The sequence below is a fragment of the Microcaecilia unicolor genome, chromosome 4, assembly GCF_901765095.1.
Source record: "Microcaecilia unicolor chromosome 4, aMicUni1.1, whole genome shotgun sequence".
In the NCBI taxonomy this organism is placed as follows: domain Eukaryota; kingdom Metazoa; phylum Chordata; class Amphibia; order Gymnophiona; family Siphonopidae; genus Microcaecilia; species Microcaecilia unicolor.
Window position 1 is genome coordinate 254,404,112 of NC_044034.1, and position 527,020 is coordinate 254,931,131.

Below are 527,020 nucleotides of genomic sequence, written 5' to 3' on the forward strand. Positions count from 1 at the left end.
TTTCAAAAGAGGACGCCCATCTTTCGACACAAATCGGAAGATGAGCGTCCTTCTCACAGGGTCGCCCACATCGGTATAATCGAAAGCTGATTTTGGGCGTCCCCAACTGCTTTCTGTTGCGGGGACAACCAAAGTTCCCAGGGGTGTGTCGGAGACGTAGCGAAGGCGGGACTTGGGCGTGCCTAACACATGGACATCCTTGACCCATAATGGAAAAAAAGGGCGTCCCTGACAAGCACTTGGACGACTTTACCTGATCCTGTTTTTCTTACAACCAAGGCACAAAAAGGTCCCTGAAATGACCAGATAACCACCGGAGAGAATCAGGGATGACCTCCCCTTACTCCCCCAGTGGTCACTAACTGCCTCCCATCCTCAAAAAAAATCTTTAAAAATATTTTTTGCCAGCCTCAAATGTCATACTTAGGTCCATCACAGCAGTATGCAGGTCCCTGGAGCAGTTTTAGTGGGTGCAGTGCACTTCAGGCAGGCAGACCCAAGCCCATCCCCCCTACCTGTTACACTTGTGGTGGTAAATGTGAGCCCTCTAAAACCCACCACAAACCCATTGTACCCACATCTAGGTGCCCCCCTTCACCCGTAAGGGCTATGGTAGTGGTATACAGTTGTGGGTAGTGGGTTTTTGAGGGGGAATTTGGGGGGCTCAGCACATAAGGTAAGGGAGCTATGTACGGGAGCAATTTATGAATTGCTCATTTACCATATTTTGATTCAGACTTTTCCAAGCAACTATATTTGCTTTGTAGTATGTGTTTTTACACACGTGTGTGAGTGCTGAGGTTTTCGCCATTGAAGCATATGGAGTCAGCCGAATAAGCTTCAGACTTTATGCAAATGAAGTGGTGTAAAAAAAAATAAGTGTTTTTATCATCTTGTCGTTATATCACACTGATGTATTCAGTAATGCTCACAGTGTTATCCATGCATCTTTCTATAGGGGGCCTTGAACACTAGAAAGATTTTACAGGTTTCAAAAAGTGATAGGCAGACTCAGGCATTGGGTGATGACGTAGTTAATGTATTCTGCAGCTCAGAGCACAGTGAACTCAAATTACTTCATCAGATGCCTATTTTTACCTTTTCACTGTAGTTTAGTCTTACAGGCAGCCTTTTATTCAATGGCTTCCCAAATAGCTATTCACCTCAGCCTTCTTAAAATGAGTGAATCACCACCTGTCTCCAGTACACGCAAAGAATCACGCCTCTTGACTGTGCCTGTTGGTATAATTTTGTTATAAGTAGGGCATCTATTTTTAGCTGTTTATAAATTGTTACTTAGGTGACAATTTTGCAGCTTTCCAGGTTTTTTTTTTTCAAGGCATGAAAAATTAGTGGGCTAATATTCAAAGCTAGTTAGCTGGGTAGCCACACTTTGGGGCTGATGCTCAAAAGTCCAGCACTAAAGCCAACAGCGCAGGCCCCATAGCGCAAGATCAGCGTAGAAACTTATATCTGTCATGCTCAAAGCAAATGGTATTCAAATTATATGTTTGCTAAGAGACCGAAAGCAAGAGGGAGGATGGTGGCTAGCACATGCACGCAAGAGTCTTACGGTCAGCACTGCTCTTGTGCACATGCCCAGGGGGTAAGACCAGAACTGCAAGTACACATCTGTGATGTTCTACTGCACCTTTAAATATAAGCATTTCAAAAATTGTTTTAATTTGAAAGGTTTATATTTAAGTGCTGAAGAATGGTTGCCAATGTGTGCTTTCAGTTTGTGTATTGCTCAGACTCGCACACATTTATTTCTCCCTATCAGTGTTTATAGGCTGCATGGGTTTCCTACCGCTTCTCAAAAAAAAAATCCCTCTTGAAAACTTTCAACACCACCCCCAATCTGGTGGTAAGTTTCCCGCATTATGGGTGGCATTTGTCTCTGCGTTGTTCTCTGAGCATTGGGAGGGAATAGCAAATGACCTCATTAACATCTGTTTGAGTACATTTGAATACAATTGCGGTCATCTTTGGGGCGCACGTTGTTTCCCGCCCTAGAGCCCTCTGAACATTCTGCACATATGAACGTGCACACAAGTCCAGCGCTAATTGTCTCTAATGCCGGCATTAGGTGTTGAGCATCAACCCCTTAGTACTCAGAAAAACTATCACTCGCCAAGCCCAGCCTGTGATTTTCAGCACCATTATTCAGATAATTCTGTTGAAAATCATGTCTAACTGCCTCAGTACTAGTTGGAAAGTGCTGGTGCTGTCCAGGGGCAGAGTTAATGTGGAGCTAGAAGTTATCTGGGTATGCAGCGCCGATACCTGGATAGCTATCCAAGCAAGTTACAAGAGCAAAATAGCTGTCCTTAGTTATCCTTGAACTAGTGCTGAACATAGGTGGTTCCTGGATAACTTCCACCAGCCACCTTATACTAAGGCTGCCAATTGGATCCAATTTCTCAGGACAGGGTTGATCCAGTCCTGGATTTACCCCGTTGTATGCAGGGATTTATAGTTCTGATTTCCCCATTACATTCCCTAAGAAAAGCAAGACTACAAGTCCCAGCATGCAGTGGGGTAAACCCAGGACTGGTTCAACTCTGTCCGGTGAATTTGGATCCAGTTTGCAGCCTTACCCTACATTCAGATATTCAGCACTGGTATCTGGATATAGGTTGGCACTGAATATCCGGATATAAATTTAAATGCCATGATTACTGCTTGAACTCTGTTGTGTTGAAATAGTAGAGGGAGTGTTTAACAATGTTCTCCATTGCAGGTACTACTGCTGATTACCTTTTTCAGTTGAATCAAATACACATACCAGCCAATACTGAAAGCAATTTAAGCAGACAGGAGAGACTTAATCGGGCAGTGATGCTGTGTATCGGTGCTAACCAGCCATATTGGAGCCGAGCCACTAAGGAGCATTTTAGAGGTGGAATCAGGAAGGAGCATGGAGTTATGCAGATGGCTGCAATATTTATTGCCAGTACCTACATAGCTAACTATGCAGGTAGGTTAGCATCAAAAGCAGTCCTAAATTTGCCCGGTTAGCTATGCAGGTGCCAACACTGAATGTCGGAGAAAATGCCCAAATGCCACTTTATGCCATTTTTGAGATGTTTTTTAAAGAATGACATGGGGACAAAGTTTGTCCCCATCCCCGTGGGTTCTGTCTCTGTCCCCACCCCATCCCCGCAGCTTCTGTCTCTATCCCCACCCCGTCCCTGTAGGCCCTGTCTCCGTCCCTACCCCATCACCGCAGGTTCTGTCCCTGCCCCATCCTCATGGGCTATGTTCTTATCTGCAGAAGCCTCAAACACTTATAATTTTATTCTTTAAAGTCTTTTATTAAAGTATAAAAAGGAACAATATGCTCTGCAACTTTTGTGTATAAATTACAAATAGAAAACAATAATAACAACGAGCAGCTATAATAACCCTCTTTCCCACCACCACCCTCTACCCTTCCAACCCCAACAATAGCGGAGTTCTACTACACCAAGGAATCCTAACTCACACTGTTAAAATGTACAGGGGTATAAAATACAACCTGTTCTGTATGCCCTAGAGGGGACAAACATGCCCTATGAACCACTGTTATGGTTTTTTAATCTGTGGATAATAAGAAGTCATCAGCAATCTTAGGATTCAATCTATCTCTCCTGTCTTCCACTGTCCTTCCTACAATAGAAGATGTCTTCTTAGAAGATGTGCTGCTAGCAGGATGTACAGGATCCCCCATGCAAATTTTGCTACTTGTGGCCAGCATATTTGCTTGTTTTTCCAAAATATCACAATAGCGTTATAGGCATCACTCAAACATAAATAACAGTCCAATTCATTAACAGGCTTCAAAGTAGAAAATGAACATCAGGGGTGTTCTATCAGCATTTATTAGTTAAATCCAGGGCTTCATTTCAGGTGGGACTGCTTGGAATGTAGTTCCACTACTTCTTTTCCTACTGGAATCTTCTGATTCAACCCCTCCTTTCCAAATATAACCCCCCTTGTTTAAAAGGTCTAGGCAGCTGCTCAGACTATGCTCGGGATAGGTGATAACAGGGGTGCACACTATTATTTATTTTATTGGGACCAGGGCAAGTCTAGGATATACCTAGGAGGCCATGCAAGCTCTGTACCAGACTTCACTCAGTGATGGTGACCTCACCATCATTTGCTGAAGCCAGAACGTTTGCTGTCCTTCAGCTGATGAGAGTACAGCTTCTAACATTTCAACACATATGGCCAACTATTTATAATAGCTTTCTCGTCTCCTCTACTCAAGCACAGAAATTACCAACAGCTTCTCTTTATTACTCAAACCCATTCACCAGTTTGGTGAGGGCTTGGCTTAGCTTGCACAGTTCACTTGCTGTTACACTTACACAGTTGTTAACTGTTATCATAAGTCAGTGTAAGCCCCTTGGTTGCCTAGGCAAATGCCTAAACACAGCCCAAATGGTGGGAGAAGGGGCACATAAGTTATTTATTTGGTGGGACCAGGGCCTGGGCCAACGTTAATGTTGGAGGCATCAGACTGTCCATCCACACAAGAATCCATACCACACCATGAAGTAACTTAAAACTGGAACTCTACTATACTCTCAATTGATGAAGCACTGGAACAGTGAAAAATCATATCAAACACCAACTTATTGTCACAAACTCTGGGCCGTAGCAAGGAACTGGCTAGCTGCAGGCAAGTCACTCAGGCTAGGCACAGCACTAGGCAAAGTACTAGACAAGGCAGGCTCAGCCTAGAGACAGGCAGAGCAGGCAAGGCTTGGCAAGCAGGACTTGGCAGATAGGATTAGACAGGAGAAGGAAGACAAGGCAAGAACTGGATCCAGACAAGGCAAGATGGGCAAGGCAAATTCCATCCAAGCCAAGCAGGACAAGGCAGGACTAAAACTGAAGACAAGGAGCAGAAGAAATGGCAGGGCTGGAGCAGGCAAGGCTGGAACTAGAAGACAAAGCAGGAACTCAGAGACAAGGCAGGCAGGCTGGATGAGGCAAATAAACCAAGGAACTGGAGACACACAAGGCAAGGTTTGACAAGGCACAGCGCCTGAAGACCTGTTGCAAAGGCATAGAGGGAATGCCTGGGCCTTCCAAAAATAGGTTTCAACCTAGAAGTGCAAGCGTCCCTTGCAGGTCCAGAGCTTCCTACTATCAGTCCTAAACACCAGTCCCTTTTGCACACTCACATGTGCGTAAACCTGGAAACTGGCATCGACCAACAGTGGAGGAGCTGCAGGGACGTGGACCGCTGCTCCAGGATAAAGGTGCATTGGGGCAGGAGGCACAGCACAGCCGTGACACTTGGATATCTAGTCCTCCCGCTCACACTTCTTACAAAACAAGGCTGTACAGGGTAAGTTGATGGTATTCAGTCAGTTGGTAATTACAGTTCCGTGAGATGTTACACTTACACAAGTTGATGGTCAACTATTCAGTTGTTAAAACATATGCAGACTGTGAAAAATTGCAGGAAGACTTTAGGAAATTGAAAGACTGGGCATCCAAATGGAAGATGAAATTTAATGTGGACAAATGCAGGTGTGATGTACTTTGTGAAGAATAATCCAAATCATAGTTACTTGATGCTAGGGTCCACCTTGGGAGTCAGCACCCAAGAAAAACATCTAAGTGTCACTGTAGACAATATCTTGAAATTTTCTGCCCAATGTGCGTTGGCGGCCAAAAAAACAAACAGGATGCTAGAAATTATTAGGAAACGGATGATAACTAAAACCAACAATATTATAATGCTTCTGTATTGCTCCATGCTGCAACCTCACCTTGAGTATTACATTCAATTCTAGTCGCCGTATCTCAAAAAAGATATAGCATAATTAGAAATCGTTCAAAGAAGCGAGACCAAAATGATAAAGGGGATGGAACTACTCTCATATGAGGAAAGGCTAAATATGTTAGGGTGCTTCAACTTGGAAAAGAAACAACTGAGGGGAGATATGATTGAGGTCTACAAAATCCTGGGTGGAGTAGAATGGGTAAAAGTGAATTGATTTTTCATTATTTCAAAAAGTACAAAGACTAGTACAAAGTTGCATGGAAATAGAAGGAAATATTTTATCACAACGAATATTTAAGCTCTGGAATTCATTGCCAGAGGATGTGGTAACAGCAGTTAGCGTATCTGGGTTTTTAAGAGTTTGGACAAGTACCTGGAGGAAAAGTCCATAGTCTGCTATTGAGATAGACATGGAGGAAGCCACTGCTTGCCCTGGGATTGGTAGCATGGAATGTTGCTACTGTTTGGGTTTCTGCCAGGTGTTTGTAACTTGGATTGGCCACTGTTGGAAACAGGATACTGACCCAGTATGGCTGTTCTTATGTTTTTATATACAGTTTAAATAAAATACCTTAGCTGCTGTAGCCTGGTACAGTTGAGGAGGTTTTTTCATTTCTTTAATTATTTTCCTTCACTCTGCCATGGATGTAGTGTCCCACAGAAGTGGTGTATGGGCTACCTGGGTGGTAGGGCTAAGCGTCTTGAGATTCTCCTTGCTCCTTCCACTTGAGACTAAAATGGGGTGAGGCGTGGAGGAGTGGCCTAATGGTTAGAGTGGTGGACTTTGGTCCTGGGGAACTGGGTTCAATTCCCACTGCGGGCACAGGCAGCTCCTTGTGACTCTGGGCAAGTCACTTAACCCTCCATTGCCCCAGGTACAAATAAGTACCTAAGCTGCATTGAGCCTGCCATGAGTGGAAAAGCACGGGGTACAAATTAAAAAAAAAAGTGACCCCCACACCTCCTCACTATAGAAATCCAGCAACCTCTTCGGATCTGTCACTTGCCTTAGTCTCTGAATCCTTGCTCTTTGCAAGTGCCACAAGTGTCTAACCAGTTCTCTCTCTCTCTCTCTACCAGCAACAAAACCACCAACAACTCACTCTTATTGGCCGACAGAAAAGAAGGCTCCCAGTGACCAGCATACCCGCCGAGAGGGGGGGGCAGGGGGCAAAATTCCCCAGGCCCAGGCCTCCAGGGGAGGCCCGGCGCAGGGGTCTCTCTCTTCTGCTCCTGATGGGACCTAGGTGATTGCGTCCCGACAGAAGCAGGAGAGAGAAAACGCCGGCCCCCTTTCCATTGCCTACCTAGCAGCTGCTAGGTCCTCAGGCCACTCATGCTCAGTTTTGAGACTGAGCATGTGCGACCAAGAAAAGTAGCCACAGGGACAGGCAATGCTGGTCAGAGGAAGGAGCCGCGCTACCTACAGCTGGCGGGGCCAGCCAAGGTACTTCGGGTGGGCAGGCAGGAGGGAGGGGTTGGCAGCGGTGGCGATAATGATTTTGGGGGGACGGCGGAGATGACAATTCTGCCTCGGGCCCGGCAGTGGCAGCCCTGCCCCACGCCCAGCTCAGTCTCTTGGTGACCCTGGTCACCAGCTAGTCACAGGCACTGATGTACTAATAGGAACTGCAAGGGGAAAACTACATACTGATATAAACTGTATATTTTCCCCTACTGTTACACCAATTAGTTATCAATAGAAATCATCCAATGTGGTATATATCATTCAGTGTAAAAAATGTAACGAAGGATGCTATATTGGAGAAACAGGCCAGATGCTTAAGACAAGATTCAATTTACATAGACATCATATGAACAATACTGGTGCCAGCAGGGTTCCCACGCCTGTTGGTCAACATTTTACAGGACCAGGACACTGTACCAGTGACTTCACAGTGAGAATCCTGAAAGGTAACTTTAAAACCATACAAGAACGTAAGACCTTTGAAGTCAGAATGATTGAATATTTTAACACCCAACAGAAAGGACTTAACAAGGATCTGGGGTTCCTAGCCCATTATAAACCATAAAGCTGTATGTCTCTGTTGATCACCCTCCCCTGACCTATCCACACCCATCCTGTTAGAATATCAATGATATGCTTTGATGTCCCCATGCATACTTCCTACCCACCCCCCTCCTCCCACCCTGTCAGACTGTCATAGTAATGCTTGAATGTTTTCACTTATATACACTGTCAGCTAGCACATTTGCTTATTTCCGATCTGAGGAAGAAGGGCAACCTTCAAAAGCTAATCAAGAAATGTATTAAGTTATGTCCAATAAAAAAGGTATCATCTTATTTTCTTTTCCATGTTTTATTTTGTTTGATTTCTATTGATAACCTTAAGAGTGGACTAACACGGCTACCACACTCCTCTACCAATTAGTTAGAAATCACTTATAGGCTCTTTGGTATCTAGGTGACAGACACTGTGGTTCTGCAGCAAGGATGTTTCTTCTCCTGACTGTTTTGGTTAGAAGTTCAGGATATCACAGCAGGTACCCTGAATGAATCTCTTCTTCTCCTTGTTTGGACTGCATAGGGGTGGGAAGGATCCCCATACCTCCCCAGTAAAACAAGCCTGCAACCGGGTTTTGGGTCTGTTACTTGTCCCTTGGTCCTTGAATCCTTGCTACTTTAGCAAACACCTATTAGTGCCAACTGGTGGGATTATGACAGGCTGATTCTGCATTCATGATTTCTGCGTCAAGCTGGACAGGAAGGATCTCCATTTTGGCATGGGTCAAAGGTGGGAGATGGAACCCAAGACAAATTTGGTGGGCAAGAAGGGAACTTATACATAGGGGGAAGGTAACTGCTGCCACCAGACCCTTCCCCAAATTATGATAGTAACATAGTAAGTGACGGTAGATAAAGATCTGAATGGTCCAACCAGTCTGCCCAACAGTCACATTCATTATCAATTCAAGATTAAATTTTTTTTTCTTCTTACATTTGTACCTCACGCTTTCCCACTCATAGCAGGTTCAATGGGGCTTACATATTATATATAGGTACTTATTTGTACCTGGGGCAATGGAGGGTTAAGTGACTTGCCCAGAGTCACAAGGAGCTGCCTGTGCCTGCAGTGGGAATCGACCCCAGTTGCCCAGGACCAAAGTCCACCACTCTAACCACTAGGCCACTCCTCCACTCAACAATGAATGTGATATTATATACTTGATCATGATCTTTCTTTCTTGTTTCTGGGACACAGACCATAGAAGTCCACCTGGCTCTGTCCTTATGTTCCAAGTACTGGAGTCAAAGCCCACTCCAGCCTATCTGAATCTGTCTTGTCATTCGCAGGACACAGTCTGCTCAGCACTGTCCTCACGTTCAAAATTACTGGAATTTCAGTCGAAGCTCTTTCCAGCCCATCCTAAACCGGATTACTATATGGGACTCAGACCGTACAAGCCAGCCCAGCACCGGTCTTAGTTGATATAGCCAGAGTTGTCATCTAAGCACCACTTGACATGCAAGCACATATGCAACCCTTTAAGTATTGTTTTTTATACCATTAATTTTCTAATTAGAGATCATCCCATGCCTTTTTGATTTCCATCACAGTTTTTTTTTCTCCACCACCTCCCTCGGGAGGGCTTTCCAGTCATCAACCACTCTCTCCATGAAAAATATTACTCCTAAGACTTCCACCCTGCAACCTGAATTCATGTCCTCTAGTTTTACCATTTTTCTTTCTCTGGAAAATATTTGTTGCTGTATTAATATCTTTCAAGTATTTAAGCATCTGTATCATATCTCCCCTGTCCCTCCTTTCCTCTAGGGTATACATATTCAGGTCTTCCAGAGGGTCTTTTACTAAGGTGCGCTCACGTTTTTAGCGCGCGCTAAAACTGGGTATGCGCTAAACGTTAGAGACACCCATAGGACTGCATTGGCATCTCTAATGTTTAGCGCGTGCCCGATTTTAGTGCATTATAAAAACGTGAGTGCGCCTTAGTAAAAGGGGGGTCCCAGTCTCTTCTCATATGTTTTTTGGCACAAGCCCCATATCATTTTTGTTGCATTCCTCGGGACCGCTTCAACTCTTTAGCAAGATACAACCTCCAAAACTGAACACAATACTCCAGGTGGAGCCTCACCAACGACTTATCCATGGGCATCAACACCTCCTTTCTTCTGTTGGTTACACCTCTTTCTATACAGCCTAGCATCTGTCTGGGTACGGCCACCGCATAATGAATCAATGTTTCTGAACCAAAATGATTCTTCTGCTGGTGTCTGAGCAGTGGCGTTCCGAGGGGCGCTGACACCTGGGGCGGATCGCCGATGCACCCCGCCCCCCCGGGTGCAGCGCCCCCCCCTCCATGCAGCGCGATTTCCCCCCCCCCCAGCGAAGGGACACCGGCAAAAGAACCCCCCCCCCCAGGGTGCACACCGCTGGGGGAGGGGGGTGCCGCGCGCCGGTCAGCGTCGTTGGTTTCCATGCTCCCTCTGCCCCGGAACAGGAAGTAACCTGGGATATAAGTACCAATAAATAAATAAATGGAGTAAAAAAATGGGCAAGTTGAGGGCAATTCTATAAAGAGGTGCCAATATTTAGTTGCCTGGAGGGAACTTAACTGGATTCTATTGTATAAAGGGAAGTAGGCACCTGCTTTCCTTTATACCAGTGATTCTCAAACCTGTCCTGGGGGATCATCAACCAGTAGGGATTTTAGGATATGCCTGTCACATCCATTATATAAAAATCTCCATGCATATTCATTAGGGATATTCTGAAAATCTAACTGGCTGGTGGTCCCTGAGGACAGGATTGAGAAGCACTGCTTTATAGGAAATTAGTGTAACTGGGTATATACACATGTAGGATTTTAGTCTCAAGCACTTACGCCAGCCATAGAGATGCTGTAAATGCTCATGCCTAGATTTTTGATAAGTGTGTAACTTATAGTATTCTAAAATGTACATGCATATGTGTGTACTCCACCCAGACACCACCCATTTGAATTCCCACCTGCAAACTGTGTACTAACAAAGATATGTGGGCAGTTACAGAACAGCATGTAGCCGGATTTCTGGCATTTGCACGTGTATGTGAATACACGCAAATGAAGATACAGAAGAAACAGTCCTCGCACACCAGCTCAAACAGCAAGCAAAACACAGCAAAGATGGCAACAAATCCGCTCGGTCAGTAAAGCGAATGCTACATACCTGTAGAAGGTATTCTCCGAGGACAGCAGGCTGATTGTTCTCACTGATGGGTGACGTCCACGGCAGCCCCTCCAATCGGAAACTTCTCTAGCAAAGTCCTTTGCTAGTCCTCGCGCGCCCGCGCGCACCGCGCATGCGCGGCCGTCTTCCCGCCCGAAACCGGCTCGAGCCGGCCAGTCCAGTATGTAGCAAGACAATACACTTCAAGGGAAGACACAACTCCAACGGGGAGGCGGGCGGGTTTGTGAGAACAATCAGCCTGCTGTCCTCGGAGAATACCTTCTACAGGTATTTAGCATTCGCTTTCTCCGAGGACAAGCAGGCTGCTTGTTCTCACTGATGGGGTATCCCTAGCCCCCAGGCTCACTCAAAACAACAACCATGGTCAATTGGGCCTCGCAACGGCGAGGACATAACTGAGATTGACCTAAAAAATTTACCAACTAACTGAGAGTGCAGCCTGGAACAGAACAAACAGGGCCCTCGGGGGTGGAGTTGGATCCTAAAGCCCAAACAGGTTCTGAAGAACTGACTGCCCGAACCGACTGTCGCGTCGGGTATCCTGCTGCAGGCAGTAATGAGATGTGAATGTGTGGACAGATGACCACGTCGCAGCTTTGCAAATTTCTTCAATGGAGACTGACTTCAAGTGGGCTACCGACGCAGCCATGGCTCTAACATTATGAGCCGTGACATGACCCTCAAGAGCCAGCCCCGCCTGGGCGTAAGTGAAGGAAATGCAATCTGCTAGCCAATTGGATATGGTGCGTTTCCCTACAGCCACTCCCCTCCTATTGGGATCAAAAGAAACAAACAATTGGGCGGACTGTCTGTGGGGCTGTGTCCGCTCCAGGTAGAAGGCCAATGCTCTCTTGCAGTCCAATGTGTGCAGCTGACGTTCAGCAGGGCAGGAATGAGGACGGGGAAAGAATGTTGGCAAGACAATTGACTGGTTCAGATGGAACTCCGACACGACCTTTGGCAAGAACTTAGGGTGAGTGCGGAGGACTACTCTGTTATGATGAAATTTGGTGTAAGGGGCCTGGGCTACCAGGGCCTGAAGCTCACTGACTCTACGAGCTGAAGTAACTGCCACCAAGAAAATGACCTTCCAGGTCAAGTACTTCAGATGGCAGGAATTCAGTGGCTCAAAAGGAGGTTTCATCAGCTGGGTGAGAACGACATTGAGATCCCATGACACTGTAGGAGGCTTGACAGGGGGCTTTGACAAAAGCAAACCTCTCATGAAGCGAACAACTAAAGGCTGTCCTGAGATCGGCTTACCTTCCACATGGTAATGGTATGCACTGATTGCGCTAAGGTGAACTCTTACAGAGTTGGTCTTGAGACCAGACTCAGACAAGTGCAGAAGGTATTCAAGCAGGGTCTGTGTAGGACAAGAGCGAGGAGCTAGGGCCTTGCTGTCACACCAGACGGCAAACCTCCTCCACAGAAAGAAGTAACTCCTCTTAGTGGAATCTTTCCTGGAAGCAAGCAAGACGCGGGAGACACCCTCTGACAGACCCAAAGAGGCAAAGTCTACGCTCTCAACATCCAGGCCGTGAGAGCCAGGGACCGGAGGCTGGGATGCAGAAGAGCCCCTTCGTCCTGTGTGATGAGGGTCGGAAAACACTCCAATCTCCACGGTTCTTCGGAGGATAACTCCAGAAGAAGAGGGAACCAGATCTGACGCGGCCAAAAAGGAGCAATCAGAATCATGGTGCCTCGGTCTTGTTTGAGTTTCAACAAAGTCTTCCCCACCAGAGGAATGGGAGGATAAGCATACAGCAGGCCCTCCCCCCAATCCAGGAGGAAGGCATCCGATGCCAGTCTGCCGGGGGCCTGAAGCCTGGAACAGAACTGAGGGACTTTGTGGTTCACTCGAGATGCGAAGAGATCCACCAAGGGGGTGCCCCACGCTTGGAAGATCTGGCGCACCACTCTGGAGTTGAGCGACCACTCGTGAGGTTGCATAATCCGGCTCAGTCTGTCGGCCAGACTGTTGTTTACCGCCTGCCAGATATGTGGCTTGGAGCACCATGCCGAGACGGCGAGCCCAGAGCCACATGCTGACGGCTTCCTGACACAGGGGGCGAGATCCGGTGCCCCCCTGCTTGTTGACATAGTACATGGCAACCTGGTTGTCTGTCTGAATTTGGATAATTTGGTGGGACAGCCGATCTCTGAAAGCCTTCAGAGCATTCCAGATCGCTCGCAACTCCAGGAGATTGATCTGTAGATCGCGTTCCTGGAGGGACCAGCTTCCTTGGGTGTGAAGCCCATCGACATGAGCTCCCCATCCCAGGAGAGACACATCCGTGGTCAGCACTTTTTGTGGCTGAGGAATTTGGAAAGGACGTCCCAGAGTCAAATTGGGCCAAATCGTCCACCAATACAGGGATTCGAGAAAACTCGTGGACAGGTGGATTACGTCCTCTAGATCCCCAGCAGCCTGGAACCACTGGGAAGCTAGGGTCCATTGAGCAGATCTCATGTGAAGGCGGGCCATGGGAGTCACATGAACTGTGGAGGCCATGTGGCCCAGCAATCTCAACATCTGCCGAGCTGTGATCTGCTGGGACGCTCGCACCCGCGAGACGAGGAACAGCAAGTTGTTGGCTCTCGTCTCTGGGAGATAGGCGCGAGCCGTCCAAGAATCCAGCAGAGCTCCTATGAATTCGAGTCTCTGCACTGGGAGAAGATGGGACTTTGGGTAATTTATGACAAACCCCAGTAGCTCCAGGAGGCGAATAGTCATCTGCATGGACTGCAGGGCTCCTGCCTCGGATGTGTTCTTCACCAGCCAATCGTCGAGATATGGGAACACGTGCACCCCCAGCCTGCGAAGTGCCGCTGCTACTACAGCCAGGCACTTTGTGAACACCCTGGGCGCAGAGGCGAGCCCAAAGGGCAGCACACAGTACTGGAAGTGACGTGTGCCCAGTTGAAATCGCAGATACTGTCTGTGAGCTGGCAGTATCGGGATGTGTGTGTAGGCATCCTTCAAGTCCAAAGAGCATAGCCAATCGTTTTGCTGAATCATGGGGAGAAGGGTGCCCAGGGAAAGCATCCTGAACTTTTCTTTTACGAGATATTTGTTCAGGGCCCTTAGGTCTAGGATGGGACGCATCCCCCCTGTTTTCTTTTCCACAAGGAAGTACCTGGAATAGAATCCCAGCCCTTCCTGCCCGGATGGCACGGGCTCGACCGCATTGGCGCTGAGAAGGGCGGAGAGTTCCTCTGCAAGTACCTGCTTGTGCTGGAAGCTGTAAGGCTGAGCTCCCGGTGGACAATTTGGAGGTTTTGAGGCCAAATTGAGGGTGTATCCTTGCCGGACTATTTGCAGAACCCACTGATCGGAGGTTATGAGAGGCCACCTTTGGTGAAAAGCTTTCAACCTCCCCCCGACCGGCAGGTCGCCCGGCACTGACACTTGGATGTCGGCTATGCTCTGCTGGAGCCAGTCAAAAGCTCGCCCCTTGCTTTTGCTGGGGAGCCGAGGGGCCTTGCTGAGGCGCACGCTGCTGACGAGAGCGAGCGCGCTGGGGCTTAGCCTGGGCCGCAGGCTGTCGAGAAGGAGGATTGTACCTACGCTTACCAGAAGAGTAGGGAACAGTCCTCCTTCCCCCAAAAAATCTTCTACCTGTAGAGGTAGAGGCTGAAGGCTGCCGGCGGGAGAACTTGTCGAATGCGGTGTCCCGCTGGTGGAGATGCTCTACCACCTGCTCGACCTTCTCTCCAAAAATATTGTCCGCACGGCAAGGCGAGTCCGCAATCCGCTGCTGGAGTCTATTCTCCAGGTCGGAGGCACGCAGCCATGAGAGCCTGCGCATCACCACACCTTGAGCAGCGGCCCTGGACGCAACATCAAAGGTGTCATACACCCCTCTGGCCAGGAATTTTCTGCACGCCTTCAGCTGCCTGACCACCTCCTGAAAGGCTTGGCTTGCTCAGGGGGAAGAGCATCAACCAAGCCCGCCAACTGCCGCACATTGTTCCGCATGTGTATGCTCGTGAGCTGGTAAGACTGGATTTTGGCCACGAGCATAGAAGAATGGTAGGCCTTCCTCCCAAAGGAGTCTAAGGTTCTAGAGTCTTTGCCCGGGGGCGCCGAAGCATGCTCCCTAGAACTCTTAGCCTTCTTTAGGGCCAAATCCACAACTCCAGAGTCATGAGGCAACTGGGTGCGCATCAGCTCTGGGTCCCCATGGATCCGGTACTGGGACTCGATCTTCTTGGGAATGTGGGGATTACTTAGTGGCTTGGTCCAGTTCGCAAGCAATGTCTTTTTTAGGACATGGTGCAAGGGAACAGTGGACGCTTCCTTAGGTGGAGAAGGATAGTCCAGGAGCTCAAACATTTCAGCCCTGGGCTCGTCCTCCACAACCACCGGGAAGGGGATGGCCGTAGACATCTCCCGGACAAAGGAAGCGAAAGACAGACTCTCAGGAGGAGAAAGCTGTCTTTCAGGAGAGGGAGTGGGATCAGAAGGAAGACCCTCAGACTCCTCGTCAGAGAAATATCTGGGGTCTTCCTCTTCCTCCCACGAGGCCTCACCCTCGGTGTCAGACACAAGTTCACGAACCTGTGTCTGCAACCTCGCCCGGCTCGACTTGGTGGAGCCACGTCCACGATGGGGGCGTCGAGAGGTAGACTCCCTCGCCCGCATCGGCGAAGCTCCCTCCGCCGACGTAGTCGGGGAGCCCTCCTGGGACGTGGCCGCAGTCGGCACCGCACGCGGTACCGACGTCGGGGACCTCACCCCGGGCGATGGGCCAGCCGGCGCCATGCTCGACGGTACCGGAGGCGCAAGCACCGCCGGTACCGGAGGGGTAGGGCGCAACAGCTCTCCCAGAATCTCTGGGAGAACGGCCCGGAGGCTCTCGTTCAGAGCGGCTGCAGAGAAAGGCAAAGAGGTCGATGCAGGCGTCGACGTCAGAACCTGTTCCGGGCGAGGAGGCTGTTCCGGGCTGTCCAGAGTGGAGCGCATCGACACCTCCTGAACAGAGGGTGAGCGGTCCTCTCGGTGCCGATGCCTGCTGGGTGCCGACTCCCTCGGCGACCCAGAGCTCTCGGTGCCGACGCGGGGAGGCGACCGGTGTCGATGCTTCTTCGACTTCTTCTGAAGTATGTCACCGGAGCTCCCCGGCACCGACGAGGAGGACGTAGAATCCAGCCGTCGCTTCCTCGGGGCCGAGGCCGAAGGAGGTCGGTCTCGGGGGGGGCTGTACCGCAGGAGCCCTCAGGGTAGGAGGAGACCCACCCGAAGGCTCACCGCCACCAGCAGGGGAATGGACAGCCCTCACCTGCACTCCTGACGATGCACCACCGTCCGACGACATCAGCAGACGAGGTCCCGGTACCACCGACGTCGATGCAGTCGCCCGATACCTTGGCGCCGATGCAGAGGCCCGATGCCTCGATGCACTCGATGCAGGGGCGGCCGAGGAAGATGGTCTGGACGCTGACGACGTCGATGCACTCGAAGATCCCGGTGCCGATGCCGACGAAGAGCCCGAGAACAACACGTTCCACTGGGCTAATCTCGCTACCTGAGTCCGCCTTTGAAGCAGGGAACACAGACTACAGTTCTGAGGGCGGTGCTCGGCCCCCAGACACTGAAGACACGACGAGTGTCGATCAGTGAGCGAGATAACCCGGGCGCACTGGGTGCACTTCTTGAAGCCGCTGGAAGGCTTCGATGTCATGGGCGGAAAAATCACGCCGGCGAAATCAAAATCCGAAATGACGGAAAAAGAGCACCAAAAACTTTTAAGGGAGAAAATCTCGACCGAGGCCGAAAAGAGGCCTACCCCGACGACGAAAGAAAACTTATCGGGGCAAAAAGCTGGAAGTACGGGAAGGGATTAACACGAAACCCGGGGGGGGGGGGGGGGGTTTCCGGAGCGCTTCCCGACACTTTTAAAGACTTTTCCGAAGAAAAACACGTCAAAAACAAATTTGGACGCGCGAGGTCGACTTTCCGGGGCTCGACACGGCAAAAACACGACCGTACCGAGTGCGGACAAAAGAAGACTGGCCGGCTCGAGCCGGTTTCGGGCAGGAAGACGGCCGCGCATGCGCGGTGCGCGCGGGCGCGCGAGGACTAGCAAAGGACTTTGCTAGAGAAGTTTCCGATTGGAGGGGCTGCCGTGGACGTCACCCATCAGTGAGAACAAGCAGCCTGCTTGTCCTCGGAGAAATGGTGCTATAAAGCTTTCATCAAAGTCATACACGAATCGACACGGGCCTGAGTTTCAGCCACCTGGCCTGCATCGGGAGTCTAATGTTACTGATGGTATCAAAATAAATATTCTGTGCACCATAGACACTGAACTTAAAGAAAGTTGGTGATCCTATTAAGGGGTCGCTTGTCTCGATTGTCACTTGTCAGGCTTCTGAGTGTATGGTGCATTGAATATTTATTTTGATACCATCAGTAACATTAAACTCCTGTTGCAGGCCAGGTGGCTGAAACACAGGCCCATATCGAGTCAAGTATGACTTTGATTAAAGTTGTATAGCACCATTTACCGACTAAGTGGATTTGTTGTCATCTTTGTTGTGTTTTGTCTGCTGTTTGTGCATACATGCACACATATATATAATTTTTCTGGTCATTTATGCATGTATCTGCTGCATAACTGTTAGCGCCTTCTTTATCAACCCCCTGTTATAGGCATAGATGGGTGTAGACTGAGTCTCATACCACATGCTGTCACCTCTGCAGATAGCAGGGATGCACCTACCAGTTCCTCAACAGAAAGTGGTAAATGCATCTATGCAATCTGTCACTGCATTTACCATGCAGTAAAAGATTTTCCCTACAGCAACTATATGGGAAGATGGCGAGAACACCCATAACAGTTACTTCAGAGGTTCTGCAGTTACCATACCATAATTTGGGCAAGCCTTTATCACACTTTAGTAAAAGGGCCCCCCAATTAGAGAGCACCCACCATGGGTCCTGTGCATTGATTTTGTGTGCTGCGTTCATATACAATTTTAATTTTAGTGAGCATAAATTTGCCTCGTTCTCCTAAAATCATTCAAGGTGAAGAGCACTTCTTAAAGAGAAATCTAACTTAAAAAGACTGAAAAAACTAGCCATTCCAAAAGCATGAGTGTTTCTGTTAATGTTTTGCTAAAAAATCATATTGAGAAGTGAAATGTATATGCGTGTACTCATAATAAAGAAGTAAAAATGTATTGTATTGTTTGAGCACTTATGATCCTTCTGCACTGCTTCCCCTCATTCTCTTTTGTATCTAAATTCATTTTTGGTGAAGTGCCTCACAAAAAGCACGCTATGTTTTCATGGGTAGCTTCTCGTTTTTGAACCATAGACAATAGTATTATTGCGGGCTGGTATAAGTATTTTCTTCTACCATTGTGTTTTCAGCAAGAGTAGTTCAGAGATTACATTAGAGACAACAAATTTTCAAAAGATGTTTGTCCCTTCTTGGCCAAAAGTGGTAAATAAATCCTTTTCATGTCTAAAATCCAAGTAATATTAATGGCACATTAGATAATGCATACTGACCAACACCCAAAGTAATATTCATCAGAATCACCAATACTGTGATGATATTTTACATATAATTCCTCAAGAAGAAAGAAAACAGGAATAAAATTCAGGGAGAATGTAAAAAAATGAATATCATTTCACTGAAGACAAAAGCAAATTCAATGAACAAAATATGTATAAAAGCCAAATAAACACTTTAACAAATTCAAAGATACGCTACCTGAAGTGACCTTATGTGCTCTTCATCATGGGAAACACCCCTTTGAAAAGTATGCTGTTGATTTCAGAAGGTTGGGCCCATGTTCCCGATGGAATTTATGGTGCCTAATTAGGTAGTTTAAGATGGAGACATTAGAGCTGTTGTTTGCTCTTCTTTCCACCTTTGTTAATATATGGAATACATCTGATCTGGGCTTCCACAATGGTATTTTTAAACAACGTCTAAGCCTGATTTAAAGTCCTAACCTTTGCGGTTGATCCTTTTAGCTTCTTTTAACCAATTTTTAACCATTTCCTTATTTTGTCGTAGTCACTGTTTCAGAAATTAAATGCTGCTACAGTAGATATTCCTGAGTGACTTCACTCCAGATATCATCTCAAATTTGATCATGTTATGATTACTGTTTCCGAGCGATCCACCACCTTTCGTACCATTCCCTGCCTTTCCTCTAAGGACTAGAGCTAAAATAGCTCCCCCTCTTGTTGCTGCTTGGATCAGTTGCTCCAAGAAGCAGTCATTTATTACATCTAGGAATTTTATGTCCCAAGCACTCCCTGATGTAACATTTATCCAGTCAATATTGGGGTAATTGAAATCATCCATTATTATAATGTTGCCCAATTTACCAGCTTTCCTAATTTCTGTAAAGATTTCTTCATCTGTCCGTTCTGCCATGGCGGATGGTAGTATAGTCTTATCAGCATACTCCTTCCCTTCACATATGGAATTTCTATCCACAAGGATTCCACACTGCTATCTATTTCATGTAGAATGTTTATTTTGCTTGACTCAATTCTCACTTTAACATATAGCGCAACCCCCTCCTCTCCAATTTGATCCACTCTATCATTGCGATATAATTTGTACCCTGACAACACAGTGTCCCATTGATTGTCTGCCTTCCACCAGGTCTCTGAGATGCCTATTATATCTACCTCTTCATTTATTGCTTTATACTCTGGCTTCTAGCATTTGTATATAGACACTTCAAATTGTGTTTTTTTCCTTGAATCTACAAGCTGCTTAGAAGTTGACGGGGATAATGTGCATCCTTTACTGTTTTCTCCCATTAAACATTCCTGGCTTTTTTATTTTTTTTATTGCAATTACATACTTTACATTCAAAGAATAAACAATGACAGTGGAAATTGTAGTATTACAAACAAATCAAGAAATGTTTTAACATTCTGCTAAGAATGAAAAAAAAAATTACGCCCATAACTTAGACCTCAATACTATTAGGCCAAGATATTAGGAAACAAAAATACAGGAAAAATAATCAATAATATGAAATCAAACGTAGAGGATAATACTCACAGCCAGTCATCAGCATTCCAATCAAGTAGGACAATCCAAGGGTTGAGTTCTAGCCCCTTCCTTAGCGGAAACAAATTCTAGGAATTTTGGGGGGGTCAAAGAAAATATAATTAACAGCTTCTAGTGACATCATACATCTATAAGAAAATTTTAGAACAAATGAAGCCCCCAGAGCCAAAACTCTGGGTCTCAAACCCAGAAATTCCCATCTCTAGATCAGCGGTTACCAAACCTGGTCCTGGAGGCACCCCAGCTACTACTACTACTATAAATCACTTCTATAGCGCTACCAGTCGTAGTCAGGTTTTCAGGATATCCACAATTAATATTCATGAGAGAGATGTGCGTGTGGTGGGGGCAGTGCATGCAAATGTCTCTCATGAATATTTATTGTGGATATCCTGAAAAGCTGACTGCCTGGGGTGCCTCCAGGACCAGGCTGGGAATCACTGCTCTAGATATATCAGGAAACACTTGCACAATAGAACCCAAAAACTTTACTTTCATATGACAGAAGTATAAATGGAAAATATTCCTGGTTTTCTTTCAACATTATTGAAACTTCTCTATCAGGATTCCCTAAAGATCCTGTTTCAATAGTATCCTTCAAGGATACATCACACCGAACCATGCATTTCTGGGCGACTGTCAGCTCCCTCCCCCATTTTAGTTTAAAAACTGCTCTATCGCCTTTTTAAATATTAGCGCCAGCAGCCTGGTTCCATCCCGGTTAATGTGGAGTCCATCCTTTCAGAACAGGCTCCCTCTTTCCCAGAATGTTTCCCAGTTCCTAACAAATCTAAATTTCTCATCTCTGCACCATCTTCTCAACCACACATTCACATTGAGACTTCAGAGCTCTGACTGTACGTAGAATGGGGAGCATTTCTGAAATGCTACCCTGGAGGATCTGGATTTCAGGTTTCTACCTAATGTGACCAGGGGCATAGCCAGACACCCACTTTTGGGTGAGCCTAGGCCCAAATGGGTGAGCAGAAGAACTCTGCCTTGTCCCACAAGTGATTTGGTCTCTCCCTCTCTCACCTGCATGCCATATGGTCTCTCAAACATCCCCCCTCCCCCGCATACCTTTTAAATAGCAGATTTTCACAGGCAGCGAGCAGCAACTAATACATACTGCTCATGTTGGCCCCACAGCCTTCCCTCCGATGCAACTTCCTGTTTCTACATAGGCAGGAATACATCAGAAGGAAGGTTGTGGTGCCAGTGCGAGCAGTATGTATCAGTCACTGCTTTCTGCAGGCAAAGATCTGCTATTTACAAGGTATGCAGGAGGGACAATTTTGGGGAGTTTTCGGCTGGTGGGACTTGGGGGATCCCTGCCAGCCACATCATAGGTGTGCTGCTTCTGGGTAGGCCTGAGCCCAAAGTGGGTGAATTGACCAGTGGCAAGGTACATGGGGTGTAAATATGGAAAGAGGTAGGAAGGAGAGCTGGTTGGGAAGGCTCTTTGAGGGAATAATGCAGTGCTGGGCTAGAAAGAGCACCAGGCTGCAGAGCTTGTGCTCCAGTTCACAGAATGCTGCTTAGCTGGGATAAGATTCTAAATGGCTCAGGCTGGCAGTTGGGAGGGTTTCAATCTTCAGAGAAGAAAGCTGTGAGAGCTGAGTATTCCTCTGATGAACCTAAATATACTAAGATAGCAGAAGAACGAGAGGACATGAAATGAGATTGAAGGGGGGCAGACTCAAGAAAAATGTCAGGAAGTATTTTTTCACAGAGAGAGTAGTGGATGCTTGGAATGCCCTCCCGCGGGAGGTGGTGGAAATGAAATGGTAATGGAATTCAAACATGCGTTGGATAAACATAAAGGAATCCTGTTCAGAAGGAATGGATCCTAAGGAGCTTAGCCGAGATTGGGTGGCAGAGCCGGTGGCAGGAGGCAGGGATGGTGCTGGGCAGACTTATACGGTCTGTGCCAGAGCCAGTGGTGGGAGGCGGGACTGGTGGTTGGGAGGCGGGGATAGTGCTGGGCAGACTTATACGGTCTGTGCCAGAACCGGTGGTGGGAGGGGGGGCTGGTGGTTGGGAGGCGGGGATAGTGCTGGGCAGACTTATACGGTCTATGCCCTGAAAAGGACAGGTACAAATCAAGGTAAGGTATACACAAAAAGTAGCACATATGAGTTTATCTTGTTGGGCAGACGTGGATGGACCGTGCAGGTCCTTTTCTGCCACCATCTACTATGTTACTATGTAAGATAGCAGAAGTGATGCTCAGAGAAGTCAGGAAACACTCAGATGTGTTGTGTGGTGAATGAGAGAGGCAAAGCTGTAGAGCTGCTGCCTGGTAAGTGTCAGGAAGAAGTGACCAGCGCTGCGGATGACTATGGAGAGTCCCGCGAGAAATAGCAAACTCTTGAGTGTTTGAGTGAAAGAAAATAATAAAATAAAAGCTTATTGTTGAGGTTCAGGAAGAAACTGATAGCTCAGAAGCATTGTATTTCTGGCCTGTGGGACTGAACTACAGAACCTGTGCCAGTCTGCGGGTTCTAAATTTACAAAAACCCTTAAGCAGGGAAAGTGTACAGTAATTCATTTTGCTTGTGAGACAGAGCACCAGTACTGCTAACATAATTCCTAAAGTGAGAAAACTGGTACCTAGTGTGTCCAGAAGTGTTTAAGAGCTTCAGTGGTTAGGGAACAGCTACAGAAGCACCATAATCCTGCCTTCAGTGACTCAGTTGCCTGCACAAAATACTGGCTAAGACCTCACTGGCCAAAAGATAACCCTGCTAGTCTTGACTCAGTTCTGGGTGTGCCTGAATTGACTGAAAACTGTGGAAAAACAGTGGGGAGGGAAACCAGGCAGGGACTCCAATTATTTTTTCTTTTCAAAAAGAAAGAGTGGGAATACATTCAGGGGTCTTTTTACAAAGGTGAGCTAGCATTTTTAGCATGTGCTAAAAATATGCACGTGCTAAATTTTAGAGAAGCCCTCATATTTCTATGGATTTCTCTAGCATTTAGCGTATGCTAATCATTAGCATGCACTAAAACTGCTAACGAGCCTTTGTAAAAGACCCCCTCAGTGACAGCAGAAGGGAAAAACACAGGGAAGGCACATTGTAGTAGATAGGGTTGTTTTTTTTTTTTAATTATTGATTTGGCTTGTTAGGAATAGTAGGTACAACAAAGAAGATCACAGAGGAACAGAGGCCAGTTCTCACCTGAAAGGGATCCAGTCCAACTTCCGCTCCTGTGACGAGCTAGCCACCGCAAGAGAGACTTCTGAAAACAACAGGAGAGCTAAATGACTGTTGCAAAAGAAATAGGGAAAGTACTAAAAGTGTGCACACATTCAAATAGTGGTATTTAGCTCCAGATCAGGAAAAAGAAGTGCAGAGAACCCACTTACCCTAAAAGACATTGTAATGCATTCTTCTAAGATCTGAGCCTGTAAAATAAGCAGAAGAAAGAGAAAACCTCTAAAAATATCTATCCTAACACAACTTAGAAATGAGCCAAAGAACTTTGTGTTGTGCATGAAGTAATATACTTATGTGACAAGTTTTTAGTAGCTATATTAGGTGATACATTTTTACTTTCTGAGAAAACTTTGCATCCTCTGAAAATCAGACCTTGAATAACTTCTGTAGAAAAACGTTAGGAACGTTGTTTTGTAAGTTCTGTAGAGAAAAATAATTTGTAGAACCTATTGAGTTTCAGGAATAAACCTTTTAAACCCTATGCTTTATGTGAAGTGTGCTCTTATGTAATAGTACGGCTAAAGTCTTATATGTGATCAAATCAATTTGCTGAAAGATTGTTTCTACTTCTTGCTTGAGCTCATCACCCTTGAGGTAAGAGTTGCACATGGCTAACCGTGACCAAAGGTAAGGTAGAGAGCTCCGGCACAGACCTGTTACAGTTTTTGGCATCACTAAGAATGGATTTGAGAATTCTGAAGTAGAATTTTAAAATTATAAGTTGCATTGTAAAACAGAATTTTATCCCGAGGTTCTGAATTTTGGTGACACCCAGAACTTGTGGTCCAAAAAGCATAGAGGACGAGAGCATGTAGGAAGGACGGAGAAGCAAGAGAGAAGGTTTGAAGAGCAGAGTAGGCTGCTGGAGATGAGCAGCGAAGCGCAAAAGGAGATGATGGCAACCAATCAGATACTGCTGGAGAAAATGCTTAAGAGTATAAAGACTGCGTCTATCTATATACCTCAGAACAAGCAAATCCCAGAATTCTTGGGAAAGGAATCAAGTTCCAGGAGAACTAATAGTGGAGGAGTGGGTGCAACAAGCAAGAGTAGCCTTACAGGTGCTGCGACTACTGGAGGAAAGGTGGAGGAGTGGCCTAGTGGTTAGAGTGGTGGACTTTGGTCCTGAGGAACTGAGTTCAATTCCCACCTCAGGCACAGGCAGCTCCTTGTGACTCTGGGCAAGTCACTTAACCCTCCATTGCCCCATGTAAACCACATTGAGCCTGCCATGAGTGGGAAAGCATGGGGTACAAATGTAATAAAAATAATTATGGACTACTTGAATGGACCCACTTGGATGATGGCTAAGTATATGCCAGATAGGGAGACAAAAACAGTAGAAGATTTGTTTCAAATGTTGATAGAAGAAATTGGGGACAAGGACTCTACAGGATTTTTACAACCAGAAAAAGGAGAAAGCATGCACTCTTTCGCATCGAACAGTTGTACTGCCAGCATATATGAACGTTCATGATGTGCGTGTAAAAAAAAAAGACTACACATCATTGCTTTTTTTATGTCCTTTATTTCTTTTGTCATGCTATGCCACTTAACAGCCCTTCTTGTTTTACAGGTTGAAGAGCTGAAGAAACGTGCAAGGGCGTTGAGGAAAGATCACCAGGAATGGCTCCAGGAGGTTATGGCAAACCTTGACAACAGCCTAGGTACTTGTTGGTTTGCCGTGGGTTTATAACTGCAACATGAGATGTGATAATGCCCTGGGGTACTGATATTTCCCTTGTCTCTATGCAGAAATGTCTTCTTCAGAGGGGGAGGAGGAAGAAGATGATGATGAGGGGTCCCTGGCAGGTGTTGCTTCTCCCAGCCCTTCTGGTCCTACCCCTGGTCCGCATCCCTGTCCTTATGCCCTTATCCGTCCCGGCCCGTCTTCTGGCCACCCCCCCCAAGAGATCCCGTAAAACCCCACTGATGCACTTGCCCACCCCAAGACACGGCCCTTTGCACCTTGCCTCTTCTCCTCCCCACCCAGAGTTGAGCCCCACTGCCTCCTCCCCCCCCCCTAGCTGCACAGTCCCACCAGCCCTCCTCTCCCCTGTCTGTCGAACCCCATCTTCGCCATCCTGCAAGCCCCCTACCACCCCTCCCTCTACAACCCTGCTACTCCCTCCCACGCTCCCCCTCGGACTTCCCTCCCCCTTTCCTGCCTGTGGAAAGCCATGCCGGGCCTCCCCAAGGAAATCACCCCCCCTCCTGGAGCGATACGAGATGGAGGAATTTATTGCCTACGCCAGTGTGTGCATGTTAAAGGTGTCCATGAGGAAGCTTTCTAACAGTCCTTCTTTTGTCTTTACTTGCAGGTGCCGTGGTGGACCTCACAGGGGAGGACATCCCCTCTCACCCACCCTCTCCCCCCCCCCCCCAATACCCTTGACCGCAGTGTCTCCCCCATTCCCCCTGCTCCCACCCTCACCTGATCCACCTCCCCTATCCCTCCCACTCCTACCCTTGACCGTAGTACCTCCCCCATTCCCCCTGCTCCTACCCTCACCAGATCCACCTCGCCTATCCCTCCCACTCCTACCCTTGTGGACCGCGCCTCATCTCCCATCCCTCTCGACCATACCAAGCTCTCCGCAGAGGACCTCCAGGAGATGGCAGAGGTATTGCACATGGGAGGGCACACACTGGAGGACCTTTTCCAGCTGCTCCAGTATCTGTCCTCCCATGTACAGCGTCCTTGACCTCATCTCCTCCTCCTCTCCCCCCTATCCAACCCCACATTTCCCCCCTCTATAATATATCCTCCCCCCTTGTACATATTATATATATTATATATATATCCCCTCCCCACATTCTCCCCCTCTATAATATATCCTCTCCCCCTTGTACATATTGTATATATATCCCCTCCCCACATTTCCCCTCTATAATATATCCTCCCCCTTGTACATATTATATATATATCCCCTCCCCACATTCTCCCCTCTATAATATATCATCCCCCCTTGTACATATTGTATATATATCCCCTTCCCACATTCCCCCCCTATAATATATCCTCCCCCCTTGTATATATTATATATATATATCCCCTCCCTCATTGCATTTTTTATATATTACACCCTGTCACGCTTCTACCGGACTTCTAGGTAAGTGAGCCCTTGGGCCACTGCCGAGAGCGGCAGGAGGAATCACCCAAACAAATGCAAGGCAAACGGAACTGGAACACAGTTGACTGGAGCAAGGCTTCACCTGCACTTAGCCGCCCTTCACCTAGAGTTGAGCTCCAGGCTGCAAGCGGCCGGCAGGACTTACCGGACAGGACAAGAAGGAGGAACTGCAGGACACAGCAGCCGGATGACAAACAGCAGGTCACACTAGCAACACGCTGGGGTCCCAAGTAGACAGCAGGCAGACGAATAGTCCAGAAACAAGCCGGGTTGGGTCAGGGCAGGCAGCAGGCAGGAGAGTAATCCAACAACAAGCCGGGTCTGGGCAGGCAGCAGGCAGAATAGTCTAGAAACAAGCCGGGTCTGGGCAGGCAGCAGGCAGGAGAATAATCCAGGAGACAAGCAGGGTCAAAAGCACAAAAGGGAAAAAACAGCACAGACGCACTGCAACAACTCTCACCAAAGGAAACACCTCTGTTGCAAGGCAAACGAGACCTACCCAGGTGGTTAATAAAGGCAACCTACAAGGGAGTTCACTAAGTATGGGTACTGCTTGGTTCCAAACAACTCCCAAAACACTCTGGAAGGCTGGAAGATCCGGACCGGACCAGCATATCTTCTGGAACATAGGAAACGGTAATCCATCAGTTCCCAGCACCCGCCAGGTTTAACCACCGGGGGCCGAGGTGTCTGTAAACCAGGAACCTGGGCACAACCGTGACACGCCCTCCCTTTGAAAATTTATAAAGTTTGTTTTTGTTAAGACAATTCTGTGTGTCTTGTGATGTTTTTTTTCCAAGAAGTTGTGTGGGGGTGGGTATTAGACAGCCAGGGGACAGAAAGAATAGAACTGTAGTACATAAAAAACTAACAACGTTGATACAAACGGGGGGGGGGGGGGGGGGGGGGGGGGGTCGAAGTCAGCATGTGATCAGAAATATTGCATGAAGCAACATGAATTTCCTGACTTGTGGTGGGCGGGAGGAAAAACACAGACAAACCAATTGGCTTCTACTTTACAGGTCATCATGTCTCCACGCATTGGCTGTACGTGCGCATATATGACGTAGAAGTAGCGCTGGGGATATTGTGCATCATTAACAAGCGACGCGCAAATCTGCGTGCTATCATCACGTTTGTCTTCCACGTGTCTTGCCACAACTTGGAAATGGATGGTGGATTTTTCTTGGCACAGTTGGACTTTTTTGCTGGGAGGCAAAAAACTGACAGGCAACAAGCTGGCAGGCCAGGACAGGAGCCAAGGCGACCCGTTCATGAAGACCCTGCCCATGTTCGCCCTCGCCTCCACCCCCGTCCACATGTGTTCCGTCCATGGGTGGTGTTGTAAGACATGTCAGACAGGAAAATAGTAGATGACTACCACTTGTCCAGACCGGCTATATATGAGCTGTACGAGGAAATACGAGCTGATATTGGCCCACCCACTGCAAGATCTCATGCAGTACCTGGGCTGGTGAAGCTGCTGATTGTTCTGTAGTTCCTTGCCACAAGGACAGTCCAGCATGTATTAGGGGGTAACAGTGGCGTGGACCAGTCTACTGTTTCAAGACATCTAACACAGGTACTACTCTGATTTTCGCATTATCCCCTCCCCGTCTTGCGTTCATGGTGTCTGCTCTGCCCTCCTCCCCCTTTGTTACACCCCCTTCTCATATCTTTCTTACAGCGCTATCCACTTGTATTCATTTTCAGGACTGCTCACATTCCCAAGCCATGATGAGTTTAAAAAGTGCAATACCAAATACACCATATGAGCCCCCCCCCCCCCCCCCCCGTTGCTGCACGCCCTGAAAAGATGTGTTCGCAAGCACATTACATACTCTACGGGGGAAGAGGAGCGGAGGAGGATCAAGCAGGACTTTTACAAGATTGCTGGCATGCCCAATGTCCTAGGGGCTATTGACTGCACACATGGATCAAGAAATACAATACCGTAACCGCAAGATGGGATACTCGCTGAATGTCCAAGTGGTGTGCGATGCAAACCTTAGGATCCTCAATGTTGTGTCACGTTATCCAGGGAGCTGCCATGACTCTTACATCTTGTCAAACAGTGCGCTGGGGAAGAAATTTGCCGAGGGGGAATTCGGACAAGGGTGGCTTCTTTGTGAGTGTTTTTGTGTTTTAATAAATGTGGCAGTGGTGCAGGAGGGGATGCATATACCTGTTTTAAAAGTGGCACTACACAGCTGTGAGAGGCCTCTGTTTGGCATACTGTTAGGCGCTGATAGCAATGTGTGGGAAAATGTGGGATATAAATGCACAATAAATAAATAAATAAATGTATTGTTATGTTCCTGCAGGTGATGCCGGATATGGATCTAAAACATGGCTACTGACCCCACTCACAGTGCCCCGCTCAGAGGCAGAGAAGCGCTACAACGAGTCACACATCTCGACTAGGTGTACTATTGAGCGGACTTTTGAGGTACTAAAGAGCCAGTTTTGCTGCTTGCACCTCTCCGAGGGATCACTGCAATATTTCCCTGATAAGGTGGCGGACATAGTCACTGTGTGCTGCATAACATCGTACTGAAGCATCGCCTAGAGATCGACATAGTAGTGCCTCCAGAAGTGGACATAACCCCCTTGGACAATATAACTAGGGGAAATGCTGTGCGACAGCAGCTGATCCGGGAGTACTTTGCCAGAGTTCCACAGCCTGTGTAGTCAGCTACCACTTGTGCATTACTGTATCATATATATGAGTTACCAAGGTAGAAGCAAGAAGACATATATGCATAGCGTTCTTTAAACCACAGCTAATATTTAATTCATTAAACAGACCATCTGTATGAATACTTGAAATGTTCATTATTAATATCATACAAATAAAAACTTGTGGCAAAACCCTTGTGATGAGTACAGATACGTTTTTTTTACACACCTCGATTCTATCACACGATACGTTTAAAAAATGCATTAAGAAACAGACAGACTTTGCTGTTCAAGGTATTTCACTTGCACCGTCACACAGGATTGACGGATTTCACTGTGCCTTGAAAACAGAAACAAAAAAGTTGTTGTGAATTCTGAAGGCATGTATCAGTGTATCTTGTTAGAGGGGTGGAGGCAGAAACAGAGAATGTGCCTTCTTCAGAGATTAAGGACATCCTCTCTATGTGGAGTAAAGTACAGGTGTTTGTGGAGAAAAATCACCCAGACAAAGCTGTTGCAAGCCGTGTCTGCAACTTGTTCAATGATAATGTGTTGCCCCATTTTAGGCAAATCTTAAAGAGGCGACAGAAACAAACCTCTTTGGACACGTTTCTTGTGCGGCATGGGTCCACAGACTCTGAAGCTGGTCCTAGTGGCAAAAGCACAAGAAGGGAAGTGACCCCCCCCAGAAGCTGGTCCTAGTGGCAAAAGAACAAGAAGGGAAGTGACCCCCCCAGAAGCTGGTCCTAGTGCCAAAAGAACAAGAAGGGAAGTGACCCCCCCCCCAGAAGCTAGTCCTAGTGCCAAAAGAACAAGAAGGGAAGTGACCCCCCCCCAGATAGTGTCCTTATGGAGGGGGATCCCCCTTCCAAACAATAATCTCTGCTCCTCTCTCTCCATCTTCCATACACCAAGAAGAGTCTTCAGAAAAGTAAATGCCATGTTAAATGTTCATTTATTCTATACACTAGTCTTTTTTAGTCATTTAAAAGAAAAAATTGCTTGTTGCCTCGGTTTTCGTCAATAGTTTTCGGACGAATTATCGATGAAAACCGAGGTTTCACTTTATTCATAACTTACCGTATCTGAGGATTCAAGGGCTCGAAGTATCGGTAGGACAACGCGACATAGCCAAGCTGGTAACTGGGGCTGCGAGGAAACAAAAGAAAAACAACTTTTACAAGTGTACTTTATGGGTGTGTCTGGTGGCTGGGAGGGAGGGATAGTGAGGAGGCTCAAAAGTGAGCATGAAAAAATCAACTATCGCGATAGGGGCTGGGACACAAGGGAGGGATAGTGAGAAGGCCGCAAGCCCTGCATCTGAATCAAAAGGGTTTAAAAGTACATTTGCCAACAATACTTACTATTGAGAGAGGGGCTGCCACACAGGGGAGGGACAGGAGGGTGTCCTGTGGTCCTGCCTGTGAATACAAAACAAAAAAAGGTGCATTTGCCAAAAGTGAGCATGAAAAAAATCAAATATCGAGAGAGGGGCTGGGACACAAGCACGTGAGATACTTACTTGGAAGAGCAGGGCTGGGAGACCAGGAAGGGACAGGGGGGTTGGCTTGTCGTTCAGGCTGTAAGAAAAAAACAAGGTTAAATGTGCACAAATATGTGTGTGTGTTTGGTGGCTAGGAAACTATACGGTAGCCATGGGAGAAGTGCTGGGACACGAGAGTAGGGGGAAAAAAAGAACACACGCATTAGACGAACACATAATGACAAAGGGGATAGAGAATATGTGACTGTGGGAGAGATGTATATAGGCAATAGATAAGGAAAATATACCATTTGCACTGCGGGAACTGATGGCAGGGTCATCTCGCGATATCTCACGCCTCAGCTCCCTGATCTCCTGCCGGAGATCCAGAAAGCACATCCTCATCTGCTGTTGCTCTGCGAAATGCCTTTCTGCTTGCTGCTGTAGTTTGTGGAAATTCCTTTTCAGTATCTCACACAGGTCGCTCAAATGGGTGTTGCTGTTCTCCAACCCACGCATCAATGCATTGCCCACCAAATTCAGCTGCTTACACTGTGCATCAGACACAAGGCGCACCTGCTCACATATGGCATCTGTCGAATGCTGAACATGCCCAGCCACTTCTTTAAGCAGTGTATTGATACCCTCATTCCACTTGGCCTGCATCTCCCATTCCTCTGTAGGAGGGGGTGCAGGAGGACGATCATTGCGTGACTCAACAGCAGTAGATACGGGGGTGACATCGATGAGCTGAAGTGTCATGGTTTCTTCCAACCCCCCTTCCTCTCCTCCCTGTGTAGGCGTTAGTAACCATAGCCCTTAAAATAGAAAGGGTACAAATTACACAAACATACACACACACACACGCACCGCCAGTGTCCTATTGTAACTTCATGCAACACACAATGCCACCTCAGTACTCACATGCTTCTTGTTCATCCTGGCTGCAACATGGTGCTGCAGGCTCTGACACCCCTGTGGAAGTGCCCACAACTGGATGGCCACCTACCAAAAAACAAACAAAAAAGGCCAGCCAATTAACAACCGGCTGCTGCGCCACTACTACTGGTCCCTTCCAGCACCCCACATAAGTACATAAGTAATGCCACACTGGGAAAAGACCAAGGGTCCACTGAGCCCAGCATCCTGTCCATGACAGTGGCCAATCCAGGCCAAGGACACCTGGCAAGCTTCCCAAACGTACAAATATTCTATACATGTTATTCCTGGAATTGTGGATTTTCCCAAGTCCATTAATAGTGGTTTATGGACTTGTCCTTTAGGAAACCGTCTAACCCCTTTTTAAACTCTGCCAAGCTAACCGCCTTCACAATGTTCTCCGGCAACGAATTCCAGGTTTAATTACGCGTTGGGTGAAGAAAACATTTCTCAAATTTGTTTTAATTTTACTACACTGTAGTTTCATCGCATGCCCCCTAGTCCTAGTATTTTTGGAAAGCGTGAACAGACGCGTCACATCCACCTGTTCCACTCCACTCATTATTTTATATACCTCTATCATGTCTCCCCTCAGCCGTCTCTTCTCCAAGCTGAAAAGCCCTAGCCTCCTTAATCTTTCTTCATAGGGAAGTTGTCCCATCCCCGCTATCATTTTAGTCGCCCTTTGCTGCACCTTTTCCAATTCCACAGCACATTACATTACTCACCACTTTCTCTGTCTTCAGTTGTGGGACCTGGGGTCGCACCTGGCTATCTGGTGTCATCTTCCAGTTGTTCACCTACAAAGACAAACACAAACATGCATGAAACGTCTCACCTATGAAAATGTGAAAGCACAAAGGAGTCAAGCAACACACCACACGCCAGTAGCGCCTATAAAAAAAAACCCGAAGATGTTAACATCAGGAAAATGCAAGAAGAAGCACACTTACCACCCAGCCATAAGCTCATCTCTCTGCATGAAACGTCTCACTCACCTATTTTATTTATTTATTTTATTTTGCTGCATTTGTATCCCACATTTTCCCACCTCTTTGCAGGCTCAATGTGGCTTACATTATGCCGCAATGACAATTGTCATTAACGGAATGAGAGGAACAGAGTTACAATTAAAGGTACATAAAATGTCAAGAAAATTAGAGGTAGAGAAATAGCTAATACATATCAGGTATGCAAAATGTAGGATAAAGTATAGCGTTAAATAATACCCAAATAAAGTAACCAAATTAAGGAGTTCAATGTTGATTGGTTCTAATACAGATATGGTACTGAGTCTTTTATGAAGGATTCTTATTATAAGTCTCGTTGAATACGTTGGTTTTCAGTGACCTCCGGAAGGCTGTCAGATCATGTGTTGTTTTTAAGGCATTCGGCAGTGCATTCCAATGTTGCGTGCAGATGTAGGAGAAGTTGGATGCATATAATGATTTGTATTTATGTCCCTTACAGTTAGGGTAATGGAGGTTTAGAAAAGTACGTGAGGAACTTTTTGTGTTTCTTGCTGGTAGATCTATAAGGTCTGACATATAAATCGGGGCCTCTCCATGGAAGATTTTATGAGCCAGGGTGCAGATTTTGAATGTAATTCGGTCTGTTAGTGGGAGCCAGTGTAATTTTTTTCTAAGGGGACTGATGCTTTCATATTTCACTTTTCCAAATATGAGTCTGGCTGCAGTGTTTTGTGCTGTCTGGAGTCTCTTAATAATTTGGGTTTTACATCCGGCATAGATGGAGTTGCAGTAGTCCAAATGACTCAATACAAGTGATTGCACCAATTTACGGAATACCTCCCTTGGGAAGAAAGGTTTCACCCTTTTTAGCTTCCACATTGCATGGAACATCTTTGTTACATTTTTCACATGACTATCTAAAGTAAGGTTGCGGTCAATTGTGACTCCCAGGAGTTTCAGGGTGTTCACAACAGGAAGAATGTGATTTGGTATGTTTATGTTGGTATAATTGGTTCTATTGTATTGCGATGAAAGGATAAGGCATTGAGTCTTTTCTGCATTAAGTTTCAATTGGAATGCATCCGCCCATGAATTCATTATTTGGAAGCTATGGTTGATTTTACTTGTGATTTCTAATAAGTCATTTTTGAACGGGATATACATATATCGTAACATCATCAGCATAGATGTATGGATTTAAGCCTTGGTCGGATAGTGATTTGGCCAATGGTAACATCATCAAATTAAAGAGGATTGGTGAAAGCAACAATCCTTGAGGCACTCCACATTCAGGCTTTCCATGGTGATGATATAATCGACTTTGATATTACTTGGTAAGTTCTTGCAGTTAGGAAGCTATGGAATCAATTAAAAACATTTTCTCCAATTCCAAAATATTCTAGAATGTTCAGTAGAATATCATGGCTAACCATATCGAACACGCTGGACATGTCGAATTGTAGGAGGAGAACATTGCTGCCAGCTGCAATTATTTGTTTGAATTTAGTTAGAAGTGTTATAAGTACTGTTTCAGTACTGTTGTTAGCACGGAATCCAGATTGAGATGCATGTAAAACTGAGAAATTGTTCAAATAATCAGTAAGTTGTTTAGTAACTAGACTTTCCATTAGCTTGACTACAAGAGGGATGGAAACAACTGGGCGGTAATTAGTTATATCATTCAATTTTTTCTTCAGGTCTTTGGGGATAGGTGTGAGTAGTATATTGCCTTTGTCCATAGGAAAAAATGAAAATGTGAAAGCACAAAGGAGTCAAGCAACGTGGCACACACCACATGCCAGTAGCCGTTGCAAGTGATTAAAAAATCACTCATGCACCTATAAATAAAATAACGGAGGAGATGTTAACATCAGGAAAATGCAAGAAGAAGCATACTTACCAACCAGCCATAAGCTCATCTCTCTGCATGAAACGTCTCACTTACCTATGAACATGTGCAAGCACCTAACAAAAAGGAAATCGGAGTCAAGCAACGAGGCAGACACCACACGCCAGTAGCCGTTGTGATCAAAAAGTCACTCACGCGCCTATAAGCCCCGCTTCCGAGTGACGTGTACCTTACATGCCCCAGACGCACGTCTATGATGCGTTTTTGTAGACATGCGTACAACAGCCACAGTGATACTGTGTGCTTAGCAAATGACTATTGTGCACATGTGTTTCCTACACTGCTAGCAGGGATTTCATCAGATTAGCGATACTTTCATGCATCTACCTTTGTAGTACTGCACCGATCATTTGCATGCGTTTTTTTTAGAGCATCTATCGTTTTTTCTAAATTCGTATGTTTACAATGTGACCTTTATGTTTTCGGTTCTACGTTTCTTTGCTGCATTGAGCCCTCAGTTATCTAAACATTTATCTACTACTTAAATAGTACCTGGGGAGGTCAGGAACAGATATAGCTGCTCACAGGTTATGAAGTCTAACTGTTCACAGCGTCTCAGGAAAAGAAACCTTGTCTTTCACTTCCTTATCTGCAAGTTAAAAAAAATACCTCACAGCTTAAGCTAAGAGCTTTTGGTGGGAAGAAGAAACTGTCACTCTCACTTCTGGTACAGCTTTAACAAAAAAAGACAATCGCCATCTGCTGGCCAATTAGGAGAAATACGTGTCATCAGTAAAATAATTAGGGGCATCTTTTACTAAGGTGCGCTCACGTTTTAAGCGTGCGCTAAAACTGGGCACGCTAAACATTACAGACGCCCATAGGAATGCATTGGCATCTCTAACATTTAGCACGCCCACAATTTTAGCGTGCACCAAAAATGTGAGCGCACCTTAGTAAAGATCCTCTAGGAGAAATACATGTCTTCAGTAAAATAATACAGTTCAAAGGCTTAGAAATGCACTGTTTTGTCACATGGATCAACCCTGTCGGGTGAATTTGGATCTAGTTTGCAACCCTAGATTGAGCTGAGGACAGAGGTTAGGAGTGGAGAGCAGAAGAGATGTTTGGAGGAGACAGGAGACGCTACAATGGGATAACATTTGTTAATCACAATTAATTTTTTATCACAATTAATGATTAAAAGCATTAATCACAAATTGTGATTAAAATGCAGTCCTAGTTTTAATATGGTCACCACACTGGTTGAAAAGATGTACTAAATGTTGTATTCTTGTTTTTTTAAATATTTTTGTTCATCATAATCATGAATTTTTAATTGTTTTTTTTTTCTAAATATCAGTAACATTAGGGTCAGGATAGCTTTCAGATGTGTTAGTGTACCCTCCCCTGTGCAGTGATATGCCCACCTTGAATAATATTTGTACCTGAGTCCCTCATGTCGATCTGGAAGAAATAGTTGTAAGAATGCAGATATTGAAATTTTATTCATAGCTGTCCATGACCTTTTCCATGGCAGAAAGCTAATTTTGAAAGCTCTGTGGCAGGATAGCAATTAGGGCTCATCAATGTGTATGCCCACATGACAAGAATGAGCATCTGAAGTGGTTCCAGTGCCTCAGGCTGCAGTTTGTGACCTCTTTAACAACAGCGAAGGAAAGTCATTTCAGCTATGACATCAAGGAGAAAGATGTCATTTTTGGGCTGCTCAGGGAAATGATCGGGAGATCTCCTTCCAGGACACAATGCCTCAGTGTACTCTTGGACTGACTTCCTGTATAGAGCCCAGCAGCTACAAGTCAGATGGCATGATTCACTATCAATGAGAATTGAATGAATGTTTTCTGGTAGATCTCAGCTCTTTGAAGCTGGGACATGAAGAATTAAAGGAAGAGCAGAGGAAGCAAACCAGCCATAGATGGAGTGAAATTACTATTTAAGGTTCACCACTGAATAATGGGAATGGGTGAAGGTATAGTTCTGTATCTTCTTTCAGAAGATGAGCAGGTGCCATGCCAAAACTAAGACAGTCAGGGTCTGAAATGACAGCACTAGAACCTGCTGAAACTCCAGTTCTACAAATGAAAGAGGGGTGAGGACCAGGAGGAAACTAGGAAGGAGTAACACAGAAATATTATCCAAAGTGGGGTATTTGTGACCCTCTCTGGGAAAACACTAGAAAATTATATATTAATTACTTCTATTAGAGCAAACAATTTGTAATACTACAGTACAAACCTTATCATTTTATTTTTAAAATTTAAAAAGTTACAGAAGTTCAAACATGTGGCTGTTTTTGGACCAATGATGTGAAAATCGGCTATTCTCAACATTTTAGATCCCTCGATTATAGTCATGCTTTCCCAGACAGGGTAAAAGGAACCAGATGACAAATGAACACAAAAGTCCCATGAGAGAAATAGGCAACTACCAAAAAGTGGGAAAAGAAGAAAGGCTGGACAAACCTCAGGATCAACAGAAAAGTTTATTACTGCAATGTGGAAAAGGTAATGCACAATAACACAAAATAAATACTCAAGACTCGACACGGCACCGTGTTTCGGCACAGATGTGCCTGCCTCAGGAGACTGATAAAATGGGAATAAAAATGAGATTGTGCAGTTGAGTGGAAATGATGGAGTGATCTTTAAAAAGACCATGCATACATGAATGATGCACTATTCAAAACACTAGTATAATAAAGTGCCCATACTCTGGTAGTTTGAATAGTCCAGCCTTCCTTTATTTCCCACATCTTGGTGGTTTCCCAGAGAGGGTCACATTTGTCTAGAGTGGGTCTTGGCAATTCTGGTGCTCAAGGACCATAAAACCACCAGGTTTTCAAAATATCTCTAGTGCCATTTTGAGGCAGACTAGTTCTTGCTCCTCTTGTACCCCCTGATGAAGCTTTCATAACAAACCTGGATCCAAGTTGGGGCTGTTTAAAGGAATTAAAGGCACTGTATTGATCTGATCGCAGAATAAGAAGAAATTAATGTGAACTGACTCCTCAATGCTTAAGATAAGTGTTCCTTTTCTTGGATTGTTTGGCAGAAGTGTCTTGGAACAAGATTCTTTGAACTGAATTTGAGGAACTGTGAACTGTGGACACTTACGCACTGCTATTAAATAATGAGTAAGCGCAATGATAAAGAATGGTGACCTTGATGTGAGAATTTATTCTTTTATTGGTCACATGGTTTTTCTGGGCACATTCACAATTTTTATGTAATTCTTGGGAAATTGATATGAATGAGAGAAATTTTCATACATTGGAGGCAGTACATTACCATCCTACCTTATGCATACTCATTAGGGTTATCCTGAAAACGTAACTGGTTTATGGCCCTTGAAGACTGGACTTGCCCACTGCTGGTCTAGAGGAAAACTCTTAATCAGGCAGTACACAATAGACCATCAATAACCGGGTCAAATTTTAAAGCCGGCAGTGATTGCATTTTGTAAATGCTGTCTGTGGCTTTTTAAATGATGTGTTATTCAATGCCATTATATTGGATAGGTATCAGTGCTGAATATGCCCTTCGTTGCAAGCAATTATGACAAGCTATGCCAGTCAAGGTCAGTGGGTGACACGAAAAGGAAGGCTGAATAGACGGGAAAAAATTATGACCTTGTTATCTTCAGCGGAAAGTTGGTATATTAAATACAATAAACCATAAACCATGAGGAACTGGGCTGTGCTGTTGAATTATCAGCGCTAAATAGCCATGTCACATCAGGGCAGTAGAAGGGTGGTCCGGGGTCAGAGGCAGGAAGAAGCCAAGAATTATACTGGTACTATCGATATTTAGTACCAGTGCCTGCATAGTTAAGTGCCCTGATGAACACCGCACAAAGGTCTCTCCTATCTTTGGGTGCTTAGCTGTAAAGATGCTGGTAATGAACATTGGAGTGGAGTAGTAGTGTAATGTTTAGTGCAGTGAGCTAAGAACCAGTGGAACCAAGATTGATTCCCACTGCAGTTCCTTGTGACTCGGCAAGTTGTTTAACCCTCCACTGCACCAAATACAAAAGAAAAAAACAGATTGTACTTATATATAATATGCAAACCACTTTGGATGTACCACAGAAAGGTAGTATATCAAATTCATGCCTCATACCCATGAGTAATACATATGGAACTGAAGAAGTTGATGTATTTTGCAACTCAGAGCTGGGAAGGCCGAAAGGGTTCTCAACAATTTTAGGGTCCTACATTCAGTGGAGATGCTATCTCCTTTTATCAGTAACAAAGCCAGGGTTTTTTTCTTTTGAGGAGGTACTTTGGGGTACTGAGTACTGGCACCTTTTCCATTGTCTGCTAAAATTGACCCATGGTCCCCAGGTATTAAGGAAAGAGCTCAGGCTCTACATACCAATTCTGCCTTGTCATAGATTCTGTGACTGGTTGCAGGGGGCCTGGCTATTATGAGGTGGCAGTGGCATTCCTAGCCTGCATGGCACCTGGGGCGGATCGCCGATGCCCCCCCCTGGGTGCAGCGTGCCCCCCCTGGCGAAATGACACCTCCCCCCTCAGCGAAATGACACCCCCCCGGGTACACCCTACTGGGGGGGGGGGGGTGCCGCGGCACGCTCCTGTCGGCTCCGAAAAGTTCACTAACTTTGCTCGTTCACTGCAGCTCCCTCTGCCCCGGAACAGGAAGTAATGCAGAAACACAGCTGCTGTGTTTCTGCGTCAAAACACATTTAGCTGACAGAAGTTTTATGCATTCTCACAGAGTTTGGATCTCCTTTATTCATTTAAAGTTGTATGTGATCTCAGAAAAGTTGCCTATCTCTGAACAACGAACATCACGAGACTCCTGAAGCAGGCATTTTTACACCTAAACACAGCAGCTGTGTCGAGTCTTTTGAGTTGTTCCAATAAAGATCACCTTTTTGAACTATCATCTCCCTCGGTTTATTGGAAGAGTCAATCTACCCTACTCCTTGGTTTCTCTCTTGCTGGCGTACGTAAGGATTGATCGTTCCTCCACTTTGTGTAATAGGTAGAGAGTTCCATATTTTAACTCCAAGTACAGGGAATATAGACCTGAAAATCTTCTGATTTCAAATTGTCTTTTGAAATGGTGATACTAGCATCAGTTGTTCTTTCAGTCTGTTAAGCTAGACCAAATGTAGCGAAGTAGTCTTAGCAGTTCAGAAGTGAAACCCTATAAGATTTGAAAAGCTAAACAAGCAGCTTTGAACCTGAGTCTTTCTGCTATGGGAAGCCTGTACAGTTATTATTATTTATTTTTTATTTATTACATTTGTACCCCACATTATCCCACCTATTTGCAGGCTCAATGTGGCTATAGAGTGTAGTTATGACATAGTCATGACAGGATCTTGTATACAATCAGTATAAGCAGAAGATGTATGAGGAATTAGAGAAGGAGGTGTTAGATAGGGTGGTGTAAGAGTGCATTTTGATATTTGGGCGAGTTGGGTGGTGATTTGTGTCGTTAAGGGTTCATTTGTAGGCTTGTTGAAGAGATATGTCTTCAAGGATTTGCGAAAGTTAATTAGATTGTCTATGGTTTTCAGGGCTGTGGGTAGTGCGTTCCATAGCTGTGTACTTCTGTATGAGAAGGTAGTTTGTTAAGATGAGTTCAAACACTAGTATATCCAATCTGTTAACAGACTGAAAATCACCACTAACCAGGTACCTCCCGGGTCTACTCGGACTCTACTCTCAGACTGCTCCACCACTACCTGGAGAGCACCGAGGCAATTTCCCTGGATATTCAGGGGCCCTATCTGGTTAAGTACCCCTTGAATATCAAGGATTGCCTAGTTTGACATGATTTAACTGGACATGAACCTCTCCTGCTCAATTACATTGTGTTAAATATCAGGCCCAAAGTCTTTGTGGAGAATTAAACTAAAAAAATGAAGAAAAAAATGTAATTCCTAATTCTATATTAAGGTCGATAGAAGAATATTTCAACTTATGGAAATAAGGAAAATATTGTTTCTTTAGTAATGTTTATTGCAATTTCAATATTATCTCTTGGAAGTGTATAATATAAATAATTAATAAAGATATAAATAAAAAAATGAAGAAAATAATACTTCTCAAATGTAATGAATGATGGCAACTTATGTTGAACACCTTTGCTCATGTTTTCTCAAATCTCGATCGCTGTCTTCATTGTGAATCTTTTATCTTCTCTTTTGCCATGGAATTCTGGACTACCTCCTGTCAAGCCTAAGCACACCTATTTAGGCAGACGAGTCTCTATTTTTTCTTCTTCTTCTGTATTCTCACCTCTGAATGCTCCAACTTCTGGACCTTTCAAGACATTAAGAACAAGCACAATCTCAATGTATTTACTTCTTCTACATCCTATAGGTTCTATGAACCCACTGGGGAGTTTGGTGACAAACTCCCCCAAATCTCCTGTCTTCTCTTCAGGCTTACTGAGCCACTAGGAGCAGTGGGACAACACCCCAAAAGTCTCAAACATCTCTAAAATTCTAAAACTTCAGGCCCTTAGCCAACTTGACTCTCCGGACCTTCTCATGTCAGTCTAGTCAATTTGGCCTCACATACTGACTCTAATCGGGAAAGTTTTCAGAGCAAAAACACAACTCTTACAAACTCATAGGACTTCTTCAAATCTTATGCCTCCTGACCATAGGACCTCATTCCACTGAATCAGAAACAACAGTGGTGAGCTGCAACTCTAATCTGGATGGAGAAAAGGGAAACAAATTCCTTTTTTTCTTTTGTTTCTTAACCAGGCTGGTTTTGGGAGATCCAGTTCTAAAGTCCAGGCACACTTCTGCTTTGAACCCTGAGCCTCCTGCAAGAATAGCAGAAAAACTTGCAAAAAGACAAAAATCCCTCCCACCCACAGGGTTTTTAAAAATTCTTTTATCATATTTTACTGTACACTCCCACATTATACATCCATTGTACCAGGGATAAGTGGTACCCTTATACCACATCAATACCATGCATCAGATACTAGTTATGCATAAAGGATATGCATAAAGGAATCCTGTGCAGAAGGAATGGATCCTCAGAAGCTTAGCTGAAATTGGGTGGCGGAGCAGGTGGGGGGAAGAGGAGTTGGTGGTTCGGAGGCGAGAATAGGGGAGGGCTGACTTATATGGTCTGTGCCAGAGCCGGTGATGGGAAAATAAACAGTGTGGGAATCAGTGCTACATGTCCTTTATAGAATGATGCTTAGTGCCCATTTTTTAGCGCCATTTACTGAATTTGGTCCTAAGCTCTTTGGGGGAGGGGGCAAGGACATTGTATCTGAATACCTATCATGATTACCCAGTGCTACATACTGTTTGTATCATTATACAAATAAGTATTTTTTGTTTCATGAAAACAGGGAGGATTGCCATTTATCTCATTCAAAACCAAATTAGGCTTCTCTTTGCCCCCCCCCCCCCCCCCGCAACTCTGTTCCTCAGATTTTCAAAAGAGTGGATTTTCCCTAAAATGGATGTGCTTCTTCTGAATCCAGAGATTCCAAGCTTTACAAAAAATGAAGTCCATATAAATTTATGGAGCTGATAATTATTTTTGTTTTCTTATTGAATGTTCACATGATAGACTTGCAGAACCCTCTGTCACACAAAGGAAAAGCTCACCCGCGCTGCTGTTCCTATAGCTTTAACCCAGATCTGAATGCATCTATGGTTTCTAATAGTCATAGCAGCCCCTTCTGAGCTACGCCACTTTGTGAATGTTGGTACGCACTGCTTGGAATGTCAGAAGCGCTCACATGACCAGGTTATCTGATGCAACTGGCCTTTAGAGAACGCTTTATTTCCTTTACATTACCACAGCCCTCTGCTATGTCAAACATATTCTTTAAAACAAAAAAATCTTGTATTTTCAGTAGCTGCAGTGTTTCAGAGATGACCACATTGCTGCATCAGAACAAATTATCATGCATAAGTGAGGATGAGGGCTATAAGAGTCAAGGTCCTTGGTGCTCCGATTTGTACAACATGCCTCTGTGTCTCATGCTCTTGCCTTTGGTTCTGTTTATTATTTGGAAAATTTAAATAAAAAGATTCAAACATAACCACTAATAAACTTTTGGATTGTACAGAGCAATAGACATGCAAGCAGTAAGACTCTGCCTACAGTCCCAACAAGGTTTCTCGTAACCTTTGTTTACATTTTTATTTATGCATTTAACCATATTTAACAAGAAAATGAACTTGTACTGAAAAACTTTACAATAAAAAAAGCAATATTATTATTTATTAGGATTTATTTACTGCCTTCTTGAAGGAATTCACTCAAGGCTAAACAAAATAAGGGAAAAAGTAAAAACAAAACATATCTAATATTTTGTCACGGCTTGGGGTAGTGAGCCCTTTGGCCGCAGTCGGATTTACACTGCCTACCCAACCTGAAGGCTAGGCGGCCCCGGCAGCCGATTCACACTCTGACAAAGACCAGACCAGAGAGTGGTTCTTAAAAGAGCCTTTAAGGCACCCTGACAAGTCAGGGTGGAGACTGGCCAGATGGAGTCGAAGCCAGGGAGTAGCTGGAACAAGGCACAGACTGAAATCGGACTGGAACAAGGTTGGAAGAAGGCTGAAGGCACAAACTGGAACATGGCTGGAACAGGATTGAAGACACAGGCTGGAACAAGGCTGGAACAGAACTGAAGACACAGGCTAGAACAAAGCACCAACTCACACTAGATCAGGCTAGGTGATCCATTGCAAAGGCACTGGTTGGGGGTCAGGAACTTCCTTAAATAATGCTAGACAGGAAGTGATGACATCAGTCAGCACCTTCTTGCAGGGCTATAAAGGAAAGGCAGGGTTTTCAGGAAGTAAAACAGATTCTTCTTTTCAAGGAATGCTGTGGGTGACCAAGGAAAACAAGTGAGGGGTGTGACATATTGTCAAAGCTCAAGCCCACAATTTAGGGGGATGGTCCTAAGGAAAATGGGGAGAATAAGGAAAAAAACAAATCTTGGATCGTATACTCAAAACTAAAACAGTATGATGTCACATCATATATCTAAGTACCTATTAAGTGTCCCTTGAGGAGCTTGAGATTGGACCCTTCTGAGCCACCAAAAAAGATGATAAATGAGAAGGATTAAAAAAAAAAAACATACTTCAATGATTGATACACTTAAAGGAAAATTTAAAAAAAAATAAGAAGCTCCCAGTTGTAACATGCTAGACCATAGCAGGAAAAACTGCTTCCGGCATCATTGCTTATCACGTGGTACATCAGGGTAAGCTGTAATTTTCCCCTAGAAAAACAATCTCTATTACAAAAATGCAACTGTAGGATCTTATATCTATCAGTAAAATAAGCAAAGAAACTAGCAATGTCTCTCATTTAATCCCTTCACCATTCATTTTCTTCAACATGTACTTGTTCCAATGAATCCACAGTCATTCCAGCTTCCACTCTGCCAGCTACTATTTTCTTATCTGGCAGATAATAAATGTAATAACTGGCAGATCATCCATAGAAATCTGCAGTACATCCATCATATATCGAACAAAAAGTTTCTTAGCAGAAATATTCTTAAATTAAAGGAAATTCAAAACTTCTAAGATTATTTTCAAAGCTCTCCATTTTAAATCATATTGCAGAGAGATCAGTTAGCATAGCAGACTGAACAGATTGCAATTGCTCAAATGAATGCTTTGAAGAGTTGTAATCTGATTTAAAAGATGCCAGTTCAGTTTCCTGTTTCTTTATTTTGTCTTCAGACTGGTTTACTTGCATTTTTAGAGAATTGATAGTTGGAATCAGTGTCTTACCCAAATCCAATATACCCATCCATATTGAGTCTACAGACACTAATGTAGGTTTCTTTAGAAACAGCAATATCAATACCACAATTTCCAGACTCCAAACGATACTCTTCAATTTCATGGGGGTTTCATATCTCAACACTTTTCTTCTTCAGGGTGTCTGTTCCCATGTGCGTTACAAGATGTATGAGTAGAAACTTGCTGACCTGAACATGTATATCCTGGAGAAACAGGAGTGATATGATACAGACGTTCAAATATTTGAAAGGTATTAATCCACAAACAAACCTTTTCCGGAGACGGGAAGGCGGTAGAACTTGAGGACATGAAATGAGGTTGAAGGGGGGCAGACTCAAGAAAAATGTCAGGAAGTATTTTTTCACGGAGAGAGTGGTGGATACTTGGAATGCCCTCCCGTGGGAGGTGGTGGAGATGAAAATGGTAACGGAGTTCAAAAATGCATGAGATAAACATAAAGGAATCCTGTTCAGAAGGAATGGATCCTCAGAAGCTTAGCACAGATTGGGTGGCAGCACCAGTGGTTGGGAGGTGGAGCTAGTGGTTGGGAGGCGGGGCTAGTGCTGGGCAGACTTCTACAGTCTATGCCCTGAAAATGGCAGATACAAATCAAGGTCAGGTATACATATAAAGTAGCACATATGAGTATATCTTGTTGGGCAGACTGGATGGACCATACAGGTCTTTCTCTGCCGTCATCTACTATGTTACTGTGCTTCAATAAGATCTTCACCGCCAGCCCCAACAGGGGCCGTGGATACCTCTGCTCCTTTCCTGCTCACCACTCCCAGATCCTGATCTCGAGTTTGGTGTTCCTTTTCTGGGTTATGGGAGCTTAAGGCCAATGGCTGCAGTCGAGGGGTTCTATGGTCCGGACTTAGAGATATCATGTCCATAGGATTCTTCCAGTCTTCCCCTCTTGGATGTCGCTTCAAGTAGGCTCAGGATGTTTTCTGGATCAATTCCTGGATGCTGTGCCACATGGGTCAAATTGGGCCAGATTCAGTAAATGATGTCCAGATTTGGGTACCAGGAAAAACCTGTGCTATACTATAAAGGGCATGCCACACAGCACCAATTCCCATGACTAAATTTGTACACCGGGACTTATGCCTGCTGAAACCAGGTGTAAATCTTGGCAAGCAAGTGAGGCATGCATCCCCCAAATGCCCCTGACCCGCCCATTCTCCTCCCATGGCCGTGCCCCCTTTTAGGTGTGGTTCTTTATAGAAGCGTGCATAGGCAGTTGTGCGTGCAACTCCAAATTAGTGCCATTTAGCGCCAATAATTGTTAGCAGCCAATTGTCGAGTGTTAATGCCTCATTAACTAATTTGGTTGCACATGCAACTCAGGATTATGCCTAAATTTGGGTGACTTTTATAGTATCTGGGGGATAACGTGTAATTGGAGGGCAAACAGAGGTAGTACGAAGGACATGTTCCTTCCTTCCCTGCAGGGGCATAGCCAGACACCCAACTTTGAGTGGGCCTGGACCCAAGATGGGTGGGCAGAAGAACCCCTCCCTGTCCCACAGGTGATTTGGTCTCTCCTTGTCTCACCTGCATGCCATCTGCTATTTACAAGGTATGCAGGAGGGACAGTTGTTGGGAGTTTTCAGCTGGTGGGGCTTGGGCATAAGCGCCCGGTATAAGAGGCTTGAAGCCGAACGATCGGAGGCGGAGCCTGATGACGTCACTAGTTTCACGCGGCATCTCCCCCCCCCGCGACGACACCGACACATGCGATCCAGTTCCGCCCACCCGGGGCTCGGACAGACTCACCGACGACGCGATCAGCTGATCGCAGTAGTTCCGCCCGCTCGGGCTCTCACTGGCGCTCCGCAGTCCTGTGCCTCGCCCCCTCGCCCTCAGGCAGCCAGTCAGTCAGCCTCCTCGCTGCTCGCTTACATGCTGCATAGGTGGGAACACGCGGGAGGCGGGGCGCCTCACGTAGGGAAAGCACTGCAGGCTCAAGGCTGGCTGGTAAGAAGAAGAACAATTAGGACAGGGAGCCAGGAACAGAGACTCCGCTGCCTATAGTGAACACCTCATTTCCCAGCAGATGGTGATGACTTCCTGACCTGCACTGAGCACAGATAGCAACAGAATCGGATACTGGACCAGCATAATCAGAAAAAGTCACCAGACTACAAAGGTAGAAAAGATCATTTTATTTTCATTATACTGTTTGGAATATGTCCACTTTGAGAATCAGGTGCTCAACATTAAAAGTTTATATTTATTTACTTATTTATGGCATTTTATCCCACATTAAACATGAATTAGGGTGTTTTGTGGCTCTACATGAGAATTGTGATATTATGACCCCTTGTTTCATATTGTTGATGGTCTGCATTTTCCGTATGGGTGGTATATTGGTGTATTAGGTTCTGCCCAGTGTAATATTTATGGTACAGTAAGGTTCTGAATGTATTTTTGCACAAAGTTGTGCATAGTGTTTTGTAGTTGAGCGACTGTGCTTAGAATATACTTTGAGCAACCACTTTATTCTTTGACATATGATACATATCTAATATCTAAATTTAATAAAAGGTGTTGTGACTTTTATTTTTATTTATTTATTTTTTCTGTGTGTTATCAGATAATTATGGATTTAAGCTCCACCCCTAACCCCGCCCCCTTTAGCCTCCCCAAACAGTTGGGCCACCGACCGCCTATGGGCTTGGGAATCCCTGCCAGCCACACCATAAGTGTGCTGCTACTGGGTGGGCCTGAGCCCAAAGTGAGGCTCACCCTTGGCTACACCACTGCTTCCCTGACTACCCTTACATTTGCCAATCTCAACAGTAATTAAGGGGGGGAAAGGAAGATATGCAGCAAGACCTCCAGCAGCATTTTAGTCCAGAGCCACCATCTTAAAGGACCCCCCCCCCCCCCCCAGTTTCTAGTAACCTAACTAACAATTAGAAATGAATGCATGATAAATTCTACTTGCATTGAGAAACTAGACTAATTGTCTGTATTCTTAAATAATTTTATCCAAAGCTATATATATATACTCCCTTATTTTTCCTTTAACATATCCCTCTTTTTATCCATCTCCACACAATCTATTATATCCTTCTTCCTAACTTTCCCCTACAATTTTCCCATAATAACTACATGTTAACTCTCATTACTTATCCGCCTCCCATTCCCATACCACTTTCATCCTCCTTTCCTTACCTATCTTACATATCCACACATAAACGACAACCTCTCTACTTATAATATTACCACACATAAATGACTGCCTTATTACTTATAATTCACAGTTGCATCAATTCTATATCAATTTATTATCCTGTTTTACTATGTAAGCCGCAGTGAACCATTCTATATCACTTTGTTAACCTGTTTTACGATGTAAGCCGCATTGAGCCCGCTATTGAGTGGGAAAGTGCGGGGTACAAATGTTTTTAATATATTATACACACACATATATATATAAGGAGGTCAATACTTGGGATGATAAATGAATGCGTATAATCTGTATAATTTGTTCCCCTTCCTGCCCCCCTCCAGGCACGCCCCCAATGTGTGGCTCCCCCTCAACAATAATCCCCCCAGGTGGCATCCCCACCCCCACCCCGGGTCAGGATAGGACCTCATCTCAAGGCCTACCTGACCTCCCTGGCAGTGGCGTAGCCAGACAGCCAATTTTGGATGGGCCTGAGCCCAAAGTGGGTGGGCACAATATTTTCTCTGCCCTGCCCTACCGCAAAATATAAATACATTAGCTAATAAGGATCCTCAAACTCTGTCAGCTGAAGACTTTCTCTGAAGGTGGCCAGAACTCCCTTTTACCAAACTTGTCAGGCAGTAGCAACATCCGTAAGCCACTGATGCTAGCACCCTATGCGTGCTTAGCTGTCGGTGACTCAAGCATGCTGTCACTGACTGCAGAGCTTGGTAGAAGGAAGTTATGGCCGTCTTTGGAGGAAGTCCTCAGCTGGGGAAGCTTGGGATCCCTACCAGCTATACAGCAAGGGTCAGAACTGGTGTTAGACATGCTAGGGCCCTCTCCCTGATCCCCTCTCCTCCCTGCCTTCCCTCCAATTTCCCAACCTGCCATTACTGTCACACCAACAGACCCTCACCAAATACAGAACATGGGATCGCGTATCAGAAATAAAAATATTTAGACAAAAATTGAACTCGGAACCCCAAAAAAGTTAAACTTAGCATGTACTTCAACACTGGAGAAATAAAATCAGAAATGCATTTCCTTTCTCCTGACCATGATACAAACACATTTGCTATGTAGCTTTCCCAAAGCCAACATATTCCATTTAAAACATTCAAAATACATTGTTTTCTACCTTTGTGGTCTGGACATTGTATTTTTCCATCATGTTGGTTGTAGCTTCTTTTCTGCTTTCCTGTCTGTCGTCTTCTAATTCTCTTTTAAGTGGCTGCTGTCCATTTGTCTTCTTTTACCTTCACTACACCTGCTTCTAACATATTGACTTCTTATTTTAGCTCTTTCCTCTCTTTTTTTCTTCTTTCTGCCTTGCTGTCAACTCAAATTTCACCCTCTCACTGTTCTCCTCCTTTTTAGTTTACAGCTACCTATCAGATTTTCATCTTTTTCTCTCACCTACTAGCTTTTCCATTTCCCCATCTCACTCCTTCCTCAGCCCTCCATTCCTTTCATTACCATATTTCTATCCTCTGTAATCACTATCTTTTTATTTATTTCCTTGCCACCCTCTTCCTCTCCTTCATGGCCTCTCCCACATGGTTCCACCATCTTCCTTCCCTCCACCCTTGTAGCCCAGCACCTGCTCCCTCTTTCTCCCCACCCCACTCTTGTAGCCTTACATTTCTCTTCCCCCTGCCCTCTCCCCCATGTTCCAACATTTCTCCCTCTCTCTTCCCTCACTCCCACTGTCCGGCATCTCTCCATCACCCTTCTGCTCCTGAATCCAACATCTCCTCCTTTCTTCCCTCTCCACCTCCTGTGTTTTTCTCTCCCTCTCATTCACCCCCAGGTCCAATATATCTCCCTCTCTCCCACGTTCTACCATTTCTCCCTCTCTTGTGCCATGGGGTCCAACACTTCTCTTCCCCCTCCCCCCATGCAGCATTTTCTCTCTTCCTCCCTTCCACTGCTGTGCCATGTTCAACATTTCTGCCTCTGCCCCTCCCTTGTGCCCCATCCAACATCTCTCGCTTCCCCCTACAAATCTCTTCCTGCCCTCCACCATCATGTCCAATTTTTCACCATCTATCTTCTCCTCCTCACCACCCCCTGTCCAACATTTACCATCTCTCTTTCCCCACTACCCCCCTATGTCCCAACATTTCTCCTTCTCTTGTCCCTCTCCTCTCCCCATGCAAGATTTTTAACTTTCTTACCCCTCTCTACCCTATGTCCCACAATTCTCTCTCTTGCCCCTCTCCCCCTCATGCCCCCCCCCCCATGCAGCATCTATCTTATGGAGACCTCCCCACAACTCTCCCACTCTTCAATGGGGCACCACCCTTAAAAGGCTGAGCTCCGATCCTGCATCTTCCTCCCTCTGTCCCACTGCAGCGCTTCCCAGACGCTGCCTACCTACCACCACCACGATCCAGCATGTACCTCCCCGTTTCAGCAGCAGCGGTAGCGATTCATGCTGCTGCTGCTTCGTGCTAACCCGGAAGCGTCTCCTCTGCCAAGCGCCCGCGTCCTGCCCCAGCAGAAACAGGAAGTTGTAATAATGGGGACGGGATGCTGCAGAGGAGACACTTCCAGGTTAGAACGAAGCAGCAGCAGCATGAATCGCTACCGCTGGTCCACGCTGCTGCTGAAACGGGAGGATCGTGGCGGTGGTAGGTAGGTAGCGTCTGGGAAGCGCTGCAGTGGGACAGAGGGAGGCAGATGCAGGATCGGGGGAGCTCAGCCTGCTCCCTCTGCTGCCGTTCCAACGAAGGTGCTCTGCTGGGTGGGCCTGAACCCAAACTGGGTGGGCCTAGGCCCACCCAGGCCCAACCGTAGCTACGCCCCTGCTCCTTGGTGGTCCAGTGGGGCATTGTGGACAGGAGTGAACCCCTCTTGCTCCTGCCCCTAGTGGCAGCTTCTTCAAATAGCTACTGCAACTCTCATAGTACTTGCAGTACTGTGAGGCTGCCATGAGAGGTCGTGGCAGCGATTTGAAGAAGCAGTTGCTAGAGGCAGGAGGTGAGGGGGTTCACTTCTGCTGCCCATGCCCCGCTGGATCACCAGGGAGGAGAGGTAGGTGCCAGAGGGAGGTCCTATCCTGACCGGGGGAGGGGGTGCTGCTTTTGGGGAGGCCACACATCGAGGAGTGGTGCCGTCGGGGGCAGGAAGGGGGAAAAGAGGCTTTTTTAATGCAGGTCCCGGACCGATATTCAGCCAGGCCTGCATAAGCTCTGACAACCTGCCCGCCCAAAATTATCCCCTGATATTCAGTACCACTGTACAACAGAAAAAGTGTGAGGGTGACCAATGATACCAAAGACTGGAAGATGTATGTTGGTGAAAAAAGTTTATTGAAGTACGAAGACTCGACACAACGTTGTGTTTCGGCCGTTAGGCCTGCATCAGGAGTCTATAAAATGTGTATTTACAATAACAGTTAAAAACAAGTCAAATACAGAACAATATACATGTAGAATATACATAAATATATAAGTACTAGTAAAAGAGGCCCGTTTCTGAGCAAATGAAACGGGCGCTAGCATGGTTTTGTTGGCAACACCCCCCACCGCCAACCCCTTTGTTGTTGTGGCATTGCTCCGCCCTCAACATCATGACATTTGACGCGAGGGCGGGGCCCGTAGCGATTTCCCACCCCCCCGCCTCCCTGCCCTCCCTCCCTGCCAACCCCTTGGTTGTTGTGCCATTGCTCCGCCCTCGAAGGCGGGGCCCGGAGCAATTTTGGTGGCTTCACCACCACGAACCTTCGAACCTTTTTTGAAGGAAGTCAGGGCTTGGCTTCACTGACGTCACTGTCTTCAGAACGTTGAGGGTGAGTTTTATATATATAGATATAAAAATATGCAAAACTAAATACAAAATAAAACAACTGTATTTTCTCATTATAAATGCAATAAAAATGACAGATAAATATTATGTTATTACTCAAAATGTGTGTAAAGGATAAAGATTACATTCCGGTCGTTAGGTGTTAAATCAAAAAGACTATGAACATATAATAAATGTTAAAAACATATCAACTATAAAATAATATGTAAATAAATTGCACAAATATATACAATATATACAAATTTAAAAAAACATAATAAATGTATATGTATATGAATATGTATATTGTTAAGACATACAAAATATTTAATATAATAAAATAACACATAATGAATAAAAAGATGATAAAATATGACTCAAAATACATTCTAATTGTATATTTTTACAGATTAAAAGATGTGCACAAACTTGCACAAATTAAAAATCTATTATCCAAAACTTGGTGCAAAACATCCAAAAAGACATAAAAAGATGTGACTAGAATATAGATACATATACAGAATGTGTAGACACATCAGTAAATTGATAGAAAATTAAGACGGGTCAATAAATGGCAAATCCCAGACACAACTTATTCACCTTATTGCCCCTCTTCCCAGCTCCCTTCCTTCTCCCCCTCCTGTTTCTCTTGCTATAACAAAACCATTGTCACCTCTGCTGCACCTCAACTCCGAGAAGAACTGAACCACTAGACAGATCCACTCTATAACTCCCACATTAGCCTCCCATTCCTGCCATTCATACTGACCTTCCCCCAGCCCTACAATCCTTATTGATGCATCATTTTCACACACTTCCAAGCCAATTACTCCTCTAATCCATTCAAAGCCTAATCTTTATCCTTTTCTCACCACACCTATTTTAGCATTGCTTTTACTTTAAATCCCTACTTAAACTTGCTCTTGTTTCTAACCACATTGTCTCTGTCTCAAGATTGCCCATCCTGTTTAGCTAGGTAGCTGATCTTTGTAAATGTCCATCTCCTTAGAGTAGCCTCTTTGACATTGGTCACAGCCATTGCCCTCCCAGGAGGTGTGTCACAAGCCAGCCAGCACAAACAAAACAGCAGCACCTGGGAGGGGAGAGTGCAATGGACAATGCATGGAAGGAAGAGATGCACACGAGGGGGAGGGGAGAAAGAGGGAAATGTTCAATCCAGGGGTAAAAGGGATTGAAGTAGACATGCTGGATAATGTGAGAAAGGGAAAAGAGGTAGAAATGCTGGACCATGGGAGAAGGTGAGCAGGAGAAAAGAGAAAAGGGACAGGAAGATGCTGGGGGTGGAGTGGAAAATATCAGGCTATAAGGGTAAGGAGGGGAGAAAGAGGGAGCAGATGCTGAGCTAGAAGGGTGGAGGGAGGAAGATGCTGGGAATGGTGGAACCATGTGGGAGAGGTGGGGGGGATGAATGAGAGGAGGATAGTGATTATAGGGGGGTAGAAATATGTTAATGGGGAGTAGATTAAAGATGAAAGAAAATGGAAGGCTGGGGAAGATGGGGAATGGAAGAGCTAATGGGTAGCTGTGAAAAGTATAAAGAAGGAGAAGGATGGGATAGGATGAAATTCAAGTGAACAGAGAGGCAGTAAAGAAAAAAAGAGAGGAAAGAGCTAAAAAGGAAAGACCAATACGTCAGAGGCAGGTCTAGTTAGCGAATGGAACAAGACAGGAGAGGAAAGACAAAGGAACAGAACCCACTTGACGGAGAATTAGCAGAGGACAGATAGGAAAACAGAAAAGAGAAACTGGAACCAACACGATGGAAAAATAAAATGTCCAGACAACAAAGGTAGACATAAGCATTTTATTTTTAATATATTGACTGAAATACGTTAACTTTGGGAAATGTACATAGCAGGTCTTTGTGTTGTGTTTACTAGAAAAGGAACTACATTTCCCTTTTTATTTCTCCAGTGTTAAAGTACATGCTGTTTAACTTCTTTGGGTTACCAGTTCAATTTTTGTCTATGTATTTTTATTTCTAATTTGTTATCCCTCGTTCTGTATTTGGTGAGGGTATGTCGATGGGATAGTACTGTGGGGAGATCAGAGGGGTGGCAGAGAGGAGAGAGGATCCGAGGGGCCCCCCTCCTTTATTTTCTGGCCTGGGCCCTAGCATGTAACAAAGGCCCTGACCCTTGCTATAGCTGGTGGGGATCCCCAAGCTTCGCCAGCTAAGGACCTCCTACAAAGACAGCCAGAACTCTTTTCTACCAAGCTGTGCAGTTGACAGCAGTATCCATGAGCTACTATCAACTAAGCATGTGTGAGGTGATAGCATCGGTGGCTCATGGATGTTTCTGCTGTCTACACAGGCACAAAAACAAAACCCAAAGGGAAAGGTAAAAACTCCTATGTATAATCCACGAGAGGTGCTGAATGAAAGCTTTTACATCTTACTTCTGGCTGCCAAGATTTCTTGGTCCATCCCTACTTTTTGGATTCTGTCCTGTTTATGCTGTCTGACAAGCTTGGTAAAAATAAGTTCTGGCTGCCTTCAGAGGAAGTCTTCAGCTAACAGACCTTGGGGACCCTCATTAGCTTAAGTATTTATATTTTGAGTTGGGAAGTGCCGGTGAAGAGGTGGAGAGTGAGGGGAAGATGGAGGCCGACAGAAACTTTGGTGCCCACCCAATCTGAACTCAGGCCCACCCAAAATTGGCTATCTGGCTACACCACTGCACTGTTGTATCAGTAAGGCTTCTGTGAATGCAGATTATGTTTAAACTTAGTACCTTGATGATGGTCAGTGGTCATTATTTTGCAGGGTACATAATTTAATTGCAACAATTTTAGCACTTTTATATGTTCTGCTGCTGGTAACAGGGATATGTGGCTTATGTGGGGGTGGAGCCATGGATGGTCACACTGAGGGGCATTTTCGAAAGGGACGTCCGAGTTTCGATTTGGACGTCTTTGCAAAACGTCCCAATCCAGTGGCGGGGAAACCCTTATTTCGAAACAAGATGGATGTCCATCTTTCGTTTTGAGAATACCATCAGGAACGTCCAAATCCTTAAATTTCGCCGTCCCTAGATTTGGACGTCCCTAGACATGGACATTTCTGATTTTCGGTGATTTTTGAAACCAAGGACGTCCATCTCAGAAACAACCAAATGCAAGACATTTGGTCATGGGAGGCGCCAGCATTTGTAGTGCACTGGTCCCCCTGACATGCCAAGACACTAATCGGGCACCCTAGGGAGCACTGCAGTGGACTTCATAAAATGCTTCCAGGAACATAGCTCCCTTACCTTGTGTGCTGAGCCCCCCAAAACCCACTCCCCCAACTGTACACCGCTACCATAGCCCTTACGGGTTAAGGGGAGCACCTACATAAGTACATAAGCATCGCCATGGTGGGACAGACCAAGGGTCCATCGAGCCCAGCACCCTGTCACCGACAGTGGCCAAAAGAACAAGCAATTTGTCCCGCCCATCCTACAAATACTGTATTATTCCCTTATCCATTCAATAACAGTCTATGGCGTTTTCCTCCAGGATGCCGTCCAACCCTTTTTTGAAGTCCGTTAAGTTAACCGCCTTAACCACCTTTTCCGGCAGCGAATTCCAGAGTTTAATTACGCATTGAGTGAAGAAAAATGTCCTCCGATTTGTTTTAAATTTACCACACTGCAGCTTCATCACATGCCCCCTTGTCCTAGTATTTTTGGAAAGCGTAAACAGACGCTCCACATTGACCCATTCCATTCCACTCATTATCTTATAGACCTCTATCATATCTCCCCTCAGCTGCCTTTTCTCCAAGCTGAAGAGCCCCAGCCTCTTCAGCCTATCCTGATAGGGAAGTCGTCCCATCCCCTGTATCATCTTTGTTGCCCTTCTCTGCACCTTTTCCAAGTCCACTATCCTGATTATAATTGAAAGAGAAAAACGTCTATATTGCAACCCAAATCGGGAGATAGACGTTTATCTCCCAAAAATGAATAAATCGGTATAATCGAAAGCCGATTTTGGACGTTTTCAACTGCACTCCGTCGCGGATGTGGACAAAGTTGATGGGGGCATGTCAGAGGTGTGGCGAAGGCGGAACTGGGGCGTGGTTATCGGCCGAACAGAGATGGGCGCATTTCACCGATAATGGAAAAAAAGTATGCGTTTTTAGCTAGAATTTAGGACACCTTTCCTGGACCCTGTTTTTTCAAGAATAAGGCCCCAAAAAGTGCCCTAAATGACCAGATGACCACCGGAGGGAATTGGGGATGACCTCACCTGACTCCCCCAGTGGTCACTAACCCCCTCCCACCACAAAAAATGAAGTTTCACAACTTTTTATTTTCACCCTCAAATGTCATACCCAGCTCCCTGACAGCAGTATGCAGGTCACTGGAGCAGTTGTTAGGGGGTGCAGTGGCCTTCAGGCAGGTGGACCCAGGCCCATCCCCCCTACCTGTTACACTTGTGCTGCTTAATGCTGAGTCCTCCACCCCCCCAAAACCCACTGTACCCACATGTAGGTGACCCCCTTCACCCCTTAGGGCTATGGTAATAGTGTAGACTTGTGGGCAGTGGGTTTTGGGGGGATTTGGGGGGCACACAAGGGAAGGATGCTATGCACCTGGGAGCTCTTTTAGTTTTTTTTTTTGTTTTTGTAAAAGTGCCCCCTAGGGTGCCCGGTTGGTGTCCTGGCATGTGAGGGGGACTAGTGCACTACGAATCCTGGCCCCTCCCACGAACAAATGCCTTGGATTTGGTCATTTTTGAGCTGGGCCGCTTCGGTTTCGATTATCGCTAAAAAACGAAAACGCCCAGCTGAAAAACGACCAAATCCAATGCATTTGCCTGGCACAAACCGTATTTTCGCAAAAAAAAGATAGACGTCCATTTTTTTCGAAAATACGGTTCGGTCCGCCCCTTCACGGACCTGTTTTCGGAGATTGACGTTCTTACACATAGGCGTTCGCGTTTGATTATGCCCCTCCACGTCTTTTTTGAGGTGCGACGACCAGAATTGAACACAATACTCGAGGTGCAGTCGCACCATGGAGCGATACAACGGCAGAATAATATCCTTATTTTTGTTTTCAATCCTTTTCCTAATGATACCCAACATTCTATTTGCTTTCCTAGCTGCAGCAGCACATTGAGCAGAAGTTTTCAACGTATCATCAACGATGACACCTAGATCCCTTTCTTGGTCCGTGACTCCCAGCGCTGAACCTTGCATGACGTCGTTATAGTTTGGGTTCCTCTTTCCCACATGCATCACTTTGCACTTGTTCACATTAAACGTCATCTGCCATTTATACGCCCAGTCTCCCAGTCACGTCAGGTCCTCTTGTAGTTTTTCACAATCTTCCCGCGATTGCCACCCCAGAAATTTCTGTCTAGAGACGCCACTGTCATTGCCAGAGGTTGTGGTAACAGCTATTAGCGTATTTATTTATTTATTTATTGTTACATTTGTACCCCGCGCTTTCCCACTCATGGCAGGCTCAATGCGGCGGGCAATGGAGGGTTAAGTGACTTGCCCAGAGTCACAAGGAGCTGCCTGTGCTGTGCTGGGAATCGAACTCACTTCCTCATTTCCCCAGGACCAAAGTCCACCACCCTAACCACTAGGCCACTACTCCACTCCACTCCAAAAAGGGTTTGGACATGTTCCTGGAGGAAATGTCCGTAGTCTGTTATTGAGATAGGGGAAGCCACTGCTTGCCATGGGATTGGTAGCATGGAATTTTGCTACTGTTTAGGTTTCTACCAGGTACTTGTGACCTGGCTTGGCCACTATTGGAAGCAGGATACTGGGCTAGATGGACCATTGGTCTGACCCAGTATGGCTATTCTTATGTTCTTGTTTTCCCTCCCTTCCCTCCAACCCATGGCCCGACATCTCTCCTTCCTCCATCCATCCCCTCCACCATTGTCTGACATGTCTCCATTGTCCCTCCCATTTTCCATCCTCTCTCGCTCTTTCACACCACTCCACCTCTGGATCCAGGTCCAATATCTCTTCCTCTCTCTTCCCTCCCTCCCTTCTGCCCTGGGGGTCCAACATCCCTTCAACTGTTTTTCCTCCTTCCCATTGTCCAGCATCTTCCAATCCCTCCCTCTCTCTCTTCCATCTCTAGGTCCAATATCTCTCCCTCCCCTCTGCCCCCTAGTCCAACATCTCTCCCTCTATCTTCTTTCTTCCCTCCCCTCATTGTCTAGTATTTTTCTCTCCCTCTCCTTCATTCCCAGGTTGGGTATCTCCCCTTCTTTCTCTTAAATCCAGGGGTGTAGCCAGAGCTAACTTTTTTAGGGGGGAGGGGTCCCAGAATTAGCATGGGGGACACTAGGCATATAGGTGTGAAAAGTGCTTGGTATTCCTAAATAATGCTTTAGAGTGCACTTGACGGTCTGCCCAACAGCCATCCTGCATCAATATAAACCATATAGACCAGAGCTTCCTAAACTGTGGATCAGCACCTGAAATGTGGTCACAAAAACCCACATTTGTGGTCATGACTTTGGTGGGTTTTCAATAGATACGTCATTATTGTACACCACAAGGGTGGTCATACAATTTTATTTGGCCACTGTCATGGGGAAGCATAACCATGGGCAATAGGGGTAGCAATCACAAAGCAGCAGTTTCCACCATGTCAGTGCTTCCATTTCTCCCACCCACCTGAGATTCTGGTAACACCTCAAAGATAGAGAGAGTGCACTGCGTGGAATTGTCGGTTGCAGGGAACCAGGTGAGGCTTTTGGTGCCCTTCAAGCTTTGCACCCTGCGCCAGTGCTCACCTGGTCCATGCCTTGAGCCGGCCCTGACTCTACTAACTGCATTCACCCCCAAAAACTAACCTCCAACTACACAACCACCCTGCAAATTGCCCCTGCCCCAGAAGTAGCCTTCGCAACTGCCCCAATACACTGCAAATTGCCCCTACCCCATAAACTGCCCCTCCACAAACACAAGTCATGCTATGCATACATAGAACACACAACAGAGAGAAACACACACACACACACACATAAAGGAGTTGGAAATACATGAGCCATGCTCTGCATGCTTTTCCCACTTGTTAAAATATACTTCTGCAGGAAATTCAGAACCCAAGCCTAGTTACCAAAGGTTATATTTACATAGGTTATCAAAATGGAAGTAAAACCTCTCTCATGTTTGACTTTTAGAAGAGATTACAGAGAGTCAATAAATGCTATCTGCTAAATAAATCATTGACAGGCAGATGCTCAGAACTCCCCCGGTAAAGCCAATAGTGCAGAACCCATAGCGCCCGAACAGCACAGAAAAGAAGCTCCCCAATGCTCAAAGGAAATGGCATTCAAATTATATGTGCGCTATAAAAGCGAAAGCAAGGTGGAATGTGCTTGGCACATGTGCAAGAGAGTTTTGCGGTAAGTTCAGCTCTTGTGTGCATACGTCAGGCAAACTTGAAAGCGAAGCACACAGTAGCGCCTGTTTTCAGTACCTTTAAATATAAGCTTTACAATATATTTTTTTTTATTTGGAAGGCTTATACTTAAGCGCAGGAAACGGGTGTCAATGTGCTGCTTTTACTTTTGGATTTGCTCGGACTCGTGCACATTTATTTCTTAGTACTGGCGCTTACAGGATTGCTCGGGCTTTCTTCCACTTCCAAAAGAAATCAAAACCAGCAGATTTTAAAGAAAGAATCATGAGAAATCCTCTCTTCAACACCCTAATACCTGCTCCAAGCTGGCATTAGGTTTTCAGCGGTAAGAGCGGCTTTGTTTTGTGCACTGTTCTCTGAGCATTGGGAGAGAATAGGAAATGACCTCATAAACATCCATATGACTACATTTGAATGCTATTTGCGCTAATCTTTGGTGTGTATATTGTCTCCCATGCTACAGCCCTCTGAGCATTCTGCGCTCACTAATGCCAGCGCTAGTCTGGTGATAATCACCTCTAGCACTAGCATTACGTTTTGAGCATTGGCCCATGTGTCCCTGAGGAAGATGGGGTGGGGAGATGGCACATCTCACAAAATTGAAATTGAAAATGTATTACAATCCTTCCTTGAATTTGCATGTAAAAAATAGGCTGCCTGAGTTAGGCTGATAGGATAGAGACTTGCCATTGCCCTATCAATTACATCGGTTACCAATTGTGCAGTGGATCAGGTTTAAGTTGTTAAGAATTCATAAGGCTCTTTAGGATTTGGGGCCAAGTCACCTAATTAAGGGGCCCTTTTACAAAACTGCTTTAAGTGCTAATGCACTCTTAACAAAAAAAATGCTTACTGCAAAACATGCTAAAGTGATTTGCGGTAAATTACCTGTCAGTGCGCTCTAATCGTGCATTGTTTATTTATTTTCAACTTTTGTCAGGAGAGGGTATGCTATGGGCATGTAAGGATTTGAATAACATGCTGAGGGGGTCTGTTACTATGGCGCGCTCACGGTTTTGGCACGCACTAAAATTGGGTGCACGCTGAACGTTAGAGACACCAATGCATTCCTATGGGCGTCTCTAACATTTAGCACACACCCAATTTTAGTGTGTGCCAAAAACGTGAGCGTGCCTTAGTAAAAGACCCCCTTAATAATGCGGACTTATTTTTTTGCAAATCCTGTGTACTAAGGAAAAACTTAGTACGAGACCTGCAAAAAAGAAAATACCTTAATTTACTGCAGTGTAAAATACAGGTTTAGCATGCGGGAAAGTCCTGCATTCAAATGTGCTAAGCCTATATTTTAGCTCATTATAGTAAAAGGGACTGTAAGTGGATTATTGCATATGCAAAACTACACTGCATTCAGAAAACAATCTACTACCAAAAAAAGTGGGATTGAAGGAATGTAAAACATAATGTCCACTAGAAAGTGGAGATTGAGGGATCTGGGACCAACAATGTGGAAAAAAACCCCGGATTCTTTATTTATTGCCCAAATTTGGGCGCAGATTGCAGATCCATATATAATCTAATTACTAAATTAGGCACTATCAAATCTGCCTTACACCCTATTCTACAACATGTATGCCTAAATTTCGTAGCATGCAACTCAAAAGGGAATGTGGCTGTGGGAGGGTCATGGGCTGGTCAAACCAACGAAAAGAAGGTTCAAGTCTCCTGTAAAAACCACAAGAAACAACAAAAAGAACGGAAGCTAACCAAGATAGACCAGATACAAATTAATAAAAAGATTTTTGGTGCTCTTACTCTTTGCAATTTGTATCTGGTCTATCTTGGTTATCTTCCGTTCTTTTTGTAGGGTCATGGGCTGGTCAGAAGCATTCGCAGAAATTAGGTGTGAAGTTATAGAATACCTGCATTTGCGCACCTAACTACCCTCAGTTTATGCCAGCTTTTGACAGGTGTATGAGCTTGCACTCAAAGTTAAGCGTTAGAAACACACCAAGCCGGTATTCTGAAAAGGGCACTGCGGATCATAATGGTGCCTATCTATGGGCGGGATGAAGCACCAAGATGAACCAAGGTGGTGAAAAATGATTCCTTTATTGATTGCTGTATGTTCAGTCTTGTCGAGCTACAGAAACTCAGTCCCAGACAGCCGCACTCAACATAGGCCATGTTTTGATTATCAACCTTCTTCGGGAGTTTACTTATAAACAAATAAATAATAATAACATACGGCCTGTGTTGAGTATAAGCCGGAACACAGCCTGTGTTGAATGTAAGCCAAGCATTGTTTTTCTCTTTGCCTTTTGGCTTAACTTTGGGTGCCATTTATTGAATCTGACTCAAAATGCCTAAAATTCTGAGTCCAGCAGAATATCATGGCATTTTTAGAAGAAATTTTAAAACGTAGGGGTCAGTATTCAGAGGCACTTATCCAGATAGTTATCAGGGTGCTGGCCCTGAATATTGGCGGTGCTTGGATAAGTTCTGGTGGCTGTCTTGTACCTGGATATTTATAACCAGTTTCTGGGTATGGCCCGGCCCTGAATATCTGGGTATAAATTTAAATGCTATGGTCAACATTTTGTCAAAATATCTTTTATTGAGTTTTGAATACCATTGCAAGAGATAGAGTAAGTGGCTGTAGAAAACATAACAAACCATATGCACAAAAACAATTATAATGCAAGTCAGCTACAAACTCCAACTACTATACATTCCCTCCTGACTGACGCTACCCTCCCCCCAATTGATCCCCCCCCTTTTGTTAACAAGGCAGCACAAACAATCCTAAATACCCAAGTCATTGAGTATGATGGAAAGTCATTGAGTATGATGGAATGCATATGTGGGGAAAATATGTCCAAATACAGTGTCCAAAGGCGGAGGAATCTACATTTCATCTTTGTGCTCTTGCCTCCACCGAGAGTCTCTCCATGCGCAAGAGTTCATACATATGGCACTTCCACTGCGTCAACTGAGGTGGATCTGGAGATATCCATTGAAGAAGCAGACAATGCTTAACAATTAGAAATGCTTTTCTCAGGAATAATCCTGTAAGTCTGGTACTTTCTTTAATCATTGTCACATTATCCAGCAAAGCTGCTTGTGGGGTGGGAGGCCATGCACAGCCATACATATGGTCCACAGTGTGCCACACAATTTGCCAGAAATGCTGGATTGGTGCACAGTCACAGATACAGTGTTTATAGGAGGTATCTGGGATGCCATACTTCACACAGGTAACATCAGATGGTAATCCCATTTTCCTAGCCCAAGAGGGATGGATATACATACGCATGCTGCCTGCAGCTGACTTGGAAGCCTTCTCCCTGTTGTGTCCCGCCCCTCTCTGACTCAACTTCCTAAACACGGCAGAACAGGGAAGGCTTCGGGTCAGCTTCAGGCAGCATGTATGAATTGCTGCCTGCTGCTGCCTTTTTGAGGTGAGAAACTCATTAAGATAGACCCGGGGGAGGGGATATCCAGACTGAGGATGCTAGGGAAGAGAGGGAGAATTGACCACAGGGAGAGAGAGATGCTGCAAGGGGGGCGAGAGATACATGGGGGGGGAGGGGTAAGAGAGGGAAAGATGCTCCATGGGGGGAGAGAAGGGCAAGAGAGGGAAAGATGCTGCATGGAGGAGAAAGGGGCAAGAGAGGGAAAGATGCATGGGGGAGAGAGGAGCAAGAGCGGGAAAGATGCTGCATGGGGAAGAGAGAGGGGCAAGAGAGGGAAAAATGCTGCATGGGGCAGAGAGGGGCAAGAGAGTGAGAAATATTGGACATGACAGTGGAGGGGACAGAGGGAGAGATGCTGCATGGGAGGAGAGGGGCAAGAGAGGGAGAAATGTTGGACATGGAAGTGAAGGCTACAAAGGGAGAGATGCTGCATGAGGGGAAAGAGAGATGTTGGACTTTGGGTGCAAGGGAGAGGAGGAGGAGGGAGAGAGAGAGAGAGAGAGAGAGAGAGAGAGAGAGATGTAGGACAATGTCCAGCATCTTCCCATCCCTCCCATCACTAGGTCCAATATCTCTCCCTCTCTCTCTTCCCTCTTCCCTCCTCCCTCCCCTCATTGTCTAGCATGTCTCTCTCTCTCTCCCCTTCATGCCCAGGTTGGCTATCTCCCCTTTCTCTCTCTTAATCCAGGGGTGTAGCCAGAACTAACTTTTATTGGAGGGGTTTCCCAGAGTTAGCATGGGGAACACTAGGCATATAGGTGTGAGAAGTGCTTGTATATTCCTTAATAATGCTTTAGAGTGCACTTGACAGTCTGCCCAACAGCTATCCTACATCAGTATAAACAAGGGATGGATATACAAATGCATCAAGAATTTGTAATGAAATTCTTGCAATTTTTAATGAAGTTCTTGCAAAGTTCTTGCTCTCAACGATCAAAGGCGCAGAATGCAAACTAGCCAGGAATTTTTCAATGTCCTGGTTTCCAAAATCTGTAATCCAACACAGTATCACTCAATACAATGGATGGAGTCCAAGGGGTTGTTTCAAGATTTCATAAGTGACCCACCAAGCCTTTTGTGACCACCGCTAAGGGCCAGGCATCTTCAAAGGATGATCCCTCAACATGGTCGAGACATAATGATGAACTTGCAGGTAGGCATACCAGTCTTCAGGTTGGAAAGCATAGACAGTATGCACCACATCATAAGTCAGTAACACAGGTTCATCCTCAACTAGTTGGTGAATGTGGGTAAATCCCCTCATCCACCACAACCGGAAACATGGGTTCTGCTGGCCTGGAGGGAAATCCACATTACCAACCATAGGAAGATTATGGGCAACAGTTTAAATCAACACTCTCTGTGGAGTTTAAATATCAGGATGTTAGTTATTTTGCACATTGATGTATTGAGCAAGGATTTTAATTGGTAGGATTATGTTCTTTTTTAAATGCAGAGTTTGCTTCTTCATGACTTTTTAGTAGCCAATGTAAGATGAGTAAAATTCTTGAAAGAATGTTTGGAAGTAGCTGTTGGGTATCAGGATGTGTTAGGAAACATATTACTAGAAATTTTCTATAAGTTATAAGTGGATTTATTTGTTGTATTATGTTTTATTGTTTTTAATTTTTAAATGTAAGCCATCGTGAAGCTATGATATATTTAAAAGTAGGATTATAAATGTAATTTAAATTAAATTAATCAAATAATACCTTGCAAATTTGATTTGGTAATACCAGCATAAACGATATTACAGTAATCATACCTAGAGTGTACATGGGCATACAGAAGAGTATATAGAGCGACTCAAAGTCAAGCAGAGACCGAATTGACCTTAGTTCGTGGAGAACTATCACTTATGAGATCTGAGAAGAAAAAGACAACATGAACTTGATAACTATACCTAGATATCTGAAAGATGAAACTGGCATAATTTGCCTATTAAACAGGGTGAGATTAACTGAGGTTGGGGATGCAGGACCTGTGATCCAGCATGCCACTGTTTTGTCTGGATTTACAACGAGACGATGTTCTCTCAACCATTGTGGTATACCACAAGGATTGGCCCTTGGTTGGGTTCTTTTCAACATTTAGGGCCCTGTTTACTAAGCTGTGCTTAGGCACAATAACGTTTTAGTGCACACTAAAAATTAGCGCATCTATAGCGCGGCTTAGTAAACAGGGCCCTAAGTAAGTGACACTGGAGCTCATTTTCAAAACAGAAAAGCATCCAAAAAATGGCATAAATCTGCATTTGGATGATTTTCTCACAAAACGTACAAAAAGTTATCTTCAAAACCAATTTTTAGATGTTTTTCTATGAAGTCCATCAGAAATATGTTCAGATCATAAGGGGGCATGTCAGGGGCGTGTTAAGGGTGGGATCTGGGTATTCCTAACACTTGGACGTTTTTCAGCCATAATGGAACAAAACAAAACCGTCCAGGACTAAAAGTAAGACATTTTGAGCTAGACCTGTTTTTATAACGAATAAGGCATGAAAAGGTACCCTGAAGGACCAGATGATCAGTGGAGGGAATCGAGGCTGACCTCCACTTACCCCCCAGTGGACACTAACTCCCTCCCACCCTCCAAAAATGTGATTTAAAACATTACTTGCCAGCCTCAGATGTAATACTCAGGTCCATTAGAGCAGCATGCTGGTCCCTGGAGTAGTGTAGTGGTGGGTTCAGTGCACTGCAAACAGGTGGACCCAGGCCCATACCTCCCCCTACCTGTTACACTTGTGGAGGAAACTGAGCTCTCCAAAACTCACTAGAAACCCACTGTACCCACATATAGGTGCCCCCTTCACCTGTAAGGGCTATGGTAGTACAGTTGGGGGCAGTGAGTTTTGGGTGGGTTTGGGAGGGGTGCTTAGCAGACAAGATAAGGGAGCAATGGTGAGATCTGTACCTGGCAACATTTTATGAAGTCCACTGCAGTGCCCCCTAGGGTGCCCTATTGCTTTCCTGGGATGTCTGGGGGCTCAGTCTACTAAAAATAATGGCTCCTCCTATATCCCAATGGCTTGATTTTGTGCGTTTTGCACTTGGACTTTTTTTTTTTTAATGAACCAAAAATGTCCAAATCACAAAACCTTGGTCTAAACAGTATTGATGGTCCTCATCATAAAACATATGGCGGTCTAAACATTTATCCCTGGATTCTAGAAAGGGCACCCAAATATCTGCTCCAAAATATGGGCACTATTTTGAGATGCATGTGCAACCTAAATTATTATTGAGCCAATTAATACTGGATGCAATCAATTATTTACATTAATTAGCACCAATTAGGGGTTGCTTTGCATCTGGCTGCATGTTCTAAAATCCTGGATGCCCAAATCCCATAGCATACAATCCAAAAGGGGGTGTGGCCATGAGAGGGGCATGGGTGTCTCAGAACATGCGTGCAGTGTAACAGAATTCCGGGAATCTGCACCCAACTTGCATGTCAGGATTTATACCAGGTTTCAGTTGGCATAAATCTTTGTGTCCTAAGTTGAGCATGGGAATCCCCGCTAGGCACTATAAAGGGAACTCGTCCCAGAACACCCTTTATAGAATAGCACTAAGCATTGATTTTTTTCCCAGCACCTATTTTTCAGTGCCATTTACTGAATCCAGCCCTTATAATGAGGCAGAGAAACAGGAAAGATAATACAGTGAGTGTTAAATATAACAGATTGCTATGTGAAGGCCAAACAGGCACCTATTTCAAGCCTATTTTTATAGACACATAGAGTAAAGGGTCATGGACTTGATATACTGCCTTTCTGTGGGTACACCAAAGTATTTTATATATATTATATGCAGGACTTTTTTGAGGGGGTACTTGGGGGTACTGAGTACTGGCACCTTTTCCATTGCCTGCTAAAATTGACCCATGGTCCCCAAGTTTAATGAAAGAGCTCAGGCTCTACACACCAATTCTGCTCTTGTCATAGATTCTGTGACTGGTTGCAGGGGGCCTGGCTATTGTGGGGTGGGGTCCCTCAGTGATCACCCCACCCCTGAAGGGTGATCTGGCGTTTGAGTACCGGCACCTTTTTGCTAGAAAAAAATGCACTGATTATATGCAGGTACTATATTTGTCCTTACTGGACTCACAATCTAAGTTTTGTACTGGGGGCAATGAAAGATTAAGTGACTTGCCCAGGGTCAGTCACAAGGAGCTGCAGTGGGAATTGATCTCAGTTCCCCATAAACATGGAGTAGAGGAGTAGCCTAATGCAGTGGCTCCCAAACCTGGTCCTGGAGGCACCCCAGACAGTCAGGATTTCAGGATATGCATAATGAATATTCATGAGGGAGATTTGCATGCACTGCCTCCACTGCATGCAAATCTCTATCATTAATATTCATTGCAGATATCTGAAAACATGACTGGCTGGAGTGCCTCCAGGACCAGGTTTGGGAACCACTGCATTAGGCTACTCCATGTTTATATGTATTACTAAGGCACTTAATAAACTGCCTTTCAATACAAAAATCAAAGCGGTGTCTATTGCTAACAAGGAAACAGAAAGGAACTAAATTATCAATATAGGACAGGGAAAAGTGAAAAAGGAAAAGAGAAGTGAAGTGAGAAAAGAACAAGGTGAGGTAGCCAATAGCCTGCTGGGTCTGAGATCCAGGCACCCCCACCAGGTAAATAATTGACTAGATGAACTAATTAAAAGCTGAGGAGAATAAATGGGCTTCTAAGAGACATTTACAAGCTCAGGATTGCAGGAGAGTTCCACAGAAAAGGTGCGACGCAAAAGAAAGCTGAGTGTTGGGTAGAGTTTAATCTCACGCAATAAACAGAAGGAACAGTGAGATGGGAGTCGAAAGCTGAGCGAAGAACCCGCGAGAGGCTATATAGAGAAATCAGATTGGCAAAATAGGAGGGGGAGACCACCTAAGTGAATCACTTTGTAAGTGTAATCAGAAATTTGTGATTGATCTGGAATTTAATAGGAAGCCAGTGATGTTGTTTCAAAAGAGGAGAAACATGATTGAATCGTCTGGCGTGAGAAAGAATGCGTACAGCATTATTCTGAACTGTCTGAAATTTCTTGAGGGAGATTGTTGAAAGAACTGCATAAATAATATTGCAGTAGTTCAATCTGGATGCAACCAAAGCATAAAGGAGGGTTGCACAGCTCTGATTGCTGAGGTAAGGACAAAGGGAACATATGAGTCAGAGAGAGAAAAAACAGCATTTTACAGTAGACGAAATGTGAGTAGAGAAAGTCAGAGCACTATCGTATATTGTGATAAAGTCACATCCAGGATAGTTGGGTTAAGGCAGTTTCAGTCTGAAATACAAGTCCCAGAAGGCATTGCAGGCAAGGAGCCAGAGGGTGAGATGAAGAACCCGGACTGGACTCCTAGCTGCAATCGGGGAAGATGGGTGTAAGCTGGCAGGTTGTGTAGAGTGGCTGCCACTAGACGGGAAGAGAGTTAAGAAACCCTGTGCAGGAGCTCAAAATTGGTCTCATTAGTCTAATGCTTAACTCAGCTGGTATGGGTGTGGGGGAAGCTAATGGAAGGAGAATGATTGGTTGTGGTAACTGAAGCCAGGGATTGATTAGGCAGGTGGGAAGGAGCCTCAGAGGTTCAATTCAGGAGAGTGAAGCAGAAGGAGAGAAGCAGTTGCAGGCTGAAAACCCTTGGGCAGGGAGGTCTGTAAAGTATTTGCAGGCTGAAAACCCTTGGGCAGGGAGGTCCCTAAAGTACTGAAGCAGGCTAAAATTCCTTGGGTAGAGGGAGTCCCTAAAGTATTGAACTCTCCTGAAGGTAAAGAGGATAGAAGGTAGAAACTGCTGCTTGGTGACTGAACTGTGATGGTGAACTGAAAGAACTGTTTGTCTTGGGAATGGAACTACTGTTTATGTGCACTGGATAAAGATCCCAGTCTGGAGCTGACTGTAAGGGGATAATGCTGGGCAGACTTATACGGTCTGTGCCAGAGCCGGTGGTTGGGAGGCAGGGCTGGTGGTTGGGAGGCGGGGATAGTGCTGGGCAGACTTATACAGTCTGTGCCCTGAAGAGCATAGGTACAAATCAACGTAGGGTATACACAAAAAGTAGCACACATGAGTTGTCTTGTTGGGTAGACTGGATGGACCGTGCAGGTCTTTTTCTGCCGTCATCTACTATGTTACTATGTAAGCCTGTATTGAATCCTGGTATGTGCTGATAGCCTGCTGCTTAAAGGGGACTGTTGGCCACACACTTTCAGGTGGCTTATATGTGCTTAAGATTGAAGTTGAATGCTGCTGTTGGAACTGTGTATTAGAAACCTGCATGGAATAAAAGACCGTAAGATTGACGTTACTGGTGGACATCTATTTCTTCATTGTACCGGGAGCCTGTGGCTGGAGGAGATTGTTCTATCCTTTGCTGCACAAGAAAGGTACCTGGTTACAATATGCATATGCTCAGTTCAGGCACTTGAAAATGGAAAATAAGATGATACCTTTTTATTGGACTAGCCTCATACTCTCAATTAGCTTTCAGAGGCTAAAACCTCCTGCTTCAGGTCAGGTCAGTATGCTGCTGTTATGGTATCCTCTGCTGACCTGAGGAAGGAAGTGTTGGGCTCTGAAGGCTAGTGAAAAATATATTAAAATTAGTCCACTATAAAGGTATCACCGTATTTTCTATTCTGTTATTTGTATTTATTAATGTTTATTAACACAGTGACCACATTATCCTAAATTAAAAATAAAATTATTTTCTCTACCTTTGTTGTCTGACCATTTATTTTTTCTAATGAAGTTGTTCCCAGTCTGTTGATTCTGTTTTCCTTCATCTTCTCTTAACTCTTGCCAAAGTTTCCTGTCCATTTGTCATTTTTCTCTCTCCTTTTTCTTTGTTTTCTTCAATTTATTTTTCTGCCTTTGTCCAGATTTAATGAATTCTTACTATCCAGTCTAATTTCCCTCTTCATACTTCATCTACCTATGGTTTTTCATCTTTCCTTCATCCCCGTTCTCCCCTATGCCCCTTCTTCTTATTCTCCAGTCTTTCACTAACTCTATCCTCTCCCCATATCCCCTCTTTCTCTCATCATCCTTCCAGTATCTCCCCCTCTTTCTGCATCCTTCCATCCAGCATCTCCTCTCTTCCTTTCACTATCTTTCCATCCAGTGTCTTCCCTCTTTCTCTTCCTACCCTTCCATCCAGCACCTTCCATCTTTCTCTCACCATCCTTCCACCCAACATCTACCCTCTCCCTATCCTTCCATCCATTGTCTCCCTTTCTCCCCTTCCTTCCTTCCGGTGTCTGTCTCTACTCTTTTCCATTCAGTGTATCCTCTCTGCCCATCCTTTCAGTGTGTCCCTTCGTTCTCTCTGCATTCTTCCATCCAACACTGTCCCTTTCTTTCCCTACCCTTCCATCCAGTGTCTTCTCTCTTTCTATCCCCATCCTTCCATCTTGCATCTCCTCTTTCTCTCTCTACCCTTCTATCTCTCCCCTCTTTCTCTCTCTCTACCCTGCCATCCAGCATATTCCCTCTTTCTCTCACCATACTTAGTGTCTTTCCTTTTTCTCTCCCTCCTTTCATCTAGCATCTCTCCATCTGTCCAGCCAGGGTCGCCTCCTTTCTTCCCACCTTTCTACCCAGCATCTTCTCTCTCTCCATCCCTTTTTCCATGTCCCATCTTTTTCTCCCCATCTTTCCACTCATCATCTCTCTCTCTATATACCCCTCTTCCATCCAGCGTTGCCAGTCTTCTAATTTCCTCCCCTCTGCTTTCTCCATTCAGCATCTCCTGCCTCTTTCTCCATACTCCCCCTTCCCCTTCCACCCGGTATCTTCTGTTTCCTGGACACTGCTGCTTCTCCCAATGAGCAACAGCGGACATCGCAAAACAAATAGCAAGTGCGGGGCTGCAGCCTTAAATTTCCTGTTCTGGGTAGAGGACCGGCAGAGCCGACAGCACATGTCTGAAAGGCTATGGCCCTATGCTTGCTTTTTTGTTGATTTGCCACCACTGCTGCTCATCGGGAGACGTGGCAGTGCGGTAGTGGCAGTGTGGGAAAAATGTGAAAGAGATCCCCTGACCTGGCAGTGTGTCTCAGTGGAAGAGCGGGAGATGACCTGCTGAATGCAGGAGACTTGGCAGGTCTATGACTAGCCACACAATTTCTCATTGGTAAAGCATTAGGCCGCTGCAAACATGCAAAGAAATCAACCTAGTACTCAAGCCAAGTGGCACATTTTATTAATCACCATGTAGACCCACCATGTGATCCAGCAGAACCATCATTATTTTCCACATTGGGTGTTATGGGGGGGGGGGGGGGGTGGTGACACCCACCATGAAGCAAAGTGGCACCCCGCCCTGCACTCGAGCAGATTCAAGCATGAGCCGTTCATTGCTCCAGAGGTACACCAGCCCTGCAATCAATCTCAGTCTCAAGTCCACTCTGTTCCCTTGTGGCTCAGGTACTCCCACCACTGCGACAGCTGCTGTTCTCAGGTTGTGTTGTTCTGGGGTGGGTGGGTGGGTCAGGACGCTGAGCGCATGCTAGAAAAGGTTGTTCTGCACCTCGTGGGGGTTGCTTATAAGAGCTGCAGCCCTTTCCCAGCACCCCCCTTGCTGCTGACGCAAAGTGGTAAGGTCCTGCAGGATCTTCGTGGCTCCCACATTATCTGGGAGCCACATATGTGCGGGGGGGGGGGGGGGGGCAGGGCAAGGTGGCATGGTGCAATGTTATCCCGCCGACTCCACATTAGTATAGGACTTATTTACATTGTGAAGCTTAGATTAGTTGCTTCCTAAATTACCACTGACATATCTTTGCACATATAAACCTTAAAGATTTAATTGAACTAATTTACCACCAGCATTTATCATATGATGTTGATTTCACACCAGTTCATTTCTTACAGGGAACACTTAATGTCTAGAATACATCCATTGTATTTTATTAACCTTTGTGGGAATTGCCAACTCGCTTGATTAAAAACACAGGCAGCAAAGTTCCAACAATTGCAGCAGGACAATACAATGTTTATATTCAAGGCTATGACTGTTCTGTTGCAGACACACAAAGCAATGGACAGAAAAAGCACAGCTTATCAAAATATAATGTGTTTCCCCATGCACGTTAACACTTGTGTTTATATGTGCACATGAAAAAGTTGTAACAAAAAATAAAAAACGAACAAAGAGCCAGCCTGCAAAACATACAAATCTCCGAAAACAAAGAAAATGCGTTTTAAAAGACACACAGATAGGCACTGTTGCAAATATGTATTTCGGAGCTGGTTTGGGGGGAGGAGGGTGCTGTGTGAGCTGGTGCCTGGGTAAGGAGTCAGGAGTTGAGTTATCTATTGTTCTCTGCCACACCCCTGATGAATATCGATCCATCTGCTGCTTAAATCAGAGAGAGCCCCAGACTCACACAGATTGTGTAGAGCGAGCAGAGGAGGAGGAGGGTTTGTTAAATTTACCCAGAAGTGCTCTGACTTGAATCTGTTTCCGCTGATTTTTTTTGTCTGCTGGGGAAGGAAAGGGGGAGCTGTTCTTTTTTCCTCCTCTCTTTCCTTTTAATATTTTCTTCTCCTCCAGTCCTCAGCTGTCTTTGTCTCTATCACTCACTACTTCAACTCTCCCCAGCAACTGGAGTTTTTTTTTCTTTATTATTGCTATTGCCAGTATACATCCTCCATGCAAGAGCAGGAATAAAGCCAGAGAGCAGCAGCAAGGGGGAGAAAAAAAAAAAAAAGGACAGACGGTGAGCCTGGATGTGCAAGGAGCGTGCGCTGCTGCTGGCTCCCGAAGCTGAGACCTCAGCAGCAGCAGTATTTTCATTATTCTTATTATTGTTTTTGTGTGTTTCGCTCTGGTTCTTGCATGTCTTTGGTGCCGGGAGTGGAGGAAAGCGAGCCTAGGAGGAGAGACGCTCTGGAAGAGCCCGGGCGCTGCCTTCGCCACCTCGACATGCTCTAAATCTACCAGGAAGAGCCAGAGGGGAAGCCGAAAAGGCATCGAGGGAGAACAAAATCTCTTTTTGGGAAGCGGTGGCTGAAGGAGCCAGCGCCCACCGTCTCCCCTTACCCACCAATGAAGAGTTTCAGCCTCGTGGGAAGAGCGTGAAGGAAGAGCAGCGCCCGCCGGCGGAGGGGGGGCTTCTTTTTCGGGATTAAAAAAAATATTATTTATTATATAAAAGGGAAAGATGGCGAACGACTCCCCTGCTAAAAGTCTGGTGGACATAGACCTCTCGTCTCTGCGGGTGAGTAAGGGCTGGCTTTGCTTTGTTTGCTGTGTGGGGCTCGGGCTGGGCGTTGGGCTGCTGTTGCCACCGCGGGGCCCGGGAACGGAGCGCGAGCGCCGCTGCTGCCGCCTTCACTTCTTTGTCTGCACGCGCCCCCTTCCTCCCTTCCCCACCCCCCTCATCCACAGCGCTCCCCACGCTCCACTCCCCGAGGCTCGCGCCGGCACTCACCTGTGTGCTCTTTCGCCTTTCCCCACAGGACCCCGCTGGCATCTTCGAACTGGTGGAAGTGGTTGGCAATGGCACGTATGGTCAAGTCTACAAGGTTTGTGTCGAGACTTTTATTATTAAAATGGTTATTCAAAATAATAATAATATCTTGTATGCTCTGAACACTGAAGCGGAAGGAAAACCAAGTACTTCCCCTGTTTTGTTTATTTTTATTTGGAGTGCGGTGGAGCAGCAGACCTCAACGGTCAGTCTGGGTCCCCGGTGTTCCTGAATGGAAAATGTATTAGAGCGCCTGTCTGAGCTCACCGGTAGGAGCTAATTGGATGCGCCTTATGCACGGAGTCCCACAGGTTCATCACAAGATAATTAAAAACTAGGTGATCGGTGGCAGCCTTTTTTAAGGTTTGGGTTCGGTAGGGTTTCAGGATGGGGCTAACCTGTTGAACAAGTTTAATGTTTTGTACGAGGGCTTGCCCTAAAAAACCGGATAGTGTGGCAACAAAAAGTGCTTGACTTATTTCTTCTCACAGATGGGTGTCAAAGGATTTGGTTCTCAGTGGGCAGTAAAAAGGAACAAATAAATCTCGAGACTGCATGACTGTGCAGTGAGTAGCAGTTGCCATTGTGACTAATGAACAGTGGGCATACTGCAAAAAGCTTGCTCTAAGGACACGAGTTGCCGAGGTCAGCATGGAGTTGGAACACTTTGGGGGGGGGGGGGGGCAGACAGATGAACAAACGCATAGTATATTAAAGGAAAAGAAAAATGTTTAACCAGTTTAGTATTATATTAATACAGCTGATAAGGCTTGCCTATGCAAACTGGAGTAGAGAAGTAGCCTAATTGTTAGTGCAGTAGGTTGAGAACCAGGAGAACTGGGTTCAATTCCTGCAGCAGCTCCTTGTGACTCTGGGCAAGTCACTTAACCCTCAATTGCCCCAGGTACAAAATAAGTGTCTGTATATAATATGTAAACTTGATTGTAACCACAGGCAGAATATCAAATCCCATCCCCCTTTTGTAAATGTAGCAACACAAGAATTTTCCAGAGATGATATTGTGCACGAATATTTGAAATTATATGGGCAGGGTATCCAGTTTATTGGGGAAACTGGCTCCCTTAGCTGCTGACCCTTTGCTTGCTATCACAGTAGTTGCTGTCCTTCTGGATGCCTGTGGCTCCAGCTTTCTGCTTTCCCTTTGGTTGCCTGCTTCCATTGTTCCATGAAGCTGCTATGAATTGTACAGGTCCTGACATTTCCATGTTCTTGCAGTAAACTGCAACTTAGAGCTGCTAAATAGAACAGCATGGTGTTGTCATAAGCAGGGGGGGAGGGGTGGTGAGAAGAGAAGGAGGCTCTGTATAGAGGAAGAAAGGGGAAGGGGTTTGGCAGGCATCATAGGAGGAGACAAATGTGCATGGAGAAGAACAGATCAGTTTTTTTTTTGTTACATTTGTACCCCGCGCTTTCCCACTCATGGCAGTTAGATGACAGGGAAAAAGAACTAGCAGAGGGATGGAGGGAGCAGTGTAGGTTTGGATTAATGCCCAGGCCTAGTAGGCCTGTACCTAATGTAGAACAAACTTTGCCACCCAAGGAATTTAATCTGCCCATCTCAGCCATCTACCAAGACCTCTCATTCAGTTTTCTCCTCTCCTAATGTCTGGCCTCTCCCCTTCCACCTCCCCAATCCCTGCATTGTTCCTGAGAAAGTTAGGACTGTGATCATATTATGAACAGAAGGCATTGAGCATGGGACCTAGTTCAACCATCTTGTATTCTTGGGTAGCGCTGTGATCCTCCCCCCCCCCCCCCCCCCAAGGTTTCTGTGTGGGATAGGTAGACTGGCCTTTATTCAGTCACACCGTGGTCAGAATTCTGATATATGCAGCAGGGAGGAATCATAGTAACATAGTAGATGACGGCAGAAAAAGACCTGCACGGTCCATCCAGTCTGCCCAACAAGATAAACTCGTATGTGCAACTTTTTGTGTATACCTTACCTTGATTTGTATCTGTCATTTTCAGGGCACAGACTGTAGAAGTCTGCCCAGCACTAGCCCCGCCTCCCAACCACCAGCCCCGCTGGACTTTAAAGTTCTGCTGGGGAGGGAGAAACTGGTATCGGAGGTATGGTGATGGATTCAGACGTTTGTCTAGGAAGGAAATGAGGGGTTAGATCAGATGTGTGGGGTGGGAAGGATATGAATATCTCAAATGAGAGAAACTGAGTAGAAGGCATGACAGGAGAAAAAAAAAATAATTTTTTGGGAGTTGCTGTTTTGGTGGATGGTGGTGGTATAAGGAAAATGAAGGACATGTGACGGAGAAAATAGAATAAGAGGGGTAAAAGCCCCAAGGTTTTCTGCATCATATTTGCATAAACATTCTTTAGATTTATGCAGATATAGGTGAACTGTTGGAGTAAAGCATAGTAGAAGGTTCTGCGATTGTTGCTTATTTGAAACTTCTATAAGGCATTACATACAGTTCCATGTAAACAATTTATTTGTTACATTTGTATTCCATATTTTCCCACCTTTTTGCAGGCTCATTGTGGCTTACATAGTACCGTAGCAGCGTTCGCCGGTTCCGGTTTGAACAAATACAAAGTGTGCACAAGTACAAGGTGTGATTGTGGTAGAATATGGATCATATATGTTAGATACATTGGGGAAACATTAGGTGGGAAGAGGGAGAGTTGGGGTGAGTCCATTACGTTCTTGGTGTTGTGTTACAGGTTCTCTGGTTCTTATGTTGGGTTGGTGGGGTATGCCTTTTGGAACAGGTTCGGTTCTTCTTAGGTTTTTCTGGAACTTTAGGTGGTCGTACGTTTTTACTGTTTTTGGCAGTGCGTTCCATAGTTGTGTGCTTAAATAGGAGAAGCTGGATGCGTATGCTATTTTGTATTTGAGTCCTTTGTTGTTTGGGTAGTGGAGATTAAGATATGTTCGAGCTGATCTGGTTGGTAGGTCTGTGAGGTCTTTCATATATCCTGGGGCTTCGCCATAGATAATTTTATGGACCAGGGAGCAGATTTTGAATGCAATACGCTCTTTGATTGGGAGCCAGTGTAGTTTTTCTCGGAGGGGTTTGGCGCTTTCAAAACGTGATTTTCCAAATAGGCTAGCGATAAAGGAAATAGAGCTGAAGGTTCTTATCGAGGTGAAGAACTGGTTAAGAAACTGATGAATGGTAGAAATCACTTTGAAGGTGAGATGGCTAGTAGGGTGCCTCAGGACTTGATGCTGGAAATGGTACTTTATAATATCTATACTTGGTGATATTATTGAGTAAGTGTACACGACCAAACGGTTAAAAAAAAATGTTAGTAACCCAAAATCTGTGTTCCATCAAAAATCAGGAAAATCTGCTCTTATCTCTGTTTTCCTTTGTTAGGGAGATATGGCAGGTAGCTGATTGTTATATGGGGTCTTCTTTGCTTTCCTCCTTTTTGAAGGAGGCTCATTGGTTTGAACTTCATATTTTTGCTACTACAAGATCACTGCTAAATTTAGATTAAGTCCATATTTGATGTCAGCGCTTGCAATTTGGCTTCTGCTTAGATGCTTTAATAGCCTCTAAATTTTTATTTTAATGATTGTAAGAGAACTCAAATGCTATAGAGAGGAGAGTTGTCACAAGAATGATCTGAAATAGTTTTCACCTAAGCAAGCTTATTAGATTTTTGAGTGGCATGTACAGACATGTCTATAAGCATGTTGTTCTGGTCTTGAAACAAGAACTAATGCATATGAGGAAGGCAGAAGGTGAGAAGCTTCTGTTTTCTTGTTTGGGGTCAGACGACTAATTCCACCCCCTCCTGATGGACGCTAGTAGATGCTTTTTGATTAGAGCAGCAGTTCCCAAACTCAGTTGCAGCATATTTTCCCCCACCTCCCTCCCGCCGCCACCCAAGCTGCTGCTGCTTCTGTACACGAGCAGCAGTGGCAAAACAAGCTACAGCCACCACGGAGCCGGACTCTTGTATGCGCAGCTGATGGTCCTTCCCCTTGGACATATCACTTCCTGTTCCGGGGCACCGCCGGTAGCTTTGCGAATTAAGTCTTGCTTCTTGGTGGCTGTAGCCTGCTTTGCCGCCGCTTCTGATTTAGAGAAGCGGCAGGAGTGTGTATGAGTGGAGGGGGGGGGGGGGGATAGAGGAGACAGACATAGATTGCAGGGGAAACAGGGGGCTTAGCCTAGAGGGAAGAGAAGGTGGGCAGAGGCTGGGTGGGAGGGGGTGCAAAAGAGGGCATGTGTGCTGCTGAGGCTAGGAAAGCGAATAGAATGTTGGGTATTTATTAGGAAAGGTATGGAAAACAAGTGTGAGGATGTTATAATGCCTTTGTATCACTCCATGGTGCGACCACACCTTGAGTATTGTGTTCAATTCTGGTCGCCGCATCTCAAGAAAGATATATGGTAGAACTGGAAAAGGTGCAGTGAAGGGTGCAAAAAATGATAGCGGGGATGGGACGACTTCCCTATGAAGAAAGACTAAGGAGGCTAGGGCTTTTTTCGGCTGAGGGGAGACATGATAGAGCTATATAAAATAATGAGTGGAGTGGAACAGGTGGATGTGAAGCGTCTGTTCACGCTTTCCAAAAATACTAGGACTAGGGGGCATGTAATGAAACTACAGTGTAGTAAATTTAAAACAAATCGGAGAAAATTTTTCTTCACCCAATGCATAATTAAACTCTGGAATTCGTTGCCGGAGAACGTGGTGAAGGCGGTTAGCTTAGCAGAGTTTAAAAAGGGGTTAGACAGTTTCCTAAAGGACAAGTCCATAAACCACTACTAAATGGACTTGGGAAAATCCACAATTCCAGGAATAAGATGTATAGAATGTTTGTACATTTGGGAAGCTCGCCAGGTGCCCTTGGCCTGGATTGGCTGCTGTCATGGACAGGATGCTGGGCTCGATGGACCCTTGGTCTTTTCCTAGTGTGGCATTACTTATGTACCTGTGTACTTGTATGTGTGGGAGTGCCAGCATCAGTGGCTGAAGCATGTCGCCGATTTTGCTCTGGAGCTCGGGCAATGGAGCTCTTCAGCTGGCAGGGCTTGGGCATCCCCACCAGAAAAGGTAGGACTAATACCATTGGTGGCAGTGGGGGGGAGAGGAAATGTGTAGCCTAGGAGAACCGTGGCCCAAGAAAGTTTGGGAATCACTTGATTAGAGGATATCGTAGGTACAATGAATTCACAATGAATTCTGGTTAGTGTGGTGGGTTGAGAAGCTAGGTAGCTAGATTCAATTCCCACTGCAGCCTCATGGTAAATGCAGTGGGTTGAGATCTTGGAGAACTGAATGTGATACTGGGCAAGTCACTTAACATTGCCCCAGGTACATATATTATTTAGATCTTGAGCCCACTTGGGACAAAGTACCTATACAAATGTGTGTGAACCGCTTAGGTATAGAAGGTATAATACGTTGTGAAAAAAAATGTGTTGGAAAACAAGACTAGGGCTTGTGGGACAAGAGATTGGGTTTCATGTTTATCTGCTCTATAACCTTCAGGATTTGTATTTGTGTGGAAACAATACTTATGTACATATACTTCACACCCCAAAAAATGAATACATGGGACATGAGCTCCACGTTGCGCTGGAGATACAATATGCCTGATAGTTCTTGTGGTGGCCTTGTCCTTCTCTTCAGGGTATTGGTGCTGGATATTAAATACTGTTATGGCTATTCAGAGTTTTTTTTCCTGATTCAGTGATTATTGCAGCAGAGTAGCTAGGAACAGAACTTCTAGAATTAATTCTAAACTGATTGTCCCGTCCAGTGCCTGTTGTAGCAGCCAGGTTTTGGAAGAGAGAGTGCTCTCCCATGCAGGAAGAATGGTTGATGAAGCTGTGGAGAAATGTAACTTGTGGGAGACAGAGGTATATAAAAAGGGATGTGTGGGGAATGATGGGAAGGTTTCAGGATTAAGGGGGTCTTATGGGTTGGTTCTGTCATGGTATTGCATTACTTGGATTTGAGTTTTGCTTCTGTAACATTGACTGGTTCTGGGTATGCTTGCTGTTTTGGCATTTGTGGTGGGTCTGGACTTGCATGATCTTATGGTAAGGCTTCTTACAAGGAAAATATGACAACAAAACTAAGAAAAAAAATCCTCTTTGTTTTCTATGGTCAAGGAGACAACCTCCAATACCTGTCTGGACCACTTCTTCTTGAATTAGTCCTTTTTCACTGTGAGTCCTGGGTGGTTAACCTGACTTCAGGTTCTTAAACACTTCCTACATAAGTCTTTTATGGTTCTGAAATTTATGCAACACAAACAGAAGCAAAATCCTCTGCAAAAACACCACAAGTGACCAAAAGATAGAAGAGACAGTCCAGGTAACCAAAAGAGAGCAGAGAAAGTCCAGAGAAGGGAAACTTTCAAGTTCTTCCACGAATTGTTTATTGGATAATGCCCCGACTTGCCCAGGTTTCAACATTCATGCCTTCATCAGGGGTTTACAAAACAATAAAACATGCAAAACTCGAGGGGCGTTTCAAGATGGCGGATGTTGCCTGTTAGCATGCATCGAGGCTCTCTGGATTTTTTTTCCTTTTCTATCTTAAACATAATAGTTTTCTCTGAAAGATGCCTCATACAAAAAGGAAAGGGATGGTAAAAAGCTTACCATCCGTGGCAGGAACCACCCAGTTAGTCCAGTCGACCTTTGATAGTTTTGCTACAAGCACGCCACGGGAGAAGGAGGCGAGGAGCCCTGCTGTGGGAGCGTCTGGAGGAGCGACACTCCCCTGGGGCTAGTAACAACTCTTTCCTCACCAGATCTTAACCATCCTCTGTGTCCTGCAAGCACAAGAGGTGAGGCAGAGTTTTCAGAAGCCTCCGAAGGGGGTGCTGAGGAGTCCTGGACGGACGGAGACTTCCCCCCCCCCCCCCCCCCCCCCCAGAAGCCTGCAGATGATTTACAGCAGGAGCTATTAGCTCCCACAGAGGTAACCCTAGGAAGCATTTGAATAAGACAATTACAAAAGCTGTTTCGGACACTGCCTCTTTGGTGATTAAAGTTGATCTTTTGTCTGACTCTGTAGAAAAAATCAAGCAAGATACTGATAGCCAGAAAATACTTTTCCAACAAGAACTAAGTTCATTAAAAACTACAACTGAGTGCCTGATTAAGGATAAAGTTATTATCCATAACAAAATCGATCAGTTTGAAAACTTTAACAGGCAGCTCAATTTGCGAATATTGAATTTTCCTAAAATGGTAGAAATTTGTCTGATATTCTCAATTACTCCTCTGACCATATTCCCCCAATAAACAAAATCTACTATCTTCCAATACCGCAAAAAAGGAGAGAGGAGGAAAAGAGAAAACCAGAGAATCAAATGCAACAAGCTTCCGGATTACAAAATTTGACTGCATTCCTAGAGCAATCCTTAACCGAAATCCACACTCGCTCTGTGTTGTTGGTTTCTTTAGTCTTTGAGCAAGACTTGCTCAATAATGAAGTTATATTTTAAAAATACTTTAAAAGAATTCTTGGGCGCACGAATCTGGATTTACCCGGATGTTACAAGAGTAACTCAGGAAAAATGGAGAAAGTTTCTTGCATTAAGAGAAGATACTAAAGCACTGGGGGCCAGTTTTTTTACTGGCATACCCGTGCAAATGTATGATAGGATATGTGGGTAACAAATATGTTTTCTATGAACCGGATCAGCTGAAAAGCTTTATTGCTTTAAAGAAAATTACCAAATTACTTTCGGGATTAGTGTTGAGTAAAGTAATTGTAAAATAGCCCGTGGTTTGGGTCCAGGCCTTATTGCCTATTATGAACTAATATGATATATGTTCTCCTCAACTTTACTGACCTCCCCCTCTAAATTAGTGATCTAAGAAAAGAGGAATATTTACTTTAGAATATGTTTTTGTTATTTCAGATATCTCTGTGTTTCTTGTAAAAGATATATCTTGTGAATAAGGTTTGAAATATTATAAATTAAAAAAAAACATGCAAAACTCAAATGTAAAAAAAAAAAAATGAAACACCTGTCTGTTATGGACTTGCTACTCTTAATAATTCAATTTTATATGCAAAGGTAAATACCACTGGGGAGAGGCACCATGGGAAATTACTTTATATCTCAAGAGAGAAGTTTTTAAGCAAAACTGTTCAATTACCTTCATACTGTGTGCTTGGGGATACATTGTGGTGATTCCCTCACAATGCAGTTTGAACTTAAAGTGTTGGGAGATGCAGCCTCTTCGTCCTACTAGCAAACCCCTCAAGGAGTAATCTTAATTACTTTTTGCAATGTGACTGTAGCTGGTTTTAAAGGTGGTTTCTTTTGCTCTCTCCTTTTTTGATTACAGCTGGAACTTGATTGCTACAGACCTTTTTATTTTATTTTGCTTGATATATCGCAGTGGACCTAAGACATCTATGTGGTTTACAACATAAAATAAAAAGAAGAAACAAGAAAGAACAGAGGAGTTAAGGGTGGAGAAGGTAAATGGAGTGTCTGGCTATAAGAAGCAGCTCCCTGCTGCTGCTGCTGCTTAGCAGCCTGGAATCCCTTATGGCTCCTTCAGCTTGACTCCACAGTAGCCAGCTGCTCCCAGACCTCCACCCCCCTAAGTACAAGTCGTCTTAAAGTTCCCTCCTCAGGTAACATAGTAAATGACGGCAGATAAAGACCTGTACGGTCCATCCAGTCTGCCCAACAAGATAAACTCATTTTACATGGTATGTGATACTTTATATGTATACTCGAGTTTGATTTGTCCTTGCCTTTCTCAGGGCACAGACCGTAGAAGTCTGCCCAGTACTGTTCTTGTACTAAGTTCTGAAGCTAACATCGAAGCCCCTTAAATTTACACTCCAGCCCATCCCTTATCTATAGTGAACCATGATGCCACTCAAAAGGATGCGAAACAGCCAAGACTGTTTTTAAGCTGTTTTTCATTGCTCAGGCCACAAAGGAGAGAGAAATTTGTCCTCCCCGTCTCAACCTGATTGATTTGATTAAAAAAAAATATGGTAGCCAGTGATGGTCTTCTAGGCCCCTCCTCTATAACATTACCCTAAGCATGCAAGGAGTGTGTTCCTCCCCCCCTCCCCCAAAGAAAAGAGGCAAATTGGTGTTCTGCTGCACAAAGACACAAGCCCACAAAATTGTAATAATGCATAAAAATACATAGAAACATGATGGCAGATAAAGGCCAAATGGCCCATCCAGTCTGCCCATCCTGTGTAACTCTTCCTAAGCGATCCCATGTGGTTATCCCATGCCTTTTAAAATTCTTGCACAGTCCTCGACTCCAGAACCTCCACTGGGAGGCCATTCCACGCTTCCACTACCCTTTTTGTGAAATAATAGATTCCTCCTAAGCCTATTCCCTCAACTTCATTCTATGCCCCCTCGTTCCAGAGTTTTCCTTCAGTTGAAAAAGGCTCACTTCCTGTCCATTAATGCCCATGAGATATTTAAATGTCTCATATCTCTTCTCTCCCTCCTCTCGTCCAGCGTATATATATATATTGAGGTCCATAAGCCTGTCCTTATATTTTTTGTGTTCGACCGCTTACTAATTTTGTAGCCACCCTCTGGACCAACTCCATCATATCTTTCTGTAGGTGCATCTCCAGAACTGCACACAGTACTCTAAATGGGGCCTCACCAGAGATTTATACAAGGGCACTATTGCCTCCTTTTTCCTGCTGGTCATCCCTCTCTTTATGCACCCAAGCATCCTTCTGGTTTTGACCGTCGCTTTTTCTACCTGTTTGGAAGCTTTAAGGTCATCAGACACAATCACTCCCAAATCCTGCTTAATCCTGCTCTTCCTTTGTACACTGAAGCACTTCGCTCCCCCCCCCCCCCCCCAATTCGGTAACCGTTCCCTCGGATTCTTGCGACCCAAATGCATGACCCAGCATTTTTTTAGCATTAAATCTTAGTTGCCAAATATCTGTCCATTCCTCCAGCTTCGCTAGGTCTTTCCTCACGTCATTCACACCCTCCAGGGTGTGCACCCTGTTGCAGAGTTTGGTTATCATCCGCAAAAAGAAAAACCTTACCAGACAGCCCTTCTGCAATATCGCTCACAAAGATGTTAAAAAGAGCCGGCCCAAGGACCGATCCTTGTGGTACTCCACTGACAACATCCCTTTCTTCAGAACAAGTTTCATTTACCACTACCCTCTGTCTCCTTCCATTCAACCAATTTTTAACCCAATCAGTTACTCTGGGCCCCATACCAAGGGTACTCAATTTATCAATTGCCTGTGTGGAACTGTGTCAAAGGCTTTGCTGAAATCCTAAGTATGCCATATCTAGTGCCCCTCCCACGTCCAAATGTTTGGTCACCTAGTCGGAGAAGTTGGTCAGATTCGTCTGACATGACCTGCCACTAGTGAAGCCATGCTGCCTTTCATAGGCGTAGACTGTGGGTGCTCGAGCACCACCAATATTTTAACCCACCGGAAGTTCCCGACCTGCCTGCCCTCTTCTCCCTTAACAGTCCTCTGTCCTCGCCTTCCTGCCGCCCAGAATTTAAAACTCATCTTACCTTGGGTCCAGGCAGCAGTGAAAAGCGAGCAGGCTCGGCGCTTCAGCCTTCCCTTCTCTCTCAGCTCTGGTCCCACCCTTGCAGAAACAGGAAATGAGGGCGGGACCAGAGCTGAGAGGGAAGGCTGAAGTGCTAAGCCTGCTCGCCTTTCACTGCTGCCAGGACCCGAGGTAAGATGAGTTTTAAATTCTGGGCGGCAGGAAGGCAAGGAGGAGGACTGTTGTGGGAGAAGAGGTCGTGCTGGGGTTGGGCCTGGCACTCGGAGGAGAGGAGGGGGGGGGGGCCTGGAACTCAGAGAAGAGGGGGGGCTGGAACTCGGGAGGGGGGGGGGGGGGAAATGCACCACCTGTAAAAAAAAAAAAAAAACAACATTTTTTTTCAGCACCCCCAATCATTTTGAAAAGTTAGTTCCTATGCTGCCTCGGGTCCTGCGATTTGTTCAGTTCGAGAAATCTCATAATTCTCTGTTTTAGTAGTGTTTCCATTAGCGTACTCACCATTCTTTAGTTTGCTTCTAGTCATTGTTGAAAGAAAAGTGACTTGAAAATAATGGAAGAAGGGGTTTGGAAGCCAATGAACAAAAATCAAACATCTGATCTGCAAAAATGTGTTCTCTCTCTCTTCTACCTTACCCATTCAGTTAAGTGAACAAGTGCTAGATGCTACTATGAAAAAAGAGCAAAAGGGTACTACTGTTCTAAAACAGTTGAGTGAATCCAAATGATTCTTAAATGCATTAAACAATATTTCGTGGACTCTGGAACACCCACTGATATGAATAGATGTGGGACCTGGAAATGAAGCAAACTTCCTCCCCCCCACCCCACCAAAAAAGAAATGTTCTAAACTATTTTGGAACCTATGTTTTCAAAAATGTTTTCCATGTTGGTGGTGATTAAGGACTTGATCTACTCAGCTTCCCAGGCATTTCTGTGATCTGCTTTCATCTTGTCCATGACGGGTGTGTAGCCAGAAGGTGAACTGAGTAGCTGTCTAATGGTTAGTCCAGTGACCTGAGAACCAGAACAAACCAGTTCAATTCCCACTGCAGCTCCTTGCTACTCTAGGCGAGTCACTTAATCCTTCATTGCCCCTCATACAAAATAAGTACCTGCATATAATATGTAAACCGCTTTGATTGTAACCACAGAAAGGAGGTATATTAAATCTCTTCCCCCCCCCCCCCCCCACACTGCATAAAACTATACCTTCGCTGGTGGGTATGCCCAGGCCCCACCAGCTGAAGAGGTCTCTTGCACATGCTGCCAGAACAGTGCTTAAGTTGACATGCTTCAGCGTCTGGCACCTGAAATGAGTCCGTCGACTTAAGAGCTTTACAGCATGTGTGAGAACTTGCCCATGAGACCACTTGGACATACCTGCCAGTCATTAAAACGGGGGGGGGGGGGGGGGGGGATCGGGGGCCCAGGCCCTTGATGCACCCCTGGAGATATGTCCCTGGTCCACAGCCTCCAGAACTGAGCACAAGCACTTGAGGTGGGATCTCACAGTGACCCAAATAAGAAAGTTGTGGGTTTGTTTTGTTAGTGTGTGTAACATTTTTGTATCCTTTCTAGGTGTGTTCTGCATCACTTGAATCTTAATTACAAGAGAATTGGGTTTCCTAGGTGGCTCCACACTCTTGTGAACTACTGTTTGTCTTTCACAAGTATTAATTAGTGTTCTCATTTATAACTTATCAGGTGGTGTTACATCCTGAACATGTTTGTTAGAATACATAGTTTTGATGCAATCTGATGTTAATGGGAAATCCTACTATAGTTGAAAGTAATGCAATTTAGATTTACCTGAGGTTCATAATGTTTATTTTGAATAAAAAGAATTGTACTTTGTCTAGAATAATGGCCTTTTGTCATCCCAGATCTTTAGTTTAACTTGTGGACAAATACTGCTGGTTCCAAGCCAATATTTCTCATATTCTGATGGAAAACAGATAAAGACAATAATTTGATAGTTTTTGTTTCAAAACTTTTTTGTTTTTCTGAAAACAAAAAGGTTTTGGAGAGTATCGAGTAGGAACAATAAAACTTTTAACACCCTTTGAGAGACTACTAACAATTCACAATACATCATCTCTTCTGTATCATCTTGTTGAGATGTTTTAATGGCATGACAGGGGATGTAATTTTTTTTTAGCTTTTGATGGATGCATTAGACCAGTGGTTCCCAAACCTGGTCCTGCTGCATGCAAATCTCTTTCATTATAGATACCTGAAAACCTGACTGGCTGGGGTGCCTCCAGGACCAGGTTTGGGAATCATTGCACTAAACTCTTATTGGTTTCAGAGGTTTTCAACCCAATCCTTGGGGCACACCAGCCAGTTGGTGTTTTCAGGGTATCCCCACAGCAGCTCCCGAACTTCATAAGAATGAGAATGAAGGATGTGATGAGAGTGACAAAGCGCAATGAGTTAAGATTTTGAATTTGTGCCTGGAGAGAGAGTGAATGTAAACAAAATACTGAATTATAAATACCTTGAAACACCAGTGTCTTAGATATCAAATATATGGTCCAAAACTTCTCTGGGCAATCTTCAGCGATTTCCAGGAAAACCTAAGAAATCGGATGTTTCGGAAACAAAGGGCTGTAGCTTTGACACAACAATCCAACCTTATTCCTTCAATTTGCCCACCCCCCATTGGTGCGTACTTGAGATGTGTTGGCCACACCTCTCAATCCTGGTACAACAGATCTTCCATTGTATAAACTTAACTCCCTTGTCTTGCAGCATTGGATTCCAAAACGGACCCCACCATGACTGGCAAGGGCTTAGTGGGTGTATTTTACTATATCATAATCAATTGTCTATGAGGCGATTATTATACTAAAGCAGGACATGTTTATCCACTCCTACCCTAGCTAAGATGATGATCGAGCACCTTTCTGACCTAATTTGCCACTTTGAAAAAATTAGTATCTTATTTTCTTACTCCTTCTATTCTTATCTATCTATGCTACCTCTTTGCTTAATGTGTTGTCTTTTAAATGAGTTATTGAGTATTGTGTTGACGTAATTTATTTATTAGGTCTTATTTGTCACCTTTTTGAAGGAATTCGGTGTACAGTAAGAATAAATCAAACTTTTGAGCAATAGATTACAGCAGTAAAAATATTCAAATAATACAAAGTATGGCATAGTATACTGCTTACAATGTCAAAACAATATGTAATAGAACATTTTAATTGACAGTGTAGGGTATAAGCTAAGATGGAACATATAGATAGGTGAGAGGAGTTAGAAAATAAGGTGACTAATTTAAATAAAGTTGCACACGAGGTCAGAGAGATGGTTAACATATAGATAGATAGGTAAGAGAATAAGAGGAGTTAGAGAATAAGGTGACAAACTTAAAGAAAGGTGCACATGAGGTCATAGAGATGGTTAAATATTAGCTAGGGTAGGGGTGGATAAGCATGTCCTGCTGCAGTATGTACAGCCCATGTCACTCCTTGTGTGCGTGAATGAAACTAACAAGTTACTTCCAGAGCCAAGTTTTCACCTGGTTCCTGAAGCAGAGATAGTCTTGTGTTAAGCAGATCCTTTCAGGGAGTGCATTCCAGAGTGTGGGGGCTACTCCAGAGAAGGATTGCTTACGGGTATCGCATTGTGTAATGTCTTTTGGAGAGGGTGTGGTTAGTAATAGTCGTCGAGAGGATCTTAGTGTCATTGGAGGTGTGTAGAGGACCATCCTATTCTTCAGGTACTCTGTGCCATTTCCTTTAAGGTTCTTGAAGATCAGAGTTTTAAATTTAGCCCTGTATTGTACTGGTAGCTAGTGAAGTTTTTGCTAAAATAGTGTCACATTGTTTGCAACCTTTTGAGTCTTGCTGCAGCATTCTGAATCTGAGCTGGTGCAGGCTCTTTGTAGTCAGACTGTTGTAGAGTGCATTACAGTAATCTAGTCTATCATGGCATGCACAACTGGGATAAGATTTACCTTCTCAATGTATGGAGAGAGACAGCATAGCTGTGCAGATAGTTGAAGCAGCTCTTGAAGGTTGCTTGTATTTGGGGAATCAGAGTAAGTGTTGAATTGTTAAGGTTCCTGACTTGTGGGGGGGAGTTTGTGCTTCCCAAAAGAGATTTTGATGTCTGATATGTATTCATTTGTGTTAGGGATCCAGAGAAGCTCGGTTTTGCTTGGGTTCAGGCAAAGGTTGTTGTGTTTAGCCCATTCTTGAATTGATGTTAGGTAATCTGTTTATTCAGGGCTGTTGGTAAGTCAGGTTCAATGGGTATGAGTAGCTGTACATCATTCATGTAGAACATAGTGTCCATTGACCAATTGACTGAATCAGCTCAGCTAGTGGCTTGAGGTAGATATTGAATAGATCCTTGCAGTACCCCATGGTGGTGATGAGTTGCTGCCAAACATTATGGATTGTTGCCTATCTGATAGGATCTAAACCAAGCAAGTACTGTTCCATTGATGTGTTACATGTTTCTGTTAGTTGTGCTAGCATGGTATCATGATCCACAGTGTTGAAAGCTGCTGAGAAATCTAGCAGTACTAACATCAAGGCAAATCCCCTGTCTCGGTTTCTCTGAAGACCATCTAGTAGGGATATGAGGACCGTTTCTGTTCCATAACCGGGTCTGAATCCAGATTGACATGGGTCTAGCCAGTTTCTCTCTTCAGTCCAATCACTGAGTTAAACACAGACTGTTTTGTTCTATAAGCTTTCCTAGAAATGAGATGTTGGATACTGGCTGGTAACTTTCAAGGTTATTTTTCTTTAGCAAAGGGTGAACCACTGCCCTTTTTAGTGCTGCTGGTAGTTGCCCATTAGAAAGAGAGTAGTTATTTTTGTGGCACCTTCTATGAGGCCCATACTTGGCTGCAGAACTGTCTTTGATGGGCAGAGGGGTCAAAGGAGCAGGTAGGTAGTTGGTCAAAGGTCTCTTAGGATTTTGTGAAGGCTGTCCTATGTCACTGGGTTAAGTGTCCCATCTTGTCTGTCAGGAGGGGGTGAGTTTGTGCATTCCTGGATTTAGCATACTATGCTTTACTTTGTATTGTTTGAATTTTGTACTGGTGTAATTGTCTTGCTTATGTTTTCACTTATTCTTGCTGTACACCACATTGAGTGAATTACTTGAAAAAGGCGGTAAATAAATCCTAATAAAATTAAACAAGAAGAGTGTATCACCGCTTTGCTAAGGGCTACTCCTAAAACAGGAACTAATAATAATCTGAAACAGTCAGGTTTGTCATATAATAAGACAAAAAAAGAGCAAGAGCATGGGAGGGGAGCACATGCTAAGGAGGAAAGAGACCCTGCAGTTTTATTTCTCAGGGGCAGATGATCGAAGGCAAACATGGGCGCTAAAGGCCATTGGTGTCCGTTTGCTTGTGCCTTGTGGTCAGAGCCAGTGAGCGCGTGTAACGAGCTTACATGCTCTGAGTACAAGTAGCATGCAGATGCATGCTAAAAAGGGCATTAAGTATTCTTCCCCAGTGCTCAGCAGGCAGAGCTCTAAATGTTGACACTGCTTCCGCAGCAAACCCTACACCGAGTTAGGGTTTGCAGTGCATTTGGGAGGAATGGAGAGCCCTGTCCAGCCTGCATTTGCATACTTACAGGCCCTTCCCCAGGAATTAAGGGGCTGGAGGGCCACTGGCCCTCCAGCCCCACCACACCAAAAAGGTTTCACTGATGGCCTAGTGGCCGCCCTCCCAAACCCCCCTCTACCTTGAAGCAGGAGGAGGGCGTCTCACTCCCTCTTCCTGTGTGCACTGCATACAAAATGGTGGCGCCCTATCCAGTGCATCCTGGGATGCACTGGTTGTGGCTTCAGTAACATATAAAGGAATTTTTCCCTTATATGGTAATGTATATCCCAGGATGTACCAGACAGGGCGCCGCCATTTTGAATGTGACTTGCAGGAGGAGGGAGTGTAATTCCCTCCTCCTGCTTCAACATTTGGGGGGGGGGGTGACCACTGTGCCACCAGGGAAACCCTTCTGTGTGGGGGGAGAATGGAGGTTCAGCGGACATCCAACCCCCTTGTGTTGGGGTAGGGGCAGTTGGAGGTCCACTGGACCTCCTGTCCCATGTGTGCAGGGGTGGGTATGGGGGGGGGGGGGGCTTTAGGTCCACCAGACCTCCAGCCCCTTGCGTTGGTCTGTTTGACAGGTCCGGGCTTTTTGTAACAGCTTCACAACTTCTGCGGGAGGATTGGGTGCATTTAGGTCACCAGACCGGTGGTCTGTTTGACAGGTCCGGGCTTTTTGTAACAGCTTCACAACTTCTGCGGGAGGATTGGGTGCATGACCAGGTACAGTCCTCCCGCAGAAGTGTCCCGATGATCAAAGCTAATAGCACACATAAATTTGCATGTTAAGCTTTGGTCACTGGGGCTTTATTTCTCCATTCTGTTCCAGTGCTAATTTTAAAACGCTGATTGTAACAGTGCAGAGAAATTGATTATCGTCCCATCAGTGCATACGTAAACTCAAAACTCACTCTTTTATGGCCAGCCAGTTCATAGCCCATTACGAGCCTGCTGCAGGATTCAAGAGCAGTCAAATGAGAGCGCAGTCCCATGTGTACCAAGATATCCTACTCTTTCAGGATGTCAGGGTACACACCAACATGCACCCTGACATCCTGAAAGAGTAGGATATCTTGGTACACATGGGACTGCGCTCTCATTTGACTGCTCTTGAATCTTGCAGCAGGCTCGTAATGGGCTATGAATTGGCTGGCCATAAAAGAGTGACCGCTGCTTTTAAACATATTTATAAATGATCCAGAGATGGGAGTAACTAGTGAGGTAATCAAATTTGCTAATTCATGTCTCCTTTTCCTTGGGGGCTGTGAAATTTACCTGTTTTTTGTATGATCCTGATAGCGTGTAGAGCTGAAGGTTTCTCTTCATGGGTAGGGCTGAACATGCAGCTAGGTTAACTGAAGAGGGTTATTTTTTTGTATAGCCTATACCAAATTGTACAGCGCTGTACTGACACACACAATGGATTCTCTTTACTGCTTGGCATAATCTAGTCAATACAAACAAAGATACAAAACAAAAAAAATATATACATGAGGCTTTTAAAGTGTGTATGCTGCTGGCAACTTTATCTGCTTCAGGAAGATCTAGGAAACAGAAAAGCTGATTGTTGGAAAACTAGAGCTAGTACTAGCATATCTAATGGCTTTCATTTAACAAAAAGAAAACTATGCAAATTGGTGCAGTCCTTCATGTGTGCTTGCCTTTTGTAAGGTAAAGACTTTTTTTTAAACTAAGGAGGAAAAGCTGAAATTTGCAATGCAAAGCTGGTGGTAGGGTGTGTAACTTTTGACTGGGAAGATGAGTTTTGTCATTTATGGTTAGGGAAATTTATACCAAATCCAGGTTGATTTACAAACATTTGTCTTTGAGGTGTATAATGAACAGAGATTTGATACTAAGGTGTGTGCGTGTGGTTTTTTTTTTTAAACGTTTTAAAGTGGCTTTTGGCTTCCTCCCCTTCATCTAATTTCATTTGTATTAGGTAAGATTAAAAAAAGACAAACTCCCAGAAAAGCTACTGCAAGTCGAAGTTCGCAGTCGCCGTGGGATGTCAATGCACATTACTAGCCGTTCAATGCATTAAGAGGTTGAGCACAGAAAGTAACTCGCACAGTACACGTGGGAATATAGTCATGCTTGCAAGTACACGTGTCATGTTTAGTTTTATTCTCTGAAAAACCCATCCACATGTTTTGTTCACCCCTTCAAAGAAATGTAATAGATTGGTGAGGCAAGATTTCCCTTCACTAGATCCATGTTGGCTTTGTCTCATTAATCCATGCTTTTGAATATGCTCTGTAATTTTGTTCTTTATAATAGTCTCTACCATTTTGCCTGGCACCGACGTCGGGCTCACTGCTCTATAATTTCCTGGATCTCCTCTGGAACCTTTTTTTAAATATCGGCATTACATGGGTTACCCTCCAATCTGCCGGTACCACACTCGATTTTAAAGATAAATTACATATTACTAACAATAGTTCCGCCAGTTCATTTTTCAATTCTATCAGTGCTCTGGGATAAATACCATCCAGTCCAGGTGATTTGCTACTCTTCAGTTTGTCAAATTGCTCCATTACATCCTCCAGGTTTATAGAGATTTATTTCATTGTTTGTTTCTCCAACTCGTCAATTTTGAATACCATTTCTGGCTAACATGTGGATAAAGGCGAGCTGGTTGATACTGAGGGGCATAATTGAACGAAAACGTCTATCTCCATGGGCGTTTATCTCCGAGAACGGGTCCGTGAAGGGGCGGACCGAACCGTATTTTGGGAAAAAATAGACGCCCATGTTTTATTCAACAATGTGTGAGCTGGGCGTTTTTGTTTTTCAGCGATAATAGAAAATGAAAGCGCCCAGCTCAAAAACGAATAAATCCAAGGCATTTGTTCGTGGGAGGGGCCAGGATTCGTAGTGCACTGGTCCCCCTCACATGCCAGGACATCAACCGGGCACCCTAGGGGGCACTTTTACAAAACCAAACAAAAAGGTAAAAGAGCTCCCAGGTGCATAGCACCCTTCCCTTGTGTGTTGAGCCCCCCAAATCCCCCTCAAAACCCACTGCCCACAAGTCTACACCATTACTATAGCCCTAAGGGGTGAAGGGGGGCACCTACATGTGGGTACAGTGGGTTTGGGGGGGGGGGGGGGTTGGTCGACTAATAAGCATTAAGCAGCACAATTGTAACAGGTAGGGGGGATGGGCCTGGATCCACCTGCCTGAAGTCCACTGCACCCCCTAACAACTCCTCCAGTGACCTGCATACTGCTGTCAGGGAGCTGGGTATGACATTTGAGGGTGAAAATAAAAAGTTGAGAAACTTCATTTTTTGTGCTGGGAGGGGGTTAGTGACCACTGGGGGAGTCAGGGGAGGTCATCCCCGATTCCCTCCGGTGGTCATCTGGTCATTTAGGGCACTTTTTTGGGCCTTATGCGTGAAAAAACAGGGTCCAGGAAAAGTGTCCTAAATTCTAGCTAAAAACGCATATTTTTTCCCATTATCGGTGAAATGCGCCCATCTCTGTTCGGCAGATAACCACGCCCCAGTTCCGCCTTCGCCACACCTCTGACATGCCCCCATCAACTTTGTCCGCATCCGCGACGGATTGCAGTTGAAAACGTCCAAAAATCGGCTTTCGATTATACCGCTTTATTCGTTTTTGTGAGATAAACGTCCATCTCCCGATTTAGGTCGGAACTTGGGCGTTTTTCTCATTCGATTATAAGCAGGACTGTGTATCTAGATTTTCAAAAGGCGTTTGACAAAGTACCTCATGAAAGACTCCAGAAGAAATTGGAGAGTCATGGGATAGGAGGTAGTGTCCTATTGTGGATTAAAAACTGTTTAATGGCTATAAAACAGAGAGTAGGGTTAAATGGTCAGTATTCTCAATGGAGAAGGGTAGTTAGTGGGGTTCCGTAGGGTTCTGTGCTGGACTGCTTTTTAACATATTTATAAATGATCTAGAGATGGGAGTAACTAGTGAGGTAATTAAATTTGCTGACGACACAAAGTTATTTAAAGTTGTTAAATCGTCAGAGGATTGTGAAAACTTACAAGAGGACCTTATAAGACTGGGCGTCTAAATGGCAGATGTAAGCAAGTGCAAAGTGATGTATGTGGGAAAGAGGAACCTGAACTATAGCTATGTAATGCAAGGTTCCATATTAGGAGTCACCGACCAAGAAAGGGATCTCGTCGTCGTCGTTGATGATACATTAAAACCCTCTGCTCAGTGTGCTGCGGCGGCTGAGAAAGCACATAGAATGTTAGGTATTATTAGGAATGGAAAACAAAAATGAGGATCTTATAATGCCTTTGTATCGGTCCATGGTGCGACCACATCTCGAATATTGTGTTCAATTCTGGTCACCGCATCTCAAAAAAGATATAGTAGAATTAGAAAAGGTACAGAGAAGGGCAACAAAAATGATAGAGGGTGGGACGACATCCGTATGAGGAAAGGCTGAAGTGGCTAGGGCTCTTCAGCTTGGAGAAAAGACAGCTGAGGGGAGATATGATAGAGGTCTATAAAATGAGTGGAGTGGAAAGGGTAGATGTGAAATGTCTGTTTATTTTTTCCAAAAATACTAGGACTAGGGGGCACATGATGAAGCTACAAAGTATTAAATTTAATATGAATCGGAGAAAAATTTTCTTCATTCAAGGTGTAATTAAACTCTGGAATTCCTTGCCAGAGAATGTGGTAAAGGCGGTTAGCATAGCGGGGTATATAAAAAAAAAAAAAAAGGTCTGGACGGCTTCCTAAAGAAAAAGTCCATAGACATTATTAAATTGACTTGGGGGAAATCCACTGCTGTTTATGGGATAAGCAGCATAAAATGTTTTGTACTTTTTTGGGATCTTGCCTGGTATTTGTGCCCTGGATTGGCCACTGTTGGAAACATGATGCTGGGCTTGATGGACCTTTTGGTCTGCCCCAGTGTGGCAATACTTACCATATTTTTCGGACTATAAGACGCACCGGACCATAAGACGTACCTATGTTTTAGAGGAGGGAAATAGGAAAATTTTTTTTTCCTTTTTCCCTCCTCTAAAACCTAGGTGCTCCGGTGCGTCTTGTCCGAGTTCGGGATCGCCCTCCCCTACTCACGTCAGCGATGTTCCCTGGTGGTCTAGTGACGTCGGGGCAGGAAAGACTCTTGGCGGCCATTTTGAATCTCGCCGAGACCGTCAGGCAGCATACAGGAGGACGGAGAGCAGTGCGCTGGGCAGGAAAGAGGGGGCTCTTTCCTGCCCCGACGTCACTAGACCACCAGGGAACATCGCTGACGTGAGTAGGGGAGGGCGATCCCGAACTCGGGGGGAGGGCGATCCGGAATCGCTACCTTCGGACTATAAGACGCACCCCCCATTTTCCTCTCAAATTTTGGGGGAAAAAAGTGCGTCTTATAGTCCGAAAAATACGGTATGTACTTATTCCTAATATGGGAAGCAAGATTAACTCCTGGTGCCTTGTACTGACTGAACCTCAGAATTTGTTTACTTTTCACGGTGTTTGTTCATTGTAATGTCTGCTGAGAGGAACTTTGTGCCTGGAAAGCATTTATGTATACATTGTAGTGCTACATAAATGTTTAATAGTAGGAGTGGATAGGCTAGTCCTCATGTGGATTTCTGGCCATAAAGAGTGGTGCGGTTTCATCTTCATTGAACAGAATTTATACACCTACTAAGAATGGAAATGTCCTGTGCCAGTATACCTGCAGTAATGGCCAGATTTTGTTTTGCTATCAGAGTCCAGGCCCTTGGGGACCTATGTGCCAGGATCTCAGGGTAGGGGAGTTGGAGGGGGGGATATAGGGGTACAGTGGATAAAACTTTCATGTCCATTTTGCACTGTTGGGCACTTCTCATTGACCTCACAATCTATGCATGTAAAAGCACTAGGTGACAGGTTGGGAGGGGGGATTGCTGTTTAGATAAAAAGATTTGATGGTTTTGATTGTCTGACTTATATCTTGTCTATTTTATTAGTTTTACATTGGACATCTAAACTGTTTTGTGTGTTCTATTTGAATGTCATCAATAAAAATTGTTGAAACATAAAATAAGATTAAAAATCTTACTTAAAAAATGTTCTTAGAGAATGAGACTGTCCTGTAATGTGAATTTTGTTTTAATTATTTGTATTCCCAAATCACTGTCTTGGAACCTCTTATTGTAAACCGCTTTGAACCTTTGGTGTGAATGGTATATAAGCACAAATAAATGTAAATGGAAAAATTAAATATCACCGTTTCTATGCCAAAAAAACGATGATGATGATCCCCCCTTCATGGTCTTCAATCTACCTGGGAGTAGCAAGGTTGTTAAGGGGGATCATCATGGAGCAGCGGATTCAAGATGGCGCCCAAGCAGGACGTGTAGCAAAGACGCTCCCAAAAAGAAAATTTTTCTTCGACGATTTTCCTAGTTAAACATGCCGAAAAGGAAAGGGAAGCTAAGGGGACCACCCCTCCCGAAGCAAATCCCTACCTTGCCTGGGCAGCAGTCATTGACTACATTTCTGGTATCGACTCCGACTTCGGACGTATCCGCTAGCGGAGCAGGGAAGAGCTCCGCTCAGGAGAGCGAATTTTTGCTTAGTCCATTAGGACCTGTGACCCCGACGCTTTCGCACGCACCTGGAGGAACGGTACCGAATCCCGAGACTAGTGGGGCTTTGAAGGAGTGGCCTTCCCCAGAAGCGATAGCGGAGCCCAGAGAGATCTTGGGGCTAGCTGAGGGAGCCCAGCGAACGCCAGAAATGCCAACAGGGGAGGCTACTGGGGTATTCCCTGAAACAACTACGCCAGAAGAAGTTTCTGTTTGCGTATTGGCGATACAACCCTTAGTCAAGCCCCAAGAGGTGTCGCTGGAATCGATTTGGACAGCATTGGAATCGCTTCACAAGGTCTGTACCTCTTTCATAACGTTATCCTTGAACAATTCTTCTCAGATAAAATCTCTTAAAAGACAAATGGAGGGAGTAATAATAAAGCAAACTGACCTAGAGACGCAAATTGGGAAAATATCTCAACAACAAGTTCATATTGTAGGAGATTGTGCCTCTATACAAAGAAAAATAGAGAATATGGAAAATTTATCAAGAAATCTAAACCTACGATTCCTAAACTTTCCTAAATCTCAATTTGTGGCCCCGAAGGATATGTTTGCTAAGTTTCTTAAAGAAATATATAATTATTCAGATCAGACACTCCCTCCTCTTCAAAAGATCTACTATTTAGAAAAGAAGCCTCCTTTACCTCAAGTTACTTCTAAACAGGACATTCCTCCTGAAACGCTGGATTTGACAAACTTTTTGGAGCAGTCTGTGGATAATACAGAAACCAGAGCGACATTGATTGTATCTTTTGTCTTCTTACAAGATAAAGAATCTTTATTGAGACTTTATTTTAAAAAAATTTATCCTGAGTATAAAGGAAGCAAAGTCTCTGTGTTCCCAGACATTGCTCGTTGGACTCAGCAAAGGCGGAAAAAGTTCCTAGATATGAGGCAAGAGTCTTTAAATGTTGGAGCAGTTTTCCAATTACGATTTCCTTGCAAGTGTATTTTGATATTCAAGGATAAAAAATATATATTCTTTGAACCTGAACAATTAAGGTCATTCCTTGATATGAAGAAAAACCAATGCTAATTCCATCTCTGGTTTATGGTTCTGTAAATTAAGGAGTACCACTGCTTGTTTTTCCTTAAACTTTAAGTTAATAGCACCAAACTTCCTTTGGTTTAATCAATCTTGAATCCCACTCCTTCTCTTTTTGTGGACTGTTGTAACCAGATTGTAGAGATGTTTTCTATATATATTATATTCTTTAGTGTATTTGTGTTTATATCTGGTGTATCTTTTCAAAGATGTATTCTTTGTATCACTAAAACAATAAATAAATTAATAAGGGGGATCATCATAAGACTTAAATTTTTTTTTCTTTTTATATGCCAGAAAATAAGGCCATACAGTGAGATTTAGGGGCCCTTTTATCAATTGACGGTAGGGCTACCACTGAGATAATAGCACACAGCAAATTGGCCCTACCACCTGACTAGCCCAGGAGCCTGGTGGTAGATCTGTTTCTGGTGCTAAAAAAAATTGTTTTTATTTTCTAGCCTCAGTGGGCGGGGAGTGGGTATGGCTGGCGGTAATCGGGTAGCACTTCACACTGTCCGGTTACCGCTGGAGCCTCCCACTGCCTCCTAAATATGGAGGCGTTAAGGGCTCGAGCATTAAATGGCTGTGTGCCACTTTAAGTAGCGCACAGCCATTACATCCTCTATTCTGGAAATGCCTTTTTACTTGCTGTGAGTAAAGGCGGCACCGATGCCACTGCAGGCCACCTTTTTTACCACTTGGTTAAAGGGCCCCTTATGTTTGGGAATCAGTGATTTGAACAGTGTACTGCCACTTGTGACCACTCTTAGCTGCCATTTTTTCTGAGATTTCCAAATTTAGGTATAAAAATGTTTTAGCATTGGTAATGCACTTGTAGTAACATACTTTTGTTTGTTTTAAAATAATGTGACTATGTACTGACTTGTCAGTGTTTTTTTTTGTTTTGTTTTTGAACATTGCTATCCAACCATTTCACTGCTCATAAGCAAACGTGAATGAATTGATGTTTTCAACTTGTAGTTTTTATTTTTCTTTTCAAGGGAGAAAAGTAGGGGTACCTGGCATCTCCCAAAGATTTGAGTGTTTTCTATTAATTTGTGCAAAGATTAGCCATGTATCTTGAGTGCAGGACACTTAGCCAGCATATGAACCTCTGGTATGTATATTGTGTGGAGCTTTGACTGATCTGTAGTTTTGCTAATTCAAATAAAAGTGACTTTTTATCTAATGGATCTCAAGTGGCCTGGTTTGTGTGTACCTTGTACACCTCCCCTTTTCAGCAAGCAAAATGTGTAGCATAAAATAAGAAGTGGCCTGTGTCCTAGCCATTATTTTAAAAGGGAGATAGCTCTGGTCTCTAAATAACTTTTGTCACAAGCCTGGAGATATTTTCCATAGTCCACACTTGGCTGTGCTGATTCTAACCATAAGTTCATGCAATTGTCTCACAGCCTGTTAACAATTCTCACAGCCTGTTAACTTTAGGTTTATCTTGGTAGGGTGATTTTTTTTTCCCTTCAGAAATTTACCCCCCCCCCCCCTGTTTACTAAGCTGCGTGTTAATGTCAACACACATCATTCATTTTGAATGGGTCGTTGTCTTCATTGCTGCGGGGCAGCCGCTAGCACGGCTTAGTAAACAGGGTGGGGGGAGGGGTAAATTTGAGCCTTCATTTCTGTTTTGGTAATCAAAACTGCACTCTGATTAGAAGCCCTGTGCTGTTCCGAACAGCGAGGGGCTATAACATCCCTATCATCAAAGTAAGGGTACTTTTAAGGGAGGATTGTGCCTGGGCATGCACCCAAGGCACAGTCTTCCCGCAGAAGTTGTTTGACAGGTCTGGTATTGTCTCACGGACCTATTAAACCTAAGCCAGCCTCCCAAACACAAGGCCTGGAGGTCCTCCAGCCTTCCCACACCCCAAACACTAAAGAACCCTGGTAGTCCAGTGGGACTGCTAGCTGCCCCCCCCCCCACATTGAAAAAAATGGCCTGGTGGTCCTGTGGGACCACTAGCCCTCCCTCCCTTCCTTCCTCTCTCTGTCCTTCCTGGTACTCCCTCCTTCCTCTTCGGGTGCCTCCTCAAAATGGCAGTGCTTTGCCTGGTGCATCTTGAGATGTGCTGGACGAGGCTTAACCCAAGCCCTACCCAGCGCACCCCAGGATCCACCATGCAGTGGTAGCGGTCCCACTGGACCACCAGAGTTCTTTAGCGTTTGGGAGTTGGATCCACTGGACCTCTAGGCCTTGTGTGCAGGCTTCTAGCACCTGCGTTTGCTTCTGATCATCCGCCTAACAGTGCTTTGCATTTAATGGTATACTTCTGTGTCCTTTTTAATATGAAGGTAGACCTTGGTGTGACTTGTGCTTACTGAATCTGCTTGCACAGAAGCTGTGTCTGATAGTTGAGCTTTAGGTCTCTGATACTTGGGACTATCAGATCGAAAGTAGGTATCAGTAGCACAAACAAAGAAATATATAACATTTATTTTTATGGACAAGTCTAACGATGTATCTGTTCTGGAGGCAAGTGGATATTTTGCAAGTTGAGTTAGTCACGTTTGATTGTCTAAAACTGTTAAGTCATTTAACGTACTCTTGAAAATGTACCCAATTTTCTCTAAAATTAAATTTGTCCATTGAAAGGTTCCTGTTGTACTAATTGTCAAGGGCAGATAAAGACTTTTCTACTTGCCGGCATGCCAGTTAAAGTTGCAGTGTTTCATAGGTTTTTGCAATGGTAGAGAGATACTGAAGAGTGTAAGTAAATGTTTGTTTTAGTAAAGCTCCTGGTTTAATCATAGGGCAGGTACAGTATGTGACACACCTTGTTTGTCCTCCCACCGTCTTACAACCCTTCATTACAAAATGTCTGCCCTGACCTGGAAATGGAAAGGTTTTATTTAATTTATATCAACATTTGATGTACTGCCATACTCGAAAAAGCTTCATGGTGCTGTACAGACCAGATCACTACAATAGTACATTTGACACACTGTACCAAAATGACCAACAAACAGAGAAAGGAAGGAGATGGATAGCAGAACAAAGATTACGTAACTTGGACACAAGAGAGAGAGCACGTAAAAAAATCAGGAAAACGCCTTGTGACGAGCCAGATCTTCAGAGCCACTTTAGAATATATATATATATATTTTTTTTTTAACCTATTTCGAACAATCAGCTAGTATTTGGTCCTATAACAGTGGAGTAAGTCAGCAAAAAGCTGTAGAACGGTTACGTATCCGGATGAATTGTAGCAGCAGAGGGGACAATGAGAAAGTTAGCCTTAGATTAACAAAGAGAGTGGCTGAGGCTCTATGGTCATACATTGATGACAAAGTTAAGAGGTAAGGCAGTATGAATTCCATTGTGAGCCAGCAGGAGGATTTTATATTGCATAGAAGTGTAGCATGATCAGACTTTCATTGCAGTATTTTTATTTGTAAAAAGGTTGGACCCTGCAAGGGGGGATAAACAGGGCAACCAGCTGGAAGAGAGTTATAGTAGTCAAAGCAGTGAAGTACAAAGGCATAGAGCAGAGTTATTAATGCTCTTTCATCCAAGATTGCCTTCACGGATTTGATTCTTTTAAGATTACCAAATGATTTTTGGATCACTTGGGAGATGTGAGGATTAAAAGATAGAGAACTAAGAGAACTTTTAGTAATAAAATGGAATCCTTGAGAGGAATGGGAGTGGAAGTTAGTAGAGGTTCAAATGATGGAGGTGAGAGATGGCTAGAAAATCAGAGAACCTCTGTTCCTTGTCATCAAGCAGATGAAGCCATTATGTATGGGTTGTGTCCATCAACCAGCAGGGGGAGATAGAGCACTCAAATTTCACAGTGCCACATGGTCAGCTAGCTCCACTGCCTCTTCAGTATTCTCTATCTCCCCAAGCAGGGTGGTTGCAGCTTGATCAAGCTCCTTAAAAAAATCTGCCTGGGGGTGGCTCCTGGCTTGCCAGTTGTTAGCCGGGGTGTTAGAGGCTATAGCAGCTTCACTTTAAAGGCAAATAGGTTAGCCCTTTCCCTGCCTTACCCATCCCCCCAGTGGTTGTGAGCACATTAGTTTCACTTTTCCTGCTCTTTCCCACTCTATACTTGGTGGATGCAGGCACATTGGTTCGCCTTTCCCTGCCTTTCCCACTGTTCTGTACCTCCGGAGTTGATTTGATTGCCTCTTTTGCTGTTTTCTCTACTTTCCTCACAGCGTTTAAAAAAAAAAAAAAAAAAAAAAGCAAGAGGTTTTCTTCAGTTTCTACAGTGTGACCGGAGCTTGTATACTCGGTCCAGTGAGGTAAGAGTGTTTTCTGACTCCTCCGGGGAGGGCCTGCGATTGGGACGTTTTTGGCGCGAAGCCGCCATTTTGAATTTTCCGCCGTTTTTCAGCAATGGTTGCAGAGAGTGTTAAGCACTGTTCCAAGTGTGGCAAGCGCAGGTCAGCAGTGGGGCTCTGTAAAACGTGCTGTTCAGGCGTAAGAGCCGGCCCGAGCATGGCGGGCGCCATTTTGAAAGCACCACATGGTGCGACCCCCGCTGAGACGGAGGGTCTGGAGACCGGAGGGGGCCCTTGAATTGAGGCTCGTCAAAGAGCTACTAGCCCCGGACTGGATCCGGGTGCCCAGGGCGAGTTTTTCTCCCCTGACTTTGTATTATTGCTTCATAATGCATATATGCTTAAAAGAGCTCAGCCACAGGGGTTTTCTACGGCCCCCCTTACTGCCCCTCCGGTGGATGCAGGCCTGGGATTGCCCTCTGAGGCATTTTTCCCTGATAGCTGGCCGCAAGAGAAGCGCAGAAGGGTAAATTCCCCTTCAGAGAGTTGCGCACCCCCCCCCTTCCCCCCCGTGGTCGGGATGTGGTGACTCTGAGGGGTCTGGCAGACCCTCGTGGCCAGAGGAAACAGAGGAAGGTGCAGAAGGGCCACTGGATCCAGATGATCCGTCCGCGGTGAAGATTTTCCACCGTGAGTAGCTGCCAGCGCTTATTTCAGATTGCCTTACAGGTCCTCTCTATTGAAGATCCTGGGAGTGGCGTGGCCTCCTCTGGAAATTCGAGGATGGCAAAAACCAAAAAGCCTGCTCGAGCCTTTCCTTTGCATGACTCCATCCAAGAGCTTATTTCAGCTCAATGGGCTGACCCCGAAGGACCTTTGAAAGTTTCCAGGGCTATGGGGCAATTATTCCCTCTTGAGTGAGGAGCATTTGGCTTGCTTTGCAATGCCTAAGGTGGATGCCCTAGTCACAGCTGTGACAAAGAGAACTACCCTCCCGGTTGAAGGAGGTGTTGCCCTGAAGGACATGCAAGACTGTAGACTGGAATCAGCACTTAAACGGTTCTTTGAATTTGCTGGTCTTACTATTTGGGCATCTACATGCAGTTGTTATGCTGCTGGAGCCTGCCTGGCATGGTTGCAACAGGCAGTGGAACAGCCCGGTGATGGAGCGGAGCCCTTGTCTGAAGTGCCTCCGCGAATGGAGTTGGCCTTGTCCTTTTTGGCTGACGCCCTTTATGATATTGTCAGAGCTTCGGCTAAACAGATGGCTGTAGCAGTGGCGGCTCGCCGTCTTCTTTGGCAACGGCATTGGGCGGCAGACATGGCCTCTAAGCAAAGGTTGGTGAAGTTTCCCTTTCAAGGCCTTCTGTTGGGTGAGGAGTTGGAGAAAATTGTGAAAGGCCTGGGAGATGCTAAACCCCAGCGCTTACCCGAGGATAGGCCACGGCCTCCCTCCAAGGGTCAGGCGGTTCACTCCTCTTATAGACCTCGCTTCTGTGAAGCTAGAAGGTACCGCCCGGGGCATTCTGCTGGGTCCACTTCTCGTGGCCGGTTTTCAGCAGAGGAACTCCTTTCGCTCGGACAAACGTTCCGCAGCAGCAGGCTCAAGACCTGGAGTTCAAGGACGATTCTCTCAATGAGGGTGCGCCGGCCCCCTCCTCGATTCCTGTTATAGGAGGACGTCTTTCCCTCTTTCTCGAGGAGTGGGCCAAGATTACCTCAAATCAGTGGGTCTTGGACCTGATCAGAGAAGGATACCGACTAGAATTCGATGCCCCGATGCGGTTCTGCCGCCAAACGGGTGGCGGTAGAGGAGACCTTACAAGGCTTGATTCACATTGGGGCGGTTTCCCCCGGTGCTTCCCGCCGATTTCGGCTGCGGCCGCTACTCCCTTTACTTTGTGGTGCCGTGAAAAGGTGGGTTTCTTCGACCTATTCTGGACTTAAAAGAATTAAACAAATTCCTAAGAGTGTGGCATTTTCACATGGAAACCCTGCGCTCCGTCAGTGCGGCGGTACAGCCAAAGAGTTTCTCATGTCTGTGGACCTGAAAGAAGCTTACTTGCACATTCCAATTTGGCCCCCGCACCAGAAGTTTCTGAGGTTTGCGGTGATGGGAAAACATTTCCAGTTTCGGGCCTTGCCTTTTGGCCTCGCCACAGCTCCCCGAACCTTTTCCAAGGTAATGGTGGTAGTAGCTGCTTTTCTCAGGCGAGAAGGTATCTGGGTTCTCCTGTACCTAGACGACTGGCTCATCAGAGCGGACTCCGCAACAGAGAGCCATCAAGCTACAGCCAGAGTGGTCTCAGTACTGCAATCTCTGGGCTGGGTCGTCAATGTAGCCAAAAGTCACCTTACCCCCTCGCAATCTCTAGAATATTTGGGGGCACGGTTTGACACAGACTCGGGATATGTATTCCTACCCGAGCTAAGGCGGTGCAAGCTTCAGAATCGGGTCCGTCTGCTCCTGAGGATGCTCCGCCCGCGAGCTTGGGACATTGTCCAGCTGTTGGGATTGATGACGGCCACCTTGGATTTGGTGCCCTGGGTGAGAGCACACCTGAGACCTCTGCAGTATTCCCTGCTTCAACGATGGTCTCCAGTATCTCAGGATTATCAATGCAGACTCTCTTGGCTCCCTGCGGCCCGACTCAACATGGAGTGGTGGCTCTCAGACAGCATGCTGCGGCGAGGAATGCCGCTGGCGCTCCCCGATTGGTGCCTAGTGGTGACAGATGCCAGCATGAAGAGCTGGGGCGCACATTGCAAGGGGAAGCATGCCCAGGGTCTTTGGACACCCGACGAGTCGCAGTGGTCCATCAATCACCTAGAGTTGAAAGCGGTGTTTCAGGCGCTTCTGGCCTTTCAAGTGACCCTGGAAGGATTGGCTGTCAGAGTGATGTCTGACGACACGACAACAGTGGCCTACATAAACCGACAAGGCGGCACTCAGTACAGAGCGCTGGCCACGCAGGCCGAACAGATTTGCCACTGGGCCGAGCTGCATCTACAGTTTCTGTCGGCAGCTCACATTGCAGGTCAGAGCAACGTGCAAGCCGATTATCTACGCAGGCATCAAATCGATCCAGCGGAATGGGAACTGGCAGACGAAGTATTCCTGCAGATATGTGCCAAATGGGACAAGCCCGTAATGGATCTTATGGCGACAAGCTCAACTGCCAAAGTCCCGTGCTTTTCAGCAGACTGAGAGATCCTCGCTCAGCTGGGTTGGATGCCTTGGCTCAACCCTGGCCTCTGGGCCTCTGGTATGTGTTCCTTCCGTGGCTCCTGGTAGGGCGTGTGCTCCTGCGGATTCGGCTTCACCCAGGAGAAGTGGTTCTCATCGCCCTGGATTGGCCCAGGGGGCCTTGGTATGCGGACCTCCGACAGATGCTAGTGGAGGCTCCCCTTCCTTTACCTCTGGTATCGAACCTGTTGTCGTAGGGACCGGTGGCCATGGAGGACGCCTGCCATTTTGGTCTTACAGCATGGCTATTGAGAGGGCGCAATTGAGAGGCAAACTCTATTCCAATATTGTTATTTCCACTCTCCTACAGGCCCGCAAGTGGTCCACTTCCGTGGCTTATGCCAGGATCTGGCGCCAGTTTGAGGCTTGGTGTGTTTCAAAAGTGATCACACCCATGCGGGCTCCTGTCTTGCCAATTCTGGACTTTTTGCAGGATGGTGTACAAAAAGGCTTGGCCTATAATTCCCTGCGGGTGCAAGTGGCAGCATTGGCCTCCCTTCATGGTAAGGTTGCAGGCGTGTCTTTAGCTGCTCATCCATATGTGGCACGGTTTCTTAGAGGGGTGCTTCGGTTCCGTCCTCCCGTGCGGGCACCTTGTCCAGCTTGGAACCTGGGGCTAGTTTTGAAGGCTCTGCAGGGTTCTCCTTTTGAGCCGCTACGGCGAGCTTCAGAGAAAGATTTGACACTAAAGGCCGTTTTTCTGGTGGCCATTACTTCGGCGAGACGGGTGTCAGAACTCCAGGCGCTGTCCTGTCGAGACCCATTTCTGCAATTTTCAGAGTCTGGGGTCACGGTTCGGACCGTGCCTTCCTTCATGCCTAAGGTGGTTTCAGCGTTTCACCTAAACCAGCCTATTTTTCTACCCTCTTTTGTTAAGGAGGAGTTTCCAGGTTCATTTGGGCAGTTGCACCTGTTGGATGTGCGCAGGACTCTGTTGCAGTATCTGCGAATTACAAATACTTTCAGGATCTCTGATCATCTTTTTGTGCTGTTTGCAGGTCCTCGCAGAGGGTCTTCAGCGTCTAAAGCCACTATTGCCCGCTGGCTCAAAGAAGCTATCTTTTCAGCTTATCTGCTTGCCGGCCGGCCTCCACCTGTAGCCTTTAAGGCACATTCTACAAGAGCGATTTCTTCCTCTTGGGCTGAAACTGGAGCACTCTCTCTTCATGAGATTTGCAGCGCAGCAACACGGGCTTCGAAGCTCTCATTTGCCCAACATTACAGGCTGGATGTGGCTGCTAGGAGGGATGCGCGTTTTGGAGCACAAGTGCTAGTGCGTGGTGTGACTTGTTCCCACCCTATATAGGGATTGCTTTGATACATCCCATACGTAATGGCTTCATCTGCTTGATGACAAGGAAGGGAAAATTAGGTTCTTACCGTGGTAATTTTCATTCCTTTAGTCATAGCAGATGAAGCCATGAGCCCTCCCTTTATGATTGTCTGTATGATGTGAATCTGTTTCAGGTTCTGTTCTTGTTTCCTGAAGTTCTAATCCTTCCTTGGGAGAAAGTTGGAAAACAGTCTTCAGGATTCTTGTTCACTTATAGGAGGATGAGTTCATTCCCTCCAGTTCTTGTGTAGGAGGTTGAGTTCATTCCCTCCAGGAGGATGTGTGTATTCCCTCCATAAATACAAAGAGGAGGACGAGTTTATTTCCTCTAGGAGGATGTGTTCATTCCCTCCTTTTGAGTTCATGCCCTTGTTATGGGGCCATCGTTCGCTGTGAGGAAAGTTCATGTTATTCCCATTGCAGTTTGTTATACTGCTTTGGAAGCTTCAAATACTAAAGAGGCAGTGGAGCTAGCTGACCATGTGGCACCGTGAAATTTGAGTGCTCTCTATCTCCCCCTGCTGGTTGATGGACACAACCCATACGTAATGGCTTCATCTGCTATGACTAAAGGAAAGAAAATTACCAAGGTAAGAACCTAATTTTCCTGTCCTGTGGGTTTTTGTTTGAGTGCTTGGATGGGTGAGTGGGAGGGGGGGGGGTTTAGGGGTTAGTCCTGTTCTTGTATCACATAGGACCCTGTTTACTAAGGCGCATTATTGTTTTTAATGCACCTATGATTAGCGCGCATGCTAACTGTTTAGGTGCCTGTTGGGATATTGTAGGCATGCACATGGTTAACGCTTGTTAAAATTGTTAACGCACCTGTAATGCGACTTAGTAAATGGGGCCCATAGTTCCTTGTAAGCACTATTTTGTGTGTGTGTGTTTTTTAATATTTCATAAAATTTAAAAAAAATCTGAGGTTTGTACCTTATTTATATAGCTTATATGCAAAATAGAGAAGCTGTTTTATAAGTCCATTCACATTTTTTGGTGTAAATTCTCAAAGTACATTAACTGGCTGGAGACTTCCCTGGGGATGTCCTGGCAAAGAAGAACTTGTTTTACAGTGCTGCTCTCTCTCAGGCACATGCTGCGTTCCACAAGCCCAGTTCAGATGCTGGTTTATTTTGAGCTGCATTTTTAGAGTTCTTAAGCTTAATGTGCATACACTGAACTGTCAGCCAGGCTCCATCAGTAAGGGAGGGCAGTGGATTGAAAGGACCCTGATCGATTCTTAAGGTGAGTTAATAGCTGTGGAACCTATCCTTAAGTCTGACATTTTACTTTTTCATTAGTGGTGGTGTAGCAAAGCTAGCGAGTCTTGCATGGGTTAATAGGTAAATAAATGCCTTTTTCCAAGTGTCTGCTAGTGTGGTGTGTGTTTTTTTTTTTTTTTTTAACAATTGAGAGTTAATGAAACAGATTTCTTCTGATGATTAACATTCGCAGAAATATATTTTTCAAGAAAATATAATTTTCTAGTGGGGGGGTGTAGGGATTCTTTATATCTGAAAAACATTGCTTGGTAGTACTTATTACTGCGTAGGCTAAGAACAGCTGTTTGCTGCTTTTGAATGTTTTGATAACTGGAAATATACCTCCTTTAGGGAAAGGCTTGCCAGTAATGTAGAGAAATACACTTTATAACCTTTTTTTTTTCCCCCCCCAAAGGTTTTGCAAAACCTTCATGCTTATCAAATTATTTACTGCAGTCTGCACAGGCAGAAACAGGAAGTTGCAGAGGGAGAGCAATGAGGAGGCCAAAAGCAGCATGTCTGAATCGCTGCCGCACTGGCAACCCTCTGCAAAGAAAAATGCATTTACTGAGAAGGTGAGGAAAACGCCGGATGGGGTGGAGAGAAGGGAAACACATTCTGGCCTATGGGGGCCCCCTGGAGCTGTGGGTCCCAGGGCAGCTGCCCTACTTGCCCGACCTAACTAAAACCAGCGCTGCCTTTTACTGGCAGTGGCAAATGTGGGCCTCAGTGCGTAGCAAACCTGCATGTCGATGCTACCCCAGGGCCCCTTTTACCACCATTTCAAATATGGGTATTTGTGTAGTCAAGAGAGAGAACCAGGAGAAGACACCTTGACAGACTTGTTAGGCCATTTGTTTATTATTATTTACTGTCCTGATTTTGAACTCTTTGTCCTTACCACCATCTCACTCCAACTGTTGCCCTTTTTCAGTAGCGAAGGGAAGAGATTTGGGATTTAGTTCATCAGTAGTAGCTCAGTGTGACCTGCATAAACTTCCATAAAGGAACAGCGAGTATTTTTTTGATAGTGCTGGTAGGCTAAGTTAATTGCTGAAGATGACAAGAAGAGGCTTCCCTGGGTCTCAGCCCACTGCTCTAACCATTAGGCTACTCCTCCACTCCAGTAGATGGTTGGTGACCTCTACTGAAAGTTTATAATGCTGATGCTCTTAATTCAGGTGCAGTAAGGTTATAGTGAATCTTTTTTTCCAGTGCTTGTCCCCTCAGGATGAACACAAAATATTCTTGTTTAAAAAAAAAAAAAAAAGATTTATAACAAACTAGCAAGTATTCTAAAGAGTTTTGAGGGGCAGATGGATGGCAAGTAGTAGTTGGGGTTGGGTGTTTTTTTGAATAATGGAAAATGCTGTAACATTTGGCAAGACTTCATTACTTAGCTAACTGTTTTTATAATAATTTTTTGAGGCATCTGCTATGTTATCTTTCACTTCATTGAAAGTGAGCAGGGTAGGGCAGCCTCGGGCAAGTTTTTAGAGTCCATTCTGTCTTGTCTAATTCAGGTTAATTGCTTAACAGGAAGTGAGTGTACCGTGCTGCCTGAAATACTTCATCACTGTGCAATCTTCCCACAGGTTGTTGCCCAACTGCATGACGTTAAAACCTTTAAAATCGCTTATTCTGGCTATTTTCAATTGCCCATAGCGAGAATTCTGAATCTACCAATTTGGCTATGTGCCTGGCTCCTCTGCATAGCAAATGCAGTGAGACTTGTTGGAATCCAGGTGTAGGTTTTCTTTGTCTCAAACCTGTTCATTACTGGATATTTTCTGTAGCCCTTCTAGCTCATTTAGTGCATTGTGCAAGAGGCCACATATAGTCTGTGCATCTTTGATTTAACCTTTTTGACTTAGTATCTTTCTTTTGTGCCTCGTTTCAGCAAGTACATTGCTCTTTTTATTTTGAAGCTGGAGAGTTGGTACATTTTTACTGACTCCAACTCCACCAAAATTGTTTCTGACTCCACATTCCTGGGTACATCCCGTCAGTCTGGCCTGGTCTCTCAGGATGAAATAAAAGAAAAATTTGGTTTACCTGATTATTCTTTTCCTTACTAGACCAGTCCAGGTCCCACCTAACTGTGGTGATTTGGGAAGTTTTCAGGTTCTGGCTGCCCCTTTCACTGTTCTTAGACTAAATTTCTGTAATCCTCAGGGGCCTGCGGAGGATTCCCTGGTTGTTGGTTAGGTTTCATATGTTTATATGTTTCTCTTGTTGTTTGGCTTTGGATGCTGACCACATTCCAGGATGTACCACTCCCTACATGAATGATGTCATTGAAACAGTTCAGACTCTCTGCCTCTATCTGCTGGCAGGGCAACACAATTTGTTAGTCTGGATTGATCTAGCAAGGCTCAAGGAATAGAAATTTATTAGGTAAGACCAAATTTCTCCATCTGCTGGCATAGGCGCCGTTTCCTTTAAAATCTGTTTGGGGTAGCGACTGCTCCCTTTGCGCTCTCCCTCCCCCCCCCTACCCCAGCATGCCTCTGATTTTCCGTAATAGTTCCAGGTGAGTTACATTAAAGTATAGTAAGTATTTCTCTGTCCCCAGAGTACATTGTATTTGAGTAATGTGACTGTACAGAGTATATATCTTAGGAGAGTGCATTATTCTTTATGCATTTGCTATAAATCCTGAAACATGTTAACACTGAAGCAGCTAAAAATAGCCCAGGTACCAATTGAATGATGGCAGTTTACTGTGATGGATAACGTCCAGGATACTCTTTCTAGAGAAGTGGTTTAACATTTATTTATTTGGATTTATTAACCACCTTTATGAACAAATTCACCCAAGGTGGTGTACAACAGATCAGTTTAACATAAAACTTGCAGTTTTGTTAACATAACAATTGTAAAAATGACCAAATATAAATACTATAAATGAGGAAAACTTGGAAATACGATGTCAGTACAGTACAAACAATACCATAATAGACTGGAATGGATGAAAATTAAAATAACATGGATATAATATATCAGCATAATACCAATGAAACACCTAATAAGTAACACAATAAGAACATTCAGTTAGTATAGATAAGGTATTTAATGCTTTTCTTTGTAGCTGAGAGGCCAAGTGCAGATAGATAGTTAGGGTCAAGATGGGTAGTACAGAATCAATTGGAATAGATGGGTGGCAAAACTCTTTGTACAGATAAAAACAAAACAAAAAAACCTACCAAGATACAGGGTTTGCAGCAAGCTAGTCAGGTGCAGAGTGCGCGTGTCAGTCACCACGTGTATTAATGGCTTGTGAGAAGAGCCAGGCTGTCACATGTTTCCTAAAGTAGAGGTAGTCTAGAGTTAGATGTAGCCCCTCTGGGAGTAAGTGTTGAGGCTACTCCTGAGAAGGCTCACTTGCAGGTATCACGTTGTACAATTTCTTTTGATGAGGGTACAGATAGTGATGCTCCTTGAGAGGACCTTAGAGGTGTCAAAGGTGTGTAGAAGGCTAACTTATTACTCTAGCTCATTTTGTTTGAGGACCTTGAAAATTAGAGTTTTATATTTAGCCCCGTCAGGTATTGGTAGCCAGTGTAGCTTTTGCAGGGAGGGTGTGATGTGGTCACATCACGTGCAGCCTTCTATCAGTCGTGCTACAGCATTCTGAATTGAAAATGATGCAAGCTGTTTTTGGTTTGACCAGTATACAGGGCATACAGTAGTCTAGTCATGACCACTGTGGTCACTCATCTTTTCACTGTGTGGAGAGAGATTTTGTTTGTCATTTTGAATTTGCGGGGTCAGAGTGAGTATAGCAATATTCCAAGGTTCTTGACCTATGATTTTAGGGGGGAGTTCATACTTCCCAACAGTGCTGTATAGTAACTAAATATAACATTATTATTATTATTACAATTTTTGTATTCCCACCTATACAGTTCAAGGAGGGATCAGAATTGGTAAGAGCTGGGCTAATCAGTCCAGGAATTACAGTAGGATGTGGTATCTTAAGGATATGACTTTCAGATGAGTCTTCATAAAGGTTATATAATTAGGTGTTGGCTAAGCCTGCCTTACAGAATAGGAAGGTTTTTAGCACCTTTCTGAAATTTAGGTATTGTGTACATGCTCTTAGAGAATCAAGGAGTTGGTTTTATTTATTTATTTATTTATTTATTGCATTTGTATCCCACATTTTCCCACCTTTTTGCGGGCTCAGTGTGGCTTACAATATATTGTGAATGGTGGAAGTACAATTTGTTGCATTACGATTATAGGTTACATAGTGAAGAGTTATGGGAAGACAAGGTCAACGTTGAAATACAGTATGGGGAGTAGAACAATTCACAGGTTAGCTAATTGGTATGGAATAGTTGTTTGGTTGATTTATTTATTTTATTTATTTATTATATTTGTTTCCCGCACTTTCCCACTAAAAGCAGGCTCAATGCGGATTTAGGTTCTTATACATTGGAAACTTGAGATGAAGTAAGTTGTGGATATTATATCTAGAAGAGGAACTTTGTAATAAAGATAGAAAATTCAGTATGTACTCAGGAGCTTCTCCATTGAGAATTTTAAAGGCGGTGACACAATATAAACTGTATTCTTTCCCTGACTGGTAGCCAGTGTAGTTTAGAAAGATAGGGAGATTCAGACTGTGATAATCCAAGGATTAGTCTTAACGGCTCAGTTCTTTACCTGCTGTAGACTGTGAATCGTTGATCTGGAGCATACGGCTAGCGCTAGATTGCAGTAGTCCAGTCTAGGGAGGATTAAGGATTGGACTAGAAGTTGGAAAGTTTCTTGAGTGAAATAGTTTCTGAAAATCCTTAGTCCTTTTTTTTTTTTTTTTTTTTTTAAGTGTAATGAAGGATTGTTTGATGGTACTTAAGTTGTTTTTTTTTTTGTCACTTGTAAAGAAGTACAGGAAAATGTTTTTTACTTTTACCAAAGTAATAATTTCACCAATTTTCATTACTTAATTACAACTGACGCTTGTAAAGTAAAAGCGGAAACACAATGTAAGTGATGATGCCTCAGTAACCAAGTGAAGCAGCAAAAACTGGAAAAGGGTTTTGCTATTGCAAATCTCATTGTGCAAACAGTGGATCATCTCATCTTAAATTTTGCTGTTCAGTGAATATAGTCTGAGAACAGTGGAGTTGCCTGCGTGTGTTTAAACTGGTTACTGATTTCCAGCCAACCAGAACATTAATGAGTTTGGTCACTTTGAAGCGGAGATGAAGCTGAATTTGGTTGCAATTCTTGGTAAACAAGATATGTCTCTACTATAACAGACTGCTGGTCATCCTATGGAAAATTTCCATTGGTATGACTATCCACTGGATTGATAGTCTTTTAGAAAGGAAGTCTGCTTATCTGGCCTTAAAACTGAAGGGTTCCTGCACATTTGACATTCTTGCATCAGTTCTTGAAGATACTCAAAAAGAGTTTGCCATCAGACAAAAAAATTGTTAGAACAAAAACATGATGGATGATTCCAACTTTGTAAAAGCCTTTTCTGTAACTGGACACCATGATGCTGCTGACAAATTTGAAGATGTAAATAATGAATTAGCACCACTTTTAATGCAGATGATGATGATGATAAAGTATTATTTGCTATATAGAAATCAAGTATCTCAGATAGAGATTCCCTTAATACTTGCAGACCCAATCAGAAGACATCAGTAATATTGCAGCCTGGCCTGATTTGAAGGAACCTTATATATCAGTTTGAACAATCCTCTTTCTGCTAGTGTAATTGTTGAACACCTTTTTAGCTGTTCTGGATTAATTAGTCGTGTGAGTAGTGGTCACTTTCAGAACAATAAAGTTGTTAGAATAAAAATGTTTAAAAATAGTTGAATTCATTATAGTTTTGCAGTGGTTTTTTTGTAGAAAAAAGGTGCCGGTACTCATTATGGGCGGGGTCACCACATATGGCTCCACCCCTATGAGAGCCACACCCATTATACCAGCCATGGTGCATATAAACAGACCAAACAAAAAAAACAGCACCACGGGCCTTTAAAAATGGAACACAGTTCTTTAATGAATGAGCCTTGACAAAAAGACCCGACACGGGCCGTGTTTCGGTGACTAGCACCTGCGTCAGGGGTCACAGCGATGACGTGGAAAACTTGGGGAATAACTCGAATATATTCCTCTACAATATATTATTCCTTACCCCACGTCTCATATAGTAAAAGCTACAAAGCACCAAGGCACTTTCACTTTCTGTATCCAAATGGACATCATTGAAAATATTATACTAGTATAGGAGAAAAAAAAATAACGTGATTTTTTTTTTTTCATTATAAATTTCTGTAAGCTGTTACAGTTCCAGTATACCCAGTGCAAAATAAGACAGCGGATGTAAATTCTCAAATTGGACATATTCCAAACACTAAAATGGAAATAAAATGATATTTTCTACCTTTGTTGTCTGGTGACTTTGTTTTTCTATCCATATTGTCCCAGTCTCTGATTCTGCTGTTCTCTATCTGTTCTTTTAACTCTGTTTCCAGGGCTTCCTTTCCATTTATTTCTTTACTTTTCTCCTTTCTTCTTCTTTTCTTCTTCTTTTCTTGCCCTACATCCATAAGTAAAAGCTGTGTCCTTCTCCATGGAATTGATTGGAGGAAGTATAACGTGGATCCAGCTTTTGCCTATTTTCTCCATCCATGTGCAGTTTTTCTCCTCTCTTCCCTTTCCCTCCCCTCCACCCATGTGCATCTTCTTTTTTTTCTTTCCTCCCCTCCATCCATCCATGTCCAGCACTTCTCCTGTCTCCTCCCTTCCATGTCCACTGACTCGCCCCAGCCCCACATGGCCGCACCCTTCTGTTCGTGCACCCGGCTGTGCTCCCTGCGTTGCAAAACTTTTGTTTACCGAAGTCGTGGCACACCGGCAGTGAAAGCAGCAGGTAGGCTCGCCTCCTTGTTGCTCGCTTTGCTATGCTTCCCTTCCCTCTCAGCGCGTCCTGCCCTCCTCTGATGTCATTTCCTTTCCACGAGGGCGGGATGCGAGCGACAAGGAGGTGAGCCTGCCTGCTGCTTTCACTGCCGGTTCGCCACAACTTCGGGTAAACAAAAGTTTTGCAATTCAGGGAGCACGGCCGGGTGCACGAATGGAAGGGAGTGGGCAGGTGAGCCAGACCGCACAAAAAAGGTGCCGGTACGCCATACCAGTGCGTACTGGCACAAAAAAGCACTGTAGTTTTGGTATTTTTCACTCTGTTAAGTAGTAATTTTTTACTTTCACTTAAGTAAATATTTTAATGGGTTCCTCACTGTACTTCAGTATTAAAATATACATTTATTTTTATTTAAGTACTTTGAACAACACTGCTTCCCTGTAGATATTTTGAAGTCAGGTATTTGTCCACGTGTGTTAGGTACCCAAAGATTCTCAGTTTTGCTTGGGTACATTACAATTATGCAGCATTATACCAGAGAAATTCAGATCGGTGTGGTGGCAAAAATAAGAGTAGGGCAAACCGTAGATCTTCACAAACATTCAATCGGCAAGAAATTTACAAATATATCATAAAGATAAAAATTTCTGATAAAACCAGGTTTGTAAAGATGTCTGATTTTGTTGTTTTTTGCTCATTCCTGAGTTGCACTTTTAGAGGCAGTCAGGTTATTCAAAGCTTTGAGTAGATCTGATTGAATGGGCATGAGTGGTTGCACATCATCAGCATAGATACAGAATTTGACCGAAACGGCTCAGCCAGAGGCTTAAGGTAGATATTAAGTAAATTGGGAGATTGTATGGATCCCTGTGACACCTCACAGTTCAGTGCTCAAGGTAATGATGTGCTGTTGAAGAGAACTGATTGTTGTCTGACACACAGGATTTGAACCATATAAATACCGTGCCACTGATGCCTGTTTCTGCCAGCCTCATATGCATGATATTATGATCTACAGTGTCTAAGGCTACTGAGAAATCCAGCAACACTATTATTGAGGTAGATTCCCTGTCACGGTTTCTGTGCAGATCAAGAAGGGGGACAATAACGGTCTTGGTTCCATACCCAGTTCTGAAGCCAGATTGACGTTGGTGTAGCCAATTATTTTCATTTACCCAATCATTGAGCTGAATGCAGACTGTTCTATAAGTTTTGCCAAGAAAGGAATGTTAGAGACTGGTTGGTAGTTTTCAAGCTTGTCCTGGTCAAGGGAACGCTTTTAAAATATGGGAAGCACCACAGCTCTTTTTAGTGGTGTTGGCAGCCTCTCTTCCACAAGAGAGAAATTAACAATTTTTCTGGCACCGTTCAATGAGGCCTATGCTTGCTTGCTGTACTATCTTTGCTGGGCAGGGGTCAAGAGGGCAGGTTGTTGACCATAGACCTTTCAGAATTATTTCAAGAGCTTCCTCTAAGACCTGGTTGAATGGGTCCCAGATGGCTGTGCATGTTTGGGGGAGAGGGCGTGTTCTTGTTAGCTGGTGAGAGTTTTGCTGGGGCTGTCTGTAGGCCCTGATGGAGACCTTTGTCTACAAAATTAAAGTATGTGGCAAAATCATTGCTGGTTGTGAATGGGAAGACTGGTTCTGTTGTGGGGTTTGCAGTAGGTTGTTTATAAGGCCAGGTAGTACATTGCCGTGTAGTTTTATGATTGAGACTGTTTTCATCTAGGTGAGATTTGCACCATTTTATTTTAAGTTGTTGTTCATGAAGCTTAAGGACTCACAGTTCTGGGGAGAACCATGGAGAACGTTTACTCGTAGAGCATAGGACCTTCTTCAGAGAGACCTTTTTTTTCTAATGCTATTGCGCATTCCAAATATCAACCTGAGGATGAAGATGACAGTATCAGATCAACCTGTTCTGATACTGTCATCTTCATCCACATGGGGGTAGGGCAAAGCCTCTAGGAAATTTTCTTATGTCTTGAAATTCCTTCCAAACTTTTTGTTGGGCCCATCTGCTTTTAGTAGGCCTTAATAGAAAATGTGGTTAGAAAATCATCTTATGATAGAGATGTCATCTTGATATCAAGATGTTGACCCCTTTGCAGAAAGCCAAGTCTAGCATATGGCCCTATTCCACAGATTGATCACCTGAGCGAATCCTAGAGTTGCCATCATATTGAGGTGGGCTGCAGTGGTGGTGTCTGGAGTTTCAATGTTTAGGTTAGTCTCCCATGATCAGTAACCTAGGGTAGCTCAGGGTTACTTCAGTCACTAGATTCAGCATGCACAAATGATGTGGTATGAGCTGTCATAGTGGTTCCTTTATCTCCCAGATGGATTAGGAGACATTCTGACTCGGATTGGTGGGGTATGGAGACTGTGCACAGTTTCTCTCAGATCAGGACTGCTAGCCCGCCACCCTGCTTCCCTTGTCTTGGTTGGTGCAAGTTAGTGAATCCTTTGGGGCATAATTCAGTCAGTGGGACTCCTCTGCTTTCATCCAGCCAGGTCTCAGTTATTCCCAGGATGTCTAGGTGGTATTCACTGACATGGATCATAAGAAATTTTTTATTTGCTGATCTGGCGTGTTTTTAGGCCCAAGTTTCCAAGTTAGTGGTTTGTTAGTTGTAGGGGTTACTTTATGATGATAGGGAGGTATTCATGTAGGTTTGAGGTGTTTTGCCTTTGGAGTTTGTGTTCTCTAGGTGGATGGGGGAGCCTATTTCTTCTTCCTCAAATTACTGGGATGTATGATGATCTTTGGTTTACTAGGCCAAAGCACATTCTTATTCAAAGTAGATAAGATGAGAGAGCTCTCTAACTATTCAGTATAACACAAAGCCAGTTTACCTTTGGCAGAACTTAACAGTGGAGTGTTAATTATGCAGACAGTGCTTGATGAGTCTTGAGTCCAGGGCTTTTTTTGTGCCAGTACGCACCGGTACGGCTTACTAGCACCTTTTTTTCACCCCGGCAAGTCCTGCACCCTTCCTCTCTCTCCCCTACTTACTATTACATTGGACTTGGCAGCGCGAACGGTGCAGGCAGCGATTGAGAGAGGTTGGCAGCGTCAGAGCTTCCCTCTGCGATTCCCGCCTATGTTTCAACTTCTTGTTTCCGAATAGGCGGGACTTGTAGAGGGAAGCTCCGACGCTGCCAGCCTCTCTCAATCACTGCACCGTTCGTGCTGCTGAGTCTGATGCTGGCAGCCTTTCTATTGCTTCGCTGGCAGGCAGTGGAGAAGGAGGATGGGCTGGGAGAAGGAGGATGGGCTGGGGGAAGAAGAATCGCTGGACATGGGAGAGGGGAGGGCAGGGGAGAGAGAGAGGAGAATCACTGGAGATGGATGGAGAAAATAGGCAAAAGCTGGCTCCACGTTATACCTCCTCCAGTCAATTCCACGGAGGAGGACCCAGCTTTTACTTATGGATGTATGGCAAGAAATGAAGAAGAAAGTTGTTGGATTATCTGAGTTAGAGCCACAGTAGCCTTCCTCCTTTTGTTGCTAGGGAAGAAGAAGAGACCCAAGACTGGCTGGGGTAAGAGAAAAACTAAAGGGGATGCAGGTACTGAAATGTTTTGAAGGATGTAAAAGGGGTCCACACAGTAGAAAAGGTTGGAACTTTGAGTTCTCTTGACCCTATCACCTGTTCTTGCTCTGTGCCTGCCTTTTGGGAGCTGTATGCCTGGCAGCCCTCCTGCCAGAGGGGACAGAAGGCCTCCGATAAACACATCCACAGTAGTGGTCTCTCTCCACGTGGTTGCGAGAGGGCTAGAACAGAAGTAAGCAAAGTCCACATGGATTTCTTCCTGTGCTGTACTCGTTACTCCTTTGTTTCAGGAGAGGAATGTGTGTGTTGGAACAAGAATGAGTTAACGAATCTCTTGTGAATGATGGAACCTGTGAGCTTGCCAGGGATATGTGGTTAGCAAGTCAGTGCCAACATCCTTCCTTTGCCTGTAGTCTGAAGTTGTTGTAACATGGGAGATGGGTAGATACATAATGACTTAATGTTCATATTAAATGTTATACACTACTTTTGTATTTCCACAATCGGGATCATATTTTGAGACTTTTTTTCATTTTAAAAATATGGAATATATGGGACAAAAAAAAATATGGATCTTCCTCAATTTGACCAAATCCACTAGAGAGAAGGAAAAGTGTTTGTTTATACAGCATGTTTTGGCCTTGGGAGGAACATTTTAATTGTACTGTCCTTGCAAGTATGTAGTTGTCATTTCTTAAATATTATTTGTTTTCTTTGATCCAGTTTGGCTCCAGTTTTTAATAGAAGCTAATCTGGATCAAAGAAAACAAATAAACAATCTTTAAGAAATGACAACTACATCACAAATCACTTTTGTTTGGCTAATGCTGAGATCATCTTTGGAGTAGAAGGACATATGTGAATTATCCTGGCCCCTTTTTTTTCTTCTTTTAGTTTCTTTTCCTATTCTTATTTACCCTGCTGCTTCAAGGGCTATTTCTTTTGGGTTTTCCTCTTATTTTGTGGACATTGTAGCTCATATTATTTATGTGAGAAGATTGTTCTCTCATTATTCTGGTTTGAAGAAGTATATTTCTGAGGTGTGCTTTCTGTCAAGTGTATTGTGCTTGTATGTAATAAATGCTATCTTGGGTTTCCAGTAGTCTCAACTTCTATAATACATCATAGGTACTGATGCTACAGCATTTCAGAGCTGAAGGAGGTCCTTCCAACATCACCTACCAGGAAAGAACACTAAGTATTTACCCTTGGGGTGAAGTGACTTTTATGTATCTAAAGTTGACATACCTGGGTCATGGATGTTGCCTGCTTACACTAGAAACAGGCAATGGTACAGACCAATATTATGATGAGACTGTTATGAATGCCAGTACTGGCATTCTTTCTCTTGTTCTCCAGTCTGACCTGGATCATCATCCCATGATGACATGGACTTGGCAGCACTAAAGAAGCTCTTCCTCCTTTCCTCTCCAATACTTCTGTAGCAGTTAGTGATGCACTGGTAGAAGATGGGTGCCCTTGGGAGAAAGTAGTTGAAAATCGGGAAAAAGACATGTTTCAAGGTTCAATTTTAGTTGATGTACCACACGTTATAATTAAAATCATGACAGTTGTAAAGTTAAAATTAAAACAGAAACATGCTATGCCATTGTTGAAACAATTGCATTGGTTACCCATAACATGTAGAGTACAATACAAAGATTTATCTATAATTCACCAGGCTTTGTTTGCAATCGCACCTTGGTATTTTCAGCAAGTATTGACGATTTACCCACCGGTGCAATCCTTGAGATCTGAAACAGCAATGAAGCTTTCTACTGAAAAGATGACAATGGCAAGATATGTGGAGACGAATGCAACAGCTTTTTCCATTGCAGGGCCAATACTGTGGAACAACTTGCCAGGAACTTAACATTTGTTGTGGTGTGAGCCAGTTCAGGAAGAGTTTGAAAACTAACTTAATTTGCAAATATGTTTTGCTAAGATTTAATGTGAAAGTGGCAGTGTAAAGGACAGTCTGCATGTGTATTTATTTTATTATGTACTGGGTGCTCTGCTTAGTTTCTAGGTGGAATAAAATGTTTCAAGTAAAAATAAATATAGGAGGACAGTAAGTCAATAAAATGTTTTAACATGTTTTGCTTGTCAATATTAAAGGTGAGCACAAAGAGGGGAAAAGGCAAGACAGCAAGGTGTGCAAAAATGGAAGACTTATTTTGTGATCTCTCCTTTTTAAGTCTGATGGATCCAGACAGCTGCTGGTTTTTTTTTTTAATCTTGACACTGTAATGCTAAGTGTATTTGGGTTTTAAAACCCTGTTGTAGGATCAATTTTCTCAAATTAGTCTTCTGCTAAAGGATTCTCCCTGGCTCCATGTCATTACAGCATTCCCACACTGTTTATTGACACTACACCGATGCTTTTTGGGAATGCAGAATCTGTTCCTGAAATTCATGGGTAAAATTTTAATGTAGCTTAAGTGTATATGGAATGGGAGGAGCCGTGTAGCTTGAGCTAGATGTTTTTGGATTTGTTAGATTGCAAAACTGCTGTTTTCTGTGACTGTATTGCCTGTGTAAAGGTTTTATATTAAAAAAAAAAAAAAAAAAAAAAAAAAAAAGCAACTTTTATTTTCAGCACTCAATATACTTCGTGATCCCTGAGGCAATTATGCGGTTTACAGTGTCTATTACAGGTACTTTGCACTGTCCCTAATGGGCTCACAATCTAAGTTTTATATATTGCATTTGGGGCAATGGAGGATTAAGGGCCCCCCTTTTCAAAGCGGCGATACATGTACTGCCACTTTGCTGCATGCCAATCCGGCACTAACACAGGAGCATGACGGTAGTACCTGCCCCCACCATTTCCGGCGCTTAAAAATGTTCTATTTTTTAAGTGACGAGGGCTTACCACCTGGTGGTAATCGGGCAGCCCTGTGTGTGGGAACCCTCACTGTCTCCTAAATAGGAGGTGGTAAGGGCTTCCTGCAGAAATGGCCGTGTGGCAAGTATTACATTTACTGCATAGCCATTTCCATAAAAAAAGTCTTTTACCCGCTATAGTAAAAGGGGGCCTTGGCATGTGTGAAATCCATGCACCTACTGCAGGGCCCCTTTTACTACGGCATTGTTGCGAAACGGGCCCTAAGTGACTTGCCCCGGGTCACAGAGAGCTGCAGAAGGAATGGAACCTGGTTCTCCAGGATCTCAACCCACTGCTGACAGGCAGCAGTGGGAGATGAACCTGGTTCCCCTTATCCATGACCTGCTGCACTAATCATTGAATTTGGATCCGGAACATGTTAATTATCACGTACAGAGGCCAGGCATATATGTATATAAGTGGCTGATTCATGGTAGGTGCATGGTCTCTGTTTTATACGCAGCTGCAATTCTCATTCTGCTCCACTATTTTCTTTAAGAACCACAAAAGAGTAGTGGATGACACAATGACAAATCCACCAGGGAGATGCAACTCTGGATACTTTATTGGAGCACCAGAAAAGAAGAGCTGACATGGACTGTGTTTCGGCAGTTGCAACCGCCTGCCTCAGGGTTCATGACAGAACACTCAACGTTGCACAAACAGCTGATTATAGTGTCTGGTGCAGTAACAGCATAGAGCATCAGTAACCACATTGTGGCGATATCAGCAAAGACCGTGAATCCCACTCACCTAAGTCAGTTGCTAAGAAGAGGCGATTGACTTACATGAGTGGGACTCGTGGTCTTTCTCTGCTGATATCACCACGCTATGGTTACTGCTGCTCTACTTGCATGCTGTTACTGCGTCAGCTGTTTGTGCAATGTGAGTGTTCTGTCGTGACCCCTGAGGCAGGTGACTGCGACTGCTGAAACACGGCCCATGTTGGGTCATCTTTTTTGGTGCCCCAATAAAGCATCTTGAGTTGTATCTCCCTGGTAGATTTGTCATTGTGTCGTCCTCTACTGTTTTGTGGGTCCTGTGGATTTTCGTAGAGTCTTCCTCCTTTTGTGGACAGCACTATTTTTTAGCCTGTAAAAAATACAGTGGTGCAAGTCACCACTTTTTTTTTTTTGGAGCACTTTAATAAGGCTGTTGAAAATGACGGTTTGTGAGGATCCTGTTGACTTTGGCACAGTGAACATATATTGGCCTTTTGTTTGCTGCTATTCCCCCTGGGCCAGACACCTGTTAAAGTTTAACTAGGTTGAAAGTCTGGAGCTGTCACCTGGTAATTGCAACCATTGGCCCAGTGTTTTTCAGGCTCTGGATTAGGTGACGGTCTTTGTTGGAGGAGTTCAAATGAAGACCTGGTTTACTGCACAAAAAAAAATAATTGCCTGCTACTATGTTGTGACCATGGAAGACAAGATTTTGCTTCTACTGTTTTCAAAATGCAAAGGTGTGGGAGATAAAAGGCAGCCCCTTTTTTTTTTCTTTTTGTTTTATTTTCTTAGCAAGTTCACCAGCCCTTGAGCTGCAAATAGTTTCTTTGATATTACTTTCTTTTTTTCTTTTTCCAGCTCAGAAAGATTTTTGCTACCAAAATGTATGTAAAGTATTAAGGAAAAGCAAAACCCCACAGCTAATTTCAGATCTCTTCGCACTCCAAAGTAGGTGTTACTATAACAGAACCCAGTCACTAAGGGGTCCTGTTACCGAATGGTGTTGGTGCGTGGGACTGCTGTGTGCCAAGGCCACCTGTTACCGCCGCAAGGATCAGGAGAAGAGCTGGAATAAGCCTGTTGTCCAGTGGGCTGATGCTCAGAACTCCTGCTGTATGCCAACCGTGCAGTGCTCAAAGAAAATGGTGTTCAAATTATATGCATGCTGTAAAAGTGAAAGCATGGGTGGGGGAACATGCTTGGCGTACGTGCAGAAGACTTTTTTCATGGTAAGCTCAGCATCTGTTCACATATGCCTGGCAAACCTGAAAGTGACTCGCACATTGGTGTGTGTTTCAGCCCCTTTGAATATAAGCATTTCAAAAACTTTTTTCTCACTTGAAATGCTTATTTCCTTGTCATCAAGCAGATGCAGCCATTACAGATGGGTTGTGTCCATCAACCAGCAGAGGGAGATAGAGAGCACACTTTTTTCAGTGCCTCATACCAGCTTGCTCCACTGCCTCTCCTTCAGTATTCTCTATCTCCCCTAGCAGAGTGGCTGCAGCTTCTTCGAGCTCCATCTAAAATCTGCCTGGAGGGTTGCTGCTGTGCTTTTGCCAGTTGTTAGCAGCGGTGTTGGAGGCTATAGCAGCTTCACTTTAAAGGCACATAGGTTCGCCCTTTCCCTGCCTTACCCATACCTCCGTGGATGTGGACACATTGCTTAGCTTTCCCCTGTCCTTCCCCACCAACAGTGGATGCAGGCGCACAGGTTCGCCCTTTCCCTGCCTTTCCCACTCACCTGAGCCTCTGGAGTTCTATTTACCTCTGCTTTCCTCACAGCGTTAAAAAAAAAAAAAAAAAAAGGAACAGAGGTTTTTCCTTGCCTTTTCTGTGGGACCGGAGCTGTGATACTCGGTCCAGTGAGGTAAGAGTGTTTTCTGACTCCAGGGTGGGCCCGCGATCGGGACGATTTTGAATTTTACCGCCGTTTTCAGCGATGGCTGCGGAGACAGTAAAGCGCTGTTCCAAGTGTGGCAAGCGCAGATCAGCAGCGGGGCTCTGTAAATCATGCTGTACAGATGTTAGAGCCGGCCCGAGCATGGCGAGCGACGATTCTTCGTGCTCTGAGCTGGCAGCGGACGCCATTTTGAATTTACCACATGGCGCGACCTCCGCTGAGACGGAGAGTCCTGAGCCCGGAGTGAGGCTGATATGAGAGCTACTAGCCCCGGCAGAGATCCGGGTGCCCAGGGTGAGTTTTTCTCCCCTGATTTTGTCTTATTAATGCATAAAGCATACATGCTTAAAAGAGCTCTCCCACAAAGCCTGGCACGGGCCTCTTCTAATGCCCCCCCAGTGGATTCTAGCCTGGGTATGCCCTCTGAGGCGTTATTCCCTGATAATTGGCAAAATATGAAGCGCAGAAGGGCTCATTCCCCTTCAGAGAGTGCTGCACCTCCTTCCCCCCCCCCCCCCCCCCCCCCCCCCGTGGTCGGGCTGCGAGGATTCGGAGGACTCTGGCAGGCCTTCATGGTCTGAGGAGCCAGAGTCTGGTGCAGAAGTGATTCAGGATCTGGACGATCCCTTCGCGGTGAGGATTTTCCACCGTGATGAGCTGCCAGTGCTTATTTCTGATGCCCTGCAGGCTCTCTCTATTGAGGACCCTGCCAGTGGCACAGCCTCCTCTGTGAATCCTAGGGTGGCTAGTACCAAAAAGGCCAGGAAAAACCCAACAGACTGCTGACAAATCACTTCTTGACTGGAGGGGTCCAACAGATAAGAGCCTTTGGGGGTAGGCCCAGCAGCATTGAGACCTGGGGGGGGGCTCTGAAAAGGACCCTTGGGGGCAGGCCTGGCGAACCTGGACCTGGGGCGGCCCTGAAGATGACCCTTGGGGGCAGGCCTGCTGAACCGGGACCTGAGGTGGCCCTGAAAAGACTCTTGGAACAGCTGGGCATGAACGCAGGACTGGAGACAGGCCACTGGAATAGGACTAGACTTGGAAACAGGAATACTGAGCTGGAGGCAGACCTCTGAAGCTGAGCTGGATAGGAGCTGGAAGCACAGGACAGTGGAGCAGAACGTAGCAGTTGCAAAGGCAGTGTTGGAGGGAGTCCGGGCGCCCTAAATAGGCCAGATGAGATGATCTCATAAAGGCGTGTCAGCAGCTCCTTAAATGTGCTGTTGTGCGCATGTGCCTGCCTAGGGCATGAAATCCTTGATAATTGTGAGCTAACCTCGTTTTACTCTGCCTCAGACCTGGCATTAAAGCCCTTATTTTGCTCAACCTTTTGGTCTTCTATGTACTTATCTGCATCTGTGCTGAGCAGCCAGTAGACTCATTACTGTGGATTTAAACTTGATGTATGCTAGTGTATGCACTAGACTTTGTGCATGGTTAGCATGTGTACAAAATCCATCTTTGCACAGGGTACACACAATTGGGCACTAAAGCAGAGCTAACTGTGCACAATGCCTAGCACAGTTTTCAATCTGAGGATAGTGTTTGAAAGAATAGGACAGATATTTTAAATTTATGACAGCCTCTGAGTTGAATTGATCCATTCATGCTTCCTTCCTCGCCCCTCCCACAAAAGAGCGAAAATTTGTTTTTGAAGGAGTGGAAGTAAAACAGAATATGAATTCACATGGAGTAGGGTGTGGTGGCTTTTTATGGGGCATATAAATTTCTGCAGGTAGTACCTGCATTTGCAGTGTTTGTTGGTAACATGTCCGTAACCTGGAAATGCTGTTAGCACAATGGGAAGTGCCTTTTTATTTTTTTGACCAAGCAGAAAAGAAGAAATTGTTAGTCTGTACCAGAAAGGAAATGAATATAAGTGAAACTTGAATGCAGCTTCTTCTGAGACTCGGAACCCTTATCTGCAGTCTCCCTGTGGACTTCTTTCCTACTTTTCTGATGAGTTACACATTCCCTAACTATGCAAGAGAGATTACCAAACATCAGGAATATCCATTATGCATTTCCAGTGTTCTAGTAAATTGGTTTGTGTGTGTATGAGTTATGGAAAATGAATTTCTGAAAGAGAGCAAAAACAAATGTGTATGGGAGTAGATTTCAATTAACACGGAAAATATTGAAAAAAAAAATCCTGATTACACAAAGCAGTGAATGACAGATGGAGAAACATTTTTTTTCTCCCCAGTTTCAGGTGGTGGTGGTATTTTGTTTTAGTAATTATAATTGCACCAATTTAGTATAAAAAGCAAAATATGAATTGCAGGGCATTTCACTTTGGCTTCATTAAAGTTCAAGAAGGTGGAAACAACAATTCAGGGAAAAGTCATGATATGAAGTTTGAAAGGAGGAAGAAAGATTAAGAATAATTATAGGAAATACTGTTTTTCTGAAAAGGTGGTAGGTTCCCTATTAGTGGCATAGTCAAGGCACAAAATGGGGGAGGGGTGACTGTTGTTCTTGGCATCCCTTTTCCTTTTAGGCCCTCAATTGTTACATACTTACTGGAAAGACCTGCATGGTGCCTCCCCCTCACCAGACATGGTGTCCAGGGGCCCCACTCCTTGTAATAGTCCCTGGTAATCTGATTGAAATATTTGAGGATAAATCCAAATGTCAGTAGTGAGAACAAGGCTAAATGGTTGTGGAGTACGTGATGGGGAGAAAAAAAAGTTCAGGTGTATGATTTTAAGCATAGTAACTTGTACTCTTCTTTACTCAGAATGGTAGCAGATGAATGCAAACATTACTTGGATGAAGAGCGATTTATCCTGCAGATGATTGAAGTGGTATGACAGACCGCTGACAATATATCTTTAGCTAGAGCAGGACTGTGCTGTAGGTGAACAACTCCTCCCACAAGAATAGTCCTGTGAAAATGCACAATTGGACATATGTTTTCAGTGTGTGTGTATATCTGTATTAAGTATTTTTATATAGATATGAAGGTCATTTTACAAAATCTATTAACCTGTGTAAATGGGCTTTTCTTAGCGCCCTCATTGGATAAGTCCAGAACTTGCAGAAGTTGTGCCAAATGGGCAGCAGATGGAGATAGAAATATTACTGAGTGTTGGAGCTGCATAGTCCTCTTATAGGACAGAGCACACTTCCGTGTTTTTCTATCTACAGCAGTTGGAAGGTGTTTACTGTGCAGCTCCTGTACTGGTGGATGTCGTCTCTGGTTGTGTAATTGGTCAATTGGTAACCAGTTGAGCTCAGGGGTTAGCTGGGCACATAGAACATAGCTCGCAGGAGCATATCCAGTAGTCTAGATGTCCCCCCTCCCCCCCCCAAAAAAAAAAAAAAAAATCACCACTCTCCTGTCTGATCTTCATTCCTGCAAGCTTTTTAAAGGATCAGGAGCTCATTCTAAATGTGCATTACTGACTCCCTCAGTGTTTAAACAGGAGGAGGAAGGGGGGCATCCTGCTGGAACTGGGGGAGTTGGCTGTTTGATGGAAAGGTGCCTCTTTGTAAGTAAGAGCTGTTTTTTTTTTTTTTTTTTTAAATCTCTATTTCTTTGCGGTTTTGGGGGTTACAGTGTGGCTTTTCCAGTGCAGCCTTTCCATACTGTGGATACGTCCTTGTTTTGCTCCTTCTCCTGGTCGGGCCACCAAGCTCCCTAGCGTGTGCAGCATGGCCATAATGGCGAAAACAGTTAATCTCTCTGCTTCCCTGCGGTGTGGGCAAATATGACTTCAGGGTGTTGCTCAGTCTGCTGGCCCTCTGGAACAGTTCAGCACTCCTTGAACAAAAGGTTTTATCATCCTTGGGCTTTGTTTCTGCAGTGAACGAGAAGGCTTGTGGAAGTCCCGGTACTTTCAGTGTGTTGGAGGAAACATGGGAATGGCAGCTTGTTTGTGAAATGCCTAGCCACCTGTCTGGCCACTTAGAGGGTATATCCCCAGCACAGTTCAGGTCCGCCTGCACCTGCTGCTTGTGCTCTACACTAGCACCCTTCTCCCACCGACTGGGTCACAGCCGCCTCTGGGCGAATGTTCTGCTCTCAAATTATCTCCTGTGATTTCTAGGTTACCGGAGGCCACACTCCTAGTGGTCCCTCAGTTCCGAGAAAGCACTCGTAGACTCAACACACAAACCACCAGGATTCTTTCAGTCTAGACAGGCAGAACAAACAAACAATTATGTTCTCTTAAAAATATTGAACTGTGGAACAAAATAGTGCAAATAGGCAAACAATAACAGGTAACTAAAATATGGATCAATTATTTGCATACTGGCTAAACTGTCCTGGAAAGATAAGGTCATATAATTCACTGAGCCGCAGCAAAAAGATCGGTCTTTCTTCCAGGCTAAGACTGAAGCAACAGTCAGCACTACTAGGTAATTTTCAAAACTCCAGGCCAATCGGAGCCTAGAACAGTCAAGTTTCAAATAAAAACTGGTTACATCACTATAGACACTTCTATTATCTGCGTTCCAAAGACAAGTCAGCCCTCTGTAACAGCTTTAATCATAAACATGCACCATCTTATGGCCAAACAGGAGAAATACACTTCTGAACATAATGCAGGAAAATATCCATTACATTTTACGTGCTTAAAATGCACTGTTCCTGCATTTTCTCAGAGGGCAGACAATCAAGCCTTCAGTCAGATGGGGCGTCACATGGTGAGCCGAGCTGTGAAAGGGAGCAAACTGGGAATCGGTGGAGCTTCTGGGGGTAGATTTCTCCCTTTTACCCAGACTGTCTTGCTACTCCATCAGGATTATCTTCTGAAGAAGGCAAAAGTGTTGAGGCACTGCTGGCTTGGATTTTTCTGCAGCTAAATAGCTGAAACTAGAGCTACAAGCTCTTGGGACCAGGAGTCTGTATAGTCTCTCCAGGACCCTCAAAGTGGGTGCAGTCTTTAGCTTCAAGGTCTTTCAGGCTCATGGATCCACTGAAGGATGGGGGTCCCAACGGAAGAGGGTGATGAACCCTCTGCAGGCTGTTTCATAAGCATGAGCTCCTGGTCCTGATCTCTCAGGCTTTGAAGGCACTGCATATTTCTTCTTCTGTGGTGCAGGAACACTCCAGTACAGGAGATTAGCTAATGGATGGCTCCCATAAACCTTTCAGTGCCTTTCCTAGTCGCCATGCCATTCAGGCTCTCATCTCCAATTAATGAAGAATCCCTTACAGGGGGCACAAATTGAGCCAGGCTCGTCGTCTCTTCACCACCCTTAACTCCCTCCTCAAAATGCCCCCCGCTCCCACTCCCCCTTCACTCTCTCCTCAATCGCTGGCTGACTACTTCCGTGACAAGGTACAAAAGATCAACCTTGAGTTCACTACCAAGTTACCACCTCCTCTTCAGCCTGTAGCCCTATCCAATAACCAACCAACCATGGCCTCATTCTTGCCCTTTCCTGAGATCACCGAGGATGAAACCTCCCGCCTTCTTTCCTCCTCAAAATGTACCACCTGTTCCTCCGATCCCATCCCCACCAACCTACTTAACACCATCTCCCATACTGTTACCCCCTCCATCTGTCGCATCCTTAACCTTTTCCTCTCCACTGCAACTGTCCCTGACACCTTCAAGCACGCCATAGTCACACCTCTCCTAAAAAAAAACCATCACTTGACCCTACCTGCCCCTCCAACTACCGCCCCATCTCTCTCCTCCCCTTCCTCTCCAAAATACTTGAGCGCGCCGTTCACAGTCGCTGCCTTGATTTTCTCTCCTCTCATGCCATCCTAGATCCACTTCAATCTGGTTTTCGCCCTTTACACTCGACAGAAACAGCACTCTCTAAAGTCTGCAACGACCTCTTCTCGCCAAATCCAGAGGCCACTATTCTATCCTCATCCTCCTCTATCTATCCGCTGCGTTTGACACTGTCAATCATGATTTACTTCTTGCCACACTGTCCTCTTTTGGGTTCCAAAGATCTGTCCTTTCCTGGTTCTCCTCTTATCTCTCCCACCGCACCTTCAGAGTACACTCTCATGGATCTTCCTCCACTCCCATCCCACTATCTGTTGGAGTTCCCCAGGAATCTGTCCTTGGATCCCTTCTCTTCTCAATCTACACCTCTTCCCTAGGCTCACTGATCTCATCTCATGGTTTTCAGTATCATCTTTATGCTGATGACACCCAGCTATATCTCTCCACACCAGACATCACCCGCGAGACCCAGGCCAAGGTTTCGGCCTGCTTATCCGACATTGCTGCCTGGATGTCCAACCGCCACCTGAAGCTGAACATGTCCAAAACCGAGCTCCTCGTCTTTCCACCTAAACCCACCTCTCCTCTTCCTCCACTCTCTATCTCAGTTGATAACACCCTCATCCACCCTGTCCCATCTGCCCGCAACCTCGGAGTCATCTTCGATTCCTCCCTCTCCTTCTCTGCGCATATCCAACAGACTGCCAAGACCTGTCGCTTCTTCCTCTTCAACATCAGCAAAATTCGCCTTTTAATTTCTGAGCACACCACACGAACTCTCACCCACGCTCTCATTACTTCTCGCCTTGACTACTGCAACTTACTCCTCACTGGCCTCCCACTTAGCCATCTATCCCCCTTCAATCTGTTCAGAATGCTGCCGCACGTCTTATATTCCGCCAGAACCGATATACTCATATCACCCCTCTCCTCAAGTCAATTCACTGGCTTCCGATCAGATACCGCATACAATTCAAGATTCTCCTCCTTACCTACAAATGCACCCGGTCTGCGGCTCCTCACTACCTCTCTACCCTCATCTCCCCCTATGTTCCCGCCCGTAACCTCCGCTCACAGGACAAATCCCTCCTTTCAGTTCCCTTCTCCACCACTGCCAACTTCAGGCTCCACTCATTCTGCCTTGCCTCACCCTATGCTTGGAACAATCTTCCTCAACCCCTACGCCAAGCCCCCTCCCTACCCATCTTCAAATCTCTGCTTAAAACTCACCTCTTCAATGCTGCTTTCGGCACCTAACCTTTCATGAAATATAGTATGCCCTATCAGACGGACTCTACACTTGTCTTTAGATTGTTTAGATTGTCTTTAGATTGTACACCTGTCTTTTAGATTGTATGCTCCTTGAGCAGGGACTGTCCTTCCATGTTAAAATGTACAGCGCTGTGTAACCCTAGTAGCGCTTTAGAAATGTTAAGTAGTAGTAAGTAGGTTAAGTTTTACTCTACTAAGCTGGAAGAAAAGGAGCAGTTTATTTGGTCTACAGTGGATGTCTTGGTAACGGTGGTCACGAAGAGGAGGACCATTCCTGTTGAGGATGGGGCAGCACTTAAGGATCTCCAGACTGTAAAGTGGAAGCAGCTCTGAAGCAAACCTCAGTTGTGCTGTTAGGGTGCAAGCTACCTTCTGTGGCTCTTAGAGCAGCTACTATCACTTTTGAGAACTACACTGCCTGTCTCCTTACATTGAGAAGGCAAGCTTTGTCTCTGTTGTGCATGCCATGATGACATCAAGACTGGATTATTGTAATGCACTCTACACTGGTCTGACTACAAAGGGTTTGCACCTTTCTGACCTCATTTGCAACTGTCTTTAACTAGTCCTTTTAAGTACATAAGTATTGCCATACTGGGAAAGACCAAAGGTCCATCGAGCCCAGCATCCTGTTTCCAACAGTGGCCAATCCAGGTCACAAATACCCGGCAGGATCCCAAAAATGTACAAAACATTTTATACTGCTTATCCCAGAAATAGTGGATTTTCCCCAAGTCCGTTTAATAACGGTCTATGGACTTTTCCTTTAGGAAGCCGTCCAAACCTTTTTAAAACTCCGCTAAGCTAACCGCCTTTACCACGTTCTCTGGCAACGAATTTCATAGTTCAATTACACGTTGAGTGAAGAAAAATGTTCTCCGATTTCGTTTTAAATTTACTACATTGTAGCTTCATCGCATGCCCCCTAGTCCTAGTATTTTTGGAAAGCGTGAACAGACGCTTCACATCTACCCGTTCAAGTCCACTCATTATTTTATAGACCTTTTTGTCATATCTCCCCTCAGCTGCCTTTTCTCCAAGCTGAAGAGCCCTAGCCGCTTTAGCCTTTCCTCATAGGGAAGTCGTCCCACCCCCTTTATCATTTTCGTCGCCCTTCTCTGCACCTTTTCTAATTCCACTATATCTTTTTTGAGATGCGGCGACCAGAATTGAACACAATATTCGAGGTGCGGTCGCACCATGGAGCAACACAAAGGCATTATAACATCCTCATTTTTGTTTTCCTTTCCTTTCCTAATGAAAGCTAACATTCTATTTGCTTTCTTAGCCGCAGTAGCACACTGAGCAGAAGGTTTCAATGTATCATCAACGATGACACCTAGATCCCTTTCTTGGTCTGTGACTCCTAACGTGGAACCTTGCATGACGTAGCTATAATTTGGGTTCCTCTTTCCCACATGCAACACTTTATTTTCTTTCTCCTCTTACTCTATCTTATCTATCTATATGTTCCATCTTTGCTTCCATCCCCTGGATGACGCAGCCCTCCCCCAATGCTCTACCCATTTAGTTTCCTATCAATACTGTAGTTCAAACACCTACCCTATCATTTAGGTCTTGTACAGTCTCCTTTCTTCCCCCCTCTAAATTAGACTGAAGCTGCTCAGAAAACTTGGTTCATGGATAGGATAGCTAATCTATATATATAAAAGGCAACCCCAACGTTCTGAAGCCTCCACGGAAGTTGAGGCGCCCGAGATATCCGGTGTGCCCTGGAGTGTCTACACCGCCCTCGCGTCAAAACGTCATGACGTCGATGGCGGAGCTATTGACACTCGAGGGCCGAAACTGCCCACAGCGAACAATGCAAGTAGCTTCGAGGGACGGAGGGAGGGCGAACAAGGCAAGTAGCTTTGAGGGATGGAGGGAGGGGGCCCCTTGCTAGCGCCCTTTTCATTCCGCTCAGAACAGGCATTTTTTCCTAGTCTTTAATAAATGTGGAAACTTCATATTTGGTGGTCAGGTGGTGTTGCATCATATCTTGCCTTCCTTCAAGCAAGGTTTTCCAATGGTATTACCCTAGGCGCTCAAAGATTCAAGTGACAGCTCTGTTATGTTTTCAAGGATGTTGGGAAAAAGTCTTTTTTGGCAACTCATCCAGACATGGCCTGTTTCCTGAAAGGACCAAGTTAGGCCTGTGTCTTTGTGTGAAGTTTGAATTTGGTACTTATGGTGCTTTAGAAGTTCCTCTTTGAACCTCTTAAAAAAAAAAATAGGCCACACTTAAGGAACTTGCCCTCAGTCTTCCTCATGGCCATTATCTCAGCTTGTTGAGTTTTGCAAATACAGGCTCTTTCCTACTGAGATCACTTCCTGCATTTTAAAGATGTAGGAGTCTCTATTCATAGCGTTCCCTCCTTTCTTAGGAGGTTGTTGCGCCATTTCATTTGGATTAGACTTTGCTCCCTCTTTCCTTTTCATAGAGAGAATTATGGGGTTTGATTTTCCATTTCTGAGATGTCTGGAAGTTTATACAGCCTGATGAGATATTGAGGAGACTAATGATTGTGCAGAATGGACTAATTGTCATTTTTGGATCATGATGCCTGTAGCCAATGCATTACATTACAATATACTTCTGTAACCGCTGATAAGTTCAGGTTCTTAGCGGTTTGCAATAATTAAAAACCAAGACAATCTCTTGGAAGCAAAAAAACAGAAAATCTTATTCAAGAACTAATTTTAACAAACTTCTTAAAAAGATAGGTTTTTATATTTTTCTTGAATAAGAAAAAAAAGATAACTAAGCAGCAAAACAAATATTAAAATCACTCCAAGATGCTTGAACTGCAAGAAGTCTATCAAACGTTTTAAATTTCTTTACTCCCTTAATAGATGGAAGGGCAAAAATTGAATTGTGAAATGATCTTCTATCCCTATTATTAGAAATATATTCCATATGATCCATTATATAAATTGGACATTCACAATTTAGAATCTTATGTATAAAGCAAAAGAATTTGAACATAATCCTTGCTTCTATAGGCAACCAAGGTAATTCTAGAAAAATAATGCTAATAGCCTCACATATACTAGTACATCAGACAAACTAGTAAAAGTAACATGGAGGAAAGCCTCGGCAAACCCAGACCAGATTTCAACTCTGTCTATATCGGGCTTGGTTACAACCACGGGCATAAGAAATGTCAAGTGGCACAACAATGAATCTTTAATCCTTCTATAGTTCTTATTTTTTAGATTATTACATTTTAATAATGAAAATTAGCGGCACGCTAAATGATTAAGTGTGCACTAAATGCTAGAGGATGCTCATAGGAATATATAGGCATCTCTAGCGTTTAGTGCACCTTAGTAAAGGAACCCCTTAGCTTCTGCAGAAGTGCCTGCCTTAGCAGCATTAATAGCACAAAGTCCTGCTCCGACGATCGCCAGTGTTTTGGAAAAACCTGTATCAGGGATCCGCAGAAACTCTGTGGAGCACGTTCTTTGCTCTCTCTACTTTACAACGCTGCATAGGGCTGATGATCAAACTGTAGGATTAAAACCCTTAACCATTTTGACGTAGTATGCACTGAACAGTGTCATAGACACAATAACTGTTTCTGTCTGATTGGGTAACGTGAAGATCTTCATGTTGCACCAAATAAAGTTAAGCAGATTACAAACTAATTTAACAAAAAAGGTATTGATGCCACCAGTCTGTAGTTAGAAATCGAACCACTAGACAAATCCTTTATAATGAGTGTTATAATTTCTCCTAATCTTTCTGGAAAGAGTCCGGACATAAGTAAATATTGAATTCAATGAAACAACATAATCAGAAACTCCAAAAGGAGGTATATTCATCAAAGAATGTAGAACAGGATCCATTATACAGTGTGATTTAGAATATTTATGAAACAGTGATTTAAATAATGTCCAATCAAATTATCAGCCACTATTTCAAAAGAGCTAGCTGTAACCTCAAATCTTTCAATCTGCATTAATTTGAAATAAGGCTCTAGCTTTAAGAGTTTATTCCGGAAAATCTGCTAATTCAACAGCTTAGGAGTTACTTCCCATCTCACTCAATTAGATGGTGTTGTATCAGATAATCTAGTGATTTACATTAGATACATCAGTACCTATCAACTTAGAATACCACAGTTTTCTTTTAGTAGTCAAAGCAGTTTTCTAAATAGCATTTGCCTGTTTCCACTCTTTAAATCTTAATCTGAATATTTCTGCCTCTTCCTCTTGAGTCTCCTGCACATTTGTTCCGAGTCAAACCATTTGTTACGCTGACATATAATCTTAATCTAAGCTTAATCTTTGTACGTATTGGGGTGATTTAATCTAAAACCTTCACACAAAATTCGTGTTCCAGTTAACATCAAAATTCACAGGAGAATCGGCTATTGAAAATTGATGAAACGAGATCAAAATTTAATCATTTTCCCTCTGGACATATTTCTCCTTTGGCTTATATTTCCGTTGTCTACTCTGCTCCCAATTGATTGCAAACTTAAAAAATATTAATGATATGACCGAACAATAGGAGACCAAGAATTTCAGCTAATTGTATAGGTGAGAGTAATGCATCAGCAACAGTAAAAGCTAATAAAATCTAAATGATGTCCTCTATTATGTGTCACTTGGGGAATTGAAAAAGAATAGTTTGCTGATGATAAAGAATCCAATTCACCCCTTAAATCCATTATTCTTCAAATGGATATTATCCCCAAGCAATATATTAAACTAGTAATGAATCGAGTTCCTAAGAACAAACTCAGTCTCCTTAGCCTGTTGCCAATGGCCTGGAGGGCATAAAATAAAATAGCTGTAGAAATCATCTTTAAAGTATCATCTTTAATATAACATTCTAAAATTTCAAAAATCAGCTAACATAAATGACTCCAATAAAGTAACATCTCAAAATATCAAAGCAATGTGTCCCTCCTAATTTCCCATCCCGAGCTAATGAGACTACCTTATAATCCACAGGGCATACGTAATTTAAAATTTTGTCAGATGAAGATTGTAACCGTGTCATCAGTTGTGTAAACACAGCCAGATTGTGATTTTCTCCCAACCAATCGTTCACTAACTTGTCTTAGTACAAACGTGAACGACTTTAATGTATAGCAAGGGATGGAATATAGTCCCCTATCATTTTGTTCAGTAGGCTTATATATTTAAGATTATTCCTATTTGATGTTTATACTTCACTTTAATATTCTGTTTCTGTTTCACAATTGTGAATTTGAAATAATCCTCTATTTGTCTAAAATGATGGTTTGAATATTCAATTGGAGGGATTAGGCTAAACATCTTTCTAAGCAAAAGATTATATCCTGGATGCGATAAACAGTTTGGGTGGTTTATAGTTAAAGAATGACCCAAATGGATGCCTTAAAGACATGATTTCTGCAGTCTACTTTCTTACCTCCTCATCCTTAAGGATGCATTCTACAAGAGGCTTGGCTACTTCTTGGGTGATACTCAGAGCAGTTTCTTGGGCATTTGTAAAGTGGCAATATAGTCTTCACATTTTAGGAAAGAAAAAAACATTATTGCTTGGGTATTGCAGCATAAGAGGAGACATCCTTTGGGTCAGCAGTGGCGATGGATGAGATATCTGAATCCCTCCCCTCTTGAAGATTGCTTTTTACATTGCAAATTCTGGACTGATCTGATGAAGGCGCTAAGGAAAAAGAAACTAGATCTTACCTGCTAATTTGCTTTCCTTTTTAGCTCCATCAAATCAGTCCAGGCTTCCACCTTAATTCAGAGTTGTAGTGCTGTCCACTCCATTACAGTGTTCTTGCAGTTCCTTGTTTTCTTGTTTCTCCTTCTTGTAGTGATAACCATTCTTTAGGCTTCAGGGAATGGAGGTGAGGTGTATGTTGGTTTCACAAGTTTTTTTCTGTTTTGGTAGAGCACACTTTTTATTTTTTCTGGTCTTCCACCTGCTTCTGGTATACAAACACCCACATGTTTTTGGATTGATCGATGGGGTCTAAAGGAAGAAAATTAGCAGGTAAGATCAAATTTCTCCATTTGACAGTTGTCCACTCTCCTTGTTGAGGATTCTTTGTATGTGTTTGAATGTCAGGACCTATTTTGTGTTGGCTGCATCTTCTCCTTGCTGCCCCCTCCTCCCTTCCCCAGAAGTTGTCACCTTAGATGACTGCCTAGTCTGTTTGAAGCCAGCCCATAGCTAGAGCAGTGTAGGTGGGAGCAATGGACAGCCTGATTGGGTAGTTTGTTCTTGTCTGCCACATGGAAAATGTACTTTATTTTTGTAAGAAATGATTATTATTTTTTACTTTAGTCAGTGGTACCTGTTCTGGCATTCGGTGGTAATAGTATCATGGGCAAGTACTATCTGTCTGTTTAGGAGTCATTCACTTTAGTTCTAGAAAGCTTTAGTGAGCTTAGAATTATCAGAAGCAGCAAAGTCGCCTGTAGCTAATATAAAAACTAATGATGAATATCCACCTGTTCCATTTATGTTCTGTGATCTGTGAAATCTGATTCTTTGTGGCAAATTTCCTTGCGTCACACTTATAGAAATGGAAAATTTTATACTGTTTTGTGCTATCACTAAAAGTGTTGCAGATATCTAAGGTTTTGTTTCCTCAGGGAACTTGACTTTTTGAATAGAGGTGAAACTAGATTTCTCTTGGGTACGAGATGGTTTTTCTTTGTGGATTTCTTCCTGGGTTCACATGGGTCACATTGACTAGAGTCTGACCTTTCCTTATTAACCAGTTTGTCACATACTCACTGACTACACACCAAGGGATAAGAGGACACATTGAACTTCTTCTAGGTTATTTTTATGTGTAAACATGGGTCTAATGTGGTATGTTAATTTTTTTTTTAACTTGCAGATTAAAAAAATATATATTTATACCAGTGGATGCTTCTAGCTCACTAATGCTGATAGGAGGGTTTATACTGGGTAAGATATGCCTACTGGTGGTGAAAGGGAGGAAGAAATTGCAGCAAGTGAAAGACTTCATAGGAGAATATTTTGGTTATGTGAACAAATTTATTCTTATCGCTTTAGAGACTCCCCTCTTTCCATTATGTCTGTGTATGTGTGCTGTATATAGTTTTTTTTCTAAGCCTGCAAGATAAACGAAAGACTGATTTGGCAAAGTCATTTTCTTCACTGTATCTGCTTTATTGCATTGTGGGTTGGGGTTATGACATGAGCTTATGGGGCTCATTTTCAAAGCATTTAGACTTACAAAACTCCATAGGTTACTATGTAATTTTGTAAGTCTAAATGCTTTGAAAGTATGCCTCTTTGTCTCTCATGTGAAGACAGAGCAAAATATGATGTTGGGGAAACATGTGAACAGCTGGACAAAAGCCAGTGTAGCTTCTGTTTTGTAGGTGTTGAGATTATACATGGAAAAAGAAAACCACACACCAGCAACCTGCTGATTTGAAGGAGTAAAATCACTTTTTCCTGTTCTCATCACTCCTTTGAGGAATCCCAGACAAGGACATATTTTTTTTTTCCAGCCCCTTGTTTCTTTAAATCCATTTTTGGTTTCTGGTGGCCACCCTCCCCCCCCCCCCCCCCTCCCCATTTTTGCTTTTCCTTTGCTTCATAAGCTTTGCCACCACTGGTAATCTCCATGGATTTACTGTGCCCTGTTGTTTCTTCTCATATTCCCCAACTTGCTAAAAACCAGTTGTTTTAATTTAGCATTTGGATTGATTTCCCAGGAAGAGGAATATAAGTTCAGTGCGATGAATCAAATACCACATGGACCAGTGATCCTCACTAGTTTCCCAGTGGTGGCTTACTTTGGAAAAGGGGAACCGCCCCATCAGTTTCCAGAGCTAGAATAGTCACTGGGTAAAGTGAACTGCACGACATCATGCTGAGTACAGGGGGGATTCCCCTTAAAGAGGCTTCTCCCTCTCATGTGGGGGAAATAGAATACTTTAGCTAATGAGGAGCCTCAAGCTCTGTCATCTGAAGATGCCCTCCGAATGTGGTTAGAACTCCCTTTTATCAAGCTTGGCAGGCACCAGCAGCAACATTGCTAAGTGACATATGCTGGCATCCCGTGCATGCTTACTTGTTGGTGGCTCAAGATGCTGTTGCCAACTGGAGAGCTTGATAAAGGGAGTATCTGGCTGCCTTTGGAGGAGATCCTCAGTTAGGGATGCCTTAGGTATCCCCATCAGCTATATAGCAAGGTCCGGGCCAGTGTTACATGCTCTGGCCCAGATCAGAAAATAGAGGGGTCTCCCCTCCAATTTCCCCACCTCCCATTACTATCATACCGACAGACCCTCACCAAATACAGAACAAGGGATCACAAATTAGAAATATTTATACAAAAATTGAATTGAGAACCCCAAGAAGTTAAACTTTAACATGTGCTACAACACTGGAGAAATAAAAACAGAAATGCATTTCCTTTTCTACTGAACACAATGCAAATACATTTACTATGCACGTTTCCCAAAGCTAACATATTCCATCTAAAACATTCAAAGTAAAATACTTTTTTCTATCTTTGTTTGGATGTTTTATTTTCCCATTATGTATTAATTTTCCTTCCAGCAGCTGCTGTCTTGTCCATTTGTATTTTCTTCTCTCTGCTGTCTATTCCCTCATTACACCTACCTCTGACATATTGATCACTCCTTTTTAGCTCTTTCCTCTTTTTCTTTTCTGCCTCTGTCAATTCAAATTTCACCTTTTTTTTACCCTTCTCCTTTTTATTTTACATTTATCAGATTTCTGTATTCTCTCACTCATTAGCTGTCTAATTCCCCAACTCACTCCTTTCCCAGCCATTCTCTTTCATCTTTAATCTACTCCCCATTACAATATTTCAATCCCCTGTAATCACTATCCTTTCATCCATTTTCTTGCCACTCTCCTCTTCCCTCTCCTGGCCCCTCTCCCACATGGTTCCACCATTCCTGTCGTCTTCCTCCCTCCATCCTTCTAGCCCAGTATTTTCTCCCTTTCTTCCTAGCCTGACATCTCCCTGTCCCTGCTCTCTTCTGTCCTGCCCTATCCCCCATGGTCCAGCTTTTCTCCCTCTCTTTTTTTCCCCTCACTACTATTATCTGGTATATCTACATCCATCTGCTCCTGGATCCAACAACTCCCTCTCCCCTCTTTACCTTCCTGCCGCTCATCCAACCCCATGTCCTACATCTCTCCTTCTCTCCCATTGTCCACCATCTCTCTCCCCCTCCCTTAGACCAAGAGATCCAACATTTCTTCACCTTCCTCCTCTTGACTGTCTCTCCCTTCTTCTGCCATGTCCAACATTTCTGCCTCTATCCCACTTTCCACCCTCTCTCTCCCTTTCACCCCTGTGTCCAACATTTCTCCCTCTCACCCCTCTTCCTCTCCATGCACCATCTTTCCCTCCCCTGCACCCCCATATACAAGATTTCTCCCTTTCTTGCCCCTCCCATGTAGCATCTCTCCATCCCCTTCACCCCTGTGTCCAACATTTCTCCTTCTCACCCCTCTTCCTCTACCCCTTTGCTGCAGCTATTCATTCTTCCTTCTTCCCCATGCACCATCTCTCCCTCCCTACACCTCTGTCCAACATTTCTCCTTTCCCTCCACCCCGTCCAACTCTTCTTCCTCCTCGTGCTGTCTCTTTCCTCCTCCACCCTGTGTGGGGTGAATCACCCCTCTCTTCCCACCCCTCCCCCAAGGGCAGCTCAAGGAATGGAAAACAAAATGAGGGGGTGAACAAACAATGTGGACAATGGGGAGCCGGTGGATATTGTGTATCTGGATTTTCAAAAGGCGTTTGACAAAGTGGCTCATGAAAGACTCCTGAGGAAACTGGAGAGTCATGGGATCGGAGGTAGGCTATTACTATGGATTAAGAATTGGTTGAAAGATAGGAAGCAAAGAGTAGGGTTGAATGGTCAGTATTCTCAGTGGAGAAGGGTAGTTAGTGGGGTCCCGCAGGGGTCTGTGCTGGGACCGCTGCTTTTTAACTTTTATTTATGAATGACCTAGAGATGGGAGTAACTAGTGAGGTAATTAAATTTGCAGATGACACAAAGTTATTCAGGGTCGTCAAGTCGCAGGAGGACCTCGCGAGACTGGGAGATAGGGCGTCCAAGTGGCAGATGAAGTTCAATGTTGACAAGTGCAAAGTGATGCATGTGGGTAAGAGGAACCAGAATTACAGCTATGTCATGCAAGGTTCTGTGTTAGGAGTCACTGACCTAGAAAGGGATCTGGGAGTCATCGTTGATAAGACGTTAACTTCTGCTCAGTGTGCGGCGGCTAAGAAAGGGCACAGAATGTTGAGTAGTATTAGGAAAGGGATGGAAAACAAACACGAGGATGTTATAATGCCGTTGTTTCGCTCCATGGTGCGACCGCACCTCGAGTATTGTGTCCAGTTTTGGTTGCCGCATCTCAAAAAAGATATAAAGGAATTAGAGAAGGTGCAAAGAAGGGCGATGAAAATGATAAAGGGAATGGAACGACTTCCCTATGAGGAAAGGCTGAGAAGGTTAGGGCTCTTCAGGTTGGAGAAAAGGCGGCTGAGGGGTGATATGATAGAAGTCTACAAGATAATGAGCGGATTAGAGCGGACAGATGTGAAGCGTTTGTTTACACTTTCAAACAACAACAAAACCAGGGGACACAAGATGAAGCTAGAATATGGTAGATTTAAAACAAATAGGAGAGAGTTTTTCTTTACTCAATGTGTAGTTAGACTCTGGAACTCATTGCCGGAGAATGTAGTGACAGCAGCTGGCCTTACGGAATTTAAAGGGGGTTTGGACAGATTCCTGAGGGGAAAAGTCCATTGAACATTATTACTTTTTTTTTTTTTTGGGGGGGGGGGGGGGTTGCCGGGTTCTTGAAGCCTGGATTGGCCGCTGTCAGAGACAGAATGCTGGGCTTGATGGACCCTTGGTCTTTTCCCAGTATGGCGGTGCTTATGTACTTATAATGCTGTTGTATTGTTCCATGATGCGACCGCACCTTGAATGTTGTGTGCAGTTCTTGTCTCCACAACTCAAAAAAGATATAGTGGATTTAGAAAAGGTACAAAGAAGGGCGATGACAATGATAAAGGGGATTGGACAACTTCCCTGTGAGGAAAGGCTAAAGCAGCTAGGGCTCTTCAGCTTGGGGAAAAGACAGCTGAGGGGAGATATGATAGAGGTCTATAAAATTAATGAGTGGAACAGAACGGGTAGATGTGAATCGCTTGTTTACTCTTTCCAAAAATACCAGGTCTAGGAGATACTCAATGAAGCTACAAAGTAGTAAATTTAAAATGAATCAGAGAAAATATTTCTTCACTCAACGTGCATTTTGTTGCCAGAGAATGTAGTAAAGCAGCTTAGCAGGGTTTAAAAAAGGTTTGGATAGCTTCCTAAAAGAAAAGTCCATAAGCATTATTAAAATGGACTTGGGGAAAATCCACTGCTTATTTCTAGGATAAGCAGCATAAAATGTATTGTACTGTTCTGGGATCTTGCCAGGTACTTGTAACCTTGATTGACCACTGTTGGAAACAGGATACTGGGCTTGATGGACCTTTAGTCTGTCCCAGTATGACAATACTTATGTAGTTAAGGTGAGTTAAGTTGATTGAATTTTGGCTTGAGTGAGTAGTGGAATGTAGTTTATAGTTTAAGGATTTTCTATACTGCCAAGGCTAACTGGCAGGTCTCGGCGGATTACATAAATCAAAATTAAAAAGTACAAATCATAAATTAGAAAAAGGAAAAGATCTGCAACGAATTGATTTAGGACAGGTATACAGACAGCAAAAGTAATCACACTTCAAACTGCATTAGCTAGGTTAATGGGTGTAGGCAGATAAGGGGAGGGTAGAGAGGGAAGTGGAGGAAGAATCTTGGGGAGGGGAAGGGAAAGAGCACATTAAGGCAATCACGACCAATCCCACGAAGAAAAACTTGGATGGTAGAAGGCTTAAATAAAGAGCCAAGCCTTCGGTCCAGATCTGAAAACTCTAATTGGGCAACTTAAGGGCTGGGTAGGGCTAAATGGTGATCATTAATAGAACAAAGCAGGCAAACTGGGGAGTATGGAATAGTAAAAGAGGCCAGGTAAAGAGAGTGGCCCATCCTGTGGGCTTTAAATGTAAGTGTCAGGAGCTTAAAAAGATGTTGTTTAATGAGAAGCTAGTAGTAATTTTCTAGCAAAGGGGAGATGTGGTCATGACGTTGAGCATGACATAAAAGTCAAATTGCTATGTTTTGCAGAAACTGGATGAGAACCATGATAGAACTGTCCCTGAGAGACCAAGTGAGGAAAGGTGAGAGAGTAAGAGGGGAGTGGTTGACAAAGTCAAAGGCCACCGAAATGTCTAGAGAGATATCTAAGACTATTCTTTGTTTATCCAGATGGTTTTTATTGTAATAACACCTCAAACTTCTGGTGAAGTGAAACATCAAATAATGTAAAGTTATATTCAACAACACTACAGGGTGAGGCAAAAAAAAAAAAGTAACCCCCTAGAATTTTTTGTTGTTTTCTTAGCAACTGCGTGGAATTTCAGTGAGGTATAGAATCTAGTTTCTCCACCTTAAGCATCAAATATGCCGGACTGAATGGCTGTGGCTTAAGAATAAATCCGCTGCCAGTCTTATGTCATCAATGTCAAATTTAATTTTCACTTGAATAAAGCCAAATCAATGTATTACTGTTGTCATATCATGACTGCTCCTTTCCCATCTAAAGAACTGTTCCTCACTGTAGCACCCCATCCTTCTGAATCCTTGCTAAGACCATGCGCAGATACTTTGGCTCAATTTTTCAGCACCAGGATCACCACTTTACAGGGTTTGCTGCATTCATTTCAGCTTCCATTATTGCCTTTTTCTCCCCCAGTCTAGCTCATGGGCTCTTCTACCTGGGATTCATTTCAATTACTTTGAGGCATATTTTCAAAGCACTTTGGGAGGCTAAGTTCCATAGGTTTCTATGGAACTTTGGGAGGCTAAGTGCTTTGAAAATAAGCCTCTTTGTCTTCTCTCACACAATTATTTAAGCATAAGAAGCCATCTGCCTGTGAGTTAGATCCACTGCCTTAATCTTAGCTTTCCTGTCATGCTTTGGGTCTTCTACCATCTTGCCTATACTTAGTCTCTGTCTTAAAGTGGCAACTTTTCTAGTCTTTGGAAAATGGCCATTGTACATCCTATTTTGAGACAGGCTAACTTGGATCCTGCATACCAAAATAGTTATAATCCTGTTTCAAATGTATGCTATTTGTCCAAAATCCTTGAGGAAGTGGTGTTTTGTCAACTTTCTGACTTTGTTGAGAAAACTCTAGCACTCTATCCCATCAATCTGGTTATCATAATCTTTACATTATAGAAACAGTTCTTGCCAGTGTCATAACTGAAATGTATTGTACATAAGTAAAATCCACTCTCATCTTGATGATATCGCTATGCATTGGTTGTTTCTTTAGACCTTTCCGTGGCCTTTGATTTTTGTCATTCTCTCCTTCTGTCTCATTTTGAATCTTTAGGCCTCTCTGCTCGTTTCTATCTGCTCGTTCTTTTAAGGTTACACCATCTAGTTCCACATTAGCCTTAACTGTGGTCTTCCACAAAGGTCCATTCTCTTGCCTTTGCTATTTAATGTTTCTTAGTCCTTTGGCTACCCTTATTCAGAGCTTTTCCATTTCCACTTACAGTTATGCAGATGATATTTTTTTCTTTTGTATTATACGGACTCTGTTACTTCAGGCATCACTACACTTCAATCCTGTCTTAATGCAGTGGCTCATTGGCTGTTGTCACATCAGATGGTCCTGAATCCCCAAAAAATGGTTTCCTGCTGGATCACTGGTTACCTTCCTAGTCCTGTTCAGAACCTCTCACTCTTGGGCACTACTATCACTCTGGTTCAACTATCATTTGCTCCCCATATGTCTTCTGTGCTTTGCTCAGGCTTTTTCATGCTTTGACAATTGCGCTATGTAAGAAAATTCTTGGATCATGATTCTTCCTACACCTTATTTATTTCTCTCTCTTGATTGCAAATATTGACTATTGTAAATGTCGTTTTCGCAGGGTTACCTCAATCTGCCTTAAAAAAAAAAAAAAAAAAAAAAAAAAAGCTCCAGACTTTACAAAATACTACATCTCATCTTATCTGTTCTGCTAGAAAATGACTCTGTATTACTTTTTTTTTTTTTTTTTCCTAAAACCTTCATTGGCTCCTGGTTTCTTACTGAATTCGTAATAAGTACCTTCTACTTGCATTAAAAGTTTTTTTGCTTGGGATCCAGTCATGGCTCTCCTTTGATAATCCCCTACTCCCCTATGTGATTACTTTGTGCCATCATGACCATCGTATGGTACTTTATTTATTTATTTACCCTTTTTGAGGGAATTCACTCAAGACGGTGTACAATAAGAATACATCAAACATGAGCAATAGACGATTACAACAGTAAAAACGTTGAAGTAACAATACAAATTATGGCATACTACTACTTAACATTCTAGAGCGCTAACTAGAGTTACCAGCGCTGTACAGTTTAACAAAGAAGGCCAGTCCCTGCTCAAAGGAGCTTACAATCTAAAGGACGAAATGTCAAGTTGGGCAGTCTAGATTTCCTGAATAGAGGTATTGTGGTTAGGTGCCGAAGGCGACATTGAAGAGGTGGGCTTTGAGCAAGGATTTGAAGATGGCAGGGAGGGGGCCTGGCATATGAGCTCAGGGAGTTTTGTTCCAGGCGTGGGGTGAGGCGAGGCAGAAAGGGCAGAGCCTAGAGTTGGCGGTGGTGGAGAAGGGTACTGAAAGGGGGGATTTGTCTTGAGAGCAGAGGTTGCGGGTAGGAACGTAAGGGGAGATGAGGGTAGAGAGGTAAGGGAGGGGCTGCAGATCGAGTGCATTTGTAGTTTTAGTAGGAGAAGCTTGAACTGTATGCGGGTACCTGATCGGAAGCCAGTGAAGTGACTTGAGGAGAGGGGTGATAGGAGTATATCGGTCCAGCGGAAGATAAGACGTGCAGCAGAGTCTGAATGGACTGAAGGGGGGATAGATGGCTAAGTGGGAGGCCAGTGAGGAGTAGGTTGCAGTAGTCAAGGCGAGAGGTAATGAGAGCGTGGATGAGAGTTCGGGTGGTGTGCTCAGAGAGGAAAGGGTGAATTTGCTAATGTTATAGAGGAAGAAGCGACAGGTCTTGGTTATGTGCTGGATATGGGCAGAGAAGGAGAGGGAGGAGTCGAAGATGACTCAGAGGTTGCGGGCAGATGAGACGGGGATGATGGAGGGTGTTATCAACTGAGATAGAGAGTGGAGGGAGAGAGGAGAAGTGGGTTTGGGTGGGGAAAATAATAAGCTCGGTCTTGGCCATGTTCAGTTTTTGGTGGCGGTTGGGACATCCAGGCAGCTATGTCAGATAAGGCAGGCCGATACTTTGGCCTGGGTTTCCGCAGTGTATGTCTGGTGTTAGAGAGAGAAAGCTGGGTGTCATCAGCATAAAGATGATATTGGAAACCATGAGATGAGATCAGGGAGCCCAGGGAAGAGGTGTAGATTGAAAAAAGAAGGGGTCAAAGGACAGATCCCTGAGGAACTCCAACAGAGAGCGGGATGGGGGTGGAGGAAGAACCATGAGAATGTACTCTGAAGGTATGGTGGGAGAGATAAGAGGAGAACCAGGAGAGGACAGAGCCCTGGAACCCAAATGAGGACAGTGTGGCAAGAGTAAATTGTGATTGACAGTGTCAAAAGCAGCGGATAGGTCGATGAGGATGGAGTAGTGACCTTGGATTTGGCAAGGAACAGGTCATTGCAGACTTTAGAAAGTGCCGTTTGTCGAGTGTAAGGGGCGAAAGCCGGATTGAAGCGGATCGAGGATGGCATGAGAGGAGAGAAAATCAAGGGCCACATGTAGGGCCTGATTTGTAACAGCTTCCATATACGAAGTCAGAATTTTATTTATTTTTTATAAAGGCAAAGGGTCCCAGATTCAGCCCCGACAGTGCACAAATGCCAACACCTCATATTTACACCCTGCTCCAAAAGTTAGTACACAAGGAGCAGCGGAGCAGTAGTTTATAACGATAAACTATAGCCATAAGGGAATGGAGGGTTAAGGGACTTAACAAGAATCACAAAGAGCAGCGCGGGATTTGCCTCCCTGGGAAGCAAGATTCAAATCCCACGCCGCTCCCCGTGACTCCCGTCAAGTCACTGAACCCTCCATTGCCCCGGGCACAAACCCAGATGGTGAGCCCTCTCAGGGGACAGGGAAACACCCAGTGCACCCGAATATAAAACTCACCCCGAGTTCCTAATGAAAAAGGTGCGAGTTGAATAGTGTGTCTGGCTCTAAATGTGTACTCGTGTGTGTGTGTGTATATGTACAGTGGTGGAAATAAGTATTTGATCCCTTGCTGATTTTGTAAGTTTGCCCACTGACAAAGACATGAGCAGCCCATAATTGAAGGGTAGGTTATTGGTAACAGTGAGAGATAGCACATCACAAATTAAATCCGGAAAATCACATTGTGGAAAGTATATGAATTTATTTGCATTCTGCAGAGGGAAATAAGTATTTGATCCCCCACCAACCAGTAAGAGATCTGGCCCCTACAGACCAGGTAGATGCTCCAAATCAACTCGTTACCTGCATGACAGACAGCTGTCGGCAATGGTCACCTGGAGAAAGACACCTGTCCACAGACTCAGTGAATCAGTCAGACTCTAACCTCTACAAAATGGCCAAGAGCAAGGAGCTGTCTAAGGATGTCAGGGACAAGATCATACACCTGCACAAGGCTGGAATGGGCTACAAAACCATCAGTAAGACGCTGGGCGAGAAGGAGACAACTGTTGGTGCCATAGTAAGAAAATGGAAGAAGTACAAAATGACTGTCAATGGACAAAGATCTGGGGCTCCACGCAAAATCTCACCTCGTGGGGTATCCTTGATCATGAGGAAGGTTAGAAATCAGCCTACAACTACAAGGGGGGAACTTGTCAATGATCTCAAGGCAGCTGGGACCACTGTCACCACGAAACCATTGGTAACACATTACGACATAACGGATTGCAATCCTGCAGTGCCCGCAAGGTCCCCCTGCTCCGGAAGGCACATGTGACGGCCCGTCTGAAGTTTGCCAGTGAACACCTGGATGATGCCGAGAGTGATTGGGGAGAAGGTGCTGTGGTCAGATGAGACAAAATTGAGCTGTTTGGCATGAACTCAACTCGCCGTGTTTGGAGGAAGAGAAATGCTGCCTATGACCCAAAGAACACCGTCCCCACTGTCAAGCATGGAGGTGGAAATGTTATGTTTGGGGGTGTTTCTCTGCTAAGGGCACAGGACTACTTCACCGCATCAATGGGAGAATGGATGGGGCCATGTACCGTACAATTCTGAGTGACAACCTCCTTCCCTCCGCCAGGGGCCTTAAAAATGGGTCGTGGCTGGGTCTTCCAGCACGACAATGACCCAAACATACAGCCAAGGCAACAAAGGAGTGGCTCAGGAAGAAGCACATTAGGGTCATGGAGTGGCCTAGCCAGTCACCAGACCTTAATCCCATTGAAAAACTTATGGAGGGAGCTGAAGCTGCGAGTTGCCAAGCGACAGCCCAGAACTCTTAATGATTTAGAGATGATCTGCAAAGAGGAGTGGACCAAAATTCCTCCTGACATGTGTGCAAACCTCATCATCAACTACAGAAGACGTCTGACCGCTGTGCTTGCCAACAAGGGTTTTGCCACCAAGTATTAGATCTTGTTTGCCAGAGGGATTAAATACTTATTTCCCTCTGCAGAATGCAAATAAATTCATATACTTTCCACAATGTGATTTTCCGGATTAATTTGTGATGTGCTATCTCTCACTGTTACCAATAACCTACCCTTCAATTATGGCTGCTCATGTCTTTGTCAGTGGGCAAACTTACAAAATCAGCAAGGGATCAATACTTATTTCCACCACTGTATGTATGTATATGTATATGTGTATATATATATATATATATATATATATTTACATATTTACATTTAGACTTTTGCTTACACCTCTTTCAGTAGTAGGTCAAGGTGAGCTATATTCAAGTACACCGGACACCCCCCGTCCCAGGAGGGCCCGCAATGCAAGCCTGCACCCGAGGCAATGGAGGGCCAAGTGACTTGCCCAAGATCACAAGGAGCCAGCAGCAGGATCTTTCCTCTAAAATTTGCCAAATATGGAACGAACACGTAGTGCTTTTTACTTTCCAGCCCCAGCATCTTGGAACAATCTCCCTTTTGAAATCTGTGGAGAGCTTTCTCTTCCCAGATTTAAAACTGCAATAAAAACTTGGTTATTTAAGCAGGCATTCACACGGTGATGGTTGAGTCCTGGTGTCCTCATTCCTTCCCCCTTTATCCCTCCCCTTTTTTTCTTCATTTTCCTATTGGGTTTTCCTTCCCTCGTTTGTTTGCTTGGTATGCCAGTGTTCTTTTCTATCCTGTCTAAAATTGTAGTTCTTTTGCTTATCTGTATGTTGTTTTTAGTTATTTTACATGTAAACTGTTTATCTCTATGTGTCAGTTTTAAGTGGTATAGCAAGTGGAATGAAGAATAAATTTAACAGCTTTATTTGTTGTTACTATCCATGTTTGTGTGCCAAGTGGAATGATATTCTTTAAATATAGCAAAGTTGAACTTTTTAGCCTGACCATACAGCAGTTTTCATTCATTCAAAAATGTTTGCGGAATAAAACTACCATTATTTGAAAAAAAAAAAAAAAAAAGAGGGGTGTGCCAGCATACTGTTAATGATGTCACAATGACTTAGACTTTTGTAAATAATTTGAACTTAAATTTTGTATTTGATATGATTTACATATTTTTTTTTTTAAAAAGCATTTCGGATTGTAACAGCAATCCATAGACAAGGTGTCGGTAGTGGAGAAAATGAGAATCCAGACACACTGTGAGCTAGGTTTTGGAGGAAAAGCAATAGTGGTTGCGTATCATTTCAAGAACTGGAAGCTCAGCACTGTGAAGAAAATTTGTTGGCATGACTGCAAAATTGTGACACATTAATTGTATTGTTTGAAAGTCGTTTTTACTGTGTTTTAGTTAGAATATTTTTAACAAACAAAAATCGCTAGGTATAGTTTAAAATTATTAAATGTTGTTTAAATGCAATATGTAAGCATGGTGACTAAGTACGTATAATTCTTTGTTGCAATTGGTTGCCGAGAGCTACAGAGCAAGTAAAAAAAAAAAAAAAAAAAAAAAAAAGAAAAGGTAACCCCTTGCAGTTATTTCCCTGTTCTTGGAGGGCTTGCAATTTTGTACTTGAGGCAGTGGAGGGTGCCTAAGATCTCAAGCAGCAGCAAAGGGATTTTAAACCTGACTTTGCTGGTGTTTGGCTCTAACCACTAGGCGATACTCCATACTCAATGTAATCTTCTATTCAACAAGGAATCCCTAGATCGTTCCTGTGCAGTTCAGTTGGAGAAATAAAAGCTAGTGAGTTCCTAAGCCCATTTACCCTCCATCTGTCACTCTCAATTCTCATTAAAAAAAAAAAAAAAAAAAAAAGGACATTTGTCTGTCAAACAGTCAGATGCCACATTTAGAGCAGGAGCTGCTAAAGATTTCAGGGTGAAAAAATCAGAATGTCACCATAAGCTCTGTACCTTATTCCATATGAGCATAACATTTTACACGTGGCATAAATGTTTTAATAATACAGGTGATGAGGAGCCTTGAGGGAGCCGCCGAGTTAGAGCATCTATCTTCTGTTGCCATCTATTAATAATGGCTAGTTGAAAATGAATGGAACCACCAATTCCAATCATATGTCCAGGAATAATAAGTAAAGCAAGGAGTGTCTTCCTTAGTGAAACAGTTGCTATGTTAGGAATGCACACCCTGCTGAATACTGCTGTAAAAACTGTAGCAAACTGACAAATATTTCAAATATCTATGCAGCTTTGTCATGGGTGTACTGCAAATGTATATAAAATGAAATTTTTTTTTTATATTTCTACGATAACCACATTATAGCAGCTGCTCTAAAGAATTAAAGCAAGCAGAACCAAATTAATTTTCCCACAAGATGTCTGATGGAACTAAGAACCAGCTGTACCTGAGGGCTATTTTGGAATGAAATTGTGAAGAAATAGATGAGAACTTCTGGATATGACATTTTGAACTTTGGGCTAATATTTCTTATTGAATGTGTGCTATCAGACTATTTATGTAGCCTTGAACAAATAGCAGAAAAATTGTTCAGTTTTTGATGCTGTTATGTTTCAAGGGTGACAAATTTTTGAAAAAAGGAATAGGCAATGATAGTCAAATTACGGGCATTAAAAAAATGTATTGAGCACTCTGTTTTCTTGCCAGTATTCTCAATATTTGGAACCAGGGTCAATCTGCTGAAGAAGATGAGTTGGATGTGATGTGGGCATCCAGCAGTGATCCTTTCATAATAGCACATATAATAAATTTCAGGGCTGAGCGTGGACCCATTTTTTTCTACTGAGTTTTTAAAGAAAGCGAGCTTGTGGAAATCCATTTAGGGCCCTTTGTGGTAAAGGGGCCCTGTGGTAGCGTTGGCACGTGGATTTGCCATGTTCCGAGCCCCTTTTTACCGCAGTGGGTAAGAGGACTTCTTTAAAAAAAAAAAAAAAAAAAGGAAATGGCTGTGTGGTAAAGTGTAACGCTTGTCGCGTAGCCATTTTTGGGGGGAGCCCTTACCACCTTCTCTGGTGTAATTCATTGTATGTTAAATAACTGGAATGGAAAAGACAAGGTGAAGATTGAGTTAACTGTGTACCACCTAGTGTTTGTGTTTTATGTAGCTGACATGGCTTAAATTGCTTATTTTATTAACTAATAGTCAATAACATATGGTTCTTGTTTTAATTTTTGTTTGAACAAAACCACATAAACATTAGTACAGGGTATAGAAGTCTGCTTGGTGGTGGTGGTGGTGTCTGTTTTCTGTCACCTGTTGCTCTTCGAAGTCCACAGCACACTTTTTCTCCCAGTACAAGTAGCCTATTGGCAAAGCTGTGGCCTGTCGGGACTTGCAAGAGGACAATGGCCTGAAACTGTGACATCTACCTTTTAATACCCGGTGCATTGGAGTAGAGAAACAGACGTACAAAAGAGCTGGCCATGAGGTTTTTTCCTCCTGTTCGTTTGTTTTTCTTTATTACAGTGCTTATATATACTGCCTTTCACAACAGGTTTACTGCAGAAATTGTCAAATCTTGAAATTGGAGAAAGGGTCTGTAAGTGGTTTGAATCTTCAAGGGGTGTTTGCAGCAAGTTTGTTGGAGGGTCAGTGTATTCATTTTTCTGGAATCTTCAGCCAGGAGTTCCTCAGGGTTCACTCATTTCCTACTCTGTTTAACCTCTATTTGCAGTCCTTGATTGATTGGCATTCATTATAAAATATATACTCGTGACATTCAGATTTATTGTGAATTGGATAATTGTAGAGAGGATATTGTTACTAACGAATCAATGTTTGCAGAAGGTTGAGGCCTGGTTAATGGCTAATAAACTGAATTATGGCAATACAGAAATGATGAGGTTAAGAACACTGTTTATGCAACATCTTTGTCCTGAGAATTAAGCAAGGTAATTTTCTTAACCTAGTTAAGTAGAGAGGTGTGGTAGCCGTGTTAGTCCACTCTTAAAGGTTATCAATAGAAATCAAACAAAATAAAACATGGAAAAGAAAATAAGATGATACCTTTTGTTATTGGACATAACTTAATACATTTCTCGATTAGCTTTCGAAGGTTGCCCTTCTTCCTCTGCTTATTTCCGATTTGAGGAAGAAGGGCAACCTTCGAAAGCTAATCAAGAAATGTATTAAGTTATGTCCAATAAAAAAGGTATCATCTTATTTTCTTTTCCATGTTTTATTTTGTTTGATTTCTATTGATAACCTTAACCTAGTTAGGAAGTGAAAATCTTAGCAGTTTAGGTTGACTCCTCCTTTCATTCTTTGAACAAGGAAACTGGATTGAGAGTAAGGGTATGCTTTTCTTCCTTACATCTGGTGTCTCCACCCCTATTTAGGTAATGATGAATTACCATTAGTCATGCGTGCATTAGTCACATTTCAGATTACTGTAATGGACTGTGTGCTGGCTTTCCTCAGTACCAGATACAATGGCTTCAGTGGTGGAAAATGTTGCTGCTGATTACTTATTTAACTGCCTTTATGAAGAGGCAATATACAACAGGTACAGCTTGACATAACTTACAATTGTAGTTACAGCCTAACAATAGTAAAATTTACCATAAGTAAGTATAAAATACTATCAATGATTGTAGTTTACAATTGCATGGTCATGTTTGTCCAGTCTTGAACATCCAGTATTGGGTTAAAGGGGAAACAGAAAATTTGTTTAAAATTATTTTAATGATTTACAAGTTTCTAAAGGGTAGAACCTCCTTGTACCTGTGTTAGTGTGCAATATTATGTTCCAGGTGGGACCTTATGCTCATCTCAGGCAGTGCTTTTGAATACTCCAGCTAGTGTCAAATGCCTTTTGTATGGCGTCCCACCTTTTTATAGATATATAGAGAGATAAATCATGCAATAACATAGACCTATGATTTTTTATTCCTTGTTTTTCTTTTGAATTTTAATGTCTGTGGACTTTAAAAACAGTTTTTTCATTCCTCCTCTTATATAAATTTGTAAATACCTTGTGGTAAAGGGTCATAGATTGGACATACCGCCTTTCTGTGGTACAACCAAAGTGGCTTACATTTTATTATATGTCGGTATTTTCTCTGTCCCTAGTGGGCTCACAGTCTAACCCCCTCCCCCGCCAGCCAAGATGTACAGCAGTGGGTGGGAAGCGGCAGGGCAGCCTTTTGTTTCTAGGTGCAGCTTTAAATTTTCTGTCAGATTTCTCTTCCTGTTCTGTGTGCTATTCCCCCCCCCCCCCCCCCATTCTCTGGTTTTGGTAGCTGACCGTGTGCCTTATCTACTCTTCATAACTATTTAGTACAGTTTCTCTGGTCAGCTATATGGCTCAGGCTATATAAACCACCTACTTTGTGCAGCTAACTTGATAGCACTAGCATTAGCCACCGCTGTTACACTGTTTCAGGAAGTATGATATTGTGGTTTTATTCTGTTCTTAATGGATTTCCATTCTTGGTTGTCCTGTCTGAGTGTCTCATATAATTCATGGCATGTCTCTGGGCCCTTATGCTGTCTCCTTGCTCTTATGGTGACATTTGGATTTTCATGTCTGAATAGGGTGTTCTTTGGCACCAGGTCAGTCAGTCAGCCATTCTGTTGAGACCCCATTGGCCTCGCTTCTATGTTCTGGTTGCTCAAAATGGTGCAATCAGTGTCCTGTATGGCTATTCTTCGTATACACATGTCATTCCTATTTTAAAAAACATTACATTGGCTCCCTATTAAACAGAGGATGGCTTTTAAAAAATGTATTAGTTTTCAAAGTGTGAAGTAATCTGGTTTCTCCTGTTCTATCCTCTTTCTTAGGAGTGTACCAACCTGCAAGAACGTTTTGATCTTCTAATTCTAACCTTTTGAAAGTGCCATCTTTTCAGGTTATCAAGCTAGATGAATTATTGTAGGTCTTCTTTTAAAGTTGAGGGGCCAAAATTGTGGAATGAGTTGCCTATGTATATAAGGTTATTGAAGGCCTTAGATAAATTTAGGAGGGAGCTTAAAACATTGTTGTTCTTAGAAACATTTGGCGACCAGCAAGCCTCTGTTTCGGTATGAGTCATATCTGCTTTGGTAAACTAATGAGTAATGTGTAGTTGATATTTACTTAACTGTGTCTACAGTTCTTAGTGTAGTATGCATGTGATGGTTATGTTTTGTTGCGATTTGTCATTTCATCACTATGAATGTATCTAAATGTAAATAGCCAAGAGCTCTACTGATTGTGTGAGTTATAAATGTTTTAAATAAATTCTCAGTGAAGGGCAATTTGCTTCTGATTTTCCTGGTTGTCACAGATGTAGATGGAGAAGCACAGTGGGTTTTCGGCTTCTTGTAGCTAGCTTTCTTATATTCCCTTCTCTGGATATTGAACTTCTCCAGGATTTCTGTTAAAATATTCCCTTCATAGATGTGCTTTGGTTTTAGGCTGTTGCCTTCAAAGACCCATTCAAGAAAAAATAGTAATTGGGTTTGTTTTTCTTGCTTTACACATCTCTTCCTTTGTCTGTGTTATTTTCTGTTGTTCCTACTTATCATGTAACTCGCTTCCTCCTCCTCCTCTTCCATACTCTGTCTTTCTAGAGTCCTTCTGATTGGTCTAGGTTCTTTCTACTGGGTTTTGTCGGTAAGGATCTCTAAGGCTATTCCAGTTTTTCCCTTTCGAGTTTCAATCTTTTAGTTCTGCCCTATGTTAGGGATGCTGCTTTGCTACATCTCATTGGAAGGAAAAGTTATGTCTTACCTGACAATGTTCTTTTTTTTTTTAATCCTATCAGATCAGTCCAGAATCTCCCCCTGGTTAATTTTCTTTTAGTTACATGCTTATATTTTTCTGATATTGCTGATCTGCTGATTCTACTTTTTAAGTTTCCTAACCTATTGTATGCCACATGTCTCTTGACGGTGAAATATCTACATTTCAGCAGAGTATATTCTGCAATGGCTGGTAAGGTTCTTACCGGATTGAGACATTTGGTCTCAAATTTTCAATATAGGCCACTAGACGAATTTTGAGCACCATTGCTTGGCTATTTAAAATATTGAACATTCTATGCAGGACGATACCCTTATGGTGCAAATCACTTGAGCCATTTTCATTCTCTGTTTCCATCTGCTGGTAGACAGACACAACCCATTGGTCTAGACTGGTTTGATAGGACTAAAGGGAAGCGAGTTATCAGGTTAAGACTCAACTTTTCCTTCTTACTGCCTTCTCCCAGTTACTTGTGGACTGAAAATAATTCCATGAGGTAAGTTTTTTTTTTTTTTCCCTTCTTCCCTTACTGCTGCCACTTCCCTGTTTCTGCTGTGCTAGTTCTTAGGGGTTCATTTTACCGTGGAGCCTAAGAACTGAACTATATGAGCTTTTTTTTTTTTTTTTCAATGGTTACTATCAAAGTTGACATCTAGCAACTGAATCATTTCAATTTTTCTACTGGTTGTGATGTGTACAGTCCTCTAGGGATACAGAAACATGGCAATACCTATTTGCTTTAGATAGTGATGCGCTGTAGTTTAAAATTGTAAAATCCATCTTTTGAAATTTGATAGTGGCAACAATGGTTAGTTATATTATCACACTTTCCCTTGGTTTAGTAAGAATAATGTTTTAGATAGGTCTCCATTTAAACCATCTATCCCCTCTCCTTAGCAGGGCCGAGATGCACATTCCATGATCCCTCTACCCTCTGTTAGTTACAGAATGAAATCTGTTAGACTCTTACTTCTGCCCCCTCCTCACCCCCATCCATTTGATTGGGAAAAGAAAATAATTACTCAGGAAAAATAGAAAGTATGTTAAATATTTTCTCCATGCGTTCTCACTTTTCTTTTGACTGATTATAAAAGTTAACATTTACCATAATGGTTTCTTCTGACTGTTTTACCTCTTCATTTGACGGTTACTTCTGTTTGGCTCTGTTCTTTGATCCCATAACATGATCTGTATGACACATTGCAAACTTTAAAACAAGACACTGATTCCACCCCAGTAAAAAAAAAAAAATTTAAAGATTGTATTCTCTGTTATGCTTTTTGGAGCAATTTTGCTAATGTTCCGATGCCTCATTTTGCTAAAACTGTACAGATTAATGAAATGGCAATAAGAATGATGGTGGCACAATGTTACAGAAGATCCAAACTTCATAATTACTTTGACTTTATAGTGCTCAGGAACTGAAGGAGCCATGCAGGAATACCCAGGGAGAGGAAGCAGTGGTAATGCAATCTGCATACAGTGATTACTACAGAGAGACTGTCCTGATCTAAGGAAGATGGGGAGGAGTTAGTTCTTGAAAGCTAGTTACAGATTTGAAACTGACCTTTTTGAAAATTTATTAGGGCTGAATTCCTAAATTTATGCTCCTGCTTTGCATTAGGCACATAGAATTAGGTGTCTGAAAGCTGGGTGACAACAGGAATGGCTTTAAGATGTGGAGGGAGGAGTTAAGAGCTGGGCACAGATTTTCAGCGCTAGACGAATACATTGGGCTTGTAAGTAATAGCAAATTTATTTATTTATTTATTTGCAGTATTTGTAGCCCCCATTTCCCCCCATACTAGCAGGCTCAATGTGGCTTACAAGACACCATACTGGGTCGATGTTAAACAAATACAATCAGAAATAGGGTAAGGGAAGGTAGAGTTAGATGGGAACAATAAATGACAAAGGAAATAAGAAATAACATTGTCTTTTAAATCAGTGCAGGGTTGAGGCAGCTAGGCAGATTCAGAAGGGTAGGCCTTACAAAACAAATAGGTCTTTAAAGTTCGCTGGAATTCTAGATGGTCATGTATCGCTTTCACTCTTTTGGTAATGAATTCCACATTTGAGTACTTAAGTAGGTGAAATTGGACGCGTAGGACAATTTATATTTAAGACCAATGCAGTTAGGATAATGAAGATTCATATAGGTATGAGATGATCTGATACTATTCCTGGCTGGCAGATCAATCAGGGCAATCGTATAACCAGGGGCTGCACCGTAGATTATCTTGTGGACCAGAGTACAAAGTTTGAAGGTAATGCGGGCCATGATAGGCAGCCAGTGCAGTTTCAGTCGAAGAGGTGTAGCACTATCATATTTTGTTTTGTTGAATATCAATCTGGCCGCTGTGTTCTGGGCAGTCTGGAGTTTTTTCAAAAGCTGGACCTTACAACCCGCATATAATCCATTACAGTAATCCAAGTGAAGCAAATGAAATGGGAGGCCCTAATTTAACTTAATTTAAAAGTATAACTGTTGCAGACCAAAGTTTAAATGAATTTCAGGTGGCTGTAAGTTTGCTGGAAAAAAGGGACCAAGCTAGGGGATCTTTTCCTAAAGCTTAGCTCAAGTTATCTGCAGCAGGGCTCCTTTTATTCTTATGAGCCCTGCTGCAGATAACTCAAGCTAAAGTTTAGCAAAATAACCCCCTTAGTTACCTAACTTAGGGGTATGTTTACTAAAGCACAAGTGTTTTTAATGCGTGTTAATGGTTGATGCGCATTAAATGCTAATGCATCCCCTAGGACTGTATTGCTGTGTTGGCGTTTTAACACACCTTAACTTTAAAGGCATGTTAAAAATGCTAATGCGCCTTAATAAATGTACCCCTTAGGTGGCTAAATGTCAGAATTGGCGTTATTGTCTTCTGGGTTAAAAAGGCAGCTGCTGTGGTAAAATCTCACATTAGCTGTCAAACATGGGAGTGGCAGGATCTGGGCCTGATATGGGCAGGCAGAAGTGTGGCCAACTGTGAAAGGAGGTGGTATGTGTAGCTTCTGTACTTGCAGACTGGGAGATGGCTGTCAAATGTAACACCCTGGGCTGGTGCACTCAGCCTCCTGCATGTCCCCCAACACCACGATCGGCCAGTCAACCACCCTCCCTGAACAGTTTGATGTTCCGCCCACCCCCGAACACAGTACTGATACGCCTAACCTCCCCTCCCCCGAACACAGTACTGATACGCCTAACTTCCCCCCCCCCCCCCACAATACTGATACTCCCATCAAAAAACTCCACCTCTGACACACTCCTGATCACCTCCTGCCACAAACCCCATCCCGACATGTTTGAACCCACCGATTTGACACCCCCACATTCCTTGAATCTCCCCTGACAGGCCAGACACCACTGTGAACAAATCAGACCCCAGCACAACCATTCTGCCAGACCCTCCCTCCCTCTCTTCCCCCCCCCCAAGGGATTTACCCAGGGGGTCTCCATTGGTGAGATGGTGGATATTGGGTGGCTGCAATTCCACTAAGGGTAATTGGCACCATTTTGTATAAGGTGCTGATCTTTGGGTAAGTCTTGGGGGGGGGGGAGGGCGGTTTTGATTAGAGGTGTGGTTTAGGGAATGGATGAGATGGTTGTGCCAGGATTAACAGGGGTGTTTGTCAGAGGGGGAGTCAGGGGATGTTGGAGTGGGGTCAAGAGTGTGTTGGAGGGGCGGGATCTGTGTCGGGGTGGGGTTTTTGATGGGAGTATCGGAGCTCTGTTTGGGGGTCCCTTGGAAGGAGAGTATCGGAACTGTTTGGTAGGGGCAAAACATGGTGTCGCAGTAGGTAACTATCAACCCAGGCATATAACACGGTGGCTGTGTATTTCCAGAGTATCCTGTGCGCATTCCCTCCAGCAAAGGTAGGATTCCATGCTGCCTCTGCTGGGGTGGGGGTGGGAAGAAGACCTCGGGAAATATGTGGCCTAGGAGTGCCCTGAAAAAAACTACTTAACACTAAGGGGTGCCTTGAATTGAGAAAGTTTGGGAATCACTGCATTAGACTGTTCCTCCTACGTATATGTTTAATGTTCAGTCAAAATGTTCATGTTTGATCTATTCTTACTGTACACCGCCTTGAGTGAATTCCTTCAAAAGGCGGTAAATAAATCCTAATAAATAAATTAAAATGGTGAAGCTACTCTACTTTTGCCTTGTGCTGTGTAGTCTTTACAGTACAGCGTATAGACAGTAGTTTCACAGTTTGTAGCTCATTTATAGGAAGAGTTAAGGAGGTGATGTATTTTTATGAATATCGTATCTCAAAAACATGATCAGCTGCAACTTTTTGTTACACATTGAGAAGTTTCTTGCTAAGCATAGAAACCTGATCTCAGAGGGTTCCAGGATTTGGCCAAGGCCCCGATCACTTTTTTCAAAGATCATTCAGAAGGCTGGAATGACACTTAAGATGTGAGATTAAGAGAAGAAAAATCCTTTGTACCTTAGATCTACAGATTGCATTGTGGACCCTGTTGATACATAATCTACACAAGGTGCAGTATTTTTATCGTGATTGATTTTTTTTTGGTGGATTTAGGTAGGACAGGAAATGTGAGTAACAGCTGTGTGCTAATAATTTACTTCAATTCTTTGAAGGAGTAAACAAACGTGGACAAAGGGGAGCCGGTTGATATTGTGTATCTGGGTTTTCAAAAGGTGTTTGACAAGGTACCTCATGAAGGCTACAGAGGAAATTGGAGGGTCATGGGATAGGAGGAAATGTCCTATTGTGGATTAAAAACTGGTTGAAGGATAGGAAACAGAGAGAGTGGGGTTAAATGGGCATTATTCACAATGGAGAAGGGTAGTTAGTGGGATTCCTCAGGGGCCTGTGCTAGGACTGCTGCTTTTTAATATATTTATAAATGATTTAGAGATGGGAGTAACTAGCGAGGTAATTAAATTTGCTGATGACACAAAGTTATTCAAAGTTGTTAACTCGCAACAGGATTGTGAAAAATTGCAGAAGGATCTTACGAGACTGGGAGACTGGGTGGCTAAATGGCAGATGACGTTTAATGTGAGCAAGTGCAAGGTGATGCATGTGGGGAAAAAAGAACCCGAATTATAGCTACACTGAAACCTTCTGCTTAGTGTGCTGCTGCGGCTCGGAAAGCGAATAGAATGTTGGGTATTATTAGGAAAGGAATGGAAAACAGGTGTGAGGATGTTATAATGCCGTTATATCGCTCCATGGTGCGACCGCACCTTGAGTATTGTGTTCAATTCTGGTAGCCGCATCTCAAGAAAGATATAGTGGAATTGGAAAAGGTGCAGCGAAGGGCGACTGAAATGATAGCGGGGATGGGACGACTTCCCTATGAAGAAAGACTAAGGAGGCAAGGGCTTTTCAGCTTGGAGAAGAGACGGCTGAGGGGAGACATGATAGAGGTATATAAAATAATGAGTGGAGTGGAACAGGTGGATGTGAAGCGTCTGTTCATGCTTTCCAAAAGTACTAGGACTAGGGGGCATGCAATGAAACTACAGTGTAGTAAATTTAAAACAAATCGGAGAAAATATTTCTTCACCCAACGCGTAATTAAACTCTGGAATTTGTTGCTGGAGAATGTGGTGAAGGTGGTTAGCTTGGCAGAGTTTAAAAGGGGGTTAGACGGTTTCTACTACTACTACTATTTAGCATTTCTATAGCGCTACAAGGCGTACACAGCGCTGCACAAACATAGAAGAAAGACAGTCCCTGCTCAAAGAGCTTACAATCTAATAGACAAAAAATAAATAAAGTAAGCTAAAGGACAAGTCCATAAACCGCTACTAAATGGACTTGGGAAAAATGCACAATTCCAGGAATAACATGTATAGAATGTACGTTTGGGAAGCTTGCCAGGTGCCCTTGGCCTGGATTGGCTGCTGTCGTGGACAGGATGCTGGGCTCGATGGACCCTTGGTCTTTTCCCAGTGTAGCATTACTAATGTACTTATGTAATAATGGACATTTTAAAGGTATAATGAAGGTTTTGTTGTTTTGGTTCTGTGTTTACATTTGGTTTAGACCAGGGAACCTTGGTGATTAGTTTTTACAAATAACCTGTTTGGGTGCATGGATGCAGGTTGCTTTTGAATATATATATTTTTTCCCATTTGTGTGGGAAAGCTGCTAATCTGCTGGCACTGTGGCCAAGAATTGATCCGCTGTAAGGTGGGAAGAGCATGTTCTGGATCTCTATCTGAAATCCTGTGGCATACTGTTCTGAATTTCTCTGGTTTATTAGTGTATCAGGGCTTTCACTCTGATGCTAACTCGCGGCTTATCAGTGACGGTTAATCCAGCAAAGAGATTAGAAAGGATTCATGGCTTCTATAGCTTGATAAATTTTATACTTATGCAGACAAAAATAAGAGGATGAGAGGGGGAAAGGGATTGAGTGGGAGAATTTCAGACAGTGCTGCTACCAGTTGCTGATATAAAAAGGAACAATTACCAGTTCGTAATAAGAAATGTATTCACTGATGATAGTGGAAACTTATGCCATAATATACCTTAATTTTTGAAGGCAGACGCTAATTTTGTACACAAATGAGCATATATATTAAAGGTAGAAGATTGCACATCAGTTGGCTAGTATTTTGCATATGGATACAAATTTTTTTTTTTTTTGTACAGCACATGGTGGGGATGGGGAGAATACTTAAGCACTTCACTGTGCAGTACAGGATTTATTATCTGGCTGCCCCTGTGCATTTTAAGCAACTTCATTTATCAAGACTCTGTTAAAGTGGGAATATGGGAAGATTATGGGACAGTTTGAAGGCAATCCAAAAAGGACCAGATAACAAGGATCTGAATTAATGTAGTATGTTCTGTCCAATCCTAATACAGTGGGGGAAATAAGTATTTGATCCCTTGCTGATTTTGTAAGTTTGCCCACTGACAAAGACATGAGCAGCCCATAATTGAAGGTAGGTTATTGGTAACAGTGAGAGATAGCACATCACAAATTAAATCCGGAAAATCACATTGTGGAAAGTATATGAATTTATTTGCATTCTGCAGAGGGAAATAAGTATTTGATCCCCCACCAACCAGTAAGAGATCTGGCCCCTACAGACCAGGTAGATGCTCCAAATCAACTCGTTACCTGCATGACAGACAGCTGTCGGCAATGGTCACCTGTATGAAAGACACCTGTCCACAGACTCAGTGAATCAGTCAGACTCTAACCTCTACAAAAAGGCCAAGAGCAAGGAGCTGTCTAAGGATGTCAGGGACAAGATCATACACCTGCACAAGGCTGGAATGGGCTACAAAACCATCAGTAAGACGCTGGGCGAGAAGGAGACAACTGTTGGTGCCATAGTAAGAAAATGGAAGAAGTACAAAATGACTGTCAATCGACAAAGATCTGGGGCTCCACGCAAAATCTCACCTCGTGGGGTATCCTTGATCATGAGGAAGGTTAGAAATCAGCCTACAACTACAAGGGGGGAACTTGTCAATGATCTCAAGGCAGCTGGGACCACTGTCACCACGAAAACCATTGGTAACACATTACGACATAACGGATTGCAATCCTGCAGTGCCCGCAAGGTCCCCCTGCTCCGGAAGGCACATGTGACGGCCCGTCTGAAGTTTGCCAGTGAACACCTGGATGATGCCGAGAGTGATTGGGAGAAGGTGCTGTGGTCAGATGAGACAAAAATTGAGCTCTTTGGCATGAACTCAACTCGCCGTGTTTGGAGGAAGAGAAATGCTGCCTATGACCCAAAGAACACCGTCCCCACTGTCAAGCATGGAGGTGGAAATGTTATGTTTTGGGGGTGTTTCTCTGCTAAGGGCACAGGACTACTTCACCGCATCAATGGGAGAATGGATGGGGCCATGTACCGTACAATTCTGAGTGACAACCTCCTTCCCTCCGCCAGGGCCTTAAAAATGGGTCGTGGCTGGGTCTTCCAGCACGACAATGACCCAAAACATACAGCCAAGGCAACAAAGGAGTGGCTCAGGAAGAAGCACATTAGGGTCATGGAGTGGCCTAGCCAGTCACCAGACCTTAATCCCATTGAAAACTTATGGAGGGAGCTGAAGCTGCGAGTTGCCAAGCGACAGCCCAGAACTCTTAATGATTTAGAGATGATCTGCAAAGAGGAGTGGACCAAAATTCCTCCTGACATGTGTGCAAACCTCATCATCAACTACAGAAGACGTCTGACCGCTGTGCTTGCCAACAAGGGTTTTGCCACCAAGTATTAGGTCTTGTTTGCCAGAGGGATTAAATACTTATTTCCCTCTGCAGAATGCAAATAAATTCATATACTTTCCACAATGTGATTTTCCGGATTTAATTTGTGATGTGCTATCTCTCACTGTTACCAATAACCTACCCTTCAATTATGGGCTGCTCATGTCTTTGTCAGTGGGCAAACTTACAAAATCAGCAAGGGATCAAATACTTATTTCCCCCACTGTATATGCATGTTGTTCGGGGAAAAAAACTGGACCCCCTTAACATAGTTTCAAAATACTTTGTAATTGTTTAAACCATTTAGTTTGACCTTTGAAAATACATTAGTTCAACCTTTATTAGGAAACTCCGTTAGCAAATGCTTTGCTCTCTCTCTGCCTTATTTTGTTGCAAAAATTTAGTCGCAGTTTTTATTTTCTTTGTTAAATGCCATTTTGCTAAAATGGATCTTGATGATCACTTCCTGAATGATGTCATTTTGAAAACAAAGATCATCCAGTTTTTACAGCATCTTGCAGTAACACCTGTCAAGAACAGTAATAATTTATATTAAAAGTATATTTCTTTTTGGCTATTTGGAAAAAATATTTGGCAGGGGGGTCCCATTTTTTCTGGACTCTATGTATGTTTAAAACTCCCAGTGCTTCAGAAGAATGTAGGAAGCTTTAGCAGCACATAGCTGGCACCCACACTGCATTTTGGTTTCTGAATTGGGAGAGGTGTGAATGTTTTACATGCTTATGTGGATTGATGTTTTGCTACAGTAGGCAACTGAATTCATAAGAGAGTGTGTCCCACTGAAGGTTGCAAGGAAAAGCTTTTGAATGTTCTTTTTCATACCTAAAGTGCCTGGAAACTGACTAGTCTGTTTATTTATTGATTTATGGTATTTGTACACCACATTGTCCCAAACAAGTTTGGATTTAATGTGGCTTATATCAGGCTTTGAAAGTAAATTATAATAGAACTATAACAAAAGTACAAAAAAATAATAGGTAAAAACAAACAAGCACTAAGACGACTCATTTTGAAATAACAATTTAAGGGGCCCTTTTACAAAGGCGCATAAGGGCCAGGTTGGCATTACCGCCCGGCTACCGTGTGCCTCGGGTGGTAATTCTGAATTTGGCATGTGCCGAAAACACACAGAAAATATTTACTATTTTCTATCGTGGGGTGCCTACCCGGCGGTAAATGGCAATTGGTGCACGCTGTATGCTTACTGTGCGGGTAATATGAGAGACCTTATTGCTAGGTAAGGACTCAGGCCGAAAATGGGCATGCGCTGACTTCAATTTGAGCGCATGTCTATTTTCCAGGCCCTTAAAAAAGAGGCCCTTTTTCCCTACACATGGTAAAAGATGGCCCAGCACATGCCAAAAAGATGTGCTCGCACTACCACAGGCCACTTTTTACCACGGCTTAGTAAAAGGACAACTTTAAGAACAGCTGTCACCAGCTGTGGCGATAAATTCACTAAATAAGAATGCTTTCAACCATTTACAAAATTTCAAGTAGTTAGTTACATATCTGTTGGGTTTGTTGCTTAGTATGGTTATTAATCATGTACACACTGAGCTTTTACTAAACTGCATTAGGTGCTAACGCGTGCATATCACAGCTTAAAATAGCGTACCATCAGACGTGCTTAGGCGTCCTCTGGAAACTGCTAAATTAGTGTGTACTAATGTAACCAGAGGGTTAATATGTTAGTTACATGGGAGTCCCAGGGTTGTGGGGCTGATTCTGGGCCATTGCGGGTCCATTTCCAGCATAGGTGGTCAGTGGGGGACCCTTCCCTGGGTCTGGAGCAGTTCCGGAGGTTTTTGGGGCTCAGCTGTGGCAGGCGCGACTCTCTGCAACGCCACAGGGCTGAGAAATGAAGGCCAGCTGCAAGGAGGAGGCTTTAACGTCTTGCCCGGGCTGAGGTACATGTGCAGACATTCGCATATCTGGATTTCCGGTAGGCTGCAATACAAGCTGGGGCCTAAATTTAATCACGGATTCCATCTTCTGGGATAAACCTGAAATTTAGAAACAGTTTGCTTAACTTTTGAGTTGCGTGAATGTGGTTAGTTTTAATTATATAATCCTGACTGGCCGAAGCTCAGCTCTAGGTATTTGCCACGACTACTAGTAACTGGTACAGTGGAGCTGAGCCTCTTCTGGAACGAGGAAACCCTAACTTGGGTGCTAACATTTTTATTGAGGGTGTGTGTTCAGTGGAGTGGAGGAGTGGCCTAGTGGTTAGAGCAATCCAGAGGTGGCCGGTTCAAATCCCACTGCTGCTCCTTGTGTTCTTGGGCAAGTCACTTAACCCTCAATTGCCTCAGGTACAAACTTAGATTGTGAGCCCTCCTGGGACAGAGAAATATCCGGAGTACCTGAATGGAACTCACCTTGAGTTACTACTGAAAAAGGTGTGAGCAAAATCTAAAAATAAATAAATAAGTGATGGAGAACGGGAGTTCATGTGCTAAACAGCACATCTACATTAGTGCATGCTAACTAGTTAGTGTAGAATTACTGTGTGAGTCTTACCACCACTTGTTTTGTAGGCGCTGGGGGGGGGGATTCTATATATGGTGCCTTAAAAAAATACTGCTCGGTTAACCTTTCCACTTAGGTGTATTTTTATAAGAAATACTTAGATTTATGCACAGTATATAGAATATGCTTAGGCGTAAATTCCTGTGCATAGATTTTGGAACGCCCATGAAATGCCTATAACCACACTCCTTTTTTTCTGCACACATTAAAATTTAGGTGTACCGTGTTACAGAATATGCTTAGGCATTTGTGTGTGTAAATTCTAATTAATGCCAATTGGTCATTATTGCTTGTTAAGGGCTGTTTAACACTGATTAGCTTGTTGAACCAATTAAGTTACATACGTTGTTATAGAATAAGCCTGGAATTCTGCATGGAACTAGTCACGCTATGTAGAAACTGGGGGTAAGTGTTCAAGTGGTAACATTTTTTCTTTCTTTTTTTTAATGGCTGTGTGCTAGTGGCAATATTGATGCATGGCCATGAATACAAAAAACAGAAAATAACCATTTTATGGCTGTGGTAAAAATGGCCTTAGAGCGTGGGAAAAAAAACCCGCACAAAGGTGTGCTAAGGCCATTTTTTGCCACAGCTTAGTAAAACGACAGATGGTAAGCTGTCTAGGGATAGGGAAATATTGTACCTAAATATAACTCACCTTGAGCTACTACTGAAAAAAGGAGTCTGCTAAATCCAAATAAATATAGGTATCCAAATTAAATATAGTTTAATTTGTTAGAGGTTGGTCATACTGGTGTTTTCAGTGTTGTGAATGAATATGAGCTGCATACACCTGCTACTGCTGTATAACATGGACATTATCCAAAATAACGTCTCTCACATGCCTCTGTGCTTTTTTTTTTTTTTTTTTTTTTGGCTAAACATAAATTCGTTTGTCTAATTTTGTCTCCCAAGTGTCCAGAAACTATAAATGGGATAAGGGTGAGCCATGTCCTAGTAACAGTGTACAGTATATCAGTGAACTAAAAGCAATGAGGCAGATATGGCCATGAACTGGTGAGGTGACTGTGCAGCAGGAAGGAAAGCCAGAAGAAAAGTAAATAAACACAGGAATGTGTTCTGGCTCTGCAGAGGGTTCTTGCTTTATTTAAATCTCTGGCCTGGCCTGAAACTCAAGTGACCCTGAAGCATTAAGTGTTGCTTTGCCTAAACAGTGCTAAAAAATGAATGTAAAGCATGTAGTGTGAAAAGAAAACAAACTGTAGGAATGCTGTTATCCTTGTTCTGTGAAAGATTATCCCCCTTCCCACCACCCCCTTGGGGGTCACTATACATAGCGGTGTGGCCTGAGGCTGACTCTGGGTTCCCAGATTACAAATCTTCCCCTCTAAAATTATAAGGCTTTGCAATGTTCGGTTCATAGGGCTGTATGCAGTGTTTGGAACTGGCTGATGTGTCTTCTCTTGTAGCCTTTCCTGTTTGTGCTTTTGTGAATTTTTTAAGTGGGTGGTCTTGCACAAACCCACATCTGAGAGATTGAGCCATATTAGGGCCATTCTGAAACTAGGCATCTCCATTTCTGCACCCCTTGCATTTGTAAACATACAGAATAGCAGCCCTTTCATGAGATGTACACGTATGCATGTAAAAGTGAGACTTTGTGCAGTTTATCATAAATTTTTGGTTGGATGTAGGGGAGGAAATGTGAATAGGGACCAAGTACTATTCTGTAAGGGCATGCAGAAGTGACAGCACATAAATACAAGGGAGCATTCGTATGGATGCAGCATGGGGGGAGCTGCCACTTCACAACTTAACAGAATATTGTAAGTTATGTGCACATCTGGCACGTTTATGCAACCACAGTTGAGCCAAGTCTATGGCTGGTGTAATTGCAAGCATGTAAACGTGAAGGGCACTGATGACGGGTAGTGCTAGTATTCTGTAATGGTATCTGGGCACCCTGATTCTGTTACAGAATAAGCTTTCACTATGCAGCATTGGGGTACTTGAATGGGGGCTCTCACTTATAGAATTGCCCCCAGTCATTGTGTGTAGGGCATTTAACTTAATTTGTCTCTTATTTGAACACTTCAGGGAGGCAGTGAGCCTTTCATTTCCTTTAGTATTAGTGACACTTAAACTGTTTCATACCCTCCTTCATCCCTTCCCTCCCCAAGATGTGAAGATTCACTGTGCAGGACACCATGCTCATCTACAGAGTGCCACATTGTTCAGACTCTGAATCTGGGCAGAACAGCAACAGGAGGTAGACCAGGCATGCATTACTCTTACTGTTGGGAAAGGAGTGTAGTAGGGTTGGCTGGCAGACGTGAAGAGGAGGGAGCAGAATGGAGAAAGAGGGTAGAAAGGATTGGAGGGTGGGAGAGCATAGGAGAAGGGAAGAACTAAGAATGGAAGGTAAGGATAGAGGGAGTAGGGGAATCGTCCTCTGTATCAGGCTGCAGTTTGGGAATCTCTTTTGGAACTTGGTTGAATATCATTGGCTGCTCCATATGCCATCTATTTTACTTCTTAAAAACACAACTACCCACTCGTCCTGGAATAGTGGGAATGAACATAATGGAAATAATGTCCATCGACCAGCAGGTGGAGGTAGAAAATACAGAACTGAGCACCACTACATAGCTCCCTGCTAGCAGCTCAGCTCCTCAGTATCTTCTATCTCCAGCAGGTGGATGGACAGACTTCCTCTGCCTTTGGTTCTGAGGCCTTGCTCCTGGTCCAGTTGGCCTTCATAGCAGATTTTACAGCCTCTACAAAAATGAACACTAATAATTTCATACTCCTAGCATGTAATATCAAATTCTTTCTCACTAGCTGGTATGTGTGAAGCAGGTCTTGGGCAGTTTAGTAGCATATTTGCATAGACCTCCTGGTGCACATTCATTTACAATGCAAATAAATCAAATTTATCAAATGTTTCTAGTTTAGGAGGTTCCTTTTTCATTATTTCTTTCCTCCTACTTTTTCATCTATCTGTGGTCCAGAGGCTTCACAAGCTGGATGTCTGGAGGGTGTTGCTCCTGTACTTTCAGATGACGAATGATTTTCACCTCTGACCACCTCTTCGTATTGTTCCATGGTTGTCCGAAGGGCCAGAAGGCCTTTAAGACTTCCATTGCAAGGTGGATCAAGGCGGCTATTGAGGTTGCCCATATTTGCTGGAATAATTGATGCCTCAGGGTTTGAAGGCCCACTCGACTAGGGCACAAGTTATGTCTTGGGTGGAGGCCTGGGCAGTGGCTCCTGAGATTATTTGCAGGGCGGTGACTTGAAAACCACTCCATTCCTTTTGCCAAGCACTACAAGTTGGATGAGGGGGCCAGAGCCCATTTAGACTTTGGTAAAGCCATTATTCGTGGGGGGGGGGAGCTTGTCTCCCTCCGCCCAGTAGGACTGCCTCGGTACATTCTATGTGAGAAGAATATTGATGCTGATGCTAAGAATGGAGAAACTGTCTTAACTGATAATTTTCCTTTTCTTTAGTCAGTGGCACTATTCTGCAATCCTGCCCTTGGAAGATATTGGCCCGGGGTCTGGGTGTGTTCTGTGCTTTTTCAGTGATTTTCTGATTTAAAAAAAAACCTGATTGGTAGTAGTATGGGGTTCCCACGATACTGCTATATCCTGGTTTATGCAGGGTAGCGAGTACCACTCTGTGGTGGTCTGCTTGCTTGATTATCATTGATGGGGTATGCATTACAAAGGGACCTTCTGCTACTTGGGCATATGCGTACTGGAATCTTCCAGGGGACACCACAGCATATTGCCGGTGATGTCGCTGGTAGAGTTCAGTCTTTTCTCTACCTCCACCTGCTGGTCGGAAGGGATAACACCCATTCATGTGGCATAGTGCTGCTGACTAAAGAAAAGAAAATTATTAGGTAAAAGACAGTGGTTCAGACTGAAAGAAGCTATAAATAGGGCCACGAACCTTTATGTAAGGAAAGTAAATAAAAGCAAGAGAAAAAGGAAACCGATATGGTTCTCCAAGCAAGTGGCTGAGAAAATAAAGGCTAAAGAGTTGGCATTCCAGAAATACAAAAAAACTCATGAAAAGGGACACGAGGAGGAATACCGGATGAAACTGAAAGAAGCCAAGAGAGAGATACGTCTGGCGAAAGCGCAAACGGAAGAACAAATGGCTAGAAATGTAAGGAGGGGTGGCAAAATTTTCTTCAGGTATATTAGTGAAAGGAGAATGACTAAAAAGGGAATTGTGAGACTAAAAGATACTGCGAACCGCTATGTGGATAATGATGAAGAAAAAGCAAATTTGCTAAATAGATACTTCTGTTCTGTTTTCACAGAAGAAAATCCTGGAGAAGGACCGTGATGGACTGCAAAAAGTACAAATGAGATTGAAGTGGATAGAGCACTGTTCACGGAAGAGAGTGTGTATGAACAACTTGGAAAGCTAAAGGTGGACAAAGCCATGGGACCGGATGGGATCCACCCTAGGATATTGAGGGAGCTCAGAGAGGTTCTGGCGGGTCCTCTTAAAGATTTGTTTAATAAATCCTTGGAGACGGGAGAGGTTCCGAGGGATTGGAGATCGGCAGATGTGGTCCCTCTTCACAAAAGTGGTGATAGGGAAGAAGCTGGAAACTACAGGCCGGTAAGCCTCACTTCGGTTATTGGAAAAGTAATGGAAGCGATGCTGAAGGAAAGGATAGTGAATTTCCTGGAAGCCAATAAGTTGCAAGATCCGAGACAACATGGATTTACCAAAGGGAAATCGTGCCAAACGAACCTCATTGAGTTCTTTGATTGGGTGACAGGAGAATTGAATCAGGGACGAGCTATGGACGTAATCTACTTAGATTTCAGCAAAGCTTTTGACACGGTTCCCCACAGGAGGCTCTTAAATAAACTGGATGGGCTGAAGATAGGACCCGAAGTGGTGAACTGGATTAGGAACTGGTTGATGGACAGACGCCAGAGGGTGGTGGTGAATGGAATTCACTCGGAGGAGCGAAAGGTAAGTAGTGGAGTGCCTCAAGGATCGGTGCTGGGGCCGATTCTGTTCAATATATTTGTGAGTGACATTGCCGAAGGGTTAGAAGGTAAAGTTTGCCTATTTGCGGATGATACTAAGATCTGTAACAGAGTGGACACCCCGGAGGGAGTGGAAAAAATGAAAAAGGACCTACGGAAGCTAGAAGAATGGTCTAAGGTTTGGCAATTAAAATTCAATGCGAAGAAATGCAAAGTGATGCACTTAGGAAGTAGAAATCCACGGGAGATGTATGTGTTAGGCGGGGAGAGTCTGATAGGTACGGACGGAGAGAGGGATCTTGGGGTGATAGTATCTGAGGATTTGGAGGCGACGAAACAGTGTGACAAGGCGGTGGCCGTAGCTGGAAGGTTGTTAGGCTGTATAAAGAGAGGTGTGACCAGCAGAAGAAAGGGGGTGTTGATGCCCCTGTATAAGTCGTTGGTGAGGCCCCACCTGGAGTATTGTGTTCAGTTTTGGAGGCCGTATCTTGTTAAGGATGTAAAAAGAATTGAAGCGGTGCAAAGAAAAGGTACGAGAATGGTATGGGATTTGCGTTACAAGATGTATGAGGAGAGACTTGCTGAACTAAACATGTATACTCTGGAGGAAAGGAGAAACAGGGGTGATATGATACAGACGTTCAAATATTTGAAAGGTATTAATCCGCAAACGAACCTTTTCCGGAGATGGGAAGGTGGTAGAACGAGAGGACATGAAATGAGATTGAAGGGGGGCAGACTCAAGAAAAATGTCAGGAAGTATTTTTTCATGGAGAGAGTAGTGGATGCTTGGAATGCCCTCCCGCGGGAGGTGGTGGAAATGAAAATGGTAACGGAATTCAAACATGCGTGGGATAAGCATAAAGGAATCCTGTGCCGAAGGAATGGATCCTCAGGAGCTTAGTCAAGATCGGGAGGCGGGGCTGGTGGTTGGGAGGCGGGATAGGGCTGGGCAGACTTATACGGTCTGTGCCAGAGCCGGTGGTGGGAAGCGGGACTGGTGGTTGGGAGGCGGGGATAGTGCTGGACAGACTTGTACGGTCTGTGCCAGAGCCGGTGGTTGGGAGGCAGGGCTGGTGGTGGGGAGGTGAGGATAGTGCTGGGCAGACTTATACGGTCTGTGCCTGTGCCAGAGCCGGTGGTTGGGAGGTGGGGCTGGTGGTTGGGAGGCGGGGATAGTGCGGGGCAGACGTATACGGTCTGTGCCCTGAAGAGCACAGGTACAAATCAAAGTAGGGTATACACAAAAAGCAGCAAATATGAGTTATCTTGTTGGGCAGACTGGATGGACCGTGCAGGTCTTTTTCTGCCGTCATCTACTATGTTACTATGTTTACTATGTTCTATTTTCCTCCAGCATAGAAGTGATGGTGAAGTTCTGACTTCTGATATTACTGGGCAAATAGATTTCCGGACATGGATTACACTGTGTTGCTACAGGGACATTGTATGTCAACAGTAGTATAGTTTTGTTTATATCCCGCCTTGTACCCAAGGTGGGTAACAACGCAACATACATAATAGCCAAAAAATAACTTAATATGCTACGGCCTTCCAGATATTTATCTGGTCCCAAGCCTGTGCCCAAGCTCGAGTGAGAGAAGATTGGAAAGTGAGTAGGTGGAAAAGAGGAAGTGTCTGTCTGTGACCTGGTTCTGTCTTGAGAAAAAGGGAAAGACAAAGCTGGTTGGTGAGACCGGGGTTAGTCATTTCCTGTATTTGTCTCGGTTCATTGCCTTTCTTCTCTTGCCTACAAGGTGCTGGGGGCAATGGGAGTCTGCCTTTATCACTTTGAAGGGAAGCAGGATCTTAGCAGCTGTGAACTGAACCTACCCCTTGCCCCTCCACCCTTTTTTTGACCCCATGACTGCTAAATGCTCCTGGAACTTGTTTCCAGCTACGAGATTTGCTGAGAAGGCACTTTTCATGGCTTATGCTGAAAAGACCTTTCTCTCTGTTAATGTTTATATGTTTAGTTGACAGATGTTCTACACTGAGCATATTTTTGTATTTGAAAATTTCTGGATAGATTATTTAATTTACTCTTGGGAACATGTAACTTCAGGGTAATTTTGTTCCCGTTCTTTTGTGAAATTTCCTGCATACACAGATATGGATAAACCTGTGTTTATAGGTTGTGGGTGCTAATCTTTTTGTTTGTGATGTTCATTTCAGTTTGCTTTCAGTTCTTTCTTAGCAGGAGCCAGCTGCATTGATTCTGTTCCCCTGGTAGCCTTGCTTGCTTTTATTGGGTTTATTTTGAAACACTAAGGGGCTCATTTTTGAAAGAGAAAAACATTCTAAAAGTGTCATAAAGCAGCATATGGACGAATTTCTTCTCAAAATGTCCAAATCAGTATTTTTGAAACCTATTTTGCAGACATTTATCTATGCATTCAGTGCGTCCAAATCACAAGGGGGCATGTTGGGGGTGGGATTAGGGTGTTCCTAACACTTGGATGTTTTATAGTCATAATGGAACAAAACAAAAACGTCTAGGGCTAAAACTTCAATGTTTTGATCTAGACCTGCTTTTAGAATAAATCTATATATATAAAAGGCAACCCCAACGTTCTATGAAGCCTCCAGCCGGAAGTGTGAAGCGCCAGAGATATCCGGTTTCCCCATGAGTGAAGGAAAACAGCACAGCACGAAATCCCTCTCTCTGTAACAGTGAAGGACTCAGAGGGGGGAGGGGAGAGAGACGCCCTCACTCTCTCGGTAATACAAACACAGCACAGCAGGAAACGTAACACTGAAGGACTGGACTCGGAGGGGGGAGGGGGCGAGAGAGAGAGGGCAGAGGGCAGGGACACTCCCACATGCACACTCTGAAGAAAACCTTGCTAGCCCCCGTTTCATTTGCATCAGAAACGGGGCTTTTTTACTAGTAGGACATAAAAAGGTGCCCTAAATGACCAGATGACTACTGGAGTGAATTGGAGATGACCCCCCTACTTCCTCCCCCAGTGGTCACTGACCCCCCTCTCACCTCCCCCCAAAGCTGTGAATAAAAATAGTACTTACCAGCCTCTATGATAGCTTCAGATGTTATAGCCAGTTCTATTAGAGCAGCATGCAAGTCCCTGGAGTAGTATAGTTATCGGCGCACTGTAGGAAAGGGAGCCCAGGCCTACATCTTGCTCTACCTTTCACACTTGCAATGGAAACTGTGGACTGCCCCCAAAACGCACCAGAAACCCACTGTACCAACATATAGGTGCACCCTTCACCCATTTGGGGTATTGTACATTTGGGGGTGGTGGGTTTTGGGAGGGCTCAGCAGACAAGATAAGGGGTAACAGTGAGGTGTGTACCTGGAGCTTTTATATGAAGTTCACAGCAGTGCCCCCTAGGGTTTCCCATTGCTTTCCTGGGATATTTGTGGGCCAGTCTATTAAGATTGCTGGCTTCCCCTACATACCACTAGCTTGATTTTTGCGCTTTGCACTTGGATTTTTTTTTTCAAAAATGGAGTAAGAAGACAAAACACACATAGCACAAAACCATCTAGCGTGTGGCCGTTTTCAGAAAAAGACATTTTGCTGTTTTGAAAATGGCTATATTTCCTATTCAGAGTTGAGACGTTTAGAGTGAATTTTCCAAAGTCCGACTTAGACGTTGTATCAAAAATGCCCCCTTTAAATGACTTGGATTGTTGAGACCTTTGGCAGAGCAGAAGGCTGCTTTTCTTTTGATAGCCATAATTCTGGTTTTGTACAGTGGGGGAAATAAGTATTTGATCCCTTGCTGATTTTGTAAGTTTGCCCACTGACAAAGACATGAGCAGCCCATAATTGAAGGGTAGGTTATTGGTAACAGTGAGAGATAGCACATCACAAATTAAATCCGGAAAATCACATTGTGGAAAGTATATGAATTTATTTGCATTCTGCAGAGGGAAATAAGTATTTGATCCCCCACCAACCAGTAAGAGATCTGGCCCCTACAGACCAGGTAGATGCTCCAAATCAACTCGTTACCTGCATGACAGACAGCTGTCGGCAATGGTCACCTGTATGAAAGACACCTGTCCACAGACTCAGTGAATCAGTCAGACTCTAACCTCTACAAAATGGCCAAGAGCAAGGAGCTGTCTAAGGATGTCAGGGACAAGATCATACACCTGCACAAGGCTGGAATGGGCTGCAAAACCATCAGTAAGATGCTGGGCGAGACGGAGACAATTGTTGGTGCCATAGTAAGAAAATGGAAGAAGTACAAAATGACTGTCAATCGACAAAGATCTGGGGCTCCACGCAAAATCTCACCTCGTGGGGTATCCTTGATCATGAGGAAGGTTAGAAATCAGCCTACAACTACAAGGGGGGAACTTGTCAATGATCTCAAGGCAGCTGGGACCACTGTCACCATGAAAACCATTGGTAACACATTACGACATAACGGATTGCAATCCTGCAGTGCCCGCAAGGTCCCCCTGCTCCGGAAGGCACATGTGACGGCCCGTCTGAAGTTTGCCAGTGAACACCTGGATGATGCCGAGAGTGATTGGGAGAAGGTGCTGTGGTCAGATGAGACAAAAATTGAGCTCTTTGGCATGAACTCAACTCGCCGTGTTTGGAGGAAGAGAAATGCTGCCTATGACCCAAAGAACACCGTCCCCACTGTCAAGCATGGAGGTGGAATGTTATGTTTTGGGGGTGTTTCTCTGCTAAGGGCACAGGACTACTTCACCGCATCAATGGGAGAATGGATGGGGCCATGTACCGTACAATTCTGAGTGACAACCTCCTTCCCTCCGCCAGGGCCTTAAAAATGGGTCGTGGCTGGGTCTTCCAGCACGACAATGACCCAAAACATACAGCCAAGGCAACAAAGGAGTGGCTCAGGAAGAAGCACATTAGGGTCATGGAGTGGCCTAGCCAGTCACCAGACCTTAATCCCATTGAAAACTTATGGAGGGAGCTGAAGCTGCGAGTTGCCAAGCGACAGCCCAGAACTCTTAATGATTTAGAGATGATCTGCAAAGAGGAGTGGACCAAAATTCCTCCTGACATGTGTGCAAACCTCATCATCAACTACAGAAGACGTCTGACCGCTGTGCTTGCCAACAAGGGTTTTGCCACCAAGTATTAGGTCTTGTTTGCCAGAGGGATTAAATACTTATTTCCCTCTGCAGAATGCAAATAAATTCATATACTTTCCACAATGTGATTTTCCGGATTTAATTTGTGATGTGCTATCTCTCACTGTTACCAATAACCTACCCTTCAATTATGGGCTGCTCATGTCTTTGTCAGTGGGCAAACTTACAAAATCAGCAAGGGATCAAATACTTATTTCCCCCACTGTATATTTTCCTGTATTTTCATTTTTTATCCCTTATCCGTCTTAATGGCTTGCATTAATAGATTTATGCCTTTCTTTGAGACAGCTTTCCATCCACATGGTGTCTTAAAAGGAGGATTTGCCATGTGCATACGTTTTTGAGGGGTGTGGTCACACATACATCACTGAAGAAAACGCAGCCTACCTAGATATCAGAGGCAGGAAGAATATGGGTAGCAATATAGTTCCCCTGTAGCGTAGGCCAGTGTTCCTCAAGCCAGTTCTGTAGTACTCCCTAGGCAGTCAGTTTTTCAGGATAAACACAATGAATATGCATATGAGAGAGAGGTTTGCATACATTGCTACTATTGCATGTAACGCTCTCTCATGCATATTTATAGTGGTTATCCAGAAAACCTGATTGGTTGGGGGGGTATTCCAGAAATGGCTTGGGGAACAATAGTTACAGGCAACTGAACTGGGCATATATTTTTTCAAAGATATGTTTGTGTGATTTAACTTGGATACTAGATTTTATAACAAAGTGTTTGAAAACAAAACAAAAAAATCAAGACACTGGATTTTGTTGTTTTTGAAGATTGTGATGGTGATCAGTTAAGAGATCTTCAATACCAAGTGTACAGATTTCTTGCGGCAGGCATAGCTGTTGGATGTGTTCATTTAAACATTTTCTAAATACGTTCTTTCTCCACAACAGGACCTTTTGTTGCAATTGATCAGTCATGGATGAGTGCTGGCTCAGTAAGTTAGGGGAGCTGGAAGAGTTCAAGCAATGTTTTGCTTTGATTTTTGATGCTGCGTTGTTTAGCGGAAGGGCAGTGGGTAATTTCACTGGTGGTGTGCCCACCTTTTTAATTAATAACATTTATACCCCAAATTATTACAGCAACCTGAGTTTAATGTGACTAACAATACAGTTAATCAAGGCTAAAGTACACAAACCAATATCGTACAATATTACACGGAATTAAAAAAAAAAACACTTCAATGCCTGGATCAGACGGAGACAGAAAGCTAAGAGGGATCAGATCAGTCTAAACAGGAAGATCAGGGACCACTTCCTGAAATCTGCTAGCATTTTTTTTTTTAATGTCATGTAATCACATCGACCATGGACAGATTTAGGTAAAGAGTTCCAACATTTACCGCCCTGATAAGCAAATCCTGCTTCAGGAACTGACTTATATGCAATTTTCTTACTGCTCGGATAGTGTAACTATAAATAATTCCTAGCCCTTAGAACAGCATTACATAGTGGAAGGTCAACAAGATTGCATATAGTCAGGGGACCTACCAAACAATATCTGGTAGATCAGAACACAAAGTTTGAAAGTGACCCTAGCTTTAATTGGGAGCCAGTTCATCTTAGATTACAGTGGTGATGCCCTATCCAAATGAGAAACTTTACAGACAGGCCTAGCTGCAGTGTCTTGGGCAGTTTGGAGTTTCTTCAGCAACTGTTCCCTACACACAGCATAGACCACATTGCAATAGTCAAACTGAGACAAAACAATAGTCTGGACCAGGAGTCTGAAGGTTGCAGCAGAGAAGAAGGATTAACAGGATTAGCTTTTCAAGCTAAAAGTAAGCACACAGGAAACTAATTCCGTAGTGCCTTACAGTAGGGGAAAAACTGGTACATCTCGATAGAAGATTTTTATGTAGCCTTGGGATTTTTATTTATTTATTTGATGCATTTGTATCCCACATTATCCCACCTCTTTGCAGGCTCAATGTGGCTTACAATACACCATGAATAGTGGTAATACATGAGGAATTATACATTTAGTAATAGCAGAAGTGTTTTGGTACATGATAGTGAAATGACATGGTAATATTATAACAAGCAAACATAATAAGAGATATATAGGAGAAATATAGGAATTAAGGAGCGTGTGCATTTAGTGATAACAAAAGATTGTAGTATCGGTGCCAGAAGTTTTGTCATATCTTGATTTCCAGCTACTGGAAATTTTGTATCTGGGGGAAAAAAGGCACTCTGCATGTAATGATGAACTAGGTATATATATTTTTAATGTCATTATGATTCGAGAGATCAAAATTACTTAAGCACACCAGTAGCATGAATAGTTTGTCTTGAGAAGCAGCATTTCTAACTCAACAAAGTTTTGCTCTAATATGGTTCTGTAGGTATTTTATTTATGTATTTGGCAGATGTGCATGCTGCTAGTTCAGTAATAGTGCCCTAAATGAATGGCAAGTAAACATTCTTAATAAAGATTAAGCTATAAACTCATTCAAGAGGAATAAAAAAAACAAAACTTCCATAAGCCTAGAAACCTAAACCACGATAAAACAATGAAACAAAACTGGTGACATAAAAGGAGAAATTATTTTGTACAATCAGATGCCTGAACAAACAAGAATGCTTTTCAAATACTCCCTGAAAGTCCAATAATTGAATTAGGAAGAGCATTCTAGAATAATCATCCTGAGGCACAAAAGCCAGTGACATGAGTCCTAGTCAATCTTATAGAAGGACCTGCTAACTTACTAGTACAAGCAGAAAAAAAAGAGTGATCATAGGTTCAAAGTGACTAATACCTTCCTCAAAAACTAGGACTATCTTTAAATAGAACACTCAAAATTAGAAAGCAAATTTAAAATTCATATGTATTGCATGGTTGATAGCTAATGATGTATCTAAAGTTTAGAAGTAATGTTCTCAAAGGGCATCGTCCTTTAGCAGATGAGCAACAGAGCGTTGAAATGCAGATGATTCAGAAAATAAGTTGTACCAAAGTAGATCTCATTACAGTACTCTGTTAAGAACTGATGCCTGTAGAAGTAGCCTTTTGCAAAATGCAGAGGCAAGTACTGCCCATATTTTAATCATGAAAAAACAATCCCAAATTGAGTTTAGTCTCTAAGTTCTTTCTAATGGAGAACAAGGAAGGAATGTCCCCACCCAACAAAAAATGCTAGCTCTTGGTAGGAAATGAATTGGTAATCCAAAAGATTACATTCAGGTCTAGCTTGTTTTCTGCTAAGCAAGTATTTGGCTGTATAAAGGACCCCAGACCCAGGAATTGAACAAAGTAGGATCTGACATTGCATAAATCCAGACCTGGACACCATTAGCTCTCAGACACCATTAGCTCTCAATATCCCTCCCACTTAGCCATCTATCCCCCCTTCAGTCTGTTCAGAACTCTGCTGCACGTCTCATATTCCGCCAGAACCGATATACTCATATCACCCCTCTCCTCAGGTCACTTCACTGGCTTCCGATCAGATACCGCATTCAATTCAAGCTTCTCCTTCTTACCTACAAATGCACTCAGTCTGCTGCCCCTCACTACCTCTCTACCCTCATCTCCCCTTACGTTCCCGCCCGTAACCTCCGTTCACAGGATAAATCCCTCCTCTCAGTACCCTTCTCCACCACCGCCAACTCCAGGCTCCGCTCATTCTGCCTCGCCTCACCCTATGCTTGGAACAACCTTCCTGAACCCTTACGCCAAGCCCCCTCCCTGCCCATCTTCAAGTCTTTGCTTAAAGCCCACCTCTTCAATGCTGCGTTCGGCACCTAACCCTTACCGTTCAGTGAATCCAGACTGCCCCAATTTGACTGCCCCGATCGGACCGACCGTTCACTTGTCTATTAGATTGTAAGCTCTTTGAGCAGGGACTGTCTCTCTTTGTTAAATTGTACAGCGCTGCGTAACCCTAGTAGCGCTCTAGAAATGTTAAGTAGTAGTAGTAGTAGATAACACAGCAGATAAAATGGAATGCTGACGAATTCCAGATGAAAGATACCATGAGGAATCTCTGCACTTGACCTGGGCTGTCTTGCAGGTAAGACTGAAACTATATTGAAACTAGGTCATGTGACCCCCAAAGTATGCAAACAGACTGAAAGGACTTAGTATATCCAAGACAGATACGTTGAATAGAACAAGCAAGAGCAACTCTCACTTATCAAGGTGGAAACTAAGTTGACCAAGCACTGACTGGGATCCAGAACTAGTTGGCCAAGAATTCTCCTAGTTATTCGAAAATGCAGTTAATGAGTTTTGTCAATGAAGGTAGATTAGAAACCAAACCAAGTAATCCGCTGCCTTTACCACCTGAGAATTAGTATAAATATGCTTTCAAGGAAAACATTTAGGCCCATATGATCAAAAGGACCATGCTGTTCCAAACAGCGTCCTAAAAATAGCGCCGGGACAGCGCAGGGCTTTTCTGAATCGATGATCAAAGATAATGCATGCAAATCTAAACAGTGGTATTATCTTTGATTATCATGTTTTAGTGCGGGAGAATTGTGCCGAGCATGCGCTCAGCACAATCCTCCTGCACTTGTTTGACAGGTCTGGGCTGTCAAAAGCCCAAACCTGTCAAACAGCCTGCTGAGGCCCGAACAACGAGGCCACTGCTGCCGCCGGGCAAACCATCTCCCACCCTCCCACCAAGCGATGGAGGGTGGGGGCTGGAGGTCCGGTGGACCTCCGGTCCCCCCCCACGACCCCCCCCCATGTTCACGGAGGGCTGGAGATCCGGTGGGTCTCCAGCACCCCCACCCCTTGAACCCACAGAAATCCAAGTGGCCACCTCCCACCCAGCGACGGGGGGGGAGGGGGGGGCTGGAGGATCGGTGGGTCTCCAGCCCCCAAACCCCCACAAATCGTTGATTGGCCGCTTCCGGCCAAAGGATCGCCCACACGGTGATGTATCGACAGGGGTGGGGGCTGGAGGTCCGGTGAACCTCCAGCCCACTCCAACTCCTCCCCCCCAACGTTCTACTTAGATTCCCTGGTGGTCCGTGGTGTGGTGAACCCCCCCTCCCGACCCCCCTACCTTTTGTTGGAGGAGGGACGCAGCCTGCCTGCCTCCCTCCTCTTCTAGTCAGTCGATGCCCAAAATGGTGGCGCCCAGCCACGCCCATTGCATCCTGGGATGCACTGGGCGGGGCTACAGACCATGTAAGGGAATCGCTTATTGTGTGTCTGTCCTTTTATTATTTTATGTGAACCACTTTGATGGCTTGTTCCATAGTAACATAGTAGATGACGGCAGAAAAAGACCTGCACGGTCCATCCAGTCTGCCCGACAAGATACTCATATGTGCTACTTTTTGTGTATACCTTACCTTGATTTGTATCTGCCATTGTCAGGGCACAGACTGTATAAGTTCCAAAGGTGATCTATAAAATAAATCTGACCTTGGACCTAACCTTGAAATATCACTGGTCACCAGAATGTGGAGTTCCACAGGGATAACCTTTATCCTCTATTTTGTTTAATATATACTTTATGTTCATTGGGGGGGAGTGCAATATAATATTTTGCTTATGCAGATGATATTCAACTGATTTTCCAAATTCAAAATTCTTTGGAAGACATTGAAAAAATTTTAAGCTCTAGTTTTGACGACATAACATGTTGGATGAAACATGTTTTCAACAATTTAGAAACCAACTTAAATTCTAGCTTTCTGCAAAGTACTTCTCCTAGTTTACTACTTTTTATATTTTGTGTTTATTGTGTAACTTTAATATGTTACTTTGTTTATATATACTATGTCATTTAGGATAAATCTTTTGTAAACTGCCCTGAGCCAATTATGGTTGTAGTGGTGTATAAATTTTTTATGTTCTGTTATTTTTAACATTAAATGAGCACCTTCTCTTATGAAAACCAGGGCTTTTTTTTTTTTTTTTAAAGAAATCTTCTACAGAATTTTGCTTTTTCATGTTATGTGCACACTTTATGGATTGATGCAGTGTCTATGTGATTCTGATGAGGTGCCACACAGCCACACTTCCAAGTAAACGGGCAATTTGTAATGTGGCAGTGCAATACTTTAAGTAGGTGGAGATTTCATAAACTAGGAATGAAATATAAACTGGGAAGAAAAAGGAAAAATATGTGAACATATAGCTTTTTTGCCAAGTCTTATAAACTTTTTTTTTCCCCATTTTGATAGTTTTATGGCAAAGGGAAGATGGAGGTGTGCAGCACCTGACTTTAGGGCTGCTTGAGCTCAGGCAGGGTAGTTCGATGATGGCCTTTCCTCTCATTTCTGTCTCTGGTAGTGCCAGTGTCATCCTTGCAAAATGGTGAAAGGATGTCATTGGTGCTACTTCCTGAGTCAGAAGGGAGGACTCTTATGCATCACTGTCTTTGCAAAGAAATGGAGACTGAAGGTAACTTTAGAATGACAACCAAACTGGAACTATTGATTTAGTAATGCAAAGAGAGATAGTATCTAGCTGTGTGTGGGAGTGGGGTAAGAATGAGCACAAAGCTGTCAGCTTGTTTCTGCATGATACACAAAATATTTTTTAATGTCTGTGTGTAATGCATAGGCATATGTACATATTTTCTTTGCCTTCCCTTGCAATAAGGTCCCTTAATCACGATCTGGCTTTGTTTTGGTCATCCTCAGCCCACACAGCCTTTAGCCTATTTCCCTCTGCAAGCATTGCCCATTTCCCCTTAGCCTAGGAGGATGGATAGTGCTTTGCAGAGCAATCTTTTATTTTGGAATCTAATCTACCAGTGCATGCTCCATAGAAAGTATTGTGACTACTGCTGCTTTTTTAGGAACTGGCATTATAGCTTGCTTCTTTTGGTAGTTGGCATATGCAGATCTTTTACAATTTCAGGTATTTTGTATTGTGGTGTGGATTGAGAATATCAGTAATAACACAACTAGTATCTTGTTTAGAGTTTGAAATTTCTGGTTGCCAGTTTTTCCACTTTGGATTAGCTGTTGCTCCTTCCTAATAGCCTCTGGCTATTCTTATTATGATATTAATGTGGTGCTATGAGTGAATGGGATTGGGGAGGGGGAGGTGAATAAAATAGGAGTTGGGTGGGGGAGAGAAGTGGTTGCAAGGAGAAGGATGGAAAGAGACTGGGGTAAGCAGCAAGGAATATACAGTAGAAAGCATGGCAATATAGTTGGTGGAAGAGTAAAATGTCAGATCTAGTCTCTCTCCAAACAATGCACAAGTACTTGGTAGTGCTAGGTTGCAGTGCACCTGGATGCACACAGCAATCTGTGGGCCTGAGCTATGGTACTTCTACATGTTGAGCTTTATTTTAGTGACATAACGTGACATTCAGGAATAAGGTGAAAGCTGGGTCTTTATTTGCCAGATGTGTTGGATAGTTAATTTTAGATAGTATTAGGATCGAGGGATTGGAGTGGGTTGGGACAGAGCGCTTTTATGTTTTACTGATATTTGTAAAGGTCTTCAAACTTTTTTTTTTTTTTTTTTTTTTGATGGGAGTATTTTCAAATTTTGATCAACTTTTTTGCCCTTTTGCATGGAGAAGGCAACATAGAGCCAAAAGCCTGGAGAAAAGGTGCAGCAGTGCCCATGCTTCAGTCTCTGGCACTTCAGTAATGCTAAAAAAGAAAGACTCATCAAATTTTGTTTATCCTTGCTAATACTGTTAACAGTGATAAAAGGGGCCCTGTGGTGGCATCAGTGTGTGGGTTTGCTGCAAGCTGAGGCCCCCTTTTATCTCTGCCAGTAAATGGATTTTTTTCATGTAACAAATGAAATGGTCGTGCAATAAGTTAAACACCGCACGGCCGTTTCCTGGTGAAGCCCAGCGGTAACCAGGCTGTACGTGGTGCTTTGTGATTGATGTTGAGCACACCCCTGGTGCTAGAAAATTAAAAATATATATTTTCTACTGCCAGAATTGGCATGTTGCAGGAGTCGGAATTACCACCAGATTCTCCCATGAGCCCGGCGGTAGGGTCGAATCGCCACGTGCCAAGCTAGCGCTACCTCTACCCCCTTTTGTAAAAAGGCCCCAAAATACAATAAAATTATTTTTAAAAAAAGTCTTTGCTGCTGTGGTTGGACCTGATGTTTGTGCAGAATCATAAGCATACATGTTTAATTTTGTTTGAATCTCTGTTCCCAGCAAAGTTGAGTGACTTGTTGAAGGTAATGGTGATATTGCTTCCTCTTATCATGCTTGTCTTGTTCATATTGTTTTTGCAGATCATGAAATTAAGGATGTTGCACACTTATTTTTCTTGTAACAGCATCTTTTGGGGGCACTATCTCTAAATGTGTCAGTTTTAAGCATACAATGACAGTAATGAACCTCACTGATACGCCAGGTTATGTTGAGTATGATCTAAGTCTCTCAAATAACTAGCACTGTACCGAGTATTTGTATTTGATTCTATTAGGCCACAAATACTGTCCCGGGTACATCATATTTGGCCAAATAGTGATTTAAATTTGAATAAGAATAATCTGAGGCTCTACTGTGCTAAATTCTATTGAAATAAACACTTGATCTCTCTGGTTTCACGTTGCTTCTTTTATTATTTGTTAAAGCTCAATGCTCATTATGTGTATTTGGTATTTGGCCAAATAATATTTTTCATTATTTTGGATTTGGTACAGCTCTACAAATAACTACTACAGCTCATCATAGTAATTTGTATAGTGCTAAAAAAAACCCCAAACCTTCCTAGAGTTCATAGATTGTCATATGTATAGGCGACCTATCAGGTATGTACTTGAAAATGGCTTTTAATCAGGCCTCTGTGGCACCCATTACAATGGAGAAATGGTTTTGCATCTTTTTACCACATTTTCTTGGCTTGTGACTGCATTCCTTGGTACTTGAGGACCTTTTCTCTCTCCAAACGATTCACAGAATAATCACTTTGCATCGACAACTGTATAATCAATGCTGTACTTGTGTATTTCTCATTCACTGTTGTGTACAGTTTTTTTGTTTTTTTTTTGCATCAAGCTTTTTATTACAGTAGCTGGAATTGGAATGTCCAAGGTGATCATAACCTTTGTCTCCATAATTCTGTTTGGGTCTTGATCCCAATGCTTTTGCACTTATAGATGAGATGTGCCATCTTACTATGCCTTTCTGTATAAAAAATTTCCTCCTATTAGAGTTTTGCAACTAGCTATGAGATGAATAACCATTTCCAGCAACTTCTTGCAGAATCTACAAGTATCCATATTAACAGATTTTTTTCCCCCTCTGTGCTGTGAGCCATTTCATCTGTTAATGTGCTGTCCTGCGCTTCAACTAGTGGTCTCATTCTTAGGTTTTAGTTCGCTTCTCTTTAACCGTTCCTGAGTCTGACTTTGATCTAGGTATGGTTCTATGTGTTCTAAGACTGATGGCCTAAACATGCACTAAGTTTTGATCCTCCATCTCGATCTAGATTCACACTGTTTGGTACCCTGCCAAGACACTGATCAGATTAAGTTATCTGTTGATGTAGAATGTTCCCAGGACAAGTTATCTAGTGATGTCTCTTGTCAAATGACCTTGTTGTGGCCTCCAATCAGTCAGGAACTCAAGTTGTATTAGGACCCGGAACATCATATTGGTCCCCTCTTACTTTAAATAATCCTTTCATCTGTGACTCATTGACTCTGCCAGGACCGCAGAGTTCCCCTTAAATCCATTTCCTTCACAGTGGCTTAGATTCTTACATCTTAGTCTTTATTTTCCACTATCAATAAGTCTTTCCACAGATTTCTTCCTAAATGAGTGGAAACATGCTCTTGTTCATCCTTCTGTTAAGAACGTCTTTGGATCCATCTGCCTTTTCCAGTTACCAGCTGGCTTCAAATCTACCATTTTTGTTTAAGGTCTTACAAAAAAGGGTTTACAGTCAATTCAGTTCTATCCATAGCAGTCTTGTTTCTGGGCAGGCGATAACATGGAAACTATTATTCATTCTCAATTGAATGAGGTGCATAGTGCTTTTGAGACCGGCAAAATTCTTTTTCGTCCTCCGGAGTGAGTGCTGTTCAAAGCTGCTCCTTTCGGAGTCTGATGTCGCTGCACGTTGTATGTGCAGGAGACGTCCTGCACGTACGACGTGCAGCGACGTCAGACTCCAAAAGGAGCAGCTTTGAACAGCACTCACTCCGGAGGACGAAAAAGAATTTTAAAAGACCTCGGCTCGGCTGGCGGGGGTTGGGGTCCCTCGCCAGCCGAAGGAATATTTTTAAAGGCAGCGGCAGGAGGAAGCAGACCTCGGCTGGCGGGAGTTGGGGTCCCCCGCCAGCAAAGGTAGGTGACGACGGCGGGGGGGGGGGGGGGGCTATAATGTGCCCCCTCACTCTGGCCTTGGCCCCCCCTACTGCCGCATTTCAGATACGCCTCTGCCTGAAAACCCACTATTTTACAATGGCGTTTACTTTAGATTGATGCAGTTGTGGGTCTTGAGGGGGGGATAGCACATCTGCCTTTTAGTCTTCTCCCCTTACCTATTGCTTCCACTCTCTGTCCATTTATTTCTTCTATTCCATTTGAATTACTGGCATTCCTTTCTGCCTGTTTAACGATTGTGAATCCGCTTTATATTGGTGAGCACTGATAGGCAGTATAGTAAATTCTCAATAAGCAATAAATGTAGTTTGTGCTTTTGGTTCGTATTTTACATGTGCCTATGAGAGATGAGGGCTGTGTGGAGATCTGAAGTTCTGTTTATGGCAGTGTCTGAGAAGCTCTCAGTTGCTTCCAAGTGCACCTCTGGAGCATGGTAGGCTGTAGAAATGATTTTCATAGTGTGCCTGTGACCAATGGCTCATATCTGCATGGTTACCTTCATACCTCTTGTTATTATAGGTGGTGGTTGAAGTGTGGAAAAAACCCAGCCATATATGGATAATGTTCTGTTTGAATGTAAAGGGGGACAAAATAAAAAAAGAAAAGAAGTTTGTATTAAAACCCATAAAGTAAAGTTGATGCTTTAGAATGGGGCCACATGAGTTGGCTTAAATAAGATGACTGTAAGGTCATAAGCATGGATAATGCCCTTTAATTTGCTCATTTAATGTAATTGAGAGGAGATGTGCTTGCCACGGGTCAGTATAATGGCGTTAAATGTTCATGAGAGCCAATTTTGTTACTTTTACTGAATGTTGAAAGAGTAGCATTGTTGGGGAGGGGGAAGAGGTGTGTTGTCTTGGTCATTTTTTTTTTATTGTTTAATTTGGTACCATGGTTTAAAGACTAATTGTGAGGTTACTTGTGTGCTGTACTGAAATTCTTAGACCCCCTTGTAGCCCTCTTAGAAAAGGCCTTTTGTTCTGTGTATGCTGGCTGTGCCCTTGGCTCTCACGTGATCCCAAGTAGCTGCTGGACATGTGCAGAACAAGGGATTTTCTAGTTCTTTCTTACTCCTTCCCCATACAACTTCCTCCCGGCTTCATAACAGATTTCTTTATAGAGCATGGGCTTGGGTGATGGTTCAGATTTTTTTTTTCTCTATCCCTTTAGTTTAAATTCACCCTGAGAAGAAGCATTTTGGTGTTGGGGAGCAGAGTTTGTTGCCCATATCTGAGAGAGAATTGCTTCTGGATACCAATGCCTCCTTTTAAACAGTGGGGTTCAGTTTTTCTGCTTATTGAACTGATATGATATTTTAAAGTGTGTTCTCATTTTAATCTTTGACCATCAGTTTTGTATGCTGCATGATTATCTTATACCACGTCTCTACTTTCTCCTTCCCTTTTTTTTAAGAGTGCTTTTGTTGGCATCTTCCTCCTTTTCTCTCCACCCTTGCAGGCTTTTACAGTATTGCTGCTTTATAATTCTTGACGTACCTGGCTACTACCTCTGCTTAGCTGGGGGAAGGGATTCACTTGGTGTACTGCAGTTTGTGGCACCTTTCCTGCATAGCGTTGCCAGAACTTGGGCTTGTAGAAGCAGGCACTGTCTTAGCAGTCAGGTTTTCATGATTAATTTTGGAGTCTTAGCAAAGCAAAAAAAAAAAAAAAAGGGAGTCCCATGCCCTTGTCCAAGTGATTATCAGGCCAGCCAGCTGTTTTAAATGACCTCTATACCTGGCCTTCCTTATGCCTTATCACCTTCCCTTGTCAGCTAGGAACAGCTTTGTCCTTTTACAGTTTCATGTTACAGATCTCAGGAGCTGCTTTCCTTGTTTCCTATTGGCTCTGCTTGTTACCATCTTGTACAGAAGCAGCAGGAGAGATGATGGAGCTTGTCTGCAGCTTTGGGGTCAGGTTTCTCGTATTTGGTGATTGCTTGCACTCATGAGCAGGAAAAAAAAAAAGCTTGGCTCTTTAAATGTTTTCTTTTTCTCTGGCTAAAGAACAGCATTCAAGGTTGCCAAGCATATTTATAAAAATACATCAAGCATTCATACCATGGAGACTTGACATTAATCTTTTTGTTAGAAAGTGGCACATACTTGACCTACATTCCTTATCTGATGGAGAGGTGCAGAGAGAGGGTGGTATGCTGAAAGTACTGGTCAGCACTTTTTTTTGTACCCCAGTGCTCACTCCTTTTTATATCTCCCTCCATCTCCCCCACTTTCTTTTTTTGGAAGCCTTTAAACACTAGGTGAATGAAAAGAGGTGTTAAATCTTGGCAGCAATAGTCACAGCCACTTGGCTGCTGATCAGCAGGACATGTGACATGCATGGGAAAATGTTGCATTTCAGTTCATTACTTTGCCATTTGGTTCTTCCTTTCAGTTTGTGAAACCCTCTTCTTTTGTAGGTAGCATGCGCAAATTTGGAGCCTACCCGAGACACTGATTATAAACAGCTCTCATCTCTGTGGTTTTGCTAGAAAATAACTTGGCAAAGCAGCAGTCTGCTGCTTAACTTTTGTTCACACTCCTAGTCTCTATTCATTTTTTCTTTCTGTAGAGTACATAGGTGAACCTCATCTTAAAAATGGTTAATAAAACCCAACAAATGTGAGATGATATATATGTGTAGATTATACGTAGATATACAATCTCAAGAGAAATAATATAGTAATTATTTTCCCTTGAATAAGAGTGGATGCTTTGTAGCGCTACTTTGACTTTTTCAATAGACTGCAAGGACCTACTTGTTGGGGAATGAATGTAGTTTGGGGTTAAAAAACAAAACAAAAAAAAAAAAACCCACCAAAATGTGGTGCTCATTAACTGTCTCCTGCTTCATTAGGCTTCCACCTTTAGTCAGAACAAGCCTTTAGTGCCCTGGGCCTTTTATTTGCAACTAGGGCTGCCCCCATCTCCCCCATTTTAAACTGTACCCACTTCCACTACCATCACCCAAACCCATACTCTGCCATCACATCAGGGATCTCAGCTGCAGCTCTTTATGGAACCCAGCACTTGTGTATCCCAAGTTTATCCAACAAGCGTTACTAATCTACAATAATAAGCTTGTTCCCCACAAGTTGCTGTTAATACTACCTCTGCAGCATGCCTAGCTGGACCCAGGAACAGAAGACTAACTAAGAGATGTATTGGACCCAGGCCTTTTTCATGGCAGAGTTTAAAAATAAAACAAAAAAACCCTTATAAACTCGTCTCCCTTCACCTCAAAACAAATTTCAACTTTTTAAGCTATTGAAATGTAGAGGCATTAGTTTTTGATCAGATTTCTCTCGTCCACCTATCAAGACCGTGGAGATGAGACACATTAATGCATTTCTATTAGTATGTAAGGTGATATGTACTAATGCTTACCTTTTCAAACTCTATAGGCTTTATTCACAAGGTAGATGTGGCTTGCTTGAAGTTCCTCAGTGTGGGAAATGCATACTGACTAGCAGTGATTGAATGACAACTAAAGGATATTCTCCATAGGTGGAAAAAGAGAACCACACTAAACCAACCTGGAATGATGTACTTGGTATTTGTTCTTTCTAATGCAATTAATGTTGGGAAGAACTTGTACATAAGGTGTTGAATTGTCTTTTTTTTTTTTCTGGGAGCAAACCAACTGAAAACTTAACTGCACTGGACCAAATTTGGCATGGACCAAAAATTAATTACGTCTTAAAAAACCTGCTTGTTTTTCAGATCACCAACATGCCACCCCTCCTTTTGTCTTTGACTAGACTTGAATCTAAGTTTCCTTGTCATCAAGCAGATGAAGCCATTACGTATGGGTTATGTCCATCAACCAGCAGGGGAGATAGAGAGCACTCAAACTTTCACAGTGCCCTCTTGGCCAGCTAGCTCCACTGCCTCTTCAGTATTCTCTATCTCCCCTAGCAGGGTGGCTGCAGCTTGTTCGAGCTCCAGAAAAATCTGCCGGGAGGTGGTTCCAGGCTTGCCAGTTGTTAACCGGGGTGTTGGAGGCTATAGCAGTCTCACTTTAAAGGCACATAGGTTAGCCCTTTCCCTGCCTTACCCATACCTCTGTGGATGTGGACATATTGCCTTGCTTTCCCTGTCCTTACCCACCAACAGTGGATGCAGGCATATAGGTTCGCCCTTTCCCTGCCTTTCCCACTCATCTGAGCCTCCGGAGTCTTCAATACCTCTGCTTTCCTCACAGCTTAAAAAAAAAAAAAGTCACGTCGCGTTTTAAACGCAGAGATGCTGGAACAGAGGTTTTTGACCTGATTTTCAGCAGGATCGTAGTTGTACACTAGATCCTTTGAGGTAAGAGTGTTTTCCAACTCCTCCGGGGTGGGCCCGCAATCGGGGCGATTCCGCCATCTTGGATTTTACCGCCGTTTTTTGGCGATGGCTGCAGACAATGTAAAGCGCTGTTCCACTTGTGGCAAGCGCAAATCAGCAGCAGGGCTCTGTAAATCGTGCTGTACTGGCGTAGGAGCCGGCCCGAGCATGGCGAGCGATGTTTCTTCCCGCTCTGAGCTGGCAGTGGGCGCCATTTTGCTTACACCACATGGCGCGGCCTCCGTGGACACGGAGAGACCTGAGCCGGGTGGGGCACCTCGAGATGAGGTTATTTCAGGAGTGGCTAGCACCGGACAGGATTTGGGTGCCCAGGGTGAGATTTTCTCCCCGGATTTTGTGCTTTTGCTGCATAAAGCATACATGATGAAAAGAGCCCTTCCTCAAGGGTCGCCTGAGGCTCCTCTGATTGCCCCCCCGATGGATTCTGGCCTGGGACTGCCCAGTGAGGCTTTTTTCCCGGATGCTTGGCCTAAAGATAAGCGCAGAAGGGTTAATTCCCCTTCAGATTGTGGTGCACCTTTCCTCCCCCCCCCCCCCCCCCCCGTGGTCGGGGTGTGAGGATTCGGAGAACTCTGACAGACGTTCTTGGTCTGAGGAACCAGAGTCAGGTGCGGATTTACCACAGGATCTGGATGATCCCTCCGCGGTGAGGATTTTCCACCGTGATGAGCTGCCAGCGCTTATTTCAGATACCCTGCAGGCCCTCTCGATTGAAGATCCTGACAGTGGCATGGCCTCCTCGGGTAATCCCAGGATGGCTAGTACCAAGAAAGCTGCTCGGGCCTTCCCTTTGCATGACTCCATCCTAGAGCTTGTTTCGGCTCAGTGGGCTGACCCCGAGGGACCTTTGAGAGTTTCCAGGGCTATGGGGCAGTTATACCCTCTGCGTGAGGGACATATGGCTCGTTTTCAGATGCCTACAGTGGATGCCCTAGTCACTGCGGTGACAAAGAGAACTACCCTCCCTGTTGAAGGAGGTGTTGCCCTGAAGGATGCTCAAGACCGTAGGCTGGAAACGGCATTGAAACGGTCCTTTGAAAGTGCAGGTCTCACTGTTCGGGCGTCTGCATGCAGCTGTTATGCTGTTAGAGCCTGCCTAGCTTGGCTGCAACAGGCAGTGGCTCAGCCCGGAGATGGAGCGGAGCCCTTCTTGGATGTGGCTCCGCGGATGGAGGTGGCATTGTCCTTTCTTGCTGATGCCCTTTATGACCTTGTCAGAGCTTCGGCTAAACAAATGGCAGTAGCAGTGGCGGCTCGCCGTCGTCTGTGGCTACGACACTGGGCAGCGGACATGGCCTCTAAGCAAAGGTTGGTGAAGTTGCCTTTTCAAGGACTTCTCCTATTTGGTGAGGAGTTGGAGAAAATTGTGAAAGGCCTGGGTGATCCAAAACCCCAGCGCTTGCCCGAAGATAGGCAGAGGCCTTCCTCTAAGGGCCAGGCGGTCCACTCCTCGTACAGACCTCGCTTCCGTGAAGCTAGAAGGTACCGCCCGGGGCGTTCTGCTGGGTTCACTTCACGTGCCCGTGGTCAGCAGAGGAACTCCTTTCGCTCGGACAAGCGTTCCGCAGCCGGTGGCTCAAGACCAGGAGTTCAGGGGCGACCCTCTCAATGATGGTGCGCCGGCCCTCTCCTCGATGCCTGTCATCGGAGGACGGCTTTCCCTCTTTGTCGAGGAGTGGGCCAAGATTTCCTCAGATCAGTGGGTTCTGGACCTGATCAGAGATGGATACAGAATAGAATTCAACGCCCCAGTAAGAGACGTGTTTGTGGAGTCCCGATGCGGTTCTGCCGTCAAACGGGCGGCGGTGGAGGAGACTTTACAAGGTCTGATTCAGTTAGGGGCAGTGACCCCGGTGCCTCCTGCCGAGCAAGGCTGCGGCCGATACTCCATCTACTTTGTGGTGCCGCGAAAAGGTGGGTCCTTTCGCCCTATTCTGGACTTAAAAGAAGTGAACAAGTCCCTGAGAGTGCGGCATTTCCACATGGAATCCCTGCGCTCCGTCATTGCGGCGGTACAGCCAGGAGAGTTTCTCACGTCTCTAGACCTGAAAGAAGCTTACTTGCACATACCGATTTGGCCCCCGCACCAGAAGTTTCTGAGGTTTGCGGTGTTGGGAAAACATTTCCAGTTCAGGACCTTGCCTTTTGGCCTCTCCACAGCTCCCCGAACCTTTTCGAAGGTAATGGTGGTAGTAGCTGCTTTTCTCAGGCGAGAAGGTATCAGGGTTCACCCATACGTAGACGACTGGCTCATCAGAGCAGACTCTGCAACAGAGAGCTTACAAGCTACAGCCAGAGTGGTCTCAGTACTGCAATCTCTAGGCTGGGTCGTCAATATGGCCAAAAGTCACCTGTCCCCTTCACAATCTCTAGAGTTTTTGGGGGCCAGGTTCGACAGTCTCGGGCTATGTGTTCCTACCCGAGCTAAGGCGGTGCAAGCTTCAGAATCAGGTCCGTCTGCTCCTGAGGATGCCCCGCCCGCGAGCTTGGGACATTGTCCAGCTGCTGGGATCGATGACAGCCACGATGGAAGTGGTGCCCTGGGCGAGAGCGCACCTGAGATCTCTACAGTATTCCCTACTCCGGAGATGGTCTCCTTTTTCTCAGGATTACCAATGCAGACTTACTTGGCTCCCTGCGGCCCGACTCAGCATGGAGTGGTGGCTCTCGGACAGCATGCTACGTCGAGGAATGCCGCTGACGCTCCCCGTTTGGTGCCTGGTGGTAACAGATGCCAGCCTGAAGGGCTGGGGCGCACACTGCAAGGGGAAGCATGCCCAGGGTCTATGGACACCCGAGGAGTCGGAGTGGTCCATCAACCGCCTAGAGTTGAAAGCGGTGTTTCAGGCGCTTCTGGCCTTTCAAGTGACCCTGGAAGGATTGGCTGTCAGAGTGATGTCGGACAACACGACAATGGTGGCCTATATAAATCGACAAGGCGGAACAAGGTGCAGAGCACTAGCCGTGCAGGCCGAACTGATTTGCCACTGGGCCGAGCTGCATCTTCAGTGTCTGTCGGCAGCTCATAGTGCAGGTCAGAGCAATGTGCAGGCCGATTATCTGAGCAGGCATCAGATCGATCCAGCGGAATGGAATCTGGCAGACGAAGTTTTCCTGCAGATCTGTGCCAAATGGGGCAAGCCCGTGATGGATCTAATGGCGACAAGTGCCAATACCAAAGTCCCGTGCTTCTTCAGCAGACGGAGAGATCCTCGCTCGGCGGGGTTGGATGCCTTGGCTCAACCCTGGCCTCCGGGTCTACTTTGTGTTTCCCCCATGGCCCTTGATAGGGCGCCTGCTCTTGCGGATTCGGCTGCACCCAGGAGAAGTGGTCCTCATCGCCCCGGATTGGCCAAGGAGACCTTGGTATGCAGACCTCCGACAGATGCTCCTGGAGGCTCCTCTGCCGTTACCTCTGGTACCGAACCTGTTGACTCAGGGACCGGTAGCCATGGAGGACGCCAGCCGCTTTGGTCTTACGGCATGGCTATTGAGAGGGCGCAATTGAGGGATAAAGGTTATTCCAATAAAGTTATTTCCACTCTCCTGCAAGCCCGCAAGTGGTCCACTTCCGTGGCTTATGCCAGGATTTGGTGCCTGTTTGAGTCTTGGTGTGCTTCCAGAGCCATTGCTCCAATGCGGGCTCCTGTCTCGCCGATTCTGGACTTTTTGCAGGAAGGTGTACAAAAAGGCTTGGCCTATAATTCCCTGCGGGTGCAGGTGGCAGCGTTGGCCTCCCTTCGTGGTAAGGTGGAAGGCGTGTCTTTGGCTGCTCACCCAGATGTGGCACGGTTTCTTAGAGGGGTGCTTCGGCTCCGACCTCCAGTGCGAGCACCCTGTCCAGCTTGGAACCTGGGGCTAGTTTTGAAAACCCTGCAGGCATCTCCTTTTGAGCCGCTTCGGCGAGCATCGGAGGAAGATTTGACACTGAAGGCCGTTTTTCTGGTGGCCATTACCTCGGCGAGACGGGTGTCAGAGCTCCAGCCGCTGTCCTGTAGAGACCCATTTCTGCAATTTTCAGAGTCCGGAGTCACGGTTCGGACCGTGCCTTCTTTTATGCCTAAGGTGGTGTCAGCCTTTCACCTAAACCAGCCTATTTTCTTGCCCTCTTTTTCAGAGGAAGAGTTTCCAGAATCTTTTGGGCAGCTGCACCTTTTGGATGTGCGCAGGACTCTGCTGCAGTATCTGCGAGTTACTAACTCTTTCAGGACTTCTGATCATCTGTTTGTTTTGCTATCCGTTTCTCGCAGAGGGTCTCCAGCGTCTAAAGCCACTATTGCCCGCTGGCTCAAAGAAACTATCTTTTCAGCTTATCTGCTGGCCGGCAGGGTTCCGCCTGTAGCCTTTAAGGCACATTCTACTAGAGCGATTTCTTCCTCTTGGGCTGAAACTGGAGCACTCTCTCTTCAAGAGATATGCAGTGCAGCAACATGGGCTTCTAAGCTCTCCTTTGCCCGACATTACAGGCTGGATGTGGCTGCCAGGAGGGATGCGCGTTTTGGTGCACAAGTGCTAGTGCGTGGTGTGGCTTGTTCCCACCCTATCTAGGGATTGCTTTGTTACATCCCATACGTAATGGCTTCATCTGCTTGATGACAAGGAAGGGAAAATTAGGTTCTTACCTTGGTAATTTTCTTTCCTTTAGTCATAGCAGATGAAGCCATGAGCCCTCCCTGTATGATTGTATGCTGTGAATCTGTTTTTCAGGTTCTGTTCTAATTTCCTGAAGTTCCTTCCTTGGGAGAAAGTTGGAAAACAATCTTCAGGATTCATGTTCAGTTTAAATTTAGGAGGATGTGTTCATTCCCTCCAGCATGTTTTTTTTTTTGAGGATGTGTTGATTCTCTCCAGGAGGCGCGTGTGTTCCCCTCCAGTTCTATAAATAGGAGGATGAGTTTATTCCCTCCAGGAGGATGTGCATTCCCTCCTTTATGAGTTCATGCCTTTGTGATGGGCCATCGTTCGCTGTGAGGAAAGCTCTTGTGCTTCCCATTGCGGTTTGCCATACTGCTTTGGAAGCTTCACATACTGAAGAGGCAGTGGAGCTAGCTGGCCAAGAGGGCACTGTGAAAGTTTGAGTGCTCTCTATCTCCCCTGCTGGTTGATGGACATAACCCATACGTAATGGCTTCATCTGCTATGACTAAAGGAAAGAAAATTACCAAGGTAAGAACCTAATTTTCCCATAAAAAGGAAAAAAAAGAAAGAAATGAAAAGCCCAAGTGAATGGGATAAGAATAAAGATAAGTACTAAGAACTATATTGTTAAATTATGATAAATTGGATTGATGAAGATGAAATATTCGCCCTATTGCTAATGTTCTACATGAGGGCTGAATGATACTATTCTGACGGATCCAGCAATATTACTATACTAGTAACAAAAGGCCCATTTCTGTATGAAATGAAACGGGCGCTAGCAAGGTTATCCCCCCCCCCCCCTCGCTCTCTCCCTCTGTCCCTTCCGAGTCCCGTGGCCCCTTTTCCTCCCCTCCAATTTCCAGGCCGTCCTCCCTCCCCTTTCCCACTCCCCTGCAACTCACCACTTGTCCATAAGTTTCCAGGTGTTCTCTACGGGCCTAATTGGGGGTGCTGATTTTTTTTTTCAAGGTGGTGCATTCCCCCCCTCCTCCCCTCTGAGTTCCAGGCCCCCCCCCCGACTCGACTCAGTTCCAGCCCGACCTCTTTTCCCACTCCCACAACAGTCCTTCGCCTGCCCCTCGCCTTCCTGCGTGCCGCCCACCAGAATTTAAAAGGCATTTAAAAAACAAAGAGGTGACCCCTCTGCTACCCTCCCCCCTGTTACCGGGGTCCCGACAGCAGTGAAACGCGAAGAGGCTCAGTGAGTTGGCTGCCCTTCCTTCTCTTCGCTCTGCCTCTGGTCCCGGCTTTGCGGAAACAAGAAATGAGGGCGGGACCAGAGGCAGAGCGAAGAGAAGGAAGGGTAGCCGACTCACTGAGCCTCTTCGTGTTTCACTGCTTTCAGGACCCCGGTAAGAGGGGGGGAGGGGAGGGTAGCAGAGGGTCAGCTCTGTGTTTTTTAAATGCCTTTTAAATTATGGGTGGGTGGCACGCAGGAAGGCGAGGGGCAGGTGAAGGACTTTTGTGGGAGTGGGAGAAGAGGTCGGGCTGGAACTGAGTCGGAGGGAGGGTCTGGAACTTGGAGGGGGGTCCCGCCTCCTGGCTTCGAATCTAATATAGTCATTTGCTCTTGCAATGTTCCAATGTGGGAGAGTGACTTCAGCTGGTGGTTACGAATGCAGCCAGAGACATTGGAACGTTGGAGGAGCAAATTATTATATTAGATTTGTGAGAATTTTTGAATTAGAGAAAATTGAGAAAGTATCTTTGGTGTTTGACTATTAATTTTCAACTTTGAAATTTTTGTGGTGCTGTTAGAAACATGATGGGCAGATGAGGGCCAAAAGGCCCATCCAGTTTGCCCTTCCTCAGCAACCACCTAGAATCTTTAGGTTTGGCTCTAGTGGTTGTGGGTATGTGATTTGGTCAGTAGTAAAATGTTTATTCGAGATAGAGTAAAATGGGTTGGTTAAGATGAGAAATTTTAGTTTTATCTCTGTTAATTTCCAGTTTGAAAGTTGTAGCCCAGTTTTCTATCAAATCTAACCCAGATTTAATAGTACTCTGTCATGAATGTCATTGTCAAAGGGGAGATAAACTCTTACATAATCTGTACAGATGAATGCTTTGAAACCAGATAACTCCAATTGCCTTCCCAATGGAATAGTAGTTTATAGTTGATTTGGGTTTGTTATACTGACAATTAACTAACTTGCAGATCACAGTGGTGTACAATTCTAAAAACAAGAAAACAGAAAAGAACTAAAAAAATTGATAGGACAACGATCAGTTAGCAAGGCGTGGTGCAGGAGGTTCAAACATTAGTGGCTCCCGAGGAAGCTTGGAGGTAATGGAAGGTAGTCCTATGCTGCAACTGCATGCCATTCCTGGGAAGCTGCAGCAAAGGTTGGACCTATTTCTTATTTTATTTATTTATTTAGATTTTTGCTCACACCTTTTTCAGTAGTAGCTCAAGGTGAGTTACATTCAGGTAGACTGGATATTTCTGTGTCCCAGGAGGGCTCACAATCTAAGTTTGTACCTGAGGCAATGGAGAGTTAAGTGACTTGCCCAAGATCACAAGGAGCAGCAGCAGAATTTGAACCGGCCACCTCTGGATTGCAAGACCGGTGCTCTAACCATTAGGCCACTTTTCCACTCTTTATCCTCTATTCCTATCCTCGAGGCTTTATTCAAGTTCCAGGGACTGGGACTAAGGTCCAAGGCAAAGAAGAGTGTCCCTTGATGTTTGGGACTCCGAGTAGAATTGAGTTGTTTTAGAAATGTTTCGCCAATGTCTGAATTTTCAAAACATTGCTAAAATTGAAAGATCATAAGAAAATGGAAGTTGTGGAATAGTGTTTGAATGTATTGAAAAAAGTAGATCATTTCTACACAGAATTCTACTGTGGGTTTTTTTTTTTAAATACTTTGGAAGAAAGGCAAGAGAGGGGGGAGATATGATAGACATTTAAATACGTATGCGGCTTAAATGCACAGGAGGCAAATCTCTTTCAATTGAAAGGAAGCTCTGGAATGAGGGGGCATAGGATGAAGATGAAAGGGGATAGACACAGAAGTAATAAGGAATTACTTCTCAGAAAGGGTGGTGAATTCGTGGCGCGGCCTCCCGGTGGAAGTGGTGGAGACGAAAACAGTATCTGAATTCAAAAGACCTTGAGACAAGTACTTAGGATCTCTAAGGGAGTGATAGGGAGAATAGATGGCATGGATGGGCAGACTGGATAGGCCATATGGTCTTTATCTGCATACATTTTTCTGTGTTTAAATAATAGGGAATACGTAAGACAGGTGCTTGGTGGTTTTTGTTGAGTCTCAAACTGTTCATTCTACAGTGGAACTTGGAAATTGGCTATGGATTAATATCCATTTCTTTGGAGAAGGTAATAAACATCTGTTGGGGAGCTCAGCGTCTAAAGAACAAACCAGAGACCTTGGTTCAGAACTTCAGCCAAAAGATTGTGTGCAGTTCTGCAAACTGTTCGCTTTACACAGAGAGACTTACTGATCCAGCCCTGGCTTTATCATTTTGTGTGTCCAGTTCTAATTTCCCTAAGAAAAATCCGTATCCATGCATGTAATTATGTAAAACCAGAACTGGATCACTTCCTTATAAACCACTAATATGAATTAATGCATGGGTTAAAAAAAACAACAACTTTGGAGTGATAATCTTTTGCATGTATAAAAATGGTCAAGTTCAAGCTATTTGTTAGATATTTTGGTTCTTGTCGGCCAAAGTTTTGTGCGTTTGTTCTAAATTGTAAGTCAGTGGTTCCCAAACCTGGTTCTCGAGGCACTTCAGCCAGTCAGGTTTTCAGGATACCCATAATGAATTTTCACGTGAGAAATTTGCATGCACTGCCTCCTGCATGCAGATCTCTCATGAATATTCATTGTGGATATCCTGAAAACCTGACTGGCGGGAGCGCCTCCAGAACCAGGTTTGGGAACCAGTGTTGTAAGTTACAATGTACTAGTGGTGGTGGTCACTTTTTTTTTTTTTCTTAAAGGTTTTTGTTGTAAATTTAATGACATGCATGCGACTTTGTGCTGAGTATTAGCATGTGGGACTGGTGATGAAAGACTGCTCTATTAAGCGAGAAAGAGAGGACACAAGAGTCCTTTTAGTAAAACAGAGGTCATTTCAAGCGGGGCTTCCCATGTTATCTTCAGAAGAGTTTGCAGTGATCAGCAGATTGGGTAGTGTTTTTGGCAGCGACAGCAGTAGTAGGAAAGTGACTGGGAAGACTCTTTCGTCTCTGAAAATGGAATGTATTTTTGCTACAGCCTCTGTGCTCTTTCCATTTTCTAATCGCATTCAAGATTTGTGAACTTAGTTTCTACTTGTGCTAAAAGCGTTGTAGTCTAATTATATTCATCGATGCCTTAGATTTCTCTTTTGTGATTGCAGGTGTAAGTGGCAGTCAGTACTAGTATCTTTAAAAGACTAATCAGTACACAGTAAAAAATCATTTAGAGCCCCATTTTTTCCCTTTATTTCCGAGGAGATTGGTGCTAGAAGTTCTTCAGAGCTCTTCCTTAGTTAATTCCTTACCACATGTGTAAATCTGAGTATGTTATGATATTGCTGGGCTCATCCTTTTTATCAACGCTTCATTTAGACTATAGTATGAAACATAGTCATAAAAAGACACAGCAGAGGATCTAGTGATGATATAAGGTGAATACATTTTATTTTGTTGAAATACTAAGGTATATTTTACCAGAAAAGAGAGAGCATCAGAAGAGGGAGCAACAGAGAACATCTGGCATTTTGATATTTTGATGAATTGAGTGTGTGTGTGGGGGGTAGTCTTAATATTGCACAGCTAGTAAATTGTGTCAAGTAAAACAAATTTCAAAATTTATTGTAAATATATTTTGTATACTTTTGAAGTTTTATTTATAGCTACAGTGCAACTATCTAAATAACCCTCTGATTCTGCTGCTTTTACAATTGAAGGCTTATGACACTGAGGTGGTAGTATGCCAGCCCTAACCCTCCCCCAAATAAATGTAATTGAACCAACCTAATAACTGAGCAAAACAAATGTTGTGGAAAATACTATTGGCTGCGGCAAGAAAGACTACCATGATATAAGCAAATTTTAAAAAAGAAAGGCTATATCTATATTAATAAATCCCACCTTGAACATTCTGAAGCTCACTCCAAGGCACAGAAGCACAAAAATCCTGTAGTCTTCATAGGCTAGGACCAGTCACCCTCACTCATAGACCCGCCCTCAGCCACGCCCCAACTGTACATAAAACGCTACCTCAACATTCCGAAGACAACCTGCTGAAGCCATCTGCAAAATCCCTAAACAGTTCGTAAGTTCATGGTGGTGAAGCCATCCAACTCACCATGTCTCTCTGCCCCGCCCTCGAGGGTGGAACATAGAGTAAAGGGATCCATAAAGGCACCCCTACCAACTGGCAACCCCCTCCAACAAACAACGACCCAGGCAGGGGGAGTGTTTCCGTACTCCTCCCCCTGCCTAGGAATCGCTACAGACTGCTGGCAAACTCCCCAACCACATGACCACAAAAGCCACCCGCAACCCCCCCCCCACACACACAAACACACGCGCACATGCACGCACACGCGCACACACACATAAACACACAAACGTACGCACACGCACACACACAGAAAAACACAAACACACACACACACACACCCTCGACGGTGCACCTCTAAGTGCCCCCCCGCCGCATCGCCACAACAACCCGTGCAACGGGGCATCAGAAAGCCCCTACCCCCCTTCCCTCCTCGCCACATCACCCAACCCCTCCCCTGCCGCTTCACCAAGCCCCTCCCCCCCCACATCGACCGCCTCACCACCCGCGACCGCTAATACAAACTCTGTCCGTCGGCTGCTGCTGCTTCTATTCAGCAGCAGCAGCCTTTACATAAAGAAAACAAACAAACAAAAAAACAACCTCCTAAAACGCACCTCCGTGGAGAACCATCTCACATTGACTGACGTCTCTACAGCCGCTCCTCCTCTCCCCTCAATGTCAGTGCCCCTGCCGGAAGACCCCGGAGAAACGCCGAGACGTCAGAGGGGAGAGGAGGAGCGCATGCTGAGACTTCAGCCAATGTGAGATGCTTCTCAATGGAGGTGCGTTTTAGGAGGATTTTTTTTTTTGTTTTCTTTATGTACGGGCTGCTGCTGCTGAATAGCAGCAGCAGCAGCCGCCAGACAGTTTGTATTAGCGGTTGCGGGTGGTGAGGGGGTTGATGAGGGGGGGAGGGGCTTGGTGATGTGCCACGGTGGGGGGGGGGTGATGCGCGAAGGGGGGGGGACAAGGGGCTTTCTTTGGGTGCTGCGCCGGCTGGGGGGGAGGGGGGTCTCGCTGGACATGGGTGGCTGGAAGGAAGCAGGGGGAGGGGAGGGGAGGGTCGCTGCACATGGGTGGCTGCAGGGGGGGCAGGGAACATGGAGATAGGGATGGGGCTCCAAACACCACATGGGTGCCTGCAAGGGGACAGGGGATACAGGACGGACACTGCAGGGCAGGCAGGGGGACAGAAGGGTTGGTGGTCATCAGGGGGGACAGGTGGGTCGATGGACATGGCTGGCCACAGGGGAGGAACAGGGAAAAAGGAGAGGTGTGTCCTCAGACATGGGTGGCTGCACAGGAGAGGAGGGTCGCTGGACATGGGTAGCTGCAGGGGGGGCAGGGGGACAGAAGGGTCGCTGGACATGGCTGGCTGCAGGGGGGACAGGGGAGAGAGGAGGGACGCTGCACATGCGTGCCTGCAGGGGGACAGGAGGGATGCTGAGGGGGGGTGCCTGAGACCACGTGGGTGGCTGCAGGGGGAGCAGGGGAGACAGGAAGGACGCAGCAGGGGGAGAGGAGGGTTGATGGGCATGGGTGGCTGCAGGGGGATGCTGGACATGGGTGGCTGCAGGGGGAACACGGGGAGAGGAGGGTCGCTGCACATGCCTGGCTGCAAGGGGGCAGGGGAGGGGGTGAGGGGGTTCCTCATACCACACACGCAGTCACTCATTCTCTGTCTGCCACATACACTGTCACTCACACACTCACTGTCTTTGTCCCTCTCTCTCACACAGTGTCACACAGAAACACAAACACTGTTTCTCACACACTCTCTCTCTCTCGCACAAACACATACACTCTGTCTCTCTCTCTCTTTCACATTCTCTCTCTGAAACACACGCTCCATCTCTCACACACGCTCTTTCTGAAACATACACTCCAAGGAAAACCTTGCTAGCGCCCGTTTCATTTCTAACAGAAACGGGCCTTTTTTACTAGTAATTAAAGAATAAGAAAAAATACAGATATATACAGTGAATGGAGCAAGAGATGAGCAGCTACATATTGGGCTGTCCTCCTGTACAGCTCCAGCTGTTGATTTGAACAGCACAGGACACTGGAGAGAATCACAGATTTCAAATCTGCAGTCGAACTCTGGTTAACAGAGGGGGAGGCTCCTCCATGATGTGTTGCCATAAGAATAGCCATACTGGGTTAGACCATAGTACATCTAGCCCAGTATCCTGTTTCTTCTTGCCCTGGGATTGGTAGCATGGAATGTTGCTGCTAATTGGGGTTCTGCCAGGTACTTGTGACCTGTCTTGGCCACTGTTTGTTTGGAAAACAGGATACTAGGCTAGATGGACCATTGGTCTGACCCGGTATGGCTACTCTTATGTTTTTATAATGAAGATACAAAGTAGTAAATTTAAAACATTAGAGAAAATATTTTTTCTCTCAACATGTAATTAAATTCTGGAATTTGTTGCCAGAGAATGTGGTAAAAGCAGTTAGCTTAGCATGGTTTAAAAAAGGTTTGAACTTTTTCCTAAAAGAAAAGTACATAAGCAATTATTAAGATGGACTTGGGGAAAATCCACTGCTTATTTCTAGGATAAGCAACATAAAATATATTGTACTGTTTTGGAACCTTGCCAGGTACTTGAAACCTGGATTGACCACTGTTAGAAATGGGATACTGGGCTTGATGGACCTTCAGTCTGTCCCAGTATGGCAATTCTTATGTTATATTCTTATGATTTGTTTCATATCTTTCTTGCGGATGGATTATTTAATTTCAAGTACCATTCTTTGTGAGCTGAACAGTAAGATGATGGAAAGGCAAGATATTGAACTGACAGCCAGATGCACTAACTCCACGGAAAGAGCCCTTCCCTTACTATTCAGCAAATTGGTAAAAAACTGGCATGCAAGAAGGAAATCGCATGCAAATAAGCTTCTTGCTGTTAGCTCATTTGCACGCAATTTCCTTCCTAAGGAGGGGAAGCCAGTTGGCCAGCTGAGCATGCGCAGAACAGCCAAACGTTATGCTGGCTGCTCTATGCATACCAAAGGCGGCTTCATACACGCAGACAAGCTGCGTGTATAATAGCCATCTACAACCAATAAATTGCCAGGCATTATGCAGCAGAGAGAGAGAGCGGGACCCTAGAAAGAGAGAATCTGGGATCGAGACGTGCAAGGACGCCCAAATCAAAACTATTTGGACGTCCCTGTCGATTATGCCCCTCCATGTCTTTCTCAGCCAATCACAGCGCATTTAGCTGACACCAGTGACACTGATTCTGTCTGGCGGTGTTCATTTTGGGCACCTTAGTTGAAAGAAAAACACGTCCAAGAGAAGGACGCCCATCACAAAATCTGAAGAAAAAAACGTCAAAGTGTTCGTCAGGGATGTCCTTTTTTTTTTTTTTTTTTTTCAAGTGAAGGATGTCCAAGTGTTAGGCACTTGAAAGGACGTCCCTGATGAGCACTTGGACGTTCATTTTTTCTTCCGATTTTTGCGATGGGTGGCCTCCTCTGCATGGGTCCCGCTCACAGCGGCCCCAACGAGAGGTATAGACCTCCCGTTAGGTTTTCCAAGGTGCATGGGGTTGCCCTGAAGTACATGCAGGACCGACGTCTGGAATCAGCAATCAAATGGTCCTTTGAGATTTCAGGCCTAGCCTTTCGAGCATCTGTGTGCAGTTGTTATGCTGCTCGAGCCTGCCTCGCTTTGTTGCAACAGACAGTGGAACAGCCTGGGGATGGAGCGGAGCCCCTTGCGGAGGTGGCACTGCGGATGGAGTCGGCCTTGCCATTTTTGTCTGATGCCCTCTATGATCTGGTCAGAGCTTCGGCTAAACAGATGGCTGTGGCGGTGGCCGCTCGCCGCCTTCTATGGCTACGGCATTGGGCGGCTGACATGGCCTCTAAGCAAAGGTTGGTGAAGTTGCCTTTCCAGGGCCTTCTCCTATTTGGTAAGGAGTTGGAGAAAATTGTGAAAGGCCTGGGGGAAACTATACCCCAGTGCTTACCCGAGGATAAGCCGTGGCCTTCTTCCAAGGGTCAGGCGGTTCCCTCCTCTTCTAGACCTGGCTTCTGTGAAGCTAGAAGGTACCGCCCGGGGCGTTCTGCTGGGTTTACTTCACGCTTTCAGCAGAGGAACTCCTTTCACTCGGACAAACGTTCCGCAGCTGCCGGCTCAAGGCCTGGAGTTCATGGGTGACCCTGTCAATGATAGTGCGCCGGCCCACTCCTCGATTCCTGCAGTTGGAGGACGTCTTTCCCTCTTTCTCGAGGAATGGGTCAAGATTACCTCAGATCAGTGGGTTTTGAACCTGATCAGAGATGGCTACAGATTAGAATTCAATGCCCCGGTGAGAGACGTGTTTGTGGCGTCCCGATGCGGCTCTGCCGTCAAACGGGGGCGGTGGAGGAGACCTTGCAAGGCTTGTTGCACCTCGGGGCGGTGGTTCCTGTGCCTCCTGCCGAGATCGGCTACGGTCGTTACTCCATTTACTTTGTGGTGCCGTGAAAAGGAGGGTCTTTTCGGCCCATACTCGACTTAAAGGAGGTCAATAAGTCACTAAGGGTGCAGCATTTTTGCATGGAAACCCTGCGCTCCGTCATTGCGGTGGTACAGCCAGGAGAGTTTCTCACATCTCTGGACCTGAAAGAAGCTTACTTGCACATTCCTATTTGGCCCCCACACCACCGGTTTCTCTGGTTTGTGATGTTGGGAAAACATTTCCAGTTTCGGGCCTTGCCTTTTGGCCTCGCCGCAGCTCCCCGAACCTTTTCCAAGGTAATGGTGGTAGTAGCTGCCTTTCTCAGGCGAGAGGGTATCTGAGTTCTCCTGTACCTCGACGACTGGCTCATCATAGCGGACTCTGAAGAAGAGTCATCATGTAACAGCCAGAGTGGTCTCAGTACTTCAATCACTGGGCTGGGTCATCAATATACCCAAAAGTCACCTGACCTCCCCCCTCAATCTCTAGAATATTTGGGGGTCCGGTTCGACACAGCCTCGGGGTTTGTCTTTCTACCCGAGCAAAGGTGGTGCAAGCTTCAGAACCAGGTCCGTTTGCTCCTGAGGATGCCTCGCCCGCGAGCTTGGGACATACTCCAGCTGTTGGGGTCGATGACGGCCACCTTGGAAGTGGTGCCATGGGCGAGAACGCACCTGAGACCTCTGCAGTGTTCCCTGCTTCAACGATGGTCTCCAATATCTCAGAATTACCAGTGCAGACTCATGAGGAATGCCGCTAGCGCTTCCCAATTGGTGCCTGGTGGTAACAGCTGCCAGCCTGCAAAGCTGGGGGCACGTTGCAGGGAAGGCATGCCCAGGATCTCTGGATACCCGAGGAGTCGGAGTGGTCCATCAATCGCTTGGAGTGGAAAGCGATATTCCAGGCGCTTCTGGCCTTTCACACGACCCTGGAGGGACTGGCTGTCAGAGTTCTGTTGGACAATACGACAGCAGTGGCCTACATAAATTGACAAGGCGGCACTCAGTGCAGGGCACTGGCCGCGCAGGCCGAACAGATTTGCCACTGGGCCGAGCTGCATCTACAGTTTCTATTGGCAGCTCACATTGCAGGTCAGAGCAACGTGCAAGCCGATTATCTAAGCAGGCATCAAATTGACCCAGCGGAGTGGGAACTGGCAGACGAAGTGTTCCTTCAGGTCTGTGCCAAATGGGGGACGCCCGTAGCGGATCTTATGGCGTCAAGCGCAAATGTCAAAGTCCCATGCTTCACAGCAGACGGAGAGAGCCTCGCTCGGCGTGGTTGGATGCCTTAGCTCAACCCTGGCCTCAGGGCCTCCTGTATGTGTTCCCTCCTGGGCCCCTGATAGGGCGAGTACTCCTGCGAATTCGGCTACATCAAGGAGAGGTGGTTCTCCTTGCCCCGGATTGGCCCAGGTGGTCATGGTATGCGGACCTCCAGCGGATGCTGGTGGAGGCTCCCCTTCCTTTGCCTTTGGTACCGAACCTGTTGTCACAGGGGCCGGTAACCATGGAGGACGCTTGCCGCTTTGGTCTTACGGCATGGCTATTGAGAGGGTGCAATTGAGAGACAAGGGCTATTCCAACAAGGTCATCTTCACTTTCCTTCAGGCCCGCAAGCGTTCAACTTCCATTGCCTATGCTCGGATTTAGTGCCAGTTTGAGGCTTGGTGTGCTGCTAAAGCGATTACACCCATGCGGGCTTTGGTCTCACCGATACTTGACTTTTTGCAGGATGGTTTACAAAAAGGCTTGGCCTATAATTCCCTGCATGTTCAAGTTGCAGCCTTAGCATGTTTTTGGGGGAAGGTGGCTGGCCTCTCCCTGGCTGCTTATCTGGAGGTGGCACGGTTTCTTAGAGGGGTGCTTCAGCTCCGTCCTCCCGTGCGGGCTCCGTGTCTGGCCTGGAACCTGGGGTTAGTTTTAAAGGCCCTTCAGTGTTTGCCCTTCGCGCCTCTTAGGCGAGCTTCGGAGAAGGATGTGACCCTAAGGACGGTCTTTTTGGTGGCCATTACATCGGCAAGATGGGTGTCTGAGCTCCAGGTGCTGTCCTGCGAGACCCATTTCTGCAGTTGCACCTTCTGGATGTGTGAAGGACTCTGTTGCAGTATCTGCGCATGTCAAATGGCTTTCAGGACCTCTGATCACCTTTTTGTTTTGTTGTCAGGTCCTCGCAGAGGGTCTCCAGCGTCTAAAGCTATTTTTCAGCATATCTGCTGTCTGGCCGGCCTCCGCCTGAAGCCTTTAAGGCACATTACACAAGAGCGATTTCCTCTTCTTGGGCTGAAACTGGAGCACTCTCTCTTCAAGAGATATGCAGTGCAGCGACATGGGCTTCTAAGCTCTCATTTGCCCGACATTACAGGCTGGATGTGGCTGCCAGGAGGGACGCACATTTTGGAGCACAAGTGTCTGGCGCGTGGTGTGGCCTATTCCCACCCTATCTAGGGATTGCTTTGATACATCCCATTCGTAATGGCTTCATCTGCTTGATGACAAGGAAGGGAAAATTAGGTTCTTACCTTGGTAATTTTCTTTCCTTAAGTCATAGCAGATGAATCCATGAGCCCTCCCTCAGTAGTTCATTATGCGATTCATGTTACTTTTATGTTCAGTTTTTCCTGTAGATATGTTCCCTCATTGGGAGAAGTTGGAAAACAGTCTTCAGGATTTCTGTTCTGTTACAGGAGGTTGTCTGGCCCTCCTTTGAATTACTGCGCCTGTTATGGGACGTTCGTTCGCTGTGAGGAAAGTTCATGTTATTCTACTATGCGGTGTAACACTGCTTTGGAAGCTTCAAATACTGAGAGGCAGATGGAGCTAGCTGGCCAAGAGGCACTATGGTTTTCAGTGCTCTCTATCTCCCCCTGCTGGTAGGTGGACACAACCCATTCGTAATGGATTCATCTGCTATGATTAAAGGAAAGAGAACTACCAAGGTAAGAACCTAATTTTCCCTTTGCTACTCTGACATGTTGACTGACCCCTGCTCACAGATACTGAAACAAGTTTAGTGGCAGACTAGCAGATTCTCTTCCAAGAGAGTAAAGTTATTAAAGTAGTATTTAGGTCAAGGATTGTGTTTTTGATATATTCTGTGAGATCTGTATAATGGAGTTTAATGATTTTGATTAGTTAAATTATTGGCTACCTTCATACACATGGTGTTGAGGAGGGCTATTTAAATAGAAGGCAACTAGATAATTTGTAATGGCTGTGTATTTCAGTAGGATTACAGTGGGAACGCTAATAGCGAGTGACCAGGATGACTATGATCCAAATTGTATGACTTGTTTGATTTTGTTAATTTCTCAAGCAAGTATCCACTCTGCAAAAAAAGAGTCCAAGAGGAAATAGAAGTGAATTGTCCTCTCTTCTCTAATAGGGGACCTGACAAATCCCACACAGGTCACCTTATTGGACCTCGGTGCCCAGGATTTTGTGTCCTTCAAAATTCCAGGCTGCCTTTTGGAGCTGGAAATAAAGCATTTGGCAATCGCCACCACTTCCAAGCTAGCAGTGAATTTGAGCCACATGGAGCAATAAAGAGCTTTTTGATCTCATTATCTGAAGTCTCACAAGGCTTCAAGAAGCTCCTCTGTACTGTGCGGCTTAACTTCACCACAAGCTCAGCAGCGGCGCTGTGCAGTTGGAAGGAATGCAAGTTTTTGCATTGAAAGCAGCCAGGCAGGATTAGGAGACAACAGCTGGGTAAAGGGGATGGGAGCAACTAATGAGTGGAAGGGGTTTAGATGGTTGAGGACAGCTGGGTAAGTATGGGGGAGGGGTGGAAAAGAGGGAGAAGCAGACTTGAGGGCCGTCTCGCTCTCTCACACAGCTGTTTGGAGAAGATTGAGTGGAAATGGTAACTTTAATACGTTTTGTAAATGGAAGTGGTACTAGTGCATGTTGGCGTGGCACTTTAGGGAAAATGTATCCTGTAATTGTATGTGCTGTTAGTACTTTGGATAAATGGAGGACTTCATTCCAACTGCAGTTCGTCTGGCATCTTTCCTTGCCAAAAGTGGAAAGTATTTTTTTTTCACATTTTCATTTATTTACATATCAGACATCATTTAGTCTTACCTCAGTGTCTTGTGGGATGTTCATTAGTTTGTCATTCTCTCCCTGTTGTCAGTGTTTTGAAGAAATATTGAAAGGTTGAACTTAGCAATACAAATGATTTATTAATATTGATTGTGTTGCCATTTTTGATGGGTTAGAATATTTATCAACAAATGGTGGCCCAAAGAATTGAACTGCCAGTAAGGTAATGTAAAGTGCCTAATGGTGCTGTATGGATATCTCCATGTGTTGCTAGGTTTTTGATTAATGATAGGTGCATTTTGACACTTTTTTTTTCCTCTCCTCTCAATTGAGGCTTGTCCTGGCCTAATAGTAAAGAATGTTACAACATTTATTTACCTCCTTTTTGAAGGAATTTACTCAACCTGATGTACAACATATACCCCATTAATTCTTTGTAGTGGATTTTGCAGCTTTTATGGAGTTTATGCCCTTGTTAAGGGGCCATCGTTCGCTGTGAGGAAAGTTCATGTTATTCCCATTGCGGTTTGCCATACTGCTTTGGAAGCTTCAAATACTGAAGAGGCAGGGGATCCCAGATGGCGACCGAGCAGGAAGCAGGAGTGGAACGCTCTGCTTGAGTTTCATTTCTTATTCTCTTTTTGACTTTACGAGCATGCCAAAGAGAGAGGGCAAGCCGAAGGGACCGTCCCTCTCTAGGCGGGAGACCCCCTCTTTGGGGCAAATTTCCATTTCTGCTTTTTTGGTTTCTACGCCGACGGGCGTTTCTGCTGCCGGGGCGGGGAAGAGCCCCGGCTTGGAGAGCAAAACTTCGCTCAGCCCGCTAGGACCTATAGCTCCCCCACCGCCACAAGTAGACGGGGCCGGAGTACCGAGTGAAGGTATAGACCCGAAGGGACGGCAGACTGCGTCAAAAAAGATGGCAGAAGATCTGACTTTGTTGGGGGATATCCAGATTTCGCCAGGATCGGCGTTAGGAGAAATGACAACGAGGGGGATCCGGAACGGTAGTCTCGAGGAGGAAGCCTCGTTGTGTGCGATGGCGATTCAGCCCCTGGTGAAACCCCAGGAAATATCCCTGGACTCTATTTGGACGGCTCTTGAAGCCCTACTTAAGGTCTGTACTTCCTTTATTTCGGTTTCATTGAATAACTCTAGACAAGTAAAAGACCTTAAAGAAAAAGTTGAAGTGATTTCTGTTAAACAAGTTGCAATGGAAACTGATATAGTGAAAATTCAAGAACAGCAATCTCAAATGGCAGGAGATCGTTTGATTATACATAGAAAACTTGAAAATCTAGAAAATTCTTCAAGAAATTTAAATCTACGCTTATTAAACTTTCCTCAAACACAGTATATGTCTGCTAGAGAGCTGTTTAATAAACTTTTGAAGGAGATTTTCAAATATCCAGAGGATTCTTTACCTCCACTGCAAAAAATATATTACCTTAAACTACAAGGGAAAAATTCTCAATCGTCTCCCACTGAGTTACAAACATTTTCTGAATCTCTGGATGTATCCGGATTATTGGAGCAATCTCAGGAAGAAATTAAAACTCGTGCTACTTTGATAATTTCCTTTGTCTTTATACAAGATAAAGAGGCTCTATTAAGATTGTATTTTAAGAATTTACAGCCTCAGTTTATGGGAGAGAAGATTTTGATGTTCCCAGATATTTCTAAATGGACTCAGCAAAGGAGAGAGAAATTTCTGGAATTGAAGCAGAAAACAGTGGAAATAGAAGCCATTTTTCAATTAAGGTTTCCATGCAAATATTTAATTTTTTTCAAGAATAACAGATATATATTTTATGAACCTGAACAACTGTCTAGATTTTTACTTATGCATGGGAAAAAGAACTGACCAAATAAATGTTGGAATTATAGTCAAGATGTAAATTTAGAAACCGCCTGCTCTAACTTTAAATGTTAATTATTTCCACTTTAACCAACTTCCTTTGGTGATATTTGGATTCTCTTTAATTTGTGGACTGCTGAAAATCAATGTTTGTATAAATTCCTTTTGGAATTTAAAATTTGGAATAATTTACTTTAAAGTTGTTATTTAAACATTGATGTATCATTCAAAGTGTGTTATCTTTGTTTAAATCAAAATTAATAAAGAAATTTAAAATAAAAAAATACTGAAGAGGCAGTGGAGCTAGCTGGTCTTGAGGCACTGTTAAAAATTGAGTGCTCTGTATCTCCCCCTGCTGGTTGATGGACACAACCCATACGTAATGGCTTCATCTGCTATGACTAAAGGAAAGAAAATTATCATGGTAAGAACCTAATTTTCCCATTTTCCTTTATTTTTTCCTATATTTTTAAAAATAATTTTTATACCTCACCAATTCCAACATTTCTCAATGACTCGGCCTTTGATAATTGATAAACTATTATATTGAGCAACCCTGAAGGATTTCTTTCATATTGAGCTTCCTCCTGTTATGCTACCACTGCAGAAGCCCCTTGTTCTTTGGGATCTTAACATGAGCATTGTTAATAAATCTACCTTTTGAACCACTGGAAACTACTTTACTTTTCTGAAAATCATCCCTTTGAATGTGCTTTTTTTTCCTTGTGGCAGTAACTTTAGCTAGAAGGATGAGTGAGCTTCACGCATTGGTAACTTATGAATCCTATACCCAATTTCATCATACCAAGGTTGTTTTCTAAACCCACCTTAAATTCTTGCTGAAGTTGATTTTCTTTCCACATCAATGAGGAAATAGCTTCTCCTCTCTCCCTCCCCCCCAAAAAAACCACATAAATTTGCACTTGAGAGGACCCTTCACATTTTGGACTGTAAGTGCACTCTAGTGTATGACCTTCAATAGACTGAGCTGATCAGAAAGTCTTCAAAGTTGTTGATTTCATTTGATTCCAGTAGGACTGATGCATTAATTACAAAAAAACTGTATTAAAGTGATATACCCCAAGGAAGAAGGGTTACCTTTGAAAGCTAATCGAAAGAATGTATTTAGTCCAATAAAAAAAAAAATCTTATTTTCGTTTTTATTTTTTTTTAATTTTTATTTATGCAATTTTAAATTTTCACAAGAAAGTATCTTGTTACATGTAACATTAGGTACATTGTGATACATATAGTATGAATATACTTAAAATAAAATACAAGGAATACAAAATAAATCACAATGTCACTACCTTAGACCTCAATATAAATTCTGGAGGAGCAGAAAATACAGATTCAGGGAATCTAAAAATTGAATAATAATAAACATATTAAACATGAAAAGGCATTAGCCCTAACATCCACCTTCTTCCTTTAAATCTGGTATCAAGACTTGACAATCTTTTTCATGGCTATGAATTCTCTTAGTTGATTCGGTACAAAGAAAACATATTTTACGCCCAAATATTTTACTATGCATTTACATGGGTATGCAAGCAAAAAGGTTGCACCCAATGACCTCGTTTCTTCCCTCAGTGCCAGGAATTGTTTCCTTCTTTCCTGTGTTGTTCTCACAACATCTGGAAAGATCCACAATTTCTGACCACAAAATTTCTGTTGAGAATTTTTAAAGTATAATCTTAATACAGAATTAAGATCTTGCTCGAATACAAACGAAATTAATAGAGTAGCTCTGTTAATTACCTCACTCAATGAGTCCTCTAATATAAGTGAAATATCTTTCAATTCCCCAAAATTTTCTTGATCTAATGGTCCAGGAATCTCTTCTTGGCTTTTCTTAACCGGAAGAAACAAAATCTTATTTATTGGAGGTATATTTTGATTGGAGAATTTTAAATTTTCAACAAGAAATTTTTTAAACATGTCCAATGGCGAGACTCCTACTGGCTTTGGAAAATTCAAGATTCGCATATTTAATCTTCTATTGTAATTTTCAATTTGTTCTATTTTCTGACGAATATTTGTGTTATCTTTAATCATTACTGATACATTTTCTTTAATCTTTTGAATCTCCTCTTGAGACTTCTTCTCTTGATCCTTAAAGTCCTGCTTCAGCTTATCAACTGATTTAGAAAGTTGGTCAACAGTAGTTACGAGATTTTTAGTTTCCTGCGTTGAATTTATAATCAGGGCTTGCATCTTTTCCATTGCGATCCAAAGAGTGTCAAGGGTTACTACCCTGGGCGGGATAAACCCTTTTCCCGATGTTAAATCACCTTCCACTGCCGTCTTCATCTCCGAGGGAGGGCCCTCTCTACTGCCCACGAGTTCCCCGAGTTCCGGGTTGTGTGGTGCAGCACTCCCCTCGCGTGTTCGGGCAGGACAGGGCGGATTACCAGAGTCCGGAGGGGATAGTGAGATCTCAAACTCCAACGACGCTGGGTTCCCTGCACCTGCGTCTAGCGGAACTCCTCCTCCGGTTTGTTCAGGTAGGCGCTGAGTTGCAAAACTGTCGATTGTTCGCTGCCCAGGGGACGACGTACGAGCCTGAGAGAGCGAGGCTTTAACGGTCCCCTTTCTTTTTGAATGCGGCATAACTATTAAAAGGAAAACGAAAGAACAGCAGCAAGAGATCTCTTCGAGCGTCTCGCTATACTCAGCATGTCGGCGCCATCTTGACTCCTCCCCTCCTATTTTCGTTTTTATTATTTATGTATTTATTTATTTCTATTACCTTTAGAAAACTGTAGCAAACTGGCTAGCTCCCTATATCCAAATCTGTTATGAACAAGGAACTCTAGAGTGGAGTTTCATCAGATCACAGCTACTGCATAGTTGAATGATAACACCCACTTGTGTGTCTAATAAATCCTGTTATCTATGAAAAATCCGTTACAGGTGAGCAACCTTGCTTACTGTGAGTCACTGGGCTGGCCTCCAAGTGAACCTTTTTGAAAAAAAAATATGGCCCTCCCCTCTCCCTCACCCCCAGCTGTTAGTCCCAACTTAAACTGTTTAGCTCAGTGGGTCATGTAATCACACAGAATTTACAGTGAGACTGCCAGATGGTATGTTGAGGACTCTGAATTGCTTTCTGTGTAACAAGTGTACTAGAAGCAGTAACTTCATTTTATTTATTTTTATTTTTTTATTAGGATTTATTTGCCACCCTTTCAAAGGAATTCACTCAAGGCGGTGTACAGCAATAAGTCAAACATAAGCAATAGACAATTACAGCAGTAAAAATATTCTAACAATACAAAGTATGGCATAGTATTCTACATTATGATGACCCAATACACAATAAAATATTTTGACAGACAGCATAGGGTATAAGCAAAGATGGAACATATAGATTGATAAGAGAGAATAAGAGGAGTAAGAAAATAAGGGGCTCTTTTACTAAGCTGCATAGATGCCTACGTGCGCCCAACGCATGTCAATTTGGAGTTATTGCCCGGCTACCGTGAGGCCTGGGCAGTAATTTTGTTTTTTACACGCCTCCAATACGTGTGCCAGAAAATAATTTTTATTTTCCTGCGTGCAGCGGAAACCGGGCAGTAATCGTCATTCTACGCACGTAGACGATTACCTCATGGTTATTGTGTGAGACCTTTCCACTGAGTCAGACCCAGAATAGATGAGACCTTACCACTAAGACAGACCCCAAATGGACGCGCATCAATTTTTACTTTGCTGCATGTCCATTTTCGACCCCCCCCCCCCCCCAAAAAAAAGGCTTTTTTTTTTTTTTTTTTTAACAGGAATGCTGAAAAATGGATCTGCGCCTACATTAGCACAGCTCATTTTTCGGCACACCTTAGTAAAAGGACCCTTAAGGGACTAATTTAAAGAGAGTTGCAAATTGCTACAGTATGTGCTACAGTATGTGCAGCCGGTGGTTGAAGAACCAAGCCTTCACCTACTTCCTGAAGTAGAGATAGTCTTGTGCTACCTATGGAAAGATATATAAACAGGATGGAGTTGGTCCAGAGGGCGGCTACAAAATCGGTAAGCGGTCTCTGTCAACATGTATACTGGAAGAGAGGCGGGAGAGAGAGGATATGACAGACGTTTAAATACAGTGGGGGAAATAAGTATTTGATCCCTTGCTGATTTTGTAAGTTTGCCCACTGACAAAGACATGAGCAGCCCATAATTGAAGGGTAGGTTATTGGTAACAGTGAGAGATAGCACATCACAAATTAAATCCGGAAAATCACATTGTGGAAAGTATATGAATTTATTTGCATTCTGCAGAGGGAAATAAGTATTTGATCCCCCACCAACCAGTAAGAGATCTGGCCCCTACAGACCAGGTAGATGCTCCAAATCAACTCGTTACCTGCATGACAGACAGCTGTCGGCAATGGTCACCTGTATGAAAGACACCTGTCCACAGACTCAGTGAATCAGTCAGACTCTAACCTCTACAAAATGGCCAAGAGCAAGGAGCTGTCTAAGGATGTCAGGGACAAGATCATACACCTGCACAAGGCTGGAATGGGCTACAAAACCATCAGTAAGACGCTGGGCGAGAAGGAGACAACTGTTGGTGCCATAGTAAGAAAATGGAAGAAGTACAAAATGACTGTCAATCGACAAAGATCTGGGGCTCCACGCAAAATCTCACCTCGTGGGGTATCCTTGATCATGAGGAAGGTTAGAAATCAGCCTACAACTACAAGGGGGGAACTTGTCAATGATCTCAAGGCAGCTGGGACCACTGTCACCACGAAAACCATTGGTAACACATTACGACATAACGGATTGCAATCCTGCAGTGCCCGCAAGGTCCCCCTGCTCCGGAAGGCACATGTGACGGCCCGTCTGAAGTTTGCCAGTGAACACCTGGATGATGCCGAGAGTGATTGGGAGAAGGTGCTGTGGTCAGATGAGACAAAAATTGAGCTCTTTGGCATGAACTCAACTCGCCGTGTTTGGAGGAAGAGAAATGCTGCCTATGACCCAAAGAACACCGTCCCCACTGTCAAGCATGGAGGTGGAAATGTTATGTTTTGGGGGTGTTTCTCTGCTAAGGGCACAGGACTACTTCACCGCATCAATGGGAGAATGGATGGGGCCATGTACTGTACAATTCTGAGTGACAACCTCCTTCCCTCCGCCAGGGCCTTAAAAATGGGTCGTGGCTGGGTCTTCCAGCACGACAATGACCCAAAACATACAGCCAAGGCAACAAAGGAGTGGCTCAGGAAGAAGCACATTAGGGTCATGGAGTGGCCTAGCCAGTCACCAGACCTTAATCCCATTGAAAACTTATGGAGGGAGCTGAAGATGCGAGTTGCCAAGCGACAGCCCAGAACTCTTAATGATTTAGAGATGATCTGCAAAGAGGAGTGGACCAAAATTCCTCCTGACATGTGTGCAAACCTCATCATCAACTACAGAAGACGTCTGACCGCTGTGCTTGCCAACAAGGGTTTTGCCACCAAGTATTAGGTCTTGTTTGCCAGAGGGATTAAATACTTATTTCCCTCTGCAGAATGCAAATAAATTCATATACTTTCCACAATGTGATTTTCCGGATTTAATTTGTGATGTGCTATCTCTCACTGTTACCAATAACCTACCCTTCAATTATGGGCTGCTCATGTCTTTGTCAGTGGGCAAACTTACAAAATCAGCAAGGGATCAAATACTTATTTCCCCCACTGTACTTCAGTTAATAACAAGGTATCTTTAAAAAACAAATAAACTGTATTTCTCTATAATTCTCTACCTCTCCAAAAACACTGGGTTTCTGACATTCATAACTTTGCGGTTACTGCGGGGGTAGTACATGCACATTACTGACAAAACAATGCAGAGAGGGAGTGCGCATAGGTGTTGATTCACCTGAAAGACAGGGCTGCACATTAAACATTTTTTTTTATTAAGAATATAATTTTTATTGAAAAGAATGTAACAGAACAATAAAAGGCAACAGATTTTTCAATTTTTTTCACCCCTTCCCATCTCAACACAACCCCTCCCCCCATTTCCTCCTCCCCTCTACAATCACGTGACAATCATTCTTCCAGGCTTGGTGTGTTCTTACCAAGTCCAAAAGTGTATGTACTGTATGTATGAAGTGCGCTCTGTGGCATTACCGACCACAGAGGTTCCCAGATCTTCTGAAGCTTCTTCCACCATGCAGGGTGATTCCAACCCGCCCTGTGGCGCTCCATAATCATAACGACATAAATTAAGTTTAACCACTGGGTCTGATGCGGTGCAGCATCTCTGATCCTTTGTAGTAGAATGACTCTCCTTACAACTAAAGTCATATAGAACCCCTTTTACCATGCTGCTATAAAAGTGGGGCCTACAGTGGTGTTGGTGCAGGTTTGCCACATGCCAGGACCCTCTTACCATAGTAGGTAAGAGGCTTTTTTTTAAACCAAAAAAAAGGAGGAAATGTCCATGTGGCCATTTCTTGGGGGAGCTGTTACTGCCACCTATTTAGGAAGCGGTAAGGACTCCCACGCAAACCCAGTGCTAAGTGGACAACGCACAGCGGGTAAGCCCTCAGTGCTAACCCTCCTCCCCCTCAAATTCTGATGTGCCTGAAATGGCACAAAGTGGGGGGCAGGCATTACCACTGGGCTCCTGTGGTAGCCAGCAGTAGCGCCAGATTGCTGAGCTTGCTGCACTTTAGTAAAAGGACCCCATAGTGCAGAAGAGTGCACTTAAATTTATTGGGTTTGGAGGTCATCATAGAATGACAGTCAAACATCACACATTGCATTTAAATTTATGGTAATGAAGACTATTAAGTATTCCACTGAATGCAGAGAAGAAAACAGTGGCTTTTGACGCGCACACAACGTGAGAAACTTTTCACCAGGTCCAGGCAGTGTAGAAGGTTTAGTGGAGATTTAATGCCAGTTTTTAAGATTTTAGCTATGAGTTTTGTTGTCTTCTATGTGCAAGTTGGAAAGACTGAGAGGTAACACATCATGTGCACATGTTCAAACTAAATGAAAATACGCAAGGCTAATTTTTTATATGCAGAATAACAGGCCCTGATGTGTGCGTGTGCTTTTGTTTGGACATGCACACGAGAAACCGCGTTTACTACAAAACCATTGTATGCGCACGTCCGGTAGGCTGCTTCGATTATAGCGGAAGTTCTGCACTTAGCTTTCTGCATGATATAATACTTGCACCGAGAACGCCAGCTGCATGCGGCTCTACTGTGTGGTTTTCTGCATCGGCCTGTATTTTGAACATAGCACAGCAGCGTTCATAACGGATCTGTAGTTCTTTTCATGTTTTAAGTGATTTTGTTTTTATACTACTTAAAAAAAAAATGTTGGTTTAAAGTTGTAGAGTATTGTCTACCTTCGTTTAGCTATCTTTATTCATTTTTATACTAAGGAGGAGAGGTTTTGTGCAGGCCTGGCAAGCATGTGCTAGAAAAAAAAAATCCTTTTGCTTATGCTGTGAAACTTTTGGCACATCAATTTCTACTGGGAAAGTAGCCCATTTTTCAGTACAGCCGTCTGCTTGTGTGTGAATGCAGCTGGGTGTGTGAACTAGATCTTTAAACTTAGTACAGTGATTTCTTCAGTGTTGGACTGGATCTGATTTTTTTAAAGATATATTTAAAGGTGAATAGTGGTGTGACTGAAGGGGTAATGTTTGTTGTACTATATAAACTTTTATGCTTTGTGGGGGGGGGGGGGGGGGGGTTCAAGAAGAAAGGGGTTATAGTTTTACACCATCTCATTTTTAGTTTTTATTTTTGTTTTTTTCTTGTGAAGTTAAAATGTTACTTTTGTAGAAATGTTGGTTTAGGATGCTGAAATCTCAAAGTAGAAAGGTTTTTAGTAGGCTTTGCTTTTGCTACTTTTTTTTTTTCTTGTTAAAGGTGAAATACTGTTAGTTTACAGTTTAAAAAAAATTCTAGAACTTTTGTTACTTTAATTCATATGCTAATCAGCGCTGATAATTGGGAGATAATTGGGATTTAGGCATATATCCGATTCTATAACTTTTTGCACCTAAATCCTATTGTGCTCAGCAATTTGTGGGCATTCCTCGGGCTGTTCCTGGATTTTATGCATGTTGATACAGAATCACGTGTGAGTGCGCCTAACTTAGGCGCCAGTATTTAGGCTGCTTATAGCAGGCCTAATTGCAGCTGCTTGCAGTAAGGCACATCTTAGTGCTAGGTGTGACTCTGTAAAGGAAGCCTACTCATTATAGAATCGTGCTAAATGTGCCACGTTAGCGCTAATTTTTAGGTGCTACTTTAAAAATTTACCTCTTAGTGCATAGGCAGTTGAGGTAAGTTGTTAAACCATTATTAGCCATGGGAAAGCCACTGCTTATCTCTTTGTGCAAACAAGAAGAAATGGATGTACTCTTTGCAATCCTGCCTGATTCTGGTGATTAAATAGTGTCTTTGTAGTCACTTTTGCATGTTGAACACAGGTGGAGTATTATATTCATTAGTTTTTTCTTTGATGGTGCATATTTTCCTGTTGCCTTGGATACAAATAATTTGAAAAATGCTTGTTTCCATTTGATATAAAGAGTCTGTATATCTCCTATTTATGGTACTACTTGCCTTTTTATATCACACTAGTAAACAAAGGCCCGTTTCTGAGCGCAATGAAACGGGCGCTAGCAAGGGTTTCATGGCTGCATGGCTCGTCGCTGTTTTACCTGCTTCGTTGTGTGCACCGCTGCTGTTTCCGTTGTAGCTCTGTGTGGGTGGCGGTTTTTGTGCCCCGCCCTCGACGACATCGCGTTTTGACGCGAGGGTGGAGCGGAGCTACAGTGTGGAAATCCGGAGTTTGTGGCCTGAGTAGATCGTTGGAGGTGAGAATCTGCTCAGCCCTCAATGTCATAACGTTTGACGCGAGGGCGGGGCCCAGAGACTGTGATTTTCGTAGCTTCAGAGCTTCGAACATACGAACCTTGGCTTCAGTGACGTCAGCAGACAATAGAACGTTGAGGGTGAGTTTTATATATATAGAAGATGGGAAACAAGTGCTGTTTGAGGGCATGCGCTTTATGCTGAGTATGCATACTAAATAGCTGCTGTATTGCCAGCTCCACTTAGTCACCTGCCTCTTCTCACAGTTGCATACAGTCGCTTGACAGCTCTAGTGCAAAGTCTTAGGGAGTCTTTTACTAAGGTGTGCTAGTGTTTTTAGCTCACTGTAACAAAAAAACCCAAAACAAAACAGCTGGTGCTAAATGCTAAGACGTCCATTATATTCCTATAGGTGTCCCGGTGTTTAGCGCCAGCTGATTATTTTTAGTGCGAACTAAAAATGTTAGCACACCTTAGTAAAAGACCCCCTTAGTGTATTCTGTAGCACTGAGGACCTCTTATACAGCGTTGTAATAGGTATAGTTCCTCTTAGTGGCTGGCACTTCCTGTTTCATCTTTTGAGCTGCTGGAATTCAGCACCTGAAAACTTGTGGAGATCCATGTGTCCTCAAAGTTTCAGGAATTCTCTGGAAGTGTAAATAGTGTTCATAGTCCACTGGGACAGAGAGAGAATTCAGTGCTAGTACTCCAAAATAGCAGTCTGTGTTGTGCACTCAGCTGAGCCTAAAGCAACATGCAAACAACACGGTAACAGTGGTATATATAAATTCAGGGTGGAACAGGGACTTGTGGGCAGAGATATTCATGGGATGTACATTCACATTACCTGTCAGATAGATAAAGCATTTGGGGATTCGGCAATATATTTGCAGGAACTATTCTCTTGTAATGTAGGGTAATGAGTACATTAAAGTATTCTGTGCAATGCAGAGAAGGACCAGGGCATTGCAGAAGGGTTAGCAGAGAGATCTATGCCAGTTTTTGACATTTAACTCCCAGTTGTTTCACCTTTTGCAACTGGAAAAAAAATGCTTGGAAGTTAAAAATACTGAACGGAAGTAGCAGATCATGTGCTTGTGTCCAAACAAAAAAAGAAGTTGTGGGCTCATATTGGCACCAATTCTTCCATGCATATATATCAGCCTCACGTTTTTGTGAGGGCAATGCTTTATAAGCAGGAGAGCAGGTGCCAATGTGTGCCCGCACTTGTGTTTTTTTGTTTGGATATGTGCACAAGAAGCTGCGTGTTTTGAATTGGCATATCATTAATTTCCTGCTTGGTATGGAATTAAGTTCATGGTAGAAGCCTCACGCTCAGCTTTTCCACAAGTCTTTCTGAATCAGCCTCAGAAATAGAGAGGGCAGTTGTCGCAATTGGCTGAAAAATCCCTTCACTGAGATTCTCCATCAGGAAAGCTTCCCTTTCCAGCTGCTGAGCTCACCTTCCTTTCTTCAGTATTTATATGGTGCCAATGCTCTTTAAAACATATGAACTGCAGACCTTGTCCTCAGTTTTTCATTATCTTCAGATCTTCTAGAGAACAGTGTTTCTAATCAGATCAAGCTATTTCCAAATGGCAGTTCAGTTCAGTACTTTGTACTGTTTGCTAATTTTTTATAATGTAATTACCCCCAAGTTTGAAAATGCTGGACTTAACCATTTCCTTTTTGCTTCTACAGGGTCGGCATGTCAAAACAGGACAACTGGCAGCCATCAAAGTCATGGATGTTACAGAGGTAGGGAATGACATCTACTTTGTTGTTGGAGAGTGACACTTTACAGGCAGCTTATAGGAGAACTTCTTTAAATATTTCCATTTGGGTTTCATAAAGATGGATAAAATGTCTTAAAATTAGATTGTCGGTTCAAATGTGATTGAGGATAATAGTACCAATAATTTTTTGCAGACTTTCTATGTTGGCTCTTTTGATGCCTTTCAAAAAAAAAAAAAAACCCAACCCCCCCCCCCCCCCCCCCCCAAATTAAACCACATAAGTTAATTTTGTATGAAGAGAGTTCTAGAAAGAAATGACTGAAAGAGGTCTTTATTCCACCCCTCGGCTTCCAGGCAGGATCTGTTGTAATAAAATGTCTATAACAGATGCCAATATAATTTGGCCCAGGGCTAGTTCAAGGGACTGTGGCACCCTGACCCAACTTCTGTATTGGCTACTGCCACCCCCCCCCCCCCCCCCCCCCCCCCCCCGCTGGTGTTTAAAGGGTGCCAAAATTGAGGCAATTCTATAATTTGGTGTCTGTCTAGGCACCCCAAGGCTATGCACTTGGCGTCAGGTCTAGCATGAATTGGAATTGGCGCACCCATGTTTAGGTGTGCTCTTTTATGCCATGTCCATGGCAGGCATCAGTTGGTGCACCTAGATGTGCCAAGTGAGATGCATAACTTATAGTATTCTATAAACTACACATGAAATTAAAAACACCCATTCTCTGAGGACAAGTAGTCATTTCATATTGTCATATCTGGGTGACATCATCTGACCGAGCCTGATGTGGACAGGCAATGGCTAACGAGTAAGTTGAAAATTCTAGAAGCATCCCACCGCACATGCGCTGATGCCTTCCTGCCCGACATGTGAGCATGGATCCTCCAGTCTTTGTTTTTCCGCTGAGCTGAGAGGATGCATTCTTTGTTCTCTCCTTCACTCTACATTTTTTTTTTTTTTTTTTTTGTCTAAGACTTTTGTGTCTTCCCATGCGGGATTTTTTTGTTGTTTTTCAACTATTTTTTTTGTTGTATTTTGTTACATTTTGTGGCTCTTCATTTTTTGGTGTGGCTGTGCGATTAGGCTGCAGCCCCGTCCTAAATTAGAACACTGCCCCTGTTTTTACCTGCTCAAGATTGGAGTTTAATTTAGCCAAGATACTTTTTTCAATGTCACAGAATACCCCCAGTGGCTTCAAGAGGTGCACCAAGTGTTTTTGCCACGGACCTGCAAAATCAGTCTTGGGCCAGATCATGACCCCCTCTGATTGTGATCTTGGTTTAAAAATGCGGGTGAGAACTCAGCCACTGCAACTGGCTCAAATGGAGCATCTTTTTGGCTCCTTGAAGACCGGGGCATTGACTTCGGCAACAGCAGCATCGACCTCCATGGCTGCTCTGACTTTGGCATCCACTGGGAGTGCACTGGCATCAAGTGGGTCTTCACTTGCTTTGACTCCGAGCACTGGTAGGAAGGCCCCAGGACCGGTTAGCATCAGACCTAACACTTACACCGTGGACCTGTACAGATTTGGTGGCATCCTCATCAGCTCTAGAGGATTGACGCTGTATGCATTGGGGGAAGCCCAAGAAGCATAAGCATCAATCTTCCTTGACTCACAGTGCTGGGATAACTGGGACATCGGAACCTCTGTTGTCTGAGAAGCTCCAGTCCTGGGAAGAGGACTCCCCCTTCTTGGAAGAGTTACTGGTGTGCAAGTCACTGAGTGGCCTGGTCCCTGTCACTAGTTAGGCAGCAACATCTTCTCAGGCTGCCTTTGCCATGGCTCCTATGTCTTTGCCGATATCTACCTTTGATGAGCATTTCTTAGGCATGCTCCAAGAGGAGCCGGCACCGTTGCTGCAGGGCTGCAACGTGTTTCTTCAGGCCACTTTTTTTTTTTTTTCTTTTCTCATTATTTTTATTTATGCTTTACAAGTTACACAAAATTCACTTGCAAATTGAAACACAGAGAAGAAATAGTATCAAATGAATATCAATACAACAAGATTTGTACATCTCTTGATTAGAACCATAAATCTAAGAAAGATACATAGGGAGCGTATTCCAAAAGGTAAAGGAGAACCTAAAAAAGGAAATAACACAAATAACTAATTATCAGTAGCTGGCCTGACTGTTTAATTCTCTCATTTTATATTTTCCAACTTCTCTCACTTCTTGGGTCCACTGGGTGCTCTTTTTAAATCTAAGAAAGCTTTAAGTTGTTCAGGCTCCCAAAAGATATATTTATTGTCCAGATATCTTATTATACATTTCCAAGTGTACGCAGCGCTGTACACTTGAACATGAAGAGACAGTCCCTGCTCGAAAGAGCTTACAATCTAATTAGGACGGACAAACAAGAGATAAGGGAATATTAAAGTGAGGATGATAAAATAAGGGTTCTGAACAAGTGAACAAGGGTTAGGCGTTAAAAGCAGCATCAAAAAGGTGGGCTTTAGCTTAGATTTGAAGACGGTCAGAGATGGAGCTTGACGTACCGGCTCAGGAAGTCTATTCCAGGCATATGGTGCAGCAAGATAAAAGGAATGGAGTCTGGAGTTAGCAGTGGAGGAGAAGGGTGCAGATAAGAGAGATTTACCCAGTGAACGGAGTTCCCTGGGAGGAATGTAGGGAGAGATGAGAGTGGAGAGGTACTGAGGAACTGCAGAGTGAATGCACTTATAGGTCAATAAGAGGACTTTGAACTGTATGCGGAAACGGCTAGGAAGCCACTGAAGTGATTTGAGGAGAAGGCTAATATTAGCGCAACGACCCTGGCGGAATATTAGTCGTGCAGCAGAATTTTGAACAGATTGAAGAGGAGAGAGATGGCTAAGTGGGAGACCTGTGAGAAGCAAGTTGCAATAGTCTAAGCGAGAGGTGATAAGAGCATGGGTGAGGTTTCTGGTAGTGTGCTCAGAAAGGAAAGGGCAAATTTTGCTGATATTATAGAGAAAGAAATGACAGGTTTTAGCAGTCTGTTGAATATGTGCAGAGAAGGAGAGGGAGGAGTCGAAGATGACCCCAAGGTTAGGAGCTGATGAGACAGGAAGGATGAGAGTGTTATCCACAGAAATAGAGAATGGGGGAGGAGGAGAGGTTGGTTTAGGTGGGAAAGATAAGAAGCTCAGTCTTGGTCATGTTTAGTTTCAGATGGCGCTGATACATCCAAGCAGCAATGTCAGACAGGCAGGCTGATACTTTGGCCTGGATTTCGGCTGAGATTTCTGGTGTGGAGAAGTAGATCTGGGAGTCATCAGCGTAAAGATGATACTGAAAACCATGGGATGAGATCAGAGTACCAAGGGAAGAAGTATAGATGGAGAAGAGAAGAGGTCCCAGGACAGATCCCTGAGGTACACCAATTGACAGTGGGATAGAAGTAGAAGAGGATCCACTAGAGTATACACTAAAGGTACGCTGGGAGAGATAAGAAAACCAGGAAAGAACAGAGCCCTGAAATCCAAGTGAGGAAAGCGTATCAAGGAGTAGGCTGTGATCAACAGTGTCAAAAGCAGCAGATAGATCGAGAAGGATGAGGATAGAATAGAGACCTTTGGATCTGGCTAGGAACAGATCATTGGAGACTTTCTCATCTTTTTCCTTGCTGGCCTTGGATCTTTAACTGGTTTTGCATCTTTTCCTTGTTGCACAAGTTTTATTAGGTTACTAGTAAAAAAGCCCCGTTTCTGATGCAAATGAAACGGGGGCTAGCAATGTTTTCTTCTGTGTGCATGTGGGAGTGTGTGTGTCCCTGGCCTCTCTCCACTCCCCCCTCTAAGTCCTTCACTGTTACAGAGCCAGCGATTTGATTTCGTGCTCTGCTGTTTTCCTTCACTGACTGTGTTACAGAGAGGGCGGGGCAGACACTCATAGGGAAGCCGGATATCTCGCCCCCTTCACACTTCCGGCTGGAGGCTTCATAGAACGTTGGTGTTGCTTTTTATATAGAGAGATCTGGTGATCATGCATAATTTCCTTGTTGCCATCTCTGGTGCAGGGCAGTTCCTAATGATGAGCAACAATGCTGATTATAAGACAATAGAATGAGCTGGGGCAAGGATTTGAGTGGTAGGGAGATGGTTGAGAGGAAGGTTAGTGGAGGGATAGTAGTGAATTTGGGGCAGTATGAGGGACAGTGCTAAGTATTTGCTGGTGGTTGAGGGAATGTGGGTGCTGGTTCCACAGGCTGAGGGATATGAATGTTATAGCAATTTTTTCATGTAATGGAAATGTACACATTTTGTTTGAAAAAACTACCCAGCAGTAGTACTTGTGCTATAAAAATGCTGATAAACAATGGTTTTCTACCCTGAAAGAGCTGATAATTTGCTGGAAAATAAATATATTATGTATAAACTAGTAAAAAAGGCCCGTTTCTGACACAAATGAAACGGGCGCTAGCAAGGTTTTCCTCAGAGTGTGTTTGTTTGGGAGAGTGTATGTGAGAGTGACTGTGTGTGAGAGAGAGAGTGAAAGTGTATGTGAGACACAGTGCGAGAGAGAGAGTGTGTGTGAGACACAGATTCTCTGTGAGACTGAGTGTATGAGACCAAGCGAGTGTGTGAGTGACTGTGTGACACATAGAGAGTGAATGTGATACACTGTGAGACAGTGTGTGAGAATGAGAGACAGTAAAATAATGTCATTCTTCTTTGTCTAGGCTTGTTTAATGAATTTTCATAAGAAAAGGTAAAAACAGCCATAATCAAACGACAGTGTACATACTATTAGAAATAGAAATGAAGCAAATATTAATTGGGTATATATCTCTCTATATAAAACGCACCTCCAACATTCTAATGAAGCCGGAAGTCAAATCTCCAAACGTTCTAAATGTGTAGTTGTGTAGATCGCTTTTTCTCCATGTGTCTGCCCCGCCCTCGCGTCACAACGTGATGACGGAGAGGGCGGAGCACTGACAGCGAATCACATCGCTCGACAAAACCTGACGTCAGGCGCATCGCAGACCCATGAGAACGACCTGCAAGAAATAAGGAACGACTACCATCGCCGAAACTTTGCTAGGCGATGGAACGAAACGTAAGACACACGATGGACCAATCAACGTTGCTCTTGGACAGCTGAACGGTAGCAGAGACACGGCAGCGGAAAAAAAAGAAGACCAGGAGCTGCTTCTGAACGACAGCGGCAAAAAAAGGTAACCCACAAAAAGAAAACTCACACACACTGTCTCTGGAGCCTGTGATGGGGACATAGAAAGGAAAAGCAGATTGGGGATTGGTGGGACAGCAGTGATTGATTGGAGGATGGAGATGGAGACTTGGACATTGGGTGAAAAGGGTGAGTAGGTAATGAGATAATGGAAGACAGGATAGGGAGCTACAAGGAAAAGGATGATGCACTGAGGTTGAGGAACATGATGGGAAAAGGGGGAATTGATGTGCAAGGAAGTGCCCACACACTGTGACACACACACACACACACACACACACACACACACACACACACACACACACACACACACACACCACACACGTGTCTTGGGGGTCCTGAGACCTGGGGGGGGGGGTCCTGAGACAAAAGGAGGGAGGGGGCCCCTAAGACCAGAGGGGGGGGGGAGGGGGGTCCCTAAGCCCACAGAGAGGGGGGGAAGGGGGGTCATCAGACCACAAGGGAGGGGGTCCTGAGACCTGAGAGGGGAGGACACTCACTGTCTCACATATGCACATACACACACTCTCACAGACACACTCGCACCCACTCTCACTCTGTCATACACACACACTTGCACATTCACTCTCTCTCACACAGTCACTCTCACAGACATACACACTCCGCGGAAAACCTTGCTAGCACCCGTTTCATTTGTGCCAGAAACGGACCTTTTTTACTAGTATATATATAAAAGACAAATCAGGTATTATGTTTAACATAAGATTTTAGAGATGATCATTTAGCATTGAACTTAACTAAAATATTCACTTTATTAGCAAGATGAGCTTCAAATTTGTCATACACTAAATACCCCATGTACTTGAGTGTAACTCACTTTGAGCTACTACAGAAAGGTATGAGCAAAATCTAAATACATTCCACCATTTATCATAATTTACTTTTGACAAGTCTTTCCATGAGTTTGAAACAGTTTTAAGAGCCAAACAGTGTAATTTGTCTAATAGAGAGCATTAATATTGATTAATTATAAACATAAAACATATAGAATGACATCAATAAGTGATTTCTCAATTAAGATGAATAATATTGCAAATGGTGGACCAAATACCTTTCCAATAGGCATGGATATGTACAATCATATAATAAATGTTTATTGGCGTCTAGCTCCATTTTGCAGGTCCAACAATTTTTGGTTATGGAAGAATCTATATAATGTGATCTAATAGGTCTCCAATAAGATCTATGTGAGAAAAAGAACATGAACCGAGCTAGAGTAGAAGATCTGAAAGAAAATGTAAGCTGTAGTGTGTCCCACTCAGCTTGCAAAACATAATCTAGGTCTTCTTCCCAGCTACTTCTCGGACCCCTTAAGTGATTAGAATTTATGGAAAAGTATTTTTTATTCATGACCAAAAAGCAACACAAGCATCACAACAGCAGAAAACCAATCAGAAAATAAGTATTTTCAACATTAGAAAGATACCTAACCCACCCTTTCTCCCACAGTACCTCTATATCCTATCCCCTCCCTCCCCCTCAATATACGATATCAGAAGGCTGCTTTCTTATACCTCCTAATAACAAACCAAACCTAACCCGATTAACATTACATATGCAACATATTTAAAATTAAACTTCGCACTTGGGGAGCCAAAGATTGAATATAATCATTCTAGATGAATAAGAAGACATTTCTCCTCTTGAAGGTAAAATTAGCACATCTCGGTTCTAATAACATTAAATTATATAAAGTTGAAGTTTCCACTGCCAATAAATAGGAGAAGCTGTGCCAACCCAGTGTTACAAAATACATTTTTTCCCCAAAACACGCACTTTGCGTATAAATAAACATTTACCTCGTCCTTTCAAATTGAACACTGCACCCTGATCATAAATCACCCCCAGAGAAAGAAAGTGACCCGCAAGTGTGGTAAGATAGCTAAAATAGGTTTCCAAAACATAAAAAGTGTGTGTGGGGGAACCTCATGGCATGAAAAAAGGAGACACTTAGAGCAGGCATATGCAGAAAAAAAGTCTCATATGGCACGCTTGTCTTTAGGTAACATATCTCCTTAATAGCAACCTAAATTGACATTCCCTCCAGTCTGCCGCATAAACAAGGGATGGAATATTTGCTATAGATCACCAAATGTCTACAGTGAGACCATCCTTAAGTCATCCACCCATCTGTGAAGTATGACCTCATAGTCCAAGTCTCTCATGTTTGCAGCAATCTGTTATGAAGGTCTCAATGGTTTGATACTATTCAGGTTTGCTGAATAATCACCTTCTCTATGCTAATGGTTTCCTCCACTTATTAATTGAACTCTTCTGATACTCCTGTGTTTACTACCAGTTAAGGCCTCACCCCCCCCTACAGCTTATTCTTTAGTGAGATTAAGTAACTTTGCCTCACCCTAAATCAGAGGCTTCATATTTCCTGTTTAGCCACACAATACCTAGCTGTTTCAACCCTATCAAAATGATCTAGTACAGGCAAGCCCTTAATTTTAAAGATTGCCTGAATCACTTTTTAACACTAGTGCTTTATTCTCAACAAGCAGGACTCCCGGGAGAGAGAAGACAACATAAGAAGTGATCCACAAAAGTTAGAAGCACAGAAGGGCATTTTCGATATTGACGTCTTAAGTTGGACTTTGGAAGTTTTGTGCTAAACATCCCATATCTGAATAGGAAATATGGCCATTTTCAAAAAAGCAAAACGTCTTATCTTTTTTTTTTTTTTTTTTCCTTCTTCAAAAATAACATTTGTAACATGGTTTTGTGCTCCGTGCATTTATTTTTTCAAGCCATTTTTGGGAAAAAAACATACAAGTGAAAAATGTAGAAAATCAAGCCATTGGAATGTAGGAGGGGCAGCATTTTTAGCAGACTCGGACATCTCAGGAGAGCATTGGGGCACCCTAGGGGGCACTGCTATGGAATTCATATAAATACACATCTTATTGTTGCTCCCTTGTCTGCTGAGTCCTCCAAAACCCACCACCCCAAACTGTACATTACTACAATAGCCCTTATGGGTGAAGGGGGCACCTATATGTGGGTACAGTGGGTTTCTGGTGAGTTTTAGAGGTCTCACAGTTTCCATCACAAGTGTAACAGGTAGGGGGAGGTATGGGCCTGGAACCACCTGTCTACAGTGCATTGCACCCACCACTGTACTACTCTAGGGATCTGCAAGTGCTCTGCTGGACCTGGCTTTAACATTGGGGCTGGTGAGTACTATTTTTATTCAAATTTTGTGGGGGTGGAATGTGGTCAGTGATCAATGGGGGAGTAAGGGAGGGATCATCCCTGATTTCCTCCAGTGGTCATCTGATCATTTAGGGCACCTTTTTGTGCCTTATTCTTTATAGAAACAGGACTAGACCAATCCGTTTAGATTTTCGCCCTGGACATTTTTGTTTTGTTCCGTTACGGCTACAAAACGTCCAAGTGTTAGGCACACCCTAATCCCGCCTTCGAAAGCCCCCAAAACACCCCCTTGTGATTTGGAGTGCACTGCAGACGAATTGCATAGATAGACGTTTGCAAAACATCCGATTTGGATGTTTTGAGAAGAAATTCGTCTTTGACACTTTTGGAGATTTTTCTCTTTCAAAATTTAGCCCCCTAGTGTATTACTTGGTGCTTAAGCTTTATTTTGTTTATCACTATTTAGCACCCATAAAGTTGGTCAAACCATTCAATGTGACGAATAGTTTCACAGTATCTTTTGTTTCTATATTGTAAACCACTTTGGTGGTCTCAAAGGCAGTGTGCCAAGAACTTCATACATAAACATGAACCTACTTTTTCCTTTTATATAGAATGTTAAAATCAAATAGCTAAAGGAGAAAACGTCAGTAGTTTTACCTTGGGGATGCTCAGTGTCGGTTCTTGAGGGCCCTAGCCCAGTCGGGTTTTCAGGATTTCCCCAGTGAATATGCTTGAGATCTATTTGCATGCACTGCCTACATTGTATACAAATAGATCTCACGTATATTAAGAGAAAAGTGATGGGACTTGATATACAACCTTTCTGTGGTTACAATCAGTGGTTTACACATTATATACAGGTACTTATTTTGTACCAGGGGCAATGGAGCTGCTGTGGAAATCCTGAAAATCCAACTGGGTTGCAGCCCTCGATGACTGATATTGAGTGCTGCAAAAGCTCTTGGTCTCAAACTTTCTTGACAGGGCCCCTGCATGTTGGGGGTTTCCTTGTCACCTTTTTCATTAATTCCAGCTTGACCCAAGGTGGCATTCCTTCCATTTAAAAATATTCTGCAGTTTGACCATATTTTAAGAAACAAGATTTAGACGTATGTTGTCCCACCAACTTTCATCCTATTGTTATCCTACCTTTTCTTGCTAAACTCACAGAGAAAGCAGTCTACCAACAGGTCATTAGGTTCTAGAATGCCAACAGTATCTTCCATCCAAAACAGTCTGTTTTCCATCAAGGTCATAGCAGAGAAACTGCTTTCTTTGCTAGGATGATCTATTATGTTGATGCCAGGAAGTATGTATGTCTTATGTGTCTTTGAGGGCTGCAACACAATAGGGTTTTCTGGCTTTCCCCCAATGAATATGCATGAGATCTATTTGCATGCATTGTATACAAATCTCATGTATATTCATTGTGGAAATCCTGAAAACCCGGCTTGGCAAGGGCCGATGTTAGAAACCCCAGATGTACATCTTATACAATTAGATTTAAGCTCAGCTTTTGACATGGTCGAATTGGTTCAGATCATACTTTTCCTCCCATACCTCTCATGTTAAGGACTGTGCTTCACCATCTTCTTCTACTACCCTCAGAGTTCTACAAGGCCCTATATTCTCAACCCAGCCTTTCGGACATACCAAGCAAGTCGGGTTCAAATGCCTAGAACTCTGAAATTCAGATTGTGGGCCCGATTTTATACAAAAGGGCGTTGTCCTGTTTGTTGGAATATGTCTCATAAGTACATAAGTATTGCCATACTGGGAAAGACCAAGGAGCCATCAAACCCAGCATCCTGTTTCCAACAGTGGCCAATCCAGGTCATAAATACCTGGCAAGATCCCCAAAAAAGTACAAAACATTTTATACTGTTTATCCCAGAAATAGTGGATTTTCCCCAAGTCAATTTAATAATGGTCTATGGACTTTTTCTTTAGGAAGCCGTCCAAACCTTTTTAAACTCCACTAAGCTAACCGCCTTTACCACATTCTCTGGCAATGAATTCCAGTGTCCAACTACACGTTGAGTGAAGAAAGATTTTCCCCGATTTGTTTTAAATTTACTACATTGTAGCTTCATCGCATGCCCCCTTTTGGAAAGCGTAAACAGACGCTTTACATCTACCTGTTCCACTCCACTCATTATTTTATAGACCTCTATCATATCTCCCCTCAGCCGCCTTTTCTCCAAGCTGAAGAGCCCTAGCCGCTTTAGCCTTTCCTCATAGGGAAGTTGTCCCATCCCCTTTATCATTTTTGTCGCCCTTCTCTGCACCTTTTCTAATTCCACTATATCTTTTTTGAGCTACGGCGACCAGAATTGAACACAATATTCGAGGTGCGGTTGCACCATGGTGCGATACAAAGGCATTATAACATCCTTATTTTTGTTTTCCATTCCTTTCCTAATAATACCTTAACATTCTATTTGCTTTCTTAGCCGCAGCAGCACACTGAGCAGAAGTTTTCAACGTATCAACAACGACACCTAGATACCTTTCTAGGCCTGTGACTCCTAATGTGGAACCTTGCCTGACGTAGCTATAATTCAGGTTCCTCTTTCCCACATGCATCACTTTGCACTTGTTCACATTAAACGTCATCTGCCATTTAGACTCCCAGTCTCGTAAGGTAATTTTTCACAATCCTCCCGCGATTTAACGACTTTGAATAACTTTGTGTCATCAGCAAATTTAATGAGCTCACTAGTTACTCCCATCTCTAGGTCATTTATAAATATGTTAAAAAGCAGCGGTCCCAGCACAGACCCCTGGGGAACCCAACTATCTACCCTTCTCCATTAAGAATACTGACCATTTAAACCTACTCTCTGTTTTCTATGTTTTAACCAGTTTTTAATCCAGAATAGAACACTACCTCCTATCCCATGACTCTCCAATTTCCTCTGGAGTCTTTCATGAGGTACTTTGTCAAACGCCTTCTGAAAATCCAGATACACAATATCAACCAGCTCACCTTTATCAACATGTTTGTTCACCCCTTCAAAGGAATGTAGTAGATTGGTGAGGCAAGATTTCCCTTCACTGAGTCCCTTCACTAAATCTCATGCAAAGTGAGATGAAGTATTGATAATAGCTTCATTTTGTTTGATTTGTCCCTGTAAAAGAGTTTTACATCTCAAGTTCAAGGCAGCCAGGAAGGTAAAAGGGTCCTCAGATTGAACAAGTGATATCGGGGTTAGATCCACATGGATTGAGGTAATTAGTACATCTTTAAGATGGCTGTCTATTGCTGCTGGCTGCATGTGTTGTGAGGCAGCTGTTTGGGGGAGGGATAATAGGAAGAACATGTTTAACTTAGGGGGCCCTGTTACAAAGCTGTGTAAGCGTCTACTCGTGCCCAACGCGTGCCAAAATGGAGTCACCACCTGGCTACCGCGTGGCTCTTGCAGTAATTTTACCGGGTACAAGAACAACCCTGTAGGTGTCAATTGTTAGATATTAGCAATAACATAAGGACTGACAGAATGATTACATTTGTATTTGTTCAAATACAGCAATACAGGAAAAAAAAGCAGTTTGAATGGCACACCAATTTAAACAAAATCCTCACAATTTTCATTCATTGTTTTATTTCATTTCTCTTAAAAGGTTGGTTAATTTATTCAGTAACCACTTTTCAGTTAATAAATGACCACACTCATTCAACGTTGGCTTCTAAATGTAGCTGTGTGTGTGAACCTGAATTTTGGATCCAGTAGCTGCTTTTAGTATTGACACTAAGTGATGCTTTTCCTTCCCAAATAAGAATGATTGCCTTCTAATAGCAAGAAAAGGTGAAAACAATGTTTCTGCAGCCGAATAAACTTTTAATAAAATGAAAAGACTGGTTTATTTTTTGATAGGTTGATAATTCTGATGTGGAGAAGATCTATATATAAGGGCCTAAGTGGATGAATACTTTTTTTTTCTTTTTTTTTTTAACAGTATTTGTTCTTTTCTAGCATGCTAGGCATGAGTCCACTGGTGCATTTGTAGTTTGGACAAGGCGTTTCACACATCAAATCTCATTATAAAATCTTGCTCGGTGTAACTCTGCAGTGTGATAGCATGATTGTTTTCAAAAGCAAATTCCACCAAGCTTTGCAAACTGCAGCAGTGAGCAGGAGGATGAATCGCAAAATAATCTCCAGCTCTGGGCTGCGAGGACACATTTCCCAAGGGGTGCAAGGCAGTGGCTCATTACTGTAAAATGACATCATGATTTTGAAAGAAAAAAAGTGCTTTTTGGGGAGGATGGGCTAAAGAGTGGGGGGGGGGGGGGGGTAATGAGAAACTAGAAGGCAGTAATATGTAAGCAGGCAAGAACACACCTTATGTTTTTGTGAGTAAGCTTTTGCTTGAGCAGAGAGCTCATGAATGTGTGTTGAATCAGAGGTTTTTTTTCCCCCCCCCCCCCCGTCCTTGGCTTCTTTGAGTGTTCTTACTGTAGTACAATGCTCACACTGTTGTGGCTAGGGATAAGATTTATGTTCAGTTTCCACATTACAAGCACAAAAAGTGCATCCGAGTTTGTCGTCACATTTTACAAGAATGAGAGGGGTGTCTCCTTGGAAAACATAAAATATCTTGACTCCAAAATTGGCTGTCAGCCATAGTTCAGTTTGAACTATGTATAAACTGAGCAAATATTATTCCCAGAAAATATGCTATGTTGTGTATAGTTTATTTTTAGTTTTTTTTTTTTTTGGGGGGGGGGGGGGGTTCTTAATACATTCTTTGGGACACACCCAGCCAGTCTAGTTTTCAAGATATCCACAATGATAAGTCTCCAAGCACTGCCGCCATTGTATGGAAACAAATTTCATCCTAAGAACATGACTGGCTGGGTGTGTCCCGAGGACTGGGTTGAGAAATGCTGGTTTAGAGTATGGATCAATGTCCTTTGGTATGTATGGTTCAAAGTAGAATGGAATCTGTTTGAACATAGTTTCAATGTATACTGACTTCTGCTGATGATTGTGAATGAGGAATACAAAGGCCTTATTCTCTACAAAACGAGAGCTCACAGTCATAAGATAAGCCATGCTGAATCAGAGTAAGGTCCAAACTTGCCTAGCATCTTTTCAGCTTCCGTCCTTTCGCAGAGAGGAGGCTTAGTATTCTTTTTGAAGCTTCTCGATGTATGTAGAATCCTCATTAGATATTTGAAGTCACAAATGAGTTTCTCAAATCAGACAGGCTGTTTGTGCTTTTTAGCCTCATGGCTTCCAAGCCCACAATTGCTAGATGGCTGAAGGAGACTATCACGGCAGCTTATTTGCTTGCGGAGAAGCCAGGCTTTGCTGACTCATTCTACGAGATGTATGGTAGCATCCTGGGAAGAGACTACCTTACTGTCTCTGGCAGATATTTGCAAGGTGGCAACATAGCTGATACTGCATACATTTGCCAAGCACTACAGGTTGAACGTTGTGACGTGTTGGGATGCTAGTTTTGGGGCTTCGGCCCTTAGAGTGGCGGCACCAGGTTCCCATCCACTCTAGGGATTGCTACGTAATGGAAGGAGAAATGAAGTCTTACCTGATAATTCTCTTTCCATTAGTCCTTCCCACTATTCCAGAGGCTCACCTGAAGTTTCTGAGATGTTTAGTTGGTGCAAAGTAATGAGCCAAATAACGACTGTCACCTTGCATGGTGCTTCCTGCAACTCTCTTGTTTTCTACAAGTTGTCTAGCGATGAGAGAGGCCACACATGTTTGCTCTTCTGGTTAGTGTTAAGATGTTTAAAGTAGTTGTTTGTTCTGAGTTTCTCCTTACTGCTTGTCTATGTAAATACTGAGGAACTGGATTGGATGTCGAGAGAGAAATAAAAACTGAGCTGAGACATCTCTATCTCCACCTGCTGGTTGATGGACTCAACTATCCCACAGGTTCAGGAATAGTGGGGAGGACTATATATCTGGTAACAACCTAATTTCTCCATCCTAGTTTATCTTTTAATCTAGGCAGGTTCCAATATTTGATTGGGAACTGCTCTATTAAACATTGTTGCCCAGTGCAATCTGGGTCATTTACAGGTTAGCCCTTAAATAAGGGTGCAATTACAATTGGCCAACAAACCTGAGCACTGTCTGTGTCATATATATATATATATGACACAGACAGTGCTCAGGTTTGTTGGCCAATTGTAATTGCACCCTTATTTAAGGGCTAACCTGTAAATGACCCAGATTGCACTGGGCAACAATGTTTAATAGAGCAGTTCCCATTCAATGGCAAGATTTAGGCACATTTGTACATGGTCTACAAGGTATATATCCACTTCCATTGGGGATCATAATGATATATAATGGCCTTCTCTTAACATTTGCAACTAGGCAACATTAAATCTCTTGCTTATTAAAATGTTTTGCAGGTCCAAGTGATAAAAATAAAATAGTATACTTTAAATAAAATGAATAGCAAATTACCATAATATAACAATCAAAAAATTCAAAAACTGCACAGAGTATTTAAATTAGAAACTATTGATTATAAACTAATACCCTGAATCTCAGTTGCTAATTTGGCACTATCAATTATCAATTATTATATAAAAAATAGCCTCAAAAGCCCAGGGTACCTTTAAATTAGGACACCAACTGTAATGGCTATCCTCATTGGCTTCTCCACCACCCGAAAACACCTACAGAGTAAAAATTTCCAGAATATTTTAATGTTGAAGTCAATCGAAGATCAGAATACGTTCAGACTTTTTACTATCAATAGCAACAGTGTGATTGTTGTTGTTTTTCACCTCTACCTAAAGCTAAGTAAAAGAAGTCATTGTTCTTGTCCTGAGAGAAATTGAGAGACATAGATTTAAGAGACGATTTATAGATTTGGTTGAGGATTGAAGTAAACTGAAAACCAGAATATGCTTGAACTTTACACAATCTATTGTAACAGTGGGATAGTCAGGGTTTTCACTCCCACTTAAAAGCTAAGTAAAAGAAGTTGATGTTCTCATTCTGAGATCTTCTTAATACTTTAGTATTGATATGAGTTTTTCAATTTCAAAATTAAAATACATGGTTAATATTTGAGCACTTAGATAAAAAAATTGTCATAGTCAACACCTCTCCTTCCGTTGTTTACTACAGACTTTTTCTTCCAACATTAAAAAATTCTGGAAGTTTTTACTCTGTAGTTGTTTTCGGGTGGTGGAGGAGCCAATGATGATAGCCATTACAGTTGGTGTCCTAATTTAAAGGTACCCTGGGCTTTTGAGGCTATTTTTTATATAAAAATAAATAATTGATATGTGCCAAATTAGCAACTGAGATTCAGGGTATTGGTTTATAATCTATAGTTCATAATATAACAATAAAATTCATGAAAATAAATACAAACATCACAAAGCAAACCAACAATTCAGGAAATCTAGTATATTAAACCATCTGAAAAAAATAATTTTAAAAGACATCTCATATGAAATGGATTGTTGCTCTGACCAATAAAACTGCTTCAAATATTAAAGCATTCCAAGCTATCTTACTGCTTTTTATCCAGAGTAATATGGCTTCCAGGCTATCCCTGCAATGTGCATTGACTTGGCCAAATTTTTGATCATAGAGACAATACACTTTTGTCAGCATAATGTTGAAATAAAAAATTGAAAGATCTAATAGGACATAAGTAGAATAATGTGGAGGACAAAATCGCCCCCTTAAGAATTCCACAGACTAAAGAACTAGGGATCATTTCCTACCCCTCTACAGTAATCTATGATTATGATATAGCAAAAGTGAATTAAACTGTTGAGTTACTCTGTTACTAAGGACCACAGATCTAGATATTAATATCTTGTGGTTCTTAAGTCTACTAAAATCAGGGAAAAATACTTCTACCATACAATCGTAACTTTCAATAATTAACCATATTAAAGCTATCTTAGTGCTAAATTTGTCTAAATCTTACTGACAATGATCAAAAGATATTCTTAGGAAGAAGTAGAACAAGTTGACTCAAAACAGTGTTTTCTGGTGATTTAGTAAAATTTGACAAATTTGCCTCTGGCCTGTGGGTAACAACTTGACTGGCATCCAAAGTAGAGTTATTTTTATATGTCTATATATCTATAGGGCTTCTTATTAGGTGTTTGTAAATTTAGGTTTTTATTTTCTAGCTAATTAGGGATTCTTTTAGGTTACAAGAACAGTGTTGATCAGTGTTTTGCATCATAGGTGCTACTATTGGGTACCCTTTTTCCAGTGGATTCAGATATGTACATTTGGGTCACAGGCTTATTTTCAAAAGAGAAGGGCGCCCATCTTTCGACACAAATCGGGAGATGGGCTTCCTTCTCCCAGGGTCGCCCAAATTGGCATAATCGAAAGCAGATTTTGGGCGCCCTCAACTGCTTTCCGTCACGGGGATGACCAAAGTTCACGGGGGCGTGTCGGAAGCACAGCGAAGGGGGGACTGGGGCGTGCCTAACACATGGGCATCCTCGACCGATAATGGAAAAAAGAAGGGTGTCCTTGACGAGCACTTGGGCGACTTTACTTGGTCCAAGCCTCAAAAAGGTGCCCGAACTGACGACGACCTCCCCTTACTCCCCCAGTGGTCACCAACCCCCTCCCACCCTAAAAAGAAAAACTTTTAAAATATTTTTTTGCCAGCCTCAAATGTCATACCCATCTCCATGACAGCAGTATGCAGGTCCCTGAAGCAGTTTTAGTGGGTGCAGTGCACTTCAGGCAGGCGGACCCAGGCCCATCCCCCCCTACCTGTTACACTTGTGGTGGTAAATGTGAGCCCTTCACAACCCACCAAAAACCCACTGTAACCACATGTAGGTGACCCCCTTCACCCCTTAGGGCTGTGGTAGTGGTGTACCGTTGTGGGGAGTGGGTTTTGGGGGGGGATGTTGGGGGGCTCAGCACACAAAGTAAGGGAGCTATGCACCTGGGAGCAATTTGTGAAGTCCACTGCAGTGCCCCCTAGGGTGCTCGGTTGGTGTCCTGGCATGTGAGGGGGACCAGTGCACTACGAATGCTGGCTCCTCCCATGACCAAATGACTTGGATTTGATAATTTCTGAGATGGGTGTCCTCTGTTTCCATTATTGCCAAAAATCATGGACAACCATCTCTAAGGACGACCTAAATTTCGCGATTTCGGCGCCCCCGACCGTATTATCGAAACAAAAGATGGACGCCCATCTTGTTTCGATAATACGGGCTTTCTCGCCCCCTTTGCCAGGATGTCCTGTGAGGATGTCCTCAGGAAAACTTGGGCGCCCTTTCGATTATGCCCCTCTTAGGCATCGTCAGCACAGATCAGGCACAAAAAGTGAGCGGCGGTACAAAACAAGCCAGGGAAGAGGTGAGTGCTGTCTTTAAATGCCCAATTTAATTTTTTTGCATCATAGTGTCTTGTTGGTATTTATTGGTTAAAATCTAAAATCAGAAGCCCTACATATGTACTACCTTTAGTAGTACTGTTGGAGAATCAGTTGTGGTGATGTGCTTTCTTCAGTAATTTGCCCCCCCCCCCCCCCCACGATTTTCCCTTTTATGGATATGGGTCATGCATTTGATATGCTGCCTTTCTGTGGTACGACCAGAATTATTGTATTGCATGTATGTTACGCTGAATGGTTTCTGACCTTTAAACAAAGGGGAAACTGATTTACTCAGGTTCCTTTTATATATTATCAAATTTTGTTTAAAGATCAGAAACCGCTCAGTGTGACATATGTGCAATAAAATATGTAATCTATTTTGGTTGTACCACAGAAAGGTGGCATATCAAATGCACGACCCATAATATGGAGAAATCGAGGGGGGGGGGGAGCTTTTTCAAATCACTGCATCACTACATATAGGAGTTAGCTAACCCTTATTAGGACATAAGCCTCAAAACTTTGTCTGAAAGTCCTATAATTCATTCTGTTAAGAACTATTTCACACTAAAATGTATATATTTTTATCTCCGTGTTCTTAGTTAAAATTGTTCTCATTAATGGAACATCTAGGAATTCTCAGAAATTACTTTGTTGGCAAATCTGTATTCTTAGGATTCTTCCTTTTATGAAAAAGTAGATGTGTCAACACTGTACACAGACATGTAAGAGACAGTTGCTGCTTAACAGAGCTTACAAGTCTATTCAAGGTAGACAAATAAGACAAACAAAAGCTTAGGGAGTTTCATTTATTATGAGAATGATTAACACATGGTTATTAAACAAGTGAATAAACTGAAGATGAAATGAATGTTTCTTTTCCTTCTGCTTGCTGAGCCTATAAGTGTTCCCTTTCAAATTTCTATTTTATATGATTAATTGTTCATGAAAGCTTTGCTAATTTAGTTGCTTCACCTCTTTCAGTATCTGGTAGCTTTTTATTTGGTGGCACCAAGCTTTCTTGGGTAAATCAACTGAAACTTAGGGCTATCCCTAAAGGCGTGTTGATAGAGGTATCCAATAACAGTCTTCTCAGAATTAAGGTGGTCTGAGGTTACTTTGTAGAGAGATGTGTAATTTTCATATTCAGTTTTGTCTGTGAGCTTGGCAGACTGTCAGCTGGTAGAATGAAAATGCCATAGATTTCCAGCAGTTATGATGGGGCATGTACTTTCAAAGGATTTCACTAATGATGTCTCTGTATCCTGTTGCATTCAGTCATCAAGTTTTCCTCCTCTAATTTTAGTGCTGTAGGGAACTTGAAATTTAAAGGAACAATTTATACATTTTTATAAAATGGTAATGACCATTATTCAGAAGGAACTGAATATCTTAGTAGGTAAACGAAAAATAGACTAAAGATCCTAGCAGTACCCCTGCTATCATGCTAATTTTTCTTTTGAGTGGCCTTATCCTTGCCACGATTTCAAAGGGGCAAGTGAGAGAATGCGTCTTGTGTTTTGGTTTACTAAACATCTTCATCTTTCCATATATAGATAACTGACTTTTCCTTAGTGTAGTCCAGTTGTTCCCAAACCAGGTCCAGGAGGCACCCCAGCCAGTCAGGTTTTCAGTGTATTCACAATAACCTACCTTTGCATGCAGTGAGAAACAGACAGAAAAATGGAAGAAAGCTGAATGTGAAAGATAAGTGCCAGTAAAGATGGACGAAGAGCAGGAAGTGAAGAAGAAGGTAGAGAAAAAAAGAAAAATGGACAGAAGGCCCTGGGAACTGAGGCCCAGATGCATCAAACAAACGTAAAAATATCTAAATCGTTAAAGTCCTGAAACACAGGAAGGGAAGGGGACTGGGGATGAGAAAATGTGGAGATTTGTTTTTATTAAAACCGGCTGAAGCGGGGAACAGTGGCGATCTCGGGGGGGAGGCACAGGCGCCCATACAGGATGCTCCTGACGAGTGCCTTTGCCCCCTCTCGATCTATTTGAATTTTTTTTTTTGTTTCGGTTAGTGCAGGGGGAAGTGGGGAACTACCGGTTTGTGTTTTACATAACTTTTTTTTTTTTTTTTACTTGCCAGCTTGCATTTTTAGGTGCAGGAGGGAGCGGGGAGATGACAGCTCAGGCCTGCGTGACAGGTCTGAGATCTCGCTAAATTTCTCACTTTAAATGATTCGTTAGAATCGTCGGTATGGTTAGTGCATTGCGAATTGTCCACATTTCAGTGGTAGTTTCTGTTTTGCATTCCGTTTTCGTTATCTGCTAGTGGCTTCAGAAAAAGGCCTATAATGCATGCATCGGTGGCAAATTTTGTCATTAAAGGGTCGTTAGAGTTTTGTGCATCTAGGCCTGAGTTAAGAGCACAGATAGAGAAAAGCAGAACTAGAGACTGGGACATGTGTGATCAGAAAAACAGAATTACTGGACAACAAAGATAAGAAAAATTATTTTATTTTCATTTAAGTGTTTGGAATATGTCCAATTTGAGAATTTACATCTGCTGTCTTTATTTTGTACTGCACAGGAGGAAACCGTTTTCCTGGTATTGTGCTGCATGCAAAATCTGGATGCTTGGAATCTCGGGTTAATTTTTGCCTGTATTTGAAGAGGGGCTATGTCTGCTCTCCATGTGTGACCGCAAGGCCAAGTGTCTGAGTAGGGATCTGTAGTAATTCAACTTGACCAGTTTCCCAGTTGGTGTATGCTCTAGGGCTCACTGCAATACTTACTGTTCTACGTTTTCGTAGGTATATTCTTGTGTGAGTTTTGGAAGTTGGTGCTGTTATGAAATGAATTTGTTCTGGAAGTCTTAAGTGGCTTTTGTAGGGTTTATTTTTATTACTTTACAAGATACTTAGTGCTGGAGAGGGTTTATGTTGCTGTTATTGAGATGATACTAAAACCAGACCTGTATTTTGTATGGTGAATTGTTTGCAGAAATGACCTGGTTCTGCTCCGTACCCACTGTTGTATCAGTAAGGTTTCCATGAATACAGATTGTTTAAACTTAATACCTTGATGGTCCAGTGTACAGGGTCAGGGGTCATTATTTTACAGGGTACATAATTTAATTGCAACAATTTTAGCTCTTTTATATGCTCTTCTGCTGGTATCAGGGATATGTGGCTACTGTGGAGTAGAGCCAAGGATAGTCACACCGTTCCCTAAGGTTGGCCCTGTATGAGTACCAGAACTTTTCTTTCTAGGAAAAAAAATGGGTAAAAGCAGTCCTGAGCAGGGCTCACTGTGGTCCAGTATTTTCCTCTCTCCTTCTCAGTGCAGGAACTTCAGTCCCCCCCCCCCCCTTGCACACCACCACCGCTAGCTTTGATGTGCATGTGCAGAAATGTCATTTTGGCCCGTCACCCTCCATACATAGGTTGCCTTCCTGTTGCCACCCTAGATATTTCTGTCTAGAGACAGCACTGTTCACACAGTTGTTGGACTGATGGTTAAATACTAGGTCCAGGTCTGGTAATCTTGGTTCCAGTTGAGCTAGGGATACTTCCTAGGCTTGGTTAGCAATGTAGGGAAACCCTGGTGTTGCTGGGTCTCTTCCCTCTGTCTCTTTCCCCTCTGGCTATGCTCTCTTGAGCAAGTCCCTTTCCTCTTAAAAAATAAATGAGTGAAATTTCTTTGAGCCAGTTGTACATCTCTGCGTAGTTGGATTGGGCAGTTTGTGCTTGCTGGGTGAGTACAGTTTAATTCTGCTGTCCGGTCTGCTTTCTCTCCCCTCCTGGCTGCTCCAGCTGAGGCCGTGAAATGCTGCTCTCACTATAGAGCATGAAAATCAGTATCGGGGAAATGCAGCACTTGTTCTCTCTCTCCATGGCGTCGGCCTCTGTCATCTTTGTAAACTGCTGATGCCTTGGCTCCAGTTACAGACCACGGCTCCCGGTGGCGGGTGATTCAGCTTCTGTGTGTCAGCCAGCATATGCTTTCTCAGTGGGCATGGAAGCAGCAACCATATTGGAATCGTGCACCCACAGTAGCCTGTTCTTCTCATCCAGCTCTGCCTGTTTCAGACAATTCTCGGCAGCTTTCAGCCCCCGTGGCACCAGAACCTTCATCTGATCACTCTCCAAGCTCTTTTGACCTTCAGAGGAAGGTTCATTTTTCCCCTGAGTTTGTGGTGTTGATGCATAGAATCTTTTAATTAAATCATGCTCAGTCTTTCCAGGGTCCTATATCTGAAAATTCTACCCTTCTTCAGGTGCATATCTCTGTCTTTTTAAAAGCAGAGGCTTCAGCAGCCTTTGGAATGGTATGCTAGGTCTGTAGTCTTCTCACAGAACATTCTGCTCAGAGGGATGCCTTAGAAGATGGGGGGGGGGGGGGGGTGGAATTCCCAACGATGAGGGGAATAAATCCTACTGTGGCTCATATGTTCCTCATGGAGGAGCTCCTTGGCTTGATAACTAGAGCACTAGAAGTGCTCAGTATTTCTCCACCAGCTTCCCAGACTCCCTCCCCCACCTCTAATCCCATGACATCTGGGTTCAAGAAGCGTAAAACATTTCATATCCATGAGTCTATGCAGGAGTTTATTTCTGCTCAGTGGAACACTCCTGACTCGGGGCTTAAGGTAGCATTGGCTATATCTTGACTCCAGCCTCTCCTTACTGAAAAACTAGAAAAGTTTAAGCTCCCTATGGTGGATTCACTGGTCACTGCAGTCACAAGGATGATCATGATGCCTGTTCAAAGTGTTTGTGGGGGTGGAGGCAGTTCTTAAAGATATGCAAGACAGCAGGATCAAGGCAGTTCTGAAAATGTCCTTTGAGGTGGTTGCCTTATGCCTTCAAGCAACTGTGGTCAGGCTCTTATATGGCTAGAGCATGCCTTAGTCTATTTTGGCAAGCAGCCAATTTCTTCTATAGATTTGGACGCCCCTAATCCTGGAGGCTGGCTTGGCATACCTTAAGAATGGGCTTCATGATTTGCTCAGCCATGGTAAAAACAAATGGCCCTCACAGTCTCTTTAAGATGCTTGTTATGGCTTAAAAACTGGGCAGTGGATGTAGCATCAGTCAACTCTCACTAAGCCCCACTTTAGAGGCAAGCTTTTTGGAGATGATCTAGACAAGCTGATCAAAGATTTGGGGGAGTCTAAATCTCATTTGCATGAGGGCAAGCCAAGGCCTGCCTTCCATGCCTCTCAATCTCGCACCCATTATCGTGACTCTATGAGGTATAGGATGGGTTGTTCTCCGCCTTCTCTTGCTTTCATTGTCAGCAGAAGCAGTCTTCCTTTAGTTTGGACAAAGGTTGGGATTGCAGTCCATTTGGCCTTCCAACATGTCCTATTCTTCACAATGAAGATTCACAAGGTTCCCCCCCCTCCCCCAGACATTCTTATTGGAGGCCATATTTCAGCCTTTTATGAGGTGTGGATCCTCGAAGTCATGAGAGAGGGTTACAAGCTTGCAGAGTTTATTCTTGGAGTCTCCATGCGGGGCCCAAGCCAAACAGGAGGCCATAAGGGACATCAGGTCTCTTGCAGTTGGTTACAGTCCACCCTGTTTCAGGATAGAAATTCTTTGTTTGGTTATAGCTTCAATCTAACCAGGTGAATTTCTGACATCTCTGGATGTAAGAATGGCTTACCTTCCTATTTGGCCTTCTCATCAGCACATCTCCAATTTGCAATCATGGGACAGCATTCAAGGCTCTGCTGTTCAGCCTCTCCAGGGCTCCCAAGGTGTTTTCCAAGGTGATGGTAGTGGTTGCAGTGTTTTTGCATTGACAAATCATCAGGGTTCATCCTTGGACAATTGACTCATCAGGGCAGTCTAGACTTGACCAACAAAGTAGTGTCTCTCCTTCAATTTCTAGGCTGGGTGATCAGCATGTCCAAGAGTCTTTGGTTCCTACTTGGTCTTGAGGTTCACTTAGAGGCTTAGTTGGGGAAGGTGTTCCTTGTGTCGGCCAAGATGGTCAAATTGCATTCGCGGTTTAGACATCAGCTCAGCCTTTCTTCTTCTCAAGCATGGGACTACGTGCAGGTTCTGGGATCTAAAGTGGTGACCTTGGATGTGGTGCTCTGGACAAGGGCGCATATGAGACTACTGCATTCCTCCCTTTTTAATCGCTGGTCATCTGTTCACCAGGAATACAGGGCTCGCCTATCCTGGACTCATCTTGCAAGGCGCACATGGCTTGATGGCTTCATCAGAACATTGCAAGTGTGCTGGCTTCATACTGCTTTATCTCAATACTGAGCTTTTTGACACTGTGCTACCTTTTAGGGCACATCTCTGTTTTGTGTCCTCTATCTCCACCTGCTGGCAGAAAGGCATAACCACAAGTATTGGATTGACTCAAAGCTTACTGTACTTGCAATGTGTGTGTTATTCAGCATCTAATGCAGAAAGGGGTTCTGCCTTGCTTTTACCGTTCATAGTAACAGCTACTGATAATCCTATGCAAATATATTACAATGAGCTCATTAGTATTAAAGTGAGCATTCTGTACGATGCACAGACATTTTCTTGCAGTGCACAGAAAGGAGCACCTACCTTTAACGTCCAGAATTTTCCAGCAGGTCTGGAACTGACGTTTTATGAGGGTGACTTCTTGGTGGAGCAGTCTGCTTGCATTAAAAAAAAAAAATAGTATCTGCATGTGTGTGTGAAATGTGCCATGTGCATCTATTATATCTGTGTGTGTGTCCCACACATAGCAGTAGTTGTCGTAGAACTTTTTTAAATAGTGATGTTAAAAAGTTGTGGAACCCCCCCCCCCCATGTGACATCACTGTATGCGTATCTATGACATGGTTGTCACTTTTTTTTTCCCCTGGGCATGCGTAGAACATTGCTTACAGTAACTGTTCTGCACATGTGCTAGTTGCTTTCCCTACTGAGCCGCATGCAGAATTTCTGCATATCTCATTTACATGCAATTTTCTTTGAGTATTGATTGCTGTTTCAAAATCAGTGATTTCAACTGTGGATATAGACACACTCAGTATTTAAGTGCAACTTTTGAGCATTGGGGCCTCAAAGAAAGAATATTAGCAGGTAAGACCTAATTTCTCTGTTTGGAGTTAGATTGCTCCGACAGCTATTAATTTGCTTCAGTCACTAGTATTTGTCATAAATTTCACAAAATCAATCTTACAGCCTTCATAAAAACTCCAGTGTTAGTAGAGCTTCAATAGACAACCACCTGGCTAAGGCACTCCTCAAAAATCAAAGCGGAAATTGATAATCTGGATCAGATATTGAGTTCCTCAGCTTGATACGTTGAGGTAATTCTTGACTAAATGACAGTCTCAGTACCTTGAGCTTACTGCTAGGGTTTCTATCACTGGGGGTCAGGCGGCCATATAAAGGAGCATGCTCCTGGTGGTAGAACTGCAAGACTACCACTAGAGAATCTGAGGTCACCATTTTGACTCCAGGAGCAGTCAGTGCAAGAGGATTTTTTTTCCAGCTCCCATTACCTATTAGAGAGATCTCTGGAAGAGATGGGGAGGGTGTGGGGAACCAATTGGGATGTTCATATTGGAAAGTGGATTGGGTTGCTGGATAGGATTGAGGGATGGGAGTTATTGGAAAAGGGGGGGGGGGAGGAGTATGTTATGACTAGGCCTGATCTGAGGCCAGCTATTTTTGTGTTTGGCTGGGAACATATGGCTGCAACAATGCAGAAACAACTAAAAATAGCGGATGATCAGCTATGCGGACAAATACACCATGGGATGCTTTAACCTGAGACCACATGTTAGTGCGATGGATTGCAAACTAGTCCTTGGGGCACACCCAGTAAGTTGGATTTTCAGGACACCCACAAGGAATATGCATGAGAGAGATTTGCATACACAAGAGGTGGTGCATGTAAATCTCATTCTTGCATATTCATTTTGGATATTCTGAAAAACTGACTTGATTAGGTGTGCCTCGAGGACTGGGTTGAGAACCACTGTGTTAATGAATCCCACTGTAAAATAAGGCACTATTTTTACTGAGGATTAGTAAATTAGGGCTTTAGTTTGCTACCTGCCACAGCTAAAATGACATCCTGCTGACACCTTACTTTGCTTTGCATTCCACCTATTTTGTCTTGAAATCTTTTTATGTATTTGACTTTGAATGCTAATAAAGATAATCTGTCTGTAACAACAAAATGCCCATCAGTGTGACAGCACAGATCTTCCAGATGACGTCCTGTACTGGTTATTGCTTGAAGAGTGTTTGAAGAATGTTCAGTCTTGATGAACTGGAGCCTGAATCACATGAAAACTTCAGATTGTGTGGGTTTCTTTGTTTTTTTTTTTTGGTTAGGTGGCTGCCATTGTTAAACTCTGCTTTGAGTGCATTATTTATTAATTCTCTTTACTGGGCTAGGCAAGGCACAGCTGCCATGTTAGTGAGCAGTGGACTACTAGGGCACAAACAGCTTTTGGTTAGTGACAGATTGCATTTGTGAAACTGTATGGTGTTGGTGGTTTTAATTCACTGTGTTAGAATTTGCACTGACCGAACTGTCTTTGTGAAACACTTAAAATGGAGAGAATTTTTCATTTCCAGCTGTGCCATAATCATTCTTTGAAATAATTTTTTCCATTTCTGCTGGCCGCAAAACACATTACAGATTTGTCTGTTAGCTATCTCTGCCTCACTTCCTTGTTTCATGGGAATCAGTGGAAAACTGAGGAAGTGTCTAAATCAAATTGAGCAAAAACTTGAAGGAGCAATTAAGGTTTTACGTTGTTTATGATTATTATATTTCATATGCACTTCATTAACTCAAGATATATTTAGCTCATATCTCATATATGTGTATCTTTGTTTTGCTTAAAATTAGATCCATTGCATGCCCTGTAGAGTGTAGAACACAAAACATGGACAGTTATTAGATGGTGAATCAATTTAATGTTTCTCAAAGAGAGATGAGCAACACTCTACACCCACCACATACATTTAATGGCGTGTTGACTTCCTGGTTTGACTAACAGGATAAGGAACGGTCTGTGGTGACTAAATCTAGCAAGTATCTGAATCAGAGGTGGTAGGTCTACAGACTAGTCAAAAAGTCCTGTTGTCCAAAGAGTTGAAGCTGTCTTTCCTTTGTGGCTGGGAACTCTGGCCTTTGTGCAAAAACTGTAACGTTTTAAATTCTGACTATCGGCATATGTATGGATAAATTCCAGCATCTCTGGGGGACTATGTGCTGACTGCACCAAAAAAAAAAAAAAAGTTGAAACCACACACTCGCTGCTTAGAAGAAATTGTGTGTTTGTGGTGCATACATTTGGACAATGCAGTAGAGCAAATAGGTGCATTTGCTTTACTATGAAGACTCTCTTAGCCTTTTCTGCCTAGCTCACTGTATACAGGAATTTTTATGTTGTCTAATGCATTATCCACTTCCCCTCCCCCCTCCCATTGTGGTCTGTCATATTTTTATCCTGGCTATTATTTTGGCAGTCTATCAAATCACTTTTAAATAAATAAAATAAACAAATTGAAATAGTGCTGTTGGCAACAGCAGAACAGCAATATACTATGGTGTGTCGTATCTCTTGCCTCTCTTGCAGTTGTTTACATAACATATCATAGTTCTTGAGCAAAATCATGTATTTTTGAAGAGGGGGCTACTGGGTATCCGGGGACAGTCCATAGCTGCTGTTTCAGTTGAATTATTAATGTGACAAGATGCTTTAGATTTTTTATTATGTTTGTATTTTTGGATTTGGGATGAAAAATAAAAGTGAAGGCTCAAATTATTGAAAGTGTAGAGGTCCACTGTAGGGGAGGTAGAAGAGTATGAGTAGAGAGGATGACAAGAATAGATGAGATGAGATTGATGAGAGGCAGCATGGAGAGTAGGAGGAAGATTGCCAGTATGGAAGAAGGGAGAGCGTAAAGAAAACAAAAACATAGTGTAAAAGGGACAAAGGGCCTTGTTTACTAAGGTGCGCTAGTGTTTTTAGCGCAAGCTAATGCTAGTAACACCCATATATTCCTATGGGGGGTGTCTAGTGTTAGCACACGCTAAAACCGTTAGCACGCCTACAGCGCGGCTTAGTAAACAGGGTCCAAAATCTATAATAGGCAAAAAGCAGTTAACAATTAATGAAGATTGTAGGGATATTACATTTTGAATTTAAGCTTAATTTTTACTGAAGATGTCAAGACAGCATAGTTGTGTTAGGAGGGCCATTGTTAAAGAAATGTGATCAAGTATGAGCACTGGGTATGTTTGGATTTCAGTAAGTCTGTGAATTTGTTACATTTGTATCCCACATTTTCCCAACTATTTACAGGCTCAATGTTGCTTACATAGTACTGTAATGGTGATCGCCAGTTCCGGTATGAACAATTACAAAGTGATGTAGTGGTAGAATAAGGTTCATGTGTAACAGACACAGTAGGGAATCGTAGAGAGGAAGAGTTGTGTTGAGTCCATTATGCTCTTTGGTTTCAATTGTGTTGCAGGGTTCAGGCATTCGATTGTGTTGCAGGGTTCATGCATTTGATTGTGTTGCAGGGTTCAGGCATTTAGGTTGGGTCGGTAGGGTATGCCTTTTTGAACAGGTTCGTTTTTAGTGATTTCCGGAAGTTTAGGTGGTCACAAGTTGTTTTCACGGCTTTTGGTAATGCGTTCTATAGTTGTATGCTTATGTAGGAAAAGCTGGATGCATAAGTTGATTTGTATTTGAGTCCTTTGCAGTTTGGGTAGTGGAGATTTAGGTATGTACGTGCTGATCTTGTTGGGTTTCTGGTTGGTAGGTCTATGAGGTCTGTCATGTATCCCGGGGCTTCGCCGTAGATGATTTTATGAACCAGGGTGCAGATTTTGAAAGCAATACGTTCATTGATTGGGAGCCAGTGCAATTTTTCTCGGAGTGGTTTGGCGCTTTTGAATCGCGTTTTTCCAACTATGAGCCTGGCTGCCGTGTTTTGAGCGGTCTGAAATTTCTTTGATTTGTTCTTTACATCTCACATAGATTCCGTTGCAGTAGTCTACATGGCTAAAAACCATTGATTGTATTAGATTGTGAAATGTATCCCTCGGGAAGAATGGTTTCACACATTTGAGTTTCCACATCGACTGGAACATTTTCTTTGTTGCAGATTTTGCTTGGTTTTCTAGAGTGAGGTTATGGTCAATTGTGACGCCGAGAATTTTCAGGTTGTCTGAGATGGGAAGCGTGTAATCTGGGGTGTTTATGCTTATGGGTTTGTTTGTATTGTATCTAGTGGTGAGTTCTAAGGTGGTAAAATAGATAAAGAGCACGTGTCCTATCCAGTCTGAGTGATGGACAACCAAGGTTATTGGAAAATTAGGGAATAGTCCAATATGCTTAACATTTTCATAAGTCATACTGTAGAGGGAAAAGGTTGCATTTTCCCCCATATTCAGAGAACTGCAGTAAGGTGCTTAGTCTTGATCCATATTTCTCCACCTGATGCTGAAGTACCCTCTAGCTGATTTGGTTTTATGAATGTTTGCAATAAATATGCATGAGGTAGATTTTGCATGTAGTGCCCCCCACAAGTACACAAACATAGTTTATTTGTTGTATGTACTTCATTGCTAGATTAGAAGGAACAGTGTACCTGGATTGGTCTAGCGCAGGGGTAGGCAACTCCGGTCCTCGAGAGCCGCGGGCAGGTCAGGTTTTCAGGATATCCACAATGAATATGCAGGAGATAGATTTGCATATCATGGAGGCAGTGCTTGCACATCTATCTCCTGCATATTCATTGTGGATATCCTGAAAACCTGACCTGCCTGCAGCTCTCGAGGACCGGAGTTGCGTACCCCTGGTCTATGGTAAGGGCTTAAAACTCCAATCCTCCATGGCAGTAAACTAATCACTTTTTTCAGGATACCTCTAACAAATATGCAAGAGAGACTACAGTGGAGGCAGAGGGCGTATATATCCATTATTGCAAGCCACAACAAATTTCCTTTTTGAATTTGAGCCAACCGAAAAATTTAGGAGCCAGTAGATGAGGCTCCCCCTCTCCTCCTGTTTCCACCAGTGTTTGAAGACCAGGGCGGGGAAGGGGAAAGAAATTGACTCCAAAGTCTACCACAGCTCCTTTAGGTTCCAGTTTACTAAGACCATTGTCCATTCCATGTTGCAGGGATAAGAAAGATGACCCTTTCTGTCAGTGGCTTGTAGCAGTGCGTTAATACACAACCAGCATCTCCCCTAACCGTGTCATCTCCCAATTCCTTGTCATCAAGCAGATGCAGCCATTACAGATGGGTTGTGTCCATCAACCAGCAGAGGGAGATAGAGAGCACACTTTTTTCAGTGCCTCATACCAGCTTGCTCCACTGCCTCTCCTTCAGTAATCTCTATCTTCCCTAGCAGAGTGGTTGTAGCATCTTCGAGCTCCATCAAAAATATGCCTGGAGGTGGCTCCTGGCTTGCCAGTTGTTAGCCGGGGTGTTGGAGGCTATAGCAGCTTCACTTTAAAGGCACATAGGTTCGCCCTTTCCCTGCCTTACCCACACCTCCGTGGATGTGGACACATTGCTTAGCTTTCCCTGTCCTTCCCCACCAACAGTGGATGCAGGCACATAGGTTCGCCCTTTCCCTGCCTTTCCCACTCACCTGAGCCTCCGGAGTTCTATTTACCTCTGCTTTCTTCACAGCATTTAAAAAAAAAAAAAAGGAACAGAGGTTTTTCCTTGCCTTTTTCTGTGGGACCGGAGCTGTGATACTCGGTCCAGTGAGGTAAGAGTGTTTTCTGACTCCTCCGGGGTGGGCCTGCGATTTTGGCGTGAACCGCCATTTTGAATTTTACCGCAGTTTTCGGCGATGGCTGCAGAGAATGTAAAGCGCTGTTCCAAGTGTGGCAAGTGCAGATCAGCAGCGGGGCTCTGTAAATTGTGCTGTACAGACGTTAGAGCCGGCCCGAGCATGGTGAGCGACGATTCTTCGCGCTCTGAGCTGGCAGCGGACGCCATTTTGAATTTACCACATGGCGCGACCTCCACTGAGACGGAGAGTCCTGAGCCCGGGGGGAGGCCTCGGAGTGAGGCTGATATGAGAGCTACTAGCCTCGGCAGAGATCCGGGTGCCCAGGGTGAGTTTTTCTCCCCTGATTTTGTCTTATTAATGCATAAAGCATACATGCTTAAAAGAGCTCACCCACAAAGCCCTGCAGGGGCCTCTTCTAATGCCCCCCCCCGGTGGATTCTAGCCTGGGTATGCCCTCTGAGGCGTTATTCCCTGATAACTGGTGGAATATGAAGCGCAGAAGGGCTCATTCCCCTTCAGAGAGTGCTGCACTTCCATTTTCCCCCCCCGTGGTCGGGCTGTGAGGATTCGGAGGACTCTGGCAGGCCTTCATGGTCTGAGGAGCCAGAGTCTGGTGCAGAAGTGACTCAGGTTCTAGACGATCCCTCCTCGGTGAGGATTTTCCACCGTGAAGAGCTGCCAGCGCTTATTTCTGATACCCTGCAGGCTCTCTCTATTGAGGACCCTGACAGTGGCTCAGCCTCCTCTGTGAATCCTAGGATGGCTAGTACCAAAAAGTCTGCTCGAGCCTTTCCTTTGCATGACTCCATCCAAGAGCTTATTTCGGCTCAATGGGCTATGGGGCTATGGGGCAATTATACCCTCTGAGTGAGGAGCATATGGCTCGCTTTGCTATGCCTAAAGTGGATGCCCTAGTCACAGCTGTGACAAAGAGAACTACCCTCCCTGTTGAAGGAGGTGTTGCCCTGAAGGATATTCAAGACCGTAGACTGGAATCAGCACTTAAATGGTCATTTGAACTTGCAGGTCTCACTATTCGGGCGTCTGCATGCAGTTGTTATGCTGCTAGAGCCTGCTTGGCTTGGTTGCAACAGGCAGTGGAACAGCCCGGTGATGGAGCGGAGCCCTTTTCAGATGTGGCTCCGCGGATGGAGTCGGCCTTGTCCTTTCTTGCTGATGCCCTTTATGATATTGTCAGAGCTTCGGCTAAACACATGGCAGTAGCAGTGGCGGCTCGCCGTCTTCTTTGGCTACGGCATTGGGCGGCGGACATGGCCTCTAAGCAAAGATTGGTGAAGTTGCCCTTTCAAGGCTTTCTCCTGTTTGGTGAGGAGTTGGAGAAAATTGTGAAAGGCCTGGGTGAGGCTAAACCCCAGTGCTTGCCCAAAGATAGGCCTCTGCCTTCCTCTAAGGGTGCGACGGTCCACTCCTCTTACAGACCTCGCTTCCGTGAAGCTCGAAGGTACCGCCCGGGGCGTTCTGCTGGGTTCACTTCTCGTGCCCGTTTTCAGCAGAGGAACTCCTTTCGCTCGGACAAATGTTCCGCAGCTGCTGGCTCAAGGCCTGGAGTTCAGGGGCGACCCTCTCAATGAAGGTGCGCCGGCCCTCTCCTCGAGTCCTGTCATCGGAGGACGTCTTTCCCTCTTTGCCGAGGAATGGGCCAACATTTCCTCAGATCAGTGGGTGTTGGACCTGATCAGAGACGGTTACAGAATAGAATTCCACGCTCCTGTAAGAGACGTGTTTGTGGAGTCCCGATGCGGTTCTGCCGCCAAACGGGCTGCGGTAGAGGAGACCTTGCAAGGTCTGATTCAGATAGGGGCCGTGTCCCCGGTACCTCCCGCCGAACATGGCTGCGGCAGCTACTCCATCTACTTTGTGGTGCCGTGAAAAGGAGGGTCTCTTCGCCCTATTCTGGACTTAAAAATTAAACAAGTCCCTGAGAGTGCGGCATTTTCACATGGAAACCCTGTGCTCCGTCATTGAGGCGGTACAGCCAGGAGAGTTTCTCACGTCTCTGGACCTGAAAGAAGCTTTACTTGCACATTCCAATTTGGCCCCCGCACCAAACGTTTCTGAGGTTTGCGGTAATGGGAAAGCATTTCCAGTACCGGGCCTTGCCTTTTGGCCTCGCCACAGCTCCCCGCACCTTTTCGAAGGTTATGGTGGTAGTAGCTGCCTTTCTAAGGCGAGAGGGTATTCGAGTTCACCCGTACCTGGACGATTGGCTCATTCGAGCAAACTCTGCTGCAGAGAGTCAGCATGTCACAGCCAGAGTGGTCTCAGTACTTCAATCTCTGGGCTGGGTCGTCAATTTGGCCAAAAGTCACCTGACCCCCTCGCAGTCTCTAGAATATTTGGGGACCAGGTTCGACACAGCCTCGGGGTATGTGTACCTACCCAAGCAAAGGCGGTGCAAGCTTCAGACATTGTCCAGCTGCTTGGATCGATGACTGCCACCATGGAACTGGTGCCCTGGGCGAGAGCGCACCTGAGACCTCTACAGTATGCTCTACTCCAAAGATGGTCTCCAGTATCTCAGGATTATCAATGCAGACTCTCTTGGCTCCCTGCGGCCTGACTCAGCATGGAGTGGTGGCTCTCAGACAGCATGCTGCGGCGAGGCATGCCGCTGGCACTCCCCGATTGGTGCCTAGTGGTGACAGATGCCAGCCTGAAAGGCTGGGGTGCACATTGCAAGGGGAAGCATGCCCAGGGTCTATGGACACCCGAGGAGTCGGAGTGGTCCATCAACCGCCTAGAGTTGAAAGCGGTGTTTCAGGCGCTTCTGGCCTTTCAAGTGACCCTGGAAGGATTGGCTGTCAGAGTGATGTCGGACAACACGACAGCAGTGGCCTACATAAATCGACAAGGCGGCACTCAGTGCAGAGCTCTAGCCGCGCAGGCCGAACAAATTTGCCACTGGGCCGAGCTGCATCTACAGTTTCTGTCGGCAGCTCACATTGCAAGTCAGAGCAACGTGCAAGCCGATTATCTAAGCAGGCATCAGATCAATCCAGCGGAGTGGGAACTTGCAGACGAAGTATTCCTGCAGATATGTGCCAAGTGGGGCAAGCCTGTGATGGATCTAATGGCGACAAGCACCAATGCCAAAGTCCCGTGCTTCTTCAGCAGACGGAGAGATCCTCGCTCGGCGGGGTTGGATGCCTTGGCACAACCCTGGCCTCCGGGCCTACTGTATGTGTTCCCTCCGTGGCCCTTGATAGGGCGAGTGCTCCTGCGGATTCGGCTGCATCCAGGAGAAGTGGTTCTCGTCGCCCCGGATTGGCCCAGGAGGCCTTGGTATGCGGACCTCCGACAGATTCTCGTAGAGGATCCCCTTCAGTTACCTCTGGTTCCCAACCTGTTGTCACAGGGTCCGGTGACCATGGAGGACGCTGGCCAATTTGGTCTTATGGCCTGGCGATTGAGAGGGCGCAATTGAGAGACAAAGGCTATTCCAATAAAGTAATTACCACTCTCTCCTGCAAGCCCGCAAGCGTTCCACTTCCGTGGCTTATGCCAGGATTTGGTGCCAGTTTGAAGTCTGGTGTGCTTCCAGAGAGATCACACCCCTGCGGGCTCCTGTCTCGCCGATTCTGGACTTTTTGCAGGATGGTGTACAAAAAGGCTTGGCCTATAATTCCCTGCGGGTGCAAGTGGCATCATTGGCCTCCCTGCGTGGCAAGGTTGAAGGCGTGTCTTTAGCTGCTCATCCGGATATGGCACGGTTTCTTAGAGGGGTGCTTCGGCTCCGTCCTCCCGTGCGTGCACCTTGTCCAGCTTGGAACCTGGGGCTAGTGCTGAAGGCCCTTCAGGGTGCTCCCTTTGAACCACTTCGGCGTGCTTCAGAGAGAGATTTGACACTGAAGGCTGTCTTGTTAGTGACCATTACTTCGGCGAGACGGGTGTCAGAGCTCCAGGCGCTGTCCTGTAGAGACCCTTTTCTGCAGTTTTCAGAGTCCGGGGTCATGGTTTGGACCGTGCCTTCCTTCTTGCCTAAGGTGGTTTCAGCGTTTCACCTAAACCAACCTATTTTCTTGCCCTCCTTTGTCGAGGAGGAGTTTCCAGAATCTTTTGGGCAGTTGCACCTGTTGGACGTGCGGAGGACTCTGCTGCAGTATCTGCGAGTTGCTAACTCTTTCAGGACCTCTGATCATCTGTTTGTTTTGCTCTCAGGTCCTCGCAGAGGGTCTCCAGTGTCTAAAGCCACTATTGCCCGCTGGCTTAAAGAATCTATCTTTTCAGCTTATTTGCTTGCCGGCCGGCCTCCGCCTGATGCTTTTAAGGCGCATTCCACTAGAGGAATTTCCTCTTCTTGGGCTGAAACTGGAGCACTCTCTCTTCAAGAGATTTGTAGTGCAGCAACATGGGCTTCTAAGCTCTCTCTTGCCCGACATTACAGGCTGGAAGTGCTGGCGCGTGGTGTGGCTTGTTCCAACCCTATCTAGGGATTGCTTTGATACATCCCATCTGTAATGGCTGCATCTGCTTGATGACAAGGAAGGAAAAATTAGGTTCTTACCGTGATAATTTTCTTTCCTTTAGTCATAGCAGATGCAGCCATGATCCCTCCCTGTCTGATGCTATCTGCTGTAAATCTATTTCAGGTTCTGTTCGTGTTTCCTGGAGATTTCGTCCTTGGGAGAAAGTCAGAAACCAGTCTTCAGGATTCTTGTTCAATTAAAGGAGGATGACTTAATTCCCTCCAGTTTCATGTTTTGGAGGATGAGTTTATGCCCTCCGGGAGGATGTTTCATTCCATCCATTCTGAGTTAATGCCCTTTGTTGTTGGGCCATCGTTCGCTGTGAGGAAAGCTTATGTTATTCCCATTGCGGTTTGCCATACTGCTTTGGAAGCTTCAAATACTGAAGAGAGGCAGTGGAGCAAGCTGGTATGAGGCACTGAAAAAAGTGTGCTCTCTATCTCCCTCTGCTGGTTGATGGACACAACCCATCTGTAATGGCTGCATCTGCTATGACTAAAGGAAAGAAAATTATCACGGTAAGAACCTAATTTTCCCATTCACATTTCATTCCCTCACCTTATATTTGGGAAGAATTTGAGACCTCTACTCTAAGGATTCAAATATGCAAAATGGTGCAGCTGTGAGTAGCTGTACTTCGATTTTGAAAGAGTAATCTTCCAGTCAGCAGCACCAGATGAGTCAAACAAAAGGTTTCTCCTGCTGCTCAAGCAAGGGAAGTTGCTTTATTCCATAGTTGCTGATTTTAGCTGTATTTGCACATTGCTTCAGATGGCTTAAATTCAGGCAGAGAAGTGGTTCATAAGTGCCATAAATTTACACTTTTTTTTTTTCTCACCACTTGCTGTGGTTTATTATATAAATAATATAAACAACTTGGTGATGAGAGGTGTCTATGTTGTTGTGTCTGTATACTCGCAGCTTATTGCATAGGACCAGTTGTCTGGATAAAATGTTCCTTTTGCTAATAAGGTAGTAGAATTTTGTGCAATCACAGATGATTGGGACCCTTAGAATATATAGTACTCATGCAGTCAAGCTAATCATGTCATAAGCATGGTGGAATGTCTGAAAGGTTCAGACGTAACAATGGTTTCATATGAAAGCAAAACACAGATCTAATGTACAGTGTCATCCATGTAAATAAATATGGCACCTGCAGATGGGGACATTTTCATGTCCTCCCACTGAAGATAGTGCTGTTCACTGCTGTCTGTCTGTTAGGAGATAGCAGTGAAGGAGCTACATAGAATAAGTATTGCAAAAGTAGTAGCTTTAGGTTATTTGAGAAGCCCTGTGTGACACCTACACTTGTAGGTTGTATACATTTGTATTAAGTGATTTTAATATTGATGGCCTAGAATGCCTAACCAGGTCAGTGGGAATATATGTATAGTTCCCCATTAGCTTGTATGCCTCTTCTAAAACATGTTTGTTTCCTACAAAGTGCTTGTTTTGGCTAGGGCTTGAAATAAGTAATTGAAAGGATGATTATGCTCCCCCCCCCCCCCCCCCGGTGTTTTAAACTTATGAAATTAAAAGTTAACCTTTCAGGGTTTCACACCATAATTGGCAGCACTTATATGTATACTTGTTTGGAATATGACTTATACAATATTCAAATAGGATATCCAGTAATGTCCATTTTTCACCTGGAGTGTATGCGTAGATTTGGCAGTTCCTTAGCATCTGCAGCAGATGAATCTAGAAACTTGTGGGTTATGACCATCTACCAGCAGGTGGAGATAGCGGGAATTACCGAATGGCCAGGATGCTCACCCTCCTAGATCCAGAGTTCAGTATTCTGTCCTCTATCTCTAGCAGCCAGTGGACAGTTTCGCTAAAGCTCCGGGTCTCTTCTGCTTATGTGCTCCTGTTCTGGGCCTCCTAGTTTAGCCTAATGCCCCCAGACTCCACTAATCTTGGTGTATACTGTGGGCTATACCTAGTAATGCTAGGTCCCTCCCTACCCCTCATGCTGCTTCATTCCTGCTGCTGTGGCTTGTTAGCTGAGAGGGGTTCCTTGCACTGATATGGCTGCCTAAATTCAACTGCCCTGACAGTCTGGTGTACTGTGTGTGCCTGTAAGATTGCTGATTTGGATGAGTACATCTTAAAATTTTATTTTTCTGTTGACCCCCTATGAGTGCATAGTGGCAGAGGTGGTAAAATGCTGCTCTTGCTGTAGGGAGCCAAGAGCAGTGTCCGGACCATGTACTGCATGTCTGGCGGTATAGGCAACATTGGGTTCACTGGGCACTTCGGATTCTCCTGCAGTGGAAACTTTGGCGCCCTCTCCTCTGGATTTCCCCTCAGCGCGTCTCCTCCTTCAGTGAAGGCCATGTTGGATTCCTGTGGTTGTTCTACCCTGCTGGGGCAAAACGCTTTCATGGGGCCTTGGTCTGGTGTTTGTGTTGGGGAGCAACATCTGCACTCTTTGCAACAGAATCTCCTTCTCAGGAGCCTTTCTTTCTGGAATTCATGCTTTTTAGTGCATAAAGTATATCTAATGCTAATGTAGTGTCTCATTTCCCCACAAATCTAACCTCCCAAACATGAAAATGTCATACCTGGAAAAACCAAGGCAGACAGAGGGACACGTATAAGGTGCATTACAGGGCTCCAATCCCCCATCACACAAAAATCTAGGACTAGCCATTCCCATTACAATAAATGCAAATAAGAATCAGCGACTGCATTGCTCAAAGCACTCAACCAAAGGTTGCACTAAATCAAATAGGGTCACCCGGCATTGGAACCAAGGTGTTAAGAAAGTCCCTTTCTGCTGTCACCCTCATGGTGGACTTTAAGGACTGCCGGGTAAAGGAACATAATGCACAGGTTTTTCTTACCTTGTTCAGAAAGGGCTGACAAATAATCCTGGAAGAGCCGCACTGCCTGGCCCTTATACTGTAAGTCCTCATACCTCATTTTATATTGGTGCAATCAGTTTTATGTACATAATTATGATGTTTCACCATAACCATTCTGGACTGCAGATCTCTCATGCCTTCTGGCCCAAATGATGAACCTGCTTCAACTGCATGGGGCCCAGGCCCTCGCACATCGGGAATGTAGTCGCCAGCCAGGTTTCCAATGCTGGAAGAATTCAAGATTCTGCTAATGCCTCTGGGATGCCAATAATGTGTAGATTCTCATGGCAAGATTTATTTTCAAGATTCTGTAGCTTTTCTGCATCTTGACTGATCTTCCAAGGTGGAGACACTCTACTGAAGATCTGTGCGAGGTTGTTCCTTTGAAACCTCCTTTGTCAACTCACCAGTGCTGACTCTGTAAATTGATATACTGTTGTCGGAGGTGGCTCCGCCATCTTGTCCTCCTGCAACCTAGTGAGCTCACTCACTTTACGAGCCGGTTTAGAGGACATTTCCACTCCAACTCGCAAAACAAATTTCTCTATATAAATTTCCACCAAGTAAAGTAGAAACGGAACAGCAGATCAGTCCAAATATGTGTGATTAATGGTTGATATGGAGGTTGGGACACTGGAGCAGGACCGACTTATATCCACCAGCTGTCACTCACTGCATCATATGATCCCCCACACCAGATAATTTTTAAAAAAGTAACTTTTTTTGAATGCACTTTACCAAAAAAACAAAATAATTTCACAACTAGAATATGCATTTATAATATGGAATAACTTTAATTAAAATCATGATGAAAAGTTTTCTCATATTTGGTGGCGATTACATTAATTGGCCCTTGAGATCAACTTTGGAAGTGAACAACTGGTGTTAATGTTAGTAACTAGTTGGATATCTTTTTGAATCAATCAGCCTGACATCTTCTGGGCATTGATTCTGCTAAGCTTTTTCAGATTTTCTGGTGATATATTATGATACCAGGAGCTGTTAATTGCCTCGATAAGGCTTTGCTTGTTGCTCAGATGCTTGCTCACAACCAAGCACTTCAGTCTTGACCCAGATTCTCTATTAGATTGAGTTCAGGGTTATTTCTTGTCCAGAGCAAGAGTGGAATCTTTTTATCAGCAGATCATTTGATGTTCTGATGTGCAGGTTGGAAAATAAATTTGGTGTTTTGCTGAAAAAGGTCACAAATCAATGGAAGAAACTTTGGCTCAAGAACAACCCTAATGTACCTGGATGCATTAACAGTTTCATTAATAATCTGGATACCGCCAAACCCATACCAAGATACGTATCTCCATATCATGACACACTGAGGATTCTTCATAGTGGATGTCAGCAGGTACAGGTGGGTATGGGTTAGATTAATTTTGGGGACTGGCGGGGATGGGTGAAATTTCTGTCCCTGTGCAACTCTATTAGACATCCAGCACAGAGCCAGCCATTTTAAAATTGACTTTATAGTTTCTCGCACTTAGATGTGGAAGCTGCTCAGTGATGCTGCTTTTTCTTTTTCTTCATTTGTAGGTTTTTGAAATTGATGCTTGTGCTGTGGTGCCAGCAAATAAAGATGTATTTGCTGGCATCCTAGTATGTGTTTCACAAAGGGCTCTGCTAGCAGAGCCCTTTATAAAATGCTGGTGGAATTGTGAGCATTCAGACCTGAATGTCCCAATTTGTACCTTGTTTAGTCTCCTGTGCAAAATGGAGGTTCACATCTGTTATGGGAGGGGCATCTGGGGTTTTTAAATTGTGGACCACATGATCATGCAGCCTGTACATTAATGGATTTCTGAATTCTTGTTGATTACAATGGTGAAGCATAGTCTCTTAGCATTTCAAAAATTAGGATTTTTTTTTTTTTTAGCAGTGATGTAAACCAATACATTTTAACAAAAGTGTAGTCTTAGGCCTTTTGCTAGCGACTGACCTTGTTGATGGGAATACTAAAGTTCAAAGGCTTGAGTAACACGATTTTTAATGCTAGCACTGCTCTAAATAGTTGGATGCTCCTGTATATGCATTAGCAGTGGTTGTCCATGATTTATCCTTCTAGAATTGCGTAAGTCCTGACAGACATATGTTCGCCGAAACACGGCCATGTCGAGTTGCCTCGTTCCTTTTCTGTGCCATGTATGCCTATTAATGAATTTTGACAGTTTGGATTGATTACTGTTTTGCTCTGTTTCATTGCCTTTCTTTTCTCTCCCTGTACTTTCCCAGAGCCAAGTGGACCCAAACAGTGCCTACAGTTTGTTCATGTAGCCAGAAATCCCAGAATTGCATTCTTTTTGAACTTAATCAAAGTAATGGAACTTGCTTATCTTCTTTTATCAAACCTACTATTCACAGCAAGAAAATTCCCCTCTATTTTTCATTTAGTAGAAGCGTCGGCTTCAGACCCTCAGTGAGCTCGTCATAAAGTTTTTAGCTCACTGACTCGAACCGGCGGCTGTTATTTCTCATATACGGCCTACCTCGAGAATCCTCATTAGCCAACCGCTTCTACTTATCTAAATTATGACTTTTTTTTCTTTTTTTCTTTTTCTTTTTTTAACAGTGTCACTTTATATTCAACTTAAAAGGTACACTTATCTTCTGCTGCTTTCCATATAGGACTTCCGGTACGCCCTACAGCGAGCTCCCGTTTCGCCACTAGCTTCTTAAGGAGCAGTACCGTTTCAAATCTAAAGATAAAGAAAACAGCTTATAGCTATTTAAGAGAGAATAGAGGGAATCATTTACCTTTAGCATGAACGACTTACTTACGAACTTCCTATACTTTCAGTCTTGCAGCGTCTTGTCATCCTAAAATGGCAGATGCTCTTTATTATGACGTCGACCATATCTGGCCAATTAGATTTTATTTTTTGTTTAAAGAGATAGACCCCCTTATCTTAGAAAAAGACTTTCCAGTCAATTCTGATATTAAGTCCTTTGGGGTCTAGAGTTTGCAGTTTATGTATCCATCTTTGTTCTTTACGGATCAATGTCTTGTTCCTATCCCCTCCTCGATGAGACAGAGGAACATACTCAATTGCAATGCATTTGAAATCTTCCAAATTTATGCATTTTTTCTATACTATGCTTTACTAATGGTGCCTCCTTACGTGCCACTTTTAAGTTATGCTTGTGGTCTACTAGGCGCTGTTTCAGTTGTCGAGTAGTTTTACCTACATATAATTTCGGACAGGGGCATATCATAATGTAGACTACGTGTGTGGATTCACATGTAGTTTTATTTGTTAACTTGTATGTTTTATTGTCTATGGGATTTGTAAATTGGAGTGCAACTAGCATATTGGGACAGAAACTGCATTTCCCACAATGAGAGTGTCCTATATTATCTACTGATGGTACCTCATGTCTTTGTAATAGTTCTCTCAGGTTCCTGTCCCGACTATATGCTATCCGTAGTCTATGATGCAAGAATACTGGGTGTGCTTGAATTAATCGCCAATGCCGTCTGATGATTTTTGTAGCCATCTGGGTACCTTGAGAATATCTCAGTATACAAGTATGTAGATCTATTTCCTTAGTGTCATCCGTTTGTGTCGGAATTAACAATTGGTCCCTGTGATTATTTTTTGCCCTGGTGTAAGCCCGCTCAAGTACATTTGTAGGATAACCACGATCTTCAAATTTTTTTACGACTTCTTTTGCTCTATGTTTGAATTCTTTTTTGTCACTACAGATTCTTTTGTATCTCAACAACTGAGAAAATGGAAGACTCTCTTTAGTATTCCTGGGGTGATTGCTAGAAAAATGCAACAAGGTGTTTCGATCAGTTGGTTTGACATAAACTGTAGTATGAAATTGATTTTGTTGTTGTGTTACTTGTATATCTAAAAACGTTATACGTTCAAGAGAGTATTGTATGGTGAATTTAATATTCACATCCCTTAAATTTAACCATTGAAAAAAGTTTAACAAGTCTTTTTCTCCACCTTGCCATAACAAAAAAATGTCATCTATATATCTATACCATTTGAGTATGCATTGACTCCATTGATTTGCATAAATCCATTGTTCTTCAAATTCTGACATATATAGACAGGCTATTGATGGTGCACATGTAGCCCCCATCGCTACTCCCTTTATTTGGTGAAAAATTTGGTCTTTAAATAGAAAAAAATTCTTTGTCAAGGCTATTTTGAGCAAATTCAATAGGAACTCAGTGGGCACCTGATGGGGACGAGTTCTTTTATTCAACTGTCGTTCTGCTATATTTAAACAAGCCATCTGGGGAAGAGAGGTATATAGAGATGTAATGTCCATAGTGACCATTAATATGGGGCCCCCTGTTTGGTTTTTAAACAAATTTAATATATTCAAAAAATGAGTACTGTCTCGTAAATACGACTTGCTGTTCTGTACCAACGGTTGTAAAAACCAGTCCACAACAAAATCAATTTCATACTACAGTTTATGTCAAACCAACTGATCGAAACACCTTGTTGCATTTTTCTAGCAATCACCCCAGGAATACTAAAGAGAGTCTTCCATTTTCTCAGTTGTTGAGATACAAAAGAATCTGTAGTGACAAAAAAGAATTCAAACATAGAGCAAAAGAAGTCGTAAAAAAATTTGAAGATCGTGGTTATCCTACAAATGTACTTGAGCGGGCTTACACCAGGGCAAAAAATAATCACAGGGACCAATTGTTAATTCCGACACAAACGGATGACACTAAGGAAATAGATCTACATACTTGTATACTGAGATATTCCCAAGGTACCCAGATGGCTACAAAAATCATCAGACGGCATTGGCGATTAATTCAAGCACACCCAGTATTCTTGCATCATAGACTACGGATAGCATATAGTCGGGACAGGAACCTGAGAGAACTATTACAAAGACATGAGGTACCATCAGTAGATAATATAGGACACTCTCATTGTGGAAATGCAGTTTCTGTCCCAATATGCTAGTTGCACTCCAATTTACAAATCCCATAGACAATAAAACATACAAGTTAACAAATAAAACTACATGTGAATCCACACACGTAGTCTACATTATGATATGCCCCTGTCCGAAATTATATGTAGGTAAAACTACTCGACAACTGAAACAGCGCCTAGTAGACCACAAGCATAACTTAAAAGTGGCACGTAAGGAGGCACCATTAGTAAAGCATAGTATAGAAAAAATGCATAAATTTGAAGATTTCAAATGCATTGCAATTGAGTATGTTCCTCTGTCTCATCGAGGAGGGGATAGGAACAAGACATTGATCCGTAAAGAACAAAGATGGATACATAAACTGCAAACTCTAGACCCCAAAGGACTTAATATCAGAATTGACTGGAAAGTCTTTTTCTAAGATAAGGGGGTCTATCTCTTTAAACAAAAAATAAAATCTAATTGGCCAGATATGGTCGACGTCATAATAAAGAGCATCCGCCATTTTAGGATGACAAGACGCTGCAAGACTGAAAGTATAGGAAGTTCGTAAGTAAGTCGTTCATGCTAAAGGTAAATGATTCCCTCTATTCTCTCTTAAATAGCTATAAGCTGTTTTCTTTATCTTTAGATTTGAAACGGTACTGCTCCTTAAGAAGCTAGTGGCGAAACGGGAGCTCGCTGTAGGGCGTACCGGAAGTCCTATATGGAAAGCAGCAGAAGATAAGTGTACCTTTTAAGTTGAATATAAAGTGACTGTTAAAAAAAGAAAAAGAAAAAAAGAAAAAAAGTCATAATTTAGATAAGTAGAAGCGGTTGGCTAATGAGGATTCTCGAGGTAGGCCGTATATGAGAAATAACAGCCGCCGGTTCGAGTCAGTGAGCTAAAAACTTTATGACGAGCTCACTGAGGGTCTGAAGCCGACGCTTCTACTAAATGAAAAATAGAGGGGAATATTCTTTTTGAACTGCAATTCAGTGCAGTTTCTCCAGTTTTGGTAAAGTTAAAACAAAAAGTGCTTTCCCTGTTCCAATGTGCCATGTATATCCAAGTGACCTGGATCAGCTACTGTTGGAGACAGGATGCTGGGTTTGATGGACCATTGGCATGAGTCAGCGTGGCACTTAATGCTCTTATACAGATCCAACTGCAGGCCAGACTGAGCATTTCCAGATGAATTATGCATCAGAGAGGAAGTCACTTGAATATGTTGTAAATGATTGTCAGCACATACAATATCAGATTTACTACTAGTAGGCCTATTTCTGGTAGTATTATAAACTGGTGCTAAGTGGTATATACAGTATTAAAATCAAACTAAAAATTCTACACAAAATGCACACGCTAGAGTGTGACATGAAAACAAATGTATTTGTACTGAATTCTTAAGATATTTCTGCTTTGAAAATTGTAAGCTTTTCCTAAACACTGCAAGGTCAATATGTTTAAGAACAGATCGGTGTCAGACCTCAATAGAACATTGGGAAAATGATTTTTTAAAAGTACAAGGTAGAACTTTTGTCTGTAAACAGTGGTGACCTCCAAGAAGTTTTACAGTTTTGGGGAATATTTTTTGTTCTTTATAGTGTTGTTTTTTTTTTTGTGTGCATACGTCTATGAACGTTTCAGATGATTCATTATATGGCAAGGGGTAAGTTGAGGTACTGCTCGTTTCTATCCCACCTGCATTTGGGTGGCTCTACAAAAATACAGTGGGGGAAATAAGTATTTGATCCCTTGCTGATTTTGTAAGTTTGCCCACTGACAAAGACATGAGCAGCCCATAATTGAAGGGTAGGTTATTGGTAACAGTGAGAGATAGCACATCACAAATTAAATCCGGAAAATCACATTGTGGAAAGTATTTGAATTTATTTGCATTCTGCAGAGGGAAATAAGTATTTGATCCCCCACCAACCAGTAAGAGATCTGGCCCCTACAGACCAGGTAGATGCTCCAAATCAACTCGTTACCTGCATGACAGACAGCTGTCGGCAATGGTCACCTGTATGAAAGACACCTGTTCACAGACTCAGTGAATCAGTCAGACTCTAACCTCTACAAAATGGCCAAGAGCAAGGAGCTGTCTAAGGATGTCAGGGACAAGATCATACACCTGCACAAAGCTGGAATGGGCTACAAAACCATCAGTAAGACGCTGGGCGAGAAGGAGACAACTGTTGGTGCCATAGTAAGAAAATGGAAGAAGTACAAAATGACTGTCAATCGACAAAGATCTGGGGCTCCACGCAAAATCTCACCTCGTGGGGTATCCTTGATCATGAGGAAGGTTAGAAATCAGCCTACAACTACAAGGGGGGAACTTGTCAATGATCTCAAGGCAGCTGGGACCACTGTCACCACGAAAACCATTGGTAACACATTACGACATAACGGATTGCAATCCTGCAGTGCCCGCAAGGTCCCCCTGCTCCGGAAGGCACATGTGACGGCCCGTCTGAAGTTTGCCAGTGAACACCTGGATGATGCCGAGAGTGATTGGGAGAAGGTGCTGTGGTCAGATGAGACAAAAATTGAGCTCTTTGGCATGAACTCAACTCGCCGTGTTTGGAGGAAGAGAAATGCTGCCTATGACCCAAAGAACACCGTCCCCACTGTCAAGCATGGAGGTGGAAATGTTATGTTTTGGGGGTGTTTCTCTGCTAAGGGCACAGGACTACTTCACCGCATCAATGGGAGAATGGATGGGGCCATGTACCGTACAATTCTGAGTGACAACCTCCTTCCCTCCGCCAGGGCCTTAAAAATGGGTCGTGGCTGGGTCTTCCAGCACGACAATGACCCAAAACATACAGCCAAGGCAACAAAGGAGTGGCTCAGGAAGAAGCACATTAGGGTCATGGAGTGGCCTAGCCAGTCACCAGACCTTAATCCCATTGAAAACTTATGGAGGGAGCTGAAGCTGCGAGTTGCCAAGCGACAGCCCAGAACTCTTAATGATTTAGAGATGATCTGCAAAGAGGAGTGGACCAAAATTCCTCCTGACATGTGTGCAAACCTCATCATCAACTACAGAAGACGTCTGACCGCTGTGCTTGCCAACAAGGGTTTTGCCACCAAGTATTAGGTCTTGTTTGCCAGAGGGATTAAATACTTATTTCCCTCTGCAGAATGCAAATAAATTCATATACTTTCCACAATGTGATTTTCCGGATTTAATTTGTGATGTGCTATCTCTCACTGTTACCAATAACCTACCCTTCAATTATGGGCTGCTCATGTCTTTGTCAGTGGGCAAACTTACAAAATCAGCAAGGGATCAAATACTTATTTCCCCCACTGTATGTGTACATTTCCCTTCAGGCCAAGCCATGCCATGTCAAATTATCTAGCGTAATATTTGGAAAAGCAATAGGAAATATTAGCCTTTTTACATATTGTTGTACTTCAATGACTTTAGATATTATCAGTTGTATTTGTAACAGTGTGTGCAGATCTTTAGCACCTGCATTTATCCAAACAGCTTTGTACAAATGTGGGACTGTTTGAGCACTGCTTTCTGAAGAAAATCATTTATCCTTTCCTCACACATATTCAAATATTTGTATATGTATGCTGTGTGTGTAATGAGTGGCTGGAGTGATCGTCATAGTTTAAAGTGGCAGTGGTCATCATAAAATATAGAATTGCATCTCTTATCTCTGTTGGATAGTTTATATCTTTGGAAAATGCAACCTTTCCTAAATATCTTGGGCTTTATTCATAAAGGATTTCTTGTGAGCTGTGTTTGTAGGAATTTATTTTTTGTGGGTTTCCAATTCTTGTCCCTGGTGAGGTAGTCTTCTCCCCCCCCCCCCCCCCTTTTTTTGAGTATTTTTATGTTTTACAATTTGGCTTCTGCAGCATATGTGAAATACAATTTTGATTCATCATAAGTAAATCTGGATGGTTTGTCAGGCTTTTTCAGGGAATACTTTCTGGTTAGACCAGCAGCTTAGGAGCAGGAAATGAGTATTGCTTGTATGAAGTAACATTTTCTGAGGTAAGCAGCTGCTCATTGTACAGTGTGTGTGTGGTGGGGAAATGGAATACTAGGGATGCACACTAAGGTGTTGATTCTTTGATATAAGGAAAAGTGGATACCAGGGAAATTTGATGTAGATAGTAAGAGGAGTTTGGGAATAAAGTGACTAATTTAATCTATTACTGAGCATACAATTCTTAATTTTTCAATTTAAATCTTTACATATATGCGTTGATCTACAGTGAGCCCAGTTGTATGGAATTGTGGTTAAACTTGTAGCTCTTGGTACCAAAAAATTGATTTAAATCTGTCAGATCAAGCACTATTGGGATGTTCCATTTAGAATCGTAGCTCTTCTTCCCCTTCTGTACCCCATTACTACACTGAAATAAAGCTTTAATTCTTTTGAAACAGCATCCTATCCTGCCACACTTCTGGTTTCCGTATCTCAGTTAATAAGGGTTTTGCAGTGCTGATCAGCCTCTGGAGCCACTGTTGATATGAGCCTGATTAACATTTAGTGTAAATGCAGCATTTAGAGCAGAAAAGTGGGAGGAAACACTTTGCCCTATGTCAACAGGGAATACAGTAGTATGAAAGTTCTGCTCAGGAAACCTCAAGCATAGATTACTCTAGGCTCTGCCTTGTCATAGGAGAAGAACAATCTGTTCTTCCAGCAGTGCCACTTTCCCCATTTGTGTCCAGCTATGCGCTTTGTGAGCTACATGAATTTTGAGGGTTCTTTGTTTTTTCTTTCCAAGGATGAAGAAGAAGAAATTAAACTGGAAATAAACATGCTGAAGAAATATTCTCATCATAGAAACATTGCCACGTACTATGGTGCTTTCATAAAAAAAAGTCCTCCCGGCCACGATGACCAACTATGGGTAAGTGGGCAATCTCTGTGTGTGTTTATAACACTGTCCTATTGTGTACAGGTAAACATGGTCACTTTATCCTATACTGCAGTTTAGGGGCCTTGTATGCATAGTGGCCCACCTGTACTTGCATAGGCTAGCAAGAAGTAGTATTGACTGTCATCAGCTCATATAGGGGCCCTTTTACTAAGCGCATCAAATTAGAACTACCACCCGGCTACCATGTACCCTGAGTGGTAATTCTAATTATGACGTGCGTCCAAAACGCAAGGCATGTATGCAAGTTGACGATTACCGCCTGGTTAATTTGTGAGATCTTACTGCTTAGTCAATGGGTGGCGGTAAGGTCTTGGGGCCCAAAATGGACACGCAATGATTTTTATTTTGCCGCACGTCCATTTTCATAAAATAAAAATGCCTTTTTTGCAGGCTTGCTGAAAAATGGACCTGCGGGCAATACACACGCCTACATCAGAGCAGGCCGTTTTTTGGTGCGCCTTAGTAAAAGGGCCCCATAGTCAAGCAAGAGACTTGAATATTAATCCTCCTTAGAGTGTCTGTCACTTGGCACTACAGTTTGTGTGCTTATCCCTGACACAGTGCAGCAAGATGAGTTTGGTTCACTTTATTTAAACCTGATTTTGTATTGGTTGCCTAGTTAGGAAAAGCAGCGTTCAAGTGTAGTGAGACGTGATGTGTTTCTTGTATACCGCCAATTCCCATTTATCTGTAGTTCAAAGCGGTTAACAAAAACTAAACTAAAACCAGAAGAAAAGAACACAGATTACTACATAAATTGTTTAAACAAGAAGGTCTTTAAACTCTTACAAAACAAAAAATTAACTGAAAGAACTTCAGAGTTTGATAGGAAATGAAAGCCAGAAATGAGGGGCCTTTAAAGTACATAAGTACAAAGATCCATCAAGCCCAGCATCCTGTTTCCAACAGTGGCCAATCCAGGTCACAAATACCTGGCAAGATCCCAAAAAAGTACAAAACATTTTATACTGCTTATCCCAGAAATAGTGGATTTTCCCCAAGTCTGTTTAATAATGGTCTATGGACTTTTCCTTTAGGAGGCCGTCCAAACCTTTTTTAAACTCCGCTAAGCTATTCGCTTTTACCACATTCTCTGGCAACAAATTCCAGAGTTTAATTACACGTTGAGTGAAGAAAAATTTTCTCTGATTTGTTTTAAATTTACTACATTGTAACTTCATCGCATGCCCCCTAGTCCTAGTATTTTTGGAAAGCGTAAACAGACGCTTCACAATGAGGATGAGGAAAATAACAGGTGAAAAGGATCTCTAACTCTAGAGACTCCGAGAGAAAGTGGAAAGGAAACCAAATTAAGATTATAATCTGGAGATGACCCATCAAGCATCTTAAAAACTAAACAATCCAACTTAAACAAAACCCTAAATGAATTGGAAGCCATTGTAAAGGTACAAGTGCTGCAGTTGTACTATTAAGGTTTTTTTAAGACTCAAATACGTTTACCAGCTGTGTTTTGTAATAGTTGTAATTTGAAACACAGTTTCATAGAGATGAATAAAGAGCATTGCAGTGGTTTAAATGACTTTTACACATTTGTGCAAGAATGGCAAAATGACACAGCTGATGAAGCTTGAAAAGTATGACATGCGATAAATGATTTACCTGTACGTCCAAAGAAAAAGAGGAGTCTAATAGCACCAAGAATTTTAGAAGATAAATCAACTTTGAGAGATAGATCATTAGATACTGAAATGGAATTGGAAATAAAACTCCCCTTGCGGCTAACCAGAGTAACTCAGTTTTTTCAGTGTTTAAATTAATACCGTGACTACAGCTATGTTTAATCATGGTAATACAATTAGTCACTTGGGGACCCTTTACAAAACGGTGTTGGGGCTACCGCATATGTAGTGCGTGCCAAATTCACACTGCTTCCCGGTTAGCATGCCCACCTAGCGGTAATTTTGAAATTGGCATGTGCTGTTTCCTGTGGTAGAAAATATTTTTCTATTTTCTACCACGGGGGGCATTCCTGTCGATAATTGGCAGTGTGGCTGATTTACCGGCCACGCTGTAGCGTATGAGCTCTAACGGCTAGGCCAGTGACTGACGGTAAAGGCTCAGGCAGTAAATAGCTGCATGCTACTTTTAAATTTAGCGCACGGCTATTTACTGCCCCATTAAAAAAAACAAACAAACTTTTTTTCCCAGCTGCGGTAAAAAAGAAAAAATGGCCCAGCACGTGCCAAAAACCATGGCCACACTACTGCAGACCACTTTTTTTTTTTTTACCGTGGCTTAGTAAAAGGACCATTGGAGAATATGTTGGACCAGATATCACCAACTGGAACAAGAAGCAACATATCATCCACATACGAAGAAAAATATTCTCCAAGCGAAAAAAAAACATGTTCTATGTTAATCATCTCGGCATTAAACAAAATCGGTGACAATGGGGGAAACCTGTGGAATCCCACAGAGTGGCACCCAAGGAGCCGAAAGTTCGCCTTTCATTTTAACAGAATAATGTCTGTTAGACAGAAATTCTTTAAACCATGAAAGAACCTTGCCTGAAATTCCTAATGAGGTCAACTGAATATTTTATGAAAGGGTCACTGAATGTGGAACCTTGTTTATAAAATACTTATAAGGTCATGGTCAATAAAAATGTAGTTTGTAGCACATGAAGGCGAAAACAGCCATGGCAGGAAGAAATGGAGGAGTGGCTTTTGGCATGTTTTATTTATTGATTGAGATTTATTAACTGTCTCTGAAGAGACACTCCCAAGGCGGTGTACAGCAAGTACAGTTTAACTTAAAATGTTTTGTTAACAGCATAACAATAGCAAAATGACCAAATATAAGCATAAATATAATAGATGAGGTAAACTTGAAAATAGCAAATTTAAACCTAATAGGACTACCATGAAACAGTATCAAAAATATACAAATTTGAAATTCAAATAAGAGAGAGAATACAATGTCAACATAATTCTAATGAAACACGTTAGAATGTTCAAATGCTTTTCTACAGTACAGCTTACCATGTAGCCGAGGGTTCAAGTGCAGATATATAGATGAGGATAAGACAGGTGTTACAGAGTCAGTTGGGATAAATAGATGGGTGGCTAAATTCAAGGCAAGTTCTTTGCACCGTTAGGCAGAAAGTGTATCGGGTCACAGATGGAACAAAAAGGCGGACTTAGAAGTCAAAGGAAGCAATGTTTTATTCAAAACCCAGCATGGCTCGTGTTTTGGCTATTGCCTGTATCAGGGTCAGTCAGAAGTAAAGCATCAGCCGTCAATCTGAAGAGACCTCAGCAACAGCAGTACAAAAGAATGCATAAAGTAATGTGGCAGGGGTTCTTTAATAGTTGCAGTGGCTGGAAGAGTCAGGAGGATAGTGCTGCTGCTGATAAGCATGGAGGTTTTTGAGGTTATATTTTTGGTACTGTTTTAAATTATTATTTTCTTTTTATCTGTTTAGAGCAGAACTTCCCCGATGCAGCCTCAGTGAAACAGGGGTCCTTGTCAGGAGTTGTTCATTCATAAGACTCTCCCAGCCACTGCAGCTGTTGCTCCTTCTGCACATTACTTTATGCATTATTGTTTTTTTTGTTTTGTTGAGAAGGGCTCTTCAGGTTGATGTCTAATGCTTTACTTCTGACTGACCCATGATGCAGGCGATAAGCCAAAACATGGCCTGTCAATTTTTGAATAAAACATTGCTTCCTTTGACTTCTGAGTCTGCCTTAATGTTCCTCTGTGGCCTCTTTTAGGTTTGACCAGCGTACAGGGCATTACAGTAGTCTAGTCATGATGTTATCATGGCATGGACCACTGTGGCCACTTGTCTTTTCACTATTGGGAGAGAGGTGATGAACACAATTTTTAAAGGTTTGAATTTGTAGGATCAGAGTGAGTGGTGAGTTTAGCAGTATAACAATACTCCAATCACAATAGGATAATACAGATCACAAAGGTCCAACACCAAACGAAAAAGATCTCTAGTATACACATTAGTGAACTTTCTGAATATAATGTATTAAATGGAGGAAAAGTATCTCAGAAACCCTGCACAGATATAGAATTAAAAGATCCTCATTAAATCTGTGCTTCACTGGGTTCAGGTAACGCTCATTGAGTCTAAAAATCCTCCATAAATTGTGCAATATTCAGATAAAATAGTGCAATATTCAGATAAAATAGTGTGTACAATCAACTAAATTTGAAATAATTTTAAATACTATAGGTGCGTTAGTGTTTTTAATGTGCTTAAGTTTAATGCTAATGTGCCTATAGGAATGTATTGGTGCATTAGTGTTTAACGCGCCTTAACTTTAAAGGCGCGTTAAAAACGCTAATGCGTCTTAGTAAACATACCCCTTAATGTACAGTCAAACAGCCATTGAGACAGTGGCAGCTCTATGGCTGATTGTAAAGTATTATGAAATACATAAATTAACCTCCCTGGGCCATATTCCATGCAGCTAGTATGGGCACCAGCGAGAACGTTCCAAGCCCTGCTGTTGGTGATTTGGTTGCTATTGAAGTGCCACTGTATTAAAACAAATAACTTGAGTGCACTGCAGATCTTGGGATGATTCTTCCAGAAATTTTCCTGAGACAATAGAAAGGACAGAAGATAAACCTTTGAAGAGCTGACCTTTAGATAAGGTCTCAATAGACATTACTATACCAGATTTTTTTTTTTAATTTTAAAGCGTTAAAAAAAGAAAAAAAGCAGTTTACAGCAAAATGAAACACAACAAAAACAATTCATTGGGGGAGTGGCAAGATGGCGTCCTAGCTTGCTGCGTGAGCATTTCGGGAGCCTGCTGGAAATACCTCACTTTTATTCTCCTTGTGTTGAAATGCCCTATACTAAGCGGAAAGCGGCGATTAAAGGGCAACCACCGATCGCCCTTACCTCGTCTCCAATCCAGCAGACCCTAGACCGCTACATGAGAAGCTTCCCGGTGGAACATGGTTTGGCGAGCCCCGTGTTGAGCGACGCCGAAGGAGCGACGTCTCTCTTGGGGCTTGACACCACGCTATCGCCGCCAGTGCTGACGCGACCTCCGTGTCCTGCGAGTTTCAGGGCGGGGTTAGCAGGTCAAGCTGAGACGGAAGACGCCGACAGTTTGAGCTTGCTCGGCGGTTCCTCCCCTGGACCAGCAGAAGGAAGTATACTGGAGCAAGGAGCCCCACAGGAGATTACTCTGACGGCTATTTGGCAAGCTGAGGTGGCTAAATCAACTAAAGAAATGTCCACAATAGTGAGTAAACTGTCTACAATGTCGGAATCCTTCAATAAAGTTAAAACAGAGGTAACAAATCAAGTATCTCAGGTAAAAGAGGAGGTAAATACAGTGAAATTGACTGTGGACACCTTGGTTAAAGATAAAATGTTAACATCTCGCAAAATAGAGCAAATTGAGAACTTTAATCGACGTCTTACACTTAGACTATTGAACTTTCCAATTTCGCCAGCATTATCACCCTACGATTTCTTTAAAAAAATATTTACAAGAGACTCTGAAGCTTTCTCCTAAAGATATTCCCCCTTGTAATAAAGTTTATTGCCTTCCAACTATTCAGAAGCGTGGAGAGGCTTCTCAACCAGTAAATATGGTGAACGTAGTCCCACAGAGAAATGATATTGATTTGCAGAATTTGACTGTATGGTTGAAATATCCAATCGAGGGACTTTGATAGTATCCTTAGTATTTGAGCAGGACATAAATATGATTATGAAACTATACTTCAAAAATTCCGCTGCACTATTCTGCGGTCAAAAAATATGGGTATATCCTGATGTTACCAAGGTGACCCAGCAAAGAAGAAAACAATTCCTGACTCTGAGAGAAGTAAAAAATCTGGGAGCAACTTTTACATTAGTTTATCCCTGTAAATGTGTGATACGTTTATTAGGTGTTAAATGTGTGTTTTTTGAGCCAAGTCAGCTGAAAATTTTTCTGGACTCTAAAAATCCAACTAGCCGACAGACTGGAACAACTGTATCAGCTAATAGAGAATGATGGGATAAAGAACAGGACTATGCCAATTATGGTTTAAACTATGATATGCCTTATTGAACTCTCCTTAAGTTTTCTAAATCCACTCCCCCCCCCCCTCCCCCCCCAAAAAAAAATGTGGTCTAAGGAAGAGTTAGAATATTATGTTTAGATATATTTATCTTTTAATTTTCAATTGCCTTATAACTGTTTCTCTGTATTACCTTACAAATTGATATTCATTTGTAATAATTTGAAACTTAATAAAAAAAAAACAATTCATTATAATAAAACAAATGAACGGTAAGTCACATCTATTTCGGGCCGTAACCCTCATCCCATTTCACCCCATTCACTGTAAGATCAATCCCATGAAAATAGAAATGCCTTCAGTTGTTTTATAAAATGCCAGATGTTAGTTTCAGAATGCAACTCTAATGGGAGCTTATTCCAAAAAGTGGGGACAACTACCAAAAAGGCCCAGTATTTCCTGCACATCATCCTTTCGATAAAATAAATATTCTGATCAGTCACAGAACAGTTTTACATAGATAATACAAATGTCCTCCATCTGCCCTCACTTGGACTGAGCCGCTCCGTGGCTGTTGTGCCTAAAAATATGCTTACCTTTCATTCATTCCAATTTCTTTTTTACTTTAGTGTCTAATTATGGATCATATTCATTGTCAGCAGCGTCCTTGGTGCCAATGAGTCACATTTTTATTATTAACATTTGATTTCTCTTCATGGTTTTTGATTTGCAGCTCGTTATGGAATTTTGTGGTGCAGGTTCTATAACGGATCTTGTGAAGAACACAAAAGGGAATACTTTGAAGGAAGATTGGATTGCCTACATCTCCAGAGAGATTCTCAGGGTAAGGAACCAGGCTGTACCTGTTCATGAACTTGTATACATCTTTTAGTGAAGCACCTTGACTGAAGTTTTTATTTAGTCTCTCTCCTTTCATGGGAGTGAAGGGTGGAAACTACAGCTCCAGTGTTGTTCCTGCTGCTCTCATCTATATATGTCCCAAGTATGCTTGAATTCTGTCACAGTTTGGTTTCTGTCACATCCGGTATATTGTTCCAGAAGGTGGTATCTATCCTCTTCCATTAAATCTAGAAACAGATGAGTCCCTGAAGAGTGGGTTGTGTCCATCTACCAGCAGGTGGAGATACGTAGAGGATAAAGGCTGAACTCTGCCTCAGCCAGTATTCCTGTAGCTCTAGCAGCTGGTGGATGATCTCCCAGCTCTTCTGGACTCATCTAGTTGTTTGCTCCCTTTCTGGGTCTCCCAGTCTGGTTGAGCTTGGGGGTGCTGGGCGGTTTGGGCAGTTGTCTTGGGGGTACACCTGGTGGTGCCAGGTCCCCTTCTCCCCTCCCCTGTCTACTCACTTCTAGCTGGACTTCTTTTTCCTCATGAAAAATAGAGTAAGGCAGAGGGAAATTTTAATCAGTGCATCCTTTGGGCACCGTGGTTTGCCTGCTGAGAAGGGGGGCTCTTCGTTGTCCTTGGCACTGCCTTGTTGAGAACCAGCTTGGGGAAATCAAAACATGAGGGTGGTAAGGTCAGCATTGTGAGTACTGCTTTAAATTTTGTATTGCTTTCAATGGATAACATGGTTAGTATGGCAGGGATGCAGGGCAGTACTCTCTCTCTCTCTGTGATGGGTAGGTTGAGATTAGGGAAGGGGGGAGGAAATTGCACTGAAACAAAAATAATGAAACAGCTGGAGATCATGTTGATCAGACTGTGTTATCTTCAATAAAAATTAACTTTTTTTTTTTTTTTTTTTTTTAACTGTCGGGGCCCTTGCTGTGTGCCGGCTTTCCCTAGCTATGTCCCCAATACTCAAAACTCTGGCGCTTTTCTGAATAGCGCTGTAAAAATATCGCCAGAACAGCGCAGAACAACACCCTAATGCCCAACGATAATGAGATGTAAATATAGGGTTTTGCTCATAGCATTGAGCATTAGGGAGTTCAGTGAGAGAATTGTGCTTTGATGTCGGCGCATGCACAGAAGAGTTCTGTGGTAAGCTTGGCTCCTGTGCACATGCGCCTGGTCAAACCCGAATGTGAAGTACATGTTGGCACCTGTTTTTTGTGACTTAAATATGTGTGTACATTTTTTTTTTAGCTTGGACACTTATATTTAGACGCAGGAAACAGACACCAATGCATGCTTTCACTTTGTGCGTTTTACATTTTTTAAAAATCATGTACGCTTTAAATTTAGATGCAGGAAACAGATGCCAGTGTGTGCTTTCGCTTGGGTCTGAACATGGGCTTCCTTCTCCTTCCAAAAGCAATCAAAACGAGCAGATTTTGCACCCTAATGCCTGCTCTGACCTAGTGTTATTTTTTGCAGCGGTAAGGCAGTTTTGTTTCAGGTGCTCTTTTCTGAGCATTGGGGAGGAATACAAAATGACCTCATTTACATGAGCTTGAATATATTAGCATGCCACTTGGGCTGTTCATCTGTATGCTCATTTGTTGCTGTGCTCCGGGCCTCTGAACATGCTGCACAGGTAAATGTGGGTGCTAGTATGGCGTTAATGGCCTCTAGCATCTCCATTTACTTTTGAGCATCGGGGCCTGCGTGTTTTTGTCAGCAGAAGTAGTGAAGAGCTGTTCATGCTATTCTGCTCACCAGTTGGCTTCGGGGCTGTGTGTTCTGTGCCTCCCACTGTCTAGACTGTCACTTACTAAGGAATTTGGCACCATTGGCTTCCTGTGCAGGGGGAACTTTCATGGCTTATTCTGAGGCACAGGCAGCAGCTGCAGGAATGGAGGCCACCTTGAATTCCCATGTGGCTGAGTCAGATTCAGGTTTCTGGGCCTTGGGCCCTTCTTAGGTGGGTTTCTTGGGGTCTTCTACTGCTATGCTTGGGTCAGGTGCCATTTTCCCTTGAATTTGATTGCTGGTGGACCAGGACCAGGGCTTCTTATTGAAGAGATCAATACCCCCTGAGGGACCAGTGCCGTACTTGCAGTTATTGCTGGCTTGAGGCATCCTTCAAAAGGCCATGCATGGATTCCTTGGTGGGGGCGCCTGCCTCTTTGCCACATTCAGAGTGTGACCTGTTGATTACTTCGATGTAGTTCCTGGAGCCGGAGGATTTGATGGCGGGGAGCTTCCCGCAGTGGAGGCGGATGATCCCATGGTGGTACGGATGTTTCACAAAGAGGAATTGCCCTCCTTTATTATTCAAGTTCTGGAGGTGCTACACATTTCACCTCCAGCCTCCTCGTCTTCTGCTTCCACAGACCCTATGATGGCAGTAATAAGAGGCCTCCTACATCCTTTCCTGTCTATGAGACCATGCAGGAGCTCATTATTGCACAGTGGTCCACTCTGGATGCGGGTTCTCGAGCCATGTTGCATTTGTATCCCTTATTACAGGTTGAATTGGATAAGCTTCAGCTCCCCAGGGTGGATGCTCTTGTGGCAGTGGTCATGGAAAAGATTACGTTACCCGTGGAGGGCAACATTGCCCTCAAGGATGTGCAGGAATAGGCAGCTGGAGTCTTCTCTCAAACTCTCCTTTGAGGTGGTGGCCTTATCACTGTAGGCTTCAGTGCTCAGCTCCTATGTGGCTAGGGCGTGCCTGAGCTGGGTTCAGCAGGCAGACGCTCTAGTGGATTCTGGAGTAGCCATGGTGTTTACGGTGCCCTCCTTGGAGATGGGCCTGGCATACCTGGATGACTCTCTCTATGATCTTCTGTGGGCTTTGGCGAAACAGATGGCTTTGCCGATTTTTGCTCAGCAGTTGTTGTGGCCCTGCCATTGGGTGGCAGATGCAGCCTCCAAGCAGTGCCTTATCAAGCTCCCCTTTTGGGATAGGCTTCTGTTTGGCGAGGGTCTGTAGAGGTTGGTTAAGGATTTGGGGGACCCTAAGTTCCAGCAGTTGACAAAGGATAAACCTTGTTCTTTGGCTAGATTGGGGCTGTCTCGATCAAGCCTTAAGGTGCAATGGTACAGGCCTGGGAGGGCCCCAGCCTTTGAGAGGCCCAGGTACCAGCACAGATAGCTCTTTCAGACTTGTCATAGGGACTCCTTCAAGTCAGCCAGAGCATTTCCGGCCCCTGCCCTTTGCAATGATGGGACGCTGGTCCACTCTTCGCAGGGGATGATCATTGGGTGCCCTTGCTGATTATTTTGAGGATTGGACCAAAATCATGTCAGACCAGTGGGTCTTAGACATTATCAGAGATGGATGCAAGTTGGAATTTTCCACTCCAGTTGTGAGATTTTCTTGTAATCTTCTTGCAAAGCCCCACGCAACTGTTAGGTGGTGCTAGCCATGTTGCAGAATCTTGTGGATTTGGGGGCAGTTGCACTGGTATCCTTTAGATTGTAAGCTCCTTTGAGCAGGGACTGTCCTTCTATGTTAAATTGTACAGCGCTGCGTAACCCTAGTAGCGCTTTAGAAATGTCAAGTAGTAGTATCTGAGCAGGAGAGAGGTTTGGACCACTTCTCAATTTAATTTTTGGTACTGAAGAAGGGCAGCGCGTACTGTCTGGCCCTGGATCCTCAAGCATGTCAACAAGTTCCTGAGAGTGATGCATTTTCATATGAAGACCCTATGGTCTGTCATTGCGGCGGTCCAGCTGAGGGAGTTGCTTACTTCCTTGGACCTCAAGGAGACCTACTTGCGTATTCTCATTGGCGCTTCTTGGGATTTGCGGCACTGTAGCGGCACTTCCAGTTCCAGGTGATGCCATTCAGTCTTGCCACAGCTACACCTTTTCCAAGGCTATGATGGTGGTAGTAGCGTTCCTGCGGCAGGAAGGTATCTGGGTGTGCCCTTACATGATTACTGTTTACTATGGGCCTCCTCTTCCGTGGAGAATAGTCAAGCGATGGCTCTGGTGATCGAGATCCTCTAGTGATTGGGGTGGGTTGTCAACCTCCCTAAGTGTCATCTAGTTCGTTCCCAGTCTCTGGGCTACTTGGGAATGCGCTTAGATACTCGGCAGGGAAGAGCATTTCTTCCAGACTTCTGGAGGGAGAAATTCCAGTCACTATGTGCGCTTCAGCTCCCGGCCCCACGGCTTGGGATTATGTGCAGATCTTGGGCTTCATGGTGACCATTCTGAAAGTCTGTGGTCTGCGGTGTCTCAGGATTACAATGGTACATGGACATGATGCTTCTGGTTCCTGGGTTGCTGGTGCTGGGTCCCATTCCCATGGAGGATCCATCTCCCTTTGGTCGTGCCACCTGGCTCTTGATCGGTTGTAGCTGAGGTGCGAGGGTTATTTGGAAGCAGTTGCCACTGCTTTGCTTCAAGCTCGAAAGTGGTCCACATCTCTGGCTTATTCTTGTGTCTGGAGAGTCTTTGAGGTGTGATGTCGGTGCGGGTAACTTCACCCTTACAATCTTCTCTGTCTCAGAATTGGGCATTCCTCCAGGAGGGGTTCAACAAAAGACTTGGCATATAACACCCTGTGGGTTCAGGTGGCAGCTTTGTCATGCTTCAGGGTGCATCTTTCTCACTCCTCTTTGGCTGCTTACCTGGATGTAGTGTGGTTTTTGAACCCCCCCCCCCCCCCCCCCCGTTCTACGTCCCTTGTTCGGGCTGGACTCTCAACCTTGTTCCGAGAACTCCTTTGGAAGGCGACTGTGAAGGATCTCGTGCTGAAGGCGTTCTTTTTGGTCACCATATTGTTGGCGTGGTGGATTTTGAAGTTGTGTGCTCTCTTGTAGGGATCCCTTCCTCTGTTTCACAGAGGCGGGTGTAACTTCCAGGACAGTTCCCTCCTTTCTGCCTAAGGTGGTCTCTATCTTTCATGTGAACCAGCCTGTTTTTCTGCCTTCCTTTCAGCAGGACGATTGTGGCAAAGATTTCTCACGCCTCATAGCTTTTGAGGTGTGTTGGGTACTTTTACGTTACCTAGAAGTCACCAATAAGTTTTGACATTCTGTTCACGGGTGTGTGAATAGAGGAGCAGCCCCTTCTAAGACTACTATTGTGCACTAGATTAAGGAGGTGGGTTTTTGGCTTATGTGTTGGTAGGCAAGTCTCTGGCTTTGTTGCTGCGGGCGCAATCTACGTGGGCCATGTCTACATTTTGGGTAGAGTTGCAGGCCTTTTCCTGGAAGGGATCTGCTGTTTGGAGACATGGTCTTTGTTGCACACCTTTCAGAGCGTTATTGTGTGGCTATTGTGGCCAGGACGGATGCTCCCTTCAGGGTGTCTGTACTTTCCGCAGTGGGCCGAACTTATTCTACAGTTTGTTTGGAGGATGAATCACCCGTTTTCCATGTCGTGATAAGAAGTAGGTTCTGGGGCTATCTTGCTGCTTTGTTAGTGCAATACTGGCTGGCTGAGGCAAGAACTGCCTTATGGGCAGACTTCATCCTTTATCCTCTGTCTCCACCTGCTGGTAGATGGGACATAACCCGCTCTTCAAGGACTCATCTGTTGCGATTAATGGAAAGAAAATTACCAGGTAAGGCACAATTTTCCCTTTGTAAGGTAAACTGCAACAAATAACTTAACTCATTGTGACTCAACAGCTGCTTGGATACATATGTGTTTGGGGCCTCCCAGCTTGGGGGCCCTGTTTATGAACCTGTGCCAACACATTATTGATCAGTAGGCTTCATTAAGATTAATGGGGTCTATTGAGCAAGAACACACGTGAATGCATTTTGTCACATTTTCTGACAATCTGCAAGAAGAATGGGCACATTTTTGTAAATAGACCCCATGTAGCACAAAGCCCCACTAGGAAGTCTTCTGATGTTGTACTAGAACAAACAAGGACCTTAAGATTAACAAGCCATTTTGAAAGTTCTGCATGGCTAAGGAGTGCCATAGGGAGTCTTTTACTAAAATGCTCTAGTGTTTTTAGCGAGAGCTAAAACGCTTGCACACCTTAGTAAAAGACCCCCATAATATTTTACATCTTTTTCTCCGAGGACAAGCAGGCTGCTTGTTCTCACTGATGGGTGACGTCCACGGCAGCCCCTCCAATCGGAAACTTCACTAGCAAAGGCCTTTGCTAGTCCTCGCGCGCCCATGTGCACCGCGCATGCGCGGCCGTCTTCCCGCCCGAACCGGCTCGTGTTCGTCAGTCTTTTGTCCGCGCTCGGTACGGTCGTGTTTGCGCCGTTCGCGCCCCTTAAGTTGACCCTCGCGCGTCTTTTTGACTTTTCGCTAGTTTAAAAAAAAAAAAAAAAAGGGGAATTTTGGAGAGAGGCCTTTTCGGTCTTTTTCCCCTTCCCGTATTTCCTTTCGTTTTTGGGGTAGGCCCTTTTGAGGCCTCGGGTCGAGTTTTTTCTCTCCCTCTTGTTGGTGCCTTACCGCAATTACAAGTTTTGATTTCGCCGGTGTGATTTTTCCGCCCATGTCGTCGAAGTCTCCCAGCGGCTTCAAGAAGTGCACCCAGTGCGCCCGGGTAATCTCGCTCACTGATAGGCACGCGTCGTGTCTTCAGTGTCTGGGGGCTGGGCACCGCCCGCAGGCCTGTAGTCTTTGCGCCCTTTTACAAAAAAGGACTCAGGTAGCGAGATTGGCCCAGTGGAACGTGTTGTTCTCGGGCTCTTCGTCGACAACAGCACCGGGAGTATCGAGTGCATCGACGTCGTCAGTGTCAAGACCTCGGCATCGACTGTATCGACTGCATCGAGGCATCGACCCTCTGCATCGTCGGTACCGAGACATTGGAAGGCTGCGTCGGCGTCGGTGGTACCGGGACCTCCACTAGTGCTGATGTCGTCGGACGGTGGTGCTTCGACTGGAGTGCAGGTGAGGGCTGTCCGTTCCCCTGCTGGTGGCGGTGAGCCTTCGGGTGGGTCTCCCCCTACCCTGAGGGCTCCTGCGGTACAGCCCCCCCCGAGACCGACCTTCTTCGGCCTCGGCCCCGAGGAAGCGACGGTTGGATTCTACGTCCTCCTCGGTACCGGGAAGTTCCGGAGACATGCTTCGTTTGAAAAAGTCAAAGAAGCATAGACACCGGTCTCCTTCCCGCATCAGTACCGAGAGCTCTGGGTCGCAGAGGGAGTCGGCACCTAGTAGGCATCGGCACCGGGAGGACCGCTCACCCTCTGTTCAGGAGGTGTCGATGCGCTCCACCTTGGACAGCCCGGAACAGACTCTGACTTCGACGCCTGCATCGGCTTCCATGTCTTTCTCCACAGCCACCCTCCGGGCCGTTCTTCCAGAGATCCTGGGAGAGCTGTTGCGCCCTTCCCCTCCGGTACCGGGGGTGCTTGCGCCTACGGTACCGTCGAGTGAGGCGCCAGCTGGCCCCTTTCCCGGGGTGAGGTCTCCGACATCGGTGCCGCTTGTGGTACCGACTGCGGTCGCCTCCCAGGAAGGCTCCCCGACGACGTCGGCGGAGGGAGCTTCGCCGGTGCGGGCGAGGGAGTCTACCTCTCGACGTGGAAACACGGCCACGGTGTGAGCGGAGTCAAGCCGGGCACGGCTTTAGACACAGGTTCATGAACTTGTGTCTGATACCGATGGTGAGGCCTCGTGGGAGGAGGAGGAGGACATGAGGTATTTCTCTGACGAGGAGTCTGATGGCCTTCCTTCTGATCCCACTCCCTCCCCTGAAAGGCAGCTTTCTCCTCCCGAGAGTCTGTCTTTTGCGGCCTTTGTCCGGGAGATGTCTACGGCCATCCCCTTCCCAGTGGTTGTGGAGGACGAGCCCAGGGCTGAAATGTTTGAGCTCCTGGACTATCCTTCTCCACCTAAGGAAGCGTCCACAGTACCCATGCATCATGTCCTATAAAAGACATTGCTGGCGAACTGGACCAAGCCTCTAAGTAATCCCCACATTCCCAAGAAGATCGAGTCCCAGTACCGGATCCATGGGGACCCAGAGCTGATGCGCACTCAGTTGCCTCACGACTCTGGAGTTGTGGATCTGGCCCTAAAGAAGGCTAAGAGTTCTAGGGAGCATGCTTCGGCGCCCCCGGGCAAAGACTCTAGAACCTTAGACTCCTTTGGGAGGAAGGCCTACCATTCCTCTATGCTCGTGGCCAAAATTCAGTCTTACCAGCTCTACACGAGCATACACATGCGGAACAATGTGCGGCAGTTGGCGGGCTTGGTGGACAAGCTCCCTCCTGAGCAAGCCAAGCCATTTCAGGAGGTGGTCAGGCAGCTGAAGGCGTGCAGAAAATTCCTGGCCAGAGGGATGTATGACACCTTTGATGTTGCGCCCAGGGCCGCTGCTCAAGGTGTGGTGATGCGCAGACTCTCATGGCTGCGTGCCTCCGACCTGGCAAATAGGATCCAGCAGCGGATTGCGGACTCGCCTTGCCGTGCGGACAATATTTTTGGAGAGAAGGTCGAACAGGTGGTAGAGCAGCTCCACCAGCGGGATACCGCTTTCGACAAGTTCTCCCGCTGGCAGCCTTCAGCTTCTACCTCCACAGGTAGACGTTTTTATGGGGGAAGGAAGACTGTTCCCTACTCTTCTGGTAAGCGTAGGTACAATCCTCCTTCTCGACAGCCTGCAGCCCAGGCTAAGCCCCAGCGCACTTGCTCTCATCAGCAGCGTGCGCCTCAGCAAGGCCCCTTGGCTCCCCAGCAAAAGCAAGGGGCGAGCTTTTGACTGGCTCCAGCAGAGCATAGCCGACATCAACGTGTCAGTGCCGGGTGACCTGCCGGTCGGGGGGAGGTTGAAAGTTTTTCACCAAAGGTGGCCTCTCATAACCTCCGACCAGTGGGTTCTCCAAATAGTCCGGCAAGGATACACGAGGTTTGGCCTCCAAACCTCCAAATTGCCCACCGGGAGCTCAGTCTTACAGCTTCCAACACAAGCAGGTACTTGCAGAGGAACTCTCCGCCCTTCTCAACGCCAATGCGGTCGAGCCCGTGCCATCCGGGCAAGAAGGGCTGGGATTCTATTCCAGGTACTTCCTTGTGGAAAAGAAAACAGGGGGGATGCGTCCCATCCTAGAACTAAGGGCCCTGAACAAATATCTGGTCAAGGAAAAGTTCAGGATGCTTTCCCTGGGCACCCTTCTCCCCATGATTCAGGAAAACGATTGGCTATGCTCTCTGGACTTGAAGGACGCCTACACGCACATCTGCGATTTCAGCTGGGCACACGTCACTTCCAGTACTGTGTGCTACCCTTTGGGCTCGCCCCTGCGCCCAGAGTGTTCACAAAGTGCTTGGCTGTAGTAGCAGCGGCGCTTCGCAGGTTGGGAGTACACGTGTTCCCCTATCTCGACGATTGGCTGGTGAAGGACACATCCGAGGCAGGAGCTCTACAGTCCATGCAGATGACTATTCGCCTCCTGGAGCTACTGGGGTTTGTGATAAATTACCCAAAGTCCCATCTTCTCCCAGTACAGAGACTCGAATTCATAGGAGCTGGATTCTCGGACGGCTCGTGCCTATCTCCCAGAGGCGAGAGCCAACAACTTGTTGTCCCTCGTCTCGCGGGTGCGAGCGTCCCAGCAGATCACAGCTCGGCAGATGTTGAGATTGTTGGGCCACATGGCCTCCACAGTTCATGTGACTCCTATGGCCCGCCTTCACATGCGATCTGCTCAATGGACCCTAGCTTCCCAGTGGTTTCAGGCTGCTGGGGATCTAGAAGACGTGATCCACCTGTCCACGAGTTTTCTCATATCCCTGTATTGGTGGACGATTTGGTCCAATTTGACTCTGGGACGTCCTTTCCAAATTCCTCAGCCACAAAAAGTGCTGACTACGGATGCGTCTCTCCTGGGGTGGGGAGCTCATGTCGATGGGCTTCACACCCAGGGAAGCTGGTCCCTCCAGGAACGCGATCTGCAGATCAATCTTCTGGAGTTACGAGCGGTCTGGAACGCTCTGAAGGCTTTCAGAGATTGGCTGTCCCACCAAATTATCCAAATTCAGACAACCAGGTTGCCATGTATTACATCAACAAGCAGGGGGGCACCGGATCTCGCCCCCCTGTGTCAGGAAGCCGTCAGCATGTGGCTGTGGGCTCGCCGTCAAGGCATGGTGCTCCAAGCCACATATCTGGCAGGCGTAAACAACAGTCTGGCCGACAGGTTGAGCAGGATTATGCAACCTCACGAGTGGTCGCTCAATTCCCGAGTAGTGCGCCAGATCTTCCAGGTGTGGGGCACCTCCTTGGTAGATCTCTTTGCATCTCGAGCCAACCACAAAGTCTTTCAGTTCTGTTCCAGGCTTCAGGCCCACGGCAGACTGGCATCGGATGCCTTCCTCCTGGACTGGGGGGAAGGTCTGCTGTAGGCTTATCCTCCCATACCTCTGGTGGGGAGGACTTTGTTGAAACTCAAGCAAGACCGAGGCACCATGATCCTGATTGCTCCTTTTTGGCCGCGTCAGATCTGGTTCCCTCTTCTTCTGGAGTTGTCCTCCGAAGAACCGTGGAGATTGGAGTGTTTTCCGACTATCACACAGGACGAAGGGGCGCTTCTGCATCCCAACCTCCAGTCTCTGGCTCTCACGGCCTGGATGTTGAGAGCGTAGACTTTGCCTCTTTGGGTCTGTCAGAGGGTGTCTCCCGCATCTTGCTTGCTTCCAGGAAAGATTCCACTAAGAGGAGTTACTTCTTTCTATGGAGGAGGTTTGCCGTCTGGTGTGACAGCAAGGCCCTAGATCCTCGCTCTTGTCCTACACAGACCCTGCTTGAATACCTTCTGCACTTGTCTGAGTCTGGTCTCAAGACCAACTCTGTAAGGGTTCACCTTAGCGCAATCAGTGCATACCATTACCGTGTGGAAGGTAAGCCGATCTCAGGACAGCCTTTAGTTGTTCGCTTCATGAGAGGTTTGCTTTTGTCAAAGCCCCCCATCAAACCTCCTACAGTGTCATGGGATCTCAATGTCGTTCTCACCCAGCTGATGAAACCTCCTTTTGAGCCACTGAACTCCTGCCATCTGAAGTACTTGACCTGGAAGGTCATTTTCTTGGTGGCAGTTACTTCAGCTCGTAGAGTCAGTGAGCTTCAGGCCCTGGTAGCCCAGGCCCCTTACACCAAATTTCATCATAACAGAGTAGTCCTCTGCACTCACCCTAAGTTCTTGCCAAAGGTTGTGTCTGAGTTCCATCTGAACCAGTCAATTGTCTTGCCAACATTCTTTCCCCGTCCTCATTCCTGCCCTGCTGAACGTCAGCTGCACACATTGGACTGCAAAAGAGCATTGGCCTTCTATCTGGAGCGGATACAGCCCAACAGACAGTCCGCCCAATTGTTTGTTTCTTTTGATCCCAACAGGAGGGGAGTGGCTGTGGGGAAACGCACCATATCCAATTGGCTAGCAGATTGCATTTCCTTCACTTACGCCCAGGCTGGGCTGGCTCTTGAGGGTCATGTCACGGCTCATAATGTTAGAGCCATGGCTGCGTCGGTAGCCCACTTGAAGTCAGCCACTATTGAAGAGATTTGCAAAGCTGCGACGTGGTCATCTGTCCACACATTCACATCTCATTACTGCCTGCAGCAGGATACCCGACGCGACAGTCTGTTCGGGCAGTCAGTGCTTCAGAATCTGTTCGGGGTTTAGAATCCAACTCCAACCCCCTAGGCCCATGTTTATTCTGTTCCAGGCTACACTCTCAGTTAGTTGGATAAGTTGTTAGGTCAATCTCAGTTATGTCCTCGCCGTTGCGAGGCCCAATTGACCATGTTTGTTGTTTTGAGTGAGCCTGGGGGCTAGGGATACCCCATCAGTGAGAACAAGCAGCCTGCTTGTCCTCGGAGAAAGCGAATGCTACATACCTGTAGAAAGTATTCTCCGAGGACAGCAGGCTCACAAACCCGCCTGCCTCCCCTTTGGAGTTGTGTCTTCTCTTGTCTTTGTCTTGCTACATATGGGACTGACGAACACGAGCCGGTTCGGGCGGGAAGACGGCCGCGCATGCAAAGGCCTTTGCTAGTGAAGTTTCCGATTGGAGGGGCTGCCGTGGACGTCACCCATCAGTGAGATCAATCAGCCTGCTGTCCTCGGAGAATACCTTCTACAGGTATGTAGCATTCGCTTTCTCCAATATACTACATAAATTGCTAATAGCCATACAGTTATCTTTGCCAGTATCTGCAGTTTACGTACGTTTGAAACGGGTGTCTGTTTTCATATTTGTTCAAAATCGTGCAACTGTAGAAAACCATTGAAAATAACTAGGAGAATAACAAAAGACTAAATTTGAAGCCAGCAAAGAGATCTTAAAAAAGAATTCTATGCTTTTTGCTTAGAGGTTTCATTTATTTCTTATCTGCAGTGCTTAGCTTTTTCTCTTTCAAGCATTCTACTGATATCGAAGGATTAAAATATATTTTTGAGACATGAAAGTATATGGTTGGATGTCTTGGCAGCATGCCCTGGAATGAAAGAAAATGTCCTCTGGTCCATAGTTTGCTGTCTTGAAAGGATCCTGTGGTCCCAAGCAAAGCAAGCTAAGCTATTATAGCAAAAAGAATATTTTGAAGCTCTTTCTCATGCCTATAACTGAAGGATTTCCTTTGAAAGATCATGAGAAAAGATCTCTTCTCCATTGTGTAAATTCCTTTGTGATTTCAGATAAACTCATCTTCATTCTCAGTGTAGGCTTTCTTTGTTAGCAATTTAAAGACAGAACTGAGAGGGATAAGAGGATAATTCTAGCAGATGTTACAGTATGGGTCACAAGACAAATGAAGGGGACAATGTTCTGGAAAGCTCATGTCATGCAACATCTTTGCATAGTTCAGTAAGACATCAGAGCTTTCAAAAGAATCCAAAATGATTTTAGAGAACCAAGATGGCTCTAGCAAATATAATCACAAAATATATGTTTAAATGAAAAAGAAATGCTCTCACATCTGTCCTTCTGCCTTTTTCCCAACTTTCTGCATTCCACTAAGAACAAATGTGGATATCAGGCATTCTCCTGCTTGGCTGATAATGCCACTTATATGGAGATGGACTATTTGTGCTGATGCAGTTTGGCAGGCTTAAATCTGCTTCTGCTGTTGCCTTTCCCTTCCTTTCCGACCCTCTGCCTCCAGCTTGAGCCACTTTAAGAAGTCTGCTGGCAGCAGATGAGACTGGAGTGCTTGCTAGGTCCTGCAGCTGCCCACCTGCCTCTGTTACTGTGTGCAACCACAATCCCCTGTACACTTTGCGCCTGCTCCAGGTACAGGCATGAAAGAGAGGCATGTGTCTCATCTTGAAATCCCCTCCCATCCATTTCCATATTCAGCAGCATTTGCATGCAGGCTGCAGCTGCACAGAGCCACCTACAGGTGGTATAGGTCAACAGAAAAGAGCCAGAGGAGTCAGGGTGCCAGGCAAATCGACACCACACTTGTCCTGAACAGACTGCAGCCCAGGCTAGTAGTGGTCACAAAAGTGTACAGGTCAGGACTCCACCACACATCCACACCAGCTGCTCCCACTCTCCCCATGGGCCGCTGCAGGCTGGAAGAAACTACCAGACAGTGCTTTTTGGTAGACTCTGACCACCCAGGAGAAGTCAGGTAGGAAGGGGCTGGGGAGGGAATAAGCAGGCAAATAATTTGAAAGCAGCAGGAGGGAGTGTAGGGAATTGTGCAGTCAAGCACAAAATTGACCTCAGGTGGGAATTGGGGGAATGTGAACTGCCAGTGAGCTTTTGTTTGTTGTAGTATGTGCAGTGCTAATGTGAATGCTGCTGTCATGGAAAGACAGTGGTGTCTTGAGTTTGACAGAGGTAGAAGCAATACAGCAGCATTCACATTAATACTGCTTGTACCGTGTGTTAGATGCTGTAGAGTATCAATGGTGGCAGGTTTACAGAAAATGACTATTGGCTGGATATGAAGGAGGGGGGCTTGAGAGAGAGAGAGAGAGAGAGAGAGAGAGAGAGAGAGAGTGTATATGAGAGGGCTTGAGGAAGAGAATGTGTGTGTCATTGCTTGCTGAGCATAAGGGGATTTTTAAGTTAATTTTTTTTCTTTTTTTTAAATAGTCAAAATCACATGTTTTGATTTTAGTATAATTTGATATTACATGGGCCACTTCGGAGGAAAAAAAAAAGTCCCCCAGGCCACTGTGTTCCTGCAATCTGCCACTGAACTATACAGATGGAGTACACAATCACTTTTTTGTTTCTTTGAATGGAAAATCTTAAAAAAGCCACCCTATCAAACTGTGAAACATGATGTGGCAAAAGCAACTGAAAGAAATGATTAAAGCAGGACATAGGTTTCTATAGGGTCAAAAATCTTGCATTCCTTAGCATCGCTCCAGACCGGCCCAGGATTGGACAGATGGGTTGTGCACGCCTTCCAGCAGATGGAGACTGAGAAAATTCTGACTAGAGAGCCAATAAGAGCCCTGACCATGTGTGACCCTATCCGCAGTATTTTCTCAAGTCTCCAGCAGGTAGGGGGTGAGCCCATTAGTCTCTTTCTTTTTCTCTCAATAAAAAAAATAAAAAATAATTTTCCTTCTGTGCCTGGGGAATCTAATTTAGAGGTTTGGCAGATAGGAATTTATTTTCCTCTCCAGCCTCTGGGGTGTTAAACTTTGGTGTCCCCGGGTCCCTCCCCCCCTTCCTCCCCATCTCCCTTTACTTAGTTGGGAAGGGCTACCCATTCGGTGGAAAGATGTATTGCCTTTGGGAGAGGCAACCACACTTCCTTAAAAAAAAGCCTTTCTCTCCCCAGAGTGATAACGAGCAGGCAGCTCTGTTGTGCTCTATTTATTTTTTGGGGTATTACTTCTCCTGCTCAGCTGTTTCTTTAAAAAAAAAAAAAAAAAATACAGTGCCCCGAGACCTGAATGAGCAAGTTATTTCAGGCTAAACTTCCTCCTTTCCCTCGCGTTTTTCACAGCGGCAGCTTCTTAAAAAAAAAAAATGGGCTCAAAGTGTTTATTTTAAGGGCAGGGAGAGCTCTGCTATGGCGGAGAAATTGAAGCACTGCACTGTTTGCTAGCGCCGGGGAGTAGGCGCTCTCGGCTCATGTAAGTTCTGTACAGCGCTAGACGTCTTAGCGGTGTGTCTTCCTCTGTCAGCGACCTCGCCTGCCTCTTCATCTTCCCGGTCAGTTGCGTCTGCCTCGGTGCCCTCCTGTTCTGCTACAGATCTCACTGGTTTGTCGAATTTGGCGTGGAAAGCCGCCATCTTGCCTGCAGCTGCAGGTACTACAGCACACGAGCTCTCCTCTGATGCATAGCCTTCAGGAGTGCAGAGAGAAACAGAGGCAGTGTCCCTGGTACAGTCTGGAGGGACTCAGGAAGGGGGTTTTCCCCCTGAGTTTGTCCTCCAGATGTACCAGGCGTTCTTGATGAAGAAGTCTGGTCTTGGGACAGGAGTTGCAGGGAAGTCCTCCAGGTCTTTTCCTCCTTCAAAAAGACCTAGATGCTGGAATCTACAGGTGGATTCACTATCTGACCAGGATCAGGATGTGCCCTTCCTGGAAGAGGACCAAATTCCTACGGATCCTGCTGCAGAACCCTTCCCCCAAGGAGAAGATCCTTCTAGCTAGGATCTTTTTCATAAGAAGGATTTACAGGAGCTCATCTCCTTGGTTTCCTCCACTCTGCATTTTGAGGAACAACACCCGACTCCCAAGGTTCGCAAGGTTGATTTGTTGGTCAAAGGCGCCAGATCTTCAGAGAGAACTTTTCCCATGCATCAAGACATTTGGGACATTATTAAGGCGCAGTGGGATGTTCCCGACTCCGCTTTTCGTCCAGCCAGTTCGATGACCTGCCTTTACCCAGTGCAGGGTGTGGACAGGACTCTTCTTAAGGTTCCAGTGGTCGATGCGGTAGTCTCAGCGGTTACCAAGCTTAATACGGTTCCCGTGGATGGGATAACAGCCCTTCGGGATGTCCAGGACAGGAGGTTGGATTCTCTGCTTAAGAATAGTTTTGATGTTTCATCTTTGGCAGTGCAGGCGACTATTTGCGGATGATCTTTCTGCTATAGATGTAGAGGTGGCCAGCATTGAGACAGGATCTGCCTTTTTGGCAGATGCCTTGTATGATCTGTTGAGAGCATCCTCCAAGTCCTTGGCTTTGGGGGTCGTGGCTTGCCGTTCCCTTTCGTTGCGAGGTTGGTCGGCAGATGCTGCCTCCAAATCTAAGCTGAGTAAGTTTCCCTTCAGGGGTTCTTTGTTGTTTGGAGAAGAGTTGGATAAATTGGTGTGTTTTTGGGGGGATATGAAGGTTCCTCGTCTCCGGGAGGATAGACTTCGCCCGTCTAGTCGGGGTGTTTTGTTTGGTCGTGGTCGGGCGAGGGATTTCTGTAGGTTTCACACCGATCGGTGTGCTCAGGCTCAGTGGTCTAGGTTTTTCAACAGAGATCAGTCCTTTCAAGGTTTCCGTAGAGGAGGTAGAGACTCGGGTGCTCTTTTCCGGTCCCCCTCCCATCCTTCCCAATGAAGGTGTGCTGGCCTCTCCTTTGGTTCCTGTAGGAGCTCGGCTGTCACAATTCTTTCAGAGGTGGGCCCATATTACCTCTGACCAGTGGGTCTTGGAGGTTATTCGAGACGGCTATGCCTTAGAATTCCCCAAGCCTCTTTCAGACGCCTTTCTGGAGTCTCCCTGTCGCTCTCGCCGCAAAGCAGGCGCGGTACGGGACACTCTACAAAGGCTCTTGGACCTTCAAGCCATTTGCCCTGTTCCCCCTTCAGAGTACAGACAGGGTCGTTATTCCATTTACTATGTGGTTCCCAGGAATGAGGGTTCCTTTCGTCCTATTTTGGATCTTGAGGCCGTCAATCGGGCTCTCAAAGTCACGAGTTTTCGAATGGAGACCCTTCTATCCGTGATAGTGGCAGTTCGTACCGGAGAGTTTCTAACAGCCTTAGATCCGACAGAAGCTTATCTGCATATATCTATCCGGACCGGTTACCAAAAGTTCTTGCGGTTTGCGATTCTGGGACACCATTTTCAGTTTCGGGCTCTGCCGTTTGGACTCGTGACAGCCCCTCGCACATTCACCAGAGTCATGGTAGTGGTGGCAGCGGCCCTCAGGAAAGATGGGATCCTCGTCCACTCGTACCTAGACAACTGGCTAATCAGGGCAAAATCTTATCAAGAGAGTCGGCAGGTCACGGACTGAGTAGTACATTTCTTGCAGTTCCAAGGTTGGGAGGTGAATGCAGCCAAGAGCTGTCAGATTCCTGCACAGTCCCTAGAGTATTTAGGGGTTACCTTTGACACGTCGTGGGGTCGTGTTTTTCTTCCCCAGGGCAGAGGTCTCAAACTGTGATCTCAGATTCAAGGTTTACTTCACAGATGCGGCCTCTGTGCTCGAGATTATCTTCAGGTCCTGGGCTCCATGGCAGCGACTATAGAGGTAGTTATCTGGGCCAGGGCTCACATGAGGTCTCTCCAATTTTCTCTCCTGTCCAGATGGTCCCCTCAGATGGACTCCAGGTGCGGTTGCCTCTGCATTCCCAGGAGCACAGCAGTCTATTCTGGTGGCTCTGGACGGAGAATCTCACCACGGGAATGCCGCTAGAGTCTTCACAGTGGATAGGATTAACAACCGATGCCAGTCTCCGGGGCTGGGGAGCCCATTGCTTAGGCAGGTTGGCGCAGGGTCTCTGGTCTCCCCTGGAAGTGTCCCAGTCTACCAATTTGTTGGAGACCAGAGCAATTCGTCTAGCTCTGGAGGAGTTTTGTTCTTTGGTGGCAGGCAAGACGGTGCAAGTTCTGTCGGACAATGCCATGGCAGTGGCCTATGTCAAACGCCAGGGGGGAAACGAAGAGTCTGCTCTTGAGACGGGAGATGGCAAGTCTCATGGCATTGGCAGAGCTTCACCTCGCCGCCATTTCAGCGTCCCATGTGGCGGGTGTCAAACATTCAAGCAGATTTATTTGTCGGCACACCCTCGATCCAGGGGAATGATCTCTCAGCTCTCGAGCGTTTCAGTTGATAATAGCTCAGTGGGGTACTCCAGTCCTAGATTTTTTTGCCTCCAGTCTCAACTCAAAGGTTCTTCGCTTCTTCAGTCGCCGAACAGACTCAAGAGTGGCAGGGATAGACACCCTCTTACAGCAGTGGCCTTCCGGTCTTCTGTATGCATTTCCTTCGTGGCCTGTCTTGGGTCGCCTCTTACAAAGGATTGAGGCGCAGGGAGGTCCGGTAGTCCTAGTGGCTCCAGATTGGCCCTGACGTCCATGGTACACAGACCGCCAGCGTCTTCTGGCTGCGTCTCCTCTTCGTCTTCCTGTTCACAAGAGCCTTCTGTTGCAAAGACTATTTCCTCATCCAGACCCAGCTTGATTTTGTCTTACGTCTTGGCTCTTCAACGGGCGTGCTTAGCTAAGAGAGGATATTCCGCTCCAGTGATTGCTACCATTCTTCCGTCACGTCGTCTGTCTAGGTCTCTAAATTATATTTGCACCTGGAGGATTTTTTGAGGCTTGGTGTTCAGATGCTGGTATTGCTCCTTTCCGGGCTTCAGTGGTGGAGATGTTGGATTTTCTACAGCGGGGCTTTGATAAAGGTTTGTTTCTCTCTTCTCTTAAGGTGCAGGTTGCGGCCCTTTCCTGTTTCAGAGGTAGAATACGAGGTAAGTCGTTGGCTAGTCTTCTGGATGTCTCCCGTTTTTTGAAGGGAGTTAGTCTTCGCCCACCAGCCAGAGCGGTCTTTCCATCTTGGGATCTCAATCTTGTGCTTTCCGCTCTGACGGGTCCTCCTTTTGAACCGCTGTCTTCTTGTTCCCTTAAGGATTTGGCTCTCAAGACAGTGTTTTTAGTAGCCATTGCTTCAGCTAGGAGGGTCTCGGAGCTGCAAGCCTTTTCCTGGAGGCCTCCATTTTTGGAGTTTTTCAAGGAGCGAGTGTACCTTCTTTCCTACCTAAGGTAGTTTCTTGCGTTCATCTTTCCCAATCGGTTTTCCTTCCTCTCCTGGGGTCTTCCTCGGGTATGGAGGATCGGAGGAAATTGCATACATTGGATGTTAAGAGAGTTCTTGAATGCTATCTGGCAATTTCTGAAGACTTTTGGCGCATGGATCGTCTTTTTGTTCTCCTTGCCGGTCGGTGTAAGGGTTTGGCCACTTCCAAACCCACTATATCTCGGTGGATTAAGGAGATGATAGCTTCTGCTTACCTTCTCGCCAGGAGAGCAGTCCCAGAGAGTGTTAAAGCTCACTCCACAAGGGGACAAGCGGCTTCATGGGCGGAGCAGTTCTTGGTGCCACCCGCGGACATTTGTAAGGCGGCGACGTGGGCCTCCATTCCTTTTCTAGACACTACAGACTAGATGTACAGTGTCGACAGGAGGCGGTCTTTGCATCTCGAGTACTCACAGCGGGTTTGCTGGGGTCCCTCCTTTAGGACTACTGCTTTGTCACTTCCCATCAGTCCAATCCTGAGCCGGTCCGGAGGGACGCTAAGGAAGGAGAAATTAGACCTTACCTGCTAATTTGCTTTCCTTTAGTCCCTCTGGACCGGCCCAGGTCCCTCCTGTGTTCACTGTCTTATATTAATTTTTGCCCCCCAAAATGCGCTAGGTCTTATTTTTCGGGGAAACATCGGGGTTGGATCAGGGTTGGCCCGCCCGCTCTCCATCGCTCCCGGAACTAACCTTAAACACCTCCTTTCACCTTTGCAGCAAGCAGCAGCAGGGCAGGCCACTCCTTCCTTCCATGTCCCGCCCTCGCCTGACGTAACGTCCGTGAGGGCGGGACACGGAAGGAAGCAGAGATCTGCACTGCTGCTGCTTGCTGCGAAGGTGAAAGGAGGCGTTTAAGGTTAGTTCCGGGAGCGATGGAGGGAGGGGGGGGGGGGGCTGGCGGCCTGGGGGCGGCCTTGTCCGGCTCTCGGCGGCCCTGCTTTCAAACAAAAATTTGTTAGGTCTTACTTTCGGGAGAGGTCTTATATCTAGCAATTCAGGAAAACCTCTACTAGGTCTTATTTTCGGAGGATGTCTTACTTTCAGGGAAACAGGGTAGTTCGGAGTTTAGTTCTTTCAGTCATTGGCGACGGAGCTGCTCTGCAAGTTTACAATTCTACATTAAAAAAAAAAGTTATATAATAAAAGTTATGTTTGAGCCATACCTCTTCTCCGTTGGGAGTTGGTGGTGAGCATTGTTACACTGCTTGGCCGTTGTTTAAGCACGTTTTATGAGTACTTTGTGGCTGCTTTCATTCCACGGGATACAGAAGGTTGGTCTTTCCTTTCCTTTCTTTCCTGCTTTGTTGTTCAAATACTGAGGCTAGGGTCACATAGCCAGGGCTCTTATTGGCTCTCTAGAGTCAGAATTGTCTCAGTCTCCACCTGCTGGAAGGCGTGTACAACCCATCAGTCCAATCCTGGGCTGGTCCGGAGGGACTAAAGGAAAGCAAATTAGCAGGTGAGGTCTGATTTCTCCTTTGAGATGATATACATCAGTTTTTGTATGGAAGAGACAAAATAAAGTAAAGGTTGAAAAATACAAAGTTAATGTAATTTGAAATGGGAGGGGATATAGAATTGTTTAAAACAGACATGAACAATTACTGATAAAACCCAGACTTTGCTTATAAAGCAGCCTTGCTTTCATTATTTTTTTAAAGTCAGTTTTGCTACCAGCCCTTCTCTTCCACCTTAATTTTTTTTTTTTTTTAGTTAAATGGTGTATCAAAAGGTCTTAGAAATGAGAGCAAATAAACTATTATTCTGAAAATGCAACAAATGCACAAGATAACTGGTAGTGCTTTTAAGAAAGAGGGGTGAGGGGAATTGTTGGTAGAGTAAAGCCCAAAACAGAAGAGAATTTTCTAAACATAAGATGATGAAAACTTTCTTCAGATTTAGAAGGAAGAGGAGGAAACATCAAGGGATGGAATAGAAAATATTAAAGGAGACAGTGGCACTAGTTGAAAAAAAAAAAATAAAAAGGGGGACCAGCAGAATTCAGAAATGAATATGGTCACAAATCAAGTTTCAGAGGAGGAAGCTAGTTAGTGGACAAAGGAATGTAATATGATGGATTTTCACTGCAGCAGGGCCGGTGCAAATTTACTTGGGTCCATGGTTAATCTTTCAGCTTTAAGCCCCCACCATCCCCACTCAATTAACTTTGTCCCCCCTTCCAAGACAGCATGCTTTTAAAAATAAAACTTTGTTATGAAAAGTATGCTTTGATGATTCTTTGAGTTTTTGTGTGACTATCAGGAGCATATCTTTTTGTTTTGTTTGCAGCTGCTCTTTTCTGTTCCCCCAATGCTACTGCCCTAGATGACCACCTAGTCTTGCCTTTTGGTTGGGATGGCCTTGCTGCAGAGTACTTCAGTTTTTTTGTTGAACCAAATTAGCGAATCTAAGGATGAGGTGGATGTTCTTTCAGCATCATTTAAAACCCTTGATGCTGTTCCATGTAGAAAGCTGGTAAAGAAACTAGTCAGTTTGGGAGTGGAACAAAAAATTTAACAGATGAGAAACTGAGTGTGAGAACTCAAAATGTTGGTCAATAAAATTTACTCTTAGCCAGCTTTGGGGCTTTGTGCCAGGCTAGTACTTTTTGACTTCTTTATTAGTGATTTTAAGGAAGGACTAGAAAGAAATGCCTCATTTGCAGATGAAAAAAATTTGTCAAGTATTAGGCTTTCTGGTAAGGGTAGGAAAAAAGTGACTTGAAGAAACTGGAAGAATGCTGAAGGATTTGGAGTTAAATTATCCATTGATATCCATTCCTTGGGGGAGGGGGGGGGGCACAGAAACTTGTCACACTCCCAAGAAGGGAACTTAGAAGTTCCATGCAGAATTAATAGAGCCTGCTTTTCAGGGATGTGCATGTATGTGTGGATTAAAATAACCATAAAAAAAATAATCAGATTCTCTGATAACCTTGGGATGGACACTAAGCTCAAGGTTATTAGGCATGTATGTAAGATTGATCTAATAAGCCGGCTTTTATTCCTAGGCTACTGAGGCAGTCTGCAAGTATTTTTTTTTTTTAGAAAAGATGTTTGCTTAGTCGTACAAGGTAAGGGCAACATCAGTAGGAAGAGGGAAGCAAGAAACCTTTGTGTAAGTTACTGAAAAAAGCCAATGATGCTTCATTGTCAGTGGATTAAGAGTGTGTGGAGGTGGATGAAGCAGTCACCTGGTTCTCATGCAGGAGCTAATTATGAATAGTGGGAATAGAAGAATTCATGGATGGCGTATTGCCCAAGTGACCCTTAGTGTATCATGCTAAGAGCTCAACTTTAATTGCTATTGTATATACTCACTTATAAGTCAAGACATTTTGACTTCAAAATCCTATCAATGAACCAGGGTCATCTTATCTGAATCATTCTCATGAGGGCCATAACTCTCTTGCTATTATTAGTTCCATGGAAGTACAGTAGACAGAAGCTGAATGCTGAAATTACTTTAGAGAATAGAGTCAATGCTATATAGGTTCTTGGTGTAGGAAGAACTCTTAATTTAGGGTGAGTTTGTATGGTGGTCAAATTTAAAGAGAAGAAGTTTGAAGGAGGCTAGTGAGACTGTGAAGTGATAAAATAGTAGTGGTTATTTAAAATCTGTAAATGTTCTGGCTGGTTAAATGTTTGTGCTGAGCATGTGCATTGAGAAGAGGACATGCCTGTAGAAAATTTGCATGACAATTATCAGGAGTCCTGGAGACAGCTAAAGGCCATTTGATTGGCTGATGGCTCAAGCAGGAGGCTTAACAGACTTGTGCAAAGAGTTGGTGAGTGAATTCTAATCCCCCCCCCCCTCCCCACAAAAAAGGCAAACAGGAGTTTCTGTAAGTGCTGAGAAATACTGATTCCTGAATAAAATGTTCTCCTTGGATGGGAAGGTTGAGTGATTTGTGGCAATATTTTCCTTGAGCATTTAATCAGTGAGGATAAATATATAATCCTTACATACTGAAATCTGATGACAGCTTAAAGCTGCCTTGGGCTATAGGTAAGGTTACCAGATTTTTTGTTTGTAACTCTGGGATATCCAGATGGGGCAGGGTGGGACGGGGCATGGACTTTTCTGATGCAACTTTCTACCATAAAGATTATAACCTACTAAAAATGAATATTATGTTAGTTTATATTTTAGAAGTAAATTCTTTTACAAAATATGTAGAGGTACTATAAGCTACACACGCATTCACCTACACGTAACATGAGCTCTGTTTAGTGCATGTTACATTAGTAGGCACCCCCCCCCCCCCATGGGACATATATTCAGGTACCGAAATGGGCCCAAAAACATTTCTGTTGGACATAAAAATATTCAATCTGGTGTCTTTGGTTTGAGTTTATTGTTCAGCATCTCTTTTCTTGCTCTCTGGTCTCTTGTGTTCCTTTTATTTTTCTCTCTGATGTCTTCCTCGTTTTTCTTTTCGGTTTTAGCTGTCTTTCTTCTTTGTTTCCTTAACCAGTGAATATTTGAATCCTTCTTCTCTGTGTGTTTTTCCACCTTCCCTTGATGGTTTCCTTTTTCCTATCTTCCCTGCCTTTCTTCCCATTCCTTTTCTTTCTTTCCTCACAAGTCCTCTCTTCCACTTTTTATTATCTTTCTCCAACATGGCTTGTTCAGCATCCTAGTGGTATTTTCATGCTTGTAAGCATTAAGAATAAAGGATTTATTTGTTTTCCAAGAATGCTGTAATACAGCCCCCCCCCCCCCTTAAAAAAAAAACAAAACTTTGCAAACCCAAAGCAAGTTTCAAGTTTTAGGTATCCTGCCCAATCAAACAAATGTCTGAATGGCTCACAATCTACTTGCATAGTAAAAGGAAAGGGATCAGAAATAACACAAACTAAGATAACAAGACTTAGGGAGACAAAAAGGAGCTGGGGAAGAACTACAACATCTAAGAGAGAGAGGAAGTGAGGTCAAGAGTAATGGGGAAGGGAAAAACAGTGACAAGGCAACTCTTCCAGCTATTGGCCAAATGCTTCTAAATACAAATGAGTCTTAGTCTGTCTTGAACAGGGCAAGGGAGGATGATGCTTTCAGGATTTTGGATAGAGAGTTCCATAATTGAGGAGCCTGTACAGAAAAGAGAATGGCATGTGGAGGCTGAGGGGATGGCACAGAGAGACGGGACCATTAGAAGGTCCCATTGAGATGATCGCTCACATACCTTAGCAAAAATATTGTGGTGCATTAGCCTTCACAGAGGGCTCAAGCTGTAGCTAGGAAGGAGAGACAGGCCTGACTACATGTGTGCTCAGAAAAGTTCTGTATGTTGAGAGCCATTTCCAATACTTTGTTCTTCAAAATATGCCAAGTGTAGAGCCTAGTTGCTGGTCTAGATCTGCATATCAGGCAGTAGCATACTGGTTAGGAAACACTGCTCTAATTGCAAATATGCTTTCTACATTTGGTGTGTATATATTTGTGAATAATAATTTACTTCCATAATCATCTCATTGTAAAATGACTGAACTGCTGCTGTCAAGAATGTATTTGTGGAGACTAATGGTTGATCATTTTGTTTTGGCTCTTTGTATGCAATCAGGGGCATCCAACATGTGGCTTGTATGGCCTTGGGATATGGCCCATTTGAGATTATTTATTTATTTATTTTTTAATATAATTACCTAGAACGCATGATTTTGAAGCATTGAAGAGTTAATTGGTGGCTCTGAAGTCACAATTTCAAAAGAGATTAACATATTTTGATGAGTATAAATTATACAGTAACAGGCTAAAATATTCATGCAGCTCACACACATGGATTTCTAATTATATGGCCCATTGTTGCAAAAACTTGGACTCTCTTGGTATACATAGAGGTGCTGCAGCTTGATTGATTACCAAACTTTGCAGATGGGGGATCCCTGTGGTTTTTTATTCCGCTGTTTTAGCACAGTCAAAGGGGGAGCCTGTGGAAAATCAGCTTTTAACTTGTTAACCCATCTCACAGAGAATTTGTTGACTGAGTACATAATTAGTGCGTACATATCTGTAAAACCAGAGAGTTTAAACTCTGATGTTGTCTTTATGCAGGGATTGGCACATTTGCATGCCCACCATGTGATTCACAGAGATATCAAAGGGCAGAACGTATTGTTGACGGAAAATGCTGAAGTAAAGCTTGGTAGGTGATGCACTTTTTGACACTCCTACTTTGTAATATAATTTCTTAAAGCTTTTCAGCCTATGTGCTAGCTTGGCCATCTTGTATGCTGTTTTTGGTTAAAGGCAAGCAAGAGATGATACGACTCCTTTTGAGCTTTTAGTTCAGTCTGAACTGGAATATACTGGAGCTGTGGGCGACATCAGGAGCATTAATTTGGAAGAACCCCAAATTGTCCTCCTCTTGTCTTCTTCCCTTTCCCATTTAGTCCTGCTGTTAAATTGACAGTCCTCTTCCAAGGGCCATTCCCACTGCCCCCCCCCCCCCCCCCCCCCCGGTCTCGTATGCATGCATCATGAGTCAGGCCACTTTGCTGTCTCCAGTGTGCAAAGGATGAAACATACTCTTTGAGAGGGGGTTACAGATACTGGCCCTGAATTATTCCCATCCCTGGTTGGTTCAAGGAGCAGAAAACTGGATTCAAGAATGAAACCCACATTGCATACGTGCCACTGCCAATGAGTCCAGTCCTCCTGCATGTATAGATTAAACTTTTTTACCAACCTTTCTATGCTAACATTCTTCTTGCATTCTGAACAGCAGATGCTTTGCTAAGTGATGTGTGTCACACAGACAGGACTCATTCTGATGAGCATAAATGTGAATATGTATTCATAATTTTTCAAATTATCTCAAAACCAGATTTCAGTTTGTTGAGTCCTGTGTTTTATGTTGCTGACTCCAGCCTAACCATTTTTTTTTTCAATTTTATAATACAACAAAGTGTCTATTTACCACTGAAAAGTGTCTTATTTACCACTGAAGCTTTGAAGTATAGTGTTGTTCTTTGTCTTTATTGGGAGCAGTTAAATAGCAATATTAAAAAATACACAATAGAAAATTTTTCCTTTAAATAAAAATACATGTGGTTCAGTGGAAGCACTGTTCAGTTCTTGGCTCAGGTTGTCTCAGTGGCGTCGTGAGGGCAGCTGACACCCGGGGCGGGTCGCCGCTGCGCACCCGGGTGCAGCGCGACGCACCCTCCGTAGCGCAACCCCTTCCCCCCCCCCCGCGAGAACATACCTGGAAGGCGGTGAGGGGTGGGCGGGAGGGCCAATCCGTCGACTGCACGCCGCTGGGGGGGTGTCGGCGCCTCGCTGGTTCCTTGCTCTCTCTGCCCCGGAACAGGAAGTAACCTGTTCCAGGGCAGAGAGAGAGCAAGGAACCAGCGAGGCGCCGACACCCCCCAGCGGCGTGCAACTGGGGCGGACCACCCCACCCCCCCCCTTCCTACGCCACTGGGTTGTCTACTTTGTTTTTGGATTGAGAATGTTTCGGGGGCAGTGTTGTACCTTCTTGTACAGGTGTCATAGCATTCAATGTTGACACCTAGTGGCTAGATTCAGAGCTCATAATTTAAGGGTTATGAAAAGTTATGTGGCTCCCACCAGCTTACTATTGTTACAATGACTGGATCAAGGCTTCCCAGTCTTTTTGTGCTTATAACCCCATGATTGCAGCCAAATAAAATTGTGTGATCCCCTGGAGGTGCAGAATAATGATGCACCTATGAAGAGCTGAACTAGGTTGTGACTGCAATTTGGGGTCCCAAGTTCAAAAAAAATTATTAGCGAGCAAAAATGTTTCACAAATATACAGCTTTTTAATACCTATAGCTTTGAGTAGAGTTCTTAGGTCAGTAGATGTTATTTTTTTTGAAGGATGGTTCTCCTGCCAAGGCTTATGAGTACTGCATTTGAGGCCCAAACCCAGAAAACACAATGTTGACTGTACAGCAGTGTTCCATTTATTTATGCACCTTTCTAAAGTGGTATTATCCAGATACAATGAATTTCATCCTCGGAGATCCTGCACTCTAATTGGAAACATCACATGGCGAGAGTTGTTTAATGTCGCAACAAAATATAGTTGACATAAGAGAAGGGTTATAGAGGGGGGCCTCAGGTTCCTCAGATGAATATTGTTGAAAAGGAGGCCACTCCTCAGGAGAAAATACACAAGGAAAGGGAAGAGGCTTCTACCAGCATCTCAGTACTTTCCATGGGATTTTTCATACTTAACCTCCTTAGTTGTATCCATGTCTCTTGACTGGCTGATAATTTAGCATTTTTAAGCATCTTAAACTAGAAATAATTTATTTCAATTATCTTTATATAGTGGATTTTGGTGTGAGTGCTCAATTGGACAGGACGGTTGGTAGAAGAAACACATTTATTGGAACTCCATATTGGATGGCTCCGGAAGTTATTGCTTGTGATGAGAATCCAGATGCTACCTATGATTACAGAGTAAGTGAACACATGCAGTTTCCTGTGTGATGATGGTAGGCAATATCATAGTCTCTGCATAATAATTTTACATTTACAAGTACTTTTACAATATGTATTTGACTAAACTTCTCTCTAATAAATAAAAAATTACTGTTCCGAATTAGCTAATGAAAGTCTACTTGAGCCAAATTTTGAACATTTGCTTCACAAGAAGAACAGATTTTTAATGGGGATGAATCATGACAAAATATTTATATTCAAGTGTACTGGGATCAGCCAGTTTGCTTAGTGAGTGGATTGAAAGCACAAGAATACAGAACTTTCCACTTACAGATCACTGCTTTAAAGCCAGTTGAGGTCAGCATGGTTGGAAAAGTGTTCATGGATTTGAAATTTTGAACTCTGTTCCAGTTGAGGAACAAAAGCTAAATCCAAATGCAATAAGTAGGAAAAAATATAAAAAAACACTAAGTAGCTCTGAAGAGCTTCATTGTGCTCATGGTCACCATTTGGCCTATGTAAGAGACTTCAGGGTATGTTTACTAAGGCGCGTTAGCATTTTTAACGTGCCTATAAAGTTAAGGTGTGTTAAACGCTAACGTGCCAATACATTTCTATAGGTGTGTTAGCGTTTAACGCGCGTTAAAAACACTAACACGCCTATAAGCCTATAGCACACCTTTTGTAAACACAGGCGTATGATTGTGTTCTACCAGAGCTTTTCATAATCTTTAATAAGTCATAGCGAAAAGAGGAAAGTGAATATTGGAGATACATTTTACTTTACTGAAATATCTGTATGTTATCTGGTTTTAATTTATTTTGATGTTTGTTTTATGCTGGCAATTATCTTATGCAGGATGACATACACCACTCTGATCATGTTTTGTCAAAATGGGTAATAAATAATTAATGAAATTGAAATAGCTGGCTGTTTCCATAGAGGAAATTTCAAAGGTGTTGCATCTAATCTTGCAGTTGTATTGTAGCATTTATTGAACTGTGATGTTTTGCTTATAAGTATAATTTTTTTTCCATCTTCAAAAGTAAATGCCCATACTCTGTAATAGAGCATACATTTTGATAACACAGAACTTCAGGCTAGTTATTTTAACTAAACAAAATCCTATGTAAGCATGTAAAAACAAACAAAAATCCCCAAAAAACAGAAGGATGAAAATTGGGTATCGCATGAAAATCTATACGTAGTCTGTTTGCTATGTGTAAATCTATGCTTGTTTCTCTAAGCACTAACGTGTGCTTAACACTGCAAAACGTCTAATGCTGGATGTGCCACCTTGAAAATGCTGGGAATAACTATTAACCAGTATCATTTGAATCACAGGTTTCTGTGGTAGTTTCTAGTGTCTTTAATTCCCTTTGGAGAGGCCTTTCTTTTCAAATTTAGTTTTTTCTTTATAACAATCCTTAGTGTTGTCCAAATTTGATTATAATGCTGTTTCCTTGTCATCAAGCAGATGAAGCCATTACGTATGGGTTGTGTCCATCAACCAGCAGGGGGAGATAGAGAGCACTCAACTTTTCACAGTGCCTCATGGCCAGCCAGCTCCACTGCCTCTTCAGTATTCTCTATCTCCCCAAGCAGGGTGGCTGCAGCTTCTTCGAGCTCCATCAAAAATCTGCCTGGGGGTGGCTCCTGGCTTGTCAGTTGTTAGCCAGGGTGTTAGAGGCTATAGCAGCTTCACTTTGAAGGTACATAGGTTAGCCCTTTCCCTGCCTTACCCATGCCCCCGTGGATGTGGACATATTAGCTTGCTTTTCCCTGTCCTTTCCCACTCAGTGGATGCAGGCACATTGGTTCGCCTTTCCCTGCCTTTCCCACTCATCTGAGCCTCTGGAGTTCTTATTACCTCTGCTTTCCTCACAGCGTTAAAAAAAAAAAAAAAAGTTGGAACAGAGGTTTTCCTTTGATTCTTCTATGGGACCGGAGCTGTGATACTCGGTCCGGTGAGGTAAGAGTGTTTTCTAACTCCTCCGGGGTGGGCCCGCGATCGGTGCGTTTTTGGCGCGAAACCGCCATTTTGAATTTTCCCGCCGTTTTCGGCAATGGCTGCAGAGAATGTAAAGTGCTGTTCCCGGTGTGGCAAGCGCAAATCAGCAGCGGGGCTATGTAAATCATGCTGTACAGGTGTAAGAGCCGGCCCGAGCATGGCGAGCGATGATTCTTCCCACTCAGAGCTGGCAGCGGACGCCATTTTGAATTCTCCGCATGGCGTGGCCTCCGTAGAGACGAAGAGCCCTGAGCCCGGGGGGGGGGGGGGGGACCTCGAATTGAGGCTATTCAGGGAGCGGCTAGCCCCGGACGGGATCTGGGTGCCCAGGGCGAGTTTTTCTCCCCTGATTTTGTGTTGTTATTGCATAAAGCAAACATGCTGAAAAGAGCTCTCCCTCAAGGGTCGTCTGAGGCCCCTTCTATTGTCCCCCCCCCCCCCCCCCCCCCGGTGGATTCTGGCCTGGGACTGCCCGCTGAGGCTATTTTCCCTGATAATTGGCATAAAGAAAAGCGTAGAAGGGCTAATTCCCCTTCAGATTGTGGTGCACCTCCTTTTTTTTCCCCCCCTGTGGTTGGGCTGTGAGGATTCGGAGAGTTCTGGCAGGCCTTCGTGGTCTGAGGAGCCAGAGTCAGGTGCAGAATTACCACAGGATCTGGATGATCCCTCCGCGGTGAGGATTTTCCACTGTGATGAGCTGCCAGCGCTTATTTCAGATGCCCTAAAGGTCCTTTCTATTGAAGAGCTAGACAGTGGCACGGCCTCCTCTGTGAATCCTAGGATGGCTAGTACCAAAAAGCCTGCTCGAGCCTTTCCTTTGCATGACTCCACCCAAGAGCTTATTTCTGCTCAGTGGGCTGACCCCGAGGGACCTTTGAAAGTTTCCAGGGCTATGGGGCAATTATACCCTCTGCGTGAGGAGCATTTGGCTCGCTTTGCAATGCCTAAAGTAGATGCCCTAGTCACTGCGGTGACAAAGAGAACTACCCTCCCTGTGGAAGGGGGAGTTGCCCTGAAGGATATACAAGACCGTAGGCTGGAAGCAGCACTTAAACGGTCCTTTGAAATTGCAGGTCTTACTGTTCGGGCGTCTGCATGCAGTTGTTATGCTGCTAGAGCCTGCCTGGGCTGGTTGCAACAGGCAGTGGAACAGCCCGGAGATGGAGCAGAGCCCTTTTCGGATGTGGCTCCGCGGCTGGAGTCGGCCTTGTCCTTTTTGGCTGATGCCCTTTATGATATTGTCAGAGCTTCGGCTAAACAAATAGCAGTAGCAGTGGCGGCTCGCCGACTTATTTGGCTACGACATTGGGCAGCGGACATGGCCTCTAAGCAAAGGTTGGTGAAGTTGCCCTTTCAAGGCCATCTATTTGGTGAGGAGTTGAAAAAAAAATTTTGTTAAAGGCCTGGGAGATCCTAAACCCCAGCGCTTGCCCGAAGATAGGCCTCGGCCTTCCTCCAAGGGCCAGGCGGTCCACTCCTCTTATAGACCTCGCTTCCGTGAAGCTCGAAGGTACCGCCCGGGGTGTTCTGCTGGGTTCACTTCTCGTGCACGTTTTTCAGCAGAGGAACTCCTTTCGCTCGGAGAAGCGTACTGCAGCCACCGGCTCTAGGCCTGGAGTTCAGGGGCGACCCTCTCAATAATGGTGCGCCGGCCCCCTCCTCGCTTCCTGTCATCGGAGGACGTCTTTCCCTCTTTGCCGAGGAGTGGGCCAATATTTCCTCATATCAGTGGGTTCTGGACCTGATCAGAGATGGCTACAGAATAGAATTCAACACCCCAGTAAGAGACGTGTTTGTGGAGTCCTGATGCAGTTCTGCCGCCAAATGGGCGATGGTAGAGGAGACTTTGCAAGGTCTGATTCAGTTAGGGGCCGTGTCCCCGGTACCTCCAGCCGAACACGGCTACGGCCGATGCTCCATCTACTTTGTGGTGCCGTGAAAAGGTGGGTCTTTTCGCCCTATTCTGGACTTAAAAGAATTAAACAAGTCTCCGAGAGTGCGGCATTTTCACATGGAAATCCTGCGCTCCGTCATTGCTGCGGTACAGCCAGGAGAGTTTCTCACGTCTCTAGACCTGAAAGAAGCTTACTTGCACATACCAATTTGGCCCCCGCACCAGATGTTTCTGAGGTTTGTGGTGTTGGGAAAATATTTCCAGTTCCGGGTCTTGCCTTTTGGCCTCACCTCAGCTCCCTGAACCTTTTCGAAGGTAATGTTGGTAGTAGCTGCTTTGCTCAGGCGAGAAGGTATCAGGGTTCACCCGTACCTAGACGACTGGCTCATCAGAGCAGACTCTGTAACAGAGAGCTATCAAGCTACAGTCAGAGTGGTCTCAGTACTTCAATCTCTAGGTTGGGTCGTCAATATGGCCAAAAGTCACCTGACCCGCTCGCAATCTCTAGAATATTTGGGGGCCAGGTTCGACACAGACTCATGCTATGTATACCTACCCGAGCTAAGGTGGTGCAAGCTTCAGAATCAGGTCAGTCTGCTCCTGAGGATGCCCCGCCCGCGAGCTTGGGACATTGTCCAGCTGCTGGGATCGATGACAGCCACATTGGAAGTGGTGCCCTGGGCGAGAGCGCACCTGAGACCTCTACAGTATTCACTACTTCAAAGATGGTCTCCAGTTTCTCAGGATTATCAATGCAGACTTTCTTTGCACCCTGCGGCCTGACTCAGCATGGAGTGGTGGCTCTCAGACAGCCTGCTGCGGCACTCCCCGATTGGTGTCTAGTAGTGACAGATGCCAGCCTGAAGGGCTGGGGCGCACATTGCAAGGGGAAGCATGCCCAGGGTCTATGGACACCCGAGGAGTCGGAGTGGTACATCAACCGCATGGAGTTGAAAGCGGTGTTTCAGGCACTTCTGGCCTTTCAAGTGACCCTGGAAGGATTGGCTATCAGAGTGATGTCGGATAACACGACAGCAGTGGCCTACATAAATCGACAAGGCGGCACTCAGTGCAGAGCACTGGTCGCGCAGGCCGAACAGATTTGCCACTGGGCCGAGCTGCATCTACAGTTTCTGTCAGCAGCTCACATTGCAGGTCAGAGCAACGTGCAAGCCGATTATCTAAGCAGGCATCAGATCGATCCAGCAGAATGGGAACTAGCAGGCGAAGTATTCCTGCAGATATGTGCCAAATGGGGCAAGCCAGTGATGGATCTTATGGCGACAAGTTCAAATGCCAAATTCCCGTGCTTCTTCAGCAGACGGAGAGATCCTTGCTCAGCAGGGTTGGATGCCTTGACTCAGCCCTGGCCTCCGGGTCTACTATATGTGTTCCCTCCGTGGCCCTTGATAGGGCGCATGCTCCTGCGGATTCGGCTGCACCCAGGAGAAGTGGTCCTCATCGCCCCGGACTGGCCCAGGAGGCCTTGGTATGCGGACCTTCGTCATGCTAGTGGAGGCTTCCCTTCCTTTACCTCTGGTACCGAACCTGTTGTCACAGGGCCCGGTAGCCATGGAGGACGCCTGCCGTTTTGGTCTTATGGTATGGCGATTGAGAGGGCGCAATTGAGGGACAAAGGCTATTCAAACAGTCATTTCCACTCTCCTGCAGGCCCGCAAGCGTTCCACTTCTGTGGCTTATGCCAGGATTTGGCGCCAGTTTGAGTCTTGGTGTGCTTCAAAAGCGATCACACCCATGCGGGCTCCTATCTCGCCGATTCTGGACTATTTGCAGGATGGTGTACAAAAAGGCTTGGCCTATAATTCCCTGCGGGTGCAAGTGGCAGCGTTGGCCTCCCTTCGTGGTAAGGTTGAAGGCGTGTCTTTAGCTGCTCATCCAGATGTGGCATGGTTTCTTAGTGGGGTGCTTCAGCTCCGGCCTTCCGTGCGAGCACCCTGTCCAGCTTGGAACCTGGGGCTAGTTTTGAAGGCCCTGCAGGCTTCTCCTTTTGAGCCGCATCGGAGAAAGATTTGACACTAAAGGCCATTTTTTTTGTGGCCATTACTTCGGCGAGACGGGTGTCAGAGCTCCAGCCGCTGTCCTGTAGAGACCCATTTCTGCAATTCTCAGAGTCCGGGGTCACGGTTCGGACCGTGCCTTCCTTCATGCCTAAGGTGGTTTCAGCGTTTCAACTAAACCAGCCTATTTTCTTGCCCTCCTTTGATTAGGAGGCGTTTCCAGAATCTTTTGGGCAGTTGCACCTGTTGGATGTGCGCAGGACTCTGCTGCAGTATTTGCGAGTTACTATCTCTTTCAGGATCTATGATCCATCTGTTCGTTTTGCTATCAGGTCCTCGCAGAGGGTCTCCAGCGTCTAAAGCCACTATTGCCCGCTGGCTCAAAGAAACTATCTTTTCAGCTTATCTGCTTGCCAGCCGGTCTCCGCCTGTAGCCTTTAAGGCGCATTCTACCAGAGCGATTTCTTCCTCTTGGGCTGAAACTGGAGCACTCTCTCGTCAAGAGATATGCAGTGCAGCAACATGGGCTTCTAAGCTCTCTTTTGCCCGACATTACAGGCTGGATGTGGCTGCTAGGAGGGATGCGCGTTTTGGAGCACAAGTGCTAGTGCGTGGTGTGACCTGTTCCCACCCTATATAGGGATTGCTTTGTTACATCCCATACGTAATGGCTTCATCTGCTTGATGACAAGGAAGGGAAAATTAGGTTCTTACCTTGGTAATTTTCTTTCCTTTAGTCATAGCAGATGAAGCCATGAGCCCTCCCTGTATGATTGTCTGTATGCTGTGAATCTGTTTCAGGTTCTGTTCTTGTTTCCTGAAGTTCCTTCCTTGGGAGAAAGTTGGAAAACAGTCTTCAGGATTCATGTTCACTTATTGGAGGATGAGTCCATTCCCTCCAGTTTATGTTTTGGAGGATGAGTTTATTCCCTCCAGGAGGTTGCGTGTATCCTCTCCAGTTATACAATAAGGAGGATGAGTTTATTTCCTCCAGGAGGATGTGTTCATTCCCTCCTTTTGAGTTCATGCCCTTGTTAAGGGGCCATCGTTCGCTGTGAAGAAAGTTCATGTTATTCCCATTGCGGTTTGCCATACTGCTTTGGAAGCTTCAAATACTGAAGAGGCAGTGGAGCTGGCTGGCCATGAGGCACTGTGAAAAGTTGAGTGCTCTCTATCTCCCCCTGCTGGTTGATGGACACAACTACTACCACTACTATTTAGCATTTCTATAGCGCTACAAGTCATACGCAGCGCTGCACAAACATAGAAGAAAGACAGTCCCTGCTCAGAGAGCTTACAATCTAATAGACAACCCATACGTAATGGCTTCATCTGCTATGACTAAAGGAAAGAAAATTACCAAGGTAAGAACCTAATTTTCCCTTAGTCAGATTTGAAAATCTCTCGTATCAAAAAAACTTCAAACAGCCCAGAACTCTGCAGCCCATCTTGTATGCAAAGCCCCTGTTTTAATCAAGTTCATTGGCTTCCTATAAATGCAAGAATCATCATTAAGCAGTGCACCCTTGCTTATCAAATTTTGTTCGGTCTTCTACCTGATTATATGCAACACTTGCTGCAATTACCATCACTCAATGTCCATCCTGTGTCGAGAGACTATCTACTTCTCCATTTTCCAAATTGTAAGAATACCCGTTCAAATGAATTCATGATGCCAGTTTCTCAGACCAAGCTACTAAGCAATGGAATTCCCTCCCAAAGTCAATTAGGCATGTTTCTGATTACCTAAAATTTTGTAAATTGTTGAAAGCATTTTTATTTAGGGGCCCTTTTACTAAGCTGCGTAGGTGCCTACACGTGCCCAGCGCATATCAATTTTTGAGTTACCGCCCGGCTACCGTGTGGGCCTTGAAGTAATTTCATTCTTGACACGTGTCCGCTACCCGCACTAGAAAATATTTTTATTTTCTGGCGCACTGGCGGTAATCGAGTGGTAATTGGTATTTTAGGCATGTAGACCATTACTGCCCAGTTACCGTGTGAGACGTTACCGCTAGGTCCAGTGGCTGGAGGTAAGGTCTCATACCCAAAATGGACGTGCGGTAATTTTCATGTCGCATGTCCATTTTCGGCAAAAACTTTAAAAAGGCATTTTTAACAGCTATGCTGAAAAATGATTATGTGCACGCCTAGAACTCGCGTCTACACTTCCGCAGGCCATTTTTCAGCGCACCTTAGTGAATTCCTTGACTCTGTTGACCATTCTAATTCTCTTAGGTAGTTTGTTGTTTTGAAATGAGTCATTTTGCTGCTATGATGATATACCTCTCATTGTCTTTTACTTTTGTTTAATCCCTATTGTACTTTGCTTTAAAGTTTGAGGTAAGCCACATTGAACCTGAACTTGTTTGGGATAAAGTGGGGCATATTTGTTATAAATAAATAAATGTGCTAAAACATTTTGCGTTAGCATGCACACATTCCAAAACTAAGTGCATGGTAATTATATGTTGGAATTTTTTGAGGGGGTATGTGAGGGGCGGAGATTGAGTGTTGCTGCGCTATCCAGTTGGCAAATCACATTACAGTGTGCTAACTGGTTAGCCCAAGGTTAATGTGCGAGCCTACCAGCAGCTAAATAGGTGGCGGTAAGTGCTCATGAAGTAATGTTTTTTAATGGCCATATGCTAACATTAGTGCACAGCCATTAATGAAAAATACATCGAAATAAATCTTATTGTGCAGGAAAGGCCGATTAAGGGCGTGCTAAGCCCATTTCTCAGTGCAGCTTAATAAAAGGACACTTAAATGTGGTGCTTTATCAATATTAACAAAGTTGTGTGACGGTATAATATGAATGAAAAGAAGGCCAGTACTACAAGGCATGCTGTTAGTGCAAATATTTTCCCATTTAAAAATCAAATTACTATCTTATCTATAAAACAGGGCTTTTTTTTTGAGGGGGTACTTGAGGATACTGAGTACCGGTACCTTTTCCATTGTCTGCTAAAATTGATCCATGGAACCCAAGTTTTAATGATAGAGCTCAAGATCTACACGCCAATTCTGTCTTGTCATAGATTCTGTGACTGATTGCAGGTGGCTTTGCAATTATGGGGTGGGTCCCTCCGTGATCACCCCACTCCTGAAGGGTGGGTGGCCTAGCATTTGAGTACCGGCACCTCTCTTTTGCTAGAAAAAAACCCCACTGTATATAGATATATATTTTAGGCTTGTATTCATGAAACCATGATTTCTGAAGGGGAGAGGGGAGAAGATAAATTTATACAGGGTAAAGGGCTGTTCCTTGTAAATGTAAATATAGACTGTTCATATGCCAGTTTTTCATTTCCTAGCTAAATCAGACCTTTGGTTATCTAGTCTTCTGGGACCACCCTTTCCAAGTCAGATTTTCAGGATAACTCTTTTATATGCAAATAAGATCAATTTGGTGTACATTAGGATTATTATATATAGATTATTCTTTTTCTTGTAGGGGCTCTTGGGGAAAATAATTTTAAGTGCCTTGTTAAAATAACAGACCACATCCTGATTGAGACAATGTTGTGCAAAGTGTAGCCTTTTGAGGCAGAAATTATCTCTCTGCAGTGAAGGCAGTAAATTAGGGAGGGCTTCACGCCATCTGGAGCTTGTCTGCAAAGTGTGACTTTTTTCTAAGTATTTTTTTTTAACCAGTGGTTCTTGAACAGGGCAATTTAGTAATTTTAGATAAATAAAATATATATTTTATTCAACTGCTAGTGCAGTTCCTAAAAGCTGCTGCAATTTTTTTATTTATTTGTTGCATTTGTATCCCACATTTTCCCACCTCTTTGCAGGCTCAATGTGGCTTATAGTACAACATGGATGGTGGAAATGTATAAGAAAATAGACATTTAGTATTATAGAAGGATCTTGGTTAACATTATAATGATAAAACATGATAGTAGTATAGCAAGCAGAGATTATAAGACAATACTGGATGTATGTGGAGGAGTTCACATTTGTTGATCTTTATGGTATACCTTGTTAAAGAGATGGGTCTTCAGTAGTTTGCGGAAGTTAGCTCATAAATCGTTTTTAAGTTGCGTGGCAGCGCATTCCAGAGTTGTGTGCTCAGGTACGAAAAGGTTGACGTATGCGCTAGTTTGTATTTTAGACCTTTACAGTTGGGGAAGTGAAGATTAAGGAATGTGCGGGATGATTTTTTGCATTCCTGGGTGGTAAGTCTATCAGGTCTGACATGTAGGCTGGGGCATCTCCGTGAATGATTTTGTGAACTAGGGAGCATATTTTGAACGTGATACGTTCTTTAAGTGGGAGCCAGTGTAGCTTTTCTCGTAGGGGCTTAGTGCTTTCATATTTTGTTTTACCGAATATGAGTCTGGCTGCAGTGTTCTGGGCTGTTTGAAGTTTCTTGATTATTTGCTCTTTGCAGCCAGCATAGAGTGCGTTGCAGTAGTCTAGATCACTAAGTACCATTGATTGTACCAGGTTACGGAAGACGGTCCTTGGGAAGAAAGGTCTTACTCTTTTTTTTAATTTCCACATTGAGTAGAACATCTTCTTGGTTGTGTTTTTCGCATGGTTCTCAAGTGTTAGGTGTCGATCAATGGTAACTTCAAGAATTTTTAGGGTGTCCGAGATTGGTAGATTCAGTTTTGGTGTATTAATTGTGGTGAATTTGTTCGTGTTATGTTGTGAGGTGAGTATTAGGCATTGGGTTTTTTCTGCATTGAGTTTCAGCTGAAATGCATCCGCCCATGTATGCATGATATGTAGACTTTGGTTGATGTCATTGGAAGTTTCCGTTAGATCTTGTTTAAATGGGATGTATATACAAATTAATGTTAACATGTACATTTAAGCTTAGTAGTAACTGCTGAGAAGCAAAAAGGTTTCCTATCTTCTACTTTTCTTTACCCTTATTTGGTAAATTGGTGGGTTATTTTTTCAGAACAGACATCCGCAAATAAAATGAAGAAATTGATACATTTAGGGGAGATGTTATCAGCGGGCTACTGTTAAGATGTTATTTTACTGTTAACCTAGGTAATTAGTAACTAGGGGTCCTTTTACAAAGCTGCGGTAAACAGTGGCCTACGTTAGTGTGGGTGCTTGAAATTGCCACGTGCCAAGGCCACTTGTTACCACAGCTGGAATTTCCATTATTTTAAATGGAAGTTATAAATGGCTGTGCGCTAATTAAAAATATTGGCACGAGGCAATTTACTGACTGAGTCCTTACTGCTTCCTATTTAGAAGGCGGTAAGTGCTCATGCGCTAACTCAGTGGTAATCGGGCAGTGCGTGGTGATGGTCTATTACCTCTAGGCACGTGTACACCGCGCCCCCGCTCTAGAAAATAGAAAAATACTTTCTGGAGCGGGAAATAACATGCGGCAAACAAACTGTCTTAATGGTAGGCCCACATTGATAACTTTTTCCCTTAGTCCATTCCATTTCCAATCTTAAATCTGATTCCTCTATTAAAAAAAAAAGTTTCCTTTTTTAATTCTGCTTATAATATACAGTTAGTTAATTTATAGCCCACTAAAGCTAACAGTGCATTTCACAGCGGATTACACATTACGATGACTAGATTAAATATCTAGGAGGTTACACAGTGATACATAAATAAACATCCTTTTAATAGAATGAATAGGATACAATTGCTTTCTTAAAACATATTTTTCAGAATAGCATTGCTTTTAACCCCTTTTTTAAGTGTCAGGTTGCTTGGCATGCAAACAAGTGAACATTTTCTTCAGAATTATCCCTCTAGGACTAGGGAAAGATAGTGATAATATATTTCTGATGCTGTAAAAGTGACCTGGGAGATCATATAGGGGCCCTGTGTTAGCGGTGGTGGCTGTTTTTGCCGCATGCTGAGGCTCTTTTTACCACAGCGGGTAAAAAGGCAGAAAAATGAAATGACTGTACGGTAAGATTGCACTTACAATGTGGCAATTCAGGGGAGGGGGAGCACCGCCACCCATTGAGGGGGTGATAAGGGGCCCCATGCTAACCCGGTGGTAACCGTCCAGCGCATGGCACTGCCCGATACCACCAGATAACTCCCTGCAGAAATATTTTTCAAATATTTCCGCTAGCACCGGAAATGCCGCATTCTAGGGGTGGAACTACTCCACCCGCATTGGGCTGGCGGTAGTTCCAGATTGCCGTGCGGTAAACCTGCGGTGGGCTCACTTCCTACTTAGTAAAAGGGCCCCATATGTAGGAATTAGGACACATATGATTTTAAAAAAATCAAGCAACCCAATTTAATCAAAATTCTGGCCTCTATTTTTAAAGCTAGTGTAGCTTACAAAAATAGGGAGTGTTCCAGTCTTTCTTCAGAGAGAAAAAAAAAGCCGTACGGCCACATTCTGAATTATTTGGATTTGTTTGAGCAGTTGTTTGAAGTGATCCAGCTAAACTATATTATTAATATTCCAATTGGCTTAAAATTAGATTGGTCTACAATCTGAAATTGATCTGCATGTAGATATTTCTTAATAGTGCTTAGTTTCCTCATGGTATAGAAAGTGCTATTTAAAAGAGAATTGATCTGATGCTCCAGAGATAGCATATCATCTAAGACGATAACCTAGAAGTTTCACAGAACGGTCTAACTTGTAATTATCGCCATTTGTGTTGAAGTTTAAATCCATATTATAACCGGATTTAGAACCCACTTAATAGGAGTTTTGTTCTATTTAATTTTAAGTAATGAGATGTCATCCAATCCATTATTAAAGAGAGAAGCAGTGATAGATATCATTTAACTCACCAACTGGAAAAAGTTTGGATTTATCATATAAACAGAATATGGTAAACAAAAATTAGCCAAATAGAAAATGTTTCTATAATGAATGGTAACTGGAGGCCATGAAACTACTGTGCTGTTTTTGACCAATATTGTATGTGTCCATAATAATGGTTATTTCTAATGCTTGGCCTGTTTTTTCAGAGTGACCTTTGGTCGTGTGGTATTACAGCTATTGAAATGGCAGAAGGCGCTCCCCGTAAGTGATTTGCTTGCTCTTTCCACTATGCAGATTTAACATGGAAGACCTTCCTCATGATACACTTTAAAACACCATTGTCTTAAGAAATGGGTGCATTTTTGTGTTGGAGGCTTTGGCGCATCTGTATGGCACAATTTGTGAAACAGCTGCCTGCATAATGCCAGATATGTGCAGCTGTTACCAATCTTGTTCCTGTGAAAACTAAAATTCAACAGATGTAGAATAATTATGTTGTCATATTGATATGAGGAGGGTAACATTTTCCCCACATTCTGAACAGTTCTTCCCTTGGACTTCTTTACCATTTTAGCAGGAAATTGAGAGGCAAGTAAAATGTTTAATGCAGTGGTTCCCAAAAATGGTCCCGGAGGCACCTCCAGCCAGTCAGGTTTTCAGGTTACCCACAATTAACATTCATGAGAGATTTACATGCAGTGGAGGCAGTACATGCAGATCACTCTCATGAATATTCATTGTGGGTATCCTGAAAACTTGTCTGACTGGGGTGCCTCCAGGACCAGGTTTGGGAACTACTGGTTTAATGTCTCCCCCCCCCCCCCCCCCCCCCATTTTTTTCAGTATTTGTCTTTTTAATGGTTTATTGCAATTTAAAATGTCTTATTTTTAATGCATCTCTCATGTATTTTGAGATGCTGTTTGTGGGTTGGAACCTACATTAGAGAATGACATGGGGACAAAGTTTGTCCCCACCCAGTCTCTGTGGGTTCTGTCTCCGTCCTCGCCCTATCCCCGTGGGCTCTGACCTCATCTGCAGAAGCCTCAAACACTTATGATTTTATATTTAAATCTTTTTATTTAAAGAATAAAAAGGAACAATATACTGTGCAAGTGTTTATAAATTACAAATGGAAAAGAATAATAACAATGAGCAATTATAATAACCCCACCACCCTCTACCCTTCTAACCCCATCAATAGCTTACTTCTACTACCCCAAGGAATCCTAATCCACTCTGTTAAAATGTCCAGGGGTACAAAATACAACCTGTTTTGTATGCCCTAGTGGAGGAGAAATATATACCCTATGAAGCACCGTTATGATTTGTTTAATCTGTGGATGAATAAGTCATCAACAGTCTCGGGATTCAGTCTAGCTCTCCTATCTTCCACAGTTCTTCTTGCAATAGAATGTCTTCTCAGAAGATGAGCTAGTAGCAAAAGTATACAGGGTCCCCCATTTATATTTTGCCAGTTGTGGCCAGCATGTTTGCTTGTTTTTCCAAAATGTCAAAATATCGTTGTCTGTATCACTCAAACATGAAAATAACGGTCCAGTTTATTAACAGGCTTCAAAGTAGAGAATGACACGGGGGGGGGGGGGGGGACAAAGTTTGTCCCCGTGGGATCTGTCCCCACCCTATCATCTCAGGCTCTATTCCTGTACCTGTAGTTACTGCGGGTCCCCCGTCACCGTGTCATTCTCTAACCTACTGCTTCCTTTCACGTTCCTCTTACCCAAACTACACAGTAAGTGAGGTCTGTTAAGGACATATTACCACTAATTAAGGACATATTACCACTAATTGATTATGTAATGTTGCAAGACATGCTATACAGCACACACACGTCCCTTCAAATCAACAAACTACTACTTACTACTACTTAGTTCTAAAGCACTACTAGACGTACGCAGCGCTGTACACTTGAATATGAAAGTTCTCTGGGTCTTACAGTACTGATTAAGTCAAGAAGGTTATGATCAGGGAGAGCCAGGATATACATTTTTACAACAGCCTCAGAATGGATGTAGGGATTTGAATGAAGGAAGAGAACATGATGCATCCATTCAGGAAGGCTATTCCAGACATATCATCTATCTGCATTGTTTTTACTTCAGTTGAAAAAAACATGTGTGAAAGCGTTAAACCAATCAGAGTCTGCCTACTTGGTTTTCTGTTATATTCTGTTTCAAGTTTTATGTTTGGAAGTAGACTATGTACATTGATATTAAAGCATGATGACTTTGTAAAGAAGCTGCTTGCTATTGATAGGAGTCACTTTTTGCTTGATTATTAGTGATCAGAGTGGGAGGAAAACAGAAACTAACATGAAGAACCACTTTAGTAGGAAAGTGAGAGTAATCAGATAACACTTCAACAACGAAACAATAATGGTTTTTTTTCTCCCCACAGCTCTTTGTGATATGCATCCAATGAGGGCACTGTTCCTCATTCCCAGGAACCCTCCTCCCCGGTTAAAGTCCAAGAAATGGTATGCCATAGAGATGTTTTCTGTCCTTTTTTTTTTTTTTTTTTAAATACAGGATGCTTTTGCCATTAAACTGCTAATTTTGCCTCAATTTTGTTTATAAGAACTCAGGTTAATTTTACTCTTCTGAAATACGATTTTCAGCCAATTAATACAAGACCAAATGAGAACATAACTTTTTAAAATTTGGCCCTTTATCCAGTACACATGTTCTCTAATTCAGGCAATCAAAGATCATACTTCCCTTGCTAAAGCTGGATTGCCATTTCTGTTCTATATTTGTTCTTCAGTCCTAAGTGACCCAGCTGAAATAACTTGTCTGAAAGGGATTTGGAAGCAGGACGGCACCATTGACTTTTTTTTTTGTACTTTTCCTAAGTTGAAAGGAACTATTACAATTAGCTTTTACTATAAATAGTGCAAGACTCTTTGAAACGGTGATAATTCTTCTTGATGACTATAAAGTATCTAGTAACAGCACCATTTTGCCTTTTGCATTAGAAGGTTTGATTTTAGTTTTTCCTTAAATTACTACAGTATATAGGCAGGATGCAGTCATCTGAAGAATTGCTATTGAATGTACAGATCTCTTTGTTTAGATGTTTTCAGTTCTGTGAGAGGAAGCGAGACTTGCTGCAGAGTTGAAGCAGTGAGACATGTGTTGTGTTCCTCAATCCTACTCAGTGTGTTTTGAATTTACTGGGCTGATTGCCAGGGTGAAGTAGGACTAGTTGGCTTGGTCTTTTAAGTGACATGAATTATTGTGGGGAATTAGTAGTGGATTATGTTTCATTCATTGTAAGGCACTGTAGTATCCTGAAAAATTACAGCCTACCTGTAAGATTTATGTGCATGACCATGTATGAGGCATTGGCATATCCAGACTTTACACAATTTTAAGTATCAACACCATGTGTTGGGTATGATTATATTCAACTCTTGAAGAACACTGTTGTTAAAGGTACAACACTACTGTTCAATAAACTGCAGACCTCAAATTCTGTTGCATATAAACATTTTTGCATTTAAAAATAAAACAGGAGGAAAAGACCTCTAAAGACCCTTGGTGCTCAAGTGAACTTGTCACCGATACATTTTTAGCACTCATTGAGCCATTATGTCATCATAGGTCAAAATTAGTGATATTTATTTATTTATAGCATTTATATCCTACACTTTCCCGCCCTTGTGCAGGCTCAATGTGGCTTACATGAATTCAAAAAGGCTAACATCAGTATAGAAAGACACATCAATCTAGTAATAAACAAACAGATACATTAAGGTTGAGGCAGTCGGTGAGGAAAAGACAGAGAGAAAGAAGAGAGAAAGGTGACAAAGAATGCAATACGGCCACATAACAGTAACAGGTCAGTACTAAAGCAGTGCGGGGCTGTAGCGTAAGCTTTCCTGAATAAAGCGGTCTTCAGTGATACTCTGAAAGCCTGTTGTTCGGAGGTAGCTTTAACTGAGTTGGGTAAACCATTCCACAAACGTGCGCTGTGAAATTACACAGTGCAAAACCTTGCTGTAATTTTATCCTTGAAAAGATGAGTGCCCTGTTTTCTCCCTTGACAAAACCGGTGGGCAAAACGGGTCCCCGTCGGCAGTTTGAGAAGGATCTGACTAAAGTGGGGTTGGACCACATAAGTCTACCTAAGTTGCTCTAATGATTTAAAATTTTTTTGTCCAAGGTTTCCATTTTTATGGATACAGAGGGCCCTGTTTACTAAGGCACATTAGCATTTTTAACGCATCTACAATTAACCATGTAGGTGCCTATAGGGATATTGTAGGTGTGTACATGGTTAATGCGAGTACATGGTTAACGTGTGTTAGACGCTAACGCTCCTATAATGTGTCTTAGTAAACAGGGCCCAGAGTTTGGTATCGTTAATAATTTTGAAGATGAAAAAGTAAAAAATTTTAAGGAGGTTTTTGGCCTATGATGGCATAATGGCCCGGTGAGTGCTAAAAATGTCAGTGATAAGTTCACTTGAGCTCCAAGGGCCTTTTGGGGTCTTTTCCTTCTGTTTTATTTTTAAATGGAAAAACGTTTATAAGCAACAGATATTGAGGTCTGCAGTTTGAGTGGAAATAATTCATACATTCTGTAGAGGAAGTTTGATTTTTGAAAGGTACAACACTACCCTTTAATATCACTGGAAATACATTTATGGTTTATTTCTCACATTTATATCTCATGTTAGAAATACAATTATCTCCAAGTTCGCAGTTAGATCTGCTTTTAGTTTAATGCATTTCTTTTCCTTTAAAAGAAAGTCTGCTGATTTTTAAAAACAAGGATACAATGTTAAAAAATCACCAGACCAAATTTCCTACCCTGTATTCATAGTTCTGTTCCTCAAGAGTATAAGAGACACATCTCGAACACACTTTGATGCCTGTTTGCTTCAGACCAGGAATGGTATAGGTGGAGAAATAGGAGGAACTTTCAATCCAGGAGATTGAGGAATAGGATAAAGCTATGAAAAGTAATGTTTTTGTAATCGGTTCTAATTAACAACTGATATATTTGAAAACACAAGTTGATTAGCATGGCTCTGTCAGTGCAATATCTTTCTCCATTTACCCCTGGGATTGTATTTATCGTGCCTCGATTTCTGTGTGGAAATTAAAGCGTATTCCATAGCAATGCGTATAACTTAGTTAGCAAGCTAAATCAACGGTGATAATTGGATAACAAGCAATTAGCACTAATTGGCATAAATTAGAATGTATACACACTATTTGCTATTCGTATTCTGTAACGTGGTGCGTGTAAATTCTAAGTCGCATAGTTGAAAAGTGGAATGGGCAGGTCTTGGATATTTCTAAAATCTGTAAGCATTGTTATAGAATACACCTGCTCTGCACCTAATTTAGATATCAGGATTTATACCATGTTTTAGTTGGCGTAATTGACTACAACTAAATTAAAGTGTACTTTATAGAATACACTTTGATTTTTGCGTGGAAACTGAGGCATGATATATAGAATCTAGCCCTTATAGTGTAGGTAATTTAGAAGAAATGTGTGTGTTAAGGGCCTACTTTAATACTTTTAATTTTTGCCAATCCGTTTAGGTCAAAGAAGTTTTTTAGTTTTATAGAAGGCTGCCTGGTGAAAAACTACACGCAGCGGCCTCCTACGGAGCAGCTTTTAAAACACCCTTTCATCAGGGATCAGCCAAATGAGAGGCAAGTTCGAATCCAACTTAAAGACCATATAGATAGAACCAGGAAGAAGAGAGGAGAAAAAGGTACGTGGCATAATGTTTTCTCAATGTAACCATTTTTTATCCAACCTTATTAATAGTTAATGGTCCTGAAAATTTCACTTGCCTGTTACAGTATGTAGGTGTTTCATTGTTTGCTCATAAGTGAGCAAGAAAAATTAACTGGTGAAATCAGTCTATCTTACCATGTCAATGTGACTTCAGTTTTAGGCCATACAGTTTGTGTAGGACTGTTGCCTTTTTATTCTGGTATCTATTGCCCATTGATCTGAAAGAAAAAAATTCTTAACTTGATTCAGGAATAGTTTGGGTTCAGATTTTGAGATCACTAACTGAACGTGTTGTATCCCGTATGAAAATTTAAAATCCTAATATTTTTACCAGCTAGCGTAGTGGGGTACACACACACTCGCTCTGTATTTTTTGAGTTCTTATTGTCCTTAGCCAGTGTGGGTGAAACAGATAACCGTATCTTTGTTTTTTCATTGACATTTTTAAATCAGCTGACGTAGCTCCATTTTTATTTGGAACATTTCATCAGTACTAGCCCATAGCATGCAATGGTTAACATTGATCTGAAGCAATGGAAAGATTTATCTTTTCTTTAAAAAAATGAGAGAGAGAAAAGGGAACATAATTCAAATCTACAGGGTCTTCGTAGGTACTCCCACATTTTTTTTTTTTTTGCAATTGCTTAAAATAGAGTTTTTGAAGATCAGTTGGTGCTAAGCTTTGTTAGGATTGAATTTGCAGCATACAGACAACTTCACGAATACTGACTTGTTAGTGTCTGATTCTTTGTTTAGCTTCCATCCCAAACCATTCTACGATTTTTTGAGCCTTATTGTCTGTTGACAGTGTGACTGAAAAACATAGCATGCACACAGGTGAGAGGTGGGAAAACATCACAGAACTAAAACTAACCATAGCAAGGGAGCTATAAGGTAATAAGCTCCCTCTTAATGGTCCTCACAGCTTGTATCAGATTTGATCTTGTATGTGAGGCACCCAGCTTGAGGATCTACCATCTTTTCAAGGGGCTTATTAACAGAGGGGCTCTTTTACTAAGCTGCGCACCAAAATGGAGTTACTGCCCAACTATAAACGTACAAACAGTGGATCCAATAAAAGTCCTTTCACAGTTGGTGTCTTCCTAAACAAGGTCTTTATTCAAATGAATAAAAACAACCCGACACGTAACGTGTTTTGACCGTGAAGACCTGCTTCAGGGGTCTATTGATTTTTGATGCAAAATACCTTATAAATCAGATGATTCACAGTCAGTTAACTGTTAACAGAGGTATCGTATGCGATACGCCGCTGCACCTATCTCTGTCACACGCTATATGTCGGTTTATCTTTGGTTCTCCTGTGGAGAGATCACCTTCAGTGGGTGTTACTGCCCGACTACCACGTGGCTTGTATGCTAATTCCATTTTTGGCGCGTCTGATATATGCGGCTGAAAAATATTTTTATTTTCAGGCGTGCGTAATGGACCACGCCAAGTGGCATTTGACGCTCATAGGTCATTACCGCCCGGATTCTTTACTGCTAGGCGAATGGCTGGTGATAAGGTCTCAGACTCAAAATGGATGCGCAGCAATTTTGATTTTGCTCTGTGTCCATTTTCGGCAAAAAAATATATATATTTTTTTACAGGTGCGCTAAGAAATGGATCGGCGCGCACCCAAAACCCGTGCCTACACTACCGCAAGCCATTTTTCAGCACACTTTAGTAAAAGGACCCCTGAAATTCCTTGTGCAGTATAACTGGCTTTGTTTCACTCTTCAAAGGCAAGTTTGAGGTAAAGCCTGCAGGTCTATGAAAAGTAATGAATATCTCACTTTCTGTGTAGATGAAACGGAGTATGAGTACAGTGGAAGTGAAGAGGAAGAGGAGGAAGTGCCTGAACAAGAAGGAGAGCCGAGGTAATACATTTCCTGACTCTGAAGCATTAGATCATGTTTAGCTTCACGTGAATCTCCAGCAACTTGAAATAGAAACTTCCTTTTATGATATTCATGTATTTCCTGCACATATGTACCATAGTGAACAGATATGTCCTGTGCGTATGTTCAGGATATATTAAGAATCTAGCAAGTGTTTGCTAGTATCTTTTTTTGCATTAATTCATTTTGGCTTCTAAATATAAGCTTACTGCAGTACTTTTGGAGAAAAAACCTTTTTTTTCTTTTTGTAGATTCATACTTAATGCAATTCTAATAGCCTTTGTGGTTTGCTTGATTTCCACCAAGTAATTATGGAATTATAATAATTTGTATTTCTCCATTACCTTTCCAATTTTAGCTCAGAGCAGTTTGTTTTATAGGTACAGTAAGTCCTCTGCCTCAAAGAACTTTGTCTGAGTGGGTGCGTGGCAGTGGGAGGTAGTAATTTGCCCAGCATCACAATGGGCAAATTACAAGGAATCTACTGGAGAAGTAGGCTCTGAATCCTACTTCCCCTGGTTCACAGCTCATTACTTTACCTCCTAGGCTGCTTCCGTCACTGTTTTTGTCCTCAGCACGTACCTCCCTTGGGGAGGGCATTCTAGGCATCAACGACCTTCTCTGTGAAAAAGAATTTCCAGACATTAGTCCTGAGTCTACCACCCTTCAAACTCAATTCGTGTCCTCTAATTTTACCATTTTCGCTTCTCTAGAAAAGATTTTTTTTTTTTACCAATACCTTTCAAGTATTTTAAACATCTGTATCATCCCGTCCCTCCTCTCCCTCATACGTCTTTTGGCATAAGCCCACTTCCATTTTTGTCACCTTCCTTCCTCTGGACCGCTTCAAGTCTTTTTACATGCTTAGCAAGATACGCCTCAAACTGAACACAGTACTCCAAGCGGGGTCTACCAGTTACTTGTACAGGGGAATCAACACCTCCCTTCTGCTGGTTAGGCCTCTCTCTATGCAGCCTAGCATCCTTGTGGCTACAGCCAGTGCCTTGTCACACTGTTTTGGCGCTTTCAGACCCTCAGATACCATTACCCCAAGGCTCCTCTCCCTGTCTGTGCATATCAGCCTCTCACAGATCTTTTTTCATGTTTTCCACTCCCTTTGAAATCTTGGTATCATCTGCAAAAAAGGCAAACGGATTCCACTGTATTGTTCACAATAAGCTCTTAACTGCCCACATGCACGTCTGCACTGTGTACATATAATTAGAACTATTTTTTTCTTGTGTATATTGCATTGCACTTAATGCACAATACATTTTACCTACCATTTTGATGCCTTGTTCCCTAGTCTAGCAGGATACTCTTGCAGTTCTTCAGAGTCTACTTCTGTTTCAACTACTTTGAATAATGTCCTGTGTAAATTTGATCACCACATTCTTTATTCGTTTTATAAGTTCATTAATGAATACGTGGTAGTAAATCAGTAAAACACAACTTCCTTTTACTATATATATATATATATATATATATATATATATATATATATATATATATATATATATTAACATCTTACAGCAATCACAAATGCAGGTAGAGTAGAATGAATCACCAGCACATGGGAGCAAAGCTCTTTCCATTCCTTCAAAAACAGAATAGAAAAACCTATATATCATCAAAAAGTGAGAAGCAAAGTCTATAGCACAGATAAGTATAGTGTACCACCAGTAGCCTTCTCACAAATAACCCATCTACATGGAAGGGGGAAACACTAGTTTACTTCGGCATCTTCTGCCCCAGGCAGGAAGTCAGAGGCTTGCAAGAAGTGTTATAGTATGGGGTTGGATGGAAAAAGGTGATAGGGGGCTATCCACAGCCAGCACCTGCGCTTCTCTTTCTGAAACAAAGGTCTCAGGAGATGTCTGGACTGGTTAGTTCCAGAGCAAACAGCAGCTAAGTACCAGTTCATTCTTATTACAAAATATGAAACCTAATAAGTGAAAATTATATAAAACAAGTTTTGAATAATGAGCGGAAAAATGAGGTGTTTTTGACTTATGAGGATGCTCGCCAGCTGATTTACAAAAGAAAAGTTAAATTTCAAAAGTAAACACTGAGCGACGCAGTCCACTGTGTGACAAGTAACAGTAAGGACCGAGTATCTGAAGTCTTTTCCTCGTAGTACACATGATATCATAGTGAGAGATTTACTTGCAAGTGGTGGACTTATCAGTTATAAGAATGTAAGTAATAAGGTCAGAAGCCTACCTAAAATTTATGGCCAAGGAAGATAGGCATTCCTTAAGGAAAAAGTAGTGTAGCATAGAACATACTAAACTGTCTCCAAAGGATTAGTCCATGCATGTGGGTTTTGCCCATCCTACCAGCAGGTGGAGATAGAGAGCAAAATTAGAACTTAGCTACACAAGGCTGCTGTGCACTAGATTCATCTGTCTCCAGCAGGCGGTAGAACCTCGCTGTTCAGCTCTGTCTCAGGTTCCTGTGGTATGCTCCAGTTTCCTTTCTGAGGTTTCAGTTGAGCTTCTGGGACAAAGGCTTTACATATTGGCCTTTTGGGTGTAAACCTGGTGGTGCTGGGTCCTCCCCCCCCCCAACCTCCCCACCAACTCTCCCTTCCATGGCTTCTCCAGCCTCTATAAAAAAAAAAGAGCTTGCGGTTTCTCATTTTAGAGACTTTATTTACTGTAGTGCTTTGTGCCGGGGAACCAGAAATCACTTGTTTCTTCTCTTTGGTAAGTTATTCAGATTTTACTTACGGTTGCAGAGTTGATTAAATCCTGTTCCCAGTGTGAGAGCCAGCATACATCATCAGGGCAGTGCATCCATATGTGTTGGGTCCTCTGAAAGTACCTATTTAACGTTCCCATACATTTATATACCTTTCATTTAGAGAGCTTGAATCCCCTCAGTTTTTTGACAGAGGGCAGTTATTTACTTAAAAAAAAAAAAAACCCCACAAAGAAAACCACCCTGACAGTTTCCCTCACTTCATTTGTGGAAATTTCTTTTTGTTAACAGAACTCTATATTGGCAGTACAGGTACTCTTTTCTTTCAGCATCTTTACAAAGAAGTTTAGTATAGAGTCGAGCTTAGTTTTATTGGCTTCATGTTTCTGTGAGAAGTTTAACATCTTGAGTTTTTTTCTGAGACCAGTGCATTGTTCCCATGTCTCTACTGGTCTCCATGTTAACCATGGAAGAGTGGGAACCTCAGTGCTACCATGGTTGGATTTTTTCCAGGTGCAGTGTTAGTGCTTTGAGAGGCAGAATAGTTTAAATTGGAAGGTGGCTAGCTTCCAACCTGAAGGTCACAGATTCAAGGCTGGTTTGTGTCTAATATTATAAGCTGTGAAACTCAGCCCTGTTTCAAATGGGGCATGTTTTACTTCTCTCCCATGTTGCTTGCCTTGCCAAGCAGTTTATTGCATGGCTGAGACAGCTAAACATATGCTACAGTGCTAAAGGTTAGCTGTGCTGGCTTCCACAGCAGCTATTCTCCCTTGTATTGCATACTTGAGACTGGCCAAAACTATTGTATACCAGCTCCAGTTACCACTGTATCTGATTGGCACCACTTGCTGTATGCTGTAGTTTGTCTAAAAGCATCAGTTGCACCTTCGCATCTTTTAATTGTATTGGACAGCTAATGGTATTACAGAACTACTTCATTGTAGAGGAATATCCTAATGGTTAAATCAGCCAGCTGGTTGAAGTTCCACACAGCTTGCCACCAATAGTGCACAATGGTATAAACCAGCCTTATTCTGCTACACCATCTAGATCTGGTTGTCACTGGCCAGTTCTTGATACGCTTAGCTAGAAGATGGCTCTGGTTTAGGCGCTGGGCTGCTGATGTGGCTTCTAAGTCACATTTAGCTGCCTTTTAGAAGTAAACTTCTGTTGGAGAAGATCCCACCTCCAAGTCTCAGATCGCCAGAGGACAAGCTTAAAGATTCTTTTAAATCTTCTCAGGCCCGTCATACGTTTTGTGAAGCAGAGTACTACAGACCAGGCATTCCAACTTCCACAAAACCAGCCTTCTTTCGTGCTGACAGAGCTTGACTTCAAACTCCAATCAATGCCTCCCCGTACCTCCTAATGATGGGGTCTCAGTTCATTCCTTGGGTTTCACAATAGCAGGATGCTTCTCCAGCTTCTATGAGGAGTAGACCAAAATTACCTCTGAGCAATGAATCTTGGAAATAATAAAGCAGGGTTACAAACTGGAGTTCTCCCGTTGCATTTCAGATTTTATTTTTGGAATTTCCATGCAAAGCTCCAGCCAACTGTCAAGCAGTCCAAGACACCTTGCAGACGCTCCTTCATTTAAACACAGTAGAGCCTGTCTCCAGATGCAATTGGGGAAAGGGAAGTTATTCCATTTACTTTGTAATTCGAAAGAAAGGAGATTCCTTCCACCTGGGTTAGACTTCAAAAGAGTCAACAGAGTGTTAAAGATTCAACATTTCACAATGGGAACATTAGAATCTGTAATAGCTTCGGTCCAGAGGGGAGAGTTTCTGACCTCCTTTGATCTCAAGGAAACATACTTTTATATTCCCATTTGACCTCCCCACAGAGGTTTTCTGTGATTTGAAATCCTTGGAGAACATTATCAATTTATGCATGGGTGTAGTTGTTTTTTTTTAGCTGAGCTGCCACACCATTCTCCAATCCCCCGAGCTGCCGGAAGCCTCTGCAAGAAAGCAGCATGTACGCTGCTTTAGACCTGCCCCCAGAAGCCTTTCTTTCTCCTTTAACTTCCTGTTCCCGCATAGACGGGAAACTGTAGGAGAGAGAAGGGCCTCCGTGGCAGGTCTAAAGCAGCATGCGTGCTGCTTTCGCTGAGACTGCCAGTGGCTCGGGGGGGGGGGGGGGCGATACAGAGTGCCATTGGAAGACTCCAGTGCTGTGGGGGCAGGTGGGGGGCTCGAAGGAGATCAAGAGAGACAGGGGCAGGCCTGGGCGGGAAGTATTAAACAAAATGAGAGCGGGGGGGGGGGGGGAGTAAGAGAGAGATGGAGGAGCAGAAGATGGATGGGACATGGTGGGAGGGGAGGGAGATGGAGCAGAAGATGGATGGGACATGGTGAGAGAGGAGGGAGATGGAGCAGAAGATGGATGGGACTAGGTGGGAGGGAGGGAGATGGAGCAGAAGATGGATGGGACTAGGGGGTTGGGGGGGGTAAGGGGAACAGAGAAGAAAATGAGTGGGACTTGGTGGGGGAGGGAGAGGGAGCAGAAGATGGATGTGACTAGGGGTAGGGGGAAAGGGAACAGAGCAGAAGGTGAGTGGGGCTTCTTGGTGATTGAATGGGAAAGGAAGACAACAAGAGAAGAAATGGAAAAGCCAACCTGTAAAATAATTGAAAAGACTGACACATGGAAAGTGGAAGAGAGTGGGACCAGCCCAGTCAGAAAAATAAAGTGCTCAGACAAAGGTAGAAAAGAAAAAAAATTATTTTATTTAATATTTTTTAAAGATTGAGATGTGCTCATCAGCAAAAGATTCCTCTCCGTGTCCCAGGGTCTGGGACTATGTTCACATTCTGGGCACAATGGCCTCTACCTTGGACGTTCTTTCATGGGCCAGATTCCACATCAGACCACTTCAGCTGTCCCTTCTCTATTCTGTTCTACTCATTAGTCTTATATACTACTAGTTAAAAAGGCCCGTTTCTGACACAAATGAAACGGGTGCTAGCAAGGTTTTCCTCAGAGTGTGTATGTTTGAGAGAGTGTTTGTGAGAGTGACTGTGTGTGTGAGAGAGAGAGTGAATGTGTGAGTGTGTGTGAGAGAGAGAGAGAGAGTGTGTATGTGTGTGAGAATGAGAGTGTGTGCAAGTGCGTATGTGAGACACAGTGTGAGAGTGTGTTTCACACAGATACAGTGTGTGTGAGAGAGAGAGTGTGTGTTAGACACAGACTCTCTGTGAGACTGAGTGTATGAGACCAAGAGAGTGAATGTGATACAGTGTGAGACAGTGTGTGAGAGAGAGAAAGACATTGACTGTGAGAGAGAGAGTGTGTGTGTGAGACAGATACCTCCCCCCCGCCTCTGGTGTCAGGCCCTCCCCCCCTCTCTCTCTGGTGTCTGAGCGTTACTGTGCAGGACGCTGAGCTCTGGCTGTGCTTCAAGGAACTGACCAATCCTATTTAATAGAGTGCACCTCCAACATTCTAAAGCCGAGAAACCTTGTGTGGTTGGTCACTTTGCTTGTGACGAACCCGGAAGTACGTGATGTCCAAGACGTGAACATGTCCAAGACCGAGCTTATCGTCTTTCCACCAAAACCCACTTCTCCTCTTCCTCCACTTTCTATCTCAGTTGATAACACTCTCATCCTCCCCGTCTCATCTGCCCGCAACCTCGGAGTCATCTTTGACTCCTCTCTCTCCTTCTCTGCGCATATCCAGCAGATAGCCAAGACCTGTCGCTTCTTCATCTTTAACATCAGCAAAATTCGCCCTTTCCTCTCTGAACACACCACCCGAACTCTCGTCCACGCTCTCATTACCTCTCGCCTGGACTACTGCAACTTACTCCTCACCGGCCTCCCACTTAGCCATCTATCCCCCCTTCAATCTGTTCAGAACTGTGCTGCACGTCTCATATTCCGCCAGAACCGATATACTCATATCACCCCTCTCCTCAAGTCACTTCACTGGCTTCCGATCAGATACCGCATTCAATTCAAGCTTCTCCTTCTTACCTACAAATGCACTCAGTCTGCTGCCCCTCACTATCTTTCTACCCTCATCTCCCCTTACGTTCCCGCCCGTAACCTCCGTTCACAGGATAAATCCCTCCTCTCAGTACCCTTCTCCACCACCGCCAACTCCAGGCTCCGCTCATTCTGCCTCGCCTCACCCTATGCTTGGAACAACCTTCCTGAGCCCTTACGCCAAGCCCCCTCCCTGCCCGTCTTCAAGTCTTTGCTTAAAGCCCACTTCTTCAATGCTGCGTTCGGCACCTAACCCTTACCGTTCAGTGAATCCAGACTGCCCCAATTTGACTGCCCCTATCGGACCGACCGTTCACTTGTCTATTAGATTGTAAGCTCTTTGAGCAGGGACTGTCTCTCTTTGTTAAATTGTACAGCGCTGCGTAACCCTAGTAGCGCTCTAGAAATGTTTAGTAGTAGTATGTCAATTCAGGAGATGGATACAGAGAGTAGGAATGCCTCAGCCGTGCTGTCAGCTTCAGAATGTTGGAGGTGCGTTTTATTATATAGAATGTCTGCCCTTAAAAAGGTCCTGAAGTGGTTTACAAAGATTAAAATAAAAATACATTTAGAAGAAGCTAAAGAATTTAAACAAGGGCTTCATTTATCAGAAAAATAAGTCTTGGATTGTGAAATGCAAATCCAATAACCTCAGGAAGAGTGTTCAAATTGAAACCACCATGTAGGAAAAACATTGTTGAAGCATCTTTTTTAAACAAACTCCTTTAAAAGAAGGATACATGAGCTTAAAAATTCTAGATCACCTACCAGGAAGCTTACCCTATTTAGCTGTTTTGTTTCCATCTCTCTTGTACTCTCCAAGCCAAACTCAGCCTTAACTAGTGGATTCAGTGCAGCTTTCCCCTGACTATTCAAGATTGGTTTGTAGTCACAGCAGTTGCCTGTTTAATGGGCTGTGGATCTCTTTGCTTTAATCAGTCCAAGGCCGATGGTCTCCAGTTTAAGCCTCTTGGTACATCAATTGTCTAGAGCCCAGAGCCATTTGAAAAGCCTTTCTTTTGCTCATATTTCATGGAAGCCAGTGAAGATTCTTTCAAACAATGACAGCGGTTTCCTATGTCATCAGGCAGTGTGGAGCCAAGAGTGTTCATCTAGCCACAGAAGCAGAGATTCTTTTATGCTGGCCCGAGGCCCACATTCTTCTAATTTCGGCAGTTCCTATTGCATTAACTTCGAATACTCAAGCGGATTTTCTCAGCAAACTTTCTCTGGATCTGGGGAAGTGGCAGTTATTGACAAAAAGCGTCTCATCTGTTTACTGTTGGAGTCCCAGAGATAGATCTAATGGTATTCAGGAGGAATGCTCGTCTGCAAATTCTTAACCTTTGGAAGGACTCCAATGTGGAGAGTCTGAATGCTCTTCTACAACAGTGGCAATCAGACCACTTATATGTATCTTTTTCCTCCTTGGAACCTTGTCATCCAGGGGAAATGATTCTTGTAGCTCTGGATTGACCATGATGTCTTTGGTATGCATTTCTGATGTGGTTGAAGACTGACGCTTCACTGTCGCTACCCAGTTTTACAGAGGCTGCCTGATTGATGGTCTAATTCCAATGGATGATCCCTTTCTTTTTGGTCTTATGGCATGGCTTTTGAAAGGTCATGCCTAAGGAAGAAAGGTTACTTGGAAGAAGGCATTGTTACTCTTCTGCAGGCCTGAAAAATATCTACTTTTAGGACATACGCTTGAGTATGGAGAACCTTTGAATCTTGGTGTTCAGAAAGAAACCTTATATGAAGTTTCACTTCAACAAGTTTTAGCATTTCTTCAAGAAGGGCTTAAGAAAGGTCTTCCCTCAGTGTTCAGGTAGCAGCTCTGGCTTGTTTGTGGTTGTGTCCAATAGTCGTCTTTGGCAACACATTCAGGTGTTGTTTGAGAGGGTGTCAGTCACCTTAGGCCTCCATCTAGACAGGTCTATCCTGAATGGAACCTTAATCTCTTTCATAAGACACTTAACTCCCCCCCCCCCCCCCCCCCCAAAAAAAAAAATAAATCCTTTTTTGAACCCCTACTCAAAGCTACTCTTAAGGATCTTATTTTGAAAATGGTTTTCTTAGTAGCTATGTTTTTGGCCAGAAGGATCTCAGAGCTTCAAGCCTTGTAGAGACCCCTTTTTGTGTTTTACTGAAGCTGGGGTGTCTATCCATATGGTCCCTTCCTTTGTGTGTAAGGTGGTTTCTGCTAAGGAAGGAAAAATTAATTCTTTCCTTTAGTCCCAAAGGTTGAGTTCAGATCCCACCCTTCTCCTTTTGTTCTGTTGGGTTATTTCTTGATTTTCTTGTTTCCTAGGCACAAAGTTAGTATAGGTTGTTCTTCAGAGTTTACAAAAAAATTGTTAGAGAGGCAGGAGTTCTACCTTCCATTAAATTCTTACTACTTGACCATCCAAATACTGAATGGAACAGTGCAAGCAGCCTTATGTGGCAAAGTTCTAAATTGCTCTTTGTCTCTACCTGCTAGTAGATGAGCTCAACCCACAAATATGGATTAATCTTTTGGGACTTAAGGAAAGAAAATTATCAGGTAACTAAACCTTCAAAGCAGGTACAGGCTGCAAGATGCCATTTGTGCTTCTTACCTATATGTACCAGAATCTCTTTAAAATAATTCTCAGATGAGGTGTTTCTTACATCTTGTTTCCATGATAATTTTTTCTTTATACAGTCTTCTTGGTAGATCTAAAAATGATAGGAATTAAGGGACCCTTTTACTAAGACGGTAAGCATTTAACATACGGTGTGCACACTGTAACAGGCTTCCACACAACACATTAAGGGTTTGTGCAGTAGTTTTCCTGTTTAGTTACACACTTGATTTATCTGTAGAAATGTGGTAAGGACACAACATTGTACAATCATAAACTTTTAAATGCAATGTAAAAGAATACCAACATAAAACAGAAAAGACCTAACCATGCGCCTTCATTCCAATTAAGGAATTCACAATTGATACCAGTAAAATATCTGTAAAAGCCCTTGCAGAATGAATTTGGTGACCAGCCCCAGAAACCCAGACCCCAAAAACCTGAGTTTAAAAAAAAAAGGTCTTTAATAACTTCTTAAATTTAATATGAAAGCATTCCATCCAAATCTGACTTGGGTTTATTCCACAAGCTCAGAGCAAAAAGAAAAATGCACCACCTACCCCTTCCCCCAGTAATCTCCCAGCATGTCTTAGTCACTAGTTACTGTTACTACGTGTTAACTGCATTTTTCTGAATTTTTATCTTAGGGTGTGTGGCTTGGGAGAGAGTGGGCATGAGAGCCCTAGCCAGCTATCGTGTTTGCCAGTTAGCACTCACTAAGTATAACGCAGATTAACGTGAGGACACTTAGTGCCTCTTAAATAGGAGGAGGCACTGATTGTTCCAAGCTAATGTCCTGCAGGTATCGTGCGCTAATGAATACAGCCACATGTCCTGCAATAATTAAAAAAAAAAAAAAAAAAAAAGGAATGAATGCCCCCAAAAGGTGCTGTGTTAAATCTGGGCTTAGCATGCGATAAAATCCTGTGGTCCACCACATTAAGCCCAGTAAAAGGGCCCCTAAAGCTATTCCTCAGTAATACAGGAATATGTTCTGTTGGTCTTTCTGCTTCACTTTTTGTTCCTCTTTTCCCTCCCTTGTATTTATATCCTGATTCTTTCTACTTGGTCAGATCTATTCTATCCCCCAGAATTTTCTCTTTATTGACCACCTTTATCAGTGGTAGTTTTAGAGAGAGGTAACAGCTTGACTTTGTGCAAGAGTACCACATGACTGATCAGGTCTGTTCTCTCATCTCCTTATCCTTCTGATAACAAGCATCTTCCTGGAACAATTAGTAGTTTGCTATTTATGACATTTCTGAGCTAGGCTTATTTTTTTTACCATCAGAAAATCTGTTTTTTAAAGAACAGCGCACTTTTTTAATGCATATTTATAGGGGCACATAGGAGACAATTCTGTTCCTTGGTGCCTGCTTATTTTGATACACAAGACATACAAAAAGATGTTTTGAGCTAACAGAGACGAGAGTAACCTTGACTTTGAAAAACTAAACTGCGAATGGAATTATTTTGATTTATTCACAGCCTTTTATAAAGACATTCACTTAAGGATGTGAACCACGGGTGTAATTAACATAACTTAGAATGTGTGGTAACAGTGTAACATAGTAAAATGACCAAATGTAAGGATAAAATAGTTTCCTGTGCTTAGCAGTAGGGTAGGTTCTGTAGGAAGAGTTAGAAAATTCTGTGGCAAGCCTTCTGAAATTTTCTAGCAATTATGTGACAGATTTTCATAGATGTGCTTTTACTGGCTGTACACAATTGGTTTTGACCCCTGAGGCAGGCAACTGAAACAGGGCCGTATTAGGTTATCATACATCAAACACAGTTTTGACTGTACATCTGAATTGATGATAGAGCTGTACCGAATAGCATGTTTTGCTATTTGACCAAATACAAATAATGAAATATATTATTTGGCTGAATACAAATACCAAATATGAATAATGGGCATTGAGCTTTAACATAAATAATAAAGGAAGCTACGTGAAATTGGAGATGAGTGTTTATTTCAGTAGGATTTAGCACAGTAGAGCCCTGGATAATTTGTATTCAAATTTAAATCTCTATTTGGCCGAATACGAATAATGTATTTGGGGCACTATTTGGGGCCGAATCGAATTGAATACGGATATTCAGTACAGCCCTAATTGATATCTTTTTTTGGAACTTTGTGACGTCATTGTCCCTCTCTGGGTTGTCACTGCTCCTTTATAGTTTATATTTGGGACAACCCAGTGACTCAGTTAGTACATCCTGTACATTCCACTCCATGCACTGGCCAAGGCTGTAAAGGTCATGTTCACTCCTCTGGGAAGAGGGTGGAAGTGATACCTAGATGGTCATAACCTGAGACCATGTTAGGTTCAGAGAGCTAGGTTATGTGACCTGATATGGTCATTAAGTTACCCAATTGAATAAAGCCAAATATGTCATATCAGTATAGTGATGTAAAAACTGGCAAACTTTAAAGCAAGAATTTGTAATGCAAGTTATACAGTTGGTGTACAGTTAAAACTAAAACCACTTATTCAAGACTGACTGCTTTTGAATTGCCTGGTTATGCATGGGTTCACACGCAATGGTAAACTAGGTTTGAGGTTAACATTGTCAGGCTAATACTATAAAAAAGTTGACTCAAATATTCTTTCAAATACACTTATCCCTTATTTCTCATTGGTATAGATGTGGCAGAGAAAATGCAGCTGTTGAACAGCCAGCTGTTACATGTGTACCATATCTGCATGATAAATGGAGAGAATAGGTAGAAAAGTCTTTAGGATGTATCCAGGGCAGCTAATATTCATTTGTTTTTTCCTTTTGAGCTCTTGAAACCATTTGCAAACATGGAAAGATGACCCTGGGCTTGTCCTTGGAAATTCACAAAAGATAGTATGAGTGTTAACTTTAATTCCCATTTCCTCTTTGGGTATACAGTGCAATCTGCTTAAGTGCAAGGGGTCTGGGACCAAAGAAATGCATGCAGTTAACCGGAGCATGCAACCATTGTGACCCAAAGAAGCTTGACATCTGATAAACATATGTACAGTATACGTACAGTATACAGTCTCCGTTAACTGACGTTAGGCTTACTTGAAGTAATCAGTTCGGTAAAAACTGTCATAGCACTGACATCCAGTGGCCTCCAGATAGGCCCACATGGTGTTGAGACTCTCCAGCGCTCTTGCAAAAGTGACAAGAGGAGGTTGTTGAATTTCATCAGCATGTGCCTCGCTGCTCATTTCATCATCTGTTTCATCATCAGCCGTTGTTGCCTGCGTGTAGGCGCATATCTCAACATCAGTGCTGTCGTCAGCTATTTGTAGATCGTAATAACAGCTACATAGCGATGAAACTCCTATTCAGTAACACTGGCTGAGATGTCTATAATCTGTTCATCTGACGTGTTTGCAACAGCTGCATCTGTTTCGTCCCTCTCCACATCCTTAACAAAGCTTGCCCGTTTGTAGCAGTTCACAATGGTTGCCTGTATAACATGATTCCAGGCTTCCTTCTGCATATGTAGGGAATCCAACAGTGATAGATTACGAGCCAGTTCAACAGCACGTTTATCCTTGCCAGTCTGGTCATCCATAACACTCATCAGATGACGTAGCTCAAGAGCCCGATAATGTTGTTTGAAATTGGCTATTATGCCCAGATCCAGAGGCTGGATCAGAGAGGTAGTGTTTGGTGGCAGGAAGACCACTTTGACGTTAGACAGCCTGACATCATCCCTGTGTGCAGCACAATTATCACAAAGGAACAAAATCTGACGCTTTTGTACCCGCATTCTAGTGTCTTAACTTCTTTAGCCACTGCTTCCAAATTTCCCCAGTCATCCATGAATTTGCGTTAGCGTCGTATGACACAGGAAGTCGCTTAACTTTCTTGAAGCAACGGGGCTGTTTGCTCTTTCCAATGACGAGGGGTTCCAACTTCTTACTCCCATCCATATTGCAGCAAAGGAGGATCATCAGTCAGAGCTTCGATGTTTTACCTCCAGTAGTTTCGGCATGTTTGAATGCAAGTGTTCCATCAGGAATCACTAGACCGTTTTTGTCAGCATTGAAAATGTCACGAGGTGCAAACTCGTTCAAGATGGTAGGAAGAACTGAAAACCCAATTTTCAGCACCAAAGTCATCAGTGTCTTGTTTCTCACCATGCTGTTTCTTGAATTTTATGTTGTTCCTCTCCTTCCATCTTTCCAACCATCCAACAGTGGCTTTGAATTCAGTTAGTCCAAGATTTTCAGCTAGTTGGTTAGCTTTCTTCATAAGCAGTGGACCACTGACAGGAAACTGTCTGCTCCTGACTCGAGAAAACCATCGAAGAAGAGCATCTTCTACCTCCTCAGCTTTTCCCACGCGTTTTCGTTTCCGTTGTGGCTTTGTATTGTTTTGCCAGTCTTCCAGAAGCTGGTCTTTCTGCTTCAAGACGCATGAAATTTGACTGGGATTGACACCATATTCTTTAGCAATAGATGCTTGACTTTTGTTTGTTTTTCTAATTTTTTAAGAACTTCTATTCATTCAGCCAGTGTTAGTCTTACAGTTGCACGACGACGACAACCCCAGTGTACACTCTAACAACATTCTTTCGCTTATTCTGCCTATGGCAGTTAAAGGGGCGGTAAATTTGAAATCTCGGTTGTCACGCGCCAATCGGCTTCCATATTCCGTGCGTGCGTTTATAGGAGTCTTTCCTGCAGAGAAGCGGTCTTAAATCATGTATATAAGCGAATCTTGCACTTATCAGTGGTGCGCTAAACCGAAGTCCCCATAGAAATTGATGGCGCCAAAAACGGGACCGAAGTATGGCATGCAGTTAAACAGCATACACTTATCCGACGTGCACTTAAATGGAGTGCACTGCATATATATATTTCTAAACACTGGATGCCATACCATGGGATGATGCCTTTTCTTTTTTCTTTTCCATGTATTTTCTTTCCAATCCAACAGAATTTGGAAAAAATTATTAGTGTTGAATATCTGTCCTTCTGTTAGGCGGCAAAATAACTCTCCAAAATTTAATGGAATGGGATGAAACTTGGCATGAGGGGAAAAATCAATAAAAAGACACAATGGTCCTTGTTTTCTAAGCCACGCTGTGGGCACGTAAATATTTTAGCATTTGCTAATGATGGAGACACATATTATATTCCTATGGCAGTTCTGTAGTATAGAAAACTTAATGAAGTGGAATAGGATGAAAGTTAACGTGGGAAAAATAGGTAAAAAGACACATCTGAGTGATTCTAGAGAAATGAGCCTCAATAAAATATAGCCAATACATTTTTGAGGGAAACTAAGTTTCAGCTTTTGTAGAATAGAGTATGAAATGTAGCAACTACTCAAAATGGCCCCATCCTTAAAAATCAATCCCCTTCACAAATGCTCCACCCCTCAAACTACCTTCACAGCCCAAAAAAGCTACCCCCATATCTGCCACCCTACCCCACAAAATACCCATCTCCAAAACCTAACTCCTCCAACTGCAGTCCCACCCCACATCCCTAAAAAAAAAAAGAACCACGTTGCAAGCTGACTCCCCCTTTAAATTACCTCCATGTACTGCCTCAAGCGCTCAAGAATTGCCCCACCCTTAATTATTGACCCTCCCAAATGCCCCAGCACCCTTTAAACTTCACCCACAAAATTAATCCCCTGCAATTGCCCCACCTCAAAAACTACCTCATCCCCCCCAAAACTGCCCCCAAAACGTGCCCAAAACCCTGCAAACTGGTCCCTGCAACTGCCCAAAACTTCCAAAACCAGGCTATGGAGTCGGTACACAGAACCTTAGACTCTGACTTCTCTATTTTTCTACTGTCCGACTCTGACCCTGACACTTACTATGTATAGTAAATTTAAGAGAAATTGGATTAATTACAGAAACATAGAATATTTCTTTATGCACAAAATTAGGACTAACAGACCACAAAATATATTTATTATAAGTTTGAACAAGAACCTGAACAAAAAAATGTTAATATAATTGATAAATTTACCATATGTTATAATGTAAGTTTTTTATTTTGAAGCTGGAGTTGGTACATTTTTACCAACTGACTTTACCCCAAATTGTTTCCAGCTCAGACTCCATAGTCCTACTCTAAAGTACTCCTGAAACTGCCCTACCACCCCACAAACTACTCCACACACACAAGCCCTCTGCAAATGCTCTATCACCCCACTAACTACCCTACCCCCAAAATCATACTCCTTGAATTGCACCACTGTCGTGTAAATTGCCTGACCCTCAAAAACTAACACTGTACACTCTGCCCCACCACCCTGCTAACCCCCCAATCCAAAGAATACTCTTCTACTAACTGCCCTAACCCACCCCCTAAGCTACCCTCATAAACTGTCCTAGCCTTTCAACTGCACCATGTAGGTACTTCTGTATCAGATAATCACACAATAGCAATTACTCTGGACTCGTTTGCAAAGGAATATGGTCAGTATCTCTTTGGCCCTTAGGTTCCTGCCAGGCTGGCTACCCATGAAAGGAGCAATACCAAGATGAAAATATATTATTTATTATAGATATAAAAATAATAATATGGCAAAATGCAAAGCAAGTTACAAAAATATACTTGTACACTACAAAACCAATATACTAATTATTACCAAATCGATAAATGATAGTAGATATATGAAACTATATGAGTGATTATACAACTATAAGATATATCCTGAATAGATTATACATTCAGCAGCGAGATATCCTACTGACCACAAATTCTGGGACAAACTAGTCCTTCACAGACAAAATCCTTAGACTAACTATACCCTGAACCAAAGGTATAAAATCCTGCAAGCTCACCACAAGAGATCCCGTAGGTTCAGAGTCCAAAGGGGTGATGGATTGGATTCCTCCGTTGAGACTCTAGAAGAATTCTCTGCAAGTCTATCCCAGTCTAAGGTCTTTGCTCTGTGCCCTGATTACATACTGGGAAAGACCAAAGGTCCATCAAGCCCAGCATCCCGTTTCCATCAGTGGCCAATCCAGGTCACAAATACCTGGCAAGACCCCAAAAAGTACAAAACATGTTATACTGCTTATCCCAGAAATAGTGGATTTCCTCCAAGTCCATTTAATAATGGTCAATGGACCTTTCCTTTAGGAAGTCGTCCAAACCTTTTTTTAAACTCCACTAAGCTAACCACCTTTACCATATTCTCTGGCAAGAATTCCAGAGTTTAATTACACGTTGTGTGAAGAAACATTTTCTCCGATTCGTTTTAAATTTACTACATTGTAGCTTCATCGCACGCCCCCTAGTCCTAGTATTTTTGGAAAGCGTAAACAGACGCTTCACATCTACCTGTTCAACTCCACTCATTTTATAGACCTCTATCAAATCTCCCCTCAGCTGCCTTTTCTCCAAGGAATTTTACCTCCCTAGCGTGCCCCAATGTTACATTTACCCAGTCAATATCGGGGTAATTGAAATCACTCATTTTGGGAAGCTGCAGAGCTGCAGCAGAACTGACCTGGTGTGTTTAGGAAAATCAGTCTCTCTAGTTTGAGAGAGATCTATCCACCAACAAATCCTCTCTTCTTCTCTCCTCTTTTGTCCAACGTTGGCATCCCTCTTGCTCAGGTGATGCCTATGGACCAATCACAAACTATTTACTTCTATCCAGCAGAATTCACGGTCATGAAGAGAGGCCTTGTGATTAGCAAAGAAACTCTTATCAGTCACATGTCTGTTGGTAGCGGACTCCCTCTCTGTTCACATATATTCCTGGAGACATTTGTCTCTGTGAAGTAAGGTCCTTCACTTTCTCAGGAGATAACTGGAGGCTAGTTTGCAGTAAACAACGTGAACTTGGATGAAGTCATCATGGGTATGTCAAGCAGTAATTTTCCTTTGTAAAAAAATAAACAAAAAACTGGTTTCTGATGTATTTAGGCCACAGGCTGTAGAATCCATATTAGTTGGTTCAGGCTTGGACAGGCCTCAGACCAGCAAAAGTGAGAGAGTAGGAATATACCCCTACAACTACCACCCAGCAAAGTGCCCTGACATCCCAAAAGTACACCCTGCAAACTGCCCCAATCCTTAAAAATACCCCTAATGACTGCATCACCACCCCTACCTACCCCACGTAGACCAATCCATTGCAACAAACACATAGAGAGACACACATACATGCAGAGGAGTTCTATGTTTTGCATGCTTTCCCCAGTTAATTCTTTATTGTATTCCAGGGCTGTTTTTTTTTTTCTGGTGCTGAGTTCCAGTTAATTCCCCAAGAATATTAAATAGTTGAGTAATAAAATGCAAATAGGTGAAGTGTCTGCAGCAAATGACTAAGGTGTGAGGCCCCAGGTAGTTGCCCAGTTTGTCACTACTTGTACTGAGGTAAGGTACGTGAATGTTTTTCTTAGATCTTGGACTGTAGCATGTGTGTGTGATGTATTTGATTCAGATTTCCAATATTATTACAGTAATATTTAATATATCATATTAACTGTGATGTATTTTTGTTCAGTTATATAATGGTCCTGTAGAGAGAGGCTTCTAGAAATTTCTGTTCTGCCTCTGCCTCTGTGCGGTATAATCTGGCTTGTCCTTCTTCCCCCTTCCCCTATTGCTCCTTTTAGATAGGTTCTGTGGCTGGAGGGGAGAGGTGTACTAAAACTAGGTTTTTCTTACTCAATATGGCTACCACATTTTTTTTCCTTGTATATGAAAAAAGCGCACTTATTCCATTCTAGAATGAGATTGGTAATCATTAGTTCAGCGTATGTTTATGAAGGTATGTGTATATACGTTAACATAGTACACAGATGTTTCATTCCATATACCTTTTTTTACAGCTCTATCGTTAATGTTCCTGGAGAGTCTACCCTTCGACGTGACTTCCTCAGACTTCAGCAAGAAAACAAGGAGCGCTCAGAGGCCTTGCGCAGGCAACAGCTGCTGCAGGAGCAACAGCTCAGAGAGCAGGAAGAGTATAAGAGGCAACTGCTGGCAGAGAGACAGAAGCGCATAGAACAGCAGAAAGAACAGAGGAGACGGCTGGAAGAGGTACACATACCTATGCTACATGTACAAAATAACCAAGGTGACAATGTTTTGATGCAAGTTGGTTTCACAGGAGGACTTGGGTGGGGATGCTGATTCCATTAAGGCCTAATTTTTAGATGCAAGAAACCAAGTTTGTGTTTCTTGCATGTGTGAGGGCAGTCCTATCACTGGCAAACTTTCTTACAGCAGGTAATTAATGCAAATAATTATGTTTGGATAAATAAAGGACAGTTACACCTATTTTATTTAGAACAATGACTGGTTTGTCATCCAGCGTTCATCAATGATAATACATATGTAGAAACATCTACTGGCCCTGCCAAGGCATTTTTGGCTATGTGTGACCATCTTTAGGAAAAGGTGACTAAAATCACCACAAAAAACCCAAAAGATATTTTAATGAACTTTTGCTGACTCCTTACCCATAACATGAAAAATCATCCATTCTTAATATTTTGAATCTACTGTTTTACTCACCTATTCTCAGAGATGTTCACATATGTTTTTAAAAATAAAGGAGGGGTTCCATGAAGTGAGGTCATACAGGTACTACCCATACCCAGGGGGTAAAACAGAGATGCTTAATGGACTCGGTGAGTTGAGACCGTGTCATTAATAAGAGAGCAGGTGGGAAAGAGCAGGATTCCGCATTGTCTGGTGCTCCAGAGAAGATCAATGCTGTTTCCTTCCTGAGAGAGTGAATTTTCCTCACACCAGTTGGTATTCATCTCATCCTTGTCCAGGCGAGTGAATAGTTCCAGATCATGAATGTGGGAAGTGTTCTTTGACAGTAATTTTCACCAAAAACGTATGTTTAGCGAGGTTTTTAATTTTAAAATTTGTTTTAAATGAGAGGAGTTCTGCAGTTGGGTGTACGTAGGCACCTACGCGGCTTAGTAAAAGGGCTCCTTACTTAGGTTTTGAACAGACAGATCTAGGTGTGTCCCAGTGGTATCTTGAGACAGAAATATTTGGGGTGGCACCGGGGGGGGGGGGGGGGGGGGGGGAGGGGCTGAACCACAGCAGTGTTTCCATACATCATGTCCACCACCACACATGGCAACATCACAGTCCAGTCCTCCACCTGCCTTTAAATTAGCTATATTAGAAGAAAAAAAACAATCCTGTAACCCCACCCAGCCAATTTCAGCACCCACTAAAACTATTTATTTATTATATATGTGTGACATATTTGTGGAATGGTTTCGTTATGATAAATTAATTACACCTTTTTAGTTATCATATGTGTGAAATATATTTGTGTTATATTTATTTAATGCAAACATACATCATTATATATTTATAATCATTTATTATATTATATTTATATTATTTGTGTCTCATTTATTTCATGTTACATTTACTTTAGGTATTTGATATGCAATATACAAACACATATATATGTAATGTGTGTATAATAATTACTATTTTTTGTCATATCTGCATTGTGTTTTAAAATGTCATTTATCTGTTTTATAGCCCCTGAAGCAGCCCTGCTGGGCGAAACACGGCCTGTGTCGGGCTGTACTGTATATAATTTTTCATGTCTATTAATAAATCACATTTTTTCATAGCGATCTGCTTTGTTGATTTTCCGTCTTGGAGTTTGCAGACTGTCGCCCTTTTGCTTTCTTAAATTTAAATGAATGACTCAGACAGGAGGGGTAGCCCTTAGGGTGAGGGAGGGGGATGCTCAATGTCAGTCCTCAAGGTCCACTGCACAGTCCTGTTTTCAGGATTTTCCCAGTTCAGTTGAAATGCAGTTGAGGGTGCACTTCCCTGCGTGTTACTGGGACCATGGAGCTTTTATTTTGAAGCATTGAGCCTGAGACACCAGGAACTGGCTTTTTTTCCAAAATTGGCTGTGCACCAAACAGTGTGCTGTTTATTTTGTCCTCAGAGGGCTTCTGTACACCCAGTTTTCCCTTTGTTGAGGGATCTGAGGTGTTTGGCTACTCAAAGTCAGAGCTGGCTCCATGACAAGATGAGTTTGTAGACTGTGTACAAGCATGCTGCACTGTAATGAAGAAACCTGACTTATTTTATAGTTGCCTGTTTTAGACCCAGAATGGTCCCAAGATAAGTACTTGGACTATTATTGTGTTTTTTCTGGGATATCTGTCTCTGGGGGACTGAGGGTGTGGGTCGGAGTGGTCTGTATTTTATGTGACAGTGTGGTTTTAGTGTTTCTTTTGTATAAGATTAAATAAAGAATGAGTTTATTATAGGAATATGGTTTAAAGTGTTATATAGTTTGAGATTATAAAAAACATTTTAAGGGTTAAACTTGATATACCAATGAATATGTATGAGATCCACGCACTGCTACCATTTTATGCAATTAGATCTCATGCATATTCATTGTGGAAATCCTGAAAATCTGACTGGGTTCCTAACCTCAAGGACCGATATTAAGCATGTCTGCCTTAGGGGATCCCCCCTACAGATGGTGCTTATGGGCAGCAAAGGCCAAAAACCCTTATTTCTTTTTTGTTTGTGATTAGCACTAATAATCTGCAAGTTTAGAAAACATCAGCTAAGAGATCCCATCACCTGATTTTCTACTGTTTTGTGTAATGTGGCCTGCCTGTAGTTCAACAATTTTGGAGGAATGCAAGCTTGCATTCACATGTAGACAGCTGTGTGATTATATATACTGGTTACTTCACCAGGCTCTCAGATTAGCCAGTGTTTCTCATTGCCTTTTTTAGCTTGATTTTAGGATAAAATTATGTGCTTTTTTACCTTTAATAATAAAAACTTTGGATTTGATAGAACTGTGATGCAGTAAATGAATGTAGCTTGGTTACTTTAATCGCTCACAGGGTATGGCCCTTTAAATAACCCTTAAAAGTTTTTCCAGGCTGCTTGAAAATCATATGGTAATAGCTGCTTTTTTCACACATTTTAACAATACAGTAATGAAAGTGACTCAGGACAGTAATACTAATTAGTTGTTTTCTGTTAGCTATATAAGGAATGAGTTCATATATGAAAATGTTAAATGAAGTCTTTAAAAGGAAGCTATATAAGGAATAGGTTTATGTATGAAAATGTTAAGTCTCTAAAAGGAAGAAAGAAAAGGTTGATTAATACATGGTTTATGAATTGTGTACTTTTTTTTTTTCTCTGTTTTGAATTAAATTGATGATGAGATGAATGTCAGCATATATAGTGGAGGAGTAGCCTAGTGGTTAGTGCAGTGGACTTTGATCCTGGGGAACTGGGTTCAATTCTCACTTCAGCTCCTTGTGACTCTGGGCAAATCACTTAACCCTCCTTTGCCTTAGGTACAAAATAAGTACCTGTATATAATATGTAAACCGCTTTGATTGTAACCACAGAAAGGCGGTATGTGAAGTCCCATCCCCTTTCCTAGTGATGTATTGCTAGTGTTTACTAGTTACTGCCTGTTCTGTTAGTGTCTATGCAAATTCTGGTTGTAACAGACTCTCTCTTCCAGTATTAGATTTAGGACTCAAGTTTCTAGCACATAATCTCTGCTGCTTCTGAGATCAAGAATACTCCATGATTAAAATTGTAACATCTCTCTCATAATTTGCTCCTGTATTTTTCTAGTTCTAGGTCGTAACTTATCTATAGGTACAGATTGCAGAATCCATCTGGTGTAGGCTACCTTAACGGCTGAAAGTACATTTGAGAGGGACTTTCTTATGAATCATTAATAAGATTCTAGAAGTTGGATATGAAAATGTAATGGGTAAACCCCCCAGGCTTGAGTTTTGTGCCTTTTTTTTTTTTTATTACTGTCAATAACATTAAAAAAAAAGTTCTTGATGAACAGAGCCCATCACAATATAACGTTGCCTATCAGCATGAGAACAAGACAGTTCATGAAACGAGACCAATGTGGGAACTAAGGAGAATCTGCACTTTTTTTTTATTCTTTAAAATTTAAAAAAGCTTAGTTTAAAACAAGCAAGATGGATATAGATAGAAATTAAGTAGACAACACACTTTTTTTTAAAGTTGTGTTTTCTTATGTGTAAGCACAGAATAAGCAGATGTGATTCCAGTTTAAAATCTGTTATGATGAGAAAAGCAGGAGTTTTAGGGAAGAAAGTGATCTTAGGAGTGTGGGTGGGAGATGAGGCCCCATCTTATTGGGTATGGAGAAATAAATTTCATGCCTTAATGGCTTTTGAACATAGATATGCCAAACACATACCCAAGAGGTTGAAGCAATTTCATGAAGTATGGGGAGCATACGTGGACTCTCTGCCACATAGAGCAAGAAGTTTGCTGTTAAATGTGGGTTGAGAAATGTAGGATTAAAAAGAGGACACTCCAGGAAGGCAAAACTCCCCCCCACCCCGCCTTCCTCTTTTTTTTTTTTTTTTTTTGGTGGTTTGTGATGTGTCGTAGACAGTAGGATTGGAGGTTTAATGTTGAATAAAATTGATGCGAAGAGATGGCGATTGGGCGGAAATGGGAGGGAGGGAAGGGAATAAGGGGAAAGGCAAAGGATGGGAAATGGAAAACATACTGGATATATTCTAAGATAGAGACATTGAGGGGAGTTTTACGTATATATTCATTTTGTTTCCAGCGTAACCTTGAGCCCACCATGGGCTAAATGTTGCCCAGAGGATGGGCGACTGAGGAGGTGGAGTGGGAGCTGGAAACTTGAAGATAACTGTGAGCTGAATATACATGCTCCTATATAGTTATGCTTGTTAAATTGTTTTAGTTGATTGAAATGTTTAAAACACACATTGTTTCTAGGGGAAGGAGGGAGGGTGGGGGGAGAGAGGAGAAGAGGACCGGGAATATTTGACGCATCTGCAGAATAAGATGTCGTAGGGAGGGGTTAAAATATTAATTTGGATGACAATCAATATGGATATATACTAATGATGTTTGTGATACAATGCTTTTGTATGCGACACAGTGAAATTGTATACTTGTTTTGAAATATGTCATCAATAAAAATTGTTAAACCTTAAAATCTGTTATGATGATCAGGATATCTAAACACACAGTACTGTCATCTTCTACTGGTAAAAGTCCGTTAATTGCAAGAAGTTTAATACCAAATAAGAAATGAGATGTTTTAGCCAAAACGGAAGGAACTTAGTTCCTGGAATGCATCCGTCCATGGTTCAGATGTGTATATATGAAGAGAACCTATCCTATTCAGAATGGCTCTGGTCCCCCTAATATGTCTTGAAAATTTAGTGTATAGAAGACACAAAACAAGTTAGTAGAAGCAAATATGCAGACAGTGATCTTATAAGCTGCTTTTTTAGAAGGTAGGCTAAAATAAAGTTCTTTGAAGAACTAAATTTTATAATATATCCAAAACCTTGTTTCAGTTTTTGAAGAGATACAAACAATGGGGTATATGGTTTTAGAAGTTTTTCAGAATTTAGTTTTTTTATTAGGTGTGTGGTGGTTTTCCTACATATAGAGTTTTCATTTAACTCTTCAATGTCTGGTCAATATTCCCTATGTTGTGGTGTACCTCAGGGCTCAGTGTTGTCTCTGATCCTGTTTAATCTCTTGTGTCCTTTGGTTATTTTAGACCAGTTGCAGGGGATTTGTGGACACTATTTGCCTGGCAGTCTAGTTGATTATATTTACTGATCTAGTTCATCCAGATCTTACGCCCCTTATTTGCCTCTTGGCAAGTAGCAGCTTGGCTAAATCAAAATAGTTTAGCACTGAACTATTTTGAGATCTAAATTTATTTATTTAAAACTTGTTATACTTAACTGTCGGACAGAACAAAGCGGTTAAAACACAAAAGAAAAGATTTACAGTATTTTGATAGGAAAGTTAATACATGCATTCATAAAAGAACTTAGAACCTAAAACAAATTAACAGATTGTACCAGTTCAAAATCATTCTTCTCATTCTCACTCTCTCTTCCAGGCACCAAGAGCACAATGAGCCCCCATAATTGCCAGTAAAAGCCTTCTTAAATAACCATGCTTTCATCAGTGATTTAAATTTTTTTGTTGAGTTCACCTTATAAAGACAAAGGTAGAGAATTCCAAAGATGGGGAAAAATGAAGAAAAAAGCACTGTGATGAGTTGTCTCCAGTTGTGCAAAGCGATATCCCGGTAGGGCCAAACAGTGTAGATTCATCAAGATCCCTGAGGCAGGCCTTTGGGCCGAAACATGGCTGTGTTGGGTCGTTTTTAAGCATCTTCAATAAAGAATTCTTTACCTCCTTGGTTCACCTCAATTTTTTCTTTTTGTTGCTCGCGGCTTTGTGAGGTTTGTTGCTCCTTGATTGTTTAGGACCAAACAATGATCATTTATGGACCACAGGATTTGCACAGATGAATATGGAATTGTTAATTAAGATAAATAGATTGGTGTACCTTGATGAAAAGCCTTAAACCCAATAACAGTGCTTTAAATTAAATACGGTAAGGAATCAGCAGCCAATGATGATCTTGTAAAGCAAACGTAACATGATCAAATTTTCGTACCTGACAGAGGAAGGGAAAAGCTGTGTTCTGTAATGTTTGAAGCCTAGTAAGCAATGATTTAGAAATACCTAAATAGATATTACAGTAATCCAAACAAATGATGAGTGAGAATAACAGAATGGAAAGTATCATGGTTAAAGAGCGATCGCACTGATCTAAGTGAACGCAATAGAAAAAACAGTGGTTTACATAAAGCAGAAACCTGTGGCTCAAATGAAATACTCCTAAATACTGAAAACGCAGTACCAGGGTGATTAGAGTATTGAACAATAAAAAAAGATTAGTAGGAGCAGATAAATTACCAGTAAGCCAACAGGCCACCATCTTGTTACAATTTAGAACAAGATGGTGGTATGCCAGCCACTGAGCAACAGCCTGTAAACTGCGTTGGAGAGGCAGAAGATCCATATTAGATGGACTAACCTTATACAATAGCAAGATATCATCAGCATATATATGGAAAGAGAGAGAATTCTTGGATGAGAGTAGCAAGTGGACTTTAACAAGAGAGGTGAAAGTATAGAACCCTGACGCACTCAACATATTAAGACTTCATCAGAGGAAGTAGAGCAGTTAGAAGTGACATGAAAAGAGCGATCTGTAAGAAATGACTGAAACCATTGAAAGACCATACCTGAAATCCCTAGTGACTAAACCTATGAAAGTAATATAGAATGATCCAACAAATTAAAGGCTGCAGACAAATCATGTGAAATGGCTAAGGTGAAATATGAGCATCTAAATGAGACCTTCACTAAGAACAGATTCCAAAATAGTTTCTATACTATTAAGTTGTCCTAAATCCTGATTGTCGGGGGTGTAACTCTAACTTCTGCTGTACAAATTGACTTAGCTATAAAAAGACAACTTTCTCTACTACCTTTGAAGTAAAACACAGGCTTGAGACAGGCCTATAATTGATAGGAAGAGATGAATCCAGAGTTATCTTCTTCAATATTGGTCGAACAGATGCTACTTTTCAGTCTGAAGGGAGGTGTCCAGATGTGAAACTGGAATTCACAACATTTCAATAGACTATGTTGTGTTTCAAGAAGCAAGTGTGCAAAAGAATATTGGAACATCTTTGATTGGGGGGGTGGTATTTCTTGGTTTTGAGTCTTTGTAGCTGAAGTAGGGTCAAACATAGTAATTTAGTGGGGTTTTGGTAAAAAGAAAATTCCAGGCAGTGCTGGTGCCATCACTAGATAAATACAGGCAGGCACCTAGGATGTCAGAATTTGAGAGGCAGCAAAAACAGCTACTTGAACTGGTGGGAGGGAGCAATATGGCAGGCAGGTGATCCTCATTATCCACCTTCTGAAGAAAAGAATGAATTTGGCCAGGTAGTTTGGTTGGAGCGTGTGTTGTGCCTGTCCACTGCTGTTCCTTGTTTTCCTTAAGGCCCATATTAGAGGCACATTCAAAACACATGGTTGACATGTCGCTATGAAGGGAGGAAGAATGGCTAGTAAGTTGGGTTTGGTGGAGCAGGGTGTAGGGTAGGGGAGTCAGCAGGATGAGCACAAGGTTGATTGGTCCAGTGCACTCAGTTTGATTGGTCCAGTGCACTCAGTATGCTTGTGTTGGTCCTGATCCCAGGCTTCTGTTCCAAAACATCATTTACCTTTTTAATTACATTTTGCCTTAGCAACAAAGACGGGAACGAGAGGCTCGACGACAACAAGAGCGTGAGCAGAGGCGGAGAGAGCAAGAAGAGAAAAAAAGAATGGAGGAGATGGAAAGAAGACGTAAGGAAGAGGAGGAGCGGAGGCGAGCGGAGGAAGAAAAAAGGAGGGGGGAAAGAGAACAGGTAAACCAATAACAGATGCTGACTATAAAAAAAGAAAAACCCCACTTCCATGAGTTGAAGTTTTCGTTCATTACTCCCCTGCTCATCCTTTATTTTGTTTTTCTTCTATATTGGAATCCTTGTCTTGGCCTCTCCATATAACTTGCCATCCTAAATTGTAGAACTTTTAACTATTAATGTGTAATTTTAAAGCAGCGAGTTTTCACCACCTAAGAGGTACAATGGGATTTGGGATTGTTTGACCACATAGCTGATGTCTTCATTTTCATGTTCGTCTTCCTCTTGAACAAAGATTTTCTCTGACTTTGTGGAAATGTGCAAAAAACAATAAGTTTAGTATTCAGTGATGTGGCTACCATCCAACTTTAAATGTATAGTTTATACATTTAAAGCTATATGTATTTTTAGTGTCACCATCTATATACGTGCCAGTGCTGAAATCCACATACAAGCTTAAAAGGATAGTTACATGTTCTTAAATGAAGACTTGCAATTTGCCTGTCACCACTTAAGTGAATAATTTATATGTTCCGTGGCTGAATTGTGCTGCTGAAGATGTAAGCTTTTTTCCCCTGCCTTTGCTCCACCCAAAACATCACTCCTGTTCTGCATGTATAATTTTTGCAGAATGTAAAATCCAAAGTTATATGTGGATGAAGTAATGTGGTTGCTGTGTTAATCCCCTTTAGGGAGATATGATTTTCCATTATATAGCTTCCCACTGGTATAGCGGGATAGTTGTGTCCATTAACCAGCAGGTGGAGATAGAGAACTGAAAACAGAGGTGAGACATTTCTCTTGGCATCCAGTCCAGCTCCTCAGTATTTTCTATCTCCAGCAGGTGGATAGACACACTTTTCAGCCTCTGGTTCTGAGTGCTTTGCTCCTGGTACAGTTGGTGAGTCATATGTGGAGGTCTTAAGAGCCCTGTCTCTAGTGCCCAGTGATTTTACTTGTTCCCTCCCTTCACTTCTCACCTGTTTCCTGAGGAGCTCTCCTTTTCCAGCACTACAACCTTAAAAAAAAAAAAAGATATGAGAAGTGTGTTGGAGAGCGTGAGACGATATCAATCCTGCTTTCTCACCTGTGGTGAGTTTGGGGGGAGCAGCTGGAAGTGGTAAGTCTGACTAAAGTTTGACTTAGAACTGCTTGGAGGGCTGCGGATTCTATTGGTGCAGGGGAGGGATCCTGACTAACCAATTGGGGGGTGTTGTGTTGTGCTTTGACAGTCGAGATGAATAGCAGTTAAGTGCTGTTCCCACTGTGGTTCCTTCTGGTTGGGCCATTGCAGTGAGTGCAAGCTGGGAATCCCTTGGGATATGGAGGAAATGGTCGGTGGTAGCACCTCTTCAGATTTGGTGCTGCATCCGAATATGCCAGGGACTTTGGGTTCTCCATCAGGGTCTGTGCGAATTTGATGCAGGAGAGTATGGGAACGGGTGCCGTTTTGTTGGAGCCAACTGGCAATGAAGAGTAGCCTCTGTCTGATCACTTGTGGAGCACAGCTGCCATTTTACAGCCTCAGTGCCTGACAGAGCATTCAGCTGCATCGGGATTTTTGTTTTCTCCGAAGTTTATATTGCTCTTACACCAGGCCTATTTACTGAATCAGGGGCTGTCAGAGTTGCTGCAAAGTGCTTCAATTTCTGACCCCTCTGCCCCTCTGGCTCCTGAAAGATCTGATTTAGATCTCTAGGAATGGACAGATGAGGTGCTCTGCTTCTCCCTCCTTATCTGAAGTGGCCTCAGACTATTCAGAACACCTATTGTTAAAGGAGCTGGTAGAGGAGGAAGAGCCGTTAGACGAGGAAGAGCTCCCTCCTGAGAATGGGGATGATCTGAAAGTACTCAGGTAGTTTCATAAAGAGGAGCTCAGTACTCTTATTTTTGAAGCACTGGCAGTGCTTTCCATCGAGGAGCCTTCTACTTCAGTGTCAGAAATTCTAACTTTGTTGATCATGAGGGGACTTCCCTATGCATTCAGACAGAATGGGTCTCACTGGACACGGGATTGAGAGTGGGAAGAGCCATGGCTTGTCTCTACCTGTTAGTTCCGGAGGAGAAAGAGAAATTGCAACTTCCCAGGGTGGACTTCCTTGTTATGGTGGTGACTATGAAGACTACCTTGCTGATGGAAGAGGGCATTGCCCTGAAACACTTACAGTCTAGTAAGCTAGAAGGTTTGTGAACCTTCAAGTGACAGTGTGCAGCTTGTTTGTGGCAAGAGCATGCCAGAAGCGGCATCAGCAGTCTGCAACACAATATGGGCATCATTAATGCCCAGCTGGAAGCAGGGTTGGCCTACTTGGTGGATGCTGTTTATGACATGTTAGGGGTTATGGCCTGCAGTATGTCTTTTAGCTGTCATGGCATGTCAGCAGCTCTGGTTTTGGCATTGGGCAGCGAATGCAGGGTCAAAGTCACATCTAGTTAAACTGCCCTTTTCTGGCAAGTGACTATTTGGAGAAGATCTTAGTAACTTGATGAAAGAACAGGGGGGAAACTAAGCCACAGTGGTTGCCAGAGAATGAGCCGAAAGCCTCTGGTCATCCATCTTGAGGGGCGCTCAATCTCCATTTCAAGACAGCAGACGGTACTGGCCTAGTTATCAGCAATAAGGTCAACAATGTTCATGTATATGTGATGTATTTCTGCCTGAAACCTATGTTCTTAGACGCTACCAAAGAGCAACAAAATTAGTGTGTGTTTAACCTAATTTCTAGAAATTTATGAAATTTTATTTTCACTTTTGAGTTAAGGTGTGGTAAGAAGTTGGGCTTTTTTTGCACCTTGATTTACCACAGGAGTTGGCAACCAGCGGTAGCACAGTACCGTAGGTTATGGACTCTTGTGGTATATAAGGTTATGGACTCTTGTGGTGTCTGTGATCAACATCATAAGCAGTGTTCTGTTCTAACGTCCCAGGCTGGGTCAAATTACTCCAACTTGACCCAGAGGCCTTCCTTCCAACTCAGCCCCCTCCCCAGACCTGATGGTCCCCTGTCTAGCTGTGCCCACCTGGAAGTGCCCCCCCTCCCTCCCCACCACCACTGGAAGATCCTATCTGCAAGTCATGAGTCCCCACTCTCCCAAAGACACCCCCCCCCCTAAACCCAGGCCTACTTTTCAATGTTTAGTTAGTGTTATGTGTTATAAGTGATCCATATTTCAGTTACTTGTTATTGTTTGCTGATTGCACTCTTTTCCACTGTTCAGTTTTTTAGACAATAAACAGTTTTTTCTTTGTTGACTCTGCTATTTGGACTGATAACGAATCCTGGTGGTTTCTGTGTTGGGTCTGCGAGTTTTTTCTGGGAACTGTAGGACCATTGGGAATGTGACTCCGGTAACCTAGAAATCACTGGGGACAATTGGAGAGTGGGGGACTCGACCAGAGGCAGTTGTGACCCAGTAAGTGGGAGGAGGGTGCTAGTGTAGAGCACAAGCGGTAGGTGGACCTGAGCTGTGCTGAGGATAGACCCTCTAAGTGGCCGCGGGGGTAACCCCAGGCAGGTGGCTAGGTGTTTTGTGACAAGGGTGTTCCAGGGGCAGAGTCAGTTATTTCCCTTGCTTCATCTTAATGTTTGTAAACAGCTTGGTGGCCTATATGCAGGCCTGTTGGTGGTATATCAAAACCGCTGAAATAAATAAGACTGCATAGCTGTTCTGTCTTATCTGCTAACCCATGACTTGGTTAAGTCTGAGTAATAACTGGTCACGTGCTAGTTGACTTAAAAAACAAACAAACACACACAAAACCCCACCCACCCAAACAAACCCATATTCAGTGCCAAAGCCCAGACACAGGCCAGCATTTAATTTCTGGATTTAATGCTGGCAGTGAAGAGAAAATTGCTGTCTGCCGCTGGCTGAATATCGGGGGGGGGGGGGGGGGTTATTTTATGAAATTCCAGAGTATGTCATGTTTTCTGTAGAACTTATAGACATTAATGTTGAATCTCCTATGTAGTTTTATTCACGGAGCTCTGTTAGCTTTTTGGCTATCAATTTATTGTTGATTGTGTCTCTTCAGGAGTATATCCGAAGACAGTTGGAAGAGGAGCAAAGACATTTGGAAATCCTACAGCAACAGTTGCTCCATGAGCAGGCCATGTTACTGGTAACTATCTCTACCACCTTTACTCCTGTAGTGCCAGGTTTAATATGTTTGGCATGCACTGGGTCTGTCTGAAAGCAGCTGCACCAGGCTTACGGCATGAACAATGTGGCTGTGGGATTTAAAGGCCACTTGTTAAAAGAACAGACTGACAAGTACAAGAGATGTACTATTTGGTATCTCTACGTTTCTTCCTTCCTATTACATCCTTACTAATCTACTCCTAGTGCTTAGGCTTCTGAATGTTTGGTCTGGATATACTAGTGGACATAGGCGCCTGGTATAAGAGGTTTGGGGAGGTTAAGCCTCCCCAGCTGCAAGCCAACCCAACAAGCCTCCGCTGCCTCCCCAAGGTATCTGGAGCACCATGCAGCATCATCAGCACAACAACAGAAAGAAAAAGTAAGAGCGGCAACTTGGCAAGCCCATATGAACTTGAGCAGCACAGCTGTAGCCTGCGGGACCTGACCTTGCGTTGTTTCTGCACATTCGCCAGCGTGAGTGCGGTGAAAGATGCCCCCCCCCCCCCCCCAACTTTCACTATTGCCAAAATCACCCAGCTACTGCCAGTAGTAGTCTCCACTAGCGATTACAGCAGGCCTGCCTCAAGGACTCTGCTTTCGCCAATAACGCGTTCTCCCTCCGTTTCCTGCTTCCGCAAAGGCGGGACATGTCACAGGGAAAGGTCTGAGTTCACGAGGCAGGGCTGCTGTGGTCTCTACAGTGCAGACCACTACCTGCAGCACTGCACGCCACAGCAGAAAGACTAAGGCAAGTGTCTGACTGCTTCTGAGGGGGAGGGGTACTAAGGGAGAGACTAGAACCAGGAGGGAGGGAAGGAAGGAGTGGGACTTAGAGGGAGAGACTGGAGGGGGATGGCAGAAGAGAGCTTGCTTGCTGAATCTTTGGGGGAGAGAGAGATGAGGCCTTCAGCTCTCTCACAAAGATTCATCTTGAACCTTTGGGAGAGAGAGAGAGCTGAAAGTGCTGCTCTGATAGTCCTGGGTAGGGAAGGAGGGCAGGCAGGCAGGAGGAAGAAAATATGTAAGACCCTGGAAGGGGAGACAAGTTATAGATGTGGACTGGGGAGCGGAGGGGGAAGGAGAGCTTGCTGAATCTGCAGGGGAGAGCTGATATTCAGCCATGGTGGTAATATTTGATTTAAACACTAGTTGCCATGGTCAAATATCATCTGGATATTCAGTGCCAATATGTGGTTATTTGATGGCTTGGCACTGAATATCTGGGTATATCAGGCAGTGCTGGGAGCTAAACATAAAAAGCAATGCATACTCAAATAGTGCTACTCAAAATCAACTGTTTACCTTTTTTTTTTGTGTTGTCAGACAATTATGGATATAGGCCCCATTCCTGTCCCCTTTAGCCTCCCCAAACAGCTGGGCCACCGACCGCCTATGCTAGTGGGTTTTGGAAGACTTCTAGGTGTTCAACAAAACAAAGCACTGCTCAATCAAGAAAATCAAACAAAGCAATGTAGCAGGACAGTTTTAATTTTATATGACACAGTTATTGTCTTAAACCTTAAAACTAGAGCATATTTTTCATAGACCTTTTTGAATTTTTTTTGAAGTAGGTCCTATGACTTTGTTTTAACAAAAAGGAGCCCCGAAGTACAAAGTCTGGGAATTACTGATCCAAGGGATGCTGTTTACCTGAGACATGGGGAAAGGCCTTTAAGTAATCCAGGTTAAAACATGGAAGTAATTTTAGAAGGGTTAGGCACTATTTACACACTTAAAAGCTGCTCTATATGTGTAAAAGTACCTTTATATACAGTACATTCTCTATTATCTGATCTAAACCGGACCGACCCGTTGTCGCATAAGTGAAAGGTTGGATAATACGGAAAACAATGGTAACCCTTCAAACAATGCATAAAACAAAGGCACAGAGTTCTGGATTTTCAAAAATTCTCTTATCAGTAAGTTTTTTTTTAGACTGAAACAACTTTGGATATGCTGAATGGTTGGATTAGCAAAGGTCTGATAATCAAGACTGTACTGTGATATGTAAACCACTTTGGTTTTACCACAGAAAGGTGGTATATCAAATGCATTACCCATAAATGGGCATACAGGTATGAGAAGCAATTTTAGAAAAGCCATTACCTGCATGTTTGTTTATAGCATGCAGTTTTAAAGGGGGCATGCTCTGGTGTACTTTAAAAGTGTACGTGTACTCCCATTTTGCAATGGCAGTAGGTGTATTATTTTTTTTAAATGTTTCCATCTGCATTTAACATCTGCTCTCACATTTAACATCTGCTCTGAGTCACATATAAGTTCCAGCTAATTGCTCATTTGGACCTGGACTTTGAAGGGGTGATTATGTAAAAAAAAATTATTCTTCCATTCCGTAGCTTCCCTCTATTCAAGAACCTGTGAGATAGTTGTGTCCATCAACTAGCAGATAGAGAACTGAAAACTGAGCTGAGAACTGAAAACTGAGCTGAGACGTATCTTGTCTTGGCATCCAGTCCAGTTCCTCAGTATTTTCTATCTCCAGTAGGTGAATAGACACACTTCAGCCTCTGGTCCCCAGTTGATCTTTGCGGGTGGCTTGAATAATGCAGAATCATATCTGGAGGTCTTCAGCTCCCTGTCTCTGGTGCCCCCTGAATATACTTCTTTCCTCCTTTCACCTCTCCCCTGTTGCCTGTGGAGCTCTTCTTTCCAGAACAACAACCTTACCCAAAAAAAGAGAGGAGAAGGAAAACGGTTTACTGGAGAGTGTGGGACAGAGTATCGGTCTTGATTCTTTCTCATCTGAGGTAAGACTTGTGGACTCTGTGAGCTGGGGGGAGCAGCCGGCAGAGGTAAGTCCAACTAAAGTTTGACTGAAAACCACTTGTAGGGCTGCAAGTTCTACTTGGTGCAGGGGTTGTATCCTGACTCGCCGCTTAGGTCCGTGTAGTGCGGCAGTTGTGACAGGATGAATGGCGACTCCAGCAGAGGCAGTTAATGGTGTTACCGGTGTGGGACCCACCGACCAGTATTGGGGCGTTACAGTTCATGCAAGCCAAGAATCCTGAACAATGTGGAGGAAACCGTGAGCAGCAGCATGTCTTTGGATTTGGCGGAGCATCCAAGCATGCCGGGGGACTTTGGGTTCTCTGGCAGGGCTGGTGCGCAGATGGATACAGGAGTGCATAGGAATGGGTGCTATTTTGTCGGGGCTGACTGGTAGTGAGGAACAGCCTCTTGTCTGACCATGCATGGAGCATAGCTGCCATTTTACAAGCCCTGGACCTGACGGAGCATTTGGCTGCATTGGGATCTTTGTTTTCTCTGTAGTTTATATTGCTCTTACACCAGGCCTATTGAGTAAAGCGGGGACAGTCAGAGTTCCACTGTCTCTTTGGCTCCTAAAAGATCTTTTTTGGACCTCCAGGAGTGTGCAGATGAGGCTCTCTACGTCTGTCTCCTTATTTGATGTGACATCAGTCTGTTCAGAGCGACCATCATTGAAAGAGCCATTAGAGGAGGGAGAGCTCCCTCCTGAGGAGGGGGGTGGTCCGAAAGTACTGATAGTTTCATAAAGAGGAGCTGAGTACACTATTTCTGAGGCACTGGCAGTGCTTTCTATTGAGGAGCCTTCTGCTTCAGGGTCAGGAGTTCCATCTTTATTGATCACAAGGGGGCTTAGAAGTCCTTCTGAGGCCTTCCTGATGCATCCTGACAATCAGGACTTGATTACAGCACTTGATTACAGCAGAATGGTCTCACTAGATGCAGGACTGAGAGTGGGAAGAGCCATGGTTCGCCTCTACCATTTGGTTCCGGAGGAGGAAGAGAAATTGCAGCTTCCCAGGTTGGACTGTATTCTTAAGGTGGTGACAAAAGGGCATTGCCCTAAACAGGATAGGAAGATAGAAGTGTCACTGAAACAAGCCTTTGAAGTGGCCTGTTTGGGCCTTCAAGTGACAGTGTGCTGCTTGTTTGCGGCAAGGGCATGCTTGAAGTGGCATCAGCAGTCTGCAACACAAGACAGGTGCCATAATGCACAGCTGGGAGCGGGGCTGGACTATTGGTGCATGCAGTTTGACATGTTACATGTTACTGCCCACAGTATGTACTTATTGCTGTCATTGCACATTTGCGGCATTGGGCAGCGGATGCAACGTCAAAGTCGCATCTAGTTAAACTGCCATTTCAGGGCAAGGACTATTTGGAGAAAATCTCAATAACTTGGTGAAAGAACAGGGGGAAACTAAGCCACAGCAGTTGTTTGAGGATGAGCCAAAAGCCTCTGGTTGGTTGTCCATCGTTAGGGGGCTGTCAGTTTAAAGATAGCAGACAGTACCGGCCTGGTCATCAGCAGTATGGTCAGAAGTCCCACTTCAGGCACGCCAATCTTCCTTTCATGCAGACAGGAAGTCCGCCTTTCAGTCATCTAGGACACCCAGTGCCTCCCGAGCTTTGTAATAAAGCAAAGCTGTCCACTCTTCTCCTCTTCTGGTGGGAGGATGTCTTCAGGAGTGGGTTAAAATCTTGTCAGACCAGTGGGTTCTGGATATTCTTCCAAGTTGGAATTCACCCAAGCAGTCTCCTTGTCTAAAGGGAACTAAGTTGGTGGAGGTTCAGGTCACCATAGGTTCCTTGCTTGTTCTCTGTGCCATTGTTCCAATTCCCCAGGCTGAATAGGGACAAGGCAGATACTCTGTCTACTTCATTGAGGGAAGGAACCTTTCATGCAGACTTAGTTCTCAAAGGTCTAAACCACTGCCTCCGTTTGGTGCAAACCAAATATAAGGAGAGACTTCCCTACCTGAACATGTATACCTTGGAGGACAGGAGAAACGGGCATGACATGATACAGACGTTCAAATATTTGAAAGGTATTTATCCACAAACAATCCTTTTCCAGAGACGGGAAGGCAGTAGAACTAGAGGACATGAATTGAGGTTGAAGGGGGGGCAGACTCGGGAGTAATGTCAGGAAGTATTTTTTTCATGGAGAGGGTGGTGGATACAACTATAAGGTAACATGGACCGTGTAGGGTCCCAATAAACTTGTTTTGACGCTCTTACTTCCTGTTTGGGCTTGTCATTTGGACTTGGTTTTGCTTCCACTCTTGTGTGTTGTGCAAGTCACTTAACCTCCATTGCCTCAGGTACAAAAACTGAGATTGTGAGCCCTCTAGGGATAGAGAGAGTACCTGCTTATAATGTGACATTGTTCTCTGCTTTGAACTTGATGGTTAAGCGGATTATAAATGCCAGAATTAAAATTCAAGTGGGAGAATTTCTTACCAACCTGTATCTCAAGGAGGTGCATTGTATACCCATATGGCTGCCGCATCAGAGGTTTCTATGTTTTTGCGTTACTGTGCCGTCATTTCCAGTTCAGAGTTTTGTCCTTCAGTCTTTTCAATGCACCAAGATTGTTTACCAAGATTATTGTGGCAGTGATGATCTTCCTTTGGCACCATGGAATCAGAATTCACCTGTATCCTCACCAGCTGGCGACTAAAATGATAGCGGGGATGGGACGACTTCCCTATGAAGAAAGACTAAGGAGGCTAGGGCTATTCAGCTTGGAGAAGAGACGGCTGAGGGGAGACATGATAGAGGTATATAAAATAATGAGTGGAGTGGAACAGGTGGATGTGAAGCGTCTGTTCACGCTTTCCAAAAATACTAGGACTAGGGGGCATGCGATTAAACTACAGTGTAGTAAGTTTAAAACAAATCGGAGAAAATTTTTCTTCACCCAACGTGTAATTAAACTCTGGAATTCATTGCCGGAAAATGTGGCGAAGGCGGTTAGCTTAGCAGAGTTTAAAAAGGGGTTGGACGGTTTCCTAAAGGACAAGTCCATAAACCGCTACTAAACGGACTTGGAAAAATCCAAAATCCCAGGAATAACATGTATAGAATGTTTGTACTTTTGGGAAGCTTGCCAGGTGCCCTTGGCCTGGATTGGCCGCTGTCGTGGACAAGATGCTGGGCTCGATGGACCCTTGGTCTTTTCCCAGTATGGCATTACTTACGTACTTATGTACTTATTTTTGCATTGCCCTATTCAGGCAGCATGTTGGTAACACACAGTTATCTGTCTTCTTCCGTTGTTTTGGGTGATCAGTTTTGAGAAGAGCAGATTATTCCATAGCAAATGCTGGAGTATCTGGGCGTTCTATTCAGCATAGACAAGGAGAGGATCTTTCTCACGGAATGCAGGAGGTCAAAGCTGGTTCAACAGATTTAGCTTCTCAGTCATGTGAGTCTGGAAGTATGTCCAAGTTCTGGGGTCGGTGATGGAAGTGTTGCCATGGGCAAGGACTCGTATGTGGCCTTTACAAGAGTATCTTCTCAGTCATTAGTCTCTGGTGTCACAGAAGTATGATATTCATCTTCCTTGGATGCTGGTTTTCAGATGGAGTATGTAGTGGTGGTTGTCGCCCAGGAATTTGATCATTTGAGCTCTCTTTCCGATAACACAATGGGGGGTGGTGACAATGGACGCCAGCAAATTGGGTTGGGGAGCTCATTACAAGTGCCATCTGGCATGGTACCAGGACAGAAGAGGACTCTCCGTGATTGATAAAGTGCTTGGAGCTCAGAGTAGTGTAGAATGCCTTATGTAACTTTACTCCATTTTCTCTGCCATTGCAACGGTGATGGTTTATATCAACAAGCAAGACAGGACCCACAGCTGTCCGTGGCTATGGAGGCGGCCTCCCTCATGAGTTGGGTGGGGAAGAATCTTTACTTGTTGGCAGCTCAGATCTCAGGGTCCTTTAATGTGGAGGTGGACTTTCTCCGCAGGCATTCCTTGGACCTAGGAGAATGGAAACTATCCAGCCAGGGTTTTCAGCTGGTTTTGGACCAATGGAGTTTTCCAGTTCTGGACCTGATGGCAATGAAACGGAACACCAAAGTACCTAAGTTCTTCAGCTGTTGGAAAAACCTGGCCTTGATAGGGATCGATACCTTACTGCAGCTCTGGCTGGAGACACATCTACTGTATTCCTTCCTTCTTTTACCCATGGTACACATGTTGAAAAATAGCATTGCACCAGGGTTGAATAATTCTCATAGCCCTGGATTGGCAATGGAGGCCTTGGTATGCAGACCTTATTTGACTGCTGGGCGGGGATCCTTTCCTCCTTCCACAGGTACACAGCTGCCCCTTTGGTCTTGTGGCTCGGCCATTGAAAGGGCTTGGTTGAGACAAAAAGGTTATTTTGATTCGGTCATTGCTACTTTGCTTCAGACTTAAAACATTTTTACATCTATGGCGTATGCGAGGGTGTGGAGGGCATTTGAGGATTGGTGTGTTCTGAGCGTGGACTATCTCCCTTCTCTACTCAGATCACACACATCCTAGCATTTCTCAGGCAGGCCTTCAGAAAGGACTGTTGATGGGTTCTATAAAAGTTCAGGTTGTGGCTTTGTTTCAGGGGCTGACTACAGAAATTGCAACTTATCCTGATATTGTTCGATTATTATGTGGAGCATGCTGCTTGTGGCATCCGTTTCATATTCTGTGTCCAGAGTGGAACCTAATTTATTCCTTCGGGCTCTACAGAAGCCTCTCTTGAGTCACTCGAGAAGGCCTCCTTTGAAAGATCTTGCGCTAAAGACAGCATTCTTGGTGGCTGTTGCGCCAGCACCTTTGAAGCTTCAGGTTCTCTCTTGTTGGGATTCCTTTCTTTGCTTTTCAGAGATGGGGATTTCCCTATACACAGTTCTTCCTTTCTTCTGGAAGTGGCATCAACATTTCATCTCAACCGATCTGTGGAGCTTCCATCCTTTTGCAGCGAGGATGTCGAGACTCAGTATTCATCCTTGAAGCTTCTCAATGTGTGTAGAGTCCTCATTAGATATCTGGAAGTCACGAATGTGTTTCGCTAATTGGACAGATTGTGCTTTTTGGTAAACAGAGGCTTGGCCTCATGGCTTCCAAACCCACAGTTGCTAGATGGCTGAAGAGACTATCTTGTAAGCTTATTTGCTTATGAGGAAACAGGCTCCTCAGGCTTTGTGGGCTCATTCTACGAGGCGTACAGAGACATCCTGGATGGAGACTACCTTACTCTGTCTGGCAGCTCTGTGGCCAACACTGCATACCTTTGCCAAGCATTACAGGGTGGATGTTGTGTTCTAAGAAGCCAGTTTTGGAGCTTTGGTTGTCAGGCGGCACTGCCAGGATCTCACCCACTCTAGGGATTGCTTTTATACATACCACAGGTTCTGGAATAGTGAAAAGCTACATATTGGAAGGAGAAATTAGGTCTTACCTGATAATCTTCTTTTCATTAGTCCTTCTCGCTATTCTAGAGGCCTGCCCGACATTTCTGGGGTGTTTAGTCAGTGCAAAAGAATGTGTCAAATAATCGCTGTCACTTTGCATGGTGCATATCTCTTATTCTCTGCAAGTTGTCCAGAGATGAGAGCAGTCCACGCATGCTTGCTTGAATGGCTAGTGTTAGGTTAGTGAATTGTTTAAGGTTGTGTTTATTTTGAATATTATCCTTACTTGCTTGTCTGCTGGACTTGATGCCAAGAGAGATGTTTCAGCTCAGTTTTCAGTTCTCTATCTCCACCTGCTGGTTGATGAATAAACTGTCTTATAGGTTTTGGAATAGTGGGAAGGACTAATGGAAAATTATCAGGTAAGACCTAATTTCTCGTTACTTATCCTGTTTATAACTACATCAAATTTAAAATTAGATATTGATTTTTGGGTTTTAGTTCCTTAATTGATTTCTCTTGAAGATACGTTAAATTGGTATGTGCATATTAAAAATCTTCTACTTTTATGTAGATAGCCCCTGTGGCTCCTTTTTTTAATGTGTGTGTTTTATAAAATGGCCCTTTGTGTACTTGCTGCCATAATATATACACGACAGCGTTTTAGGTATTTTACAAAAGGCAATCTTTTGGAGACAAGAAGCATGTAGTTTGCTGCTGAGTTCAGTGTTTAAATGCATGTCCTAGATGTCAGTTTGTTTTACAAAAACCAGTCTGACTTGCTTGGTATAGGCCAATTAATACAGAGGTTCAGATGTCTAGTTTCTACTGTGGTTGACTGATTACACTTAATTTCAAATTGTGTGCAGTAACTCTGTGCCCCCTTAGACCTGCTCAGTGTAATATCAAGACTCATTCCATGTATTAACTGCTTTTAATGTTGTCTGGTTCTCAAAGGAATATAGATGGCGAGAAATGGAAGAACATCGACAGGCTGAACGGCTTCAGCGCCAACTGCAACAGGAACAAGCATATCTTCTCTCTTTGCAGCATGACCACAGACAACAGCCACAACCACAACCTCCACCCCAGCCACAACCTCAGCCTCAACAGCAACCACAGACACAATCACAACAGCAGCCAGCCCAACAGGACAGGAGCATGCAAAGTTACCACGCCTCTGAACCTAAGTCCCATTATGAACCTACTGAAAGAGTACGAGAGGTGACAATTTTATAGAACAAAATTTTAGCATGTCTAGAAATGTTTAGCACCTGGGATGGCTATGCGTTTGCCCCACTTATTTTATAGCTTGGGCCTTACTATTGGGCCTTAAGAATGCTAGTGCTTAGCACGTCAGTGGCACCAATAATTGGCATTTATGATGTAAGTGCTAGTCACTATTCTATAAAGTACGTGCCAGAGTTGCTTGGTGCATAACTGCAAGAGGGGGTATACGTGTGGGCGGAGCTTGGGCTGGCCATGGACATGTCACCAAATGACATAAATTTCAGAACAGCAACACAGCTTTGCGCTAGTATTCTGTAAAAGCATAGGTGCGCCTAAGTGCTGTTATAGAAGTGTCATTAAGGGCGTCCCATTGTGGCACCTACATCTTGGCACTAGTTTAAAGAATGCCTTATTGGTTCGTTAAAATTGTAAGATTTCATAGTGTTGGAAGTCGAAACAACCTTTCTCTGACAGCTGTCGGTTTTATTTATTTATTTTTTTTGTTATGGCAGTGTATTTGCAGAAGGGAAAGGTCTGTGCTTTGACTGTGTTGGATAGAAAGCCTTGAGTTGGCTGTCACATGATGCCAGCTTCCTAGTAAGACGCAGAGACTTTGAGCTCCGCAGGGACCCTGCAAAAAACCTGCTAATTATCGTATAAAAAGAGGGGGAAAAAAACTTACCATTATTAGGTGGAAAAATTCTCTGAGTGCAATAGCCAGAGAACTCTGCAAAAAAAAAAAGAAGGTGAGCTTGGGGAATGCCTATGGAATCTTCAAACGCAGCCAGGAAAAAAACAGCTACTCCAGCAGGCAAGATGGGACCAGCGTTGCATTGATCACAGTGCCGGTGGGATACTGGGCCCAAGGAATATCTAAGTGTCAGCGGCTCTGGAGGATCGGCTCAATAAACTGCAATCTGTAGTGGATGAAATTATATAAAAAAAACTCAACACACACTCCCACAGACTAATGAAGGTGAAATGGAACGTCTCAGAACACGAAGATGAAGCGATATGTGTGTCCAGTTTGTTGGGAATTCTGCAGAAGGAAAATGCTGACCTTCACAACTGTGAGGAAAAGCAGGAAAATCGAGCATGCAGAAATAACTTGAGGGTCGTAGGCCTTCGAAGGAGGTTTCGGACCAGGAGATGTATTCTTGTTTTAGTTCTTGGCTCCCCACTCATTTGGGACTTGATTGCAACACTACTAAGTTCTGCTGCGAGTGGACCCATAGGATTGGGGCCTGCAGAGAAACGGACCAGAGGTCTCATGCAGCCATCAGCCGCTTCCTTAATTGGGCAGAAAAAGAAACCATACTGAAAGCATACCGCAAAGTTGAACATTTGGACTATAACAATAGCAAGATTTTGCTATTTAATGATTACGCCACCAGGATAGCTCTCCAGAGAAAGGCGTTAACACCAGCTTTTTCTCTTGGGGCCATTGAGATAGCAAACACGTTGGTTCAGTCAAGGGTATAAGGCTGCTTCTGGTGTCATAGCCTGCTGCCTCCTGGATGCCCTCTTACTCCATACCCCTGCTTAGTGTTACAGCTGACAGTTGTGCAGTGGATAGGAAGCCAATGAGCTGTGAGGTGACTGGATCTTGGATATCTATGTTGGCACCTTGATTGCTTTTATGTACTTGTTAATTTCTAGACCATACTGTTCTTTTCGCAATATCCATGCTTATTTGCTTATTTTTATCCCTATCGTTTGACACTCAATTGCTTGAGCCCTTTTATAAAGTTCTACTGTAGATGGAGATGGGAACTTGGTTAATAGGTGGTGCTCATACTTTTGGGGTGGATGGGGGGTGGGAGACTGAGGATTTGGTGTGTATGTCTGCGAATGGATGAATGATTGTTGGATGGGGTGTTCTTTTTGTATTAGACTCACTAGGGAGGATAGCAGGAAAGAGTGGGGAAATGGAAGCTCTCTTTTGCCTCTAATGTGTACATATAACTGATGATCCTTTGCCTGACGGGCCTAGCTGGGGGGGGGGGGGGGGGCGTGCTGGACCTGCGTTTTGTGGAAAACTTACATATCTGATGTATATGCCTTACCATGATTAATTTGAAATTGGTCTCTCTGAATGTAGTAGGCATCGACTTCCCTATTAAGAGGAAAAAAATTCTAACATGGCTACAGAAGGCCAAAACAGATGTTGCCTTCTTACAAGAGACCCACTTGATGGCTGTTGAACATGAAAAATTAAAAAAAGGCTGGGTGGGAGAGCTAGGCTATTTGCATACAGTGGACAGCAGGGAGGGGTATTCATCTTGCTTACAAGGAACTACAATTTCATCAACACAAACTGCAGCAAGACAGAGAGGGTAGATATGCCTTTCTGGCAGGGGAATTGCGGGGCTGTAGACTACTGTTTTGTAATATTTATGCACTCAATGTTTACAATCATAAATTTTTCTCAGGTTTGGTGGCTATGCTCTTGACGTAGTCAGCTAGTATTAGGCGCTGATTTTAATACCACCACTGATCCCTTATTGGACTGTAACCCACCCAAACCGAGATAGAGAGATTACACTCGGGGAATAAATTTCCTTTTGGAGCACCTGGGGTTGCTGGGTATGTGGCATGCCCTTCATCCCCAGGAGAACGACTACATATTTTATTCAATCTTCATAAAGTCTATGCTAGACTAGACTATTTTTTGCTATCTGTGTCAATGCTCGCTGGGATAGTACAGGTAAGGATCTTGAACCCAGAGCTCTCTGACCATTCCCTGTTAGACCTTACATTGGCGATTGTGTCGGATATGAAAGAGAGGATTTAGAAGTTCCCTTTCTCCCTATATCAAGACCCTGGGTTTTACACTTATCTAAGGGAAAAATGGGCAGATTTCAGTTAGTACAATTACGTATTGGAAAGCATCTAAAGCAGTTATGAGTGGTCACATCACTTTCACTAAAGGTAAAAGGACAATTAGGGAAGCTAAAATCCTCCACTTATCCAGTGAACTTAGTCACTTGCGCCACACTCCGCTTAGATGATGCCACTAAAAAGCAGCTTCAGGAAACAAGGGCCATATTGGACTTACTTCTCAGTGAATTGGCAGCTCAACATATCTCTTACTACCGATATGTCCTTCACAAGTGGGATGGGAAAGTAGATAAACTTCTTGCTAATCTTGTATGAGCCTGTAGGAAAAAAACAAGTAATTGTAGCCAAAAATACTAGGACTAGGGGGCATGCGATGAAACTACAGTGTAGTAAATTTAAAACAAATATCACCCAACGCATAATTAAACTCTGGAATTCGTTGCCGGAGAACGTAGTGAAGGCGGTTAGCTTGGCAGAGTTTAAAAAGGGGTTGGACGGTTTCCTAAAGGACAAGTCCATAGACCGTTACTAAATGGACTTGGGGAAAATCCACAATTTCGGGAATAACTTGTATAAAATGTTTGTATGTTTGGGTAGCTTGCCAGGTGCCCTTGACCTGGATTGGCCGCTATCGGGGACAGGATGCTGGGCTCGATGGACCTTTGGTCTTTTCCCAGTATGGCATTACTTATGTACATAAGTACGTAAGTAATGCCATACTGGGAAAAGACCAAGGGTCCATCGAGCCCAGCATCTTGTCCACGACAGCGGCCAATCCAGGCCAAGGGCACCTGGCAAGCTTCCCAAACGTACAAACATTTTATACAAGTTATTCCCGAAATTGTGGATTTTCCCCAAGTCCATTTAGTAACGGTCTGTGGACTTGTCCTTTAGGAAACCGTCCAACCCCTTTTTAAACTCTGCTAAGCTAACCGCCTTCACCACATTTTCCGGCAATAAATTCCAGAGTTTAATTACACGTTGGGTGAAGAAAAATTTTCTCCGATTTGTTTTAAATTTACTACACTGTAGTTTAATCGCATGCCCCCTAGTCCTAGTATTTTTGGAAAGCGTGAACAGACGCTTCACATCCACCTGTTCCACTCCACTCATTATTTTATATACCTCTATCATGTCTCCCCTCAGCCGTCTCTTCTCCAAGCTGAATAGCCCTAGCCTCCTTAGTCTTTCTTCATAGGGAAGTCGTCCTATCCCCGCTATCATTTTAGTCGCCCTTCGCTGCACCTTTTCCAATTCCACTATATCTTTCTTGAGATGCGGCGACCAGAATTGAACACAATACTCAAGGTGCGGTCGCACCATGGAGCGATACAACGGCATTATAACATCCTCACACCTGTTTTCCATACCTTTCCTAATAATACCCAACATTCTATTCGCTTTCCTAGCCGCAGCAGCACACTGAGCAGAAGGTTTCAGTGTGTTATCGACGACGACACCCAGATCCCTTTCTTGGTCCGTAACTCCTAACGTGGAACCTTGCATGACGTAGCTATAATTCGGGTTCTTTTTTTCCCACATGCATCACCTTGCACTTGTTCACATTAAACGTCATCTGCCATTTAGCCGCCCAGTCTCCCAGTCTCGTAAGGTCCTCTTGTAATTTTTCACAATCCTGTCGCGAGTTAACGACTTTGAATAACTTTGTGTCATCAGCAAATTTAATTACCTCGCTAGTTACTCCCATCTCTAAATCATTTATAAATATATTAAAAAGCAGCGGTCCTAGCACAGACCCCTGAGGAACCCCACTAACTACCCTTCTCCATTGTGAATACTACCCATTTAACCCCACTCTGTTTCCTATCCTTCAACCAGTTTTTAATCCACAATAGGACATTTCCTCCTATCCCATGACCCTCCAATTTCCTCTGTAGCCTTTCATGAGGTACCTTGTCAAACGCCTTTTGAAAATCCAGATACACAATATCAACCAGCTCCCCTTTGTCCACATGTTTGTTTACTCCTTCAAAGAATTGAAGTAAATTGGTCAGGCAAGATTTCCCCACACAAAAGCCGTGCTGACTCGGTCTCAGTAATCCATGTCCTCGGATGTGCTCTGTAATTTTGTTTTTAATAATAGCCTCTACCATTTTCCCCAGCACCGACGTCAGACTCACCAGTCTATAATTTCCCGGATCTCCCCTGGAGCCTTTTTAAAAAATGGGCGTTACATTGGCCACCCTCCAATCTTCCGGTACCACGCTCGATTTTAAGGATAAGTTGCATATCACTAGCAGTAGCTCCGCAAGCTCATTTTTGAGTTCTATCAGTACTCTAGGATGAATACCATCCGGTCCAGGAGATTTGCTACTCTTCAGTTTGCCGAACTGCCCCATTACGTCCTCCAGGTTTACCGTGAAGTCAGTAAGTTTCTCCGACTCGCCCGCTTGACGGGGGAAGCACAGATAGATTTTTATAGAGCATTTTATGAGAAACGATCCTTTGCTGCGGAAGATTGGGATCAATTTTTTCAGGATCTCCCTCTGCCATGCCTCTCCCCAAATCAGCTTATTGCTCTGAATGTACCATTTTGCAGGGATGAAATTAGGCTGGGTATAAAAAAAATGAAATTGGCTAAAGCTTCTGGACCTGACGGATATGGCACAGAGTACTACAGAATTATGGGCGATTTGGTGGCTGATCCGCTGTGCTCCATGTTTAATGATTTGGGGGGGAGGGGCGAGTATAGGATCGCAGACCCAGTGTGACTTGTGGTGTTACCTAAGCGTGGAAAAAATCCTTCGTAGATGGGGTCCTACTTATTTCACTCTTGAATCAAGTTAAGTTGCTCACTCATGAATCAAGATAAGTTGTTTCCTGTGCTTTTGGTACGCTGGTTGAATCGTTTCTTACCTCAACTGATTCATGATGATTAAGGAGGCTTCAGTGAATGTTATCAAGGCCCTGACTGCTATTCATGAACATAGAGGCTGCGGAGGCACTTTGGCTATAGTGGGGCTTGATATGGAGAAGACTATTGATAGTATATCTTGGGAATACTTATTTTGGGTCAGTATGGACTCACTGGTCAGTTTGTGGAGTGGGTGCATACTCTGTACAAGTCTCTGCAGGCTCTATTAACCGAGGGCTCACACCTTGCTTCGATCTCCAGAGAAGTACCCGTTAGGGCTGCCCACTATCCCCTTTACTCTTTTTGCTGGCGGTTGAACCCTTAGCTGCAAAAAATTAGATGCTCTGAGATAAAGGGTATTCTGATCGGGGGAGTAGAATGTAAATTAAGTTTATTTGTGGATGATATTCTATTATATCTTCATCAAGCACCAGGACATTTAGATACTGCATTATGCATAGTTCATGAGTATGGAAACATATTGGGGCTTAAGAGTGAATTGTGATAAATCCGAATTGTTGCCGCTGCCGGATAATAAACTGGAACCCTGGTATGCTGCCTTGCCCATTGTCCCAGTGCGAAAGCCTGTGTGGCGTTTGGGTATATATTTAAGTACAAATCCACAGTATAAATGTAATATATTGGACCCTATAGACAAGATCAAGAAACTGTCATAAGTGGAAAGATCTACCACTTTATTTGATGGGTAGAGTGGCTCTTGTTAAGGTGGTTCTATTGCCCAAATTATTGTATCCATTACAGACTATCCCGTTAATTAGATTGTAAGCTCTGTCGAGAAGGGACTGTCTCTTCATATTCGTGTACAGCGCTGCGTACGTCTAGTAGCGCTATATAAATAAGTAGTAGTAGATTTGGTTGACATGCAGAGATGAGGAAGCATTTCATAGCATCATTCACTCCTTTATTTGGTGTGGTTGAAGGGCTCAACTAGCTTACTCGATGTTGATCATAGATAAAGCCAAGGGAGGCTTGGGCCTTCCTGATATGCTTATATAATGTAGCTGCTTTATTGCGTCTGATATCTGAAGGCATCATGGGCATTTCCAATTCTTACCAAAAGGCTGGATGGAGAGTTGGAGTGCTCCACTTACTTTTAGCAACTTGTTACATATGCAACCAACAACCCACACTCATCAAGCTTTGCAGCTTCATTTCCTGAGGCCGCTGTGGACTACTGGCAGAGAGTTCAGCAGAGGGGGGCGAGAGCATCTCCTTTGTTGCAGTTCATGGGCAGTGCGGAGTTTCCCTCAGGTCTGGGAGCTACAACATTTAGAGACTGGGCTTGGAGAGGCTGTGGGTCATTGGTGGCTTTGGGGGAGGCCCTTTCCCCCCGTTTGTAGAAATGTGGGCCCAGTGGCAGCTCCCTGCTCAGCATTTCTACTCCTACTTACAGGCTAGGCATTATTGGGCTACTTTTTAGAGACAATATGGGGGAGTGTGGCATTGAGGGAGATTGAACCATTTCCTCACACAAATACCTGCTAAATTAAACAAACTTTCTACTTGGTACCTAGTACTTAAAACTTCTATACCCTATACAGGACTGGATCGCCTTCAGCTGTGGAATGAAGAGTTAGGGATTAGCTATGATCGCCCATAATTCCTTGAGCTCTTTAGTGATCTTTATGCATTGGTAAAATCTGTAGACTTACAAGAAACCCAACTAAAATTCCTCCATAGAGCTTATATCTCATGTCATCAGGGGGCTACTATTGCGCTATGGGAGGATGGACACTGTTTACAGTGTAAAAGTGCTTTGGGATCCCTCATTCATTCTTTTTTGGAATATCCGGGTCTTGGTATCTAGCAGAGAGCTTTGCCTGTTTTAGAGCTGATAGTTCCAGGACACATTACCTGGGATTATGAGACCTGTACCCGCTCCGCCGAACGCCTCTGGCGGAAATCTCGGGCCCTTGCTGATTTCTTACACTTTAAGTTCATGCTGACCTCCTTCCAATCTGCTCTTTTACGTGCCAAACAGGATTATTATATCCAACTGACCAACTCTCTTGGCTCTAATCCTCGACTTCTCTTCACCACATTGAACTCTCTCCTCAAGGTGCCCCCTCCCCCAACTCCCCCTTCATTATCTCCTCAGACTCTTGCTGAATTCTTTCACAACAAGGTTCAAAAGATAAACCTTGCTTTCTCTACCTCACCAGCTCGCCCTCCACTAGTCCGTTCCCCTCTCTCTCCTTCCCCTCATTCCCTTTCCTCCTTTCCTGAAGTTACTATTGAGGAAACTACACTTCTCCTTTCTTCCTCAAAATGTACCACCTGTTCCTCTGATCCCATTCCCACCCACCTTCTTAATGCCATCTCTCCTGCTCTTATTCCTTTTATCTGTCACATTCTCAACCTCTCACTTTCCACTGTGACTGTCCCTGCTGCCTTTAAACATGCTGTGGTCACACCTCTCCTTAAGAAGCCTTCACTTGACCCTACTTGTCCCTCTAATTACCGACCCATCTCCCTCCTTCCTTTTCTCTCCAAATTACTTGAGCGTGCTGTTCACCGCCGCTGCCTTGATTTTCGCTCCTCACATGCTATTCTTGACCCATTACAATCTGGTTTTCGCCCTCTCCACTCAACTGAAACTGCGCTTACTAAAGTCTCCAATGACCTATTACTGGCTAAATCCAGAGGTCAATATTCCATCCTCATTCTTCTTGATCTTTCCGCTGCTTTTGACACTGTCGATCACAGCATACTTCTCGATACCCTGTCCTCACTTGGATTCCAGGGCTCTGTCCTTTCCTGGTTCTCTTCCTACCTCTCCCTCCGCACCTTTAGTGTTCACTCTGGTGGATCCTCTTCTACTTCTATCCCTCTGCCTGTCGGCGTACCCCAGGGTTCTGTTCTTGGTCCCCTCCTCTTTTCTATCTACACTTCTTCCCTTGGTTCATTAATCTCATCCCATGGCTTTTCCTACCATCTCTATGCTGATGACTCCCAAATCTACCTTTCTACCCCTGATATCTCACCTTGCATCCAAACCAAAGTTTCAGCGTGCTTGTCTGACATTGCTGCCTGGATGTCTCAATGTCACCTGAAATTAAATATGACCAAAACCGAGCTTCTCATTTTCCCCCCCAAACCCACCTCCCCGCTCCCCCCGTTTTCTATTTCTGTTGATGGCTCTCTCATTCTCCCTGTCTCCTCAGCTCGAAACCTTGGGGTCATCTTTGACTCTTCTCTCTCCTTCTCTGCTCATATCCAGCAGACCGCCAAAACCTGTCGTTTCTTTCTTTACAACATCCGTAAAATCCGCCCCTTTCTTTCCGAGCACTCTACCAAAACCCTCATCCACACCCTTGTCACCTCTCGTTTAAACTACTGCAATCTGCTTCTTGCTGGCCTCCCACTTAGTCACCTCTCCCCTCTCCAGTCGGTTCAAAACTCTGCTGCCCGTCTCGTCTTCCGCCAGGGTCGCTTTACTCATACTACCCTTCTCCTCAAGACCCTTCACTGGCTCCCTATCCGTTTTCGCATCCTGTTCAAACTTCTTCTACTAACCTATAAATGTATTCACTCTGCTGCTCCCCAGTATCTCTCCACACTCGTCCTTCCCTACACCCCTTCCCATGCACTCCGCTCCATGGATAAATCCTTCTTATCTGTTCCCTTCTCCACTACTGCCAACTCCAGACTTCGCGCCTTCTGTCTCGCTGCACCCTACGCCTGGAATAAACTTCCTGAGCCCCTACGTCTTGCCCCATCCTTGGCCACCTTTAAATCTAGACTGAAAGCCCACCTCTTTAACATTGCTTTTGACTCGTAACCACTCGCCTCCACCTACCTCCTCTCTTCCTTCCCGTTCACATTAATTGATTTGATTTGCTTACTTTATTTATTTTTTGTCTATTAGATTGTAAGCTCTTTGAGCAGGGACTGTCTTTCTTCTATGTTTGTGCAGCGCTGCGTATGCCTTGTAGCGCTATAGAAATGCTAAATAGTAGTAGTAGTAGTAGTACCTTGTTGCTTGGTGCCCAGCGTGGGTTGATAGCACAAAATGTCTTGTTCCCCTGCCGCAAATTCCTTTTTATTTCCCTGCTTCTGATTAAAAAAAATAAAAATTATACTGCAACATTGGGCTTCTTTAGAGTATCCTCAGTTGATAAATTGGGAGCAGCATATGCAGGAAATGGCCAAATTTGAAATTCTTACTTATAGTAGGAATAGTAAGATGGAATTGTGTCAGTGTGCAGTTATTTGTACACAGTATTTGAGAGCCTCTGATACCTTTAAGCATAGGAGCCAACTTTTCAGAATTATTAAGAGTGCTAAGCCCAGTGGCAGTAATCCCTCCTTGGGTATACAAGGAATTCTCTCAATATTGGGGGTGCTCAAGCACCCACATCACCCACAGAGCCGGCTCCTATGCCTTTGAGGTCTGATGTTCACAGCTCCCGTCTGTGGAAGGAAGAGGGGTGGGTTTATGTTTCTGTTGAGAATGTGCGTATGTATGTTGTGAGATTGAGTGATGGGTGGTACGATTGGGTGAGCAAGAGTGAAAATGGGTGTAGGACCATCCTTTCTATATAAAATAAAATAGTCAACGAATGAACATGGTACATGTTAACTTCGTGGTTTCTCTTCTTTTACTTGTTTGGTACCTTAGACGAGCCAAAAAATTACTGTTCGCTCTCTAGTGTCTGCCATGCTTAGAGCGTTTCTGCCTGTTATGGTATACTTTCTCTGACTACGTACCTCTATGGGTCATTGCTGGTTTATGTACTTTGCACTGTATTTCTATGTTATGCTTTGTCGTTTTAAATAAAGCATTAAAAAAAAAAAAAAAGAAAGAAAGCCTTGGAGAATATGAAAATTGCAGCATGTCTTAGCTTTTCCTACTGCCCTTCCTTTTCAGTATTAAGTACAGTTGTTGAGGGACACAGTTTAAACGAAGCTGGAAAATCATGATATAATATGATGGGAATGAAGGCATCTATTAAAAACCTTACCAAAAAGGGGAGCTTCTATTTCCATGTTTTCAAACAAATAAATGTGTAGTAGTGTAAAAGTATTATTCTTTGTCATATTTGGCAGTACCATGCTTTTGTATATTCAGTTTGGGATGAGGATTGACCTGATGCCAAACCTTGCCCATTTACTGTAGTAGTAATTTTGTTCTCATATTATTTTACTGTTCACCAAATTATGATCTTAATTCTTTATTTCTTGTAGTAGAATCACCCTCTGAACTTTGCCCACCATTTTCATTTTTACCTCATTGGAACAGTTGTCTTCCTTTCATATGATAAAAAAAAGCTCTTTTTTTTTTTTTTTTTTTACATTGCTTGCTTTGAAAGAGAATAATTGAATGGTCTATTATAGTGTCTATATTTAGATCTGCTGAAGTTAGTGCTCCTAGTTAACCACCTTTACTATCTTCAGGGTAACACGGCTTTCAGGTAGCCAATCCTAAACTAATTTGTGTCCAAGGAGCCCTGGAGTTTTAAAGTAACCAAATTAAAATTTTTATACTTTTAGATGCTGTTGCCAAGGTGCCCTGCTACAAGTTCTACTGTTTTCTTTGAAATTTGTGGTCATGTTTCATTGACATAAGAATATCCATACTGGATCATACTGAAGGTCCATCTAGCCCAGTATCCTGCTTTCATCAGTGGCCAATCCAGGTCACAAGTACCTGGAAGAATCCCAAAGAGTAGCAAGATTCAATTCTACCAATCCCAGGGACAGCAGCTGAAGAGGCAGTCCACTCTGTAACTTGGATTGGCTGATGAGGACACAGAAGAAGAAAAGCGCACGCATAGTTTAGCATCCTCCATACAACAATAATTTTGGATTATGGCTGTACATTTGTTCTGATGCTCACAGTGCAAATTGAAGGAGGAAAAGCTCAGAGCATACCTTTGTGTAAAAAAGCACTGCAGTATGACTGCTCTCAATCATTGAAGAGTTAAAATTGTAAGACTTCATAGTATTGGAAGTTGAAACCACCTTTCTCTGGCACCTAATGTTTTTTGTTTAATGACAGTATATTTGCAGAAGGAAAAGATCTATGCTTTTACAGTGTTGGGTGGAAAGCCTTGAGACCATTTCTTGAATGGTCTTAGGGCAAATATTGGAGTGGGATGAAGAGAGGTGTACTGTTCTTGCTAACAGTAGTGACATCGATTAAGTGCCTTGTCCCTGATGCAAATTAATGAAACATAATGATATGTCAGGAGAAGCTCCCTATTTGGAGACATCATTAAGATAAGTTGGGGGGGGGGGGGTTCACTCTTTTTGAGAATTTTGAAAATGTTGTGGAACATTTTGGAAGAAAATGTAAAATATGTCAATAAGTAAAGTTAAAAATATGGATCAATAAGGAATATAGTGACCAATATAATATATGCTCTAGTTCACTTTCAGGATCCAATCAAAAATTAATTTCTTGGTATATATAGTGCTCTTAATCATGCGCATAAAAACCTTCTTAAGCAATAAACTGTTCAGGGCATGGTTGACACTAACTCTGTTTTACGTCGTGCACATGTGTGTGTGTGTGTTTTTTTTGGGGGGTGGGGGAGTGTCAAAGAAAGCTCTAGAAAGTAGGCTCCTTTAGGTTATTTGGAATTTCCCATAAGGGATTATAATGAAAACCTAACAGAGCTGGTTCAAAATTCACATTCAATCATCTGAATTTGATTTTTTTTTAAATATATCTTTATTTTCAAAAATTAGTTAATACCACATTAAACAGTCCTGTTCAGTATGCACTGTGACTCTTTGAACTTGATCATTCAGACCATACTATTTCTAGGTTGTATGATACATCTGTTGTCATGCCATCACTCTCTTCTTTGGATATTAATACCTTTTCAGTGCTAGATATGTGATTTGATTTGTAATACCTTTTGATTCCTACTCTGTGATATAGGGAGAAGATAGGTTTAGAAAAAACAACCAGGGTTCCCCTGAAGCACAGTCCAAACAGGCAGGCAAATCATTGGAACCACCAGTGCCTTCAAGATCGGAGTCTCTTTCAAATGGAAACTCAGAACCTGCTCAGCCTGCACTACATAGGTCTATGGAACCACAGGTACAAATAAATACATTTTCAGATGGAGATTGGTGGATATTTGGAGCAAAGATACAAGATAAATTTTATCCATTAGGTTAGAATACATCTAAATTAAGGTTCAAGCACAATTATTGTACTGTTTACAAAACCCTGATGCTTGGAAGCAAAAGTGGTTGCTGGAGGCCATTAGTGCCGGACTAGTGTCCTCGTTTGCTAGCGCCGAATGCTCAGAGCTGATGAGCACGTGAAACAATGAGCTCGCCGGCTGTGAGCACAATGAGCATGCAAATGCATACTAAAAATGTCATCCTATATTCCTCCCCAATGCTCAGCAGGCAGCATGCCAAACAAGGGCACTCCTCCCATGGCAAACCCTACGCCATCTTGGAGATGGCATTAGGGTTGTGCCGAGCTGTGGGAAGGTGATGACCTCTTAAAGTCCTGGTGGTCCGGTGGACTCCAGACCCCCCAATAAATAAATAAAACCCAGGTGTCCAATGGGGACCCATGGCCAGGACCCCTCTCTTAGACTTGTCTTTGGGGGGGATTCCTGGCCGGGGGGTCCAACGGACCACCAGGGTCTTAAGTATTGGGGGGTGGAGGGTCTGGGGTCTATCTGGACCACCAGAGCCTTAGATATTGGGAGGTAGGGGTCCACCGGACCACCAGAGCTTTTCTCCTAGATGTTTTCTGGGCATGCGCTTAAGAGCTGTGCTTAACACACAACTCTTGAGTGTATGTTCCAGACACTACCCTCCTACTGAACTCCCTAATGCTCAATTCTATGAGCATGCCTATATTTTTATCTCATTTGCGTTGAGCATTAGGGAGTTCTGCGTTGTTCCAGCACTATTTCTCCACTGCCGTTCAGTCCAGTGCTGGCGTTTTGAGCATCTGGACCCAAAATCTTTAGCACATTAAGGTATGGCACTGTGTATAAAAGTTGATTACTTTCACGCATTTAATGCAAAATCTTTAACTATACCTCCATAGATGGAGCTTTTGTACTAATGACAGCATTTTCGCATTAATGTTACTGATATATTAATGGGCTCATTTAAATTTTGTATGTTAATTGGCTTCTTTGTTTTAATGCAGAAATTCTCAGGATGCTGTGTGAGTGACTGACCAATGGTTTAAAGGACATGGTTAAAATTAAATGCTTAGAAATTCAGGCATTGAACCTCCCTCATGCTCCCAATAAACTCCTTTTCCAGCTTTTTTTTTGATAATCTAAAAGTAGCCTTACCCTAAAATGGCTCCACTGATGATAAATATCAATGGAATACAGGATGCCTTACCCTAAAATGGCACACTGATGATAAATATCAATGGAATACAGGATGTAATTGACTGAGATGTAGAGTCATGATTGTTTAACATAGTAACTGATGGAAGATAAAGACCTGTATGGTCCATCCAGTCTGCCCGACAAGATAAACTCATTTTACATGGTATGTGATACTTTATATGTATACCCGAGTTTGATTTTTCCTTTTCTCAGGGCATAAACTGTAAAAGTCTGCCCAGAACTTTCCATATCTATTCAGTTACGATCAGGGCGTAGACCGTAGTAGTCTGCTCATATGATACATTTCTTCTGGAATCTGGAATAATTTAGAAGGACAGTAAAAATGTTTATATTTCAGGATATTTGCGATGTCCCCTGCCCAACAACTGGCGAGGTGCCATGATCTGACCATATGCAATACTTAAGACATAGAAAATTGTGGTCTATTAAAGTAGACATAATTGAAACAAATTTGAAATGATTTTGCAGACACTTTAATTGGGGTGTGTTCTTTTTAACGTCATCCCGTCTCCTGTTTTTATCCATTCTCCTTGAGCCATCCTTTTTCAATGGAATTATAAGACCTAGAGAAAGCTGATTGGCTGACAGGTTTTTATCCCTCGTAAAAAAAAGTCAAGATAGTTTGTGTGGCTCCCCCCAAATGAAATAGCTTGGTTGGCTGTAAAGAGGTGACTGTTGACTCTAACCGTGGCAGGATGATCTCAGTGAAACAGATTTGCAAAGCCTTTTCTGCCTATCAAGTATCAGAAGTAATCTCATAAAGCTGTAGGAAGAAATCTCAAAAAGAAAGTAATATAAGCCAGAACAGTGACATAATTAAATCATGAATGAGCGAAGTTCAATTTCAGATTCCGAAGTTAAAATTTCAGAGGGTTTACTCAGCAGAAGTGTGTGTGTGGAGTGGGGGGTGGTTCATTTAAGCCCCCAAGGGACAGGAAAATATACCTACTGTAATTTGCTTTGTTACTACTAAAAAGGTATGAGATATATCCAAAATCTATAAATTTTAAGATCTAGAGCAGAAGGTGGCCCCTCCTTTGTTGTAGCAGTTGAGGGTGCCCTTTTTCAGGTCCCCATCCTCTGTTTTCTCCCCCCCCCCTTCTATTCTCCTTCCCCTCACCTTGGTTAAGAGCTGCAGTAGCACAGTAGTTAGGTGCAAATATGGGTGAAGCAAGTGGTCCTTACCTGCTAGCATCATCTAGGTTTGTGTGTTAAGTTTACTCTATGAACAGAAAAATTGTCAAGGGAGATGACAATGGCTTGTGCTCAACATGAATTAACAAAATATTGGATGGTTCCAGGGTGCAGTAGTAGTGGCCAGTGCCAAGTCATGCAATATTTGGATTTAGCTTGGCCTTTTTTTCAGCAGTAGCTCAAAGTGAGTCACATTCAGGTACAGTAGGGATTTCCCTGTCCTTATAGGGCTTAAAATCTAGTTTTATAGCTGAGGCAATGGAGGGTGAAGTAGTATTTAAACTTGGCTTTTTCCATACTGTATGTCAGACTGCTGCTCTAACCACTAGGCTACTCCATAGAGTCATTTCCCTTGCCAGCCCAGTGTAAGGATTGATACTCCTTTCCATGTACTGATTTGGAGGTACATCTTGGAAACTTTAGGATCCTTTAAAACTACACTGTTGCCTCCTTTGAGTTTAGTCCCCCATTAAGGGCATAGGTTCAAGTTTTACTTACACTTTAGAAAACTTCCTAGTGCATAGAATGGTCACGGAGCAAAGAGCAGTGTATTTGGAATGAGATTAAACGCAATAGTCCAGGGCAAGGTAAAGATGTTGGGGAGGTTAAATTGCCTTTTAGTGTTCTTGATGATACTGTTAATTATATTGTGGCACTTTACATATTCGCTTGTGTGTAAGCAGTCACCAGTCAGTATATATATGCACACTGCATTAATACTGAATGATGACATCCATTAATCTGCACACACTGCCTTGTTCTGGAAAAAGGTTTGTAGTTAAAGGAACAGAAAACTTTATTTGACATAAAGCAAAATAGAAGTTTTTCTCTCACTAAGAAAATGGTAGAGGCTATCATCAAAAACAAAATTACAGAGCACATCCGAGGACATGGATTACTGAGACAAAGTCAGCACGGCTTTTGTGTGGGGAAATCTTGCCTGACCAATTTACTTCAATTCTTTGAAGGAGTAAACAAACATGTGGACAAAGGGGAGCTGGTTGATATTGTGTATCTGGATTTTCAAAAGGCGTTTGACAAGGTACCTCATGAAAGGCTACAGAGGAAATTTGAGGGTCAAATGTCCTATTGTGGATTAAAAACTGGTTGAAGGATAGGAAACAGAGAGTGGGGTTAAATGGGCAGTATTCACAATGGAGAAAGGTAGGTAGTGGGGTTCCTCAGGGGTCTGTGCTAGGACCGCTGCTTTTTAACATATTTATAAATGATTTAGAGATGGGAGTAACTAGCGAGGTAATTAAATTTGCTGATGATACAAAGTTATTCAAAGTCGTTAATTCGCGACAGGATTGTGAAAAATTACAGAAGGACCTTACGAGACTTGGAGACTGGGCGGTTAAATGGCAGATGATGTTTAATGTGAGCAAGTGTAAGGTGATGCATGTGGGAAAAAAGAACCCGAATTATAGCTACGTCATTCAAGGTTCCATGTTAGGAGTTACAGACCAAGAAAGGGATCTGGGTGCCGTCTTTGATAATACACTGAAACCTTCTGCTCAGTGTGCTGCTGCAACTAGGAACGCGAATAGAATGTTGGGTATTATTAGGAAAGGTATGGAAAACAGGTGTGAGGATGTTATTATGCCGTTGTATCGCTCCATGGTGCGACCGCACCTTGAGTATTGTGTTCAATTCTGGTCGCCGCATCTCAAGAAAGATATAGTAGAATTGGAAAAGGTGCAGCGAAGGGCGACTAAAATGATAGCAGGGATGGGACAACTTCCCTATGATGAAAGACTAAGGAGGCTAGGACTTTTCAGCTTGGAGAAGAGACGGCTGAGGGGAGACATGATAGAGGTATATAAAATAATGAGTGGAGTGGAACAGGTGGATGTGAAGCGTCTGTTCATGCTTTCCAAAAATACTAGGACTAGGGGGCATGCGATGAAACTACAGTGTAGTAAATTTAAAACAAATCAGAGAAAATGTTTCTTCACCCAACGCATAATTAAACTCTGGAATTTGTTGCCGGAGAACCTGGTGAAGGCTGTTAGCTTAGCAGAGTTTAAAAAGGAGTTAGACGGTTTCCTAAAGGACAAGTCCATAAACCACTACTAAATGGACTTGGGAAAAATCCACAATTCCAGGAATAACATGTATAGAACGATTGTACGTTTGGGAAGCTCGCCAGGTGCCCTTGGCCTGGATTGGCCGCTGTCGTGGACAGGATGCTGGGCTCGATGGACCTTTGGTCTTTTCCCAGTGTGGCATTACTTATGTACTTATGTACAAGTGCACTCTGTATATACCTTGGTCTAGCTCTCTTGCAGGCCTCTGTGGCTTCTTTTGCCTCTGTGCAAGTTGGAAAATTTAAGCTTTTATATATGGTTTGCCTTCAAACCCACTGGTGGATAACTTTGAAATATCTTAAATGTTAAAAAGTCAAGGCATGAATATTAATATGTTGTTGCAGCTTCCCATTTGTTGGCACAGCTATGTTAAAACGTCATTCATAGTTTATGAATGTAACCCAAACTCCCATTCCTTCTCTTCCCAAACCTCACTGAAACTTGTATCTGTTTTTTGTTTTGTTTTGTGTGTGGGGTAGATGTCGCAGTATACTAGAATTACTTTGCCATCAAATATCAATAACACAAAATGGAGAGAGAATCTGAAATGTTTTTTTTTTTAGCAGCATTATGATATTTTTGTAAAATGTATATGCACAGAATTTCGAGATACCTGGGAGAGGGGGAAGAAGCTACCTGTTAAGATAGTATTTGTGTAAGCAGACATTTCTAACTAAAAATTAGCCTTCCTGTTTTTTTCCAGCTACAGATCTTTTGTTGCTTAGAGGAGGGATGTGGGGGTTCGGGTGGAAGTAGAAACCTGGTTTAAAAGTAGAACTTTTGTATCAACTTCTGGTCAATCTGGAAGATAAACTAGAGAAGCTGTGGTGTATAACTGTATCTGGCAGTGTTGCTTTCTTTTTCTCCCTGTTCCTAATAAGTCTCTTTATTAGTAGATGATTCATGTAATTCAGTGGTTCCCAAACCTGGTCCTGGAGGCATCCCAGCCAGCCAGGTTTTCAGGATATTCACAGTGAATATTCATGAGAGAGAGATTTGCATGCACTACCTCCACTACATGCACATCTCTCTCATGAATATTCATTGTGGATATCCTGAAAACCTGACAGGCTGGGGTGCCTCCAGGACCAGATGTGGGAGCCACTAATATAATTTATATTTTGAAATGTTGTACCAATGTATGTAAAAACCAGATATATCAGATTTGTGTTTTGATTCAATTCTTGCATTTGCTTATTTTCTGTGTTTGACATGACATGTTTCAGTCACAGTGTTTATCTTAAGTCTTGGAATATGCCATTTTACTACATGGTCTGTAAAATGTGTCCTTTGAGGTCTTTCCCCCCCCCCCCCCCCCCTAAAAAAAAGTTCTGCATGCTTGTCTACATTTCCCTCCTGCCCTTCCCTCCTTTTCTTATTTTATGTTTGTGCCATATCATGCTTGCCTTCTGCCAACTCCAAGCTTCCATTTTGTTCTTCCATGCATTTGTTTTCTGCAAAATAGAAAAGCATCAATGAAGAATGGCATTGAATGTTTTGTGTTTTGTTTTCTTGGAAGGTACAGTGGTCCCACCTGGCATCTCTCAAGAACAATGTTTCCCCTGTCTCACGATCCCATTCCTTCAGTGACCCTTCTCCCAAATTTGCACATCACCATCTTCGTTCTCAGGACCCACATCCACCTTCACGCAGTGAAGTGCTAAGTCAGAGTTCTGACTCTAAGTCGGAGGTACTTGACCCAACTCAAAAGGCTTGGGCTAGATCAGACAGTGACGAGGTGCCTCCAAGGGTAAGGAGTAGCAAGACAGCAGATCTGCACTTTGAGAGGATTCAGTAGCTTGTTACCAAAATAGTATGTAGTTGCCTAGAAGCACAGGACAAACAAGTCTATAAGATGGCAGGGGCCTTTTTTTTTTTTTTAACCTTGCTAACCCTTTTTTAAGAGAGCGACACGAGGAACCAGTATGTCCACTTGTTACTGCAGTAAATGTTTATGCACAAAATAGTATACTTTCCCAGGAAACCCACACAGACACTACAGCAGCAGCATTCTTTTCAGAAAAGACTTGTGCTAAATACTTTGGTGACTGAGTTATGCTGCATTTATCATATCAATGTAAAATAAGCTAAGGATGAGAATTGAATGAATATACAAGTCAGCTGTAGGCTTCAGTGCAGCATCTGTGTTGACAAAGCTGTGAAAAAACAAAATGAAATAAGAGGATGGATGTGGGTAGAGGATAGATATAGAAGACCACTAACTTGGGGGCAAACCCAGTTCTGTGGATGCACTAAAGTTAACAGACATGTGCTTAACATTTAGCTTAGTAATGACTAATAATAAACAGAGGATAAATTTCATCTCTTCCTAGCATGTGAAATACAGCTTCTAGTTCAGGACAGTAATGTGGCAATCAGTACTCAGTGGTGTAGCAGAAATTGTGTGGATTATAAATTATATATATAAATTTTAATTATACAATTAAAATTGGGCATATTTGCAGCGGTTCTATTCACATAACTGGCATTGAAAAACCACATCTAACTTTAAACACATTGATATATTTAAATTAGACTTGCTATTTTATGCATCATCACTTGAATGTATGTTACACATTCAGCGGCTGAATTTTGTCACTGAATGTATAACTCTTTCACGTGCTCTTACCCTGCCACATTCTGTGTTCCTTCTTGAAATGTATCATTTTTGGCCATTTTGCAAATAAAGGGGGTCTTTTTATTTATTTATTACATTTGTACCCCGCGCTTTCCCACACATGGCAGGCTCAATGCGGCTTACATAGTAACAAGTAAAAAAGAAAAAAATATCAAGGTCTTTAAGAAGATTCTACAAATTGTAGAAAACATAATAATAATGAGGTTAATGAATAAGTAAGAAGTAATAGGAGGGATTAAGTGTAGAAGGGAATGAATGTAGGGAGATGGGCGTAGGAAGGATGGAGAGGAAAACGATGGGGGATGACCATAAGGAGAATTGGAGATATGGTCGATGTATGACAGTCTTCGGTACAGAATCATGTGGGTGGACTTTAGTTAAGTTGGTTCATTGAGGTAGGCTTTTCTAAAGAGATGGGTCTTCAACGCTTTTCTGAAGGGTAAATGGCCGTCGATTGTTCGGATGGGTCTTGGTAAAGCGTTCCAAAGCTAGCTTCCCAAAAAGGAAAAATTTTACTAAGCCATGAGAGTTTTTAGCTCGCAGTAGAAATCAGCTGGCGGTAAACACCAAGACGCCACTGCAGAGCCCCTTTTACCGCCCCCTTGGTGCCTTTAATGTACCATAGACACCCAAATAGTGTGCTAAGATCAGACCTTCTCATTTTAACTTGATTCAGGGAAAGACAGTCAACATAGATGATTATCAGTATGATCCTTTATATTATTGTATGCATTATTCAGTGGAGAAAAATGTGACAAAGGGATGCGTCAGTGAAATGGGTCAGAAGTTAGTTAAGCCTTTCAATTAAAAGGCTAACTGCGTGGAAAAGAACAAAATGAAACTCCAGTGGGGAAAATTTTCCAGATAATTACACACTAAAAGAGAACTTCAAAACTTCTTCTACATGTTAGCTTTGTTTTTTTGGTCCACCTAACATGTAGACATGAATGACGGACTGAATTTTGTTGCTCTGTGTACAATTTTGTCTGCTTGGTTCAGTCCTCAGGGGGTCTTTTACAAAGGTGCACTAGCGGTTTTAATACATGCTACTGATTAGTGCATGCTAAATGCTAGAGATGCCCATAGTGCTAAAAATGCTAGCACGCCTTTGTAAAAGAACCCCTCAGCTTGCTAGCGTATTGAGACTGTTTCATCCTTCGCTCCATGTTGCATTGAGCTAATGAATGTCACATAACTTGAAAGCAAAGTCACCAATGTATTAGTTCAATAATAAGATATCCACTTGCAGTTTATCTCTTTACCTTTATTTTTGTGTGCTGAGGTGTACTACATACACCCACTACTGGTCCCTCCGGAATGGACCAGGATTGGACTGATGGGTTGTGCTCGCCTTCCAGCAGGTGGAGACTGAGAAAAAAAACTGTGACTCTAGAGAGCCAATAAGAGCCCTGGTCATGTGACTGTAGCCTCAGTATTTTCTCAGTCTCCAGCAGGCAGGAGGTGAGCCCATTAGTCTCTCTCTCTCTTTCTCTTTCAGAGGTTAATAATCACAACAATAATGCTACTTCTTATTCTGTGCCTAGGAATTCTCTGTTAGACGCTGGACAGATAGGGTTTTCTTTTCTGTTCTTTCTTTTACAGCCTCTGGGGTGTTACACTCGGGTGTCCCGAGTCCCTCCCCCCCCTTCCTCCCCATCTCCCATACTTAGCTGGGAAGGGCTACCCTTTGGTTAGAAAGGTGTATGTCTTTGGGAGAGGCAGCCACTATAGAAAGTTAAAACTACAAGTATTTTTGTTTCCCCAGCATTTTAACGAGCAAGCTGTTTGGAAAAAAAAAAAAAAAGAAGACAATCCACAGACTGCTAACGAGCAGGCAGCTCTGTGCTATTTAATTGCTCTTGAGCACTTTTTCTTTTTCTAATTCAGTGGTTTAAAAAAAAAAAAGGAGGAAATAGAAGAAAATAATGTTGACTGAGCCTTTAACGAGCCAGGTGTTGCCTCTCGATTTCTTCCTCCGTTTTTTGCGTTTTGGGCAGCGGGAGCCTGCTTCTTTATATAAAAAAAATAATAATAATAATTAGAGGCGCGACGAGTTGTTTTTCGGGCGGAGACAGCTCCGCCATATAGGGGAGGCTACAGCATGTTTTTTCTTTGGAGCTTCTTCGGGCGGCAATTTCATGATTCTTTGTTTACCCGGTCCATTGCGTCTGCCCTACATTCTTTTAATTTTGGCGCGGAAGGGCGCCATTTTGGTCCCGCTGCTGCAGATTCTCTGAGTTAATGCCGCCGGAACTTGTAATTTGGCTCTGCTTGGGATGTTTAGTCGGGGCCTGTTCTTCCTCTGGTTTTCGGGGCCTTTTTTGACGGCTGTTATTTCCCCGCCATCCCTCTCTTCTCCGCTTGTTACGGAGGTGACAGGCGCGCTTTCGGGGGCTGCCACGGCAAGTGGCGCGAATAGCAGCCATTTTGATTTACCCTCCGTTTTTTTTTCTCAGTTGGGGACTTAGTTTCCTGTTGTAGGCAATGCTGCAAATCAAACTGCAGTTCAGCTTCAAGCTGAACATTTACTCTCCCCACGCTTGTGTGAGGAAAACATGAGTCTAAAACCCACATATAAGCGGGCAGTATTTGGATGAAAGGGTTTATTTCATATATAGATATATATCACGATTTTCTTCTTTTAAATTTATAACTTGGCTATTATCACTAGTCTTAGCTAGTACACAGTTTTATGGTTGTCCAGTGTCAGTGGGATTTGGTTCTCATTACCTGGTAGAAAGATCTGCATTGTTTCTAATGGTCAGTTGATGGGTACTCTACAAATCTTGCCATAATAACTTAATTCCGTTCAAGAATCTTTTTCAATGGTAATAGTATTATACGATGTTTTTTTTAAGAACTTAAGCAATTTTCTCTATAGGCATAGAGTAGGTTGTTAGATGCCATGGGGATTTATACTCTCATACTCTCTGGGGGACAGTCTTGTATACCAAGCTCCCAATCACTCAACTGCCTTAGCAGGCATGCTTTATTCATGTCTTCTCTACTTTTCCAACTGCCTTGAAGCCTCTTATATTTCATCTTAGCTTCCTTCTACTTGTTACAGGACATATGACCACTTAGAGAATAAGGTCATCCTTTCACTTTCCGTATACTCCCACGTAAAGATAGTGGGAGGTCCTCAAACCATCTAATTGTGTTTTGTCTTCTCTTTCAATTCAGCATTGGCAGATTGTACACATTCTGTTTTTGTCCAGTATGTCCATCTACTATCCCTTCTTCTCCCTTAGAAATCTTATGTTCTTGTCTCAAGCTTTCTGGACTTCAGATGCAGTCTTGTGGCACAGAGCTTCCTTTGAATTGGAAGGGGGCTCACTCTCTTCCTGTGTATTTATGCCATAGGTACATAAGTACTACCATACTGGGAAAGATCAAAAGTCCATCCTGCCCAGCATTCATATCTAGTGGGCATAGATACCTATGTATTGCCATACTGGGAAAGTACAAAGTCCTTCATGCCCCACTTTCATATCTAATGGGTGTGGGTCTGGTACATCTCAGTGAGGAAGGACGCATGACCATGATATGAGGATTGGGGAAATCCAGTAAATTAAAGGCCAGTGAATCAGACGTCCATACTGAGCAAATGGTTTTCTTTTTTTTTTTTTTTGCTGTCCGGAGCATACTACCATAGCTGGTGGACAGCTATATTCGAAACTTAATCAGCTATGGGACGTCCATAGCTGGTGGACAGCCATATTCGAAACGTAATCAGCTATGGGACACCACAGCGCTAGGGCTGGGGTAGGTAGTCCTATTTAGGTGGGGGCCTTGGCCACTCCTCCTCTCCTCCCCAGAATCCAGAAAATGGCTACTTTTTGCTTTTGCATTAACCGGTTATTTTCAGCGGCACTCTCCCTTCCATTCTATTTTACATCTCAAAAGGATGTTCTTGCGCTCTCAGGGGCATAGCTTTTCGTATTGAGACTACTCAGTCAGTCATAGTGACAGTTCGGTGAGGAAGGTATTTAACGGCCTTTGATATGTCAGAGGTTTATTTATATGTTCTTTTTCGGCATGCAGCTCTGCGCACTTTGACCTAGGTTATGGTCGTAGTAGCAGCGCCGCTCATGAAACAAGGGATTCTCTTTACATGTTCTTGTTCAGCAGGCTCACCACAGATTCTTGCGTTTTACAATTCGGTCTCGCGGCAGCTCCGCGCACTTTGACCTAAGTTATGGTCGTAGTAGCAGCGCCGTTCATAAAACAAAGGATCCTCTTTTCATCCTTCCCTAGACAACTGGCTCATTGGAGGACAGTCTTAGCAGCAGAGTTGTCAGGTCACGCACCGGGTGGTGCATTTCTTACAGTCTCTAGGTTGGGTGGTGAAAGTAGCCAGGCCTCTCATTTGATCTCTCATTAGATATCTCTAATTTTCTCTCTTTGTTTAGTCAGGTTGGCACACAGTTTTTTCCTCTCCTCTGCAAGCATCCCAGTTTGTATTTTTCTTAATGACCTTGAGCCTTTGGCCATTAACTCGCTATATTCTACAGAGTGCAATTTTACTTTCTAGTTCCCAAGAAAGAATTTTTCCTTCATCTTATTTGGAATCTCAGTTCCCAAGACAGTATTTTCCTTCATCTTATTTGGAATCTCGGGGCCCTCAATCGAGCTATTAAAGTATCAAGTCGTTATCACAAGAACCTCTTTGTGCAGTGCACTTTTTGGCAGAAGCTTGTTTGTGTATTTTTTTTTGGGGGGGGGGGACCGCAGCAATTAGTTTACCTTTGGGTAAATTTAGTTCCTCTACTGACAAGCAAGGCGGTGACAGCTATGTTGGTCTTTGCCACGACAATGGGTTATGTCATCCGTCAAGGAGGAACTAAGAGTATGTTCATGAGATTGCAGTCAGTGAGGCTCTTGGCATGGGTGGACAGTCGCGTGTCTGCCATTTCAGCCGTCCATGTGGTGGCAGTCGAAACATTACAAGCCATTTTTTCGTAGGTGTCTCACCCTGGATTCAAGTGAATGAACTCTCCTCTTTTCAGCGTTTTCATCTGATACTACCTCACTGCCACGTTTCAGGGCTATCTCTTTTGTGTCTTCAGTCCCACAATCATTTCTTGCTTCTTCCGGCCAGCATCTGTCTTGATGGCGTCGGGGTTAGACGCCATCGTTTAGCAGTGGTCTTTCAACCTTCTATACGCGTTTCCGCCGTCATCTCACTAGGCGTTCTCATATTTTAAAAAAAAAAAGAGAAAAAATTCCATCTTTCATCTGTACCAGGCTTTATTTTGTCTTCTGGTTTGGCTCTTTTGTGGCCTTCATTATTAAGAGCGCATTTTCAGCTTCAGTAGTTTGTTCTATGCGGCGGTTACGTTGTTGAGCCTCGTCTCTCATTTCTACTTGGTTTCATTTTTTTGTTGGTTTTCATAGAGGATGTCTCTTTTTTTTTTTTTTCTCTTCTCCTGCAGGTTGCAGCTCTTTCCTGTTTCTGAGGTCCGATACGGAGTAAATTTTTATTCTTTTAGCTCTGATAGGTCCTCTTTTTAGGCTGTTTTCTTCTGGTGTCCTTTAAGTTTTTTTCTTTAAGGTTTTTCTCTTAAAACACTGTTTTCTAGTAGCCATAGTTTTTTCTTTAAAGTTTTCCTCTTCAAGCACTGTTTTCGTGTTTGGCGTACTTTTACTGTTGGTTACCTCTTTTCGGTCTACTGTAGTTTTGTGTTTTCACCTTTCACAATTGGTTTTTTCTTATTGGTTTTGTCCTTCTAGCCAGTAGGCGTGCGGGTTTTGGTTGTTTCTAACCCGCTATATCTCAACGGATTAAGGAAATAAGCACTTCTGTTTGTCTTCTCACTGAGAGGGCTGTTTCACAGAGTATTACAACATATTCCACAACTTCAGAGGTGGGTTCTTTCCTTACCACAGCGATTTTTCGTGCCCTCAGTGCACATCTGTAAGGTGACAACCTGGCCTTAGCTTCATTCTTTTGCACATTGAGACAGCCTATATGTTAGTTGTCGCTAGGAGACGGTCTATTCAGCATGAATATTCTCAGCAGTTTTCATAGGGTCCCTCCCTTCAGATTACTGCTTTGGTACTTCCCATCAGTCCAATCCTGGTCCGGTCCGGAGGGACGCTAAGGAAGGAGAAATTAGATCTTACCTGCTAATTTGCTTTCCTTTAGTCCCTCCAGACCGGACCAGGCCCCTCCCATGTTCTATCAACTCTTTAGATGCTTTTATTAAGTTTGGAAGTGTTTTCGTTCCTTTACCACTCGTGGAACGATTAAAAAAAAAAAAACAGAGGCTACTATATATATATAAGAACTTTACGTGGTCCATACCAGTTCTCTGGTGAGAGTTGTTCGTGAGCTCAGTTGCTGGAATATATATAAAACCTTAAGGGAGCCATACCACTTCTCTGGTGAGTGTTGCTGGTGAGCTCTAATACAAAGGGGCCATACCACTTCTCTGGTGAGAGTTGTTGGTGAGCTCTAGTACTCGGCTTTGCCGAGGAATTTGTGGCTGTTAGGATTCCATACGGCACAGAAGGTCTTTCTTTCTTTCTTTCCTGCTTTGTTAGTCAAATACTGTGGCTACGGTCACATGACCAGGGCCTCTTATTGGCTCTCTAGAGTCACAGTTTTTTTTTCTCAGTCTCCACCTTCTGGAAGGCGAGCACAACCCATCAAGCTCAATCCTGGTCCGGTCCGGAGGGACTAAAGGAAAGCAAATTAGCAGGTAAGATCTAATTTCTCCATTTAGGGGAAAATAAATTAACTCTCTGTCGGGCCCATCTAGCCGTATGTTTTTAACCGATAAATTAAGTAGACCTGGGTTGAATGTCAGAAGAGTAACTAAAGATGTGGAAATATAACAAGAGTCTAGAGGCACCTTGTATGCAAACAGTTTTATTGAGTCATGAGCCATCGATGAGATGGTTCTCAAAAGAACATCTGGCTATATGGACTAAAAAAAAAAAAAAAGCACATGCCTCAATAAGCGTTAACTTATTTGTCACCAGCCTCTGCTGCTGAAGACAAACCTGGCTTTCCCTGGAATATTTTATGCAAGGCGAGAAGGCCTTGTTTTCTTAATGATGAAAAGATATGATAAGTCCTAAGACTGTAAACTATGTAAATCTTGAACAATTATAGTGCATTCTCTATGGGAGTAATTCTTTAAGAAGCCACTTAGTTTTAGGTGGCAGCAATCTGTGTGAATGTCCTTTCATGAACACTGAGTAGTAGAAAAATGTGTGCCATGATTTGGTAGTGTGTACTTTGTCATTGGGTGTGAGCGTGGGCCGAGTTTGGGTGCCTACTTTTATTTATAAAATGCTAGTGCAAGTGGCAGAAAAATATGCTTATATTTAAGGCGCAAAGCAAAGTACAATAAACAGGGTAAGGCAAAAATTCAACAAAATCACCCACCAAAACTAAATCATCAATATAAAAAGTGAATGTTAAGCTCCACTACTCACACTCTTCAACCAGTCTCCAAAACCGGACCAATAGGCATATCAGAATTTTAAATTTAGACCAATAACAGGTTATTGGATCTTTAATGAGCCATCCCATTTCAGGTCTGAACCTTAGGTCTTAAATCCTCAATCATTTACTCCCCTTAAGTGCCTCCCAAAATATTTATACTCAAAATATTTAAATTTATTCAGACAATAACTTCCATCTCACACAAAGAGGCATATTTTCAAAGCACTTAGACTTACAAAGTTCCATAGTAATCTACGGAACTTTGTAAGTCTACGTGCTTTGAAAATCAGTCCTATAATCTCTGAATTGTATCACATATTTATAATCATCAAGTGATCTTAAATAAAGCACTTAGCTTTTGATTCACTTTGCAGCACTGCCAGTGGACCTTGTTCAACGCCCACATAGCATAAACTCAGGCTCTACAGCCTTAATGGCATTTTGGCACTCTCAGGTGCTTACTTCCAGTGTTATTCTCAACACATTGAGATCGCTTCAATATCTTTCAAAAGGATAATAATAATCCAGCATAAACGCACAACACTTAACACCAGCCCTAGCCCTATTGGTGGTGTGAATGCCTTCTCCTAGGTGTTACAACATAGAATACTATAAATTACATGCATATGGCTTCACCAATGCTACGCTCAGACTCTGCTTTTGTGCATGCCTGCTTGTGGATTGCACCATCAGATCATAGTGCAGAGGTGCTAGATATCCATCCTCGAAGTCTGCAACCCTGTCTGGTTTTCAGGATTTCCACAATGAATATGCATGAGATCCATTTACATACAATGGAGACAGTGCATGCAAATAGATCTCATGCATATTCATTGGGGAAATCCTGAAAACCTAACTGAGTTGTGGCCCTTGAGGACCAACATTGAGCACCCCTGTCATAGTGTGTTCTTTTCTGCTAGTAGGTATTCAATAATAATTGATTTATGCACATTATGGGCCCTGGTTATTAAGCTGTGTTAGAGGCGCACTAAGCATTAGGATGCGTGTTAACTGTGTAAATGCCTATAATATTCCTATGGACTTCTACATGGTTGGCGTTCACTTAGGGCCCTATATATGTTCCTGCAGCCTAAAACTAGGTGGCTACTTATAGAATTATTCCTGTTTGTGATGTGTTTTAATGTATATGTACAAGTAAAAGAATGGAACAAACAAACAAGCATTATGGTGTATACACTTTTTTTTATTAGTGTGTGCATTTAACAATGCTTGCTTTTTGTTTGCATAATTTTACATTTCTTGTCCATATATATGCTTGATGTTTTGCTTCTTTCTCAGTCTTCATCCCTTGCTTGCTTAATGCTCATGGGCTTTTTTGGTTTCTTTTGAACTGGCTTTCCTAATTTTCATGTAATTTCAGTAAACTGTTTTGTCTCTTACCCACTTGATTTAGAGTACTTTTTTTTTTTTTTTTTTTTTTTTAAATGGCATAGATGTGTGAGTGCACATGGAAGCCAAGTTATCCACTTTTTTTTTTTTTTTTTTGCAGTTTTATAAATCATATTTTCAATATTTCTCTAGAATAGTCTGACTTTCCTTTGTGTATTCTAGCAAAGAGCAACAAAGCAGGGCTGTGCATTCTTATGTAGCTGGTCAATTTTTACTTCAGGTTCCCGTGAGGACAACATCCAGGTCTCCTGTTCTGTCTCGTCGGGATTCTCCTCTACAGGGTAGCGGACAGCAAAGCAATCAAGCAGGTCAAAGGAACTCCACAAGGTTTGCATCTCATAAATACTTTTCAGTCTTTCTGCATGGGCAGGAAATGGAGGTTAAGTAGCATGTGATATATCTTTATTGGGCTAACATATTAAGTTGGGACTGGCTTGCAAGATTTATACTCAGTGGTCTAAATTCCCACTCGAGCATCTCATGAAGTACTTTGGGAGAGGGGGAGGGGTCCATTTAATCACTCATGGATCTTCTTAGGGGTCTCTACTACTCTGGGGACCATTTGTGAAATTGTTACTTGGGGGTCCCTTAGTTTATCTTGTGCTGCTGGTTACAGCCCCTTCATTACGTCAGTGTAGAATGAGCTGATGGTAGCAATGTGTAAACATGAACATAATTAGTGAAATCATACAAAAGGGGAGAATATCTGTCCTTAAATGCACCTGTAGCTGTTATATTAAAAATGTTTGAGAAATCATTTATTGTGGACAAATTATTGAAAGTATTATTTCCTTATGTTTACTTTGTATCTACAAAGTTTAGTAATATTTGCCTAATTTCCATATATTTATGTTATTGCATAAATGTAAAATGAAAATTTATATTTATAAATAAAGCATTAAAAAAAATGAGAAAAGGAATACATAGAATTTCTGTTGTAAAAAAAATGTAGGGTATAATCACAGAAAATGTGGTCTCTGGAGTCTGATTGCATTTTCTTCAATATACTGGACCATAAGTTTTCTTTGAACTTTGGATAACTTAGAAATTTTTCTTTAGGTTCATGATATAAGATTTGAAGGTTCAATCTGGTTTGGAAAAGATGTTCCCTACAGGCGTGATCTCTTGCTTTTCTTTTTCTTAAACTGTTGTCCATTTATTTTTGTGTGTGTGTGTGTTTTTTTTTTGGGGGTGGGGGGCAGAGTGGTGGGGCTCACAGACGTTATTTACCAAAATAGCTCCTCATCACACTTTCTGCTTGAATGAATTGCTCTACTTTAGCCAAAGACATTAAATGGAAATTTTTATTTTATTTTGAGCGTCTTCATCCGAGTGACTTTGGCACCTAAGGCTATGTGTTGCTACAGTCTGTAGACTGAGATCTTGCAGAAACTTTGGGGTCCTTTTACTAAGGTGTGCCAAAAAATGGCCTGCGCTGTTGTAGGTACATGTATTGGATGCATGCAGGTCCATTTTTCAGCGCGTCTGCAAAAAAGGCCCTTTTTTGGCTGAAAATGGATGTACGGCAAAATAAAAATTGGTGCGCATCCATTTTGGGCCTGAGACCTTACTGCCACCCATTGACTTAGCGGTCATATCTGAAAAACAAACCAGCATGATCTGAAAGACCGATGTACTACACCATCTTTTTATGGTTGTGCATGTAAAGGTCCTATTAGGCTTCCATTACTGCTTAGCAAAATAATTACATGAATGTGACAGTCTTATTAACTCCCCCCCCCCCCCCCTTTCCCCAATACCATCCTGACATTTGTACCAGTCTGAGGGCAAACAACTGAAAGTTAGTTTGTGGATGCCTGGTTTATCCCTCCAACTCCATCTTTATATATAAAAATCTATTTATTTACAGTCTTTGTGCATGCATTTTTAATTAAGGATTGACCCAAAATAAATGCAGTACAGTCATGATTATCCGACCAAAACAGGACTGACCAGTTGTCGGATAAGTGAAAAGTTGGATAATAATGGTAACCCTCTCAAACAATGCATGTAACAGACATAGAATTCCTGATTTTTTTTAAAAATTCTCTTACTAAAAAGGTTTTCTTTAGACTGAAACAACTTAGCGCTCATGATGATGTCATGGGGGGGGGGGGGGTCTGTCGGATATACCGGATGATCGGATTAGCAAAGGTTGGATAATCAAGATGACTGTACTTCAATTGTGTTTCCTGCGTACTGGGTCTTGTTTGAGGTGCCCTTTTACTAAGCCGCGTAGGCACCTACATGCAGCCAACACGTGTCCCATTTTGAGTTACTGCCCAGCTACCACGTGGCCATTTCGGTAATTTCATTTTTGACACGCGTCTGTTATGTGCACCAGAAAATATCGTTATTTTCTGGCGGGCGGGCGGTAATCTACATTTTATACGTGTAGACCATTACTGCCCGGTTACAGCGTGAGCCTTTACCACTAGGTCAACGGCTGGTGGTAAGGTCTCAGACCCAGAATGGACACACAGCAATTTTCATTTTGCTGCACGTCCATTTGCGGCAAAAAAAAAGGCTTTTTTCTTTTCTTTTTTTTTACAGGTGCGCTGAAAAATGATTCTGTATGTGCCCAAAACATACGTCTGTTCTACCGCAGGCCATTTTTCAGCATGCCTAAGTGACTGTAATACTAGGGCAAATGTCCTGTATTACTGCACTCTGGGAACTAATATATACATACAGTGCTTCACAGGCATGAATTTGATCCATTTAGATAAAATGCACTAGAATCTTGGCTTCTTGCATAGTAATGTGGGATTTTACTATGCACTAAACCCAGATTTAATGCAACACTTGTGGTGGTTTAAAAAAAAAATACATTTTATTGCAGGTTGGTGCACTAATGTTGTGATTAGCACTCAGACCTGAGTAGAGTAATGTGGGAGCACTTCTTTAACACTAAGTGCTCCTTTAATTCTGCGTTAGCACTTATTAAATATAACACACTAGCTGATCGACACTTTCATGCCCACTCTTCACCCATGACATGCCTCTCCCAAAAATATTTTTAAAAAAATCAGTAATGTGTGGGTTAGTGCTTGCAAGCAGCCAAAATACCACAAAATGCTTTAACGCATTTCTGCGATAGCCTATTTGACCATGCTAACCATGCAATAAGGGCCCCATAGTACCTTAAACTATATAATAGCAGCATATGGCAGAGGGGATGGGCTTGGGCTGGTGAAGAAATATGTTCTAATGGGAAGAATCCATAAGATGCAGCAAACGGTTTACAGTAAAAAGGTTGAGAGGGATGAAGAAAAGGAGAATTTGAATAGTAAATCAACTCTTAAAGCTGCATTCCACTTGTATATAGAAGAGCTGCTTCCAGTCAGTCTGCCAAAGCATTTTAAGCTAAATGTGAATAGTCAATAGAGTTTGGAAATATCTGTATCCCTTCAGATCAGTCATGAATAGTGTTTGCAAGATAAATTTTAAACCTTAACAAACCACCATCTGAGTTTCTTTTCACCTTTGTCTTTTCCTTAATCTAGCAACATAGAGCCACGGTTGCTTTGGGAGAGAGTAGAGAAGCTTGTGCCAAGACCAGGCAGTGGCAGCTCCTCAGGTTCCAGTAATTCGGGGTCACAGCCTGGCTCCCACCCAGGCTCACAGAGTGGTTCCGGGGAACGCTTCCGAATGAGATGTAAGAATCTTTCTTCTTTTGTTTCTTACAATCTTTTTTTTCCAGACAGTTTTTGTTGTTTACTTTTGGAACAAAGAACAATACTTGGAATATTTACATCCCATAATTAAAAGCAGTTGTGTGAGTGAAACAAAACAAAAACATGATCAAAGAGCATTATGAAGTATCAACATAGCTCTAAAGAGAATTCTATATTTTAGAGAGCTCCAGTGTATGATTAGTTTATCACCAGCTATGACCGTTTATTTATGCATCAGACAATTTTCCATCAAAATATGTATTTTCTTTGTTTGTTTTTTTTTCTGAGAATCCTAAACACTTTGGTGAGCAATAGAAAGAATCATGTTTCATTTTCTGTCTTGTAAAGAGATATCAAAGGAGAAGTATTTGTATAGCCAGAGTCTGTCTAGCAACTATCCCACATTCTACCAAAATGGCTCAACATTATCACAATTGAATAAAATGTGACCAACAGCATCTGTCTCATACATGCAAAACCAGCATACATCAGAACAAGAAGGGTTAACATTGTGTATTTTAAGAGGTACACAAACCTAGGCAACAAGCAGCGAATCCCTTGAATTCTCCAAAAACTTGTGCTATTGATGTAAAAGGGTGATCAGTTCTTCATCACTGAATTAGTTCATATGAGCGACAATTAATTTATTTTAAAATTTTATATTCCACACTATCTTACAACTCTATGTGGATTATAGTGCTACATACATAATAAAACAGAAGCACGAACAATACAAAACAAATGGATACCAATCAGATCTCATTACAATAATAAAACACTTAATATTGGCAGCTTTTAATTGATCACATTTCTAATCAGTAGCAAAAGTTTGACTAAAAAGATAATGCTTTTAAATGCTGAAGAAGCAAAGTAATATTTTGTAGGCTAAATGACAGTTCCATTGTTTTGACCCTTCAACATAAAATATTGAGGAGCGATATTCTGTTAATCTGATGTGGCGAAAGGAAGGAAGGAATATCAAGCATTAATTTATCAGTAGAATGCAAAGTGTGAGCAGGAAGGTAAATTTTCAAAGAACAGGCAATGATGAGAAGAACATCATTGCTTTGAGCAATGTCCAAACTTTAAAATATATTGAATAGGCAACCTTAAGGATCGGTGTTGTATGAGAAAACCGAGATGTATCTGTGAGTAGGCGAGTAGCGGCATTTTGTGCAATTTGTAAAGATCTAATCCAATCTGAAGGTAATCCTAAGTGTAAGGAGTTAAAATAGTCCAACAGTGGTGTAGTTATACACTGTAACAGTTCAAAAGTTTAACATAAGATATCAAGTATTTCAATCTTCTAATTAACCTCAGTTTAAAGAAAACCTTCTGGACAATGGTCCTAACTTGAATGGCCAAAGATAAATTAGTCTCCGTCCAGATATCAATATATTTCAAGCTGGCAACAACTAGGATTTTCAAAGAGTCTATAACAAAAAGTTTCTGGAATCAAAGAAGGGAATGTCTTACCAGATCAGTGCAAACTCTGTGAAAAACATTCAGTTTAAAGTGATTAGCACTCATCCAGGCCCTCGCTGTTTGGAGACAAATGATCATTATCTAGTAGTACTGACATAAACACCACTGTTGAGAACAATCAATTCATTTTTCTTTTCATAAACAGAAATTCATATGTATTCCTGTTCTCTTCTTCAGTCCTTTTTTTTTTTTTTTTTTTAGCACTGCCTCATTCTCTTCTGATTCCTCTGCCTCTTCTCCCTCCCCTTTTCTTAAAAAAAAAAAAAAAAAAAAAAGGTATTCCTCTGCCCTGGTTTTTTTGTTACCCCTCTGTCCGTCTAGGAGTTCAGCCTTACCAGCCAGGTTTTCCCAATGGTAGACATTTCATCAGGATACTACATAGGCCCATGCAAGGCACAGATGTCTATCACTAACTCACATGTGTCAGTTACTGCTGCCTGGGGCCCAACCATGATGTTTCTAACTAGTAACTATATGAAAATGTTTTCTTACACCAGAAAAGCCTGGGTTTTTGAGACTGGGGCTCTGATTGTCCTTGGCTGAGACCCTTCTAAGGGAAATAATAAGAAAAAAAAACTCTAAAAAGCATACAAGGACCTTTTTGGAGTAATGCTGAAGCCATGGGGTGCTCAACAGTGAGCCCCAGGCCTGATAGAGCAGCACCATGACAGTGCACAGCACTCAGATATGCCAATAGGTCCAGGCTTGACTGCTTCTGCTTGGGTGGAGCTGGAAAGGAGTTTTAATGTTCTTTTGGACCCTCTCTCTTAGTGCTGCAAATTTCTGGAACCAGCTTCATGATCACATCAGAGCGGAATGATACAGGGCCATCAAGCTTGGTACTTCAACTGCAGCACATGTTGGTGCAGATGTAGTCACAGAAGTCTCTTGATCCTAGTACATTGCTCCTCAGCACCTAGCCATTGGATCAGATTGTATTGGTTTCAGAGGTGTATGATGTGTGATCAGGGCTGGGCCCATCTTCTCAGCAAGAATTAACCCACAGCCAAGTTAGAAACGGCTCCTGCATTTTATTGAGCACTTCAGGGGCATATTATTGGTCAAGCTTAGAGATGGGGAAGTTGGAGGACCAGATACAACCCATTTTTGGACACGCTGGGAGCCAGTCCCTGCTTTTTCAGGATGTCTGTGCCACTATCAGCTCATGCCCTCAAGCACCCTCCTCTACTTCCAGGGGAACAGATGTGGAGATACAAATAGATTTTCCCTCATCTTTATAAGGATCCACTCAGGGATATGGATCACTTGTGATCATCTAATGAAGAGAGTGGCATTTATAAGCACACAAGTCCATCTATCGGCCCTCCTTGCCTGAATAGTTAAGGAAAGAAAGTCCATCTATCGGCCCTCCTTGCCTGAAGAGTGGCTCCTTTCAAATCCCTGACCCTAAATGTTCAAGAGCACTTTGTCCTGGTAAGCTTGAACTACTCCAGGTTTGTGCAGATGGTGGTCCTACCTCTTACCATTCCATTCAGATGTGTGGGATATATTATACTGCCAGAATACTTCCAAGGGAGACCACCTCAGTCCCAGTGCTTAGATTGTTATAGAAGCTACAGCTTAAGTGTGGGCGTCTGCTATAGGAGTAGGATGTATGAAGTGGTGTAGGTGAGGTTGGGGAAGGGGCTATATGCGAGCAGTGTTCTTTGGTGGATTGGTCCCTTGTGAATTAAAAAAAAAAACTGTAATAAAGTTTTAAAATGAGAAGATGCATTAATTATAAACTTATAAGGCTGCTCTCTATTGCCCCAGGTACAAAATAAGTACCTGTATGTAATATGTAAACTACTTTGTAACCACAGAAAGGCAGTATATCAAATCCCATCCCCTTATCCTACAGCTTTTAGCTGTGTCAAAAACCCTGATGCTAGGGAGTAGGATTGCTTGGCTTAAACTGGTAGATATGCAGCTAGTTGGCAGTAATCCAGGATAATCCCACAAATCCAGTGACACCACCAAAGTGGGGAATTAAGTTAAATGCAACAAAATGAAAATAAGGAGAAATTGTAATATCTCTTTCATATATCCATAAACCCCCGGATTCTATATAGGTCGACTGGAGTTGCGCGCGCAAATCAGGTAGTATTCTCAGCACACGCAACTTAATTATCTTAACGAGGCAATCAGTGCCACAATTATTGACACTAATTGGCATTATTTAGAATTTACATGCAGAACTTGCTAAGCATATTCTGTAAAGTTAAGTGCATTCTGCAGAACCGGAAAGGGGGCATGGCCATGAGTGTGGAATGGGCAGTTTGTGGGCATGTCTAAAATCTTTAAGCGCTGATATAGAATACACCCGCCCTGCACCTAACTTAGTCGTTGGCATTTACACCAGGTTTTACTTGGCGTAAATACCTGTGACTAACTGTAGGTGTGGTTTATAGAATATGCCTAGGTATATTTTTACAGTAACAAAAGAGAGGGAACAAAGTACAAACTGAAGTCCAAACAAAAAAAACAGCACCACGGGCCTTTAAAAATGAAACACAGTTCTTTAATGAATGAGCCTTGACAAAAAGACCCCTTTTAATGAATGAGCCTTGACAAAAAGACCCCTTTAATAAATGAGCCTCATTCATTAAAGAACTGTGTTCCATTTTTAAAGGCCCGTGGTGCTGTTTTTTTTGTTGTGTATTTTTACAGCACCATGTATAGAATCTAGTCCAAAATCCATAAAGAAATGGCTGTCATGGAATCACTGTGAATGTGACTAGGAAAACAAGTATTTGGGTATAACCAGTAAAACTGAAATAAATTGGATGACCAGCTCTGTGAGTCTTCGTTTTCCAGTGGAAGAGGTTTAACTAGTAGCCTCTGGGTTTCTGTCTCTGGGGCCAGCAATCTGGAAGTCACGTGAAGCTGATGCCTCAAGTTTTGCTTCCTTACCTTTGCATTGCCTCAGTAATAGATGTATAAGCTTTTTTCCTGACAAGAGTCAAAGTAGTGGTGCACAGGATAAAACAATGAACATTAATACATAATACAGAATACATATGAATAGTAAGAATAACAGTAAAAGCAACATTTGTTTTATAAAATCACACCCTTAGAAGAGTAGAGATATGGGGTAGATTCTATAAATGGCGCTGGCATGATACATGCTGAGCATAAATTCTATAGACAGTTCTGCGTGGAACTGCCATTATAGAATACTAGTGTAATTTTGCAGTTTCACACCTAACTTTATAAGTGCTCATGCCTGGCTGTTGGCAGGAGAATGCATAACCCCTAGTATTCTATAACATGCACACTTACTCCTAGGCATGCCTCTCCCACAGCCTCGCCCCCTAGCAGCTCTGCAAGGCAGAAAATGAGCATGCAGCTTCTGGAATAGCAAACTAAGGTCCGTTTCGCACACAACTTCCAATTAGTGCCCATTAACACCTGTTTAAGCCAATTATTACATTAACTTGCATGCAGCTGACCTTATTCTGTAAATTGGGCATAAAGTTGGGTCCCCAAGTTTATAAAAATAAGGGGACAGTGTGTATACAAATATAGGCAGAGTGTTTATTACTATATATGAAGAAATTGTACTTATATACCCAGTGGCCTTGTCTTGCAAAAAAAGTTGTATTTTGACATGTTTAATCTTTTTACCCTTATTTTTCTCTGTGGGGCTTTCGTGGGATGTAGCTTCATCTAAGTCTGAAGGCTCACAATCTCAGCGTCTAGAAAATGTAGCCAAAAAAACGGAAGAGAAGAAAGAAATCTTCAGACCCAACAAGCCTGCTGTAAGGTCATTTTATTCCTTTATGATGTCAAATTTAATGACATAAGTATAGTGCCACCAAACAACACCTTTAGATATTCAAATGGCTCCTCAGATGGCCCATGAGTATGCATCTTCAGCCAAACTCAACGCTAGCCAATATCTTCTGTCCAACTTTTTTTTTTAATTTTTATATTTTTGCATTTTTCAAAACCATTTTTCAGTGAAAATGAGAATAACTTTATGTTAAACTTATATCAAAACTATTATTGCTTATCTTTATATAGTAATTCAAACTTCTTAACAAGGCCTCCTCTCCTAACATGAATTTATGTTTCGGTAATGTGCATCACGGTCAAGGTACCAGAAATACAATCAAAATTTACCAGTGGCTGGTATCAATCCTAGTCAAAATCACACCCCTAGAAGAGCAGAGAAACGGGACAGATTCTATAAATGGTCACTGGCAAATTTTGTTTCCACCTCTGGTACCTCAACTTTTGCCACAGATTACGGAGCATGAATTCATGCCGGGAGAGGTGGCCTTGTTAAGAAGTTTGAATTACTATATAAAAATAAGTGAAACTAGTTTTGATATGTTTAATATAAAGTTATTCTCATTTTGATTGAAAAATGGTCTTGAAAAATGCAAAAATATACTAAAATTGAAAAAAATTGGACCAATGAAGATATTGGCTAGAGTTGAACTTGAGAGAAAATACATACTCGTAGGCCATCTGAAGATCCATTTGAATATCTAAAGGTATTGTTTGGTGACACTATACTTATTTGTGTGTTGATTACAGCCATCATTTAGGGCCCTGTTTACTAAGACATGCTATAGGCGGGCTACTGTTTTAACGCACGCTAAAAATTAAAGTGCGCTAACGCCAAACACACCCATAGGAATATATAGGTGTCTCTAGCAGCGTACGCTAATTTTTTTGCACGCTCTAAAACACACCTTAGTAAATAAGCTCTTAGTATTTTGTGACACGTTATATTTGGCTATAGTCAAGTTTAATACTTTCTGGCCAATATTCTCAATATACATGCATCATTATATTCACAGTTAATACTGCTGCTGACATATTTTTAGTAATTTGTTTTGATTTGCTGTTCTGAAAATAATAGGGGGGTCCTAATTTTTATTTGGTCAGCATAGTGAATAATATCAATTTTTATTTCTCCTGTGCTTGTAGACTTTCATTTGACTCAGAACCAGAACTTCATTCTGGTGCCATTACTTATTTATTTTTTTAATTTATTTTCTGTTCAGCTCACAACTTTTCAGTAGTACTTCAATGTGAGTTACATTCAGGAACAGTAGGTGTTGTCCTTGTCCCTGGAAGGGTTGCAATGTATTAAAACCCTCTATCATGTTAATACACATTAACGTGTTATTTATTGCAGTTTTATGGCGCAAGACCCATGCACTACTCACATGTACTAATGGCTAGCCTTAAGTTTGTAACTCATGCAGTGGGGAGGGTAAGGTAACTTGCCCAAAGTTACAGGGAAAAATCTGTTGAATTTGAAACAGACATCATTGGTTCTCAGTCCACTCATCTAACCACTAGGCTACTCCACTGTTCATTTGTAATTACTTGAGTTTTCCCCTGTTTTAAATCCCTCCCAGCTTACTTAAGTCTTCTAATTACACAATGAGTACATGCCTCTCTCCCACCCTCTCAGCCCAATGGCTATGAATGCTGCCTCCACAAGATCCCCATCCAAGGTTCACTCGAGGACTAGAAGATTTGAGTCAGAAATGAAACCCTGGTCCCTCCATGCAGTGATGCACAGTGCTGCCACTAAGCAATCAGGCTGGTCCCCAAATACTTAAGCAGTGTTTAACTGGGTTGTTTTTGGCAGTAAATTTTACTGTTATTATGATGCAGTGGGTTAAGGCAAAATTTATATGTCCTCCTTGGTTTACCCTGGAGCTTCAGACATTAAAGGCTTCCTGTGGGAAACTTGAGAAATCATGTGTTCTGTCACGGTTGGACGTTACTTGCCTGTCATGGAGAATTATGATTAAAAACTTTGAGTTTTTGAAAGTTAAAAAAAAAAATCCTGTTTTTCAAAGGTTGGTTCTGGTGATAGTGACTCAAGGGAACTGTCTCATATTGTTCAGTCATACTTTAATCCCTCAGGCCAGGCAACATCCAACTATCCTTTGGCCATAGATTTGGTGAATTAGAGTTCCATGTTGTAATTTTTACTATCATCCTTGGCAGATGAAGCTCTTGTAGTGGACTGAACTTGGCATTCATTTGCTTCTGTTAAAATGGAAGATCTTCAAAGCCTAGTAAGGAAACTTGAGTAAGAGTACTTGTGTGTTAGACTGTTTTTCTGCATTTGTGTTGGGTTGTTTGCCTTTGGAAGGACTTGTGTAGCTTCAGTCATTTTTCACTTGTATGTTTGACTGGACCCCCCCCCCCCCCTGGAAATTGGGTCTAATATTTTGACTCCTTTATTAACAGATGTTTGTAAATCTCTGAATGTTTGCTCAAACTATAGAGAATAGCTAGCATTCCTTCTTTTTTTTTGGATAAAGCTGATGAATCTTTGGTATGAGAATATTTGGGCAGTTTAAATTTGCTAGATGCCAGGCAACCAAGGTTCAGAAAAAGGCATAGCATGGAAACATGGTTGCTTATTCTTTTATCAGAGCTTAGATTGATAAGGGTATTACTGGATTTTTTGATGCAATTGGATTATATTGATTTGGTAGATCACGTCTGACTTTTGTGTGGGCCTGTAGGGATACCCTCTTTCTCCTCTTCTTTTTAATGTTTTTTTTTAGCTCTCTGCATGGTGGTCTTCAGAATTCAGGTTTGTCCTATTACATTTATACAGATCACATTTTGTTTCCAGTTTCTTTTTCTTTAGCAGCTACTTTGGATTTTATCATTGTTGTATAGTAACTAAGTAAACGTAACTAGTTACTGCATTTAAGTAAAAGTTACTTATGAAGAAGTAAGGAAAAATTTACTTTTACTGAAGTAATATTTTTACCTACGGTAGTTACCTCTGATGCTTGCAGTAAAAAGTAAAAGTGGCAGAGAGACCTAAATGATGATTCCTCAGTAAACCAATTGAATCAGCAAAACCGGGCACAGGATTTTGCAGTTACAAACAATAGATCATCTCTCTCTAAATTTTGGTGTTCATGGAATACAGCCTATGAGAACAGTAATTCTATTGTTGTGGATATCTTGAAAACTGGACTGGGAAGGGGGTACTCCAGGACTGACTTGGGAAATACTGTGCTTTCAAATCCCATAGTGTGCAACCCTCCTGCTTTGGGCTTATGGGCTGGCTATTGAGAAGTCCAAATTGAGGGAAAAAAGGTTATTCAGAAGACATGATTGTGACTCTGTAGCAGAGTTCTTCCTGCACGGCCTATGCTCAAGAGGGGTTGTGTTCTGAGATGGCGCTTCCCCCTTCAAGGTGGCCTTGCCGCACATTCTAGCTTTTCTACAAGAGGGTCTAGTGAAGGGCCTGGCCCGTAACATGCTCTGAGTGTATATAGCATCTTTCTTGTTATCAGGGCTGCATTCTCAATTCCTCTTCAGCTTCTTACACACATATAGTGCGCTTTTTTCATGCTGAAGGTGATATCGGCCTTCCATGTCAAGCAACCAATTTTTCATCCTTTTACCGGGAGGATTATTTCACAGAGTTTCCATCTCTTCGATCACTGGATGTGCACCGGGACTTCTTTGATACCTCAGCACCACCAATGATTTCCGTTGCTCGGACTATCTGTTCGTTCTTCTGTTGGGCGAGAATCATGGAGAGTCATCGTCGAAGGTGACCATTGCAAGGTGGATCAAGCAAGTGATTTTTGGGTTCTTGCTCACGAATAAACAGCCACAGAGTGCGTTACAGGCTTATTCTTTGCGGCAGTGGAGACTTCATGGGCGGAGCCCTCCGCTTTTTTGTTGGAAGACATTTGTAAGGCGTCGACTTGGTCATCCCTGCATACTTTTGTGCAGCAGTATTGCTTGGATGTCGTGCCTCGAGAGGATGCTTCCTTTGGCTGGTTGATGCTGGTCACAGGGGCGGCATCTTCCCACCCAATGTGAGGACTCATTTACTACATGCCACAAGTATCTGGATTCATCTGCTGCTGACGCAAAGGAAGGAAAAGTTATTTTCTTACCTGATAACTTTCTTTGCTTTAGTCACAACAGATGAATCCATTGCCCCACCCTCAACGTCAGGTCTTCAACCAGTTGGAAATGTTTTCTGTGTTTCAGTTATTGTACTCTGGTTCTAGGTTTAGTTCCAGTTTCTAGAGTTTATTCTGAGAGGAGGGTTATGTGGCTACATGTTTGCCCTTTCTGCTTTGCTAATCCGATACACTGAAGGACCAGGAGCAATACCATATTCTTTATTTCTACCTCCTGGTAGCGGGTCACAACCCACAAGTATCTGGATTCATCTGCTGCGAATAAAGGAAAGAAAATTATCGGGTAAGAACATAGTGATATCACAAAGACTGACTAATTTTGGCCAAATTCTCAAAGGCTGATTCATTCCAACAAGTTCATACTTCCTTCTGCTTTCCATTACTCGTTTGACCTCTACCTATAAGAAATAAGTTTAGTACCGTTTTCCCATTTGTGGATTTCTTTGTCAATGTTCTTGAGGTGCAAGAGCAATTATTTTAAATTTAGAAAATTGTTGAAGATATAACTGACTTCAACATCCCTTACATTTGAGAATTTAAGGTCCACAAATCTTAGTGTCATTTCCTTGGCAAGTTCCTCTGAAGAGGCCTCCACACAAGGGATAGCAGCTCTAATCTTATCAGGTATCTTACCAAATGACATGATCTGGTGTAGGGGGTAACTGTGCGAGGGCCACTTGATAACAGTGATCATAATATGATCAGTTTTGATATTGGCATTGAAGTAAGTGAACTTAGGAAATCAAATACACTAGTGTTTAACTTTAGAAAAGGTGATTACAACAAAATGAGAAAAACGGTGAAAGAAAGACTGAAAGGTGCAACTCGCAGGGTAAAAAACTTGCATCAGGCGTGGATGCTGTTTAAAACACCATCCTGGAGGTACAGGACAAATATATTCCGCGTATTAGAAAAAGGGGAAAAAAGACCAAACGTCAGCCGGCGTGGCTAAACAGTAAGGTAAAGGAAGTCGTTAGAACCAAAAAACAATCATTCAGAAAGTGGAGAAGAGAACCGACTGAAAGTAACAAGATAAAACATAAGGAAGCCAAGCCAAATGCAAAGCGGAGATAAGGAGGGCAAAAAGGGACTTTGAAAAAAAGTTAGCGTTAGAAGCGAAAATACATAGTAAAAATTTTTTTAGATACAGTAAAAGTAGGAAGCCGGCTAAAGAAGGGGCTCCTGGACGAAAATGGTGTTAAAGGGGTGATCAGGGAAGACCAAGCCGTAGCGGAGAAATTAAATTCATTCTTTGCTTCGGTCTTCACCGAGGAGAATTTGGGAGGGACACCGGTGCCGGAAAGCGTATTTGAAGCAGGCGAGTCGGAGAAACTAAATGAATTCTCTGTAAACTTGGAGGATGTAATGGGTCAGTTCTGCAAACTGAAGAGTAGTAAATCACCAGGACCTGATGGTATTCATCCCAGAGTATTAATAGAACTGAAAAATGAACTTGTAGAGCTACTGTTAGTAATACGCAATCTATCCCTAAAAACAAGTGTGGTACTGGAAGACTGGAGAGTAGCCAATTTTAACGCCGATTTTTAAAAAAGGTTCCACAGGAGATCCGGGAAATTATAGACCGGTGAGTCTGACGTCTGTACCGTTCAAAATGGTAGAGGCTATTGTCAAGAATAAAATTACAGAGCATGTACAAAAACATGGGCTGATGAGACGAAGTCTTGCCTCACCAATCTACTGCATTTTTTTAAGGGGGTGAACAAACATGTGGACAAAGGGGAGCCAGTGGATATTGTGTATCTGGATTTTCAAAATGCGTTTGACAAAGTGCCTCATGAAAGACTCCTGAGGAAACTGGAGAGTAATGGGATCGGAGGTAGGGTATTACTATGGATTAAGACCTGGTTGAAAGACAGGAAGCAAAGAGTAGGGTTGAATGGTCAGTATTCTCAGTGGAGAAGGGTAGTTAGTGGGGTCCCGCAGGGGTCTGTGTTGGGACCGCTGCTTTTTAACATATTTATAAATGACCTAGAGATGGGAGTAACTAGTGAGGTACCGTATTTTTCGGACTATAAGATGCACTTTTTTCCCCCCAAATTTGGGAGGAAAATGGGGGGTGCGTCTTATAGTCCGAAGGTAGAGATTTCCCTCCCTCCGAGTTCGGGATCGCCCGCCCTCCCCCCGGCCCTGTCACCACTTCTCCCTACTCACGTCACGCGATCTTCCCTGGTGGTCTAGTGACGTCGGGGCAGGAAAGAGCCCCCTCTTTCCTGCCCAGCGAGCTGCTCTCCGTCCTCCTGTATGCAGCCTGACGGTCTCGGCGAGATTCAAAATGGCCACCAAGACTTCAATTCTCAGCGGCCATTTTGAATCTCGCCGAGACCGTCAGGCAGCATACAGGAGGACGGAGAGCAGCGCGCTGGGCAGGAAAGAGGGGGCTCTTTCCTGCCCCGACGTCACTAGACCACCAGGGAAGATCGCGTGACGTGAGTAGGGAGAAGTGGTGACAGAGCCGGGGAGAGGGCGATCCCGAACTCGGAGGGAGGGATTCGGACAAGACGCACCGGAGCACCTAGGTTTTAGAGGAGGGAAAAAGGAAAATTTTTTTTTTCCTATTTCCCTCCTCTAAAACCTAGGTGTGTCTTATAGTCCGAAAAATACGGTAATTAAATTCGCAGATGACACAAAATTATTCAGGGTCGTCAAGTCGCAGGAGGAGTGTGAAAGATTACAGGAGGACCTCGTGAGACTGGGGATTGGGCGTCCAAGTTGCAGATGAAGTTCAGTGTTGACAAGTGTAAAGTGATGCATGTGGGTAAGAGGAACCCGAATTACAGCTATGTCATGCAAGGTTCCGCGTTAGGAGTTTTGGACCTAGAATGGGGTCTGTGAGTCATTGTTGATAAAGACGTTAAAAACGTCTACCCAGTGTACTGCGGCAGCTAAGAAAGTGCACAGAATGTTGAGTATTATTAGGAAAGGGATGGAAAACATGAGGATGTTATAATGCCGTTATATCGCGCCATGGTGCGACCGCACCTCGAGTATTGTGTCCAATTCTGGTCGCCGCATCTCAAAAAAGATATAAAGGAATTAGAAAAGGTGCAGAGAAGGGCGACGAAAATGATAAAGGGAATGGAACGACTTCCCTATGAAGAAAGGCTGAGAAGGTTAGGGCTCTTCAGTTTGGAGAAAAGGCGACTGAGGGGTGATATGATAGTAGTCTACAAGATAACGAGCGGAGTAGAGCGGACAGATGTGAAGCGTTTGTTTACACTTTCAAACAACAACAAAACCAGGGGACACAAGATGAAGCTAGAATATGGTAGATTTAAAACAAATAGGAGAAAGTTTTTCTTTACTCAGCGTGTAGTTAGACTCTGGAACTCGTTGCCGGAGAATGTAGTGACAGCAGCTGGCCTTACGGAATTTAAAGGGGGTTTCGACAGATTCCTGAGGGAAAAATCCATTGAACATTATTAATTTTTTTTTTTGGGGGGGGGGGGGGGGTTGAAGCCTGGATTGGCCGCTGTCAGAGACAGGATGCTGGGCTTGATGGACCCTTGGTCTTTTCCCAGTATGGTGGTGCTTATGTAATTATGTTAAGTGTCTCCCTCATTAGACTTCACAGAAGAACGGGGAACCTCATGGGGGAAACCCCAGCCATTGGAAATGATGGAAGGGGTTGAGTTCTATCTGGAGGATTAAGTGAAACCTCAATTGGGGACAGTACCTGAGATCCAGCGGTGTCCTTTAATCCAGCAGAGACATTTTTGTCCATCGAACCTGTTGCATTGCACGTTGAAACCTTCAGCTGAATAGAGCCTTTACACTTACCCATATTTATATATTTTTAAAAACTTAATCTTAGCTCCAAGAGGCTCCCAAGGGGCAGGGTGTGCCCTTTTGGATTCACTCCCTCTGCCATGCCCTGCTGCCAAGTGCTGCAAGGGCATCAGCTGTTTAGTGTGGAGAAGGACCCCTGAGACCATTGGAGCAGTAGGCTGCCTCAGTGCTTGATGGAACAAATGGCACTGGAACCCCGCCGTAGGTTTCACCTTCCCTCCTGTGCAGATGGCAAAACAGGAGGGCTCCAGATAAACTTGTGTCAAAAGGTAGGACTCCTCCAAACAGCTCTGCTCAGTGTCTGCCCTTTAGCATGGAGAAGGACCCCCAAGACCGTCTGATGGAACAAACAGCACTGGAACCTTGCCGAAGGTTGCACCTTCCCTCCTTCCCAGATGGCAAGCGGTGGAAATGTTAGAAAATGTAGATTCTAATTTGGTAGTCATGGATAAGCAAGTTTCTAGTTTACAATGTCAGGTTTCAACAATGCAGGCCATTTCAGGATCTTTTTTTAAAAGCTTTTCATGTGATAAATTCTAAGTTTGAAATGGTAGAGAATTCTCGAAGGACCTGTAATTTGTTGTTCCTGAATTTTCTTCCAATTTATTTCCTGAGATTATTTTGGAAATATCTCAAGGAGATATTGGGATTTACAGATTCTTAAACTTTTCAAGTACATAATTGCCTCAGAAGAAAAACTTGGCTTGATCAGCAAGAAGTAGATCAGTTAGAGGCTTCAAGTGCAAACCTCACAGCATTTTTGGAAGATACTCAGGACATTATTTCCTCGAGGGCAACACTCTTGGTTACACTTGTTAACAAAAACAAGTTTCTTGTACTGAAGGGTTATTTTCTTAAGAAAAATGAAAAGTTTTGTGCTGAAAAAATGTTTTTCCGGATGTCTCCAGGGCTACTCAGCTGAGATACAGGGCTTTTTAGGCATAAAACCTCAGGTGGTAGCCCTAGAGGCTACGTTCTCTTAAAATATCCTTGTAAATATTTAATCGCTTAATAAGGGAAGGAATTTACTTTTGGGAAGCTATGCAGTTAGAGAGTTTAAAGGTCATGAGAAATGATTTCTGTAATGGAGATAATTTTGTTTGTTAAATTTGATAGGAAACGTTTTCTGTAGTTTCTCCTCTTGATGTGGGCTAGAGGGTAATAGTTTTGGATGATTATTATGGCTAATTGGATGGTTTTTGCCTTCCTTTCTTAATTCATGTGGAGTGGAGTGGCCTAGTGGTTAGGGTGGTGGACTTTGGTCCTGAGGAACTGAGTTCGATTCCCACTTCAGGCACAGGCAGCTCCTTGTGACTCTGGGCAAGTCACTTAACCCTCCATTGCCCCATGTAAGCCGCATTGAGCCTGCCATGAGTGGGAAAGCACGGGGTACAAATGTAACAAAAATAAAAAAAAAATAAAAAATGTGTACTGAAATGTAAATTTGAAAATTCTTAATAAAAAAGAAGAGAGAAAATTGTTGAAAACATGACAATTTAAGAAATACTTTAGTTGATCAGTTGTTGGATTTTTTTTTTTTTTTTATGTAATTGTGTTTTTCCTACTGAATTGGTGGCCTTTGTGAACTGGTAAACTGCACAGAGCTCATGGTTCAGATGCAATATATGATGTGTTTTTAAAATGCATTAAAATTCTCATATGTTGTTTAGTGGTGATGCACTTACTGAGGTTGTCCATATTATACTAATTTACTGTCCAAAGGTTTTGTGCAATTATGAGCTTTAAGAAGGGAGAAATGGTCTTGTTTGTACTGTGGTTAAGGAGAGGTGAAAGAATGTGTTGGAGACATTCATCTGCCACTGGCTGAATAATCTTGGGCAAGTCATTCTATGTCTCTAAGACAAAGTTGAAAACGAGACATTGACCATAATCTAACTTTCCTTGTTTTCAATTTGTATACTTCTGTTTCTGGTAGAAAATGCTTTTTTTTTTTCCCCCCCCTTTAAATTAAAAAACAAGTTCCCACAGTTGCAGTTTGGGGTGTGATTTATTTGATCATTTTTGAATGCATATGGTCTGTGTGGATAAGTTTCTCAGATATAACTGAATTTAGATATTTCCTAACCAGGGCTGCCGAGAGACTAGGCCAGGCCCAGGGCAAGGCCGCCCCCCATCGCTCCCCCTGCCGCTGTAGTCCCTGGTCTCACCTGCCTGACTCCACAGCTCTGGGCCCCCTGCATTCGAAGAGGCAGTCGCAGATCGCCTCCCTTCAGGCCTTCCCTCCCTGTGTCCCGCCCTCATCTGATGTAACTTCCGGTTTCCGTGAGGGTGGGACACAGGGAGGGAAGGCCCGAAGTGAGCCAATCTGCGACTGCCGCTTCAAATGCAGGGGGCCCAGAGCCGAGGAGGCAGGCAGGTGAGACCGGAGACTGCAGCGCAGGCGGCCTGACCCCAGCACCGGGCCCCCCTTGGCGGCCTAAGCCCGGGGAATTTTGTCCTGTTCCTAACATAAGAAACCTGCTACAGAAACACTAGGGGGCCTTTTTACCAAGCTGCGGCGTGCAGCAATTTGGCCCTACTGTGGGAGTCCTGCGCGTGGTATTTCTGGCTTCCAAAAATTATTTTGAATTTTTTAGTACTGGGGGCTTACCCGGGGGTAATCAGGCACCACCATTCGCTGCTCTGTTACTGCTAGGTTAGAGTGGAGCCCTTACTGCCTCCTAAATGGGAGACAGTAAGGGCTCCCCCTGGAAATGGCTGCATGGCAAGTGTTACACTTATGTACCACCATTTCCATTAAAAAAAAAAGTCCTTTTATAAGTGGCAGTAAAAGGAGACCTCAGTGCGCACTGATGCCACCACAGGGGTCCTTTGGATAAAACAACCCCTAAAAGAAGCTATATTTTCTCAATTACAACCAGACTATTGACTCCATTATACAAGGAAAATATTGTCTGAGAGGTAGATTTAAATAAGTAGCTTTGTGAAAAAATTTTGAGACTTTATTCCTGTGTTTTCTTTCATTATCGCAGACATTTATGTTTTTTAACTTAAAAATGTAACTGTGTTTTCCTAAATTAAGTTACTACTAGTTTCTTCAATTTTTTTTCATTTGTTTTTCATATATTCCATCCTTCATATGTCTTGGACCAACCTTGGCTTGGTACCACCATATAATCAAATGACTGCAATACTGAATACTGCAGGGAGAAGTGGTAAGCATTATTGTGTGCACGCATTTATGAAAAAAAACTGTTATAAAGGGTTTTGAAATAGTAGATTTCTCATCGTTATGAAATATTTAGAAAATGTTAGGATACAGGGTAGGGATGTATGAGAAACTTGATAACTCTTTTAGTATTGTTCCTCAGAATTAGTTCTAATTTCATTCCATTAAAAGAAAATGCCCATTCCGTAGCATCCTTACCAGGCCAGTCCAGAACCTGTGGGTTGTTTCTGTTGATCAGTAGTCTGGACTGGTCTGGTTGGGAGTAAAGGAAAGAAAATTAGCAGGTAAGATTTTTCTCCTTGCCAGAAGATTTTTGTTGTAATTTTTTGATACATTGTTTATATATGTTCAGATGAAAAAAATGTGCCTATATAAGGCCAGAAACAAATTCTAATAAATTTGACAAAATGTTCTAAATAGCCATGAGGGCCCAGTATTCAAAACAATTCTAGTGTGCAGGACAGGCTCCTGCCTGCTGACATTGTGCTGAGTGGGTCAGGATGGATATTCAGTAGCACTTTCCCTAGCAATATTGCTGAATTTGCTCCCCCCCCCCCCCCCCCCCCCTTTTCCCATGGTCCTGTCTAGGGCAGAATCTGAGTAGAGTTGGAAGTTAGGCACCAATGATAATCAGTGCCAGTACCTGCTTAGATAACTGGACAAGTAGGAACACTTAAATAGCAGCCCTAATTTTGCTTTTGCCTGTGGGTATGGTACTAAATATTGACCATTCTCGCATAACTTCCAGGCATTGCCAAATATGGCCAGGCTTTGAATATCTGGATCTATTGTAGCTGGTGGTGGTTGGTGTTAAAAAAAAAAAAAAAATTGAGTATCACTAGCTGAACATTGACCCAGAAGTTTTTGTCCCCTTAGTACATGAGTCATCCAGCTGTGACATGGGGATCAATGCATTGTATCTGTGTATGTACTCCTGTACCTTTGTCAGTGATGATGATATGGCTGTTTCTTTTCTAGGATTTAACTGCACTAGCAAAGGAACTACGAGCTGTTGATGATGTACGGCCTCTTCACAAAGTGACAGATTACTCATCATCCAGTGAGGAGTCTGGGACAACAGATGAAGAAGATGATGACATGGAGCAAGAAGGGGTGGATGAATCAACCTCAGGACCCGAAGATGCCAGAGCAGTGTATGTATGCTCCTCTTGTTCAAAGGTTTTTGATTTTTAAGCCTATGCTTTCTTAACATAATATTTTCTTTGAATCTTGTTAGTCTGAAGTGCAAAAATAGCCACATATTTCTTCAGGAAATATTTTTGTATTAGGTATAAAGAGCTTTAATATTTAACTTAAGTAACTTGTTTAAAGTCTCAAGACAGTAGTGAAATTAGTATGAGCAGTGTTATATAGAATCTGAGCGTAAAGTTTTCTGGAAACTAAGTATTCCAAGGTCACTGTAGGTGAAGAACCCGGTAATTTAAAGCTGAGCTGGCGCTTAAACGGCGAAAGGGGTCAGTCCTTGAAACAGCCCTATAATAGGGCGAAACGTGCATGTCGGGCATTAACATCAGCCTCTGGGTCCAATACATCTAATTAAGATGAATATTTGAAATTATATACAAATAAGACATAAAGTTTAAAAAAAAAAAGTAAACACACAAATAAATCATGAAAATTGTGAACTGATGAAGAATTATGTGCAGGTTCCATTGCCATTATTAAAGATTGGCAGTGTGCACAACTGAGGTCACGAAGAAGGAGATATGTATTAAATGATTGATGGATGACGTATGGTGGTAAAGAAGTGAGGTGGTGGGAATGAATTACAGATACAAATTATAGACATAATCATACCATCCATTGAAAAATCCAATTATATATGTATAAAATATTTTATATGTATAAAATTTAAAAAAAAGAATTTTTGTGACACATACTATAGAAGGTCATAATTATATGTATGTGTCTATAACACTCGCATAAAGATAAAATTATATATGAAAAAATATATATATATTTGTTTAGATAACCACATAAAATCACACTGCAAAGGACATAGGAATTGAGGGGATATATAATACAGCATGAAAATGCAAAACAGTCACACTTGTAAAAGACGTTATAAGTATACATACCAATAAATTGACGTGTATAGATTATTCATCTGAGCCTGTCAAAAATTAGGTGCATTGAGCTACATCAGTTGAAAAAAAAAAAAAAAAACGGACAACAGTGAATGATTGTGTATTGAAAAAAACTGTAATTTCGTGTTACAAGAACATATTTCACCGCATATGTCATAAGGATAGGTGATAGCAATACTGCAGTCAAAGGATAACCGTAAAAAAGGAGGTGAAAAAGAGCCACCGCTGTGAAGAAAATGAAGAGATACTGAGATCCTGAAAAAAAATTCCAGCGTTAAAACATAAGAAACTGAAAATAGAGAACCAAAAAACAAAAGAAAGAGACCCGAGCTACTTACTACCAAAAAAAAGGAAAAACCAGCATAAGAGAAAGTACATACCTACGTAGTGCAGTCCACAATCCACAAGGAGAGAGTGAACAAACTAAATCGGTGCTCCAGTTGCGTGCCAAAATTTGAACTGAAAGGAAATGACGTGAACCACCGTCACTATCCATCACTGATGTTTGCAAAAAGGCTAAAAGTACATGGGAAGCAAATGAAAACAAAAAAGTGAAATATAAATTAAAAATAGCCAAAAAGAAAAGGGTGGTACCAAATATATAAATATATATATATATATATATATATATATATATATATATATATATATATATATATATATATATATATATATAAAATGCAAGTGGAAAATAAAAAATTGTGGGTATTTTCCTGTTCCTGCGGGGTTTACAATTTAAGTTTCTACTTGAGGCAGTAAAAGGTTGAGCCCATTTTACTAAAGCTTAGCGTAAATTCTAAGAAGCCTATAGGTATATAACGGACTCCTTAGCACACAATGCTGTCTGTTAGTACGCCCTAAGCTTTAGTAAAAGGGCCTATAAGTGACTTGCTCATTCAAGTAGCATCAGCAGGATTTGAACCTGGCTTCCCTGGTTCTTTGCAGCTCTAACCATTAAGCTACTCCTCCCTGAAAAGAGAGAGAAGAAAATTGCTATGTAAAATTATCCAACATGGTCTTATTTTATCTAGTGAGCCTGTCTCATGAGTGCAAAATCTGAGTCATGCAGCCATTATATTATAAGCCATACTTAAGCCTTTCCACACCCAATCAAGAACTTATAATATTTAAACTAACTATAAGCTCTTGAGAGGATCAGACTGTAATCTCCAGTTATTTGATAGAGAAACTATAGAATACTAGCATAGCAATGAAAATTTGCATCTATAAGTTCAGCATGAGCACTGTAGATCAGGTGGTTGTGCACCTAAGTTCCAGTAATATGCACATAACATAGTATTCTCTGAATTACAAATGAGTCCTTTGTGTGCTCAGCCCATACTCTGTCCTTCTGTTCACCTACCTGTAAAATACATGCTATGTCAGATGTATGTGTATCGACAGAATAATGCTTAAGTAGAATTTTAGTATGTATGTGTGTATGTGCACATATATATGCTGTTATTGTAATGAGTTATGCATGTAATTGACAGGTAGCTGCAGGGGCGGACTGAGAGTGGTCTGGGCCTCCTGCCCAGATGCTGCCTGACACCCCCCCCCCCCCACTACCTCTGTGCTACTGCCCCGGTCCTACCTGTAGGGGGGGAAGCATGTTCTTTCCTGCCCGCTGCGCTGCCACTGTTTTCATAATGGCATCTGAGACTTCCTGCAGTAGTCTCCCGGGTCTCGACAGTCTCACGAGACTTCCGCAGGGAGTCTCGGCCGCCATTTTTAAAATACAGCGATTCCAGGCAAGGGGAATAGCGGCAGCACAATGGGCAGTAAAGAACATGTTCCCCCCTGCAGAGGCTGCTAGATTACCAGCAGTGCGCCTTTAAAGGTAGGACCAAGGAGGGGAGTAGTGTGCGGTGGGCATCCAGGCAGAAACTCTGAGTCCCCTAGAGCCTCTGGGCCCTCGGGCACTGCCCAGTTGCCCAAATGGTCAGTCCGCCCCTGGGTAACTGTTAGCACATACTTTATAAAATTACCCTCATAGTGTAAAATGCAGGACAGTCCTTCCTGGCTGTTGGATTTCTGCCTACATCTTAGTAGTAAGTTGCTAGATATTTAAGATTGCTAAGAGAGTTGCGTAACCTAAGGCAGTGGTTCTCAGTTCAGGCTTCGGGATACACCTAGCTAGTCAGAGTTTGGGTACCCACAATGAATATGTATGTGAGAGATTTTCATGCACCACCTCCACTGTATGCTAATGTATCTCATACATATTCATTATGGGTACTCTGAAAACCTTATCAGCTAGGAAGGACAAGGTTAAAAAAACGTCATTTATGGTAAAGTGCTTTAAATTTATTCGGACTATATTTCAGTTTGACGGCCTATATGTGGATAACAGTAAAACTATTGATAAGGACAGGGTTACTCCAAAGATTAATTGATTTTTATGAAAAATTTCCCTGTTGTCCTTTTATTTGAGATACTGACCAATAACACAAATAATGTGTTTCTTTTGAAACAGTTTAAACCAAATAATTAGTACTTCTTGTCTTTTAAGACAAATATACAATCTATTAATTTACCTACAATCTGTCTTCTCTGCAAAATTTTAAATTACAGAATTTCTCATCAAACCAGTCTTCACTCATTAGTACAGATAGCTTCTGTTCTCAGCACTCCTGCAAGTTTGAGACCTTGCTTTGCAATAAATCTGTACTTCTAGAAGATTCTAATCTCCTTTGATTAACGCTGTATTTAGTCTGCCAAAGTGATCCTCTCAGCTACTTTCTCTTCCTAGCACTCCTTCGTTAACTCTTATTCAAATCAGTATTGCAGTTTGTTTGCACCTTTTCAAAGCAAAAAAACTCTGTAAGGCAATTAAACCCAGAAATAACCTAAATCTATTTCTTTTTAAGCAAATTTCATTTCAGTTTGATATGCAGCAATATAGTAGTTAGGAAGAGCTAACTTAGGACTGGGTTGTAATATTTTGTTTTTCATTTGCTAAATAGGTCATCTCTGAATCTAAGCAATGGAGAGACAGAGTCTGTGAAGACCATGATTGTCCATGACGATGTAGAGAGTGAACCAGCAATGACTCCTTCCAAGGAGGGCACTTTAATTGTCCGACAGGTACCACAGTTTCCCCCCTCATGAATAACCCTGTCCTTTACCATTAAACCACTCATTCATTGGTGCCAGTTGACTTGCATCATGCATGTTGTCTTTATTTGCAGTAGAGAGGTAGTAGTGGCAGCTTTTATGAGCAGACATTAGTTTGCATGTTCAGAAGTTTAATGGCATCTCTGCCCTCTGGCTGCTTACAGTGTTTGCATGCTTGACTCTGATGCTCATACTGCTGCCTCTAGATCCTCCAAACAGGTTAAAGCAACCAGGTAACCATAATGCAAGCAGTCTCGATCAAATTGTCTTGCAAATTTTTCCCCCGTTAGTGCAGTTGGTTTTCAGACTTCATTTTGTGTGGGGTTTTTTTTTTTTTAGTTAGGAAAAATCTGCCATACTTTGGATGTCTGAAATTGTATTGAAACTAACTCCTGCAATGAGCGCTGCTTGAATGACAGACTTGTTTTCAATAGTCAGATTTTGTCCATGTTCAGAATTTAGATTAACTTCTTAAATAGCAATATAATGCTTGCAAACTTAAATGTAAATACTTAATGCTTGAAGTTCAAGTAGGTAGTTAAGGACATTTTTTTTTTTTTTTTTTAGATATTTCAGTTTCCATTGTAAATTGATGCAGAGCAACCACAAAAGTAAAGATGACAAAAAAATGCCCTTTAATTTTTACCAGTACACGTGTACATTAATAAGATAACAAAACTTGTACTTGGATGAACCAAGTTACTTTATTGAGCAAAAAAAAAATAAAAATGCCAAAATACAGTGTGTCATGGAGCAGTGAAATCATAGCTCTGTTGTCCTCTGACTAGGGCATCCAGGTATGAAGTATCTGTTTCCCGTTGCTTTCTTGATACGGGTTGTAAAATACAAAAACGGAATTTAAGTTGTATTAGGGATGCAGGCTTTAAGCAGCACTTGAGCAAGACAAGTGTACCTGTTTTTTCTACAGAGTACAGTTGACAAAAAGCGTGCCAGCCATCATGAGAGCAATGGCTTTGCCGGTCGTATTCACCTCTTGCCAGATCTCTTACAGCAAAGCCATTCCTCCTCCACAACCACTTCCTCCCCATCTTCCAGCCAGCCGACACCCACCATGTCCCCACAGACACCCCAGGACAAGCTAACTACTAATGAGGTATGTCTCGGATCACAGCTGGCTGCTTTATAGGATTATAAAAATAATGCCTAATAGTTTAGCAGTGAACCTCTTGCCGTCTCCCCACACTGTGTTCCGACTTCTCTCCAACCAAATAACACTTTTCTGGTCTCTAAGATACTTAACTCTGTAGACTAGTAGTTAACTTCAGTGTTACCAATGTAAGCTTTTTTTTTTTTTTCTTTTTCCTGGTCACTCAATTGCATGGCTTATCCTTCCCGTTCCCATCAAACTGGTTATGCTTAGATCAGTAAGTTGGTTTTTTTTGTTTTGTTTTTTAATTTTTAAAATTTTTTAAAACATTTTATTATATATTTTAAAAGAAAGGGTATAGGATCTGTGAAGTGAAGGCCAAGAACACCTCTCTTTCTCCTACATTTCTTAAAACTTCCTTGAGGCTTGGCATGGGAGTAAAAGGCTTGGGACTCATTTCCAAAGCACTTAGAAAGTTCAATAGATTACTATGGGGCTCATTTTCAAAAGAGAAAAATGTCTAAAAAAAAAAAAGGTGATACAAAACAGCATTTGGACGTTTTTCTCACAAAAACATCCAAATCAGTATTTTCAAAACCTATTTTTAGACATTTTTCTAGGGGACATGGGGGCATTTCATAGGCAGGATTAGGGCGTGCCTAACCCATGGATGTTTTACAGCCATAATGGAACAGAACAAAAAATGCCCAGGACTAAAAGCAACACGTTTTGGTCTAGACCTGTTTTTAGAACGAATAAAGCACAAAAGGTGCTCTAAATGGCCAGATAACCAATGGAGGGAATCAGGGGTGACCCCGTCCCACTCCCCAAAAATGTGAATAAAAATATGACTTAACCAGCCTCTATGACAGCTGCAGATGTTAGTCGGGTCTGTTAGAGAAGCATGCAGGTTCCTGGAGTAATGTAGTGGTCGATGCAGTACAGAGTGGGATCCCAGATCCCTTTCTCCCTCTGTCACACTTGTGGAAACTGTACCCCTACTGTACCCATATATAGGTGCCCCCTTCACACATAAGGGCTACTGTAATGGTGTACAGTGGGGGACATTGGGTTTTGGGAAGGATCAGGGCACAAGATAAGGGAGCAAAGGTGAGATGTGTACATGGGAGCATTTTTATGAAATGCACAGAAGCGCCTTCTATGGTGCCCCATTGCCTTCCTGGGATGTCTGGGGGACCAGTCTACTAAAAATGCTGGGTCCTCCTACATCCCAGTGGCATGAATCTCTACATTTTACACCTATTCATTTTTTTTTTCTTTCAAAAATCGACCAAAAAACAAAACATCCAAATCACAAAACCTTATTCAAAGTATTTTTGAGAAAAAAGATAGGTCTTTCCTATTCGGATTTTGGATGTTTTGTGCAAAACGTCCAAATCACACTTAGACATCATATCAAAAATGCCCCTCCATGTAATTTTGTAAGTCTAAGTGCTTTAAATAAGCATCTTAGTATGTTAGTTTTGAGGTTTGTTTTCAAGTACCTCCTTGTTTTTGGATTAACCAGATATGTAAATTTTGTTCAATAGCTCAGATGAATGCTGATTTATTTGGTATTCATTATGGATAGTCAGATCTGTTTTGGAGTACTCAAGACTGGATTTGGAATCCATCGACTTACTAGAATTTTGCTGGCCTGAGAAAGCAGCAGTGGTTTTTGTTTTCAGCATTAGTTTGCAGACCAGAAGGTGTCCAAAATTTAGTAGGAAAAAACTGTGCTTTGAACTAGTAGGTGGGTAAGGAAAAATGAAGTGGAAGGTAGTTTTCATGCTGGTATTAGTAACTGGTGACCTAATCATTAGACCATTTGTTTTCACAGGCTTGCTTTGTTAATCATTCAAATGGTGATGCTTGGTTTTATTTCTGACTAGTGGAACCCAGCCCATTTCCTCAATAATGAAACAGGCCCTAGGAAGGCTGTCTTGTAAGCGATTTTTTTTGTCTCTTCCCTCCCCTCCCCTCCATGCCCAGCGATCCTTCCCTTCCCTCCCCTCCTATCCCATCCCCTCCCCTCCCTTCCATGTCCAGCGATTCTCCTCTTCCCTGTCCTCCCATCCGTGTCCCGCGATTCTCTTCTCTGTCCTCTCCTCCCATCCCATCCATGTCCATCGATTCTGCTCTGCCCTGCCCTTCCCTTGATGTGCCGCGATTCTCTCTGCCTTTGTACCTCATCGTTTTCTGGCTGGCTTCCCTTCCATTGGTAACATCCTGACGTCAGCTTGCCTCCAGCATTCCCTTCCCTCTCACTGTTCTGCCCTCTGACGTCATTACGTTTTGACTCGAGGGCGGGGCTGTGAGGGGGAATGGAACGCTAAAGGCTGGCTGACATCATGAGATGTTACGAAGCCAGACAGCGATGGAACGTTTGAGGTGCAAATTATTATATAGGATAAGTGGTTTATAAAATGCCAGTGTAGTAGAGGCTGTGGGATTGGATTGTGAATCACAAAAAGAGGTTACTGAGTGCTGACATGTTCTTGATACATTCAAAGTGCATTAAATTTAGATTTTGTATCATAAGGGATCACTTTACAAAAGCAATTTACTTGACTATAAACCATTTCATCTGCATTATCTGGAAATTGCACTTTCTTGGTTTGGTTGAAAATTTTGTGCATTGTTCTACCACATGCATTTTTAGCTGCATTGAGAGGACAAGCAGGACAACAGTGCTCACAAGTAAGGTGATGTTGTTCTGAAAAAACTCGGGCCAGAGTATTTGGAAGTAAAGCTTCAGAGCTTTCAAGAATGCTCTGTTGAGATGTGCAGGAGTTCCCACATTGAGGAGGCCCCATGCAACACAGTTTCAACTTATTTTTGTGGACTTAAACTGACATGATTTATAAATTCTTGGGGCTTAATGAATTGGTGAAATCGGCTGAACTTCTTTTGTCACACTGGGACCAAATCAATACATTTTCCTACATTCTGGAAATCCCTTAGGTTTTGCCACGAAACGCCTAGCCACCCGCCTGGGGTTTCCCCGAAGCCACTTGGAGGGTTTATCCCCAGCACAGCTTAGATTCGCCTGCACCTGCCACTTGTGCTCTACACTAGCGCCCTTCTCCTGTTGACTGGGTTCCTACTGCCTCTGGGTGAGTCTCCTGCTCTCAAATTGTCCCCAATGATTTGTAGGTTACTGGGGCTACTCTCTCCCAGTGGTCCGACAGTTCCCAGAAAGCACTCACAGACCCAACACACAAACCACCGAGATTCTTTATCAGTCCAGACAAAAAGGCAATAAATATTGTCTATTGTCTTGAATAATGAACAAAAAATGTGCAATCAGCAAACAGGTAACTTTAATATGGATCAATTATAACACTAAGTAAACACTTGTTTACTTTCTAAAAAGTACCTGGGAAGATCAGGACATATAGCTACTCAGGTTATCAAAGGTAACTGTTTACGCAGGGCTCCAGCAAAGAGATCTGTCTCTCTTCTTCCTGGCTAAGACTGGAGCAAAAGCCACTATTTTCCAAATGAAAATGAGCTCCTGGGCCAATCAGAGCCCAGAACAAGAACACTTCAAAAATATGCTGCTTCTTGCTTCCTGTTTGTGTGCTGAAACTAGAGAAAAGAACATTCATTTCTCTAATAGCTTTACAGCAAAGAAACACCACCTGCTGGCCAAATAGGAGAAATACACTTCAGGACATAATGCAGGAAAATATCCAATACATTTTACAGGCTTAAAACACACTGGGTTTTTTTTTTTTTACTAAAGCTTAGCTCGAGTTATTTGCAGCAGAGCCCATAGGAATAAAATGGGCCCTGCTACAGGTAACTTGAGGTAAGCTTTAGTAAACAACCCCCACTATTCCTTCACAGGTTTTCTGGCTGCTTTCTGTTTTCTTAATTTTTGCTTAGCTGTTTCTTCAGCTGCTTTTCGTCCAGTGTCCCAGAAGAAACACAGTGGCTTTGCTAGTTGTGTTAAAATATCTGCACCTGTGGGTTATGCCTATTGTCTGAGCTTCACCACAACATCCCTAGCTTGCAAAAAGATACAGGATATCAAGAGATAAGTAACTGCCATGAGACAAACATTACTTCATCAGTGCAAATGTAGGTTCAAACAATCCTGGTAACTGTGGCAGTATCTGGAGACTTAAAAGGGCCTCTGGAGCCAGAAAAATAATGAAAACTGAGAGAAACAGCACTAGGGGGATACTGTAAGGGTAGAAAAACAAGAAAGTAATGAAAAACACAAGAAAAATACCTGCAGGGAAGGCACCACAAAAGTCAAAAGGTTTGATGCACTGAGAAGAGATCTCTGCTCTGTGGAAAATTGAAGGCTGCTGGTTCATGCTTGCATTTTGGGTGGGAAGGCATCTGCGCTTGCGTGGTTGGGATGCTACCAAAGGCTTCTTAAAGAAACAGTATGCTGGGCAGTGTCCACACCAAGCTTCATTGGATGACGTCACTCAGTTGTGGGAATATTATGGCCTTCTTGTCCTCGTAGAGTGTAATATATCCTAATCTATTATAATAAAACTCACCCTCAACGTTCTGAGGACACTGACGTCAGTGAAGCCAAGCCACTGACAACAGTTCCTTCAGGTTCGAAGGTTCGTGGTGGTAAAGCCACCAGGCCCCCGCCATCGCGTCAAACGTCATGACATCGAGGGCGGAGCAAACGTTGAGGGTGAGTTTTATTATAGTAGATAAGATGCACCGATGCAACAAGCCGCAGAAGCTCTCTGCCACCATTTGCTAGGAAGTTCACGTTTACCTGCTGCTTCACATACCCGGCCTGAAACACCCTAAGCCCGCCCGCACCGCAGCAAACCGACCAATGGCACTCTGAGGCACCCGAGCGCTCCCGCTGCCACAAACACCGCAAACCCCCAAGCCCGCCCGCACCACGACCACTGGCACTCTGAGGCACCCAAGCCCTCCCGCTCGACTCAAACACCGCGAAACCGCCCCTAGCCAGCGAAACGAAACCGCAGTTGGCTGATCGCTCAAACTTGCAGCACGGAAAAATACAAAGCCCGCAGCAAAGCAAAGCGACCACTGGCACTCTGAGACACACGGGACGTCCCGCTGCCACTCACATAAGCGAACCCGCCCGCAGCCAAGGAAACAGAAAACCAGCTATCTTGCTGTGCACACAGGAGAAAAAAAAAACAACAGGTAACAGGAAAGTCTTCCCCCTCACTCCTATAGACTGACCCTTCCCCCGCACCACACTCCAAGTTAAACCCCCCCCCCCCCCCCCCCCACTTCCACTTTTTGACATACAGACACGACCAGACAGAAACACAAACAAGGGCAGCTACACTACCACTCAGACTTGCAAAAACCAAACCCACCCCCCCCCCCCACCCCGTCACTGTCACAACAGACACAATTTCAGTATAACAGAGACACACTCACACACCTGCACCCCACACCACCCACTCCCCCCCCCTTTCCCCACCAAAAAACAAAAAAAACCACACACATTTATTGACATTAACACTTCCACATTCCCAGCCTGAACGATGGTGTGAGGGAGCCTGCCTGACCGTGGGACTGGGAGGGAGGGAGGGAACCAACCTGAACAAGGGAGGGAGGAAGGAAGGAAGGGGGCCCACGACCATGACAGGTGGAGGTAGGGGAGGCCACGACCCTGAAGCTGGGAGGGGAGAGCGGAAGAAAAACTGGAGGGGGTCGGGAAAGGGGGAAGGAAGATGGGGGAGGGGGAAGGAGGCCGGGAGATGGAGGGGGGCCCCTGCCACACACTCTGTCTTTCTCACACACACACAAACACACACACACTCGCACATTCACTCTGTCTCTCTCACACCGTCTCTCTCTCACACACTGTCTCTCACACACACTCTGTCTCACACTGTATCACATTCACTATGTGTCACACAGTCACTCACACACTCTCTTGGTCTCATACACTCAGTCTCACAGAGAGTCTGTGTCTCACACACACTCTCTCGCACACACTGTATCTGTGTGAAACACTGTCTCACATACACACTTGCACACACTCTCATTCTCACACACACACACACACTCTCTCTCTCACAGACACTCACACCCAGACTCTCTCTCTCACACACACACACTTGCACATCCACTCTCTCTCTCTCTCTCTCTCACACACACACAGTCACTCTCTCAAACATACACACTCCGTGGAAAACCTTGCTAGCGCCCGTTTCATTTGTGTGAGAAACGGGCCTTTTTTACTACTAATAAATGTACTCTGCTGTTTTGGTTCAAAAAGTGTTGCACAGACAAGCTGCTCAAGGCATGTGACTTATTTTGTTGTTCTACTAAGCCTGGATTTTTAAGATAATGCACTGTAGTATGAAGGCATGGACCCATAATTTAGCAGTATGCACATTTTTATAGAGATTTTAGTAATTACAACTGGCACAGCATATATAACAGCTATTTAGAAAAGGCTGTTTTGATGGCAGGTGCAAATATGAGAGGTTTCTATATATATATACACATACACACACATTTTTTGGAGTGCATTTATTATTGTGTAGGGTATGTTTTGGCTTAGCAGTGATTTCCTTTTTGTTTGAGAGTTTTGGAGTTATTGGTTTTTTTATACATGTAGTTAAGCAGTTTAAGGCTGCTTTTTTTCAGGCCTTAAATTGCTTAGCTGTACAGATAGCTAAATGGATAGCAGCAATATTTGCCTGCCACTTGTTATGCCCTCACACTGCCCTAACTCCACCCCACTACTGTCCGGATAGTGCCAAGGTGATTAGAGGGCTTTTCACGGCACTGTCTAGATAACGCCACGTTAAATCTATGAAAAGGGAACTTGGATGTTTAATGGTGACCACTCAGGGCCAGATGCACTAAACAGTCGTTAGAGCCCTTCCCTTACTGATTCCCTTAGCGAATCGGTAAGGAACGGGCATGCATTAAGGAAAGGGAATGCAAATGAGCTGCTCGTAGCTCACTTGCATTCTCTATTCCATCATTAAACAGTCGGCCAATCGGCCGGTCGAGCATGCGCAGAGCAGCCAAGCGTTATGTTGGCTGCTCTGCACATGCCAAATACGCCTCCCTGTGCCGCCCGAAGACGCTGCGCTGCTCACCCCCTCTGATGCGGCTCGATCCAGAAGACAGTGCAGTTGAGGACGACCATCCAAAAAAAAAACGTCCATTTTGGCCATCATCCCCCCACCCCCGGCAATAATAAAAACGTCTTTTTTGGCAATGCTTCACTCAGCTGAGAGACCTGGAAGTCCCTGAGCCAATCACAACGTGTTTAGCTGAGCTAAACGCGCTTTGATTGGCTCAGAGACTTCCAGGTCTCAGCTGAGTGAAGCACTGCCAAAAAAGACGTTTTTATTATTGCGGGGGGGGGGGGGGGGGAGATGATGGCCAAAATGGACGCAGGTCTTGCCCACACCGGCATCTCCAATCAGAACGATTTTGAAGAGGAAATTGTAGAGCTCATCCGAGTCCAGGGTAGCCGGAGACAGGGAGGACATTGTGCCGGTAGATCGCGCTCCTGGCTCCAGCAGCACATAGGCAGCTCCAGAGGAGGGATCAGCTTGTCCACCGCGATACAAAAACAAAGGGGGATGGGGAGTTATTTTGCAACACAGCTATAAGGAGGTGGAAAGAAGTTCACATTGACACTGCTAAAACTGACGTGGAGTTTCCGCACCTGTGAAAACTGACAACGCGGAACGCTATTTTTGTTGTTGTTACCTTTGTAGCAGTTCCCGCGCAGCCCCAACGAGAGGTACAGACCTCTCGTTAGATTTTCCAGCAGCAATCGGAAAAGGTTAGTGCATCTCATTACAGTAGGGTTTCTACACAATTTGCTCATCTGCATTCCGTTTTCGTTAGCTGCTACCGTTGTCGGAAAAAAAGTCTTTAGTGCATGCCAGTGTTTACTACTTGCTTGTTAATGGCTCGTTAAGTTTTAGTGCATCTGGCCCTCAGTGTGTAAGTCCATTAGTTGGATACAAACTTGGAGTGGATAGCAGATTTCATCTCTTCCTCCTATGCCCAAACAGGCTTGATTCTGAAATGGCATGCCAAAGCTCATAATTTGAGCCATGGCAACTTTGGTGGCCCTCTTGAAATCAGCCTCCATAAAAGAAATCAGCAAGGCTATGATATGGTCGTCTGTCCACACAATCATGCCCATGTCACATGCTTGTCTGGATATAGACTGCTGACATGACAGTTTGGTCAGAAGAGGTTTTTTAATGTTTGGAGTCCAACTCCATCTAAGCCCATTTTTTTCTTATTTTCATATTGGTTTTTTTTTTGTTTGTTTGTTTGTTTGTTGAAGATGGGCAAAAAAAGAGAGAAGAAAAAATGTTAAAATATTAGATGTTTTAACAGCAGGAGAGCACTTCTTCACAAAATGCATCATCACTACTGAATCTGGCTTCTCTATCTCACACCTATTTTACTGCTATTAACCACAATTAACCACAGCAAACCACTCTGTATATAAGTGCTATTAGTTTCTATGAAAAGCTCCCCAAGTACTTGCAAGTATCGACCTATTGCCTCTTTTGAATTGCTGAAATAATTTTCTTACATAAGCTGTACGTCACTGTGGGCGAACCTATATAACTTTGGAGGCAATATACCTTTCTCTCTCCCCTTCCCTCCTTCTATACATACAGAGTTTATGAGTTGGTAGTCTTCTGTGATGATATGCCACATCAGTGGAATAATGCACTAGCCTGACAGTTTTATTTGTATATCATTTCCCATATTTAACAAATTGATTTTTTTCACACATCATTATTTTTTTTTTTTTGCAGTGCACTGCTAACTATGCACTATACTTAACATGCATGTCTTTTCCATTGTGTTCACCATTGACATTGTTTTTTGTATGTGCTTATCTGACATGATAATGGAGGAAGGCACCATTTTGAAGAGAAGCTGATGTTTCCTTTTAAAAAATATAATGTCCAAGGCTTGATATTTCCATATCGTAGATTTTCATAGGTTCTCAAGTAGCAAAGGGGCCCTTTTGCTATAGTGTAGTAAAGTTTTGCAGTTATTGTGCAGTACTCCAAAATTTAAATGCAGTAACTGCAGAGCCCCTGTGTCAGCTGTTGGGCATGTTGCCGCATATGTCCATGCAGTTGATGCAGAAAAACATTTGGCATGCATATGCAGAGCAGTATCTGGCAGGAGTCTATTCAGTTCAACAATAATGGTGATTAGTCAACAAAAAGGATAAGAGAGTATCTTAATATATAAACACAAAAGAGCTTTTCTTTATATGACTTGCAAAGTACTTAATATAATGCTATATTGCTGTGAAGTGCAATGAAAGTATTAATGAGAGAGGGAAAAAGCCTCTGTGCCCAAACCTCCACCCAATATATATATTTTTTAATAGGGTATGGAGCAAATAACATGGGTCCACTTTCTTCATCGTCATAAAAAGCCCTTGTCTCTTTTTCTCCTTATTGCTAAGAACTTTGCAGGAATGACAACTCAAGGGATCCAGAAAAACGGAAGTGAAAAAAATACTTAGCTTAAACTTCTAAATAGTTTTTAGAAATAAGGAGTAAAAGAGACAAGAGTTTTTTTTATGCTGATGAAGAAGGTGGACCCATGTTATTTCCTCCATACCCTATTAAAAAAAAATATATTGCCTGGAGGTTTGGGCACAGAGGCTTTTTCCCTTTGTCACTAATATTTTCTTTGCACTTCACAGGAATATAGTATTAAGTACTTTACAATTCATATAAAGAGAAGCTCTTTAATATTAATATTCTCCTTAAGACCTTACTATTGTAATTGTATTAACTATGGAAGCTGCATTGAGTGTGGGAAAGCGTGGGGTACAAATGTAATAATAATAATAATAAATACTTTGCAATTCATATAAAGAGAAGCTTTTTTTTGTGTATTTATCAGGAGCCTATTCTATAACAAAACGTAGGCACCTCATTTCCATTATAGAATAGTAGTCTAAGAGGTGAAATACATGTCTGGAATTAAGGCGAGAGCTCTTAGGCCAGCTTATAGAGCCAGTGTAAATGATGCCTAAATGTCAGAGATGCGCGTGTAACTTGCACTATTCTGTGAGGTAAGTGGGAGTCGTGCTCAAACTCCTCCCATGAGTTGAACGGATATTTACAGAATAGCACTTAGGCGGAATTCTGACAGTTGCATGCTTATGTGCGCACACAAATGCCATTATTCTAAACATTCTGTGCATAATAGTTATGTGACTGTGTTGGAGATAACCGAGGAGACAATTCTGTAATGTAGTTAATACCATATAATGCAGTGGCATTAAATGCTCTATATTAACTGCTGCATTAACTACAAGGTGTTGGCCACATCCAATTTCCCACCCTATCCCACATTATGTAGTTGATGTGGGAATTAGCATAACATGGACATGCACTAACCGCATGCGCTAGTTCCTGCGTTTAGTAGAAGGTCCCCTGTGTGTTGGGTACAGGAGTCCTAACTGACTAAGGCCAACTTTTCAAAGAAGACCCTATTCCAGTTGAACAAGTATGGAATTCATCCATGCATAAGTTGCCCTGCTCATTATAACATTTATTGCCGGTATATAATATGTGAACTGCTTTGATTGTATCCACAGAAAGGCAGTATATGTCCCTCCCCCATATTGCTTGGTAGGATGCCAAATTGTTTTTTAAACAGTTATTAAAAGCTTCTCCTATTTTGTTTTTATTGATATATCAACTCTTGCAAGTTGTGGCAAATAAGGAAAGTGGGCAGCTTCAGTGGAAAGTCTTACTTATGGTACACTCAAGATTTTATGGTATTTTTTAGACCAATTTCTTTTCATTCCTATAGTGATCTTTCCTTAAATGAAGAGAAGCAGTCAAGGTTGACATTCTTGTGTATGGTGAAGAGGATTATGCCAAAGAAAGTAGCTCCTGCAGAAACTGTTTTGGAATTTACCTAATCACCTTTCAATCTTGTAAAAGATAAATGCTAATGAAAGGAAATAATCTCCCCTGTCTTATGCCATCTAAAACTATGAGAATTGTTTTTACTTTCATTCTTTTATAAAACAAGGCATTGCTGCAAAAGTATGTTTGCACTTTGTTTGCTTTGTTTATTAGTCAAAGTATCTTAGTCCTGACTGCTAGAAAACCAACTTGCATTTTGCCGATGGAAAAAAATTAAGTAGCTTTCCTTCCCTGCTTTTCACGAGTGGAACCTTGTTTACCAGTTTTGCTGTCGTCTAAGGGAACAGAAATCAGATTTTTAAGCAAGAAGCTTGCTCTTCACAGATAATCAGCATAAAATCTGAAACCAGGAAAGGGAGCATATTTGAATACTGTCTGATTTTTGGCAGAAATAATTTCAGTGGGTGGACATTATGCTGAAAGCAGACGGTGGCGCAAAAGTGCTGCACCCCTTTGTGCATTGGCAGTGCTGAGAGCTGTGCCTTGCTGCTGTAATTTTACTTGAAGCACATATGTCTTTATAATACTTCTGTGTCCATAGTATGGTTAATTAAGGATTGTAGAACACAGTTTTGAATTTTAATGATCTTAAGGGTTTTTTTTCCTTTTCATCTGACATTGTATTAACATAATTTAAATTTATATTTCAGACTCAATCTGCTAGTAACACACTCCAGAAACACAAATCCTCCTCATCGTTTACTCCTTTTATAGACCCCAGATTGCTGCAAATCTCTCCATCTAGTGGAACAACTGTAACCTCAGTGGGTAAGTTTCTTTTGTGCTAAAGAAAAGAGGGATGGAAAAAATGTATGAGTCCAGTGGAGTCCTGCAATCCAATTTAACAAAATATTTATGGCAAGTAAAAATTGGTTTTATGGACCAAACAAGGTGTACTAAATGTGTGTAGAACCCTAGATGGGAGACGGGCCTTACATGGAAGGATTAATAGATTAATCGTAACAGACCCTGAATTTAAAAAAAAAAACATCCAATGAAAATATTTTACACATCTGTGAAGTAATTTCAAAGTCACATCAAAAAAGGGGGTTTGTTCTATATTTTATACCGCCGATACAATTCCCTCATATTGTCTGATCTTGCCTAAACCCATAGCCTTTACAAGCAACACAGTGCCGTGCTGTGATTCAGTAACCTTCATGTATGGAGGTACAACCATACCAGAGTTAAAATAAACATGTCATGACCAGCTTTCCTTGAAGAAGCTATCTTGGCAAAATATGGCCTATGTGGGTGCCTGGAGGCTGGAGGCCCAGACCTTTAATTAGGTGGCTTATAGATTAGGCATGATCGGACTGTTTTCTGTTTCCAACCAATTGTAAGCATTGTTACGAGTTAATCTTTGGAAATCCAGCTGTAATGTTGTACTCTTTATGAAGGCACCTCTTTTCAGATAAGAACTCTTCTTGCTATTAGACAATTTCGGCGTGTCGACTGTTGATAATGTTTGTATAAAGGAATTGTCTAGGTAGTATTATAGTATTATGTAACAAAAACTCTTTTTTTTGACCAACTGTTCCACAGATGTGTGAAGTGTGTTGCTTAGAAGAGGTTTTTAAGGTGTGTTCTGATTAAATTTGATTCTTTTCATGTTAATAAGAACTGTTGCCATGTAAGAGTTGTCTACATAGGTTTCTAAACACATCTTTTTCCTCCTTTTTTTTGGTCCATAAAAGCAATTTTGTCATACATTTATCAAATTAGTCTTCATTTGGGACTTCATTTGGCATATAGTTGTTTTTGTTGTGTTCCAACAAAAAGGGGAACATCAATCAGGGTTATTTCTAGACATGTGACTTGAATGCTTTACATTTGCTTCGATTCGACAGACATATCTAGAAAACAATTTTGACACATTGCTAAGTTACTGAATTAGCTCAGGCTTGGTTGGATTGATCAGTAGTGCCATAATGTTTGTGTTATGTTCAAAATCATTTATAGCCTACCTATGAAAAGTTTAGGTGGGGAGCATAATAAACACGATACATAACAATCCAATGATATAACACTGTGTCTTCAGCTTCGTAGTTTTCATTAGTATTCGGTACTCTTCATTAGATCACAGTTTGGGAAGGAAATGAGAAAAGTGGAAAGAAAAGCCAAATGAAAGGGAGAGGGAACGCGTATGTTCCTGGGTCTCATCATTGCAGAAAGCTTGATGTTAATGGAATTTGCTTTTATTTGAGTTCCCTCTATATACTGTGATTTACAATAATAAAATATAAGAATAATAAAGCATAGAAGGGAACGATAATCAATGACAAATAATTGCCGGTACATTTATTGACACAATGGATGCTAACCTTAAAAATACTAATTTTCTTTTAGTGGGATTTTCCAGTGAAGCACTGAGACCAGATTCTATGAAGCAAGATCCTACCAGGAAAGGATCAGTGGTTAATGTGAATCCAACAAATACACGACCTCAGAGCGACACCCCTGAGATTCGCAAATACAAGAAGAGATTCAATTCTGAGATATTATGTGCTGCACTATGGGGTATGTGCCACTCTTACTGCCCTACCTCCTTTACACCTTGTCTGTACCCCATGATCTACCTAACAACATTTCATAACTGTGTTTCAATTTTATCTTTTCCCATCATAATTTTGAAATTTGACCATAGAAAGGTATGCACAGTTCAACAGGTTGTTAAAAGAAAGCTGTCATAAGAAAACAGGATGAGCCCCCAAATAGAATCCATTTAAAGATGTGAATGCTGTACAGTGTCATTTGATGGAGCTGAAAGGCAATCTGAAGTCAGCTTTACATTCATAATATTACTGCGATAGTTGTACATTTAAATTTTGTTTTAGGCTCTTTAATTATCCCTGCCACAAATTGCCACATAAGATGAGATTTGGTCAGATTAATGCAGTAAGTATGATGTCATAGGTGGTGGTACAGTTTTGTATATTATTGATATGAACAGGGTTTACATCATTTTTCTGAGAACAGTCCAAGTGTTTTAGGTGAGATAGGATTTAATCTAGATTGCTGGCCTACAATATACAATGTCCTCAGCGCTATTTAACTGGCTGCTTTGATGGAAATTGAGAACTATAGTCTCATTTAGTATGTCTATACAGATCATATTCAGTTGTACATTCTAGTAGGCAAGAAGCGAGTTCAGCAGTTGCCACACTTAGGCTTTGATGCATTAAGGATGGCATTAGAACTCTGCACTAACACTAAAAAGATTATTCTAGATGCAATAAACTAATGACTTTCAAATTACAGTGGTATTAAAAAGTATGCATTTTCAGAACAAAACCATTGCACACCACCCCAATGATTTGCACAATTGATGTATTGTGTCTAAAATATTTCCTTCTCTGAGGACAAGCAGTCTGTCCATATTCTCACATCGGTGACGTCATCCAATGGAGTCTGGTGTGGATACTGACTAGTGAGATGATTGTAGAAATTTCTAGCAGCATCCCACCAGCTGGTGCCTTCCCACCTGACGCACAAGCGCGAGTTCCTCATTGGGGGAGGGGGAGATGGACAGGAGAAATGCCATACTACTTGTCAAGCAACTGGGAAGACATGCCAGACTTAGTTGGGGCATTGATACCAAACTGTAGAGGGAGGGAGGGAGAAAATGAGTGAGATCCTGGTCTGTGGGGGATGGAAGAAAGAGAATATGAGAGATGCTGGATCCACAGGAGATAACAGCTACATAAACCCTGTACCATACTCCTTCCTGGGTTGTATAGGCAGTAAACTGCACTTGGCAGGCTTTGATATCTGATGTGCGGTTTGCCATTTACATGACCCAGGAAGGAGCCACAGCATAGGGGTTTGTGTAGCTGCATCTTCTGCCTCCAGACTGGGTTTCCTGTGGCTACTCTCCCTTCTGAGCCACACCCTTGCTGAGCGATGACACTTCACTTTTGGACTGGGGAGGGGGGGAACAGGTAGCTGCTGGGCCATAATGGAGAAGGGGAGGGAGAGGGGACATGAAATTGCTGCACCAAGAGGGGAGAAGGGACAAGGAATTACTGGACCATAAAGAAGAAGGGGACAGAGGGAACAGAGTTTTTGGACCATAGGGGGAGGGGAGAAAGGACAAGGAATTACTGGACCATAAAGAAGAAGGGGACAGAGGGAACAGAGTTTTTGGACCATAGGGGGAGGGGAGAAGGGAAGGGGAGGAGATGCATCATAGGGGTGGATGGGGAGAGAGGGACAGGGAGATGCTGGGCTAGAAGTGTGGGTGGAGAAAGGGGAGATACTGGGCTTACAAAGATGTGGGAAGAGGGAGCAAGGAAGGTGCTTGGCTTGGTGGAACCATGTGGGAGAGACCATGGGGGTTCTCAAGGAGATAAGTGAGAGGAGGATGTGAGTACAGAGGGTGAAAGTGTATAAATGAGGAGTAAGTGAAAGGGAACGGACTAGGAGGCCAGGTAATGAGTGAGACAGGAGAGCTGGGGGGTGAGAAGAGGAGATAGAAAATTAAGTATTGGTGTTAGGACCCTGCCTCTTCAAAGGTAGGGTTCATGTTTTATTCACAGGAATTAGTGCTATAATTAGTACTAAATCAGTTTGCTACATGTATGTTAGGATTATTTTCAGGTTTTATATTTCACAATTTGCCTGGGATCCTTTATATCAGCAATCCAGGCTTTGTATTACTCTTCTATTGCTGATATAGGATTAAATGGGATTTCCTCTGAATCGTTGAAATAGCAAGAGGTATTAGGCAGGGGTGCCCATTGCCGTCCCTTCTCTTTCTCCTTATTCTGGATCCTTTAATTTAGAGATATCTTAAGCAATCCAGAGATTAGAGGTGTACAGGTGGGGGAGGAAACCTTCAAGATACCAGCCTTTGCAGACAGTCTCCTGGTACACATAGAGACATATTTTCAAAGCACTTTGGGAGGCTAAGTTCCATAGGTTTCTATGGAACTTTGGGAGGCTAAGTGCTTTGAAAATGAGCTTGATAGTAGACCTGGACAGATCATTACCTTCATTGCTGGAAAATTTCACCAAGTTTGGGGGTTTTCTTCGCCTTCAAATTAAATCTTTCCAAATCAGAATTCTTGGCAACACAACCCCGGAGGGGGGATTGGGTGAACATGAGAGACCCATTGAAACAAGCCCAAGATTCTCTTACGTATTTGGGTATACAGTTATATGTTGTCACCTGAAGATTATACCAGACAAGTAATATGAAATTGCTAAATTCTATAAAACACCTCCTGAAGTGGTCTGCACTTCCTTTGCCCTTAATGGGGCGAATCAGTTTATTTGCTTTGATTATTTTCCCTAAGTGGCTGTATTTCTTTAAAAAACTCCCCTTATCTCTAAGACAAAAAGATGATAAAAGGCTTTATAGGGTAGTGACTTCCTTTTGTTGGGGAGGGAAGAAATAGAAAATAAAGTTCTCTAATAGGTAACTGGAAACAGGGTGGACTGAGTATTCCTGATATTAAACTGTTACAATATGGCTTGCTTTCTTCAGCACAGAGGATTGTACTCTGGTGTGAATGGAAGAGGCATTATGTCAACCTTTGCTTCTGAACTACATCTTATACTGTATGCTAAAGAAACTTAAAACTTTCTGATCACGTACTTAGTGTTGCAGTGCAACCACTTAAAGCATTGTGGAGAGAGATGGCTAGATTTGGGGTCTTTGGTTCTGGCCGTAGCAGCCTACTTGCTTGTACATGGGAATATAGATTTTAGATTAGGGCTAGATAATCCTCTGGTGGATGAGGCGAGGTCTTGTTCTGCTTAAATACTTTTGGCAGATGGAAGAATGCAAGATCACTTATATTTGTTAGGAATAACTCCAGATATAGAGGGCTGGTTTGCGTATCAACAAATTTCTCATTACATTCAATCACTAAACACATTTCTGTTAGCTATTGATGTGAAATCTAAATTTCAAGAGTTACTTGACATGCCCTTAGAAGATCTGGTCTCTATATCTTTATTGCATATGAGGTTGCTGGCTTAGTAGACTCTTACAAGACAAGTTTTGGCCACTTGCTGGAGTTAAGATTTACCTCAACATATACAATCAAGGGATCTGTTGAAGTTAATTCAAGTCATACCGTTTTAGGGTAGGAAGTGCAGAATTAAGGGAATGTTGGTTTTGGTTCAGTTACAAAGCTTATGTTTCCCAGTCAAGGCTATATCAGATGCTTGAAGTGCTCTGGGGACTCCAGTGCATTTTTTTCATGCCTTTTGGGGTTGCCCAAGGATACTATTCTTCTGGATAACCCTAACTAGATACTTAGAATGGATACTTAAGCAAAACGTTACATTTACTCCTGGGAGTATCCTTTAGGGTCAGGTTTCTACTTCAGGATTAAGAGGTAAATGTATTTGGGTACTGAAAGCTTGCGTTTTGGGGAAAAAGTATATATATTACAATACTGGGCACAAAGGGAAGGAAGTTCCTTCACACTAGCACAATAGGTTACATGACTTAATAGAGCTCCGAGAGACATGTCTTACCTGTAAGCAGCAGAGGCAATTTTATTCTGTTTGGGGGTCTTATATGCAGTTGTTAGCGCAGAAGGTGAGAAGTTATATTTTAAATCATATAGGCAATTTCCCATCTCATGTTAGAGGAAATGTCTTATTAGGTTGATTCCAGTCTTTAACACGTTTTAGTATGAAACCACTCTTTAATTTTCTAGAGGGGAGTGGGGGGGTGAGGAGACTGTTAGGGCAGTTGTAAGGAATGGGGAGCTATAAGAGTATAGGTTCCTTAATCATGCAGAGTGGTGAATTGGAGGAGGCTGTCAAATAACCTCCAGTTCTCTGTGTAGTCTTCAGTAACTGGGGGAGGGGGGGAAATCTTGGAGAAGACAAGGGAATTAATGTGATATTTTGTTGTTATAGAACGGTGATGGATTATAATCATTTAAGTTGGTACAACATTGTTTTGATATTTGCGTTTATTTTCATACTTGTAAGTTTGCAGTTTTGCATCTTGATATAAAATTGTTTTAATCTAGGGCTGTATTTCTATTAAAAATTGTAATTGCACGATTAAAAATTTTAATTGCACGATTAAAAATTTTAAAATCCTGATTAATTGCTGAATTAAAGGTATTTTATTTATTTCCCACTGCAGCTCCTTGTGACTCAGGGCAAGTCATTTAACCCTCCATTGCCCCAGGTACAAAATAAGTACCTGTATTTAATATGTAAACCATTTTGATTGTAACCACAGAAAGTTGGTATATCAAATCCCGTCCCCGCTTCACTTCCCTAAAGGACTGATTAATCTCCCTCCTTTCCATCCCCAGATCCAGCATCTCTCCCTTTCTCCCCCTTCCCTCCTTTTTTTTCTTTTTCTCCCAGGTCCATTATCTCTTTAGAACATAAACTTTGCCATACGTGGGACAGACTGAAGGTCCATCAAGCCCAGCATCCTGTTTCCAACAGTGGCCAATCCAGTTCACGAGTACCTGACAAGATCCCAAAACAGTACAATACAGTTTATGCTGCTTATCTTAGAAATAAGTAGTGGATTTTCCCCAAGTCCATCTTAATAATGGTTTATGGTCTTTGTTATCCAAACCTTTTTTTAAACCCCAATAAGCTAACTGCTTTTACTATATTCTCTGACAACGAATCCCAGAGTTTAATTACACATTGAGTGAAGAAATATTTTCGCCAATTTGTTTTAAATTTACTATTTTGTAGCTTCATTGCATGCCTCTTAGTCCTAGTATTTTTTGGAAAGAGTAAATAAGCGATTCACGTCTACCCATTCCACTCATTATTTTATGGACCTCTATCATATCTCTCCTCAGCTGTCTTTTCTCCAAGCTGAAGAGCCCTAGCCACTTTAACCTTTCCTCATAGGGAAATCATCCCATCCCCTTTATCATTCTTGGCACCCTTCTCTGTACCTTTTCTAATTCCACTATATATTTTTTGAGATGTGGTGACTAGAATTGCGTACAATATTCGAGGTGTGGTCACACCATGGATCGATTCAGAGGCATTATAATGTCCTCATTTTTGTTATTCATTCCTTTCTTAATATCTAGCGTTCTGTTTGCTTTCTTAGCCGCTACCGCACACTGAGCAGAGGGTTTTACGTATATCCCTTTCCTGGTCGGTGACTCCTAATGTGGAGCCTTGTATCATGTAGCTATAGTTCGGGGTTCCTCTTTCCCACACGCATCACTTTGCACTTGCTGGCATTAACTTTCAATAGTTTTATTGATGACACTTAAAAAAAAAAAAAAAAAAAAAAAAAAAGTACAAAAAGGAGTTCATTCAACAATCTCTATGTGTACAAAAATGTAAATGCCAAAGCAGTCATAGAACAAACAGAATAGTATAGGCCGTCATCAGACTTTTTTGTTGTAACAATTGCCCCCCTTTAGCCTATTACTTTAAAGTGCAACTTTGTCCTAAATGTCACACCAAATATACCTTACCGATGATACAGTATAAATTGTAGTGTAAAGGAATCCATGTTAAACTGAGCTTATACAGATTCTAACAACTAGGTGTCAGCAACTTAGAATCATAGTGCCCCCCCCCCCCCAAAAAAAAAAAAAAAAAAAAAAAAAATTCTCCACCCTACCAGATTGTAACCCATCCAGATGGAGGGGGGAACAGAAATAGATCAAGCATGACATTAGCAGAATTCCAAGAATCAAAAGCACTTGCTCACATTAAATGTTAAATGCCATTAGGGTGCCCAGTCTCGTAAGGTCCTCTTGTAATTTTTCACAATCCTCTTGCGATTTAACAACTTTGAATAACTTTGTCGTCAGCAGATTTAATTACTTCACTAGTTACCCCCATCTCTAGTTCATTTATAAATATGTTAAAAAGCAGTAGTCCCAGCACAGAACCCTGCAGAACCCCACTATCTACCCTTCTCCATTGAGAATACTGACCATTTAACTCTACTCTTTCATGAGGTACTTTGTGAAATGCCTTTTGAAAATCCAGATACACAGTATCAACTGGCTTACCTTTATCCACATGTTTGCCCATCCCTTCAATGAAATGTAGTAGATTGATGAGGTAAGATTTCCCTTCACTAAATCCGTATTGGTTTTGCCTCATTAATCCATACTTTTGAATATTCTCTGTAATTTTGTTCTCTACCATTTTGCCGGACACCAATGTGAGGCTCACCGGTGTATAATTTCTTCTGGAACATTTTTTAAAAATCCGTGTTACATTGGCCACCCTCTAATCTTCTTTCCTGGGATCTGTTATCTCTTTCGTGAGGTCCATTATCTCTCTCTCTTTTCTGGGGTCCATTACCTCTCTCTCTTTTCTGCCCTGCACCAAGCTCTTCTCGTGGTTTCTGGAGCTCATTGCCTTGGTCATAGCTTCTGTGACCCCCTCAAATTCTTCTTGCAGGTCTGCAGCTCACACTTCTCCCACCACCTAGAGTTCAGCATCTGCCCTTCTCTCAATACCCCTGCTGGCATTTCACATTCGCTGCCTGTGACCTGCTCTAAAACTTTCCCTCTGGGCCGTCCCACCTCCTCTGACATCACTTCTTGTTTCTGCCTGGACAGGACAGGTCATAGGGAAAGCTTCAGACCAGGTAGCAGACAGCATATGTGCAACGCTGCTGCTGACAAGGATCAATGGAAGATGAGCTTTATGGTAGACTGGCGCGGGGGGGGGGGGGGCGATGGTGAATCGCAGATGGGGGGAAAGATGGATTGCATTGAGGACAGGTGTTGGGAGTGGAAAAGAGCGGAAGAGATGCTTAGAGCAGACAGGAGACACTGCAATACGTTTTTTTTTAAATTGCAATAATTAATTTAGGGCCCCTTTTATAAAGTGTCGGTACTTGTACCGCTGTTTTGCCACATGCCAATCTGGCACTACTCCCAGGCTACCGCAGAAGCCTGGTAGTACCTATCCCCAACGCATGCCATTTCCGGCGTGTCGGATTTTTTAAAATTACTTTTTGCAGTGTGGGCTTACCCAGTGTTAATCAGGCAATTCTACGTGCTGCCCGGTTTCAGCCAGGGTAGTGTGGAAGCCCTTACTACCTCCTAAATAGGTGACAGCAAGGGCTCCCCCTGGAAAGAGTGGGGGGACAGAAATGGCCATGTGGTAAGTGAAATGCCATGCAGCCATTTCCCGGAGGAACCCTTACTGCCACCTGTTTAGAAGGCGGTAAGGGCTCCTGCGCTACCCTAGCGGTAACCATTGCCACCAGGTAAGCCCCTGGTACAAAACTAAATCTGATTTGCTGGAAATTGTGTGCATTGGGCAGGCAGTTCCATCGGGCTTCTGTGATAGTGCTGCATTGGCACGCGGCAAAGCAGCTGTACAGGTACCATAGCTTTATAAAAGGGGCCCTTAATGCTTTAATTGTAAGTGCAGCCCTATTTCAAACAAAATATCATAAATTTCTCAGAGGACAAGCAGGCTGCTTGTTCTCACAACTGGGTTGACGTTCACGGCAGCTCCCACCAACCGGAATAAAACTTCGCAGGCGGTCCCGCACGCAGGGCATGCCCACCGCGCATGCGCGGCCGTCTTCCCGCCCATGCGCGACCATTCCCGCTCAGTCTTTTCTTTTCCGCGCTGGAGAGAGCCGCGTTCGTCTCTCTCTCTGTCAGCCCTGGAAACCGGATCGCGTCTTAGCCGCGGGTTTTTTTTCTTCTTCGTTTGTTTTCTTTTGTTCCGTTTTCTTTTTTCGAAAAAAAGAAAAGAAAACCTTGTTTGTCTCCCCTTGTCGTTTAGCGTGGGGCGCCTCGTTGCGGCCTTGTGGCCGCGCGGTCGTTTTCTTTTTCGAGGTGTGCTTTTTACCTCCACCATCGACGACTTTGACTTCGCCGACGCGATTTTTCCGTCGATGTCCTTGAAGGTTCCGAGTGGATTTAAGAAGTGTGGTCGGTGCGGCCGGCAGATCTCGCAGACCGATACTCACGCTTGGTGCCTCCAGTGCCTCGGGCCGGAGCATCATACCAAGACGTGCACCTTGTGTCTCGGTTTACGGATACGGACACAGGTGGCGAGGCAAGTTCTTCGGGACCATCTTTTTGAAACTTGCGCCGGCCCCTCAACGTTGACTTCGACGGCATCGGTGTCGACGGCCGGATCTTCGGTACCGGCACCGACCCCAGGAGCACAGGTTCCGTTGGCCCGCCGGTCTTCCGGAGATGGCAGGGGTGAGCGGCCGCGCGAGCAATCGGCCCCGGTCACTCCCTCTACCCAGGGCCATCGGGACCGAACCCTGTCGGACCCGATCCCTCGAGGCTGGGGGGGGGGGGGGGGATCCACCTCCTCCTCTTCAGTACCGCCGAGCGCCGATGACAGGCACCGGAAGAAAGCTAAAAAGCACCGTCGTCGGTCGCCCACGGCGCAGATGGCTACCAGCTCCGGCTCCAGAGATGACTCGACGCCGAGGAAGCGGCAGCGGCGGGAGGAGCGTTCCCCCTCGGTGGTAGAGGTATCGCTACGTCAGGGCACGGGCACTTCAGTGCCGTCTCCTGGACCCGAGCAGATTCTGGCACCAGCACCTCCACCGGCCCCCTCGCCTTTCCCGACAGCGGGCCTTGACGAGTGCCTCCTAGCCATCCTTCCGGGGATCCTGGAAGGGCTGATGCGCCATGGAGGCGCCGGCGTGCTCTAGCCCGGTGCCGAGGCCGCCGACGCCGATTGCGGCGCCGGTCTCGACTGCCACGCAGGTGGAGTCCCCATCGATATCGATGGAGGGAGCTTCATCCCCGCCGGCGCGGGAGTCCACCGCTCGACGCCACCACTGAGGACTCAGTGCCTCGAAGTCGAGCCGGACCCGGTTGAGGTCTGAGCTACAGGAGCTCATGTCCGACACCGAGGAAGAGGCCTCGTGGGGGGAGGAGGAGGACCCCAGATATTTCTCCTCAGAGGAGTCTGTGGGTCTTCCCTCCGACCCCACTCCTTCACCAGAGAGGAAGCTCTCGCCACCTGAGAGCCTCTCCTTTGCCTCCTTTGTTAGGGATATGTCTATCTGCATTCCCTTTCCCGTGGTCTCTGTGGATGAGCCGAGGGCCGAGATGCTCGAGGTCCTCGACTATCCATCACCACCTAGAGAGTCCTCCACGGTACCGTTGCACAATGTCCTCAAAGAGACACTGCTTCGGAACTGGTTGAGACCTTTATCTAATCCCACCATCCCCAAGAAAGCGGAGTCCCAATACAGGATCCACTCAGACCCAGAGTTAATGCGGCCTCAATTGCCTCATGACTCTGCGGTCGTGGACTCTGCTCTCAAGAGAGCACGGAGTTCGAGGGATACCGCTTCGGCACCCCCGGGGCGGGAATCTCGCACTCTGGACTCGTTTGGGAGGAAGGCCTACCAATCTTCAGTGCTTGTGACCCGCATCCAATCCTACCAGCTCTACACGAGCATACACATGCAGAATAATGTGAAGCAACTGGCGGACCTGGTCGACAAGCTCCCCCCGGAGCAGTCCAGGCCTTTTCAGGAGGTGGTCATGCAGCTGAAGGCGTGCAGAAAGTTCCTGTCCAGGGGTATCTATGACACCTGTGATGTGGCATCTCGAGCTGCGGCCCAAGGTATAGTGATGCGCAGACTCTCATGGCTGCGTGCCTCTGACCTGGACAACCGCACCCAGCAGCGGCTGGCTGATGTCCCTTGCCGGGGGGATAATATTTTCGGCGAGAAGGTCGAGCAGTTGGTGGACCAACTACACCAGCGGGAAACCACTCTCGACAAGCTCTCCCACCGGGCGCCTTCAGCATCCACCTCTGCAGGTGGACGTTTTTCCCGGGCCCGGCAGGCTGCGCCCTACGCCTATAGCAAGCGTATACACCCAGCCGGCCCGAAGGCCTCATCAGGCACAGGGACAGTCCCAGCACGCTCGTTCCCGTCAACAGCGTGCGCCTAAGCAGCACCCTGCGCCTCCACAGCAAAAACTGGGGACGGGTTTTTGACTGGATCCATGGGAACATAGCCGCCATCAAAGTGTCCGTACCGGACGATCTGCCAGTCGGGGGAAGGTTGAAAGTTTTTCACCAAAGGTGGCCTCTAATAACCTCCGACCAGTGGGTTCTCCAAATAGTGTGGTGTGGATACGCCCTGAATTTGGCCTCCACTCCACCAAATTGTCCTCCGGGAGCCCAATCCTTCAGCTCCCATCACAAGCAGGTACTTGCAGAGGAACTCTCCGCCCTTCTCAGCGCCAATGCGGTCGAGCCCGTACCACCCGGGCAGGAAGGGCAGGGATTCTATTCCAGGTACTTCCTTGTGGAAAAGAAAACAGGGGGGATGCGCCCCATCCTAGACCTGAGAGGCCTGAACAAATACCTGGTCAAAGAGAAGTTCAGGATGCTTTCCTTGGGCACCCTTCTACCAATGATTCAGAAAGACGATTGGCTATGTTCCCTGGATTTAAAGGACGCATACACTCACATCCCGATACTGCCAGCTCACAGACAGTATCTCAGATTCGCTTTGGGAACAAGGCACTTTCAGTACTGTGTTCTGCCCTTTGGGCTCGCCTCTGCGCCACGAGTGTTCACAAAGTGCCTCGTGGTGGTGGCGGCGTACTTGCGCAAGCTGGGAGTGCACGTGTTCCAGTACCTCGACGATTGGCTGGTTAAGAACACCTCAGAGGCAGGAGCCCTTCGGTCCATGCAGTGCACTATCCACCTTCTGGAGCTGCTGGGGTTTGTGCTAAATTACCCGAAGTCCCATCTCAAGCCAGTCCAATCTCTGGAATTCATAGGAGCGCTGCTGAATTCTCAGACGGCTCAGGCCTTTCTTCCCGAAGCAAGGGCGCAGAACCTTCTGTCCCTTGCTTCCCAGACCAGAGCGTCTCAGCAGGTCACGGCTCTGCACATGTTGAGACTCCTGGGTCACATGGCCTCCACAGTTCATGTGACTCCCATGGCTCGCCTTCACATGAGACCTGCTCAATGGACCCTAGCTTCCCAGTGGTGTCAAGCCACCGGGAATCTAGAAGATGTTATCCGCCTCTCCATCAGTTGCCGCAATTCACTGGCACTGGTGAACCATTCGGACCAATTTGACCCTGGGACGCCCATTCCAAATTCCGCAGCCCACGAAAGTGCTGATGACGGATGCATCTCGCCTGGGGTGGGGGGCTCATGTCGATGGGCTCCACACTCAGGGATTGTGGTCCCTCCAGGAACAGGATCTCCAGATCAACCTCCTGGAGCTCCGAGCGGTCTGGAACGCGCTGAAGGCCTTCAGAGATCGGCTGTCCTACCAAATCATCCAAATTCGGACAGGCAATCAGGTTGCAATGTATTACATCAACAAGCAGGGGGGCACCGGATCTCGCCCCCTGTGTCAGGAAGCCGTCGGGATGTGGCGTTGGGCTTGCCAGTTCGGCATGCTTCTCCAAGCCACATACCTGGCAGGCGTAAACAACAGTCTGGCCGACAGACTGAGCAGAGTCATGCAACCGCACGAGTGGTCGCTCCATTCCAGAGTAGTACGCAAGATCTTCCGAGAGTGGGGCACTCCCTCGGTGGACCTTTTCGCCTCTCAGACCAACCACAAGCTGCCTCTGTTCTGTTCCAGACTACAGGCACGCGGCAGACTAGCGTCGGATGCCTTTCTCCTCCATTGGGGGACCGGCCTCCTGTATGCTTATCCTCCCATACCTTTGGTGGGGAAGACCTTACTGAAGCTCAAGCAAGACCATGGCACCATGATTCTGATAGCGCCCTTTTGGCCCCGTCAGATCTGGTTCCCTCTACTTCTGGAGTTGTCCTCCGAAGAACCGTGGAGATTGGAGTGTTTTCCGACTCTCATTTCGCAGAACGACGGAGCGTTGCTGCACACCAACCTTCAGTCTCTGGCTCTCACGGCCTGGATGTTGAGGGCGTAGATTTTGCTTCGTTGGGTCTGTCTGAGGGTGTCTCCCGTGTCTTGCTTGCCTCTAGAAAGGATTCCACTAAAAAGAGTTACTTTTTCAAGTGGAGGAGGTTTGTCGTCTGGTGTGAGAGCAAGGCCCTAGAACCTCGTTCTTGTCCTGCATAGAACCTGCTTGAATACCTTCTGCACTTATCAGAGTCTGGTCTCAAGACCAACTCAGTAAGGAATCACCTTAGTGCGATTAGTGCTTATCATCATCGTGTAGAGGGTAAAGCTATCTCTGGAGAGCCTTTAGTTGTCCGATTTATGAGAGGCTTGCTTTTGTCAAGGCCCCCTGTCAAGCCTCCTGCAGTGTCATAGGATCTCAACGTCGTCCTCACCCAGCTGATGAAACCTCCTTTTGAGCCACTGAATTCTTGCCATCTGAAGTACTTGACCTGGAAGGTCATTTTCTTGGTGGCAATTACTTCAGCTCGTAGAGTTAGTGAGCTTCAAGCCCTGGTAGCTCATGCTCCTTATACAAAATTTCATCATAATAGGGTAGTACTCCGCGCTCATCCCAAGTTTCTGCCAAAGGTGGTGTCGGAGTTCCATCTTAACCAGTCAATTGTCTTGCCAACATTCTTTCCCAGACCGCATACCCGCCCTGCTGAACGTCAGTTGCACACATTGGACTGCAAGCGAGCTTTGGCCTTCTATCTGGAGCGGACACAGCCCCACAGACAGTCCGCCCAATTGTTTATTTCTTTTGACCCCAATAGGAAAGGGGTCGCTGTCTGGAAACGCACCATCTCCAATTGGCTAGCAGATTGCATTTCCTTCACTTACGCCCAGGCTGGGCTGATTCTTGAGGGTCATGTCATGGCAGTGTCGGTGGCCCACTTGAAGTCAGCCACTATTGAAGAGATTTGCAAAGCTGCGACGTGGTCATCTGTCCACACATTCACATCTCATTACTGCCTACAGCAGGATACCCGACGCGACAGTCGGTTCGGGCAGTTGGTGCTGCAGAATCTGTTTGGGGTTTGAATCCAACTCCACCCTCCAGGACCCGAATTTATTCTGGTCAGGCTGCACTCTCAGTTAGTTGTTCTTCGTAGGTCAATTTCTGTTATACCCTCGCCGTTGCGAGGTTCAATTGACCTGGGTTCTTGTTTTGAGTGAGCCTGAGAGCTAGGGATACCCCAGTCGTGAGAACAAGCAGCCTGCTTGTCCTCTGAGAAAGCGAATGATACATACCTGTAGCAGGTGTTCTCCGAGGACAGCAGGCTGATTGTTCTCACCTACCCTCCCTCCTCCCCTTTGGAGTTGCGTTTTTACTCATTCCTTGCTTGTCATTCAACTGAGCGGGAACGGTCGCGCACGGGCGGGAAAACGGCCGCGCATGCGCGGTGGGCGTGCCCTGTGTGCGGGACCGCCCGCGAAGTTTTATTCCGGTTGGTGGGGGCTGCTGTGGACGTCAACCCAGTCGTGAGAACAATCAGCCTGCTGTCCTCGGAGAACACCTGTTACAGGTATGTATCATTCGCTATATGCCACCTTGTCCTGTAGAGAATCATTTTGGTGTTTAATAAGGAAAAGGTTGTTCATAGACTGGATCTATACTTCCTTACCAAACTGGTTCCTTCCATCTGAATCATGCTATCATGCTTTTTACCTGTTTTTCAGGATCTTAAAAATGAGGGTAGTGCATTGCCTTGCACAATTTGGATATGGGATGGATGTGGAAGTACCTAAAGAGTACAGAGACAATAAGGAAATCAGATCCAGTAAGCTTTTTATTCATTTCTCTGGAGTCTGTAAAGGGAAGCAGCGTCTAACTCATTAAGTGATTGTCTCTTTTAAGAAGCTATTGCTTCTGCATGTATTCCTCCAGTCATCCAGTTCTACAAGTTTTAAAAGTTCATTCTACAAGGGGTCAATCTGCTTCTTGGGTGAAACGCTCCTTAGCTCTTCCTCATGAAATTTTGCAAAGTGGCAACCTGGAAATCTATGCATTCTTTTGTCCATTGCTACAGATTGAATGTTCAAGTGTGACGTGATGTGGCCCATGGGGTCAAAGTGATAGCAACAGGGATTTCAATATCCCACCCTCAGTAAGTAGTACTTTGGTATGTCCCAGGCATCCAAACTGGTCTTGTGGGATGATAAGGAAGGTTAAATTAGTTCTTATCTTCTAATTTTCTTTCCTTGAGTCCCTCCAGACCAGTCCAGACCCCACCCATGGTTCTTAGCATCAGGTTTTTTTTCTGTCTCCGGAAGCAAAAAGATAGCTAATTTGCTATTCTTGTTGGATTTTTTTTTAGTCAGAAGGGTTTTATCCTTTGTTAGTGGTTCTCTATTGAGTGGTTCATTAGTTTCTAGCAGGTTTTCATTTTAATTCTTTGATCTTCTACTGGTTGGCCAGGGAGTTACATAGGGTTCTTAGTAGTTCAGTCTCCTCCTGCTGGCAGGACCGCACAAACCCAAGCGTCTGGTCTGATCTGGAAGGACTCAAAGAAAGAACATTATTTATTACACTTGTATCCCGCGCTTTCCCACTCATCGCAGGCTCAATGCGGCTTAGCAGGTAAGAACTAATTTACCCTTTTGAGGAGACACACATAATGATGACAGTTTCCAAAAGTCTTTACCTAATTGGACTATTGAAAATAGTCCTCCTTCCCTGCAGGTAAGAGCACATGCTGACAATCTTTTTGTTTGCTGTTGCCCTAAAACAGTCTAGTCTGTCTAATGGTTAATACGGCTATGGTAAATTAAGTGGCATTTACCACTCTACTGTATGCAGGGTTTTTAAAACTTCATTTGTAATTGGGAAGTGAAGTTGAATGGGGATGGGAAAGAGTGGCATATTTAACCTTTATTTGGAAGCTAAAGAGGGGGCTTGAAGAGTGCAGCCACAGGGCTGTAAGGGCTGGGGAGAGGGAAGGAAGGAGAATGAGAGGAATGGGGGAGGAGGGAGGAAGATTGAGGAGGCTGTGAGCATGAAGGGAAGAAGAGAAATGAGCCACAAGGGAAGGGGAGGTAAAAAAAAAAATGAGAATGATGAGAGAGAAATTAGAGGAAGGAAGGAATGTGAGATGGCTAGATATAGCAGATGGAGTATACAGTGGCTGCAGGAAGGAAATAATGGCGCGTGAGAGAAATTCAGGGAAGGAGTCACAGTATACACCAAGTGGATTTATTCCCTGGTGAGTAAGCCATGGAGGAATTTTTGAATCCGTCAGTTCTTTGGTCCTTCTCCAATCTCTTCTTTGGTGAACATTAGACTGAAGCAGGGGATCAATGATGGCATTAGAATAGTTTTTTTTTTCCCCCAGTCATCTTTATTAAAGGTACAACAGGCAAGAACAACAGTCATAAAAACATTTTTCAACCATATTACCCCCCAACCCACCTGCCCTAAAGATCCCCAGCCCCGCTCCCTCTACAGTGCTCCCCTTGCATGGACAAAATCCCAGTCAGCATAGACACTATTAAGATTAGCAGTTCAACAAACGACTACGCGCCAAAGGTGCAAGTGAAGTCCAAAAAGGCTCCCCACACCCTTTGAAATCTCCTGTCAGGTAGAGAGTTCATGTCCGTAACCACACAGCGTTCCAGTAACCAGAGGCCTCAGCTTGCAACTAATGCTGTAAGATTCATTTCTCATCCATTAGAACAGAGTGCTTGACAAACCCCAGAAAACCCATAGGGGATGGGCTGAGCCCAAGTGATGTGATCAAACAAAAATAAGAGATGGATGCCAACACCAAAGTTGAGAAACGTGTAACAGCCCGCCAGAATACAGAGACATGAGGGGGGTATTTTTTTTAAACCAGGGACTTATTTATGAGTTTATAGTACCCTTGCGGATCTGTTTTGTCTTTTTCATCTCCATCTCCTTACTACCGCTACTATTCTTTTTCCCCTCCCCCTCCCCTCCCAAGTGTGAAATCATGGTTTCCTGGAAATCGTTGCAAAGAGAATAGCCCAGAGTAGGACTTTAAGAACAGCTCCCAGTATTTTCAATGATCCTGTTCATTATTTCTGAACCTGAGAAAAATGGTCAAAGTTATAAGCCACGAATGTCCAAGAGAAAATCTTTAAAGAGAAATGCTATAAACAAAAAAGGAGTTTGTTTTGAGGAGTAACCATATTACATCATAACCAGCATGCATTGTTTCGGGACTTTGTCTTGATTCAACATTGTGTGCTCCTAATTCCATGTTGTCCGAGTACATATGTGTACTGTTTTTTCTCAATATATTGGCAAGGGTATTACTTTATCTGAGACTTAATATAAACTTCCCTTCAGATTTCACTGCCCTCCTCCTCCTGCCAGTAATGTTGTCAGCAACTTTCCTAAAATGTATGAGCAATTACTCATGCGCTCCGCTTAGAGGGAACATTGGTTGTCGGTAATTGTTTTATTTCTTTTAATTGGAATATGCCTGTCCTTTCAGTGGGTATTGCTTAGAGATTTATAGCAATGTGCCACTGAAAAGAAAGGGGATGGGATTTGATATATACCGCCTTTCTGTGGTTACAATCAAAGTAGTTTACATATTATATACAGGTACTCATTTTGCACCTGGGGCATTGGAGGGTGGATCACATCTTAGAATGTTATACAGCCACTGTATTTGCAGTGATTATGAAATCTGCTTTAGGCTTAGATACTTAAAACAGGAAAATTAAGTAATTATCTTAAGTTTTCTGCATCAGCAAGCAGTATTGAATCAGGAGCACGGTCCCACCTGCTTCTGTGAGGAGACTGAGGGTGCTGTTGCATGCAGGAAGGGCCATGTATTGTCAGAACTTTACAATAGTTCTGTGATCTGGGTAAGCTGTTCTATTGTGCATAATCAAATGCCATCACCATTGGTGTGACTGATTAATCCTGCTGTCTAGGGAGAACACCTTTAACTGAATACCAGTGAGAACTTGTATCCAGATAACACTATCTTGCTCAATTAGAATTCAGAAAAACATACCACAGACAAACACAACTGGAAGAGCTTGGAACAGCACACACAAATTAACACTTGATATTATGCAGACAAAGAAAGTGACTTGGATTTTAGATTTGATTCCTCACTTTTCCAAATCTGAGCTCAAGGCAAGTTACATACAGATACAGTAGTACAGTATTTCCTTGCCAAATAGGCTTTGTTTACTAATGCATATTAATATGATTTAATACACATTAAATAATCCAAGCCCTGTTATTCTCAGTTAATGTGCATGAATGCATGTTATAACTCCAGGGCAATTGAGAGACATGTAAGCCTCCACAAGGAGTGTCAGTGGGAGATGTTTGTTTATTCCACACTTGATAATACCGCCTTTCTGTCGATAGTTAAAGCGATTTACATATACTATTTTTTGCAGGTAATTTTCTGTCCCTAATGGGCTCACAACCTAAGGTTATTTGTACCAGGTGGCCCTTTACAGTATACAGGTACATGGTGACATGGAGATTTGAACCCTGGCTTCCCTAGTTTCATAGCCTGATCTCTGACTACTAAGCTACTCCACTCTGTGGCCTGAAATTCTGCAGATGTAAAATGTATGTTCTGTTAGAGTTTAGCGTAGAGGGGATTGTTAACAACCTAGCACAGCTGGGTTTAATGTTATAATGCAAAACTTAATGCTCAACTTATATTTTTAAGAGACGTGGAAGCTCATTTTCAAAGCACATAGACGTACAAGGTTCCATAGGTTACTTTGAGGTGTAATTTCAACTCACTTAGGCTTTGAAAAAGTGCTTTGAAAATGTGCCTATATGTAACTTTACAAGTCTGTGTGATTTGAAAATGAGCACCTTAGTGTCCATGTTTTGAAAATGCTTTCCCCTTTTTTGTGTGCTGCTTTGCTTATGCAGTGCCTCCAGTGTTTATTTTCATAGTGTACTTGCAGAGAATGTAAGATTTTTTTTCCTATAATTATGTACACATTTTGCTGATGCTTTTAAGTTGCTGTACAACCGACCAGTGCATTTTTTTTCCCCCCGAATGAATTTCTGATAGTGAATAGTGAGTATAGCAAAAGTTATAATTGACTTTTGGATTGTAATGAGCATGAGGTAAGTTTAACTGTATAAACCCAGCAAAAAAAAATTGTTTGTGGTGTGGATCCCACATGTTTTGTTATATTTGTATGTAGTGTCACACACTGGTGAAAAAAGTGGATGACCTTTTGATCCTTTCCATCAGGATGTAAGTACCTGAGTACCAGAGATGAGGAAACTTGAAGGTTTGACTTAAGGATTTAATGGATGGCTAAATTTGTCTTGAAAACAGACAAACCTGTACCTCACAAACATGGCTGTTTTTAGCAACACAGCACATCATCAAATGAGTATCTGCTGTATAATGTGGAGAGGGAATAGGGCAAAAACTGTGGAACTTAGTCACAAAATGCTTTGCAAAACTCCAGCCAAATTGATATGCAGCAAATTTATGTTCGCTGAAGAACATGGATTTTCTAATTAGAGCTAGCCATGACACTAAGATTGTATGAATATAGCTATCTGAACTTGTCTTTGCTCTCTCTTTTCCTTTTTTCCTTTTTGTTTTTAAATACTGTTGTGTATATTAACACGTTACTTCTAAATTCGTGGAGCTTTGGAGTGACATGAAACACAGTGAATGCTAATCTAAATAACACTTGTGTTTTCTATTTCTCATTTTGTCCAGGAGTAAATTTACTGGTAGGCACTGAAAGTGGTTTGATGCTACTGGATAGAAGTGGCCAGGGAAAGGTATATCCACTAATCAATCGCAGGCGGTTTCAACAGATGGATGTACTGGAAGGCCTAAATGTATTGGTTACAATATCAGGTAAAGTTCTATCTTTAGTGTTTTATAGATTTTACATTAAAGGGTCCCCTACAATATGTGGGAAAATGTGGGATACAAATGCAACAAATAAAATAAATGGGACCCCCTTTGCATATAAAGATAAGTCAGAGGATAATCTTTTTGTTTGTTCTGCTAAGTGGAAACGCCTTCCAGAAAAAGAATGATGGCTGGTACTTGCAGACAACAATCCAACCACAAACCAAAAATGTGGAGAAGAGAATACAGTATATACTAAAATATATACCAAGATTTGGGGGACAAAAAAAATGGCCCAAAAATGGGGGGGGTCTCAATTTATATTCGAGTCTCCACCCCACCCGATAAGTGGCACTAATGTCCCCTCCCTTCCGTGAGGTATCCTGCTGTCCTGCCACAGCCGGCTCTGCCCCCAGCCCCCCCCCCCCCCCCAACTGGAAATGCTCAGTCCCACCTTGTAACACAAACACCCTCCTCCTGGACCCACCGTAGGCCCTCTCCCTGAGCCTACCGTATAGCCCTGGTGCCCAATAGTGAGCTGGGGCAGGAGCGATCCGCCTACATTTTTGCCCGTGCTAAAATGGCTGCTGCGAGTTCCTGCGGCAATCTCGTGAGGCTGCCACTGAAACTTGCAGCAGGGAGGGAGAGAGAGGATTACAGGTACAGTACTTGAATGTAAACCACCGATTTATATTCAAGTTAACGTTTTCCCCTCTCTTATAGGGGAAAAATGTTATATCGGTTTATATGTGGAGGGGTTTATATTCGAGTATATACAGTACCTTGCTAAGAAATGAAATTGGGGAGTTGGAGGGAGGGAAAAAGAAATGACAAACATGGACATGCTCATCCCTATATAAACAAATAGAACAGTGCAATCACATGACTTGTTGCAGTAGTGTCTTCAGGGACATAGAAAATGTAATTTATGCCCAACATATTGAATTAGTCGTAAATATGCTCAGTTTCTCTAGTGTTCTCAATCTTACAATAGAACAATCAGTAAGGTCAATAAAGCTATGGTAGGATCTGTCAGATACACGTACCCATCTCCACTTTGTCTAAAACTTTTTTTATGAGCCAAGCATTCAATGGGGGGTGGGGTGCCTAAACCTCATCAATCCTTCTGATTAACATTTTCTTTTAATCCGTCTTTTATTCTCAAACATTTTAACAAAATTTTTCACTTATATTAAAAATTTTATCTCTGTACTTTTTCTTTTATTAAGTACTTCACTTTTTACTTAGCTTCTCCGTTCTCAGGTCAAAAAATAGTGGAGACCAGATAAAATTTTTATTAATATAAATGAAAAATTTTGATAAAAAGTTTGAGAATAAAGGATGGATTAAAAGAAAATGTTATAAGGAAGGATTGATGAGGATTACCCCCCCCCCCCCCCCCCCCATTGAATGCTTGTCTCATAAAAAAATTTTTTTTAGCCAAAGTGGAGGTGGGTACATGTATCTGACAGATCCTACCATAGCTTTGACCTTACTGATTGTTCTATTGTAAGACTGAGAACAGTAGAGAAGCTAAGCATATTTACGCTGATAGAATTGTCAGCTCCGTTCATTGTTTCCTAAACCCGATCCTAAGTCACACCACTAGCCCCACCCACACTCCAATTTTCTCCCCACACCTATCACTTTTGTCCTACTCTATATAATTCTATCATCTATGCGACACTCTGTCCCATACTTTGCATTATCTCTGTTATTCTTTGTACCATACATGTAAGCTGCACTGAACCTGCTATTAAGTGGGAAAAGAGCGGGGTATAAATGCCACAGATAAATAAAATACTTATAGTGCATTGTTAATTGTTGTGAACATATTGAACCAGACATTTTACAAGGATATGTAAGGAAAAGAAGCACAGAGATTCCAGCCGTCCTGATGCACAGCAAGAAGTAATTAAATGTCCAAATTGTGTGTTCTAAATATGATGATCCATAAAAGAGAAAAAGTAAAAAAAAAAAAAAAAGTTTTGTGAAGAATCCCTGGCTTATTGGAGGAGTAGCCTAGTGGTTAGTGCAGTGGACTTTTATCCTGGGGAACCGAGTTCGATTCCCACTGCAGCTCCTTGTGACTCTGGGCAAGTCACTTAACCCTCCATTGCCCCTGGTACAAAATAAATACCTGAATATATGTAAACCGCTTTGAATGTAGTTGCAAAAACTTCAGAAAGGCGGTATATCAAGTCCCATTTCTCCCCTTTCTCCTCTCCCACCCACCTCAGCTTTTCTGACAAGGTTGGTTTGGGGGGAAAGATTTAATTTTTCTGTTTACCAGTTTGCTGGTGTAAATAAATTGGACCCTGTCTTAAATTAATCTACATCTGTTAATCTTATTATCCACTTGCTATTGTGTAGTTTCCTGATGGGCTTTATTGCCTGCTGCTTTTCCTTATTCAGCTATAGATGTATAATTTATCCTCAATCTAGCAACCAGCTTTTATTTATTCCAGTGTCTTGTTTTTACCCATCTTGTCTGTCTATATGTCCCAACTGCATTTGTCCTTTATGCTGCCTTTTTAAAAGTTTTCATTATATTGTACTGATATCATGAGCATCATATCTGTTATATAATATCTGTGCAATGCTACTTATAGTGTATCATTTGTAGTCTGCTGCCCGTGGATCATAGTTTTGTGTTACAAATGTTTTACTGTGCTGTTTTAATGTATACATTATGGATAGGATTTAATTTGCCTGTTTGCCTCACTTTTCTAATTGTTGTGGTCATTTTATTGCTATGCTGTTACTAAAATGTTTTTGTTGAGCAATACCTATTCTACACTGCCTTTGAACCTCTTCAATAAAGGTGGTTTAATCTTAATAAATATTTTCAATTTTGCAGTATTTCAAACAGCAGTTAGGGCTTAAATGCATATTATTACTCTTAATCTCCAACATTTGCACCTTGAGTGAAGACCTTTAGTTCATATTCTGTTGGTGTAAACAGTAGCTGTGAATTCTGAAATTTTCAGCCACATGGCTCAGAATTGTGTATAAGGTTTCTGTGCTTCTCTTAAAAGGAAACACCCTGTTCTGTTACTTGTAGGTAAGAAGAACAAGTTACGGGTTTATTACTTGTCGTGGTTAAGAAATAAAATTCTGCACAATGATCCGGAAGTGGAAAAAAAGCAAGGCTGGACCACCGTAGGAGACTTGGAAGGCTGTGTGCACTATAAAGTTGGTAAGTGACTGTTTTTCTTTTGGTTGTCTTCAGGGATAAGTGTATATATATGGTTTATGCTGATACATCAGGGTACTCATGAGCCTGTTTCTGAGTGAAAAACAGAGTCAGCATTCTGTTTGAAAGAATGTGATATGCACTTTATTTTGTTAAAGTTTAAGAGAGATTTAATTCCATTAAGTTGTGTTTCCATGCACCTCATGTTGTCTAATATTTAGAGCTTTGATACCTGAATAAGCTGAGATTGTTTGCTACCTTTATTGGGTTTTTATTAGGACTGCATTTTGATTACAATTTTTAATTGTGATTAATCACATGATTAAAATGTTTAACCTTGCAATTAATCGCAGGGGTGTGGCCAGCAGTCCATTTGTGGGGGGCACAACTTTTCTTCCCCCTCTCCTGCTTTAGGTTTCATACCTTTGCTAGTAACATAGTAGATGACGGCAGAGAAAGACCTATACAGTCCATCCAGTCTGCCCACAAGATAAACTCATATGTGCTACTTTGTGTATACCTGATCTTGATTTGTATCTGCTATTTTCAGGGCACAGACCGTAGAAGTCTGCCCAGCACTAGCCTCGCCTCCCAACCACTAGCCCCACCTCCCACCACCGGCTCTGCCACCCAATCTCCGCTAAGCTTCTGAGGATCCATTCCTTCTGAACAGGATTCCTTTATGTTTATCCCACGCATTTTTGAATTCTGTTACCGTTTTCATCTCCACCACCTCTCGCGGGAGGGCATTCCAAGTATCCACCACTCTCTCCGTGAAAAAATACTTCCTGACGTTTTTCTTGAGTCTGACCCCCTTCAATCTCATTTCATGTCATCTAGTTCTACTGCCTTCCCATCTCCGGAAAAGGTTCGTTTGTGGATTAATACCTTTCAAATATTTGAACGTCTGTATCATATCACCCCTGTTTCTCCTTTCCTCCAGGGTATACATGTTCAGGTCAACAAGTCTCTCCTCATACGTCTTGTAATGCAAATCCCATACCATTTTTGTAGCTTTTCTTTGCACCGCTTCAATTCTTTTTACATCCTTAGCAAGATACGGCCTCCAAAACTGAACACAATACTCCAGGTGGGGCCTCATCAACGACTTATACAGGGGCATCAACACCTCCTTTCTTCTGCTGGTAACACCTCTCTCTATACAGCCTAGCAACCTTCTAGCTATGGCCACCATCTTGTCATACTGTTTCGTCACCTTCAGATCCTCAGATACTATCACTCCAAGGTCCCTCTCCCCGTCTGTACATATCAGACTCTCACCACCCAACACATACATCTCCCATGGATTTCTACTCCCTAAGTGCATGACTTTGCATTTCTTCGCATTGAATTTTAATTGCCAAACCTTAGACCATTTTTCTAGCTTCTGCAGATCCTTTTCATGTTTTCCACTCCCTCCCGGGTGTCCACTCTGTTACAAATCTTAGTATCATCAGCAAAAAGGAAAAAAGCCCCACCAGTCAAAGAAATTCACTGTTAAAGCCGCCCCCTTCCTCCTTGTAGTGACAAGGTCAGTGTTGTGCCTCCAGTCTCCCCAAGCATGCTCAGTTCGTGTACAAACTGAGCATGCTTGAGGAATGCAAGAGTCAGTGCCTGGAGGAACACTGCTGATTTTCTCGCTGTTGAAGCAGTATGAGAAGGAAAGGGGCGACATAGGAAACAGATTTTTTTTTCCGGCTGGCAGGGCTTTCGCTACCCCACTCGCCATTGAACAGGTACTACAGCTTTGGAGGGGTCCTAAGCTTCAACGTGAGGGGTCCAGGTTCCCAAGCCTCCCCCCCCTCGTAGTTATGCCACTGATTAAAGGCCCAATATCTTCCTTTCATCTTCCCCCAGTTGCAACTCTCTCTCGTTCCTTCCACTCCTCCCCCCCCCCCCCCCCCACTCCCCCAGTTGAACACCTATCTTTTTTTTTTCTTCATTCCTTCCACCAAAGAGGTTTAATTGACTGGAGATGGTGGGAGTGTGCTTGGTCCATTATCTGGCCTAAAGCCAGTAGATGGACCTTGCCATCATATTGAGTCATCCAAAACAATAGCAAACGCTTATTAGAAATAAGGACCGCCTATGCATGGCTTGGCATGGATCAATAGTTTGCTTTGGTTTGAGTGTAACAAGATGGTGGCAATGGCTTCAGCTTTGTCACATGATGCCATCTCCTTGCCAGTTCCTTAAACCTCCTTGCTTGCCACCTCCAGTCTGTCTCTTTCTTCTTTCCCTCTCCTGAGTCAACATCTCTCCCTCCCACCCCGCACTCTGCACAGCTTAACATTTCTCCCTGCCCACAATTCTCTCTGTTCCCTTCCTCCCTGTCCCCCCTCCACATGCTCCAATCAAGCATCTTTCCCTCCCCTACTGGTCCTCCCTGTGGCTCTCTCTCAAATCCCTCCCCGCCTGATCCAGCCTCTCCCCCTCCCAGACCTGCCTGCGTCTCTCTCTCAAGTTCCTCACCCGTTCCGGCATTTCTCTCTCCCCTCTCAGACCTGCCTGCAGCATGCTCTCAAGCCCTCTCCCCAGCCTAGTGTACCTTTTGAAAAGCAAGCAAGTCTTTGGCCCTGTAGTGCCAGTGACAGCTGTACTCAAAGGCTGCCTGTGGCCTACATTGAGACTTTCCCTCTGACTCCATCCCACCCTTCCAAAAACAGGAAGTTGCCTCAAAAGGGGCAGGAGAGTTAGAGGAAAAGGCCTGGTGCAGGCCGCAGACGGCCTTTGATTATAACGGTCATTGGCACTTCAGGGCCAAGACTTGTTTTTCAAAAGGTATGGGGGGTGGGGCTTGAGAGAGCTGCGGGCAGGTCTGGAAGGGATGCTGCACCATGCAAAGGGGGGGGGGGGGGAGAGAGAGCAGACAGCACGCAACAATTATTAATCGCTATTAATTATTAAATTGTGATTTAAAAATGTAATGCATTAATCACAATTAATGTTCAGCCTTAGTTTTTATTTGATATCTTTGTACTGAATCAATTTTAAAACCTTTTTGATTTAAAGGGCCATGCTATTTTATCATTAATTACAAATATGTGAAGTTATTTTTGGGGTGATATCTTCTTATTAAGTTAATTGTTTACCTCATGTATCCAAGTGGGCTGACATGGCAAGCACACTATTACTTTCAGGAGTTTAGGAAAATCCTCATTGAAATTGTTTCACTTTCATAGAGATCTGCCCACAGGGTGGCAGCATATTTCAATAAAAAGAAAAAACAAGCTTGGTTCATCTGATGCTTTCTAGTAGTAATTCTGCAGGAAATGTGTCTGTAGAACCAGGTGACATAGAGTACTATGATTAGGAAAAATAATACAAGACAGTAGCAAAACCATCTGGGATTTATGTTCATGTATCTATAAAATGATTTAAAGTTCTTCCTCTCCAAAAAAGAAAATAAAACAACTTTTTAAGGTTTTTGCTTTTCTAATTTTTTTTAATGAGTAGTCAGGAAAAGATTTTGTTCCTGTCCTTTGGGCAAATCAAATTTCCAAACCTGAAAGATCTTCAGAAAGAGTGGATTAAATAAACTGGGCCTAGAGAAAGGAGTTGTTTTTTGAAAGAATTAATCCAAGTAAATTCTGTCTGCATTTGACAATTTGCATTAATGGATTTCTGCTGGTTGGTGTAGCTATCAAACTTCAAATTGTAGTTTAGAAGTTTGCCCAGCTTTTTTTGGTCAGTGTAAGAACAATCTGAGGGGTCCTTTTACTAAGGTGCGCCAAAAAATGGCCTGCACTGTTGTACTACTACTACTTATCATTTCTAAAGCGCTACTAGACGTACGCAGTGCTGTACATTTGAACATGAAGAGAAAGTGCAGGTCCATTTTTCAGCGTGCCTGCAAAAAGGCCCTCTTTTTTTGGGGGGGGGGGGGGCTGAAAATGGACATGCAGCAAAATGAAAATTGGCACGCTTCCATTTTTTGGCCTGAGACCTTACCCATTCACTTAGTGGTAAGGTCTCATGCGTTAACCGGGCTGTAATCATCAGCATGCCTACAATGCCGATCATCACCCGATTAGCGCCACATGCTGGAAAATAAAATATATTTTCTGGCGCTCATACTGGATACACGTAAAAATGAATTTGTGGCAGTTCCGAATTGGCACGTGTTGGGCACACATAGGTGCCTACTCTGCTTAGTAAAAGGGCCCATGAATAACCCAGAGACTGAAACCAATATTGGAGAAACTGAAGATCAATACAGCACTATCACTCCTATGCTGGATGAAATGGAGGCCAGATAAAAGGAACTGCATTCTTATCAGGAGGTTAACTATGGTAGACTGGAGATGGCTGCAGGAAAAGCAAGACTCAGCCACATTAGGAGGTTGTCACTGGTTTATTGTGGCTGTTAGGCATAGCAGACTCAACACAGAAGGCACAAGTATTTGGCAGCAACATAAAACCAAAATACAATTTCTTTGTAGCAAAATAACCCAAGTATCGATTGCTTTTCTTAGAGAAATGTAAAATGTGTATCAGAATTAGAGAACAACATGGGGACAAAGTTTGTACCTGTCTCTGTGGATTCTGTCTCCATCCCCACCCCATCCCCACAGGTTCTGTCTCTGTTCCTGCCCTATCCCATCCCCGTGGGCTCTGTCCTCATCTGCAGAAACTTCGAACACTTAAGATTTTATATTTAAATCTTTTTATTAAAGTATAAAAAGGAATATGCAGTGCAACTGTTTATAAATCACAAGTGGAAGAGTGGCCTAGTGGTTAGGGTGGTGGACTTTGGTCCTGGGGAACTGGGGAACTGAGTTCGATTCCCACTTCAGGCACATGCAGCTCCTTGTGACTCTGGGCAAGTCACTTAACCCTCCATTGCCCCAGGTACAAATAAGTACCTGTAAGCCGCATTGAGCCTGCTATGAGTGGGAAAGCGCGGGGTACAAATGTAACAAAAATAACAAATAGAAAAAAATAATGAGCAACTATAATAACCCCCACCACCACATCCTCTATCCTACTAGCCGCAACAATAGCTGACTTCTACTGTCCCAAGGAATACTAATCCACCCTGTTAAAATGGCCAAGGGTACAAAATATAACCTGTTCTGTATGCCCTAGCGGGGGAGAAATATGCCTTATTAAGCACTGTTATGATTTTTTAATCTGTGGATGAATGTCGTCAACAATCTCAGGATTCAGTCTAGTTCTCCTGTCTTCCACAGTCCTTCCTGTAATACAAGATGTCTTCTTAGAAGAGGTGCTGGTAGCAAGAATGTGCAGGATCCCCAGTGCAAATTTTGCTAGTTGTGGCCATCATTTTTGCTTGTTTTTCCAAAAAATCAAAATATCGTCTGCATAACTCAAACATAAATAACAGTCCAGTTCATTAACAGGCTTCAAAGTAGAAAATGACATGGGGACAAAGTTTGTTCCTGTCCCAGTAGACTCTATCCCTGTGCCCGTGGTTACTGCAGGTCCCTGTCTCCATGTCATTCACTAATCAGAATACAAGGTTTCAGGCTTCTTGAGGTAGGACCTCTGGGCCCCTTACCAACTGTTTCCATCTTTGCTGCTAAGTTAGGATTTTTTAAACCCTTTTAATTTTGATAGTCTCTTTACCTGAGGAGTTCCTTCTCCAGTAATCTGCTGTTTTCTATCCAGGCTCCTCTTCTGTGCAACAGGAGAGAGAAAAACTGTGGCCCAGATTACACACATTCGGTTTAACACTGGGTGGTTCTCATCTCTATCCTGTTCCAACAGAAACGGAAACAATGGGGTCGATATTTAAAAGATGTATGCTCCTATATTGGCCCCTTTGAAAATTTAAAAGGGTTGAGTGCTTAAATTTAGGAACACAAAATGCAGATGGCAACAGAGGGTGGATTTAGGGTGAGGGGGAATAAGGTAGAAACTTAGCAGTGTTGTTCAGCATTAAATTTATGTTAGGCTTATAAAAATAGACAAATGAATGGTAGCCCTTAATTTGTAAATCTGACTTTTAAGCTCCTAACTTTAAACTGAATTTTCAGCTGAAAACATAAGCAGTTAAATTGGATGTTATAGGGCACAAATTTGGGAACTCAACTTTTTTTTAAAAATATTTGGCCCAATAGAAATAGTATAGGCTCCTCTGTAAAACTAAGGGCCCCTTTTACCAAGCTGCAGCAAAAGGGACCTGCGCTGACATCGGCGTGTGTTTTTCATGTGCGCCAAGGCCTCCTTTTACCGCAGCGGGTAATAGGGAAGTCTCTCTTTCCTGCAGGAAATGGCTGTGCAGCAAGTGCTTTACTTGCTGCATGGTCATTTCGGGGGAGGGGAGCCCTTACCGCTGCTAATTGAGGTGGCGGTAAGAACTCCCGCACTAACCGGGCAGAGTGTGGCACTGCCCGATTACCGGGAATGATTTCGCGCTAGGGGTGGGAGGTACCTCTGGGCTTCTGTGGTAGCCCGGTGGTACTTCCTGTTTAGCGAGTGGTAAACCCGCATTGGGCTTACTGCCACTCAGTGAAAGGGGCCTTCAGCACCCCAGATTTGCTAACTTGCTTACAAATTGGATTCCCAAGATGTTGCACATGGGGAATGCAGAGACTATTTTCTAACTCAGTGGACCACATAGAGCACTAGCGTTCCCACCCTCACCCAATTTATGCTCATCTGGGCCAGTAGTAGACATGCTGGGGCACAGGGCAGACGTTTGCAAGGAGGGCTCCCAAAACATACTAGCGAGCTTTGCTGCCTTCAGTTTTGGGCAGGCTTGGGGCCCTTCTGGCATGGGGTCCCTAGGGCAAGTGCTCCTTTTGCACTCCTGTGACTCTGGCCCTGATGCTCATAGCAGGTGATGCAAAGCAGCAGTTTGTATACACTTTGAAATATGTCATGAGATTTCTCTTATAAAACATTAATGCCATTTTTTTCAGCGTTCTACTGATTATCCCATTTTCATTCCAAAAAAACAAGCAGAATTTGAGCAGGGTGAAAATATATTTTTACTCTTTCCAACCCAATAGAGGTTGGAAAGAATTATACAAAAGGGGAGAAATAGGCCAATAGTTCTCCAAAAATTTAACAGAATGGGTTAAAATTTGGCATGAGTCATAAGACATAGCATGGTGAAAAGACACAATGATTTAGAAAATGGGCTACATCAGACTCGGGGTTACAGAGAAATAATTCTCCCCCCTCCCCCCCAGAATATGGCCCAGTGCATTTCTATGGGATAAGGAGTTTAGAAACCTAGAGTGAAATGTAGCAAAGAGAGAACGGGCAAGGCAGTTCAAAAGGTGACTTTTTCTATTCTTCCAAACTCCCAAACTGCCCCTGCCTCCTAAACTACCCCTAAACTACTTGAATAGACTGTTGGTAAGATCCAGCCAATGAGAACTGGAGGGGCAGCCTTAGTCACAGAAAGGTTATGGAGGAAGTTTTTATGCTTTAGAAGTAAATATTTGGTAGAGGGTGGAAGAGAAATGAGCGCTATGCTTTTGCTGGGTGGGGCCAGCCTACCATGTAAGGGAGAAAAGGGCAGTGCTTTTGCCTCTTAAGGTACTAATCTAAGGGGGGCTTCAGTGGGATTTGAGGAAGGGTTAGGGGAGGGCCACTAGACACCAGAGATTGTTTTAAAAATTGGGGACGGGAGTCTGGGAGGGAGGAAGTTAAACCGCAAGGACATTTGTGTTAATGTAAGGTCGGGAATATGGGGGAGGGATGCATCAGAGGGGTGGAGGACACACTTGGCCACCAGAGAAGTATTTTATTTTTTTCTGGTTGGGGGTGGGGCAGGGGTGGTCAAGTTGGGGAGAGGGAGGGAAGGAGGCCGGCCACTAGACAGGGGCCTTGCAGAAAGCCGGGGTCGGGGTCCCAGTACTGGGTCCCACCCCCACCCACCAATGTCAGCCTTCCTGTTAGTGCCTGAGCCAACCATTACTCATCCTCTGGCAGGAAGATTGACATTTGTCCATGAGCTGCAGATTACTGCTGTGATTTTTAATAACAGGCCAATGCTCAAAACCTAATGCCAGCACTACTTTCTACTTATGTTTATACTTGGTATTTTACTATTGTTATGCTGTTAACAAAATCGTAAATTAAGTTAAACTGTATCTGCTGTACACCGCCTTGGTTAATCTCTTCATAAAGGCGGTTAATAAAATCCAAATAAATAAAAGTGGCATTAATTTGTATACTCATTGAATATTGCATACCACAGTCTGATTTCTGGTAATTTTGCAGTAGAGTGTAGGCTCTACCACAAAACTTTCTGAATGGGCCCCACTGTGCAGTTTTTGAGTCTAATGTGCACGGTAAGTGCCAAAACATACCCCATGTTAAGAGTAACCCTGTATAATAACTTCTAGTGATTACATGAATCCTAAAAGTAAGCATTCACAATAACAGGAATGTTTTTTTTAACAACAGTTGTGGCTATAGGTGGTCAATAACAAGAGTTTTTTTAAAGATTCCGTTTCTTTTCTTGTTTAATTTCAGTAAAATATGAACGAATCAAGTTCTTGGTAATTGCATTAAAGAGTTCTGTGGAAGTCTATGCATGGGCACCAAAGCCATACCATAAATTTATGGCCTTCAAGGTAAGAAAGCAGTTAATGTTTTGACAAATATTTGTTTTCAACTGGTGTTTTAAACCAGCCATTAAATATGATTGGTTGCTAATTTAAATTGGTTATCAATAGACATCAAACAAAATAAAACATGGAAAAGAAAATAAGATGATAGCTTTTTTATTGGACATAACTTAATACATTTCTTGTATCAAGAAATGTATTAAGTTATGTCCAATAAAAAAGGTATCATCTTATTTTCTTTTCCATGTTCTATTTTGTTTGATTTTTATTGATAACCTTAAGAGTAGACTAACACGGCTACCACACTCCTGTAATTTAAATTGAAAATGGATAGACTATAGGAAAGTAACCAATGTGACAAAGTATCTATTTAATTAGCTGCATGTCGATTAAAATTTTAATTATGATTAAAGTATGGTCCCCCCATCCCCACTACATCTCCTTGTGACTCTCGGCATTTGCCCAGAGTCACATGGAGATGCAGTAGAGGGGGGAACAAAGTACACCTTTTAATCACGATTAATCGCAATTACAAATTTTAATCAAAATGCAGCCCAAAAAAATTGAAACAATAAAACATAATGAAAAGATGAAAAATACAAATTTAAAATTTATAAATTTAAAGAATCTGAGGGCCCCTTTTACAAACTGGTGGTAAGCCCAATGCAGGCTTACCGCTCACTAAAAAGGAAGTGCCGCTGGGCTACCTCAGCAGTTCTTCCCACCCCTAGTGCGCCATCATATCCGGCGCTACAAAAATATATTTATTTTTGTAGCGCCAGTGTTCCCAGCGGTAATTGGGTAGTGCCGTGTGCTGCCCAGTCATCGCCGGGACCCTTACCGCCACCTCAGTGGGTGGCAGTAACGACTCTTCCTCCAAAATGGCCACGCAGCAAGTTCTTCACTTGCCACATGGCCATTTGTTTAAAAAAAAAAGACCTACCTTTTACCAGTTGCGGTAAAAGAGGGCCTTGGTGCGATGCCAGTGCGGGTCCCCTTTGCTACAGCTTGGTAAAGCTTTCGCAGCTCACTTCAGAAAAGCAAGCCTAATTTTAATGAACATACGAACAGTGCTTTTAAATACGTGTGCACATCGTAACTATGCTTCCACACCATCCAAACTGTTCCCTGGGAACTCCTACATTACAGTTTTACATGTGCATACTTTCTATGCATGTATATGGTTGCTCAATTTTATAAAAACCTGTTTCTACATCTAAAACAGGTTTTTATGTGTGGAAAAAGCTAGGTTTATAAGCCTTGTTATAGAGCTTAAAATATAGATCCTGCACCATTTTAGTGGCACTGTCCTAGACAGCCCTATTTATTATCTTAACCCTCCTCCAATACTTAAACACCTCAATATTCTGTGCTGGCACCTGAATAATTATCCAGGCAAGTATTGTATTTATTTATTTGTTACATTTGTATCCCACATTTCCCCACATCTTTTTAGGCTCAATGTACCACTGTTATGGGTTCCCCATATAGTGGTATATCAAGCTGTCTTAGCGTGGTGCAATAGTTGTCGGAGTACTGGCACTTGAATATTTGTGGTACGTGGATAACTACTAGCTCTGCCACTACACCACCTCGGCATTGCTTGGATAGTGCTGAGGTGGTCAGAAGATTTTCCGTGCCTTTATTTGGAAGATGGCACTGAAAATCTGGGTATGGCCCTGGTGACGCCCAGTGAGGTACACTTAGATGCTAGCAAAGCCTTTGACACAATTCTGCTTAGGTAATTTATAAATAAACAGTATCCTGTCTATATGGGCCCTTAAAATGACCAACTGGGTTAAAAACTGGTTGAACAGAAAGCAAGAAAGAGTAGTGGTAAACGGCGTTTACAGTGGGGAAAGGGACATTATCAGTTCTCTTGTTGGGATCTTTCTCCAAACCCTTCATCACTGAATATTGAAGAAAAGTGTGTTTTTTCTGCTTTTCTTTTGCCATACTCCACACTGCTTCTTTTGGTTTTGACATACATTCTTTCCGTGCTGTCTATTGTCTTTTTTTTTTTTTTTGTAATCACTTTTTTTCAAGAATTTTGTAACTGGTTACACTTCTTATTTTGACAGTCCTGATTGAAGAAATTGATCTTTGAATAGCAGATAACTGTGCACACCATACTTACTGTCTGGATTGCTGTCTTTTCAGTCATTTGGAGAATTGATACACAGGCCGTTGCTGGTGGATCTCACAGTGGAAGAGGGCCAGAGGTTAAAAGTGATCTATGGTTCTTGTGCTGGATTCCATGCGGTTGATGTTGACTCAGGAACAGTCTATGATATTTATCTACCAACACATGTAAGGGATTCTAGGTCAAACTGTGTTTCATCTTTGTTTGATCTCATCGTAATGTGGTATTTACTATTTTTAGCTTTATTTTCTAAAAAGAAAAAAGACTTATGAGATCACTTTGTGTTTCAGGACAAAATTGGGAGGGGGGGAGGGGTTGATCAATATATGAATGGAAGTGAGCAAGTAAATTAAATATATGTTTGTTAAATTCTTAATATACTGCAGAAACGTGGATGCACAAAACGTTTTACAGACTAATGTGCACCACTAAGTGAAGAAAAAACAAAGTGGTAAAATATACCTTAGCATGCCTCTACTGAGAGAATGCACATCTCAAATGTTAAATTATTTGAAGTGACCACACCAGTGCAAATTGTTTCAGCAAGTTTGGTCCCTGGTATGGGAAGCTTTTCTGCAAAGAGCACATACTCTGCAGCTAAATAAGTAGTATATTCCTCAAAAGCTGTATCATCTGCTTTTCTTCTTGCTATTTGAAACCACTTCTAGGCTAAGTGTATTGCACTCTCTCAGAAGTGTCTTCATATAGGGTGGCAAAGTGGGTTGTAATTGCACTGCATTGATCCAGAGAAAGTACACCACAGAGTAAGGAATTTTGGTAACTTCGACATAGTCTGTAGGAATGAGAGAGGGGAGATGGGACAAAAGGATATGGGGGTGGGAGAAGTAGGAAGGGGAGGGAGAAATAAAATAAAATACAGTTAAGTAAATGGGGCATATATCCCATAACTATCCATTGGAATGATGAGATGTTATCTAGGATTTTATTATTTCCTGCTTGCTTGAACTTTGGGTGGCTGAGATGTTTTCTCAGAGTTCTCCCAGAGCTTTGTGAATATTCTTTCTGTGAAGTTGTAATGTTTGAATGCTTTTGATAATGAAAAAATAAAAAGATTTTTGCTTTCATGTGGTGCTAGTTTAACATATTCATGCATTTCTTTCTTTTTAGGAAATATAGAAAAGTAGGGCCAAGGCTTCTAAAAAATTTTGCTCCCTTCACTAAGTTCAACAACATTGCTGTGTAATAATTACACATCGGACACAAGATTAGCAGCACTATTGTATTGTGCTATTTATCTGATACTTGATTACCACTGGCATAAGGGAACATAGGTGACATATTGCAGTGAACTACATGTATATTCTTTCTGTCCTGTTAAATTTGTCAGTTATATAACGAATGCAAGAAATGCCACACATGAACATTGGATAATACTCAGGCTGTCGATTTCAGGGTAGAATCAGTCCCAACAAAATGTATACAAATGTTTGAGGTTTACTATTGCTATGTTCTGGGGATTAATTTGTGGTAGTGAGTTTCCTAATGATATTAATGATTTTATTAGAAGCCCAACCTTTTACTTTGTATTCTTTGCTACAGTGCAGATGTCCAGACATACTGCTGTGTCTACCCCAGTTCACGGTAAACTGGGTGTTCTATTCTATTTTCTTCTCTAGATCCAGAGCAGTATCCAGCCACACGCAATCATTATTCTCCCAAACACAGATGGCATGGAATTGCTCGTTTGTTATGAGGATGAAGGGGTGTATGTGAATACATATGGGAGGATCACCAAAGATGTGGTTCTGCAGTGGGGCGAGATGCCGACATCAGTTGGTATGTATTAGAACCAAAACGAGCAAAAAAAAGGGTTTGTATGAGTGAGGGAGGCCTTCACTGCTGAACCAGGATGGCTGAGGTTATGCATTTGAGTCTGCTGTGCTCCTGCAGAAGAGATTCAGATGATGACGTGCTTAAGTTTTTGACTTATGACTTTGAACCACATTATCTTCCCCCACCCCCCAGATTCTACAGTTTATAATTGCGCACTTTCATTATTGGCTTGTTTTATAAAAATAATCTTTCTGTACATTGTAGCAAAATGCCTGATTATAATCAATGCCATAAATAAGATACGGATAGAAAATACTTAGAAAAATTAAGAACTAACCAAAAGCTTTGAGAGAGGAAAGTATATTTTTTTTACAATTGACTTTGTATTACATTTTCTGTTTTTGTCTTCTAGTCTTTTTGTTTCTTTCTAGATTATTTTGCTCTTTTTTTAAATCATCTTGTTCTTTTTTTGAGGGCAGGGGATGATTTGTTTTCTAATTCAGTTCTTTAGATCCCTCTCCAAACCTCCTTTCTCTCATATGAAGCAGCTGTCCATCTCCACTAAGCACCTCTTAATTTCTGGCATCCTGGCATGGCTAGCGTCAAACCATAGCTGATGTGATCCTCTAGAAAACCTGCAGAGGAGGCCATCATGCTCTCTTCTCCTAGTAGCCCTATCCTGATTTGCTCCGACATTCTCTCTCCTCTGGCAACTTGTACTGGTTGCACTAGTCCCATCAGGAGTCGTGTTGGAGAGGCACCGGCAAATAAATTTTAGGTGCCCAGTAATTTTTCCACCCAGAGAATACAATAGCCAATCAAAACCTCAACCCCTACATATATGCAGATGACGTCACGATCTACATCCCGTTCAGACACAATCTAAATGAAATCACCAACGAGATCAACCAAAGCTTCCAAATAATGCACACCTGGGCAGATGCATTCCAACTGAAACTTAATGCAGAAAAAACACAGTCTTGTTTTCACCTCACAACATAACACAAAAAACGTCTCCACCATAACCACACCATACTGTTCTCTGCCTATTTTGCAAAACTTGAAAATTCTAGGAGTCACCGTTGATCGAAACTTTACTCTTGATACCCACGTGAAAAACACGACGAAAAAGATGTTCTACTCCATGTGGAAACTCAAAAGAATAAAACCTTTCTTCCCAAGATACCTATTCCGTACCCTGGTACAGTCAGGGTTAATAAGTCATCTTGATTACTGCAATGCACTGTACGCAGGCTGCAAAGAGCAGAACATCAAGAAACTTCAAACTACCCAAACTACTGCTGCCAGACTCATATTTGGACAAACTAAATATGAAAGTGCAAAACCCTTAAGAGAGAAACTTCACTGGCTCCCACTTAAGGAACGTATTGCATTCAAGATCTGCACAATGGTACACAAAATCATTCACGCAGACGCCCCAATCTACATGCTAAACCTCGTGGACCTACCTCCCAGAAACGCACAAAATCATCTGGCAAATTTCTCATCCTACACTTCCCCAGCTGCAAAGGACTAAAATACAAGCAGATGCATGCTACTACCTTCTCTTACACAAGCACGAAGTTATGGAATGCACTATCTAGAGACCTGAAAACAATCAACAAAATAACTATCTTTCGCAAATCCCTCAAGACATATTTCCTATGCAGAAGGAATGGATCCTCAGAAGCTTAGCTACAATTGGGTGGCAGAGCAGGTGGGGGGAAGAGGGGTTGGTGGTTGGGAGGCGAGGATAGGGGAGGGCAGACTTTTATACGGTCTGTGCCACAGCCGGTGATGGAAGGCGGGACAGGTGGTTGGGAGGCGGGAAAAACTGCTGGGCAGACTTATATACGGTCTGTGCCCTGAGAAAGACAGGTACAAATCAAGGTAAGGTATACACATGAGTTTATCTTGGGCAGACTGGATGGACCGTGCAGGTCTTTTTCTGCCGTCATCTACTATGTTACTATGTTCTTCAACAAAGCCTACAATGAAAACCCAGAACCTCACTAATCCACTTCTGAAAGTCCTTTCTCTACTATACCTAATAAATTCCTTCCCTCTTCTCTCTACTCTCTTCCCTAATTAATCTCTGCACAATAATAATTGTACCTGACATCCAGGATTAACTGTGTTGCAAAACTATGTAAGCCACATTGAGCCTGCAAATAGGTGGGGAAATGTGGGATACAAATGCAATAAATAATAATAAAATGCTTTATGGATAATTCTAATGTATTTCTCACTGCCCTTATTCTGTTTTAAACCACCTGACACTAATTATACCATCTCTTGTTATCAGATGTTGCCTAGTAGGTGACTAATTATGTATTTTTCACTCTTGAATATTCTGTTACTGTGTGACTTTGGTTTTAAATAATAAAGAAGTGCCACATAGAGTGTTCAACCAAATTAGCTAAATGGTTTCTGTTTTCTTTGTAGCAACTAAATTATCTCCCGGATTCTGTATAGCGTGACTTAAGTTGCAAGCACAAATCCAGGTCTGTTATGGATTTACGCGTGCAACTTAGTTAACAACTCAATCAGTGCCAATAATTGCCAATTAAGCAGTTATTGACACTAATTGGCACTAATTAGAATTTACACATGGAACTAAGTGTATTCTGTAACATAATGTGCGTAAATTCTAAGTCGCATAGTTGAAAAAGGGAGCTTGGCCATGGGTGTGAAATAGACAGGTTGTGGTCACTTCTAAAATCTATGCACGTAGTTATAGAATACACCCGGTCCACGTCTAATTTAGGCGTCGGCATTTACATCAAGATTTATTTGGCATGACAGGTATTTGGCATATTCTGTAAACCTCATGAAAATGTAGGTGTATTCTGTAAACCTCATGAAAATGTAGGTGTATTCTATAAAGTACGCCTAAATTTAGGTGTACTTTATGAAGTACACCTAACCATGTATTTTATCGGCACCAATTTTTTGTGTGATATAAGAATCTAGTCCTATATGTCTAAAATAGTAAGCCTAGTTAAATGCATAATAATGAAATCATCATGTTGAAACAATACATTCCCCATTTACTAAGGGGCCCTTTTACTAAATGGTGGTAAAAGGTGGCCTGCGGCAGCATGCAGGTTTGCCATGTTTCGAGGCCACCTTTTACCGCCATTGGTAAAAGGGCCTTTTTTAAGAAGGACTGGTAAATGGCCATGCAGTATGCAAAATATTGCCACGCGGCCATTTACAGTTGGATCCTTTACCGCTTACTGTTTAGGAGGCAGTAAGGGCTCTGGCAGTAACTGGGCAGCGCACGGCACTGCCCGATTATCTCCGGGCACAACCCAAGTGCTAGAAAATAAAAACCTGTTTTCTAGTGCCAGAAGTAGCATACAGCAAAGGCGGGACTACCGCTGGCCTTCTGGGCCAGCCCGTCAGTAGACTTGATTTGCCATACACCAAGCCCGTGCAACCCCTTTTGCCCTTTAGTAAAAATGGCCCCTAAATTTCTCCATATAAAATATAAAAATCATACGAGAGGAAATGTGCCTGCTAAAGAAATAGGCAATAAATAAAATCCATTTTCTTGGTACTAAGGAATTTACAGGAAAATGGTAAAGAAAAAAAAACCTTGAAAAAAATGTTTTAAATCGAGCATTTTGAATTCTGAATTTTGCAGTCCTTTCTTCCAGGGGATGCAGTTGGGGGGGGGGGGGGGGGCGGTTATTTGGAACAAACATATTTGCAATAGTGATCTGATTCTCATAGCCTCTTGCTAGATGGATGCAGTTGTTTTGATAGTTACTGTAATAGCATGGCAAAATTTTCCATCAATCTTGTTGAGTGAGTTACTGACCTAAGGAAATATTGCATGCTGCTTTTGCTACGTGCTGTGCAACCAGTGTACCAACATAGATTAACTAGTTCACATTACTAGCCTGTGTGAATAAGCATTGCTTTAATTTGCTGATATTTCAAATTCCGTAATTAGATATTATTCTAAATATGCATCTGTAAGGATTTTTTTTTTGCGTTAAATGTATTCACATTTGTCTAATTTTACTTTTTGTAACTTTTCTGTGTGTTAATTGGTAAAGAACTATTTTGCATCTCATTGCCTCATGAACATGGAGTTTTGCATTAAAACTCTATCAATCTTATAATTGTACATGAGAAATGTTAACTCATAACCTAGAGCTTGGCGCGCAGCAAATCGGTGCTGCCTCCAGGCTCACCCAGGAGCCCAGTCCCAGTTTTCCCGCATGCCATTTCCGGTGCTTCAGAATACCTTTGTATTTTGTAGCACTGTGGGGAGTATGCCCGGCGGTAATTGGGTACTGCTGATTACGTCTGGGTTTTCCGCCAGAGCCCTCACCGCCTCCTAAATAGGACATTTTTAAGGGCTCCAGCAGTAAATGGCCAAGCGAAAATTAACCAGCACCATCGCGGGCCAAGTTTTACTTCCATTTGGTAAAAACTTCAGACCAGTATCTCAATCCATGACATTTTTTTACAGTAATGGAAATGTACTTTCATTGTATCTATTCTAACAGATTTATATTCTGCTTTACAAAATGGGCAACAGCAATAGAAAAAACAAACAAACTTAGAAGCAAAATGAAAGTCCTATTGAAGATAAATACTATTTCATCTCTTAAATCCACACACACATGAATCTATTTACATACCTTCCCTCTCTCTGTGGTTGCTGAGCTTTACTGACACCTGTACACTGAATTTTGAGTTTGCTTGTAGTGTTAAATATATGCACCCATCTTTATCTTTTTGTTTTGTTTTCCAGCATATATTCGATCCAATCAAATTATGGGCTGGGGAGAAAAGGCTATTGAAATCCGATCAGTGGAAACCGGGCATCTGGATGGTGTATTCATGCACAAAAGGGCACAAAGACTTAAATTTTTATGTGAACGGAATGACAAGGTATTGTTTTCTATAGAATTTTATTTTTAATTCAAATTCACTTTTTAAAATCTTTATTAATTTTAACATTGAGTACCCAAAAACCCCCCCACTGCATTCTTAAATCCTAGCACATAACATATTCCTAAAGATATTTCATTCAACGTTGTTACCATATATGAAGGCGTCTAGTGATATTTTCTGTATAGACCAGCAGTGAAGATGAAAATGTGAGGTGGCAGATGGAGGAATGATAAATCAGACTTTGCAGAGAGGGAAATTGTTAAAAGAATGCTAGGGATATGCAGAAAACTATTTTTTGAAATAGCGCTTACTATTCTGTACCTTATTAAAAATATATTCATTGTCATTCATTTTTTGAATGGGATAGCTGGGATAACAGAAAACAAAACCTGGTGCCGAGCCTGAAGCAAAAGGCTTCTCTTGAACCATCAATTCAGGATTCTATCAACTGAAGAAAATTCAGTCTGGTCAACTATAAGATTGTACCTATGCTCAATCTTTTACTATCGCCTTTCTCTCTTGTCCAGGTTTTCTTTGCTTCTGTACGATCTGGAGGAAGCAGCCAGGTTTATTTCATGACCTTAGGCAGGAGTTCCCTTCTGAGCTGGTAGAAGGTGTGACAGAATTTGCTGGTATCCAGAGTCTTCAGGATCTTCATAACTTGAAAAAAAAAAGTTCAGCTGGAGTGCAACCTGCGTACTGATGCTACACTTCATGTAAAGATGTGTCTTGGTATCAGTTTTGCTTTGTTAGGGTATTTTTTTTATATAATTTGTTTCTAATGTAAAGGTTGCAATGCAGCCGGTGCTGTTCTGATATTACTGTCAGGTGCTACGAGTGCTGGATTTGAGGTCACACTACTAGCAAGCAACTGGTTTTCTTGTTTTTTCCCCCTTGGCTCTGGATGTTATGGACTCGGAATGACTATTAGTGAAGATGACTTCTATGAAACCAAGCAAAATCATAGAAGTAACTGGGGCATGAATGTGCAGTTCTGACAGGCAGGAGGAGGTACAAGTAAGGTAGAAGTGGTGAGGCAGTGGAAGTAAAGTTTGCCAAAGCAAGGTGGGATCCAACATAGTGGCGTTATCGAGGTATGTAATTGTGTTTTGTTATGTGATGTGACAATATGTGGACAAAGGAAGGTGAAAAAGTCAGGAAGTTCGTATTTATAAAATGTGAAAGACATTTACTAGAATAATAATTTGTGGTGGGTTGAGGTAATTTGGGGGGGGGGGGGGGGGGAAGTGGTTCTTTATTTTATTTTATTTTTTTGGGGAGGGGGGTAGGGAGTTGACCTGCTCAAGATCATGGGGCCATTTTCTGTACCAGCAGGTTTCCATAAACTGTGCTGATATTGTAAAGCGTGTTCAGTTTTCTACAAACAGTTCTGTTTTAGGCCAGAATATGTGTCACATTATTAGCACTGCCTCAGTTAAAGGTTTAATTTTTATTTAAACCTAGAAGTGCAACCATAGTTTTAACAGTCTGCACTTGAGGAAAAACAAATTCCAAACTGCATGGTTTTTTTGTACATTAAAAAAAATGTTTTTGATTTTTATTTTGTGCCTACCTCATTGTGTCCAGTGCATAAAGTAAGAGGTGGTTTAGCTTATATGTCTTGAGGGATGAAAACTTTAATGTCTAATCCTAATTAATACCAAATCAACCAGATAAAATCTTTGACTGTTATTATGTAGCAAGATTCAGCAGGAAGACACACCCGTTCCTGTGGTAGTCACCTTGATAATACTAATACACTGACAAACAAAAAAAAAATTGTGTGCAAGGGTTGAAGCAATAGGGTATATTGTTGTATTTTTAACTAGGTTTATTATCAGTGGCAGATTATCCTAAAAAGAAAAACTGATTTCAGCAAGATTTTTGGGTTTAGCAACTGGCAAGCATTTACTAGGCTAGTTCTATAAACTGTTAAATGTTGTAGGAAAGTATAGAGGGGGTGAAGTATTTCTTTTCTAAGATTGCAATGCACTAAAACTATTTTGAGAATGTAGTAAATACTGCTTATTCATAAAACAGCATACTGATGTTTAGATGTAAGATCCCGGTTCTGACTTTTTAAAAAAAAATAATAAAAAAAACATTAAAAATAGGGAATAGTTGATTTTATGGAAATGTTTTGACATTTTGCAATAAATGTCTTAACAGTAATTTGTTTAATTGCTTACATGTTCATTACTTGAGAATCTTGATTGTATAATCTGTTAGTGATGTAACAGTGTCGTCATGATTCAGCCATTTATTTTTTGTGGGGTACTTTGTTGACAGCTGCCTTAAGCTGTTCAATTTGTGAACAGTCTTTCTCTTGTTCTTCCTCTTGTGCTTTCTCTTTTATTTCTTTCTCCTTTTTCCTCTCAAACTTTTTCTGCTCGTATTTTTTCTTTTATGCACGACAGGTAGGGCTTTAAAATCATCTAATTGCTTGAATGACTGGTCCCATAATGGAGAGGAGATGCACCTGACCTGATATTTTTTTTTTCATTAATAATCTTTTTTTGGTTTTTGATGCGACTGGCATTCATGTCTGAGGTGCTTTACTCTGACCAGGAGAGACGGATTCAGCAGTAAGCCACACTACAGTGAACAGTTTTAAGAACATAATGGCTTTGTGTTGGCAGAGAAGTATTTTTTTTGAAACTTGTTTATTAATAATAATATTGTTAACTTTCCAGTAGCACTGAAGGTTATTGCTGAACAGGCAGTTATTCTGTCTCTGCTGTAACTGACAATGAAACCAATCAAGATTTTGTGCTCATGCTCATTATAGAGTTAATTTTAGCACACGGGATTTAAGGAATAATTAAAATGCATCTTGCCCACTGTGCCTTGGCTATGTCCTAGCGTTGGTCAATCACATATGTATGGTTTAAGTGAAGTTGGTCTGTGACCCTTTCCCACAAACCAGTGTGAAAGTCAGTGCTTATCATGTTTATTAGAATGACACTGATACTCTGGAATTTACCATAATAATACCATATACCCCTAATGGGAAAAGGGCAGCATTCCCCTTCCTTTACGAAGCTGGTACATACCCAGTTCCGTCTACAGAGGGCTGCCAAGGTAGCAAAACTACACATGAAAACAGTATTGCAAAAACCACTACGTACACAAAGTACTCAAGAAAATTGTGCTATTGTAAGTAAAAATGCTCCTAGGTTTAGTTCTGCTTAATAAGTAATAATTTTCTTGTATTTTTAAGTCAAAGTAACCCTAACTGTATGACTGCAGTGTTATTTTTTATCTTATGCACATTTTATGTTGGAGAAAATGTTTACAAAAATTGTTACACTAATGTGCATCACATATTTATGGTTTATTTGAAAGTGGTTTTTGTGTTCCTTAGTTTTACATAGCAACAGTAGCAGTGACACACTATTTTGTGTTTTGTAACCCTGACTTGGTTGATGGTAGAAATGCTAAAGGTTTAAAAAAGTGCATTCAAGTTACTAATGGTAGAGCTGCAAAGCAGACTGATGACAAGTAAACATTTTCAGCCTTTTTTTTTTTAATTTTATTTTGCAGTGCTATCTAACTTATGTCTTTTATGTATTATATAATTACTGTCCCACCCCCATATTTCCTTAAATAAAGTCAAAGTGACATCTATTTTATGTTCATTGTGTATCTGATTCAATGGTGTGTAAAGAAAACAAGATGGCTGCAGTGCATCCACCCCTTGATTCTATAAAGGTCACCAAAACTTTTGCATGCAAATTTAGGCGTGTTCCTGATTTGCACACACAATTTAATAGAATAATAAGCCAGTTGGTGCCAATTGACTTTTTAACAAGCAATTGTTGGCACCAATTAGATTTAATTGGGACTAATGCACGTAAAGTTAGGTGCAGTATCCACATCTAAAATTTACACATGGTCCAAAAAAGGGGGTACGGAAATGGGAGTGTCTGTGTTTTGGGGTGAAACGGGGGTGTGGTTTTGTTACACATGTAATTACAGAATGATTGTGCCACGTGTAAATTTAGGTGTGGGCGTTTGCACCGTGTTTTCAAGGTGCAAATGGTAGCGCCTAAATTTACACGCAACCTTCAAGCTTAAGTGGTTATTCTATGATCCGTACCAAAACTTGAGGCACAGCTTATAGAATATCACTTACGTGGATATTTTTCAGTGCCCTATGTAGAATCTAGTTCATAGTATTCGGGTTAATGTGTGTTGGAATGAACTTTGCATGGTTTCTACAAGTACTATTGCCCAGCTTGAGACATTTCTTGCCATAGAAGATGCAAAACATATGCAATATGTTGTGCAAGATCCACAAAGAAGTTAGTTAGAGCCTTATTCATGATATACAAGATTAGTCCACTGAAGTTTGAAAGACATGACCTCCTCTTGAGAAACTGGATAGAGCAAATTGGGAGAATCTTACTTGAAGCCTATGATCAAGTGTCTCTGGTTACTACACTACCAGTGTACACAAGATGAAGCTTTGACAGCATTGCAAAAGTTGAACTGGTATGGTTGCTTCTAAGATCTTATTGTGGTAGATATTGTGGTAGATGTAAGCTTCCTCCTCCCCCCCCCCCCCCCTTACACATTTTTTTGTTTCTTTCAATGTTGTAATATAGGCATAAGTCAAGCAGTAGGCAGTTTGCTTCCCTGAAAATTGGTAATAGAAGTCAAGGGTCCTCTCTCTTACAGGCATTGTGCTCACAGTTGAAAAGAAAAAAGCAGGGTGGGGTGATCTTCCCAAGGGCAGATTCAGTTTTAAGAAAGGATTGTTAAAATAGGATGTTGGAAAAAACAAATGATAGGTATATAACCCTGCAGGTTAAAAGTTGTTATGGGCAGTGCTGGGCTTGGGGGGGCCTGGAGGGGGGCCCATCAAGTGAAGTGTGTGCCAAGATTTGGAGCTGGCAGGTATCAAGCGGTGTATTGGGCAGAGAGAGGGCCAGTGCAGATAATTCCTCTCTCGCTATAGACCTATAGGTGGTGTATGCATGCACGCATCAGGTGTGAGTTTGTGAGAGAAAGCAGGAGCAGGTTTAGGGCTTTGTGGTGGTGGTGGCTGCCAGAGAAGCCTTCCAAGCATAGATGCACATCATGCATGTCTATCTGGTGCAGGCTCACGCCAGGAGGTCCAGGATGTTTGGGGCCCTATCTTTGTGGCAGCTGCTGGGTGTCAGGTTAGGAGAGCTTGGAAAGGTCTCCCAAAGCCAATTAGGATGTTTGGTGTAGCTTATGTTTCTGGGAGCGGCACAGGAAGGCATGTGCAGGTGCACTTAGCTGCCAGATGGGGGAGCAGGCTGCATAAGGCCAAGCTGTGCAGTGGGAAGAGTGCTGGCTCATGGCCAGCATGAGAAGCAGAAGAAAGACACTAGAAAAAGAGGAAAAAACATTTAAATGGCAAGGTATAAGATACTGGGGAACGGGGATTAATTTATTTTAAGAGGGAATTGTGTGGCCACCATTAGCAGGGACTGCAGGATGCAGAGACACTTGCTAGTGCAGGTGTGCGCATGCCTACTGGTTGCCTTGGAAACTAGGGAAACATTCTAACAGCTGCATTAGCCTGAAGTGATAATGGGGAGGGGGAGAGGAGACTGTACACAGTGAGGATGTATGTGTATGAGCAAACAAGCAAAAATAATTTTAATAAGATTTAAGAGTAAATTATTGGACGGTGAGGCTGAGAGTGAGTAGAAGAGATGGTTTAAAAAGGAATAATTAATTTATAGAGCCCCATGGACTTCTACTTGGCTTAAGATTTGGATGAATGAATGTTGGCTAAAAGGTAACTCATAAGAATAACTCATAAACATGTAAAACCAAGGGCACCAAAATTAATTGTTTGCATACCCAAACTGGTGTAAGATTTCAGTTATCAAGCATGGTTCAAGTTATAAAAAAATCAAATAGATAATAGTGAAGTTAAATAAAAATGCATACAGTCCCAGCAAATGCAGTCCAAAAGAATCTAAAGGGCCTCAAGAATTGACTTACTCTGTCTCTCCCTCAGTAGTGGATTCAGTTGCTAGTGAAACCAACTTTGTGCACAGTTCGCCTTTATGCATGTTGCTGATCACATTACCTGTCTTTGAAAATTCCTTTGGCTTTACACCTTTTGGTATCATTTAAAAGCAGCTTATATGTATATATTTATTTCTATTTATTAAGGATTTACACATTACAGCTATACTGCAGATCCTTAAAATTATGCTTACAGCTATAAAAAAACAAGTTAAAAATCGATAGAGCTCAAAAAATTGTGTCAAATCTATAAGGTCAATAAAGGACCTCTAAATTAGATGAATCACATTGCTTTGCTGAGTAAATCTTGTTTAAAATGCTTAAAATCAGTGGAAAGTATTTCAAACAAAAGGAGCAGAAGGCACCAGGACAAAGTCCAAGACAAACAAAAAAGCCTTTTATTTCTTTAAAACCAATGGAAGTATTCAAAATACAGTCTTTATATGCAGTATGCAGGATGCACTTGACAAAAAAAATCCCAACACAGGCCATGTTTCGGCACATATGCCTTCATCAGGGGACCTGTCAGCCTCAAAACTGCAAGTTGTTAACGTCAATTGAGCACAAGCTCACAAAGTGTTAATCTGAACCTCACAACATAATTAATATACTAATAGCGAAAATTATGGTGAAAAGGCAATATTAGGATGTTCAGATGTCTTGATTTGCAGATTGACAGGGCAGACCGAACAATTGCCACACTATAGTGACTTAATGGGTGCTTGATTTTCCTCTTACAGAGCTCATGGAATTAACATATCCCTTTTCTGCCTTTTATATGGTAGCAGTCTTTTGTTCTCAAAGCCATCAAAATTTTGGATTATATGCCAAATTTTTTTTTTTTAATTATTTTAACAATGTCTTTTGATAAATGATTTTGGCATTGCACATATAATTTTATTTTCCTATGGTTCCTTAGTGGGATAGCTTGTTCTCTCTTAATATGTGCAGCACATTTATAACAGATTTTCTTGTAATCTGGATAGCGCCATGATGGTCTGGGGCTGAGCTGGGAAATACCCAGAAACTAGTGATATTCAGAGTTGCAATCCAGATAATTTTCTGGATAACAGTGCTTTCAAATTTGTCATGTTCCTGGTAACTTCTGCTGCCTGTTATACAGTGGCGTAGCCAGACCTGAGATTTTGGGTGGGCCCAGAGCTAATATGGGTGGGCACACACTGTCTATATAAGTATGAGTAGTGTCTCTTGGGATCCTACAAAATAATGCCTAAGAATTCACTTGATGATGGATTTCTAAGTAGTCTGCCCAAAAGCTGCCCTGCATCAGTATAACCACATACATACTTAATGGAAAAATTGATATTTTTAAATATAATTACATTATCCCACAATTTCTCCACTACAAAATGCTATACACAAACTTGTGCAAAAACACACTCATATCTTTAAAACCATAGCACTAATTCCAAGGACAGGATGAGCTACAACTTTATGCTTGAAAAGGCAGAACTGTAATTACACTAGGCTCTAAAACACCAATACACTACCTCGTGAAAAAAAGCAAAACAAAAAGGGCTGCGAATACTACATGCTAGCAGAATACTGCACCTTGATCACACTTGAAAAACACATGACACAACAGACATGACACAAGGAACTAGAAATCAAAAAATATGAAGGCAAAATACTGAACTGGAAAGTTAACTCAAGAAGTCAGACTCAGCATGCAGCAATACCAGAAAAATTTAAACTTACATGCAAAATATCACAGATGCACATTTCCAAAAGATGACATATTCAAATTAATAAATTCTGAATAAAATACTTTTTTCTACCTTTGTTGTCTGATCTATTCGCTTTGGTCCCAGTGTCTTCTGTTTTACGCAGTGTCTTCTTTCTATTTGATACTTTTTCACTCACCATGTCCACCATCCTCCTGTGTCCTTATGCGTCCTGTCTACCATCTGTAGCCCTGCCCCTATCCTTCCTTGATTTTCAGTATCTGCCCTCAACGTGTCCCAAACCAGCCCTTAAACTCAGCAGTTTTCCCTCCATCCATATCCAGCATTTTTCCTCACTCCCCTCCATCCATGTGCATCTACTTCCTCTGTCTTCCCTCCCCTCCATCCATGTCCAGCATTTCTCCTCTCTCCCTTCCCCTCCATCCATGTGCATCTCCTTCCTTTGTCTTTCCTTACCTCCATCCTTGTCCAACATTTTCCCTCTCTTCCCTGCCCTCCACTCCATCCATGTCCAGCATTTCTCCTCTCTTCCATCCCCTCTATCCATGTGCACCTCCTTCCTGACTTCTCTCCCCTCCCTCCATCCATCCGTCCAGCAACTCTCCATTCTCCCCTATCCAGCAAATGTCCTCTGTCCCCTGCCCCCTCCATTCATCCATCCATGTTCAGCAATTCTCCTGTCTCCCCTGACCTCCCCTCCATCCATCCATGTCCAGCAACTCTCCATTCTCCCCTGCCCTCTCCTCCATCCATCCATCTCCAGCAAATTTCCTCTCTCCCCTTTCCGCTCCATCCATTCATGTCCAGCAATTTTCTTCTTTCCCCTGCCCTCCGCTCCGTGTCCAGCAACTCTCCATTCTCCCCTGCCCTCTCCTCCAGCCATCCATCTCCAGCAAATTTCCTCTCTCCCCTTTGCCTTCCATCCATCCATGTCCAGCAATTCTCCTCCTTCCCCTGCCCTCCGCTCCGTCCAGCAACTCTCCATTCTCCCCTGCCCTCTCCTCCATCCATCTCCAGCAAATTTCCTCTCTCCCCTTTCCCCTCCATCCATCCCTGTTGTCCAGCAATTCTCCTCTCTCCCCTGCCCATCCTGTTTCTGTCCATCCCCTTCCCCCTTCTATCCAGCGTCTCCCCCTTCACAGCATCTCCCAGCCACCTGTAAAGAATGACAACGTGGATGCAGCAGCTCACAGGTTTGCTTGCTGTGTAAGTGAACGGCGACGGCTGCGCGGGGGAGTGCAAACAGTGGTCTTTACTTACAGTGAGTGGACGCGATAGGCTGGCCGCTGGCTCACTTCCATTTCATTCTACTCCCGAAGTCGCAGCGACGAACGGGCAGGCAGCGCTGCGGTAGTAAAAGCAACAAGTCGACTGATTCGACTCTCCGTCCTTCACTTCCCTCCCTCTGCGTCCCGCCTTCCTCTGACATCATTTCCTTTTGGGTGGGACGCAGAGGGAGGGAAGTGAAGGACGGAAAGTTGAACCAGTCTCCTTGTTGCTTTTACTACCGCAGCGCTGCCTGCCCGTTCGTCGTTGCGACTTCAGGTAAAAGTCGCCGTTCCAGTCGTCGTTTGGGCGGGCCTGAGCCAAGATTGGGTGGCTAGCTATGCCCCTGCTGTTATACCCAGATGCTCAGCACCAGCAAATACCCAGGTATAACTTAAATACAGTAGCCAGCATTTAAAACAAATACTGACTTCCGTGGTTGAAAATCAGACTGATTTTAAGAAAAAAGATTTTTGGCTACAATTAAGGCTTAGTGGAACATTGATATATTTCCTACAGTGCAGCCTGTCCTAACCTAAGCAATACTTATGCCATCTCTTTTTCAGTATCTTTGATGCTTAAGGATCTGTAGTTCTGGGTACCTAGAACCAAGAAGAATGCTTGAGCATAGGACCTTTTTATAGAGATGTCATTTCTAAAGCAATCACTATGGGGTATGTTTACTAAGGTGCATTAGCATTTTTAACGCGCCTGTAAATTTAAGGTGCATTAAATTATGGGTGCATTAGCGTTTAACGCACATACACCATTTACACGTGCTAACGTGTCCATAGTGCCACTTAGTAAACCTAGTCCTATGTGTATTCCAGATGCCTATCTGTTTTGACATTGTAGTCATTTTTCCCCATCAACTTAAGGGTAGGTTAGGGCATCTAGGAAATTCTCAGTGATATCACAAAGATATAAAATCACAAGACATGAAATAAACCTTCCTTATCTCTGCCCTATCACTTTGAACAAGTGGGTTGTGTCTGTTTCCTGTCAGCAGATGGAGGCAGAGATACTGTCTCTTCCCCACACTCCCCAATGACATCACCGGTATGTAGGTTGGTGCCTTCTGGAATTCTCCAGTATTTCTGTACCTCTAGCAGATGGTTGAGTCCTAACTCTCCAGCGTGCAGGTTGAGCCTAATGTCCATAGGCTTTTTACCCAGTAGAGTGTGATTTGATCTCTTTAGCCCCAAGTCAGTACCTTTGTGCGCTACCTTGGTATGGTGTTTACTCAGGCCATAGGGGGTCCTTGCCTGTGAGGAATGTGGGTCCCCATCTCCCCCACTCCAGTTGGTGCACCCCTAGTCTCAGATGCATCCTTAGCCTTTAAAAAAATTTAAAAAATTAGGTAGCTGCCTAGCAGTTTTATTCCCCTGTTTGTCAGGGGAAGCAAGCTAATTTAACAAAAGAGAGAAAATGGAACTGGAAGAGTGGCCTAGTGGTTAGAGCACCAGTCTTGCAATCCAGAGGTGGCTGGTTCAAATCCCACTGCTGCTCCTTGTGATCTTGGCCAAGTCACTTAACCCTCCATTGCCTCAGGTACAAACTTAGATTGTGAACCTTCCTGGGACAGAGAAATATCCAGGGTACCTGAATGTAACTCACCTTGAGCTACTACTGAAAAAGGTGTGAGCAAAATCCAAATAAATAAATAACCTTCATTGATACTGTTCTGTATTAGTTTTTGTAAGATTAATTTTCTAATTATATTTCCTGGTTTGGTCCATTTTGTTATGTTACCTGCATCAAACTGCGAGGTATACAGCCTATAAAAATAAAGTGTTGTTATAACCTTTTTCATTGAACCATTGTTTCTTCTCTGCTGCTGTTTCTTTAAAAGTAAATATGCTCAGAGCATAGTTAACTTGGTCTTAAGAACTAACTATATGCTAAATTGTTTTTTAATCTATTGTGACAGCTCCTATAATCTAAAAGTTTATTCACATCAGTTGGTTTTCTGTATAGGTCTGTACTGAATCTATTTTTGTCATATGTATTATAAATATCAAGAAATGGAACACTTCTCTTATCAGACTGAATTTGAAACTTCAAATTTTTATCCAGACTGTTTAGCCATTGATAAAAAGTATTAAGGTCAGCTGTATCATGCCAAATCATAAAAATGGCATCTGTAGAGTGTTTTCATTTTTTTAAATTGATCTTTATGTGGATTGGCTAAAAGGAATTTATTCTCAGTCTGCATCATACAGATTTGCCACTGAGGGTGCCATAGTGGCACTCATTGCAGTGCTCTTGATATGCTGGTGTCACGTCTGTGGCCGTGACCACCCTCAGCCTTACCTTCTTTCTGGGGGTCAGCAGCTCTGCTGGCTTCTGTCAGTGTTTGTGTTAGTCTTGTCTCTGTCCTGGTGTGCTGGCTGCTTCCAGCATGAACCTGATTGCTTCACTAGACCTCACCTGTGTGGGCTACGTCTCTCTAGGGAGCCAGCATCTAAGATGGCTGCCACCGGATCTGTGCCAGCTTCCAAGATGGCTCCTGCTTGTCTTTCCTGTGGGCTCACTTCCTATGTGTGTCAAGCCTTTCTTTGGGGTCTGTGTACTTTTCTTCCTGTGTACTTCCTGCTTCTGCCCTACTGCTGGTGACTCATCAGTGAGAGCCTTCATAAGGAAGTGCTGTGCTGGCAGTCAGGGCCTTTTGCATAAGTGTTATGGTCTTAGGCCAGGTCTGCTGCACTACTGCTTAGCCTCCCTTTGGGTTCCAGCCCAGTTTCTTTGTGTCTGTGTCTCTGTTGTCCTTCTGGGGGGGGGGGGGGGTCTTCCCTGCCACTGTCTGTCTGTGGACTGCGAGTCCTTCCTGGCTTACCCTGTGTTTGGGGTGAAGCCTCTGTTCCTGGCTTACCCTGTGTTTGGGGTGAAGCCTCTGCTCCAGGCTTACCCTGTGTTGGGGTGAAGCCTCTGTTCCTGGCTTACTCTGGGTTGGGGTGAGGCCTTTGTCCGGGTTTGTTCTCTGTCTGTATGCGAAGCCTCAGCCTTTGTGGGTTCCCCAGTCAGTATGTGGAACGGTTGTGGCTTCAGACCCTTGGCCTGTTCTTCCTGGTTACTCTGTTTGCTGTGCTGCCTGCCCAAGACCCTTGGCCTGTTATTCCTGGTTTGCTTTCTTTACCCTGAACCCTGCCTTGCCTAGCCTGTGTGCCTACCCTGCTTGTATATCCTGAGGGTATATCCTGAATCCTGTATCTGTCTGGCTAGTGTGTTTTCCTGGGTGATTATTCCTGTATCCTGTCTCCACCTAGCTAGAGGGGGTACCCTGTGGGTATTCCCAGATCCCCGTTCTGCCTAGTGTGTTGCTGCCCTAGTCCTTGCTCCTAGCTTCTGTTCGCCTTGTGTTCCTTGGTCTGTCTTCTGGGTCTTGCTAGTGGCTGTGCAGCAGCACACTGTCTAAGTCTAGTTCCATGCCCTGTCGCCCTCGTGTACCCCAGACCCAGGGTGGGTCCTCTGGATCTTCAGTTCCTGCCTTATCCTGCAAGTCCTGCCGGCCGCCTGCACTTCGGAGCTCAACTCCGGAGGAATGGTGGCTAGGTGCAGGTGAAGCTGTTCTTGTCTCATCTGTTCTAGTTGCCTGCCTTGTACTACTCCAGTCCAGAGTTCCAGTACTGCTTTTCTGTGTTTCCAGTCCCGAGGTGGTCTTGCCTGCCGCTGCTGCTCCTCGGCAGTGGCCCAAGGGCTCACGAACTCCAGTCCTGCCTTGAGGACCTGACAGAATGCCAAGGCCCTCGAGAACGCAACAGCTGGTTGAATGTATTCAGAAAAGTGAAGTAGTTCTCAGAAAGAGCTAATGTCACAATTTCAACAATAAATTCGGTTGGCACTCTTAGATACGATTCCCTCTTGGATAAAATATCCCTGATTTTTGTTTCTTTCTGAAGCACATTTGTATAGAGTGATTCTACATCAAGGGTAACTAGCCAAGTTTCCCCGGAAAGGGTGAAACGTGGCCAATTCAGGCGTAGTTTGTTACCCCTCCAGTGTTGCTTAATTAATAAATTCTTCTTTGGACTAGTACCGTTTGCTTCAGTCTGCTCACTTTTCTGCAAATCTGTGTCCTCTATTTTAGATAAAACTACTTCTTTAAAACATTAAGAAATCCATTAAGGGGTCCTTTTATCAAACTGCACTAAAAAGTGGCTGGCACTGGTCTTGGCGCGTGAGTTTTCCATGCATTGTGCCCATTTTTAGCACGGCAGTAAAGTGAGCTCCTCTCCATATTTTTTTGTAATGACCATGCACTAATTTCCCCATTAGTGCATGGCTGTTACCGTCGGAGCCCTTACCGCCACCTATTTAGGAGGTGGTAAGGGCTCCCACGCTACTCTCGTGCTAATTGGGTAGCGTGTGGTAATATACCCGTGCTACCTGATTAGCATTGGCATTCCTCTTACACTGGAAAATAAAAAAAATATTTCCCAGTGTGGGATTAGTGCACGCTGAGCGTGAAACTGTGTGGAACGCCTCTGCACATCTCATGGTAGTGCTCTTTTAGCATGCATAAGTCAACATTAGGCCTACCGCACCTTAGTAAAAGGTCCCCTAAGTGAAGCAAAAGAGGAGACCCTCAATGGAGAGAGGAAAGCAGGAGTACAAACTACAGTGGAGATCCAGTATTAAGGACTACAAGAATCATACTGTTCTGGCTAAGAAATATTTATAAATGATACATAATGGGATATGAGGGAATTGTTTCAGCTAATTATGAAGCTTCTTAGCCTTTAAAAATCCTACTTAATTTCAGAGGGTTTAAGTCCTGACATAGAAATGGTTTTTTTTGTTTTTGTTTTAAATATAAATATCAGAGTTGTGTCTTGCTAGGGGTCAGTCTTAGTGCCAGATAGAAATTATGTAAAATTTGATAGTGTCCATTATCTGCTACTGAGGAAAACGAGACTGTAGCCTGGGGTAAGTTTGTCCAAGTTTGATTTATGGAGGTGTTGAACTTAGGGGCCCTTTTACAATGCTGCCATAGAGCTATTGCGGTGTTGGCACACCCCAGTCTGGCACTACCGCTGACCCGAAATAATTTTTATTTTTTACCACCGGGGGCTTACCTGGTCGTAATTGGTCAATGCTGTACGCTGCCCGGTTACTGCCGGGTTAGCATGGGGAGCCCTTACCGCCTCCGTAAGGGCTCCCCAAGGAAATGGCCAAGCAGTAACTTTGGACTTACCACACAGCCATTTCCATTTTTAAAAAAAACTGCTGCGGTAAAATGAGCCTTGGCGTGGGACAAATCCATGCTTAGACACTACTGCAGGGCCCCTTTTACCACAGCTTTGTAGTAAGGGCCCTTAGTATATAAATTCTGCAAGAGGAGTTGCATGTTAGGGACCTTTGTCCAGCAAAGTTTGCCTAAAATTTTCATGAAGGGAAGGATTTGTTGACTAACATTTGTGAATACAAGTAAAGGGTTGTTATCTATTAATTCTTTTTTTTTTTTTTTTTTTAGTCCAGGTTTAGATGCTGTATGTAGTAGCAGTACATAATAAAATAAGATGAGCTGTCCTGAGTCAAACCAAGGTCCATCGAACTTAGCATCCTGTCTGACAGTGGCCATTAAGATTAGAAGTACCTGCAGAGCACAAAAAGTAAATCATATATTTCATAGTTCATTTCCAGGAAAGAACAGTGGCTTTTCCAAGTTTACCTAGCTAATATTTCTTATGTACTCTTCCTCCAGGAACTTGTCTAAACATTTCTTTTTTGCTATGTTAGTTGCCACTGCCACCAATAACTCTTTATACAGTTTTAATTATGCTCTCTATGAAAAAAATACTACAATTTTGTTTTCAGTCCACTAATTTTAAGAAGTGCCCTCTTGTTTTAGTGTTTTGAATCATTAAAAAATTGTTCTTGAAATTAAATGTGGAAAGTTCAAATTAATCCCATCTGACAGTCTCCTAGGGGTTAATTTTGAAATTGCTAAGGCATTTTATCACAAATATGCCTTTCAAACACACCACCATGTAAAAGTAGGCATGATGACAAGCACACATTTTTACATGGCATTGGAATGAGTGTTCAGAGGTGCAGTTGAGTAGACAGAGGAAGGGGAATCATAATTTATGCATTTCATTTATAAAACATGTAACATACATTTTACACCTGTTTCCAAGAAGGTGTAAATGTGTGTAGGTTCAATATCGGCAGGATTTGTATGGGTATTAAGACACAGGTTGCCTATTTGCCTTTACAAAAGAGGCACCTACTTGCCTTTCAGACGTAGGTGGCCTGTTATAAAATTACCCTCTAAGGGAAGTCATTTTAGAAGAATCTAGATATTTAAATAGCATTTTTTAATGTGTCGATTGGCTAATGTAAATTATCTCAAAAATCCACATGCATTTATTTCTTTGAATTTTGCTCACACCTTTTTTAGTATTAGCTCAAGGTGAATTACATTCAGGTACACTGGGTATTTCTCTGTCCCTGGAGGTCTCACAATCTAAGTTTGTATCTGAAGCAATGAAGGTTAAGTGACTTGCCACCTCTGGATATCAAGACCAGTACTCTAACCACTACTCCATATCTGGGCTGCTAAGATTTCAGGAGGGCATTGGTCTAGGCCAGTGTTTCCCAAGCCCAGTCCTGGAGTACCCTGTTCCGGGCAGGTTTTCAGGATATCCACAGTGAATGTTCAAATCAAGTTCATGCATATTCATTGTGGATATTCTGAAAACCTGACCGACAAGGGGTACTCCAGGACTGGACTTGGGAAACTCTGGTCTAGGCCACCTGAAAATTAATGTGTATTTCCCATTTTAGAATAGGAATGCATATATATTTAAACAAATTTCCCCACTGGCTGTGCAACAGCTCTGAGGCATGCATAGTTTTTATAAAAGTGTGTGTTTTAGCCAGAGGATAACCTTAATCCCTTGTTTTTATTTATTAGTTAATTCTGCCATTTATAGGTAGTTTTGTAAAATGGGCATTTATACATATATCTGCTGGCACTTACACATAGTAATTGTGAAATCACCACTTCTACACACAGAGGTGCCAACACTTGCACATGGAAGCTCCCAGATGATGCCACTCTTATTTTCCTCATAATTTGGCAAAGTTGCTGCCCCCAATGTATTTGCCAGAAAATACACAAATTTGCTGGCATCCTTGTACATATTTAACAGAAAACTCTGTGGTCAACAGATCCTTTTTCTAAAATACCACAGAAATGTGGATGTCCTTACCTGGACATTCTATTTCCCACATTCAACCGTGAGGCAAAATGGGGCGTATGCCTCTCAAGATCTTTCTGCATTTCCTCACAATCCTCCTTTGTTTTAATAACTTTGAATAATTCTGTGTCATTTGCAAATTTTGATTACCTCACGCTTTGCTGCTTTCACAGATCATTTATGAATGTGTTTGAACAGTACAGGTTCCACTACGGCCCCTCAGGACATTCCATTATCAGGGCCGGCCCTGCCACTAGGTGGGCTAAGCATCTGGCATTTTCCACAGTTTTAACCAGGGAGAAAAGAGAGATCTCTTTGCTGAGGCTTAGTGAACAGTTAGGTTCCTGATCTTCCCAGGTACTTTTTAGAAAGTAAACACATGTTTAGATTGTGTTATAATTGATCCATATTTATTACCTGTTATTTGCTGATTGCACTTTTGTTTATTGTTCAATATTTTTAAGATCGTGAGCACTATTCAGTTTATTGCCTCTGCTGTCTGGACTGATAAAGAATCCTGAAGGTTTGTTTGTTGGGTCTATGAGTGCTTTCTGGGAACTGTGGGATCACTGGGAGTGTGGCCCCAGTAACCTAGAAATCACTGGGGATAATTTGGGAGTGGGAGACTTGCCCAGAGGCGGTTGCGACCCAGTCAGGAGGAGGGTGCTAGTGTAGAGCACAAGTGACAGGTGCAGGCGGACCTGAGCTGTGCTGGGGAAAGACCATGAAAGTGGCTGTGGGGTAACCCCAGGTGAGTGGCTAGGTGTTCCTTGACACCCCTTCCTTGCACAGGCCAGTTGAGACCCAGCATGCAGCAGCAAACTCCTGGTGTATTCCCCCCTTACTATTCTATCTTATATTGTAGTTCTGTCCCAGCTCCCCGCTATCACTATCATTGACACTATTACTCACCAATTACCTAAACAAATTCACAATACTACGAATCACAGTCAGGATTTCGATCCAACCATAGTACTGAATCAGTGCTAACCACTCTCATAACCAAATTTAAATGACTAATTGCAACTGGAAACAATGTGCTACTCCTACAATTTGATATGTCCAGCGCGTTCGACATGATCAGCCACCAAATACTCCCGAACATCCTAGACTACTTCGGGATTGGAGGAAACGTACTAAGATGGTTTAAAGGCTTCTTAACAGCAAGATCTTATCAAATGATCTCAAACTCAAAAACGTCAACACCATGGAAACCTGAATGTGGAGTACCACAAGGATCACCGCTCTCACCAACCCTTTTTAACTTAATGATGACACCTTTAGCCAAATCGCTATCCAACCAAGGACTTAACTCGTATATCTATGCTGACGATGTCACGATATACATCCCGTTCAAACAAGACATAACCGAAATCACAAATGAAATCACACACAGCCTCCAAATAATGAATGCATGGGTGGACGCATTCCAACTAAAGCTAAACGCAGAAAAAACACAATGTCTCATCCTGTCCTCACAATACAACACAAACAAACCCAATACCATAAACACCCTAGACTACACACTTCCGGTCTCAGACAGCCTGAAAATTCTGGGAGTCACAATTGACCGAAATCTCACACTTGAAGACCATGCGAAAAATACAGCAAAGAAAATGTTCTACTCAATGTGGAAACTTAAAAGAATCAAACCTTTCTTCCCAAGGGAAGTATTCTGCAGCCTAGTACAATCAATGGTGCTAAGTCATCTAGACTACTGCAATGCCATTTATGCCGGATGCAAAGAACAAATCATCGAGAAGCTTCAAACCGCTCAAAACACAGCAGCCAGACTCATATTTGGGAACGCGAAATACGAAAGCGCCAAACCCCTAAGAGAAAAACTACACTGGCTCCCACTAAAAGAACGAATTGCGTTCAAAGTTTGCACCCTGGTCCACAAAATCATCTACGGGGAAGCCCCGACCTGCATGTCAGACCTTATAGACTTGCCTATTAGGAATGCAAAAAGATCATCACGCACATTCCTCAATCTCCACTATCCTAACTGTAAAGGGCTAAAATACAAATCCACATACACGACCAGTTTCTCATACATCTGCATGCAGCTATGGAACGCACTACCAAAGGCCATAAAAACAACGCAAGGCCTAACCATCTTCCGAAGGCTACTGAAAACAGATCTTTTCAAGAAGGCATACCATAAACATCCATCTTAAATACTAAATAATATTATACACGATCTATACAAAACCGAACTTTATCGCATGACTGCTTAACCTCTTTACTATTAATGATCAAGAACCTTCTTGCAATACCATAATGTATTCTTCCATATCATCAAGCTGATCAATCCATAGACTGGTGGGTTGTGTCCATCTACCAGCAGGTGGAGATAGAGAGCAAACTTTTGCCTCCCTATATGTGGTCATGTGCTGCCGGAAACTCCTTAGTATGTTCTCTATCTCAGCAGGTGGTGGTCACACACAGCAGCAGCTCTGGCTAGGCCTCCAAGCCTAATCCTTAGGTTTTGTTGAGGCCTGGGGTTGAGGGCTCTTTTGAGCAAGTGCAAACCTGGTGGTGCCAGGTCCCTCCTTTTCTCCCCCCTCCCGCTGGCTCCGTTTAAAAAAAAAAAAAAAAAAAAAAATTTTAAACGTCTTTAAAGGCGTTTAATTCGACGTTTCTTTAAACGTTCATTGCAGCTACTCACTGGGACACCAGTTCGTTACAGCTCGGAGCGGCAAGCAGGTAATTTTACCTTTTTATAGCGGGCAGGGGGTTCCCCGATTCTTCTTCTCATGGCATATGGCGTCGGAGGGCGAGGGCGCAAAGGGTCGCTCCCCGGATCGCTGGAGCGCTTCTAGAGGGGATGCGGGGGTTTTACAACCTGATTCGCCCTTGATGGGTGACAGTTTAGTGACCGATGAATGTCCCGGTCGTTCCTCTGGCGTGGCGGTTTTTTCCCGCCATAAACGCCCATCCCCCGCTCCTCGCCTCCGCCATCTTGGCCGGCCACGCGGCTCGGACGGCTTCTTCGTGGGCCGCCCTTGAGGTTGGAGACATTAATGCCATGAACGCCCTTAATTTGGGCGACGGCACAAGCGGCTAAAGTTAAGCGCCGTTCTTCCCGCGCGGCTCCTTCCCGGAGTTTCGCGCCGGACGCCATTTTGGATGTGCAGCATGTCTCTCCCCCGCTATTGCGAGCGCCGGTTGAGAGTGCGTCTAGGGCTGTTGCCCAGGCTGCGGAAGTGCACAGTCTGGGGGGTTTCTCCCCCGAGTTTGTTTTGCTGCTGCATCAGGCTTTCCTCATGCAAAACGCTGCCCCTGCTCCCTCTTCTGATAAAGAGGTTGAGGTTCCCAGAGGTAAACGCCCTCGGGTTGATTTCCAGGCCTTGGAGGACTTTGTCTCCTCCGATGTAGATGAGGGCAGCGTGTCTGAGGTCTCCCAACGGTCCTTTGCGGATTCCTTGGAGGAGATAGATCCCCGCTCGGATGGAGCGGATGACCCCTCTGCAGCGCGGCTTTTTAGCCCAGAGGATTTGCCCAACCTGTTTTTACAGGCCATGGACACTTTGAAGATTTCCTCTCCGGAGGACGTCTCTCCCTCAGCCCCTGTTGGCTCTGCCATTATGCTGGGGACGAAGCGCCCGCCTAGATCCTTCCACGTGCATGATGCCATGCACACCTTAATTGCGGCTCAATGGGATGTCCCGGAAACGAGCCTTAAAGTGGCTAGGGCTATGTCCCGCCTCTATCCTTTGGCTGTGAGTGAACGTGAGGCCTATCTGTGGCCTACCGTGGATTCTTTAATCACTGCGGTGACTAAGAAAACGGCGTTGCCGGTGGAAGGTGGCACGGCCCTAAAGGACGCCCAAGACAGAAGATTGGAGGCGGCCTTAAGGTCGTCCTTTGAGGCAGCTGCTTTAAGTTTGCAGGCCTCAGTTTGCGGCTCCTATGTGGCCAGGGCGTGCCTGACTATGGTGCAGCGGGCTTCCCCCTCGGATCTTTCCTTGAGGGCTGATTGGCCGGCCCTGGAATCGGGCTTAGCCTATTTGGCAGACTTGCTGTATGATGTCTTGAGAGCCTCAGCTAAAGGCATGGCTCAGACAGTCTCTGCGCGGCGGTGGCTTTGGCTGAAACATTGGTCTGCTGACCACGCCTCTAAATCCCGCCTGGCTAGATTGCCTTTTAAAGGCAAGCTGCTCTTTGGGGTCGAGCTGGACAAAATCGTGACCGATCTCGGCACGTCTAAGGGCAAGAAATTACCAGAGGTCAGGGCTCGGGCTAGTACTCGTCCCGGTACCTCCAGAGGACGGTTGCTGGAAGCCCGTCGGTACCGCCCGGGCAAGTCGGGTTCCTCTGCCCCCTCTTCCTTCAAGAGGAATTTCTCCCCCAAGCAGCATTCCTTTCGCAGAGACCGCCGTCCCGGAGGTGCTCCCTCCGGTCCTCCCCCAGGGTCTCGTACCCAATGACGGGGCCTTGGTCCACGCCCCAGTGCAGATTGGAGGACGGCTGTCCTCGTTTCTGGGCGAGTGGACCACTATAACTTCAGACGCGTGGGTGCTGGAAGTCATCAGAGACGGCTACAAGCTAGAGTTCTGCCAACCCTTAAGAGACGGGTTTGTACTCTCTCCCTGCAAGTCTCCGGTCAAGCTGTGGCAGTGCAGCAGACCTTGGACAACCTGATCCGCCTGGGTGCGGTCGTTCCGGTGCCAAAAAATCAGATTGGCAAGGGACGTTACTCCATTTACTTTGTGGTTCCAAAGAAAGGAGGTTCTGTCCGGCCTATCCTCGACCTCAAAGGGGTCAATCGGGCCTGGAAAGTGAGGCACTTTCGCATGGAGACTCTCCGCTCTGTTATAGCGGCAGTGAAGGCAGGAGAGTTCTTGGCTTCCTTGGACATCAAGGAAGCGTACCTGCATATTCCCATCTGGCCTCCTCTCCAATGCTTTCTGCGTTTTTACAGTCCTGAGACGACACTTCCAGTTCAGAGCCCTCCCTTTCGGGTTGGCTACTGCTCCGCGGACCTTTTCCAAAGTAATGGGGGTCATAGCGGCCTTCCTGCTAAAGGAAGGAGTACAAGTCCATCCTTATCTGGACGACTGGTTGATCCGAGCCCCCTCTTATGCAGAGTGCGGCAAAGCTATGGACCGGGTAGTTGCTCTTGTGAGCTCCCTGGGATGGATCATCAACTGGAAGAAGAGCCAGCTGCGCCCGACTCAGTCCCTGGAGTATCTGGGAGTTCGATTCGACACCCAAGTGGGCAGAGTGTTCCTGCCAGACAATCGGATTGTCAAGCTTCAGGCTCAGGTGGACTAGTTCCTAGTAGCCTCTCCTATTCGGGCTTGGGACTACGTGCAGCTGTTGGGCTCTATGACGGCCACGATGGAAGTGGTGCCCTGGGCCAGGGCTCATATGAGACCACTACAGCTATCTCTGCTGCTGCGCTGGACTCCGATGTCGGAGGATTATGCTGTGCGCCTTCCCGTGGACCCAGCAGTGCGCAAGGCGCTGAGCTGGTGGACGCAGACAGACAAGTTGTCTGCAGGATTGCCTCTGGTGACCCCGGAGTGGATTGTCGTCACGACAGACGCCTCTTTGATGGGCTGGGGAGCCCACTGCTTGGGAAGGACAGCGCAGGGGCTCTAGTCTCCTGCAGAGGCAAGTGGTCTATCAACCTCCTGGAACTCAGAGCCATTCGGTTGGTGTTATTGGAGTTCATCCCGGTACTGGTGTTGTAGCCTGTACGGGTCCTGTCGGACAATGCCACGGCTGTGGCCTATATCAACCGCCAGGGAGGTACCAAGAGCGCCCCTCTAGCCAAGGAGGCTATGAGTCTTTGCCAGTGGGCGGAAGCGAACCTGGAGCAGCTTTCAGCGGCCCACATTGCCGGAGTCATGAATGTCAAGGCGGACTTTCTCAGTCGCCATACCTTGGAGCCCGGAGAGTGGCAACTATCTGCTCAGGCGTTCTTGGACATCACGAAGCGCTGGGGCCAGCCGAGCCTAGATCTGATGGCGTCATCGGCCAATTGCCAAGTGCCGCGCTTTTTCAGCAGAGGACGGGACCCTCGATCCCTGGGAGTAGATGCTCTTCTCCAACAGTGGCCGACACAAGAGCTCCTCTATGTGTTCCCGCCCTGGCCCATGTTGGGCAGGGTGCTAGACCGGGTGGCAAAGCATCCCGGCAGGGTAATCCTGGTGGGTCCGGATTGGCCCAGACGTCCCTGGTATGCGGACTTGATCAGGCTCTCAGTCGACGATCCTCTGCGGCTGTCAGTGGAGCAGGGCCTGTTACATCAGGGTCCCGTGGTGATGGAGGATCCCTCTCCCTTTGGTCTTACGGCCTGGCTATTGAGCGGCAGCGTCTGAGGAAGAAGGGCTTCTCAGACAAGGTCATCGCCACTATGCTGAGAGCGAGGAAGCGCTCTACTTCTACTGCTTACGCCAGGGTTTGGCGTATCTTTGCAGCATGGTGTGAAGCAGGCTCACTTTCTCCCTTCACTGCTCCAATTTCTTCAGTGTTGGCGTTCCTGCAAGAAGGTCTGGAGAAAGGCCTGTCGCTCAGTTCCCTTAAAGTCCAGGTAGCGGCTCTGGCTTGCTTCAGGGGCCGCCTGAAGGGTGCTTCCCTGGCTTCGCAGCCAGATGTGGTGCGCTTTCTCAAGGGAGTTAATCACCTGTGCCCTCCTCTGCACTCAGTGGTGCCTGCGTGGAATCTCAACCTGGTGCTAAGAGCATTGCAGAAGCCGCCTTTTGAACCCTTGTCGAGGGCATCTCTGAAAGACCTGACGTTGAAAGCAGTCTTTTTGGTGGCTATCACTTCAGCCAGAAGAGTTTCCGAGCTCCAGGCGCTCTCATGTCGAGAGCCTTTTCTGCAGTTCACTGAGGCAGGAGTGACTATTCGCACAGTGCCTTCCTTCCTGCCCAAGATTGTTTCTCGCTTCCATGTGAATCAGCAGCTCTGTCTCCCTTCCTTTCGTAGGGAGGACTACCCAGAGGAGTACTCTGCTCTTAAATATCTGGATGTGAGACGAGTCATCTTCAGATACTTGGAAGTGACCAATGATTTCCGGAAATCGGATCATCTGTTTGTCCTGTTTGCAGGTCCTCGTAAGGGTCTGCAGGCTGCTAAGCCTACAGTGGCAAGATGGGTCAAGGAAGCCATTGCAGCGGCTTATGTGGCCGCGGGGAAGGTGCCGCCTATCCAGCTGAAGGCTCACTCCACGAGAGCTCAGGCGGCCTCGATGGCAGAGGCCGGATCCGTCTCCTTGGAAGAGATATGCAAGGCGGCAACTTGGGCTTCGGCTCATACATTCTCCAAGCATTACCGTTTGACTGTGGCTGCACGGGCGGAGGCCCGGTTTGGAGCTTCAGTGTTGAGGTCAGGGATTTCAATGTCCCGCCCTGGGTGAGTACTGCTTCGGTACATCCCACCAGTCTATGGATTGATCAGCTTGATGATATGGAAGGTAAAATTATGTATAATCATACCTGATAATTTTCTTTCCATTAATCATAGCTGATCAATCCATAGCCCCTCCCAGATATCTGTTCTGTTTTTATTCTGGTTGCATTTCAGGTTCAAGTTTAGTCTTCAGTTATTTCAGAAAGACTTCGTGTTCAAGTTCTTTCACTTGGATTCTTCAAGAGTTGAGACGAGTTTGTGTTACAGTGAGCTGCTGCATTCCTCTCCCCTCCGTTTTACGGGGCTGGATTGAGACATAAATTCTGCCGGCACTCCCTCCCGCTTCGTGCAGCTGTAGGGCAGCTTTGTACCCCTCCCGCTTCGGCGGTGTTAGGGTCAGTCAGCTCCTCCCGCGGTTGCGGTTGCAGGATAAGCCAGATCCCCCCGCATCGGCGAGTGTGGTGTCCCTCCCCCGCTCCGCGGGGATGAGCTGGACGGATTCCCCTCCCCCACTTGTGTGGGGATGAGCTGGGTTAATTCCCCTCCCCCGTTTCGGCGGTGGTGAGCTGGGCAGAGTGTCCCTTCGTGGGTGTAATTCTCTAAGTGCTGAGTCCTGCGGATGGAGCTTTGATATCGACATACTGAGGAGTTTCCGGCAGCACATGACCACATATAGGGAGGCAAAAGTTTGCTCTCTATCTCCACCTGCTGGTAGATGGACACAACCCACCAGTCTATGGATTGATCAGCTATGATTAATGGAAAGAAAATTATCAGGTATGATTATACATAATTTTACCTTCTCTACAATGTATGTATGCACATGGTATATATATATATATATATATACCATGATCTGTTCCATATATATTATGTTCCATGTATGTTACCATGTATGTATGCACCTTAACGCAATACCATTTCTAATTTTGTTACCCGGAAATGGCAACCGCCATTACGGCAAATGTAAGCCACATTGAGCCTGCAAATTGGTGGGAAAATGTGGGATACAAATGCTACAAATAAATAAAATAAATAAATTTTAGAATGTAAGCCACCCAGACATCTTTTTGATGGGTGGAATAGGAAATCCTTTAATAAACTTGGAAACTTAAAGAACTGCCAGTATTGCACACCACTCTTCAAGGCAAACTTCCTGTTTGGGGTGGTGGTGGGGAGCAGGACACTGCCGTGCTTTGAAGCCATGCAGTGTCAGCTCTTTTTTAAAGCTTCTGACCAGCCTGGAAGGAGGTAGGGGTGACTGCAGGCCTCAAATTGGGGACATGTAGTGGTGGTTGGGAAGGGGAGCTGATTTGCGGACCATCCAGGAGGGAATTTTAGAGAAGGAGGAACAATGCTAGCTACTGGGAGGGAGAAAATAAGAGAAGAGATTCTGGCTACCTAAGGGAAGGGGATAGAGGGAGTTGGAGAGTGCAAGGTCAGATATCACTTAGGGTGGAAGGGGAGATGGTGGCCACCTTTGGGTGTGTGGGGGGGGGGGGGGGGGTAGAGAGGGGAAGGGAAGATTCAGGCCACCTTGGAGGCATTGGGGAGATGAAAGGGAGATGCTGAAGTACTGGAGGTAGGGTCCTGAACTGCCCCTGGGTGGGGAATGGAGCATTGCTGTTGAAGGTTCATTTAGGGCATTTAATACTCTTGAGTCATCCCTGTCCATTATTGATCTTTTTCTAGTTAGAAAACCATGTATTTTTAATTTCTATTTCCAGTCCTTTATTATTTTTCCATTGCCTTCTATTCCATGACTAATTTACTGAGGAGTCTGTGAGGTACCTTCTAAAAATCCAAATACACTATTTCAAATAGTTCATCTTTATAAGCATTTGTTTTCGCTCTCTCTGAGATCACTAATGAAGATGCAGGCATATCTCCCATATTCTGTATAGTGCGACTTGAGTTGTCCGTGCAATTCAGGTCATATTCTTAGTTTCGCACACAACTTAGTTATCAGCGCTGACTGGCTTGTTAAAATAGTTATCTTATAAAATGATGTGTGTAAACTCTAATGTGCATTGCCAAAAAGGGGGTGTGGAGTGGGCGGATTGTGGGCATTTCTGTAAATTATGCACACTGTTATAGAATACACCCACTCCATGTCTAACTTAGTTGCTGGCATTTACACCAAGTTTTACTTGGCATAAATCCTCACCCTAGGCATATTCTATAAACTGTGCCTAACTTTAGATGTAGTTTATAGAATACACCAAGGTGTATTTTTTTTTCAGTGCCGATTTTAAGACTATATATATATATATATATATATATATATATATATATATATATATATATACATATAAAATCTTTTTAGGCTTTGGACCTATTCATACATACATTTAATTAAATATTTGTATTAACCTGCATTGCATTTTATTTAAATGTACTGTGGCTACTTCAGCTTTTACTGGAGTTTATCGGGATATTATAACTTCAGCATTTTGTCAGTATCTGTTTGAAAATACTTTATTCTGAATATATGTTCCTGAGCAACTCTTGCCTTTTTCTAAGATCTAGCTCAAAAGCTGCCCAATCCCTAAATCTAAATCATTTTGGATTAGGCTCCTTTTCCCCATAATGTTGCCTAGTTCTTAACAGATCTAAAGCCTTCTCCCTACACCCCACATTAAGACTCTAGTGCTCTGCCTGCCTCTGGAATCATGCCCCTGTATCAGGAAGCATTCCCAATTTTGGTTGTAGGAATCGAGTGCTGCCATTTTCCAAGATGGTAGCCTGTAGAGAAGGACACTGCTAGATGCCTTCCTGGACTAGGTAAATAGTGTTTGGGAGGTTCAGCAGTATAGAGGTGCACTGGTCAGGAGCTTCGTTTTACAAGCTGCAGTGTTGAGACAAGGGTTCTTTGGATGAGATAGCCACAGGGGCGGTTTGAGGTGGATGTCCAAAGGGTCTAGGATTCATTAAATTACCAGCAAATGTTTTCAGGGTTATGGATCCAGGAGTCCAGGCTTTTTCACTGGCCCCTGCAATATGCTGTGCAGTTGGAATGTGATAGGAATGAAATGTACTGGTAAATGCATTTGAAAGGAATAGACCATAGTTTACTGTGCTTCTTTGGAAAGAATTACAGAACTCATGTAGCCTCTCCTTTCTCCCAGCCATGAATCTCATTTCCCTTCAGGGAGTAATACAGTACCCTATTGAAGTAATACTGTACCCTATTGAAGTCCTGGAGATAAGCTTTCTGGATAGTAAAAGATACATTTTGCATGCTGTATATGTAGAAGAAATAAGACATGGAAGAAAACGGTGGAAATGTAATGAGGGACATAAAGCAGTACTTTGCATAATTGTCTAGGTAGGAAAACAGACATCCAAGTTGAGAAGTTCACAAGTTGAAGTGTATTTTACAAAAGGTCATTGAACATGGCATTTTTTACCGGCTCCTTGAGCAATACACAAGGGCCACAGTACTTTATCAGCTGTACTGCCAGGGCTTGACAGACCATAATCCGTAAATAGGGTCCCAGTATCCATTATCCCCTGAAGCAGCCCTACGGTGAAACGGGTCCGTTGGGTCTGGATACCTGCCTGGGATGGTCGAATACAGCCAAGTGAAGTCAAGCTAAGTTCAATATATATGTGACAACTTCAGCACTGTGGTGGAGAGTGTTTGTTTTTAAAAAAGTTTTTTTGCACAAATGCAAGAAAAAAATTTAAAAATCGCAAATATACACCAAGGTTGGATCGGGGTTTTTTTTAATGACCAATGATTAAAGTGAAGAATTGTGGTTAGAAATATTCAGATTGTTTTTTCCAGCCTTGCAGCTGATGGCCACAGCTTTCTGAGGTCTCCCCCCCCCCCCGGTTTCCCCCCCATTTTTAGGTGTCTTACTCATACTGACCAAACGCTCGCTTTGTGTGTTATCTTGATGATTGCCCAGTAAATGCACATTTATTTCATGCATATTCTGGGTATATTGAGTACCAAACTGGTGTACCTTGAAGATGAGGTTATGAAATATTATAATAAGCTATGCTATATTCAATTTTTCTGGATCACTTTGATATCCAAAGATACTTGCTCCTTAATATTCTGATATTCAATCACCAAACATACAAACAGAAGATAATAAGCATAAACTTATACTTCTAATATTATACAATGGACTTCAAAATATTGGGCTTCATCTGTTTTCAGAACAAGCCTCTAGAACCATCTCATCAAGTGCCAAATGTGATCAATAGTGAGTTAAAAGTAAATACTCAAAACATTTTTAGCAAATGTCCATTTTCCATGAGATCAAAAGTTTTAATGCAAAAACAAACAGCTTCAACGAATTCCCCCTTCAACATGATTGTTTCAACCATCCGCATCAGGAAGTTGGCAATTCAGATCTTGCCAACAAGTTTGCTGTTGGTTTCGTTTCATTTCTCATTTTTAAAAACATAACAAACAAATCTTATTTCATTCTGTTTCCCATCTGAAATAACACAACCCCCCCACCACCACCTCCAAACACACAAAATTAATTCTCATTTCAGCAAATGCTAAATCAAAAGAGAAACTAAATATAATCGAAAGGAAACGTTCTAATCCACGGGATTTTGAGGCCACTATACACTGAGAGGTAACCCAAAATAGGATTTTCTTCTGATTAGCACCCCTACTATGGAATGACCTCCCGAAAATGATTCAGGCTGAGGCGAACCTTAAAAAGTTCAAATCCTTCTTAAAGACACTTTCACTCAAGTGTTTGATGTCCAATGGGATGGGGGAGGAGGATTTACTAATGGAGCTGCAGATGACAAATCCAGAAATAGACAATTATTATTTTAGTCTAGTATGGGTGTTTTCTTGGATGACTTGTTAGGCTTCCCTTTCATGATTTGTGGAGTAACTTTTATTTTTAAAATTTTATTTTAAAAATTTCTGTTAAAGGTAAAACTACTGCATTCTGACAAAACCTAGTGGTTTAAACATGAAGATATTCTCAAGTATTTGGAGGCATAAGCAAAGTGCATTTGAATTTGTTTGCCTCTTCAAAATGTTTTTAAGATGGTGCTTTCTATTCAGCTTTAGCAATTTCCACAGTCTAATAAATTTACTTCTGCCCAAGGCAATGATAACATCAGAGGAGCACATCTTACCAGTATATTGAATTAGTGAAACTATCACCTTATACCATGTTTCCACATAGTTCAGTGGCCTATAACTACAGTACATTTCTTCTAAAACAGGAAGTTACAATTCAAATCTCAAAACCCCTTTACAAGTAACACAGGATGATGTATGCAAGTATAAATATTTGTACAAGGTGTTCTAAATCCTTTGGAAACTGAACTTGGGCAATTTATTCTTACATAGTGGTGGTTCCAGCTCTCTTTAGCTCCTGACAAGCATTATATAGTTTGTGTGCATTGAGGGAAACTACCCTAAAGTGACTTCTTGACCCCTTCTTTGGTGTATCATGTACTTAAAAAAAAAAAAAAAAAAAAGAGAAATGCTTCATAACTTTGAATATAGCACAAAAATCAGGGACTCCAAAACATGTTTTACAGAAATTTTTATAGAACTACAATGGTATGTAAAATTAACTGACCGTGCCAAATCCAAATAAATCCACTTGGCAACATAGGAGCCGGCTCTGTAGGTGCTATGGGTGCTTCAGCATCCCTAATATTGAGAAAATTCCTTGTATGTGTCCAGGGAAGGGTTATTTCCACTGGGCTTAGCACCCCCAATAATTTTGAAAAGTTGGCTCCCTTGCTTGGCAAGTGACCCCCCCCCCCCCCCCACCTTACAAAGCTGTGCTAGTGGCTGGAGGTGCAGTAGTGCTGACACAGCCCATTCACTTTGTATGGGCTGTGTCTGCATTGGAACCGCTAGTGCAGCTTAGTAAAAGTGTGGAGGGGGGGCAGTTTGCAAAATCCTCTAAAAGTGCTGGCATGTCTTGTGAGCAAAATAAACACAAAAATCAAATTAGTTTTCACTGTGGAAAACCTGTAGGAGAAAACCATAGGGTGTCAATTGCTCCGCTTTCTCTAGGAATTGGCCGATTGCTGTTTTAGTTCTTGATGTTCTTTTCCTACTGTGTGTTCCGGAACTATTGCTAGGCTAGAATAAAAAATGGCCAATATCGTTTTAGTTCCATCCTATGTTTATGCACATTCATAGCTGGTTTTTGCAGCCCAAGTGTATAAACCTACTGGCTTGTATATTGCAACTTGAGGAAGAGAGGGTATTATATGTAAATATACAACAAAAAAAGAACTCTCTTATGTAATGACAAAAAATAGTAATTTCAACAATAGACTATGGATTCTACAGAGTGCATCTATTTTAAAGGGAGTTAAGGGAAAAGCCTCTGAATTTAACCCAACCTCCAACCCAAGTAGTCATTTAGTAATAACAAGGGTTGAGAAGACTTTTGCTGGGAATTATATCATCATAGGCAAAAAAAAAAAAAACCCTTTAATTCCAAGCTAAGTAAAAAGAGATGCTAAAGCTTGACAGAATCAGCTCAGGATCCATACAGCATGTGAAAGTCAAAAGAGTAACTTAGCTTTCAAGTGCAGATACAAAGCAACAGGTGGGCCATCGGTTCAACACACCGACTTCGGCCAAGGTTTCGCAAATAACACTGTGTCAATATGATATTGTGAACTTTTATGGTTACGCCTTGACACAGCGTTATTTGCAAAACCTTGGCCGAAGTCGGTGTGTTGAACCGATGACCCACCCACCTGTTGCTTTGTATCTGCACTTGAAAGCTAAGTTACTCTTTTGACTTTCACATGCTCTATGGATCCCGAGCTGATTCTGTCAAGCTTTAGCATCTCTTTTTACTTAGCTTGGAATTAAAGGGGTTTTTTTTTTTTTTTTTTGCCTATGATGATGGGCATCTCAGCATTTAGTGCCAGTTGATTTTTAGCATGAGCTAAAAACGCTAGCGCATCTTAGTAAAAGGCTCCCATAGTACATAAATGCAAGGAAGCATATACATGGAATCACAACCGCATAGTACTCAAGATACTTCTCACATTTGTTTCAAATTACAGTAGCTTGAGCAGCCAGGTATTACAAGGGAATGCTAAGGTCTGGGAGTAGGTGCATGGACTCACCCTGCTTTCATTTCACACAGAAGGAGAAAGAGGGAACAATCAAAACTGAAGGCAACTCCTAGTGGCAAGAAGCATACATTTCTGTAAAAGCATTTTGACATTTTCATGTGCCTACATGTATCATTGATTAAATGATCCTATATATTGAGGAGGTATTTAACCAGCCAATATTCAGCTGGCGGCAATCGGTTTAAGTGCTGGCATTACTGGCTAAATTAGGCCTGGATATTCAAGGCCACACGTAATCTAGGCACTGACATTGAATATCTGAGTGTAACCCCTAAGGGGTTAAAGAAAAAAAAAAGAGTACCTGGCTTCAGGGTCGTCTGGGAAGCATGCTGGTGGGGGCACTTTTTCTTTGGCGGTGCAGGGTTTGTGCTGCGATTTAGGCCTTGTCTGGCCGCGTTGCAAACTGCAGCGGGAGCAGCGCTGTTTGACTGTGGCTGTAATACAAAGGGGGTGGAGCGTCAGTAGCAGTGGCAGCGGTTCGGGGCTGCCACTGTTGTGGGAGGCAGCCAGCGTTTCTGGTTGGGTGAGGGGGAAGAGAGAGACTGGATTGCTGGGGGTTTTGGGTCCGTCTGGAGAGCTGGAGTCGGTGGTTCACTGGTGCGGTCGAAAGGGGGAAGCCAGGAAAGCCTGGGAGGAATCTAGGGCTCTGATTGGCCTGCGTCGGTGTCTGACGTCGATGTGATGACGTCAGACACGTTTTTGACGCAGGGGCTGGGGATTCCGTTTGCTTAAAGGAACCGGCTCCTTTTAAGGAGTAGAGCTGGTTCCGAACAGAAAGGAGGACCAGCGTGGGACGAAAGGAGTATGGGGGAAGTGCTCCAGTGCACTCTCCCAGTGTTTTATTTTATTTTAATAAGTGCCAGCTTTAAAGTTAGCGCTGCACGTGCTGAAAGGAGAGAAGGGCTGGGTGCAGAAGGTGAGCACGAGCTAGATGCCGGCTCATGCCAATAATAAAAAGAGGATTTTCGGCCTCGGAGGACAAAAAGGTACCAATTTTTACATTAATCTGGAAAACTGCTTAAAGTTATATGTTTATAAAATGTTTACTATAACTTGAAATTGCTATGTTTAGGTTCGGGGGACATTATCGTGTTGGAAGCTCGTGGCAGAAGCTCGAGCTCAGGGAGGTTAAAGGAAAATTCTAAACTGAAGATGTTCAGTTGGGAGGTAAGCACGAAACTGTACAGACACATGTTAGTGGTCTGAAGACAGTTGTTTTGGAAAATCTGTTTCAAAGGGATTCTGAGTGTTTTAAGGATTGTTAGAGTGGGTGGAGAAGGTGATTAAGATTAATTACTGGGTTTTAAGAACAGCTAGCATTTTTTTTTTTGGCTTTGAGAGTGATGGCTGTCAGCTGTTTAATAAGCTGTGGTTTTATTTGACAAGTAGCTTAATAAATCAAAGTAAAAGACTGATGGTTTGTTGAGCTGAGAAGAATTGTACAGTTAAGTTGTCACTTTCAGTATTTAAATAAAAGTGCTGACTGTGGTGCTCCTTAAATTCTATGAAAACAAATGTGGTTTCTAAAGAATTCTAAAAGGTAAAATCTTCTATGGACTGGTTAATGAAAGGAGCGAATATAACCAATAAATAACATAACTGAGTGCTACTTGAATCCTAAATGATTTTACCTTTGCTAGAATTCTGAGAGTAGAAGAAAGTGTTCACACACTCTCCTTTAGAATAATTAAAGGTGGGAGGGATAGAACAGGGTTCAAGAATTACACATTTTTTTTTACTGGGTAAGTTAGTTTAGGGAAGTACTGAAATCTTCATTTTTATGATCTCAAATACATTAGATAGATTTTAGGGTCTGTGGAGTTTTGTTTTTTTTTAGTTTAGAGTAGTAGGTTTCCTGGTTCCAGATGTCCTGTTTCCTGGCTCCTGCGATCATCTTTACTTTTAATGGTACCCAACGTTAAAGAAAGGTGAAGAAAAGAAATTAAACAAGAAAGCTGGAAACGTATCCTTAAAGATGTCTGTCTATTCAAGAAAAAAAACCTCTTAAGTGAGCTATCCAAGATACCCACAATAAATATGCATATGAGAGATTTGCATGCCCTACCTCCATTATATGCAAATTTATCTTATGCATATTCATTTGAGTATCCTGAAAACCTGACTGGCAAGGTGTGTCACGAGGACTAGGTAGAGAATTTCTACTCTAGTAAAATCATGCTGCCTTTAATCTAGCAAACCTTTGGATTCCAGAGATGGCATTATTCTCTGTTTTAGGAGTGTTTCGATTAATTTACTCACCAGAGGCCAAATTAAACTGGTCGGTGGCCCCAACTTCCCCATATTTAGGTGGATGCAGTTCCTTAAAAAAAAAATCAGTCTTCCAGGATCACTCCAGACTAAAAAGAAGAATTGAAAAAGTCTGAAAGCGGAGCCACAAGACCTTCCCTAAGTTCCTTCAATACTTTTGGATGTATCACATCTTTTCCCCATTGCTTTGTCAACTTCAGCTAGCTCTTTGCAAATATTCTGAAAATTTTTTGAGTTCATGTTTGATTTCTGTGGTCCTACTCCCAGGACATTGAACACGTCAGAAATATTTGTTAAGCAATTCAATTTTATCCTTCTCAGCATCAATGTTTTAATCCCTTTCATCCAAGTAACTGCAGGTAAAGAAGCCTGACCTTCTATACTGGGTAAATTGTTATAAGCTAATGTGTAAGTTACTGTTTATGTGGATAAACATAGCTTGATAGGGAAAAGCCAGCATGGACTCCATAGATATAGTTTTGGAGTGGGCATGAGGACAGCTCTCTCCCCAATGCTGTAGGTGGTCCCTTCCCCTGCCAATATGATTTCCTTACCTTTTCTGCGGGAGAGGCAAGGACTATGGGGCACACAATGAAGTTATTAAGAAGTAAATTTAAAATGAACCAGATATTTCTTCACTCAATGTGTAATATAAATTCTGGAATTTGTTGCCAGGGAATGTGGTAAAAGCAGTTGGCTTAGCAGGGTTTACAAAAGGTTTGGGTTATTTTCTAAAAGAAGTCCACTTGGGAAAATCCACTGCTTATTTTTAGGATATGCAGTATAAAAGCTGTTTTACTGTTTTTGGATCTTGCCAGGTACTTGTGACCTGATTGGCTACTGTTGGTAACAAGATACTGGGCTTGATGAATCTTTGGTCTGTGCCAGTATGGCAACGCTTATGTTCTTTTGTAATGTTATAAGAGGATATAACATTACAAAATTAATAACAACATTACATAAGACAAGTTGCCACCCTCTCCAAATTGATCCCAAAGAATAATACCAGTTAGATTACAATAAGAAATTCTTAACCTAGAAGAGGGAACAAGGCAGCATGTAATTTGTTTGTTTATTGGAAACTTAATCTATTGCCACTTCTAAAACGAGGTTGCAGCGGTTTACAAGATAAAAACAAAAACCAGGAAAACAGAAAGGAACTCCAATATGAACAGGAAAGAAACTATCAATCAGCAGTCACAACCATACTATAATGTTAAGAACAGACGAAAGTCTGCAAAAAGGAAGGCCTGATGTCAGACCTTAACTGGACTAGGGACAAACACCAAATGCAAGGGTAAAAAAAAAAGTGTGTTTTGAGCAGCGTTTTGAAGCGCAAAAAAGACAGTTCAGATCTTAATGGGGTGGGACATTGTTCCAAAGTTTGGGAGCCAAAAAGAAAAAAAGCAGAGTGATGGGTTGATTTGCAGTGGGACTGTTAAGGAGAAGACAGGATAAGATGATGGGAATTAAGGGAATAGAGAGTACAGGCGGGGGGAATAAGGAATAACAAGAGAAAAAAAGATAAGCCGGAGAGCCAGAGTGAAGGGTTTTATGGATAATGCACAGTATTTTGAATCAGGCTTGAAGCCAATGAACAGACAAAAGTAAAGGGGAAGCTGGATCAGACCTATGGCCTTACGCAGAAAATGGGTAGCAGCATTTTGCAAGGTTTAAAGGTGACAAAAAAGTTAGAGACAGGAAGACCAGGGTAAGTGACATTGCAGTAATCTAAATGGAAAATTGCAAAAGCATGGACCCCAAGGTATGTAAAGCGCTAAAGGTAAGCAGTTTAGAAACTAAACGGAGATGACAAAGGGCAAGAAAACCATGCTGAAGAACCAAGGACACGTGAAAATTAAAGGAAAGGGCAGAGTCACCATAGTAGCGCTATAGAAATGTCAAGTATAACACCTAAGTAGTGAAAAGAATCGACGGTTGGAATTGGGAAGTTGAAAAAAACAGGAACAAAACACATCTAACTCATATGGGTCAATGGCATGTATAGATTACATTTTTGTTTCTAAGGGCCTGTTTCCAGGAGGGGGTGGGGGTGTTAAAATGCAACCATAATCTCTGACCGTACACTATATAGAGAGGTAGAAGGATTGGGTCCTGGGCGTGGGGGGAGGCGACCCAGGTGGTGTTTCCCAGCTTATCTATACAAGGAGCAGAGGTGGAAGATTCTTCTATGTATTCATTCATTCATTTCAGTATTTATATACTACTTAGACCGAAGTGGTTTACAGTTTCATTTTACAGTTGCTATGTCTGTCCCTAGTGGGCTCACAATCTGAGTAGTACAATGTACTTCTGTTGTACCTGGGGCAATGAAGGGTTAAGTGACTTGCCCAGGTCACATGGAGCTGCAGAGGGAATTGAACCTGGTTCCCCAGGATCTCACTGCTGACCATCAGGCAGCAGCGGGAATTGAACCCAATTCCCCAGGTCCGCAACCTGCTGCACTAACCATTAGGCCACTCCTCCAGTTATGGCACAATGCTTAGCTAAGGTACTACCTCAGTGGGTAAGGAGTAAACTGGTTCTGTAGCCGGTCAGCAGACGTGTGAATGTGAGGAAATGATTTTAACTCGAACAGTGTTGCCAAAGCTCTGGCAATTAGTTTCGATTTGGAGAAAGCCTTGGACTGGTTCACATAGTTTTTCCTTTTTTTCATTGTTCCAGAGGTATGGATTTTCAGGATTTTTTGAGGATACTATCAGAAACTTATACCAATCTAACGGCAGCTGTCCTGGTTAATGTCTTCTATTCTTCGTCCTTGCCATTGTGTAGGGGCACTAGGCAGGGGTGTCCTTTGTCACCCTTGCTTTATGTGTTATTTTTGAATCCACTTGGCTAGATTCAAGCAGGTCCGCCAAGGGGGGGGGGAGGGGGAAAATTCTATGGGTCCGGCTTCCAAGTGGGGGGGGGGGGGGGCCGGGCTCGGGCCCAATGTTGACGAGCTGCTTCCTGCTTGCTTCTGGGTCTGTCCTCTCCTGCTTCTCCATGCTGCCCAGGACCTGGATGATTAACTTGATATCGTGTTAATGCAATCATCCAGGTCCTGACTCCCAGCAAGGACAGGAGCAGAACAGGAGAGGACAGAGTGAGGAAGCAGACAGAAAGGTGGGGAACATAGGTGCGGCATGGTGGCAGCAGCCCAGGTGGAGGGGCGTGGGGGGCATAGGTGCGGCATGGTGACAGCAGCCCAGGTGGAGGGGCATGGGGGTGTGTGTATGCATAGCGGTCCAGTCCTGCCCTGGGCCCGGCAATGTGTCTCGGCGGCCCTGGATTCAAGGGGGATGATAGGATCCCATGGATCTTTTTTGGGGAAGAACTCAAACTCTGGAATCTATAAATGGTGTGCAAATTTCTACGTGCAACATAATTGGCTAACAATCCAATTTGCACCAATAATTGGGTGCTAACAATTATTGGCATTACTTGGCAACATTTTTGATTTGTGTGTGCATCTTACTACACATTATTCTATAAAGATCCATGTGCAGATCTTATAGCGCACAACTCAAAAGGGGGTGTGGGCATGGGTGAGTCAGGGATGTTCACTAAAGGTGCATGCAGTATTACCGAATACTGGAGATCCGTGCCTAACTTATGCACCAGGATTTGTACCAGGTTTCAGTTGCCGTAAATCCTTGCAACCAAATTTTGGTGCAGAAATCAGCTCTAAGAGCTACTCTATAAATGACGTGCAACTTGGAGCACAATTTAAAGAATAGCATTCCACGCGGATATTTTTCAGCACCGTTTTTTCAATGCCATCTACTGAATCTACTCCAATATGCCTAGCCTTTGCTGCTGCTTACCAAGCCTACCCAGTCTTTTTCAAGCGTATTGAAAACGATTGATGAGTTTGGAGCTACATCAGGTCTTTAGTTAAATGTTTCTAAATTTGAAGCCTTACCTTTGAATATAGAAATAGCATGGGAGTAGGTGTCTTTTCCTTTAAAAGAAGTGGAAAGTTCAGTTTGCTATCTTGGGGTTAATATCCAAGCAGATAGAAGACTTATATGCTGAAAATATAAAGCCTCTTTTATATTGCAGATTTGGGAGGTGCTGGCAGTTTCTTTGTCAGGAAAAATATTTTTATATAATATGCTTCATACCTCACTGGCTTTATGTTCTACAATCCCTTCCACTCTGTTGTAGATTATCTACAGCTTCATGGAGCCCTTTGGAAGTTCTTATTGGGTGGAAGTGACCTAGAATCCCATTGAAAACTTTGATGTTGCCCAGAGAGAAGAGGAGTTGGAGCCTGGTAGACCTATAATTATACAATATAACATGCGGGTTGCAGTCTGCGCAGGACTGGTTTGGATGTACTAATTACTAGACTCCTGGAGTGATAGTGGAGACATTATGGCACTACTATGTTATAGTAACATAGTAGATGACGGCAGAAAAAGACCTGCACGGTCCATCCAGTCTGCCCAACAAGATAACTCATATTTGCTACTTTTTGTGTACACCCTACTTTGATTTGTACCTGTGCTCTTCAGGGCACAGACTGTATAAGTCTGCCCAGCACTATCCCCGCCTCCCAACCCACCAGCCCCGCCTCTCAACCACCAACTCTGGCACAGACCGTATAAGTCTGCCCAGCACTATCCTCGCCTCCCAACCACCAGCCCTGCCTCCCAACCACTGGCTCTGGCGCAGACCGTACAAGTCTGCCTAGCACTATCCCTGCCTCCCATCCACCAGCCCTGCCTCCCGATCTTGACTAAGCTCCTGAGGATCTACATGCCAAGTTACTAAAATGGGAGATGGTTTTCACCAGCCATATAGAGGTGTATTTTCAAAGCACTTAGACTTACAAAGTTCCTGGAACTTAGTAAGTCTAAGTGCTTTGAAAATGAGCCCTATATTATGGTTGCATGAGGGATTGTTGGAGAAAGTTGCTACCAGTTACGTAGTAATCCGATGGTGACATCTTTTTACCTCTAGTGGGAAATCTAAAATTCCCACCGGAACTGGCTGGCATGACTTTCTACAGATGTCAGAATAAGGGACCAAGGAGAGAAGGAGGTGGGAGATTTGTTTGATGGGCAGGGGAAGTTACTCTGTTTTGAAGTTCTTAGATTTCTATTTGGACTGTGTTTGCTAGATAACTTTTGAATGCCTCCAGGCATGACACTGTATTGCAAGAGGTGGAATTATTAAAGCAAAACCTGGGTGATAGCTCTCTCCTCTCCATTAATATGTTAACATGTGAAATGGAATATAAATTTATTCTCCTCACATACTTATCTCCATGGAGAGCATTCAGGGCTGGACCAGAAACAGATGAGAGTTGCCCAAAGTGTAAAGTCCCCAGAGCTACCTTAGGTCATACAATTTGGAAATGTTTAGGGGTTCAGCATGTTTGGAAACAGATTTGTTAGCCAGTGATCCCTGCTTTCAACCGACAAATGCGATTTTCCAGGGGAGAAATGGCCTCCAATCCCTCTTGGAGGGACAGAGTCTGTTTTTGTGAAAGGTCCCGATGTTAGGCAAGAGGAATATTTTACTTCACTGGAAAGATAAGTGTCCTCCGCATATCTAATACTGGCAACAACTTCTTTTTGACATGGCAGTATTGGAAGGAAAGAATGCAGGTCATGGGGATAACTTTAGATGGTGAAATTTTCAAGCCATCTGGGAATCTTACAGGTTGTCTGTCTCTCTCATAGAGACTGCTGCTTATTGTTTAATAGATAATATATTTCCTAAATGCTAGTGTGTACTAAGTACAATTTGATTGCTTACTTTACCAATGACCAATACAATAGAGGTTATCATAATATCCTTCATTTTTATCTATATTATTGTTAGTGTTGGCCTTTTCTTCATTTCTTGTTGCCTTGTTCCTACCTTTACTACAGATTTTATTAGAAATATTAATGTTATTACTACTATTACTGCCATTTTACTTTGCCAGGCTTGAACCACTCTCTTTAAAAAATATAATTTGGAAATCCATTGCTCTTTCTCAGAAGATAAGCATCTATTTGACTTTCTTATATCTATAGCTTTAAAGCTAGTAATTAGTCACTGGAAAGATAAATTCTAATCTCAAATGTAGGGTGGAATTGGATCCTCCTTTATAGACAATATGAAAAAATGATTGGAGCATTATTCTCAATCATATAATCACTAATTTAAGAAATAGTCAAGATATGTTTCTCAAACCTTAATTTTACATGGTCATTTTTTTTTTTTAGAAGTCTTTATTCAAATTCCAAGACACAGAAATCAGTAAAGCCAATACAGCAATCAAAAGAACGAGGAACACGTCTTAGGAAAACAAGAAAACACCCTGATACAAACACATCTAATCACTTTTAAAAGTTTTGAATATGAAGAGCAAAAAGAAACCCCCCCCCCCTCCTCGCCACCCAAAGCCAAGGAACCATCCAGGGAAGAGTACACAACTCCCAATTGCTCTACTGTGAAACCTCCCAGTACCCAACTCCCCATATCTTTAGTCCTAATCCCTAAGAAACTGGAAATAAACATATGGTGAAAACAGGCAGCACAAGTTCCTGAGAAAGCCATGAGACAGGTGAAATGGTGGCCCCATTGAATATAAGTTAAGTGCTGTTCTATAAATGATATTGTTGCTTTTTGGCACTTTATATCACCCTATTGTTTTATAAAAGTTCTTTTGATGCACAGTAAATGGTGGAACGAGAGATATATATTTTCTCATTCCACCATTTACAGTGCATCAGAAGAATTTTTATAAATCAATAGGGTGGTATAAAGCAGGGGGCATAGCCAGACTTCGGTGGGGGGGGGGGCACATTTTAGTCCCCCCCAGCACAGCCGACCCTCCCCCCCACCATTTTGACCCCCCCCCGGTGCCACTGCCGCCACCACCACCTTTGACCCCCCCCCAGCGTCAACCTTTTTGACCTCCCTTCCCGCCGCCAACCCTCCCCCACCGCCGCCATCACCGTCGGGTATCTTTGCTGACGGGAGTCCCCAACCCCCGCCAGCCGAAGTCCTCTTCTCCGGTGCGGCCGTGTTGCTGAGTTGCAAGGCTTCTGTTTCTGTGAGTCTGACATCCACGCCGGGGACCCCTGCCATCAAAGGTACCCGATGGCGGCGGGGGAGGGTTGGCGGCAGGAGGGAGGGTTGAAGGGGTTGGTGGCGGGTGGCCAGGGCCAAATCTTCAGGGGCCCATGCCCCCGTGGCCCCATGTAGCTACACCCCTGATATAAAGTTCCAAAAAACAACAATATTGTTTATAGAACAGCACTTAACTTATGTTCAATGGGGCCACCTGTTACATGTATGGCTGAAGTCAATGTTGGTTGTAATCGAGGACTTTTTATCCAAATGGTTTCTGAGGTCTCTTTCTCCTTTAAACAAACTAATCTTTAGTTTTGTTCAAGCTTGATACTAATTAGTGCCTATTATTGTTAATATAGATTTACCATAATTTTGCACTAGTGTATACTGCACATTTGATTTTTCTGTAAGAGTACAAAACTCCCAATTGCTCTACCGTTGAAACTTCCCAGTACCCAGCTCCCCATACCCCTAGCCCATGCCCCTACAGAAGTAGAAAAGGGCTTCAAATAGACTGCCACTTAGCCAAAGTGTTGCATTACAATTAAAACACACTAATTATTTTTTTTTTATATTTTTGCGATCATTATTGTATTATCTTCATTGCTCATATTTAGGAAAATAGTACATTTTGTTAATCTTATTTAACGTTTCCTCTTTTTGTTTTCTTTTTGTAATATTTTTCTACAAAATTTAATAAATATATTTGGAAAAAGAAGTCTTCCAAATACTTGGGAGGGGAGAGGAGAGTAAATGTGTTTTGTTGAGTTGTATTTTATTTTGATTTGGTTATGGAAATGGAAACATTAAAACTAATTGAGGGTGCAATTCAATTTATTTTACACTTAGAGTCACAGTTGATGGAGGTTTGTCTGTTCTGGTGAAACACACAGATAAGTCAACTGCTTGTCTTGCATTATTAGGCCTTAGTATGTTTCCTCTGTACTTAGACTCTACCTATTTGGACCTGTGGTTCTTGTTAGTTTGCTTGTTTGCAACGTGCACGTAATAAACAGATGTTTTTTTTTAAATGTCCTATGCTTTATATAAGCCGGGGGGGTGGGGGGGGGGGGGTGGGTTAATATAAGGTGCAGTAAAAGTTGGGCTTTTACTGCACCTAAATGTACCACTGGTATCACCAACTGGCAATATCGCAGTATTGCATGTTACCGACTCCTGTGGTATATGAATAATGCTGCTTGTAAGCAACCTCACAAGTTCCCAGTTGGCATCTTAAAGGGGCCCTCTATGCTGTCCTATTCCTCCAGTCAGGGGCTTCTCCAAATCAGGACTCCCAACAGACCCCCCCCCCCCCCCGATTCTGTGTCTGACCCAGCAAGGTGCTTCTTACTTTCTGTAATCCATGAAGCCAGAGCAAATTTCCTTGAGCATTTGCAATGGCTTCTCCCCCCCCCCCCCCCCAGTTCTTTTAATATTAAATTGGTGTATCATTGTTGAAGAATCTTAAGTCACACAATTTGTGTATTTTATTGTGTGTGTGTGTGTGATGGGGAAAGTGTTCTCCAAGTGCAATTGTGCAATATTTTTTACACATCTGCTTACTTCATAAAACGTAGCATGTTCGTTTTTGATCACTTTCTAATTTTTTTGGAAAGTCATACAGCCTTCTCAACGATCTTCAATTGAAGAAGTTGGGTAAAGTCTCAGGGTATTGCATAATGGAGATTTTGTAAAACGTGACATGAGCACAAAGGAAAATATTATTCAACATAGGAAATTCCATTACGTTATTTAGAAAGTGGTTTCCACTATCGATGCTTTGGTTTCTTCTGTAACACAGTACATTGCATAATCATTACATTGCAGTAAAGAAGCAACTCTGCACATTCTGCATGGTTGTTTTTTCCCTTTACTGGTGTTGACGTAATGTGGATAAAAATGTGCACTGAAATGTAGTATATTTTAACACAGTTAACTCCTGATGTAATAAGTAAATTTGCAAATATATCAAGAGCATAATAAAAGCACTTTTTACATCAAGAAAGTGAGCTGAAAATGGAAATTGTGTCCTCCCCTACTGTTTCTAACTTTAGTGGCTATTGGAGAAGTTAAATCCCATACCTCTGACTAATGATTTAAAGACACTCTGGTCTAGCCTAAGGATTTCTGCGCCAATAGGACTTTATTCCTGGGCCCATGCCCCATTCACCTACCCACTAACACCACCCAACCTGCAGGCCTGCTATATGTTTTCCTGTCTTCAATGCTGTCCATTTTAAAATATCAAGTGGATAGAAAGTAGCATTACTATTTAGAGTAATGCCCGCTGCTGTAATGTGCGATTGTATGGCCACTGCTAATGGAGGAGGAGTCTCATACACCTACACAGCTGATTTCACATCACCCCACGGTGAGTCTTAGCTTCTGTGTGTCTTTATAATAAGTACATAAGTACATATAAGTACATAAGTAATGCCATACTGGGAAAAGACCAAAGGTCCATCGAGCCCAGCATCTTGTCCACGACAGCGGCCAATCCAGGCCAAGGGCACCTGGCAAGCTTCCCAAATGTACAAACATTCTATACATGTTATTCCTGGGATTTTGGATTTTTCCAAGTCCGTTTAGTAGCGGTTTATGGACTTGTCCTTTAGGAAACCGTCCAACCCCTTTTTAAACTCTGCTAAGCTAACCGCCTTCACCACATTTTCCGGCAATCAATTCCAGAGTTTAATTACACGTTGGGTGAAGAAAATTTTTCTCAGATTTGTTTTAAATTTACTACACTGTAGTTTAATCGCATGCCCCCTAGTCCTAGTATTTTTGGAAAGCGTGAACAGACGCTTCACATCCACCTGTTCCACTCCACTCATTATTTTATATACCTCTATCATGTCTATCCTCGGCCGTCTCTTCTCCAAGCTGAATAGCCCTAGCCTCCTTAGTCTTTCTTCCTAGGGAAGTTGTCCCATCCCCGCTATCATTTTAGTCGCCCTTCGCTGCACCTTTTCCAATTCTACTATATCTTTCTTGAGATGCGGCGACCAGAATTGAACACAATACTCAAGGTGCGGTCGCACCATGGAGCGATACAACAGCATTATAACATCCTCACACCTGTTTTCCATACCTTTCCTAATAATACCCAACATTCTATTTGCTTTCCTAGCCGCAGCAGCACACTGAGCAGAAGGTTTCAGTGTATTATCGACGATGACACCCAGATCCCTTTCTTGGTCCGTAACTCCTAACATGGAACCTTGCATGACATAGCTATAATTCGGGTTCTTTTTTCCCACATGCATCACCTTGCACTTGCTCACATTAAACGTCATCTGCCATTTAGCCGCCCAGTCTCCCAGTCTCATAAGGTCCTCTTGTAATTTTTCACAATCCTGTCGCGAGTTAACGACTTTGAATAACTTTGTGTCATCAGCAAATTTAATTACCTCGCTAGTTACTCCCATCTCTAAATCATTTATAAATATATTAAAAAGCAGTGGTCCTAGCACAGACCCCTGAGGAACCCCACTAACTACCCTTCTCCATTGTGAATACTGCCCATTTAACCCCACTCTCTGTTTCCTGTCCTTCAACCAGTTTTTAATCCACAATAGGACATTTCCTCCTATCCCATGACCCTCCAATTTCCTCTGTAGCCTTTCATGAGGTACCTTGTCAAACGCCTTTTGAAAATCCAGATACACAATATCCCCCTCCTTTTTACTAATGCTGTCTAGTGACCACTACTATGTTACATTCTGTAATCGCACTCTGGAGCAGTCTTATCTGTAGCTTAACAACATAGATGGCTGCGCTTTACTTATCTGTGTCGGCCGGTGTGCCCTGTTTCCCTGACAGGTGCCTGTTTCGCAAGAACGCTTTGTCAAGGGGAGATGATAGCACCGGACCTGCAATGATACAATTTGTATAAACTGTGTAAAGTGTGCTTGCCAAACTGGTGACTCATACTCTATACTAATGTGCTCATGTCTTACCGCTTCACCTCACTTGCGCCGTCTATATGCCATCTGTTTGAAATCCAACATGGCGGTGGCGTCAATTTAACTTGAAACAAACCGGAAACAGCTGATTCAAAACTCCCGCTGCCTACTGGCTCTTTAAAGCTACCATGAAACTCGCCGGAAACAGCTGGATAAATCGCTGCTATCGGCTTAAATAAAACAGCCCCAGTGTAAATATCTGTTTAAGCCCCCGGGCTCTAAGGTATTTAAATGATAGATCCAATATGTGTCTCTCTCTGTAATAGTCTTCTATTGTAATCACCACCACTGGGCATAGGACTAATCTGTTCTATCACCATACGCTGCAAATTGTCTATCTGATGGTGGCATCGAGCACAATGCTGAACTAATGGCGCTCCTAAATTTTGAGCTGAGATCCTAGACCGGTTTTCGGTCATCCTAGTATGTAGTGACCTGGTCGATTTGCCAATATATACCTTGTTGCACAGACAACATATGTAATAAATCACACCAACAGATCTACAGGTGGTTCGTTGCTTCTATTTATATACCACCCCGTTATGTGTAAAATTGTCTGTCTCGATTGTTAGATCACAAGTTTTGCAGTGTATTTTATTACATTTATAATGGCCCACTGATGATGTAAATGTATCCACAGTATTGTCTGGTAATGCTGCTGGACTGAGAATTTCTTTGAGATTTTTGGATCGTGAAAAAGCTGTTCTTAAGTGAAATCCGTCAAAAAGTGGATGCGACTTCATAATGTCCCAGTGCTGCTGAATAATATGGGCTGCAGCTTCACCTCCCGGTGTGAACCTCATTACAAAGGTCATAGTGGGATCCTCATTGTGGTTGCTCAACCTGGGTTGTAATAACAGGTCCCTGTTATTAAATGTTGCCCTACGATATGCTTTTTTAAAGATCTTGACCGGGTAATTCCTTTGTGCGAGATTCTCACTGAATTGTTGAGCTTGTGTTTTGTAATCCGCAGGTGATGTGCAAATTCTTTTGAACCGAAGAAATTGCGAAAATGGTAGACTTTCTCGTAATGCTTTGGGATGGCACTGCCAAAATCCAAAAAAGTGTTCTTATCCATGGGCTTAGTGAACACCTTAGTGGTAAACACCCCTTGTTGTAATTGCACCTCTACATCGAGGAAATGTATTTCGTTGTGTGACCATGACAAAGTGAATTGTATTTTAGAATGGCAATGATTGAGTCAAGAATGGAAAGACAGTAATTCTTCAGGGCTACCTGACCACAATAGAAACACATCATCTATATAGCGGCACCAGACTACAATTTTAGAAAAAAGGGGGCTTTGGTGTAACCAACGTTCCTCAAATGCTGCCACATACAAATTGGCTAAAGTGGGGGCGAATGTCGCACCCATGGCAACCCCTGATTTTTGTAAGAATAATTTCTTCTTAAAAAGAAAAAAATTGTTGCATAATGCTATTTTCGTTATTTTCAAAATGAATTCAGATGGTACTTCATGTGGTCTTGGACGGTTTTCTAACATGTTCTCAATTTCTTCAAGTAATTTATCCTGGGGTATTATGGTGTACAATGATTTTATGTCCAACGTAGCCATGATCACATGGGTGTCTGTTAATTGGATATCCTGTAGGAGCACAAGGAAGTGGGTAGTGTCTTTAATGAATGACTGACTCCTTATTGCTGTCTCATGCAAAAAGGAATCCACATACACGGAAAGAGGTTCTAAAAGGGAACCTCGTGATGACATATTAGGTCTTCCCGGAGGATTTTGTATATCCTTATGTACTTTCGGAAGTACATATAGTACTGGTATAGTAGGTTGGGTCCTGCCTTTCTGCTGCCGGCGCTGACCCTCCCCCGCTGCTGGATCATTGTTCAAAATGGCCGCCGAGACTTCCAATGGCGGACTCACGAGACTTCTGCTTTAGTCTTGGAGGCCGCCCTTGTAAGTATCGGCGACCATTTTGAACAGCGATCCGGCAGCGGGCAGGCAGGACTGGGGATCTTTCCTGCCTGCCCCGAAGAATTCTGTACACAAACTGGGTGGCTGGAGGGGAGGCAGGTGAGAGAGCAGGGTCGTTGGACATGGGTGGCTGCAGGGGGGGGCAGGGAGAGAGGAGTGTCGCTGGACATGGGTGGCTGCAGGGGGGCAGGGGAGAGAGGAGGGTCGCTGGACATGGATCAGCTGTGAGGCATGGAATGTTTTGGGGTTTTTTTTTCTTTTTTTGCAGGTTCTGAAGTTCACAGCATAATTGCAACGGTGACGTCAGCCTGACTACGGAGCCTAGCTCAGCAACTCCGAAGGAACCATGGACACAGGCAGCAAGATTAGAACGTTGGAGGTGAGAATTATTATATAGGGTCACTCTTCAATATAACTGTACCATTTATTAATACCATGTTCTTCTCTAGAGCTCATAGATCATCATACAAACCTCCTTTATGGTACTTTCTTTCAGATGCATTCACATAGATTCAATTCACCATTTGTTATAGGTCCCTCAGTTTGGAATCATCTCCCTAATCAGTTATATATAGAACCTTACTATCAAGTGTTCATGAAGATTTGATCACATTTCTCCAGCGCTTAAAGAATATCTTTGGCTGCTTCTCACGTAACAAATACAATATAAAATTTGACGCTGACACAAATCCAATTGTATTTATCTTCCTTGATCATTTCTTACCGTCCAATACGTTCTCTACGTTCAGAAAATCAGAATCAACTGGCTACCCCTGCTGTTACTCATAACCAGACTACTACTAATTACTACTAATCATTTCTATATCACTACTAGAGGTACACATATGCAGGTACTTTCTCTGTCCCTAGAGGGCTCAAAAACTAAGTTTTGTACTTAGGGGAATGGAGGTTAAGTGACTTGCCCAAGGTCACAAGGAGCTGCATTGGGAATTGAACCCAGGTTGCCAGGATCAAAGCCCACTGTACTAACCATTAGGCCACTCCTCCAATCCACCCATCATTCTGCTTTTTTCTCTTTAAGGCCAACTCTCTGGAATGCTTTACCCTTTAAGCTTCATAATGAACAGCCCTACCTATGTTTTAAAGTTGCTTTAAAGACTCATTTATTCTCTCTTGCTTACTCCTCCAGCCATATGTACATAAGTATTGCCACACTGGGACAGACCAAAGGTCCATCAATCCCAGTATCCTGTTTCCAACAGTGGCCAATCCAGGTCACAAATACCTGGCAAGATCCCAGAAAAGCTCAATACATTTTATGATGCTTATCCCAGAAATAAGCAGTGGATTCTCCCAAGTCAATTTAATAATGGTCAATGGACTTTTCCTTTAGGAAGATGTCCAGACCATTTTTAAACCCCGCTAAGCTAACTGCCTTTACAACATTCTCTGGCAACAAATTCCAGGGTTTAATTACATGTAGAGTGAAGAAATATTTTTTCCGATTCATATTAAATTTACTACTTTGTAGCTTCATCACATGCCCCCTAGTCCTGGTATTTTTGGAAAGAGTAAACAAATGATTTACGTATTTTTAAACCCCGCTAAGCTAACTGCCTTTACAACATTCTCTGGCAACAAATTCCAGGGTTTAATTACATGTAGAGTGAAGAAATATTTTTTCCGATTCATATTAAATTTACTACTTTGTAGCTTCATCACATGCCCCCTAGTCCTGGTATTTTTGGAAAGAGTAAACAAATGATTTACGTATACCCGTTCCACTCCACTCATTATTTTATAGACCTCTATCATATCTCCCCTCAGCCATCTCTTCGCCAAGCTGTTTTACTATATTTGTTTTACTTTTTCTCCTGTCCTATCATGAGTTGTAGTTCCTTTTCCTTTCATTTTAATTATTTTATTGTGTGTAAACCACTTTGATTTTATGAAAAGTGGTATATCAAGATAAACTAAACATATCTTTTTAAAGATGCTCTTGATGCTTTATAGTAAATTATTTTGCTCTTATGGTGCTGAATAGCTGGACATGAAACATGCCTGTGAGCTAAAGGACACAAGTCATTGTACAGGGCCAGTGCAATAATATTAGATACCATGGGTGAGACCAGCTGTATGCACCCCCTCCAGCCCCAGGAATGTTCCCCATTCTCTTCTCGCTTCCCTCTTAGCCCTGGTTGTGTGCCACTCTTTCACTATCCCCTCCCAGCACCAAGAACCTCCACATTCCTTTCTTTCTCCTTTTCTTCTCCCGCACCAGCATTCTCCTCTGCTGTCTACCTACCCTCAATGCTAATGGCATTCCTTTGGCCAAGATCCTCCCCCTCCTACCAAAGACATTCACAGGTTGCACAGTGTTATGATTGGGGTCAGAACCCCTCTCAAACTTACCTCTTTCCTGGGGGTCAGCTTCTTAGCTGGCTTCTGTTTCTGTTTTTCTGTTCTGTTTGAGCTAGCTCTCTCTCTCTCTCTGTGCTGGCTGCTGCCAGCATGGGGCTAATTGTCTCACTTCACTGCAGCTGTGGGTGTGGACTGAGTTGCTCTACCTCTCCCTGGGTGTACTGGCTTCAAGAGCTTCTCGGTGCTGCATTGATGTGGGTTGGGCCTCTCGGGGTTTCAATGTGTTCTGCCTGGCTCTAGGGAGAGTGACATCATCTGGGAAGGCCTTGATAAGGAAGTGGTGTTCTTTCCTTCAGGGGCTTCGCAACGTTTGCTTCTGGCTACTTGCTTTAGGTCCAGGTTAGTTTAGTGCAGTCAGTGTGCACTTGTGACTTGTGTGTTTGACTTCCCTGTTTTTCCCTTTGGCTCCTCTGCTTTCCCTTTTGCTACGGTGTGTAGCACTGCTGTTAGTGCAGTGCTGAAGTTTAGTGCTGGGAGCACCCTTGTTAGTAAGTGTTTAGGAAGCACCTTTTGTTGTTTGGGTATTTGGCTTTCCTGCTTGTTTCCTTGTGCTTTCCCCGCTTTTCCTTGTGACCTGTGTTTAGCTGCTGTAGCTGGGTGCTTAGGAAGCACCGGGGTGAGAACCCATGTTTAGCTGCTGCAGCTTGGTGCTTAGGAAGCACCAGTGTTAGGTCTGGCGTTTGTCTTCTCTTCCTTTTCCCTTGTGGCTTCCCTGCACTTCTGTTAGTGTAGGGCGTAGGGGCACCCCTGTTAGTTTCTGTTAAGAGCACTGCTGTTAGTGGAGGACTTAGGAGCTCTTTGGTTGGTGCCGGGCTTAGGAACACTTTTGGTCAGTTTAGGAGTTAGGCGCACTTCAGCTACAGCCTGTTCTAGTCCTGGTCTCTGTGTCGTCCAGTAAGTCCTGCCGGCTACTCAAACCCAGGAGCTCAACTCCTGGGGGGCTTAGTAGCTAAGTGCAGGTGAAGCTGTGTGGACCAGTCCGGGGGATTCCAGTCCAGTGTTCCAGTCCTGTGTCCTCTAGTCCGGGGAATTCCAGTCCCATGTTCCAGTCCATGTGTTCCGGCTCGCTGGGCGGTGCCTGCAGTCCCTGCCGGTGTCGGTGTGCTTGCCCAGCGTTGGTTGGTGGGTTTTGCCTGCTGCTGTCGCTCCTCGTCAGCAGCCCAAGGGCTCACGTTTGCTCCAGAGCCCGGCCCCACGGGCTCTGAACCTGAGAACCTGACACACAGTAACTTTCCCCTTTTGCTTTGAGGGTGGTCTGGTCTGGTCTGGTCTTGATGTAGCTTTCAATTTTGTAAGCCATTTTTTTTAAAACGTTGGACAAAATCTTATCACGTTTTCAATTTTCTAAGCAATATTTTAAAATTTTGGACATCTTATCAGGTTTTCATTGGGAACAACAACAAAATACCATGAATATCCCTTCATAAACTGCAATTACCAGAAGAATTAAATGATGTGAACTTTCCAACCTTTCACCAATATAATCAAACTTTCTTATGTGCTACTACATGGTGGATTTCTGGTTCATTAATAATTCTCCTTTGTGGCTTCCTATTGAGCAAAACATAACTAAACTCCTTACGTTACAAAGTGCAGTTGAATCAATATATCCTCCTGATACTGACAAACATCCTATTATCAATGATACACTTCTGGCAATTCTAAAAATTTAGATTCCATTCTTCCTAACTCAATAGTTACGAAGAACTCATTTGAATTCCCCCCTCTTGAACAATCCTATGATATGAATTGGCAAGAAAACTATATATTGGTCTATTTGGATAAAATGTGGAATTCTTTATTTAAAAGATATAATACATGAAAAATCCCTTTGATCCTTTATTTGTATAATGTTTATTCACTACCCATTCATAATTATTTTGTTATCTTAGTTAAGTACATCCTTTTATTCATTGACTCAACATTGTGTTGACCCCTTTGAATAAAGGATTTCCCATTTTGTGTCCACCATTGAAACAAGGTTCGTACAACCGAATTTGTAATCAATTCCATTTTATACGTGCATTGCTCTGCACATGTTAACTAAAAATGGTCCATACAGCCAAATTTAATTCTACCTCAGATGTGCATGGCTTTGTTCTGACACGTTTTCATGTTTTTATGTACATTTTTCACATAAAAGCAGTTTCCTTATTTTACAATCTTTGTAATCCTAATGGTACTTTTATGCTTATAACATTTATATTTAATTTGTTAACCTTATATGGTACTTTTATGTCTCTCATGTTATTATTATTCTATTTATTAGTTTTTATGTACATCATGTACAATATGTCAAACGGGCGTTTTTTATATTTTATTTTGTATTATTTTTAATTTTATTCACGATTGACATATATATCACTGTGTGTTGCTCATGGTAATGTGTGATTTATATGTGTTTTTTTCGACTGTGTCATTATTCCTCTGTATTTGTATTTACTGTTTTTTTACTTTTTGCTTTTGTAATAGTTTTTTATGTGCATCTATTTCTTCTGTATTGTTTAGGGACTCCTGAAGCAGGCCCCTGTGGCTGAAACGCAATTTGTGTTGAGCCCGTTGCATACTTTGAATACAACTTCTGATGTGAACTCTATGAGTCCTTTGGACATCTTGTTTTATATCATCTTTGGTGTCACCTTCACTGTATTTGCCTGCTTCCATGGTCACAAGGTGCATAAGGAAGTTGGACAGGAAATGGTTAACAAGTAGCAATTATGGAACTCCGTGTGCATTGTATAGTCACGTGGTGCATTAGGAAGTTGGACAGTTAATGGGTAACAACAAGTGCTTAGGGGAGCACACTGCGCCTATAATAGAAAATAATAATAGTACACAAACTTAGGGACCCTTTTACTAAGCCATGTAGCGTCTACGTGTGCCCAACGCACGCCAAAATGGAGTTACCGCCCAGCTACCGCATGGCTCTTGCGGTAATTTCATTTTTGGCGTGCGTATCGAATGCGCGCATTTGATGAACGTAGGTCATTACCGCCTTATTATCACTTGAGTCTTTACTGCTAGGTCAATGGCTGGCGGTAAGGTCTCAGACCTAAAATGGACACGCAGCAATTTTGATTTTGCCGCACATCCATTTTCGGCAAAAATTCTTTAAAAGCCTTTTTTACAGGCACGCTGAAAAATGGATCACTGGTGTGTCCATATATAGGTGTGCCCTTTTATGTCATGTCAATGGCAGGCATAAGTTGGTGCTTCTAGGTGCACCAAGTGATGTCCGTAGTTTATAGCAGTGTTTCCCAAGTCAGTCCTGGATTACCCCCTTGCCTGTCAGATTGTCAGGATAGCCACAATGAATATGCATGAAAGAGATTTTGCATATAATGGAGGCTGTATATGCAATTCAAGTTCATTCCTATTCATTGTGGATATCCTGAAAACCTGACTGGCAAGGGGGTACTCCAGCACCGATTTGGGAAACACTGGTATGCTATAAATGACACATGTACCTGAGAGACCCGCCTATGACTTGCCCATGCTCTGCCTGAGTGTACGCCCCCTTCTAATTAGGCATTATCCCCTGGATTCTATATATGGTGCCCTCAGTTTGCATGCCCAATTTTAGGCATGCTGTTGAGATGTAAATAAATTGGATAATGAGCTCTGAACCATCGATAATTGGAGCTCTTTGAAACTTGCACATGCATCTGGATGTTCGCTATTCTATAAGGCATGATGCCTAACTCCCATGGTGTGTATCTCAAAAGGGGGCATGGCCATGGTCCGTATCAGAGGCGCTCCAAAAAATTTGCATGCAGAATTACAGAATACTGCCTCACCAGGCCTAACTTGGGCACCAGCATTTACTCCAGGTTTCAGCAGGTGTAAGGCACTTAGGGCTAGATTCTATATATCATGCCTAAAACAATCGGTGGTGAAACCCCCCGCCTAGCTGTATTCTATAAACCGTACCTAAATTTAGGCACGGTTGATAGAATATACCTAGCGCTCATCCGCATGACTAAATTTATTTGCGGGCAGTTATGCCAAGTAAAACTTGGTGTAAAGGCCTACGCTTAGATTAGGCGCAGACTGGGTGTAATTTTAAGAAATGCTCATGACCCGCCCATTCCACACCCATACCATGCCCCTTTTTTCAACTAGGCTTCTTAGAATTTACACGCATTACTTTACGGAATACGCTTAGACAGTTGTACGTGTAAATTCTAATTAATGCCAATTAATGTTAATTGCTTGTTAATTGACAATTATTGGCACTGATTGGCTCATTCAATTAAGTTGCATGCCCAAATCTAGAATATGACCGGAGTTCCATTTGCAACTTTAGTTGCACTACATAGAATCCAGGGGTTAATGCTGAATTGTTTTGGTACCTAAGTATCAGCGCCATTTACTTAATCTTGCCCTTTTGCACTTAGGTGCTACTTTACACAATACCTTACACCTTAGCTGGTGCCTAATTACCACTTTTACCTTTGATGTGCAAAAGTGGCGACTACCTCTAGGCACTACTTTATAGAATTGCCCCCCCCCCCAAAAAAAAAAACATTTGTGGTTTGTCAGGTTTAATTTGCAGAACACCAGTATTTTTATAGGCATGTACAAAAACAGCTCCCTATCCGTTTCCGTATACAGTTCAAGCTCCTCTTATTAACCTATAAATGCATTCATTCTGCTGCCCCTCACCAGCTCTCCACCCTCATCTCTCCCTACACTCCTTCCCAGGAACTCCATTCACTAGGCAAATCTCTCCTAATTGTACCCTTCTTCTCCATCGCTAACTCCAGACTCCGTTCCTTTTATCTTGCCGCACCTTATGCCTGGAATAGACTCCCTGAGCCATTATGTCAAGCTCTATCCCTGGCCGCCTTCAAATCGGGGCTAAAGGCCTATCTGTTTGCTGCTTTTAATTCCTAACTTGTCACCTGCTCGTAATCTTTATCTTATCTTCCTCTCTTCAATAGTCCCTTCCCCATATGTCCTATCTGTCTGTCCTACCCTTATCCCTTATTTGTCCTGTCTGTCTGTCCTGATTTAGATTGTAAGCTCTTTTGAGCAGGGACTGTCTTTTCTTCATGTTAAATTGTGAAGCGCTGCGTATGACTGGTAGCGCTATAGAAATGATTTATAATAGTAGTAGTAGTAGTAAAAAGGCAAGAATTCCAGCTGTTTGAAAAAGGAGAAGTCTCATTCTGAAAAGGCTTTCTCACGTTCAGCTTTCATGGTTACACGTTTCAAAATAGGATGCCTGTGTTGAGCAAGAAGAGACAAAAAAAGTTGGAAAATCTAATTGTGAGTTGATGGAGAGAAAAGCAGACACCAAGGATCATTAGGAAAATAACCATGAAGACAGACTCAGCACAGAACCACATCAAGCTTGTTGCTTCCTTTTGCCTTCAGATCATTTTATTTCAGCTTCATTTAAAAGTATTCTACTAATGTCAGGTCAGATTACAGAACTGGAAAGGCAAGTAATATGTCACAAAAGAGTTGCATTTTACCAATAAAGGTCCTTATTCTATAAAGGTTATGCTCCTTAAATGTATGCTAAATCTATGAGTGTAATAGGCCCTAAATTAGGAGCATAGATTATGCTCCTAAATTAGGAGTGTAAATTTAGGATCATAACCTTTTTTTTTTTTTTTTTTTTATTTAAATTTTATTATTTTACAATATATTTCCAGGCATAACATCCTGACAGAAAGTGAAATATTCCATAATATAAAGGAAAAAAAACTCACATATTATATTCATAATATTTCAAAATTCACTCAAGTCCAACAACAAGGAGATCCAAAACTTAAACCAGAGGAATCTATAAAGAAATCATTAATACAAAAAGGAAAATAGCTATCCGCGCGGGACTAGGTGATTAACTAAATTACTCCCATTGTTTTCTTAGAAGCGATTAGTTTGGAGAGTTGAAGTGGATCAGTAAAGGTATATTTTACATTATCAAGCTTAATAATACACTTGCAGGGGTACCTAAAAAAAAAAGGTCCCCCCTGCTTGAGTAACAGCAGTTTTCATCATGAGAAATCGTTTCCTTTTCTGCTGAGTTTCTCTGGAGAAGTCAGGGAACAAAGGATCATAACCTTTAAAGAATAAGGCCCAAATTGGCTAAAATGGTTGTCCTCTCTTTTATTTCCCTATTTCAAAATGGGACCTTAAAATATTTAATGATCTCAGTCATCCTAGTTTCCAGTGACAACCTACCAAAGCAATATGACTAAACATGAGTTAAGAATAGCAATGACTTTAGGGTTGTGTTCTCTAGTGCACAATGGCAAATTGATTACAAAGGGGAAAATGTATGACTATCTGTATGTCTGAATGACAACCTGTAGGAAAAAGATGTTCAGACCTCATAAAATCTTGATTTTTTGTATGACATACATAGTAACATAGTAGATGACGGCAGAAAAAGACCTGCAAGGTCCACCCAGTCTGCCCAACAAGATAATCTCACATGTGCCATTTTTTGTGTATACCTTACCTTGATTTGTACCTGTCTTTTTCAGGGCACAGACCGTATAAGTCTGCCCAGCACTATCCCCGCCACCCACCTCCGGCTCTGGCACAGACGTATAAGTCTGCCCAGCACTATCCCCACCTCCCAACCACCAGCCCTGCCTCCCACCGCCGGCTAAGCTTCTGGGGATCCCTATTTTAGTTGTTTTTGCTTCAGAAGGACATCAGTTTGGTGATTATTGATAAAGTGATAAAACTGTATGTGTACTATTGATATAGTGATAAAACTCTATGTGTACTAAGCTTGATTCATTTGGGGGGGGGGGGGTCCAATTGGCCCTGTGGCTCCTCTGAGATCAGGTCTGGGAACATTGGTCAGTAGCTTTGAGACCCTATGCTCCTGGCAGAGAGAATAATGCTGCTTGTGAGGTGACTCACATTCAGGTTGCTGACCTGCATGGTAAATCAAGGTGTGGTGAAAACTCACCTTGTACTGCACCTTGATAACTCCCTCCTTGAGTCTAGAATATCACTCGAGCAAATGAAGGGATCAAATCAGACTTGAATTTTTTTTAATATCTGGCCGACAAAAAAGTTTAGAGGCCATTTTACAAAGGCACGTAAGGGCTTATGCATGTACAGGGTAAAAGTGACATTACCGCCCAGCTAGTGTGTGCGCCTGGTGGTAATTCTGAGTTTGGTGTGCACCAGAAACCCACGGTAGAAAATAATTTTCTATTTTCTACCACAGGGGCATTCCCGGCAGTAATCAGCAGTTGGCGTGTGCTAGACGGTTAACGCAGGGGGTAATGCGTGAGCCCTTACCGCTAAGTTAATGGCTGGCATTAAGGGCTCAGGCCATAAATAAATGCATGCTGGTTTTCATTTTGTCACATGCCCATTTCCTGTCCCCCCCCCCCCCCCCCCCATACAAACCCCCTTTTTTTTCCAGATGGATTGGAGAATTGGCCCAGTGCATGTCTAATACACATGCCCATACAACCGCAAGTTACTTTTTGGCATGCCTTTGTAAAAGGGCCCCAAAGTTTCTGATTGTTGGTATCTAAAAATTTGTATGCTCTAACCATGTAGATGCCCATAATACAGTAATACCTCTGTTTTCGTTGACTTTGGTTATCATCGATTTAGGTTTTCGTTGATTTTTTTCTGCAAAAAATCTGTCTCGGATTTCGTTGGCGTGCCCACGTGACCTTGCTGCTAATTTTGTGAAAACAAAGGGCGACCCACGCATTCTCCTGTTCATTGTGGCGTTGTTTCTCGTGTGAGCATCACCCTGCTTGTCTAATGCCAAGGAAGTGACCCCAGATAGTGTCTTGATACCTAAGGTCCTTATGGAGGGGGATCCCCCTTCCAAACAATAATATCTGCACCTCTCTCTCCCCT

At 43.3% G+C, this 527,020-nt stretch overlaps 1 protein-coding gene across 6 annotated transcripts; it reads left to right on the forward strand.

Annotated features, from left to right (window-relative positions):
- Positions 1 to 71,349: 71,349 nt before the first annotated feature.
- MAP4K4 (mitogen-activated protein kinase kinase kinase kinase 4) lies at positions 71,350 to 472,089 on the forward strand. Of its 6 annotated transcripts, none has more exons than XM_030201435.1 (33): positions 71,350 to 72,188; positions 72,430 to 72,495; positions 219,993 to 220,049; positions 267,543 to 267,668; positions 274,438 to 274,548; positions 299,538 to 299,628; positions 301,786 to 301,916; positions 314,756 to 314,810; positions 316,966 to 317,044; positions 320,126 to 320,301; positions 322,135 to 322,207; positions 340,345 to 340,555; positions 348,667 to 348,828; positions 352,862 to 352,948; positions 362,119 to 362,385; positions 375,018 to 375,179; positions 381,277 to 381,507; positions 391,482 to 391,588; positions 394,768 to 394,919; positions 400,087 to 400,184; positions 406,819 to 406,827; positions 412,339 to 412,514; positions 416,435 to 416,555; positions 417,514 to 417,699; positions 429,275 to 429,392; positions 430,974 to 431,144; positions 450,138 to 450,281; positions 453,343 to 453,477; positions 461,929 to 462,029; positions 464,184 to 464,333; positions 465,804 to 465,963; positions 470,732 to 470,871; positions 471,402 to 472,089. In XM_030201435.1, exons 1-33 carry the CDS (start codon positions 72,132 to 72,134, stop codon positions 471,483 to 471,485), a joined length of 4,194 nt encoding a protein of 1,397 aa, XP_030057295.1. In that variant the 5' UTR covers positions 71,350 to 72,131; the 3' UTR covers positions 471,486 to 472,089. The 6 variants fall into 6 exon arrangements, with proteins under 6 accessions (XP_030057295.1, XP_030057297.1, XP_030057296.1 ...); XM_030201437.1 differs by having other exon boundaries at positions 381,277 to 381,447; XM_030201436.1 differs by having other exon boundaries at positions 362,119 to 362,376.
- Positions 472,090 to 527,020: the final 54,931 nt, after the last annotated feature.

Bases quoted from the DNA above. Each gene is read 5' to 3' on its own strand.
- MAP4K4 (XM_030201435.1), top strand. From the start codon at position 72,132: ATGGCGAACGACTCCCCTGCTAAAAGTCTGGTGGACATAGACCTCTCG. The intron at 301,917-314,755 runs GTAAGTGAACAC...CTGTTTTTTCAG, and splicing joins ATGCTACCTATGATTACAGA to AGTGACCTTTGGTCGTGTGG. The intron at 450,282-453,342 runs GTAAAGTTCTAT...TGTTACTTGTAG, and splicing joins TGTATTGGTTACAATATCAG to GTAAGAAGAACAAGTTACGG.